The sequence below is a fragment of the Fonsecaea erecta genome, assembly GCF_001651985.1.
Source record: "Fonsecaea erecta strain CBS 125763 chromosome Unknown Scaff1, whole genome shotgun sequence".
Classification (NCBI taxonomy): Eukaryota; Fungi; Ascomycota; class Eurotiomycetes; order Chaetothyriales; family Herpotrichiellaceae; genus Fonsecaea; species Fonsecaea erecta.
The window spans coordinates 1,988,893-2,419,816 of NW_017387244.1; the positions used below are offsets into that span (position 1 = coordinate 1,988,893).

Consider the following 430,924-nt stretch of genomic DNA (forward strand, 5'->3'; position numbering starts at 1 on the left):
GTATCGACCATATCGTTGGCGGCTGATATATGACGACTGGCTGCGTGCCATTATTATCTGATGATTGAGGCGGTGAGGAAGATGGTGGTGACAGCGATGAATATGGTTCAGAGTCAGAGGGAATGGTCAATTGGGATCCTGACAGATCTTGAGGAGGTGAAGGTGATTGATCATGACGAGAAGCCATGACGGAAAATGTGACACTTCGTCGTAGGAATGTGAAGAGAGGTGAAAGACCCGTCAAGAATGCCGCAGTTGGGTGTTCATTCTTCCTCAAAGGAGCGACATGAATTGAAAGAGGTCGAGGTCTGTGTAGATGATCCCTCTTCGGAGCTTGACAAAGGAGCTGAAATGCCGATATAGGGAATTCCAGCACGTTCAAGGTCAAGGAGTGGAAGCTTTCGGTAGAATTACTGTCGCTTCAAAGATGTTCCAGGCACGAGATTCGCGCCCCAACAAATCACGACCTGGCAGGGCTGCTTAAGTAATAACGAGCTGCGGCCAGACCGGCCCAATTAGGGGGCAGCCCGCGGCATGGTGCCCAGAGGTGGGAGGCAACCAAGTAGGCACCCTAGGCGACGCTTTTGTGTGACGTACTTTCTCAGCTGCCTCTCTCTCATTTGCACCTGTGATTCTCTTCAAATGTCACTCTTCAACTGTGTGGTATGAGACAGTAACAAGGCATCGATAAATTCTTACCACCGCTATACTCTGACATCAACCTTTCCTTCCATTCGGGACTTCTCCTTTCGACCTCCAAAACTCCTCACCAGCATGGCGAACCCTGACCCTGCAGAACAAAACACCTTGATTGCACAGTTTACTGCGATCGTGGGAACATCCTCTCGACAAGTTGAGTCTCAACGTTGATCGCCTGTGAATTTCATTTTGCTGACCACTCACACAGGCGCATCAGTTTCTTGCTGCGAACGACTGGGAATTGGAGGCTGCCGTGTCGAACTACTACGCCGCTCAAGAAGATCACACCGAGGACAATCCCGATGATTCAGACTACGCTGATGAAGAGGATCCAAGTTCCTCGCGTCAAGCCCAATCTCAATCCCCTCATCCCACCTATGGCGCAGGCCGGAGACTAGGAGAGGGGCCCTCAGATTCCCAGCCCACGCCTGCCGCTTCCGCCGCTTCAGGCTCTTCTCAGCCCAAAAACAACCAATCTTCCCAAAAGAAGTTTGCCACTTTGGGTGACTTCGCTTCAGGCGGTGCCAACGGTGACGATTCGGACGATGACGATAAACAAGATCTATTTGCTGGGGGCGAAAAGTCAGGTTTGGCTGTGCAGAATCCCGACGACTTGAGGAAGAGAATCTTGGAAAAGGCTCAGAAACGTGCTCCTCCACCAAAAGAGGCTGCTCCCAAAAAAACATTTTTTACTGGCTCGGCGCGCACTCTCGGAGGTGATGAGACACCCTCACGTGAGATCCCCGCTGCGCAGCAACCCCGTGCGAGAGCCGAGAGAGTGGAACGAGTGCTGCATTTCTGGCAGGACGGTTTCAGTATCGACGATGGGGATTTGTACAGATTTGACGATTCGAGGAACGCTGAGATCCTGAACTCCATTCGGCAAGGACGTGCGCCACTGAACATCATGAATGTCCAACCGGGCCAGGAAGTGGATGTGGAAATCAAGCAGCATGAAGAAAAATACGTCAAGCCGAAAAAGAAGTACAGACCATTCGAAGGCTCCGGCCAACGTCTCGGAAGCCCCACGCCTGGGGTGCCTTCGATGCCTGGAAGCTTCACCTCAGAGACCGCCACGGCACCAGCGCCCGCACCAGCCTCTGCAGCTCCTCCGACGCCGCAGGTGGATGAGTCGAGGCCAACCGTCGTATTGAAGATCAGTCTAGGCTCAGGTACGAAACTGATCACGCGCTTCAACACGACTCAGACGATGGGAGACGTGTATGACTTCGTTCGACGAGCCGAACGCGGCCCTAGGGACTTTGTTCTGCAAACCATCTTCCCCAGCAAAGATCTCAAAGACGAGTCACAAGTGCTCGGGGACATTCCAGACTTTAAGAGAGGAGGTGCTCTTGTTCAGCGATACATCTAAATCAAGGCGAGCATTGCATCAACTTGGCGTTGTGACAGGGGAAGGCCGAGCGGGCACGGCCAATGTTCGAGAGCTGGCGACGGTCTACTCCAGGATGAGAGTACGAAGATGAACATGGCCAGACCAAAAAAGGGCTCCTTATGATGGAGAGTTTAGAAATAGAAGACCACGTCTCAGCAACTTGTGCTATTCAAGGTCGATCTCCCGTTTTCTCTTACTGTCTGTAGGTGCGGAGGATTGGCAAATTCGGCGCACCTGCCCGACTGATCCACTGTAACTTTTTATGCTGCGTGCCCATCTGAAAGCTGTGACATGATCCTCCCACGCGCGATCCTTCCTGCAGCGCACCTTGTCCAGCATGTCAACATCCATGGGGTTGAGGTGGTCCGGTCGGGAGATTCGGAGGGTCCACAGCAAAGTGGTTGTCGGTGCCGGAAATGGACGACACGTATGGAGCTACTGACGAGTTTGTCAATCGACGTGAAAAGACTAACTGTTCCAGTTCTCCCATCACACCTTGAATTCTCGGTCAATCCGAAGACCAGACGCACACTCAAGTCGACTGAACTCGTCACAGCAAGTGCGATCGCTTTCCCTGTTTGGCTGGGGCTCCAGCAAGCCCTCCGGCGAGGTGGCACAGCCCTCTGCTCAATCGACTCCTCCGCCTGCAGTAGAGAGCACTGCGCAACCGACGATCGAATCAATACGAACAGTCAAGGCCTCACACTCCACCTCAGACGCTGCCGAACCAGACGCTCTGCAAAGCATCGAAAAATCGGTTCTGCAAACTCAAGAAAATACATCCGCAGCCACCGCGGCAGCAGCCAGTGACACACCGGACCTAGCCAGCGTCCCCGAAGGTATTGGATATTTGAAAGATGTCTGTGGCCTTGATTTCGGTACGGGTCCGACCGCTCTCATGGAGTTCTGTCTGGAACACATCCATGTCACCGGCGGATTGTCCTGGACGGCCTCGATCTTCGCCCTTGTGCTCCTCATCCGAGGTTCAATTCTTCCGTTTGCCATCTCGGCGTCCGACATGACTGCCAAATTCCAGGAAATCAGTCCCCTCATCAGACAAATACAAGCAAGGAGTCAAGAGGCGTTGGCCAACCATGATCGCACGGCGGTCTTGGAGGCACAGATGCAAATGAGAGAGCTCAGGAAGGATGCGAAGCTCTCTTTCACAAAGATGTTCCGGCCCATATTGTTTCAGATTCCCCTTGGTTATGGAGCGTGGAATCTTCTGAGGAACTGCTCCCATTTACCCGTGCCGGCGTTCGAAGCAGAACACTTTCTATGGTTAAGTAATATAGCCGTGACCGATCCAACCTATATCTTGCCTATAACCACGGCAGCACTGACGTGGGTCAACTTGGCCACGACTCAAAGATCGCAGGGCGGACAGTCTCAGCTTCCCGGGATGGGCGTGGTGCGAAACATCATTCCTCTCATTACAGGCGGCTTCCTCGCATTTCAACCCGCCTCTGTTCAGATCTATTTCCTGATCAACAGCTTCTTCACCCAGCTACAAGTTACGGCGCTGCAGAACGAATCTTTCCGACGGCTGCTGAAACTGACCCCGCTGCCGCACCACAGAGCCGCCTCGTCCGGGACCACCACTCCATATTCGCGGATGAACGTCCAGCCGACCGTGATCACCACCACTGCTCGAACCACTACTGCTGCTGCCGCTGAGCCAACCCCAGCTCCAGCTCCAGCAGCGGATCGCAGTATCATCGACAAAGGGGTCGATTCAGTGAAAAATATGGGGAAGAAGGCGTGGGAAAATGTGTCAGGCTCCTCCAAAGAGCAAATGGAAAAGAAAATGAAGGAGAAACAACTGGAGAAACAAAAAGAAGCTGCAGCAAAGTACGAGGCCCAGCGAAGGCAGGACCTGGAAATTCAGCGATCATACCGGAATTCCGTCGCGAAAGGACAAGTGCCTAGTCCAGGGACCCCAAAAGGAAGAGGCGAGAAATGAGAATGTTGTGGCTTTGACAGACAAGCTCCTGGGGATATCTGGAAACTCAACCACACTTGTCGTCCATTCGATAAAGTAAAAAAAGTCGCCAGTCTCGGTTTGTATCAGGTATTCCGCCACAACCGTCGCATTCTGGCACACCGCGATTTCAAGAGCTAGACTTGCCAGCAGCTCGAAAACAATCAGGGGCCAGCAGAAGTCTATGAACGAATAAAGTGACCACGGCAGACGAATGTACAGGAAGCCCGGGCAGGTGCACTTCATCCTCCACCATCCACTTTTGACATTTGTATTAGAACTTTTCACCGATTGGGGCGCCTCAGACTGGAAGGTCTCTGCTTAGATATCATGGAGCTGTCTTTCCGTCCAGGCGCGATGTACAATTTAACTCGGCCTCCGACTCCTGACCGAGATGTAGAGGGAATTGTTGGAAAGAAAGTCCTGTTTCGGGTCCATTTCGAAAGAGTCCTCCCCCCAACAGGACCGATCCACACAAATACATCCTCTTTGTGTACAACTTTATGAACCGCGGAGGGATGCGAGGTGAGGAAAGAAGGGATGGGATGGATATCTGGGGAGACATTACGGAGTACATACATAATACTGTGAATCCAAATAAAAAGTCTCTTCTCTTCTCTTCTGCTCTTCTTCCTCAAAGCCCCTTTTCAAATTTCAGCCTCGTCCGTCCTCACTCACATCTTGATATCATCCCTCCTTGTTCCACGGCACTGCCAGGTGTGTATGAGTATGAGTGGCGTATACTTTTTCTTCTTCTTCTTCTTCTTCTTCTTCTTCTTCTCCTCTGGTTTCTTCAACGTTGATTTTCTGTTTCTTTTCTTTTCTTTATTTTCTTTTTTTTTCTCTCCTCAATGCCCGTTCGCCACACCGTTCTTTGCCGCCCCCTGCTCGTGATAGAACGGCCGCGGCACGTTGTCGTAGTACGGGACGACGATCCAGTTCTTGTCGTCGGTCTTGCCGACCATGCTCTTGGTGACCTCGGTGACGGGGTCGCGGGAGACGATGCAGTTGAGGAGGGCGGGCCGCTTCTTGTCCGCCGTCGCCGCCAGGAGGGACCCGATGCCGTGGCGGATCTCGTCCAGCGACGCCTGCGCAATGGCCCCGCCGCAGTTGAACCCCTGCGCCACTAGGTCGTAGCGGCAGCTGGGCGACAGGCTGGACACGGCGCGCGTGGGGTCCTGGTCCGCGTACAGCAGGTCCTGGCCGGCCACCGACATGCCCCAGAAGTAGTTGTTGAAGACGACGGTGAGCACGTGCAGGTCGTGCCGCGCGTACGTGTCCAGCTCCTGGATGTGGAACCCGGCGCTGCCGTCGCCGTGCAGGTTGACCACCAGCCGGTCCGGGCACGCCAGCGCCGCCCCCAGCGAGTATCCCCAGCCGTTGCCCAGGAAGCCCAGGTAGCCCGTCGCCACCATGGCCGTGGCCGGCCGCGCCCGCTCGAGGTGCTCCATCGCCCACACGCCGGCCTCGCCTCCGTCCATGATCACGATCGCGTCCGGCGGCAGCGACTCCATCACCGTCTGCATTGCGAAGTACGGGTGGAGGCGGCCGTCGGGCCGCACGACCGCGTCGCCCGTGTACTGTGTCGGCATGGCCTTGGTCTCGTGGATGGCCTGGAGCCAAGCCTCGTGCTTGTTCTGACCGAGGTCATTTTGGGGTGTCTGGAGCTTGTCCAGCACCGCGCTGATGAGCTTGTTCGCGTCTGACACGATGCCGAGGTCCACGGCGTGCGACCTGCCGATCTCGCCGCCGTCCAGGTCGACCTGCACCAGCTTGCAGTCGGAGTTGGGGACGATGGCACCGGAGCGGCCCCCCAGCAAGAACCCCGTCCGCGCGCCCAGCAGCAGCACAAAGTCGGCCTGCTGGTGCTTGACGAAGCGCACCTTGGCCAGCACGCCGGAGCTGCCAGCCCGCAGCGGGTGGTCGAAGGGGAGGGCCGGGGTGTACTTCTGCGAGTAGAAGACGGGCGTGTGGGTGGCCTCGGCGAGCTGGAGCAGGGGGCTGGTCTTGGGGGAGTCGCGGTTCGTGGTGCGCGCGGCGCCGGTGCCGACGACGATGGCCGGCCGGCTGGCGCCCTTCCAGAGGGCGATCAGCTCGTCGACGGCGGCCGGGTCGGGGCCCGGGGACACGGCCGTGGGCCGCATGACGGAGCCAAAGCTCAGGGCGTTCATCCGCGGCGGGGGGAAGAGGATGTCGATGGGGAAGTCGAGCACGACGGGGCCTGGTTGGCCGGACATGGCCGTCTTGAACGCGTAGCTGACGATGCGCGGGATCTCCTCGACGGTGGTGACGCGGTGGGCGAACTTGGTGACGGGCTTGGCCAGCACCACCTGGTCGTGGAAGCCTTGGAGACTGTTCGTCTCGGCCTCGCGGAGCGGCGGTGATGACGTGACCATGAAGATGGGCGAGCGGTCGGCGAAGGCGGTGGCGAGGCCGGGGATCGAATTACAGAAGCTGTCGGACAACGACGAGTCACGGTCAGTATTCTTTTTTCCATTTTCCCTCGTTTCTTGGGTTGTTCAAAACATCCAGCGTCGTCGTCCCCATGTATATACTGAAGGTGCACAGAGAGAACCACACGAACAAACGGTGTATACAGGAAGGAGAGGTCCACACGTACCCGCTGTTCGCCGTCACAAAGCAGCATCCCACCTTGCCCGAGAGTTTGGCATATCCCTCGGCGGCCTGGACGGCGGTGGTCTCGTGGCGACTGTCGATGAGCCTGATCCCGGCCAGACGACAGCCGATCAGAAAGGCGTCGAGGTGGCCGCCGTGCAGGCCGAACGAGACCTCGACACCCAGCTGGGCCAGGCTCTGGGCCACCAGGTCGCCGCCGAGGAAGTCGCGCTTCTCGGGGATCTTCCACTTGAGTTCCTGGTCGGTGGGCATGGCGGGGGAGGGTTGTGATGGATAAGTAAGTATATATGGCGTGGTATAAGGAGATGGATAGTAGATAGTAGACCACTGCACCACCTGGCTATTGTTTGTATATGATATAAATGTATACGATACCTCAGAGTGTGCGGACCCTTCTTCCCCAGACCTACCTCTCGTCTGTCCTGGTTCTTATAGGCGTCTTATGCACAGCACAGTGACTGATGGCTCGATCACGGGAAGGGAGTGTGCCCTTATTCAGTGCGTACTCGAGTCTCCAGTTTCACGACTCGAGTCAATCCTGTTGACCACGATGCCCCGTGTCATGCCATTCCCCTTCTGCGGGGTCTGGGCTGGGCTGGGCTCCTGACTCGTTCAAAGCTGAATTGGGATCTGCCCAGGCCATCCCGTTGCACGCCCCAACCAGGCATTCCGAGGTTGGTGCTCGGGAACGAAGGGTGCTCGATGCGGGGTGGCTTGGTCCTCGATCAAGTCCAGTCACCAAAGTCCCACTAATCTGGTCGTCGCTAACGGGTGTTGTCACAGGCAGGGAGGATGAAAAGAGAGGAAAGGGAAAGGAGAGCAGGGCAGGTTCCTGACCATTTGTAAGTTCTGTCAAGTTGGCCGAGTCTGGGCAGGACTCAAATCCAACTACTCCGGGACAGAAAGATAGATGGAGACACCACAAGAGATCACTCGGTCGGTCCACTAATCAGAGTATAGCTGATCAGGGGGGAGAGAGAGAGAGACACACACACACACTCGGCATCAGCGTACGGCCTCGTCGTATACCGGGCAACCACCACAGCAATCATGGACACACCAACGCCACCGCCACCGCCACCCCCCATCATCCTCTTCACCTACGACATCTCGGTCTTCGGGCGCAAGATGGACTGGTACTTCGCCCTCAGCGGGCTCAAGTACTTCCACTGCATCGTGCTCAACCGGCTCCCCCGTCCCGTACTCGAACAGCTGGGCGTCCACTACCGGCGCATCCCCATCCTGGCCATCGGGCGGGACATCTACTGCGACACGCGCATCATCATCGACAAGCTGGAGGAGCTGTTCCCGGCGGCACGGATTTCGCCAAACAGTCCCTTCGAGAAAGGGCTGGCCCACCTGTTCGAGAACTGGCTCATCGACGGCGGCCCCTTCTGGCGCACGGCCGGCCTGATCCCGCCCACCGCCGAAGTCATGCACGACCCGGCCTGGCTGAAGGACCGGTCCAGCATGTCCGGCCGCTCCTTCGACATGGACACCCTCATGCATAACCGTCCCGAAGCCTTGGCCCACGCGCGCATGTACTTCCACCTGATGGAGCACGAGCTGCTGGCCGACGGCCGCCGGTACCTGCTCGACACGCCCGAGCCCACCCTCGCCGACATCCACGGCATCTGGACCTTCGACTGGACCCTGCAACCGCGCATGCACATGCTCGAGTACCTCGAGAAGGACGTCATTAGCGAGCAGCTGTTCCCCCGGACGTTTGCCTACGTCGACCGCTTCCGTAAGGCCATCGCTCGGAAGCAGGAACAGCACGGCATGCCCGAGGAGTTGTCGGACGCGGACACCATCCAGAAGATCCTCGCGTCGGATTTCTTCGAGCCGGAAGGGACCGTCGACCCGGCCGACCCCCTGAGATTGAAAAAGGGCCAGATGGTCGAGATTTTCCCCGTCGAGTCCGGCTTCACGCACCACGACAAGGGCGAGCTGGTCTCGATCGGCGTCAAGGAGGTGGTCATTGCGAGTAAACCCACCGTGGGCGAAGGACGGCTGAGACTGCATTTCCCCCGAGTCAACTTTCGGATCCAGCCCGTGGCGGATGCGAGATTATAGCCCTTTTGACTTGCGGGGACGTTTTTGTGAGTGTGCGTCTAGGTAGATGAGAGAGACGATCGAGTGGATGGTGGTGGGTGCATATATATACATCAACACAACCTAAGATACGGTAGGTGGCAGCCTACAAGGAGGTAAAGTCAGCTTCTTCAAATGGATGCAGTGTGCACAGAACGGCCTGGCAGCTGTCGGAACAGATATACTCATTGCACAAAACATGCTGTGCGGTCGGCACGATATTTGTTTTTACACATAGATCCATTCCCTTTCCTCTCCCCCCCCCGTTCCAGCCTGCTCTGTTGGTACACTCGGGTAGGTCTCCTCGCAGTAGACATGCATGCCACTATCGCCCTCGGAAAACACACAACATTTTACCATGCGGTGTACCCTCCATCAATAACGAGCTGGAAGAAAGAAAGAAAAAACCAATCAGTCAGTAGGGGAACGCAAAGCTGCTGCTGCACAACTCCATCATCACTCACATTTGAACCGGTCATGAATGAACTCGCGTCGCTCAGACAAAACAATGCAGCTCCCCTGTATTCGGCGGGGGTCGATATGCGTCCCAGCTGGAGAATCAACGTCAGTAAAGGGCCAGCAACAGAGGGGGATGGAGGGCCTGTATAATCTTACCATGTTCTCCTTCTCCCACAGCGCCTTCAACTTGGGATCGTCCTCGAAGTTCTTCCGCACCATCGGAGTCATGATGTTGCCTGCCATATAAAGAGAGGTGATCGATTAGATGGAAAAGAAAGAAGCACGCGAGATTAGGCCACCACCTACCGGGACACAGAGCATTGACGCGGATGGGCTTCCCGTTGACAATCTTCCCCCACTCCATCGCCAGTGACCGGGCCAGCTGGCACACGGCGGCCTTGGACGAGTTGTACACGGACGAGGTGAAGCCCTTGTTGGCGACCATGCCGCTCATGGACGCCACGAGCAAGATCGACCCGCTGCAGTCGTGCTTGATCATCTGGCGCGCACAGCTGACGGCCGAGCAGAAGACGCCCTTGTAGTTGATGTTCATCATCTCCTCGATCTGCTCCGGCGTGTAGTCCAGCGCCGGCGTCACGTTCTGCACCCCCGCCGCCGCGATCAGCCCGTCCAGCCGCCCGTGGTGCGTGGCAATCTCCTCGATCACCCGGTCCAGGTTACCCGCCTCGCGCACGTCCACCTTGTCGTACTTCAGCGAGCCCCCGTATCTGGGCCCCAGGCGCTCCTGGACCGTAAAGAATTCCTTGTCGGGCTGTGGTAGTCGGTCGAGACAGTATACTACAGGAGGCCACCCCCAACCAATGTCAATGGCGAGTGTCGGCATAAATGAATGGGTAAGCATATACTGACCTTGTCCTCCGGCTTCGATCAGGGCTTCCGACAAGACCAACCCCAGTCCCCGCGCCCCGCCCGTAACCACAAACACTTTGCCTTCTAGGTCAAACTCGCGAAAGCGGAAGGGCGTCCGCTCGGGATCCGGTAGTTTCTCCTTGATGGAAGGGGTGTCGGAGCCGGCATCTTTGCCAGCCTGTTTAGACGACGGACCACCAGAGGTATTCGCGGCTGCATGTACAAAGCGACTTCGTGAGAACGGTCGGCTCCGCTGACTAGCGAACGGTGCCAGTGCTCGTCGAGATTTGCTATAGTATCGTGATATCGAACCTGCACCGGATGTAAAGCTGCGAAATGCCACAGGGTGGCTAACAGAAGAGATGAACGACATGGTGGATAGTATTGGCACGCGAGGCTTTCACGGGCAGGATGCAAAAGTGCTATGACCGATAATCCCATTTATGGTGCGTGGTGCGCGACAATAAGTTCGTGTTACCCGGATGAGGATCGCCAACGCTCCAAAAACCGTCTATCATCTTACAGGTTTTCGTAGACGAAGTGACGTTAGACGGCAAACGAAGGGCGGGGTTCATACGCAACATACCCACAGACGGCGTGGCAGTGGTGGAAACTCTGTCCTTCTTCTTCTTGTACTGGGTCGCAACGAGCTGCTGCGTGCGACTCAAACATCATACACAACCGAACAGCATCCGGGGCCCATCGAAAGGGAAAAAAAAAAGCATTGCAAATTGTTCTGACGTTTGTTTGGTATAACCTTTGATATCATTCCCCAGTTTTAATACTGGACCGCCCAGATCTGATGCGCGGCAGGGCCTAGCGACTGCCGGGGTTCTCTCGGAAGCGCCTATTAGGTGGTTTTATCGCTGGCCTCTCAATACCTGAATGGCCGGAAGAGATCTCTGGTCGAGGATGAGTTCATGTCCGATGGAGTTGCCCTGACGTGGGTGTCGCTGATAAGCTACCCGGATCGCCCTTCGGCCTGTTCCACTCATCAGGGAATCATTGGGCCGTTGCGGTGAGGCTCTACGGCACCCTAGGCGGATGCGTGTTCCTGCGTCAGGACCTTGGTCACCCGAATACAGTAGCCGGCTCCGAGGGCGGTCAGGATATGCCACCATCCGTGCAGTTCCAGGACGAAAGCAAAAGGGATCCCCAGCTGCTTCCTGGTCTCCCGGAGAGCGCCACAATAAGCACTGTCAATCACCCACACAACAAATCCCATGAGGAAGCACAGGCCCCCAACCCGGAATTGCCTGGTCCAGTATTGCTTCTTCTCGCCGGCGAACCTCGTTCGGATCAGGTACAACACTCGGGGCCAGATGGCGGTGACCAGGGCGATGAAGGTGACGTTATGCAGCCACAGCTGATGGAGTGCGTAGTGGTAGGCACTGATGACGCCCAGCACCGCGGTCAAGATGGAACCGAATGCCAGCTTCGCCGGTTTCGACCAGCCCAGGGTGTACAGTTCGTAGACGAGGGCTGCACAGACCCAGAACATGGACAGGTCGTCGCAGACCTGAGTCTCATATTTCAAGGTCAGATGGAAGACCAGCGAGGAAACTCCAACAAAAAAGAGGGCGAGGTTGGAGGGTTGGGTGAACAAGCTCTCGCCAGGCAGCAGTGTTCGGAATGCCCAGTAGACTGCAACCCCGTTAGTGAGCTGAATCTCCCTCTTTCTCCCCGGTTGGCGCACCGTATGCAAGATTGGTGAAGCTGTTGACGAACTCGGCAACGTAAAGAGTGACGGCGTAGTCTTCTTCACAAAAGCTGTGAGGGAGCTCCGTCAGTCACCCATGAAACGACTCACGTTTGACACTTCTCGAGAGACTCACTTGGCAACAGAAGTAGGAGGGCCCCAATATCCCAAGTGCGCCTTGTGATCGCCGGCGAAATTGCGCTCGAGGCCCATGATGTGATGAAGCTCTGGTGTCTCTAATTGTCTAAGTCAAGGTGTTGAGTCGTGAACGTCTTCTCATAAAAACAGAAAAGAGGGAACCGTGTCAATTTCTAGAAAGGAACAAGCGACACGCGTCAGCCAGCAGCGTGCAATCAGTGTCTTATCCGCCAACGCCACGTATGTATACACAGAAAAGATAGACGTCTATGCCATTCGGAAAAGAGAAGATAAATTAGTTATATAGAGGGAAGTTCTAGACCTTCACACCATTCGTTCGCCCCGAGCGCGGAGCTCCAGAACTAATTAGCTTCACTCGTATCTCGTATCTCGGGTGCGCCGTATCAAACAGGCCGGCTAAACACCACGACGATTGTATAGCTCCTGATGTTATGTTTAAGCGACATCGCCTGAGGCCATCCTCATCTCACTGAAGCGTACAACGTTGCCTGGTTGGAGCTTTTCTTGTCGGCTTTGATGCTGTCTCACGCTCTGTCGGAATATACAATCCGTTAGAGCTACTTGAGCATGACCCGCAAACCCTTGGAATCGACCGGTGGGAAGGGAGAAAAATAGTCGTGCTCAATCTCAATATCCTTCCTCGTCGTCTCAAAGAGTTCAGCATCGAACTCATGGAAGAAACCTGCAATCGTCAGGTAAAGATTCATCATGGCAAGCTCCTTGCCGATGCAGCTCCTGCCTCCACGCCCGAATGGCACAAAGTACTTCTCGAGCCTTTTCAGCTCTTCGCCCTGCACGAGCCAACGTTCCGGTTTGAACGACAAGGGCTCGGGATACACTTTCTCAAAAGTATGATTGCTGCGGATGTTCATGCTGACGACAGTCCCGGGCGGCAGCACATACGAACCGTAGGTATATGCCTGTCGAGGATTCACTCTCGCGAGTCGGCCCGACACGCTGCATGCAATTCGCAACCCTTCATTGATAACAGCAGTGAGGTAAGGCAGCCGCTGCAGTGTGCTGTAGTCGCTCATGGGGTCTCCTTTGCCCTTGGTCGCCTCAACCGCACTGGCCAACTCTTCCTTGAGGCGGCGAAGCTTGTCCGGGTTGGCAAGAACATGAAAGGTAATTGTCTCCAGGGTATTTCCTGTAGTCTCGCTGCCAGCGCCAACGAGTGTGCGGGCTTCTTGCGTTATCCTGTCCACGGTCTTGTCGCTCTCTGGAATGGCATCCGAGTTGATGATGCCATCAAGGACTGACTTGTCACTACGTTTCTCCGCATGGACAGCATCGGTCGCCTGTCGTGCCAAATCCTGTAAACGGTCAGTTCCCCATCCAGAAACAACCGGACATCACCATACTGTCTGGAAGTCAAAAGCCATGACGCCTCCTTCCGTCGAGGTCGCTGCGACAAGCCATCTCGGCATCCGCATAAAGATAGGGATGATGATGGGAATGTGACGGTGCCACGCAGCAATGTGCGAGATGACACGTGCCTGGCGGTTGTAGTCATCGGCAAAGTCAATTGAATCAAGCAGGTTGAAGGCTTTCGGCATGCAGCTGTGCAGTGTCAGGATGGTATTCTTGAACAACCTCCAATCTCTAAAAAGACTCACTAATTGGTGACAGAGTCGGCGGCAAGGCAACGATAGGCATTGGAAAGATTGACAGGCTTTCCCTCGTCACGCATATTCTTCAGACGTTGGCACAGCTTGGACACTTTTTCCCGCGACGATGATTCTAGGTTGGAGATGGCTGAGGTTGCAAAGAACCGGCTCATGGCTTTTCGCCTGGCACGGTGGAGGTCGACATTGGCCGTCCCAAAGCCAGCATCTTTCGACGCAATAAAAGCATAGTACCAGGGGTCCTTGTCCAGACGACTGGTCACGTTGTAAAATTCGTCGAAAAAGTCCGGATCATGTATATGGACCTCGTTCGGTCCTATCCGTACAATGGGTCCTGCAAAATAGTTGGTCGCCGCAGCAGAACTTCGGTGAGGTTGCATACCATATTGTTTGTGGAGTTCTTCGATCTTGAATACAAATTTTCCTCCCTGGATACAGTCATAATAGAAATCGTAAAAGCGAGAGATGGCTGCCGCTTTCGGCCCAGGAACCTTCGCAAGGGGATGAAAGAACAAGCGATAGATAACCAGAGTCGCAAAGCCACCCAAGCCGGCCAATGCCAATAGGATTGCAAGACTGGGGTACGAAATGACAGCCATATTTGTTTTGGGCCGTGGGATTATCCGTCGCTAGACTTGCACTTCTGATAGCATATCAAGTATGAAGGACAAACAGAATTTCCTGGTGAGGAGGTTTAAAATTGTTCACATGGAGACGCCAGCATGTATGGACGGAGTGGTTCACATTTTGGGTGATAGCGTGTGTTTTGGAGACGCTCTAGCTGTCGTTTTCGAGACAGAAGGACGCATGAAGCGAGCTGCCTATCTGGGAGGTCTAGGCCGGAAGACAGGGTTGCTCTGCAGATTCTCGCTTAAGGACCGGGGGTGGGCAGCCTGTGGTCAAGGCACGGTGAAGGGCCGCAGTAGTAGTCATAATAGCGGGCTGCGAGCATCCCAACAAGGATGGTCCTTAGATCGGTTTGCCAGCTGTTGATAGAGAAGGACAGACAGGCCACGCTTCAACATGTTGAGCCTGCTTAGATGTCCTGCTCAAAGAACATTATTCCAGGGCTCCAAACTATCTTCTCATCAGCAATTGCAGCAATTGACAATGGGCATGCAACTCACTCGGTGAGGTTTCTACCAGGAGGGGATAGATATCTGGCGTAGGCATCTCGGAGGGGTAGGGTGCCGATCTCAATTCGTTGGTGTCGTGGTGGTGGTGGTGGTGGTGGAGGAGGTGGAGGTGGGAGTACCGAGTAGAAGTATTGTATGTAGCTGCCTGCGATGATTGCCTTGACGCAGGCATCTACATGTACTTACTGTAACATCTGCACTAGGCTTGTGTCCACCAACCAACCAACCATCCACCACTGCACCAACCACCAACTATCATCCACCACACTCTCTCACAACGACTGTATGCCCCGCCGTCCACCAGCTCGGAAATCAAAAGTCACTGGTAGCGGCCGTTACTCTACGAGGTATTCGGTACTCACACGAGCTGCATATTCCCGCCCCAGGGCGGGTCCTCCCAAGCGCACTTCCTGCGCACCAGCAATTCCTGCCGAGTAGGCCCCTCTCAGTTGTCCGCTGTGCAGTGAGATGCATCCTTTTTACTGGTTTGTCCACCTCTTTTCCGGAAATTCAACTCGTTAACGGGTGGGACGACAACAGCCATGTGCACCACCAGGAACTACTGCAGCCATGGCGCTCCTACGCAGGACAGACGAACCGATTCGATTCGACCATCTACACAGATATTTAAAAAAAACACAAGAGCCATTGAGCCACGCGATTTCCCCACTAGGTGGAGGGTTAGACAAACCCCGGTCAAGGTGCCTGGCTTTTGCAATCACACCCACAATGACGCTCGTAACGGCGAACATCGGGGGCAGCGACCCATGGCTGATGGATGCTTACGAGCTATGGTGTTAAACTGCTTGCCCATCACAATTGAACAGGTTTTCCATTCGCCCAGCGCCGCCGCTTATCCGTCGCCCATGTTTTGGTGGACCCGCCATGCCCCGATGCGCAGAAAACCGCTTAGGATCTAGGCTCGCAATTATTCTTGCAGGCTGAGATACCTAGCCCAAGTCTGATAAACTCTTCTGCTGTGGTTTTCTCTTCCACTTGCTCTCTCGGCCGCTCCCTGACGAGGCGGCAGCAATATGAACCAGAGTCTCTTGGAGCCTCCAACCACGGCCCGCTGAAGACCCGTCTCCATGGCGGCTGACGGTGACAACGATTCTGCTTATGCTGAAAGCATCGGCGCCTACTCCGAAAATACTGCTGCGACTTCGAGCGCCTTTGACTTTCAGTACGAAAATGGCCGCCGTTACCATTCCTACAAGGCTGGGCAATACTTCGCTCCCAATGACGAGCAGGAGCAGGAACGACTCGACCTCCTTCATCACGTTCAATCCATGGTCCTTGGGGGAGAGCTCTTTAAAGCACCGATTGGCACTCCCCAACGCGTTCTCGACATAGGCACCGGCACTGGAATTTGGTCTGCTTGGCCTGGAACCCCAGAAATGCTTTTTTCCACGGCTGATTTTTCACCCCAGGGCGATCCAGTTCGCCGACAATTTCCCCATGACAGAGGTTGCCGCCACAGATTTATCCCCGATCCAGCCGACTTGGATCCCGCCGAATCTGCAATTCCTCATAGATGACTGCGAGGTAGAGTGGGCGTTTCAGCGCCAGTTTGACTTTATCCGCCTAGGACACATGGTAGGCCGATTTGATGTTTCCGCGTCTTGTCGGAGCAAGCAATCATTGACGCTCCCAACCGGACCTGACTGGCTTAATCTTATAGGGCGGCAGTATAGCGGACTGGGGGAAGCTGTTTCAGCAGTGCATGGAAAATCTCAAACCCGGGGGTTGGGTGGAAGTCATCGACTTTGAAGGTAGGGAATCCCGTGCCGTACGGAGCGGAACAAGACTATTGACCTTTGGGTGTAGCATGGGGCAGCACGGATGACGACAGTCTTCCAGAAGATTCATACTGGCATACGGTATGACTTTCAAACAATGGTTCTTGGTGCAGTATCCAGGTCTGATTCTGTCTCAGTGGCAAACCGAACTCACCAACGCGGCCGAGAAGTTCGGTCGCATCATGAACATCAGTCCACAGATCAAAGGTCTCGTGGACCGGGCAGGATTCCAAGACGTGGTCCATGAAGTCCACAAGGTAAGACAGCCGCTTTTGTCGTGGAGAGTCCTAATGTAACTCTCAAGGTTCCGCTGTCGCCATGGCCCGAAGATCCTCATCAGAGAGAGCTGGGCGAGAATATGAATGAGATCATGACCGAAGCCATGCAGGCTTACAGTCTGGCACTGTTCACCCGGGTCCTGGGATGGGAGCCTGCAGAGGTCGAGGTTCTCCTGGCCGGGGCGAGGAAAGACCTGAACAACCCTAATTATCATTTGTACACTCGATTACATATCGTGTATGGGAGGAAGCCGTCAGTGCCGGCGCCTTAGGCGGGTATCAAAAGTTTTTGGGACGGGCCAGGGAGGCAAAGTGTGTGTTGGCAGGAATCAACGATGGTGGATGCGGAGGGGCCCTTGTAACCGCATCCATGGGACTGGGACTGGGACTGGGACACGACGGGTATTGTTGACATGCCTTCTATACTATCTTTTCCGCCATGTAAATGGGTAAGTTTGATGGGACGTTCCAAGTGTTCGACCATAAAATCACATACATACTGTATAATTCTATACTGTGTCTACAGTATGTCCACAAGGATGCATATCTTTTTCTTCCTGTAATTGATTGATCAGCACCATACTTTTCTCCTTTTCTGCCTCTCCGTATCCGTCCGTTTCTTTTCTTCCTCTCTCTCTCTCTCTCTCGATGTAACCCCATCAAGTTCGTTCGTGGTCGTCTCTGCCATTATTTCCAGGGCCAAGAAGGTGTGCCAAGGGATGGCACGGAGGTAACGGGAGAAAGACAGCCTGCCTGTCGTCACTAGCTCCATCTGCACCACCAACCCAAGTCCCATGGAACATACGGTAGGTTATGGCAAGCCCGGTATGAAATGCTAAACTCCGGACGTCCCCCCTGGTGCCGCCGAGCCAAGGTGCCCGTGCCCCAGCACGGATTGGTAATTCATACCGTTCATACCTATTATTACGTATTATGTATGTACGTATCAATATGAGCATTGTGGGTGATCGACTTGGTGTGGATCCGGCGTTAAGAAAGGGGGAGGAGTTTCTATTATGTGTGACGGACCAGTCGAGGCCCATAGAATCAGGCTACTGTAGCTAGCTATCTGTTTCTGTATACGAGGTTACATACACAGGTAATTAGGGAGGTAGGGAGGTGTTGTTATCTGCCCCGCCCAGGTATCTGGGCATCGTAGGAATGGTGGGTATGGTAGGGATGGAGGAAGCAAGCCCCTTGAGAGAGCAAACCCTTGAGTTACTAATTATTAATCAAGTGCTTGTCGCTGCTCTGTTGAGGGTCAGAGTAAGGGTTGTACTATGTGTATATCTAAAGCAGGAAGGGTGGGGGTGGTCGTCTATGCAAAGTATGACATATACGTGCCTTGTATACATACCATACGTAGTGTACATATATTCGTGTATATACATCCCCCTCCCCCCTTTCTCCTGCAGGTTCTGTCTGTCTCTCTGTCTCATCACCTGGACCGACTGGGCTTTGCATACTCTCCTCTCCTCACCTCTCTTCTATACTCCTGGTACTACTATACTACTCGGTGCTCTAGGAATTGTGACGGAGTAATTATATATTCCTTCCTCGGTTCGAACCGATGGCCTCTCAACAAGAACAACAAGCACTCCCGCCCCGGACGAAATCCATCCTGGTGCTGGGCGCCGGCGAACTGGGCCTGGCCATGCTCCACGCCATCCTCGCACACCCGCGCTTCTCGCCCGCCACCACAACGCGCCTGACCCTCCTGATCCGGCCGCGGAGCCTGGCGCACCCGACGCCGGCACAACAGGCGCTGCAGGCCGAGCTGCGCTCCCGCGGCGTCGATATCATCGCGGGCGACATCGAGGCGTCGTCGCAGGCGGCGCTGGCCGCGCTGTTCGCGCCGTTCACGGCCGTGATCCACGCCGGCGGCATGACCCTGCCGCGGGGCACCGTGACCAAAGTCACCCGGGCGGTCCTCGAGGCCCGCGTCCCGTACTACGTCCCCTGGCAGTACGGCGTGGACTACGATGTCATCGGCCGCGAGGGCGGGCAGGGCATGTTCAGCGAGCAGATCGACGTGCGGGAGCTGCTGAGGGGCCAGGAGACGACGACGACGGACTGGGTGATTGTCAGCTGCGGCATCTTCATGAGTTTCCTGTTCGAGGACTTCTGGGGCGTGGTGAAGAGGCTGCCCTCTCCACCGGCCTCGTCATCGGCGATTGAAGGAAACAGAGCAGCAGCGGCAGCAGCAGGACGGGAAAAGATCCAAATCACGGCGCTCAACTCGTGGGACGACCTGATCACCACCACCACGGCTGCGGACATTGGGAAATGCACGGCGGAGCTCCTCTTCACGCCGGACGCGCCCGTCAACACGCCCGTCTATATCGCCGGCGACACGCTGACGTACCGCGAATTGGCGGACACGATCGAGCGCGCCGTGGCCGATGTGGACGTGGGCGTGGACTCGGAGGTCGTCCGCCAGGTGTGGCCGCTGGGCCACCTGCGCGCCGAGAGCGAGGCGGACCCCGGCGACATGATCAAGCGGTACCGCGTCGTCTTCGCCGAGGGGAAAGGGCTGAGCTGGCCCAAGGGGGAGGAGCGCACGTGGAGTGCACGGCAGGGTTTCAAGATGGTCGGGGTCGACGAGTACGTCAGGAGCACGTTCTTGCCGTCTCTTGGGGGCGGTCGTAGTCATGGTGAGATGAGATGATAGGATGAGATGGGATGATAGGATGGGATGGGATGGCGTTCGAGTGATGAGATGTGTAGTGCAGACGACCAAGGTGGTGACAGTGGGAGAGAGAGAGAGAGTTGTCTAGATACGGAGAGTGCATAGGGCGTCAGGCAACGAACGCTGTATATTGTCCTCAGACATACAGTGGATGGACGAACATGGCGCACAGAATACGTACCGCTTGTTGAAGAAGCGACTATTTACAGCCAACAGAAGAGGAAAGGAGAGGAACATGTGGCCAAAAGAAAATCATTTCTGATTTGTGTCATATGACACACTGTTGCTGCTGTCTTAAAACACAGAGCCAGTCAGGCTATCTACGCCCGAAGGCTGAAAAAACCCATCGCCCTGACCACGCACACGCGCCCACCCTCCCTCCATCCAGCCGGATGCGCCCTTAGTTGCGCAGGCCCTCGACGCCGCCGCGTCGCCGAACCCCCCGGTCGACGAGCGCCTCCTCCGGGCGGCTGACCACGACCGTCGACCCGGGGAACCGCTGAGAGCGAGTTCTCGGGCGATCGATCGTGTCGGTGCTGCTCAGAGTCGGCGTCGCGACCGGGTCCCGGCTGAGGAGGCCGACCTTGCTGTCATCAAACCCACTCATCTGCGATCGGATCCAGTCGTTGTGGTCTTGTCGGAACCAGCGGGCCCGCTCCTCCAGGCGGTCGGCCCGCTGGCGCTCTCGGCGACGGATTCTCAGCCAGTATCCGATAAAGACGGCGACGGCGATGAGGATCAACCCCAAGATCGGTGTCATGATTGCCGCAATCTTCTGGGCGCGGCTGAGCGACTTGCGCTTGCCGGCCGTGCTGCCGGTGGTGTTTGATGTAGCTGTAGGAAGGGGACTCGAGACAGCAGAAGTGTTCATGCCAAGATCTCCTGTGGTCTTGCTTGCGGAGAGGTGACTGTTGCCGCCAGTATGGTCGGCGCTTGGAGATGCAGGCAGAGGAGAAACCGTGATCGTCGTTACAGGGACGGCTGGAGAGACAGAAGATGACGAGATCGAAGGTGAAGAAGTAGTGGCGCTGCTGCTCTGCAAGATCGAGGTGGTACTGACACTGGTGGCTGTAATAGTGACGGTTTCGAATGGGGGCGTAAACTCTGGAGGAAGGACCGAGGTTGGCATGATAAATGTGGACAGAGTCAAAGGTAAGCCGGGCGGAGTCAGGGTTGGTGGAGGTGCGGCAGTGAAGAGAGTCAGAGTCCTGGTGGGCAGAGTGGCGAAGAAGTCATCGCTGTTGCTGCTGGTTTTGGTTGTCGGGACCGACTCGTTCATGTTGGGGACGATGCCAACACCATGGAATGGTGTTGGCATCGCGGCCTCGATGCCGCAGCCACACAAGACTGCCACCAGAAGCGCCATGATCAAGGTTGAGGATCTCATGGTTGCTATCGGGAGTAAGTGGATGAGTCTTTCCTTGAAGTGAAGTTCCTGCGACGAAGCTGTCAACTGCCGCTCTCACACAGAGGTGAAGGAGAGGGATGAGACTCACTGTTTTGGTACGTTGTCTTTGCTGAGGCTTGGACACGACTCAAACTTTCCTGGATCTTGGGACTCGCTCACGGACCAGGTGTTTTGCTGGTGAAGTGACACAGTGTCGAGTCGAGCTGAGTTGATGAGAAGTTGAAGATCGGGGAGAGGATGGCCAGAGAAAGTCTGAGTTGGGGTTGAGGTCAGTAACTTGGTACCACAGTGGTCTTCACACGCGAATGAGATGAGATTGTTCAGTGACTTCTCAGAAGACAAACTCTGAAAGACGTGACAGATTGCTGGACTGAGCGGAAGCGGCGGAGGGCAGGGTCAGACACGTACCGGCCTTGTTGTTACAGAGTGCTGGAGTGATGGTGAGGTTCTTTGATTCACTTCTCGTGGTGATGAAACCTGAGTTGTGAAGAGAATTCAAAAGAAGGTCAAACAAAACTCGACCCAAAGCAGAAGGCGCCGGCAGAAAAAGGCATGCTAACGCGGGCGACGGGCAGAAAATCCATCGCCGACGACATCATACCTCTGAGCACGCCGAGACGACGCCGAGAGATATGATGTCGTCGGCGAGGATGCCCGTCGCCGGGGGCGTTATATATATAACGTGGTTTGGTGGATGATACACAACGGGGGAAAGAAAGAGTTTGTGTCCAGCAGATGCAAAAGCAGATATTTAAGGGACGCTAAGAAATGGCGTCGCCAAGCGGCAGGACATCAATATTGTCTAGAATACATACTAGAACGCTGTCAGTCTCAGGATGGCATGTTTGGCGAAAGGCTCCAACTCACAGGGATGAACAAATACGGGACTTGTCTCTCATACTCCTCCCATGCCTTGCCGTACTTCTTCCGGCATTTCTGGATGTCTCGTGCGGCCCGGTGGATGATCATGGCCGTGAAGAAGAGAGGATAGAACCATGGGAAGGGCGAGCTGTATCCCGTCACTGCTCCCCATGAAAGGGCAAAAAAGAGGTCACAGGTGTAGTGGATCTTCCTCGCATAGCCGTCTGTGAGAGCGTCAGTCAAGCAACTATGGTCCACCACAGACAACTTACACCAGCCATCGGCAAGAATGGTTCCTCCATGCTCCGACTTGATGACTTTGGGGTTCTCAACTGTCTGCCAGGGTAGCTGTGGAAAGGCTTTTCGGGTAAAGGCACCGCCCGACTCCTTTGACCGGAAGCGGTTCTTCTGGCTGTTTGTGGTGTCCCAAACCCAATACACAAACAAGTATGCCACATACAAAGCAGCAAGCGCATATTTGTTCCACACATAGGTGCTTGGGGCGTGGTTGGCCAGGTAGATGGTGCAGTGGCAGTAGGTCAGGGGCACGCCGGCCAGGTTCCAGAAGATCAGCATAAACCCCCATTTTTCGTAGTACATGTCCCAGGTGGGTACAATGAGTTCTTCGCCCTTGCTGCACGCGTTCGCGTAGAGAAAATGCGCCATGACCAAGAATCCGACCTCGCCGGAGACGTACCCATACAGCTCATACTGTCGGGCAGCGGTGCCCAGCGTGATCAAGAAAAGGATGTACCATGGCAAGCGAACCTCAAAGAACATCTTGAAGTCCAGAATTCCAAACATGCGGGGGTTGAGCTCTGCACCCATGAAGAAATCGTACATCAGATACCCCGTCATCCGGTGCTGCTTGCCTCGATAAATGGCCGAAGCGTATGCGATGACTGCCACGGCGAAGCCGGAAATAATAGCCACCGACATGATCGGGCCAAACTCGTCAATGATGGTGTAGAGCTTGAAGAGGCCCGAGAAATGAAGCCCCAGAGCCACGATGATGGTCGCCCACCAGGACCACATGCCGCTACAATAGTAGTCCAGCCTGCGTCCGTTCTCATGGGGCAAGGGCTTGCCTTTGGTCCAGATCCCGGGCATCAAGCAATAACAAGCGCTCTCGAAGATGCAGAAGGTCCAGTAAATGGCCCAGGCTTTTGTTGACGGCCATGCGCCATAGTAGGCCATGCGGAAGAGATTGTAGAGGAATTCTTTGGGAGACTCGCCGTCTCTGGGAGTCGGGAATTTGCCGTCGTAGTACGTGGCACCAATCCACATGTAGTACATCAGCAACGGAAAGCCAACCATCATGGCAGTCACTCCCCATGGTCCTCCAAATTCGAAATGTCCTGAGGTATCGACTCGGGGGTCCATTCCCGGTCGCCATCCGTCCACTACTCGCTCCGCGGAGGCCTTCTCTTGACTTTCTGTCTTGATGTGTCCATTTGCCGTCGGTTTGATATGTCCATTGGCATGCCCGTTCATGGTTTCCGGTTCGACGCTGTCGACGCGTCGCTTCGCAAAGGCCATCGTGTCCTTGTCCTTGTCCTCGTGCTGAGCAATGATGGGAACGTGCACGCCCTGCTCCTCGACGACGGCCAGCGATTTACGCGACCGACGCTTCGCATACACCCCAGGGGTTTCGACATAGTCCGGCCGCACTGTTTTTCTGTGGTGTATTAGTACCGAGACGCCGCCAACGGTTTCTGTTTTGGTGGCCCGTACCTGGGTGTTTTACCCGCCTGTGTGCGGGTGACTGTCATATTCAAAGGAGTGTGTGTGTGCACAAGAATAATGTTCACAAAAAGAAAGAGCGACTGGATGCGACAAAAGACGGCGGTATGATAGCAGTAAGTGGTACGAGGCGGAAGGGGGAAGGATTTTAGGCCATTTTGCCATTGAGCTTTGCGTTTGCGCCTCCGCACACAATCAAATCAACATGCTTCCCCTTCCGTCCAATCCAACCACGTGTCGAACAATATTATTGTCACAGTACCGAGTAAAGTGCCAAAGTCCAAGACCATGACTACGGGGAGGCAATATTTATGGACTACGACTGCTTGATTCTTGTCTCGTTTGACGTGGCTGACTTGATTGAATGCAGCTATGTACCGTGACTATTTATTTATTTGTCTGGTAGCTCTTCGTGTCCATATACAGACAGTATACAGAGTGCACGGAGTGCATTTGAAGAGATTCGCTCAAAAACAAGAATCACCAACCATGGTTCTCGAAAGTCGAAAATCCAAAAAGGCAACAACAACATGCCTGTGCCTGCTTGCCATGCTATTGGGAAAGGAACGAAGGGGGTGGCGTATATGTGTAGGAGATAGATTTCAAAAACGAGTCGTTCTTCGTCACATTTGTTTCCTTGTTTCCCAATGCTCTCTCAACATGGCCAGCCAACTTGACATTGGCTCAGTGCCCGAACTTCAGCAATCCATTACAACAAATGCACGCTTTACAAGAACAGTCCAAAAACAGCAACAGCCGCACACATGGCTACGCTCAGCATGGTGCCAGGAAGCTGGCTCTGAGCGGCGGCACCCCCCGTGAAGGGCGTCACGTTGATAGGGGCCACCGGGGTGGAGGATGCGGACGACGGAGATGGTGCGAGCCATCCGCTGTTGCTTCCTGGCGAGGTAGATGCAGCTGCGACAGGCGTTGCCGTGTTGGCTGCGCCACTGGGCCAGCTTGAGGAGACAGAAGCCGCTGCGACGGAAGTCTCAGCCGTGCCGGACGGGTGCAAGGGCGCTGCCGCTGCACCGGTGGGCGGGACAGGCACGACAGTCTGGGTCATGATGCCAGTCGCAGTGGGAACGGGAACTGTCAACGTCACCGTCGTTACGGTGGGAGCGCACACGGAGCAGACAGTCACGGTGGTGGTGAATCCAAAGGGGCATCCATTGCCTTGAGTGGGCCACGCGAACGGTGCCGTGGTCGTGGCCGCCGCAACCGGGACCGAGGTGGTCCAGTGGAACGGATGCTTGGTGAAGCCATTGGGACCGATGTCGGTGTATTCCGTGGTCCAGACGGTCACAGTGTACTCGCCAGCCGGGCTGGAGGTTGTGCTCGTCGTGACCGACCAGTCTTCCCAGCCGGCATACCCACTTGTCGTCGAGGTCTTGGTTGTCGCGGCAGCAACGGGGCTGCTGCTGCTGCCGGCCGAAGTCCAGTCTCCCCACTGCCAGCCGGTCGAATAGGCTCCAGATGAGCTGGAAGTTGTTGCAGGGCTGACATAGACCGAGGAAGTGGACGAGGAACCGTGGCCGTGGGAATAGCTGTAAGGGCTGGTGGTTGCTGCCGGCGATGTGGTGCTAGAGCTAGGAGGCACGCTGGTTCCACCGACGGGACTGGGTGTCTGGCTAGAGGTAGTTGTCGTGCTGCTCGAAGAAGTCGTTCCGCCAATAGGGCCAACAGGGTGGCTGTAGGTCGTTGTGGTCGAGCTGGTGGTCGAGGTTGTGGTCCCACCAACAGGGCCAGGACCTTGGCTGGAAGTCGTCGTCGAGGTCGTGGTTGGAGCAGGAGCTGCCGACGTCGTGCTTGGTGTCGTTGTGGCCGGGAACTCGGGGGCACTGCTTGTTGAAGACGAGGTCGATGTGGGAACAGGCGCGCTGGTTGTGGAAGACGACGTCGATGCGGGAACAGGCACGCTGGTCGTCGAAGACGAAGTCGGAACAGCCGGAATCGTCGTTGTTGTCGTTGTCGTTGTGGTGGTAGTGGTGGTGGGTGTTGTTGTTGGGATTGTCGAAGTCGTCGTGGTAGTAGTAGTTGTAGTAGTGGTCGTAGTTGTGGTCGTCGTCGTGGTTGTCGAGCGCGTTGTCGTTGTTGTGGTAGTGGTCGAGGAGGTGGTGGACGTGGTCGGCGGCGTTGCGCAGGAAAGCTTGCCAAAGATGTCCTTGATATTGGCGGCATAGCTCTCTCCGTTGATCTGGTTGTTGTCCGAGTAGGTGGCCTCCCAAAGCATCACACCGGCGAAGATAGAGTCATACGAGCCCGAGCAGGCATATGCCTCAATCAGTGCTTGCGCCTGGTCCAGGTCCAAGTAGTGGTTGGGATTGGCGGCGGTCTTTGACGCCGGTAGACCCAAGAATATCTTGATGTCATGATTATGCGAGTTGTCCTTGAGCCACTGTGCCCAACCGAAGGTGATGTCGGCGCTGGTGTCGAGAGAACCTGAGCTGAACAACGATGCTGCCGAGCAGGAGTCGGTGTTGTAGTATTGGATAAAGCTGTGACACATTAGTTCTGCACCGTTAATTCGGGGGATGAGCATGGGGTTGGCGGTCCATACAGATAGTCGATCGAGGAGCTCTTGATGGCGTCGTCAAGATGAGCATCAGGCACAACACACTGTGGTGCGGCCGAGATGTAGAACTGCTGGTCAGGGGCCTCGGCGAACCTGGTTCGCAGCTCGTTCACCAGGTCGGCATATCCGAAATCACTTCCCGACTCAATATCCAAGTCGAAACCATCCACCACGGTGTTGAGACCAAACGGTCGGGGATATTGCACCATGGTCGGGTCCTGGAGAGGACCGAACGAACCCCAAAGGAAGTCGGCAAAGTCTGTGGCGGACTGTGACGTGGCGATGAAGTTTCCACTGGCTTCACCTCCGATCGAGGCAAAGATCTTTTTGCCTATACCTTGGCAGACAGCGATGTCGGTCGCGATCTCGTCACATGTTGTATAGACACTCGTCTGGGTGCCATCGGGCGCCTTCCAGGTAACACCGCCACAAGCATTGCCATAATTTGTTCCCGGACCGGCGGTTTGATCTGGGAAGACATTCACGAAACCAATGGGGATGATGTCCATGGTCGTATCCGCGCAGAACTCGGCCAAGCGTTTCTGGTTGGGTCCTTGTCCCTATACACAATCAGCCGCCCGTACCAGACATGGTACCCATTCGCGCGTGTCTCACCCAGTACACAGCCAGGCTTAGTGGAGAAGAGGCTCTCTTTACGGCAGGAGAGCGAGCGCCGAACATTGGTGATGCCATTGTAGACGTAAAGGCCGCCGCCGTGGCCAGCAAGCTGGCGGCGAACCTGTTAAAATGCATGATGTAGCGTTTCCCTTAACACGGAGATATAAAAAGAGTGAATGTAAAAAAGGAAAGGCGAAAGAAGCACGCAGCGAAGGAGTGTGTGGACTGGAGTCGCCCGTAAAGGAAGGACTGGACGCAAGCAATAGCCTGCAAACGCAAAGGTAAACACCGCAATGAATGGAAAGCGTAGGAGAGAGAGAGGGAGAGAAAGAAAATCAATAAACCGCAAAGTCAAAACGCGACCCATATGTACGGACGAGGTCCCAGACGAAGCGTCTGTACCATTCCCTCTGCGACGAGGCACCCGCGGAGGGGATGACAAAAGGGCACTCACTCCACCCATCAACCTGGAACACCCCTACCGTTGGTTCTATACCGAAATTGGGCTGATGGCCATGCTGCGGTCCATGGAGCCGCGGTCCCCTTTTTGGGGCCAGAAACGAGCGAAAGCGCTCCTATGGTGACATTGCTGAAGGATTAAGCAACCTCGATGGCAGCCCTATGCACGATCGAGGGGAAATCAGGAGGATCATGTTGCACTGGTGTGGCTTGAGGGGGAGAAGGGGCTGCGAGTGTGAGGGCAACAGCGCTTCACGATCGCATGGCGTAAGCGGCGAAAGCCTCTCAGGCGATGGACGGGCCTAGGAGAACGACTTTTTCTTGAAGACAGATGTTTGTACCGAGTACGGAGAAGGATGTGCTTCAAATCTCCGGGCCAGGCTTTTGAAGTTGAGGTGGAACAAGATGTAGTCATTTCTGGGAGCTCTGATTGGGCACAGCAACCACTCCACGTGCCAAGGTTCGCGCCAGGGGGTATGGGGTTTCCGAATCCGGACTAGACTATCCCCTTCAGGGGCAACCGCCTGAATGGAACTGCCACCATTTGGATCCATATCCCCCTGCTACCAAAAAACAAAGAGACACTAATACCGTACGATCACCATCTCGGTCTTCGGGAGCACAAGAGATCTGTGGCTGCACTTTGCCCTACAGCCACAGTTGCGCAATGTGCAGAGGCCAGAATCTGTATCCATCGCGACAGCCGCCGTCTGTGACCTTTTAAGCACTAGATACACCAGACTCCTTCGACGTGGTCATGATACCCTTTCTCCCTTGCCCCATAAGAGACAAAGAGCGAGCCCAAACAATGAGATTATGCCCCAAGTCTTGGCACGGTGAGCAAGATCTAAAATTGGGCACCAGGATAAAATTGCCCTTTCCCACGGCAAGTGGTTCTTGAGGACTTCAAGGCTTCCCATGTTTCTTCTCGACCGAGAGAAACGAGATCATTAGTAGGATTTCGGGTGGCATCGTTAGAGTCTCGTATACAGTATATGTATGTGGCCGCGAAGATCCTTCTGCAATGTCATAATGTAACCTCCACTCGCATCTCGTATCTCCAGTAGTGTCGACTACTGACAACGCCTTTGGCGTACTGCTTGTCACAGGCTGCCTGTGGAGATTCGAACCGAGAATCCTTCCATCTGGGAGGATTTATCGTCGACGACCTTCTCAAAATGTGCGTGTGACTCGCTGGCAGTCTGGTCCACGACAGGCAAAGATCGCGCTGTACTAGTAACCGAGACATGAATGCCGCCAGACCGTCAGATATGTCACCAAGTCCTCTGATCCTCTATTATGTCTAATTTGAGGAGATGAGGTCGGAGATCGGAAGTGGAGCTATTGATCACGACGATCGAATGACTGACACTGGCCAGATCCAGTGATCATCATAACGTGGCTGTCGAACCGAGCAGGCAACTTTTACTAATCCCATTTGAAGACAGAGAGGCAGCAGCTGTTACCCGTCCGACATTTTTTCGTGGCTCCCTGTCTGCAAATCTCTGGATACGACCCGCCTTACCAGAAAAGATTGTTTCTTTATACAACAGAGTTCATCTGGGAAGGGTGTTGATGGGTTATCTGATATAAAAGAACAACTTCCACCTCGTGCTGCGTGCTACATCCCATGCACCTTCTTTCCGATAACTATTTGATGCCGACATATCGAACATATGACAACTCCTCAAACCACAAGGTGCCACTCGTGTCAGGGCACGGTCGTGAAACACCTTCAGCAATAATGCAGTCCGTCACAGGCAAGTCACCTTCCGGACACTGGCATTATGGCCAGACAACTAAATACTCAAATGAGCTGGTCGTGTCACATGAGTACGGTAGGACAGGAAACGATAAAATGGTCCGTCCGTGGGCTGGGTGACAAGGGTCAATCTCCTTATATACTTTGTGTTGGCTTGAACTTTGACTCCGGTTTCTGCGGGAACAATGATATATGCCCGAATGTATGTACGAAAATGCAGGTTAGGCAAAGTGCCTTCTCAATTTTCCTTTCTCCAAACCACCATGCCCTTAGCCAACTGTAGAGTGTCAAGTGACAGCGCTGAGCATTCCGAATCGAATTGCTGGAGAAAGGAGGGTTCTTCAAGAAGATTCCGAGTTGGCAGTCTGCTTCTCCGGGATGACACTCTCATGAACGACCTCCTCACTGCTGGTCTCACTGCTGACCTCTTTGATGGGGCCGGTAAACTTCTTGCGGGCTCGCAGGGCATAGTTGACAGTAGCACAAATCATGACGAACCCGAATACAGGAGAAGCGTAGTTCATATTCTGTCCCGTGACCGGAAGATAAGGTGGGAATGGCAGGAAGATGATGAGGAACACGCAGAATGCTACCGTAAGGATGTTTATCGGAAGACCGAACTTTCCCATGGTCCAAGGTCCGAAATTGATAGGATTGGAGGTGTCATAGCGGCGAATAGCGAACATGACGGTGGGGATGGCGTAGGAAAAGTAAAAGCCTAGCGTCGTCAGAGAGATCAAGGCATTGAAGGCGGTGGTGGATCCAATGTTGATGAGAGATAGCAGCGAAACGGAGACGAAGATTGAGAGGACAGCATTCGTCGGACATTTATTCCAAGGGGTGATGTGCGAGAAGAACCCGGAGAATGGAAGGCCATGGTCTCTTGCAAATGCCCAGATGAGCCGGGAGACCGATGCTGTGCACCCAAAGAGGTTCATAGTGAAGACAATGATGACTGCAGTCATCATCGCGGTCGCAGCCTTCTGGTTGTTGGTGGCTTGCAGAAAGACCGCAATTATAGGGTATCCGGTCGGTGTCGTGAGAACCGCATCGGTATCGGTGATGGCGTACAGGATTGTAATGATGTATGCAAAGCCAGCCAATCCGTTGATTGTAACTGACCAAATCATCGCGCGAGGGATGTTGAGAGGCGCATTGTACGCTTCCTCGCTCATGTGGACAACCGCATCAACGCCCGCGAGTGCAAAAGCCGGTGTAAGGAACCCAATGCAGAAGCTGACACCGTCACTGCTCCATCCGCCCCCGTTGATGAATGTACCCCAAACGTCCTTGTCGCTAGCCTTTGTGCTAGTGGCCAAAATGGCGATAAAAACGATGAAGAAGAATAGCACATGGAGAAACCCTCCCAAGGTCTCCCAAAGCGGCAGAAATTTCTTGCCATAGGTATTTCCCAGCGCGGCCACTCCAGCAAACCCGATCATCATCAGTGTTGCGTGCCACCGCTTCGCTTCGTAGCCGGAATAGTTCAGGATCGCAACGCCTTGAATCATGGTTGCAATCAAATAACACACAGATGCCACAGCTGCGACCCATCCGGTGATGGTGACCCAGCCTTGCACGTAGCTGATGATAGCGCGCCACCTGACCGGCGAATGTTCAGCGCTCCAGTGATATTGAGCCCCAGCAATTGGCGAGCTAGATCGCTAGTCAGTAAGCCATTTTCCATGAGGGGTAATTCGAAGCCATACATAGAAGCCATCTCAGCAAAGGAGCCGGCGATGCAGAGAGTTCCAAGTACAGACACGATGAATCCGTATACAACAGAGGCGGGACCGCCATTGCTGTAAGCACCAGCAAAGAGAGCGCTCGTGGCTTCCCATGTGCACAGAGTGCACGCTGACATACCCAGCAACGCCCAAAAGTTCCATTCCCGCTGTAACAACAAGTCAGCGACATGCGACAACGAGTATTTTGTAGTGTCAACCCCACCTTCAACACCTGCTTCTTACCTGCTGCCTCCAAAGCAGCGGCATCTGAAGCGAATACAGTCATTTTGACGATAACTCACGACTAGGGAAGGGAAAGGGCGCAGAAAATAGGTTAAACAGACGCGAAATCAAAGAAAAGTGTGCACAGAAGGGAGGAGAATCATAAGCCATGGGCGCGGGTATCGCGGTACTTGAGTCTTTCCTTGTTCTCCTATCGGGAGCATGCAATGGCTTTTGCACATGGTGCCTCGTAGCGAGACGAGTATTGTTTTCTCACGCTAGCTTGGCGAGACAGGTGCGAGAGGTGTGAAAGAGCCAGGGCATGAGTTTAGTTTGATTTCCTTTCCCACGATGTCTGTGTTGGCATGCGACACATGTGTGACCTGGAAGGATTTCGCGCTCGAGGGCCCCAAGTGTGGCATGGGTTCTCCACAGAGTTCGGAGCAAAAGCAACTAGAGACAAGACAAGCTGCTAGGGCTTGCTGCTTCAAACCCAGTCTGACAAGCTGCGTTCGAGGTCAGCTTGTGTCAAATGACGAGCTCAAGTCTAGCAAACCCACCAGACCTTGAGGAGTTGAAGGAATGACACGGCGAGCTGACACGAGTGGTGTTGGACTGACGAGGGAAAGACATTATCTCAGGCCTTTTCCAGGGGAACTCCTCCGCCAATAGTGGCACACAAGTCGGGGCGCGGATCAGCGCCGTACATTGCCGGGAAGTGGCCACAAAAGCGCCACTATCAACGGGGCGGCACATCCTGGGGAACGAGCTTCCCGCTGATTTCAAGCCTTACCGGGGGCCTTGCCCGTGTTGTCGTTTGAGCTTATCTGAGGGGTTGAGAATCCTCAATGAACCCTCCCGAGGAACACTTGGACAACGCACCTACCCACAAGTGTGGAATGCGAACATGAGGGACTCGACGGAAAAGACTGTGAGCATTGATTGCGTGAGCAGTAGAGTCTGCAGCGTTGTGGATGGCGCGCAGTCTGCATGATGTGTAGACATGCAGATTTTAGTCGACAGTTAGCTGTTGGTTGCTTTATCCAGGAACCAGGGTATGAAGTCCAGGGTGAGGAGAGAACGCTTTCAATGCCCCAAACCCCTTCCCTCCCCCCCTAAGCCAAGAGAGTGCATGCAGCGGACCTAACAGCCAACCTAGCAACCAGACGAGGAACGATCGCCGGCAATGTTGCACGAGTATCCTACGCGGTTGCGCATTTCCAGCAAGGCTTTCCACTTAAACCGCATTGAGCAGAGAAGCGAAGGGACTTTAGACGAGCATCCCCTCCTTGTTCTGCAGGAGATCCTCACCGCTGTTGCATTTTCTTAGATTCGAGACAACTTCTCTTCGCCCACACAAGCGAACCATGCGAGCAACGTGGCAGAGGAACAACGCGAATGCGCCTAGGTAGCAGCCCGCTCCGATCCCAAAGGAGACTCGCCGAGCAAAAAGTGGTGATTGTGAGAGAAACATTGGCGTGAAAGAAAAAGGGTCCAGATAGTGAGATGTCCAGGGGTTTGTCACATCACTAAAAGATGCCTTCCATCGGAGTGAAAGGGACTTAGCTACCGACTAGAGGTCCCTATCACAACATCGCATAATGAAATCCCGTGCTTGACCACAACCAGGGCTCCTGAAAGGCCCGCTGTCTGAGCACTGGACCATGTCCATTTTCTCGACATTTGGTTGGTGGAGTGACTAACTTGTCCGCAGCTTGCACAAGGGTTGTGATACTCTGAGTTCTCTGTGCTGATGTCGGCTCGCATGTCAATGAGTGAGGATTTCAACCTTTAGCCATCAATCAACTCACAATGAGAAAGACAAAAACGAATACAGCAGCAGTGCTGGAAGGTATGTTAATTAATGATGGAACTACGGAAAAGAACTGTTATTATTACCCCAGGTAATGGGTACCTCTGTCACCGCCTTTAAATCTTTCACCGCCTTTATTTTTGACACGGCAGAATATCCTGAAATTTTGTCGCTGCGGTGACCCCAAGCACTCGCGATAAAAGCCTTGACTGCGACCATATCAACAGTAGCACTCCAACATCACATTTGGGTTCTGCAAGATGGCGCCACCTCTAAATGACCTCGCCTCAGTTTTCAAGGAGCTTGGAGACCTAGAGAGGGACTTTGCTCAGGTTGAGATTGATGCTTGTAAGAAGCCATTCCGATCGAGCCTACCGCACAAGCTGACAGTGATCCAGTGCGAAGAAAGGAATACTCTTTACGGCCTCTGTATTCGAAGAGAGAGACACTATTTAAGCGAGTGCCAGATTTTTGGCCGACAGTGTTTGGCTCCGGGCCTGAGGAGATTCGAAGCTTCTTCACTCCAGATGACTTGCCTCTCCTCGCCGCTATCGAGTCGTTCTCCGTTGAACGATATCAAATCCAATCTGAAACCGAAGGCGAACCCCGCAGCCTTCGATTCAAATTTCAGTTTGGCCCCAATGAATTCATGACTGATACCACCTTGGTCAAGGACTTCGAATTTCGCGCAGCTGAAGACGGACCTGGTGACCTGATCTCGAAGCCGGTTCCAATCAAATGGAAGGGCAAGAAGAAAGACCTAACACGCGGTCTCCTCGATGCCGCTGTTGAATTGTACGAAGCAGAGGAAGCGCTGAAACTCAAGAATGGAGACAAGGTGGTTAATATCGTGGACCGGGAGGCGCTGTGGCAGTATGAGAAGCTTCGTCTCAACCTTGAGAAAGACGAAAATGACGATCACCAGCCAAGTTTCTTTTCTTGGTTCGGCTTCAGGGGCACGGTTGATGCCGAAAAACCGGAAAAACCGAAAAAGTCGTCTGGGAACGGGGCAGCAGAAGAGTCCAAAGACGAGGAGGATGAGAGTGAAGACGAGGAGTTGGAAGAGATGCTGGATGTCGAAATCTTCCCAGCCGGTGCCGAGGTCGCCACCGCTATGGCAGAGGATCTCTGGCCTGATGCCATGGATTATTTTATATCGGCTGGCCAAGAGGAAGACGACTTCGAATTCGACAGTGATGAGGATGAAGAGGAAGATGATGACGAGGCCCCGGAGTTGGTGCTCGCAGAGGATGAGGACGACAACGACGGCAGACAGCGCAAGAGGCCGCGCAATGGTTGAGGTACCGACCGATCTTGCTCGTTTGGATACAGCTGGGATATGGACGCTCATAGAAAGCAGCTCGGTAAAGGGCTGTCAGTTCTCTTCGGGATCCACACTGGCGATCGAGCGGCTTCCTTCGAAAGTTGTCTGTCATCGTCGGGTGGCGTTCAGGCGTTCGGAGACCTGATTTCCTTCCAACCGTTGTGTTCCCTAAGGATCAACCGAACAGCACTCAAGTGCACTCGTCGGTGCTGGAGTAATCCAAGCAAAAAGATAGAAACATCCGCGCCCTCAAATGACAATGACTAGGATCAACAATATCACCAAAACCACAATCAACACCCCGATACAGCAACTGCTCATGCTATCTTCGTTCCGTCTAATCACCTCGCCCACTTTCTTTACCCCAACACTCAACTTCCCTCCCACACGGTCTGCCAGGGTGTCTACCTCGTCCAGCAGGGCACCTTGTTCCTCTAGTTCGCGGCCCATGTCTTCTGCCTGACCACGCAAGACGCCGACACTTTGGAACACGCCGTCCAGTTGTTCGTCTTGTTCGCGCATCATCATCTCTTGCTGCTGAGTCTCGAAAGCGCCGTAGGGGTCGTCGTCGTCTTCGTCATCGTGATCATCCTCGAAGGATGAGGGATTCGGTAGTCTCTCATTCGGTCCTCTTGTGCTCCCACCGCCGCCGCCGGCGGGTGCTGTAGGGGCAGACGTAGGGTATACTCCTCCGGCGACGTGTGTGTCTGTAGTGACGCCCTCCAACTCCCTCCTCATCCCCTCCACCTCGTCGCCTACATCCTGCACGAACTGTCTCCTCCGTTGCACCTCCGCAACATCTAGACCGAAGCGGTACGGGTCCGACTCAACGGCCTTGACGCTGTCCAGCAGATCCGCAAGGTCTGCTGTTAATGTTTCGAGGTTGGAACGCAGCTCTGCGCGCGACTGTTGCAGTTCTGGGGATGTCGCAGACGTGGACAGCGTGCGGATACGGAGGTAGCTGGAGAATAGGTGCCGTGTGCTTTGGAGTGTGGACTGCACGTCGGTTTGCACTTCGAGGAAAGGGTCGGAGGAAGGAGGGTTCGCCATGATGGGAAGACGGTCTACGGGTTGAGGGTCAGAGAGGGTGGGCGCAAAATGCGCGACGTTGGGAATTTATTGTTTGGTCATTCTAGGTTGTAAACAAATTCGTTGAAGTCGTGCTCGAAGTGTAAGAGGCGATGGCTTGAGGTTCCTTGAAGGGCATTGGCGGAAACGTGGCAGAGTCTCGGTGACTCTTTTGCATGGCTGGCGACGAATGGGGTATTACGCCTAGGTACAGATCTTCAATACCTTTCTTTAATGCATACTCACAAGACAGTAAAGGATTGCAGTAGATACAGTTGTGTATTGGTTTGTAATAGTTATACATAGTCCCGAGTGTTGGATCAACACAGCAACAAGAAGCTGGCACAGAGCTCGGGGCGGCGTTCAGAGGACCTCCATCACTCACTCCATGTTGGATGCCTCAGAAACCAGAGCCAATGGCTGGTACACCACAAGCTTCGCCCGCAGCACTCTTTCTAGAGGCTGCTGTCTGCTCCTACTCGCCAAGTTGATCATACATGATCAAACTTCTTCTTGGCTTGTCTCCAACCTTCTCCCGAATGCTTTGCACAGTGCTCTTCACTGCCATGGACAAGCTACTCAGTTCAGCCTGCAATTGCTTCCCTATTTCAGCATTCTTGACAGATTCAATCTTCAGCGCCCATTCCATCGAGTTCTTGATCGGCAACAGTGCGACTAAAGCGTAGTTCTGCTCGGCCTCTGTCTGTTGCTCGAGTTGGGAATGTAAACTCTTGCTGTCCAGGTGAAGCAGCTTGGTCGCATAGTTAGCGACTTTTCCCTCCTGGTCCTGGCTGCCATGGGCGTATACCGCTTTTGCAGCAGCTAACTCCAGCAATACCGCCAGAACGACAGGATCTTTTCTCGCGTCCACCTCGCCTTTCGTTAACTTGCCGCCCCCATGCACTTCATCTTCCAACATTCGTGCAACATACTCGGCTCGACGCGAAGCTGCCTCAAGTTCGCCGCCCTGGAATTTTGCCGAAACTGCACGGTTATGGAAGCCTAGCATCAACTCCCGAGCCACTCCTTGCCGCGACAGCTTGACGCCCGTTTCAGCCGGTTTTTCTGCACACCGTAGGATGATTCGTTCTTTGCCCACTTCACAGGCTTTGCGGGTGATTTTCTCGTAAAAATTAGACGGAAGATTGATCTTCGCCATGACCAACCCATGGAGGAACGGAGGCAGATTATACCAATCTGTGTCGTTGTGGTTTCCCTCAAGAAGTTTCACCAACTTGAGGATGCTTTTGTGCACGTTCGGCTTGTCATAAAAGTGCATTGGCTCCAGCTTGATCTCTTCATCATCGTCCATTGTTACCGTAACTCCAGGTTCGTTGGTGAGGGTTGGATGCCGCGATGCCTTGTATATGAGATCGCGATGGTGGTTTTCCAGCGCAGCCGGCATGAAGACTTTTTGGCGCCATGTCAGGAGGAGGTCGTCGAATTCGGGATTGGACGTTGGACTGAAAGCTGGTATTGCTTTGCAAGTGTGAGCACAGACAATCCTAAATAGAAGATATGACACCGATGTGAGCGTACCTTTTGATCTCGAGCGTGTGGTGCTGAATGACCGCGCCGATTGCGCCCAGCTCGAACTGGAGATATGTCGTCGACAGCTCCTGCAAATGTAGAAGAGGTTTTGACCGGTCTGCGCCATTGTAAATGGATGTGCTTCCTCGAAGCGTGTCTAAGCAGAGCCGCCGTGAGGACTCTTGTTGGTCTGGCTGAAAATGGCAGTTCGTGGCTGCGCTCCCATTGAGTCTCCAAAGATGATTTTCTATAAGGGCAAAAGTTCAAGTCGCTCCACCTTCCGCTTCCTGGACCGCGAAAAGTGACCGCGATTGAGCTCCCATGTCCTTTGGCCATTGACCTTTTCTTGCCAAACACTGTCCCCTCCTTATAATCTGCCCTCAAACATGTCGACAAACATGGCTTCACGTATGTCCATGTGCTGTTGGCGATCCCTATTTCCAGAGCTTCGACCACAACATTTTCAGCGCACATTTGTCACGCTACAGCGCCGTCCAGCCGAGAAGCTCGAAATACCCTCCGATCTACCGTCGCCATACTGGTCGCAAATACCGGAGAGATTCAGACCTGATAGAGGTGGTTAATGATTCATCCTGAATTGGGAGACCAAACGTGCTAACGGCTTCGTTAGGAAAAAGAGAAATAGTAGTGCATCAATCACCCCGATCTGAGGCCGAGACCTGCAAAAATCCCATCTCCATCGTCGACAGTCGACAATTGGCTCTATTGGATCCCACAGGAGCGAGGGCAAAACTGTTTGACAAAACCAACAAAGATCGTGCAAAGGTTGGAGATATCCTGCTTGCGACTTTCACCTCAGGGGAGCCAGTTTCGGGGGTGATTCTGTCAATCAAAGGCTCAGGGCCTCACACCTCGGTCCTGTTGCGCAACCAGTTGACAGGGATAGGAATGGAAATGCAGATCAAGGTGCATAGTCCACTGGTACAGAGCATGGAAATAGCTCAGAGAGCGCCGAAGAGGAAGAGACGGGCGAGAATCTACTACTTGAGGAAACCTGAGCACGACATAGGAAGTGTCCAAAAAGTGGTGGATCAGTATCTAAGGCAGCGAGCCATGCTCACCGGCGGGAGACCATCAAGCCAATTGGGACGTTCGAGACCGAAGAAAGGGAAGAGGTGAAATGTGTCTTGGAGCATGATTGCAACTCGAGTATTCAAGTCGAATTTTGACGACTACGAGGCAACCATCTTCAGATCCGCCTGTGGAAGGCTTCAACCTTGCAAGATAGCCGTGGTTGTTTTTTCTCACTTCAGAAACTGATTTGAAAAGGACTGTACAAAGACTCAGGCACAAGCAACTATTTTCTATCTTCTGCCTCACTCACCGCTCAAGTCTGTCTCAGCTGGTTGTCCGAACGCCCATTTGCTATTCACTGTCATATGAGGTCTTCCAGCGTCAACCCAACATTCATCTCTCTTCTTCATTGGGAGTTCCGATCCTTTGCAGAAATGCAACCTCTGGTACGCTCTCCATACGTATATGGTTGATGCGTGATGCCACGAAGGAAAAAAGTTACTGCCTGGGTAGGTTACTTTCGAAGTCTGGGGACTGGAGAGACGAGCAACCATACCAGGCTGTGCCACTCCACACGAAATACTATATCAACTGGTCGATCCAGATGGATCTGGGCTTCGTTTTGGATCAAGCACTCCTATGACGTGCAAAAGCACCTATCGCTCGCATGGCCCATTGTCTTCCAACACGTGATGCAGATGAGAATGAGCTTTTCCAAACATTGGTCTTTGCGGCACTGGTTATTTGATCGAAGCTGGATTGCATGGCGTATCGACGAGAAGAAGAAGCAAACAAGGCACACACCACCATCACCACCATCACCACTTTCAAAAAGAAAAAGAGAGTGAGTGAGAAAAAAGGGACAAAGGGACAAACAATTACCACCAACCAAAAAAGGGTAAAGGACATTCATTACACGACACCGAGCACATTTCTTCTCTTTCCTTTTCTATAATTGCAATTTGTCTAGACGGGCGCAAGTTGGTGGCGATCACGAAAAGGGAGCCAGAAGCCTGGAACAGAATCAGATAGCTAAATGGATCATCTACCAGCAGGTCTCGAGCTAAGGTTCTACTGGCTGATGAAACATTACACAAGGTGCATTGAAAACCACGACGAGCAACTTTTTTTTGGTTCTCTCTTTCTATCAGTGTCAGATTCATTTCAGTCCCAGTAGGATAATTAAGTCGTTTCCTCCGCCCCCTGGATCTGTAACCCTGTGTTACTGGCTGCTCTCGACGCAAGTTCGGCGGGCGTAGCTACTCGCTAATTGCCCCCAGGCCAGTCAGCACATCCAAGTGAACCCATATATGCTCTTCAAGTGTCATGGCGCGGGAGGACCCCGGGCGTCGTCCGCTGACGGGATTTAGCGGGACGGGATGGGCTCAGAGAAGAAGCAATGTATAATCCTCGTCGATCTGCACATTGACGTCGTCGAGAGTTGTCTTCCCACCAACCACCGCAGGGCCCTTGATCGTAACCTGTACCACATGGAGTCAGCACACGTCATTCATGGGATGAAATGCTCGTGAAGACCACAAGGGGTCGAAAGAAGTCGAGGGACGAGCTCGACACAGGAAAACAGCGAGTAGGCAATACAGATGCATAATGGACAGACATACCGTTGCTCCACGCGGAGTACGCGATCCCATGGCGGGCTCCTCTCCGGCTAAATTGATCTCCACACTACTCAGCGGTGCGCCGACGCAGCACACTTTGTCGCCCTTGTCACGATAATCGAAGATGTTGGTCTGGGCAATCGCGCCGGCCACGGAAGGACTCGTGAGGGCGTATCCAATCCGGCATTTGAAGTGGGTGCGAATGTTATGCAGTGTGGACGACGACAGACGGGCTGACGCCGGGGCGGTGACCGATTGAGGGATGAGGAGGACGCGGAGGTGCGAGAGGGTATCGAAAGCGGTGGCCTGTTTGGTTGGGAGATTCCCCTGCTGCAGAGTGCGTGTGGTCATATACTTCGACAATCCGCTGGGGAGGGCTGTATTCGGGTGGGATAGATATGCCTGCACCGTGGTGGGAGAAGCAAGGACAACTGTCGGGGACGTCTGTGAGGAGGCATGGGTGAGGTCGACGTTGTCTCCGGCAACGGAGTTAAGTGCCAGCGTCGCATTGGAGTACAGGGCGGCAAAAGTCCAGCAAAGAGTGTAGCTGTCTGTCAGAGGAAGGGTTGGGAGGAACGAGTCGTTCGGACCGAGCTTCTGGGCGCGTGGTAGAGTGGCGGAGAGTGCAGCGGTACCAGAGATGAGGTTCTAAAAAACCGTGATGTGATAGTCAGTATGCAGGGCATCAATTGACAGGCACTGAGCTGTGTTGAGAAGGGAAGACGCTTACTTCTGAGGTGTACTTGACGAGGTCAAACCCTCCAGTGGCTGTCGGACAGAAGATCGACACCGGCGGGACCTGGGAATCTTTGTCCAAAGGCAATACCTCTGAGTTGGAAGGTCTCTGGTTCTTCTGCACCAGTTCCTGCCACGAGCTGACCGCAAAGCCTGCTGGAGAATCGTCCTCCCAGTCCATATGCCTATTTTCTGGCCGGGTGACCCAGATGATGTTTTTGATGCTTTTGGCGGTCGAAGACAGAGATTCGAGGTCCAATGTGCCGGCTTCCGCGATCAGATGGTCGGCTGAAACCTTGGAGAGAAGCGAGCTGAGCTTGTCGGGCGGAAGGCCGTACGGGAGGAGAATTGTCGAGAAGCCATAGAATGATCCAGCTGTTCGGGCACGGTAAGAAACTCGACATGCCGCCTGAAGAGGGTGTAAATATCATCCAACTTACCAAAAATCGAAGACAACAATTCCACCGAGTTGGAGAGGCAGACGGCCACAGACTGTCCATTGTTCCGCTTCACATATTGGCCAATGACATTAATTCCGAGCGTCAAATCTTCGAAATTATGATCGATGACCTTTTCCAGGCCGAGGACTGTCAAAACCTTGCCTCTTTGTCCCGTCGGATTGCCCTCTTCGTTGACCGCACCACGGACTGCCGTCCTCCAGATATCGCGCAGATCCCCCGGTCGGCCAGAACTCCACTTTGGTGTCCCCGGATCTTTGACACCCAGACCGGCACGGAGAGGATAACCATGGGGGATGTCGATGGCGCGGTAGACGGCCGACTCACCTGACTGACGGATGGGTGCCACCTGTGCTTGCCTCGCGAGCAAATAGGGGTGAGTGTCTGGTTCACGGCCTGTAAGCAGCGGGTAGATGAGGAACGCTGCAAGGGCGAGCACAAGAATGGTCGTCCAGATGTTCCATGATGCAAAAAACTCGGCGATGTTGGCGTCGATTCGCTCTGCTAGTCCGGCCTCCGACATGATGGACCGACTTCGATGATGGAATGAACTCGAGCTGTCGTTGATGGATGTGTAGAATGCAGCGAAAGTTGGAGTTGAAGTTCCACGGAATCGGCCATGGGATTCTTGGCTTGACTCCACTTGCTGCTTTAATGAGACTTTGACATGGTTTAATAACAGATCATGCTCTCTCATCTCTGAAAGATGTCGTACAATCTGTTGCTCAAGGTACGTAGGATGAGCACCAAAACATTCACCGTGTGGTAGATCGTGGGTGCCTTGAAGTCAGTGACATTGTCTGATGGATATATTTCTCTTCAATGGCTGAAATATAGTGTTCCAAGTTACTACACACAATAACTAGGCTATCGCCCAACGCAGGCTCTCCGTCACCAGATGAATAGATTGATGCCCCCTCGCAACCCGGCATGGCTAGGAATCCTGTATGTCGAGAGAGAGATCACAACACTGGACCCTGCGAGCTTAAAGTGCCTGTTGAGCCAGATATTTCCGTGTCTCCTTTATAGCATCATAGCTATATAGCCACTGCAGGAATGGGGGGCTCGGGAAGGGTGCATTCATGTCTGCCGGCGGGAGAGGCTGTGCCCTCCTCTCCTGTTCCGGTCGCGCCAGCTCCGCCTGGTCAATCTTGAACTGCTTAGCCAAAAAAGCGTTGCGTCCCTCAGCGTCATGACCATTCAACCACGCCACACCGTCATGGCTTGCGGCTTGGATGCGTTCGACGCGCGGCTTTCGAAGCACCTCGTATGCCTTTGTGGCATCCGCGATCGACCGGCCGTTTTCCCACGCCCAGCCCACGCATTCACCGAGGACGGCGCCATCTTCGATCGCACATGAGCCGCCAGAGCCAGCGTGAGGAAGCATGGCATGCCAGGCATCCCCAAGAAGGACCACTCCCCCCTTTTCACTCCGGCAGGTACTCAGAGGAGGAAGCTCGGCCACCCTCCACTGAACACAAGGGCCGATATTCGCAAGCAGGTCTCTTATGGTAGGACAGGCATCTCCAAACTCGGCAGCGACTTGTTGTGGATCGGCCTTGATGCCCCAATAGCCGTAGGGTACGTTACAGCCATCGCCGATGCACACAACAACATCATACGGCCTGTGTGGTGGTAAGGGCCAAGACAGGATGTATTTACCTGGCATGAGCCATATTTGGCTGGTGCCCTGCGTCAACAACCAGTTGAGATTTGGGTTTGATACCATAGTGTCCTTGTCGACAGTGCAACGATAGGCTTTCTCGTCCGAGGGGATCAGCTCGACGGAGGCTGTGGCAGGGATAGATCGACGGACCGCAGAGCGCAATCCATCTGCACCTACAACGAGGTCGGCGGAGAGGGAACGTCCATCCTTCAGGTGCACTGTGTTGGTGTCGACGTCGACACTGGTGACTTCGGCATCGAACAAGATCTTGGTGCCATATCCTTGGGCTCCTTCAGCAAGGAGCTGTTGATAGTCTGCGCGGTGTATGCTCCACTTCGGTGTACCCCAGAGGACGCTGCTATGGTTCCCTTCATTGTGGAATACCGCACCCAGGCGCTCGTTGTTTGCCCCATCTCGAAGATCGATATATCTATTTTCAGTGACGCAGGGCCTGAACAGCTCCTCCAAGCCGTAGTTCTTAATCACCCTGACTGCATGAGAATCAATGCTGATGCTGGCGCCGAATTCGTTCAGCTCTGGTTTTCCTTCGAGAACTGTGACGTCTAGACCCCTGCGAGAGAGTGCAATGGCAGCGGACAGACCGCCAATGCCTGCACCCACAATCAACACTGAGTAGGGCTTTGAAGGTCGATCAATGCTTCCCATTATGGTGACTGGTCACAGTAACAGAGCTATAGGAACATGTCGCGATGAAGAAAGACTCGAGAAGACCTGGCCTTCAAACTGAGAGTGAACTACCACATTTTGTCAACATCTTACCATCGGTCAGCTAAGGCCGCCTTTATCCCGCTCAATCTCCTTGAAGGAAGCAAGACCTTTCTTCAAATCCATTGTCATGATATCGGACGCCTGAGGTAGGGGGCCGCTTGACAGGGGAAAGAAGGTTCATAACAGGGTTACCTATACGAAGTGCCTCGTATACAACCAATTGAACTTGGGTTAGAGGCGAGAAACTTTTCGATCTCATATCACCCTCGATCGGTCAAGGGTGATGCCGCCCTGTAGTCACCCCCGGCTGCGCGAGCCGGGGGAGTGATCAGCCGTATCTCACCAGTGGTAAGGTCCAATGAGGCTATACGGTGCCGTGAACCGAGTAAGCAGATCCCAGTTTCTGACTGACGAGATCCGCACCACTAACGCACTTGTAGCGCCAACACGCCAAGGTATGGACATCAGCTGGTAGTCGTTGAAGACGCCATTCTCACGCTTGTGGTTTAGGGACATTCAACTCCGCCTGATGAGTTGGGCGACTTGATTGGTCGGCCCGGTGAATCTCCCACGGAGCTGGAGTCGTTGAAGCCACAGCTGGTCAGGGCTCCAAAGGAACGACAGACGATTTGGACAAGCTCAGGCTGCTTCGGTACGAAGAACCGCAGCAGCTGTTGGCGTGTATTTGCATCGATATACCGACTAGCTTGGTCTGGCTAAGTGCACACTGCGTCCTGTAGAGCTGGTAGTGGTGGAGAGTTTCTTCGTCCCGCTGAAAGGGTGAGGCTGGCCTCGTCCTCGCATCTGGCAAAATGCGCCTCCATGCGAACGGAAGGACATAGCGAGGTCCTTGACCAACGTTGAAGTCTCTCATTAGCTTGCCGCCAGCACAAGAACGAACGGGAGCGCTCAACAATGGCTCAATGCCTTGTCCCGCCCCGCAGATATCGCCGTGAGACGGCAGTTCTCGACATTGCACGCGATTTTATCCGCTTTGCCTTGAAGAACGACCACACGTTGGTATTTCGCTTGCTCGAAGCAAAAGAGACGACCACAGGCTATAAGCTGGACTACAAAATCTCCATGACGGAGCCATATCTCGCAATCTCGCACGCCTGGACCGATCGTACAGGGCCTGGGAGCACCATTGTCGTTACAGACCTTGCTCCGTGGCCCATCTCGATGTCACCCGCGAAACGCCAATTTCTCGACTGGCTCTTCAAGATCCAGCACTCTCCAGACAAGTGGTCTTCGTGGTTCTGGTTGGATCTCTTCTGTATCGACCAGACCAGAGAAGATGAGCTGCTCTTCTCCCAGCAACTCCAGCAGATTCCGAAAGTCTTCCAAAATGCGAAGAGTTGCGTGGCATTGCTGACATCCTGGCCGTGCCAAGCTGCGCGAGATATTCCAGAGCTGCCCGAAAACGAGGGCGAGAATACACGATATGATTACGTGAACGACTGGCTGAGAGAACACACTTCAACCTGCTGTTGCCCCGCGCTATCAGACGCTTGGTTGACAAGGGTATGGACGAGGCAAGAAGTCCTTTATTCCAAGTCGCTCATGCTCGTCACCGCCAATAATTGGCTCTCACATACTGTGGCCAAGGCATCCGATATATCAGACGACCTCTGGACGGTCCAGCCGTGCTCTTATGACCCGCCTCGGGCTACGGACGGCGTCCGAGAACTAGCCGGATGTCTGATTACATGGTGCACCAGATATGATCTCAGCACCACCTTCTTTTCGTCCGCTGTTATTGCAGGAATCTTGCGACTACTCATACGAGGCGAAGTTGTCTCGTGTAGTCTGCCCAGTCTGCCCTCGGAAAATTGTCCTCTCGAGGTCCATCCAGACTGGTTTGCCTTCAACTGGAGCATGATCGCAAACTCGTCCATTAGGGTCACATCCCACACTCGAGACGCCATCCTGTCGCAAATGCTTCTGCTCCCTGGCTACCACGTTCCTGAGACGCCATGGTCGATGCCGCTGCAAGATCTAATGGTTGATTGTTCGAGACAGTATCGGCAGTTGCTTGGCCGATACCAACTTGTGCCTATGCTCTTCGACGCTGCCGCCAAGGGAGAGCGCCCAGGGTGGTTGGCGCCGGCCCTGTCTTCTTCATTTGAGAATGCATCGTTGATGGAAATCCTACAGTCCGTTGGGAGCCCTTGCACTTATCCGGCTGGTGTCTTTGTGGATGAAGATCGGACAACGAAAATGGACGCATCACTATACGCTTATGAAATCGATGACCATCCTCGATACAGGGTCCTCCATATCATCGACATCGAACAAAACCCAGGTCAAGCTGCGGAATTTTTCGCTATGCTCGCGCCGCTGTTCTCACAAGCAGCAGACTGCAGAGCAACTTGGAACATGCGTGAATGCCTCCAGGAGATCGAAAGCGAACTGCAAATGGCAGGAAACAGTGCAGATACCCTGAAAAAAGCCTTGAAACACTGCGTGGCGCGACTGGTCCATACAAACGCCTTCAAACGGCCACATATTAATCGAGCAACAAATCCGGGTAAGCCATATCTTCCCGAAGAAGTAGACAGTTTCGTCATACCAGGCTTGCGGGCAGTGGAGATCCATTATCAGAACAACGTCGTCCCATCGCATCGAAACCTGCTGTTCGGAGAGTTGCCTGTCGGTGAAGAAGGCTCGATCTGGGGTCTGGGCATCGACAAAGTCACTAAGCTGGAATTTGGGATTGCTGCGGTTGAAGATCGTCCTGGGGATCTACTTCATTTTAAAGCCTCTGGGGTTCTCATGCCGACTATTTCCAGGAACAGGAGGACGAGTCCCTCCACCACCGAAAAGAGGTTCCCTCTCAAACCAGTGTCTTGAACGCAAATGAATCATCATTCCTGGTATTTGCCTTTTTCTCACCTGCGACTGCAGCTCCATGACAGGAGGCAGAAGGGTACCGGCACGGACTGTGCAGTGCACGTCAGCGTGGCAGCTTAAAGCCTCGCTCAAAGACTTCAGAGAAATCTCACGCCGTGTACTTTTGTTGTATGCTGTGGTTAAGAGCAAAATCGACGTTTTGTCATTCCGTTCTTCGGCCTCTCAATATTGGCTCGAGACAATTCCACCTTCTCAGCAACTTGGTTCCTGCGAGTTACTTCGACGCGGGCGACAGAATGAAAGATGACACTGCAGTTTGTATATTATAATCTGGCCGACCGCAAAACTACGGACTTCGCTTCTCGAGGAAATCAGACCCGGGCAAGTGACCCGGCATCTCATACACCCCATCTCCAACCTGTCTGCCAGGCTGATATGAGGTGTGCGAAATATCATGCGACCGCGGACTCCCTTGCACTTCGACGGGCATCGCTTCAGCTCCTTTGTGTGCCATGTAAGCCGATCTGGCAAATCCTGATTCCAGAGACGGAAGACTCCCCGCGCTCCGATGGTTCGGAATGCTCCCTTCAACTTCTACGGACATCGGTCGAGTCCACGCTCGCTGAGTCGCCGCTGGAGAGAAGTCTCCGGAGTCGCTACCAGCCAGCTCGGATGCGTTGCCAGACCACGCAGGAACGCCATGCGCAAGACCATCGAGTCGATCATCTTGCATTGCAGAGAACTCCGAGGGTGGCCGGGTGACGGTGTCTTCTTGCTTGAGTTGTCCTTGCTTCAAGTGACGGATATAGAACGCCATGCCACCGATCACGGCCAAAACAATAAGACCTCCAAGACCAACGCCAACGCCAATTCCAATTTTTGCACCCGGACTTAGGCCTGTTCTGTTATGCGCGTGTTCATCGGTTGCATTACTGGCGGCGGAAGCAGCAGAGGATATAGTGGAGGCGGAGGTGGTAGAGGGTGTGCTGGCTAAGGGATTCGATGTGACCGTGCTGGAAGTTGAGGTAGGGATATCCGAGAAGGTCGTCGTGACTACAAGAAGGGAGGCTGAGTCGCTCGTGATACTGGTGCTTGGGCTATACCCGTCGAAGAAGCTCATTGACCCTCCGAGAAAAGAGGGCAAGCTGATATAAGCCGCTAGAGCACCCGGAGCGCTAAACGCGACATTCCGCGAGGTCTCATCTTCCGGACAATAACATCCAGGCCAAGGAGTGACTGTGTCGCTCCCTGAGCCCGAATCGTCGCATAACGTCCACTCATCCGAAGTGCCATTGCAATAAACCAGACCTGTCCACTGTTGATCTGAACCGTATATTAGCGAGCACGGTTACCGTCGGGCCTGGGTTCGGCGCACCGTCATAAGGGCTTTTGACCGGACACGATGGATCCGAGTACGTGGGATCAGTGCAGCCCGCAACATAGGTATTTCCATCTTGGACAATTTAGAAGCGCTCTCGCATATTCCACTGTTCAAGACTCACCATTTGAGTAGCAGGCGTTGTGGTCCAAGCAGTTCGATCCGGCTTCGCAGCACGAGAAGATGCCAAAAGCCGTGTTTCCACAAGGAATGTAGCTTGGGTCTGCCAGATTTCCCGGTGAATAATAGCACGTACCATTGGAGATGTTGACATCAGGTTCTGACGAGTCTCGTGCTATGTTATTGGCGTATGCAACCGACAGTCGGGTGAGCGCGAGGATGCAAATACGGACGACTCCGACTTCTCGAGGTCGCGCCCTCGGTCCTGAAATGCTGGTCATCGCCTGGGTAGTGGTTGGTCTCCTCAGCAAGAGCAGATTCGCAGAGGCAGCTGGAGGTTCAACTGTTTTGCATGCCTCCGAAGCAGCTTCCCAGGAAACAGCTCCAGCCCGCGACTAATTAGCCGGACATCGTGTCGCCTCTAGTGCATATCAGCCGCGGGACGACGGAAGCACAGAAACCGCAGAGTAGCTTGGTCTCCTGCTGAAACAGGATGAATCTAGAAGTCGCACCCATCTGCACAGAGCAGGGAGGAGATTGTGTGCGTGTCCCACACGTCGGTTCCTGTCTGCAGAGCTCCATTCGGCGCGAGGCAGATTCAACGCCGGATGAACGCAGGCTATGTCTCTTGCTCCATTCCATCCATGCCATGACTTGGAGTGACTCCAAAGGGGAACTCGCACAGAATCAACAATCAGACTAACAGCCGAAAGCGGGCCAAACCCCGTGGTCCTGCAGCGAGGCTTCGCCAGATCATAGTTAGGAAGATGGGGCCGAAAGTTTACTTGCGTGCCACTTCGACCAGCTACACCCTGCAGTTGTCTCTTGTAATCCTGACTAGACTGCGATACTTCGAAGCGGCGCCTGCGGAATCGCGCCTGGGTGACCGCCCTGCTCACACGGACTGGTGGCGTACAGACGGTGGCGTCGACCTGCAATTTGCCGTAGAGCCATATCGCAGAGGCGCTGGCGTAGATGTAGCACTAGAGAGAAATTAAGAACTGAGATCCGAACTCGGCTCTAATTTATATTCTAGAAGGAGGGGGACTGGGGGGAGGAGGGACGATAACCGTCGTGGCTCGGGGGGGGGAAGAGGATCACTCTGGTCCTAGAGAGGGTCCATATCGACCGACGCTAATTTCGAATCCTAGTGCAGACGCGGGTATACGAGTTACACGAAAGAACGACGGAGGGTAAGTCGAGAGGGAGTAAAAGAGGAGCGGATGGTGATAGCATGGGGGAAAGCCGGGTTGAGTGACTCTAAAAGCGGCGCGGTCACGGTGAGTGACCCGTGAAGCCGCGTGCATTTTTCAAAGTATGAGGATGTGAACGAAGGCTCAGGGCTAAGGAAATATAATTGACGCTTTTTACGCACCTTGGCAGAACAATATCTCTGATCGAGTCTTGTTTCTCACATGATTCACCCAGCGTCAGAGTCAGGTTAGAGAGATGATCAGCTCATACCCCCAATTTTATACTTTGATATCAGTCGGTTAGGTGCGACATTGAATCTTTCGTAGGAGTGTACTCAGACAGTCCCGAGATCTAACTAAGTCTTGGTCTTCGAATCTGTGACCGTAAACGCCCTATGCCCAACATGATCGTACGAGCACCACTCATAGTTTACTGGAAGGTTGATAGAACTTCCGACTCCTTTCGATGGCTTCGATGGCCTCCTTCTCAATTCTCGACAGAAGCTCCTGGCACGAGGGAATGTCATGGATCAAGCCGATGACTTGGCCAGCCGTCCAGACGCCATAGTCCTTGTCTCCGTTGATGAAGACCTCTCGCCCACGCTTTCCAGATACGAATGGCGCCACCTCTTCGAATTTACCGCTTGTGCTGCTCTTCTCGATCGCGACGGCCTCTTGCGCAACCTTGTTCTTGAACAGTCTGGAAGTATTCCTCCATCTTCTCAAAACAAGCTCGGTGTCATGTTCCGAGGCATCCACAATCGCCTGCTTGATGTTGATATGGATTGGGGCTTCGATGGTGCACATAAACCGGGTGCCCATATTGATACCTTCGGCGCCGAGGGCAAGGGCAGCAGCCAGTCCCTGGCCATCCGCAAACCCGCCAGAAGCAATGAAAGGTGCTCCCAGTGATTGTCTTGCTCTTGACAGCAGGATGAAGTTGGTGATATCTGATTCACCCACATGGCCAGCACACTCGAAGCCGTCAATTGATAGGAAGTCCACCCCCAGCTTCACAGCCGACTGTGCGTGTCTAATGGTCGTGCATTTGTGGAGGATGATGATGCCGGCGCCTTTCAGCAGCTTGATGACCGGACCAGGCGAGTTGCCTGCTGTCTCCACCACCTTGATGCCCTCATCGATGCAGACTTGAGCGTACTCGCCATAGGGAGGAGCATTCATCGTGGGCAGGAGGGTGATGTTGACGGCGAATGGGTTCTTGGTCATGGTTCTGCATTTCCGGATCTCCTTGCGCAGATCTTCGGGGGTAGGTTGGGTAAGAGCCGTGAGCTAAGGTCTGATTAGCATCATTGGCAGAGGTCGCAATGCTTCTGTACCACTCACGATACCCAGACCTCCTGCGTTCGATACAGCAGATGCTAATTCGGCGTATCCCACCCACTGCATGCCACCCTGGACGACGGGAACTTTTCCATTGTTAGCCAGAATCGCGCGATGAGTAGCTCTCAACTCAAAATGTACCCTTGATGCCGAGTCGGCGTGTCAGTTCGGTGTTGAAAACCATTTTGTTTGTGTTTTGAAATTCGCACGATAAGGCAGTCGCGGCGGGAATGGAGGACTCGACAGTCTAGTCACACTCGTGCACAATACAACAGCCGAACAGGAAAAACAGAGTGCAAGGGAGAGTGAGGGAGCGAGTACAAGTCAGAACACCATATTGTCCTTCATATATCAAATGGTAAATGACCCGAGGTGGTTGCGATCACAAAACACCATGGGCGCAGGAGACGCACGGGGAAGAGAATTGTGGGGGACACGAACACAGCCGGGGACCGAGGCAACTTAGAGCTCCCAATGCTTAAGGCCGTTGCTGCGCCGACTCGAGTCACTCGACGGCATCAGACGGCTGGTGAGGGTTTGCCGATGGATCACCTCAGCATAAGGAACAGCACCACCATTGCCATTTATCAGCAACTTGAGGGGCATCGAACCGTTCGAAATACTGTAATAGCATCTTGATGGCCCCATGGAGGAAAGAGACAGATGACCCGGAGCCGCAGTCGGTACCTCGGGCCGCAACATCATTGATCCAATCCGGTCCACTCACATATGGTCACCACCTGTCGCATCGATGATATTGAAAGTGATCAATCTCGATGCTGCGATCTTTCAGAGCGATGCACGATATCGATCTGAGACGGCTTCAAGTCATCGCGAAGTCTTCGGCCGTAAGACTCGTTCTCAGCCTTACCAAACCCTCGCGGAATGTTCTGTAAAGGGAATAGTCTGTCGTGGTATGTTCCGTCTTGGCAGAGCATGTCAGTTTTCCACTTCATATCAAACCAGACTTGTCCCCCTGAGTCTCGGGCATGCCATATCCTAGGATGGTTCTGGAGATCCTTATGGTGGTTCGAACTCTGCTAACACAACAGTCACTGTCATCCGAGCATGTCTTGTACCTGCCTGCCCGACTCCCGCGACCAAACTCAATCTCGTATTACGGTTTGGCTATATGTCCCCGATGATTCATGATTTTTCAATTCGATGTTGATTCGGCAGCTTCTGCATACCAAGGCTGCGTTATACCCAAAAGAAGTGTTTTGCGCGAAGTGTCTGCCTGGCCTGTGCCCCGTCACCATTTGGGTGTATTTGGTCCTGGTGGGCATCATAGTACAGATTTAAATACTGTGTTTGGTATGCTTCGCCTACGCATTTCCATACTGTCATTGCACCTTCTTCTCTTGCCTTGTACCAGGCTGCAAGACAAAATTTTCCACTGGAAAAGGAGGGAATCTCTTTCTATTCATAGACTTTGTTGTTGGATTTCTCTGAAGAACATTCATGATGTCTGTCAACCCAGCTCACGTCAATCCCCTTGATTGCAACGAAGTCTCCGAACAGTGCCCCGTCAAAGCTTCGATCTATGGGTACTATCCTATTCTGGCATCCAACGCCTTTTTCTGTGCCCTCTTCGGACTTTGCTTCATTGTCAATCTTGGCCTCGGCTGGCGCTATAGGACCTGGTCCTACACGCTTGCAATGTCCCTTGCGTGCATATCTAGCTGCATCGGCTATGTTGGTCGATGTCTCATGCACAGCAATCCATTCGACTCCGTCGGCTTCGAGATTCAGATCTGTTGCCTCACGTTTGCCCCGGCTTTCAACTCCGCTGCTATCTATCTGATTTTGAAGCACCTAGTCTTGCAGCTCGGCAGAGAATGGTCAAGGATCAGACCGAAATATTACACATGGGGTTTCATTACAGCCGACTTTCTTGCCCTAACTCTGCAAGCAGCGGGTGGAGGTATTGCAGGATCTGCCGGAGACGACGAGAATTTTCGAGACGTTGGGGATAGACTCATGATTACTGGTATCTCTTGGCAGGTCCTGACTCTGCTCATCTTCGCTGTGGCTGTCGCAGACTATTCGATTCGACGGGTGAAATCTCAGCCTCTTTCCGAATCTGCGCAGTCTCTGATCAGCGATTCGAAGTTCCGGATCTTCGTGGTGGCACAACTGGTCGCGTACCTTGCCATCTTGATTCGATGCGTCTATCGAGTGGCTGAGATGGCGAATGGCTGGCGCAATCCGATCATGCAGGATCAAAGCCTCTTTATCGGACTTGACAGTGTGTTAGTATTGTCCTATGATCCATACTTTGGGAAGGCTCTAATGAAAGATCCAGACAGGTCGGCTCTGCCACAATCATTCAGACATTTCTCCATCCCGGTTATTTCTTCCCAGCACTTGCCAGCTATGGAAAGGAGAAGAAGGTCCGAAAGACAAATAATGTCACTGGGGAGGCGATCAGTAGCGAGACCCAGCTGGAAAAGGCCACGGTTTAGACCGTAGCATGTTCACATGAATAGATATCTTCCTTGAATTGCAAGTGACCATACGACCATAGAACCTATCTTGATGCCGATCTTTGCGATTTCTACGAGTTTCACACATTATCAGTCGACTCCAGGAGCAGTACCACGGGTATATACCTCCAGGGGCACGCCAGCCTCGCGACATGCGTAATGTTACTCGACCCACAATTGGCTTGGCGCATCGTCATTCAGACTCCGACTTGCCGACTTCCCTGCGTCTCTGGTGCCTCACTTCACCATGTGGTGAGTTACACGACCACATCTTCCAATCCGCTGTAGGAGTCACTCTTCTGCCCCGTGCACAAGTCAATTCTAAACCTATCTGCGATGTGCGTTTTGAGCCATGGGTGCGTCAGAGTCGAAATTGGTCTTCAAGCAGGGCATCTTCAGACTCTCCGAGGAAAGGAACATTGCCGCCAATGACCCGTACTGGACAAATGTGAGCTACACTATAGTTATTGTGAAGGATCGCGCTAATAGTCGCAGTTCTGGGAGTTGCCTGAATCCGTTGAGGATGTCTTCAGTCTCTTTTCGCATACCGATATACGCAGAACCCGAGACTCGGCGCTCGAGAACCTTGAAACCCTTATTCTGGCCGTCACGTCGCGCCTAATCGTATTGAGGAACCACCCCTCGTTTCCAGATCCGGATCTTGCCCCGGAAAAGGATGCCCTCAACTGTATACGAGTCCTGACCCGGCTCCTCCCATACGTATATGAGGCGGATGATTTGACAGAATGGGAGGAGAAGTTCTTCTGGGGATTGAGGCGGCGCCGAACGAGAAGATCTCAAGTCTCAGGCGAGGTGCTATTCGATGACAATCAGATCGAGGAGACCACTCCTACAGACAATCGTGAGCAAGAGTTCGAGGATGTGAAACCACTTGCAGAAGAACTCATAGACACTTTGACCGATCTCCTCTTCTATGCCGGTTTCACAATACCCGAACTGCCACAGGCGAAGAGCAAGGTTACGTATGCGATCTGGCAGAGCGGCGTGGGTTGCAAATCCTCAATCCCCACGAACAAAGAACTCGAAAGCAATCGATGCGAGGTCCTCAGGCTTCTTCTTACCCTGTCCAGCAAGGCGATGTACACACATTCCAATATTCTTCCAGTTCAAGGTGTCAGGGCTATCACGTACCTAGCCACCTGTCCAGACAAGCAGATTGTTCTCTCCATGCTGTGTTCTTTGATCAATACCACGATCAAATCCAATCTTGGTTCATGGCGTCTCCCGTACGACCATGTGGTTCGCCGAGATTCTAAGCAGACTCTTGTCGTCTACAGCTTACAAATCCTCCTCGTCCTTCTTCTGTACCCGGTCCCCGAAAGCGGAAACGGTACGGCGCCGAAGAACTTCTACCGTCATTATCTTGGTCGACTACACAGACCAGAAGATTTCCAATTCCTTGCCGATGGCATGACCCGAGTCTTAAGCCAGCCAATGCAAGCTACTACCTCATACCTCCCTGGAAGCCAGAAGTCGGTCAAATGGGCCCCTGAAATGATAATGCTCTTCTGGGAAGTACTCCAGTGCAACAAAAGATTCCGGGCTTTCATTATAGAGTCCAACCGCGCGCACGATTTCGTCATCCTTATGCTATTCTATGCCATCGAATACAAGACCGACGTGTCGAAACAAGGTATTGTGAGAATGTGCGTCTTCGTCCTCCAAACTATGAGCGTCGAATCCACCTTTGGAAACAACCTCAACAAAAAGTTTGAAGCACAGGACACCTTGCCTCCATCCATTCGTTTGACAAACTTCAAAGGCACCTATGCGGATTTCTTAATCACATCAATCCACACTTTGATCACAGGGAGCAAGGGCAAGCTCGAAGCCATCTATCCTGCTTTGCTGGCCATCATTAATAATATGGCAGCCTATGTGCAGCACCTGTCTTTGGCCTCAAGCACTCGACTGGTCCAGCTCCTCGTATCGATGTCCACCCCAAGCTTCCTTCTTGCGAATGAGAGTAATCACGTCCTTCTTCGAGCGCTGCTGGAGTCTATCACCAGCATGATAGAGCACCAGTATGCCTCCAATGCCAACTTGATATATGCTGTCTGGCGATCGAGGAAACGTATCGAGGGCCTAAGACAATTCACGCTGGAGGGCGGTCAAGCAGAAATTGAACGAGCTGCTCAACGTCGTAAGGAGAGTGCTCTGAACGATACCGCAAACAGTATTTCCAGATCATCAACCACGGAAAACTTGACTTCGCCAGCAGCCCACAGTGGAATGTCCCCGAACCCGGAAAGTGTAGTGGATGGAACATTCGCCATCGGAGATTCAGATGACTCGGACAACGAAGAGCCACCAACTCCTTCTCAGTCGACACACTCCGTGCAAGCCTCTCGGACCCCGTCGATAGCCTCGTCATCCGTTCCCGAAGACCACGTTCCCGTTCAACTATCGGGGATGTCAGAAAAGGCCAGGGGCAAGATGCCCGCAAATGCTCCGACATTCTCTCGACAAAATAGCACGATAAGTCTTTCAGCTCCATCGACATATGCCGCAGGCCGTGGCTCATTTACGGCCACCGCAGAATGGCTAGGGAGCTGGCTCCCCGATCTGCCCCTTCATACTCTGCTTACTGTGATCAAAGTCCTCTCCACGCATCCTCTAGCATCACCACGAGTTAGCAATGCCGGCGCCACTCATGGTGATAACACCAACCCTCCCTCGGTTGCTTCCTCGCGCCGCTCGTCACTCACTGGAGGCGAAGAGTCCGCCACGATAAACTCCCCTACTGCAAGCCCAACAGACTTCCGCGCTCAAATTCCCTCCACAGCCTCACACCCTGCCATAGCCGCAATTCTGGCTTCTCCAAGTCCAATACGGGTCCACCTTTTTGAATGGTCACCGCTCTCCCTTGGTTGGTACATGTCCGTACTTTGGTCCTTGATATTCACCGCGGAAATGACCATCGCACCTGCCTCCAGCACTGCTGCAACATTGACAGGGAGCGGAGTCATGGCCGGGCCGGTGGGTGTTTGGAACGGGACGAATGTCAAGCTGTTTCAGGTTGCAACCGAAGGGAGAAGAGAAGGTCCAAGCTTAAGCCAACCGAGAGGAGCAGTTGATGCTGTGGGTAGCAGGATTGTGCAGGGCGTTCAGGGCTTGAATCTTGGCGGTCTGGTATCCAGAGTCGGAAGTGGAGTGAGAAGTGTCAGTTCTAGCAATGTTACGGAGGATGCTGTCCAGGGAAGAGGCACCACGAGAGAAGTCTGATCTCGTTACGGATTGGCTATGCTCCAATTGGAGCGTGAAAGACTGGGCGCGTTGCATTGGTATGAGGCGGCGCGGAGAGAACAACAACAACAACAACAACAACAACAAGAAGAAGGAGAGGAAGGAGAAGAAGACCGGACATGCCGTTCACGATTGTTGTGGCGTTCTTAGAAAGCTGATTTCCTTGAGCGTACGCGTTCTTCCTCTTTACGTATCCATCTCGATGAAATTTCCTTCCAAAGCCCTCCTCTCCCTGCCCTCCCTGCCCTCCCTGCCTGGCTATTCTTAGATTTTTGTTCTCAATCAAGTTCCGACCGAGTGAGTACGTACGGCGTCTGGCGCACGAAGCGTGGAATAGATTCGTAGATTCGTGCGCGCAAAAGCTTCTTTTTTACAAGGTCGAGTGCACACACTGCTGTCGTCGTCGTTGTGGCTGAGGTAAATATATACAGTCCATTGCAACGACCGATCCACGACGAACTCTCAAGGATTCATGCGTCAATTCAATTATTGGAGAAATCGAGAGTCCTTCGGCGCGCCCAGCTCGCATGCATTACTTCTGTTTGACTCTGTGGGAGTGGGAAAGACAAGACATGATGGGAATGTGCGAATACACGAGTGTCGCAAAATAGGAAGAGGAAAGAGAAGTATGGATCCGTTAGATATGCCATTTCGTGTTGCTCGTCGCTCAAAGGGTCCGTCGCGGTAACTCTGTACATGGACCTCCTGTCAAGAAGCAGTCACTCAATGTTTGTAAGTTCCTTCAAATGCGCACAAAATGCAACGGAAGATATTCGCTGCTCTGAGTAAACGCCCAAGCTCCAAACAGGAAACCCAACTTCTCTGAAGAAACTACCACCTTCGGAAGGTGGAACTCTGCCCGGAACTGGATCGCCGCATAACCAACACCGCGCTCTCTCAACCTCAGAATGTGCCAAAAGAGTCGCTCTTCGGCAATTTCCTACCCTTGTCATACAACCATTTATAATTCAATCCTGGAACGGGCTGTGAGGGTCTCGTGGGAGACGGAGAATTCGGCTCGAGGCTCTCGCGTGTTGGTCTCCTTTCACGCATGCTCTGTGATCGACTGAGGCCCGTGTTACCGCCACCGATTGCTCCAAACGAAGAACGAGAGCTGGTGGCAAACTCGTTATCTGGGATTTGCGAGGACTGGTTCTGGCTCACAGCTTTGTGGAAAAGTGGGCTCGCAGTCGGAGATGGTGAAAATGGTGAACCAGAGACCGTACGGCGTAAGGATTGTGAAGGGGTGGGTGAGAAGCCGACAGTGTAGCGGGATGTAGATAGAGGGGATGAGGAGTAGTTGGCTGAAATGCTGCGACGGTCGGTGGAAGCAGAACCATAACCGACCGGAGAGCCCATTGCGGGACTGCCGCCAAAGGAGCCAGAAAGGCGCCGGTAGCGCGGAGGAGTGATATAACTAGCAGCTGAGCCAGCCGGACTTTGCGTTGTGTGAAGGGACGGATGGAGGCCCAAGAGGGACCGTTGAGAGGGAGTCAACGGGATATCTGTGATTTGGTCCTTCTTGGATATGTAGGGCATGACAGGTCGGAGGAGAAGGATTATGTTCAAGCAGAAGAGAAGGCGGACGGTGAAAAGGGCGGCCCAGGTAATCTGAGAGGGGTCGGCAATACCGCTGGACTTGAGCAGAGGAGGAACACTGATCACAGGTCAATTATCGCAATTTGGAACCCCCGAGCTCATGCATACCTGCTGTAGTAGACATCACTGAATATGAATGTGGATAGTAGCGCAGCGGCATTGGTCACGGCACCCTTGACACTTCTATCCGTAAGTGCTGTAGCAGCATTCCTCTTCAATATCTCTGTTGTCATTGGGTGTCTAAACTTTCCAGGAGTAGACGGAGGAGTTGGGATGTCGACAGGTTTGGGCGAAGACTTTGAAAGCGACAGGTTGAGATTCTGCGCTTTTCCAGAGACATGGCTAGGGGCACTTGTGACGGCAGTTGTGACTTGAGACACGGCCCTTTGGGCGTTCTGAAGGGCAGGATTGTAGCTAGACCTCAAAGAAGGAGAGGGAACGAGGGATGTCGCGGTCGTCGACATGATGGGCAAATCAGCTGGATAAAGGGATTAGCAGGTTCTATTCAGGCGTGGAGAATTTTCTGGTACTTACCGGAGCGCAGACGAGAACAAATAACTCACCTGCTGAAGTGTTAGCTTAGCATTATTGTCGGATCGCGTTGTGTTCGTTTAGGAGTTTGCAGTCGTTGCATGGAGTTTCATTGTTGTCGCTTTCCACACTCGGATCGGCTAAGCTTCCACAAACGGCATTCCGAACACACTCTCTAGCATCACTTTGAAGAACCACAGGATCTTCTTAATGTCTCTTTGTGACTTCTGATGCAAAATGGGAGATACTACTCAGTTCTGGCAGCCGGATCCATCAACTGCTGGCAAAAGCCCAGCCATCGATTGGACCACATCCATCACCTTGAAGCAGAAACCTCTTTGCATCCGAGCGTTTAACCTCTCACCTTTTCCTGATGAAGCCTTGGCAATTTGACCCAAACCTCTTCTTTCATTGGCAGATGCTAGGTTGCTGAATCTAACAGCCGCCCCGGGTGCGGTGGGCAGGAGAGGGATTTCGATTTCCCTACAGTCCGTGTTCAAGTAACGATCAAAACCATTCACGTCAGTCATCACTTCTTTTGTTATTGTCGTGGCTCTCTTATCAAGTTCAAGCCCGGGCATGTCCTTGGTAGGCCCTGTAGAGGCAATATACAACGCTTGGTTCGGAGTCGCATGGCGCCGTCCTCTTCCTATTGCGTGCTTGGCTTAAATTCTCACAAAATGTGATGAACGTCATATCTATCAGCTGACGGCAGTCATCCGATCTGGCATTATCGACCTCACGAAGACTTTGCCTGCTTAATGACTGCTCTTCCTTCCTCAACCGAAGCCTTGGCTGCAGCAGCAAGGAGGGACGAGTCACCTTGGTAAAGAATATACTCAAAGCCCAAGCTCAAGTTGCGCTCCATCTGTTCCTTGGAACCTGTATAAATACCAACAGGCTTACCGACCTTCTTTCCCGCTGCAACGATCCGTTTCAGTGCATCAAGGAAACGGTCCTCTTTGCCATCACCACCCGGGAGACCTAGCGAACATCGCAGATCGAAAGGTCCAACAAACGCGCCACTGACACCTTCCGTCGCCAGTATGGCATCGGCGTTCTCAACCCCGGTTGCAGACTCGATCATAGGCAAGACTGCTACACCTGGGGCAGTATTGTTAAAATATTGACCTGCTGATCGATCGGATGCCGGGTCCGCAAAGGGTGCATAAGATGGACCATAACTTCGCTGGCCCAGTGGCGGATAGCGAGCCTTTTGGACAATTTGACGGGCCTCTTCGACCGTGTTGACCATGGGGATAACGATGCCGGCGGCGCCGCTGTCAAGTCCCCATTTGATCCATTCTACCCCGTGGGACGGCACCCGGACGAGAGGCAGACAGGTGCCCTTGGACGCGTTACCCAGCGTGTGGACAACATGTGTGGCTTCCAAAGCAGAGGTCGGAACATGCTCCATGTCAATGATCACGCAGTCATACCCCGAGGCACCAACGATGGCAGCGGATAATGTCGAGGTCAGCGTGACAAAGGTGCCCAAAAAGGGGCCCCGGGTTCTCAGGGCATCAACAAAGGGAGCCATGTTGGTTCAGAAAATGGGACAACTAATCGTGAATTTGGTTGCGGTTGGGAGTATGCTACTCCCCTCATGACGGGCAAACATACATGTACTTGTCTTGAGCACAGATGTGAACTGTAGAGGCTTCAACCTCAACGAGTTACCCGTGCTACAATACCTCGCACCTCGGTTCTCCGCATACATACCCCGGCGAGCACAGCGCGGGGAGTGGGCGGGGATACCAAGCCTTGCAGCCTTGTTAGGAGAACAGCCTCGCCTGCATTGAAGAAGATAAATAAAAGATCTGTCAGAGCTGTGAATAGTGGATATCAGATCTGGTGGGAGTGAGCGGACGGGTAGGGGTGTGATTTCCATAAAACCTAAGGAACCTGTCTTTTACGCCACACCAGGGAGATGTGCAGAAGTGGTGAGGCAAAGCGCGTTAGATGTAGTTCATTGCTCGTCAGCTTCACTACTGGGTTTCTAATCGCAGTCGGCACAGAAGAAATGAAATGAATATACAAGTGATACAAGTTGCTTTTTTGGATGTTGCAACTGCGTCTGCAGTATTTTTGCTTTCTGCTTCACCGTTGTAGACCAGCGCATCCAGATACGGCGGAGTATACAAGCGCCGATGGGGCTCTTTTGGCGTTTTACGTGATGCCAGGTTGCTCCCTGGCGACTCCCACTGCCACTCCCTTTGCATCCATGTTGACAAGCAATCAGCTTCATGATTCCTCCCTTCAGCTGTACCGGCAGCCTCCATCTACTCACTGACTTGAGCGTTCGAGCCTGCCAAGCATGGGGTCAGGGGTTGAAGGTATCCTCAAACACTGTCAACCCGTCAAGCCTTCTTGGCCGCTCCATTGCTGGACCCTGGCACCGACGCAACCATGTTCAGTGGCTATCAACAGGTAACCCAGACGCCGGTTATCCCTCGACTCTGCATCGGTGGACTCTGGGCGGCATGCGCACTTTTCGGGACCCCGGAGACCATGGTACCATCCTGCCCAATAAGGCCATCAATATCTACCATGTTTCAATCCTTGCGTACCGGAAAGCGCTAACCCCTGACACAAGCATATGCTGTCACGGGTGACAAGGCCTGTACCGTCAGCCACAAGACATCTTGGCCGCAGCCTTGTGTCAGAGATCGTCGTGCACGAAGGGCTGGGCATCCATTTATCCACAATGTCATGCTGAAAATATCCAAGACGTCTGCTAAGACCAGCAATGGAGCGAGCAGAAGTCCACTCGTGGATTTCATCACGTAACGATTGGCAGGGGCCTCTCCATACTTTGCGCCCAGGTTTCTTGCCTCTCGTGATTGTGCTCAGAACGCTTCTACTATATAGGTATGTTCTCATGTCTTGAGGTCCCGTTGTCCTTCCGTGGCAGACTTAAATAACACAAAAGCCCACTTCGATTCTTTTTCTTTGTATTAGGTACAGCCGTACATCTTCAATCAGGTGCTGGTCACCCTCGTGTTTTCACCGTGATCGAACTTGTATCTTGTGTTTGCATTTTCCGCAATTAGCTCTCATTTTATTCACCCTTGTCCTGCTTTCTTTGAGCGAAGAACGCTCTTGCCGTTTAGCGACATCCGGAATGTCGGAGAGGTCATGTCCCATCAGCGGTCATAGAGGAGGATCAGGCTCGTCATGTCCAGCTGGTACTCAACGAGTCGGTCCACGAGGCTGCGCTTTTGCAGCTTATCAATTGTCCACACAGTCACATTACACACCTCAAGGAATCCCCGCAGACGGCCAGTCGATAGAGGACCTCGTTTCTCAAGAAAGAAAAACTATTACAGAACTGCTTCTTCCTGAGGCACCACCGACAAGCACCACAAATGGTCTTGCAAATGCAGACCACCTGAATCCCCCAGATCTTGACGTTCTCGCATCCGCCCTCGGCGCTCCTGCCCGGCAAGTCCTCAGGCGTGCTCAAGAATTGGGACCCTTGACTGGATGGAGGGACGGTTACCTGACAAGCACGCACGGCTTCTGCCCTCCAGACGCTTCAGCCGCGCCTGCCGCACTCTCGATGTCACCTGGAAGAATATGGTCAGATCTCTGCGAAAGGATGCCGGCAGTGGTAGCGCGGGGCAAGATGCGCGAATCAATCCTGGCTTTACCCCTCGTCTACGGCACAGAAGATGTCATACCTGATCAAGCCCTCTGGGCTGCGGTTGTCTGCCTTGGTATACTTGCTAGCGTCTACAGGTATGAAGAACGCAACGATGGGCACGAGGGGATCAGCATAACTGCACCGCCCGGAACCTTTCGAAACTTGTCAGGCGAAGCAGATGATGAAGAAGAGGAGACGAAAGGCATTCCCAGGAATATCGCTATTCCTCTCCGTCAGATATGCACGAGGATGGGCAGAATTTTGCCTCACTTGACACAGTACGATGTTTCCGTATACAACTACAAGCTCCGAGATCCTACCAGCATCAATCCCTATGTTGCAAGATGCGAAAACATGGACCTGCGGTGGCCTGTTTTCAATGATCGCGGCGAGGCGATGTTCCTCCTGTGCATGGCCGAGACGCATGGATGCTTCACTCAAGGCGTTGAGGTGATCACAAGATGTCAGGAGCGAGTCATGCTGAAGGACAAAGAAGGACTCCTTCGGGAGCTCATCAAATTGAAAGCGATAGTGGACAGGTTCGTCCACGTGTTTCAGAAGATCAGCGTTAATCCCAACTCGGGCGAAAATTTTGCTAATCCAGTCGAGGTAATTCACCCTTTTACTTTTGATCAAAGAGACCAGTACTGACTGCATTCTAGTGGGGTCAGAGATATGCGAAATTCAGCGCTCCTCTTTCCAAACGCGTTCCCGCACTGTCCGGACTTGCATTACCAGTATTCCTTTTGATGGATGCATTTATTGGTAGAAGCAAATACGACAGCTTTCTGGGACGAGAAGCCCTGCATCTCAGAGCCTGGTTGCCAATGAATATTCGAGCGTTCATTGCCGCTATCGAGTATCACTATCAGGTTCCTGCCTTTGTGAAAAAGTCTGGCGACCCACGTCTGATGGGTGTGATGGAAGGCATTCTTGAAGCGTATCTATCGGAGCGCGGCTGGTTCGGGACACATCGCTGTTAGTCACCCCTGTCTAACAATGTAACTGCTACCTGACCATTTTGATACAGATAAAGTCTATGGCTTCTTGGAAGTTGTCGCCAAAACTGGACGAAGTGAGACGAACGGCAATGCCGGGTCGTCCGACAACGTAGGAAGGCCATGGGAAGAGGTGCACAAAACTCTCTCTGAATCCATGAGAGAGCGATTGGAACCTTTCCGAGGTAAAGTCACCCTCCAACCCCATGAACTGCGAGGGTCGTTCGAAGAATGCAGATTCAAAGCAAGAATTCTGTCCCGCTCCTTCGTGGACACGGACCCTCTGCGGTCCACGGCCATGGTAACTTTTGGGCTCGAAGGCACCGGCATCACCTTCCAACCCGGAGATCGACTTGCGATTATGCCAGTCAACAGCTGGACGGAGATGGGGAAGATCACTGCTGCGCTAGGTCTGGATGAACTCCTTCACAAGGCACTCCCACTTTCACAAAATTCAGATTGGATTCGCTTTGCCCGGCATCTGAAATCGGTCAGTCGAACCGGCGGCGAACCCTCTCTGACGGTGCACGACATTCTACGACGAGGACACTTGGCGCCTCTTACAAAGGAAATGGTTATGGCCTTTCACATGGCACTTCGAGCCTCATCATCAAGCGTGTTGAAAGTTCTCGGATCAGAGATGTGGCCAGTCGAGGGTTCCATTGGAGACCTACTTCAAGTCGCACTCGCAGAAGTTCCCTCGACGATATGGGACCGAGCATTCAATCTCTCCGATCTTTCGTGGCTTCCAAAATTGATCCCAATTGAGGTTCCGCGAACTTACAGCATTTCGAATTATTCAAATGAGCTACTTCCGAGCACTGTCGACCTGACGGTTGCCCGCACCGAGTCCCCGTTGGCACCCATCCTCCAGTCCACCAACCCCGGCAATCGGCGCTGTGGGGTGAGCAGCGGATGTCTTAACCCAGATCCCTCTTCCTCTGGAGAGATGTTCGATGACGAAGAGTACCTGATCGGAATTTCTAGGCCCATCAATTTCCAACTCCCAAGTACTATGACCGGCCCAATCGCGATGTTTGCAGGTGGCTCAGGAATTGCCCCTTTCAGAGGATTCTGGCAAGCAAGAGCTCAAACATGCGTCGGTAGGAACATTCTCTTTCTCGGCGTACAGTCGCGGGAGCGATTCTCTTACGAGCACGAGCTCCGAGAATATGTACAAAACGGCCAGCTTGAACTTCATACTGCATTTTCAAGGGACAGGAACGGTCTCATTTATGATCCAGTGTCTCGCGATCTTGTCGAGAAGCAGATGAGTCCTCGGTATCTCGACGCCACGATCATCGAACAAGGGCGGACGGTCTGCGATCTTGTCATCTCAAAGAGCCAAGGAGGACTTGGAGGACATCTGTATATCTGCGGATCCGTGGCGATGTATGAGACAATCATAACAGGGATTCGCCAGGCCATCTACCAGAATTGGGCGTCAACCAAAGAGTCGGCGGACAGCTTGCTGGCTAAAGCATTCGCGGAAAGACGCTTCATGCTGGACATTTTCATGACACCGCGTCCAATCAGTTACGCCACTCCACGCATTCCTCTATCGAAGTTGGCACTGAACACTGGTCATCGTAAAGGATCTAGGATGTACATTGGTGTTCATGGTGGCGTTTACGACATTACCGACTTCCTTCCCATTCACCCTGGTGGCACCTTGATCGCTCAAGCGAGTGCTGGACTGGATGCCTCAAAGACTTTTGATGACGTGGCTCACACCACAAACCCCGAAGTTATGAGTCTACTGTCGAAATATTTCATCGGCCATCTTGCAGCAAAGCCGGACTTCCGCTCTACTGAGATCAGCGGTATCTACGATCTCTGGTATGAATACCTACGCAGTTGTGTGGAAGCTCTGACCACGTTGCACTTCGAGGTCAACTACATTCAGCAGGATGCCCGGACCTGGTTTCAAGGTGACCTCTTCAACATGGGCGGGGTGAGGAAATTCTATCAGTTTCAGTCGAGGTTAATGCAGAATGGATTTTCAACCTTGTTTGGCGCAAAGCTTCAGGAGCTGCATCTCAAGCTCACATTCGCGCTGGTCAATTCTGGCACGCCCGAGACTCGAGTGCCGGATGTCATTGGCGTCATCACCCGAGCGCAAGCCTCTGCTCCCGCGGCTACTGCCGCCAAAGAAATCGCGCAAATCGGTTCATTTGTCTGTAATAACCAGCAAGCCCAATTCCAAGAAAACGGGATCCTGCAGTACGCCCGTGCAGTGACCGAATTGGATGTCCGGTTTCTGGAAGAAATTCGTGAGGATGTTTGCATGGGTATGGACGCCTTTGATGTCATCGAGTGCATCGAGTCTGGTACAGATAAACACAAATTGGTCAGTCTTAGCACATACCTACTCTCGGTCCTGGAGCGTGTTGCTGAACGCCTCGGCACATTTTACTCGAGGCTGTCAAGAGAATCCATCTATCACCCGGAATTGGAGAAGAATCCCGCGAGGACGAGGTGGAATGTGCTAAAAAGGAAGATACATGATGGATCGTTCTTCATCCTGGCTCAAGCTTCAGCATTTAGCGGTGCGAGCCATGCGACAAAGCCATTCCGCTCCACGCGATACGCGGACCAGGATATCGTGTTTGCCCAGGTTGTCTCACAGGCTCAGCAAGCAATCGACGCCGGTCAGCCACATGTTGGAAGAGATTCAAATCGAAGTCCGAACACGGTCTCCACTCGTCCAGTTCGTCTGGCCGATTCACACACCGCCAGGGCTGCCCATCGCCTCGATACTCCGTCATCTTACGAGATCCATGAGTCGCGCAATGCACTTCAATCGATCTCGACCTTTATGGATTCGAATATGCATTCCATCAAGCGGTTGAGTCAATTACCGTCGGACCTGAGTTTTGCAAACATTGTGGCAGCGTACGGCACCAACAGTAAACGGTTACCATCAGTGCCGTCTCTGGAGGAACATGACGAAGGGCGTCCGGGACCCGCAGAACATCAACGCGGAGGTTCACAATCATCCTATATCAGCAACTGGCCTCTTCCCCGAACGACAACCGTGAAACCTGGATCAAGGACCTTGAACAATCCTCTAGCAGACCATAAGCCACGACTCGTGCGGAGACCAACGAACGGGTCCATTTCTAGCGTTAATGGACTTCCACATAATCCCGCACCCAGTGCCCAAAGCCATGCATCATTCATAGGGAGGCCGGTCCTCCGAGCGCCGGATGCCCCTCAAAATGCTGCTAGGCCACCCCCTCGACCTTTTTTGTCGAACTTGACAAGTCGAAGTCGATCTCAGTCTCGGAGCAGAAGTGATTCCGAGAATAGCTTGAGGCATGACGGGTCTGTGGTTACCTCAGCCAGGACCTTGGAAGGGCCTGTTACAAACCTGCATACCAAACTCATGCGACGTCAGCTATCTAACGCGTCGGCCCAAAACAATAGTGTGCTCGAGGCTGAGGCCACGTCCAGCGGTGCACTGGCTCAGTCCCAGTTCTGGCAAAGCCCCAAGACATCGACTATGCCAATTCTTCCCCAAGGAGCTCCTCCAGAAGGTGGTAATGAACGACTTTTGCAGCAGAGGCAACAGCAGAACGAGATGATCATGATGGGCGAAGCCCGCGGCACCCTGGCGGCACCCGGGAGGATCCCACCATTCAGTGGTTTGAGAGTATTGAAACTAGCGACTGCAACAGAAATGGGAACGAGGCAAGCAGCAGGAAGAGAGGGGTCTGGACCCCCTGATCTTTCTCCGGGAAATGCAATGGGCAGCATCAGAGCGACACCCCTGCCGCTCAATGTACGATGAGAAGAAGCCTGAAAGTTGAAATACGCCGGGGAACGAGATTAGCATGGATTCGGATAGAGAAAAACCAATGAATTCCTGTTTCCTTTTTCAACATGTCCTCGGACAGTGGTGCATTTGTCATGAAGACGGTCCCTCTCCTCGGTAGTCTGCTCTGAAACGTTGTCCTGTCGGTTATACAATGATAGCAAGTGCTGTCTCTGACTCTGACCCAGACGAACCATCTCATTTTCAGTTCGATATCTTTCCTCGCTTTCTCCAGATGCACCTGCCAGTTATCTTGGCATCATTGTTCGGGTTCCCGATTCGGCCTCGTTAGTCCGCCCCACCTCATTGTGGAACACAAGCTGCAATTCGACTCTTCTCCCGTTTCTCTCTATTTGACCAGCGAAGAGCATCTCCGGATGGAGCCATGCCTCCGTTGCCAGCAGTACCCGTCGCCGCATGGAAACCTCGGATAGTGTGCTACTTCCAGACCTACCATCACGGGGGTGAATACGTCTCATTGCTACCGCTCCTCACCAACCCCTCAGGAATCACGCATGTGATATTGGCAGCTATCCATGTCAACTGGGACCCGCAGAACCTGACGCTCAATGACGACCCGCCGGACCACGAAAAGTACACCCAGCTTTGGGACGAAGTCGTGGTCCTCCAAGATTCAGGGATCAAAGTCTTGGGCATGCTGGGAGGCGCCGCGCGAGGCTCCTTTGCCAGGCTAGATTACTCCGAGTCGAGGACCGACGTGCCTGTCGCACGGTTTGAGAGCTACTATATCCCGCTCCGGGACATGATCAGACGGTACAACCTCGACGGAATTGATCTTGACGTGGAGGAAGAAATGTCCCTTCCTGGGATCGTGCATCTGATCGATCGTCTGAAGGCGGACTTTGGGCCAGAGTTCATCATCACACTCGCTCCCGTGGCCACCGCTCTCATGGCTGGCCGGCCGCACTTGTCCGGGTTTGATTACCGCATGCTCGAGGCCATGCGTGGGTCCAGCATCGCCTGGTACAACGCACAGTTTTACAACGGATGGGGTGGGCTGCACAACACGGCGGCCTACGATGAGATCATGCGCAATGGCTGGCCGGCAGCGAAGGTGGTGGCAGGCATGTTGACAAACCCCAAACACGGTGGGAGCGGATACGTGCCGCTGGAGTTGTCGGCGGCGGTGTTGAGCTTGCTGATCGAGAGGTATCCGGACTTTGGAGGCGTGATGGGATGGGAGTACTGGGACGCCTTGCCCCAGGAAGGCGAGAACTGTTGGATGTGGGCGTACTGTATGGCCTTGTGCATGGGCATGAAGAAGGTGCGGGATGCGGCCTTGGTGGTACAGCTTCGGAGGATGTCTCTGGGACATTCTGTGAGACCGCCACGGTGAGGCTCGAGGAGAAAGGATATGATCAATTTATCTATCCATCTTTCGGCCTTGCAGGGGCAGTGGAGAAGGTGTCGCTGCACTGGCCTTCCGGTTGGTGAACAATATCTGGTCCGGTATGATCAGTCACTCGAATTGGCCTTTTGAGACGGCCTCGAGTGGTGATTTAGGCTATTTTCCATGCTCTAAGGGGCTCGTCAATCCAGAGACACAACGCAACACAATTGACAGTCGGTGTGCCTCGTAGATAGAGGAGATTGAACCGCCAGAAGCTGCAGTAATGAGAAGGCTGACACTCCCTGTATCTCTTAAGTATTTTATTTTTGTCAGACAGCCATTTTTTCGGTGATGGCGTCATCGGTGAGAAACGAACTGGAAATGCGTCCGTGGTTTGGCTGTGCGTCTGTCTGCCACAGCCAACTTTTTGGCAACGATGTGATTCATGTCCAACTCCTCGCTGCTGAGGCAGTGAGTGTATCTTCTCTTCAATCCGAGCATCAACATGCCGTCGCCGGCAGAGATCATAGCTGGGACAAGCTCGTCCATAGCGAGGCTCGCCGCCTACGCTTTCTTGAGATGGGTATGAGCATCCAGAACAGAGCATCTGCTACGAAATACAGAAACCTCAACTAACGTCGTTCCCAGATCCCTGGTCACCATTTCCCTCCGGTCATCCTGTCTGCCGTGGCTATTTATCTGGCCTTCGTCTTTAGCCAGTCTGAAGCTTTCGGTTCGAGCAGACCTGTCGAGTATGAAGCACCGTCCAATGCCCTCCAGCGTCCTGATGGCCATGACCAGCCAAAGGCACAAGATTGGACGAATGAAAGCAATGAAGAACCCATCTTATATGAGGAGGAGAAGTCATTGTTCAAGACCTTGATCTTTGGAATCCCCAATTGGCGTAAACGAAGATTGAGCTACACAACTATTGGAGTGAACGTCCTGCTAGCCTTGTTCACGGTTGATTTGGTCTTTCGAGGGCCGCTTCTCCATCCGGCCAAAGATCTGAGTTTCACTCGTGTTGGCTACGTCGACTCGACCTCTGCGAAGGTCTTGATTCGAGAACCTGATCCGGCTCAGCTTCCGATGTACGTCTACCTGTCCCCGGCGGACAAGACCAGCTGGACCACCACGGACACGATCTACTACCTGGGACCGGACACCGACTACACCTACGCACTCAGCTTTGGCGGTCTCCAGCCCTCGAGAAAATATATCTACTCCTTGTCGAATGACAAATCCGGTACCTTTGTTACCGCTCCATCACCGTACTCGGAGGCCGCCAATTCCCTGACGTTCCTGACGTCTTCCTGTATCAAGGCCAACTTTCCGTACAGGCCAACGGCCCATTCTCTTGCGATCCACGGCTTTGAATACTTGTCCAAACTTGTCCGTTCGCTACCATCGCCGGCCTCATTTATGCTGTTCCTCGGAGACTTCATCTACGTCGACGTGCCCCTCCGTCTGTCATCGTCCCTTGCACATTATCGGTCGGAATATCGACGCGTCTACGCTTCCCCGTCGTGGTCATTGCCCGGTCTTGACTCTCTGCCCTGGATCCACACGCTTGACGACCACGAGATTGCCAATGACTGGTCTGGTGGAAACGACACTGATCCGTTTCCAGCTGCTTCGGACCCCTTCATCCATTATCACGTCTCAGTGAACCCGCCAGTTCCACCGGGCTCTCCGAGCGGGCCGGAAACAAATACCACCTACTTTGAATTCTCCAACGGTCCTGCATCATTCTTCATGCTCGATACGCGGCGATACCGGACTGACCCCGAACCGCAATCGACCAGCTCAGCATCCGCGGGTTCAGGAAAGCCCCTGTACGGTTCGTCTTTGGAATACTCCCATCCACCTTCCACGCCCAAAACACACTCAATGCTCGGTGCCCAACAACTTGACTCGCTCCTCGCATATCTCTCCGCACCCGAGCCCCCACACGTCCACTGGAAGATCATCGCCACCAGTGTCCCGTTCACGAAGAATTGGCGATTTGGCACATCCGACACCTGGGGTGGATTTCTCAGGGAACGCTCAATAATTCTGCAGGCCATGCACGATGCTGAACGCGAACTCGGCGTTAGAGTGGTGATTCTTTCTGGAGATCGGCACGAATTTGCTGCGATAAGATACCCACCGCCCGTCCTCTCGCAGGAACCAGGTCAGGGGGGGAATATAATCGACACGTCCGATGCAGGTGCAGCTGAACCGATCGCGAAACCTGTCGTGTATGACACCACCCCCGCCTCCGGTCCTCACGAGTTCTCCGTTGGGCCGTTATCGATGTTCTATCTCCCATTCCGGACATTCCGCCAGGTTGACGACCAAGACGTCGCCATCAAATACATTCCCGACGGAAACAGCAAGATCGGCGTGGTTGAAATCCGCAACCTGGCTGGTGATGCGGGGAATACAGGGCAAAGGAGCGTGCTGAAGTATACCCTGTATGTAAATGGAGAGGTGAGCTGGGAATATATGCTCGCGAGTCCGAGTCCGGGCTCGACACAGGCCGCGGGAGGACGTGGCTGGGACAGGAGGAGGACTCGGGGTGGTGAGGCTACCGGTGTGACAGGATGGCTACAGAGATTGGGTCTGCGTGGCGGTCCTGGCCGGGGACAGTCATTATGGGATTGAACGCCTCTGCCCATCTAGTTCAAATTGTTACGATCAATTTATGACGACGAAAGTGTGCGAATTGGGGATTCTAATGAGGACAACACGACATGAGGGATCCAGCTACTTGTACCAAATCACCTGGTAAATGAGACTATTCATACCATACATATATACCCACATCTTACAGTGTTGCATAGGTACGGAGCACGGATTCGGAGTACGCAGTTCAACACCAGGCTATCCAACGTCCATACATGTAATACCGTCTATACCTTACTTACAGTAGCAGTAGTAATGTAGTGAGTGCATGCCGAACGAATCCTAGGTTACCTGCCTACCTACCTACCTACCTACCTACCTACCTACCTACCTACCTACCTACCTACCTACCTACCTACCTACCTACCTACCTACCTACCTACCTACCTACCTACCTACATACCTACCGAGTGTAGGCCGCCTGCCACGCAGGCACCAGGTCGGTCGGTTGGTCGCGACAGTACAATCTCGCACGCCCGACGGCGTGCAAGCAGTCTACCTACCTACCTACCTACCTACCTACCTACCTACCTACTGTAGGTACCCTGGCACGCAGGCACCAGGTCGGTCGGTTGGTCGGTACAGTATAATCTCTCTCTCTCAACGGCGTGCACGTCGTCGTTCGTAATACTGTACGTACATACCCGGAAACCGCAACTGCATGATTTAATTAACAAGCCTGGCAAATATTAATACTACTTACTCCTGTATGTATGTGTGTGTGTATGCAGCTTTCCAAGTGAGTTTATTTATGTAGTTCGAGTCATTCACAAGGTACCGACCGGGGGCGAAGAAAGACAAAGGAGAAAGAAGGATAAGGATAAGGATAGCTCGAGAGAAGGGGGGAATTTTGTTCCATGTACATCGGATACTCATGATCATATATACCTAATACCTGTGTCCCTGCGCGGTCCTTGCGGTCCAGTTTCTTCTTCTCCTGCTTCTTATTTCTTCCCACTCAAGCAGAGGATTAAAGGACCCCCGCGAACGGAGTCCCGGCGACCTATATACAGTCCAACATTTTTCTGAAGACTGCACGTGAAAGTAGCTAGCCAGCCTATTCTTTCTCTTCTCCCATTCGCCTCATTCGCCGTCATAACAATCCGTTTCCGAACCGTGACCTCGTCCAGGATGAAAGAAGGCCGGGGTCAGTCTGTGGACTGACTACCCCTCGACGCCGAAGTCATTACTTGTCCATCCCTCATTACCCTCAAGCTGGTTTGGTTTGGTTTGGTTTAGGCACTCTTCCCGAATCTCCGATCAAAATCTCTCAGGACAGCCATGACGTTCGCGGCGTCAATCTCCAACGCCGGCCTCCCGGCCATGCCCGGGTTGGTAGGCTCGCAGGCATGTAGCTTGGGCATCCACTCGGCAATGTCGCCCGCGGCGCGCTCGTAGGCGGGATGTCGCGAGAGGGTGGTGTAGGCGTCCGCGCAGGTGAGTGTCACTCCTGCCCTGGGCACATTTGTGGAGCTTTGTTGAGCCACGGTCTGGTGGGATAGCGTAGCTGCGGCTTGGGACCGGGTTGTGCGATTCCTTCTGGGCAGAGGCACAGTGTTGTTCCCGACATTCGCCTGGCAGCAAGATCCACCGGGGGTTTGCCCGCCGCAGCATCCTGAGGAAGGTGTGTTGGCGGTCTGGGATTGAGCACGGGAGGCCGCAAGAGACTTGCAGAACAGAGTGCTGTTCGGGTCGGCGCGGCACTGAGCACACGTTCCCGGCCCTGAAGCTCCACACCCCGAAGGTGCAGCAGCGACGGGTAGGGCAGACATGGACACATCGCCTTCAGATGGAGGTGGTGTGAATTGGTCGAGTTGTCTCGGTGGCATGTGCATGGGAACGGCTGCTGTCGACGACCTGCTGTTGGCCGCGGTCTGTGCTTGTTCCTGCTCAGCTGCGACCTCGGCGCAGATACACGGTGTGCCATCTGAGCAAAAGCCGCATGGATCCGCCATCGCCGAAGTAGGAGAGTGGTTGCCCAAATGAGGGCGCTCTGGGAGAGCGTCCGAGGCGTACGTTGCCGTGAAGTCTGTTTCCAAGCTCTCCGTGCTTTCAACTTTGATCCTCTTCTCCCCACCGTCTCTGTGTGATGGGGAGAGCGGACGTTTCTCGTGATGACGGGCGTCACGGGGCTCAGTCGCTTCGCCGCCCATCGCCGCGAAGGCGTCGTCTATGCATTGACAGCGGGTCTCGAGCGTGCAATTTCCGCACCCGATTGAAGAATCATTTGTTGCATTGTCGGCGGAAGTGGGAGCCTTATCTCGGCCTGGAGGTGATCCGGCAGTTGTCGACCTGGCAGCAGCCAGCTCGTTCTCTAGTTTCCTGCACCGATCAACCCAGTGTGCTAGGTCGGTTCGATAGTGCTCAATTTCTTTTTCGAGTTTATCCACCGTCGTTCGCAGGATCTCTTGTTCATGTTCGTTCTCTTCCTCGATTTGCTTCAGTTGTTCTTCGAGTTCACCTACCCGAGCAGCGCGTCTCTCTCGGAAGGCTCGCTGGGCAGCGCGATTCTGCGCCTTGCGCTTGGTGGGAGGGGTATCCGTTGCTGGCTTCCGGCCTGGCTTGGGCCGAGGAGGGACGATCCATTCTCTGCTTGTGAGAGACAAGGGCGCGGAGGTGGTAGATGATGGCGGGGAAGTGGCGGGCGGGGTCTGAGCTGGTTTCATGCATAGTGATGGTGGTCGGGCGATTGCAACTTTAACGTCGACGTGAGCAGTACTCGGCGCTGCCGCTGCCGGGGACGACGCGGCGCTGGAGGCCATGGTTCATGGGTTCAGGACAACCCGCCTAGTACCGAGGGTAGTTGTAATGAGCTGATTGTGGGATGCCGTCTGCAATCAATCGCTGACGGCGTAGAGAACGCTGCGGGCGCAATATGCTCGTGGCATTGGGTTGAGGAGGAAAATCTGTTTGGCTTCTCCCTCTGTAAGTCGCAGCAAGGCGGACGGGGTGGTTCGACAGGGCGCATACAAGAAAACAAGTCGGGAAGAGTCGAGGTCGAGATTGGGATCAAATTTTATCAGATTAGATGTGACCGATAATCGGCCTTGGCACGTGCGGGGCACAGCTATCAGATCAAGAGGGCATCAGACCACTACGGTCGGTACGGGCTTAGGTAGCTCAAAGTTAGCAAGAGAGCGAGACACAAGCCACTGTTTGTACATTCAAAGGTAGGTATTCAGATGATGCCTCCAGATATCGTGACGGAGAAGAGTATGGGTATCTCATACAACGCCTGCAACGCCCGTGCTACATTCCCTGGCCCTCAGAGGTTCTCGTCCACCATTAAATTTACAATCCCGTCCCATCGTGTAGCAATGTCTGACCATTATGGGGTCTCCGATCAAAACTTACCACCGTGCACACCGGCTTCTGCAGCATTGGACTCGCTGCCGCCTTGCAGACCTCCCACGAATGCTGTTCCCCAGACACCCACTAATCCCCATAGGCCAACTCGCCAGCCGCGATACAACCCTTCAATCCCTTGTCCTCTCCTCTTCCGCCTAGGGGCCTTGCCCATTAATGCGGCAGTTTTGTCCTTTCGAGTCTCAGAGTAACCTTCTTCGCGTGCGATACTCCAGAAGGTCGGTAGGATTCCTCGGTAGGACTGTGGCACCGGCACAATGGTCGTGACGACTTTGCGTTTGGAGGATGAAGAAGGTGGTGCATACGCTGGGGATGTCCAGGTGGCAATCTGTGCTCGACGGAGGACCGTCTCCAGAGGAAATTTGATCGATAGGTCCAACGCCGATCCCACAAATGTTGCAACACTCCAAGTAGCGGGATTGATGACGGGATCCAGCCCGAGATAAGTCTTGAGAAATACCGGAGTGCTTGTAGAGATCAGTGTTGGCAGAGTTGAGCTGAAGAAAGTGATAGGGATGAGGTGGCTGGGAATAAGGTACGGAGTGGGAAGTGTCCGTAGAGTCCCGAGTAGTGTCCGCGGCTCTTGACTGGACGGTGTGAGGATGAGTCTGGTCCTGGCAGCATCAATTGGTGCAAGGACAAGGGCAGACAACGCCGCCGCCGCAGTGCTGATCAAGATGGTGACCACCGGGGCGGTCGAGGTGAGGATAGACACGTCGGGAATTGCTCCCGGTGCTGGCGTATTCAGAATATCAGTCTCGGCCACTCCAAGAACAGCCGCCAGGAAACTTCTGAAGAAGGTCTCCAAAGTCCGTGTCAGGATATTGTACACAAATGTAGAATTCGTCGCCCGCCACATAGCCAACGCTCCACTACTCGACGACAGAGATGACAGTGCATCGAAAAGAGAATGTGGGTTCTTGAGGTGTAACTGTACATCGGCTTGTTGACGGCGGTCGGGAAAGCGTGAAGACGCAGTCTCTCGGGGTGGCCTTCCACGCCGACCCCGAGCTGGTGAGCGACTCGATATCGATTGTTCAAACGGCGCGGTAGACGTGAAATAATTGGGTTCGTCATCCGATGAATGTTCTTGGTCGTATTCGTCGTGCACCTGTGCCTCTTCGTCTTCCCCTTCGCCATATGTATACCTCCGTCGCGGCTTTTTGTCTTCCTCTTCATCATCTTGAGCAACGCGTGCCTGCAGAATCAGCTTGGCAACCTCAAACGGCTGGGCAAGCACGACATTTGCATATTTCCATAACGCGCGGTCAACTATTGATTTGATTGATCCCGGGAGAGACGGCGAGGTATCCGAAATGTAGTCGGAATAGTCGATGTCGGGAAACGTGAAACCAGTCCCTTGGGGAATAGGTTTCGAGGCACCCGCGGTGGCGTTGGGCAGCGCATCGGTTCCAATGGATGGAGGGACGTAGTATGGCCGGAGGGGATTGGGAACGTATCTCGAGTCCTGCATGGCGAGATACGCTGGAGGCGACGCAAGTTGCTGGTGTGCAGCTGTTTGTATGCGGTCACCAAGCACATAAGGTGATCGAAATGCAAGGTTCAATCCGTTCAAATGTCGCCGACGTAATTTGGCCTGGAAATTGTACGGTGCAGCAAGCCTCCAACGAGGTGTAGATTGGTGTCATTTGAAACTGTCATTCATTTCTCTATACATCACGGCAGCAATGACCACAAGAAGTCGTTCACGTATGACAACAGCAAACAACCAACTTCTTCAAAGCTGGAGTCACTATCCTGATGCCTGCTCAAACGCTGCTCACTATTGTTGAGTCGGAGCCTGCAAAGTGCTTTTCTGGACCACCTTCATCCCTCTCTTGTGCTCCCAGGCCGTCATCTACAGCTTGCTTCATCTCCATCCCTGCCCTCTCCACGTCTTTGTCCTCAGATGTGTCATCGCGGCACTCCCCACTTCTCCCTGGACCTGGGGGCAAGACATTGTCCACGGCGAAGGTACTTCGTGCACGTATCCGCGCTCCCCATACCCAGAAGCATATTGGGACGGGGATGAGGAGCGTAGCGAGGCAGCCCAGCAGTGTATTTGCCCACTGCACACCTAGATTGTGGAACATTTGTCTCGCAAACATAGGAAATCCCGCCGCGAGAGCCGAACGTGAGATGGTTGCGATCGCAAAGGCGGACGCAGAACTGGGATAGGGCGTCAGTTAAGCTTGCTGTGGACTGCACAACGAGTACGTACTTGGTTTTGTATATGTCGAGAATGAAATTGAAGCCTGCAAGCATTTGTTAACATCGATCCACGTCGACTGTTCCCTGCGACAACTCCGCACCACGTCCAAAACGATCTCTGAACGACTAGGTCAACTTACATCCAATAAATATGGTAAGAAGCCCATAGCCAGTTGCGACTCCACTGACAGTTGGAATGCTCCAATGCACATGTCTGGGGTAAGCAGCGGTCCAGGCGAACCAGAACAAGCCGGCAGCGAAGGCCACGGCTCCTGTGACGCAAATAGGCATTCGCCACTCGGGAATCATGATCCCATCATTTTCCTTAATCCAGCGGGCGTATTTTCTCTCTTGAGCCATGTGTATGGCTGCCGAAATTGCAAGGCCTGTAATGATACCAAAGAAAGGCAGCCCACCCAGACCACGATTCATGTGATAACCTTCGACGAAAACAATCCCATAGGACACCAAGAACGTGAATATCAAAGCATAAACAAACGCCACGTAGATGCAGATGAAGAGCAAGATCGGCTCCTTGCTCACCATGATAAAGGGTCTCTGGAACAGATACTTCAACATCTGCCCCAATGTATCGTGCCGTTCTTCGATTTTGGCATGAATCGCCCATTCTCCGGTGCTGACACGCAACCGTACTGCTTTCTGCTTCAAAAGGTACGGAGCGTAGGATTCGGAGGCGAATAACACCATCCCAACGAGGTCTCCTCCACCCAGGATGACAGTCCACCATGCGCACCAACGCCAGCCGAGCGATTGGTTGTCTACAGTGAACCCGGCCAATGGAGAAGCAAGCATTGGCGCACCGAACACAGAAGCTAGGAATGCGATCGACGCATAACCCCGGTGAGCGCCTTTCCAGAAGTCTGCATAAGCCGAGAGCGGCAGTATCAGGGCAGAAGCTCCCATGACGCCTTGGAAGAAGCGACAGAGTGCTAACGTCTGGAAGTCTTTTGCGGTGGCAGAACCGGCCCCGAAGCAAACGAAGCCGAACGTCGAGATGACTATCGGGATTTTGCGGCCATAAAAGTCTGACATCGGCGACCAGACAAAGGGACCTTAAGGATCATGGCAGAGTTAGCTCAGACGTACGCCGGGAATTGGACTTTCGACCGACAGCGCTGGCGAGCCCAGGCAAGAGTCATGGTCGATTTTTCAGCCAAGGACCCGCGGCATGGTGCAAGCTCGTGGGGGACAGGCAGGAGGCGTTAACTCACCTGTGGTGTAGCCTAGGAGAAAGAGAGTGGAAGAGCAAAGTGTTGCGACCTCAACCGAGACATGAAAATGAAAGGCCAGCTCTGACACGGCTGGTGAAAGAATGCCAGATGCGAGAGAGGATGTGAAGCAAAAAAAGCCATAGAAAAAAGCCGTGACAATCCTAAGGCCAGTTAGCAGGCTCCTGCCAGAGCGGGTTGAGGGGTCAGATATTCCATACTTTTTGTGCGTGGGCCAGTTATAGGGTGAGTAGCAGTCGTCGGGTCCTTCAAAGTTCACAAGTAACGCATCCGCCGTGTTGGTCTGCTGCCTCCTGATCCCTGGGGTTCGATGAAGCATCTCAGGGGATGCATTCTGCAGAATATTCTGATCCTGGATGTCTGGTTCTTCCATTGGAAACACGAGGAGATAGAAAGCCTCTTCCCAAGATGCCAGGCCCAACGTAACAACAAAGAAGCACGAGGAAAGGCTTTGGAGAGGAAGAAAGGAAAGGAAAACAGCCTACCTTACCTATAAAGACATAAAAAGGTAGCCGGGTTGAATGTCGTCGGACAGATGGCCTATTTTCAGCCATGTTTGCATATTTCATTCTTACAAGTCCAGGCTATGGCCATGCGCCCTTGACCAGGAAAACGGCATGAGGGCCACGCAGATCTATGGCAAGGCGAAGGCTCGGAGCCGTTGATGATGAGGCAACGCCGAGGTGATAGGTGAAGGCAACCCGTCTTCAACGAGGGGTGCGATCTGAAGTAAGGAAGAGTAATCTGCCATTGACTGTATGTCCCTCAGCGAGAGCAAGCCTGAGGCCATCGGCGGGTCAGCAAAACGTGCGGAGATGGATTAATCATCGTCGAGGTAAGGTACGGAGATCCTTCTCTCCTACAATAGCTTCGATGGATGCATTTATTAGTGGTTGCGCTTCTGCAATGCTCATGTAGGAGTCCCCTCGGGGTATCTTGTCTCGAGGTTGTTACGTCTAGCACAGGCTGATGTCGTCAGCCTTTACGGCGGCGAATGTGTTGTTTTTCTGGCAATAGGTCCAAGGTGAGTGAACCGTCTTTGCGCAAACACATAGCAAGCATGGCAAGGATTAGGTAGTATGTAATAATGGAGGAGGATGGGCTAGCCTTTGGGAGTTTTGGCGTTTGCATAAAATCGCCCCTTTTCTCCTCCACTGCTTACGGCCAGTTCCCAAAACAACGGCGCCGCTTCAGAAACAATATGGTACCACCAGGAATTACCTCGTATTGCATATTGGACAATGTGACCATTCGCCAACTTCTCCCATTTGCTTGTGCCTGCTTTGTCCTGTGCCATCACATATTCGTCCAGTCTATTGAATTGTCGCTTTGATATGCTCTTTACAACACACGTTGTTACAGTACCTTGGTCTACATATGCTTGGACTACCGGCAATTATTCATACCTTGTACAGGACTGCGGCCCGGTGTTTCATAACAGGCCTTGATACGGTCCATCGCATGGTACCCTTGTATAACGAGATCCAAGATCGTGAATATCCTGACCTTGTTGCCGCCGCCACAAGACTCCTTCTCGATGCCTGATAAGGGAATAGATTGAAAAGGACCGATGGTTGAAGACTGCAGCTCTACGATCCCACCTGCTCCAACCCTCTCAGCCACGGCTCGATTTACAGCTTCGAGGTAGCATGGTACACTCATGCTCCACCGTGGCTTTCTCACAGAGGTGCTTGTTGCCAATTTCAAAGGTAGGAGTTGCTATGGAGTTCACATGGGGTCCTCGTTTTCCACGAGACGCTTTTTGGACAAAGTTATATGGAAGTAACAGTGCCAACCTCGCATGATATGCGATGTTTCTCTACCTTTGTTTCATTTCAATTCACACAGAGCCGGACTCAAGTCAAAGTTTCCTACCCTAGTCACTCTTTCCTTCAAGACTCGTGCTTCCGATGTTGTCCCTTCCCTTGGCGTGTCTGATACTCGTTGGCGTCGCATCGCCAATCCTAGCTCAATCGGTCTTCGCTCATGTGATAGTGAGTTGATGTCTTCAGACCTTAATTGTTATTCCTGACGATGGTCAGGTGGGAAACACATATAGTTACACTCCAGCTAACTGGGCGAGCGACATCGCAACTGCAGCCGCCGCTGGTATTGACGGATTCGCGCTCAATATCGGCTATGTCGACACGATTAATCCCAGTGGTTTTGTCCAGGCTCAACTCGACAATGCATATCAGGCTGCCGACGCGGCGGGCTTTCAGATGTTCTTGTCGTTTGACTACCTGGCCCAAGGAGCCTGGGACCAAAACGCGGTGATCACCACGGTCAACGGTTACAGCTCGCATTCGAGTCAGTTCAAATGGCAGGGCAAGCCTCTGGTCTCAACTTTTGAGGGTCCAGATAACGCGGGTGACTGGGCCTATATCAAATCCCAAACCAACTGCTTCTTTGTCCCCGACTTCTCAAGCCAAGGTGCCGCTGGTGCCGCTGGCAAGCCCAATGTTGATGGTCTGCTGTCGTAAGTTGCCCGCAATCTGAAGGGGCTCAAGAACACCTGCTGATACTAATGCAGCTGGAACGCATGGCCGAACGGTGCAAACGACATGACAGACAGTGATGACCAGGCGTATGTTACCGCGCTGAATGGTCGTCCCTACATGATGCCAGTCTCTCCCTGGTTCTACACCAATCTTCCACTGTGGTCAAAGAATTGGCTTTGGCGGGGCGATGATCTATGGCACGACCGCTGGGATCATGTTCTCAACATTCAGCCAGCTCTTGTCGAGATCCTGACATGTGAGTGAAGTGCGCGTTTCCACCATTTGAAGACCCATTTTGACGGTTGACTCAGGGAACGATTGGGGAGAATCCCACTATATCGGCCCAATGCCACCCACTGACTCGGCCATTCCCACCGGGGCGGGCCCGTACGTCGAGAACAACCCGCACGACGCCTGGTTGAAAGATTTGCCTCACTATATTGCGGCGTATAAAAACACGAGTCGGCCAGATGAGAGCCATGTTACCTTCTGGTACCGCCTCAATCCTGCTTCGGGCACAGCGTGTGGCGCCGGAACGACATGCAACACCCCCAGCCAGGGCCAGGTGGCTCTGAACCCACAGGAATGTGATGTTGATGCAGTCTTCTTCACAGCGTTTGTGCCAGACACCACCATAGCCACAGTCAATGTGACAATTGGCGGTTTGACGCAGACAGTCACGGCGACCACGGCCGGTATCTTCCACTCCAGTGTGCCATTCAACGACATGACCGGAGATGTCACAGTGGCTGTTACCGCGAGTGATGGCACTGAGCTTGGTCCTGTCGACGGTGCACCCATAAGCACAGACTGTGTGGGTGGAAATATCAACTGGAATGCATGGGTCGGGGGCTCCTAGAAGGAGGCACGGTATTCGCTTCTTGTATATAGTTGTGTGGGCTGGCCCAAGGTTCTTCTTAATGTACGCGTGCTGGGCGCCACTTTGTTGTTTATCTCTTAGCTTTCTTGGAACCGAAGCTACCTTGGGCTAATATCATCTCGACTGTCTTGAATAGCGACGAGACTCGGGGCGGGTTTACTTCGGCCGAGAGCTTGAACGATTTGCGTCACGCCCAATCAACCTTTTGACTTTTCGCTTTACATTCTTGTTGAGTAGCGACGAAACCCCTTCGAACCATCATTTCACGAGCCCTCGGGGAGGAGAAGAATGTCCGGATGGAACGGCGTGCGGAGTCTCATGGGAGCAAATACCCTACGATGCATTCGATCCGACCCTGCGCGACAACTGCAATCCGGTGCACCTCGAATTCTCAATCGGAACTTCAGTCTCCATACTGCGACGATATCACTGTGCCGGCGGCATCAACATGAACTCGGGATCAAGAAGGGTCTAATAAGGGATCATATACGCTCTCTAGAGCTGGGCAGGAGGAGGTTCTCCACGACTCAAGTGAAGAGGCATGGACATCTGGATCCGCCGAAGCCGGGAGAGGAGTAATGCTCAACCTCTGCTCCAGCAAAACTTGACGGATGCTGATGGACGACTACAGGCTCAAAGTTACATTCATAGACAAGGAAGGAGATGAGCACACGTTTGAGGTGGCAGAAGGCGACAACCTGCTCGACATTGCGCAGGCCAATGATCTGGAGATGGAAGGTGTGTTTGAGAACATTTCCCCCCGGTTGATCCACACCATATTTGCTGACGATGTCTCTCAAGGCGCCTGTGGTGGCTCATGCGCATGTTCTACCTGCCACGTTATAGTCGAGTCCGATGAGATGTACGATAAGATCCCCGAGGCCACCGACGACGAAAACGACATGCTAGACCTCGCTTTCGGCTTAACAGAAACATCGAGGTTGGGCTGTCAGGTCAAGATGACCAAGGAGTTAGACGGATTGGTGGTGAAATTGCCACAGATGACGCGGAACATGCAGGCTTCGGATTTCGAGAAGCGCAGTTGATCATAAACTGAGGGTTGAACGTTCTAGACATGTACCATCACCAAAACCGCTCTCCATTGCTCCTCGCTGGGGTGGGCATCATACTCAGAATGCCTTCCACTGTCATAGAGCGGCCCTTCCGGTTTCACTGCGCCGTTGTGCTCCGAGCATCCTTTTTCCCCGCGATCAGATCCAAGAATCCCTGCTTGCTCATCTCGTTGACCTTCTCCTCGCGGTTGGCCATTCCTATGGTTCCCTTCTTCCGTTCCTCCTTGGCTACCTGTTCCGCTTTGACCTGGGCCGCGCGGACAGCGTTGAAGAGCTTGATTACGCCGCGCTGGGCGATTTTCCGCAGTTTCTTTTCCTCCTCCGCCACTTCGCCTGCTTGTCCTGAGCTCAAGCCCAGAACATCCTTGACTCTTCCTTTCTCTAACTCTTCCTTGCGTTCTGACCTCAGTTTGGCCTTTGCCTTTTTCTCCAAACGGTCATTTGCGAGGGAGACACTCGTTTCCACCGCTTCTTTACTTCTCGAGAGGACGGGGTCTTTGCGAGCGGATTGTGATAGCTTAGTCGACAGGATCTTGGAGATTGAGGTAGAAAATGCTTCTGGATCATTTCGCTTGCTTATGTGTTTTCTTCTGTCTGTCTCGTTCGGGCCCTCTTCAGGACCGTCCTCGTCCGAAGTCGCAGCTGCGTCAGAGTGCGTATCATCATCTTCGTCGTCGGTTTGTATGTCAGATCCGTCCTCCACAACAGCCCGCAGGGGCTTTTCCTTCCGCGACTTGACTTTTTTACCCGGGCGCTGTTCTTCGTCGCTGTCGTTCAGATTGACGGGAGTAAATCCTTGTTCGTCCTGATCCTCCTCGTCGCTTGAGCTGTGGTAGTCCAGTTGTTTGCGGAAACGTTTCTTTGGTCGCTCGGTCTTTCCACGCATTCCATCTTCAACTTTACGTTTCCTTTGTGATGGAGGGGCCATTTTAGACAGAGTCCGTGAACAGGTCACTATGGTCGAGGAGATAGGGTGTGCTGCTTCTCTTCGAGGTCGGCCAAAATTTGACCTGGAATTTCTTCAAAATCCCCGGCAAAACTGCGGGAGCAACTTTGCTCCCACGTTGGCGTTTATGCTTCCCCACACTGGGCGGCGAGAACATCAACTTCATGCCACCTTCGTTCCTGTTGATTGCGCCGCCTTCATAAAGAGGACTTAGCCGAATATCACACAGCCTCTGGCAGACACCCCTTCCATCTCGGCAAGATGGTTCTCTCAGACCTGGGGCGGCGCATCAATGCCGCCGTGTCGAACCTCAACCGAGAACCCAACCTCGACGAGAAAGCCTTCGATGCCATGATCAAGGAGATATGTTCGGCCCTGCTATCGGCCGATGTCAACGTGCGACTTGTGAAGAACCTACGAAAGTCGATACATAGCGCTGTCAATTTCAAAGACCTACCGCCCCACACGACTTCCAACGGCAAAAAGCGCATGATCCAACAGGCAGTCTTCGAACACCTTGTCCAACTCGTCGATCCTCATGCCGAACCATATAAGCCCAAGAAAGGAAGGTCGAATGTGATCATGATGGTCGGTCTTCAAGGCGCGGGAAAGACGACAACCTGTACGAAGCTGGCCAGATACTATGCTGCTCGGGGTTTCAAGGCTTGCCTGGTTTGCGCAGACACTTTCAGAGCAGGTGCCTATGATCAATTGAAGCAGAATGCTACAAAAGCGAAGATACCATATTACGGTTCACTTACTCAAACAGATCCCGCAGTGGTGGCTGCTGAGGGTGTTGGGAGATTTAAAAAAGAGAAATTCGAGATTATTATCGTTGACACCTCGGGGCGACACAAGCAAGAAGCAGACTTGTTTCAGGAAATGATTCTTGTCCAGAATGCCATCAAACCAGATCAGACAATCATGGTGCTAGATGGCACGATTGGTCAAGCCGCCGAAGCACAGTCGTCTGCCTTCAAAGCTACAGCCGACTTTGGTGCTCTTATCATCACAAAAACAGATGGTGGTGCAGCAGGAGGAGGTGCTATCGCTGCAGCAGCTGCTACGCATACCCCTATTATCTTTCTCGGTACCGGTGAACATCTGGCAGATCTGGAGAGATTCGATGCAAGATCCTTCATTTCCAAACTTCTCGGATATGGAGACATGAGCGGCCTGATCGATCACATCCAAACACTCACAAGAGAGTCGGCAGGAATGAAGGAGACCCAGAAACATTTGGCAGAGGGTATCTTCACGATCCGCGACATGAAAGAGCAAATCACGAATATTATGAAGATGGGCCCTCTTTCCAAGATCGGCAGCATGATCCCCGGCATGAGCGGCCTGATGCAAGGCATGTCCGATGAGGACGGAACTGAAAAGCTGAAACGAATGGTGTACATATTTGACAGCATGACGGCCAAAGAGCTGGACTCTGACGGCAAAATTCTGATATCACAGCCCTCTCGGATGTTGAGGATTGCCTGCGGCTCGGGCACCAGTGTCAGAGATGTTGAAGAGCTTCTTACGCAACACAAAGTGATGGCTAGCGTGGCCAAGAACATGGGTCAACAGAAGAAGAACATGGCTAAAGCCAACAGTATGTTACAAGGCGGCAACAGGCAACAGCAGCTCGCAGCCATGCAGAAGCGGATGCAAAGTATGGGTGGTGGCCGGGGCGCGATGCCTGGAGGTGACCTTGGCAAAATGATGCAGATGATGCAAAACATGGGCATGGGAGCTGGTGCTGGTGGCGCTGGAGGGATGGATGCCCTTATGCAGCAGATGGGTGGAATGTTTGGCGGAGGCGGTGGCCGGGGACGAGGGAGATAACCGGATCTCGAATGTCTTGAAATCTTTTCAGGTTACACCGTGTGGAGGATGTGCGACGTCTGGCCAAAGGTCTTCCAAGCGACGGTAGCATGGTTCGGAGACTACGGCCCTCCGATGCAAAACCCCAGGACAGGTCGGGGTTTCAAAACGGCGTTTTCTGTGCTCAAGCATTCCTGAGAACAAACTTGAACAGAATTCGAATGGTTGCTCAGAGGGGACCGAGATCTTCAACCAACACCGTCACCGCCAAAACAACGTGAAATCCCAACCTCCGACCAAGCAATACCAGTATAGGACATCCTCAGAGGTTCGGAAGTTTGGAGGGCTCTTGGAAGGGAAAGACCGAAGGGTGGCCTATCCGTCTCCTCGTTTCGTTGGGCGACTCAGAGGTATTCGCGACCGAATGTGGCTGCAGCCAGCGAAAGGAATAGCAAGTCACTGAGCATCGTGGATTTTGATGAGGACTGCAACGGGTTTGTGAGGCTACCTCTGCACTTGACAGAAGGAGAGTTCGCATAGTGAACGGTACTTTCTGGTGCAAGCATTTCTCTAGTCGCATTGAACTGGCCTGCTCTCACGGGTTATAAGGCCTGCAGAGATTAGCTTGCCATGTCTGCTCCAAAGAAGTTGAGGATCGGCATTCGAAACAGTTGAAAAAGTCATATCTGATCCCATACACAACTTGTATTGCATAATGATGCATTTCACTATACCGCAGTGCCCAGTCCTCCTCCTTCCGACTGCAGCCTCGTGTCTCCATGTGCCCGATGGAGTCCGGCTCTCCGCCAATCGGAAGCATGGATGATTTTCGCCGCAAAAATCCCGCTCCGATCGACGTCGTCGCGAATTTCTTTTCGCCGCAAACCCCATATGCGCCTCCATTTACTCCGTACTCACTTACTATTACTTGCTTCCTCCCTCCAGACGCCTCTGGCTTCGACACCGACCCTTCCTCCCCCGACCTGACCGTATCCACTCCTTTGCTACCGCAGTCCATACAACCTCATTCACGATGGCATTCCCAGGCGCGTTCGGCGGCCCCGGCATGAGCGGCGGAGCAGCTGGAGGGAATGCAGGCTTGAGCGAGCAGGAGCAGCAGATGGTGAAGATGGTAAGAGAAGCACCAAAAACATCCGCAAGAAATTGGAACGGGGCAGCGATGCGGAGCGTAGCTCTCCGTACATCCTGCTGGCAACATGGTCCATCAATTGGCGCAAAGGGTGTGATTGCTGACAGAAATGGTGCTCGGACAGATGCAAAAAGGCATGGAATCCTGCGTCGCAAAATCAGCTCTAGCAGGTGGAATGGGTTTCGTCCTTGGTGGCGCTTTCGGCTTGTTCATGTCGAGTGTGAGTTCGCCTTTTCTCATGACTGCCCTTCCCCGCGCAATCTGCCTGTGAATGTTCGATCTTCTTAGTACCACGTGTGCATCGCAAGGTTTCCCTCGCTAATTGGACCCGCGTTAGATGGCATACGACACTCCTCTATCCCCTCAAGGCCAACAAATAACCTCCCTGCCCGTGCGCGAACAGCTCCGGAGGGGCCTCAAAGATATGGGATCGAAATCATACTCGTCAGCGAAGAACTTTGCCCTCATCGGTGCGCTCTACAGCGGGACGGAGTGCTGTATAGAGGGCTTTCGAGCGAAGAGCGATCTGACGAACAGCGTCTCTGCCGGCTGTATCACGGGCGGGATACTGGCGTACAAAGCGGGTCCTCAGGCTGCCGCACTTGGGTGTGCCGGCTTCGCAGCATTCAGCGCGGCGATCGATGCGTATATGCGGATGCCGGAGAGCGACTGATCGAGGAAGAACGAAACACAATCCCAACTTTCTGCCTGTGATAAGGAAACGGGTGGATGAAAGAGTCGGAGGTGGATTTGGGTTAATGCGATGCATGGCGTTCACAGGCGTCGAAATCGGCTATAAAATGTGCAGCATGTTCAGGGCGGACTCCCATGCGACACCACGCTTGGAGCTGCACACGAGGTCACAGGGACGAGCGTTCAGCGAAGCATTTACATGGCGTAAGAGTGGGGTTTAGGTGCCTCGACGGGAAATTCTCCTGAAGAACCACAGTGCCATCTTGAATTGAATTTTTGCAGGGGTTATTGATTGTGCAACTGACAGGGACTGGTCGTACAGATACATCTGGCTGGGATGGAGCTCAACAGCAGATATATGGCGCAAACTGGAGCTGATTGATGTATAGTACTCGGGCCTCAAGAAGGGGATGAACAAACACCGCCGGCGGATACGATAGATCTCGCTCTCTCTCTCTCTCTCTCTCCGCTTTACATGAAGTTCTCAGAAGACAAGTCGTAATCTCAACGGGATACATATGAACATCCAAAATTGCTGGAATGGTGAGCGCATGTCGGGGCGTCTTTGCAGATTGCAACAGAGAGATCTGTCTCTCTAGAGAATAGAGGTACATGCAGTATATCTCATAGAAGTATGCAGCTGCGTGTCCCAAGTTTCAATCTCTCTTGTTGGTTTCCAGCAATCTTCCAGCAATAATCCAGCAATCATCGGGTCCCATCAAGCAAGGCCTGGTGGGTGAGCCGTTGATACACCATCGACGGTTTACCCATACAGTATGTTCGTGGAACGCATTCTCGCCCAAGTTACAACGGACGTCTACCGGGTCACGGATCTCACCTGTTCAGAAATTGAGATGGAGCGAGAGGTCGTCCCACCCTATGTAGAATAATTTTTGACTTTTTTTTTCGCTTGCTTCACTCACTCACAGCGTCTCCTGAGTCCTGTGTGCGACGTGTCAAAATGAATGGCGCTTGGATTGAAGCGGATTGCCCCCTTTTGTGCAGTAACTCCGTTCCAGAGCATATGAGGATATGTATGTCAGGTTTCCCATTCGAGAGCGTTACAGGTCAGTCATCTGTGGGGAAGGGTAAGGAAATGAAGTTGTCGGGAGATTGTAGAGGCATGGCATGACTTGCCTGGACTTGATATATGCGTCAGTCGCCACAGATAGCCCACCGTAGGCGATTCCCTATTGTACGTACTATGTAGTAATACTGCGGAGCTTGGGGTGCTTTTCTTTTCCCGCGCTGACACCTTGTCGACTCGCATCTTGCGTCCGTTTGCCATCTTGTTGAATTCCGCTAGCTAAAGAGAGTTGCCCTTCCGGAACGCGGATCAGAGCTGACCATAAAATACGCATTCTTCTGAGATCCAGCAAGCTGACGACCAATCAAGGCTATGCGGCATGAAAGCTCCGGAAGCTCACTGATGTTGATCGTTCGAGAAGCCCTACTGTGTGCTTCAGTCGCATGTCCCAGCTAACAGATATCGTGAGCCATCCGGCATGTGTGTTTCTGTCAGGACCATTCCGGCACGATTCGCAGCACCCATCGCTCCGCTTCAAGCCGTATGAGACGCTCCTAAACGTTCGTTCTCCTTTTCAAACTCGGCCCTGTCAACCACACAGACCGCCTTCCCTTTCATCGTGCCCGAATGTGCCAGCTCGACCATCTTCGGCACCTCCTCCAGTCCGTAAAAGAGGTTCGTTTCCACATTGATGCCGTACTTCCCTGCATTGTCCAGCATTTCCTGGCTGTCCTCCTGTGACGCAATCAACGTCCCCCTGATGCGAATGTCTCGGAAAATCAGTTCCTGGAAGGCCACAGAGACCCTACCGAAGAGTCAGCTCTTAGGTCCACTGTTGGCAAACTTATACTCACCGGTCCGGCTGCGCAGTCTGCACCATGGTTCCATGCATCCTGGTAATAGCACAAGCCATGTCGGCCGAGGTCTCGTGCTCGGAGACGTTGATCGAAGCATGGACACCCAAGCCACCCGTGAGCTCTTGGACCTTTTCCACGACCTTCTCTTTCCCTTCCCTCGCATCGAAAATGTGCTGCGCACCCGCTTTTTTGCACAGCTCGAGTCCTTCGTCTCTCGCATCAATTGCCACGACATAGATCCCTTTGGCTATAGCAAACTGAATCCCCAGGTGGCCTAGCCCGCCGCCGGCACCCACGATGCCTAACCACCCTCCGTCCGGTACATCAGCCACAGAAATGGCGCGATATATCGTACATCCGGCGCAAGCGAGGGGGGCTGCATTCGCAAAGCTCACTTTTTCTGGAATGTGGCAACTAGTCCGTGCATCGGCAATGTGATATTCGCTAAAAGCGCCATCCACGAAAACACCTATGTATCCTTCGATCTTCTGACAATATTGCCGCCAGTCCTTTGGACCCTGGCAGTTGAAGCACTGCTGACACGGGTTCCGTGGGAGACCGGACATGACGCGATCGCCCTTTTTGAATTCGGTGACTTCATCACCCACGGCAACGACGATGCCCGTGCCTTCGTGCGACGCCGTGCAGGGCAGTTTTGTGGGAAATTTGCCGGCGACGACCATGCCGTCGGTGTGACATAGTGATGCAACCACTGTTTTCAGCAGGATCTCATGTGGTTTGAGGCTGGTAGGAGTGGGCACCTTATGGATCTTATAAGGTTGGTTGAACTATTGCCATCACGGCCACCTCAGATCAAGTTCGGTGTTGGTCAAGAGCCGCGTTTTGAACTCACCTCTACCACCTGGACAGCGAGCATTTCTTCAGGGACTCCTTCGATCGCCATCTTGTGAGATCAGTCTTCTTCAGGCTGGACTTTCCTTTAGGTCACCACTCGATCGGGAAGAAAGTGGAGGAGCAATGAAGGAATATCAAGAGAGCCGTTGAGAGTGAATGGATGTGGATGTGTGACCCCCGGGTAGAATGTCAGTGAATGTGGTGGGCCCTGCACATGACCGAGGATATCTGGGACTGGCCGGTGATTGGTTAGCCCGCATTCATCGAGGGGCCGACACGTGCGGGCGGCTTTGTCCTAGGTTTGCCCCACCAATGCCCTTGCTGGACGTGCGCATTATCTAAGCGGCCAAGACCCCCCAAACACACTAGGCTCGATGCGGCAGCATTGACTGGCTCACTGGGAAACAAATCCAACAATCACACCCTTTGTCCCGCCAGGAATCGCAAGCCACTTTCTGCCTCACTGACAGGATGATCTCACCAGGCTGTGATGGTGAAATGTTTGCCACTTCGCTCATACAATGGCAGATGATCACTGAGAAACATCTAGGTCTGAATGAAATCTGAGAACGCACCGCAAAAGACCTCGCTTCCCGCGGTAGGCACCCACCAGGAACTCCTTTATAGAGACCATGAGCTGAATGCATGTTTCATTGATGGCCTAAACCGACACATCTCCTTTGTTAACTATAATTGGTGTTTTTGATGCGTTCGGACCCCAACTGAACGATAATGTCGCCTGCCCCTCGCCATTTTCCTCTATGGTTTACAGTCAAAGCACTGCTTGTTACTTCAGCCTTTAAGGTCACTATCCCTCTCTGCTCACAGCTCTGAGTGAAGAGTGTATCGAAATATCATAATATGCCTGTACAAGGCAAGCGCTTGGACGGTCAGCCATTTGACCTAGTCGATTTCGGTGAACTCGACGACTTCATTACCAGATACAGGGCGAGACTCGATGAGCAGCGTCAGGTTCCTGGGGACATTGATCAGCTGTGGTATGATGATCGAAAAGAGAGAGGCGCCTTGGGGAGGAAGAAGGAAGACGAGTTCTTCTTGCGAAGATGGCTCTACTTTGAGAAAGACGAGAAGGAAGATGCGGAATGGGGACCCATAAGGCTGCTTGGGAGAGGTGGTTACGGCATCGTCGGCCTGTGGCAGAAACGAGACGACAACAACCAGCTTGTTGACGAAGTGGTCCTAAAGGAATCCAGCTACACGAAAGGGAAAACCGCCGTCAGCTCGATTGAGGTCAATCCCGTGGCTTATCCCAGGCACCTGGTAGAAGCCGCCATCCACAACGACATTAATCTTCGACAGCCCGGTGTTTCACCCCACTTGCGCGAATACAAGTTCTTCTACGACGACCGCGCCTTTGCAGAGGGACGATATCGATTCTACCTGGAGTACTGCCCACACGGGAGTCTTGCTCGCCTTGCCCACCGATACCGGTGCTGGGATACCTATCTTCCTGAGGTTTTCATCTGGCATGTCTTCTCCAACCTGGCGAAGGCTGGCGAAGCCCTTCGGAATCCTCCCCACCTCGACAGCAGGGCCATCAAAGAGGAATACCTCTACAAGTTCCGCCAAGACGAGCTATTCTGCCTCCACCTGGATTGGAAACCAGCAAATGTGCTCCTCGGTTATCCACACGAGGGCGAGGAGTACCCGTCCGCTCTGCTAAACGACTACGGACTGGCAATGGTTACGGCGATCTCTGACAGCTTGACGTTTAGACGGTGGAATCCATATGCGTTGTGGTGGCGCGGCACCCCTTACCATAAACCCACGGTAACCAAGCATTTCATTCTTTCCTTCCACCCTGTCTTTCAAGGCGCCGCGCTTCGCCTTGTGAAGGTTGGACGATGCTGACAAGTTAATTTGACGCAGGAACAAAGCCACTATGGTGTGAACTGGGAAATCCCACCTGACGGCGGGTGGGTCAGGACCCGGGATACCCTCAACCGGGAGCTTGATTGGCAAAGGGCTGCCACGCAACGTGAAGACGAGAACGAAAAGCTGGGCGGTGATGTGCTCTTCGATCACTCAATGAACGTAAGTTGGCCTGAACTTGGCTCCCCCCCTCGCCCAGTGTGTTGCCGTGAGAATAGTAGAGAGAGGGTAATGGCTAACAAGCCCATCCGTTTCACGCTTCGCATAGATCTACGGCATAGGGCAGATCATGTTCGAGATGGTGACACTCCGAAAGAGCGAAAAGCACCTGGAGAAAGTCCGCGCCAAAACCCTCAAGAGATTTCGGCGGAACGGGAACCACCAGATCTCGCACGTCTACACCAAGAAACCGGGCGCGTACAGCAGCCGGCTCCGCCATTTGATCCACCGCTGCCTCGACCCCGACCCGGCCAACCGGCCCTCGCAGCTCGAACTCATGGACCAGACGCGCCGGGGCCTTCGGCTGGCCATCAAGCGCGCCAAACGCGCCGGGGAGTTCCCCGTGAAGGTGTATCCCGGCCACGACATCAACAACATGCCACTCGGGGACGCGGGATTCCGGCCGACCGCGGGAGACTTCAAGTATATGATCGAGAGCGAGTTTGTCGACCCGGACGCGCCCCGGCTGAAGCTGCCCGCGGCCAAGTACAGCGGCTTTCCCGAAGGCTGGTTCGAGCCCAGCTGGAAGAAGCTGTACGACCAGCAGAACCCGCACGATCGCTGGTTCAACGGCCTCCAAGGCCACGGGGCCGCCTCGCCACCGGGTTCGTCACAGGTGGGCAATGACGGCAGCCACGAGAGCGGTAGCCGTAGCGACAGCGACGACGACGATGATGACGGCAACAACGGTGGTAACAATGGCAGCAACAACACCAACAACGACAACAACAACAACAATAACAATAACCAGCAGCAGCCTCAAAACCAAGCCGGCCAATTCGTCCAGCCCAGGTCGCCCCCGAAACAGAAGAGAGTCCGCTTCATCGTGCAAGACGGAAATCTAGCCGCGGCTCCGTGAACGGTGGAAGGGAGCTACAAGCTCATGAAAGGTGTGCGAGGCGTTCCTGTCGCTACGGGCCTGAACCTGTTGGGCGGGCAGAAGGACGGCACAGACTGATGTTATGCGTCTGGGAAGGAGGAAAGGAGACGCAGTGTTTTGTTGAGAGTATTCCACAAACTGTACATGTATTTTGAGAGTGGTTGGTGTTGGTGGTGATGACGATGATGATGATTGAAGTTGGTTTACTTGTCCTTGCATGGAGATTGAGTCGTTTTGATTTGGACTTAGGGAGCCCTTGGAAGAAAAATAGATACACCAGGATATTACTTCTATTATATCAGAGAGAAAGAAAGAAAAATACTTGAAACCTATAGTTGGTATTGGTATTGGCATTGTTTTCTATTCTGGAGTTCTTCTGGCTTCTCCTGTCTCGTGTACATGAACAACAGATCCTCTCTTTGATTCCAGATCCCTGTGACAAGTTGTCTAGATGAGTTGCGCAGTAGCAGCAAGTCACTGCTCAAAAGGAAGCGAGACAGGCAAGCTCTGAAGATGAAAACCAAACAAATTACAACATGCGCCGTCGCTTATGTCTGGAATGTAATACGGATAAGAAGAACCCTTGAATAAAGTGTCTTGTATCCATCGCTCAAGGTCTTCGAGCCGCTTTGGTCTAGATGAAGGACACCAGCGCTATGCATAAATGCAAATGACTTTTTGGCGTGGTCGGGTCTTGTTTCATGCAAATCCGTTCACTTCGTAATGGCCCGAATGATCGAATCTCCACCTTCCTGGTCAAGCCCGCCTAGAGCCGTCGGAAGGGAACTCATCGGACACAATCAGCCTGGTATTGACGTTCATGCTGCCAAGTTCGTTGAGCAAAAGCTTGAACGCATACGGCAGAGTCATTCTAACCACGTTGGAGCCCGGTTCGCCTGCCTTGCTGCACCGCTGACACCATCGCGCGAAGGCCATGAAACCACAGTTTTCACAGACGTCCACCTGGTGCTGATCGCTCGATAGCATAAGCCGCTCGCGGAGCAACTGTGACGCGCCGTAGGCGATGAGGCAGTCGCGCTCCATTTCTCCCAGTCGCAGACCTCCGTCTCTGGAACGGCCTTCGGTAGGTTGACGTGTCAAGATGGCTCGAGGGCCACGAGACCGACTGTGCATCTTGTCTTGAACCATGTGTTTGAGTTTTTGATAGTAGATCGGCCCAGTGAAGACGTAGGCAGGAAGGGGTTCTCCAGTAATGCCCGAGGTGAGATAATCCTTGCCATCATAACTATAACCCGCCTCGATCAGAGCCCGCGACATGTCTTCGAGCTTACTGCCACCAAACGCGGTGCCGTACTCGAATTTACCTTTGAGGATACCAGCTTTGCCAGAAACGAGCTCCAGCATTTTGCCCACCGTCATTCGAGAGGGGAAACCGTGAGGGTTCATGATAATGTCTGGCGTGATACCCAGATCTGAGAAGGGCATATCGACCTGCTCAGCAATGATTCCTACAACACCTTTCTGCCCGTGTCGGGAGGAGAACTTGTCGCCAACTTCTGGGACCCTCGTCTGCCTTGTCTGAATCTTGATGATCTGGTTACCGTCGACTTCGGTCACCATTACTTTGTCAATGTAACTAGGGTCCGGAAGCCGATACTTTTGTGGCTGTGGATCCATCCCAAAAGTGCGAGGACTATCAGAGCCATTCTCTGATAGGCCTGAAGAGTTGGCGTTCCTCGGTACGTACTTGTTGACATAGATTTCCCCGCTACTGACCTTTTCACCGACACATGCTACCCCATCTGAATCTAGCAGAGCATGGCCTTTGGCTATTGTGCCATCACTGTTCTTCGAAGGAGGATAAACCATGTCGGTGGTCTCATTGGCGTATGTCTTGATGCTGACGGGATACTTGCGAAGGACCTGGCAGCGACCAAAACCGCGATCAACCGATGCTTTGTTAAGGACAAGAGCATCCTCGATATCGTAACCACTATATGACATGACAGCCACCGTCGCGTTCTGACCAGCAGGGAGTTTGTCATATTTCACCAATTCGATGGTTCTCGTTTTCACCAATGGTTTCTGAGGATAGACCATAAGATATAGTAACGTATCGATCCTCAAGAATTGGTTATTGGCAATAAAACCGATAGCTTGTTTCCCCATAGCGCATTGATAAGTGTTTCGAGGCGACTGGTTGTGATGAGGATATGGAATCAAGCCTGCCACTGCCCCAAGAATTGTGAAGGGTTCAATTTCCAAGTGAGTGGTCGTTGCGTTGATGTCGGATTCATACATGGCGATATTGCTATCATTTTCTTCGTTGACATCCAGGTATTCCACGAGACCGCGGGCCAGAAAGTCGTCAAAGTCCATTGAGCCCTGCCTAAGGGATTTCAAATATCGTTTGGTGACCTTGGATTTTTTATCCTCAACAATAATCAGGGGCCGGCAAATCCGACCTTCATCTGTTGCCACCTGGATTGTGTTGTGGTGGTGGTTGATGAAGATAGATACGAACTCGGAGATTCGTCCTGATCTGCGCAGACGTCGAAACGAAGATAGAAAATGTGAGGGTTGCCGGGTAGTGGCTACAGGAGTACCGTTCAACAGCACAAGGTACGATCCCGGAGCGTAGAGTTCTGTTCCACCGACGGTGGCTATATCTTCAGCGCCTAGCATGAAGATCAGCCGTTTGATCGGTGCCTCCTCGTCGTCTGTTGTAATGTGTGTCATCAAAGCGAGGTTCTTTACCAGACCACAGGCTTCACCTTCAGGCGTATCTGCTGGACAAAGCATGCCAAATGATGATGGTTGGAGCGCCCTAGGGCCACTGACTTTGCGAGTTTTCTCGAATTGACTCGATATTCGAGTCATCATACCGAGGGAGGAAATGAAGCTCAACCGACTGAGCAGGTGGGTAACACCGGCCCTGTCCATTCGAAATCGCTTCAAGTTCCAATTGCCTGTGGCGATCGCTCTGTTCATGCCTTGAGTAATATGTCCTTGAGCACCGACCATGATTCTAACAGGGTCGACCAAGGCGGTCTTATTTTGTTTCCTCAGCTCTTTGTCGATCTTCAGCTTTATTTCGTAATTGAACTTTTTGAACAAGTCCTCGAAGAGCAGCGACAGTAACTGCCCTGCTAGCTCTAGCCGCTTGTTACCGACGTAATCTCGGTCATCAACTAGGGCCGGATTTCGCTTTGCCATCAGGGCACGGCGTGCCATATGGGCTACATAGAGGGCCTTGGGTCTGAAATTGAGATCTTCTATTGGAACATGCGCAATGAAGACGGAACTGATGGCTTCCACAGCTTCCTGGACGAAATTTCTGCGAGCTTGTCCGAAAGGGGTCGACTTTGCGGTGATTTTGAGACGCGCTCCAATGTACTCTAGGGCCTGTTGCTGCGTATGGACTTGATTCTTGATCGTTTCCTCGAAGTTGATCGCGAAGTCCTCCTGCAGGGTGTGGTCGGGGCCAGCAACGATATTCATCATGTCCATATCAGAAGACACGCCCATTGCTTTCAACAAGACACAAATAGGAACGTCCTCCTTGAGAATATTGTGCTTCATGTATAAGAGGTCTTTCCTGAGCACAATATAGCTCTTTGACTTTCTCGCGTGGGTGGAGCTGGTAACCGAGGCAGTGATCAGGTCTTTCTTTGGATCAGCCTCGACAATGATCCGATTCTTGCTGAGCTGCTCTTGGACCAAAATGACCTTCTCAGTGCCGTTGACAATGAAATAGCCACCAGGGTCCAAGGGACATTCATCCATCGCGCACATCTCGGCTTCCGACTTGTTGGCAAGAACACATTTGTTACTTCGCAACATCAATGGCAAGCGTCCAATTGGCACGCCCTTGTTGCGATATGCATCCTTCGTCTTCGTGTATCGGATATCGGCCAGAATTGGAGCTGCATAGGTAAGATCTCGCAGGCGACATTCATTGGGAGTGACACTGGACTCTCTGAATTCTTTTCGCCAGAACTTCTCCATCTCGTCAATTCTGCAGGGCTTTCCAATGTAGATGTTTTCATATTTGATGTAGAACTTCGGATCAATGTCGCTTGTAATGATCGGCTCAGCGTCGATGCTCTTTTTCAACTCGACATCGACGAAATGGTTAAATGAGTCCACATGCTGCTTGACGAGGCCCTTCACCTTCAGGAAGGCAGGGAGCAGGTTCCATTTGTCTCGAGCAGTATCGATAGGATCCGTCAGAGACTTGTCATAGTAGAAGGGTTCTAGCGCCGCGTCGAAGCTGTCTGCATGGTGATGGAGTCTTCGAGATTGCCTCCCAGACTTCGGATTTTCCTTCGTGGCCTGGACAGATATCGTGTCTTTCGCAACATATTCGTCCGTAGGAGGGCCCTCTTTAGCAGGTGCCTTACGCACTGCTGTAGTCTATCCACGTTAAATTTATCCATAGTGGGTAGGCGCCGGCTCGACTTACCTTCGCGACAGTCTTCCTCGCAGCGATTGAAGGTACACCTCCGGCGCCATCGGTCTTTTTCTTGGCCGGCATCTCTCATCAAAGGGATGCAATAGAGGGGAGCGACGGGTCTAAATGCACATCTTGCATGACTTTTGGTTGCGGCGAGAGATGCCAGACTGCAGAAGTGTCAGTAGAGGCAATCTTGAAAAGGCTCAAACGAATCATGCGTCAAGGTGGGCAACTTTTTTCGCAAACAATTCTGCCGCATGTTAAATGACTAAGCAAGGCCAGGGCGGTGAAGGGAGGGGTCAGGCTCCAGGCTCCAGGCTTCAGGCCTCAAGACCCCGTGTGGAAAGTGTGCCGAGGGCCCGCTTTCAGAAACAATTTCCCACACAACCAGCACCGGCAGGTCTTCCATTGGATCAGAACCAGATTGCACCAACAGCTCCAACAGAACACAAGACTCAGGTAAGCTTCCCGTGCTCTGGCTTTTTAGTCCCTGGGATGACCCTGCCATTCTGAAACACACAATCGCCCGAGGTTCCGACGTTGGCCTGAACGCGGATGCGAATGCCCAACAAGGAGAGTGATTTGCCCTGGGGGACGCACTCGCTCACGGGCGTCGCAGCTGCAAGTGTGGGGTTCTTTTCTGCTCAATGGCCTCTTTTTCATACTTTTCATGCAGGGGATCATTTGTACACCTGGCCAGCGGGTCTGTGGCGTGCTTCCCGTTCATGGTCTTATCCCTCAATCAGAGTCGATCCCGGCTCAGCACTTGCATCAAGCCGAACGAAGCTCTAGCTCGGTTTATCCTCGAGCGTACACGACACTTGGGCCAGTTGCACTACGGCTAATTGGGCATGCCGCCGGAGTGTGCTTTCGACAATAATGCGTGAAGGATTGCCTTGCGACGTGATGCAGGCACCTCATTAGCCCACCTAATAGTCGCTTACAGAAGACACGGGCCTCTCAGGTGTTTTCATGCTCGTCGCTTGTGGTTCTATAGAGGACATCCACAATAGGTGCAAGCATTAGCTCGGGCAGGAAGCATCATTCCGTACCACTGCCTTTGGGACATTGCCGACAATGCTTCTCGGAAGCAGACTCAATATTCCAGTCACTACCTATACTGGACCGGACCAGGATTGCTGACCCTGGCGATGCTCCTAAAGGGCCACAGCATGCCCGTACCAAACTAGAGGTTCATGTGTTGAGCACTGGTGCGTTTTACGTCGGGCCGACTCCTAAATCAGAACGTCCACTCCTGAGTTCTCACGGAGCTGTCTGCCCCCAGGTCCTGCGTCTGTAAATGGCTTTGAGTGTAAGGGTACCCAAACTGTGGAAGATGACATGACACTACTCTATGAATGTCTCATGGCAGGGGGGTTCAGGGTTGTGGGGTACGAAGTGACTCTCCAGAGGTCAAACAGAGCCAGAATTGGATTATTGCGCCATGGCCCTTGCCGATCAGGAGGACCGTGGAAACTTAACCGATATACGAGCACAAAGTATTCCTCGAATGCAGGCACCTTCGAGCATGTACTGAGTACAGAAGCCACTCCAGGAACATCCCACGCGGGGCTTCAGGTACTCAAAATCCCTCGCCCAATATGTTCCATTTCTGGTGTCATCGTCTATGCAGCAAGCCCTCGAGGAAGGCTCACTGGGCTTTGCTGCTCGGCGGGGGACCCTGATTTCTCGCCCTTGACCGCCATTTTCCCTGGACGGACCATGGCTCAAGGGATTGGGGAACCAAAAAACGCCTCCCGGGCCCAAGTGCCCATTCCCCACACAAATATCTTGTCTGACGAGCAAAGCGTGGACGCATCAACGTGAGCGGAGGTTTGAGCCACCGGTGCCCACGCTGTGATGCGCGCTCAAGAATTGACCCTATTGGCGCAGTCCTGCGTTGCGTCGCCATTCCGACCAGGAAGGAGAAAGAATTCTCACTCGCTCTGTGGCGACCATGGCCTATCCTGCAGCAGCCAGGTCCATCCCGAGTGGCTCTGGCCCTTCCAGACTGCCGCAAAGTCTGATGGGGAAAGACGTTTCTCCTTACAGGCTTTGGCCTGGTCGCAGTTCGTCACTTTCTCTCGCTTCTGGTCCCTGGCTGGTGGCTACCGAGGGGCGACTGCTCACCAACCGCCCATCAAAGAGTTGTGCCAAATGCCCGCCCTTAGGCATCGGGATTTTTGAGATATGCACCAGGGGACCTGCCTGTAAACGAACACACTGAGCAGCCGACTTGCAGAAATCTGCAGACTGGCAACTTTATCTACATAATACAATATCCCTTGCCAGTGATCTTCAAAGAGGGAGGGGAAAGGAATCAGTCGGAAAAGTTGGAGAGAATCGACCTCTGCGACACCGGAATTGGTACCAACTACTCTGTAAAGGACCTCAACAACAGGAACAGCGACAGACCTGGAACCTCAACTACTTGTCGACCTGGCCGTTCTGGTCTGTGGCCCGCGACTCGCTACCCTGGTCAACGATGGATTAGTTCCAGGGCTAACCAGAGGAAAAGCACCAGTAGTGGCAGAGGCAAGTCCCTAGCCAGAATACCCACGCTGCAGCCAGGTTAAGCTAACAACCTCGTCTAGGCCGCTACTCATCGAGCGCCAGTACCCACGCTGGGCTCTGGCGCTTGCCTAAATGCGCACCACCCAAAAAGCCCCCCAAGAGTCGAATCCAACCTCCACTGCTACTCTAGCACTCTCCAGACTCGATCCCATTTCTGAGGTGCCTTTCCTCCTACTTCACCTCTTTGCAGGCCTGTAACAATATTCTTTCTTTTCCTTACACTCTGCTTTTACTATCACTGTCTTTATAGCATATCTCAACTGCCGTGCTGCCCTTCGGCGCGCACGCAGCGTTGGCTGCATCTATTTTCTCACACCCTTTTTGTCATCTTGGGGACCACGCGCACGCCTGCGGGGATTGCTAGCAGTTCTCGTTTCATTATTATACTGAATCCAACGTCTTGTGGCCGTTTCAGAAAGGCTCGGAGTGTTGAGTATCGGTCTTGCTCCATTCGAGGTATGTACGCTTCTGACGACGCCTCCAGTAAACTCGTGCCCACCTGTCAGTCAAGTCTGTTCAGCCAGTATCACCGATTCGAGTCCTACCCCTCGAGGGTTCAGCCTAACAGATTATCTGGATCTGGATGGTTGATGTATCAGGTCTGCTAACATCCGTTTTCACTGAGTAGTCCTCGAACATGGCGTTCTCCAACACACTGAGTGGACGTATGGAAGAACTGCGCTTCCCCAACCTGCGATCTCCAGATGCCGAAAGTCCATACAGTTCGAATGGCTCCTCTACACGAGAACAAAATCCTTTCTTCTCAAACATGCACTCCTCATCCAACGACGCCCGTGCGAGCCTTCAGCGTCGCTTTACAACGGACTCGAGTAAGATGCCTGTGGCCAGACCCTTTGGTCAGCAATATACGTCTATGAACTCGGCAGCGGTATGTCACATATTTCTGTACAACGCTTATTGTGATGTAAGACTGTGTTGCTCGGGAGGAAACAATAGGGTATTGTGGATTTGGCTCCTAGTTGTGAAGTGAATGCTGGTTTCAGATCTACTAAACACCACGGTCAAATCAGCACCACCCTAGTTGGTTTATAATTCCTCCCTCCACGAGCTACACTGTCAAACAACTTGTCCCCATTTTTTGTCTTCAACACAGACTTCTGGTTATCACCATGGCTGACCCTGATCCAAAACAGGCGAAAAACAAACAAATGTACGAGGACATTCAGAATGCGAAGCGCAAGGCAGAGGAGCAGCTACGGCTGTTGGAGCTGCAGGAACGAAGCCTTCAGATGGGAGCCTCTACTCAGGACCTTGAGCGGATGAGTACCCGTCTGAATCGAATCAGTCTGAACGGCCCTGTCAGCGAACCCACCACTCCTCCAGAGTACGCTGAGAGTGGCTTCAGCAACCGATTCTCGCGTTCCAGCAGGCTGTCTATGAACAGTATCATTTCACCTCCGGGTCTCAGCAAGCGAGTCTCTCAGTCTAGCTCTCAAGTCACCTCGCCTCCACCAAATCGTCTTTCAGGCAACGGCATCTACGGACAGTCCCAGAAACCTTCTGCAAAGTCAGTACCGGGATCTCGAAGAGGGTCCGATGAGGACGAATACTACCCCGACGATTTGCCTACCACTCGAGCTGCTGCTTCGTAAGTTGACCACGTGCTTCAAGTCACTCTCACCTCAACCTTACCTCTATTCTCGTAACAATAGCCCTCTGTGAGCATGTGAATTGAGTCTTCACTTTTCACATCGTTTCACCTCTTGGCGACATGTCACTTTTTTCCTGATTCTCAACTCGCCGCTTTTATGCACCTCACTGGCCCCCTTGATGTGAGCAAGGACAGGAAACATCTAACTTCTTTGACCCCCAGGTTGAATCGCTTTTCTATGCCAGTCAACAGCAGTCGTCATCCGCAACGTCTCAGTGTAAGTGGCACAGGTGGCAATTCATTTGGTCTTGCAAACACCACCAGCTTTCTCTTTGATGAGGATGATGAAAGACTCAACCCGCTCGACTTGACTTCTCCTGTTGCAAAAGCTTTCGCTCAGCTTGAGGGTGACGACACCTTTCCAACATTGACGAGTGACGGTCTCAAGGTACGTTATTCACCTCGTTGTGCCTCAAGCCTGAGCTCACACATAAAGCTTTCTGCCAATTCTGCTGCTTTGGATCTCGCAAACTCCAAGACGCCAGATCTTGACTGGACTCTCGGGTCTCGCTACAGACCAGCCCATCAGAGCATGCCTCACACCGACTCTTCCATGTACAGACCTATCCTTGCCAACCTCAATCTCAGCAGCCCACCAGCGGACCGTCCTGCCGATCTGACGCGTCGCAAGTCTCAGCGCCATTCTATGGGAGTCACATTTGAAGATTCTGCACCTGTGCCAGCAAATCTGACCGTCTCTCGGCCCACATCTCTCCAAACTTCTTATTCAACCAACGACGTCCCAACAGTCAAGAAATCTTTGACTTTGGACACAGTTCCGACGCCTCCCAAGACGCAAGCTGAGCAGCAATTCCACAACCACAACGTCAGTTTGGGACGTATTCCTGCAAGCGCGGTGAACAATCGTCAGAGCAGAGAAGTCGTCAACGGATCAGTCAAGCTAGAAGACAAAACCCTGCCCGCTGCAACCCCGCTGTCAAGTTTGCACGCCAGCGCAGCACCGTTCAGCACGTCTTTCACCACCGCCTCAGACTCCAACGTGATGGCTTTGACCAGTCCAACATCGACATATCCACCTCCACAACCATACATGTACAATATGCAAACTTTCAACGTCAACCAGATGAATCCCCAAGCCCCTGCTGCCGGTGCCATTCAGCCCTTTGGCCAGGCTCAAGGCGGGATCTATGGTATGAACAATACGTATTCTGGGCCGCAGCGTTCAGGCACTGGTCGCCGTAACCATGGTGATGAAGCCCGATTCAACAACGTCCCACTCGAGTCATATCGAGGAAATCTGTATGAGCTCTGTAAAGACCAACATGGCTGTCGCTACCTCCAGCGCAAGCTCGAGGACGGCAACGAGGAGCATATTCAAGCCATCTTCGTCGAGACATGTCCTCATATCATCGAGCTGATGACCGATCCCTTCGGCAATTACCTCTGCCAGAAGTTATTCGAACACTGCAACGAGGAGCAGCGGACCACCTTAATCAACACCGCCGCACCAGCTTTGGCGACCATTGCTCTTAACCAACATGGAACACGTGCCCTTCAAAAGATGATCGAGTTCGTTCACACTCCATCCCAAGTCGACACGATCATCCAAGCATTGTCTCCTCGTGTCGTCGAACTTGTTCAGGACTTGAACGGCAACCACGTTGTCCAGAAATGTCTCACGCGTCTAGGGGCCGAACGTTCTCAGTTCATCTACGATGCCGTTGGCAACTTCTGTGTCATTGTCGGCACTCATCGTCACGGATGCTGTGTGCTCCAGCGCTGCATTGACCATGCCCAGGGCTTTCAGCGCGCTCAGCTCATCGCCAGGATTACCCTCTGTGCCTTTGACCTTGTCCAGGACCCATTTGGCAACTACGTTGTCCAGTACATTCTTGACCTGGATGAAGCTGCGTTCACCAAGCCTCTCTGCGAAAATTTCTATGGCCGTGTTCCAGCCTTGTCAAAGCAGAAATTCAGCTCCAACGTCATTGAAAAATGCCTGCGCACCGCAGACACCGATACCAAGAGAACTATGATTGAGGAAATGCTGATGGGGAACGAGCTTGAGAAGATGCTCCGCGATTCCTTCGCCAACTATGTGGTCCAGACCGCCATGGAGTATGCCGACCCTACCACCAAAATGCGTCTTGTGGATGCCATTCGCCCCATTCTTCCCCTCATCAAGCAAACTCCTCATGGCCGACGAATTGCGAGCAAGATCCTTGGAAACGATGTGACGGGTCGTGGCAATGCGCCTGCCAACGACAACATCCTCGCAAGTTTCAACAGTGGCCGTGCAAACAGCCGTCGTAATGTTCAAATTGTCGGTGGCGGCTTCAACGGCATTCGCACTTCCGACGCCTACGGTTCTACCGATATTTCCAACAATGTCACTCCCAATGGAAACTCCTTTGGATTGATGGATTCCACTGTCAACATGTACAACGCGCACAATTTCGCCAACGATCTCGGGCCGAACGGCTACGCTGGCTTCATCAATGGTTCAGTTGGCGGCTCCAACAATGTCATTTGATGATTCTTCGGCTCTGGCATCGAGGCTCTCGACACGCTTACGAGTCACGAAATGATGAAACTTTGAAGATTCCTTTCTGCAAACGCATTCATAGATCTGCGACCCTGTGTCGCCTCCGTCTTCATGCGTGCTATCTTACGACTGTATCAATCAACACCATCAAAAAAAGCGTTTGAATACTTAACGACAAACATTCCACGGCCCTCACCCCTGTATTATGCTCAAAAAGGCTATTCATCGGTCCAGCATCAGTCTGGCAGGAGATCGAAGACTCATGCCGAGTTTTGGAAAGAACCTAGAGCTCTTGCATGAATGATGGCTTGGTTTATCATTTTTGCTTCTATCCCACAGGTCTTTTTCAAATCGAGTGGGCGAGAAGATCTTTTTTCTTTTTGTTTTGTTTTTGGAAAGAACTTCATGGGAAAACCAAAAAAAAAAATCATGTTTCATTCAGTCATGGTACCAACACGCGTCTTGTATTCACGAGCATCAAATGGGAACTGGCGACATGTTCATATCTGCACAGGAAATGGTATTGCTCACTTTGAAAAGCAGTGGATGCCTGACTGTGGTGCCGTGGACGGATGGGTCATGTACTCAACAACTAAAGGTCACATTTGGCTACGTCTCCCTCAAGGGACGTTCAGAGCCTGTACCATCAGAGACTAGACTCGATAGCTAGAAGAAATTGTATCTTAGACCAAATTCTGATCCTTCTCTGGGTAACGAGCGTGCTTGAGCAGGACGTCGTATGGCGGAACATTGTCAACGTCTCTCGACCCGCACTGTAGCAATGGGAAGTATCAGTAGCTAACAGCCGGTCAACAAAGCAAATGTAGAAGATTATGAACTATACATAATGAGCTGCTCTTGATGACGCGGGATCCCCATGTTATATCTCTTACGTGCGGGGAAGCGCGTCCAACATCACGACGCGTGGAATCAGAGTTGAAGAGGACAACTCTGCTCGCCACCCCTACCAGATTTCGCGAGCAAGATGGTGACTTTATTACCTCCTGAACTGTTGTGTTTGATCCTGCAGAAATGCCCTTGCCGGAGATCACAGATCGAGGAACTTGCGACGTACTACAATGTGAGCCAAACTCCCCCATTTCACCCCCAAAACAACTTTCTAAACCCACGCAGGAAGTTTTCCCCAGTCCTTCGGTCCTCGTTGCCTACGGCCTGGAGAGCACAAGCAAGACAACAGCCATCGTCGAAGTGCTGAGATGCAGAGAAATCTCACATGGAATCATCAAAAGCCGGGAGTGTCTCTCCCAGAGGCACCTGCTGTCCAAGATGTTTGCGGTCTGCGTGGGTGCGCTGGGACAGGAGAGCCAGACGGAACATTTCGACAGGACCGACAGCATCAACGCGCTCCTGGGCAACCTGCGCAAGCTGTCTGAACGGGTGCGCGGGAAGAAATTCGTGGCGGTGGTCGAGGATGCCGATGCGCTGAAGCAGCCTGGACCAACACTGCTCCCTGCGCTGGCACGGCTGGGAGATCTGGTGAGATGGAACCCCAAACAAACAAGAAACAGAAGCCGGATGAGGAAGACTACGCCGTTGCTAACCCTGTGCGGCGAAATACAGGTCCCTGGCTTCTCAATCATATTGACCTCGAGCTCCCCGAGACCGCTCAACCTGCACAAGGCCGGTGTGCCATGTATACACTTCCCACCCTATACACGCTCCGAAGCGATCTCGATCGTCGTATCTCGAACCACACCTTCGCTCTCAGACGGGCTCGCCGCGGCCTCTGGGGGAATCGACGAGGCTGCGCTGTCAAAGCTATTTGCTCAGTTCGCGGTTACAGTCTACGACAGCCTGATCTCATCGACTGCTGCAACATCTATCGAGACCTTTGGTCTGGCATGTGAGAGGCTGTGGCCGCGGTTCATAGAGCCGATGGTGTCGGGTCATGAACCGCCTGGGAGAGCGAAATCGTGGGACTTTGCAAGACTACTGGTGCAAAATCGCGGGTTGTTTCGGTCAGAGGGCGAGGATGCTTTGCAGAACACGTTTCCAAGAAGACCGCTCTCAGATGCCCCTGAAAGTGATCGGCCTCTACATCATGTTTCGTCCGGGGGTGGTCCATCAGGCTCGGATCATGTTATACCAAGTGCGCCAGCAACGCCGTCAAGACGTGCCCCTTCAGAATCCCACCAGCCGGCATCGTTGAGGCAAGCCACCTCCAACCCATTATTCTCCGAACCATCCATGACCCGGCCGTCACTTCTCAAGCATTTTCCAACCCTCGTGCTGCTCTCGGCATACCTTGCAAGCCATACGCTACCCAAGCATGACATCCTGCTCTTCTCCCGCCTCAGCGCGTCGTCGAGCTCGATTAGCAGGAAAATCCGCCGGCTGCGGCATACGCCAACCAAAAGGAAAACGGCGTCGGCCACCCCGAGTGGCACGCCGACCAAGAATGCCGCCGCGACCCCATCCACAAAATCGCGGACCAGGTCTGTGTTTGCCGCTGGGGCCCAGTCGGGCATTCCTCGACCGTTCACGCTTGAGCGCCTCGTGGCGATTCTCCGGGCGATTCACCCGCAGGGCATCCCCAACCGGCCTGGACGTGGCGTGAGTGATCGCATATACCGTGAGCTTGGAGAGCTGGAGAGACTGAGGCTCGTGGTGCGGTCGACGTCTGGATCCGGCGTGGCCATGGGGGACGATGCAGGAGATGAGAAATGGCGGGTCAATGTAGGGAGAGAATGGGTGGTGAACATGGGACACCTGTGGGGGATGGGCGTCAGTGAGTACGAAATAGACCACGACCAGTAGTGCTGCTGCTACAAATGCTACAAATGCTCCTATCCAAAAGAGAATTCCGAGAAGGCCGGCGCCGTTGCACAGACCCATCTTCATGTTCGCCACGGTATCGTATCCATTCCCCTTTTCCATGTTCCCACAATCTCGCGTTCTACATGGGACAGACATGCATGCCCCTTTCCCGTAACATTTGTCCCTCTATTCGATGAAAACAAATCATTCGTTCGTTCGTTCGTTCGTTCATTCGTTTATTCGTTCATTCCTGGTCGTCTTCGCCCTCGCCGCCCCTGCCCTGCGGAGTCCACTCGGTGATTTCTCTGTCCGCGGAGATGAAGACGCTCTTGGGGCCATCCCGGATGCGCGCGATGGCGGCGCACACGATGGGTTCCTCAAAGACCGTGGTGTTTAACGGACTGTCGAGCAGGCGGCCGGTGCGGGCGGACCACAGAGCGGCGCGGTGGTTGCGGTAGTTGTCGGTCGAGGTGCGGAGGACGATGTTAAGCTCTGGATCGTACGTGAAGTTTGTCTTGTCCAGCCGCGTCGCGTAGGTCTTGGGGATGACGAAGTCCAGCACGGCCGGGCTGGCTTGGAACGATTTAGCCCGGGGCATGTGACACACCCGGGTCGGGGGGGGCGCGAAGCGCAGATCGTAGATGCTCATTTGCCGTGGGCCGCTGGCGATGATGCAGTTGCCGTCAGGAAGCGCCGCGAGGTCGTTGACGGTGTCCGAGTGCTGCAGGCGCGTCCCGCTCGTTGCACCAACGCCGCCGTAGCCGTCCAGGTCGGAGTGCTGCGCCGGCGCGCGGATGTCGCACATCAGGATCTGGCCGGAGCGTGTACCGCACAGGACGATGTTGTGGTCCTTGAAGGTCGCCTGCAGCATCTCGTTGGTGTCCATCGGAAACCGTGAGATCGGGTGATCCACGGCCGACAGGTCGAGAAGGGAAAAGCCAGTCTCACAGACCATGGCCGCCCTATATTCGCCCGGCTGTGCCGCGAGACCCCATACCACCGATTGCACGGGTATCCGCTCGGTCCTGTACGCAAATTCTCTGGAACCGCCCCCGATCTTGACCACCGATGTCGTGGGCGCACCGCGATGAGTGATCAGCTCGCACCACACGACCAGATCGTACTCGAGGGCCAGAATACATCGGGGTGAGTTTGCAACATCATACCATCGGGTGTTGCTGTACTGGTACGGGGCGCTGGTTTCATAGTTCCCAGGGACATACCAATGGGGGTCGTGATTCGGATCGTCAAGAGGACGCGGCCGCAGGTGAAAGGCGCACATGTGTGTGGAGCGTTGTCGCTGGTACATGCTGTGCCCCGATTCTTTGCGCACGCAATCTGCAAACAAGGTGCCCGAAGATTCTGCAATGGCAAACGATCCAGAGTCGGGCCCGAGGGGATCCCATGAAGAGGGTGGCTTGAACTCGACGTCGGGGAAGACGCCCATGCCTGTGAGACCGGCGGCGTAGTATTCCGAAACGAGTGCCCCGGCGCTCTTCCTCAGATGGCCCAGTCGTCTGTCAAACTCCAGCATAGGATGCTGCAGGAGCTTCGACCGCCTCGGTGTTATAGCGAGCTTCGACCGATATAACAACTCATCCTCTCGTTGGGCATCCTTGATGGCTTCCTCGGCCCTGACTGCTTGGACACTGTAGTTCGACCCTGACGGCGCAATGTGGTTTGGCTGGATTTTGAAGTAGCGGTTCTTGACGGGATCGAAATGGTAGCCTGGCAGATCGGCTGGCATCCTGAGGCAACGTGGTGATGCTGGAGTGTGAAATGAGCCTCGAAGACGGTTTATCGCAGTCTTTGGAATGAGTGAGGGGGAAAGCTTCCCAATGCGACTATAGGCCAAGTGCTGAGAACATGTTTGAAGACAATGCTAGAGAAGACGAGACGGGAAGAGATAAGCGAGCAGACGACGGTCGATGTGTGAAGCCACAGATGAAGTTGTAAATAATAAAACAGTTAGAACGACAAGCCAAATGCCCAAAGCGGAAAGGCGCAGTCCCTCGCCAGGAGGGGCAATTACATAATTACGGCTGATGATTGTGTCACGTGTGTGTATAGCTTCAAACATCAATTGAACCGTCGGCAAAAGAAGCTGCTTACATCAATAAATAGAGAGAGTGGCCGCCTTGTTTTAGACATGACACCCCGTCTGGAGCACGCCCGAGCCCTCCAGTGCTGTGTCTACCTAACTCTTGACTATTCACACCACCCATCGCTGGACCTTGAGCACCTTGATATGCCACTGCAAAGACAAGCCTCCAACTTCAACGCCACCGCTGTGCCTTCACTCATCGCTCACACTGGCAAATTTCTCACTCATCTGCTGCAACAAGCGGTCATACTTCCCACTGACCTCCTCCTGACCATCCGGCAACTCGAACTTCATGCTCCTCAATCCATGCTGAATCTCTGATGTTGTCTCCCTCACTTTGGCCCAGCTCAACCCACTGCTGACGGCCTTCTGCGCCTCGTCATGGAACTGCATAAACGCCTTCATCATGTATTCCGTCTTCCAGAGCGGACAAAACTGATCGTAGTCACTGTACCCGTTTTGTTGAAGGAAGTCGTCTTTGAGCATGGCAGCGACGTCTAGCACGATCTTGTCCGAGTCGCCCAGTGCCGATTTACCCACGAGTTGCACAACTTGGTCGAGATCTTCGGAATTGGTGAGGAGTTCCTTGATGCGGTCTCGCAGACGGGGGAACTCAGGGTGGTCTTTGGCGTAGAATCTGTCCAGGATAGTGGTGTACTTGCTGTAGGAGAGGGAGGTGTTGACGCTGGGGAAGTGTTTCCTCTGCGCGAGTTTCTTGTCAAGCCCCCAAAAGACTTGGACGATACCTAAAGTAGCAGAAGTGACCGGATCAGAAAAATCGCCTCCGGGCGGGGAGACGGCGCCGACGATAGAGATGCTGCCGTTGCGTTCAGGGGAGCCCAACGCGGTGGCCGCACCTGCACGCTCATAGAACGAGGCGAGTTTGGCAGACAGATACGCCGGGAAACCTTGATCCGCAGGCATTTCTCCAAGTCGACCAGAAATCTCACGGAGAGCTTCGGCCCACCGAGACGACGAGTCCGCCATCATGGCCACGGCCTTTCCCTGATCGCGAAAATATTCAGCTACTGTAATTCCGGTGTAGATGGACGCTTCTCTTGCGGCAACCGGCATGTTGGAGGTGTTTGCGATCAAACATGTCCGCTTCATGATGGGTTCTTTCCGACCATCGATGGTGATGGAAAGTTCGGGGAAGTCCATCAAGACTTCGGCCATCTCATTGCCCCGCTCCCCACAATTGTGAACGAGCATCAAGTTGCTCAGTAGGAATTGATGGTCGGAGTCGTCAGCCAAAGTGATGCCATAGTATGGAGCAGCGGGTTTTTCCACAACATCGAAGTAGACCGGCTGAGCTTTGCGCTCAACACTTCCGGGATCGCCAGTGGTCTTCCTGGGGAGTGCACACTTGCTCAGAACAGAGTCAAGAATACCATCAGCACTCATGTAAACACAGAAGGCCTTTCGGTGCGAGACACCCTGGACGGTCTTCTCTTCCTCGACGCAGACACTGACACGCAAGCCGAGAGAACGTGCGACACGAACGAGACCCTCGCATACCGCCGGGTAGATGGTCTTCACAGTCGCGCTGCGCTCGTTATCATTGAGCTTGACATAGCCATCAGAGTCGATCAACCCAGCCAGGAAGTGCTCCCTGACTTCGAAGGTCTCGGAAGCAAGCCAGAGCGGGACCACCTTGCGCTGCCCATCGGCGGGACCACGGACACCGGTAGCTAGGACCATATCCCAGAAGATGTTGTTCGTGTTCAGGTTCCTGTTGGTCTTGGTACACATGCCTTTGCCTCGAAGCTCGACCGTTAGGTCCCTACCCTCATAATAGTTGGGTCCGAGATTCTTAGCAACCCCAAATGCAGCGGGGATAGAAGTGGCAGGCTTGGAGCGGTTGGCATCAATTTCGCCCAGGACAGTCCTTCCGGGAGGAGGAAGGGCAAAATCGACAGCGTCGTTCTCGACCCCGGAACCCCTTCCAGAGAGAGGAGAGTTGATCAGGCCAGAATCACCGTCGGCCATTTCACCCATGATTTCACCCATGACAGTCCTTCGGCGAGGGGAATGAGTGACACGTTCAGTCCCGGAGGCAGCAACTTTGCCCACGAGAACCCCTTTGACAGAGACATTGTAGTACTTGTAGTTTCGGACCAATGTAGTCTCCAAGTCGAATTTCTTCCCATAATCTTCGAGACGGTCGACCAACTCTTCATCATTGGGATCGACCGACATCTTTGAACCTGCATGATGGCCATCCCCGACCCAGAAACCAAGCAGATAGGCCATCTGAGGTGCAAGACGACCATCGCAGCCCTGACCGACGAGGAGAGAATTGAGCCTCTCGTTCTGGAGCAAGACGGGCGAGATGAGCTGCTGGGTCGCCTTACGGACATGGACACCCAGGGAATCAACGTCTCGCGCCTCGAGAGTCCAGTGGAAATCCTCGCGAGGTATAGTGGCAGCAAATTCCTCGGCAAGGCGGCGAGCTTTTTTGCCGCCTCCATGAGTGTCATGCTGGAAGGACTTCGTGACTTGCTTGAGCTTGCGCACGCCACGAAGACCACCTTCAGTGATGAATCGGCGAGTGTCGTAGGTGAAGTAGCACACGCTCGACTGCATCTTGCCGCGGATGCGATGGTCAGTGATCCTGACATGCTGGGGAGTCTTGAGGACCAGAAGATGCGTGGCATTGCAGGTATACGAGACTTCTCTAAATGTCTCGTTCCGATGCTGAGTCTTGACACCAACCTCATACATGGTGTCCTCACCTCGGGGAAGGGCCTGGACGACACGCGGTTTACCATCCTTTCCCATGACAGAATCACCGACAGTGATGTCCTCGATGTTCATGTTGGTCCCGTCCGCCATCATGACAGGTGTACCAGCAGCGAAACAGCTGTAACTTTTCTCAGCAAAGGGGTCTATCATGTGGACGAGCGTAGACTTACCCGACATAGACGATGATATCGCTATTGGAGAATTTGGAGACGGACTGGGAAATGACTGTCTTACCGCAGCCAAAAGCACCGGGAATGCACACCGTGCCACCTTGGACGGAGGGGAACAGTGCGTCGAGGACTCGTTGACCGACAATGAAAGGTGAATCAGCTTGTAGACGTTCATTGACGGGTCGAGGCACACGGACGGGCCACGTGTGCATCATCGGGTACTCTTTAGTCTCGCCATTGAATTCAAGAGTGAGCAGAGGCTCGTCGACGGTGTAGTCACCCTTGGGGGCGATCTTCTTGATGGTGCCTCTGGCTCGGGGGGGCAAGAGGATTCTGTGTTCGTTGACCAGGCTGTTCTCAACCACCTTACCCCAGACGTCGCCACCACTGATGTGATCTCCCTCCTTCATGGTTGGCGTGAAGGCCCATTTTTTCTTCCTGTCCAAGGAAGGAACAGAGATGCCGCGGGGGATGTAGATGCTGTTTGTGTCGCCAGCAATGGTCTTCAGTGGTCTCTGAATTCCGTCGTAAATGGTTTCCATGAGCCCAGGGCCGAGCTCGACGGATAAAGGTTTGCCAGTCCGCAGGACAGGGTCGCCAACGGTAACACCAGCTACAGAACAGTCAATTGGAAGGAATTAGAGCAGCCAGGGCACATCTGACATACCGGTCTCCTCGTAGACTTGAATCGTAGCCTTGTCGGCCTCTATTCGAATGACTTCACCCACCAGTGCATCGTGGCCGACCTTGCAGAGTTCATACATGGCGACGCCGATCATGTTCTCGGCGACAATGACCGGACCAGAGACGGAAAAGACAGTTCCATTCTGGTGGTCATCACCGATACCACTCTCTTTGGAAGCAGGCATCCTTCGGTACGTGCGAGCAGTGGTGTGCAGGGTCTGGAGTGGTTGCGGAAAAGCAAAGACGGAAGAGCTGTTGTCGGAGCTGGGACCCGCAAGCTCTCCCTCGTCTAGATCGTCTTCGATAAGAGCAGGGAGGCCAAGTTGGACGTGAAGGAATCTGAGGTCCGAGAGGGTAGCAAGGTCGTCGATGCTCTTGCCAGTTATAAATTCAATCACCGACTTTTTATGTTTGAGGCGAGGGCGACCGAATCCAAGCATATGAAATCATCTTCTGCGGGAAGCTGTCTAGGTGCGCTTTTGAATTTCGGGGTAGGTGGGTAGGCTACTGCGAATAAGTTACAGGCACGCCCTGGTGAGGTACGCTTCAAAGTTTCGCCGGCGCTGAGAACACAGGGAAGATGTTTTTGCTTTCTTTTGACACATTCCTGGGTGAGGAGGGAGATAGTCTATCTGCTCAGAACTTGTATATGTCTAATACACTCGATGGCCTGCCTGTGATTGACTCGCACATAGGGCATTGATACCTGATCCCTTGCAATGGAACTACACCGAACACCCTGTCATTTGGCCGAGGCTTCCCCTAACAGCTGCCAGCTCCCAGCTCCATCCAACCAATGGCACATCCCCACACAACGTCGCAAGCAGCATCTACCAGCCTTGAGAGCGGTGCGGCCAACGCCTGGCAACACATCAACCTGGCGGGATTGCCACCTGGCAAGGTATCAGGCATCGGTGAGGATTATTGGGCGCCATTCAAGAGGCAAGAAGGCCCAAATTCGCTGCCGCAGGACAATGGTTTCTGAAATGTGAGCGACAAGCTAGCTGTGAAAGAAGCGTCTTATCTTGGTGCACAAAAATTGTGGTCAGGCTCCAACCCTACAGGAAGGAAGAGGGACGTGGGATGGGATAGTCTGAAACAGGCCGGGCAGGTGCACATAGTTGGGGCCGCAGTGGCTGCTAGGCTGGGTCCAAGTGACCTTGGAGCAGATCAGGTGGTTCGAGGTTGTCTAGGTGTGGTGGGCTTACTTGGTGCGGGTGAGGGGAGAGCCTACGGCGTAGAAACGCTGGGCGATGTGCAACCGCACTGTAGTGGTCGATTACTTATGTTAGTCTCGCTGGGCCGCTAAGTGTAGGTGCCAGTTATAGTTTAGTTAGAGATACGCTGCTGCTGCGGGCAAACGACAGGTTCCGACACCAACCCGTCCGCATCTCGTCATCTACTCCGTCTTTGAGGTTGAGACCACGAGTATTCCCACTCAACACGACTCCTCTAACATCCGCCCCGATAATTCCTGATTCTTGTATCTCTCCACGACTCCGTCTCTCTCCATCAGTTTTGCAAATTTGTTGCTCGAAACCCGTGATCTCTCTTGGACGAGCAAATCTGCAGACATCCAGTTTCCCCTCTGGCTTGACGTCTTGGGGCGCTTCCCCCAACATTGACCACCGCAGGCGCGGCCTTCTTACTCCTCCTTGAGGGTCTTTGGCTGTTCCAGTGTATGATTTGGCGTTCATTACCCTCAAAGACATTCACAGCGCCATTCACAACCTCTCTTTGCACGGACGGGTATTTGGAAACAACTGGTTTACTCCATTCCTAAACCAAAGGAGTCTTCGCGGTCATATCGGCGGCTTTGCCGCCACCACGAGCTGGCACACCACCCTTTTACGGACTACAACCTAATCACTACCGACGACCCATCCACCTCGACTCACCCTGTACACTCTTCTTACACGGATTCTACTTCCCCACCCCCAAATACAACTACAATTGACGGCACCTTTGAATCCGCTGCAGACCTGCTTTCGACCAACCCACAAACCCTCGCGGCAAGCCAACCACCTATAGAGCAGGTACAGGCTTCTCAAGAGCTGGGGAGACGTAGGAGAAGGCGGTCATCATTTGAAAGACCCGCCGAAGCCGACAATAGCCCGGGTGGACCAAGTCAGATATCGGGGGAAGTCTCTCAAGAGCCTCGTTCTGAGGGCGAACACAGGCCGAAGCGCAGGCGAACCGACAGATCCAATATGAGAGTCGATGAAGACTCGGATCAAGTATTTTCCAATGGTCATTCTACTAGTTCCAACGGTTCTACCCCAAGGAAGGCCCTGCACTCTGGACTGAACGGGCATGTGAACGGATCCAGCCCCTCATACACAAATGGCACTTCCAAAAAACTGGCCCCTGTGCGGTCGGCAACGTATAGAGGGCATAACAGGGAGGAGGTGGTCAGAATCCTCATCCAGGGCCTGCTAGATATGGGGTATTCAGACGCTGCCAACGTCTTGTCGAGTGAGAGCGGGTACGAGCTCGAAAGCCCTTCGGTCGCCGCCTTTCGAAATGCTATTCTGGAAGGCATATGGTCCGAGGCAGAAGCAATACTGTTAGGCTTGTCTCAGACCGACCGTGGTGGACCGCTACTGGATGACGACCAATATGGGGACGGCCTCGTACTTGCGGAAGGTGCTGATAGAGGGCAGATGTTGTTCTGGATCCGGCAGCAGAAATTTCTCGAGTTACTTGACCGACGCGACCTTGGCATGGCCCTTATGGTTCTCAGACAAGAACTGACACCTCTGGGACACGATACCCACCAATTACATGCTCTCTCAACCCTTCTCATGTGTCCGCCGGAGGATCTCAGGGCCAAGGCACACTGGTCGGGCACCGTGGAGGAGTCCAGAAAGATGCTATTGCAAGATCTATCTCGGTCAATTGCACCATCTGTCATGATTCGAGACCACAGGCTGGCGGAACTATTTGACCACGTAAAGCAGGGCCAGATCAACCAGTGTCTCTACCACAACACAGCAGAACCCCCGTCGTTGTACTCAGATCATATGTGTGACCGTGAGGATTTCCCGTCGCGGACGTTCCTTCAACTTGAAGATCATGCTGGTGAAGTCTGGCACGTGCAATTCTCCCATGATGGCACGAAATTGGCGACGGCAAGCCAGGACCAGACAGTCAACATCTACGAAACAGTGACTTTCAAGCGGCTTCATACTCTTACTCATCACTCAGCCGAGGTTACGTATGTGTCTTGGAGCCCAGATGACACCAAAATTATCACTTGTTCGCAGGATTGCAAGGCCCGCGTTTACGACATCGAGACCGGAAGACTCGAGGTGACGCTTGAGCACCAAAGCGTGGATCAGAACTACGGTATCACCGCCGCTGCATGGACTCCTGACTCACAGGGCTTTGTCACTGCGAGCCACGACCGCAACTCGCAGTTGTGTTATTGGAATCTCCGAAGTCCGAAGCGCGAGAAACCTGAGCACGTATGGCCCAGGGGGTTCCGTGTGCAAGATGTCGCCATCACCGAGGACGGGAACTGGCTAGTTGCTCTCGACCCTCAGAACATCATCCGTATCTTCGACATGCATACGTATCGAGAAGAGCCACCCATCAAAGTTACGGGCAAGATGACAAGCATCACCCTAAGTCGGGATAGCAGCACAGTACTGGTCAACTTGGCTGTCGGTGAGGTTCATATGATCGATTTGGTCACGAGAGACACCGTTCGCAAGTTTCACGGCCAGAAGCAGGGCGAGTTTGTGATCCGAAGTTGCTTTGGAGGAGCCGCCGAGAATTTTGTGGTCAGTGGTTCCGAAGGTGAGTACTCCTACCACCAGTGTCAAAAGATATGGCTAATTTAGGATAACAGATGGATTGATCTACGTGTGGCACAAGGAGAACGAATCGCTGATCGAGAAGTTGTCGGGGCATGGTCGGGGTCAAAGTGGGAAGGAATGCGTCACGACGGTGGACTGGAACCCCAGAGATGCCGGTATGTTTGCGTCTGGGGGGGACGACCGTAAAGTTCGAATGTGAGTTCGTAGACCTCGTTGGACTGATCTACAGATGGCTAATGACATACAGATGGACAAATATGCGTTCGCCAGTTGAGGACATTCCTACCAATCTGAACAGGGCTCTTGCCCGCCACGACTCGGAGCGAACCAGCGCCATGAGATCGACACTGTGACGCGCCGGCATATCAAATCTTTGAACGGAGTTGGCGGCATTGACAAAGGACCACACGGATCTATGTTTACGGTAACGAGGGACGAATTGCACAGATATAGAGAGTTTGGATACAGCATTGCATTTGGGGGGTGTCTGACAGAGTGATTTGTGTTTCAACCGAAACAAGAGCACGTCTACGCCTGACAGGCACAGGCTCGGGCCAGGGGGTTGTCTGGTACGGATTTTCAATGCCGGAAGAAGCATCGAAACACCCAACAGAGCATGAAGCGTGGATGTGTGGGCGGGAGTACAAGGGCAGGTTGGAATTCCGCGATCGCTGGCATGTCTGACGGACGTCTACTTAGATTTAGCTACCTCGCCCTATCTTTACCAGGACCTAAAGCCTACCACTTTGCTCAATACTATGAATGAAACAGACAGACCCATCGATTGTTCGCTCGAGGGGATTAACCCCTGGAGGATGAGTGGCTCGGAAGGAGGTGGTGTCGTGAATATTGGATGTCAGTCACGAGGTTCATGCTCTCATCTTAGATTCCTTAGCTCGTGATCTCAGGCCTCTCAAGATTTTACCAGGTCCATTGGCGACGGACACACGCAGACCTCACTGGCAGCGCAACTCACGGTCATCTTCGAGAAACTTCTTGCAGAGGGTATTTCGTCTCTCGCATTTGTCGCCATCCTGGGGGAAGGATTGAAGGGTGCCTGGCCAGGTTACCGCCACCGTGACAAATGCCCTGTGACGGCTAGTTACAGAGCTCTGGTGCATCTGGTAAGCTGTTGCGTCAGACTGTACCTACATACCAACCGCCTACCCGGGGGGAGGCAGCTAAAAGGTGCTGGATTGAAGGGTGCCTGCTGGATGTCGCCTGCAACGCGCAACCTTCCGTTTCTGTTTGGCCGCCAAGAATCCAGTCGTCGGGCAGCTGCAAGCACGGGAGTCGCGCCCACAGCGAACGCAGCGACCGTTGTGACTGCGGCCCCCAAAGTCGCAGGCGCAGGTGCATCACCACTTACGCTTTCATCCCAAGATTTAGCCAACATCCACAACATCGATATCATTCCTCATCCTCCTCACCCTCGCCCTCTGCGCAAATCTCTCGACCTCGCTCTACAAACTTCTGCGAGAACCAGTATCGAATCCACCCGTTCCGATCTACTTCAGGATCCTGTTCCGCTGACCTTTGCCCCAACCATGGCGGCAGCACCGGGGGGATATTCGTAGGTTTCCCTGCCGCAGATGTCAACAACTTCATGAACCCGTGGCCTCTCTAACAATGTATACAGAATTAACGTGAACGACCCGACCCTCATTTCTCTTGTCAACAAACTACAAGATGTCTTCACAACCGTCGGGGTACGTCGTCAACCAATACCATGTTCTAGTCGCCAGCTGTTCTGTTCGACCAATCTGACCGATTCTCTGCCAGGTCCAAAATCCCATCGATCTACCTCAGATTGTCGTTGTGGGTTCGCAATCCAGCGGCAAAAGTTCAGTCCTGGAGAACATAGTGGGAAGAGACTTGTAAGGCCGCCCTCCCAACTTCTTATCCTGCCCTCCTGATCTCTTCCGCTGACACCTGCTCCAGTCTGCCTCGAGGGTCCGGAATCGTGACTCGCCGCCCTCTCGTGCTACAATTGATCAACAGACCGGTCCCGACCAAACTACAAACAAATGGCGTCACCGAGGAAGACATGAAAAAGACTACCGACAGTCAAGCCAATGTGGATGAATGGGGAGAGTTTCTTCACCTACCTGGGCAGAAATTCCATGATTTCAATAAAATCCGGGATGAAATAGTCAAGGAAACAGAGGCAAAGGCAGGCCGAAACGTGGGCATTTCGCCGCAACCCATCAACTTGCGGATATACTCGCCCAACGTCCTCACCCTCACCTTGGTCGACTTACCTGGTTTGACAAAGGTGCCCGTGGGAGATCAGCCGAGAGATATTGAGAAGCAGATCAAGGAGATGGTGCTCAAGCAAATACAAAAACCCAACGCCATCATCCTGGCAGTCACGGCTGCGAACGTTGATCTGGCCAATTCAGACGGTCTCAAACTTGCCCGAGAAGTCGATCCCGAAGGCCAGAGAACGATTGGTGTCCTGACCAAGATAGATCTCATGGATGCCGGGACCGACGTGGTCGACATTCTTGCCGGCCGAATCATCCCGCTCCGGCTGGGCTACGTCCCTGTCGTCAACCGAGGCCAACGCGACATTGAGAACAAGAAGCGAATAGATCTAGCCTTGAAAGCGGAAAAGGAATTCTTCGAAAACCATCCCTCTTACCGAAACAAGGCCTCATACTGCGGTACTCCGTACCTGGCCCGGAAACTCAACCTCATCCTGATGATGCACATCAAGCAGACACTACCGGACATCAAGACCCGCATTGCGAGCTCTTTGCAGAAATATAGCCAAGAACTGGAGCAGCTGGGTGCTGGGGACCTGCTGGGGAACAACAGCTCCAATATCATTCTCAACATCATTACCGAATTCGCCAACGAATACCGTACCGTTCTCGACGGAAATAGTGCCGAACTGTCCAGCAACGAGCTCTCGGGTGGTGCCAGAATTTCTTTTGTCTACCACGAGCTGTATTCGAATGGTATCAAGGCGATCGATCCGTTCGACCAGGTCAAGGATATCGACATTCGCACCATACTTTACAACTCGTCTGGCTCATCGCCCGCTCTCTTCGTCGGCACTACTGCATTTGAACTCATCGTGAAGCAACAAATTCGACGGTTAGAAGAACCGTCGTTGAAATGTGTTTCTCTGGTGTACGACGAACTGGTCCGTATTTTGAGTCAACTATTGCAGAAACAGTTGTTCCGGAGATATCCTCAACTCAAAGAAAAATTCCACGGCGTTGTCATCAGCTTCTTCCGTAAATCAATGGAGCCGACGAACAAGTTGGTCAAAGATCTGGTGGCAATGGAAGCTTGCTACATCAACACCGGCCATCCCGACTTCCTCAATGGCCATCGTGCCATGGCGATCGTGAATGACAGACACAATGCCAACAAGCCGACTCAAGTCGACCCCAAAACAGGTAAACCCCTGCCACCACAGGTGCCGCCTCGGTCAGCATCCCCCAGCCTGCCCACTGATGGCTCGGACCAAAACTCCGGTTTCTTTGGGTCGTTCTTCGCCAGTAAGAATAAGAAGAAGATGGCTGCCATGGAACCGCCCCCAGCAACGCTCAAGGCCAGTGGAACGTTATCCGAGCGTGAGAACCAAGAAGTGGAGGTCATCAAGCTGTTGATCAACAGCTACTTCAACATTGTTCGGAGGACAATGATCGACATGGTACCGAAAGCAATCATGCTTACACTGGTACAGTAAGTGCCACCGTTATCTATGCATCGATTGCAGCCGCTAACCAATGATCAGGTTTACCAAAGACGAAATGCAGCGAGAATTGCTTGAACAACTCTACCGAGCGCAGGAACTCGACGAGCTTCTGAAGGAGAGCGATTACACTATCAGACGACGCAAAGAGTGTCTGCAAATGGTGGAAAGTCTGAGCAAAGCCAGCGAGATTGTCAGCCAGGTGCAGTAGAGTGGCCAGTGATAGCAGGCATCTCACGCGGCCATTCCTGTCTGTCTCCGAGAAAAGAGCAACCCAAGACTGTCTGTCTGTCTGGCATGTGTTTGGAAATTAAGCCGCATCTGGACCAGCCTAGAGTATCGGAGGAGAGGCTACTGCGACAGCATCCCACGAGACATCATGGATGACGGGGTGGTTACCTTTCAATCCGGGGGTTTGACTAGTGTTTCACACGCCATCAGATTCAGCAGTTACGATACTACAGCCCCATCGGACCTCTTTTCTGGAGCGATTTGGATTTGGCACCGCACTTTAGATTAGATTGCGACTTGATGAGGAACTCTATGAATTCGGCACCAGGAACAGCACCGAACGAGGTAGAGCACTTAATGGAACGGATGGCGGGCGAGGATGATTGCAGTCAATGTAGGGTCTTGGGTCTTGCCAGCTGGGCGTTACAGGATACAGAAGTACTGACTGCCTCTGGCGAGAATGACATTCTTTTCATCTTTTCATCTTTTCATCTTTTCATCTTGTTATGTCAGTGTGATCAAGCCGCCGATATCTCGAATAATCAATTTTCTGACCATCTGCGTCATTGCTTGGCGGGACAAGGCCGACTTCACTTCATCGATATTTCGCGTCCACGCTTGTAAACTGTGCTTTGCCTCGTAGCTTGGACAAAATGTGAATGTCAAAAATGTCAGGAGTGAGAGCGTTGCCTCAGACTAATTGATGTCACTGACACAGCTGAGGACTCGCCCCTTCTCCCCCTCCAGATCAATGGTGACACTGATCAAATTGAATTCCACCCCACGCCAAAATATTCATGCTCCTTCTTTCCTAGTCAGTGAATGCCGGACCCGTCTATGACCACCAAGCTCCAACTTCTCAGCTCGCAGACCTAAATACGACGGCTTGTTTCTTTCTGTCACTGGACAGGCCACTCGGGGCCATGGCTGGACGATACATCCCCCCCGCGCTCCGCGCGAAACGTGAACAGCACGTTGACAAGGCCGGCGACCCCGACCACGACCACGTCCCGGACTCCACGCCCCCGACCCTGCGCGGAGGCTACGGCCGACCACTCACGATGACCAGATTGGACGCTCTTCCGGACGGAGATCTCTGTTCGACGAAGGAGATTGAACGCCACTTCTGGCCAGACCGGGAGCACGAAACTACAGGCGCCAAACAAACGACGTTGCATGATTCTGCGGCGACTCCAGGGGTCCTCAGTTACGTGCTGCTGTTCAAAGGCGCAAATCCACGGTGGCAGGACGACGGGATCATCTTTACGAAGTCGAGTTTGCAGCTCTTGCCATCTGACTTGGCTGACAAAACAGAGGATAAAGATGCTCCAGAAGGAACCGGGCCAGAAAGTGTCGGGGCTTCTTCGACTTCCCATGGCGGCGATGGCAAGGAGAACAGGCTCAATGAAGCAGTTGGACCAGAGCCCGAAGAAGCCAACCGAGGCAGTAAAATTGAGTCTGCCACCGGTACCGAAGCCAGGAAACGACAAGGCCCCATTGCAGTGTTCAGTCAAGTCCGCCGCACCCAGAACGATTCGTCGCGCACCTTCAAGTTCGCGGGGTACTACCGCATCGTGCGCCTCACGTTCCTCCAACCCCACTCGGCCGACCTGGTCCGCATGCTGGAGCAGAAGTGGAGTCTGAAGGATCCGCGCACAGGACACGTCCGGCCGAGACAGCGAGGCGCGAGCGCGTGGCAGGAGTCCCTGAACATGGAGTGGGCGGTGGTCAAGTTCGAGAGGGACGAGGCGGCGATGCGGAGCCTGGGACCGTTGAAGGTGGAGAGACTGGAAGATGATGAGGAGAAAGAAGGGTTTGAGCAGGGACGAGACGGCGGCGGTGGTGGAAGGAGCAGGAGGATAAGTCAATATGAGAAGAAGAAGGGGCTCAATGAGTTATTGCGCGAGTTGAGGATGGGTGACGAGGCGAACAAAGAGAAGGGCGACGGAGCACAGGAGCAGAAGGAGAAGGAGACATTCGACAACCTCGCAAAGGAGGAGCAATAGCAGCAGCAGCACCACCACCACGAGTCATGATGAAGACCGAGGAGCAAATCAGCGAACGTTCTCCTGTCCGAGTGCCCAGCAATGGCAATCCAGGACAACCGGCCGGGCCAATTCTGGGCTCCTGAGGATATCATGGGGGGAACCGAACGCGATATCAGTGGGATTTCGTCAGGGGAGGGAGGACATCGATCAAGATGAAAATGGGACATGAGCACGTGGGCACATAGATAGGCCTGGAATAGGAACCATCGGGCGACGTCGAGCGATTTTGGCTATGTCTTGTCCTATCCTGTCCTGTCCTCGAGTTGAAGCTAGCTAGCTGTGCTTTGTACCCATCAATCATCGTGAAACTAGGAGCACAAATGCTTGCTTGTTCATATACCTTGTACACCCTCCTCTCTCTCCCCTTTTACGACTAACTAACTAACTAATTAACTGTATACTTACATACATACATATATACGTTTTGTGCACGCAAGCTAGGTGAGGAATCCTGCCCATCCATCTACCCATCCCTCCACGTTCAAGTTCAATTTCAATCACTCAATCAAGCACATGTTCCTGCTTCCAAGAACCATGTCCAAGCACGAAAGGTAGGTAGGTAGGGTAAGAGCGGATGGGTTGGTAGGTGGGTGGTCGAAAGAATTTGTTGTACCTGTATGCATGCAATCCTTTTGGGCACATATCATAACATACGCATGTGTAGGTAACCTGCCTGCCTGCCTGTGCACTATCTATCTTAGATGCCCATCTGCTCATCTGCTCATCTATCCACCTTTTCTCTCACAAAGAGCAGATAGAACACATACATACCTATATATGTACCTGGTCAATCGACCTCCATTGGCGAAGGGGACTTGTTCTCTCTCCCTCCGTTGTTCCTTCTATTCTACGGGGTATTCAGATTCTCGGACGCTGTCTTGTCTTGTCTTGTCTAGTCTTGTGGTTTTCTTCTTCTCTACTCTACTCTACTCTACTCTATTCTACCTCTCCACCTCTTCCATGCACATTCCGTCTCCTTTCTACCTCTTCCTCTCCATCCTTGTCCTTGTTCTTCTCCCCAGTTCTGTTCAGTTCTGTTCAGTTCTGTTCAGTTCTGTTCAGTTCTGTTCAGTTCTGTTCAGTTCTGTTCAGTTCTGTTCAGTTCTATTCACTTCACTTCACTTCCACTTTCTCTCTCTTTCCATCGTCTTCGGCGTTCAAAGGCTCTCTCCGAGGTTCCCGAAACCCCCGCCCCGGGGTCGCCGAGGATTCTTCACGGTCCGTATTCAGGGCTTGGTTGGGTCTGGAACCGACCAACAAGCTCATGTGATTTGGGAATCCGGGAACCCCCTGGAAAGCCGGTGGAGATGGGTCATGGAGGGAAACCAACGTGGGATGTAGTCCGGAGTATGGGCATGAGCCATAAACTCAATGACAAAGTGAGTGCGAGGTATGCGATCCCTCCGCAGCTAATGTACAGTGACATCATTCCTTCATCACCCGCACATGGGAAGACAGACACAGGTACGGCGACGCTAGAATCCTACTACAGAAACGAGCACAACAAAACGTTCAATATCTAAATAGATTGCTATTCATTCTGTCTGCAAGATAGATAGCCTGTAAAAGCCTGCTCGGTGCAAGCTCTGCTGTCGACGTAGTAATACAACAATACCCTGTTGTCCATTTGCAAAATGTCACAAGATAAAAAGATGCCGGCGACTGTCGCAGTCCACCGTGGGGTATCAGCGTAAATGAGTGAAAACAGACGAAAAGGCTTCCTTCCCAATCGTTGAATGCAAAATCCTCTCAGCACCCTGCTGTGTCATGAACGAGACCCATGAGCTCGGACTGCCTCCATAGCATGCAAGCCGTGTATGCAACTCCTGTGAAAATATGCCGTGAAATCGCGCCGCAAATATGTCCTTTGCAATGTTTCCTGTTCCTTTCATCCCAATAACTCTTCCATATGCTGTCCTGACTGGGTCTCGTATCTCGTCAGTATCATCAGTCGAACAAGGCCGGCTCCGTTCACACTCTGAAGATCCGCTTCTCGGCTGAGAGGGTAGCCTCGTATTCAGCAACTTCGTTCTTGAGCGCCAGACGATGAGCTTGTGGAAACCGGTCAATGTAGGACTGTGGAATGCTCTGCTGCGTCATATCCTCAACCCAACCCCATTTTTTGAAAGTTGTGTACATTTTGCTGATCTTGTTGACGTCCACATTGCCAAACAATTGAAACTGAGCCTTGCCAACGTTCAAAACCTTGAACTTGGGGTTGTTCTCAGTGAGCTTCTCAAGGTTGTATTCCACGAACAAGGCAAGGCCGATAAAGCACCGTGCCTTCTGGCATTTGTACAGGTCTGCGCTCATGGCCAAAAGCTTGCAGAGCCTGATCTCTTCTGGATGAAGACCTGTACAGTCGCCAATGTCTTGAAGCTCTCGGATATCCTTCAATTCCTCAGCCGTAAACTCGCAAGGAGCCAGGTGGATATCCGGCCCGTTCGGCGGTGAAATCGCATCTTGGAAGGCCTTGAAGTTGATCTTGTCCTCGGAGCGTCTGTTGAGAGTGTCTTTGATGTTCCGGCAGAGTGATTCGCTTGGACCCCTTGGCTTGTCCGAATTGCGGTTTCTAGTGTTCTTCAACTTGATATCTGAGCTTCGCCGAGTCGGCTTGGGTTTGTTGTCCGAGATCACTTTAGGCTTCTTGACGCTCTTGACGGACTCGGTCTCCTCGGCGGTTTCCTGTTCTGTGACGGGTTTTACCTCGACAACGAGGGGCTCTTGAACTTCTTCTTCTTCCACATATCTGCGTTTGATTCCTCTGGTTCTGCTGAGTGTTTCTTCGCCGAGATACAACGCAGCATCTGGAACCTTTGCCTTCTTTTCTTGCGGCGGCGCGGCAACTGCAACGGGACGATTATGGCGCCGTTCGTTGAGTTTCGCGGACTTCAATTTGGCGCCAAGTTTAGCTTGAGCAGAAGACCTGGTCACTCGTGGGAGACTCGATTCTTCGGGAATCCACTCCATACAAGATGGGATGCCGGCATAGAGATGATTCCTGATGTCCATCAAGACCGAGTCCATGTCATCGGCCGCGTACTGTTTCAGAAGCCCTGCGAACGCCAACCGCTTGATGCCATTCCATGGTCCCGGCGAGCACGAGGTGGCGTCACGGACTGTGTCAGCGCCGACCCCAGGGACGAACCAGTCAATGCGGTAGTTGAGGAAGCACTCCACTCTTCTAGCAAGCTCGTCTGCACGAACAAAGCGACCCTCGTCCGGCACCATTCGGTCACAAAGACGATAGAGCTGAGAAGGGGAAACCTGAGCACGGAATTTATTCGGATGTTGAAGAATTAAGTCGTAACCCCAGTATGTCAAGGTGATCGCATCAGCAATATCGCTGCGGGAGTAGTTGCTGGGTTGAGGGGTTGGCTGTGAAACTGGGACAGGTTCGGGATCGAAGAGTCCGTGAACAGGGAATGAGGAGGATTGAGAAGAGCTTCGCGACAAACTGGGTGTCGGCGGAAGAACATCCGATCCGTCAACCACCAGCACCGGGTCGTCGCTCTTGTCTTCGTGGCCAGTGACGGGGCCGAAGTCGTGCTCTGGTTGGTCGGGAGGAGTGATCAAATGGTTCTGGTTGAGAGCAGCAGCCACGTTGGTCTTGAATGTCGGAGGGAGGCTGGGGCCCTCCTTTGGAGGGAGGAGAGGCTCGGAAGCCATGTTCGTCAGGTCTGATGGGAGAGAGTCGAGGAGAATTTCGGGCTCTATATACCCGCGCATGTGCGATGTCTGATCCACCTCTTTCTGATCAACAGATTGTAGTCGGTCAACACTGGGACTGGGTGGTGGAGAGGGAATTGATATTTGATTCAGCGCCGTCGCGAGATTGCAGGTCCTCGTCATGAAAGGTCCTCGTCGGGGTAAGGGTCTTCGGCTACCACTGTTGAGAGTGTCTTTGAGTTTGTGGTGCCGTCGGTTCGATCGCTGCGCTCGGGAAGTGAGTTAACAGGCAAAAGCGCAGGATGTGCTGGGTTTCCAGCGAGTGGCTCGAGGCTTGAAAAAAAATGGTGCTGATAAATGGCGAAACAGTAAGATACTTGTAGTCAAACAGATGGTTCCAGGCGGCAGCGACCTCTTCAATAGAGCGATGAATGATAAGAGGTCAGTATTGTGAGTAGCAGAGATGTTTGTGACAATTGAATAGGTCAATGGACGAATTCAATGGAAATGAACAATTGGGAAAGAACAATGGGTGATGGTGGAATGGTATGAATAGCAGGTGTGGCAGTGAGTGAAGGCGGCGGCGCGGGCAGGCAGAAGACATGGCACTGTAGAGTAATCCGTAGATTGGGCCATTGGGAAGGGATGAATCAGGATATGCGTCATTCTCAGGTGGTACTACGGGGAGGCGAAAAACAGTGAAGGTCAGGCAAACAGATTTGAACAATCAAGTGTTTGGTTCAACACCGAGACCTTGTGATTTGGTGAGCATGGCCCTGCGAGTGGTGGCGGAATGCGGGATCAGGCGGTGGTTTACTTCTTAGTCAAGCAGAGTCAGGCAGTCAGAAGTTCGGAAGAGGAGGGGGGCGGCGCATAAAACAGCATCAGGAGCCTCGCCCGAATCCAGACAAGGTTCAAGGCAGAAAAAGAAGATGATGGTTCGCATTGGAAGTCAGTAACAAGAAGTCAGGTGGCAGCGATTATTGGCAACGGTGTTGGCAGTGGAAAGAGGAGGAAGAAGGAAGAGAGAATAAACGCAGCGACTACGTGTGTGGCGGACAGAGGCAGAAGTTTCTGGCTTGGCACGATGGCGACGGAGCCAGACGGCGTTAGCGGTGTAGGCGCGAAGGCGGTGAGTCAGAAGACGTGTGAGCATGGGCGACTGATTGGCTGAATCTCGATCGAACCCGCTGGATCGCAAAGGCCCAATGCCGCTAGTCCTAGTACGTTGGGTCCAGCTTGTGACTGGGACTCAGTTGGGCACGGCATATTCCGGAACAACACTATATCCGATCGACCGGCCAGGCTCCTATAAACTGATGCTATTTCCCCCTCCAGATTCCCAGCTCGGAGGAGAGCGGTTTGCTTAGGGATGTGTCTGTTGTAGTTGTCGTTGTTGTTTGAGTATTATTTCATCTCCAGTTTGTCCTACGGTTCATTGTTGATTTGTTCTACATGACGCTAGACTATATGGTTGCCGCTAGGCAAATTCCGATCACTCATTTACCTCTGTGCCTCTGTACCACCGAACAGTCAAACGGACCACCCTTCTCCACCTACACCCTCTGCCCATTCAAAAGGCGTGCCATGCACGTGGTTACTTGGCACTCTACTGACTTGCTCATAACCTTTTGTCAACTTCATTCTCACACGGTGTATTATTCCTCCTCTGAACTATGACGGATACAGTATTCGTTTACTGAACTGGTAATTTGGACCAATCTGGCACCACATCCGACCACACCTTTCCCCCTTCTTCTCCGCATTCGTTCTGAATCAGACCATCTCTATATATTGTAAGTTTTTGGAATCCATTGAATGTACTAACTTCAGTAAACCTGTTCTCGCCTCTTCTGATCGGTTCTGCCATCCAAAATTTACAACACCATGGCTTCCCCTCCCATTCATTACCTTTTACCAATCTTTCCCGGGTTCCAACTTCTCGACCTCGCTGGTCCACTGGATATCTTGAACTTGCTTTCGACCCAACTTGATCCAGACAAGTATCCATTATCGTTGACCTTCATTGCTGAAACGCTAGACCTGGTACCGGTCAAACCTATCCCCTCTAAATCAGCCGACTGGAAATTCGATCTGCCAACCGCGTTTCCGAAGACGAACGGCAGAGTCAACATCAGCTTCAACGAGTATTTACAACCCGATACCACATATGCGGACTATTTGGAAGCCCTCAGTTCTGGCAGAACAGGAGCCCACGTTGACGTCCTCTTTATTCCTGGCGGCGTTGGTACACGACTGAAGCGCATCCATCCAGATGGCAGCAAAACATCTAACGTCCAAAGCCTACTCGATTTTATCCCAAAAGTGGTACCTTACATAACCACCGCCATCCTGACAGTTTGTACCGGATCCGACGCACTGGCACAGACTGGTCTGCTCAACGCACGCCGCGCGACTACCAACATGTCTCGGTGGGCGGAGGTGACGGCGCGGAACCCAAATGTCTCGTGGGTCAACTTTGCTCGATGGGTCCGGAGCCTCCCATCTGAAGCGCACGGCAGCAACAGTGCCCCAATCGAGATCTGGACTTCGGCTGGCATAAGTGCAGGGATGGATCTGACTTTGGCGTTCGTTGTGCAATACTATGGTGGCCAAGATGTGGCAAGAGGCCTGGCTAAGGCTTTGGAGTATGACTGGCGCGAAACCGCGGAGGGCGAGACGGATCCGTTGTACGAGAAATATTTCGCTGTTTGAATCTGAATTTCGATCGACCGCCTGTGGGTAGCTGGAGACCGTGCGCATTCGGCACAGCAGTTTGCTTTCGAGTCCACAGTCGAGGTGTAGTGTTTGCCGTACCGAAAAGTCTGGATCCACATTGCAAGACTCTTTGCCTCCCAATGCACAGTGCTGACTATGCCATATTGGGTGGCGGAACCCAGGGACTCGACAGCCTTTTGTGAGGTGGCGCTGTTATTTTTCGGTGGCTCAACCAACGATCACCACGTCTAGGAGGGCGGATTATCGATTTCCAGAGACAATGCTCTTGGCCAGGGACACAAAGGGTGGTACACTGCCAGATATCTGCTCCAATACTGGACACCAACTCCCAAAATAACAACATCAAGATCTCCATGCACCACCCTTGAGCTGATGGGTGGGCCAAGCTGCTGTGCTTGCCCTCACAGCGGTTGTGGGCTACTGTTTCTCGAAATGGGACTGGTCTAAACAACCGACGATATTTGGAACGAAGACGTGGACAACTGTCTTAGTTCTCGAGTCCCTCACGCGAGCCAGTGGGACGATAACTCTAAATTACAATGCTCACTTGGATTCCCTACAAGGGGTTCGTGCCTTGTGCAGATTGATTGTTTATCATTCCAAAGCGCGAATGTTCAATCGTCAGAAACGACTTCCTCAACATACATGTACCCTCTCTCCAATGTCCGCGGGCCACATCCAATTTCATGGTCATTGAACGCATTGTTCTTACATCAGAGGTTGGCGTCACTCTCGCAACTTGTCTTTTGGAAACCACATAGCGCTGTCCTGTTTCAAACTTGCCGGCTTCCTCCCGCGCTGTCTTTATATTGCGCAGACATTGTTCTTCGAGATCCCCGCCAGCCCGAGCTCTTCGGTATTGAGACGTGCTACCCTTGTTAACCGTTTGTCTGTCTTTTACGATTCATCAGAAATGTGTTCCTTGTGCAGCAATACCAAGTGCAATCTTGGGCATTGGGGTAACATGGACCTGGAGCTGTCCTGTGCCATCAACATCTATCTTGACAAAGTTGGACATTTGTTGCACGCCGGCGCCATTAGGTTGGATGAGAATAAACGTCCTAAGGAGGGATTCAGAGCATACGAAACCCGCAACTGCTGGTGCTCTTCCGCAAATCCTGGTGTCTCTCAAAGGAAACGAAAATGCCCAGCGTGGTTCATGGCAGGGCCCCAACACGCGAAAAAGAGGTGCCACGGCCTCCGTCAACAACGAACCGATCACAATTTGCACTGTGTCGCAAGTAGGAGACAAGTCTCCCTGGAATGGTCCACAGGGACAGGCACAAACACATTCTATGAAGTGGATGAATGGGAAATGTTGGTGCCTCTTTTCTCGCCCGACGACATCTTCTACTGCAGAACCTCCCACAACAACGGCGAGGATTATGACAATGGTGACAATGGTGACAACGGTGACAACGGTGACAACGACTGTAACCATCACAACAAAGACATTCCTAAAGAAGTGACCATCATGGCGAACTTCGAGATTGATGATGAAGACGAGAGTATGTGGCAACGGAGCGGCCCTAGTTCCTTACCATTGGGTCTGCCTCCTGGCACCACTGGGGTCTTTACCTTGTTAAGAATCGTGTGTTTGGAGATAGAGATGGTGCAAAGGCTGCTAATGTTGGTTAGAGGGCGCATCAACATCATCAGGAGGGACAACGTCGCTGAGTGATCCCTAACAGCGTGGAAACCGTCTTCCTGCAGCGAATACGACGGGACGATGAAAACGAGGACGGTAACGACAACAAGGACGACGATGATGATGGAAGTATCCAACATGATCCCAATGCTTTTGGCTCAGACACTTGTTTGGAGTCAGAGGTCGAGATGGTGTTGTCGATGAAGGATGCGCTGAAAGGACCCGCTATTGGCACAATGAGCACGAATCAAGTATTGGGTAACCTGCACCTTCCAGTGGAGTGCTTAGCAGAGGCTAGTGGGCTGAGAGGGCGCCTGCTGGAATGACATTCAGGTGTATCGATGAGAGAGCCTTTAGCTGGAATGGCCCCTCCAAATAATGACGTCGCGTGTCTCCTTTCCCCAGTTGGCGCCTAGCCCCAACCAAGGAAGTGACCCCGCAGTGACACAATCGCCCAGCAGCTTCCTAGCAATCAGCTGCTGGGTTGGACATAGCTATTGACATAAATGTCGCTGCCTAGACTTTGTTTCTCCTTCTCTCTGCTCCTCTACTCTTTCACCTGCTTATCTGGTTTATCCCTCCTGAGCCCCTAACAGAATTCACACCAGTCGTCTTCGTGACGCCGTTGAAATCTCCCAAAATGATCCAGGACATCCTCCTGCAGCTCTTCCTGGCTGCCCTCGCCTTCGCAGCTCCCCTGCCCGACAGCGGTGACGGCACCTTGCACGCCGCCAGCAAAGACATGATCGGATACGGCACAGGTGGTGGTATCGTCGGCCTGATTGTTTTGGTTCTTGACGTCTTGGTCTTCAGTACGTTCTCACTTGTAGTTCCCTCTCATTGTCCTGTCCAAGCTCGAAAGAAGGAGGCATGATGCAATGTTCGCGCAACGCCGTCCATTTCGACGTTGTTACGAACGGATTGGCTAACTGGGAAAACCAACAACAGTCGAGGTCCTGAAATCTAATCGACCACCAACTCACAAGCTCCTCTGGTGTCTCATTGTGTTCCTCTTCCCCATCCTGGGAATGCTCATCTACTTCCTCTTCTCCAATCGCGAGGCCCACAAAACCGGTGGCGCTTACGAGCCATTGCCCTGAGAGCAAAATCTATGCTACATGCCCCGATCAGAACGCGACACTCCGGTGGACGATCGTTGCTGCTGTACGAGGAGGATGGGGCTTCTAATTGCATGATATCTGGTCGGAGTGTGGGATCGGCCAGTGCCAGGCGACCTTCTGTGACTTCGCACGCCAGGAAGATAACGTTGAGGCGATTTGTTGGGAGGAGTATAGGTAGAGATGGAACAATGGTAGAATTCAGCAGCAGTGGACTATGATACACGAAACGACGAATACGTGAAGTCCATGACAATCATGAGGGCCACTCTTCTCTTGATAGCTCCCATTGAGACGCTCACCCCATACATCCGCTACAAGTTCTTAGTATTAGAGCCAAATACATGTTACATGCTGGATGTTTGACATAGAGACGTAAATCACCATGGCAACCCGAGCACATTGGTCGCTCTCAGCTTGCCCGAGCCGTGACATGGAGGTACATCTTCCGTTGAACATGGATCTGGTGGCATTTGGTCTCGACGGTTTCGACCGGGTTGACAAGGCCGAAGTCGAAGCGGCGGAAGAGCTGCAACGAATCAATGGGAAAGACCATCAGCGTCAAGAAACTCCACCTAGGGAATGACAATACATTCGAGGAAAATTCAAACCGGGCCGAGACTCGTCGTCGACGGAGAAGAAAGAAATCATATCCGTACCTCGACAAACACCTTGTTCAACTCCATCAACGCAATTCCCTTTCCCAGACAGGTGAACCGGCCCGCGGCAAACGACAGCTCCCAGACGCGCTCGTACGCCCTGGCCGTGTCCGGATCCGCCTCGAGCCAGCGCTCGGGCCGGAAGACGGCGGCGTCCGGCCCAAATAGGTCCGTCCGGCGCATCATGGCGTGTTGGCTCACGCCGACTTGGGTGCCGGGCGGGATGCGCACGCCGCCGCCGACCACGATCTCCTCGTCGCGCGGCGACAGCTTGGTCTGCATGCCGTTCAGCGGCTGCCACAGCCGCAGCCCTTCCTTGATGCACGCCTGCAGGTACGGCAGTGCCTGGTTCGCCTCGGCGTGGGTGACCACCGGGAACGAGATGTGGCCCGCCTGGATGGCCGCGTCTATCTCCCCGCGCAGCTTCGCGTACACGGCCGGGTTCGTCAGGATGTACATGAACGTCATGCGGATGGTGGTGGCGGTGGAGTCCTGTTGTTCTCAGCCTCGCGGTATAGGAAATGGTCGGTCGTTAGAAACTTCTGCTTTCTTTCTTTCTTTCTCTTTCTTTCTAACCTCGGAGAAGGAAAGGGGGGAACGCTTTGAGGACCTAAAAGAGGTTCTAAAAGAAGGGGGACGAATGAGAGAACACCCTTACCGAGCCGGCGAGGATCTGCAGAAGAGACTCTGACTCTGCTTCCAGCTGGGTCAAACCGTGCCTGATGAACGAGTTGAGCATGTCCTGCTCACTCTTGGACTCGGAGGTCGGGTCGAAGCGATCTGCGACAATCTTCTGCGCAATGCCGATGATGGCCCCGAGCCCTGCCTTGTCTTCCGGCTTGGGACCCGCGAGGGCCTGCATCAGAGAGCTGGACAGAATGAAGTGGATGAGTGGCAGGTTCGTGCCCAGCTCCATGACGGGGAAGAACGCCGTGCTGGACTTGTTGTAGTCGTAAAGATCCTTGTTTTCGATCAGGAAGCCAAAGGGGTGGCCGAACGCTGGTTTTACATATCCCATTAGTTCTTGTCACCATGATCTCACAGGAGGGGGGTGAAAAGGGGTTCATTTTTTGTTTTACCAATATGCGTGAGGCTGTCGAGGGTGAAGTACTGGGCAAAGACGGCAAAATCAATTGGGGCGTGTTTCTCGACCCCTTCCCGCTGGATCAGATCCACCAGATCGAGCACCCGTTCGTCGATTCTCTGTTCGAGGTTGGGGACTTCTTTGCCCGTGTACTGGGTGAAGACTCGGTTAGCTCGTGAACATCTGATAGCTTTTCCCAGAGACTATACTCCTGGCATCATCTTCGCCCTCAGCTCCGCATGGCGTCTCTCGTCTTGTTCGGACAGGAGATTATTGATCCGAGGGTCGATCTTCATGCCTTTATACCAATGGCCTCTCCTGAACGGCGAGCGGGGAGCTGTCATGACCCGAACGAACTCAGGGTCGCTAGAGGCAAGTCAGTTAGAGCGATTGATATGATGCCAGAGTGTAGAAAAAGGTCTGGCGCACTCGGTCATGATCATGTTGGGACCTATTCTCGCAGGAGACCCTGTATCTTCAGTTCAGCATCTGAGTGCAGCCGAGATAAATTATCCTCCCCCATTTGAAAGCATACCGTACTTCTTCAGCACTTCTTCCATTGTGAGGTACAGGTTGCCCTTCGAGGTGACGTTGAAAATCCATAGCTGAGAAAAACAGGCCAACCAGGGTCCAGGAATATGCCTGAGTTTGCGATAGGAGACGACAGTGCTGAAAACGAACCAGACGACAGCAGCGATTCCAAGAAATGCCAGACCCAGTTGGGTGTGTGGAAGCTGAAGAACAGACAACATGATGAATGATGGAAGAGCAGCTAGGGTGACACGAGCATCTTTCGGCAATAAAGACAAAATCACGAATCTCCCATTGATTAGCTTACTATCTTCGTTCGGCCGAGTTCGTTCTTTTGAACCTCATGCCTGGGAGGGTGGCAGATCGTTCATAACAAAAGGACAGAGCGGGGGGATGGAGAACACCCGATGCAGGACGGAGGGATCGAGAGAGACATAACTACCTCATGGGCCGTTGCCGGTGATGGTGCTCGCCTATCCAAGCAAACCCTTGTCGTGGAAATCAGAGGCGCACACGATGCCCTGAACAGGCCGATTGAGAAAAGAGCCCGCCTATCTGTACGTCGACACAACAGACAAAGGGCGCCATGCATTCATGCATTAGACTGACGCATCTCGGTCAACCGTCGACAACATGTCAATCGGGGGCTGTCAAGAGTTTAAGTTGTCCACGTTGACTAGAGGCATCAACCCACCAACGGCGTCCTGCTGTTCCGCCGGTGCCATATCTTCCTAGTGGCGTCATTCCTTGCCTCTTTAAGCCTTACCACGTCTTCACAAGCGCCGAGACGTCAACTCTGTCACTCTGTTTGGCCCTGTATGCAGACGGACGACCGACCAAGCATACGCGGGTCTCCGGGGCAGCTCAGTTCCGGGACGGGCTGGTGAGGAACTAGAGAATTGGTAAAAGAGCTGGATCGGGCCACCCAATTGGTGACTTGACGGGTTGTTCACACACCTGTCATGGTGTTGTTGGAGGCAGAGAAAACGAGCCATGGACGGGGATGCCCTTGTGTCCTTTTCTTGCCCGTCTTTCGCCTCCCGGTCTGGCTGTCGCTTCTTTTCCGAAATGTCCCTTGAGTTGCCCTGCTGGTTCAAAATATGAAGACTCTGCTCCCATTTCACCGAACCCCCCACTCTCAAAGCTCGCCGCCGTACAAAGATCTCCTTGCTCCCTCAAATGTCAGTCTCTGGCAGTGACAGTGCCTTGGAAGCAATTAGTGATCATATGGTAGGTCAATGGCGCTAGAGATCTTGTGGGAAAAGATCTATTTACGAGTGACTGAACCAGAATGATGATACCCACTCGGCACTGGGCGAGACGGATTCCGGATATTGGGACCAGGAATCTACGACACAGTCGGTGACGGCCAGCATCTATGAGTATGAGAGGCTGTATAATCGAACGTATCATTCCTTCCATCGTGGCAAATACCTGATGCCCAATGACGAGTCGGAGCAGGACAGAATTGACATCACCTACCACGCTGTCCGTCTGTCGTTGAGGAACAATTTGTTCTTCGCCCCGATTCCCCATCCACGGAGAATTCTCGATATCGGAACGGGAACGGGTACATGGGCGATGGAGGCTGCTGAAGCATATCCCGGGGCAACTGTTGTCGGCACTGATCTGAGTCCCATTCAGCCGAATTTTGTGACGCCAAACTTGAGCTTCGAGATTGCAGATGCCGACGAAGAGTGGGCATTCCCTCTCAAATTTGACCTGGTCCACAGCAGGATCATGAACGACTTCACTTTGCGCAGTTGGCCTCATTTCTTCGAACAGGCATTTCAATGCCTCAACCCCGGCGGGTGGGTCGAATGCCAGGAATTTGACTACAATCGTCGAAGTGACGATGGAACTATCCCTCCGAGCAGTCGGCTCAGCTTCTGGGAACGTGAATGGACCAGAGGAATGGAAATGATCAACCTGGGAGGATTCTGCCAACCCGAGCTCGTGGTGGAGCAGATGCGCACCGCAGGTTTTGTAAATGTTGCCTGCCGCAGGTACAAAATGCCCATAGGTCCCTGGCCCAAAGATCCTCAACTTCGACAAGCTGGGATGTTCGGTCTCGTTAACATCCTCGACGGCATCCAAGGCCTGAGTCTGAAGATATTCACGGAGCTCCTCGGGTACTCGCTTGACGAGCTCGAGAACTTACTCACAGACTGCCGAAGAGAGGCGAGAGAACGCACTGTTCACAGCTACTGGCCGTTGTAAGTGGCCCGGTGCCTTGTCTTTGCGGCCGTTTCTCTCCTGTCCACTAATCATATCCTAGATTTGTTATCCTAGGGCAGAAACCAGTTGAGGGAGAAACCCCAACACAGGCCGAAGGTTCGGCCTCCTAGCTGTATTCTGCTACATAAGAGAACGTCAAAATAAAATGGAAGGGGTAGCCACCCGACAACCCGTCATCATGTCGTATGCACAACGGGTTGTGGCTTGTAGGACCTGGTTGATACTGGAATTGCTTGGAGGCGAGCGGTAGGAAAATAAGGTGGCCATAGTTTGGTTTTGAACCCCTTGCTGAATCTCCCCGTTGCATCACAGACTAGATGCCCTCCGCAAGGAGGTGTAAAAGCCATCTGAGACTATTCGGCGCCAGAACGCCGTCGTGAGACCCGATCTATCTGGCGTGATGTCAGACGAGGGGAACGTTCTGCAAGATGGGCACGCGACGAGAAGTAACCTCCCTAGACAAGCGGGATCCCTGTTCTGAACAAATACATTTGAGTGTCAGCGAGGTGATGGCTCGTCTTCAGTGGTATCTGTTCCGGTGACAACGGCCGTCCACTGGGATGTGCAGCTGGCTGTCAGGCTGGTGTTGGGGTCCGGTACAGGCATCTGGCGGGCCACCTTGTTAGCATGGGCAATGTATTGTCCCGCTCTTTTTTCGCAAGGTCGCCGACGTTGAGGGAGGCCGTGACGAATGTCTCTTTGTCGCTCGTCATCTCAAATGCCTTTGTCTTGGTCATATGATACTCTGACTCTCCTCTAGGAGTGAGAAGCGCAGTGAGATGATGCACACAAAGCTGGAGATGGCCATCTTAGTATTGATTCGCCTAGAGGAAAGTATAGCCAGTAGCCGAAGATCAAACTGTCATGAGTAAACCACTGGTGCCCCCACGGATGGATATCGATTGTAACGACGACAGCATAGACGGCTTTGTACAACGTGTGCGAAATATAGCCATCGGGGGCAGGGTACCACTTTGTGCGAAAAGTAGGATCTGGTTCATTTGGCAAAGTCGATCTAGGTATAGCCATATCCTTGACGCTCATGGTTGCAAACAAAATCTCACGTTAAATAGGGCGTGACGCTGAAACCGGCGATGAAGTCGCCATGAAACTCGAATATCATCGTGTTGTGCTGTCTTTTCCTTGATAAGGAAGTGAATATCGATTAATCTCTAGCCGGGGAATCTGGTTTTCCTGAGGCATACGTATTGGGAGGGACTAATTTACCTGTTAAATACCCAGGACGTGTATCCTCGAGACATGTAATGCGACCGTCAGCCTTCGCAATAGCTTGTAGACCTCGACCTCAGTCCGGGTATGTTCGAATACGGGGTAGTATCTTAGGGGGAGTTTTATATGTAGGGTCAACCGGTCAAGGCTGGCGGCACAAGTGTTGTCTGCTTCTGGCTGCTCAATGGTCAATCCTTGTTAATTAATTCACATTTAGTCCAATTGCGGTTCCAGGCACCTGCAGCTCTCTCCTTGCTAAAAATGCTCAAATGCAACGGTGCGTCATTGGTGGAGAAGATCCTTCAGAGTAAGTTCCCCGGTGTCCTGGACTGCAAACGATGGATGGTTCTCTTTGCAGGCAATGGGAACTTGATCCCCCTCCAATAACTCAGCCAGGAGTTCTCGTGTTCAGATTGAAGTCGACTTGCTCGGGTTGATGTGAGTGGGCGCCTCGACGGACTTAGACGCCTCACTTCTCCGCCATGACATCTACCATTAGACTTGTTCTGACTGCGCTTTTGGCATCATGTACCTTCCCCAGCGCACAAGCGCAGGGTCAGGTGTCAATAGCCACGAACGGCACGGGCCCATTGTCTCAATACAAATCTGTAAGTCTGTCTGGTTTCTCACGACCGAGCTGTTACTGACGAGCGTGACAGAGACCCGACATCTACGCACCTTTCCTGAACATCTCTCTTTTCGACGAAGATGCGGTCACCCCAGGATATATTTTCCTGGGTCCATACCAGACGTTTCAAGAGGCTATCTACATCTACGACAACAGAGGGGTCAGTTCCGCATGCCACAAATGTAAGAGGGAGGAGAAACTGATCCGTGCCAGAACTTGGTGTATTCGGGATATGGCTCGACCGGCGGTGGCCCGAGCCACAACTTCCACCTTTGCTCGATCAATGGGACAGACAACCTCTGCTACATAACCGGCGGTCAGAATGTCGGTTATGTTCGAGGCTACGCGGTAGTCCTGGACGACACTTTCACCACCAAAACCTCGATCCACTCACAAGCGGGCGTGGCCAATTTTGACGAGCATGAATTCAACGTCCTTCCCGACGGGTCGTCTCTTTTTACGCTCTACAACCCCGAGCACTATGACCTGTCGGCATACAATATCACGTCAGGGCAGGGTTGGATCATGAACAACTTCTTTCAACGTATTGAGATTGGAACGAATCGATTGATCTTTGAATGGTCCGCCTTGGACCACGTTCTTCCCAATGAAACCTTTGTGCTGCCGGATACGACAGAGGTTTCGGGAGATGGATTCGGACCGACAAGCCCCTGGGACTATTTCCATATCAACAGCGTCGATCAGAATGCCGACGGGGACTATTTGGTATCTTCGCGCCACACCTGTACCCTATACAAGGTATCTGGACAGGATGGCCACATCATTTGGCGGCTGGGCGGTATAGCCTCCGATTTCAGCTTCCCACCGGGCCTCAATTTCAGTTTCCAGCATGATGCGAGGTTCCTCGAAGAGAACCAAACCACCACCATCGTCTCGTTGTTTGACAATGCTTCAAATGGCTACAACCAAACTGCCCGCTACTCCTCTGGCCTGGTTTTGAAGCTGGACCATACCACGAACTCCGTCACACTGCTTAAAAGATTTATTGCGCCATACCAATTCATCTCCCCGTCACAAGGTAATCTGCAGGTCCTTGGAAGCAATCAAGATTGGTCGACCTCGAACGTTTTCATGGGATGGGGTAAGAATGCGTTTATTTCCGAGTACGCACCTGATGGGCGAATGGTCCAGCAGGGACACTTCGCTACAGAAGGGTCAATGCACTACCGCGCTTTCAAGTACAATTTCACCTCCAGTCCCACTGATGCACCTGCTCTGTACACGTATGCACACAACACGAGTGCACCGACATCGTACTGGATGAGCTGGAATGGCGCGACGCAAGTCGCACAATGGCGTGTTTACTCGAGCTCATCGCGTAACGGGCCTTGGGATGTTGTCGGCACCGTCCACAGAAATGGGTTTGAAACCATGTACACTGCACCCAAGTACTATCCTTGGAGTTTGGTCGAAAGCCTCGACGTCAATGGCAAACCATTGAGGAACAGCACCAGACCGGTCAAGACGTTTGTGCCCAGCACGGAACTCGCTGCGAAGTGCAATGGCTCGGGATGCCCGACAGCCAGCACTTATAGTAATGGATCGCACAGCTCAGGCCAACCTGGCTCGTCTCCGACCCATTCGGGCGCGGGTACCTCGATACAAAAAAGAAATAGTGTAGATGGCAAGCTGGGGATTGCTGCCATGTTTGGCTTTGGGGCATTTATGGCATAGACCTTCCGTGGGCACAAGAGCTCCTAGAACCAAGTATCTGTATCCAGCCAACCTTCCTGAATACCACGCACGATCAAGCCATTATACGAAGAGACTTTTCCATGACGACGCTTCTTCGCACAGTAACCCTGTTTCTGGAAAGTCGCGCGATGCTGTCACAACAACCGCCCTCGTCATTCAGATAACACCTATCGGATACCGGGGATGGGGCACTGACCTCGGCCGCAACAGGTGTGGCGCGGGCCCGAGGGTGCCAATTTGGCCACTGCGCAGACGGCATATGTAGGTCCGGCGGTGTCCTCGTGTCCTCGTATTTCCTCAGGCTCGATACGGCGGCATACAACATCCACGGGCCCGACCCTTGCAATTCCAGAGGGAGGAATAGAGCCCACGAATTAATACATTTCGCTGGGTCAAGAGGCTGTCGGGCCCCAGTCGTCAGTAGGAGGTAGGATGTTGCTCGTCGTCCATTGTGTCATGGATTGAGCCATTAATTAAAATAACGGTAAGTCTCAGAATATAATAGCTAAGCTGAGTGCTCGGTGTCTCGCCCATCACGAAACCTTACACAGGTACCGACCACAAGTGCGACACTATTGAACATCAACGCCGACAGGCAGCAGCGACCAATTTTCTGGCACCAACACCCTCTGCGCGACTTAAAAGAAGCATGAGGGACATCCTGAACTAGTCCAGACCGACGTAACCAGCTTTTTTACTTCAACAACATCGTTTTAGGATTTAATAAACCATCAGTTCGACCCGGCACAGAGGGACACCACTCGTCAACTCAAGCTCGGTCGGGAAATCTTCACCACGATGCCGTTCAGTCTCGCCATCATCGGTGCAGGTCCCGCAGGTCTCACGCTTGCCCGCCTACTCCAGGTTGCCTCCGTCGACATCTCCATCACCATCTTCGAAAAGGACGCAAGTCCCACATCTCGATCCTTCCAGGGTGGCTCGCTCGACTTACACACGGACACCGGTCTTGCTGCCCTGAGAAAGGCTGGGTTATGGGAGGAGGCGCTCAAACACCTCCGCTACGATGGTGAGGAACTATTCATCGCCGACAAGAACGATACGGTTATCATCCACCTCAAGAATCAACCCAAAGTCAAGGCTGGAAAGTCGCAATTGGACTATGAGAGACCTGAAATAGATCGAGAGATCTTGAAGGAAATGCTATTGGAGAGTGTTGAGAGCGACTGGGTGAAATGGGGCAAGACGCTGCAGTCGGTTGACCCTGAGACCGGCACCCTGAGCTTTCGCGATGGCTCGACCGCCGGGCCGTATGATCTGGTCGTCGGCGCCGATGGGGCGTGGTCTAAGGTTCGAAACGTCTTGACAGACGTGAGGCCACGCTATTCGGGCATCTGTGGCTTCGAAAGCCGTATCTTAAAACCGAATGAGGAACACCCAAAGCTGTCCAAGATGGTTGGCAGGGGCAGCTATTTTTCCTACTCCGACGGAAGGTCTTTAACTGCGCAGAGAATGGGTGACGAGTCCATCAGGATCGGGACTTGGGTTAAAAAGGAAGACAGAGAGAGCTGGGCGACCGATACAATGAGTGCTTATGGTGACAACGAGGAAAAACTGAAGGACAAAATCCTGGAAAATTACCACGACTGGACACGCCAACAGAAAGAACTGATCCGCGCCAGCTCCAGATTCCGTGCTTCGGCGCTCTACGAGTTACCTGTCGGACATACCTGGGATCACAAGAAGGGATATACGCTGATTGGAGACGCTGCAAGTCTGATGACTCCGTTTGCTGGCGAAGGGGTGAACAAGGCAATGAAAGATTCGCTCGAGCTGGCCGAAGCACTTGAGAAAGCGCTGAAGGATCAGAGCAACGTGGATGAAGTGGTGCGCCAGTACGAAGAGAACATGTTCCCCCGGGCAGAGAGATATCAGAGAAAGACGATGTCGAATAAGCAGGGCATGTTCAGTACGGAAGGACCCGTGGCGTTTCTGGTGGCCATGATTGATGGGGCCGCCGAGGAAATGGGCAAGGATCTCACCAAGGGGTGGCTGGCCTGGATCCCGTTCAAGACGATGATGTACTCCTATGTTGTGTCCATACAGACATTTGGAGCTTGGAGGAGGAAGGTGAGAGAATGGTTTTCGAGGGAATGAGGGACAGAAGGAGGACACACATCATGGCCTGCCTCGGTGGTCAGGGGCAGCCTTGTTTCATGAACTTTAGATACCCAGCTCGCTTCGTCTTAAGCATTTGAATCGGTTTAGAAGATCCTGGGCTGTAAATGAGACATGGTTGTATGGATTGCTCTCTACATGCTCAGTTTGGGCAGCTAATTCTGGGCGGGTTGCATATTTGCGGCATATGATCTACCGTATCGCAGAGCCAGTAATACTCGCGATGTGATTGGTGGGCACCATGCTGTCGTCAATGAAAGCTGCAACCCGCGAAACTTCAAGAGCTTCTTGTCGACGCCACCATATTCATCTCAACCACACTGCCTCCGAATTGTAGAGCTGGGACCTGCTCGACGGGTTGTGACAGAATGCGGTCTCAGCTTCTCCGCGCCGCAGGGCGCACAAGACCTTCGCTGACCTCAACCACACGACAAGCGGCGACCAGGACGTTTACATCCTCGGCCAGACGAAACGCCGAAGTCGAACTCACCATCGATGGAAAGAAGGTGTCGATAGAGGCTGGATCAGCCTTGATCCAAGCTTGTGAAAAGGCGGGTGTGACAATTCCGCGATACTGTTACCATGAGTACGTCCTGGTTCCCTCCCAAAGACCCGCACAGGACGCCGCTGGGTGCTCACTCTTCATTGCCTAGAAAACTCCTCATCGCCGGAAACTGTCGTATGTGCCTAGTCGAAGTCGAACGAGTCCCCAAACCTGTCGCATCCTGCGCGTGGCCCGTCCAACCGGGTATGGTTGTCAAGACCGATTCACCGATGACCCACAAAGCAAGAGAAGGTATCATGGAGTTCCTGCTGGCCAACCACCCGTTAGATTGCCCTATTTGCGACCAGGGCGGCCAATGTGATTTACAGGATCAGTCTATGAGATACGGTGCCGATCGCGGCCGCTTCCACGAGGTTACTGGCAAGCGTGCCGTTGAGGACAAGAACATTGGCCCCTTGATCAAGACTTCGATGAACAGATGCATTCACTGCACAAGATGTATTCGGTTCGCCAATGAGATCGCTGGGGCACCGGAGCTAGGATCTACCGGCAGAGGCAATGGACTAGAAATCGGCACATATCTGGAAAGGAACTTGGACACTGAACTCTCAGGGAACGTGGCTGACCTGTGCCCCGTCGGTGCTCTCTTGCCAAAACCGGGAGCGTTCAGCTATCGACCTTGGGAACTTACCAAATTCGAGTCAATCGACGTCCTGAATGCCCTGGGCTCAAATATCCGGGTGGACGCCAGAGGTCTGGAAGTCAAGAGAATCCTACCCAGACTGAACGACGACGTCAACGAAGAATGGATCGATGATAAGACCCGCTTTGCTCTTGACGGGCTGAAGACGCAGCGGTTGACGACACCATTGATCCGAAGGGATGATAAATTCCTTCCAGCTACTTGGGAACAAGCTCTAACAGAAATCGGCAACGCATACATGCGGATCCAGCCTGGCGAGAACGAGTTCAAAGCCATTGCCGGTCACTTGGTCGAGACAGAATCCTTAGTCGCCATGAAAGACCTGGCCAATAAACTGAACTCCGAGAACCTCGCTCTTGACCAACCTGGAGGCGGCTCGCCAATTGCCCACGGTGTCGACGTCCGGGGAAATTACCTCTTCAACTCCAGAATCTGGGGTATTGAAGAAGCTACCAGCATGCTTATCATCGGAAGCAATCCTCGTTGGGAGGCGGCTGTGCTCAACGCCCGCATTCGCAAACAATGGCTGCGGTCACCACTCGACATTGGGTATATTGGTGAGCCATTTGAGAGCACCTTTGAATATGAGCATTTGGGCACGGATGCTGCAGCAATAAAGAAAGCTCTGTCTGGTGACTTCGGCAAGAAATTGGCGGAAGCCAAGAGGCCTATGATCATAGTAGGCAGCGCAGTCGCCGAGCACCCGGATGCAGCAGCGATCTTCGAGACGGTCGGTTCCTTCGTGGACAAGCACCAGGCCAACTTCAACACCTCTGAGTGGCAAGGGTACAATGTCCTTCAGCGAGCGGCCTCCAGAGCAGGAGCTTATGAGGTCGGCTTCACCGTTCCATCTCAGAAAGTTGCCGAGACCAAGGCCAAGATGGTCTGGTTGTTAGGCGCGGATGAGGTCTCTGAGGCCGACATTCCTAAGGACGCCTTTGTGGTTTACCAAGGCCACCACGGCGAGACTGGTGCCCAGCTGGCGGATGTCATTCTTCCTGGTTGTGCGTACACCGAGAAGTCCGGCACTTACGTAAACACTGAGGGGCGTGTACAACTTACTCGCTCTGCCGTCGCGATACCCGGCGCGGCGCGGACGGACTGGAAGATCATTCGAGCGGCTTCCGAATTCCTGGGCGCCCCGTTACCATATGACGACCTGGAGGTGTTGAGAGATCGTCTAGAAGAGATCTCGCCGGCACTCAGGAGATACGACACCCTCGAGCCGCAAACCTTGACGGGCTTAAGTAAAGTGCAACTTGTGGATGCGAACAAGGGCTCAAAGGCTTCGGGACAGAAGCTGGAGTTGCCCATCAAAGACTTCTATCAGACTGATGTGATCTCAAGAAGGTATGTCTCATCAACACCCTTGTTCCTTTGTTCTATATTCATCAAAATGCTAATGATACTCTAGTTCACCGACAATGGCTCGCTGCAGCGCGGCAAAGGAGACGGGCAACCCGGAGACCAATTTCATGGCCCCTGGTGAGCCTCACGCGCAGATTTCGTATGGTTAAACATAATCTTGGTACATGTGCTTTGGGACGGAATGCCCATGATGAGTACCCGGACATTTCGAAGAGTGGTTTGGTGAGGAGGCAGACGGGCGAAGGCAGGAAGAAAGAGCAATTGAGAGAGGATGTGCAGCAGAGCAGAGAATAGGCAGTCTGCGAGTTACTCCAACGAAGGCCGAATTTGAACAGGAAGAAAGGTTCACAAGACACTTCGAACCGCTACACGAGCAGACATCAGGCCAGGGTCCACTCTACCCACAGCCTGACTTTCTCCATGGCGTGGCAACTGTTCAAGGACTATATAGGCATTGAAAATGGCGTGGTTGATTCTGAACAAGAATCATTCGATATGTACATATCAGAAGGAGGTTAAATCAATACTAAGAATTCTCAAGGAACTACCTTGGAGCCTGGAAGAGCGGATGTCCTCCCAGCGGTAGTCATCTGTTGACTTGCCTCTTATACTGTAGGTACTGTACCTATCCGAGTGCCTCTCAGATTGAGTTTGAGCGGCCATTGTAGCCAGGAGCAGCAGAAAGGAAGGTGGTCGTATGGACGACGCACGTGCGCAGACAGACGCGGGTTGTCGACCTATCAAGCCGAGATGTCGCCTATGCCCCGATGACGCCGCGCATATGCAACTTTCTCACCAGTTTCCCTCGCTTTCTCCGCCCTCGCGATCTTCCCATGGCTCCCTCCCCACACCCTTTTTCTTTGTTCTTCAGTCGATGGTCGTGTCGTTCCGGCCTTGTAGTAGATGACTACGGCTAGGTGGCAGACAGGCAGGATGCGCTGTGGCTAAGGCCTGAACTCGCGCCATGAAGTTCGCAAAGTAAGTCCTCAGAGCCTGCCCCCAGAAGGGGAACCGGGGACACTGATCGTGGCAGGGAATTGGAGGAAGAAGCTGTGCCGGAATGGAGAGCCAAATACTTGAATTACAAGGCCTGTCACCCTCTCAGCAAGGATAGCTTCGCTCAATGCTGACTGTTGCTCGCAGCTGGGAAAGAAGAAGATCAAAGCCATCTCGAAGGCCCTCAGGAACCTGCAGAAGACACCCGGCACTGAACCTCGCTCTGCCAATATCGACGCCTTCTCGGAGCAGCGTGCTCCCTTTACACACTATGACTTCAACGTTCACCGGCCACCGAGCCAGTCCTTGGCCGAGATAGAAGAGATCGGGCCTGACGAAGACGAAGATGAGGAGCCGGTCAACAGACCCCCAATATCTCAGCGCCAGAGTCATACTTTGTTCGCGGCGTCTCCGCCTATATACATTCCCGCGGCCCAAGAGGAGAATGCAGGAACACTGCCAGAAAGTACGCCGCTTTACCCCTCTCAATCGACGCGGCGAATGATAAGTTATGGATCCATTGTAGGCACACCTCCAGATGAGACACCGGGCATGATGGCCGCTCTTGAACTCCCAGATCCCGCATTGACCCCTAAGCGGACGCGCCCACCCACAGAGAACACAGCGAAATCTGACGGCACAACTCCACGACTTCCCCCTCCCGCCCAGGTTCCAGCTTCGCCAGATGCGTACCACGTTGGCCAGACACACCACCCTCCCCTCGCCAGGCACAGTTTTGCAGGAAGCTTAGCAAAGGCCATGTTCAAGCCCCGACAGGGAGGCAAAACTCAATCTCTCTCTGGACCGCCCGGCAGGATGAACTCCCTCTCCGCGTCGCAAAGATTCCGCAAGATGTTCGCTCCCCGTGATCTGACCGAGGCCTCAGTGAATGATATGCAGCTGTCTGCGTATCAAGAAGTCGACGAGAAACAGGCCGATTTTTTCACGTTCTTGGACAAAGAACTCACCAAGATCGAAGATTTCTACAAGACCAAGGAAGACGAGGCGACCGAACGTCTCCAGATGCTGAGGGCACAACTGCACGAAATGAGGGATCGAAGAATAGCCGAAATTTTGACGGCGAAACACTCCAAGGACGGCACGCAACCGCCACATCTGGACGATATACGGAAACAATCTGATGGTCCTCTCAAGGAAAACGGAAAGCCCAACGGAAGCAGCAGCCACCGTCTCCCCAAGCCAATAGTAGATGTCATGGGTCGACGGTCAACCATCGGGAAGACCAGTCAAGCCATGGCACAAATGAGTTCCCCTCCCGGGCCCCAAGCACAAAAGAGAATCAACGAAGCCAAGCAAGATTACGTGCGCCGCGACCACGATAGCGAAATCAAGTACTCGGTCGCGAAGAAAAGGCTGAAGCTGGCGCTGCAGGAATTCTACCGCGGACTGGAACTGCTCAAATCGTATGCCCTTCTGAACAAAACTGGTTTCCGCAAGATCAACAAAAAGTACGACAAGGCGGTCCAAGCCAGACCTCCACTGCGATATATGACGGAAAAAGTCAACAACGCCTACTTTGTCACGAGCGACGTCGTCGACAATCACCTTATTGCCATCGAGGATCTATATGCTCGGTACTTTGAGCGTGGTAACCACAAGGTCGCCGTGAAGAAACTGCGATCCAAGGTTGGTACTGGAGATCACTCGGCGGTGGCGTTCCGCAACGGCCTTTATGTGGCGGCGGGCTGTTGTTTTGGAGTGGCCGGTCTTGTCGACGCTGCGTTTCGACTGAACGATCCCAGAATGACTGTGCAGACCAGCTACCTGCTGCAGCTATACGGCGGATACTTTCTCATTGTAATTCTATTCTTGATGTTCGTTCTGGACTGCAGAATGTGGAACAAAAACCACATCAACTACGTCTTCATTTTCGAGTACGACACCCGACATGTCCTGGACTGGCGACAATTGGCGGAACTCCCTTGCTTTTTCCTCTTCCTCAATGGTCTATTTGTCTACCTCAACTTTCGGCAGAACTCGTACGATTGGTTCTACATCTATTGGCCTTTGTTTCTCATCGTCCTCACCGTCCTCATCACATTTCTGCCTTTTCCCATTATCTATCACCACGCGAGGAAATGGTGGGCCGTCTCCAACTTGAGGCTCGCCTGTGCACCATTTTACCCGGTGGAGTTCCGAGACTTCTACCTGGGCGACATGTACTGTTCGGAAACCTACGCCATGGGGCAGATTGAACTCTTCTTCTGCCTCTATGTTAATGAGTGGAACAACCCTCCACAATGCAACTCCAGCCACTCACGCCTGCTGGGTTTCTTCACCACCCTTCCTGCGGTTTGGCGAGCACTACAATGTCTGCGTCGATATTACGATTCGCGGAACTGGTTCCCTCATCTCGCCAACTGTCTCAAGTATTGCGGCAACATCGCCTATTATGCGACGCTGTCCATCTACCGGATCGACATGAATCACACGACTTGGGCCATCTTTGTCACCTTTGGGCTAGTGAATGGAGTATATTGCTCCTTGTGGGATGTGTTTATGGACTGGAGCTTGGGCGATTTCTTCACCCACAAGTACCCGTTCCTCCGAGAGCGGCTTGCCTACAAACAAGTGTGGATGTATTATTGTGCCATCGTGGCGGATGTCATCCTTCGACAACAGTGGGTGTTATACGCTATCTTTACGACCGACATTCAGCATTCCGCATTCATGTCCTTCGGGGTCGGGGTGGCGGAGGCCCTCCGCAGAGGCATGTGGTCTCTCTTCCGGGTCGAAAACGAACATTGCAACAACGTTGGGAAATTCCGTGCTTCTCGAGATATTCCTTTGCCCTACGACATACCCGATTCACGCATGGTCTCCCCTGTTCAGAGACGCCAGACCCCCACCGCTCCACAGCCTACAGAGCCCGAAGAACATGTTGCCACGGGCGTGGACCTCGAAAGCGTACCCTCGAGAGACGTGTCGCTTCGCCAACGACGCCCTCCCACCACGCCGCGGACACCCGCCATGCGGGCCCTGCAACGCGTGGGGACTATCATTGGAACTGCCCACGCACAGGATTTTGAGAGACGCAGGAGACCGTCTGAGGATGAAGACGGGGGAGTGGATGATGAGGGAGATGGAGGTCGCAGTAGCGACGAAGACGACGACGCCGAGGCAAGCGGAGGGGATGAGGAGATGGCGGAATTGGAGAGACAGAGGGAGCAACAGACCACCGAACTTGCGGCAGCGAGTCGGTTGGTAGGGGACGGTCCAAGACGTGTCCGTTAGAGTCGACGGTCTGGTGGATGTGAGATGTATCAACGGCGTGACAAAGAGCAGAGGTCTTGGAAAGGGATACATAGATACAAAGTGTAGCTGCTTTGTGGAACCAAATCCCACCTGTTGACACGCTCTCAGATCGCCTCTGCTATAAGCTCGCGCCTCTACTTGTGTGGTTTCTATCTCTGACCTTCATGTGCTCGTGCTCTAGACACGCCCTGGACATAATAGTCTCCTTTCTATGGCCGGCCATCTTGGGCCGAGGAAACCAGTCACTCGAGGCCGATCTGCTTACATAACACGAACTCCTTTTTTTCGATTGCGTGCTACAATCATTCCACCTGAAGCGGGTTAAATTTCAATGTATCTTGATGTCTGCCTTCTTCTCTCCGTTTGTCATAGGTATCTACATATGAAAGCAACCAGGTTGCCTGCCGGTTGAGAAAGCCTCTCTCTCTCTCTCTAATCAGGTCAAGAAGGGTAGGATCCATCATTTTGGAAAAGACACCCATCTCCGAACTTTTCTCACGATCGACACTATTTATATATATATTCATCGTTAGCATCTTCACACAGCTCGTCAGCCCGCCAGTCCGCCATGTCCATCCCGACCATCGACGTCCGTCGAGCCGACGACTCAGCCACGCGGCCGCAGCTGCTGCAAGATCTGCGCCACGCGCTGTTCGAGGTGGGCTTCCTGTACCTCTCGCACCACGGCATTCGGGAGGCCACCGTGCAGGACCTGGTGGACGCGTTGCCGCGTCTCTTCGCCCTTCCGGACCCCGTCAAGGAGTCCGTGGCCCTCGTCAACTCGCCCCATTTCTTGGGGTACAGCCAGTTTGGATCGGAGATCACGGCGCGCGTCCGGGATCAGCGCGAGCAGTTCGAGTTCGCCAACGAGTTGCCCGACAAGTATGGAGGTGATGCTGCGGGGGCGGCGGCGGCGACTCAGCCGCTGTATGTTCGCCTCCAGGGCCCGAATCAGTGGCTCGACGAGTCGGGGAAGGATACGGTGCCCAGATTTCGCGAGATCGTCGAGTCGTACGTCGCGGCCATGCAGGATCTCGCGATGCGGTTCCTCGAGCTGGTCACCGAGGCACTCGACTTGCCTCCACATAGTCTCGAGCGGTTCACGGGCCCACAGGACCGGCTCAAACTCGTGCACTACCGCCCCATGTCGTCGTCATCGTCGTCGTCGTCCTCCTCTTCTTCTTCTACGCAGGGCGTCGGCCCTCACAAGGACAGTTCCGGGTGGATGACGTTCCTGCTGCAAGCGTCGGACCCGTCGATCCCGGGGCTCCAGGTGCTGTCCAAAGATGGGGTGTGGCTGGACGCACCCCCCGTCCCGGGCACGGTGGTGGTCAACATGGGCCAAGCCTTTGAGGTGGTGACCCACGGCATCTGCAAGGCCACCACGCACCGCGTGCTGCTGCCGCCGGGGGACTACGACCGCTACAGCGTGCCCTTCTTCCAGGGCGTGCGGCCCGACCTGACCAAGGCCGACCTCAAGTCTCTCTGGGATCATTTTGACGCCGCTAAGACATGGACACGAGGAAGGGAGTCCGACGAGGGTCAGCGTATAGATAGTCCCTTCCTCCGCGGCAAGTACGATACCTGGGGCGAGGCCCAGCTGCGGACCAAGATACGCAGTCATCGGGATGTCGGCGCCCGGTGGTACGCCGATGTCTACGACAAGTACATCAATGATGATTGAGAGATTGACTGATTGAGTCATTTGACCAACATGACCTCGAATTCTACTTGATATCGTGCATTGGACTTGCCTCGAAGGAGCTACTGTGACTGTCTGGCCATCTTCGCTGCCTCTTCTCGTTCAAGAGTACGTGATACAAAAAGAGGAGTGATATCATGGCAATGAAGAAGACCAGTAAGCCCACATGACTTCTATATCTTTTTCCCACTCTTCTTACTTTTTTTTGTATTTCTATTTTCCCCCCTTCGTCTCTCCTCTGTACGGCTAGAAGAATACCCACTCAGCTCGCTCAGAAATCCAGCTCTGTGGTTTCTCAGCGTGTTGCCTACTCTCAGGCAACGAGCGTCTTCAACTCCTCCTTCAAGTCCTCCAGCGTTTTCTGATACCCCGACCCGGGCTCGATCAGGTGTTCGAAGTCGGCGTTGTATCGGTTGTTCTCTTCGAAGATGCCGTAGGTTCCCAACATGTTATACGCTAGATCGAGCGAGTAAGTGATGAAGAAGTTTTGTCTGACCAATGCAGCGAGGAGAGAGACTGGAGGAGCGGAAGGGGCTGGAATCACTCACCAGGAGTCAGCAAGCGCACCTCGACGCCCTTCGCCGTGTCCTCGTCCCACATCTTCTTCGCGGTGGCGAAGAACTCGTCCAGGTCGACCTTCTGGATCTGCCAACCGGGCTTGACCTCCTCGAGGATGGGGATCAGCTGGTTCATGCTCACGGTGTGGTCGGCGACGTAGACGGGTCGGTTGGCGTATTTCTCGGGCTGCTGGAACACGTCGCACACGGCCTTCGCGGCGGTGGACACCCGGCACATGCTGTTGCGCTGGTCGCCGCTGCCGTAGACCACGAGGGTGTTGGTGCGCGGATTGATCCAGTAGTAGCCAAGAGGAATGGCTGGAGAAGACACACGAGGTGGTAAAGATAGTGTTAGCCGCTGCTGGACGGAAGAGACCACAGCAATTCATTCAAAGCCCCCCTCCTGCTCAGACTGAGGGAAAAGGGCAGCTGAGAGAAAACGACGGGCTATACTCACCCCAGTCATACCACCCTCCCGTAATAATCGCGCTCCAGGTCACGTTGGTGCCCTTCACCTTCTCCTCCAGGACCTTCTGCGCCTCCACCTTGGGAACATACAGTGGCAGCTCGGTGATGTGCTCGTTGAACGTGTCGCCCGCGAAATCCGGGGTGATGATGCGCTGGACGGTGCCCGCGGCGACGCAGGCTTCGACGATGGTCGCCTGCATGTGCAGGGCGTTGGGGGGGATGGCTTCGACCACGGCATCCTGGCCGGTGAAGAGCGCCGTGAGCTCCGCCGGCGAGCTGTAGTCGACCACGGCCGAGACGATGCCCGTCGCGTCGGGGAACTTCTGCCCGGGCGTGCGCGAGGCCGCCGTCACCGTGTACCCGGCCTCGGCCAGCGCGGTGGCGATGGGCTTGCCGACGTTGCCTGTCGCCTGGATGGTGCGTCATGTACCTTTGTCAGTGGGGGGGCCTCTGGAGATTTTCCTCCTATATTCATTTTTTCCCGTAGAGAGGAAGGGAGGGAGGAGGGTAAGGAGGAAGTTAGTTCCATACCCCGAGCACAACGACCTTCTTGATCGGGCCGGCCATTCTTTTCTTTGGTTTCTTCTCTTCTCTTCTCTTCTGGTCTCACTCAGAAACAAGCAAAGCTCACCGGAAGGCTGGAGACGGCGGACGTCTTGTTCTCAAAAAAAGATATTCGTATAGAAACAACCGTGTTGCAGTAAGTTTCCTAGTGGTCGTCCTTGCGCTGCTGAAGACAGTGAGCACTACCGATTCTTCGAACACAGATTGATAGAGGGGGAGGGCAAAGAAACATCGTTATCAAACCAGCTTTATATATACATACAAACCCCTCCGCTGGGAATCACACTCCCTTCCATCCTCCTTCTGCCACGCGAGACAACGAGTACATAGCGCTCTTGTTGACGTGTCCCGCCGACGCTCATTGGCAGCTCGCGGCGGGAAAATGGAGACTCACCGGTCATCCCTATCGCGGATTCGACGTTAGCGTTTTTCACGAACGTTGCTTGCACGGTGCAGCTTTTTTTTTTCGTCCGTGGAGGGAGGGCAAGGAGAGGAGAAAAGGCCAAGCACGGGCACGGGCACAGGGGCACAAACGGCCATTGAATGATAAATCAGACCTTGAAACCCCTTCATGATGCCTGTGCACGAATTGGGGTCCTTTACAACTACATAAGCTGCACAATATTCCATGTGTACGAAGCACTAACATGTTAATTTCAACCCTCCACATATATATGTCAGCAGGCGAGCAAGCAGGGGGTCGATACCATATGCGACTCATACGCATTGAAAAGGGCACCAAAGCGCCCTGGTGACGGCCGCTATGACAAAGATGACCGCTCAGATTCCCTCCCCTCGTACTATCCAAAAGGACGAAATCCAGGGCAATCAGTCAATCAAGCAATCAATCACCCAGTCCTCCCTGGTGGGACTTTTGTCGCGAAAGAAAAGTGCAGTAAGTGAGCACCTACCTACCTACCTACCTACCTACCTACCTACCTGGTCACTTAGGATATACGGGATACGGGGTACGCTACGGAGGGGAGCATTGCATTGCATTACATATTACGAGGTGGGAATAAAAAGCCCTCTCGTGAGCAGGCCCAGCTAGTGAAGCAGAGCTGAGACGAGCTAGGCTGAACTGGGCTGAACTGGGCTGAACTGAATGAATGAACGAGTGAATACATAGCCCTGCCTGAGAAGGCAGGGTCGGGAAGAGGGGCTGGAACTGGACGAAAGGTCGGACGGACGACGAAGGAAGCATTGATTGTCTTTTGTGTGTTGCGGTGCTGCTCAAACCAGGCTCGACCAGCACGGAGACACCCAAGAGGATTCGAGCAGACCATAATCTCCTGTCTCGCCGATCTCGAGCCTCGTTTCCCCAGAATTCAGCAGCCATTCCTACCTTGAATAGCCAAGATAAAAAGGGCAACCCTACTTGCTGACCTTGCCATACATATCTATTCTTACCCAAATACAGAGTACACCTGTCTCCAATGCTCTCATGACATCCCATCCGTCGATGCAGGGTCTCGGCCCATGAACACTTTGTACAGCCGCTTGCTAATCTGCGGGCCCAATCTCTTGTCGCTCCACCCGCCGTCTTTGTTCACAGTCTTGCGAACGTCTTCGAGCATCAGGTTGCCGTGTTTGTCGAACCCTTTAACCAACTTTCGAATGCTCGAGTATTCTTCGACAATCCCGTAGGCCATGCTGGGAGTCACCCGCTGGACCTCTTGAAGCATTTTGACAAATGTGTCTTTGGGATCGTCACCGGTCCGAACTTGTCCACGGTCCATGCAGAACGATGCAGACTTGAGGTTATAGTCAAGCTGGGCGCGGCGGTATGGTCGGGTGGAGAGATGCTGTGTGAGGGCACATATTTGAGACGCCGAGTCCGCCGGCGTCGACGTATGCTGGATCAGTATTGGTTGATGAGCCAGTTGAAGATGGAGGAGCAGGTCATCGACGGTGTCCGACATGAGAACCGAAAGGTCCAGCGACTCAGGCGCAGGCTTCTTCCGCTTTCGGCTTCTAGCCTGGGATGAGGCCGGATCACCCTCAGTCTGCGACATCTGAGCTCGAACAGCGGCAGTGTATGCTCGATTCTTCGCGTTCTCATTTTTCCGGAGCCAAGTGCGAAGTCCTTCAATGAGATAGATTGGAACGCAGTCGCCGAAACGCCGGCGTATCCACGAAACATGTGCATCCAGGTTTGCCTTAAGCTCATGTTCCTCCCGTACCACGCCTGCCACAGACCCTGCCCGCGACGTGGCTGCAATAGCAACAAAGTCTGCAGCAGTTAAATGAATCAAGACGTGATTTTCCTTCATGACACGGCATCTGGAGGTGGGCTCCCACAGGTCATCCTCGTCGTTGTACATCGACTTCACCTTGCGGCGCCAAGTGATAACACTTCCACGTCGCACTTGTTCGCCATCTCCGTTGACCAAGTTGACCTGCTCATCCACATAGTTGACCTCGACCTGGACGTTCTTCATGCGCTCTTCGACTTGGTTGCCGACACTTGTATCCTTGAAAAAGCTCGACATATCCAAGATCATTTCGGGGGTTGCGTCTTTCTTATTCGTGCGTGATTTGTTTACCTCTACAAGGTCCGCCGCCTTCTGTTTCTCCTTCGCCTTCTGTTCCTTCTCCAACTTCTTCCTCTCCTTCTCGGCTTCCTTGAGGACCTCTCGCTGTGCTTTCGCCAGTTTCTTTTCTTCTGCCTTCTCACGAACGTTGGTGGCTTTGTCGAACTTTTGCGGTTTATAGGGTTTGGTGCTTTTGGTGATCACAGGACTGGAAGAAAATTCAATTTCATCGAAAATGTTGGGTGCCACCCTTCCCGTTGGCAAATTCAGTGTTGATTTGACTTTAGAGGGCTTCGATGTAAACCTCCTTCCTTCATCGAAATCCGCGTCGAAGGCAGCCAGAAGTGACATTATTCTCTGATCTTCATCGGTCTGCACTGGTTGTGATAGACTCAACAGGCCATCGCCGAGAAGACCGTCTTTAGATCCATCCGATGGGCGCCTCCCGGGAACAACCACATTCCCCGTCTTGTCTGTGGTCAATGGTTCTGGGGCGGACGACGAGAAAGTAATGTCATCGAGAGGCCTGGACTTCTTCGGTCCTGAGGAGCGCGAGAAGGCAGTCGCAGAAGCATTGAGGTTGAGGTCTTCCTGAGACCCGTCACTGGAAAGGTTTTCGAGCGTAACATTGCCACTTTTGGGGTTTGAAAGCGAGCCCACCACCGGGGTGGTGCGTTTCCTCTTAAAAGGCCTATTGATCTCGAAATCAATGGAACCAGTTGCAATAAAATTGTCGATATCAAAATCAACGTCATCGCGCCATGTCTTTGTGCCTAACGATCCCGGGGCTGTCTTCGTGGCTCGAGGACTTCTGGGTGGCGAAGAGGACAGAATCACAATCACCTCGGTCATTGTTGACAGCCAAATTCGGACAGCAGCGGGCGTATAGCAGAGAGTAAAGCGTGGGCATAAAGAGGGTGTATCCTCTGCCAGCAGCGATGGTATGCGGTCAACAACGTTGTGAGCGAATGGAAGGACTCTGCTCGCGGGAAACCAGTGGCAGGTGTTGTCATGATTGAGGAAGCCTCTGTTGCCCCAATCGGGAAAAGTCTAAACAAGCTTGGCATAATACGATAGTCGCGTGTTGTTATAGGCGACGCGTAAAGTGCATTTTAAGGCTCGTTCCATTTCATCTGTCTACTTACTGTCCGTCTATTGTCCTCTGCCACCAAAGAACTTTAGCTGAGGGTCGACCTCGGGGTTCATTCTCCCAACACGGGCGAATGCACTTGCCCTGCTATCTCCTCGACCGTATTTGGCCTTAATCACCGTGGCCAGCAATGCTGCCACAAAGGCTGCCGTGATCCAAATGGCAAGGACAATGTCTTTCCTCTCTAGAAATCTGCTCCTCTTGCTGTTCAGCATCTCGGTCATTTCATCGTTGAATTTCCCTGCCATTGTGCTCCTGGTAAAGTGTTGCTGGACCCTTTCCCGCCCATTCCGACCAATCCTCTGGAGATCACTAGAGCCACATTCATGCAATACTTTGTTGATGATTGCAGTCCATTCTTCCACGTTGGATGAGTCACGCAACCAACCTGTCTCGTCCTCGACGATCGTTTCCAATGGTCCACCGGTATTCGAAGCGAGAACAGGGAGCCCATGTTGCATAGCTTCCACTGGCACAATCCCAAAGTGCTCATTTGAAGGGGTGTACAATAGCAGTCGAGCGTTTTTCAGGAGCGTTTCTTTGAAGAACCCCGGCACGGACAGCAAGAACAAAACTTGTACGCTGCTCGGAATGGCTAAAGCTGTGGGTACCGTTTTGGCAGTGGCAGTAGTTAGACCTAGCCCTTCGGCCAAGTCCACCAGCTCTCTGTGATATTCCACATTCTCACTAACCCTTTGGTCGTAGCCTCCGGCTATGATCAGCCGGGTACCTCGACGGGCTGCAGGAGGCAGTTCATGGTACGCTCGGATGGCCAAACCGATATCCTTTTTCCGCTCAAAACGATTTATGCTGAGGAGAATCTTGTATTGACCGTCCCACAATGACGTTTCGGCTACCTTGGCCGCGGCCTCTTTTTCTCCATCATTGACGCAGGGATAAATGACTCCCAACGACCCGGCCAAGGAGGGCCAGACCCTCGAGGCGACGGATTTTGTGAACCCAGAGTTGACGACAATCCTGTCACTTGCGCTCATACTCCAGCCTTCGAACCAGTCAAAGGGGAATCTGTAGATTGTTTTTGCAAGTCCAAGCAGGCCAGAAGCTCGGCGATCGGCAAGTAGTTGGTCTGGGAAATGGCAATAGAACAGAGTCCGTTGGCGATTTGGGTACAGCCATCTCAACAACGGAATGCAGGCTGAGAGCTGGTCGACCACAAAGACGTCGGGTCGAAGTGTGCTCAATTCATTGCTCCACACGGCGATCGAGAGGATAAGATGGATTTGACGCAGGATCGCAAGTAGGATATGAAAGCGATTCAGGAACGAGGGGGGAAAGAGAGTGTTTCCGCGGACTCTGACGTCGAGGGTGCCTAGACTCACCGATCTGTCAATGATTTAGCTACAGCGAAGATGCAACACCAAGGGATGGGAACTGACCATCTCGTGCCTCTTCAAAGCAGTGATTAGGGTCGCAATGTGAGGTGAAGATTGTGACCTTGTTTCCCTGCTCTTGTAGGCCGACTGCAGCATCGACAATCAATCTCTCTGCACCACCAATGCCCAGGTCTGGATGGAAGAAGACAATTTGCTTCGACCGCAACGGTATAGCAGCAGTCGCTTTCTGTGAGGAAACCATATTAGAAATATCCACGAGAGACAGCGAAGAGTGGCATCACTGCTGCATTTGTTTGTTTGTCTCGTAGAACAAGAAACCCACATGCGACCGCAGAACACAGTATCACATCGGCTGACCTTCCTCCTATGTCCGGATCTCAGTCCCACAAGACTTGTTTGCTGCTCGTCATCGTGTGTCCACTTCCCTCCGCAAATATATATCCTCCCGTTTGTAAGGTGTTGTGCTCCGGTCGGTGTTGTATCCTGAAGATTGCGTGTCACAGTGAGCTTGCGTCTCCTGTACCTGCCCAACACCTCCCGCCTTTCCGCCTGCTGTGACGCTCAACTCAAAGAACGCAATCAAATGTCTCCCGCGCCGGCTCGATCATCGGGTAATCTCCAGACCCGTTAGGATTGGCGAGGTCCGCCACTTTCCAGCAGCAGAAATGATTGGCAGCAGCTAGAGGCGTGGGCCGCGTGTCCCTGGCTTGTCGCATACAAGCAGGCCTGAAGTGGAGATGCATACCGCGAATGACACCCATGAAATCGGGCATACCATACCCAGAGTGTAGTAGGTGCATGGGCTCCGGATGCAGACACTGATAGACTGTGCAGATTGTCCGTCGACAGGGAACATGAGCTCAATATGGGGTGTCGTCTCCCTCCCGTCTCATTTCTTCCAACTGCTCTATCAGTTGCTTCACCACATTCGCTTTTCTCTTCCATGAGAGTCGCGCCTGCGGGTGTTCAATCGGCGTACCGTTCACTTCGTCTTTCGCGCCTGCTTCGCCTGAAGCTGCGTCCTTCGTTCCGGAAACTTCACTTGCGCCTGGCATAGTAGTCTCCAGCCGTCCTCTCGCTCCGTTCATCTTATTCTACAATTCAATTTTCTACTCTTCCACTTTTGCATAATCCAAAGCTCGACTGATCGGTCACAATGGCTCAGGTAAGCCGGTGCTATCTCCTCGATGGCGAGTAACGAGTTCTAACGTGTCGGCAGCTCAAAGCTTCCTTTCTGGCCCTCGTCGCCCTGTTCGCGTCCTACGTTTTGGCTGTCTCTCCCCTCGTTGTTCAAGGGTCCGATTTCGTCAACAGTGTCGATGGCACGCGTTTCCAGATCATTGGTGTAGCGTAAGAGAAAGGAAAGCATCTGGCTGAGGCTCGAGCAATACACTGACTGAGTTGGGCAGTTATCAACCGGGTGGCTCTTCAGGTTTCAATCCGGGCTCTGGCCTTGACCCGCTGAGCGATGCAGATATCTGCCTCCGAGATGCTGTACTCATGCAACGCCTTGGTGTCAACACTATCCGCGTCTACAACCTCGATCCTGACTTGGACCACTCTGCGTGTGCCTCGATCTTCAACGCTGCCGGTATCTACATGATCCTGGACGTCAACAGCCCCTTGCCCAACCAGTCTCTCAACCGCGGCGCACCCTGGGAATCGTACACTTCGGCGTATCTCCAACGTGTCTTCGACGTCGTGGAAGCCTTCATGCACTTCAACAACACCCTGGGCTTCTTCAGTGGGAATGAGGTCATCAACGAGGACTCGGTCCCAGAGGTGCCATCCTACCTTCGGGCAGTCACGCGGGATCTCAAGGACTACATCTCGAAACAAGCACCACGACCGATCCCTGTTGGTTATTCTGCTGCCGATGTTCGCCCGTTGCTGATGGGTACCTTTAACTACCTGTCTTGCGGACTGGCCAACGACACCAGCTCCAAGATTGATTTCTTCGGCCTCAACTCTTACTCTTGGTGTGGCAATGCCACTTTCCAGTCTTCTGGATACGATGTCCTGGTGGGCGACTTCAGCAATACCACAATTCCGGTCTTCTTCTCCGAGTACGGGTGTAACCTGGTCACTCCAAGAGTGTTTACCGAAGTGCCTGTCCTCTACTCCCCGAGTATGACAACTGTCTTTTCTGGCGGCCTTATCTACGAATACAGCGAGGAACCCAATAACTATGGCTTGGTGAACCTCAACGACAACGGAACCGTGAGCATTCTACAGGACTACGACAATCTTCGACAGCAGTACGATTCGCTGGACGTCAACGCACTTGAGAGAGCCAATGCTACGGCGACGTCGCTCACTCCCCCGGTGTGCGCAGTTGATCTCCTAGCCGGGTCAAACTTCAGCACCAGCTTCGACCTTCCCGCTCGTCCGGACGGCGTCGACGCCCTGATTCAGAGCGGTGTCTCGGGCAAGTTCCCAACAGGCACTTCATCTGTCACAAATACCAAGCCCTCACAGACCGTGTATGATGTCGATGGCCAAGTTATCAGCGGGCTACAACTGACCATTCTGCCAAACGATGAGAGCAACTTACCAGGCAACAACACCAGCGGGAGCACACCCAGCAGTTCTGCGTCGCCGAGTGCCACCACGGCCGGCAGCCAGCCTACAAAGACCAATGCAGCCGCCAAAGTGGACGACATGAGATTTGGATCTCTTCTCTTGGGTGCACTGAGTGCCGGTCTAGTGATGCAGTTGTAATTGGAGAGCGAGATGGGGATAGGGAATGGATTGCGTGTCATACGTCGAGGGTGTTTCGAATTCAGGCTTCATCCACTGCATCTTCAAAAGGAACCGAAGGCCATAGTTCACGTTCTCTTCATGGACATATTTGCAATTGACTTTGCAGGCCGAAGTCTCAAGCCATAAGACGGTGGTAATAATGATGATTAGATGAATCCAGAGAACGTCTGTTACCAGTCCAAGCTTTTGTTCCATTGAAATCGAACAGTTTCGCAGGGGTGCTGGGTGCGTGGCATGTAACCTCAGTGACAACCTGATGGAGCAGAGTTATCTGGTCAAGCTTCCAGCCTCAAGCCTCGTCCTGTTGTGTGGCGCATACATTTCTCCTTTGGGGTTTGTTGATCGGATGAAAATTCTTGAATCGAAAATGAGGTGGTGGTGATCGGACCAATGGCGTCACAGGAGCATCATTCACGGCGAAGACGCCAAGATGCGAGTGGAGTGTCTGTTATGTCATACCTGTGGCGCAGCGGCGTAACCCACCAATCAGATCGCCTCTGTGAGCGCCTCTTTTCACTGCCCTGCGTCTTGTATGTAGAGAAAAGCAGAGAAAGTGATGCACAGCTGGATGATCGACGCCACCACGTCACCCGCCAACTTTCTCTGCTCATCTTCTGTTCCTCACGACGATCACAAACAGGGTTGCACGGGAAACCCCTTGACCCCTTGCGTGAAACTACAAGAGGCCCTGGTGGCCCCCAACTTGCTTTCGTGTTCTCGTTTCTCTTCATACTGCATACCAATCTTCCAGCCCACGCGACAAGCCCTCCGCTTGATACTCATCGCTCGATCGACATCAAAACGCCATGGCTTTCGGCGGTGCCGTCCTTCGCTTCGGCCAAACGGGCCTGCGACTTCTGGAGTTTGCGTCTTCGGCCATTATTCTCGGTATCTACAGCTACTTCCTAGCGGTCCTGGCCGACAAGAACATTCATATACCCAGATGGGAGAAGGCCGTTGAAGGCATGGCTGGAGCGGCCGTCCTGTACACTATCTTCGGCGTCCTCTTTACCTTGTGCCTGGGAGGCATCTCTTTCTTCGCCCTGCTTGCCGTCATCCTCGATATCTGCTTTGTTGGTTGCTTTGCCGCCATCGCCTACTACACGCGTCACGGCGCCAACTCATGCAAGGGCTTTGTCAACACGCCTTTGGGTGTCGGTCTCTCCAACCAAGCTGCTCCCGGTGCGGGTGATTGGGGCTATGTCTGCAGCCTGAACACTGCCTGCTTCGCCATGGCCATCTTGAACATCTTCCTGTTCCTGATCACCGCGGGCTTACAAGTGCTGCTGGCTCGTCACCACAAGAAGGAGAAGCGTTTCGGCCCTAGCCCTGCGAACAACTACACCAAGGGTTTCGGTCGTCGACCATTCTGGAAGCGCATTCGTGCGACTCGAACCACCCGCGACGCGGAGATGGCGACAGGGACAACCACCGCAGGTACTTACCGCCCCAGCCACGAGACTGGTATGACCGGATCGACGATGCACGGTGGTCATGCGCCTGTTAGCTCAGAGCCGAAGTATGGTCAGCCAGGATACGGGATGCAAGGCTACACGGCTCCCGCGACCAATTATTAGTTGGTTCGACTGAGCGAACCACCCAGCCACGGAGCCACGGTCGGAACAGAATTAGACATCTTCAGACCAACATTCAACTAATCAACAAACATTTCCATGTCCAATCCTGATGCCACTAATCTCATGGCAATCACCCCAAGAGTTACTCAGGTGGAGGATAGATTGAATGGTCAAGGAAATTTTTTCCCACATGTATCAATAGTACTCGTCACAACTTTTTAAGGAGTGTCAGAGGCGTGGGCATCACAACGATGTTATGTTAGAGCTATATGTACTTCGCGAGCTGAAAAAGCTAGGTATCTAATAATCATATCCCAACGAGATGAGAAGTTCCTAGATGCCGGTCTCTCTTGCGTTGATTTTCTCTTGTTTTTTTCCTGATTCATAGTCTCCCCCCACCACAGCTGAGGGACTATGAGGGATCCTAGTATGTGGAAAGCAGAAATGATCGCCTGTCGCTAGCAGCTGGGCAGATTTCATCAGAATTCTCCGGTTCGGTGACGCCCTGATACGTCATGCAAGGGACCCATCAACAATTTCCTGCTCATCCCCACCAGTCGGTTCCATTGGGGTTTCATGTATGGGGGGCAAGTATGTAATAGATCGAGGGTCTGGACGTGCCCATCGCCTGCGCCACACATCGACAATGCCAACTGAATCCTCCTTGTAGTGCAAGAGGTGTTTCCTCGGACTGAAGAGCTTGGCCAGCACTCTAGTCGTGTCGTGGTAACTCAGAGCTTGAACGACCGACGAAAGGGCTACTCCTTTGAGCCGCCTGTCGCCTGACTTATGAATGTATCGATCCTGTGCAATATCAGCTTTCTTAAGGGCTTAAGCCTTGTGCATTTGCCGAGCTACCGCAAGGCCGGCCAAAACGCTGCACGATGGTGCCGGGTTGAGTTCAACTGAGAAATGCTTGCAGAACAAAACATCTTCATCTCGAAGCATGTGGACTTCACCAACTTCTTATCATGCAGTCGATAGTCTTGGAAAACCTCAAGATGAATATCATGAAGGAGGAAAAGTAGCGAATGGCGAATACGCAACTCCGACCCGTGCTCGGAATCCGCGGAACACGTGATTTCAGCCAAAATATATCCTAGCACCAATCTTGGTTTCATCCCAACTTCCTCGTTACACATCTGTACCCATTCTGCTACAAGGCCAATGGGTCGAGAGCTTCTTGCTTCGAAGCAGCAGCGCTCATGTCTGTCTCTCCGCCCTGACGTCTACCCAAGATGGGCGCCCAATAGCCAGTCTATCGCCGGGCATCATGCCATTAGGTGAACCTGTTCGGTTGTCATACGTTTTGATGACCTTTCAGCATGCCTCTGACAAAGCATCGTCCAGGGGAAGCCGGGGAAGAGAACAGCAATAGGCCTCAGCTTCGAGGAGTTCAAACAGATGATCTCAGCCACTTCACGGGTGCCCACACGGGCGAGGATCTGAGCGTGGAGGAACAGACTGCTATCCTACAGGCGATGACCCTCGAGTCTCCTCCCGGGATCCAATCACCCCATCCTCTACCACCCTACACATCTCCTGGCATTGTTCAGTCGCCAACCAGCCTGTCCACTGAATCCGGCTTCCAAAGCTATGGTTCCGCATCGACGCCGACAACCCCGATCACGCCTCTGTCACCGCCAGCCCAGACTCCCTCCCCATCCCAGTCAAAATTTGTGTCAGCCTTGCAGGATGTGCGACATTTTGCAGGCGGTTTAATCAGTCACCCCTACGAGTCCACCAAGCACTACACGATCCTACGACATTCCTTTGGGATAGTCTACTATAGTGGTTCGTCGACAAATTTGGCCATCACAATCTTCTCCGACCGAGAGCTACCCCCCGATCGGACTCTTTGGTTACAGCGAAGAGGCTTCTCTGGCAAGACGGGTTTGAAGATCGGGGGGATATTGGGCGCCAGAAGCACCTGGATCGAAGTGACACCATCCACCAAGGCGACGCCGGAGCAAGTCAACCCTACCGACGAACGCGCCTGGCAGAGAGACATCAAGAAGTTTTTGAAGAAAGCGCCGAAAGAACTTCGAGCTCATCGACCGCGCGAGACGGACATCCTCCGCATTCCTTGCGACGCCGACGATGGCTATTTGAGGGTGGTCCTCTGCTCTGCCGATGGAAAACGGACGCTGTGCGGCAGTCCAGTCTTCCGACTAGCATCCTCCTCGACAGACTCGAGTGTCATCAGAGGCTCGTCTCTCAAGACCATGCCACTCGAAGCGGGCATCAAACTAGCCACAGTTGTTGGAAGACAATTCGTCACGGCTACTGCCGGCCCTTATGTCCAAACTGCACGACAGACAGTCACAAATCAGCTCACTTCAGTCTATCGACCCAGCGCGGTGGCTCAAGAGGCCTTTGCTGTTGCTTATGATCAGAGTGGAATTCAGGATCGCTTTGACAATATGAATGAGCAGTACGACACTACTCGAGATGAGTCTTACTCCAAAACCGACCTGGGTGAGTACGATGCCCTGGCTCGCCCAAGCGTTATCGGGCCCGAGTCTGGCCCAGTACCGCCGTTTCCGGTACGATTTCATGGAAAGGTGGTCGCCGGCACCGGGAGGAGTAGGGCTGCCCTGAACATGCCAACGGCCAACTTGACAGGTATTCCCGAAGACGTGCTTCTACGATATAAAGGCGTCTTCTTCGGTTGGGCTACGGTAAATCTGCGTAGCAAGGTTGCCGCGGAAAAAAACATCTCAGATGAATGGCATCAGGCAATCATATTCTTGTCGCCAGACCCATATGGAAAAAGATCTGTGGTAGAGAAGAACACTGCGCGAGTCTACCTGATACATGATTTCCAGTCGGTCGACTTCGTTGATGCCAAACTGTCTGTGCTGATGATGGGTTACTTGCGAGCTCTCGAGCTCGCGTCAAACCAGGAGTTGGATGTTGAAGCACAGCTCTTTGATTTTTACAAAGATGTCGCCGTTACGAATGCCAGTTTGGCTCGGCCCGCCTGGGCGGCGGATGCTACATTGGAGCGCATCAAGTCGGCGTCGTCTAGTCGATCCTTGACTGAACGCTATGTTGATTTCAGGCAGAGCACACAGAGTCAAATCGATCGAGTGCCTGTCCACCGGTTGGGAGTGCGAACAGAAGGTGCGGCCATGAAGGACAGATTGATCGGAAACGGCGGAGTGTGGATTCCAAGGTCACCATTGACCCATACTGCTACAGCTTGATCAGGCCCGAACCAGTTCTTTACCTGACAGGGTGGAGAAGAGAAGGAGATGCCTATGGATTCCCAAAGGATTTCCTTTGTTAAAAAACACTGGGGACCCATATGGAGCAAGATCGAACCCCTGAAATTCATCAATCACGTCCACCGGCGATCCACGTTAAGAACCCCACCACCTGGAGAGCTATCTTGTAAAGGAGCAACTTGACTCCTGTGGCATGCAAGGCGTCAATGGCCCAATGTGAGGCCTTCAAAACCTTGTTGGCTCGAGGAACAGCCACCTTGTCATAAGCCCGGATGGCTTCTGTAAGGGTTGGGGCATCCTTGAGTGTCCTAGCAAGGTCCCATGCATCCATTATTGCCATATTGGCACCGTTGCCTGCAAAAGGACTAACTGCATGGTTTGCATCTCCGATCCATACCACGGGCGCATGCTCCAGGGACTGATGTGGGAACGGGGGTCGATCCATTGCATTGAACTGCATGATCGTGCTTGGATCCGTCGCCGAAACGAGCTTCTTCACCAGAGGAGCAAAGTGTGCCGCCTGATCCATTGATTCTTTCAGCAATTCGTCGAGGCGCTTTTGAGGGATAGGGTATCGCAGTGACTCCTGCATCGCGGGATCGCGACGACTGAAGGCCCAGAGCACGGATTTCTCGTCCACTGGAGAGACAAAAAGCCCGACTCCATTTGCACCCAACACCCCACCCCAGTCACGATCCAGGGGCTTTGGAACATCGTCCTGACTGGCAAACTTGGCGACACCTGTCCGGACAAAAACGCCGGCGTAATTGAGGCCATCGTTTGGTCTCAATAACGAGCGCAACTTGCTTCGAGATCCGTCAGCCGCCAGTAGAATGTCACCGAGAACCGTCAAGCCAGTGCTGAGGGTTAGTCTCATCCGCCCGTCATCCGTCAGCTCTGCCCCTACTACTGCCGTGTCCCAGTGGATTTGAGCTCCCGATTCCAGGGCGGCGTCGACGAGAACTTTCTGCAGAGCATTGCGGCGAATTCTCATGCCAAGCAGCTTTTTGGGTCCGACTGGTTGTGCCGTAAAGCGCAAGAAGGGGCGAAACTGAGGGTTCCAGAGGTTGAAAGAGCCTTTCGCTTCCGGGGGCCCTTCACCGTTGACACTCACACGCCTGACAAGCTCATACAGCCCAAGAGAATCCAAGACCTGAATGGCACCAGGGTCGTTGTCTGTTCTCAAGGATAGAGTATACCCTTCACGTCCGGTGCGGACCTCATAGCTGTCTCGCTCGTATATGACGATCTGGGGTTTTGTCGATACTGAAGATTCTTCTGGGAAGAATTGGGCTATCGCAATGGCGAACGTTAGTCCAGCTATGCCACCACCACTCACGAGAATGGTTTTGCCGGCCACGAAATTTGAGGCTCGTCCCGACGGCGATGAAGACATTGTTGAGGGAGTGCAAAACAAGAACGAGAAGGGGATGTCGCGCAACACTGTGCAACCTCGAAGGTATTTGATTCCTGGAGCAGACTATAATCCCTTGAGCTTTATATACATATTATCATCCCTTCATTACCCAAGTGCCAAAAGGCCATCATCAGGATTGGGACTAGGTCCAGGCAGAAAGATTCTTGAGAGCCGATGCAAGGGATCTCTTTGCAGACAGCCAGTCGGGGATCCTTGCACTCCCACCGCCATGTTGCCCGCTGGAGCAAACTCTTCTCCAACCCTGCTATTTGTATAACCAGTGACCGATTTTCAAACGCGAATACGATGGACTCGGCCAACCTGCCCTTTGCAGTATTTCCCCAGACTCGACGATCCCGACCTCCTCTTCCTCCATCTTTTGCCCCTCATCCGGGATTTCCTAATAGAGGATCCCATGGAGGCGAAAAACAATGTGCAGTGGAGAGCAGAGCAGAGGACGGTGCATTCCGAGACAAATGAAATGGATGGACGGACTGTGGTCTCACAGCAGGAGGAGGCACCGAGCGGGGCCAACGCCGGCAATGGCCTGTTCTTCGTTGTCGCCGTCGCGGGATGCCACATGCGACTGAATACCTCAAAACGGTGGATCGTCTCGGTCGAAAGCAGAGCGGAGTCCGCGCTTCGATGAGATGACGATAGTTGGAGAGCTGCTGCTCAGTTAATTTCTGCGTGTGTTTCCCTCTTTCCTTCCTTACTTCCCCTCTTCTATACATACCAGAGCCAATCTCACCATTCCGCGATATCTTTATCTCTATCATCAGGCTCCCTTCGTGCTTCTTTGTCCCAAGTGGCTCCTCCCACCATGTCGCAAATGAATGCAGTGCGTTTCTACGGCCAACGCGACATCCGCCTCGACCAGATCCCCGTCCCCTCCGTCAAGCCCGGCCAGGTCAAGATCGCCCCTAAGTTCTGCGGCATCTGTGGTTCCGACCTGCACGAGTATCTCGGCGGTGCGAACCTGATCCCCCAAGAAGGCCACCCGCACCCCATTACCGGCGAGACCCTGCCTCTGACGCTGGGCCACGAGTTCAGCGGCATCGTGGAGGAGGTGGGCGAGGGCGTTACGAACGTCAAGCCGGGCGATCGCGTCTGCGTGCAGCCCACCATCTATGACGGCAGCTGTCGCGCGTGCAAACGAGGGCTGGTGAATTGCTGCGACAAGAATGGCTTCGTGGGCCTGAGTGGCTGGGGGGGCGGGCTGTGCGAACACATGGTCGTGCCTGAGAGTTGCGTCAAGCCGTTGCCGGACAACATCCCCTTGGAGGTTGGTGCCTTGATCGAACCACTGGCGGTGGGCTGGCACGCGGTCGACATATCCCCCTACAAAGACGGCGACTCGGTGCTCGTGCTGGGCGGTGGGCCCATTGGTCTCGCGGTTGTGCAGGCGCTGGTCGGCAAGGGCTGCAAGAACATCATGGTCAGCGAGGTCAGCGGCCGGCGGCGAGAATTCGCCAAGCAGTTCGGCGCGCACCATGTGATTGATCCGCTCAAGGTGGACGTCGTCGAGGAAGTGGAGAAGTTGACCAACAACGAGGGGGCCGACGTCGGGTTCGACGCCGCGGGCGTGCAGGTCGCGGTGGATACCGCGTTCAAAGCCATCAAGGCCAGGGGGACGTTGGTCAACATCGCCGTGTGGGAAAAGAGAGCGACACTACAGATGAACGATATCGTGTTCAGGGAGAGAGGGTATATGGGAGTGTAAGTTCAGACCGACCTTTATATTCCTGTTGGCGAGCAGGGGCCGGATTGTCCATGGCCTCTTGAAGCCCGCATCGTCTCATCTCCGCAAAACATATTGCCTAAGAGTGGCTGACTGACGGTGCCTACAGCGCCACCTACGCCCTCGGCGACTTTGAAGCCGTGATCAAAGCCATCTCAACCGGTAGGTTCTATGAACTCTCACTCTTCTTCTTAAGAAGTACGTTTTTCCCCAAACTGACATCCGTAACAGGCGCCATGAAACCCGCCGGCATGATCACCAAGACGATCAAGCTCGACCAGGTCGCCGAGGAGGGCTTCAAGACCTTGATCGAGGACAAGGAGAACCACGTCAAGATCTTGGTCGACGTGGGATCGGGGATTTGAGGTCTGAAGTCTAGGGGCTAGGGTCTGCGGAGTGGGGGTGGATTCAGCAGCTTACTGACTAGTCGGTGTGGGCGGTGCTGCGGATATGTGGATCTGTCGGCAGGAAGAACAGTGAAAGCGGACTGGAGAGGGCGATATGGCGCAGAAGAGAGATCAGGGGGGGAAATGCTGTACCCGAAGAAGCAGCGAGCGGACGAGCACGACGACGACAACATTCCCAAGATTCGAGCACAAAACGCTCAACTGGATGCATGCGGCGACGATTCGAGCTGGGACAACCTACACTTTCTCTCCCGTGCCCGTCAAATCGAATCTGGTTGACGACGTTGAGGATATGCGCGCGCGCGCGAGAGAGAGAGAGAGAGAGAAAGAGAGAGATAAGAACAAAGGTTCTCTTCTCAAGAGGAAAGAATAAAAAGTGCCCCTTCTTTTAATTTTCTATTTCCTTTTGGGTTATTGGGATTCTTCTTCTGGTCATGTTATTTATCAATGGAAAACAAGACATGGACGTCTCCCCTTCCGCCTTTTGTTTGCGATCCCAGAACCCAATCCAATCCAATCCAATCCAATCCAATCCAATCCAATCCTGTTATTATCTATGTCAATGAAGGCCTGTTCCCGTCCGAGTTCAACCCAAGTTTATCTGTTAAAGGACTCTCTCTCATCCTCATCTTCATTACTGGATTATCGCCATTAATAACGTGTGCGCTTTCTGAAACCGTCACAATCGTAATACTAGTGGTCCGTTTGCTGGTGGTGGTGGTGGTGGTGGTGGTAATAACAATGGTCATGGTAAGTCATGTCATAATAGTACATCGGACGGATGGATGGATGGCATGGGTGTGTGTTGTTGGTGGTGGTACACACGGCAAGGAAAAAGGAGGATCGCTTTCGTCGTCGTCGTCGTCGTCAGCCTTTCCGGAATCTGGAACTTGTGGTGCAAGAAGATCGATCTACGGCGGAACGACACATGCTGGAAGGATACGCGAGAGTCTCGTCGTTCGATCGATCGATTCCTTTTTAGACCTGCTCGGCAACGGCCATCTGGCTGCCGCGCTCAGGACTCGGCAGACGCGAGTGGTCGGCGGTCGAGAGGCCACTGCGGGTGCCCGCCTGGCTGTGGCTCCCGCGGCGCCAGCTGATGCGCGACTCGCTGACGAGCTTGTGCTCTGTGATGAGCTCCTTGTTGATCTCGAAGTGTTGGACGAAGAGGCCGACGACGAGAGCCAGCCCCGCCAGCCCCGTCAGGAAGCCGAAGACGCCGTGGAACCCGGCGATGTAGGCGTCGACCGCGGCCGCGCGCTGCGGCGAGTCGGCCGGCATCCGCTTGAGCACCTCCAGGTACGCCTCGGCGCGCAGCGCGATGTCCGTGGGCAGGCCCAGCGCCGCGAGCTTCGACTTCATCACGTTCTGGAATACCGACCCGCCCACGCCCACGCCGATGGCCATGCCGAAGCTGCGCAAGAATGCGTACATGCCGACCGCGCGTCCCTCGTCGCCGGGCTTGCACGCCGCCTGCGAGGCCGTGTTCAGCGCGTTGAGATTGAGTCCGTGCCCGAAGCCTAGGACGATCATCTCTACCGCCCACACGGCCGTCTGGGTGCCCCGGACCCATGAGATGCTCAGGCCCGTCCCCACGGTGGTCAGGACCCAGCCCGTGGTGATGGCCCAGCGGAATTTGCCGGTCCGCGTGATCGCGGCGCCGACGATGATGGAGGCGGGCACCAGCGTCAGCAACACGGGCAGGAGGGAGACGCCGGTGCGGATCGGAGAGTACAGTTTGGCAGACTCGAAGAAGAAGGGGATGTAGTAGAGCTGGGCGTAAAGCTAAACGGGACGGATAACAGACCGTTAGCAAAGCTGGTTGCGATGGGAAGTGCATTGCGTCATGCTAAGGGGGGCCTCGGGGGAGTGAGACTTACAATTAGGCCTTGAGCGAAAGCGCCAAAGTAGATGGCGTGAGCCGACCACACGTGGAAGAGCGAATGCCTCAGGAATGCCGTCTCTTTGGCGCCAAATCGTTCCCAGATCATGGTAGCCACGAGGCCGGCCAGGCCGATCAGCAAGGGTACCAAGGTTCTCCAGTGGTTCCAGGCATAGATTGTGCCGCCCCACGAGATGGCGATCAGGAAGCTGGTCGCCGATGAGATGAAGAGGACCCCGCCGATCCAGTCGACACGGCCCAGCATCTCCTTCAGGGTGGCCTCGGGACGCCTAAGCCGCACGAAGAGCGGCACGAAGACCAACCCCACGCCACAAAAGGGCAACATCAGATAGAAGACCCAGCGCCAGCGAGTTGGGCTCGCGAAGGCGCCGCCGATGATCGGTCCAATGACGCTGCCTAAGGCCCATGCGCCTTGACTAGGAGGTCAATCGATGTCAGTAAACGAGCTCAAGACCAAACAAAGTATCTCGCTGTTTGCGAGCAACTTACAGGACACCGACGTATTGTGGCCGGAATCGTAGAGGGACAATGTCGGAAAAGATAACGAGGGAAAGAATAATGACGCCACCACCACCGATGCCCTGCAGGCAACGGCCCACGAGCATGATACCGATACTGTGAGCGGTGGCACAAAGGATGGTGCCGACGGTGAAGCTCAACAAGACTGTGAAGAGGGTCTGAGGACGTCCAACAATGTCACTGATTGAGGCAGTGAATGGCATGGTCACCGCGACGACAAGGAGGTAGGAGGTGCCTATCCAAAACCCTTGGGTGGACGTCGCATCTAAAGCCTGGACGATTGTCTGTGCTTGGTTAGAAAAGTCACACGTTCGAGATAAGGTGAAGTATTTAGAGGTACGTACCGACAAGGCAGTGACAATGACGGTGGCGTCGAGGCTGACCATCAAAGAGATGATGGCCAGGGTCACCATAACCAGTGCCTCTGTGGCCGATGGCTTCCATTTTGGATGAGGAGCCTCCTTGATGAGGGATGCATGCTGTTCAGCATCCTGCTCGGGATGTATCATGTTGGACTGTGTTGTATTGGTGGGAGAAGGTGTCTCTTTGGCTTCAGACTCGGGGTTGTGGGACGAGGAAGAAGGAGAAGGACCCGTGGCCGTAGGACTGTTGCTTGTGGCGGACATCCTGGAAGAGTGTGCGTAACATATAAGATGTTTGTCTGGTCGGTGGTACTTGGTGGTGACAATGGCAACGGACCAAAATTGTCACTGCAGCATAAGCACCAAGAAATCATCGTGGGGAGACGTGCACTGCCAGCGAGTACGTTTATAGACATGTACATTGCCGGATTCTTCACTGGGACCATGTGAATTGGGAATGACATGCCCAGTCCGAGTGACATTCAGTGATTGTCGCATTTGACGCAATGTAGCGCGGCGCGTCAAGGGAGGCCCGACCATCTCCACGGCCTCCATATGCCTCATCGTCGCATATACGCCTCAAAGCTTACCTGGATGCCCACTTCCCGCTTCGGAATGTGTTTATCGAGATCTTCGGCCCTTTAAGGTGTTGCACATGGTCGTCCTATGTGCCAATACCGCCATAGTGGCTGCGCTGTTCCTCATCTAGAGGCATTACGCGAGCTGACAGCTGGCTCGTGGCCCATCTCTAGCCCACATAGTGGCCAAGGCTCATAAGCCGTAGGGCTGCAGCTAGCGTCGACCAAGTTAGATTGGCGGAGCAGCCTTGGCCAACAAGACTCAGCCGCCGCAAGAGAATTGGGACTGATTGCTGGAAGGGCCAAGCGGGATGACCCAGCAGCGACGGGCAAGTTGGGCTTTGACAGACGCCGTGTAATCATGTCTATACCCACGTTGTACCAGCCTCGTCCAGTACCAGGTCTTGCTCGTCGGCTCTCCTCCATACACCAGACGTATGAGGCGTTCAAAGACGGAGGTACGGTGGCTCGTTTGCGTCTAGATCGTGCTCGTCAACAATACACCCCTCCGTCTCCGCCGTCGCCGTGCCTGTATTCGTGGTAATTTTCTGTTGTATAATTTCCCATTGCCCCGACCCTCAGTTTTCAAGGATGAGGTCAAATCCTTTTTTTCTTTCTTCCTTCCTTCTTGATGTTCTCATCACTCGGTTCTGGAGTTTTGGACCCAGCGATATCTCTAATCGACACATCGCCATCTTCCCAAGATCCGGGCCCAATTCCATCTCCATTGGCTTGCCCCGCTCAGCCTCGCCGCTGACAGCGATACATCCGTGTGTCCAATAAAACGGCGGCGCTTGGTGGGATCTTGCTTCGTAGCTGGACCACGAGCCGCACTGGCCCCAGTGACTCGAGCAGACGAACTCTCACCCCTGTCCACGGATCAAACCGAATGAATTCTCCTACCCGATCGACGTCGCATTCGAGTTCGTCATCCGACTCCGCGTCGCCGTCAAGCGATTCCTTCTCACCTCAGAATGATCCTCAGTTGCAATCACCAAGTAATCAGAAGGCCACAGAACACTCCACCGCGTCACTAGCAAAAGTACTCGCAGACAGGGCTGATGTCCTTCCCTTGTGTATGTTTGGTGGGTTGGTCGATGCCTCAAGCAACTTGACCTCCCAGCAGCAGAAAGAGAAGAAGAAGAAGCTCACCTGGATCAAAGTTGAACCGGGGGCAAAGTGAGCATTGTGGGAACTCAGCTTGGAGTTAGAAGCATCACATCCCTTCCGCTCCACTTCAGAACCTCAAGCTGCACAGCTGCAGCCTCAAAATACTGTAAAAAGGCAGATCCAAAGAGCACACCGACTCACGGCAGGGTGCAGCAAAGACAACCTAGGTTCCCAAAACTCAAGAACGCAGAGTACAGCTTGCCACCGCCGTTTCTAGCACAGCAGTCTGCAGAAAATGTTGTCGCATACTATTCCTTCAGGAGACGTCTGCCCGGCGAGGAGTGATGGAGCCTTCGAGCTACGGCCAGATCACCACTGTGTCATTCATGACTAGGCATTGCTGTATCCACCATAGTTGTAAATCCAGTATGTTGGTCCTTCAGTGTTACTAAGTAAAGACCTCCAGGGCTTGCGCCACTGTGGTCCAAACGGGGAATTCTTGGCCCAGTGGGAAGGGCCAGGAAGGATGCATCGGTCTAAAACTCAAGGATGGATCGTCGCACTGTGAGATGGACACTGCTAATCGGAGAGGCACGAGCCTTTCGCCATCGTATGGGGCTGCCCGATGTATGCTTCTCTGCAACGTCGTGACCTCATAACGACTCTTTCGCAAATCCTCGGGTTAGGCAGGGTTTTTTGTCAAAACCAATATGACTATTTGCCGTAGACATGGACAGGAACACGACATTAATGGGATGCTTGAGCCGGAAGCACCCTCGAAGGGGTACAGCATCTCAAGGCCGTAGATCTGAGAAGACCTCAACCTGTGCCAAATTAGCTCCTTCATAGTACGACGCCGTAGCACTGGCGGGAAAGAGATCGTTTAGTGATCTGGCAGCATGTCGTATTCGCCATTGTATAAGGTCTCGCAGAGTGACCAAGCATATCCACTAGAGACTAGCGTACACGTCAGACGAGCCGCCGGCCCTCCTTCCGGAAGAATTGCCACAATCTGACACGAATAGTCGCCGTCCGAAGATGTAGCCTGTCACTCGATAGCGACGAAGCGGCCGCCAAATCCCATGTGGCTGATACGGTCAACATGAATAGGGATACCATTGTGTCTAATGGTCAACCAATATCATTTTCGTCAGACAGTACCACTCTAAAGGTCGCTCTCGCTACGCAGGATCGTTTGCTGGGTGTTGTTTTAGATGTCCTCGGATTTAACGTTTGCTCGGAGTATGCAGGCCAAGCACGCTCATCGAGTAGCTCCTTTCTCGTGTGATATGCTGGAAGTCAAACACACAGCTGCATTTCTAAAATAATAGGGCTGAATCGGGCAGGCCGAAGACTATAGTTCGCGGAATGTGGTTAAGGCCAACCAACTGGCGTCATTTCGGGCCGGTGGCGATTGGGCCGTAGCCGAGCGAGAGTGGATAACCATTGTGGCTTGCGGTTGTAGACTTCGTCGCCTCTGACTTTTTTGACGTTGCATTTGAAGGCCTGGCTGACACCGACATATCACGAAATATACAAAAAAGCCTTATCTCTCGATGCGCACATCAAACCGAAAATGCCACTCAAGAGTGCTAAAGAGAGCCCTCAAGTGCTGCTCGCCCTGGCGGCCACAAGACTTTGGGAGTTGTCTGACGATCCGTCGATCGACGACAGCGGCCATGGGGTGAATCGTTGTCTATTCTGGTCGGCGCTGAAACATCCCATAATCGTTCATGACGTGAACAGTGTGATTGTCCCTTGCTGCAGTGAGGCTCCCAGTTATTCCAACACAAGTTTCTGAGTGTCCTTGATTAGTGAGCATCTTTCGTTTCCAGGCTTGACATTCTCATTGGCACTCCGGGATAGTATCACTTTCGAGTAGACTCTCCTCAGCTCTCTTGCCCAAAGTAAGTCAGCCCCATCGAGTCGGGCGCAAATAGCTCGATTGACTTGGCTGAGGCTCATGGCGCGAGGGTGGGAGGATGATCTTGACAGATCCGGTAGCCGGTATTGAGCGCAAGAATGGTGTCCGGCAGGCGCGTTTCAGAGGTAGATATGGAATCGCTGTTGCTGAAGCTGAGACACCGCAAAATGTTATTCTCATTTGACGTTTGGCCTGAAGCTCTAGGAAGCCGATAAAGAGTGCTTCTCCTCTAGGCAATATTTGCTGGGACCAGTGGCTTCTGTCTCACCAACGCCAGACCCCGCACTGTTCTGGATAGCTCGTAATTGCTTACTTCACCGAGTCTTATCGTGCTTGGACTTTGCTTGCTCAAGTTGCTTCAATTCGACACGGAGAATCTGCTCTAGCCCTTCGTTCCGCCGAGCGAGCAGCATGACATCGTCCGTTTTGATCGTGGATCTCCCTGCGTGTTTGGCGAATGCCTCGAGGTCGACAGCGGCATTTCCTGGGGAGGCGTTTTTGTTAGCTGAACCGCCCCGTATGTCCTCCAGGCAGCAGAAGGACGCATGTATCCTATCGTACCGATCTGTGCCCATACCAGTTCCATCAGACTGCCAATGTACTGCGGCGTCGCATTGACTCCCAGGCTGATACCCTCTTCATCGACCATCTTACCAATCTGGAACCATAGCGCAGAGCGGAGTTTCTGAGGGAATAATGTTATGTTAGTGGCATTACGATGAAGAAACTCGGGGTTGTCACCTTCTGCAGGGACTCTGCTTCTGCACCTGTCGATGAGGCCATCAGGAATAGACGGACGACACAGGGATCAAGTACAGGCGTATTCTTTGAAGTTGTCTGGGCGAGTGTATGAGAAATATATTTCAAGCATGCATTGCAGGGGAAAGACGTGGTGCAAGACTGGACGCGACAACTCAGTTACGCGTGGGCGCGTTGGGGGCGCATTACGTTCGACCATATGGTCAGGGCAAGCACCACGGCAGAGCACAGCCACAGTTTAGGTGATCCGCCCGTTTCAGGTGGGTGGCCTCATCTCGGTGGTCGGTATCAGTCCATCTCCAAAAGCGGCGGTGGCTATCGCTATACTCGGAGTGAAATTTCCTAGTAAACGGAAATGCTAGATGTTCTTACCCTCTATCGGAAACACACAAGCTCTTGATTTTGAGCCCGGGCACGTCTCCATTACCTGAAGCTGCTCCCTTCCACACAACGACAAACCCCTCGAGAACCCCCGGAAACAGAACGAATCAATCACCATGTCCAACTTCTCTGTCCGAGACATCCCCGCGCTGCTCGAACCATACCTTCCGCCGGCTCTCCAGGTGTACCTGACCCGACAGAACCTGCAAACTCTCCTGCGCGTCATCGTCGCCATCTCGACGTACATCCTGTTCCGGCCGCAACTGGAGTCTCTGTTCCGCAAGATGACGGGGACGCCGGACAGGAGGGAGGAGGAGGCCCGCGCGCGGATGGAGTATATTCGGCTGCAGCAGGAGCGGCAGCAGGCTGCGGCTGGACTGGGCAAGAGTGTGGGGATCATCGGGAAGGATGGGAAGATATATCAGGTTGTGCCGCCGCCGCAGTCACGGCAGCAGCAGCAGCAGGGAACGGGAGGGAAGAATGGGAAAGGTGGCAAGAAGAAGGATGGCAGGAAGAAGGCGTGAGATATTTCCCGTTTCCCACTCCTCCCGGAGTGTGCAACAAGACGGGGCTTCTAGTGTGGGCACTGGCACAAGGAGCTTGAATAGAGAAAAGCGCTTGCATGCCCCCAGAGGAGGGATATATTTGCGCTCGCAAGTCCTGGGATAAGGGTAGAATGGAAAAAGCCTCTATCGAGCTCTTAGCAGCTCAAGATGTGTGGACATGTCCTGGCAAAGAAGGACTCGACGGCGTCAGCACACAGACCGTTCACAGTCCGGGACTATGGTGCACCAACAATATGCTGCGCCGGGTAGATCGAAGGTAGTGAGTGGTTCGTCTCTCTTCGTACCAGAGCGCCAAAGCTCTGACGGCGAGAAAGCATCTAGTTCCGGGAGACGAACGATGGACACGGAAGGTTGACAGAACCAGAATCTGCATGGACAAGCACAAATGGATTGCGAGTTTCAAGCATCGAATCTATCCTTTTTATCCCGTTCAAATTGGGCTTTTCCATCTTCACCGGACTTGGTGTTAATCTCGGCTCGATTGCCAGGCAGAACCGGCACCGAATTCACAACCTGCCTCTGGCCAAGAACTTAACGGGCACGTCGACGTGTCGTGCTCTCAAGAACTCGGCGCAATTCTTACCTAGGAAGTCCACGGTGCTCGTACTGGTGGCACCTCGGTCCAGGAGATTGCGGAACAAGAAATGGACACCTCTCAGATTCGGCAGCTCGAACCTGTCGATTTCAAGCTTGGGCACTCTCGTCTCGTCGTACTCTTTGCCCAAGAGGAGTTTGATGTTCGCGACGGAGAGCAGGTTCTTCAGCCACACGTATTCGTCCTCCCGCGCAACCCAGAAGCCGCAATTACAGTCCGACCCCTTGTCCCCGGAGCGAGCATTCACAATAGACCCCAGGGGAACTCGTTCCGTCGGCCCGAATTTGGATAGGTCGACCTGGAGTTGCGTGGCCGGCTGACTGGGCTGCCTCTCCGCGAAGACCTTTGTGACCGTCGGTGGCGGGACCAGTGTTTCTCGGCCGTCGAAATGTACCACGTGCGACACCTTCTTCTGATCCAACAAGGTAACATAATATTCAAAGTATGGCTTGGGGATGCCCAGACGGAAGTCCAGATGGAACGTGGAACCAGGATAGCCCTGCATGATGTTGTCAATCACCGGTCTAAGGAATTTGCCGGAGGAGATATCTCTCTCTTCCTTTCCTTGCACGAAAATTCGGAATGTGCACGTCGCGGCATTTTGGTTGTCCGCGTCCACGCCCGGAGTTCCGAGGATACTGAATGACAGCGTCGTAAACTTGTCCGAGTATTTCCTGAGACTGTGGCGCAGTTGTGCTTCGGTCATCCGGGCTTTTTCGGCAATATCCAATCCAGTCAGATAGTATGACACCTCCGCCTGGAATCCGCCGCGAGCGGTGATGCCGACTTTCGTCGTCGGGGGTGGCGGCAGGGCCTTGACGCCGTGCAATGCGACGCGGTCGGGGCCTAGCTGCTCGAACCAGAGCTGGTCCAGGACGGCGGTGACGTCGCTGTTGAAGTACCACGGCCCTTGGATCTCATACAGCAGCTGCGACGAGCACGTGTGGACGGTCACCATCCCGCCGGCGGAATTCTTCTGTTTCGTGATCACCACTTGCCCGTCTGGTGAAATCTCCGCGATCGGGAACCCAATGTCGACCCAGCGCCCCCCGGCCTCGAGGCTCTTGAACCCCGTGAAATTGCCGCCCGTGACGTAGGTCGAGCACTCGATCATATGGCCCGCGACGAAGGCATTGGCCAGCTGATCCAGGTTCTCTCGCGTCCACCGGTGAAACCACGCCGCGGCGCCGATGACGGGAGACGCATCCGCGACCCGGCCGCAGATGACAATCTGCGCGCCCTGGCGGAACGCCTCGGCAATGCCCATGCCACCCAGATAGGCGTGGGCGTAGATGGGCTCGAACTCCCAGCTCTCCAGCACCTGGCCCGTGTAGATGTTTTTGAACTTGGAGCTCCCGTTCTTGAGCCCCTCGTTGATGGCCGGCAAGACCTCGTCGCCCGAGATCCACGCGACCTTGATCTTGCCCTCCAGGCCCTTCTTCCGGACCATGTCGACCACGATCTTGTACAGGCCCTGCACGTCGGCGTTCCCGGCGTTGGCGGCCACCTTGATCCCGTACCTGCCCAGGTCTTCCAGCGCCGGCTCCAGGGCCTCGAGGAACGAGCTTTCAAACGCTGGGCCCGCGCCGGCGCCGAGGAAGGCGTTGCCTACGTCCGCCGCCAACTGGGTCGAGTCGACCTTCCTAGCCGCCCCGACCGTCATGTTCACCTCCGACATGTAGTCCGAGATGATGACGTCCACCGGGTCGGTAGGGTAAGCCTTTGCAAATGCAGCCATGGCATGGCGGCGGTCGGAAACGGAACCGGACGCGCCTTTATGACAAGGCTCAGAGAGAGAATGTTAGATGGTGAACGGTTCAGGATAGGATAGGAAAGGATAGGGACCGGGAATGGAGAGGGGGATTAGCTTACCTGCGATACGGATTGGCCTGGACGTCATGTTTGAAGTGCTCTACAGTGCTTGCGCCCTTGCCTTGAAGATTCTCTGAGAGGTTGAGGCTCCGAAGTCGTGGCAGGGCTCTTGAAGAGAGTTCTATGTACCGAGTACAAGGCAAGGTATGATGCTCGCGTGGTGCGGGGAAAAAAGGGTCCGCCTGTGTGTGTACCTTGGATCAATCTCCCCTTTTCAGTCCGCAATAGCTAGATGATATTATCCGATCAAAAGACAGAATAGTTTATAGCGTGAACTTACCGAACGAAGCTCATTCGGCTTCGATATGACAGCCGTTACATGTCGCTATACGTGCTGCGGCTTCGTCCTGGGGATGCTCTTTAGGAGAAGTTGGAGAAGCCGCCGAGATCCCGAGGTCAAGATGCTTGGCGCCGAGGCTTGCGGAGAATATATCCGGTGTCACCGGGCCGGTCTGAGGGTCGAGGGAGACACTCAAACCCAGCCTCTCGCGAAAGAGGAAGGATAGTTCAAAGGCGGCATGAAGCAGTGGATGGAAGAAACACAAGACGGACAGACGACGGATGGCAGAGGACATAGAAACGTCTTGCAGAGAAACCGACTTGTCAACGATTGTCTTGTATTGGTCCGCTCACTATGAACCAACCCATGGTTTCCCTCGTACCAGCTCATCTCATCCAAAGTCCATCGTTGCTTAATACGTCCCCGATCTTGTGCCATGTGGGCTCAAGGATTCCATCAGGACCTCTTGGCCCAGATGAGAGAGACTGAAAGAAAAGAGAGAAACAGAGAGGGGAAAAAAGGAAAGAAAGAGCCCATTTCTGTCAACTGAGTGTCATCACCACCCCCGGGTGCCGTTTTTGCGACGATCCGTCCATGCTTCCGCTCCCTTGCCGTGAGTGCTTCCCAAGCACATGCTAATGTCTCGTTTTCGTTGGTATCGTATCTCACTCTCAACCAAAAAGCGAATGCCAAGTTTGTTCGATCGTGTTGTACACAGCCGGCTGCCGTTGACGAAAGACAGTCGGTGGTCAGGGGTCATCGCAAATGTGAAATGAAAGAAACTTTTCTGTTGCTCTTGGACAAACACCCTCCCATACCAACGATGATGACGCTAAGATTTCGATTTTGCGCGCTGCTTTCAATGACTTGACAAATGAAAACGTTGCTTTTTCCGCTGCCCACCAGGAAAAAAGCATGCCCATGGACGAAACGCCTGCTGCGCCGAGTTTGTCAAAAGGGTTTCACTGCCTGAGGTCAGTATCGCCCCATGGGTGGAGTGGGCACAGGACTGTGACCAACCTTCATAGGCGCGAAATTGCCGTATGAGTGAGCAGGAGGCATGCCCATCGAAGGGTAGATCGGAGGCGGCGGCGCAGGGCGGTAGGGCGTGCCCGCTGGACCAGAATTGTTCTGGCTACGTCCCCAGCTCAGACGGACTCGCGAGTTGCCGATCGGATAGCCTTGCATTTGGTTGATGGCCATTTCGGCAGCGTGGCGTTGAACAAATTGCACAAAACCGCAGCCCTTGCCCGGTGGAATCTTGACGTAGGTGATCTCCCCGAAGCCCTGGAAGAAAGAGCGCAGCTCATCCTCGGTGACGTATCCAGAGAGACCTCCCACAAAGACCGTGGTATTGTTGGGGTCGGTAAACTGATTCATGGGTTGTGGCTGTTGCTGACCGCCACCGTAGAAGGGCATAGGTTGTTGGCCCATGGGTGGGTAGCCCATAGGGCCGCCACCAGGCATACCCATCCCCATGTTCCCCATCGGTCCGCCTTTGTTCTTAGGGGTTGCCGTAGAAATGCGCATGGGACGGTTGCCGCAGTAGACGCCCTGCATCTCACTAAGAGCGCGCTGCTGGTCGCCTTCATCCGAGAAGCGAACAAAACCATATCCACGAGACATGCCGGAGAGAGGATCGGTCATGATCTTGGCCGACTTGCAGGATGGGAAACGGCTCTGGAAGAGCGAGACCAAGACGTACTCATTGACTTCGGGGCCGAGATCGCCAACGAAAATCGAGTACTCGGGCCCGCGGTCGTCGCGTCGATCGGCGAGACCGCCTCCAGAAGCCCAGTTGAGTTTGAAGGGGCGGCTGGAGTTGGGCATGGGTTGACCACTCAGTTGGAGAGCCTTGGCCGCGGCCTGAGGGGACGAGAAGTCGACAAAGCAATAGCCAGCGTTGCTGCTACCATGAGTTCAGAGACGTGCGAGGGAGGGGGATGGCTTTGCCGCAACTCACCCTGAGAACTTGTCACGGATCATCTTGACACTGACTTGCTCGCCCATTTGAAACCAGAGGTTGCGGACGAAGTTCTCATCGATCCATGGTTCCAATTCTCCCATCCTACGGAAGTGTCAGTAACATGTCCCAAGATAGTGGGCGGCTTGTGTTCTGGACTCACCAGAGGGTAGTCTTTCCCTCCGCGCCTGCACCAGCTTGTGCTCCAGCGTTTACTTCCGGGTTCGGGAATGGCATCTGTTGTTGAGCGGATGGGTCGGTTGGCTGGCCCGGAGCTGCTCCATCCTGAGGAGTAGGAACTTGACCCGGAGCTCCCTCTTGCGGGGTGTTTGGGAATTGACCGTATTCAGGAAAAGACATATTGAAGGACGAAAATCAAGATGACGAGCTTGAAGGCTAAAGTACACTTCCTGTGAGATGAGTCAGATTCCATGCCGAATTTGATGACGGGTCTCCCGCCATTTCCCACCCAGCGGTGGTAGCGGGTGTCGCGGTCATCAGGAGGCCCGCGGGTGTGAGTTGCACATACCAAGATCGACGGGACAGAGGTCTCTTGCGAGAGGTTGCCGCGAAAAGGATATCGAAGGAATTATGTGGACTTTTTGACAACTCAACCAACTTTTGTCGCACAAGAATATCCCGAACGGCGAATGTCCAAGGCAGCAGGGTACAAAGCGATCGCAAAGAGTCTTTGGGAATCGAAGGTTGTTCTGAAGTCTAGCAGAAAGTGAATGTTAGCGCATGCCATACAGCAGCAAATGTCACGGACATGTGAATTTCGGGGCGGTCTTTGCCAACACCAAGCTGTGAACTGTAGTTGGATGGTCCAAAGGTTCTAGACAAGTTTGCGATTCTAGCTCTTGTGACTAGTGCGACTTTGGTTGACGTCTGAGCAGTTGGTGGTGCTCTTCAATCGTCTTTTGTGCTGCGTCGACCTTCGCTTTGCGACTTCCATCTACCTGGCGAACCTGACAGGAAGTGTACTCTCACGCGCAGCTATGCCCCTGCACGATATCCGTCTCTTGCGTTTGCGCACAGGTTGAGGGAGGTTTGGAAAAGGGATGTAGAGGGGGATCAAGGGCTTCTGCACATACCGGATCAAATGCGCAGTGGTTAGATGGGGCCAAAAATGTCAGTGCAAGCCACAGATCAGACCAGACGCAAACGTGAGGAACTCCGAGAAGAGCAGGCGCCAATGGAAGCAGGAAAGCAGAAGCAGAACTGCGATATTAAGAGAGACGCGCGCAGGAACAAGAGAGGTCGAGAAGATGGAGGGGTGAGGCAGAAGAAAGACAAGTGGGAAATCCAAGGAAAAGTGCGGGAAGCAGGACTAAAACTCAACGAGAAGAAGGCAGAGGAGAACTGGGCTGGGGGGGAGCACTTCGAGTGTGGGTGTGGGTGTGGGTTGGGTGCGCGAGGGGTTACTCAGGGCCACCCAAGGGCCACTGAAGGCTAAGTGGCAGCTAACTAAGGTTTGAACTTAGAGACCTAGAGGCGCCAGAAGGGGGAAGCGGAAGCCTGAAAGCTTGGGGGGCATATTTAGGCGAACAGATGATGACGGGAAACCCATGAAAACTCTTCGCCCATGACATGAGAAGAATGACGGCAAAGTGAGAAAGAAGTCTCTTCTCCATAACAATGGGCTTTTCTTCAACTTCTAACTCGATACCTGACTGCACCGTTTCTTACCCTGTTTGCCTTTACCAACGATCAGCCTTGTCTTGACCACATCCCACACAATCCTGGTCTAAACAATTGCAGGATCAACAACCCTCTCCTAGCTCCCCTGCTCAAGACAATCGATCCTCTTACCCCCCTTCAGCATGTCCATCTTCAGCTCCGAAGTCTCCCAGCCCCAGACTGCTAGTTTCTGTAGATACCATGCTAGCCATGCACACCATGGATTACGCCACCAACACGAAACCCTGTCAGAAAGGACCATGCTGTTGTCAATCATTTGTCCGTCCACCTGCAACACGCCCTGATCTGGCGCTATCCAGGAGTCTGTAGCGACACAAATGGACAAATTATCAGTTTTCGAGGGGTCAACATGCGATGCGCAACTCCGGTGGGCTTAGGACCTCCTTGTCCACAAAGCCTATTCCCTTATTTCGAGCCCTGTCCGAAACTCAATCCTGGCCCAGGATGGCATCTACACCTTGAAAATAAAAGGGTGTTGCTGCGGGGGATGCTTCAGCCCCAACTACAGCCTTCGAGACCTCCTGATTGTCTGTTTGGTCGGGTACATACATTTGTTCGCTGACAGCTGTCATTGTCAGGCGTTGTGCGACTTCAGAGACATCCCAAAACGTGTTTGTTGATGCCCAATGCCATCAGGCGCATCAAGCAGGATCGTGCAAGCCAATCATACGCCTTAATGATGCGATGACCTGCATACCCGAACAATCCAGTTGACCGATCGTTCAGCCGCCGGCCTCGCCTATCTCGAACTCCGTCCTCCTCTTGGTGATCCCTTGGGTCACACCAAACACATCCCCACCGATATCGAGTTGCAGGTCAGGGACGCTGCTTGATGCCGGAAAAGAATGCTGAGGCTCGCGAGATGAATGCTGACGCATCGTGATGTTTGTCAGGCACAGTCAGGCGCAGGGTCAAGGCGTAGCCTCGAGCACGGTCTCACATTCTCCAAGAAGGCCGGACGACCATTCGGAAATCTCAACCGAGCAAAATGTCCCGCTGATGCAAGAAACTTGGCCTGTCATCGGGCTCGGTGGGGTCGCCTGGCAAGAATGGTGGGAACCCTAATTGTCCTTGGACGTGGCCCAAGCTTCCGGCGGCGGCAGATACAGTGAGATATCGGATACGAGATCGTGGCAGATAGACCACCACTATTCCTTACCATGACCCTAGGCTGTGTCCGTGGAACGAAGGAACTTGTATGTCTCCCAGCATATCTCCCCTGACAAAGTGCATACCCTGTCATTCCCGGCCGCGCCCAGACGAGAAAATTTCTGAGAAGAATCTAGAGCGCGGTGTGCCGCAATCGTCCGGCCCTATCGGCCTTTCTTGCCCTTGGCAAGATCCAATTGCGTTTGGGGCTGCGTCGGTGGCTTGCGGACCTTCCCCAGAGCAGTTTGGGTCGAAGTCGGATGTTGTTGCACCCTTTCTTCGGAAGCCCTGATCAGCGACCTGATTGAACAGAAGCACGGGGGAAGTGTAGAGAAAAGACAGGGAATAGCGTCTTCCAGCCCGTATTCGGTGCTCTTCTTGCCCTTTTTCTGTGTGCTGGATTTCCCATACCTGTAAATGCTTGTCCAAATCGGTTGGTGAGGCTCGAAGCCGTAGCAACTACCCCGGCCATCCTACAACTTCTCTTGTTCTACAGCCTGTAACGCAGCCTTTCCTGGACCTCACGCGGATTTGTTGGCAATGCACAACCCCGTCTCGTCTAATGTGGCAAACAGGCCCTTGAATTTTGTATGGAAGTCGAGCCATGTGCCCTTGATTGTGCTATGGATTCGTCACGACCCCTTACATAGCCCTCCACCGTTTCTGTCAGGTGTGCTCTGAATCTACGTGAGCGCTCTGTTCGATGCAATTGCTGAAATCAACGCCCCCTTGTGCCCGTCTCCGCTGGTATCATAGTCCCCTTAGCCTAGTTTCTGTCGTGATTTCGCTAATCATCGAGTTCGTACAATGTGCATCTTGTGCACAGTGTAAGCAATTGCTAAGGAATGGAAACAAAAAACCCTCCGATGATGAAGAAACCACTCTTGCCCATCACCAGAACCTCGTCGTGATCTTTAGCAATATGGTTCTGTGCAGCACTAATTCGTGGAATTTCCCAGTCCGCAACTATCTCGCGACGGCCACGACTCAATAACGTCAAATTGTGGCATGGTTGCTGTGGTTGCGTTAAAGGTCCAATGTCGGCACGAGTACTGCAAAGAAAAGGAATTCTTCGTCGCCCAGAGGCAATTTGAGCATGTCTGACGATCAGACGAGCCGAGACTGTAGATTACTGGCGCGTTACCCAGTATCGTCTCCGTCCCTTCAGCTGTTGGTGTCAATGTGTACGTCGTTGATTCTTCGCATGGACTGAGAGAAGGGTGGAGGAAACCGAAAACATTGTGCATGCTGAAGTGAGACCCTTTCACGTCTGTTGTATGCGGAAAAAGGGGCAATGAACTGCCGTTGGAAACATTGACCAAAGAATGAAAAAAACCAGGCCATTGAATCAGGAGGTGGAAGTAAGGGCCCATGATGCCGTCTAATTGTGAATGAAGGCGAGCGCAGTATCTCCGCATTAGCTGACATATGTTGCACAGCGTGTCGGGCTCCTCAGAAACCTTTGGAGTAGTCTGGAAGTCGATGATCCGTAGGTTGCCAGCAGGTCTCACGAGTCATGTATCTCACATCCACGAATCTCCCGTTCTTCGTTCCGAGTTTCTTCAGATGCGCTTCCTGTTCGAAGCCTTGTCTCTCGAGCCATTGTTTTAGCCAAATTTCATAGTCGTCTTCGCGGTCATCGAGTTTTGCGGCTGCAGAGTAATCCTTTCGCTTTTCTTGTTTGCCAGCGCTTGCGAAAGATGACTTCCTTCCTGAACCCTTTTTATTGAGACTGCCCAGGCCATTCTTAGTGGTCGGAAAATCAGCGTGTCTCTGAGATGCTCCCAGCATGCCGTCAAGATGCTGCGGGGACATGGGTTTGTTGAAGCTGCGCACTTGAAATATCAACTTGTGCAAATCACGTCCACCACCGGCACAGTACAGATGCTTTATCTCTGGTGCAACTCGAAATTCGTAGCCGCCCTTTTTCAGGTATCCGCGGTCTGTAGCATCCAGTAGAGCGTCCATCAAGCATCGTCCCACGCCTGATTTGCGGTGACCAGGCGCCACATACAACTCCAGTTCCGCTGTGATGGTTTCAACGTAATCAGACGCTGACCAGTCTGTGGCAGCAGCCCAACCAACGATGGGCTCATCCTTCACGAGGCCATCGTAGTTAGGGTCAATATTTTGGATGGGATGGTTGGGATTGACTCTCGGGGCCTTACGAGACTTGGTGCGGGTGTTTTTACGGTTCCGTTCCACGGCGACGATATATGGTAGGCGAGCTTGGGTTGAAAGATCAAGCCGCTGGTGCATGTCGTCGTCCGTGATTTCTGACAGTTCCGAGGGACGAACGCCCTGGGCAATATGCCAGTTCAGAATGGCTTTCATACCGCGGATGTCCGCACTGACGGCGGGACGAAGGTAGATGTTTGTCATTGCTATGGGAGTGCCGGGATCTTTGCGTTGTGTTATTTCCTGCTCGCTGGCAATATCGTTCTCGGACTCGACTGGGACTGGCAGCACCATTCTGGTTTTCTCCTCCTTTGCCTCGCGTCCGAGGCATTCCATATGCTTATCGATGAACACCTGCGCGGTTTCATCCTTGTAACAAGCGTTGTCGGGATCGGAAAGATCCAGTTTTGCGTCGTTGTCGAAGTCTGCTGGGTGAGAAACACCTAGCGTCCTCAGATCGGCGATTGCGAAGCCATAGCGCTCTGCATTGTTTATGTCAATCACCGTCTCTTTTGAGGTGAAACCAATGCCATCAGCATGGTTGTCTATATTCTTGACTTCTTCTGTGGGGATAGTGGAGAATTCGACCTTAGGTTTGTGCGCCATGGTTCTCATCGTGTTTGCACCAAGCCACTGATGGATGTTTGCAATGAACCCTGGAGAAAGTTTGCTGAAGCTAGGACGATGTTCCCATTCAAGAGGCGCCGGCTGAAAGTTTCCGTCCCAGCCTGCAAGATCGTCCTCGGCCACTTCAGGGATTCGACTATGGATGAGTCGGCCAAAGCCACTTGCCATGGGTTTTGTCGAGTCATTATCGCTTTCTGGTTCCTCACAGGCTTCAGCATTGCTCCATTGTGCGGGATTCTTTTTATTCATGCTCGGCCATCTCTTCGCCTTTCCAACTTGGTTTGACTCTGGAGGGTTGAAGCTAGACAGTTGACCTCTGTTTCGGGTAGATTGATCCCGTGGGGGGCTGTGATTGGGATCTTGAAAGGGACTTGCTGGGAAAGTGGCTCCTCTCTGCTGAGATCTTTCTGAGTCGGGTTGGGGGCAACTTCGGAGGAAGTCGAGCATAGAGACACCTGTGGTGGTAATGTTCTCACCATGATCTTTCTGCTGGATACGTCGAGTCACTTCGCGAAGACCTTTTGCTTGAAGGCGAGTGATGACTTGATCTGCGTTCTCGTTCCCTTGCTTGAGAGTCTCGAAGGTCTCGGGGCGACCCAACAACCTAGCTTTCTCAGCAGAATTCATCTTGCTTATCGTTGTTAAACTGCGACGTCGGTCCTCGTTAAGTTTGTCGTCTTTCAGCCCTTGGTCAGCTGGGCGAACCTCTGTAGAGTGTGTGCTAGGGATCTGAGATGAAGGTAAAAAGGGGGTGAGGGAAGGTGGCGAAGTCTGAGAACCTCGAGACTTTTCTTCGGATCTGATGTGGTTCAAGTTTGAAGTTACCACCGTCTCCGCTTGCAATACAGGCTCTGAGCTGTGCCGGGAGGGAGGGTTCAGGTCTCGTTCGCTTTCTGTTCTTGTATTCGAACGCTGACCTGGACCTCGTCGCGTCGGGTCACCGTAGGCCTTCTTGTCGAAACCGGGGATTGTCATGACTGCGCCCGCTGGATTGGGCGACTTGGCACTCGGAGAAGGCTTTGTATCACTCTGTTCTTTCGTTCGGGTCTCTCTTCCGCTTGTTTTAACAACTGAAGTTAAGCCTGTTTTCTCCATTTCTGTCAGTGCTGCATCCCTACTGCTTGGAATTGTCACTCCGCTCTGTGTGGATTGCCTTGACATGCAGGAAGGCTGTTGGGTGACAGGTTTATTCAACAGGGGGTACCAGCCTGGATCGCAGTCCAACTGAGAGTGATTTTGAGCCGCTTCACTGGGCCTCCTCTTTGCCGTAGGACATCCATATTGATCAGGGTGAAAACCCATGGTGCTTTTCGGAGAGGGGGACCAAGGCGTGAGCAACTGCTGTAGGGGTTAAACGAACAAAACGAGGTAACCAGCAACTACAACATATGAACATGAACTGGGACTTAAATAGACGAGACACACTTGCCTTTCCCGAGTGATATTGACCGTGATATTGACCACGTGCTACTGCTCGAGGACTGTCACTAACATGTGCGATCTGTTTTGGTGAAACAAGTGATGAACTGGAGAAGGGTGGGTGAGGCACATGGAAAGAGCCAACGTTGAATTCAGCATGACGAACCAAGACTAGGTGCAGAAAGGGGATCTCCTTCTCCGCTTGACGCTGTAGAATCAGAGTCGTCGGTCGGACACGCGCGTGGGGAAATCCTGCGCTGTTCATTAACGGCCACCCAGGGCACAAGGTGAGCAGCTGCAGATGAACAAAGCTGAGCCATGTCCGGGAACCGACGAAATACTGACTGGTGAAGGTGAGGATGAAGGATCACCCTGTCTCATCACAGTGAGACCTGATCTTCACAACAAGGAGGAAAGGTTGACTGGTTGCCGCTTGACCGTTTCGCTGCACCTTCCTTGTATATTGTCACAGCTCCAGCTAATTGGCAGCTGCTGTGATGATCGCCTCGTCATATTGGCTCTAAAAGCGGCGGGCTGCTATACACCAACACCGACTTGTCAAGAGAAACCATGGCAACGAGCCAGTCACAAAGGACTACAACGAGAGGACGCACACTTATTAGCACTTGGTCGATCCGTGCACGTTGACGCATCCCAATAACGATCCACCCTGGCTTGCGGCTGACAAATACCGGCATTCCTGCATGGAAGCTACGCAGTCACAGTTCGACGACCAGAAGCGACGACGGGCAAGGGGAACACGTCGTCATGCTTTCCATCCTTCGCAAAGCTCGGTTGAAGGATAAGGAGATGCGCATCCTGATGCTGTACGTGTATGATCCTCTTATGACGGCAAGATACTGATTTGTGTCCCAGAGGACTCGACAACGCCGGAAAGACGACCATCGTCAAAAAGATTATGAATGAAGATGTCAACACTGTCAGCCCGACGCTAGGCTTCATTATCAAGACTATTGATTTCCAGGGGTACTGTCAGCTCTGACACTGTTGCGTAGGGGGGACTAATGCATGGCCACGCAGTTACAAACTCAATATCTGGGATGTCGGGGGCCAGAAGACTATAAGATCATACTGGAGAAACTATTTTGAAAAGACCGACGCACTCATCTGGGTAGTGGACGCAACAGACCGGCTGCGAATGGATGACTGCAAGATGGAACTGAAGGGATTGTTGCTCGAAGAGGTACGCCAGCATACGGTATAACCGTGCACTCGTTGACCAGGACCAGCGGTTAGCCGGAGCAAGTCTGTTGGTCTTCCTGAACAAGACCGACGTCGCAGGGGGGATGACCAAGGAAGAAGTCACGCAGCTGCTTGACCTTGAGCGCATCTTGACCCATCGTTGGGTTGTCGTTCCTTGCAGTGCAATGACTGGCGAGAACCTGGAGAAAGGTCTGGATTGGGTGGTGCAGGACGCTCGGGATCGGTTGTTTTTGTACTGATACATCACGGAAAATATGGTTAGAACAAGAGGGGCACAATGCAGCGAAGTCGCCGTTAAGCTATGGAGATATCTAAGCAATCCCGAGTTTCGAACAGCTGAAACCGTCGAAGCAAAAGCCACATGGGACCCCGGCAGGTCCAATAATGCACAGGGCGTAAATTGGCCTTTTGCCGGCCAGACCAAAGAGGCCAACCAGGACAGGCGCAGTACCAGCCCTACTCCATTCCAACATCTTGAAACCTCCTGCTCATCACCGCCGTGTCGAGCTTCAACGACAGTCCGAGACGAAGACAAGGAACGAGGGTCGAGGTCGCTCCGGAGAAGAAGAGGGGGAATATAAACAGATCAGCCGTTGGTTGGGTTTTGGATTTGGCTGCGGAGACGTGTTGCGCGCGTGTTCCCGGCGTCCCGCTCCTCTTTGCCTCTCGCAACCACGCATCAAACATCAACAATTGATACAATCCAACAATATTCTGCGGGCTGTACTACTACTTCCTCACCCGGCTATCCTTGCCTGTCGCTGGCCTACAACACCTTCATTTCGCCTTCGTTCGCTTATCTTTTGCACTCTCCAGCTGGTGGCCATTCTTTCTTCTCATTCTCAATGCAGAGTGCGGCATAATCTTCACCTTTAGCACGGACGGTTACCGATTGGAAAGCCTACCGCTTACACAAGAGTCAACATGGACGCGTCTAATGATGGCTCCGAGTCGGTCGACCAGTTTCTTGCCCGAATTGCCAGTCTGAGCTCAAAGCAGGGCCAGGAAGAAGCCGAGCGATCAAGGAGGATGGAGGAGGAAATGTTGCAGGCTAGAAAAGAGCGACAGGCCAGAAGAGCAGGTATTATTGGCAGAGTGTCCCATCACAAAATCCAGTGGAGATACTGATCATTCGCAGAACGCGCTCGGTCTCTATCCCCTTCGAAAACCGGCCCGACGCCGTCCCTGCGCCTTGCGGGAGAGAGTTCTCGAAAACCCACGCAGGGGATCGACCCTCCGGTATCTCTCACACCTCCTCCCCTCCAGTCTCGTACATTCGGCCGCTCCGACTCGATCTCTCCAAGACCGGAGCGAGCTGCGGCTTCCGGGCTCGACTTCACTCGACCTCTCCCACCTCAGCCTGCAAGCGAAAACACCTCAATGCCCAGCCCAATTCTTAATACCACCGCACTCTCCAGGAGCGGGACTTTATCGTGGCAACAGCGGCCTTCGTCGAAGGGTGTGGGCTCAAGACCCCGACCGCTCTCTGTGGCATCCATACCCGATTTGACCCCTCAGAGTCCCGCTCCGTCCAAGGATGGTGATGATATGACGAGGAAAGATATTGCGGCTTCATTAGGAGCCAAAGACCCTTCTTGGTTTCGTCAGACTGCTGATCGCGGTATTGGTTCAGCTGCGTATCGCAAGAATGAGATTGATCCAGAGCCAGCCCCATCATTCTCGAGTCGGACCATGAGACTCCCAGGCATGTCAAAAGATTCCAGCGTCCCCGCAGATCGCGCAAGGGATGATCCTGAGAAAGCGACTCCTCCAGCGTCCCCTCCGAAATCATCTTTCGCTCAGCCCCTGGACCAGGAACAGCTGTCAAGGCAGGATGATCCCAGACCAACGAGACCGCTCTCCATGGTGTCTTTGTCGCCATCAAAGCCTCCTGCCTTGGACCTGCCAAGTTTTACGCCTTTGGACCTTAACTCTTCGTCTGTGGCCGAGTCATCCGGTCTGGGAAGAACATCCAGCATTCTGCCGTCTGCCGGACGCCCATCTTCGCCTACCAAAGGCTTGGGCGGTTTTGTTGAGAGCGCGATGATGAAACGATCAGATAGTGTGAGTAAGAGATGGAGCGTACAAGCGAATGCAGGTTTGAAGCGAGGGGACTCGGTTGCCACACCTCGCCCAGCTCAAGCTTCTGGGACGTCAGGCTTTAGTCCTGGACACGGCCGTGGTCCATCCAGAGATGTCAGAGGCGTACGGGACGGCATGTCATCTCCGCTATCAACGTCAAGGCCTGTTTCGAGTCATGGTGCTGAACCGATCCCTCTTACAAAAGCCCGCCCACTGAGCCGCACAGACGATGTCCTTGCAGTACCCTCAGAAGTTGACACTGCCAATGCGCAAGGTAACCAAGTTGGCCATGCAGGCTCCAAAGTACAGCAACAGGGCCGCCCAACTACTCCTCCAGCGACTGAGACGCTTTTGTCTCGCAGCCCATCCAAGACTATGGATCCTCGCCGCTGGAGTCCGACCAAAGCCAGTTGGCTCGAGAGTGCACTCAACAAACCAGATTCTCCGAGAATTACTCCAGCTAAATCTGAAACACCTGCCTGGATGCTCAACATGCAGCGTGCTAAACAAGAACAGCAACAGCGATCGTTCGAAGCTGCAGATAATGTACCAGCGAAGCCTGCTGTGGCCCCCAAACCTCTCATTTCACCTCCCCTGAGGGAGTCGGCCGTGCTGAGTGAACCGGTAGTTAAGAAAGCCCCGTGCACAACAGCAGCGGAAGAAGGAGCAGACTCCGCGGAAGGCCCAGAAGATGAGGCACCAGCACCTCGTGGCACGCCCATCTCAGAAATCGAACGGCCCAAGGTCGAGAAAAAGGATGCGAAACCGGCAGTTCCTTCTAAGAGAAACGTCACCCCTATTTCACATGGGACAAGTTCAAACAGCAAACCTGAATCTGCGGCGGTGGCATCTAACGAGAACAAAGAAGATTCGATCGAGGCCCTGCAAACAAACACTTCTGACTTGAAGCCACCAATTTTGAAGCCGAAACCCCAGACGCCTCCTAAGACCGACTTCAGAGCCGGTCTGAAGTCGCGCCAAGCAGCACCGGCAAGTAATAACGAAGCAGAGCCCGAGTTCAAGGCCGTCTTCGGGAAACTGAAGAGGGCACAAACTCAGAACTATGTCGCTCCCGACGTCTTGAAAGACAATATCACCAAAGGCAAGGCAGGACTGGCCGCCACGGGCGGACCACAAAAGACCAAGCGCGTGGATGAATTCAAAGAGAGCATTTTACAGAAGAAAGAAGCTATGAAGACGGGGGGTGGTTCAATTGGAAAACGTCCGGACGCACCTAGTCCTCTTGAAAAACCTGCCCAGGCTGTCCCTGAGGCGTTGGCAAGGCGTATGACACTGCATAAAACTGGGCCGTCCAATGAAAAGGTCGAAGTCTTGCAAGCAACCGATACAGCAGTCAGGGCGGCAGTTTCCTCATCAAAACCTCAGAGTGTTTCTGTCAAGTCAGACCCAGAGAAGCACAATCCCCCTGTACCCGCGGGACGAGCACCGATCTCAGCACAGAAACTACCTGCGGGCAGACCCGAGAAGTCTGAATCTATCTCGACGACTGTCTTGCCTGTCAAATCAGCGCCCGAAACCCGCAGTGACGACAGCCACCCAAAAGCAGACACATATTCGGCTACGGCCATCCCTGTGATGGCGTCGACGCTCAAAACGAGAGCACCAGAAAATAGCAAGCTTGCAGCCCGCCTCAACCCTGCACTGGCCGGCATCTTATCGCGAAGTGGTAGCCCCAAACCCTCCGGTGAGGCACCATCTAACGGTGCAGCCACGATACAAGTCCGGGAGGCCACATTAGGGCCACGCGAGAACACGAATGACGATAATGCAGAGTTAACCCACATGACAAAGGCTCGGGCGAAGGGTCCGAAGAGAAGAGCACCTCAGAGCGGGCCATCCTCAAAAAGGACCAGTACAACCTCTGTTCAAAGGCCGGTTGTGAGCTCTGGCACTGATGCTCCTACAATTTCATCGTCAGTCTCGTCCCGACAAGCAATCGTTGATACAGGCAATACCCTTCCCTTGCGGGTATTCGGACCAAAGTCGATTTCCAGCAGGCCTTTGGCTGAAGTTGAGGACAAGAAGCCAGCTGTGGCTGCCGCCGACGACTCAGCATCGCAGCCAAGATCAGAAAAGCGCAAACCAGATGAACAGGGTGTCGGAAACGCTGCTCCAGCCGGGCCGAAGCCTATATCGGAGCCAGAAGTGAACCCAAAACCAAAACCAGCTGTAGCCAACAAATCAGCCGAGCTCCGAAAAGTATCGAGTCCTGCACTGTCATCAGCGCACGTTGCAGATGAATCCGATCCAGTCAAACCAGGCAAATCTGCGGAGCTGAAAATGACATCGAATCCTGCACTGCTACCGAAGAATGTTCAGCAGCCGTCTCAAGCCAAGCCCTCTACGCCGAAGAAGTTCGAGGTTCTGGCGGACCGTGCACAAGTTGTGTCGCGTCCTCCCCACTTTGAGGGCCTGAGAAAGAACAGCCCTCTTTCGCCTCCGCCTGGAGTGAACTCACCTCTAACACCGAATAAATTTAAGATCAATACCCCCAAAGAACCAAAGCCCGAAGTGAACAGCTCGCTGAAGCCGTCCTCACTCTCTTCATCTAGGGCCAATGACCTTGGCCTTCAGCTTGCCTCTGTTTCTCAGAAGCCAACAGCCACACCCGAGTTGACGCCGCCCCCAGAGCCCGAGGCTCCAACGACCAAATTGGCAACATCCTCCCGGAGTCCTGCATCTCCCACAAAGTTTGCTCGCTCGGTGAAGCCCCAGTTCGAAAGTTTCTTTGGAGTTTTGCCGCAAGCGAGAGACAAGGCCGAATTCGACACACACGCATTTTTGTCCTCCCAGAACAAAGCGGCAGAAAAGTCCAAGACTCTCGGCAAACAGATTTGGGAAATAGCCGGCGATGGAAAGAAAGCAACCATGCCCCCTCAACAAGAACACATACTCTTCGAAGACTGTATGTACCTGTGTGTGCATACAATGGAATCGCCCAGCGGCTCAAAATGTGCCGAAGTCTATCTCTGGTGTGGTGACGAGGTCCCAGAGGCTGCTGTAGAGGATACTCAGCTGTTTTGCCGAAAAGTTGCTCGCGAGAATAACGCTAAACTTGAGGTGGTCAAGCAAGGCAAAGAGAGTTCCGAATTTTTCCAGGCTCTTGGTGGGATCGTCATAGTCCGGAGGAGCAAGTCAGCAGCTCTATATATGCTGTGTGGCAGGCGACACCTTGGACACGTTGCTTTCGACGAGGTCGATTTATCTGCTGATAGCCTATCTTCTGGACTACCGTTTCTGATATCGGCCAAATTCGGAAAGCTCTATCTCTGGAAAGGAAAGGGCAGCAACCCGGAAGATGTGGGATGTGCAAGGCTGATTGGCATGGACATGGGGCTCACGGGTGAAATTGAAGAAGTCTCAGAAGGTGAAGAGCCCGCCAGTTTTTGGGAAGCCTTCCCATCCCGTCCGGGCAAGCGAGTCGCCTCTCGAGCACACAACCAGCCAAGCCAATTTCGTGGTCATGCTCCCAGGTTATACCGTGTGGAGCACGACCGCCCAAAATCGTCCGGCGGTTTCTGGGGCTTGAGGGCGTCATCGCCACCAAAACAGCCTATCAAGGCACTGGTGGAAGAAGTTGCCCCTTTCAGTCAGAAGGACCTTGATCCCAACCATATCCACATCCTTGACACCTATGGGGAGCTCTATGTGTAAGTTTGGTCCCCCCGTCGTCGATATAAGAGCTGTGCTGACAATTGTTGTGTTTGACAGCCTCGTTGGTGGGTCAGCCAAAAAGCCTGCCGAGTTTGTAACAGCTGTACAGGTCGCGCAAGAAATTGCTGTTCTGTCTCCCTCTGTTCAGGATAGACCTCTTTTGCCTGCTTGCTATGTGGTGATGGGTGATCCTCCGGAAAACATTAAATCAGTCTTTCGAAAATGGAAGCCCGAAAGATCAGCTTCACGGGACGAGCCCGTGTGTATACGAGTTGAAGAAGTGATACAGGAACTAGGCATCATGCTGTAAACGGATGATGGCGGGTTGATGACCGGAATCGGAGGCTGGATTTGGAGGATGATTGATTATTCGGACGAATCTTGGAGCACCTGGATCCCTGAGTGGGTGGGTGGTTGGGTCGGGCTCACGGCATGCATGTGCATCTTACCATTTGGATGATCAGGGGTTCTGGCAGATTTCAAACAAGATGTCCTAAAAGAAAGAGGATTGGCTAATTTTCGTCTGGAGGAATATGTGCTTGATACAACGAACTTAGCGGACAATGGACTTCGGCCCGGTGCTGGCTTTGAAACCGCTGTCGTCAATTGTCGTCCAATCGGAGCGTGCTTAGGTAACGAGATTCGTCATTGGGGTCTAGATTCATTCCGAGGTTGCTTGGCACTATTTCTTTCCTTCTGCCCGTCGCTGCCCGTCGCATCAAACCACCTCAACTGAATGTACCAGTCCCTTGTTATTGACTTCCCAGAAGTCCCTTGTGCCGCCGTGTGCTGATAGCCATGGACTGGGCGGCGTCGAATCTCCCTCAGACGAAACCCAATACCTCCGTCCTCTCCACGGGCCCCACCGCCACCGTCAATCTGGACCCGAGACTACAGCGCGAGCTGTCCCGGCTCGATGACTCCATCCCGTTCAACCCCAAAGCCCGCTATCTGCATCATACCTGGGCGCAGACATTCTTCTCGCGACCGGAGCTGTACTTTCAGCCGGCGTCAATCCCCGAGTTACAGAAAGTGGTCACTCTCGCGCGGCGATGTCGAAAACGCATCTGTGTGACCGGATTCGGACACTCGCCATCAGATCTCACCTGTACCTCGTCGTGGCTGATCAACCTCGACCACCTCAATCAAGTCCTCGAGAAGGGGGTCGATGGTACTCCTGGCCTCTATCGCATCCAGGCCGGCATATCCCTGCATGATTTGAACACGGTACTGGCCCAGGACGGCTATACGTTGCCCAATCTGGGATCTATCGATGTCCAGTCGGTCGCTGGAGTCATCTCAACTGGGACGCACGGTTCGAGTCTCAAACACGGCTTGATCTCCGAGTCTATAACCTCCATGACAATCCTCCTCTCCAACTCGCAACTCGTCACATGTTCTGCGACCAAAAATCCAGAGCTCTTCCGGGCTGGGCTTCTCTCGCTGGGGGCTCTGGGCATTATTGTCGAGATCACCATCCAGGCGGTTCCCGATTTCAAAATCTCCTGGTCCCAGTCGCTGCACACCTTGCGCTCCGTTCTCGAATCCTGGAACACCGACCTGTGGACCAAGGACGAATTCACTCGGGTCTGGTGGCTTCCGTACCTCGACCGCGCTGTGATTTGGCGCGGCTCACGAACCGACTCCCCCAGTCGTCCACCGAACACCACTTTCTACGGCGGTATGTTCGGCTACTACGTCTATCACAATCTGCTGTGGTTGTCCAACACCTTCCCGCGTATTCTGCCGTGGATCGAATGGTTCGTTTTCGGCATGCAATACGGCTTTAAACCGGGCAGCTTTGTCATGTCCGCGGTGCAGCCCGCGCGCGAGGGGCTGCTGATGGATTGCCTTTACTCTCAGTTTGTGAACGAATGGGCTTTGCCGCTTGACAAGGGTCCCGAGGCTATCACTCGGCTCTCGGCGTGGATCAACCATGACGATGCCAAGGCGCGGATTCCCATCTCCAGCAAGGGAATCTGGGTGCATTGCCCCGTCGAAGTGCGCGTCACCCATACCGGTCAGGTCAACCCCAATCGTTCCGGCGTGAGACCGTATCTCGACCCGACCGTCCCCGACGGTCCGACGCTCTATCTGAATGCCACGCTGTATCGGCCCTACGGCCGTGACCCACCCTGCCACGCCACGTACTACGAGGCCTTCGAATACCTGATGCGGGAGCTGGGTGGGAAGCCGCACTGGGCCAAGAACTTCTCAGACACGGTGGGCGCGTACATCAACGAGGCATACGGCAACGACATGCGCGACTTCATGAAGACCCGAGACGAAAGTGACCCCGAGGGCATGTTCCTGGGGGAGTGGCACCAGCGAAATCTCCCCTTGAAGACAACAACAACATCTACCGGTGGTAGCGGGAAAGACGCGCCACACGCCGGGTTGAGGCTGATGGAGGGAGAAGTCCGCCGGACGAAGAAGGGGCTCGGCTGGGGATTCGGTGACGGCATCTTGTGGGAGGGGAGACAGGCTTCGACGACGCCAGGGGATGATGACGGCGACAACGACAACGACAACGTGGCCGGAGGTCTCGGAGTCGGCGCGGGTGGTGTCAGCAAGAAAGCGGGAGACGGCGAGGAGACCCCAAGCCCCCCTGCGACCACGACCAGCGAGGAATCATTCGACTACATGGCCCGAGGCGAGGCGAGCGTCTACTACACCGTGAAGGAAGGTGGAGGTGGTGGTGATGATGAATGAGTGAGTGAGTTATGCGCGAACGCAGTTCGTCGTCATCGCGAGGAGCGAATTCGTGGTGGTAGTGAGTGGGTGCTGGGTGCTGGGGGAGAGAGAGAAGGGAGAGACTCGTTCCCTTTTTAACTACTTACTCAGATATATTATATATACATATAGCTCATAGCTCCCGCGGAGTCCATGAATGATACAGTTTTCCCCCAATCTATCTTATCTTTTCTATTTGTTTAGCACTACTCTGGCACACGTCTACTTTGTTGTTGTTGGGGTGAGATCAGCGTATCCGGACGAACATGGCTGAATGAACCCCTCTGGACATTGCGCATGTTGACTGCATAGATTGATTGATTGGGTGATTTATTGATTCTTTCCTTGGTTCGTTCATTCATTCATTCATTCATTTGTTCATTGATTGTGTGTCGAATTCAATATATATATCATCCAAAAAGAAAAGCGGCTATGTAAATGTAGACAGGGGGGCATTTCATTCTAGGAATCTTCGACATCATGACACATCTTTCCTTGCGTGGCGCTCGCTGGCTGGCTTGCTCATCCGCCACCATCGTCCAGGTAGGTAGGTATGTACCTCACCTCTCTTGTCGAGAGGCTTCCTGCGCCACGCGACCTAGTTTCCCTCTACTGTGGTGTGTGTGGCGTGGCCTGACGAGCCGGACGACTTGGGATTCACGCCGTCTTGATGACGTCGCGCGAGATGCTGGCGGCCCTCTCGGCCTCCTCGTGCTCGCGCACCTCGCGCTGCTGCTCACGGATGTCGGCGACGATACCACGGTCGAAGGTGTACAGCGGCTTCAGCTCGGCAGACTTCTGGAACAGCACGTAGCGCTTGAACCACCACGGTAGCCAGGTGCCGACCTGGTAGGACATGAAGCGGCGGGTGGGCACGGCGAAGATGTAGTCGAGTTCTTCGAGCGTGCGTTGCTGTACGATTGGGACAGAGAATGGTTAGCCTGATATTAGAGTATACGGAGCACGGTATGGACGAGTGGCATGAGGGCGAGAAGGGATGGGGACGCAAGGAGAACAGGCTAAGGGTGTTAGGATGTATGTATCTTACCTTGGTCTCGGGAACCCAGAAGAAGATCATGACCAGGGCGACGATGTTCAAGCCCGCAAAGAAGCCAAAGGCGCCGGTGGGGGTGAACGCTTCGAGGATCTTGGGGAAGGTCAGGCCCAGCACGGCGGCCCAGAACAGACACGTCGCCACGGCCCAGCCCATGCCAACCTCGCGATGAGACAGCGGGAAGACCTCGGCGGAGTAGGTGAACGGCACGGGGCCTTCGCCGGGTGAGTAGAATGCGGCGAAGAGGTACACAAACAGGGCGATGACACCCAAGTGAGCACTGCTCGATCGCGGGATATAGAAGGCAAATCCGGCGGCGAGGAGCGTCCAAGCCATGTTCGGGAACGTAAACAAAAGCAAGGCACGTCGGCCGAAGGTGTCGATGGTGAGGAAGGCCGGAATGGCGAAGATGAAGTTAACGGCGCCGAAGCCGAACGAGCCCAACAGCGCCTCAAAGTCGGACGCACCGCCCTCGCGAAAGATTGTCGAGGAGTAGAACGCCATGATATTGATGCCGCACATCTGTTGTGCGATCATGACCGTGAAGGAAGCCAGGGTGGCGCGACGGACACGAGGCATGGTGAACAGCTGCATGAACCGTGATACGTAGGTAGAATCCCCGACAATGTCGTGCTCGATCTGGATCTGGGTGCTGATGTAGTACAAGTCTCTGGCGGCAAGGAGAGGGTGGTTTCTGAGCTTGAGGAGAGATTGGTATGCTTTGGCCGGTTTGCCGTGCTTGATATACCATCTTGGACTCTCTCTGTTCAAGAAACATTGTCAGATTCGGTGTGGTTGAGTCAATATTGGGAAGACCAAGGGGATGATAAGAGGGCGAAGAGGTTCAATGAAAACAGCAAAAGGGGCTGCAAACTGGAGACTTACGGGCAGAAAAAGATCATCCCAGCGAGGGGAATAGCAGGAATGAAGGCTGAGCCGAGCTGAAGTCGCCAGCCAATGTCGCCAGCGTTCCAGACAGCCAAGTTGAATGCGGTGCCCAGGAAAATCCCAAAAGCCGTCCAGAATTGCCACGTCATCACAAGGGCGCTGCGAGCAAATGTCAGCGATATAGTCCTTCCAGGGGATATTACTCTCCAGGGCAAGGGGGAAAGGGGGGGAATCACCCTCGAATTGCGGCGGGAGAGTTCTCAGCAGCGAAGACGGGCGTAGTGGCGCCCTTCAAACCCATACCGATGCCCATGAGAACACGGGTGGCAAGCAACTCTTCCCAGGTCTTGCTAAAGGCGCCACCAATTGGCGTGGCGATCAGAAAGATGGCAGAGGTGAAGATGGTACCTCGACGACCTAGGTAGTAGTTGCAAGGGTCCGACAGCCAGCAGCCCAGGAAGGCACTGCCGATGTAGGGAGCCGAGTTGACGAGACCGATGATCCAGAAATCTCTCTCGTAGCCGGGCTCTCCCTCTGGTGTATTGAGGCCGAAGGCTTCCGGGAACGACAGATTGGCACCGTTGGTCCCGGTTTGATCCCAGCCTTGGACGGCGGCACCGATAGAACAGACGATAACGGTCATGTAGAGCTTCCACGGGTGTTTCCATTTGTGCGAAACTTCCATACGAAGAGCATCCTTCTCCTCGTCGGTCAGAAACGCGAGGTTCTCAAATTGGCCGGGGTTCTGGGCGACCAGGGCGCCCTTCTTGATCAGCTCGACTTCGGAAGCCAGGCCGCCACGGTTGGCGAAATCTTCCACCTGTCGGTCATCACACCGTCAGATTGAGACTTGAGACGAAATATTGGGAGGTGTTTCTCACATCCGCCAACAACTCTTCTTGAGGGATATCAGAAAGTGGATTTGAGATCCTGTCGAAGCTTAGCCAAAACATCTAGACACCAAGGGCGCGGCGCCGCCTACTTTGCATCCAAGTTCTTGTTTCGGTTGAGATCCGCGATGGATGAGCGCCGGCGCTCCGTACCTGTGGGCTTTTCATGGTGGTCTGCGCTAGGCCTGTTGTCGAAGCCATCGGCGGTCTTGGGGTCCGACATATTTGATGTGTGAAAGAACCGGGATTGTCAAAAGGGATTGCCCAGATATGTCGGGACAGGAGATATTCACAAGAGGGAGGGGGACCACGGGGCTCCGTCCCATTCATATACCATGGATCATCTATCCCCAACCCCGCGCGCTGATCCAGTCCACTGGAGATGATCTGGAGTACGGTGACATCGTCTCATACACGGCAAAAGTTTGCATGGGAACCCCCAGTCAAAACGGAGCACAATCCGGCCATTCAGTAGAAAACAATGAGCTTTCTAGAAGGCCGCTTCTCAGACACAAGCCTAGCGGGCGCCCCTCCAACTCGCAGGCAAAGCCCTTGGCAGCGGAGAAACCTCCACCGCACCAAGAACCAAGAAATGTTGGCAGATGTCATCCAGCATCGCCCAGAAATGAGTATCAATAACCTTATAAGTGATCGATATCCCAAAACCGTGCAAGCACAGCCTTTTTCATGGCCTGCCGGGCGTCGTCAATAGAGAAGAAGATGATGGGGAAATTCGGGCAGAGACCCCCACCAGGGATAACTCAAAACACCCAGATATGGGCAAGGAATGATCAAGTGGAGGGAAAAGAGGAATGGAGTCAGCCAAGGATGTAACAGCGGGAATGCCTCGCCAAGTTGCCCGGTGGATGCCAAGGGCGGAGATCACCCATTGGCCGGCTAGGCGGGCGTGGCGGGATCTGGAATGTCGACCGTGGAATATTGAACCGACGTTATCAGCCTGTGGAGGCCTAGCAGCCTTGCTTCTTTTTTTCTGTGGGAACCCACACGTCAGCCTTGGTTAGAGGGACGACATGAGAGTGGAGGTTGTGTATGGAGCTGGAACGGGGCCCCAAATCTCAACTGAAAAAATGTGCTGGCGAGAACGGGCGATGCGGATCGTGCAGGTGGACTCACAGTAGTAATTCACCAGTCCACGGTTGTTTTGTCCTGAATTCTTATCAACATCGAAGACTGAAGAGACACAATGGCCGACGAAGGGCTGGAACCAGAAGCCCGTGGACAAGGGGAGATGCTCATTGTTTCTGCACATGCATGTTTCGGAGTTTGTATCGCTCAATTCCAGGTCCAATCCCCTTAACGGATCGGATTCAGCTCATAAGAAAAAACAAAAAACTCCAGGATTTCATCCCGAGCTCTCAACAGTAAACACGACAATATCTGCTCGTGGTAGGAAGGAGACAATGGGGCACATCTTCAACCCGTCTCCAGCGGTATCGTCGATATTTCCGAAATTCGATCAGGGTAGTAGGAGAAACAGCTGTGTGGCCTCTCTAGCCACAGTGCAAGGTTAAAACGCGAAGTTGTGATGCGACTGACCCGTTGTTCCCACTCGTATTGCCTGCATTCGCGAAGAGGCCAGCTCGTATCTTGTAAGGCACCTACCTCTCTTCTTTGGCCCTTTTGTCCACTCGTAGCAGGGCCAAATGAAAGGGGGATTTGAAGAAACTTGGTGGGAGAACCCTGTCCCTCGCTCAGTTTTCTCCACGTTCTTGACATGTTGATTTCGAGTTTGTCAAAGACACAATGGTAGATCTTGACCCGTAACTCTGGCAAAATGGCGAGGAATGGACACGATCCGTCTTCGGGTGCTCTTGACGCCAGGTGGATTTCATCGGGGCCAGGGAGGTGCAAAGTGAGTCTGTTGATTCCTCCGTGGTAGAGCCTCGAGAGTCTTAGCAATGTGGTCGGAGGGGAAAAGGCCGCCAGCAGTCATAGGAAGCTGAATCTTCACGGTGCGTGGCGTCTCGCCTTCCAGCCTGGAATATTACGGACTTGTTTTCGCTCTAATCGTAAGGGCCACGGTCGAAGGTACTCGATGGCGCTACAAACAAAACGTAGAGAGCACTCGTCAGAAAGAGTCATCTGGTATCAGCTATTACATGCACTCCTGTCTGTCAAGTTGCCCTTTCACCCCATCATTACCACCAACCCCTGACAGAACTTCATCCCCGTATCAAGCATATGACAATCCACAGGCATAAGGGGTATCTCTGAAAATAAGGACGATAGAATGCGCCATCCTCACCAGCCGACTGCGCATGAACCCAAGACCTGAGACTTCCAATTTTGACCAGCGGACACTGGTTCACTTCCTCCATCTAGACGCGGCTGCGTCGGTACCAGGGTCGGCGGCGTCCGTATCTGACAGCCTTGGTAAGCACATACTGATTCCCAGCAAGTTTTGTGGTCAACCTTACGCTCCGTTGGCGGCAGGAGCCGCCGCAACAGTCTTGCGCCTCTCACGATGAACGAACCAGATGCCCACCAGAGCGCTCAGGATCCACAGGATCGCAGATAAGAAAGAGAACGCCTCGGCGGACCTGTAGCGACCGCAGAACCCATGAAAGCTGATCTGGTTCCAGTCGAAGGTGTCTCCATCACAGCTGGTGCCGTTTGCCCATTCGACGAGGAGCCCAAAGGCGGCGAACCAGGCAAACGAGAGGATGATATCCATCGGCCCTATTCAAGAAGAGTAGTCCGCGGTCAGCATGTCTTCCTTTGAACACCATATTGCGTCACTTGACACGTACAGTGAAAGAAGCCACCTGCAAACGGAAGCAACCAGAGAAGACCGAGAAGAAGAGAGATTCCAGCAACGATCTCGATATAGATGAAGCGCGCAAGAGGCCAACCGTTGCCGTGGCGGTAGTCCTGGAGGTAGGAGCCGACGATGCCCGCAACGACCTGTACATAGTTCAGAAATGCTGGTTAGATCGGTCAGAGTTACACTTACCCCCGCGAAAGCGAGCTCGCAGACACGCAGGCCCATCGACACAATCCTGGAGATGACGGGCATTTTGACGAGCGGTTGACTGGTGAGAAGTTTTTTGAGAGAGAAAAGAGATGCTTGGAGGGGAACAGGTAATATTGCCAGTCAGAAAGGGACAAAGTCGGTGAGAAGAATTTCACTTGCCGCTGACGAGGGTGATGTGGTACCTTTTGAGTGAAGGGAGCTCTGTGAAACTTTAAGGGTAGTTGACAAGGCGACACAGAAATTCTCCGTTTGCCAGACACCTACATCACCACTCTATCCTCACCTTGAACTGACATTTCTTGCCTAGGAGATTCATGGCCATGCCATGCCTTGATTTTGTGCCACACCAGACCGTGTGCTGTCCTACCACGACCCTGGTTTAGACATGGGATTGCTCGATAGTCAAGGGGCGCGTGACAGGGGAACGCGTTGCACAAACATGGCAGACGTCATAGGGGACAATTGGGATAGGAAAACATGCTACCAAAACCAGGCAGAATGCTTGAGCCTCACCAACCTGGAAGCCCCACGGGGAGAAGATCTGACAAGGTGCTGAGAGGTGAGGTCGACTTCGACTTTGTTGTGATCCAGAAAGTGGTAAGCGAGAAGCGACGGACCGGAAATCAAGTCCAGCGTGGAGGTCACGAGACACACACATGACGTCAGGTCTCGATCAACTGCGCCCAGAGTTGCTTCGCTTCCATCCATCTTTCCCTCTCTCTCTCTTCTCTATCGTTGAGGTGAAATCTCTTGATGGTGTGTAACCACGTGCCTCGCCCTGATGGCTGACAACCCACGCTGTCCTTTTGACGGAACGCGCAAACCCAACATCCCTCTCGAACCCTTGCCCGTTGTGTTTCTTACCTTCGTCGTGCCGTTCCCTCTCCTGCTTGTTCACGCCAAAACCACGCCTTCCCCTCAATATCGTACAAATCGGCCACTTTTCCCTTGATGTCGTCGTTCATCAGATTCGGGTTCTCCTCACATCTTCTACTCGCTGAACAGCCAGACCTTGGGATCCCCTTGTCGGCGTCGACAGGAATAGGGTGGTGGAATTCTTAGTAGGTGTCTTATTGGTAAAGGCCGCATAGAAAATTGTCCAAGTCGAGAAGGGCGATGGGAACGCATTCAGGTCTCTGGCAATCGTGCATTCGGAAGTCGACCAAAGAAAGCTGAGTCTCGAAAGCGGAAAAGATGGAGCGAACACTATTAGAATTAGTGCTGGAGAGAGTAATGGAGCCGAAATGAGGAGAGGAGTACTCTCCCCATCTCCATGTCGGCAGAGATATACAAGGTAGTTGAGCGTTGAAGAGGAGCTCTCATGATCGTGCCTGAAACGGGCATCTATCTATGGACACTCTCTGTGCGGTATTGTCGACTGAACTGACTTCCGCTTCATTCGTGCTCCAGGACCAAAATGCTTACGGACGTAAATCCTCTATGGGCACCATACTCAATTGTACCAGCCTGGCCTGCCACCCCCATTCGATATGGTAGGGGGCTGATGACTAATAACAAATACCCAATACTCCCTCCTTTTGGGTGGATTGGGTGCCACTGGGTGCCATCCTCCGTATTTTTGTCGGATACGGACTAATTACCTCGTACTTGGGGTAGACCGAGTGTTTCTGGCCCCCATGCCTCCGACCTGCCCGCGTGGGCGGCGTTGGGGTCTTGAACCGATAGCCTGCACTTGGTTTATCTCAATATTCCTGGACGAAGAGGGTCGTCGTTTCCGTCCACTCGGACATGAGGATTCCCCCAAAGCCACTGTTGGGCGTCTATCAAAGCTCGAGTGATCACACACTCCAAGTCTAGGCAATGGTGAACCATGGCCTTCCCAGCAGAGCATGCGCCAACTGCCAGAAGAGAAAGATCAAGGTACGAAAGGTTGCTCCCACCACGGGCATATCCTGGAAGATGTAGATGACACCCTTTCAACAGTGCAACCAAGCCAGACCGGCATGCATCCAATGCATCAAGGCTGACTGGCCCTGCCCTGGGTATCGGCCAGGCGTTGACCTCTATTTTCGCGATCAAACCGAAGGCGTCACCCGCAAATACCAAACGTACCGACCAAAGCACTCCTCCAAGGCTGTATTGGAGGGCAGCTCCAGGCAACGCTCCTCTAACTCGAAAGCCCAGTATCCAGACGCATTGCCCCGCGGGCTGGACATGGACGTCGTGACGCGTGCAGTCTCCTTCTTTTTCTCTCAGTATGTGCACCACCCCCCAGCAACCTCGGAGAAATTTCAATCTGGCTCCTTCGGATATCTGCCGTCACTGTACGCTCAAGGCAGTCCAGACGGTCCTCTGGCTACGATCGTGCGTGCTGCTGCGCTCGCCAGTTACGCCAATGTGGGGAATGTCCCCAGATGGACGCTGGAAAGCTACCGCTTATGCGGGCTGGGCATGCTGAAATGTAGACATGCGCTAGGGGATCTAGTAGAAGCAAAGTCCAACGATATTCTTGCCAGCATTATGCTGTTAGCCATCTACGAGGTGAGTCGTCCCAGCGCGGGAGGATCGAGACGATCAGTAACGGATGAGCGACAGACCATTGCCCTGAAAGGTCGAGAAGCAATGAAGGCATGGAGTCATCACATGCTTGGCGCAGCAGCTCTGATCGACCTCCGTGGTCCGAACCAGTTCCAGGACAGATCTAGCATTCAACTGTTCCTGCAGATTCGACGCCTCATCGTAAGCGCCATCTTATCTCAGCTTGTGTGCTTGGTGGCTGCCACAGGAGTCTTGCTGACAGAAAACGGTGACAGGTTCTCTCTGCGTACCAGCTCCAAAAACCTGTGCCATTTTCCTTGAAGAAATGGCACACATGGGTAGAATGCGCCGATATTGGGGAAAATCGCGAGTTCGTTCATTTCGGTAACCGTCTTGCGGAAATTGTCGAGACGCTCGCGTCTGTCCGGGCACTGATCAAAGCATCTGTGAAACAAGAGATCGAGGACGTCTCATCTATGCTCTTGCCGATCGACAACATGCTTCAGCGTTGGGAGGATCAGCTCCCCATGCCCTGGAGGCCGAGGCCTCATCCTGCCTGCTGCTCTGAGGACTGTTCCCTACACACCCAATTTGAAGGAATGCCCTGTGAGGTCTATCCCGACTTATACTGTGCCTCTATCTGGAACAATTATCGCGGTGCTCGGATCTTGATTCACGAGACGCTGCTGTCCACGGCAGTCTCCTCTCCCATCACCACTGAGGTCGACAGCAAGCAACTACACACGACCATCAATTTGTTACACCGGATGAGCACTGGAATCTGCCTGAGCGTCGACTACCACCTCAGACCCAATCTGAAGACCCCACACTACAATTCCAATGACCACCAGAATGCAATGGGCGCACACTCCATCCCAGGCGGCGAACTCCTCCTCTGGCCCCTCTTCATGGCCGGTGCGTTGCCTACAACCAGCCCCGAACGAAAAATATGGATCTCGAATCATCTGAAACGAATTGGGAATAACCTGGGTATTGGACTGGCGCTTTCCATGAGCCAGAGTTTGTGCCACGAAAGAGACACAATCCCCTTCTCACACAGCGAGCTGTGGGCGTATGGTGACTGTCAGGCCGGAAGTGTCTGGAATTGAAACGGAGCTAAGGTACAAGAGATGGACTAATATGTCTAACTCTGCATGGACAGATGAGGACTTGCGTCGGGTCCTACTGCCGAAGACCCCCTTGCAGCCTAATTACCTATCATCCGTCCTAGTGGCATACGTGCGAAGTGCTTGATATTGAGGCGAATACTCGCCGGTTTTGATTGGTCTCTCCGCAAAGCTAACCAATCACGGACTGGGTTTTCCCTTCCAACCATTCTATAAGTCGCTGCTGCTAGACGACGAGCGAATCGAGCCGGCACGGCAGGGCTCTGCAGCACGCCACTTGATCCAACGGCGGTATACCTGTCGAAATTGAGCCGTCAATATTGGCTCCGTTGTCCGTCTCAAAAGCAGAACTGATGTCGGCATATAAGAGCTCAGTGGCTATTCTTGCCACGCCGAGAGTCGAGCACGGGCTGGCAACTCCAAGTCAGTTTTCTTCACAGAGAAGATGCTCCTCCCGGTGCTTTTGGCCCCCATCGTTGCCTTCGTGGGACTTGCTCAGGGTGCCAAGTTGCCCGTTGTCGACCTTGGGTATGGACTCCATCAAGCAATTGGATACAATGTAGGCAAAAATGATTTGTGCAGCTGCAAGAGGGGATGACTGACTGACCCGTTTGTAGGGGACCTTCGACTTCTACAACTTCTCCAACATCCGATATGCTCGGCCTCCAACCGGCAGTCTTCGCTTCACGGCTCCCCAGCCTCCATTGACGAACAGAACGGTGCAAGATGGCAGCTCCGGAGGCACCTGTCCTCAATCATACCCTGTCTGGTACCTCTGTGGCTTGGCTCTGCTGAGCGGCTCCATTACCTCCACCGCTTCCTGCGATGCCGGCCTTATTCCTAAACCTGAACCTACGGAACAGGAAGACTGCCTATTCCTGGATGTCATTGTCCCGAAACAGATCTTCCCAAACGCCAGCGCAAAACACGCGACAGGAGCCCCGGTGATGGTCTGGGTGTACGGAGGTGGTTTTACGTTCAGCAAGATGTATCAGGATGGAAATCCTGCCGGGCTCATTCAGAGAAGCCGCGAAGAGGACCCCAGTGGCAAAGGCGTGATCTACGTTACCTTCAACTATAGAGTAGGCGACCACGCCCTTACACCCCCTTGATTCTCAGAGGTATCTGACGCAAACCCACAGGGCGGAGCGTTTGGTTTCTTATCAGGACCCAATGTCCAATCCAACGGCACGGCCAACGCGGGCCTTCTTGACCAGCGTATGGCACTCGAGTGGGTGCAACAGTACATCCATCTTTTTGGAGGCGATCCCAAGCAGGTCACCGTGTTCGGACAGTCCGCGGGAGCCGGGTCCATCATGCACCAGATCACGGCGTACGCGGGCTTGAAGGGACCGGCACCTTTCCAGCGGGCCATTCTGCAATCCCCGGGCTTCGAACCGTTTCCCAGTCACTGGGAGCAGGACAACCTGCTGCAGAGGTACCTGGGCCTCCTCAACGTGTCAACCATCCAAGAGGCGCGCGGTTTGCCCTTCGCTGCCCTCTCTGCCGCCAACGTGGAACTCGTCGCATCTTCTCCCTATGGGACGTTCACGTTCGCGCCCACGGTCGACGGCGACCTCGTGCCCAGCCTGCCGGGCAATCTGCTGGCGCAGGGGAACTACGACACGACGGTGCAGATCATGACGGGCTTCAACACGCACGAGACGCTGTACTTCACCGACCCGGACAGCACCAACAACTCGATCTTCCTGTCCAGCATCACGGGGACGTTCCCGGGCATCCAGCCGTCGGTGGCAAACTACGTGGCCGAGACGCTGTACCCGCCGATCTTCAACGGGAGCTACCCCTACACCTCGTTCTACGAGCGCGCCGAGCTCACGCTGCAGGAGAGCGCCTTCACCTGCAACACCTTCTTCCTGCAGACGGCCGCCGCCCGCAAACTGAAGAACCCGGCGGCGGACTACGGCTACCGCTTCAGCGTCCCGCCCGCCTACCACGGCCAAGACGTGGCTTACACGTACTACAACCCCGCGACGGCCGGCGCGAGCGTCAACGCCACCATCGCCCTGCTCATGCAGCGCGCCCTGACGCGCTTCGCGCTGACCGGCAATCCGAACCGCAAGGGCGACGCCCCGAGCACCGTCATGCCTGTATATCAGGACCAGAACCAGAGCCAGGGGGCGGCGGCGGCAGGCAAGATCCTCGACCTCAACGTCACGGGGCTGACGGTGATTGCGGACCCGAACGACAACGATCGCTGTCGCTGGTGGCAGAAGTCGCTGTACTATTGAGTTCGGGAAGCTCGAAGGTAGTACGTACTCCGGAGGGGGGACCTGCATGGATGGTAATTATTATGGTGTGGAGGAGATGAGGAGGCAAACGTGGCACTGTGTAGGGTTGCAGCGGTCAAGGTATCGCTGCGAAGTATATTAAATTGTGCCCAGTTGATACCTTGGATTCCCCGAGTCTGTCCCCATTGGAGGTATATAAAGACATCCTGCCCTTCACGTCAACGTCTTCATCTCAAACAAAGCAAGATAGTGTTGCTCACTATGCTCATTTTTCTTTCTACGTGCCCTTGAGGTTGGGCACAGCTCTCTAGGACTGGCGTGTAGTATGGCATATATACAAGTTGGTTGAATACTAATTATGATTGAACGAGAATCTGCAAACAAGCTATCAATGGTATCTCTAAACTGCAAAAGCAAGTGAATCAGAACACCGCCTAAACCTTTTCACTACACCACACTACACCACACCGTTGACCGATCAATGCTTGCCCTCGGTAAACCACGAAGTCGCCTTGTCCACAATCACCTTCCCACCCGTTTCGATGACATCTCCATGGCAAGGAATGATCCTGTCATAGTCCCACGACTTGATTCTCTTGGCCGACTCCGCAAAACCCTGCCTGTCTTTGCCCGCAGCTGCGTACCACAGAAAGCGCTTTTGCCAGGTCATCTCGCCTTTGGTGTTCATAATACCCGCAAAGAGCTTGGTCAAAAGTCCGGAATTGGGAGCCACTCCAGCCTTAGAGTATTGCTCGGTGGCAGGGAGGTTGAAGAGCAAGTCGGCCTCGATCATGGTCCTGCTGGGTTTGTGGAGGAAGACCAGCTCCTTGTTGGTGTGGGAGTGGAAGTATTCGTACGAGAACTCGGTGTCGAATTCGGGCGTGATGTGCATGTCGAGCTTGTTCTTTGCGGAGAAAACATGTGCAAATTTTATGCCCTTTGTAGCTGGATCGCCCTCCCTCTTCTCTGGCAGCCCTTCCATCCCAATCACTTCTGCTTCGGGGTATTCCTTGGCCCATGTGGAGATGAATATGTGATGCTCGATGTCCGGGGCAACAATGTATTTGATCGGACCCATGGACGTGACTTTGGCCTTGACATCCGGTGTGAGCGCGACGGGAGAAAAGACAGCTACGTTGCCTGTTTGGAGCTTGACCAAGGTCCCCCGACCGCCAAGCTTGATGTGTCCGAACCGCAGGAAAGGTACACTGAGCGTAGTGATATTGGGAGTAACATCTCGGATGACCATGACCTTGGCCGGGTCAGAGGGAATCAAGGAGGCAGCGGATTTGGAGGTAGACATGGTGAAGGCGCAGGTGAAAAGTGGTGTTGTTCTTTGTTGTAGAGGTATTTGGCCTGTTGATGAAGTTATCGAAACTCGTCAAGTCACGATGCTGATGAAGAAAAATCTCGGGTTGAAAGGCAGGGGAAGTCTCATGATATACTTTTCCTGAGCCTCGTATACCAGGTATCAAACCTTTGCTATCAGTCTTTATTCATCGTGGTGGCTTGCATTACCAAGTCATTCGGTTGACTTCTCCCCCGGTCCGCATGGTTGAAGAAATGCAACTGCGAGAGGTCGAGACGTCATGCTGTTAGTGGATGGACGCCCCGCCGCCTCGGCCGTTGGGTTTTTTAAGTAAGACGAAGCCTATTGTGGAAGAGCTTCCAGGCATCCCTACCGAAACTCAAGCGCATATTATTAGGGTTCCTCTCCAGAAGCGAGACTCACTTCTCCTTACTCATCAACAACTGCGTCCAGCCACCGGGCTAGCTGCGGTGCTATGATTGTAATTGCGGTTCTTGGTGTTAGTCAGCCCTTCTTGTCAACCATCCTGTAAAGGTTGATCCTCCGTGGAGCCAAGCGAATTGGGGCAATGGGTCGCTCTCTGGGTGCTATTTGGAATGCTCTTTGGCAGCGGGCGGGCCATCGCCCAGTCCCGCCATGGGGAACCGGCCGTAAAGGTTTTCCAAATACTGCGTATTCGCCTGACCGAGGTAAGAACTGTCTCCTTCAACATCTTTCTCTTTCTCAAATCTCGCGTGGTAGGTGACGGTGCTAACAAGCGATCTGAGGTTATTGATGCTGTCGTGTGATAAAGTCAATCGCAGTCTTCGGCCGGTGCAGAGCCATACTGAAATGAATTGAGATTCGAAGAAAAGAAGATCGAGAAACGTCATGCACGTGTTGAGATACGACCAGACTGAAATGTGCACAGAGAGAGAAGTCAAGGCAGGTTGTGCTGCATGCTCAGCACTGCAAACGAAGAAGGTGCTTCACCTGACTTCACCTTCTTCAGCACCACAGCATCATCACCTCGCGGACCATTGTGCACTTATTTCTTAGCATCAATCAATCACAGACCAGACCCTCGATGCGCATTGTCATCGCTGTGACGTCTCAGGACGACTTCCTACGCACCACCGTCTCCGTCATGGATGCCGATATTGACGCAGAGGAGTGTCGGCTGCTGCATGGCCTCCAACATGAACGACATCCCTCGCAGAAGTACCCACATGAAGAAGCATTCGAGGTTGTCACGGCGCACAAGAAACAAATTCGTCCTCTACAAAGCTGATGCTTTTCCAGGTTGCAGAACTCCCCGCCGACCAATCCAACAGGAAATTATCGATGGCTTCCTTCTCGCCCAGAAAATGGCTTACACCGAGTCTGATACATTGGGTCGTCCAGCTCCTCTCCGTCATAGCATTTTGCGCCCTACTGTTGCACTACCTACGATATACTCGCGCCAAGAAGGCCGCGTTGAGTGAGACATGTAAACGGGACGCCTGGTTTCTGTATGAGAGCAACCTCGCTCAATGTGACATCAATGCTGCAACGGGATTCCGTTTTCGCGGTGGAGCACTGGGGTTGAACTGGATCGAGTACGGGACAATTTTACTTGCTGCGATTGCATGGCATTATGTGGCATGGCTCTTCCAAGGCTGGGTTATTGTGAGGATCTGCTTCGTCGAGACTGGGAGCGAAAGATAGCGGCGATTGTCCAGACCAGCTCGATGTCATGGTTGACATCCAGTGACTGACACCCGGTGAGAGCATCAGGAAACTAGTAAGCAGTGGTATCCGACATTTCTATTTTCTGAATGAATCATATACATCCCCTTTCGTGCTCATTATCTACAGAGATTTGTTCAACGCCAATTTCAAACTTTCTTCCAAGAGCCCGCTGCCTCCACAAACATTGCTTGTCCCTTGGTCAAACTTCCGCTTTATTTCGTTGTGCCACACATCGTTAACTTCGTCACCGAAGGCTTGGTCATCAAGCAGCACATAAGCAGGTTCCTGCCCCGCTTGTTGTATGTGCGCGCCGTCGTCACCCGTGGCAACGGAATACACCAACTTCTTCGTTTCCCTCCTCGGGCTTTGAAGACCCCTGGGAGTGATGAGCAAGAGCTCTGGGTCGTCTCCTGAAGAAGGATTCAACGGCGCCCATGTCTGCCTTATATCAGAAGACGCTAATGCGGCGTCCAGTGCCTTGCTATCGAGCGCCATTCCCGGCGAGCGTAAGAACAGTGCTTGGTCATAGTCCCACCGCCCCCATTGCAATTCTCCCAGTAATTGCGACCTGACCTCCCATGCATCGTATATCCGCACGGGGTGGTATATGAGGTTGTGCAGCTCCTGGATTTCGCGCATGAAACTCAACGTTGATATGTAAAGGGGAGAGGAATCGGTTTCCCACGTGGATGGATAGAGGAGCACGATCGATGGTTCTTTGGACAGCCGCGTGGACGACCGCTGTTGTTTTGCGAAAAGGAGGGCCGAGCACAGGTGGTGTGGCTCAAGGAGGGCGAACATGTACGCAAGACGCTGGAGCGGCGTTTCGTCTCTCGAAGTTGATTCCGACAGGTCTGGAGTGGCGTCCAAGGGAGCTTGTTTCTTGCCTGAGATGATCACCTGGACCTGGCCCGAGTCCATCAGTCCTCCTTCGCTTCCGGACCTCTCAATACCGTCAACGACGATAACAGACTGCGAACCGTCTTGAGGCTGTTCTAACGCTGTCGGCACAGTCTCATTGTCTTCATGTTGAAACTGAGGAGGCAAAGTAGGCACGGGCTTTCGTTCAGGCGGTCGTCGAATGGCTTCTTGTATGGACCGTACAGACTGCTGTTGTAGCACGTATCCCGAGAGAAAGAGCAGGAATGTGAACATGCAGACCACCCCACCAGAGACAATGACCGAGACGGTCGAGTGTGTAAGGAGGACCATTGCCCTGCAGGGATCAATTCGTGATCCGGGAAACGGGGGTATTCATACAGCTGGTTGGCACCGTGGTGGTGGTACGCGGAATGTTCTTGTCCGACCTCTACTTCAAAGATTAGATCTTCTTGGATAGATGCTCGGTGAGTTCTGACTTCCGTCTGCTTTTCTGAGATGGGCTTCGGGTGAGGCCGCTCATGTGCAGGGAACTTGGTCGTCCAGTTATTAGGTACTCCTCGTAGAGTGGGCGTGTTTACAGCCTCCGTTGCGAGGGACGACAGGATTGCTTGGCGGGCCAATGGGGGCTGGCAAGGATCTCCACCAGCACCGCCGCTTTTAGATTGCGGCCACCTGCGGCTCTGCGTATTTTCACATTTTCACCCCGTGCTCTCCACGCTTCCCGCTCGTCGAATATGTGCTCCTCTTTCAAACCCCCCCGGCCTGCTTCGGCAGTTTCCTCCCGTCCCTACTGCGAAAATGCACCTTGTCTCCTCGTCTGAGGTCTCGACCCTCTCTCATAAAGACCCACCGGGTCGCGAGCTGCAGACCTGGCCTGTTCTGTGCAGCTCCCCGAGACAGCCTTTCAATCAACAGAACGACGGTTCCACACATATTCTATCGGGCTGTCCTTCGCGGTACGCATAAGTGCAAGCACAGCCATTAACGTTGCTGTTACCTCCTGCCGTCCAGCCGCTCTACACGAGTGCCGTTCTGAACCCAACGCCATGCCGCTGTCTCAGTGCCACGAGAAGGCCTGCCTTGGGTGACCCTTGCAAGGGCACGCCTAGCCTTCCCACGAAACTTTCGAGGCGACCAGGTTCTAGGCGAAGCCTGCGTGCATGTGCCCAGACTCTGAGGCCGCCCTTCCTTCTCGGTAAGGCTAGTGTATCTGCATGTCTGGGCCACTGCCTTTTAGTTGCCTTTTCATGAGCAATGAACGGCCATGCTGATTCATGGCTGGGTGCTTGGAACCGTGGGACTCACTCAGCAGCAGCAGCCATCCAAATACGCAAGGTGGCACGACTGGTCCAAAATACCATGGGTATCCGCTGCGCTCGTATCGATGGTGAGGCTGAGGCCTGACTTTCACATCCTCAACCCCTCTCCTCCTCTGCCTGACCAAACCTATATCTTTCCGTGTGATCCAGCTGCGCCTGCCTTGATTCTTCTCTCCTGGCAAATTCTCGACGCCAAATCCAAAACTTCAACCCAAAATTGCACTGTGTTGACCATGTCTAACAGCAATGCTTGTGATGGCTGTGACCGGTCTCATGCCCCTGTCTGGCTTTGTTCATCTTGTTCCGGTATCTTACTCTGTGATGAATGCTGGCCAGAACAGGCTGCCCACAAGGCAAAGACCACGAATCTCGGTAAACGGCCCCATGTGAAGGAAGACAGGGCCACGATATTGATGATACGTTCAATCCTGGAGCCGCCGATGGATCCGCAAGAGATCAGGGATCTGCACGACAAAGACCAAGACACAAGATGGTTCGGGGTCGTCAAATCTACTAGTGGTAGAAAATCAGAGTTTTATGACTTTGGCCGTTACGGTCAGGTGATGATGGAGAGCCGGCCACTCGGTGGCGCCGTGAGATACCCAAAGCTAGTCTCTTTCATTGGGGACACTTGTAGGTTCCCTGAGACCTACTTTCTGGCAGCTTTCTAACATGGACAAGATGCCGGGAAGAGCACAATTGTCAAAGCTCTTGTTTCTCACGGCGGTCTGGTGTCACCCGAGACCGACCGCAATTCCCTTCAGACTCCGGTTCCAGGTTCCAGGGCCAATGAAGGAACAGCCACGTCTGAAGGCGTGCACCTTTACGCAGATCCGGAGCATCTGGAGGTTGAGATGCCTATCCTTTACGCGGACTGCGAGGGTTTGAATGCGGGTGAGAAGATACCTTTCGCTGCCGACGAGTCGTCCCATTCCAGGAAGACAACAAAAGAGTCGTCGCACTCCAAAAGATCGATGAAAGAGTCGAGTGGCCCAAGGAAAATAAAAAAGAGGATGCCAGGGAGATCTGTCCCCATTGAATGGACAAAACCAAACGATCCAGTAAAGGGGACTCGAGAGTATGCCGTCACCAATCTGTACCCGAGGTTTCTCTATACATTCTCTGATGCCATTGTTTTCGTCCAGAGAAATCCGAAGTGAGTATGCTTCATTCAGGAGGAGGACCCTACTGACGACGACACACCAGCCAACTCCACATCACGTACAAGTATCTCGTCGACTGGGCAAAGCGCAGTGTCGAAAAATCGCTGAATCAACCTATTCTGCCGAGCGCGATAGTGGTCCTCAACGCTGTCGAGGTAGCTGGTAAGGAGGAGAGATGGACGGTCGAACACGCGACGAATAGTTTTTTTCGAGACGTCGAAGGCATCACAAGCACCGAGCATGATCTCAAAGAGCTCGCGAGAAACTTCGCTCCCGAAGGGGACCGCCGTGGCTTGTCTGCTCGAGAGCTGCTTGAATGCTACTATCGATCTGTCCGCGTCATTCGCATTCCTGCGAAAAGCTCCGAGACGTACAACTTGATCAACAACCAAATCTTGCTCCTCCGGGAGGAGATTGTCAGCGTGTGTCAGACCGCTCACTACGAGAAAAGGATCAAACGCCGGCTGGTCAACGCCGACGACCTGCAGCAATATCTTCAAGCAGGTTTCGAGCATTTTGCCAACGACATTGAAAGACCCTTTGACTTCAGAATGGTGTCCACGCGTAATAAACTCATTGCCCACGACTTTGGCGATCACATTTTGACGTTGGCAAGAACGATTCACGAGAGTACTCGTCACGAGCGTTTGCAACCGATAAAGCTCCTCGCTGGCTTATGTTCGTTGATAGCATCATGCATTCTGCTCGACTACGTCCGAAATAACTTGCAGGGTGAGTCCGTGCAGTTCTTTCGCAATACTAAGACGTCTTAATAACATCTTGGCCAGGCCCTGTGATTGATTATTTCCCGAAAGATTATGCGCCCTTCTGCAGGACAGCCTTACACATGTTCTGCAACGATGTTATGCCTTGTGAATACACAAGTAAGAAAATTCCCTACTGTTTCAACGTCAAGTCAGCCCACGACAAGGGACACCAGAATGAGAAGGGCAAGAGAGAAATCGGAGAGTACAAATCTTCTCTTATGGCTTCTTCATATGAGAAAGACTGGTTGAGGAAGATCGAAAACAATCTGAGGGAGCTCAATAACGCTTTTATACAACAGCTCCGCTCGAAGTTTACACTTCAAAGGCGATCTCGAACTGATCTTTCCAGCAATCAGGAAAGTTCCATTTCAGAGGACCTCAAACTGGTCTCCAGATTACATGATGAGAAGCTTGCCGAGTTCTTCTCGTCCCAGAGTAAATCTTCACTGGACTTCATCAGCTGTGTGAGCTGCTTTCGATGTCTCATGGCAACGCCAGAACACGCGTTGGAATGTGGTCACATCCTCTGCGACTCTTGCATTCGAGAACACGGAGAGGAACAGGATGATCTTATCATTCTGGTCGGAAGCTGCCCCTTACATGGAGGCAAGAAATACATGAACTGGGAAATAGCGAAAAAGCCCGAATTCGCAGGACTCAGGATTCTGTGCCTAGACGGGTGAGTATGTCTCCGCAGCATCTTATAAACGACTAACAATGGCGACTGAAGGGGAGGAATCCGTGGGATCGTGGAGCTCGAAATTTTAGCTGCCATTGAAAATTGCATCAACAGTTACCATTCAACCCCTGGGATTCAAATCCAGCAACTGTTCGACCTTATTGTGGGAACAAGGTGAGTGGGCTGACCTCTGTCCCTCTGCCAATTCTGACTCGCTTAGCACCGGTGGCATTGTCGCTCTCGGTTTGGTAGCAGCCCAGTGGTCGGTATCTGAATGCACGCACAGGTTCAGGAATGTTTGTCGGAAAGCATTCTCCGAACGGGAATTCGCAGATACAGTCTTCGAGAAACTGGCGACCTTGAACCACGGGAGTAAATATAGGACGACACCATTACACGAAGTTTTGCAAGAGTCCTTTGGCGACGATCTTTTGTTTGGGGGGAGGAGTACCGCGGCGAGATATGCCACGAAGGTAGCTGTGGTGTCTACGTCAGGTACAGGGAACCGAGCCTTGATCATGGCCAACTACAACCGCCAGCAGACCTCGGATCCCGGTTACACTTTGGAAACCGCCAGAGTTCCGAGCGAAGCATTCCGTGTCTGGGAAGCTGCCGCGGCAACCTCTGCCGCCCCGTCATATTTCAAACCTTTTGTGCGGCGTGGAAGGACTTATCTTGATGGGGCCATCAATCATAACAACCCCGTGATTGTCGCGAAAAGGGAGCGAAGGTTGCTATGGCCAGATGTTGAATCTCGACACCCTGATATTTTTCTCTCACTTGGCACAGGTCAACATGCAGCAGAAATGACCCGAAAACTGGAGAAGCTCTCTGGCCATTCCAGAGAGGATCATATCAGAAGAAGACAGCAAAAGGAAGTACCGCGAGACTCTCGAAAGCGCTATCGAGCCATCAAGGGCATCCAAAACTACTTCAGCGTCCTCGTAAGTATCATGGCGCCACCTCCTTCTCCCAATGGTCCATGGCACCTCTGACCTTGCTCCTTCAGGTCGACAAAATTGATAATATCCTCGACACTGAATGGGCCTGGAATGAGTTCTACCGCGACACGGTAGGCGAGCAGTGGGCAACGGACTTTGCGTCCCATTATGTCCGCATCAATCCTGACCTCCGACAAAAGCCACCACCATTAGATGCAAAACTTGAAGTGGACAACCTTCAAGCCAGGGTACATAAACTGCTGAGACAAGCTCCATTAGCCCGCGAGATTACAGAAATTGCGAACACTCTCGTTGCCAGCACCTTCTATTTCAAAAAGGACGAGTCACATGTCCGTGGTGACAAGCAAAAACGGGCCTTCGTCTGCTCAGGTGAGTGCAGATGACAACGGGAAGGAATCGACTAACAAGTTCGAAAAGGCCATATCCGCTGCAAGCTCGCCCACCAGGACCAGAGCATCAAAACTCTGGCTGAATTTCTCCAAAACCACATCATCGGGGACTTTGTCCCCTGTTTTGTTGTGAAGAAGCATTTGACTTCGTCGGACGAACACACGGTGCGTAATTACTGTCTTGTAATTTGAGGAACATCTCTTCTGCATAGGAGCAGCGCTGAATTGAAATTGTGGTACAGCTCTTCGATCTGGACAGAGAGTTCCTTGCCGACATGTACACTCGCAAAGTGTTCGAGGGAGCATGGAATGGAGAGATCGAGCTTTGGGACCGCGAGGAACCAGTCTACATCCTCTTGCGGCTGAGACAGTCTAACTCGAAGTCGGGTAGAGTCCACACGTGTGACTATCCCATCAGTGGCTTCCCGCGCAAATTTATCGTGGAGAATGAGAGGAACGGTATGACTTCTTCCCACTAGCTCTTCCATCTCGATCCCGAACAGGACTGACACAGAACTGCAGCGTCGAGATTGCAGAAACGGGTGCAGGAGCTGGCAAGACGTCGTGAAGCCGCGAGCGAGGCCACAGCTTCTTTGCCATTGTCACCTACCGCCCAGCCTACTCCCCCAAAGTCGTCAAACAACCTTGCTCGGGTAACGACGACAGAGAGCCTGGCGGATTCAGACCGAGAATTCGATGATGGGCTTCTGTCAGAACAGGTGATGAAAGAGTATGAGGTGTGGTCGACGCCAGACTGATATTGAAGATTTTGGCGAGGGAGGTCATTGCGAAACCCGTGTTGCGGTAACTATCTAGGGAGTCAGGCTGATAAGTACCGCTCTTAATGTTAATATCTTCGTTCACTCTAATTGGTACACTTCATCCGTCCTCATCTAATAGCACCATATATAGAGCTAGTCGTTGGTGGTCACTATCTGTGCATAGGGCGGCACCACGCTAAGCCGAAAGAAGGGTAATGGCTCCCATGACGTTGCTGCACGTTTTCTGTGGTATGCGATAATGAAACATGTTCACCCACGCCACACAAGGTGACCCAGAGACCGACCGACTCTTTCCCCCGCCCCTCTATCGATAATAAACAGCTACCATGACGCACCGCGCCGATGCCTCCAACACGCTCGACAACCGCGGCTACAGCGGTCCGCTGGTGCGCGGCCAAAACCCTGCCCTGCTCTTAGAAACCGCCATGCGCGACCGCATTACCGACTCTCTCTACTGGAAAGAACAATGCTTCGGGTTGAACGCAGCCACTCTGTGCGACCGAGCTGTCGAACTCACCTACATTGGCGGCACGTACGGCGTCGCCATGAAACCTACGCCCTTCATCTGCCTCGCCTTCAAACTCCTTACCCTCGTCCCCGACCGGGAGATCGTGCTTGAATACCTCAAAAACGGGGGCGAAGAGTGGAAATACTTGAGGGCACTCGCGGCATTCTATGTCCGCCTGACATTTGAGCCGGCAGACGTCTACAAGACCCTGGAGCCGTTTCTGGAGGACTCGCGAAAATTAAGACAGCGGAGGAAGGAGTCTTACGTGTTGATCCACATGGACGAGTTTGTGGATAATCTGCTCACGAAGGACAGGGTGTGCGGGACGAGTTTGTGGAAACTGCCGGCCAGGCAGCTGTTGGAGGATCTAGAACAGCTGGATGAGAGGGTCAGTCCGTTGCAGGCGGAGCTGGATGCCATGGAAGAAGAGGAGGAAGAAGGGGCAAACGGCGAGAAACACGATGAGGATACGGGTGGAACGGCTTCTGAGGATGGGAGGAGTCCTAGGTCGTTGAGCAGGAGCAGAAGTCGTTCGATCAGTGATTGAAGCCAAGGCACGCATTACATGGTCTGCACCAACATCAGAGCTTGTCACTTGAGATGCGTCACCTCAGACGACGACAAACTCGTCCTCCTCGGGGGATGGTGACCCAACCCTCTCCGATCTCGACTTGGTCAGCTCGCCCTCAATGTCGCCGACACCGTGTCCTGCATCTTCTATTCCAAATGGCGCAAGCATCAACGCCTGAGATCTGATAAGGTCGATCAGGGACGTGCTGTCATCGTGGCGTTCCCATGTCGGGTGCTTGACGTCCTGCGACGGCGGCTCACTCTGGGTCGTGGCGGAAGCCGCCTCTCGATCATTGTCGCCATCATCAATGCCGCTCTCGAATGACTCCTCGAGATGTGCGGAGTGTTGAGATTCTCTATGAGCACCGTTCTCCAGGTCTCCTTGCTCGTGCGCTTCGGTCGCTTCATCCTCCCGGCCCAGCGACTCAGGCTGCTCCGGACTCTTCGGGATGGCCAAGCTCAGTTCATCTGAGCCCACGGACTGATCATCATCGTCCCCATTTTCGCTCCTAAACGATCGCTCCGAAGCATTGTCGGCCTCTGCGGCAGCAACATCATCCTGCTGACTCCAGCTTCCCTCGCCCTCTTCACGAGACACGAGGTCGCGTCCCCTCCACACCTCCCGCCTCACATACCTCCTCCACTCAGGTGCGTCGCATGAGGCATCGAGTAATTGGGGCATGCTCGGGCCACCAATTTCAGTGTTTACGACATTCAGCAATGTCATGGAAAAGCGACCGTCACGCATATCTCCATATTTAGCAGCATTGCCAGCCCCCTCTAGTTCCCGCCGTGTCAACGCGCCCACATGGCCATATACACGAACGGGCCATACATTCCACTGCTGTTGCAGCTGCTCAACCGTTGCATCGACCACGTCATTAACATGGTTTCTGTCCTTTGGGTGGAAATTTTGTTCGAAATTGATGAGCAACACCGGCTCATTGGAGTTTATGTGGACATGCCTTGGATGGGGAACAGTAGGATCGAGGAGCTTTTTGAGCATCGAGGCGACGGTCTTCCCTGGAACCTCTCTTTCCATATCCCCACTGTTGCTGTGCTCGTCGCTGCTGATCTGATGCTCCCCTTCAACGTGCGATGCTTCACAGGTGATTAAGTTCCTCGCGACGAGGTTGGCGACTTTCTGGGCGTCCTCGTCGCCGTAGCCACCCCAGTGCAACACGGCGTCACATATTTTGGCCACGAGGAGGATCCCGGCACCAGTATGTCCCGCGCCTGTGTCCTCATGTGTGGCGCCCTCTTCGCTAAAGGAGATGATATCGTCAACATTGACCCCGAGGGACCCTGGTAGGTCCAGAATGCTCATCGTCTGAGCTTGTGCGTCTGGAATATCCATCGTCTTCTTCTCCCCGATGATGGATGTCCGCGATAAGCTCGGGAGCGGTGGCGACCTGCAATTGTATCTCGTGTTTTATGCGGCTGCGCAGTCGCGATGTGTGTGTGTATGTGTGTGTGTGTGTGTATGTGTGTGTGTGTGTATGTGTGTATTGAGCTTGCTCGTCACTTTTTTCCCAGTGGCACGCGTCTGACCAGATCTAAAGCTTCAGAATCCTGAATGTCGATATTGCGTCAGCGCTCCTGCTGAACCGGTTCCTGGGGTCTCAGACGATCGATATCCAGAGTAGACAAGCAATATTATATAGATGAATTTCATAAACTCTGCATCTATCTCTCTCTCTCTCTTCTGAAACATTCATTCACTAATTACCTCTTAATAATAGTGTGAAGAACGAACAAGATAAGAAGAAAGCAGAAAGAGGGATCACACCTAACGAACTAGTTTTCTCTACTACTCTCTCTCTGACATCTATCTGCACAGGCGGGACAGGATATCAGAATTATCACATGCTCTGTCTCTTAACTTTTCTCGAGCGCCCATCGGTGAAGATCGCTGACGTCCTGATCGTCCGTCCCCATTCAGGTCGGGTCTGTGATAAATACATACATAATAGCCAAGCCAAGCAAAGCAACCACTACCACCACCACGTACTGTACCACGTATGATAGGGCTCGGACCTGGAAAGCCGCTCCCAATCATTATCTACGTCCTGTAGCAGAGCCAGCCACCGGCGTTTGACGAACAACAACTCGAACCTCCCAAGGTACATTTCTTGTGAATGTCAATCAACGAGCTCTAAAATCATTTCGCTTGGGGAAGGGGGAGGGGGTTTTTTGGGTTCTCCGGTATATACCTCAGATGCTGATGGTGCTGATGATGCAAGTGCGTGAAATGGCGCCGGGGTACTAGCTACTATATGGGTGGTTTTAAGGATCATGGTAAAATCTTTTCCTCCCTCTTGCGTGCGCCTTGCGGGTGGTGGTAGTGGTGGTGGTGTATCTATCTTTGCGTCGATCGTTCGTCCCGCCCACGAACAGATCGCCTAACAACCCGCACGGCACCATCACCATCACCATGCCTAGATGCAATATCCGCCGCCCCTCGCTTCGCTCTGTTCAAAAAGCTCTACTCAACATCCCCAAAACCCTGCTGTCGCACCCACTTCTCCTTCCAGCCGGGGAACCACGGGCTCTCGTCCAGGGTGTGGTGCTGCCAGTCCTTCTCGACGAGGCCCTTCTGGATCTGCTCGCGCTCGTACTCCTCTAGGGCCGGGATCACCACGTGCTCGACGTGCCACGTGTTCTTGTACTTCATCAGGTTCTCCTTGCCGTCCTTGAGCACTTTCAGTACCAGGCTGGGGATGTACGGCTCGTCGCGGAACTCGGACACGGGCGTGAACAGCGCCTTGAAGTTGAACACAATCCCGCCCGACAGGGGCAGCCGGCGGAGCGTCTGCCAGTCGACCCGCAGGTGGATGCGCGAGAGGTCGAGGTCGGGGGACTGGAAGTCGCGGTACTTCTCGTGCGGGTCGCCCGGCGGCATGTACAGCGGTTGGTCCACTTCGAGACCCCAGGAGCCGCGCTGGATGGGCTTGGGGGAGGGCATCTTGGTGAAGAATCTGTGGGAGCGACACGTTAGCCTCCAACCGATAATCGAATGCTGTGAGTTGGGGAACTCAGCTTACCGATCCATGCTGAACTGCATCTTCTCCTTGTAGTCGGGGATCGGGGCGTGGATCTGGTGCAGCTGCAGTCCAATCTTGGTCCCGACATTCCAGCCCAAGGCCGAGCAGATCATTCCCGCACGGAAGTGGTAGTAGCCGGTCTCCGGGTTTCGCAGCGTGATGGCAAAGTCTTCGGGGACGTTATCCAACAGGACCAGAAGAGGGTGCTTGGCCGAGACGTCCTGCTTGGTGCCGAGGATCTTGTTTTCGAACGTCTTCTTGTCGGCGTGGAGGCGGAAGTACTGGGGATAGCGGGCACAAAGGAACTGGAGCGACATCTCCATGAGTTCTTTGCAGGCCAGTTCGGATCCAGGCAGCCACTGGAGGACGGCCTCGCCGTGCTCGGCGTACAGCTTTTTGCGTTGAGCAATGCGGGTGACGTAGGTGTTTTCCAGCTCCAGCCACCAGTTTGGCTCTAACTTGGTAAGTGCTGTCGGCAGAGAGTCAGTAGAGCAATCGAGAGAATGAAGGACGTGGGGACTGACACATGGTCTGATGATAAGCCCATCGGAAAGGTCGGTAAGGTCGTGGCAGTGCCTTGTTGATGTCGTGCTCATGGTATGGTTTTGGGAGCGGGACACCGCTGAGGGCAGCGTAATCGGGGAAGTCTCCTAAAGCCCGAATTTCCTCGATCTTGTAGCCGGTGTAGACATATTTGCTGGGGTCCGCCTTGCGGAAGTCCTCGTCAAAATCGAGAATAGATTTCATCCAGTTCTCCTTGTCGAACGTCGCATTCTGCAGAGCCACGCGGCGATCCTGAGGGAGCGAGGCAGCGGCCTCCGAAAGGTTCTCTCTGGTCAGGGGCGGGAACGTGTTGACATATTCGGATGACTTTGGCGGAGAGTTGCTGGGCTCCTTCTTCTCTGGCGAGAGGGAACGAGGAGGCGTGTCTGCACTTGACGAACGACGTCCTCGTAACGCCAACCTTCTGAAGACGACCTCTTTTTGACGTTGGCTGAGGCTCAGGTAGGTGATAATACTGACACAGACGGCGAGACCCACGTAGAGCAGGGTTCGCTCGTCCTGGAATGACCCCATCTCTGACGAAATGGGAGAGACACCGAGTGCAAGGTCGAAGTAGTAAAGTGCGAGATATATGTACAACACACAAAGGTCCTTGAACAGGGACGAGCTCGATGTGAACTGGTCTCAAATTCAGTCAGACGTTGCAAGCCACAACCACCAACGACGGCCAAGCGGCGTATGTCACCTTAAGTGGGCAGAAGCCAAGGACCGCTTGTTGACAATCAATGCCAGGGACGGTGAAATGGCGCTGGTATAAATATCGACGGCAGATCTTCAAGATCTCCCGAACAGGGCAAAATGCAAGCAAGAACAAAGATAAATGGGTCGAGTCACACCACCGAGGCTTTGTAACGTTTAGAACAGCGGTAAGACAAGGCCTGCCCCGTCGAACAAAGGCGCAGGAAGGGCAGGTCGAAAGTCAGAAAGATTGAGCTTGCAGCAAGCGATGTGAAATTGGGGAAATCAGAGGGGGATTTTTTTGATGATGTTGTCTGAAGGGAGAAGTGAGCTCAAATGGGTGTAGAGCCAGCACGGGCCGCGGCTGTGGCCAATTGCGAACCCCACCGCTTATTGGGCAGGGAGTTATAGAGCTATCAGCCCAGACAGCTCAAACCAGGTAGGTACTTCGATCCCAACCGCGATGAGAATGGCGGGACAGGTACCGGTGGCGGAGCCTATCCTCGACGGGGGATGATGGCAGTGGTTCGTGACAGGCTATCTAGTGTGCGCCCAAGAGACCAGAAGCAGAAGGAAGCCAGATCCAGGACCAACCTGACTGGCCATCCAAGGATCCGAACAAGAAGGTAGAAGGAGCGACAGAACGATGCTGGTCGTCCGAATGCAAAGGCCAGCGGTTGGCTGCACGGACAGCCTTGCCAAAAGTGGTTTAGTCCACGACTGATACGGCGATAACGTATTGAACCCACTTACAGCGTCTGATTGGTGGCTGATTGACCCCGCGACCCCCACTTTTGCCATCCACCGATTGTTCCTCTTTCGGGCAAATCTATCCCGGCCTTGACGTCTGGGGGTCCGTCGCCCTGTTGTCCTGGAGCCAGGATCACCTCGCCTGACGACGACAAGACACTCGAACCCTCGCCAGGCGAGCCAGTTGATGTTCAAGGCGCGACATGTCTGTCCTATGCACACGGAGCACACAAGAACCGCCAATCTCATAATTTGCTCCTCCTGTGCCACGTCCATTGTCGTCGCCTGTATCATCAGCCTGGTCGAGTTCTCGAAGCAATCATGGGGACGACATGCTGTGACACAATGCTCCGTGCAACACTCCTTCAGCTGGCTGCCCAATCACCTGGATATGTCCACACGTGGTCACCACCCTTCGGATGCTTGCCGATCTGCTGCTGGGCTGCTGATCGTGAAAGGGTCATTTGCCACGACTCTCACTATGATTGTGAGAAAAGGAGCCAATTGCTTGGACAAAGAGACGCGTATTTTTGGTTTCCCGTTGGTCGTTCAAAAGCGACTACTGGAATTCCTTGCAGGTGGAACTGGGGATTGAAAATGCTGGCTTACCGCCCCCGTGTACGACAGCTTCCTCAGGTTTGTATCCAGCCATTCGGTTCACCCGTTCTTGGTGGCTGCTGTCGTCACGTTTTAATGGGTTCATCTCAATTCCAACCTCGCTAGGGCTTCTATCTCCAGCCTTGTAAGATAGGGCGAACTTCGAGATAATATCCAGAGCAATCCGTAGGTCTTTCGTGCGCTGTTGCGTATCTTGATTCTGCGCCTTATTGCTGGATTCGTCGCTAAATATTGGACCAAAAACTTAGCCAGTCCCGGCCACTACTTGTGAGTGACATGGTAAAGGAATACAGGGCGAGCTGGGTGCTGATATCAAGAGACGCCCACCGGTTTTGCCTGTTGGTGCAACTGCTTCCTCAACGGCAGTCGTCACAGCGTAAATGACCGTGTAACCCATGGATATGTTGCGAGCTCCCCAATATTGAGGCTCCTGTGGCATTTCGAAGGTAGGACGCCTCAGGACTCGAGTAATGGCAAACCAGCAGGATCTTCGATATCTATCGTGACTTTGGGAGATGCTATTCTGGGGCATCTTCGAGGAAACTTGAACTCGATGGAGAATTGACGAAGGACAGTATAATGTGGACGACATCCTGGATTTGTGCGTTCGAATTCTCTCGATGCAGTCTTTCCTTCCTTGAGCACTCAGACCGCTAGTATTTCCTTGTTCGGTTGCGTCAGACTGTCTGCAGTGCGTGGTCTTCGGTGTACGAAGCAATTTCAAAAGCCCTCCTCCCCAATTCACTGATTGAAGCACGACCAAACAGGATCCCGGTTCCTTGCTCCATGCGAAATGACAAGGTGGTTGTCTATCTCGAAGAAAGGGTGAGCGACCCGTATATGGAGCCTTGGAAAGCCACTCTGTAAGTTGCAAGGAAACTTTTGCTTCCTGCAGGCATTGGACAACATTTATTGATATGTGAGATTCAGTGCAACGCTGCCTGTGCGTTCAACCGAGCCATTGGATATTCAGAACTGGACAGCATCTGCGTCGCAGCGGAGATCAAAAGGCCGCGAACGTATGAGGCCAGGAATGTTTGACGATCCACAACCCGGACAAGTGCAATCATGGGCATCTCGATACCCTCACAGCTCAATTTCCTTGCAAAAGCGGGAAGTGATCCGCGCAGAGAAGAAGTCGGTTCGGTGGACAATGGCAAATCAAATCTCACACCGTTCCCTGCTAATGCCTGCGCAGTCACTTGACATGGGCATTAGCCGAAGCTACAAAGGTCGTGCTGGATGGAAAAGAGAACTGTCGTACAGTGCAGCCTTTTGCGTCCAGCGTCTGTGTGCCACACTTTCGTCACGGCGGAGGGGCCTGAGAGTCCAAAGTAAGCGATGCAGTGCAATGTCATGCCGGAAGGATATGCAATTCCGTACCCTCTCTCACTGGGGCACCGCAGCAACCGTCTTTAAGCGAAGGGGCTGGTTGAAGTCAAGCCTTGGTCAACCCACGCTGTGTGAGAATGTCAAATCGCTCGGTGAGCTCATAGGCCCTCGATCCCGGTGCGATGGACACGGGACGAGGCAGGCCTCGACATATTAAGAAGACCCCACAGTCATCTCTTGCGCGCTGGATTTGGTGCGAACCCAGCTTCCTGGCCTTCTCACAGAACGTCTGCGTGAAATAGAGAGCGGAGGGTGGTGTTGGAAGCCTCGCTGGGTGTGGCATGAGTGGAAACAAGGTTGCTCTACGTCTTGTAATGCTTCACCGTAGCCAGCGCTTCTCGGTTCATGCGCAATTTTGGTTTGCTGGAACCAACTGTTTCGAAATCACTCAAAGTCCTCCAGCATGCACTACTTCCACATAGAGCAGGAAAGATGAGGACAATGGCCGGAGACTTGTGCCCTCAACCGCCAAATAAGTACATTCACCATGGGCGCATTCGTGCCTCGCCGAATGTACCCTCACCTCGGGTCGATACCTAGATCCTACTACCTAGGCCACCATGCGGCCGGGTTGTCGAAGATGAAATCGATGATCTCGCAAATCGATCTTGTTATCGAGTGCCGAGACTATCGTACGCCTCTTGTATCCCGTAATCCGTTGTTCGAAGCCAACCTCGGCGAGCGACCACGCCTGATAGTGTACACCAAGCAAGATCTGGGGAGTAATTTCACAAGTGAGGACAAGCAGGTAGGGCAGCCCCAGGAATGAGCTCGTGCATGGATGGCCTTCTGACATGGAACAGAGGGAAAAGATCATCAAGAAATGGGATGCTCCATCCACCTCGTTCTTCGCAGATGTGAAATCCCGGGTTGCCATCAACCGAGTCCTTGACTTTGCCCGGGCGCACGCGAATGCCTCGACCTCCCTCTTCGGCACCCGGCTCATGGTTGTGGGCATGCCTAATGTCGGAAAGTCGTCCCTTCTCAACGCTTTGCGGAATGTCAGCTTGGGCAAGAGGAAGGCTGCAAGGACCGGTGACCAACCCGGAGTAACCAGGAAGATCGGCAGTGATGTCAAAATATTGGAGGCGGAAGACGGCAGAGAAGCCGTATACGTTCTGGACACTCCTGGTGTCTTCGTTCCTTACGTTCCCGATGCCGAGAGCATGCTGAAACTCGCTCTTTGCGGAAATGTCAAAGACACGATTATCCCACCGACGACCATCGCCGATTATCTTTTGTACCACCTCAATCTTCGAGATCCAGCCTTGTACAGCATGTTTTCCGAGCCAACAAACGATATTTTCGTTGTCCTGGAGGGCCTTGCGCGGAAACAGGGTCGTCTGAAGAAGGGTGGGGTACCAGATTTTGAATCTGCGGCTCTGCAGTTTGTGCAGAAATGGAGAAGTGGGCAGATGGGCAAATTCGTGTTGGACGATGTGACTGAAGAGGCGCTGGCTGAGCGGATTCGGCAACTCGAGTTCCTGGGAGGGAGCATGAATCAAGCTCGCAAAGCTGCGAAACAACAGAAGAAGGATGCCTACCTGGAAGCAGACTGAACTGTGATTGAACTCATCTCACGACCAAGAGGGAATAAAAGATCATAGGTCAGATGCTCTTCTTTACCCTTCACCCTTGGCGGTGGCCCGTTGTTATATCACACCTCCGCCAAGCGTGTCCGCCCACGACCACACGCCCACAACACAGACTTATCAAAATGTGATCGATATCCGGCGACAAAAATTGCAAAAACTTATCGATGAAGCAGCTCAACTCTGGTTCATGATAAGCGAAACTCGCCCTTTCGGGTTGGTTTTTCTCGGCCGGCCGGTTATACTACGAATTTTATAAGTTGAGTCCTGAGATCCGAAGTGGGAGAGGAATCGAGGATCTGCTGCCCCCAACTCGGTGTTGGTTCGACCTGGCAGACCCTAGATTATTTATTCGACTGAATTATGCTCGGAGCGAGGTTCGAATCGAGGTCCTGATGCCTTCTAGCCCGGTGCTAGTTTGTACCTGACAGGACCTGGACTGAATTTCTGTCGTCGGTTCGATCTTCGCCCTAGTCGTAGTAGGGGGTCTTGGTGTGAAAACAAATTCCGGGTTTCCAAATTATATATCTGATTTATTTGGACCAGACCCGGTGGAGTCGGTTCAGCCTCGCTATGTGAAGTGCCCGGGGACAGTCTTCACAGGCAAGGCTGAGCCGAGAGGGATTCACGCCCGTGATCAATGATGGACTCGACGCAGAAAAACAAAGTCTCCCATCGGAGAGGAATCCATCTCAACTCCTGCAATACAAGCACGACTTCTCTCCTGCTCGGTCTGTGGCCGTTTCAAGTCTCCACGTGTCTATACAGATGAGGCAAGCTTCCAAGATCTCCTCTATGTACGATGAATCTGGACTCTAATGATCCTGTAAATCTACCCTGTACATAAATGTACTACCATCTTCCTCCTCCTGCCTCTTGCCAATGGACCGATTGAAGCAGTGATATTGTGGTACGCTTGACCCGAAAAGCCATCAGTGTTGGGAGATAAACAAGCTACCTGGATAGACAGACGGTCCCGCCTCTCAAGAATACCGCCTCGCTCTTACACAGATCCGGGAATACCACAGGATGGGAAGCGGCAGGCGAACATTTTGGAAACCAAAGAGGCGGAGGGATGAGGTAGAAAGGGTGACAGAAGGAAGAGTTTATAATGGTAGAGACGGCATGGGCGGCGTCAGAATAGGGGACGCCAATTCTTCGTTGTCTGGTCATCACGTATCTATTCACAGGGTCTCTAAAACAACCTATATATCAGTCCGCATCATCTTCCTCCCATCTATATACATGGCATCCGGCCTATAACCTCACCATCACAGCTCTTGCTCTCTTTTTCTTAATCGAACTCGTCGAGAAGGTCGTCAGGCAGGGTCCATATCCGCACGTCGCCCTCGTCCCCGGTCGAAATGATCATTTCCTCGCCGTCGAACCTTCTGTCCTTGTCCCGCCGCTCGGCCCAGCAGACGTGGTTGATCTCGAATTCGTCGTGGGCGGCTTCCAAAAGGGCCACAATCTCCCACTTCGGGGTATGCAGCTTGTATGGCACCTCCTCTGCAGGTTTAGCCAGCGAGGTTGTGCCGTTCATCACGACGTCGTCTCCTGCGCTGCTACCAGCGGCCGCAGCGTGACCCTCGGTTCCGGTTGCTGATTCTGATGCAGGTACTTCCCTGTACACGACAATTGTGCCATCTCCACCACAACTAACTACCATCCCTGTCCTCTTCGACCAATCGACCGCATACACACTCCGGACATGCACGGCGGGCAATGCAGTGTCCTCAACCCATTTCTCCATTGCACTCATCGGGCGTATCACGCTCGGTATTCGCGTAGATGCAAAGCCCATGGGTGCCGGTTGGTGTTGGGATTGCGCCCGTCTTTTCTCCTTCTCAGCCTCGCTCAACTCCCTCCTCCATACACGCACGCTGAGATCGTCGGAGCAAGAGATGATGCGAGGCATCCAGTCTGCTTCAAATTCTCGTGTTGCGATATCTCTGTCTCGTTCGGTGGGACACTGTGAAAGATTCAGGAGAGAGTAGTTGATATGCTTTTCCCACTTGAGATCCCACACTGTCCCTTTGTGTCCGTCAATGACGCCAACGCAGATCCAGTCGCCCTCCTCTTCGACATCACGCCAGAGGCGAACAGTGTCATCGTATGAGCCACTTGCGAGGATGGGGCGAGAGCCAAGAATGTCGAACTCGCCTTCCTCATCAATGTCCATGTCTTGTTGGGTTCTCGTCGTTCCGGCACCGGTGCCATTTGATTGCGCAACTGTCTCTCCCATATCGACATCCCCATCACGGTCCCCTGTATTTCCGAGTTTTCTTCTCTTCGATCTGCGGCCATTTCCCCTTCTCGCTCCTTGACACCATCCCACGCATTTGACATCGCCCGTATGCTCACTCAGAACTGCAATCGTCTCCCATTCTTCGGGCTCCACCTCTTCCCAGATCCAGACACTCTTGTCTCTTGAACTGGTCGCTAAGAGATTGGCGGGGTAGTGAGGAGGGGAGAATTCGATGGATTTGATCTCCGAGTCAGGCCCAGTGAGCAGCGTTGAAAAGTGCCACTCCTCATCTTCCTGGTCGTTGGTCATGTCGACTTCGTCCGTGTCAGAAGACAAGCCCCGTTCGTTGTGCAGCGTTCGCTCGTCCCCGTTCTGCTGATCATCCGCATCTCGAAAGGCCGCCCACCTCCGATGGTCATTCCACACCCAGATGCCGACGTTCGCATCGAAGCTCCCGGTGCCCAACACCACAGGTTTCTTTTTCTCCGCTTTCGTCCTGACCTTGGTGCTACCGCCGAAATCCTTCCATGCGACCGTTCTCACGCTCCTCTTGTGTCCCCCGCTTATCGTCGAGACCAACGAGAAATCTCGCAGCGACCAGATGTTGACGGATTTATCTGCCGACCCGGTTGCAAGAAGCGGTGTCGAGGGATCTGGATGGGGACTCGACTGCCATGACCGGCTCGCCCCCGAGCCTGGAGGGTGGAGGGTTTTCAACAGCGACAGGGAAGGCGGTGATTGGGAGGGAGACGCATTCGCCATCGCAGGCAAGAGTGCGTTGTGCGTGTGACAAGAAAGTGGTGTGAGGCCGAGCCCCGACAACGCTTGATGCTTCAGTCGAGCGACTCCAGGTGCCAAGGGCAAGGCGCAAGCACACAAGTAGCTAGAAAACTTGCAGCGGGAGAAGTGGGATAGTCCGGGATATTGGAGTGTATGGAGGTGTTTGCTGGCGGAAAATTGTCCAAAATTGTCTCTGACAAATCGGAGACTCTGACGTCGGCGGGGCGGAGATGCTCGAGATAGATCCGGCCCTCGACTTTGACGGGCTTTGAAAATAGTCAATTGCCCTAAGGAGTGTTCATAATATCATAGAAGACTGCTATGGACTGATGATAGCTCAATAGGGTTTCAGAAGCAACCACCGTGTGAGATTGTGCCCGTTCTAGGGTTCTTTCATTGATTGCCAATGGTGATATCCGGTATTTGAGTGGAATTGTTCTCTACCCAACCTAGCTACGGAGCTGTACTGTGCTACAATGGCCAAGCTGATGCTTGACATGCTGCATAACGCACTATATCTCTAAGACGGCAACGTCCCGTCTGGTCGTTGCGTGTTCGAGCGAAGGTCTTTGGACCAGAATGGAGTATCAAAAGTTCTCCATCTCATGCCTGGCAGGGGGAACGACCCTTCGCAGCCGCATATAACGAACATAATGCGGCATTGGCTGTTTCCTCTGCAAACAAGATTGGGGGACTGGCTCACGGCTTTTTCCCGACCATGTTCGTCCACCATGAACCCAGTCTGGTTGTGTCTGCTTTCCGCCTGTGCCCGTTGCTCTGTAGCCATCGAGCGTAGGCATAACCCACCGCCATTCCCCCTAAGTGGTCGATGTAGTCGTACCTTCCCAGGCGCCCCAGTGCTCCAAAAACTTGACTCACAGTAAGGAGCACAAGGACTGTCTGGCCACTGAATGATAATTTATCTGTCCAGTCACGGGGAATGAATATAAGAGAGAAGTTGTCGCTGTGACGGTAAGGTCAGTAAGTCATGAGATCCGATGAGTTTAGGAGTCTGTCCTTACCGGGAATGAAGAGCAAGATATGCAGCAATAATGCCATACACACACCCACTGGCACCAAGGACAGAAGTTGCCAAATTGCGTTGAGCAAGGTGGCGGGCAAAACTCACGAAGCCTCCTATCAGGCCCGAGGTAAAGTAAATGGATAGAAAGTTTCCACGGCCAATTTCTTCATGAAGAGGAAGACCAAAGATCGCCAAAGCCCCCATGTTCATCGTCAAGTGCCATAGTGTTTGGTGGCTAAACAGGTTTCCCACCATGCTGAGTGCATAAGGATAGGCGGGAACGAACAAGAAGTACTTGTTCAGCAGGGACCAGCACGGCGGGAACTTCCAAGCCAGCCACACGGTGGCATTGATGGCGATCAGAGTGCCAATCGTGGCGAATGAAAGCGACACAGACGGAAAGAGTCGGTCGGACTGCTTTGGTCGAGTCCAGTCTTGGGCAAAGACGAAGCAACCACCACAGAGCAAGGCGACAAGGAACAGTGAAGGAAAGAGGCGCCGCAGTATGGACATCTCGGCGATCTCTGGTGATTCGAGCGTCAGCTTAGACTGGGCTCGATTACGGGCTCTCAGCACCCATCTTTCAAAACTGTTGGGCGGCCTGAGCTCCTTGGCCGATTCTAGTCCTTGTTCTGGTCGTGCAGCAAGGGCTTTAGATCGATCATTTTGGGCTTTCTGGGCTTTCTCCATTTCCTTGTCGATTTGTGCCTGCAATTCCGCCTCTTCCTGTTCACGTCTGGCTTCATTTTCGGCGCGGATCCTGTCCAATTCACTCTTTCCATATGGGTCGCTCTCTTTTTCGCTAAGTTCCGCCTGATAATGTCCGCTCTGGGGGCCGTAATAGGGTTCCTCCGGTGCGTTATGTGCCCTGTAAAGACCAATATCTTGTCCCCTTTGCATTAGAACTGAAGGATGCTCCTTGTCAAGTTCGTCCTCTTCTCGCTCAATGCGGTACAAAATCGCCTCATCTTCGTCGATGGGATATGCCTGTCTCAAATAGCGTAGACCGTCTTCGACCGCGTGGGGAAATTTTCCAAGCTGCGACTCGACATCTTTGGGAAGAGGTAGATCCAACGTTCCATCGTGGCGGCGCCCATGGAGGACTCGGAGCAGTCGATTCGCAACTTGAGTAGGAGGAGCGTGACGTCCAAAGATAGATAATATCTGCTCTCTGCTGAGTTCGGCGTCCTGAAACTTCAGGCCCTTTTCAGGCTTGTTGTCGGCTCCGTAAGGTTTGAGCTTCTGCACAATGAGAGACTGGCGGAAGCTGCGTCGTGTGGTTTGCGAGAAGGTGCGCAACGTGACTGTCGAGAAGGGAGATTTAAGTGACGGATTGCGCGATTGCTGGGATATCAGAGGCTTCTGGCTATGACAGAAGAATGTACTCAAAAGCCATGCTCGTGAAATTGGCCTGTGAGGGAGGGTGGAAGGCGAAGCTTTTAAGCCTGTTCGGGCTATTCGCAGAGCTATCGTTCCAACATTGTTCATGGCCCTCGACGCCCGAAGGCTGACCCTCTGCAGCCGCTTTGAGACGAGACGTTGAATTTACAATGGATCTAGAGTATGTAAAGGAATCTTTGAATCGAGCCACAGATTCCCCGAAGTCCGGACTGGCATCACGTGATGAGGCCCCTTTTTTCATACTGACTCTCAATTGACGGTCGCGAGCAAGCAAGCTTCATTCTCTGTCAGCATCTTCCTGCGACGGAACGCTCAAGTGCTGGCGCCTCCGTCTTCTACGAGCCTCCAGGGTGCTTATGGTAGTGATCTAGCTGGAGCGTGGCATGCTTCCTTCGATACATTCAAGACACCAACTCTTCTCGGCGCTCAGGGCGGTTTCGATTCAAGTCGTACGCTCACATGTGTATTTTCTGGATACTATACTGGGCCCTTGGTTATCAGCCTCAATTCGATTCGATCTCGCGCGAGAGTCTCAACGTGTCAGCTAGGGACATCAGCAGAAAAAATGTTGCGTGTGATGATATTTACGGCTGCATGAGTGATGAAGATGTAAGTTCTGGTCACAATAGTGTATCGGAAGAATATTTGCCTCCCGTGTTGCCGCCTTCAGTCCTTGTCTTGTCTTCGCGGCTCCCGACATCAGTATCGAGTAGTCGCTATTTCTCAAACAGCGGACTCTGCTCGTAGCAACAATGTCGATATATGGGAGACAGACAGGGACGACTTTGATGAAAGATGGCTCAGATTGAAGGGATGAATCCCAACTATTTGGTCCATAATACATACAGACATATGGCGGCTGAACATCTTGCACCAATACCACACTGACAGTCACGGGGTCGATCCTTGTCTTGCGCTTCTTCCACCCTTTATCACACGTTCTCAACCGATCGGAATGTCTGATGCCACCTTGTCCAGCCTCTATCAAGCGTGGTCATTCGTATGACTTCCCCATGTACTTCTTCGCAACATCCATATCGTGGCCAAACACCAACTTCGCATCAAAGAGCCTCTGCAACCGTTGGATCATCTTCAAGCTCTTGATCCAGGCATTGTGGTCTCGAGCCAACCAGCCGTGCGGATGACTGAGCTCATAGTTGTCAGCGATATGGAACTGGTCCGTTGTCCAGATCCACGTCCCGCTCTGCTCGAGGTTGACCTGCATAATACAAAGGCCCGGTGTGTGGCCCGGGGAATGGTGGAGCGTGATGCCCTGGTACAAGTCCAGATGGTCCTCGGTGAAGGTGTTCCACTTCAAACGGTCGAGGCTCATGTAGCCGGGAAGATAGACGCCGAGGTCGGCGCCCGTGGCCACGGCCCAACAGGCGTGCTTGAACTCTTCTTCGTGCACGAAGATGGGGACATCGGTGTCCATGAAGTGCTCAAGCCCGCCGGCGTGATCCAGGTGCAAATGGCCGATCACGACAGCTTTCACGTCCTTGATGTCATTTCCGGTAGCCTTAATGGCTGCAGGAAGCTTGTGCTTCTCGTCATACACTGTCCGGGGGAAGACATCGGTCAAGGGCGCCGGCCATGCCTGTGATCGAGCGCGGTGATAGTGAGTTTGCATCCATCATACCTAGTAGCATCAAAGGACAAGAAGAACATGGGACAAACCTACGATTTGAAGGTCCTCCGCACAGCCCGTCTCGAAGAGAATGCACCCGACACCGGGGTATTCGATCAAGGCCGCCAAAACGATCAAATCACGACGCTTGTTCTCGGGGTTCTTATTACTCAAAGTACTGGTGTTTGCGCCACGAAGAAGCCTGTTGCAGAAAGGTCAGGGCCGGGTCAATCCCACGAACAACAAGTCATTTAGGGAGAGCCCCCAGATTGAACCAGTGTCTTACCATCCTTCGTCGCCCTGGAGGATGCCGAGATCCAGGAAGTGCATCTTTGTCCCAGGGGGGCACTTGAACGCCGGGACCCCTGCCTGAGAGAGCAAGGCCGCGATATTGGACGACGCCATAGTCTTGATGTTGGCACTTCTTGCTCTGCTGGTGAGGGATGTTCTCGACAGAGGCTCAATATTACCTTATGGTTGCTCTACGGAGGAAAAGTCTACAGACTGCGCGAGATTGAATCTCTCGCACACACGAACATCCACCATCTCCAACGCCCACTCGATACCATGGCTCCTCCTTCTCGCACCGGTTAGTCTCTCCTCCATCACGGGGCGGGGTAGGCTCCAGTTGGAAACCCGGCGTCTCAATACCGGCTGACTAATTGATGCCCGGTGGACGTTCTGAGGTCACAAATCTTGTCCCGTTCACCCGCCGTGCCCCTCGGAATTCGTGATGACGAGTATACGAGAAAGAGGAGGAGATGAGGAGGAGGAACAGGAGGGGTGTAATACAAGAATCTCCGCAGCCTGTCAAGAGGATAACGAACGACCAATGTCAACCCCACATTTGGGCAACCTGTAAAGTTGCTGGAGTTGAATAACCGGGGTCGCTTAATTCCCCCCTGGCCTTGGTTCTGGAGAAACCGAAAATTTCGGGAATTTTGTCTCCAAGCTTGCTGGCCCGTGACGGGAGAGACTGGAATTGCTTCCGAAAGGACGAGGGCGGCAATGAAAGCCATCTGTTTACGATAGCAGCTCGCCGCTTGATTTCTCCACCCCAATGCCGGCGTCGTGAGGAATAGTCTTCTTCCGACCAAGCTCTCCCCCCTTCCAAAATGCATGCCAGTCCATTTTCACATCGGGCAGCTGATAGATATATCCTCCCTCCCCGTGCTAGCAGGCCTCAATTACTCATCTGCGGCCGCCAAGGGCGCATTAATTAGCGCTCGAGATCCCAAGCGGTCGATGAAGAGCGTGTATCAAGCGGAGACAAAGGATTTCACTCTGAACTACCGCTCTTAACGAGGATTTAGGAGAGACATTCGTGATCGAACCCGATTTGCGCGAGTCGGAGGCGAATGGTGGCCCAATATGCATTGCACGACAGGAGAACGACTCCCTAAGAGGGTCAAACGGACGGCCTCAAGCCTCGCTCCATCCGGTTGAGCAAATGGCAAATGGTTGGAACAAATCAGATTGTATACGCTTCAGCCTCGCGTGTCAGCTCCGGCTTCGCAGCCGCAGGGGTGGCCCTACTATTAACCCCGGCCCGTCGAGCGCGCCGAAGGAAAAGAAAAGGTCCGCTTGACGCCTGGTGAACCATGAGCATATCCGCATACGTGGACACTCTGATCATACCGCGAGACCTCCAATAACGGCGCCGTTATCGTTATTTGACCAACTCTGACCCCAGCCCTGGCGAACACGCTGCAATACTATTGAAATACCAACCGTGATCCACAATGCTGCTCTCCAGCTGTCCCTGGTTGCCCTGTAAATCAATCACGCCGGTGCTCTCCTGGATGTCATTGACCGTCACCGCAACATTGGTGGGCGACGTGATCCAGTATTCGGGCGAGACATGGGCGAATATTGGGTAGCCCGGCAGCTTGGGGACAATGTCCTGGGCGTGGGTCACGCGGTAGTTGCCACCCGACTGGTTCGTAATAAATGTCGCCAGAACATAATTCCCAACCATCGGAGAGCCGTATGTATACTTAAAACCACTATCAGTAAATGACTTGCGAACTCAGATGGATCCGCGGATGCCGACATACCAAAGCAATGTTGTAGCCTGACCCTCTCAGATCAGCGGCAGCCAGAGTCGCTACTGCACCACCAAGACTATGGCCCGTGGCAATAATCTTGTACGAGGGATAGCTAGCTTTGGCGCTGCTGAGAACTCCCTGAATCTGCGGCTTGACAGTCTGCCAGGAGTCAAGGAAGCCAGAATGTGCGGTACACGAATCGCACACGCTCCAGGGAGTCATCACCAGATTGATGTCTGCGAGGATGTTTCCGAACGATGTAGTGCCTCGGAAGGACATTACAATCAATTGGTTCGTGTGGTCGACGGCAACAAACCCCGTTGAGTCCTCTGGCCCTTCACTGTGAGTAGTAGAAAGACGTCAGCCGTAGTCACACCCACCGCAAAACAAGATGGAGGTTGAAATACAGCATACTTTTGAAATTCAAGCAGTGACTCTGCCCCTGCGGTCTGAACAAGAGGGCAGTTCTCGGCCGCGCATGTAATGTTTGAGTTGGAAGCGGCTACGTTATTGTTCGTACAGTACGCAGCTGCCGAGTATTGTTCGAAGAATGACAGCTGGTTAAATAAGTCCTGAGAAATCGCTGAAGAAAGACATCAGCACGGACCGCTATCACTCATTGAGATTCACCGTACCTCTCTTCTGAAGCGCAAACGGTGCGGCGTTGACAAGGGTTAGAAATAGAAGGAACGATACATAAATGGAAGTGGAAGACATGTTGGGGAAAGAATCGAACTCCTGGAACAGCACCGACGGGGAGAAGTGAGTGAGCGTCTGTCCTGGTAAAGATGCTGCAAGAGACTGAACAGAAGACGTGCAAGGAGCGACGGGGGTGAAAGAGTGGAAACCCTCGACAAGCAGGGCAAGCACCAGGATGTGAGACTAAAGGAATGGAGAGAACGATATATGACTGGGACAGAAAAGCCTCATGCAGGTGGGAGGAATGAATAAAAAACTGAGGCGAGGTCGGCGGCAGATGCTTCATATGAAGTATCAGTTCTTGGAGGGATTTCAGCATTGGAAAGCAACGCAAGTGACTGGTACTAGAGTCGGCATCTTCCCCACAAAGCTTGCGCGTTGAGCCTGAAGCTAATGCAGGTGCTCGATAGTCAAGCAGGGTATACAGAAGATGGAAGTTGATGCTGAAGAACCGAGGAAGGAAATGTAATCTCGAGGAATAAGGATCGGGTAGGAATAAGGAAGTTGGCCTGCCACGTTCGGCCAAGCTGATAGTCTCGATCGGCCAGCCCTTTCCATGTGGAGTAAATGAGCCGTGCAGAGGATGTGTGATGGCCAATATTGCTCTGACCAACAGAAATAGCAGGCTCAAGAACCGCATCAAGATTGCTGAACCCATAGAGGCGAAGCGCTCGATGAAGTCGAGGGAGGACGCGTTCGAAGAGATCGAATGGCAGTGCTGCGCTGAAATGAGAGGAGAGATGCTGCTAGCCAATCAGCTGCTTAGGGACGTTGAGAGAGGGAATCAGTCTATTCCCAGATTAGTTGGTAAGTCCCCGCCAGATATAAGAGCGGGTTTTCACTTTTCACCTTCATTCATGCCGTTCTTTTTCTCCTTCCTGTCTACGCAGCATCCCATCCCTCTTCAGGTTTGATTCTGCTCTATTACTCGTTCCCTACCGTATAGTCTCTTGTAAGAGTACGGGATCTCCTGAATTAAAAGCATCTCGACCAAGACATCATTCGAGCCTCGGCACACCACTCTTCCCCTGGCCAGCGGCTTAAGGACCAGTTCCAAGTAGGTTCGAACCCTTGCCCATCTCATTTCCCCGGATCAGCCTCTAACGGGCCTCGTCCCAGAACCGGTATGTAACGCCGCCTCGACGTTCATTCCCCTGGGAAAGCAAACAACGTTCGTTTTCTCAAGAGCGTGACCAAGGGAGCGACTGAATTGGACCCCCAGAACTGCGAATGCGCCCAACCATCGTAGTGTTGTCTTCAACTTCCCTCGGCTTGTGCTCAATGCTCACGGCCGAAACTGTTCCTTGACCAGTAACCGTATCACTATCAGCCAGCTGGGAAACATCAACACGGTCATCTCGCCTCAGGCATGCTCTAGCTGACTGAGTCCTTATATAATATATTTGCTAAGCGGCTGGTCGACGTTGGCTTTCGGCTTGCCTTCCCTTGCTCAGGCACCTCAATAAATCTCCAATAATAGGCATTGGTGATGGTTCATTCGGTTCTTGGGCTTTTCACACTGGTCCTTGTCATCATCTCCTTCCTCTAGACCACCATTTTCTGTTTATGACTAGCATCCAGGATGACTAAGTCTCCCCGCGGGCTTCGGCCACCCGAGCGGCCCCAGACCGCGCGCAGTGGTGAGCTCGGGCCATATTTCTTACGTGACAGTTTATTCTCTCCTGTTTCTACTTCGAGGAAGGTTGTGTTCCGATCACGAAGCCTCTTTACGGCGCCTCAGCATGTCCCGTCTTGTTGGTGGAAGACTACAGATAAATGACAGACAATAATCAAAGAGTGGTGTATTCAATCCATGCCCTGACTGACGGCTCACGCTAGCGACACGCGGCTGACCTAGGCCCGGGCGTTGTGTTCAGATATAACAATAAGCGATCACCTCGACTTTTCTTCGGCTGCCTGAATTGACCTTTCTGTTGTAACTCGACAAGTTATCGTTTGACAAATTTATCAAAGAATCACCAAGCCTGCTGGTCTTACTGAACAGACCGTGATGGCTGATCGGAAAAATGAAAAGGACGCCTTTCATTTCGTGGCATTTCAGGATCCTTCAAACGCGGCGACCCGGAAATCGTTGGAAAAGTCCCGAGCACGCGCTCATGCCGCCCGAGTCACACATTCGAGAAGGAAAGCAAAACGTGGACAGACCGTCGTCAAATGGATTGTCGAGAGCTCAGGCTCTCAGGAGGACAACATTCCAAAGCCCGCACAAGACAAGGTCCAGGTGTCTGGATTCAAGATCAGCCCGCTCTCATATCTTTCGCAAGACAAGGCCGACCCTTTTGCATCAAACCCTCACACGGCATTGCCGAGATATTTGCAGTCGATTCTTGACTATGGTGGGTTGACATCCGATCTGTTGGCTGTTCATTCCGACTGACGTATCGTGATCTTGGAAGCCTACGAGTCTATACATCCGAAGCTAGTAACTGTCGACGTGGCCAACGTCAAAATAGCCTGGAAACGGCTCGGCCAAGACTGGCCATGTATGTACCACTTGCAAGTTGCTGCTGCGGCAAACCTCGTCCGCGTAGGCACCGACAACGAGCGGTTCCCCCACAACATCGAAGTCCTGCGACTGAAACACCAGGCACGAGGGCTGGCTCTGGTGACGAGGGAGCTCCAGACCCTCAAAGGCCCGGCGCCGGATTCATTGATCATGGCCCTGGTTATGGTGGCAAACCTAACCGATCCTATTCCGAATCCACCTCAACCTGCAGAAGTAGTTCCATCCTCTCCCCTGGCGACTGCTCTAAATCTACACCTCTATGCCAAACTTACGGTTATACCTTCGATGATCCAAGCACTGTTGGAAGTCGTCGTCAAACGTGGCGGGATACAATCTGTACAACAATATGGACTCCAACAGATTCTTCAATTGTCAGTTTGTATTTCTGTCCGTTTTGTCCTAGTCTCCAGCTGATATTGATGTTAGCGCCGACATGATGGTCAGCTCACGGCTCGGGGTGCAACCTTCTTTTCCCTGGCTGCTTCCAGGGCCGTCCATTCTCAACAAGCCGGGCTATCAGCCTGACCACAATGCTGTCATGATGTCAATGGTGATCGGCACAGGCTTCGGACAGCTAGACCCTATAGATGTGGATTTAGCAAATGCCCTGAGAGCCGCAGCCGAGGTCACCGTCGCTCTTGATCACTACCAACAGCGCCGTCCAAAAGCACCATCTCTGGCCGATATTGTCTTTGCAGCGAATGAGGCTCACCACAAGCTAGCATCTTTCCGACCGAGGGTCACTCTCGATCCGCACAAGACCGAATACTTGTGGGACCTATGTCGTGTGGCTGGCCTCATCTACAGCGACTTGGTCCTGTTTCCCATGCCATACACGACCGATGTCCGAGCTCGGCTGGCCGGAGAACTTCGCCTTTACGTGGAGCATTTTGAAGTATTTCAGACAGAAGAAGTTATATCTCTGGATCAAGACACCAAAACAGAGGATTACACCTGTCTGGTGCTGTGGGCTCTGACGCTCGGAGGACTTGCTGCGCTAAACACACCCCACAAGCAATATTTTGTTCGGAAGATGCAGGAATACGTCTTCCGTTGGCCATATGCTACCGAATGGGATGCTTACACCAGCCTCATGGCTACATATCTGTGGTGGGATTGCATATTCATACAGCCTGTGGCAAAGTTGTGGACAGAGGCCACCTTGCCCCTAAGAAAAATGGCGCACGAAGGCGCTGTATTCACCCAATGAAATCGCAATCCTTCTCCATCAGATCAGCTACCCGATCTCTCACCCCTATAGAACACTGCGCTTAGCTCCCATCAACTGTACGGTCAAGCTGTACCGATCTCGAGAGCCACGGGATAATCTCCACCCGCTGCTCAGGAACGCTCCTTGAGACTGTGACCTGATTTTCATGACACTGCAGTGTTTGTGTCAAGCAGTTATCGACTTGATGATGCTATCTACGAACAGATCAGCCCGGCTCAGGAAGGGCGAATGCCCGGCTCCACACCTTATATCCTGCATATCCTTCAAACCCGACTGCTCGACCATCATCTCCTGCATGGGGAGCGGGAGGGCTTGATCATCTTCACAGTACGGGTACAGCACTGAAATGTTGGTATAGCCGACCTGAGTCAGCGGAGTCTTCGTGGCGATGCTGCTATGATGTTTCAGCTTCGACAGCCAATACTTCTGTTCTTCAGCTGGCAGATCGTTGTAGAACACTTGCTCGGGAGTGGTTGCGTTGGTGCTGCCATCTTCCTGGAGTCCGGGAGCTCGAGCTAGCACTATTGAAAGAAGCTGAGGAATCCGTCTCTTGCTTGCCTCTTCCTTGACCCACGGCGGGAGACCACCGAGCCCAGCAACCAGAGACTTTCCCACAGGCGGAAGAAAGGCACACGCATAAAACGCTCGGACTATGCCGCCTTGTTGCCCTCGACTCATCCTCACAGCCTTCCCCAGCCCGGTCGCTGCTTCCGTCCCCTCCATACTGCCATACGAGTGCATCACTAAGACAACGTCTTCGCCTTGTTCGACCAAGTGCTTCACCTCCGCCAGAACCTAAGCTGCGTCGTCGCGCAGGGTTATGGTTGGGAACGTTGCTCCAGTCGAGGGTTGTTGGGGACAGAGGATGGTATATCCCAGCGCTTCGAACCGGGACCTGACCGGCTCGAAGTGTGCCGGACCGTGCCAGGCTCCGTGGAGGATGAACGTAACCTGGTTGGGCTACATCCTGAGATTATGAGTTTTCTGACCCCCGACAAGGACGATCCAAATTCGAAAAACGCAGAGCGCTGAAGACTCTTATACGCAGAGACCCCGTCAAAAGCTTTCTACATTTGTGCCTGAGCATCGATCAAGAGCCAGACATAGGCCCCAAGCAGCATCCCTCAATCCGCTCGCACCGCTCCGTGCGGCTTCTCAGCCTATGCTGTACGCCTAACCACCTCAATTTCAGACATGCCAAACTCTCCTTACAGCCTGGCTTTCTCGTGTCCCAGTCATCAAGATGTGACACTTGCAAACGAAGCGCATGTGATTTATGCGGGCGCACGCGTTTATTGGTGCGGGAGAGAGTGGGAGACCTGATCGACATCGCGGAGCCCAGTCAAGGCAAGTCAAGATCCACACCACAGGAGCCAACTCGTACTACATAATACGCCGAAAATTTTTGGTCTATTATTCGAGGTTGTCATCGGTCGTTTGACGTCTGGACATGTTATCACTCTTTCCCTCTTGCGCTGGCGCCCCCTGACAAAACATGCTTCACAGTAGCAATGACGATCCGTGTATATGTATGTATGTACCATACACAGCCGTGCAACAATCTTTCGTCCCGAGGGGTTCTCCCCAAAGACACCAGTAACTTCTGTGCCGATGCAGTGCTCGAAGGCGCCGAATGTCTCGACAGAACCGGGAATGAGGTGGGAATGAGGACTCGGACCACGGCTATCGAGGGGCATGAAAAAGCGGTGAGGGACACAGGACACGAATTCTGGCGCATGGGCTTTTGGGATGGAAAGGTTGCCTTCGGCTTCGGGCGGTCGATCGATTCTTCTTTGTCTTCGTCGCGTTGAGACAAGCAAAGGACCTTTTCTCGAGAATCTCTATATGCGTGCGAGGATTCATCATCAGTTCATTCTCCGGACGAGGACGAGACTCGCCCCGGCAGTCGTCAAGCTAACTAACTACTATTAATCAACATCGAATCCGCCAGTTATGAATCGTGTGGATTCCATGCTCACTCACGCCAGTAGTCCTTGGTTGTCAGGGCTCGAATGCAAACGCAGCTCGTTCGTTGCATATTTTAGTCATTTCGACATCTACCAAGCAAACTCCTCAGCCAACGCCCTGTACCCTTCCTTGCTTCCTTCCTTCCTTCCTGTCCTGGCTTCAGCGCCCGTGCATCCCACCCAACCTCTGAGCCCACTGTTAGTTCCGGTCCTGTGAGGTGAGGGAAAGTAAAAAGCTGCTTGAAACTGAAACAAAAAGTAGAGGAAGTCGAAGCGCTCGCCGGTCGAGCTCTAAAGCTTGAGGTTCGCAAAGCTCCACGTCGGCTCTTCCTCCTCCTCCTGTGTCTCAACCTGGGCAAGGGGGTAACTCGCACCGTCTTTCCTCGCCTCCGTTTCCTGCGCGGTCGTTGTGTCTGGAGTCGAACGGGCTGTGGACCGCTGATTGTCCGATGATGGTGGAAGTAGTGATGGTGGTGGAGGGTCGACGGATGAGACTGCCGGGACTGTGGTTGCTGTTGTTGACTGCTGGCTTGCTGCCGGACCGGGGACGTCTGAGGTTCTTCCCGCGGGGATGACACTGGTACTGGTGCTGCTCAGGGACTGTGGGCTTGATGCGGTTGCCGTAGGCGAGCCCTGCTGCCGGCTCGTCGAGAGGTCTGAAACTGGACTTGGCCGCTGCCGAGTCGAGGGACCGGGAATAGTGTTAGCTGCCGAGTGCTCACCCGCCTGGACGTTGGGACTTTTTGCGACTTGCTTTCCGTTAGCAGTTGCTCCGAATGGACTGCTAGACTGTGATTCGGGGTCAGCTGCGTGCAACGGTTCCTCTGCACTTGAACGTGCCCACGCTGGCTTCTCGGATTGAGCTTTGTCTCCCGGTCCTTGTTGCTGGAGTGTCGAGGTTTCTCGCCGCGGACTCGCTTTCGTCGATAGCACCGCCCGCTGGAGAGACGCAGGAGATTTCTGGGTTTTCTTTTTTGAGGATAGTGCTGCGAACATGGACTTGATTCCCGTGCTCTCTCCTCTGGGAGCTGCAGCCTTCTTCTTGCCCGCTCTCTTTTCCTGCAGAGTCTTGTACTGTGACATACTGACCACGCGGCCATCGCCTAACAAGACGCGGATCGATGAGCCATACGGAAAGTTGGGATCGAGTTGTGGTTGGGACGGCTCTGCTTGCGAAGCTCCCTGGCGTGGGCCGTCTCCTTGCTCGGGTTGTTTTTCACTCTCCACTGGTGGTCTCGAAGCGGTACTCTGATGGGAGCTAGGGTGGCTCTGCTGAGTCGAATGGCTTGTAGGGCTCGGCTGCTGAGGAAGAGACGTGATAGGATTCTGGCGCCCTTCACCCAGTCCCCGAGGGGTTGCGGCTTCTGGGTTGTTCGTGGGAGTCAGACGCGACGACCCATGAACTCTTTGCTCTCCTGCTTCCTTTGTGCGATGCTCAGGTCTTCGATTACTCGGCCCGCGTGTTCCTTGCTTGAGTCTTTGCCCTCTTCTGTCATCTTCATCGCGCTGTGTCCGTCGGCCTGGGCTTCGAGATCTCTGAATGCGGGTCAGCGAATTTCCTGGGGGTGTTTGCGTAGGGCGCGTGCCAGTAGTCCGAACCGGGCCCCGATGTGGAGGCGACCGAGGATAGGGCCATTGAGATCGGTCTCTGGACGTTCCAGGTCGACCAGGCTGGTGACGCACTGGGCGAGATGCGGACGAATGGCGGATGTCACCACGACGATCCTCATTCTCGGGAGATACGACGACACCATTGTGAGCAGTGAAAACACTTGAAGAGCGATGGCGGTGGGAGCCACGTCTGCGATGATTGTGCGCACCGTGATCGTTGTTCCGTCGGGGGTCTGCAGTGACAGAGTGGGAGTTGCCTCCACCACGCACAGATTCTGTCGGAGACTGCGGTAGAGAAATTGGATCATGAGCTTCGGTCAGCTTCTGTGCTACTCGTGTTCGAAGAGCGTCGCCGATCCTCGGATACTGGTGCTGATTTGATGTATCTTGAGAAGAGCTGGGAGAGGGAGTTGGTGTCCTTGAGGACATCGTTTCCACGCTCGTGCTGGGGCTACAAAGAGCGACTCTCGCGTCCCAGCGCCTTTTTGGCCGCAGCAGCCACTCTCCAATTTTGGAAAATCTTTTTCCATTCTCCTTGGTGTTATGTTCGTAAGGAATACCGGCTAGCAGGTTCCGCCGTTCGTTTGCCTCATGCACGTCCTCGGGGCACGACTCTGGTGGTGATGATGGTGGTGGTGGTGGTGATGGTGGTGGCGGCGACTCCTGGTCAGCTTCGTTCCCACTCTTTGGGCCTGTGCTTTCCGACTCAATCAGTTCGCTGGAAGTTTCCTCCGAGAAGGGAGCTGCACGATCTGCAGAGACGTGGTCCAAGGTTTGCTGTGGCGGCGTTATTGTTCGTCTCACGCGCTCTCTCCATGCTTTTGAGTAGATGGAGCAAAGTGGGAGATTCGTTGAGGGTTGTTCGCATCGAGAGGAGAATTTGATATGCGTTTCAGTCGGGATGTCTGGAATAGACGAGATTGGTTCGTTCCGGTGTTTTTGACAGTGGCGCCGGTCCTCTATTGCGGGTGAACAGTTGAGTCCTCCGTGCTGCTGGTAAGGCCCATCTGAAAGTGCAACACCTATGCTCTCGCTAGGGTCGATCTGATGCCTCACCGTCCGGTCACTTTGGTCGACAGAATTTCCGACATCAAAGCTGAGGTCAAGTTTCGAATCTTTGAAATCGAAATCGAAGACGAAGTCCGCAGATTGAGAGGTCGGAGGTGTTTCTGGTTGCCGACATCGATGTCTACCTTGCAGGTAGTACTCTTTGGTGCGTGTGAACCGATCCATTCCTTCTGTGTCACTGGTAGTCTCGAGGCAAAAGGGATGGAAGCAGTAACGGATCTTGTTGAAGGGGGCAACTAGGAGACAATCCGAGGTTCAAACAGCGAGGTACAACGGACCGATAACGGTGACGAGGGAGACAAAGTAGATCTGGAAGAGGATTCCCGCAGTAAGAGAGAGAAAATGTGAGTCTCGAGTGACTAAAGACACTCCCTGCAAGTGGGATATCATCTGGGAGATCAGATCCACGGTCTCTTGATCTAGGAAGCTGGTTCGAAAGGTGAGTTGAAGCGTTGAAGAGGATGATTTTGACTTCAAGCTGGCTGTTTGGGCAACTGAAGTGACAATTCTGGGTGGTAAGGGAGAGGTGAAAAGCAGTGAATATCCGCCTGCAGTGTGAATATGAGCACGATAGCCCATGTGTTGCGCATAATAGTCATTCATTGAATCAACAGTAACAAATCCGGCCGTCTCAGTACCTCAGTCCCTCAGACGCTGATTGTTTTAAAAACTCCCAGACCGCTTCCGCCGGTGACCATGACCGTACCAGGCATTTGTGGATGCCAGTGCAATTCCTTGCCATCTTCAACATGGTGGATGAACAGCAATTGTGGAGGGACCTTTTCGGCGCCTTCACCCAGGCCCAAGCCCGTTTCTCGGCCGTATTCCTCGTCGTCAAGCTCGACCGCGAGATCCCACAGAGTTGCTGTGTTGTCTGCGCAAGCAACAGCCACAACGCTGTCATCCGTCGGGTGCCACTCTATCGAAGTGATAGGCTTCTTGTGGAAATGAAAGTCGGCGACAGGGCTCGGTTTGATGGGCGCGCCCGTTGAGGCTCCTGACTGAGGCTTCCACTGCCGCAAATCCCATACCGCCCATTGGCCGTCATCGGCGCCAGTGGCCAGCAAATGGAACGTCTGGCGCGACCACGACATCACGTTGACATCGGTGTTGCTGATCTTCACATCAACAGCGGGTTTGCGACTCTTACTTCGCGCATCCCACACCTTGACAGTGCCGTCGGAGCTTGCGGACGCAAACACAAATTTCTCGTTGGGTGACCATTGAAGTTCTTCTACTGCATCGGTGTGGCCTACAAATGCTCTGGTATCCGTCACCCAGCCGCCACCCTCGGTTCGCTGTGTGCTGAATATCTGTCCGGCATTGTCACCGGAGAGCAGCCGACCATGGGGATGCGAGGAAGCTGGCGCCCAGTCCAGTGCGTATCCTTCTGTTTTGTGCATTCGGAGGGTGCTGAGAGGCTTCGAGGCGTTTGGAGGCAGTGTGTAGCCGGGTGTTGAAAGAGATTGGAGATGTGGGGATACGTCGTGGATCAGAACCTGACCATTTTCCAACGATGTGGCTGTCAACGTCTGAGGTATTTGAGTCATATCAGCAGTGGCTGTCGCTGGCTGGAACGCTCTTATTCTGTTGGTTGTGCTTGGAAGTGGTATTGACCTCGACTCCAGCACTGGGTCGGATGAGCCCTCGTCGTCCTCGTCGTCATCGCTATCGCTCTCCGAGTCCGTCTGATTACCGCGATCCATCTTTGACAGACTGCTCAACCGCAAAATGTACAGCTCATTCTCCTTTGCACGTGACGACTCGGCTTGAGTTCCAGCAACCGCATAGACCGTTCTTGGGTATTGCTTACGATTGTCACCCAGGTTATCTCGCACCACATCGAATGATAGACAAGGCCACGTCGTGGACATGAGGTGAAGCATCTCGTAGGTGGAAGGGTCTGGGGTCAGCGACATCCCAGGCTGCAATACCGATCGGCCTGGGATGAATGTCTGCTCCTTTGTGTCGACATCCATAGCATCTTGTGCCTGCTCTGCTTCTCTTTCTGCGTCTGGTCGCCCATCCACACCGGCCTCCATGACCTCGTCTTCCGACTCGTATTCATCCTCGAATTCGTCTTCAAAGTCAAGGGTGGGGTCGCCGTTTGCGCTCGACTCTGGCCGTTGCCCTGCCTTGAGGGACTCCAGGTTTCCCTGGGTCTCCGCGGTTCTTTTCGACATCTTGGTCAGTCGGCAGTGTTATTCACAGTGGCACAATCAAGGCAAAGCCTGTTGGGCGCTCAGCAAACCTGCATTTCTCTCTCCGCACACGAATTTCGAAATTATTTTTTTCTCCAACAGTTGCTGATGTAACCGCGGTCACGTGCAGGTGGGATGTCTGGTGCCCAAACCGCCATTTGCATCTACTTCCGGCTGTGCATGAATCTCTCAAGCTAATTTTCTACTTATCTACGGTGCAAGATGCTCCTCCGGTGGAAAGCCATTTTCAGAAAAGGATCAAGGCATAGCCGCCTGATTACCGGCCTCGACCAGCGTCGAGTGCGCTGCCATATTAGTGAAATAGCCTCGGCTCTTAATTATAAGGGCCCACCCCCAGGTATGGAGATCTCCATACGGCTGCCGAGTGCGTTCTCCCGCACTCTGTACAAAACTGCATGTTCAGCTTAAAAGTACAGCACTGCTCCCCTGAGATTGTCCTGGCGGTGGAGCACGACGGTTGAGTTGTTGACTACTGTCCTTGCGCCTTGAACAATTTACGCAGTTACCTTCGTCTCCGTACCTGTCTTCCCTGCACACCCACTTCGACTCGAAGCGCATTGAAAGAGATCAGCTCTCGTTGTGCTACACGTTCTGCACCTGCAACTCACTTCCTGTCCTTTTCCCAGGCTCGAATTCCAAAGACAGAAAGAGTCATGACGGCTGCACCCAAAAGACGCCTCGCGGCGCTATCGAAACAACTTGCGGAAGGCATTCCTTCCGAGGGCACGTTTGAGGAGATCCCTCGCATCAGACATGTCGCAGACGCCTCAGCAGGGCCGAGAGTCAAGGGGAAGGTTGTTATCGTTACCGGTATGCTCAAAGAATACAACAATGGACGGGCTTCAGCCTCCACTGAGAAACTAAAACTCAAACTCATAATATTGGCTCTTTAGGATGTAACTCTCCCATTGGCATTGGTCGAGCATCGGCACACCAATACGCCCAGAACGGCGCGAAAGCGGTCTATATCTGTGATTACGATGACAAGTATTTGGAGACGCACAAGCGGGAGATGGCTTCATTATACCCCGAGTGCGAGGTCCATTGTGTAAAGATGGACGTCGGGGAGGAATCTCAGGTGAAAGCCGTGGTGGATCAATGCCTGGCGAAATACGGCAGACTGGACATCATGTTTGCGAATGCTGGCATCTCGGGTGTTCCCAACACATTCGAACATATCTCGAGCACAGCATACATGAAAACAATGAGGGTCAACGCACTGGGTGTGTTTCTCTGTTTCAAATACGCTGCCATTGCGATGCAAAAGACCAGTCCCGAGAAGAAATACCCAGGAGGGAGCATCATCGGCACGGCATCGGTGGCTGGTATCCGATCGAATGCTGGAGGGACGGACTACTCGGCCAGCAAAGCTGCTGTGGTATCGATGGCACAGACCATGTCCTATCAATTAAGCGGGACAGGCATCAGAGTCAATGCCATCTGCCCAGGTGTGATCGAGACTGGCATGACCAAGCCCATGTATGATGCAGCACGAAACCGAGGCACCGAGAAGAAGATCGGCCAGTTGAATCCGTTGCAGAGAGGCGCAGTGGCCGACGAGGTTGCCAGAGTCGCCTTGTTTTTGGGAAGCGACGAGGCTAGCTACGTTAATGGCCAGGCGTGGGCTGTATGTGGTGGGCTGAGTGCTGGACATCCCTTTGTCCCAGGAAAACTAGGTTGAGGGATCTGTGGAGGTCTAAACAACTAGACTTATCCGTTCAGGTCTTTCTGAAGGACTTCTAGGACCTTCTTCTCATCAATGTTGTCCAAAGAAGCAAGCTTTTCTTCATCTGCCGTGTTCCCCGGGGTGTAGGTTGGCAGGCTGACTGGTATTTCTGCCCCGTAATGTTCGTTGTAATTTTCTTCTGTGATGAATGGAGCAGGCAGATCCTGGGGAGCTTCTTGTCGAACGTAGAAAGTCGGGAACTCCAAGACGGTCTGATTGCGAAGAACATCGACCAGCTTCGAGTCCGACGCGACCGGGATCAAACATTTTACTTTCGATATTGTGTTCGGTTTGAAAAGATAAAATTTGAGGCTCTGTGATGCGTACGGAGTTGATGGAGGCTGCCCATTCCTTCGTTCCGAGCCAGGAGTTGTGCCAGTCCCCGTCTGGTCAGTGACAGGTTCGTGGGCGGCCAATTCATTTTCCAGCTTTACAGGTTTTCCTTCCGTATTCCCAGTGTGGGAGGATGCCCTCTCGATCTCTCCGGCAGAGACCGGCTGAGCAGATTGACCGCCGGGTGGAGGAGCTGAGACCGTCGTTGTTTCAGCATCACCTCGTTTGCGTTTCTTGCGGTTGACGGCGTGTTTCCCAAATGCACTCAGAAAGGCTTCCTCGACGGTCCTCGACTCGAGGACATTGCAAGTTCTCTTGTCGCCATCATAACAAAGCCATTCCGTCGTCCACATGAGACACTTTCCGTGGCCCGCCCAGTGCGACTTGTTCTGTTTGTGCCTCGACAGTCCTTGAGGGGCCTTGATCAAGCATATTCCTCTCTCTTCGAGCTCGGCATCAAACTTCCGTCTCGCCTCTTGGCCCTTTCGTGCGATGCCACTGGGAGCCAAGTCAATCCCCTTAGTTTGAGTAAGTTCGTCGGCACGCGCCAGGGATCTTTCGACGGAAGTGATGAAGTTGAAGTCCTGATCGACAGAGCTGGGTGTGGCTAGTTCAGCTCGCTTCCGGTAGGCAGTAGGGTCTCGGACGCCCGAGCACTGGGCCCAGGACTTGTGACGCTTGACGCATGGCAAGGAGCATGTATGGACTTCACATCGAGGGCAAGTGTATTTGATCGGATTGACGTGGCTATTCAAGGTCGAGGATTAGTCTTTGCCGAAATGGTAGGAACAGGTTCAAGCTTACCAAATGGCACAGAGATCAGTCAACAGTACTTCGCCAGCTGTTTCCTGCATGGCATCATCAATTTCAGCGATGTATAACGCAGGGAAATGGGCTGAGAAAATTGTACGGGTTGACGCAAGACTCCCTCTGAAACTTCTGTTATTTTCTTATCGATAACAAAGGTGGTACAGTACTCCAGATAGGGATGAACTTCGACGTCACTGTGCACCTCCAAGTCGCGCAAAAGCGGCCCGCGCAGAATACAAATACGACAAGCTGTGGTCCATCTCCGCTTACCCTTGTTCTCTTCTTTTTTCGCTCCTTATGTGAATGCCTACCCTCTAGACCGTCCTTGCATTCTGTCTGTGGCCCAGCAACCGACCCAGGAGACCCAGGGTGATATCTGTTTTGTCGTCGTAGAAACTGCGTCCTCTACTCGCGGTCCCTTTTCTAGAAGCTCTCGCCAGCTTTCTCCTATCAGATTCTGGTAACTGCTCAATACCGTCCAGCCATGTTACTATCGAGCCACCATCTAGATGACTCTATCACTTCCCCTCATTTGTACCCAGCGGTGTTGACAGCCAAGGTGGGTGTCAGCCGCTCCCGAACTGGAGACCCTTTGCCCTAAAGCACCCGCATCTGTCTCAGTCTGGGTCTGATCGTTGATGATCCGCAAATGAACTGACAGTGTATGTTAGAGCCATCCCTGGTCTGCAAATAAACATCTTTAGCTTTGACAGAGGCTGCTGGAACCTGATATTGGAATCAGAGAAACCCGTTACCCTGCACATGCATGCCTGGGAACCTGTGTGGTCTGGGAGTTCGAAATCCGGTGTTTGTTTCGCCGAAGCTGCTGCCCGGTGGAGCAAGACGAGGCAACAGCAGGAAGAGCAGCAGCTTCGAGCGATCGAGCAAACCGCTCATCTCACCACCCTCCCTGCCTCCCTTCTCCTCCTTGTTGGTGAATGTTGTGGCCGATCGGCTGGTTGCAGACAACGCAACATGCATGTAGGATTAGATGATCAGGACGGCCAATTCATTGGGTGCTGCACCAACCTTATTGCCCTCACCAATTCCCTCCCCGTGGAATCGAGAGTTTGAGATGTAGAGCACATCCTGGCAAACCTAGATAACGTTCCTTCGCTTCTGCCATGATCCAACAGATCGTGTCCTAGAATCTCGATTGGACGCAATCCCTTCCGGCGACCCCACGAGATTCCTTTCGATGGGGTACATGACATGCCCCTGAGGCGTGCAGCGTTACTTCTGGAAGCACGGCCAAAAACTTTGATGCGCGGCAACAGACCAACAGGAGCATGTTTCTCCATGCAAGACGGAAATGTAAATGCAGGTAGGTGATGGCGTGGATCATCAGCCTTGACGTGAAACGCGGCCGAATGTGGTTTGGGATTGCGAACGAGACGGGAACATTTCTCCTAGTCAGCTCCTTCCCGTGTGCCGTGTGTAACGCGTGCAGCCTCCAAGATTTCACTGTTGCCGTGCTGGCAAGGAAAAATCCAAGCAGTTGCAGTTGTAGTAGAAACCTTGACTGCACGAGCGCCAATTACGTGCTTTGCCTTTACATAAAAACCATGTGGCCAGATGGCTAGAACCACAGAAATACGCGAAAGTTGCTTGTGTTCGGGGACTTCCCATCAAATAGGTTGAAAAGAAATGCACCGAGCCCGAATGTCGGGACTTGAGGCCAAGGCACAGAATTCGTCAAGAATCGGAGGGTGAGGAGGGGTGAAGGAGTGCTCGTGCTGTACGGAGTAGTCGGTTGCCGGTATACGAAAGCCTAGAAGCTTGGGTGTGCGCAAGCCACATTTATGCAAGAGAGGGCAAGAGGAGCAGCCCAGACGAGAAGGTGAGCTCTCCTGAAAAGCCCAGACAAACAAGACGAGGCACGTTCTTTCCCCCAGAAAACCCAAAAGCCTCAGCCCGCCTGTGATGGAAGTGGCCCAAAGAGGCCTGCCACAGATTGGGGCTCTCGGGCACCCCTCTGTCACCCAGACTGTCACCAGCCGTCGACCAAGTTTGCTGGCTCATCACAAACAAGTGGACCAGGACTGTTGGTTGCCAACCAAATTGAAGGCTGTCGGGGAAGAGACTGAGCCAGGGTCCTGCAGGACACCAGGGGCACGTCCAACCCAAAGCGGCGTCGTTCCGTGTGGGCGTGCAGCTCGACCTGGATGGTGTGTGTCCCTCAGCTCCTGGCTAGACCCAACTTGGGGGCGGATGGGGGGTGGGGTGGATGGGTAGCTCTTTTGGTTGTGGGATGATTTGCAACAGGGGCCCACGGGCACGGCTCAGGCTCAGGGACAGGCGCAGGCGCAGGACACAGGCAAAGGTTAGTGCGTTGAGATTTCGCCATTTGACTTTGGGTACCTGAACCGGGCAGAAGCTTGTCCTTTTGTGCTGTCCAGAGGTGCATAGGCGTGAGTACCGTAGACATACACAGCTTTGGCAGAGGAAGAGGACTCGGCAGATTCACTCAATCTTGTGGCTGATCTTGTCTGCACCGGGCACCTCGCAGGCTCTTGGATACCCATCCCATCGAGATGGGTGCACCTAGGGCACACCCATTTTCGGTGGTGGGCTCCACGCTCCAGGGTGGTTTCTGACCCCTGCAAGCCTCATCTTGTTAGCTGCATATCCGGAGTCCACCACTGCTAGTCCTGGCACTTGATGTGCCTCCGGTTGGCTTGGCCTGACACCTCTTGTTGCGCGTTCTCTCGCTTCCAATGCCAGATGGACTCCTGAAATCTATGGAGCTTCAATTGTGCCTTGCAACAATCTCTCCTGGCACCTACGCCCGTTCCAGTATCCGTGGTGCTTTTCAATCCTCCCAACGGTCGGATCCCGTTGCTTCTTTTTCCTTTCTTCTTCACACCGCGGGGGCCATCTATGAGCCTCGTTGTCTTCCCCTCCGTCTGTCTTGAGGAGAACAGAAAAAACACAATTGTCTTCGCGAAGATACTCCCAGATACACAAGGCTGCAAGGTCGTCTGGAGCTATCTATTGTTTCTGGGTTGATTTACCGGAGGATTGATACCCCCAGGACCACAGACGATCTCAAAACTCTGCAGCTTGACCTCCAGACCACCTTCGAGCCGGCACCATGGGTCCTTCACTCAGAGGTCATACCTCAATGACTTCGATGGCTGCTCGACCTCAGACTCGTGATACAAATCGCCCTGCTACCCGGGAACAGCAAGTTGACAACGCCATGGTTCCCAGTCGAACCTCGTCTCTCCACTCACGCATCACCCAACCACTCCCCTCGACTCTAGCAAAGTCGAACAATCGGCCAACACCAAAGACACTGACCCATGCATACATGGTCTGCGGTGTAGGAAGGGAACCCTCGCAATGGGTAAAGGCACCAGCTCCATCGCATGGCAAGATCCAGCATATGAAGGGGGCCGTGGGGCAGTTTTGGCTTCCCGAAATATTGGGCAGCAGCCCCAGGCTGGAGACCGACAATGAAATTGCACGAGCTCTGCACAGTGCCATGAGGGTTCGTGGCTTTGTTACTCCCCACGCATTGATAGCAATCACTGACCGTTGGATAGGCGTGTTTTCCCCATGATGTCGAGATCTGCACGGGCAGAAGCCAGCCGCACTGCGTTCACCACTCCTTCGTTCTCCAACAGGACTCCCAACATACCCTCTACGGAATTGCCCTGCGAGTTTGGTCACGGGCGGACGAGAAACGAGCCGAGACCATTCGGGACCTTCGTCGCAAGACTGAGACCGAGTACAGAGATGTCGCCGATGAGACGTACTGGATTCCTTACTGCCTCAGCTTTCTTTCCAGATATCCGCTTTATAACCTCTTGGGCGACTACCTGCGAGGAATGTGGATTCACTGGAACAAAGCCACCAATTTGTTTCATGCTGAGGAGGTGTCGAGGATCCTCAGCTTTCCTGCTCCACGACTGAACGACCTTGTACGGATCGATATGAAAGATTATGCCCTCTGCTATCAATTTCCATCCTCGCCCACCGGGTTCCAGAACTTCAACATGTGGCCACTCTTCTGCTGTTTGAGCATTCCCAACATCGTAGGCCTCATTGAAGCGTCTGTCTCGCCCACCCGCCGTATCATTCTCACCAGCCACCACCCAGCGATGCTCACCATCGCGGCCGAAACCATCAGATTCTGCGTTCGAGTATACGAATGGAGCGGCTTGTACGTGCCCGTTGTCCATGCTCGCAACGCCAGTGAAATGGTGCAAGAGCCTGGCCCATATATCTTGGGTATTACCACCGAGTGCCGATCACTCTTCCAGCCTCCGAAGGATGCTCTCCTGGTTGACCTGGACCGGAATCTCGTCATTACGGATCACCCACCGAATATCTTGACCGCTGGCCAACGCACCAAGATGATCAACCGTCTCACACAAGCCTTGAACAGCGACGTGGAAATTAGCGGTGTCCCCCAGCATCTCAAGTCTGCTTATGGAGGTGGCAAGCTCATCCCTGCCGGACAGATCATTGTCCTGCGCGGCGAAGTTGAAAGTGTCCAAGATCCATCATGGTGGAACCAAGATGCCGTGATGGCCGTCATGGACCACGTGTGCGAGAAGCTCGGCCGCAACACCGGTGTCAAGGCCATCTTCGGCGGAACCATGAAGAAGCCCCTGATGACCAAGATCTCCATGAGACATATGAATGAGATTGTTCGAGAACGGAACCAATATTCAAGAGACGCACTTGAAGCATGGCAAGACTTCATCAACCTGAAGGGCCGCATGGACACAGAGCTGGCCAAGGTTGCGAAGAGGAATAACTACCTCGAGCAGGAGGTCGAGACCTGGAAGTTGCAATTCCAGAAATTCCAAGCCTTCGTCGAGTCCCTCAACAAGGAACTGGCCGAACTTCGCGTCAAGATTGAGTCCCACAAGCGTGAGAACCGCAGACTTACCGGCCTCATCGACCAACAAAAGGACGATGCTGCCCGTCTTGCTCTCCGCCTGTCTGGCACTGAGAGACAGCGTGACAACGCTCTTGAGGCGTTGGTGCTCCAGCAAGGTATTGCCGAAGATCTGGAGAAGGAGCGTGCTCGCAATCGGAAGGAGATTGCGGCCCTGCAACATACCAATCAGACCCTTCAGCGCCAGCGAGATGAAGCCCAGCGTGTCGTTCTCCACCTCCGGTCTCTCATCACTGGACAAACCCACCACATGGAACACATTGTCCGCTCTATCGGATCCGCTTCCGAGCTGGCGGAGTACATTAATGAAGGGTACGAAGAGGAGGAGGATGAAGAGGGAGAAGGAGAGCCAGGCGAGGAAGAGCACGACGACATCGCCGAGGAGGGTGATGAACTCAAGAGCACCAGAGCAGGCAAACGACCTTCGAGAACCGGCTCCATTGACGGTCAAGACGTCACGCCGCAAATGGAGAACAAGCTCTTGGCCGCCAACAAGAGAGCGAGCAAACGCTACTCCGAGCTTAGCATGTCTGATGTGGCCGATCGCCATCTTCGTGACAAGACTGATGCCATTGCTGATATCATCCGCAATATCAGTGAGCAGTGTGCCGCCGCGGTCGAAGGTCTGCAGCTCGCCAACGAAGCCGCCGATGTTGAAGAAGACGAGCAGGCCGAGGCAGATGAGACCAGTATGTCGACCTCGACGGGCCATGCTCGACAAGACAGCGAAAATTTGTCTCCCGTGGACCATGGTGCCGCCGACTCTCGTGCAGGCACAGGCCACTTGACTCCCCAGAGCGAGCGAAGCTCCATCCCCCCGACTCCAGACTTGGTTCACCAACGGTCCAGCACTGCGTTGAGCATGGCAAGCACAGCGCCGACGAACTACACCGCTCGCGAGTCGCTCAACCACAACACTCGGGGTCCGGACCGTACGAAGATTGTTGAGGACGAAGATGCCGAACGTGCCCACGCTATTGTGACCAGCGGTACCGGCAGTGTCAAGGGAGACTCCGCGTCCGAGGACAATGTCAAACAGCCTCCTCCTGCTCGAGGCCCCGTTCTCAGCCGTGTCCTCGAGGCGTGAGGCAGCACTAGACTGGGATATCTACCATTTTGCATAATACGGCTTTGCTTTGGATTCGGATTTGCATCGAACTCGGGATGGCAAGGAGCTTTGGCGCAAAATACGTCTTGGGAACGTGAGCGGCACGAACGATGTCCGCACCCTTTCGCCGTCGAGTCTGTCGAGGCAACATACTTGCCCTCGCCGACCGACGTTGGGACATGTTCCTACTTGTGTTTCTTTGACGGGGTTAATCTGTAATTCAGGTGCGGCGGAATGTTGCTTACGGCTTCTACGGTTGTGATTATTGCTTGCCTCTTGTGTTTTGTGTGTGTTTTTTCCTGTTTTTGCTTTGTTGATTTACATTACCAAGTTGTGTTTCTTTTCATGACAAGCTCCCTGTACTCACTCAGTTGGATTGCCGAATTTTCTTCAGCGGGCATGACGGTTGAAACCCCTCTGATGGATATATGTGTGTGTGTGTGTGTGGCCTGCTCCTCCCCTTCACTTGAAAAAGAAGGCAGAAGAAAGATGTTTGGCATTTCGAGGGAATGGGAAAACCCAGAACAAACAAAGTATTATGTTTGAGAATAGAACCAGAACCAGAATCGGAATCGGAACCAGATCAGATCAGATCAGATCAGAGAGGCAGAGTTCCATCCATCCATCCATACGTCGGCATCAATGTTCAAACGTTGTTTCATTCACGTTCTACTGTAGGTGGTCGATTGCGACAGTTTGAAGGGGGTTTTGATGTCCTCCTGGTCTCCGACTTCCAATTGTCCCACCTGTCTTTATATCTCGATCTTCATGCCTTTCCTTCGGACAGCATGACTTCATGAGCGGCGGTCTGTCTCTAGATATTCCTCCTCCCCTCTTGCTCTCACGCTCCATGCTTCTGGCCTCGTCGTCTGTGTCTCTCTCTAGTCCTTCTCGTTCTCCTTCTCCAGCTCGTCCTGCACCTTCACGACCACCCTCAACCCCCTATCTCGCTTCCTGATATCCTCGGGGGTCGGCGCACCGTACGCCGCGGCGGTCTGCTCGACGACGACATCCTTCCACCCGCCGGGCGTGTTGTCGTCCATGCTCAGCTCCCCTGCATCCTTCCAGACGGCATCGATGGCCTCGCCGATATTGTCGAGGAAGCCGCGCATGCCGCGCGGCCCGCCGCCGAAGTTGTACATGTGGAAGGGTCCCGCGACGGCCCAGCGCGGGCCCAGGCTGGCGCGCACGATCTCGTCCAGGTCGCGCGCCGAGCACACGCCCGTCGCCACCAGGTGGCACGCCTCGCGGAACAGGATGAACGAGAGCCGGTTGGCCACGAAGCCGGCCGTCTCGCGCTGAACCGTGATCGGGCGGTGGATCGAGCCCAGCGCGCGGAAGTACGCCTGTGCGAAAGCCGTTTCGTCGGCCGAGGTGGTGTCCGTGGCCGGAACCACCTCCAGCAACGGCATCAGGTGCGGCGGGTTGAACGGGTGCACGATCAGCAGGCGCGCGCGGGCCGAGGCGATGGTTTCCTCCGAGAGGGGGGCATCCACGTCGCTGCTGCTGCTGTTGCTGCTACCGGGAGTGGCGGTAAGGTGGGCGAGTTGCTGGCTCGCGGGGATGCCGCTGGTCGAGGACCACAGGTGCGTGTGGGGACTCACGTGGCGCAGCACCTCGGACCAGGTGCGCTGCTTGAACAGCACGTTCTCGGGACCCTGTTCCTGGACGATGGTGGCGTGCTGCACTGCGTCGCGCAGCGTGGAGCAGAACCGCAACCGGCCGGACGCGGCGAGCTGCGTGACCGACGACGACGACGACGACGACGAGAGAGCATGAGACGGGGAATCCGACGACGACGGGAGATACAAGGGCAGCATGGCGGCGACGTGCTCCTGCAGATCCGGGCGCGGGTCGAACACCGACACCCGCGCTGCCGTGTAGGTCAGGTGCAGCGCCAGGAAGGAGATGCCGATGGCGCCCACGCCGATCAGGGCGATGTGCTCGTTGCCATGGGGCAGTGAGGTCGAGGTTGGTGTCGATAGGGGCTCATAGGAGGGTTGTTGTTGTTGGTCTTGGGGGGCTGTCATCTTTGCGAGATGTCATGGGATAGATGGATGGATGGATGGATGGAGAGAAAGAAGATGTGGACAAAGGACGAGTAAGTAATTGTGACCTCGTTTCGTTGCTCTTCTCTCTTCTCGTTCCGTCTTGTGTAGTCCAAGGGGAAGTTGAATCTCCAGTTGAGATGGCCCAGCTCGCTCGATTCTCCCTGAAGTGCCGGTCAATATAATATAGCCTTACTTTCTCTCCTCTTCCTGTTGCTGCTCTGTCCTTCCTTTCTTTCCCTTTTCTCCTTTCCTCCGTCGTCGCCTCTGTTCCGTTCAGGAAACCCCTGTTTTCTCTACTTACTCACCTGTACGTGTCTGTCTCTCTACGCGACAACCCGAAGTAGCCACTCACAGACAGTACAGTAGAGGGTTCCTTTCGTTAATAGAAAAACCAAGAAGGGCAGACAGAGGTCCGGGAATAGGTCGGGCAATAAATAAATAATCGGACGAGATCCGGGAAAGTTTGGAGAAACGACAGAAAGGAAACTCGGTAGTATGAACGCCGTGGTACGTATCGAGTGTATCTACTCCGCATGCCGTCGGCACATCGGCGAGTCGAGTCGAGAAATGTGGGTTCATGCCTGGCGATCGATGCTGGCTGGCATCATGGATTTGACTTCCATTGATGGCTATTATTCTATCTTTTGAATGCCCTCGATGGGGAGGACTGAGGGGGGGAAATCCCCCGAACAAGCCTGGGCATTCTTACAACGTGAGTAACTTCCATGGCCTTAAACAGGTGGAAGAACGAGGGCTCGTCTTTCCATCCGCTGCTCAGTGGAATATAAAGATATTCCCCCCACGGTCCACACTGACCACGCATCCATACGGTTTCCTCAGCATGACCACATCCGTAATGGAATCCAAGTGCGTCCTGAGCAATTGCTGTTGTGCCGCACTGATAATGGTATTCCGAGGAGGTTTGATTGCTTGAGGGGTTGAAGGCGTCGACGCAGCGTTGGTCCCGGAGCTTCGGTGCACGTTCGGTGTGCCCGGCTGACTGGTCGTCGTGGTATTGGGTGTCGGCGTATTGGATCGTTTCGTTGGAGTTGAAGCTACCTGAGTCGTGGCATCTCTCGAAGAACGCGTATAGGCGGACGTCTTCCTCGGCGTCTGCCCCGACGTAGCGGCTTCGTCACTGATGCTGGCCTTTTCCTGCACGAGTGCGATCTGCGCTCCGGCGCTCAAGCTTAGTGGATGTGAGACTTCGTATTTGTATTTGGACTTAAAGCTCGCAGGAGACGCATGGCTCTCCTCACTTCCATCATGTAATTGCGGCCCAGAGATAATAAAGCTGTTCTCAGGTCGACCGATGTCCCAGTACCGTAAAGCTCGATCAACACCGCCGGTCAGAAGGATCGAGTGCTTGTTGGGAGTATCTGGGTTCGAACTCTGGGTATAGTCGGTGAAGATGTACATTGCAAGAATCGGAAAGGTGGAAGCTGAGCCTGCGCTGGACGGGGAAAGAGACCTCTTCCCAGGTGACCCGTCCGACATCTCGGCCGGGGTCGAAGGCCGTTGAAATTGCGGTGCCATCAGGCTGTCGTTGCCAGAGACCTCTTGAGCAAATCGCGCCAGAATCCTTTCGCGACTCTCCTCATCGGGAGACCATGCTTCGTACGGGCGGGTCTGCCCACCTCTGGGATTGAATGTGCTTGGTCGGAGAACTTCTCGGCAGACCATCTTTTCAACGTCCCAGGCACTGATCTCTCCCCCTGCGCTCACCATCACCCATCTCCCGTGCCCTTTGGCGGGATGAATTAACAGCCGATCGATTCGAGAGTCGGTCTGGATGCCAAAACTGCGTAGATGCAACTTGAAACGCAAGTCCCACAGGTCCAAAATTCCGTGGCTCGTCCCCAGGAGCAGCCAATGGTGTTTCCTGTCGACACAAAATGTGGTTGGCGTACCGTGATGGATCGGGTTGTCCATGCTGTGGAGGATGTCCATGTTCTTCATGTCAATCACGAGAACACGACACCTGTTGGTCGCTGCCAGTAAGATGGATTGGGAGTTTGGCGTGCGATAGTGGTGAAGCCAAACAGCGTATTCTGCCACGGATCCCGCAGCACTGCCCTCGGAGCCACCGACGTTGTCCATAGCTCGGTTGGATGGTATCAGATAGTCCCGCACGAGACTCGGTCTGCCATATCGAGACGTCTCACCACCTTCGACACTTCGGTAGTCAACTCGTACAGCATGGATGCTGCCGTCGTCGGCGCCGCTGAGAAAGGTGTGCGTCTCTTCGATGAAGCAGAGACTCTTGACCCTCACTCCCTCGGCGCGTCGATGTGTGTACCTCGAACGGGCCGTCACATTCTTTTCCAGCCTGATCGTGTCCCAAATCTTGCAGGTTCCATCATCTGACGCCGTCACGAAAAAGGCGTGATCAGGTGCCGCACATACACGATTGATGGCAGCCGTATGCTCGGAAAACTGTGTCAGCAGCTGGCCCGAAGGACGCCATGGCTCGCTGCGAAACTTCTCTTCCTGCTGCGCCGCTTTCCCGCCGCTCTGTTGCAAGAGGTCGGTAGCTCTCCGAATAGGCGTCCTGGTGTCTGCCGGAGGACGACTCCCGCCAAAGTCCATCTGATCTATGGGAAAGTTTTCCAAAAAGTGATTGTCCAGTAATCGCAAAACATTGGCATCGTTTCCTTGATACGAATGGTTGGGCTCGTAGAGCGGCGTCCTCGCCCCGCTGCCGCGAGGTGAAACAGAGCGAGACTTGGCGGCGACATTTGCCGTCACTGACAACGCTGAGGGACCCGCCGTGCTTCGTCGATGAGACTGGCCGTCAATTTCGACCCGGCCGAACGCGTTCTCTGAGATGGTGGATGTTTCGGCGTCCGCCTTTGCAGAATCTGTTCGATTCATCAGATTCAAACCGCTGTTCCGATGTCTGAGTTCGAGCGAAGTGTTGCGGCGCAGCGACATCTTGTCTCCGTTGATTGAAGCCGAAATGCTGGGCCTGGAGGACACACTCGCTCTTTCCAGAGCAATGGTAGGGGTGCCGTTAGTTCTCATTTCCGAGGGTTTGCGATTGAGGATGTCCATGGGCCTGGTAACCGGCGTTGCCGTCCCGCTGGACTGCTCTGCGGACGCAATCCGTCTCGACATATGGTCGTCAATGCTGGTTGATGCGTCCATAAGAGCATCTGCCAGACTATGTCTCTCGTCCACTCGTGACCTCACCTGTGCTCTTCTAGGTCCGGTCGTGTTCTCTCTGATCGGTTGACGCGAGTCAAAGAAGACATTCTGCGGAGCCACATCGATCTGATTCAGAGCGATGATGTTGTTCAACATGCGATATCTTTCGTCCGCGTCCTCTGACGGCTTGTGCCTGGATATTTTCAATATGTACTCGCGAAGCGCAAGCAGCTTGATCTCATCGTCCGCCGTCATTCCGAGGTTTCGCAGACTCTCGAGAGATATTTGATCATCTTTGTCTTTCTGGGATGGAGGTATTCGAGTCAACAGCCGCTTTGTGAGTGCCGACGGGTTCTGTGGTGTCGAGGGATCAGACAGTGTCAATCCGCCGTCTCGGCTGGCGGCCGTCCAGAACAAGCTGTTTCCTTTCCTCGCGGCCCAGTTGGCGGCCGAATCAAACACGATCTTTGGGAGCGGCCGCTTCAGGTTGTCCAAGATTCGCTCTTCCGTCAGAGCAGATATAGGTCCTTTCAGGAATGGCTGGATGATCGGAAGGACGATACAGTACTGATCAGCTGCTGAGATGTACTTGGCGGACAGGACAATAAACTGTATAGCACTCTCCCGCACCCAAATGCTGGGATGAACCGAGAACCTCGCAGCGATGCCGACAAGTTCCCACGTTGTACTCTTCTGTAAGAGACCTAGTGCAGCCATCCGGGCCAGAGACCGGAAGACTTTCTCCACGACAAAGTTCTCGGGGTCCGTCAAAGTGCCAACCATGACCGGCAAGATGAACTTTTCGAGACTCGTAGCTCCAATGTAGGAGGCGATTCCAACGAGGGCCTCGAAGAATGAACACCGCAAGATCCAGTCCTTGTCATTGAGGTACGTGTTGAGGTGTGTTAGTATCACGTCACTGGATTGTTGACTGCCAAAAAAGACACATAGTCGGGATATTGAGCCCAGCAAAGCTCTTCTGACAGATGCTTCCGGATCTGTTATCAAAGCAACGGTCGACTCTTCAAAATGCGGGACGATTTCGCGCCGACCATAGTCATAGAGGGCGTCGAACGACTGCTGGGGAGCCAGTTCATCTTCCCGCAATGCGGACAGTCGTCCGTCGGCTCGGATGGCGTGGACCATGTCGAGGACTCTTTGCGCCGACAATGCTAGCGAAGCAAGACATGACGCGTATGCGGAGCGCACCAGAATGCTCGGCTCGCCTGAAGGACCAAATCCAAAATGCTTCAGACGCGGTAGGATATACTCGGGAAAGACATATGCATTGATGGGAGAGACAACTTCAATCATTTCGAAGATTGAGGTCATGGCGTAAATCGCGGCAGCCCTGACCACGTCTGATGGATCTGCGACTAAGCCAACAATGTACGGCAAGACTCGATCCAACTTTGCCTCGTCCGGAAGTCGTTCAGCAAAGGCAACCAACAGATCACACGCCTTGAGTCGTGCCGATGCCCTTGCCGTGTTCCTCAAACTGGACTCGACCAGAGTGAGGAATAGCAGGCTACCGTCGTAAAGACTAGGGTCTGCATCCGGGGGTTTGACTTTGTTGTTAGACTTCATGGTCAACGGCGACCGCGACGACAGTTTTGTGGAACTCGGGCCATAGCCGAGAAAAAAGGAGATCTTGTCGAAATCGTAATACACGCGTTCAATCTTCTCATCGAATTCACTCAGGCTCCCGGGGTTCAGTTCCACGGGTTTCAGAGCAGTAGCAGACTTGGTGAGGTCGAGCATATATTGATGAAGGAAGCTGTAAAAGTATTCGGGAAAGATCTTGGACCGGTAGAAGGAGAGATGCTGTTCTGCATTGTAGCGCTTTTCTGGATCCAATTCAATCATGTTGAGAACCATTGCGCGCACTTCAGGATCTTCAATCTTGTTGAGATGGGTATGCTCGGGGCTATAATCTCCTGATCGATACTTGAACAGCTGGCTTAGAGAGAAGATGGGTCCTTCCAGAAAGATTTCAGCAATCACACACCCAACGCTGAAGATATCCATGGCCCAATTCAGCTCCCCTTGCGACTCTTCCAGGCTGTCCGAAGTGAATCGTTCTGGAGCGATGTAGCAGGTCCGTCGCGACGAAGTGTCAAAATAGAAAGAGAAGTCGGCTGGGTTGTCTTCGGGCAGACGGACAGGCTTGAATGAGGAGGAAAAGTCGGTGAGGTAGAGCCAGTTCCACGAAGTGACGAGGATGTTTTCCGTCTTGATGTCACCATGGTAAACGTTGTGCGCGTGACAATCACGAACCGCGCAAAGTAGCTGGAAGGCCAGCCATTTCTTTTCGATATCCTCCAAAAATGGGCGGGTACTCATCCGGTCATATACCGAGCTGAACATGTACTGCCGGACGAGGAAGCCACCGCTCGGAACCTCGATGATTCGCTGATAACCCAGGGCGTTGGGGATGTTGGCCAGAACATTTCTCTCCTCTGTCAGTTGACGGATGTACTCGTGGACCTGGAAAGACGAGTATGGCTTCATGACCGCCTTGACAAACACGAAGCCCTGCTGACTTCTCGCACGGACGCTTTTCATAAAGCGCGCCGAGGCCAGGGTCTTCTCGTGCACCAGGTCCGCAAGCTCGGGGACATCGATGCTGGCGGACGCTGCAGAAAGGGTAGTCATGGAATAGCCTTGGCCCATTTTGAATGAGTGGTAAGCGAGATGCCTTGAGGTGGCTACTCGGTGGATGGGTCAAGGGGATAAAGAGGCTCCGAGAGCAGGTCCAGATGCCGACTAAGGGAGGAACAAAGACGTTTTGCCGTCCATGATGGGTTTATGTGTTCAATCTCTGCTGCAGCATATGCTGGAGGGCACGGCCGCGCCCAGAATATCTGCTTGATACGTCAAAGGGAGGGCAGTGGGAGGTGCCTGATATGTGTGCAGCTTTCGTTTGGACGACTATAGGGCGATGTTGGCTTGGACAGCTCGGGAGTGGCCCGGAAGATGTAACTGTCGTTGTTGTCAAGGACAAGATGTCGCATACGATGGGTCGTTGTTGGGGGTTAGTTGGTTGACTGGTGGTCCTTTGATGGAAAGGGACATGTACGCCATACAGGGAGTGTTGGTCACGGCCCTTGCAGGCACCTGATCACATGATTGGATCTCCGGGTTGCGGCGCACAACTCTCCCCTTCCCTCTAGGTGCCCCCCACGGTGCCCCTTGGTGCCTAGTAGCCCTTTGGTGCCACCCAGAAGCCACCAGAGCCACCCACTAGGGCCGCCACGGCCACCGCTGCCACCCGCGTCTTTTTGCTTGATTGCACTGCACCAATGCCGCATGTGCGTGGCATGAACAAGCTCCACCCCCCTGTAACACCCGGCGCCAACCTGTTCGCCGGGCTGCTGCTACTTGTGGGTTTCTTGTCGTTTCGTCATATCACACGAGCATTCTTTCTGCCAGCTGCCAGAAGATGCCCAACCATACTACCAATCTTCAGGCAGAGTGCGTTTGATGTGCGGTCAGGTCAGGGACTTCCTTCTGTGTTGTCCATCACCATCACCGCCTCTTCCTCTTCCTCTACTGCGACAAAGCAGCTATTCTCTCCTTCTCTACCACCTTGTCTTCCGTTCACCACAGACGTCATCAGTCTCATCGTCATCAAATCTAAGACCATGGCCGGATCCCTTATCCTGAGACTCTGACTTCCTCCCACGATCCAAAACTGCTTACGACTAGTTTGTGAATTGTGAAGATGCGGGCAGCAGCGCTTGGACGATCAACGCAGAGATCGACGGGTCGATAGGGCCAGTGCCGGCTTCAAAATGTCCGAACATGGCAGCAATGAGTCGAGACGATCCTCGTCACAGACTTCCAATCAGTCCGCCGAATTCAAGAGACCGAAGACTCTCCGGGGAGCCCCCAAACGTCATGGCTCGAAAAACTCGTCGAAATCCTTCGAAGAGAACGACCCTTCCCTGACCTCCTTTCCCTCCTTCTCTCCAGAGGCAGACACAAAGTCGGCAAGCATTGCTCAAGAGGTGGTACCCAAACCCATACGTACAATATCACAGAAGGCGAGAGATAGAAAGGCCACTCTTGCAGGCTTGACAAGTGCATCTCCTTCTCTCAACAGACAAAACGCACTGTTCGACGATTCTCCGCGGTCATCCCTAGACATCCCGGGTTCCTTGCATTTGGCAAGCGACGAGCACATCGAAAGACTTATTGCCAGGACGGGAGCGGTCAAGTTGGTCCGTCAGTATGCCTCGGATCTTGCCCAAAGAGACGCCGAAATATCCGCCCTACGAATCCGAGCAGATCACAGGGAGAGGGAGCTGAAAAAGATCCTGCGCGAGGCCAACGTCCCCTCGGCAGAGGTGGAGAAGAGGCTTCTCAGGCTGGAACAGGGAGAGACCGACTCAAGTGTTGGAACCGCGTCAGGTCCGGTAGATCGAACAGCTCCCTTGCTCGACGGGATGATGAGCGAAGCAATGGCAGATGGCATTGTGGTTAGCAGCCCTTTGGACGGGAGTTTCCCTATCGGCCAGGCCTCAGACGCTCGGAGCCCGTCAGGAGCCTTGCAAGCCGACCCAGAGGCAAGTCGGAGCAGGGCTGGTTCAACGGCATCCAGTCTCGCCAAGGCAAGCCGAACCCCTAGCAGGGCCAACAGCAGTGTCAGCGACAGCAGCCAGGATATGGAAGCCACCTTGCGTCCGCGGGTATCGAGTTCAAATACCTCCAAGTTGTCCGGTCTACAGAGCATCTTCCAGCCTCCAACACAGTCGTCGAGCTATTTTATTGGGGGCAAATCAGTCCGGAAGCCCAAAGCCAGCGACGAAGCCAGCATCCGCTCCAGTCAGTCTAATCGCTCTTTCGCCTCTTGGACCCAGATTTTTGGTGGAAAGACCCAGCCTGGTCGATCTAGGGCATCGTCACTGGGACAGCAGAATGCACCAGGCGAAGCAGAACCCACTGTACCGAAGTCACGCACGAATCCGCCTTTAATTACCAACAAATCGTCTGCATCATTACCGACGGCAGGGACGGTCAAAAGTCGACCACCCGCCAAGCGTACACCGACTGCCACGCGCCTTTCTGCCAGTCCGAATCATGCACGGAAAGAGTCGAACGCTAGCAGCCTCCCTCCCACCGTCGAGCTCGACTCCATGATTGAAAGTTCGCAATTGCCACCCACGATGACGACGCAGAGTCTGGACACGACAGGTTTGTTGACGGACCGATTCGGCTTCATCTACGACCAGAAGCGGCGGAAGCGACAGAACCTCCCGGTTCGAGGACACAGACGAAACAAGCTGAGTGGTGCCGAAACCATCGCCAGTTTCAGAGCCGGTGAAAATCCACCCGCTGATGAGCTCTCGGTCGAGAGACCGGCCACGCCGGTGTCTGTCGATGAGGAGGCACCGAAAAAATCGTGGCAAGAATACCTCAAGGTGCCCGCGGCTTTGTCTTCGGGGAGGCCCAAAGAACTCCTCTCACATACGCCGTCTGCGGGTGCCGTAGTCACAGTCAGTACGGTGGACGCGGCAGGCACCACCACGCCGCCGCGTCGAAGCAGAGAGACCTCCATTTCGGTGAACGCGGCTTCACAAAAAGCTCTCCCCACCACCAGTGTAGTGATGGAACCACAGCCCTCGGCCGTGACGGCGACTTCTGCGGACTTTACGCCGGATTCCGAGTGCGACACCGCGGGGGACTCCGGCCTCGCGAAGTTACTTCTGGAGCAGCTGACCGAATTGCACGACGCACTTCAAGCAGAGAGGGCGGTTCGGTGGAATGATTTTCTGCGCAGGGTCCGAGCGGAACGGGCGAGCAACACGGACCGTGCGAGCAACGGCAACACCCCCGAAGCGGACCTTCTCAACGGCGAGCTCATCGGTATAGCAACCCTGGGGCGCTCTACGAAGACGAAGGCGAAGTACATGCACTTCAAGTCGCTGGTCTTGGCTGGGATACCGGTCTCCCTTCGGCCCAAGATTTGGGCTGAATGCTCCGGTGCCAGTGCCTTGAGGATTCCCGGCTACTACGAGGATCTCGTTGCCCGATCGCAAGAAGGGACCGACATCGACCCGGATATCGCCAGCCAGATCAAGGCGGATGTTCACCGGACGCTCACCGACAATGTCTTCTTCCGGCACGGGCCTGGCGTCCAGAGGTTGGAAGAGTTGCTGAGGGCATATTCCTTGCACAATCCACGTATTGGATACTGTCAAGGGATGAATCTTATCACGGCGTCTTTGCTGCTCATTTGTGCGACGGCGGAAGATTGTTTTTGGCTCCTCGTGGCCATCATTGATGTCATTCTTCCGAGTCAATATTTCAGCTCGACCCTGCTTGTGGCTCGGGCTGATCAAGTGGTTCTTCGCCAGTATGTGGCCGAAGTCCTGCCGAAGTTGAGTGCCAAATTGGATGAGTTGGGTGTCGAGCTGGAGGCGTGCACGTTTCATTGGTTCTTGTCGTTATACACGGGTGTGTTGACGGGCGGGGAGGCCCTGTATCGCGTTTGGGACGTGATGTGAGTTTTGACATGTCCACCGTTTGCGGGAACACTCTGCTAACTTGTCGCCACCAGTCTCTGTCTCAACAGCTCCGACGCCCCGCCACAGGCCTTGAACCAGTCCAAGACCACCCTCACCGTGGAGATGCCGTCTCTGGGGCTGACCAGCGGCCCATCTACACCGGTGACGCCGTTGCACCCCCAAACAGAACCTGGCCTTGCGGCAGACCACTCCTCTGACGAGCATGATGGGACATCGTCGCCGTTCCTCTTCCAACTGGCTCTCGCTTTGCTCAAACTCAACGAAAACGCCATCCTCGCCCTGGACTCGGCCGCACAGGTGTATACGTATATCAACCACAATATGACGAATCACGCCATCAGCATTGATGCGCTGGTGCAGGCGAGTGAGGCACTGCGGACGAGAATTGTGAGGAAAGAAGTGCTGGAGAGGAGGAAACAGGCGATCAAAGAGCTGGGGCCGTGAGCCCAACGACGGGTTGGTCCCTATCACGAACCAGTCGACTATATTTCAGCATGGCAAGCACCATCAAACGGCCATCCGTCTATACCTGGCAAGTTCGAGGACAGAAGACGCAGAATTTATACATTCATCCAGGGGGATTACTTGCCGCCCGCTATTGAGATAGAATGGTTGGACGAAACATTGGGCTGGAACTCGAGCTTGGAGCCTCCTCAGGATAAACAATTCGATGGGGGGCTAAAACATTCTGGATCTGCCCAGGATATGCATGAAAGAGTGACGGTGGGTGTCTGTCTTGGGGCGAGGGTGGTGGTTCACCACGAACGAAGCGCCGGCGGACCCATGTGATGGTCAGGTGGAGATGGAGAAGGAAAAGAAAGAGTGGAAAACACCCTGACGACTTTTCTTTTGTTGTCTTTTTGCTTTTTGCTTTGCCCTGTGTGTGGGCAGGTTTTATTGTTACGTACACGCGTGTTACCATGATACCCCGGGCCAGCAAGCAGCATTCGCGAAAAGCAGTGTGCAAAGAGGGAACTGAGCTGGATCAAGAGAATGAATGCAATGGGTTCCCCAAAAGTTTAGAAATCAATGATATCCGAAGGTGTGTGTGTGTGCATTCTCAATTGATCGATCTTTGGAGTGTCTGTTTGTCGACATATAAGGGGAAGTGTTAGGGGGCAGACTGAGTGTCTGTCTGTCTGTCTGTCTATCTATACAGTGGGTATTACCTGGTATGTTGTGCAGATACTGGACTGTCTGGCCATATACGTACGGTATGTCTGGGTATACTATATATGTATATCCCCTCCCTCCTCCCCAAGATCCTGGTATACTTTCTTCCACCGTCCCTGAGCCATCTACCCATACACATACTGAGGCAGACATAGACAAACATAGACACATACAGAGAGAGAGAGAGTGTGTGTGTGTGTGTGTAGATATCCTCCCTCCCTCTCTCATTCCCTCATTTTATACATACCCCTGCCTCGTGATGATATTATACCCGGGATCCTCGATCTGAATATCCGTGCGGGCCAGGAACTCGAGGGGCATTTCGACGAGCGTGCCGCGGATCTTGGCCAGTTCGTCCTTGACGGCCTCGACGCCTGCGTCAGTGCCGGGAAAATGATCTTTGCGCACGTGTCCCCACTGCGCCATGTGTAATGATAAGCCTCGTAGCGAGCCATCGGGTCCGCCGCCGCCGCCCGTGAACTGCTTCCAGAACTGCGTCTGGTACTGGAGCCACGTCTGGACGGTGTCGTCGGGGACGGGCGCGAAGACGGTGCGGAAGGCGAGGGTGTTTTCGCGCGCCACGCCGTTCCAGAGCGCCAGGAACGCGTCGCTCAGCGGGTCCGCGACGAGCAGGTCCTCCGCGCTCCCGAAATCGTACCCGTTGTCGGTGTCGGCGCCGGCGGGCGTACAGTGCGCGTCCGCCACGCGCATGTCCTGCGGCGCCAGCAGGCCCAGGTGCTTGCGGAACAGGTACCGGCGCAGACTCGCGGCGAAGCGACTCGCGCGGTGGTGGAACGGCTGGCCGTGCATGGTGGTGGTGGCCGCTGTTTCCCGCGGTAGCGGCGTGGGGTCTTCGATCACCAGCGCCATCTCCGAGTCACGGCTGCCCTTGAGCGAGCGGTCGTTGAGGTTGGCCGACCCGCACAGCACGACGCGGTCGTCGGCGATCAGCACCTTGGAGTGCACGTAGAGTTGTTCGCTGACGAAGGCGTCGATTTCTTTCACCCCGCCACTCCCCGTGGTCGTCCAGGGCACCGTGCGGATGTCCTCCCCCCCGAGCATGTAGCACGGACTGACCGTATCCCAGGCACTGTGTGCATGGTTGTTCGCACCCGTGGCGCGCTGGTATTTCTCGTACGCCTGGTGATTCCCCGGGACGGGGCCGGCCTCGAACTCGCCCACCTCCTGCTGCGCGCGCAGGCCGAACGGATCCACCATGTCGTCGTGGTCCTGGCTGGCGAGTTGATATGCCACGCCGCTGGCCCGCTCGGCGCGCTGCAGCACGCCGCCCTCGTTGATGCGGTCGTAGTTGCGCAGGTTGTAGAAGCGGATGTACTCGTGGGGGTTGTCGACGCCGGCCTGGCGCAGCTTGTCCAGGATGCTGGCCCCGCCGCGGCAGATGGACTGGTACTGCAGCTTCATGATGGCGCGCGGCGGGTGGCCGGAGATCAGGGCCTGGAGGTCGCCGGGAAAGGCCGGCACGGAGGGTAAGACGACGAACACCTTGTAGCGTTTCTGCTCCTGCACGGCGCGCAGGATGCGCTGCACCAGGGCTTCCCCGACCCGGTTCCACACCGTGCCCAGCCACGACCCCGTCGACGTGATGAAGAACTGCTGCTCGATGTACACAAAGTGCTCGCTCTGCGCGATGATGTCGACGTATGCGTTGTAGATGCTGTGCTCGGCGCCACCGCTCCAGCTGCCGATGCTGCGCACGAGCTGGCACGTCATCGGACCGACCGGCACGGACGGCGGGCTCGGGGTCGATTGCTCGGTCGCGGGTGGGGGAGGGAGAGGGAGAAGACGCTCGTAGCGCGAGTCCCGCGGCAGCCCCGTGTTGTATTTCATGCTGTGGACAAAGTTCCAGCGGTCGACGAAGTGCCGGCACAGATCCGCGACCGTCGGCCCGACGAGACTGACGGAGATGTCCTGCCAGCCCATGCGCGACGTGGTCAGACGGCTGAGCTTGTTGCGCTGCCAGTCGTCGAGGTTCTTGAAGTCCATGACGCGGGCGTTGTTGTAGTCCTGGCCCGGGAACACGATGTCGTCGAGGTTGCCCGGGTGGGCGTCGGCGATGGGGTGCTGGACCGTGTCCCACCGGCCGTAGGCGAGGTCGATGCCGCCCACGAAGGCAAGGCGGCGGTCGCAGATGACCAGTTTCTCGTGGTGCGCCCACAGCAGGGTCGGTCCGCCGGCCAGGGCGAACAGGTTCTGCAGCGACTCGTCCGACACTTTCCCGAGATTGGCGGCGCCGGCGGCGAGAGTGTTCTGCAGCAGGCTCTTCGTCGACGACAGGACGCCCTTGGCGCCGGTGTAGTGGTCCGGATAGCGGAAGACGGCGATGTTGGGGTGCAGTGCCTCCAGAGCGCGTTGGGTGTGGTGCGACGAGACTGGGCGGGAGAGATGTCTTAACACACACAGGCCTCTCTCTCTCTCTTCGATGAATCGAGTACTTACGGTACATGAACTGAGGAACCTCCTTGAACACGATGATGTTGACCTTGACGCCGCGCTCCGCCGCGGCCAGCAGCATGCGATCGAGTCGGTACTTTTCATTTTCGGAGGGTGGTCGCCGGAGATATACCTCAGGAGAAACCCACCCTGTATGTACCGTCATGGACATCGTCGATCAGCCTCGTCTCTTTATGAACAAACATGGATAGATGATTTGGGAGAGGATACATACAGCCCAGGATCCAAACCGACTCGGTGGCCTTCTCCAGCGCTTCCGAGACGGCCCAGAAGTACGCATACCCACAGACATGGAATTTGACGGTGTTCCCCTCCGAGACGGGCGCCGAGCTGGAGTATCGGTGGTGCTTGGGGGGCCGGGTGGTATCCTCCTTGGTGGCGACGATGCTCGTCACTGCGTTGGTGACGCTCTCGAAGCCGAATCTGCTGGTGACGCTGTCAGGGAGGTGGTGGGTTGTGCTGACCACGGTGCTCTGCACGCTTTTGGCGGCGCTGGTGGCTTTGTTGAGGAGGTACGACATGGTTCATTCGCCCTGGTGTGTGTGGGTGTGTGTGTGTTATGCTGCTGCCAGGGTGTGGGAGAGATATGCTTTATACGAGTGCTTCTTAGAACATTCTTGCAGCTGGACTGGACATCATCGGTAGATGACTGACCGAAAAGACCTGATGGTCCTAGAAAGAGAGACTTACTTGGTGTGTACATAAATATCTCGTACCCTGCATGAGGGCCATGCTTGGTGGGTGGGCTGAGTATGTATGGAACCCTGTATGGCTGCTGGCGTGCGTGGTCGTCCACAAAAAGGTCGAACGGCATTCCCGACAAGGACGAAAAGTCCCATCACGAGTACGGCGAGTCAGAGTCAGTATACCAACTGTACTCTGCTTCAGGGCCGTGGTGTCTCTCGCTCGCTTCAGCATGGCTTGTTGGCTGGCTGGCTGGCTGGGCTGGCTGAGTTGCACAGGAAACGAAGCCCGGGGTTGTCCCTCCATTGGGGAAACGAGACGCAAAGAGAGCGACAAAGACGGGGCCAGCACAAAACCTTGTCCTCGGACGAACCGTACCTACCATCAGAGAGTCTCCGACCGGCGGCGTGATCGAGTGTAGCCCATACCAAAGGGGGCAGAGAGGAGAGGGTAATGACATCCATCGTGTACGTAAAACGGCGTGGGCGTGTGCCATGCCATGGTATTAAAAGACCCAAAGGACACAGGACAGGACAAAAAGGGGCGAAGTGGGCGACGATCACTTCTCACTCCTCGTCCTGCTTCCACGTCCCTCCCTCAGCCTTGAAGCCCATTGGGACATGGACAACCAACTCTGTGAGTTTCCTCGTATGTAGGAGGGAATGATGTGAATGGCGGAACGGAAGCGAGAGAGCACTAAGAACCACGACTCGCTCGGGAACGACGGCGGCCCGTCTTATTATTGGACGAAGTAAGTATGTTTTTACGTGTAGAGACGTCGAGACATGCGGGGGAGACGACGGAGTGGCCGTTGTCGCTTCGCTGCTGGCATTCATTGGACGTGGGCTGTGAGATGAGAGAGGCACTCACTCTTCAAGAAGTAAGTATCAATTGTAGAAAGAATAGAGCTGGAAATAGCACTACTGCGCGCAGCACAGATAATGAATGGTTCTCGGGGCGGGCTCAGCTGCCCTGTTGAGTCGTAGCCTTTTAAAACAATGTGACAAGACACATACATAGCGGTTGAACGACAACAACGGGTATATATGTATCATTGCCCAGGCTTGCCTCTATCAGATAGATCTTCATTCAGTATCCGAGCTCTCACGAGGACAAGTCCCGCGAAGGATACACTCAAAGTCCCCCTCTCGCTGAGTCTGGTTCCGTGTCTGGTTCATACCAACGCTCAAGACCAACCGTTGATCTTCAATATCGCCCAACATGGTGCTCGGCTTCGGCAGCATCAACGTCAACATCAACAGCCACCAAAACAAAAACCCCGACCCCTCCCCCGCCATCTACCCAGCCTTCCACGCATCCGACGCCCCCTATTCCATCCAAGAGCAGCCCTTGCGCTCGGCCATCTTCATCCCGGCCGACTTCAAGCATGGCGCCGACGGCAAGACGCCCGTGGTCCTCGTACCGGGCACGGGCTCGTACGGCGGCGAGGCGTTCGAGCACAACTTCGCCAAACTCCTCCGCGCCAGCACCTTCGCCGATCCCGTGTGGCTGAACATCCCCGGCCGCATGTGCGACGAGGCGCCCCGGAATGCCGAGCACGTGGCATATGCCATCAACTACATCGCCACCGTGTGCGGCAAGAAGGTGGCCGTGGTGGCCTGGTCGCAGGGAAACCTGGCGACACAGTGGGCGTTGAAATACTGGCCGAGCACCCGCGCGCAGGTCAGCAACTTCATTTGTCTGTCGGCCGACTTCAAAGGGACCGTCGAAGCCTGGGGCCTGACGCCGCTCCAAGGCATGGTGCCGGGCACGCCCGCCGTGTGGAACCAGACCGTCAATTCCAAGTTCATCGCCACGTTGCGCTCGAACGGCGGCGACTCGGCCTACGTGCCCACCACGTCAATATACTCGGCGACAGACGAGGTCGTGCAGCCGCAGTTCGGGTCGCACGCTTCGGCCTTGATGAAGGACGAGAGAAAGGTCGGAGTGACCAACTGCGAGCTGCAGGTCGCCGCCTTCATGAAGCCGGCCGGGCTGGCGTACTCGCACGAGGGGGTCATGTACAGCTCGCTGGCCTGGGCGCTGGCCGAAGATGCCATCAAGAACGGTGGACCTGGCCGCTATGACCGGATCAACATGGCGAGCGTATGCCTGCACCGAAAGGCCCCGGGGTTGACGCTGTGGGACGCGACCCAGACCCAGGCCCTGAGCGGGTGGTGTTTGAAAAGTATTCTGCTCTATATGCCCAAGCCGTGGCGTGAGGCTGTCCTCCCCCTGTATGTCGCGTCGGAGAAGATCAACTACGTTGCCGAAGAGGTTCCCATACCCGCAAAGCCAGCGGTGGCTGTGGTGGAGACTGAGGTCGAGGAAGTAGCGGTCGTTGCTACCTAGCTGTCTTGGAGTGCGACCCCGTTGGGTTGCTGTGTTTTACAACGCATCTTGACGCCTCGTGAAAGGATATCTTCAGGAAGAGACGAATCTCGTCATTTGATGCCCCACTGATCATCATCATATTCAATGAGGCGTGTGATTGATCCTGGCCTGGTTGTAGCGACAAAGCTCCGGCTCGAGCCCGGCGCTGGTGAGACCTGTACAAGCCGACCCGTGTCGCGGTTCGACAGGAGGCGGTGCTTCGGGAGATTCCATTGCCATCGACCGAGCAGTTCCGGCCAGGCCGCTCAAACCATGACTCTGCGCAGCCCGCTGGTGCCGCCGAGGACCCGTCGGCCGGTCACCGCACACCTTCCCTTCCCGCTTTCCCAACTGCCCTCACGGCTCTTGTGTGCTTTTTTCGTCGACGCATCCCCGGCCTGTCCGTGTTTGTCGTCGTCCTCTTCCTCCTCGTCGTCATCTTCCCATTCGCTCATTTTCTCGCCCTTCATAAACGCCTCCTGTCGCTCGTGCGTGCCCTCAATCCACTGGAAGATGCACTTGTAATCAAAAACATACCCGGTCTGGCACGCCGCGGCTGTCGAGATCGGGTGTAGACAGATCGGACACAGGTCGCTCGTCGGGGGCGGCGGGACCGTGAAGATGGGGAGGAATGTGATACTCGAGACCGGCGGCGTTCGTTTGTCTGTCGTGTTCTTTGTCGTCAAGGTTCGCAAAACGCCTTGTGGCTCCGGCATAGGCTTTCGGGCGAGTTCCATCCCAGAGACCACCGGCGGCGGCAATTCCAACCCTTCGGCGGCTTTTCTGCTCAACTGTCTCGAGAAATCGCTGGCGTGCCACCACTCCAAAAACTTCAATGCGAAGATACTCGTCGGCAAGAGGATCCTCAAGCTGGACAGTAATCGAGGATACAGCGTCCGTGGATTGAACATGCCACTCAACCCTTGTCCCGGTCTCCCCGCAGCACTCGCCGCGAGAGCCTTATCGGCGGCGTCTCTCGCGGCGTCAATAGCCTGCTGAGCCGCGGCGCCCATTCTCCGCATCCTCGTGGCAACCAACCACGGGAACGGGCTCGAATATTTGGTCCCGTCTAACAGGTACCACAGACTAAAAGCCAAAATGCTGAAGTAGTAGGCCGCATTCAAGCTTGGGTAGACGTGTCGCAGAAACCACTTGTAATACCACATGATTCTTTGCTTGATGGTCGGGTTCGGTGGCAGGGCGTCTCGATCCAGATACCTCCTGCCTTCCACTCCACCCAGCCCTCCTCCTCCTCCGCCACCACTGATCAACAACCCGGCCGACGGGGCGATATGGATATCATAACTCTCGTCCAGCTTCCTCTTAAGGTAGGGCACGCCGACCAAAACGGCGAGATTGGCCCAGATATCGCGGCCCTGGAGCCTCAGGCGCTCACGCACCTCTGCGGGGACGGCGATCTGGGTGCGCTTGACCTCGCCGCCACGCAGGCTGAGCACCTTCTCGCGCTTGAGCCCGTAGAAGTTCTCGGTGAAGCTGCCGCCAAAGTGCTCCAGGTAGTACTTCTCGACTGCGACCGACAGCAGCGCGTACACCTCGTCGTAGTTGTTCAGGATGCGCAGCAGGTAGCGCGGGTAGCGGTGCGTGAGCACGGCCAGCAGGTAGCGGATCGTGGGCGGCAGCAGGGCGGAGAGTTGTTGCTCCGAGAGCAGCTCGAACAGTGAGGGCTTCAGGTCGTCCACCGGCGACTGCAGCGTCGAGAGGTATTCCATGGCTGGTGGTGATGGTTGTGGAGGATGGATGGACTGTACGGGTCGGTGGGTGGGTTGGGTACGTGTAGTGTTGGAATTAAAGGGGCGACGTCGGTATCATCTCTGTGACAACGACAACGGGAGCAGCAGCAGCAGCAGACGCATGGTGGATTATGGGTTGTGGATGATGGATAATCTCAAATGGACACGCTGAAATGGACACGCTGAGCCCTGGGAAGCAAATACTAGAGAATGAATAATTGCTGCGGATGATGGATTTTGATTCGAGCCTCGGCTGCGGCTTCGGCCTAACAAAAACCCGAGCTCCGTCCCGTATATAAGATTCATCCTCGTAAAAACATACTGTCCCTACTGTAATTCATTTACGGTATAAGTAGCCAGTGATATATAATTTATAAATATAATGTCCTTCCTTGCGTGATGCCGGTGACATAATATCAAGTCCCAAATCTCCAATGTTCACGACGGTCCAAGATGCCCCCAGGTAATAAAATACACTCCCCCCTACCTCGCAATCCATCAAATGGCACGCAGCTGGTCAGCAAACGTCCGTAACCGCTTGACCCTCTCGTTCAACGCATTCCTCCTCGCCGTCAGATTCTGGTCTCTCTCGGCATCCACCGCACGTGTGAAGGTGTCCTTGTCGATGCCAAAGTCGCCCTGGAACAGCGTGTGCAGCGGCCGTAGAAGATGTCGCTCCACCACCTGGACCACCACGTTGTCGATAAAGACTTCACGAGCGATCTGTTCACACAAAAGTTAGTTCTTTCGTTTCGACAACGAACACCCAGATATGTGGTTCCTCACCTCGTAGTAAATGATCATCCTCTTGCCAATCTCCTCCGCTGACTCGGCGCGACTGTCCTGAGCCAGCACCCGGTCCACATGCGCCGGGGTAAATCGTGTGGCACTCCCCGGCGTCGCGGGGGGCGGCATGTTCTCCCTCTCATTCGGGTTTTCCGTCCGGTTCGGCGACGACGCATGTGCCATGTACGGGTACTCCTCCTCCGCCACCCGGTTGACGAGGGCAAAGTTCTTGTTGACCTTCAACTGCCGAGCCAGCTTCTCAAAGCGTCGACTCTGCGTCTGGGCGGGCTGCTTCCGGTCCTGTTCGATGGCCTTGAGCTCGTCCTCGGCCTTCTTCTTCTGCTTCTCGAGAGCCTGGTACAGATGGTCCTTCATGGCCTGCGACACCCGCGTCGGCAGCGCCGGGAGTTCATGCCGGAGCACGTTTTCGACAATATGCTCGACAAACTTGACGCACCGCTCGTGGGCGCGGTCCAGGTGCAGCTTCCCGATGCCGTGCCAGGGTTCCGAGTGCTTGCGGAACAGCAGATTCAGCCGGTTGGGGTCATAGCTGTCCTTCAACTCGCGGCCCCGGGTCGACTCCAGCATCTGCTGGACGTAGGTCAGGAAGCCGTCCCGGTCCTCGGTGAGGCTGCGCGCCGATCGGTCCTGACGCAGGCCGTGGCCGTTCAGTTCCACCTCGCGCGCAAACTCGTCGTGATCCTCCTCGATCCGCGACCGCAGGTAGTAGTTGGGTGCGTCGTTCCAGTCGGCCGCGCCGTCCAGGTACGTGCCGTCCACACAGCCTTTGGCCTGCACGGCCAGCCCAGTCCGCTGCTCGGAAAACCGAGCCCAGATCTCGTCGGCGTCGGCCAGCTTCTCGTTGATCCCATCCACTTCCCTCATCGCCTTCTGGAGCCTGTGGAGGATGTCGTCCTGGATGATCGGGAGCTGCCGCCGGGTGTGGTCGTAGTAGATGCTCCTGAGACGGTCTTGGAGGGAGTCAATGCCCCAATGTGCTGGATCGACCTGACTCCATCTGCGCTCGGGAGACGTGAAGAACATGCGTTCGGCTTCGTCTCTCTCGGCCGCCGAGGTCTCGTTGCCGGTTTCGCGCACGCCACGGTTGCGGAGGACATGCCAGCCCTTGGCAAAGTTGAATTCGGCCATGCTGTCGGCACCATTCTGGGCTTTCTTGATCCAGAAGTCCTCCAAGCCCGACGGTGACTCGACGAGATCGGGCTTGGTGATGATGCCAAAGGTCCGCGCTCCGGTGGGATCGACTTCCTTGGCGATGGTGAGGACGGACTGCTTTTGCGGGTCGAGGTTGGCCTCTACCACGGCCAAGATCAGGGTGCGTGGCTGCTGGATCCAGTCGTCCACCATCCGACGGACCAGGTCGATGTACTCGCGGCCTTCATTGTGCGAGGCGATCAGACCGGGAGTGTCGATGAGAGTGAGTGGCTGCTGTCGGGGCCTCACCACCTCGACCTTGAGCACGTCCGTGGCAAACCCTCCACGGCCGCCCAACAGCCACTTCTCGGCTTCCTTGACGATTTGGCCCAGCTCGGCCAGCCTCCTGGGTTTGAATCGGGCGTTTCGGAGGCGTGCCTGGTCGTCCGGATTGCGTCTCGTGTCGGGCACGATCTCGATGTTGATTGACTCGACATTCCCTGGCCGAAACCGAAGTCTGCACAACAGCCACCGTTAGCAAGAGTCTTCCCGACAGTGTAGTTGTAAGCAAAGGATCCGCAGAAACCCACTCAGTCACGAATTTGGTGCAAGTAAACTCTCCTCGCGGAAAGGACAGGCCGCTGATGGCCTCGAGGACGGAACTCTTGCCCGACGACTGGCTCCCACAGACGACCAGCTGGGGGAGCTGCAGCTCTCGGTTCACGTCGAGGTCCTTGAGTCTGTCGACCAGGTCAAACAGCCGTCTCTCCTCCTCGCTCTGCAGACCCTTCAGGCGATCGGTGAACGGGTTCGAAACGTCGACGTATCCGTTGGTCTGTATGGGATCTGGCACCGACGTGCCGTGACTCTGTTGATACGCCATGTGCAATGACACGAGAGGGGGGAACAGTCGAAGAAAGAAGGGTTGGTTAGAAGTTGTAGCAGGAAAGGTGGCGAGTCCAGTCACGAAAGAGAGACAATTGATGAAAGAGATGCCTATACACACCGAGACCAGGTACACACAGACACATACATACAAGGAGTAGATGTTCCAGAACAGCCACCGGGAGTGTCGTTCCAATGCCAAGGGGGGCTGAAGGAGAGTGTGTCCCCGGTCTCCCGGTAGTTGCTTTCCTCTCAAGCAGCACATACACTGCCAGCCTTACTTACCATTTGGGTGCCACCACCACCACCGTCATGCACAATTCGCCATCATTGCGTGGCCCTCCCCTCCCCTCGGCTCAATGCATCGAATCGGGCCACAGGCAGGCCAGGCTACCGCGAAACAAAAAGGCAGAATGGGGCGTAGTAGTCGTCGTGCCGACCGACGTCGTGATGGGCGATGTCGATGAGACGTGATTGGCGGTTGCGTGGCTGATATGCGGTGCGGCGGTGGCGAAGTGCAATGACGGCAGCCTAACAAACAAACAAACGTGCAGAGACGGATGAGGTGATGGATGGACACATGCACAACCGAGTATGTACGGAGTACTCGGTACTGTGTCTGTATCTGATGTTGCCTCGGTGCCTTGTTCTTGTTTGGGAGAATGGTTATTAGCTGCTGAACTGATGCTGAGAAGAGACGACGCCCTGGTCTGTCTCTGTCTCTCTCTTCCCGCTGGCTGTTATGCTTTCTGCCTTGGTCATAGGCCCATCTACCCATCCATCCTGTCTTTCTCTCATGTCGGCGACAGAGAACTGAGGCTCAGGCTCAGGCTCCAGTGGCGTCCTCCCTTGGCGCACGCGTCCTGGCTGGCGTACACAACACAACAATCCGACAGGGATCTTTTTCAGCCCAGCCTGATCTAGAGTTTCTCCCTGGGGGATCAACGCACACTGCCACAAAAACGCCCTGCCTGATCGTCCAGCCCACTTCCACCCCCGTTTCCAGAAGCAGCGGCCGAAGCAGGCAGTGATTTACCCTTCTCTTCTCCGCAGCCTCTGTCATGGGAATCTCTGGGAAAGGCTCACCTGTAACTCGGTCCCCTGTTTGTTATCGCCACAGTCGCCCAGTGTCTGGTCGTGTGTCTGTGTTCGTGTCTATCTGTCTCGTCCTAAAGCCTACCCATCACTAGATATCTATCTATAGTCCTCACCTCACGCAACAAAACCACCATGGTCTCCGTTCCCACCGCCATGGACATCACCTACTGCGAAGGGGCACGTCTGCTGCAAGACTCGCAAGCCGACATCGATACCATCCTGGTCCAACGCCCCAATGGCAACCTGACCTGCAGACACTGCTACCTCGTCATCGCCGACGCTGGCAACTTGCCGACCATCTCCTCGGACAAGGACTGGCCGCTGGTCGTGAGCTGTCACGTCCAGGCGTGTGCCTCGCTGCACGACCGTCGAGCCGCCTACTCGTGTTATGCGTGCCTCGAGAGAGGGAAGACATCCATCGAGACCTCGGTGGCCGCCTTGAAGAACCATCTCCAATCTTGTGATCTGATCAAGGATGTCCAACCCCCGACGCCGTACCCGCCGCGCGAGCCCGTCAGGGAAGAGCAAGTTCGAGCTCCCTCTGTTCCCGAACGGCCGAAACGGAGATCACGCCCAGCACCGGCCATGGAAGCGACGCCGGAGAGACCGACGGCTCGCGACCCGGAAATGGTCCAAAGTCCTTCCAGCCGACGACCGGTACCCTCGAATTCGATCTGGCCTGGTCCAGCAGCCTCGCCGGCGGTCCCCAATAGCCCCGCCACACCCGTCAAGCAGACCCCGTCACACGGAGCTATGCCAGCAGAATCCGAGCGAGCCTCGCAACCACGGCCGAAGAGAGAAGTGCCCACACAAGCAGAGAGGACCTATACTCCTGTGGATGTGTCCCGACCAGAGCAACCTAGTGGAGGACCCCGCGCCTACGCGGATCCGTCAGATGTTTTCGGTATCCCGGGGGGCTTCCCGGCTCACGATACTGCCAGCCACGACCCTCGCAATCCCTTCTACCAAGACTTTCCGCCCGCACCGCCACCGAGGGGCGTTCTCGAACGACAATTATGCCTCACCGGTCAGGAGAAAGGACATCAACCCGGAGCCCAGCTCACAGGCGCCGTTCCCAGAGCCCGCTCGAGAAGACCGGTCGTTCCCGACACGACCGTCGCGAGCCCCTCCTGCGCCGCCCGTGCTGTCGGCGCCCGCGCCCCCGAGTTCAACTTCGCGCGCCGACTCCGCCAAGATCCAACAACTGGCGAGCCTGGGCATCGGCCGAGCCAGAGCCGAGTACCTACTCCATCAGACGGGCGGCGACGTCAACGAAGCCGCGGAACTGGGGTTCTCAGAGCAGCAGCAGCAGCAGCAGCACGGGAGCGTGGGCAGTGGTGGTAGTAGTAGTGAATGGCTGCCGACACCGTCGTCGCAGGCGGCGCAGTCTGAGGCACTTCCGTTGTCTCCAGGCCTCGAGAGACGGAATCGGCGGTCAAAGTGAAGAAGGCCAGACAGGTCGGACGACCGAAGAGGGAGGGAACGCGAACAGATCTAGACCGAATTTGAGCCAGACGTACGGGGGATTTTGACATATACTGTTTGATAGTCAGCTCAAGATATGGAGTTTAGCGACCCCCGAGGCGGGAAGATTCGTCCAGCAACTGTGCCAGAAAATGGAAACGTCGTTTTTTTGCCCAACAGTATCCATACAGTGACGGTTACGGTCACGGTCACGGTTGCGGAATCTATCTATCATCTTGTCCTGCTATTCTTTTCTCCCTCGCTTACCCGGCCCCAAGGGGCGCTCCAGCATCTGAGATTTGGGGCGAGGGGTTCGATTCTTCACTCCTAGCTTATATTCCGCCGTAGACGAGCAAAAAGCCCAGCTCTCAGCGCCCACGTGCAGAACGACGCTCTCATGGAAAAAGGAAAAAGGGGCCTGTTGTGCGAGCGAAGCTGTCGTCAGAGTCGTGCTGCGGTGACGTGATGTGGTAGACCCGACGTTCGACGAGTATTATTATTTGGTTGGTAGGTAATTAAATAGGTAACTCCGTACTACTTTAGCGAGCCACCTAATTACACAATAGCGAGGGACTCTATCTCGCTTTTGTCAGGGATGGAGCCAGCGAGCCTTTCAGCCCTACAGGACACACCCCGCCCACCTACCATACAGCCTCGTCAAGAAGGAAGAGGAGGTGGAGGAGGAGGCGGCGGCGGCGACTAACGACGTTGATGGTGATGATGATGATGAGACGATGAGCAACCCCCATCCCCAGCCTTGCGCGGCGTGGTATCCACCGAGTACTGTATGTTGCTCTCTCACCAGCCACAACAGACGGACCAGACGGAAAAGAAAGGCGGGCGTCAAGGACCCAAGCCAGGGCAAGAATGGTAGGTATTAGCAAGTCAAGTCAGCTCAGGGCGTCCCCCCAATCGATGTCATCGTGGGTGGGTTGGCCGGTCGGTCACTGAAGGTTAGGTGGGCAGGGGTGATGATGTCATTTGCCTACCAGGTACATACATACATACATACATAGGTAGGTAGCGAGGTGGTGTAGGTATCGAGTACTTCAAGTACGCTGCACCGTGTACCTACCTACCTACCTACAGTACATTCAATGGGGGGGGAGATGGCAGTATATAGCAGTACCCCCACTCATCCACCACCCACTGGGTCAGTAATCCATCCAGTACATGAATGGACTTGTATATCCTGTATGTATTTACAGCACTGTGGGTGGGAGGTGATCGTAACGAATCTGACAACCCCGTGGTTCTCTCTGCCTCTCTCCATCCCTGGATGTCTAACTCTGACTGACAAGCGCAAATCTCAGAATGGCACAATGGAAAGTCTGACATCTCACACAACCCCCCCCGGGCCCTGACCCCAACCCCCAACCACCCTCTGGTGCAAAGTTGACGTCATCAGCAACCAGGGCAAGGGGGGTGGTGGTAGTGGTGTGTTCCCACCAGTTCCCAAGATGGCATTTCAATGAATGAAGGAATGAATGAATGGGGCCGGCCGATCAATTCCCATCCCCTCTCCCCTCCACTCCACCCCGATCCATCAACCTCCCCCACCAGCCCCCATTAATGGAGCTCCTGCCAGCCTGCCTGGCCTTGCCGCCCCGGGCCTATCGATCTAGACAAAAGTGTGCGATCGAAGAATAATATGCTGATCTGCTGATTACATCGATCAGCCTTGGGGGAAATGCAGATCCCAGATCGTTGCTTTCGTTTCGTTCGTTTTGTGCAACTCACACACGCAACCCGGAAAAAGAATCCCCCCCACCCAAATCCGACTGCCTAGATAAGGTGGTGGTTAGGTAGGTACGTGGGTAGGTAGGTAGGTGACTTGACTTGACTTGAGTTAACTTCCCGGATCACGATATCCGGGTCATCGAGAGTGAGCCCTCGAGGCCGGTCGCCCTTGGTGCGTGCACCTTGTTTGCATCATTGCCCTGGAACTCTCCCTCTGTACCTCTCTACCTCTCTACCTCCCCAGGAGACCCAATGCGTTATCGATTGAACAGACTTTTGAGCAGATTAGCTGATTGAGGAAGAGACTGTTAGTTGCTGGCTCGAGCGGGACGCTTTGGCCATACTGTTCAAATCAGTCAGGGCTCGGCGAGCATGTTTTCATTCATTCACACATTCACACATACATATATACATACATACACACATACATACATACCTGCAAGAGCAGAGTCAGCCGCAGCTTAAGACAAATTCCTGTTCGGGGCCCTTGCAGGCTCGGACAAGATCGACACACACAAACACACACACACACACACACACACACATCGAAAGACAGCTGACAGTCAACCCCAAAATGGTTGCCTCGAACTCTTTTCTCTGGAAGTATCTGGAAGAAGTGAACGAGCAAGCTTCCCTTGACCTTTGACAGTGCTCGGGTGTATACCCGCCGGATCATACTGGACGCCCTATCCAATCTAGACCCCTGGTTGGCACTCTCTTCTATTGTCTTTCAGAAGTTAATTAATTAATTAGTGAGAGAAAGTATAATCATGTTCGGGGGTGCTGAATGCTGAAAGCTTGAGTTTCGAAATCCGTGAGAAGCCGGCCCCCCTCCAGCTCATCCCAGTCCGGCGATCGACCACCCCCAAATAAATCCGACGCTTTGCTTAACAGGACAGCATATGACGAAGTGGAACGATTGGACAAGTCGTAACCAGACAGGTTGCACGCAATTATTGCATATGTACTTCCTATTGCGTGGCAACTAATAACTATCATTACATATCTCGTTTCTCGGAATCCATTCGTAAGCTCGGATCGGCACAAATTCCGCCGCGTCGGCGTCCAAGAACAAGAGCAGCTGAACTCGATTGTTCAAAGTGACAATGCCATTCCCTTTCCGTGTCCTGTTGTTCCTTCCCACCTGTCCCGCCCCGTCCAGACCTCCATGTGCACGCATTAGATGCAGTCAGAAAAGCTACCCGTGCAGAACCTTTCCATGCTCGTCAAATCGTGGCAGGGCCCTCGACCAACGACCAAGCCACGCCCAAGCTGTAGCCTCCGGTGCTGCAAAACCGGGTCCGCAGAGGACAGGGGGCCTACCTGGGCGTCCTGGCGACAGCAGAGCTGAAGCGGTGGTGACAAGAGGCCGGAAGCGTCAAATCGCGAGCATTTCGGCCAGTCACCACCTTGCACGCACCGCCACATGGAGCGGGGCAGAGGCAAGATTTTGACCCCGCCAATGACTGGCTAACTGTCTTTGACAAGAGCACCTGCACGTCTGATTTGACTGAGTCGACCTTGGTATTCCGCGAAGCTGCTGTCAAGAGAGAAACTTCTGTGAGGGGTACCATCGGACAAAAAGCCCGCCTTGGCCCGGCATCGACGAAAGATCTGGTCGTGGGTCTGAGGCAGCAAAACGAATCCGCGCTAATTGATACATTGACTAAACAGAATGGTTGATTGAGCAGTGACCGCCTTGGGTTTTCCTCGCTTCAATCCGTTGGCGCCGGAGTCTGCACCTCGAACTCTGCAGAGCGATTGAACTCTGGCAGAGGCGGATGCAGCATGTCGTCGGCGGTCGGCTCTGGAAAGAAAGTGTCGGGCATGACAGGTAAACTGCTAAGGCTTACTGGAAACTGTCCATAGCTTTGACTGGCGAGGGCGAGTTGTTGGCTGAAGAAGTCGTTGCCCAGGGCATTGAGGTGTGCCTGGATCTCTTCCGGGGACTTGCAGCCTTCACAGCTGGCGTGCGTAACAAGGATGGCGTTCATCTGTTGAATCTCGTCCTTCATGCGCATAATCTGATCTTTGAGGAAGGCGTTCTCAATCGCTTTCTCTTGGGAGTCTCGCTGTAGCCTCTCCGTCTTTTCCTTCTTGTTGATTCGGCACTTTGCAGCAGCCAGTCTGTTTTTCTCGAGTGATTGTTTTCTCTTTTGGTCCTCCGGGGTATCTCCCTCTTCGATGGTGGCGGAGGCTTTACGCGTCGCCTTTCGCTTGCGGCCTGCGGTAGTTGTCGTCTTGGACGGCGCAGAGGCTGTCTCTGAGGCTCTAGGCCGACCCTTTCCTCGTTTTCGCGGTTGTGGCTCCACTGGCTGAGACTTGGGCGACAGCTTCTCCTCTTTTGAATCGGTGCTGGCGGTGGAGTCAGACCGTGGAGGAGTCATTTGGCCATATCGTGCAATTGCTGTGGAGGAATTAGGTAATACGGAGCTGATAAACTTGTCCATCTCGTAGGCATCCATGTTGAGCGGGTTCTCGGTCGACGGCTTCAAGTCGTCGTCGTCTCGCTCGAACTCGGGCCATTGAGACAGGGGATAGTCATTTGGTGGGCTGTAAACTTGATAGTCATTCATCGTCAGAGGCTTCTGGGGAGGGTCGAAGCCAAACTCGTCGTCTTCAAGCTGAACGGGGGCGTAGGCGGAGCTGGAGGGAAAGTGGTAGTCGCGAAAGGTGTAACCATCCAAGTCACTGATGCTGGGGGTGGCAGACGAGACACCCGCCGACGACATGCCTGAGTGGCTCGCAAGGGTGCCCATGGTCGGTTGGGGAGACTGCTATTTCTTTGAGGCGACAATGGTAAGATCTTAGAGAGCTTCGATGCCCCAGAACAGATGTGGCTTGTACACAAGTTCTGTTTGGGTAGTCCCTCGCGGTGCACGTAAGGACGTGGCGCCTGGATTGGTCTGTTTGTCGGACGGTGTTGGTGTTTGCTTTGGACGTATCTAGAACACAGAAGGGATATATGATTCCTTCTGTGGGATCTGGGGCCGCTGAAGGTACAAGAATGTTCCAGAGGAGGGGGGAGAGAGGGTGGCTAGGGAAATACTTCCAGGAGAAGGGTAAGGCGCGTAGCTAAGGGATCGTGTTTTATTTAGGATCAGCAATCGGTGGGTAGTAACGGAGAGGGGGGGGGGTGGTGGAATTCGAAGGAAGATAGGTCGGTTTGGAACTGAGGAAGGATCGGAGAAAATGGAAAATGTCAGGCAGCCTTCGGCCTCTGGTGAACGTGTTGAGAATTGCAGGTGGACGCGGTGGGCTGTCTTGCTAACACAGGTGGGCCGCGCCTGGGTGGAGCGAGATGGCAAGGAGAGGAGTAAGAGATCGACCGATGGCTCTAGCTGGAGCGGCGGATGCTTGGGCCGGTGAGTTGAGTTGGAAGAACTGCGGGCTGAGAGTGGCTTTTCTCACCAGGTGGCTGTGACACGGCAAGGGTGGAGTGGCTGATTCGACATGAAATGCTGGAAGGGCCCCGGAATAAGCATCCAGGAGGGAGGAGAGGGAGGAGGGGCAAATGTAGGAGAGCAAATGAGAATTGAGGGAGGCAGCTCGCTCGTGGTGTCCAAGAACGGCATGTGAAGGAAAAGAGCGGGATTGAGGCTTTTCTGAAGTGCGGGGCAGGCAGCGACACAAGGAAAAAGGAAAAAACAGGTTGCCGGGAACACTGGAAACAAAGAACAGGAGCACGTAAGAGTGGTGGAAGTGGAGAGAAACGGCTCTGCAGCCGCCACTGCCCTGGAGGTACCTCTGGATGCAGCCACTAATTCCCAGGCCAAGCTGCACCAGCTCTCTCCCTCTCTGTCTGTGCTACTACGGAACACTACTGTTTGCAGTTGGTGTGGGCATGTCACGGCTTCCGAGACGATTGCCCGAAGGTGCGGATTGGGCGTGTGCATCGAGCATCTGTGCCTGCATCGATGAAGCCCCTCCCCTCCCCTACATAGGCTCCCCTAGCTCCCTAGCCTAGGAGATCGCATGCCGCCTATGTCATCGACGATCGGGCATGGAGATCGGCGGAGATCCCCCCAGTTTCTGGGTGGGGTCTGGTCATGGGAATTCAACAAAGTGCCATCTGCTGGGCTGATCTCTCGCTACTGAGCGCCACTTGGGGCCTGCAATCCGTCGAATCAAGTGCCTGTGCAAGCCTCAGCAACGCGCCGAGAGGCGGATGCCGCTGTCACCACCAACACCGATCGCCTGTCTTACATAAACGCCCAACTCCCATCCGTGCAATTCCCTCGGCTACGTCAACTGGCGGCGAATCACCTCCCTCTCGTCCTTTTGAAGTCGAAAGACAAAAGGCCTCGTGGCAGCCGACGACGGGACGGGGGAGGGAGAAAAAACTCAATTGGAACATGGGAGAATCTGGTGCTCGCGTGGCCCAATGATCTGGTCTTCTGCTCGCCTTTTCTCAATACAACGAAACGAAAGGCAAAGGGAACCATAAGCTGGGAGATAAGACGAAGGGAAACAACAATGCAGTGACCATCTACAAGGTAATCGGGTACGTCATCTTCCCACCATCAGCAACGCATCTGCTCCGGACAAGAGATCCGGGCATTGTAACCGTTTGTGGTGTGTGCAAGCTGCGGCGCGGATAATTGAGCCGCGCAGGCAATCGAAAGACAGGTTTCTTGTCGATAGTTGCTTTGTTGGGTATCTTGTTATTATGGTGTATCTTCCTTTGCTCAAGAGGCCCACAAGTAACCGGAGGTATGCCGTCATACTCGGGTCCTTGTAATCCCCATTTGTTGTCACACACCTTTCCCATGCTCCTTGCTCCTATGCTATGCTTGGACGATTTGCGCACCCACCCACACCCGGCTTTTTTGTTTTACAACAGGACAAGCGTCAGTCCGATCAGCCCGGCTCCCGCTGCGGATACCAACTCCCAGCGAGTGGCGCCCACGCTTCCAGCGCTGTTGCTCTGATCCAATGGGCTCGTACTTGCGCTGGCGCTGCTAGACGCCGAGCTACTGCTCCCAGAGCCCGTTGACGTAGCTGTGGCTAGTGAGGCTGTGCTTCCACTCGCCCCAGTGGTGGTAGCACTAGTATTGCTGCTGGAGTCGGCGAACGCGGTGATCGTCACGGGAATGAAAACACTATTTCGTTGTGAGCACCTCGAAATCTCTCTGGCAATAACTTCAACCTACATCTCGGACTGCGATAGGACTGTCGTGGTGGTCGTCGTGATCATTTTGGTATCGGTATCGGTTATTGAGTCAGTGGCCGTCGCCGTTTCCGTATCCAGGATATCTGCAGGTCCAATGTATGTCTCTGTGCACGTGGCGGCTGTTGTGCCCTTCACATTGCAGTCGAGCATGAGCGACAATGGGTCGAGGGTCTCCGCGGCGCGGAAGGTTGAGGGACCGAAAGTGATGGTAACCGCGTCAGGGCCGAATCCGCATTCGCTCATGTCGGCGTTGGACGGACACGAGATGGCCATGGTGGTTTTGGTCGCATCCTGCCATCAAGGTGAGTCGGTGGATACATAACAAGAGCAGAGAGTACCTGTACATACAGAAGCAATGAGGGATCCCAGAAGAGTTTGGTCGTCCGCATCAGGAATGAAGACATTGATGACTGACGAGCTTTGAGCGCCAACCACGGCAGCCATCGCCAATGCGAGGGCTGATCTCTTCATGGCGACCATCGTTGTCAATGTTATGCGCGCTTCGACGAGTTGGTTGTGAAAGGAGTGTGGTTAGTCGAGAGGTATAACGGACGAGGCTCAAGCAGATACGAGGTCAAGACGGCGAGGGAAGAAAAGCCACAGCAGGTCGGAGGAAAGAGGTGCATCTCATAGTCCCTCCACGGACAGTGTCAAACCCTTTGTCCCGAGTCCCGGTGCATTTTTGGGGAAATTGGCATGTGTCGACGGTGTCGGACCAGCATCTCAAACTGCCCCTTTTTCGTTTCGGTCCAATCCCCTGCCAAGGTACCGAAAGCGCCATAATCGTGCGGAATGTGCCCCAGCCAGTAAGTTACTAGGGAAGCTCACAAAGAGTACCCACAAGGATCAAAGCGAGACAGACATAGCGACGAAAACAGGATGGGTTTCTGGGTCTCCCAAGCTCTTCAGTACCAACCATTCTGTGGGAGCACAGACGGCGGCAGCTCCAGACAGCTCTTACTGCGTAGATCCAGCGCGAGTATGCCCTGGACACATCAGATACTTGTGCCCGAGAAATCAACGGGGCGATCACCCGTTATCTGAACCGATATGCTTTCGGGCCAAGCGAGATTTGACGTTGAGATGAAGTTGGCAGACTGTCCAAGTCCTGCGTGAATCGTGCCAGCCTGCTCCCGAGACAGGCGCTTGATTGGGAAGTGAGCTGCAGGCACCGGCTTCATTCTTGTTGACTAGATGAAACCAATAGAGCCAAAACCGACGACCAGCGTTCATACTAGGAGCTAAGCTGGAGGCTGAGATTGCTCGTATCGTCGGTTAAACGCAGGTGGATGTCTCCTGTTCGCGCCGGTGACAACGTAGTTGCACCAGGGAAGCGCAGTTAAATGCCAAGGATTCGCCGACTTTCCGGGAAATGAGGCGCTTTTCCGTTCCTGGCAAATATGCTCACGTGCCTCATTGCCGTCAGACATCACTTCTGGAAAAGCTGCAAAAGACCGGTGCCGTTGCTAGGCAAGCGGCCATAGCCAGCTCCGTCTGCGCCAGATTGTGCGGGAGATGAGTTGTGGAAGCGGGGAAATGGCGGATGGCGACTCCAGATTACCCCTTGTCCTCTCTACCCAGAGCACTCTCGGGTTGCTACGACCTACAGCAGGCGTTCATCAACTATTCGTAGTTGTAGTTGCACAACCAGGGTGTCGTCCAAAGGGCATGAAAGCCTCTTCTCTTGCCTGACGTGGGGACCGAACTTCTCTCTATCTGGCGAATGTGTTTCTCGCTCACGCATAGTCATTGCATTTTTGACTTTGTTGAGTGACTGACTATGAGGCTCCGTCGCCGTTGACGGCTTCAATGTCTTGACTTAGCAGCGATCTTCCTGCTAGCCCCCTGCCTCTCCATTCGCTTCGCTGAAACTGTGGACTTTTCTCATGTCGACGCCTTCAGTCCCGCTGATACCTCCATTACTACCATGATCAACCAAGGTCGGGAATCTGGTCAGTAGCTTGTCCAGCCATTGCTTGATCTCCTCACATCTCCATCGGCGCCGCGGGTCTCGTTCGAGCATTCCGGATATGCATCGAACAACCATTTCGCCTGTGCCAGATTCGTGCCCTTCATTGTCGATTTTCTCGGCAAGGCCAGTTGGAGTCCTGCCCTTCTGTAGGTCTCGCAAAACATGCATGCGCTCCGTACTGGTCAGGCAGGGCCAGAGTAGTTCCACGAAAATAACACCAAGCGCAAACACATCCACTTTCTCGTCCATTTGTGCGTTAGATTTTGTCTTGCCTTTGGAGTCAATCCATGGCGGAGGTCGATAGTATTCTGTCCCCACCATCTTGCCGGCTTTTTGGCCATGGTTGCTTGTCTCGAGGTCATCTTCCTTGGCCAGCTGTGCAACAAGTCCGAAATCACCAATTCGGGGGTTAATGTAATATGGGGTAGGATTCGCGCAACCGATACAGGATCCCACGTCGTAATAACCGTCTGAAATCAATCCTACCGCAGGGAAGCTCAGGCTTGAGATGAAAATATTGGATGGTTTGATGTCACGGTGCACAAGTCCCTTTGCATGGATGTACTGCAAGCCACACAGAATGCCCATCAGCAGCCGTAGAGCTGGGATGAGGTGGAAACAGTGTCTGCGAATGGGGTTGCTGGGTGCGCTTCTGGCATTGGGCGGTGCTGGTGCCAAATACTGCGCCAGGGTCATGGGATATACTGACATCTGCACATGTAGCACATACACCGAATCATCCATGGCCGGATCGTGCATAATGCTGGCCCTTGCATTGCCATCTGTGAAGATCTCAGAAGCTCGTGCGGAAGATTGGTCGTGATCTGTCTCACTGATGGATCGGGTCGGATGGACCGCACTCTCTAGGTCTTGAGCAGGAGTGGTGGGTCGACTGTCAAAGCCGAAGACGATACCGTCACCATGATCTGAGACTTGCCAGTTGGCCGGGGTATTTCGATCCGCCGGTCGGGAATGTGCTGGGCGATCGGTAATGAGTCTCCTGCCCTGAACTGTGATGTTTTGCTTCCTAAGCTGAGGTATTGTGGTAGATGCACCTCTAGGCTCCTCTATCCACGTCGCATGATAACGGACAACATTGTTATGCTCCAGCTGCGCCAAGGCCTGGACCTCTCGTAGTATGTTTTCCAGCTCCTTGTGCCCCGATTCTCGATATCGCTGCGATAACCGAGGGCTTAGGGGAATCTTCTTGATTGCGTATTCCTTCTTGTCAAATAGGTTGTAAGCATGATATACTCTGCCAAAGCCTCCTTTTCCGAGCAGTCTCAGTTGCTGAAAGCTGGACTCGTAGTGACTGCGACGAGTTGTGGGCGTCGACAAGACGAGGTCACTATACGGCGACAAACGAGACGGACCGTGAAGAGCGAGGTTTGTCATGGATGCTGCGAGCAAGGTGGGAACGAGTGAATGCGGTTGATTATCGACGTTTTTTATGGCCAGTTGATTTTCAAGTGGCGGAAGTTGACTGCGAGCTGGCCCATGCAGGAGATCGTGAGTCTGGACGCCTCCGAGTGCAAGACTCTCGAGGCCGGCCAAGTATGCTGCTCTCGTTTGCTCGTTGTCTCTGTCGGTACCGGCCGAGAGAACGCCAGTCAGAGATAATGATTGACTAAGTTGCTCGTAGAGCTTGTCCGCCAACGGTTGGACTTCCGCTGACAATTTCGTGAACCTGGACCCTGGCCTTGCATTGTTCATGATCTCACATGCTCGATTTCTGGCAAAGTCCTCGAGAAGAGCGCTGAGCAGGTTGGTCCGGTGCTGGTCAATGTTGGGGAAGGAAGTTGCTGGGGCATCCATCTCGTCTCCGAATGAGACAGTGCCATGGCTGGAAAGTGATTCGGTGATAATGGTCTGGCCTTCTTCGACACTTTCATGAAGTTGATGTGGTGGGACATCGTCTTCCCCTGAGCTATCGCCGTCTGAGCTGGAGCTGGAACTTCCTTCGGTAGGTCGTCGAAAGAAAGCAGAACTCATCACTTCTATCACACCCAATCGATCTCACTCGCTGCAGCTCTCCGGAGACAATGACCATCGCACGAAGAGGGAGCAATCTGGTAAAAGATCCGGGCTTAGGTGAGGAGCTAAACGACGAGAGACAATCGCGGCCTTCTGTACACAATTGGAAAACACGTGCTCAGTGGCTCATACTATACAAGACAATTGTCACGCTTGTGTCGTGGCCTTTCACAGCAATGGAGGATACTGGACACCTTTTCGGCAGCCATTCATAGCTTGGCGCAGCGTGCCACGCGATTCGACGCTGTTCGGTCTGACTGGCAAAACCAAAGGGCGCGCACATTGACAATGTGATAAAGTAGGCAGCAAGAGTCAAAGACAAAGACGTTCAGCCCAGTCTACACTGTCTTTCACTTCGCAGGCACCCAGACACTTGATAGCTGACTCAGTGACCGTCACGCCGAATCAAAAACTTATCGAGACACGCTAGCAATAGTGAATGTGATGTGACATCATAGGAGACACGTGAAGCCGCGAAGGTGCACGAGGTCACTGATTGATTTATACGATGCTTCCAAACACTCCATCGTCAAATGGTCTTATTTCCTTGTTCTCATTCCTCAATCATACCTCATCGTTCACATCAAGATCTTCAAAGTCCTCCAGTAGCTCATCCATGTTGATCCGAGGCACCTCATCCTCACTGCTCTCCCCAGTCACCATGCTCATCTCATCTGCATCCTTCTTCTTCTGATGCTTGGCCTTGTACAACGCTAACGTTTGTCTCAGCTCTTCATCTTCCTCCACGTCTCGCAAGAACATTTCATAGTCCGCATCCATCCTCTCCTGGTCGGCCTTCTTCGGCAACAGCTCGCCCTCATCCTTGGCCATTCGCTTCAGCCTCCAATTTCTGCTCTTGGGCTTCTTCTTCCTGGCATAGAACTTCTTGACTAGCATCACATCTGGAATAGTCGACGAATAATTGCTGCTTTGCTCCAAATCTTCAAACTGCTGATTGTTGAAGTTTGTTCCCGTCAAGTGGTAACCAAGCACTGAATCGCCGGCGTGCAACACCCCACCGAGGTGGGTTCTGCAGTAATAAGTCTTGTCATTGACCCCAAGATCGGATGCCCTGGCCACTGTTGCCTCGGCTCCAAAGAATCGGCCATTTTGGGTGCCTAAAGGTTCGATGTCCAGCACAACAAACTCCACAAGCTCCTGCACGTCTGCGAGACTTTTGAAAGGCGTACGCCAGTATGTCGACGTCGGCATGTCTGTTGTCTGTAGTGTGGTCGGATCCAGGAGGTTGACTGACGTGCCCACTCTGTAACAGAGGGTTAGGGGTGCGATGTTGCCGATGGACTTGGCCATCTTGATAGGCAATGCCACTAGATCATCTTTGCAAATCGGTAATAGTTCGCATGAGAAGGTGAATTTGTATGATTTTGACGAGGTATGGATGTCCATGGAAATGAGTTCCTGGGATTTCTTTACCCTGACCGGTGTCACGGAGGTGAGGAAGTCGACAAACTTTTCTGCATGGTTCCGCTGAGAGAAATAGAAATCTAGGCCGTCTTTGACTTCCTTGATGTTGATCGTGTCTTTATGCGCTTGGTGTTTGAGCACGAGCTGCTCGAGGTACAAGAAGGTTCGCTTATGAGGCACTTTCTGTCGAACTTGGACTGAGGCCCGCCATGTGTTTGGCGTATATGACTTGGCACACTCGGGGCATTGTTGGTAGGCGACGACGTATTCCACCTCGAAAGTCTGCTGCAAGATCGTTCCTTCGTAGGCTTCTTGTTGAACAGTGATCTTTACCTTAATCCGCCTAGAATGAGGTTCTGTCCAGAGGAAACTAGCATCTATGATCCGGACTTTGTTGAGACCTCGAAGTTTCCGCAGACAGAGAGCGAGCAATTCTCTACTCTCTGGAGCTGCCGATACCCACTGTGAAGGTGGGCTTAACCATCTTTCACAATCTCGGCAAGTGTGAAGTACGCCTTCCCTCTGGATTCCTTCCGATACATCGACAGTGAGTTTGATACAGTCATAGCACAAAGCACCTGCGGAGGCAGTCCCATCGATGGGAGCGCCACAGTTACAGCAGAGGATGGTCGCTGCTTGTGGCTTGTTCACCGAAGGAAGGGCAACCGGGGCATCAAGATCCATCGACATTGTGAAACTCGGTGATGTTGTCCAGATACAATATTGACCAACAGTCACTCCTATAAGCCCCAGGAAGATAAAGATCAAAGACTCAAGGGGCGAGGAAAGAAATGACCGAGCAATAGAAGATTTGAGAAAAAGCGATTCTCTATTATTCAGAATTCGCCTCCCACTTGCTGAGCCCCGGTCGGCGCCAAGAAAAACTTTTAAGTCGCAGCCTTGCACGTGAGGGTCCTCGCTTTACCTTCCTCGATGGATCATGCTGAATGCTAGGCAGGGGAACGAAAAGCCTCGGTGTGAAAGATGCGGACAAATCCCCGAGGTTCGTCCTTCGCAAGCCGTCATATTGAACGAAATCCCCAAACCAACTTCGTAACTGCGGTTCAATGTGATTACATTTGTGCTTTTTTCTTCGACATGAAAGCCTGCTGTGCGAGATACGCGGCCTCTCTTGTCGCTCCCGGTACGATTGCTAGAACAGCGGCCTTGGCCGCAAGGTCTAGAGCTCCATTTTCTCCATTGGCACTAGGTCGTCGAACGGTAGGCTATGTCCTGTATAAGAGTACGAATTTTGAGCTCACGCCGCAGCAGATGTCTTCCTCGACCATCAAGTACGGCGCAATGCCGAAAGAACTCCCCACAGACGACCCCGACGACGTCCTGTTCAACTCCCTCTACGGCGTGCGGACCATAGAATTGAACCGGCCCAAGAAGCTGAACTCACTCAACGGATCAATGGCTAGGAAAATCCTCCCTCGTCTTCGGGAGTGGGAAAAGTCTCAAATGGCCAATGTCGTTCTGATCAGCGGTGCTGGCCCGAAAGCCTTCTGCGCAGGAGGTGACGTTGCGGAACTTGCGATGCAGAACAAACAGGGACCAGAAGGTCAAAAGAAGTCCTCGGACTACTTTGCTCTCGAATACCAATTGGACCATCTGATCGCGACATACAGCAAGCCATACATTGCCATCATGGATGGTATCACGATGGGTGGTGGTGTTGGTCTCTCAGTCCATGCACCTTTCCGCATTGCTACCGAAAAGACCGTCTTTGCCATGCCTGAGACGACCATTGGTTTCTTCCCGGACGTTGGTGGAAGTTTCTTTTTGCCGCGTCTGGATGGCGAAATTGGTACATATCTATCCCTGACCTCCGAACGACTACATGGCGTGCAGGCCTTCTACGCCGGCGTTGCGACGCACTACATCGACAGTTCTGTGTTGGCACAATTGACAACTCGTCTCTCCGAGCTCGTCTTCAAAGATTACGCGGATCTCAACGAACGGTTGGAGCTGATCGATTCCACCATCTCTGAGTTTTCGAGCAGTCTGCCCTCCCCGGATTCTTATGAAGCTGCTAAGTATGGCAACATCACCGGCGCCTTGCGGGACGCTGTCGATCGGGTTTTCAAGTATAACACGATAGAGGAGATATTGGCCGCCCTTCAGAAGGAAACCGAATCGGCAGATGAGAAGATTGCCGAATGGGCGAAAGCAACTCAAAAGACTATCGCCATCCGATCACCCACCAGCCTGCGTGTCACCCTACGTCAACTCAGGGAAGGGAAACACTGGAACATCTCCGAGACCTTCATCAAAGAGCACAAGATGGCCAGCAGATTCATGGCACACCCTGACTTTGTTGAGGGCGTCTCTGCCCGCCTGATCAACAAACCGCCCACGAAGCCTGTGTGGAACCCTGCCAAATTGGAGGATGTCTCGACGGCAGATGTGGACGAATTCTTTGCCGCGCCTACCGAGCAGGAGGCTCTGAAGTTGGTCGAGCCTAGCCAAGGAGCGCTGGATCAGCATTACACAGACTATCCGCACGCCAAATTCGCGTTGCCACGGGAGTCGGATATTGAGGCTGTTGTGAAGGATCTAGGCAAGGAAGGTTCAAAGAGAGTGATTGATGAGGTTTTGAGGCAGTGGAAAAACAAAGCCGGCGTGAAAGAGAAAGTCCAAGATGTAATCGCACGCAAGACTGTCTCTAGTGATGGAAATGAACTTCGGTGGAAGGGCGAAAGTGCCCGTTTATAGATGAGGCACATCAAAAGGTTATAGACAATTTGTAGCATTATGAGAGGAAATATTTGCATGCGACCATTACGATCTGGATTGACGGCCACTAATAGGTTTGCTTTTTCAACTCGATGTCTTTCCTCTCCTTCTCCAACCAAAAATTTCCTCCGCATTTTCACACGTTAACCACCGCAACTCGTAGTGGGTGTTGTCCCAGTTCTTTCACTTCGTCCTCAAAACAACAACTTGTTTTTCAATATCACACCTACAGGTAGAGATTTAACACATCTCTCTCGATTTGCGAAATCGAAACCGTGGGGCCACCTTTGTCATGAGTTCTGAGAGGAGGAATGCGTACCTCGACGCCGGGTTCCCGGACGAATCCGACCAGGATGCCGGCTACGACTCCGAAGCCGCCGAAGTGTCGAAAGCCGGCCGAGCAAGTAAGAGGCGGAAGGTCGAACACGAAAGCAGCGGTGAAGACGAATTTTTCACCCCCAACCTGATCCGCAGTCGAACGCCGAAGGCCTCGAGGGCAGCGGCCGCTGCGACCCAGCCAAAGACGGAGGATGGAGAGGACGAGGACGAGGATGACGATAATAATGATGATGAGAAAGAAAAGCACACCCAGGATGAAGACCAGGCTATAGAAGAGAGTGAAGCGGCGAGGGTTGAAGAAATCCAATCTGCGTCCATAACAACAAGCGAGCCGACGACCCAGAAGAAACCCAAGAAATCCAAATCCAAATCCAAATCCAAGGAGACCACCCCGGGCGTGGTCTACCTCTCATCACTCCCTCCGTATCTCAAGCCCTCGGCGCTTCGCAACCTCTTGGAACAGCGCGGCTTCTCTCCGATCAAACGGCTCTTCCTGTCCCCGGCCTCGCGGCACGCGCACAACTCGAAGAAGAACTCGCGGCAGCTCTACACAGAAGGCTGGATCGAGTTCTCGTCCAAAAAGGTCGCGCGCCGGTGCGCGGAGGCATTGAACGCCACGACGGTCGGCGGCAAGAAGGGCGGCTGGTATCGCGACGACGTGTGGAACATGAAGTACCTCAAGGGCATGAGGTGGGAGGAGTTGATGGCTGGAGTGAGGGAAGAGAAGAGAGAGGAGGAGGGCAGGCGGGACGAGGAGAGGAGGATCATCGCCCGGGAGACGAAGCGCTTTATCGAGGGCGTGGAGGAGGGGAGGAGGGTCGAGGGCATCAAGAGGAAGAAGGCTATCAGGAAAGGAGAGGGCGAGGAGGGCTCCAATCACGCTACAGGTGACGCTGCCGCTGCGGATGTCAGGAGAACTTGGAGGCAGACTGAAGTCAAGGGCAAGAAGAAGGGGCAAGACACTGCTGGCCCGGAGAAGATCAGTGACGACGTGAAAGAAGTGTTGAACAGGATTTTCTAGTCTGCCACACTACGTTGAAACGATCAACCAGATTCTAGGGAACCAGCCCGCAAGGTTTTCGTTTATCACGCACGTCATGTCACCGCTGCTTCGGCAATCGAAACGGGTGCGCCTCTGTGTTGAGGACGAACTCGTCGAGGCTCACGACGCTGGGATCTTCGAATAACAGCCAAAAGTACTTCAGCGTCTCTGCCATCCAGAAACTTTCCATCCTGTCCGTCTTCCTCGGGTTGGACTGTGTTACATCTTCGATGCACGAATACCCAAACTCGGTGCGCGTGTGGTTAGTGATGGTCTCGAACATGGCCCACGCGCTTTCACGCAGGGACTCGTCCCCGGTGATCCGATACAGGACGAAGATCGACTCGATTGCTTCTGGGCGCAGTTCGTAGGCACGGCTGGCGATGGCTGAGACGCCTTTGGGCAAGCGCAGCCGTTGTGACTTCTTGCGAAGGCGTTCGTCTTCAGGCAGCAGTTTGTCCTGAGGAGTCTCGTCGTGGGAGTTGTGGAGAAGCATGTGCTTGAACCAGGCCTTGCTGTCCCATTGACATTGACGATCGTCAGCGGGGCACGAGATGAGGTGGAACATCTCTGGCATGATGGCTGTCGCAGTCTGCTGGTACGCCCAGATGCAGCCGTGGACCAGTTTTCCGGCCGTCTCCAGGTCTCCAGGGTTGTCAAAAAGCTTCGCTGCCAAAGCGAACATGCCTCCTGCAAAGCAAGCGAGATGTTGGGTCTGTGGTATGAGTTCATTATGACCGGGCCTGAAGGACTTTAGGGTGCCAGCCATGAGAATGTCTTCGTTGGTCGGAGTCATGGGTCTGAAGAGAATATACTCCTTCATCGGGTTATTGGCGATTTCATAGAGCTTCTTGTACTGGTCGTTGGCGCCACCAAGCAGCTGATATTCCTTGGGGAAATATTCGTAGACAGAGTCAGCAGACCCGCCGATAGAAAAGGTCACACCGTCCCCAAACCAGCATTCCCTCGCATTGACAATATGAGGGAAAAGACCCGGAGCCCTTGTATAGTTCTGCTGGGATTCAAGGCAGTCAGAGATGCGCTGCACCGCGTCATAGTACTTCGGGTCTCCAGTCAGCTGCGTGAGCCTGGTAAATTCGAGACTCAGCGTCCCAAGTTCAGCAACGAGTGTATGGCCTGATGCGCCTTCTACGCCAATCTTTGACCACTTGGTGACTGGCATATGGTTCGGTGTGTCGAATGCACCGTACAGCATATCACCAAGCTCTATGGCCTTCTCGAGCAATTTGGGATATTGTCGACGGCTCACATCGTACGCCCCGAGCAACCCTCCAAGATGCCGGATCGTGGTCTCAAAGACATTGATGGGCACTTGCTTAGCAGTTGTGAAGTCAATGCTGGCCACAGCGTGAATCGCGGTCTCGAACTCATCCTTGAAGCCCATCAGCCAAAGCGTGTCCAGGGCATCTACCAGCGTCAAAGACCAGTCACCAAAGGACGTTCTATATCCTCCTGACACCGGAGCCAACTCATCTTGCAACCAGGCCCTCTGTCTGTATCCTGTCCACGAGTGCATCATGGCCTCTTTGATCACCTCCAGACGAGCCAGTCGAGATTCCCTGGCAAGCCCAGTCTCCGGCTTGAAATCGTGTTGGATTTTAGGGAGAACTTGAACCGCTGTGGGAAGAGGGATATAGCTGACAATGGGATTGATCACATGGCCCTTCAAGGGCTTCAAGAGCTGGTGAGTGACTCCTTCCAGCCTACCAAACGGCTCTCCTTCAGCACTATGAAGGGTCCCGAGGGAGGATCCATAGAGATGCAAGAGAAAGAAGAACAGAGTGCATACAAAAGACACCACAAGCACGAGCCTTTTTCCGCGGATCGCCATAGCGTGGTAGGTACGACAGGGTGCGATATTTCAAGATGTCCACTAACTCATGCTGACAGGGGCGATCTCTTCTTGCCTCATCAGAGCACGAGAAAAGCGAAAGAACTCATGTGTTCGTGCAAGTCCAGCCTTGTCATCAAGTTTCTGATCTGGCTCTGTCGACCAACGAGGTGCTGGAATCGGTCTAAGAAGGATTTCGATCATGAAGTCTTCATTTTAAAACACCCCATGTCAGGGGTTAGGCCCATTCCAGTCTAGAGGCCGCTGGAGGCGAATAACTGATCTTCGCGCCCAGCGAGCCGTTGCTGGTGTCGATTTCTCCAACCAACGAGTCCTCCAAGAAGCTTTTCAACACATCTTTTTCTCGAGACTATGTACGCAGCACCTTCCAGGAAATCAGTGGTCAAGCCCGGAAATAAATGTCTCTGAATTCATAGTCCACCCGTTGGCAAGGCATCCCGGAATATTGAACCAATTCGTCAACGAGCAGGCCCATTCAATCTCGCGGGCTGCACTAAGGCAGGTACAGCCACAAACAACGGACGCTGATCCTGCCCCGACGGGATGGATCAGTGGCTGTCGGATGGCGGATGGTGGCGCCCCTTTTCCCTGCTTGACAGGCTTCAGCGTCTCCACCAAGGGCGGATGGCAGATGGCAGTCCCGGTCCATGTCTCGTTGGTTGCAAGGGCCAACCTTGAATGTTCTGGATCTTGTGTCTCTTCGTCGAGGCACATAATCCTGTTCCATGGTCGCCGCATCGTCCTGTTCTTCAACCTTGTTGTTCATGTCTCTCGCTTGATCATATACAAGTCCCTTCTTTTGGTTGCTACCCGTGTCACAGTCGTTCGTTTGTCTATTTGCTCTTATTTCTGTTCAATCACTCCTGTGAAAAGGTATACGCCTTCCAAGGTCTCTAATTCAGTATGAGGACAAGTCAATTGATTGCCCTTGCGGCTGCCACCGCTTCAGGAGCAGAGGCATACTACAAAGGATTCAATGTCGGGGCCAATCTGGCAAATGGAGCCTGTCGAAGCGAGTCGGATTGGGAGTTTGTCTTCAACAAGATCGCGAGTTTTCCCGGAAACTTTAAGAACGCTCGGCTGTATGCGTCCAGCGACTGCAATACTCTGGCAAATGCGGTCCCAGCCGCCATCAATACTGGTACCTCACTTCTTGTCGGCATCTGGACCGAAGACGATACCCATTATGAGGCAGAGAAGCAAGCATTATTGGAAGCAATTCAACAATACGGGCACGACTGGATCTTGGCTGTTTCTGTGGGGTCCGAAGATCTATACCGAGGCGACACTGATGCCAACACTCTGGCATCGCAAATCAATGATGTCCGCGGTATGCTTTGGGGTCTTGGAGCTAGCAGCAAATCTGTCGGCCACGTTGATACCTGGACCGCGTGGGTGGACCCTGCCAACACTGCGGTGATTGATGCCGTCGACTGGCTCGGTAACGACGCATACCCTTACTGGCAGGGCGTCGAAATCGACAACGGTGCTGCTAATGATGCATACTGGGCGGCGGTCAACCAAGTGCGAGCGGTGGCTGGCGGTCGCGATGTGTGGACGACCGAGACCGGCTGGCCAATTTCGGGCGACGCTGTCGGCAGTGCTGTCCCCTCGGTGGACAGCCTGCAAACCTACTGGTGGCAAGTCTCGTGCGCCAGCTTCGACAGCTTGAACTACTTCTTCTATGATGTTGATGATTTTGCCGCTTCGCCCAGCTTTGCCGTCGTCGACTCCAACTACGACCCTCTCATCGACATGACCTGCGGTTCATGAGCGAGCGAATCGAATGCTGCATAGAACACTCCTAATCCATCGGCTCACAGTGAGCTGTCCAATCCTTACACATTTGCATAGCGCGGTTGGAAAGGGGCCACCAGCGAGAACCCCAAGAGGAAAATAACTCAAAATTCTTGTATATTCAAACAGATATCTAATGCAATGGTACATGGCAGCCGCCATAAAGGCATATGTTGGTCCCTCCGAACAGCTTGGTTCGTGCTCCAAGACCTCGACTTAGTCTCTCCTTCCCACCGTTCCCAATTGCCTATGCAGCAGATCATTAAGGCAACAAAGGGAAAAGCGATAGTGAACCAAAAACCAGAGCTCAGATCGGCAAAATCGGTACTTTTCACGAGGGGTATCAAACGATGTCGGCTGGACAATCGAGAGAAACGTTCGTCATCACTGCTGCTGGGTTGTTCACGGAGAACTTCCCAACAGCAGGATGAAGTACTGTCTCTTTTTAAAGATGATTCCCCCGTCGAGACTGGACTGTCGTTCTATTCAAGATCTTCTATCGGTGTTATTGCTGTCGGACTGTTCAGGCAAGTGGTGAGAACAGTCGACGACCGACAGCGAGATCTCGGTCCCACGCCCCAAGGCCGTTTCTAGTATCTGGAAATCTCTGGCAATCTGGATACTGTGGGGAGGGAAGACATAGGAGGAGGCACAACCCTTTCAATGCTTCCTAACTCGTATGTTCCGGAAGCGATCTAAAGAGGAAAGGCTTCGAGGATCGAACTTTCATTTCCCCGTCTTGTTCGGTTGCAGCAGGTTACACTATGTCGTCGGACAGAGCGAGGCGGAGCAATGTTCGTTGTAACGTGAGTGAGTCATTGCGGCCGACCAAGAAAGTGTGCTGGTCTGACGAGCGGTTATGGGATTATCGTGAGGTGATAATTTGAGTTTGATTCGGTCAGACCAAAACTCCGTCCCAGTTACTGCATTTGGAATAGATTCATCCGCCTCGGACGACGACAAGCTCAATGTGGTTTTTGAACGCTCTCATCCCACTTCCCTCTTTCCTCTCCTCTCTTTTCCTTCCCACACCTCTCCCCCTCAACCGCCTTGCACCAGGCAAACCAAGCAAGGCGTCTACTGCTCTTCCCCCTGTCCTGACCGGAGGTCACTTTGGACAGTTGTTCACCATGGCTGCTACAATTACGGCCCAACCTACCCGTCAGCGCCTCTCACTCTTCCCACCATAAGAACCATCTATGGCCCGAGTGGGAGAATTCGGTTTCACAGCATCATTACCTACGGTCCTATCCTCTGGCCATCAACCATGGCCAGCGAACTGTTCAATCACAATACTACGACTGTCCCGTCGGCCACGATGATAGCTCTTCGGCGCTCGGCTGGGACAACCTTGACGTCTCCGGTGACTGCATCGGCGACGCCTGCCGCGATGAAGACACATATCGGATTCTAGAGGAGGCCACGCACCAAATAGGTGAGGCTTCTCCTCAGATGGGAGAGACAGAGCCTCCCGGGGAGGATGCAGCTGAGGTGTTTGGCAACTTTGCTCTGACCTTTCCCGAGAGTTTCTTTGCCAATCCCTTTGCTGTTTCTTTCCCGGGAGATATTCCATGTCCAGGAGCACCCACCAGCCAACTTATTCCAGGATGCACCTCACCGTCAGTCGCGAGCCCGGGAAATCTTAGCACAAAGTCGTCTCCAGTCACTCATGATGCTGCCCTTCCTGGGATTTCCGACTTCAACAACTCAATGCAAACGCCGAGGTCGATTGTCCACACTCCTTCTAATGCAAGTGACACACATCCAGTGCCCAAGGGCCCGGCCGGCCCGAAGACGAAGTACGGACCAGAAATTCATTTCGTCGACATGGCTGACAAGAAGGGAGCTCAGCGTATTCGGAATACCATGAACTCTCGAAAACATCGTCAAAACAAGCTTGACAAGATTAGAGAGCTGGAGAAGAAGTTGGCAACCATTGAAGCTGAGAAGAAAAGGTGGCAGGGGCGAGCAACGGAGATGGGGTGGAAGCCGTCTCAGTAGGAGTTTTGTTAATTTTATCTTTCGCGTATCATGCGAGCCCAATATCATTCATATAATGCTACTCGCGTTTTTCTACGTCCATCCGCCGAAAGCTTCAACCGAGAGAGTGTACTAAAGGAATTTCGACGTCGACTGTAGTATGCACCAGCGTGGACAACGTTCCGTTCCTGCATGATAATCGAGCGAAACACGCCGCACTTCGAATTGCAACTGAATACCTGGTAGCTGAGCATAGCGTTATGTGTCCTGGATGCCTCCAACTTCCGCAGACACGAAATCGAAATGGTGGCGTGATGTGGAGAAGTTGTAGGGGACTTTGTAGCCGCAGCCTTGCGCAGCCTGGTAAAGCCTCGTCGTTCCCGGGGGAAATTCACCACCACCTTCGCCAAGGTCCAAATTCTCAAAGATCACATGTTAATGCATATAAATTGCAACTCCTCAAATCCTGTCAACATATATACACCCAATTAGAAAGAAGTGGGCAACTAGCGAAGTAATCGAGACCTTCCACACAAAACTAGCTACCACTTCGAGTCCGGGATATATGGGCCTTTTGTGCACACACACCAAAAAGTTCATGGTTCTGACAAAACATCGGGTTTGGCGGGCGGGGCCTTCTCCCCCCTCCCTTGTTCCAAAGACAAGTAAATTTACATATGCGCCTCGCTTGTTGCCCCCCTCCTCATCTTAAAAGGGGTGTGGGTAGCACGGGAAGGTCTCGGACCATATGTAGCTTGTCTCCTCGAACAAGGGTTGACACAACAACCGGATCTGGTGGGTTTACTGCAACAAATTCCTCACAAACAACGCCTCCCTCTCCCCCTCTAAAGGGCAGGGAAGGCGGAGGAAGTTGCAGTACCCCTGGACGACGGATCCAGAGGATCCGGTTGTTGGGGGGGAGAAGGTAAGATCAGAACTGATGGGGCTGTGAACTTTTTTTGCTCTTTCTGCTTTCTGGTTATTTTTGTTTCTCTGAAGTTTGAAGCTGAAGGTAATGAGAAGCACGAAAGTAGAAGGACAAAAGGAGAAAGACTCCTCCCTCTTCTTTGTAAAATCGATCTGATTCTATTAGTTCTGAGGGTTGCGTGAAGACCAGCCGTTTACCAGCCGGATCTTGTTGTATACAAATGTACGAAGCACTGTTTCTCATCCGTCATTTTTATTTTGGTTTGGCCATCTCTTCGCCTCTCTCCTGAATAGTCTTTCGTCGGGCATACCAGTTCCAGAGGACTTCCCAGGATGCGACTGTCGCCATGAGAGGTGGACACACCAGAAGCAGGAGACTCCACCACCGCGGGCTCGTGGACTTGATCTTGCCCATGACGTCTGCAATCTGAAGCTTGAGCTCGTCTTTGTTGCCGTCATTGTAGAGAACATAACCTTTCCCAGCATCGGGCTTGCCGTTGTTTCGACGCTCACACCGTGCGGCCTTCTCTCGGACATCGACCTGGCTCTTGACCCTGTTCTCGGCGTCCTCAGGCGACAGATGCGGATCTCGCTCGCGGAGCCGTTGCATCTGGATCGCCGGATCAGAGACGGCCACGACGATGACCGTGCTGCAGAAGATGTCGAGGCCGGACTCAAACAACAAGGGCACGTCGACCAGGACCGCCCAGTGGCCTCGGAGATAGTAATACAGCATCGCGCGCACCATGAGAAAGCGTACCGCGGGGTGTACGATGGCATTCAGCTTCTTCCGATCGCGGACCCTCTCTTCCGTGTTTCCAAATACTCTTCTCCCCAGCGCGGGTCTGTTCAGCGGTCTCCCTTTCCCGTTCGGCCCGTCTTCCCTTCCACCACACTGGGGGTCCGAAGCCGTCAGGAGGAGATCGGGTGTGGTGGGACCAAACGTGGCCACAATGCGCCGGTACCCCCATGTGCCCGGTTCCACGGCTTTTCGTGCAAGCAGGTCGGCGTCCACCAGGGGCAGCGAGTATGGCGGGGAGGACAGTATCTGGGAGCAGGTGGATTTGCCCGTTGCGATCGAGCCTGTGAGACCGATGACAAGCATTGTGCGTTTCTCTGCAAAGCCCGTGTTACTCGAGCATAGAAGACTCTCAAAGACAGTATTGCAGAGAGCTCTTAGCAGTGCAACTCTTCTCTGTAGTTTGGATCGCACCACAGCAGTGTTCACTCGGACTGCGCATGCCGACAATGGCCGAGGTTGATCTCGGATTCCGGCTTAACAATAGTCCGAATGGATGGTTTACTCAGCGAGGCTGATGTTTAGCCTGATGAAAATCAAATCCAACCCAAAGGGATTGTGCACCAGTGACACGAAAGCAGTCTCAAACACAGAACATATCCGTGCACTGGGGAGAAGCCAGCAATCAGCGAACCTGTGACTTGTGACCATCCGGCTTGACGTTCCGCCGACAGTGACTCATGCAGGGGACGAAAATGTTCCCTTTTTCTTCATAGCGCCATGCACACCAGTCGAACACTCTTGAGTTAAATGCGAAATTGTCAATCGAACTAAGATCGATCGAACTTTTGACAGTGGGTACATATTATGACCTTCCGAGCCCTCAAAGGCGTCAAGAAATTTGCAAGTCCAGCCCGACATATTTCCCAGTCCAGGACATCGTCCACGATGACTACCATACAACTCCCGTTGACACCAGCCGAGAAGTTGTTCCGGCAATGCCTGCTAGACTGCCGCGAGGAGATGCAGTCCGTCCCCGGCATGAAGGATCTCGTGCTGAGGTGGACGGGAGGCTGGGTGCGGGATAAGTTGCTCGGTGTGCAGAGCCACGACATCGACGTGGCACTGAGTACGATGACCGGGTGGGAGTTCGGCCAAGCCCTGCAGACTTTCATCAAAGAGCACGGCGCAAAGTACGAGGAGCAGGCCGCGAAACAAGGCTTCAACTCGCAGGTCAAGGATATCCACAAGATCGCGGCGAACCCGGACAAGTCGAAGCACCTGGAGACCATCACCACGAGGATGTTCGGGATTGACGTCGACTTTGTCAACCTCAGGAAAGAAGTCTACGATCAACAAACCCGCCATCCTCAAGTGGAGTTTGGCACTGCGGAAGAAGATGCCCTCCGTCGCGACGCCACAGTTAATGCGCTCTTCTACAACCTGGACACACAAGCGGTCGAGGACTTTACGCGCAGGGGGCTCGAGGATATGAAGAACAAGATCATTCGGACGCCTCTTGCACCGTATCAGACCTTTAAAGACGACCCGCTCCGAGTCCTGCGCCTCATCCGGTTCGCCTGCCGGCTTCAGTACGAGATCGAGGCGACTGCAAAAGAGGCGATGAAAGACAAAACTATCCACGAGGCCCTTCGCTTGAAGATCAGTAGGGAGCGCGTGGGCGTCGAGATCGGCAAGATCATGGCTGGGCCCGATCCGTACACCGGACTGAAATATGTCAACGAGTTTGATCTCTACTTCACCGTGTTCGCCGACCCGGCAACAGAGCCTACCGACGACTCAGTCGATCCGGCCCACGCCGTTATCGCATACGACGGACTCCAGAAGATTCTGGACGAGAAGTCCTCGATCTGCCTGACTCTGAAACCCAAAGAAGACCAAGCCCTGAGCTGGTTCCTCGCGGCGTACACGCCGTGGTACAAATCATCTGCCAAAGCATATCAAGCGTCCAGAGAAGGCATCAAGGCGACCAACAGCATGAGCAAAGTCCTGAAAGATGCCATCGACCTGCGACCTTCCATTCTCGAAGCAGTGCAATCAGTAAACGACGAGAAAGCCGTTCGAGGCGACGTGGGTATGATTCTGAGACAGTGCAGAGAGGCATGGCGATCGCACGTGCTGTTCTCCCTGCTCTGCGACATCGTGGAGCACCACTTCTCGACCGCGACGGACCGCTATCAGAAGTTTGTCGCCTACGTGCACGACCAAGACCTCGAAGCGGCGTATGCTCTCACCCCGATCCTAAAGGGCAACGAGATCAAGAAAGCACTGGGCGACCCCAAGGGTGGCCCGTGGCTTAAAAAGGCGGTCGATGAACTCGCGCGCTGGCAGTTCAATCATCCCACGGGGACGACGGAAGAGGCAATTGAAATGGTCTCTGCCAAACGATCGGAATTTGGGCTCGGTTGAAGGTGCCCTCGTGCCACGATTGCGAGCTTGCCACGGCGAACGATCAAGGTACCCACCCCCCCTCCACCTAAAACCCCATGCTCAGGGCGTTCGTTACATGGCCCGGTGGGAAGACGTTCCATATCGATGGATGGTCCGTTTTTGCGGCCCGCATGTCCTTCGAGCATTGCTGTGTGATGGCTCAAATGTCCACAGTCGAAGGCTGATAAGTCTGCGCATCACGGCTAGTGGCAGGAACCCAACCCGAGGGAGTTCACTCCTTTATACGGTGGAGTTTCGGGAGCAGTGACGTTTCGTCCTGGGCGAATCTACAAAGGACGCGCAAGTCGTACTGCGCATATTCATCGAGAATAAGGCTCTCCTTTTCCCCTTGTTTGTCTTTGTTGTTCTCTGCCAGAATTGACAGGACGTCCATCAACACCGCCCGCCAGCAATGTCTAGCAACAAGCGCAACGGCAGCAGCTCCGGCAATGTTGGGTGGGGGTGTTCTTGATGAACAGCAAAACGCAAGCTTTCGATAGGGCAGTCGCTCTCCCTCCAAGAGAGACAGACAGAAATCAACTGTTTTCTGTTCGTCCCGGGCGCCGAGCGTTGATGGCTTTGCTCTAGGCGGCCAGCCAGCGAGGAAGGTGATGAGCAGCAAACATCACCGGCCTTGACTGCAATCTCACAATTGCGTCCGGCGGCGACTTGCAGAGCAATTTAATGGATTATGAAGGCGAGAAGCGCACAGCAAGTGGGAGGCACACATTGTGATGGAAATAGATTGCACACAAAATAGCCCAATCCTATTGCCACAAACTTTTTGTTCCTCTTACAGCTTGGAGCTCGCTGCAAGCCTGGCGGCTCTCACCTTGACATCCCTCACCTCTTGACGGACAGCCAAATCAAGCATGATCTCTTCACTACCACCCCCGACGACATGGACACGCACGTCCCGACTGATCTGCTCGATGCGAGCGCCCCGTCCAGTCTTGGAATAACCCGCTCCACCCATGATCTGTTGAGCCTCTCGGCAGACTTTCTCTAAGCATCTTGTGCTCATCACCTTCAACAAGGCCGTCATGCCGCCAACATTGACCTCCTTTCCTGTAACGCGTGAAGTCTCGATGATGTAGCACAGCTGTTCTAGGAACGCATGGGCGGGTTCGATTAAGAGTCCGAACGAGGCGATCTTTGATTTGATGGGAGCATGTTCGATCAGTTTCTTGCCAAACGTTTCCCGTTCGCAAGCATAGGTGTATGCATCTTGGGCGCAGACTCGGGCAAGACGGAGTGCCGCCGTGGCCAGCGACAAGCGCTCTGGGTTGAAGTTGGACATGATCAGCTGGAACCCGTGATTTTCTTGCCCAATGAGATTATCCGCCGGCACTTCGACGTCCTCGAAGGTGATAAAGGTCGAGCCTGAGATGTTAGCGGAAAGGATAGCAATGGGCAGGGCGACATATCATACCGCTAGCGTTGACTCCTTGGTTCTCCATCCTTCTTGTGGTAACACCCTTCGATTTCAGCGGCACAACCAAAAGGCTGATACCCCCATGGCCAGGTCCGCCCGTTCTCACGGCCGCTGTCACATAGTCGCACCATATTCCGTTGGTGATCCATTTCTTGCTACCGTTCACGATGTAACTGTTTCCTCGCCTCTCCGCAGTCGTCCTTATGTTTGCCACATCACTTCCTCCATCTGGTTCGGTAATACCTAGACAGAACCTGATCTCCCCTCTGGCAATCTTTGGTAGCCACCTTTGTCTCTGATCTTTCGTTCCAAAGCGGCTGATCGGCGGTGCACCGATCCCATTCCCCCCTCCTAAACCCCATATTGGACCACACCAACCCAGGCGAGAGAACTCATCGCCCACAATGACACCGCACCAGGTATCCCATTCGTGATAAGGAATTCCGGCAGGCTGCTGGACACCACCGGCGTCGGCTGGATCAACGACCGGGTGAACGATGGAGAACCCTAGCTGACAATATCGCAGACGGACGTCCTCAGGCACCTGTCCTGCGATCTCCCATTCTTGGGCATAGGGTGCGATTTCTGTGTCGACGTAGTTGCGGACAAAAGCACGGAGACGGTGGTGTTTCTCGGTGTAGTACGGGTTTTCAGGTAGGTCGAGCTGAGGGAGGAGTGGCTCGGAGAAGGGGGCAGGAGGAGTGGGAGCCATGGTAGGGCTGTTGCTATAGAGCCAGGTGGTCGGGAAGCTCGAGCTTCCAGCGTACAGCTGGCTACATTGTTAAAAATAAGCTGGAGATGGAGCAACACCTAGGTAAGGACCTTAGCACCCTTAGGTAGAGGCGCGGGGAGCAAAACACAAGATCGAGCCCGAAACAAGCCTCGGCCTCGAATGCTTGGCGATGCTAAACTAGAAATGGAAGCCATTACATCACCAAGACTTTGGCCTTCGTGTTTCGTTTCCCCTTCTGTGTGGATATCAAGGCACAGGCTCTGAGGTGAGGTTTCCATCGTTATAGCCCGTATCATGGCCTCGGATGAACCGAATTTATTCTGCTACCGGTAGAAATACTGATCAATCTCGAATGCGACGGTCGTTGATGGCGGTGGACGGGTGTTGTTGGTTGCCACTCCAGGCACCGTGAGACGCGACATTCGAAGATGGAATCCTTCAGAGAGTTCGTTGCCAATCAGGTTCTGGTTAAATCTGGCGAGGGCTATGCAGATACCACCGAAGATGGCTCCGCCAATGGTACGGACGGACAGGGCACAAATGAAGTCGAGATTGGCAAGAACGCTCCTCACACCGTGGAGGTCAACAAGTCCAATTCGGACGAGACGGAGAAGACACTGCCTCAGAAATATCCTCAGCTGTCAAATAACCCCCCAGAATCTCCACCTTTAGCACCAGGCCAAAGGCAGGTTGAGGATGATGAGGACGAATTTGATCTGTCCAAGTCCTTTCAACGCACAGCGAGCCCGTCTCCGACGGCACTGCAGCGTAATAGGGGCGCACTGGTCAGCAAAGTGGGAGAAGAAGGCGTCAGCAAGATGCACAAATTTACTCTCCACGAGACCGCCAACTATTACTACATTGTTGGTTCAGACCTGCTCGACTCAGCCTTCCGGATATTGAAGATCGATCGGACTTCAGAACCTGGCGAGCTCAATATTACGGAAGACGACATTGTGTACACCAAGAAGGAGACCCAACAGATTCTCAGTGCCATTGACGAAGGGAATCGAGCGACGGGCGGGCTGAAGATCAAAACCAGCTTCTGGGGCCTGCTCGGTTTCATTCGCTTCACGGCCCAATATTACATGTTGTATGTCACCAAAAGGAGTCAAGTGGCCATGATCGGTGGCCATTATATCTACCAGATTGACAAGACGGAACTCATGCCTTTGGTAACGGCGGCATCTACGCGAACAAAGTCGGATCGACACCTCGAAGAAACACGGTTTGTCGGTATCCTGAACAACCTCGATCTCACCAGGTCGTTCTATTTTAGCTATTCGTACGATGTCACTCGAACGTTACAGCACAACATCATGCGAGAACGGCAAGCACTCCAGGAGGGACTGACGCAACCTCACAAGCCGGACCACAATGATATGTTTGTCTGGAACCACCATCTCTTGCAACCCGCCAAAGAAGTTCTCAAGAATCCGTACGACTGGTGCTTATCGGTGGTGCATGGCTACGTCGACCAGAGCGCCTTGTCAGTGTATTGGGGCCGGGTCGTTTATGTGACGATCATCGCCCGTCGGTCGAGATTCTTTGCCGGCGCCAGATTCCTGAAGCGAGGTGCCAATGACCTTGGATACGTGGCCAACGATGTGGAAACTGAGCAAATCGTTTCCGAGATGCTGACCACTTCATTCCACGCCCCGGGTCCGGAGCTGTTCGCGAACAACAAATATACTTCCTACGTGCAGCACCGTGGCAGCATCCCACTACATTGGACTCAAGACAGCACAGGGGTCTCACCGAAACCTGATATTCATCTTAACGTGGTGGACCCCTTCTTCAGTGCTGCTGCCCTTCACTTCGACAATCTCTTCAAGCGGTACGGCACGCCCATCTACGTGCTCAACCTGATCAAGGCGCGCGAGCGCACCCCGAGAGAGTCCAAGCTGCTCAAAGAGTACACTCTCGCTGTCAACTATCTCAACCAATTCTTGCCCAAAGACAAGCAGATTGTGTATCATGCCTGGGATATGAGTCGTGCATCAAAGAGTAGAGATCAAGATGTCATCGGCAGCCTTGAGGCAATAGCGGAAGATATCCTCCCGCGGACGGGCTTCTTCCAGAATGGCAGTGACGAGGAATCGGGTCTCCGGCTTCAAACAGGTGTCGCAAGAACCAACTGCATCGACTGTCTCGACCGGACCAACGCCGCGCAATTTGTCATTGCAAAGAAGGCTTTTGGTTATCAACTTCAGGCGTTAGGAGTGATTGAGCATCCATCGGTCGAGTACGACTCTGATGCCGTGAACCTGTTCACCCACATGTGGCACGACCATGGCGACACGATAGCCGTGCAGTATGGTGGCTCACATCTGGTCAACACTATGGCCACCTACCGCAAGATCAACCAGTGGACGAGCCATTCGCGTGACATGGTCGAGAGCTTCAAGCGCTACTACAACAACTCGTTCATGGACGCCCAACGGCAGGAAGCGTACAACCTTTTCTTGGGAAACTACGTCTTTGCCCAGGGCCAGCCCATGCTTTGGGACCTCACCACAGACTACTACTTGCACCACTCCGACCCGCGTTCGATGTTTGGGAAACGGAGACCGAGTTATCGGCACTGGTACACGGATGATTATCTCGACCCGCCGCAAATGCCACCGTCACTGTGGCCGCGTGAGCTGCGCGACCGACCGTTGTCGTATTTCGATGACTATTGGGTCGAATACTACCGCCCCCTCGCCATCTCTTCATTCCGGAAGCTCTTTCCTTTCAAGATGCGCTCGAATTTACAGTACATCCCGATCAGCTCGACGTCGGTGGGAAAATACGACCTCAGCCCGTTTCGGGTGCGGACGGCGAATGACAGCGACGGAGAAGGACATGACAAAGGGCCAGGCACTCGGAAGGGTGTGAAGATAATTGCGCCGTCGGATGATACAACGTCCACGGTCGGAGGAGAAACGATGCTGTCGTCCGCCGACGGACGTCTAAAACCGGCCACTCCTGCAGCAATTGAGCCGACTCCGAAACCCAGCACTTTGGGGCCTTGGCTCGATGCACAGCAGCAACTTCACAACGCCCTGAGAGGCCGCCGATACACCGGGATCATCAAGGAGCCATCCTTTGAAGTCCAGTCAACCTCGGTGCCTAAAATTCCGAGACTGCCGACCACCACCAGTAGCGACCTGACTAACAGTTCTGTTCTACTGGGCCCGCCCACAAAAGCCGAACTGGCCCTTGATGCCTTCACATCCCTGATTGAAAACTCTCTCAACCCGCAGGTGCGCCAGTTGGACGAGTATCAGCGCTACGTCGCACACCCATCGACCATTCCGTTGGTGGTGTCCAGCGACATTGACTACTCCTCGGCGCCACTCGAATTCCTCGAGTACCTGTCCAAAACCACCTCTGACCCGGCCGATCACAAGGTGCTCAGGCACTTCGACGACGAACGAGGTGCGGTGACTCTGACGATGGAGGAGAGAGCTGAAGCCAGTATTGATGAGTATTACGAGTACGTGGCGAGTGGGCAGGTGGAGGAACCGCTGACCGTGAAGGAAGAGGACGGCGGGAAGAAGCGGTACAAGGCGTATAGGAAGTGGTTGAGGGGCAAGAGTCTGTTCAAACAGAGGCCCGTCGTTGGCGACGAGGTGTCAGGAAATGCCGATGGACCGGTCGTCGGGTAGCCGGGTGCGCGTTCGGAGTTAAATTTGTTGGGGGTTGCTGCTCACGGGCGGCGAGTCGACAGCGAGGTCATGGTGGTGTCAAGAGGACTTTCTTTTGTGTTGCGTCTTTCGTGATACCCGTCTAGACTGATATTTCCTGAGATTGTGGCGAGGCATTTGGGTTCTGTTTGTTCCTGCAGAATGACATGGGTGAAAGCCTGGTGTACAGGCACAAAGACACTATGCGCCCTTTCCATCTTGTTTGCATTTCCATCTTGTTTGCAGGTGTTTTGCACGGCTCGCCTGGACCCATCATGCCGGTATTGCTGGGATTGGCGATTCCTGGGATGAATGTTCTTCGAACGATGGCTCTACCCCTCCAACAACCCGTTCAAGTCTTTCTCCTCGGCCAGCAATTTCGCCTTGACGTCGCCCCATTGCTCCTTCCCCAGGACGTCTCGCAGCGTCTTTACCACTCCCTTGACCGCGTTCATTATCTCCTGTAGAGCCTTCGCGGTCCCTTCACCGGCGGCTGCCCCCTGCTCGTCGAAACAATTGCACCAGCACGCGACACAGGCCCGGAGAATCTCAGCCCACCACTTATCCCTGACCCGGGGCGCGCACACTTCGACCACCACGGCCAGGACATCCAACAACGCGAGCGCCATCGCCGGCGCGGCGAGGACGAACGGGTCCATCAAGGCCACCCGCATCATCGGCAACAGGGTCTGGAGGTGCTTCACGGCGTGGATGCCCAGCCGCCGAAATATGAGTGGGATCTGCTTGAGCAGGAACGTCGTGAGTGGCGCGGAGATGGTATTTGAAAATGAATCTGTCGCGGAAGACAGGTGGGATAGGGACGCCATGATGCCGTGTCGGTAGAGCTTTGTGAGCATGGCTTCTCGGGCCATGAAGTCCTCGGCCATAGCCGAGGTCGCCCCGGCGTCAGATTTCTTGCCTATAGAGATATCGACTCCCTCGGTCATGGCGACTTGGAGCTTGACGAACCGTGCTTCCACGAGCACCAGATACGCCGGGTAGAGCTCCCTTAACACCAGCAGACTGTCTTCCTCGGGCGTCAGGGTGGGCAGCAGCAGGAAGTTCGTCTTAAGCGCGTCGACGAACACGTCCGTCAATCCCGTGCGTCGCAGCATGTCGCTCTGCGTCGAGACGAGCGTCGTGCATAGCAAGCGTAGTAAGAGACAGCCGTCGGATTTGAACTGGGGAGACGCATCGTCGATCATGTTGAGAATGGGCGGGACCAGGAGGTGGAAATGCGCCTCGATCGTAGATTTCTGCGCCGGTTGGGGCAGCAGCGAATAGCTTTGCAAAATATACTTCAGTAACGGCACCGTGAAGGGTGTCCTCTTCCACGGTCTCTGGTTTTCTTCTTCCCCATCGGCGTCAGCTAAAGGGGTGAGAAAGCGTGCTGCTGCTATCGACGGCGGCGGCCCCGGGACGAGGTTCTTGCGACCCGTCGATGTCAACTGTGGGTGCTTTGTGCCGGTGAAGAGGGGCTTGATGATCTGTGTGAGAAGGTCAAGCAGTGCGGCAGGCAGGTCGTGTGCATGGTTGTGGTCACCATCGGACGGGATGCTGGGGATTATGGATTGAGCCTGTCGCCGCAGTTCGGCGCTTTGAGGGCGTTCACGCTGGGGATCTTGTGCGAGCACGTTCAGGATCTCGGCCCTATCCATCTTTTGTAAGTGGCCAACGGCACAGGATGAAGAGGAAGAGAATTCATATTCAGTCGGCGAGGCTGTTCATTTTTCCTGGTGGCGGGGTGGTAGCCAATCAGAGGGCCAAGTTTCGGGCAGCGTCGTTCATCCTTCACTGGAGTTTTTCAAGCGTCGCCAACGAGCAGTCGACAAGATACATTGACACCTAATTGATTTCATTTCTGACAAGGCATAAATAAAATACTACCGGATCGAGGCAGTCGACGGTGCCCTACAGTTTTGTGTACTGAGAATCCCAGAGATGTGGCTTGCCGTAGGGCGGTAATTATCTGTTCAGTCGACTCTTTAGGGCTCTGGGTTCACCTCACAGTGTCAGAGTCCTCACAATACCACGGCCATCTCTTTCTCATTCTACCCTGAGACATACAGTTATACATATATCGCTCTCGACGACATATCAATGAGCTCTCCAATAGCCATGGCTTCAAGCCCAGCCTAATCAAGGCCCACACGCACAAACGGCGGGAAGATTGTCGTTCGGGGCTTAGTTCAAAGCTCCCCTTCCCCCAGACCTCATTCTCCCAATCGGCACCGGCGTCACGTCACGTCAGACTCGGGCTGAAGATAAGCAATCATGGAAAAGCGTGGCCATCAATTGGATAACGGCAATGAATTTGTCGACATAGCCAAAAAGGCTTCACTGCATCTTTGTTCAGCACATGCGTTGATAGGCGTCTCCCCGTTTACGTTTTACCATTTCACATCAGAAGATTTCGATAGGGCGGCCGGGGCCCAGTCCGACCATCGATCGCCAATGCATCTGCTCTCAGATGGTTTGCCCACTCTAGGGACGTGTGGTCCGTCCAGGCCACCGGTATCTGGGATGGGGCTGCTCGTGGATATGTTGACTAACTGCATGTCCGCATGTTTTTTGGCCCTGTTCCATAACTAGCCTGTGTTGGTTCTCCAAGGTCTGGGCTTTTGTGTCCTCTTCTTTTGACGACAATCTAGCAAGATTTTGGACTCCCGAAAAGAATACACTGCTTTGCTGATGAGCCATGCGAAGATATAGCTCCACCGGTAAGTCTCGGTCGTGATAGCCGCTCAGAGATAATCCACGCTCACGAAGCGGCTCGACAGAAGAAGATCACGACCGACGGCGTTCAGCAGTGGCATTGATGAGCGAGGAAATCCAACGGGAGGAGCCCAACGAGCACACGGGGCTGCTGCCCAAGAAGCGCCACGATGCCGACCAAGCGTCCAGCCAGGAGGAAGGCGAGGTGCTGGACATCCTCCCAGAAGGCGAGACGCCGAGGCGGAAGCTCATTCTGCACGAATTCTGGGTCCTGTTTCGAGGCTCTATACCCGTCATCCTGGCCTACTCGCTACAGAACTCGCTGCAAACGGTATCAATCTTGATCGTCGGCCGCGCATCACCCCAAGATCTCTCCACTGCGGCCTTCTCTTACATGTTCGCCATGTGTACCGGTTGGCTGATTGGGATGGGAGGGTCGACGGCCTTGGACACGCTGGCGAGTTCCACGTTCACCGGAAGTAAGAACAAGCATGACTTGGGCATCCTGCTACAGCGGGCCTTCATCGTCCTGACGCTGTTCTACGTCCCCGTCGCCATCTTGTGGCTGTGTTCGGAACCGGTATTCAGAGCTCTGGGCCAAAGTCCTCAGCTGTCGCATGACAGTTCAAAATTCCTGAGCTGTCTGATCCCCGGCGGACTGGGGTACATCTACTTTGAGACCATGAAGAAATACCTTCAAGCCCAAGAGATCATGCGTCCAGGCACCTATGTGCTTCTGATCACCTCCCCCATCAGCGCGTTGCTGAATTACCTGTTTGTCTACGTGGCCGGCTGGGGCATCTTTGCCGCTCCATTTGCAACCGGCATCGGCTACTGGCTGTCGTTCCTGGGCCTCGTGCTCTATGCCAAATTCGTGGCCGGCGGGGAGTGTTGGGGCGGCTGGACCAAGAGATGCCTCCAGAACATGGGAGTTTTCGCCAAGTTAGCATCGTTGGGGGTTATTCATGTGGGCACCGAGTGGTGGGCTTTTGAGATTGTTGCTTTGGCGGCCGGTCGACTGGGAGAAATCCCTCTCGCGTCCCAGAGTGTCATCATGACCGCAGACCAAGTCATGAACACCATCCCCTTCGGCATTGGCGTTGCCGCCAGCGCACGGGTGGGCAACATGCTCGGTTCCCGCAATGCCAAAGGAGCCGCACGGTCGGCCAACGTGGCGGCCTGGCTGAGCATGTTCATGGGAGCCCTGGTGTTGGCCGTCCTGATGGGCACGAAGAACGTCTTTGCCAAGATCTTCAACGACGACGAGCGGGTGGTCAAGCTGACCGCCCACGTCTTGCCGTACGTGGCGCTGTTCCAGATCGCAGACGGGCTGAACGGTAGCTGTGGTGGTTCTCTCCGAGGCATGGGCCGCCAGCATATTGGAGCTGCCGTCAACATCGTCAGCTACTATTGCGGCGCCCTCCCCCTGGGCATCTGGCTCGCCTTCCATGGCTGGGGCCTCCCGGGACTCTGGGTCGGCCAGTGCATTGCCCTGTATCTGGTGGGGATTGCCGAATGGGCCATTGTGGCGTTCAGCAACTGGGAGCACGAGGTCGACAAGGCTTTTGCCCGGATGGACAAGGACGAGCTAGTGGAGGGAGGTCACGCAACGGCGTCTGTGGCAGCACCGGCGGGGAATGGGCCTCAATAAGCAAATGAATGATACATGATAAACATGATACATGATGCATGGTACATGACGACACCCAAGATAGATAGATAGATAGATAGTACCGAGTAATATAGATCATAAAACGTAATCTGGTGCTGGGAGTGGGACAGCCCTAATACGGCGACACAAGCTTCCTCTTTGGGTTAGCGCGGCCGTGCGTGGGTCCCGAGGGCCTCGATTTGAACGTCGGACAAAACCCTGCACATGATACGAGCTTCTCTCTCTCTCTCCCTGTCGTCCATTTTCCATTCCCACTGATAAGCACCTCATCAGTGACTGCGTCACCCCTTCAATGACACACAACATTCGCTCACACCTGTGGTTTCTGACATCTCGCCGCTCAAGTCCATCTGCATGCCCCTCGGATGGACTTGCGCGCTGCCTGCCTCCGCTTCCACCCAAGCCCATGTGGCTTCGTTGCTTGCTCACCGGCTCTTTGCCACACCCACCCCCCTCCCCGCGATATGCTCGAGAGATGGTTGTTCCGAAGATACTGTAGGTTTCCCAGAGCCCTGGTCTCGGCCTCTGGACTCGGCGTCGGCTGGGACATTTCTCATGCCGTCATGATTTGGCGATTCCTCTTGTCAACAATGGCGGGGCGTGCATTGATAGCAGAGCTTCTGTCTTGCTCGGAAGTCTCCCGCGCCCACTGACTTGTCATGCATGGAAGCTTTAGGTAAGAGGAAATCCCAATCTGCATCATTGGATATGGGCCAGGTAAGGTGCCGGAGCTGGAAGCTATCTGCAGGAACTCACTGGCTGGGAGGGAGCTGGGTTACCTAGCTCGTGGGAAAAAAATAACAACAAAGCTGTGCTCACTCCTGGAGCTCCGAGTTCCTGCTTCGTGGGGTGTCGTGCTTTTCTCTCGAAAGCTCTTCTCTCTCTCTCTCTTCAAGTTTTTCGCTGATTGAGCTTTCATCGTGGTGTGGTGTCTGGAACGTGATTAACCTCTCTCACACTCACAGCATAAGATGCTGTTCAAGTCATTTGCTCTCCTGGCGTGTGCCAGCTGCGCGCTCGCGCATGGCGACCACGGCCACGAGCAGACTCCCATCGAAGGACCGCACAAGTCTCTTTGGTACAACACCCTACCAGGTGACGGCGGCACACAGGTGAGCATAAATACGGGAGTTATATGGCGACAGGGATGAGTTTCATTGACACTCTTGCAACCCAGGCCGACTCTGTCTTCTCTGGCATCTCGACCTTCGGCCGCCTGCCCTACTTCCCCTGCCTGACCAGCGACGAAGAGAAATATGACATCGCATTCCTGGGTGGGCCATCCAACCGTCGATTTTGGATCTCTCTCCTCCGCAGACGAGACCTGAAGAGCTAATTGCGTCTACAACAGGCGCGCCATTCGACACGGGCACCTCGTACCGACCTGGAGCTCGATTTGGACCCAGCGGGATCAGACAAGGTTCTCGACGCCTCAACCTCTAGTACGTTCTATTTTCGTGTCTGCTCACAGGCTTACTTTGCGATTGGATCAAAAGGCTCACGAAAGCTGGGATTTAGCGGCGGGTATAATGTGTACGTGGCTGGTCCCTCCTCCTCCTGCTCCTCCTCCTCCCACTCTCCCCATTCGCCCTGTCGTCTCATGCGCACGCTCAAGATTGAAATGCTGGAGTTGTGCAAGAGGACGAAGAGGAGCAAGAACAACAAACACCCCAGCAATAGCCGTGGTAGAAAGGAATAAGACTAACTAACGTATTGGGAGATGATATGCAAACAGACCGATGAAATCCAACCCCTTCAACTTCTGGGGCAAAGTCATTGACTGCGGCGACATCCCAGTCACCTCGTGAGTGCCTACCTACCACCTTAACCCCGGCCTTTCAAAGCCCAGACCCAGGTTTCGGTTTCTGTGCACGTTCTGACGATGGGAACGCTAGGTACGACAACCACTACGCCCTGCAGCAGATCGAAGACGGGCACAATACGCTGCTCATGCGCACGCCCTACACCGCCGCGAACGAGCCGGGCATCTCCAAGGCCGGCAAGACGCTCCCGCGCATCATCACGCTGGGCGGCGACCACACGATCACGCTGCCGCTGCTGCGGTCGATCAACAAGGCGTACGGGCCGATCAGCGTCATCCACTTCGACTCGCACCTGGACACGTGGAAACCCAAGGTGTTTGGCGGGGCGCCGTCGAAGCAGGCGGCCATCAACCACGGGACGTACTTCTACTGGGCGTCGGAGGAAGGGCTGCTGGCCAACGACAGCTCGATCCACGCGGGCATCCGGACGACGCTGTCGGGTCCCTCGGACTACGAGAACGACGGCTACTGCGGGTTCACGCGGGTCGAGGCGCGCGAGATCGACACCATCGGCGTGCACGGCATCGTGCGGCGCATCCGCGAGCGCGTCGGCACCGACCGCCCCGTGTACCTGTCGATCGACATCGACACGCTGGACCCGGCGTTCGCGCCGGCCACCGGCACGCCCGAGACGGGTGGCTGGAGCACGCGCGAGCTGCGCACCATCCTGCGCGGGCTCGAGGGCCTCAACTTCGTCGCCGCCGACATCGTCGAGGTCGCCCCGGCCTACGACACCAACGCCGAGCTGACCACCATGGCCGCTGCCGACGTGCTCTACGAGGTCATGACCATCATGGTCAAGAACGGGCCCTTGACCAAGGAGGCCGCCCAGGGCCGGGACAAGCCCGACGTCTTTGCCCTGCCTGAGTTTGCGGGAGAACTCAAGTAGGAGAAAGAGGAAAAAGGAGGAGGAGGTGGTGGTGGGGCCTGTTGCCGAGAGGAGCACTGGTGCCATGGTGGTGTGGCGACGGACATGGTGTGGAAGGGGGCGGAGTGAGGGAGAGAGACAGAGAGGGGGAGAGAGAGAGATGCACGGGTAGACAAAACAATATAACAATATAGGAAATACACAGCGCCCTGGCAGCTGTCTACAACGTATAATGGAATGATTCCTCTGCAAGCGTAAAAAGGGGGCCAACGAGTAGCAATCAATGCCAAACCGACGATGGATGAGACGAGCAGGAGAGACCGGAACAAGATAAAGCAAGAGGCACGCCCAAACGAGAATTCTCTTTGCCCATCATTAGCGGTCTGGTCTGGTAATACATTGCACAAAAAGGTCGAAGCGCTACGCAGAGCCAGCGTGCGTGAAGCAGACTAAGTAGAGTCTCATGCCCATCTGTCTGGCAAGGGCAGGGTTGGGGTTGGGGTTGGGGTTGTTGTATGTCTATCAAACGTGTCGCTTCTTTGTGTCTTTCTGGAGGGTATTTCGGCTGCTGCTGCTGCTCACACGCTGCTTGCATCTTCGTTCACGCTCATCATGTTCAAGGCATCCCCTCTCCTCACGTCCATAGATGTCTGGAATCACTGTTCGCCGACCAACTGCTTTGTGGATCCTCCTGCTTACACGGGAATATTCTCTCTCTCTCTCTCTCTCTCTGCATGTCGTCGTCCCTTGTTGTTTCGTGCTTGAGCCCATCGTCTATTAAGGCCATTGTATGACCACATCCACCCCAAGATGTGACAGTTCTGGGACTCTAGTCGTGTATTGGGGGCAAGATCGTGCGCCGTCTCTTGTTTAGAGGAAGTAATCTGGCGTTCTTCGGCTGACCATTGGTTCGCCTGCTCGAGGACATGGATCGAATTGCAAGCTGGAGATCATTTCTGTCAGTATAGCGATCGGGAGCAGACAGGAATTACACTTACAACGTATACTTAAGATGCTCGTCAATCTCCATGATGGCAGCCTGGTTACCACATCTGTAACAGTAGTTGGGCGCACTGAAGATGGTCACCACATTTCGATCCTGGCTCCAGTTGTAGCCCTCCATGACCAATTGATGAGCTCTCGCCACCAGCGTCAGGCCGTTGTTGTGGTTGAATGCTTCTGAGATGTCTTGCCCGAATGTGTAGCCAGCTCCTCTTGGGCTGATGCCCCATCCGCATCGGTCGTCCGGGTCGCTCCACAAAAGATCACACATGGGCCCTTCATGAGGGACTTCTTGAATTCTGTCAAGCGACCGGATGTTATCGAGGGTGTCGATGCTGGGGGAAAGCCCGCCGTGCAGGCAGAAGATCTGGTTGTCGATCAGAGCAGTGAGGGGGAGGTAGTCGAAGAGATCGGTGAAGTATTTCCAGACGTTGGCGTTGCCATATTTTCGCAAGCACTCGTCGTAGAAACCATAGACCTGGGTGATCTGTCTGGACTCATGATTACCACGGAGGATGGTGATGCGGGCAGGATATCGGATTTTGAGGGCGACAAGAAGGGTCACGGTTTCGACGGAGTAGTAGCCACGATCTACATAGTCTCCTGTTTATCGTTGTCAGTAGGTGTGGACAAACTGACACAGTCTCTTTAACCCACCCATAAAGAGGTAGTTCGTGTCTGGGTTCGGACCGCCAATGCGGAAGAGTTCCATCAAGTCGTGGAACTGGCCATGAATGTCGCCGCAGACAGTAACGGGACATTTCTGCGCAAAGTCAGCTATCTGGATAGAGAGCCTCATATCACCAGAACAGAGAACTCACCACTGGCTGTACGTTTGACTCCTCCTGGAGAACTTCTCTAGCCTGCGGGCGCTCACATCAGCCTGTTGGCTTGCACATGGTTGCAGGCCTTCCTTACTCTATCGCAAAGTCTTGATACATCACTCTCCGCCAACTGTTTGCAGTCCATCAAGCTCTCAATCCAGCCATCGAGGGTCGGTATTGACTGCGGGTCAGTGGCAGGAGACAAGCCGTGAGGCTGTGTTGGTTTCCCCACGTCAACGTCCATCTTTGTATCCATGGTTGAGCGTAGATCTTTCAGAATATCAAATGGAACGAAGAATGGCAATGGACAAGGACGAGAGACGAGTCGCGGAGGGGGATCGGAGGGTGGTCGTGTGCTTGGGGTGGGATGGTTTGTTGTGGTCTCCGTCCAGGAGAAACGAACGCAGCGCGATCGAACGGGGGAGTGGCGTGTGATGGAAGGCCAGGCGTAGAATGGAAGTGGAGAGAAGTTCAACTGGCTTCGATATTTGTCACAAGCACACGCTGAACTGAGGTTGCTGTGCTATTGGGCTGTGGTCAACTTACTGCGGCCATGACATACCTGGTCGAAATCCTGCCACAAGGCATGTACTCGGACCTAATAATCCACTAGCCCGCTTCGGTGCTTAGCATCTCGGAATACCTTCTCAGACGGGGTATCATAGCATGATATTGTGCTACGCAAGTCTAGAGTGCGGATTTAGGTTGATCCGAGCCTGATATGGGTAGAACTTCCCCTTTTATTACTCCCTCCCTCCCTCTATTAATGTTTCTCTTGTAATCCACTGGCAGTTTTGATGGATGCATGGGATGGGACACACACCCGGGATCCCCCCTTCGTGGTTCCCCAGTTTCCGCCACAGCAAAGAGGTAGCCGAACTTAGCAATGAGGCTCGCTCGGCCTCCTGCCAACATTCTTACCTGGGGACTGGCTGTGCGTTTGGAGCCTGTGTGGTCGGTGGAATTGCCACTATCGTGTCGTACTTTGATCTCAAAAATGAAAATGCAACGAAGCGTCGGGACATGGACATGACCTCGCTAGGAGCTAGCGCTCTTTGGGCATTGAAGACATCGGCAACAAGCACCCGGATTTTAACTACATGACGTGAACGGAGCAGAAGCGATGAATGCAGAGAAAATGAGACTGGAAGTTGTCGTTCATTGTGCCTGTGGGGGACAAAGAGGGAGAATCGTGATTCGCAGGACGAGAGGGTTTCAAGAAAGACTGGTAACAGCATACGAGGCAATCAGATTGTTAGTTAGTTGTAAGACAAATATCATTCATTCATTCCTCCACAAGATCTGAAGACCTCTCGCTGACTAGGACCAACTATTGTGCCTGTAGCAAAGCCTGGGCTTTTCCCCAACACTTGCTGCCTCGCTTCTCAGCCTCCCCGATCCTACGGTCCTGGAAGTTCGTCTAAGCTGCTCGAGCCGGCCTTCTATCGCCCTAGACTCAAACAAGGCCGACGCCGTTCCCTGGCACTGATCAATATATGTATCGCTCCGAGGTTCGCTTTCGGGCTCGTCCCGATTGTCGGCAAGCGAAAGCCGCGATGTGATGATAGAGGACTGATTGACAGGTCGCAAGGTCTCTCGAGGAACCGACTCAGACAGCTTAGCCAGTCTCACAACGGACTAACATTTGACTGTGGTTAGCTGTTACGTCTCACGCATCCTCATTGAAAAGGAGGCAAGTTTCTCCTCCTGTGGCACACTCTGGTCCTTGGCATCATCCATATACCGATCCTCTGCTCACCAGCTCCGAAATAAGACAGTGCAGAAAGAGGAAGGATGCCTCACGCGTCATCAGAAGGTAGGTGTGTCAAGAGGAGAAGGGCCACTCCCTCATTATCTGAACAATGTGGAAAAGCTGATCAATTCCACGATAGAGACTGGGCTCGTGGGCATTACTCGCCAGTTGGCCGAGTTTGTATACCAAACGACATGGGACGACATCCAGCCCATCCGCAATGTGCTCGAGTGCGGCCTCTTAGATTACATTGGACTTGCCTCGTACGCGGTCGACCACGTCACCTCGAGCCAGGCCTTCATTGAAGCAGTCAACAACCTGTCCGCCACCGGGCCCGGTTCGGCCCTGGGCCTCTCACGCCGGTACCAAGCGCAATACAGTGCCCTGCTGAACGGGACCTTGGTGCACTCCATGGACTGGGACGATACCAACAGCGTCGCGTCCCTGCACCCGGGTGCCTCTGCCATCTCAGCGGCCCTGGCGCAAGCCGAGCTGGAGATGAGTGCCGCCAGCGGCCGCAAGGTGGCGGGGCGCGAGTTCCTCACGGCCGTGGCGGTGGGGTATGAGGTGACATGCCGCCTGGGACGGTCGATCAGCGACGTGCTGCACCGGATGGGCTTCCACCCGACGTGTGTGGCCGGAGTGTTTGGCGCCGCCGCCACGGCCGGGAAACTCGCAGGCTTCGACGCGAGCCAGATCGAGCACCTGTTCGGGGTGGTTGGAAGTATGGCCAGTGGATCGCTTCAGTGCTTAGAGAACGGCGGATGGAACAAGCGCTTTCACCCTGGGATCGCGGCGCACAACGCTCTGCTGGGCGTGCAGTTTGTCAAGGCCGGTATGATGGGCGCGACCAAGGCCATCGACGGCAAACGCGGCCTGCTGTACTCGTACGCGCGGCTGCCCGAGCCCGACCTGCACATCGTCGAGGCGCTAGGCTCGTTCTGGGAGACGTCCAACACGGCCATCAAGCCGTACCCGTCGTGCCGGCTAACGCACGGGCCGATCGAGGCGGCGTACGCGCTGCGCAAGCAGTTTCCGGACCGGGACGCGGCACTCGCGGACACCACGGCCACCATCGAAGTCACCGTCGGCCGCAAGGCGTTCATGGGCGTCGGGGCCACCGCACCGAACAAGATCCGACCGACCAACATCGTCGAGGGCCAGTTCAGCCTGTACTTCCAGTTCGCGGTGGCGTGGCTGTATGGGCGCAACACGTGGGACATGTACGCGCTGCTGAAGGACGAGGCGGTGCTGGCGCTGTGTCGACGCATCACGGTGCTGGTCGACGACGACCTGCGCGACGGCTCGCTGGTCACCGTGGCCCGGCTGGGCGACAAGAAGGTCAAGGTCGAGTTCCCGCTCGGCGAGCCCGAGAACCCCATCGGCCTGCCCGAGGTCGAGAAGAAGTTCCTCCCCATGGCCGAGAAGGTCTACGATGTCCAGGGCGCCCGGGACATCCTGGACTTGTTCTACGGCCTGGAGAACCAGCCCGACCTGAGCGTCTTCACCCAGGCCCTCAGGAAGTGAGATCTTCAATCCAGCCTTGTGGGTACGGAGGGTAGATCTAGATAGTTAGTTATTCGACAGAGGGGTATCTGTAGGGATCCTGAACTCTGACATACTCCCACAAAGCATGTGGTGATCCATTTGTATCTTTGAGGGTTCTGTATTTATCTCACTCGCGCCCGTATGCTGTCGGAATCTTTTCATTCCAAAACCAGTCCTGGCTCGCTCCAAGGCTCCACATCGGCGTTCAAGAAGGCGAAAGGGAATGCAATTCCGGATCACGAGAACTCTGAACGCTCTGGTGCCATATGGGCAATCTTATTGTCGCTGGCATCTAATAAGAGGCACCTATATACAGGTCCCTAGACTCGAGTTCTGCTCTCAATGTGCCTCGCTCGTGCGTATTGAATTCAAAGCTCGTAGGGAATGCCTGAGATCCTCAGTCAACGGCAGCTTCATGAGCGGCATGTACTGCTGGGATCCATGGACGTCGCTTTCCATGTACCCGCCGGAGCAGCTGAGCTGGCCCCCACGCGTCCTGGGCAGGGTGAGCTTGAACGCCAACGCCTGGTCGAAGAAGCCGCAGTAGACGACTTCCTCTGCCGACCTCCCGAAGAGCTGGGCCATGGCATCCCTGCTCAGGAGCCCGGACGATTTCACCGCTTTGTAGACGGCGGGGTCGTCAAAGATGACATCAAACGTGAGCTGGAATGGTCCTGCGTTCTTCGAGCGGATGACTTTTGCCACGTCTCGGAGCGATTGGGGATCGCTCGTCGTTCGAACCGCGTGCGCCGTCCCGTTTTGTGCGGCTCGTTTTGTAATGCCGTTGGCAGCGACCTTGGTCTCCAACACTGGAATCGTTCCGTTGGAAATCGAGACTCCAGGCGGGGAGACTGGGATGACTATTGTTTCCGAGGTAAATAATCCATCCTTGGTGTGGTCTTTGGCGACTGTTTTGCCTTCACCGTTTGATATGGAGTGGCTGTTTTCTTCCCCGTCAACCAAATTCATTAGGTGATAGATGGAAAACTCGCAGCAAGGACCAACATCCAATTCAGTCACCCCGCCAATACCGAATGCAAAATTACCCGAGGTCGCCATCTGTCCTTTGTAAGGGGCCATGAGAGCAATACACCCGTGCCGTAGATGCAACACTTTTGGCAAGCGCTGGTGAGTCTGCGAGAACTTCTCCCACGATGAAGACTTCTTTGGAAGTCCAGGTCTCATCATTACAAGTCGATCCGGCGGCCCCCGTCTCCGGAGCACCGTAGATGTGAAAGTCGAGTGTCCACTTGGCATCCATGTCTCTGTGTTGGCGGGCAACCCGGTTCTTGCCTGCCTCAAGATATTCATGTATCTGCCCGATCAGAATCGGGTCCCTGAATGATCCGATAAAGAGGTTACGGTAACCAATGACGCGAGCGCCTTCCAGTTTGACCGTATAAGGTGATCCTTCAGAGGTTGAGAAATGGAAGTCTCCTCCCCGGACTCGTACGGAAATTCCGTTCGGCAACTGCTCGTAGGCGGTGTGCGTGAGGTCCAGATATCCTCCTGGGCCATACAGGATATCGGGCCGGGATTTCTCGTAAAGGGTGTGTGCAGCAACGCTGAGAGGGACACACTTTGCCATCGGATCCAGGGGCGAAATGTCGAATGTACCGTCTTTGTACATCACGGCTGTTGCACCGGATGATTTAGGCGTGGCACATAGACCACCGCATTCCATGATCTTTCCCATGTGATAGAAACCTCCTAATAAGTTGATGCCAAGTGAATTGAAGGGTGAGGATGAAGACTTGACACAGTTCATGGCACAAAACGCGACAAATATCGCCGGATCATATGCACGTCCTGCAACGAGTATGTCAAAATCGGGGTTCGAATGCATAGCGTTCAAGATTGGCTCCGGGCCCATTTGAGCCAATCCGTGGAGTGGCTGTTATTTCTTCACTTGTTAGTTGAGGGACTTCATCTCCACATCCAGATATGTCGCCGGCCACAAGTTTCTTCTCTACAACTTCTTTGGACAATTCAGAATACACGGCAAGAACCTTCAATTCCCTCGGGCTGTATGGCCACCGTTAGTGTTGAAAACTCCCGGGTATTGAAATCGGGAATGACCAGTTGAGCGACGAGCTGATCTCTTTGATCATCTCAATGAAGAGATCGACATGCTCGTTGCTACCGTCTCCCCCAACCGACGACACGAGAACAGGCACGTGATAATTGATGATAGCTCGAACCAGCTTGGTTAAGTCCCTTCGGTAGGATGCCTCGGGGCAAGTCATGGACCCCAAAGCAAACTTCGAAGGGCCAGAATCCGTTGAGCCAGAGTCCATAACAACGGCCAGAGGGAGGGGCGGGGTGATCTTGGTCAGTTCGTCCAGTTTGTTCGTCAGGAGATGTTCTTCGAAGCCATAGCCCAGCATCCCCAGTGGAGTGACAATGGCACAGAGCGGCTCCTGAGTTTGCTGCAGTGTTGATTCAGCGCCATTGGCAGAGGCATCAATCGATGGTATTGCCATTGGTGCTATCGTGTTCAAAGACATGCTTGAAAACTGTCGAAAACACGCTTTGACTTAACTTCTGTTAGTTATTTCGAAGATTTTAGAGACAAAGGAGCAGACCATGACAGTGATGGACCAACTGAAGCGATGAGGCAATGATTTCTCATTTCAGGATCGCTAGGTCCCAGCTCATCAGAGGCCGACACGTCCAGATCACGGTGAGCTGACATCGGCAGCGTGTAGATTCCATGCCGCTGCGAACGATCCATTTTCTCGGCTTCAGGGACCCAAGCACCATGCGTCGGCGCCGGTTTGATGGACGATAAACATGCCCAAGCTCGGCCACCATTGTCGGTCTCAAGGTTGTGTTTGCTAACAGTAGAGGAGCCTTGACGTGGAGTTGGAATTTCTACGACGACCACGTGACGCTCCCCGAAATTCGGCGAGGCTAGCATCGGCCCCGAATCTCGCTCGGCTGCAGCCCCTTTTTGCTCTTTGTCCCGCCGCCTGCCATTGTCTCCATGCCGTCTTCCTCTGGCCGAACCCCTCATACACGATGTCGTCTATGAGTATGAAGGCTGAACGAGGTTGCTAAGGTCGGCTGAGGCTTCTCTTGCCACTCTACCATCTTGTGGATCAGATGATATGACATGAAAGACCTGGACGGTAGAGTCCGATATAAGAGATGCGATCGCTGTCATGTTGAACTGACATCCACTGACCCCTTCGAAGAACTAAACTACAGGATCAGCTCTTGAGGAGAGAAATGGCAGAAAATCAAACTGAAACGAAGCTTCTGGATCGAGGTAGGTTCTCGTGCGTGTGCCTGTTCAGTGTTGCTCTGCAAGTATTCTTGAGATATACTAAATGACTGTCGCCGCAGAATGGCTGGCCGTGGATGCTCAAAACAACCCTGACAGATGGATCCACAGATTCACAGAGGAAGAGCTCAGGGACATCGATCATGCTTTGCAGACCACGCTGAGCAAAGGCCACAAGACTTGCGAAACGATGACCAAGGAGGATTTCCCGTTAGGTCTATCCGAGAAGCCGTTGCAGCAGGTCCTCGAGCATCTAGAGAATGACATGGGGCTCTTTGTCTTGCGCGGCATCCCTGCAGAGAAGTACACAAAGGCAGAGATGAGGATGATTTACTGGGGAATCGGCCTGAACATGGGCGTGGCAGTGTCGCAAAGTGGAAAGGGAGATGTTCTTGGTGATGTCAAGAACTTCGGCGATAACATCCACCCATCCTCCACGACTGGTCGCGGATACATGTCTCGCGTCCATCTGTCATTCCATACCGACAGCTCGGATGTTGTTGGTCTTATGGTACTTCAAGTCGCCAAGAGTGGCGGGCTCAGCATGATTTGCAGTTCGGTAGCCGTGAGGAACGAAATTGCCCGGCGCCGGCCCGACCTACTCAAGGTCTTGTACGAAGACTTCTACTGGAGCTGGAAAGGAAACTCTCCCCCTGGAGCTGGTCCATACTATAAGATTCCCATCTTCAGCGAGGAAGGCGGACGCTTCTCATGCCGCTACATTCCACCACACATCTTCACCGCTCAAGAGTACCCTGAGATCCCTCGTCTCACCGAGCAGCAAAAGGAAGCCATCATGTTGATCACTCAGGTCGCCAACGAAGAGAAATTCCACTTTGCCATGATGTTCGAGCCAGGAGATATACAGTTCTTGAACAACCACATCACCTTGCATGCCCGCACCGAGTTTGAGGACGGGGACACGGAGGAGACAAAGCGACATTTGTTGCGAGTATGGCTGTGTCCCCCCAACAGCCGGAAGCTGAGCCCCAAGGTCGTCGATTTCTACAGAGATGAGAGGCCAGGAACAGTGCGAGGAGGTTTCCATTCACAAACAGGCAAATACGTATTTGAAACGACTGTCCAGGGATGATTGGTAGTCGAGTAGGTAGGAGTAGTCGAAATAGCCTCAGAACATTTACCAGAACAACAACAATTACAACTCGAGACTTGCCAGCTTCAAGCAATGAGATGAACCCATTCAGTAGGCTTTCTAGTCCAGTCCACAGGATAATATTCTAGGCGAACATGACGTCCAGTCTGGAAGTATTTCGATTGGGAGCCTCGGCACATGGCCTTGGAATGCCTACAGGCCTTTTCTTTCTCCTCCGCCCACTCACTTTCTCCATTCCCTTTAACCACTTCAACCTGCTTAATTCAGCTTGACGGCTGTCCAAGCGATCAGCTCACTGACTTGTCATTTGGAGCGTTGTTGTGATCACAGGCCTGGAAACTTTAGAAGTTCTGCCAGAGCCCAGCGCCAGTTCGCCAACGGAGCGACCGTACGATGGCTAGGCCAGCTGCATGTATCACCTGCCGACAGAACAAGGTATGCTTAGGGCTGCTATGGTTGCGATGGCACCCAAAGTTGTCTGTACATGCGTACCTGACACAATCAATAGCTCCGTTGCAATGCATCTTCTACCTTTCCAGCGCCATGTTCGAGATGTGGAGCACGAAACATTGCCTGCAGGATTGATCTAAATTACAAGCGAGTCCCTACAAGGAAGTATGTGCCCAGGCTCAGGACATACGCCGTTGTGACACACGCTAACAAACACACTGTCGGGTCGAACAACTCACTCAAGAACTCGACAGGCTCAAGTCAGGTCTCCAGATGCCAGGAGAGAGCGAGAAATGGCCCAACCAAGCTCTGCCAACTCAGCTCAGCACATCTACCGGCGGTGACACCTCCCCAAGAGCCGAAGCTATCCCTGAGTCTGCTTCCACGACACCGCTCAAAAAGTCTCAGAGTGGCCATGACAAGGCTTTCAAGTTTGAGGATCTTGTTCTGCAAAAAGCTGATGTGGATGACCTGTTTCGAGAGTACGTGCCTCGACAATGGGACATTAACCACTTGAAGTTGGAACCTTGCATTAACGGTCCTTATACACAACAGATACTTTCTCCATTATCATCAGCAGCTCCCAGTCATGGACGTGAAAGCTGAACCTGCCGTCATCATGGATGAGAGTCCCCTTCTGTTTTGGACCATTATCTTCACAGCTTGCCGAAATCTCCCATCTCAGCAACATCATTTTCGAAGTTTATGCAACAAGCTGGCTGGCCTTTTGGGTCAACTTATGATGTGTCGTCAAGATTCAATCTACACAATACAAGCACTGCTCATATTGAGCGTGTGGCCTCCACCGACTGCACGACAATCTGACGATATGCGGTGACTGTACAATGGTATGGCCATGCAGATGGCATTGCATGCCGGATGCCACCGTGTTGGTTACGAGCATGAGTATCATGCATTCACCTATTCCAAGTCGCCCTCAAATGAGCGGAGCCATACACGAATATGGCGCTGTTGGTGCTTTGCCAATGCACTGTACGCGAATCATCACCAATCCCCCCAGTGTATGCTGTGCTAACCATGTTCAGACTTAGCTGTGAACTTGGACTCCCTTCTCTGGTCCCCTTTGATGCACTCGAGATCAAGCCTCGGGATGAAGCCGCTCTGCCTGCAGACTTCATCTCCAAGCTTCGAATTGTCTTATACGTTAGTCGAATTAATGACACTTTGGGCGACAATACTTGCACCGATGGTAGCTACCGATTGAGGATGGTTCGCCTATTGGAGAAGGACATCAACTCGTTGGGATCTGGACTTCGCCAGTCCCCAGCGCAATGGGATCCCTCTGTCGAGTTCGTGTATCTGGGTGTCCTTCTTAACCTATATCCTTTCTGTCTCCGTTGGTCGTCACTTAGCGACCCCGACCATTCGATAATTCAAAGTTCCGCCGCGCATGCTGCCGGCCAGCTGATCAAGCTTTATTCGAGCTCGCCATTACCCCTCGTCGGGACACTAAGTTCTCAGCCATGCCTGCAGAGATATTTACCTAAATTCTATCTTCGATTCCACGTCATCGCACTCCTTATGCTCCTCAAGATCTCCGCCCTCAATCAGATCTCTTTACGAGAACTTGGCGAAGTGGACGACGCGATTCGACTTGGCCACGGAGCGCTCGTGTCTGGATCTTCCTCCGAAGGCGACGAATTTCACAGGGCCGCGAGCGTAGTGGAAGTCCTTTGCAAGAAGGGCGTGATTGACTCCGTTCGAGGCAAATCATCCGTCGAATCCCGCTTTGGCGCCTCACTGTGGCTTGAACTCATTGCTACTGCGATCCGCTGGCGTCGTCAGAATTCGAAGAGGGGTCCCAGACCACCAGACAGTGGCCGCGGCAATGTCGATAACAACAACAATAATCAGGGGAGCAGCACAGCCCCATCATCAAGCGTGAACAGATCTGTCGGATCTATGGATGTAGCTATGTCAGGATCTACAGCAGCTGATGGCGTAAATGCGACTATGGCAGACGTCCAAGGAAACATGAATCTGTTCCCCTTCAGCATCGAGGACTGGTCCGCCTATCTAGATATTACAGAAGCCGATCTGGGGTTAGGCTGCGACTCCGGTTGGTGGGGAGGATTTGGGGGGCTGGAGCGATGAAGTAATGTTCCCTCCATACGAGATATCTATTCCCAGCCTTATTGTTAAGTTTTCAGTCGTGGCAAAGTCCACCCTACAGTTCTCTCTTAAATCATGGCCCGCTGACTGCTTGGTAGTACGTAGTCGGTCACGCAGGCCTGCGGAGTTCGCAAGCCTTACCGATCATGGACGAGACTAAGAATTCGAACATCCAGTCAGCGTCGACGCAGGAGCCGGTGTCGTGTTGTTCTTCTGATCTGAAAGAGTATCCCGATGAGGCGCTGTCAATCATCTTGTACACCGGGCCGAGTATCGGGGTCGGCCGACCAGATCAGGGACTCGGTAGGGGTGAAGTTGTTTTCGGCAACGAACTCCCCCCGGATTATCATCCCCAGTATCCAAGCAATGCCTCCACAACTCCATTGTTGAAATCCGGTAAACGCAGGGGATTTTTCTCGTTGAACAACTCTCTGAAGCCATATAATTTCGACATGAATTCATGGCTTTTGTGGTCCTCCTCCCAGCCCCCCTCTCAAGTTCATGCAGGAGTCCTCTGGGGACAGAATCATTATACGTGTGTGAAACCGAGACATTGTCATCATGAGTGTCGTGCCACCGGAAAATACAGATAAATTCGAACTCGAAAGGCTACATGATCTCGCCATCCATCATGAATATGCCTCTTCCGTAGTGAAGAAAGACCAGAAGGTTCACACCACGACCGCTGAGAGTCCAGCTCTGACCGACTCGGACAAGGGGAGCAGCTCTCCTACCGCTCTGAATCAAACTGTATGGACAGTCAAGACCTTCCTTGCCACCCTGGCATTGGCAGGCCTTTACGTTGGATCTCAGATACCCCTATATTTCGTTGGAGCAGCATTGTCATATGTGGCTGCCGACATTGGCGGTGTCGAAGCATCTTCATGACTGTCTGTTGCTTACGTTCTGCCTCTCGCAGCTGTCGCTCCTTTCTGTGGCTACCTACAGGATCTACTAGGACGCCGGAATATCACATTCGCTTGTGGTGTTGCCATTATGATGGGCTGCTTGATCGTAGCCACTGCTCATCACTTCCGCGAAGGTATCGTGGGCATGGGCTTTGCTGGAGCGGGAGCGGCAATAGGAGAGCCCAGTGCTCTTGCCGGGTGAGTGAATCAATCTCTTTCCAGGCCGGCCTGGATCCCTTGACCCCGTTCCAACTAGTAAATACACCTAGGACATCCGAGCTAGTGCCTGTCAACAAGCGTGGCACGTATCTGACGCTAGTCACTGGCTTCGTCCTTCCTTTTACTCCATATGTGGTTTATGCTCAACTTCTATCTGCATATCATACGTGGCGCTGGGGCTTGTGGATCTGTTTGTTCGTGTGTTCCAATACTATGTCATCCAGCCCAAGCACTACTAACTGGTTATCAGAATATGGAACGGATTCTGGTGGTTGGTGCTGTTGGTCGTCTACTTCCCCGAATCGCAAACAAGGGCACATGGAATGATGTCAAAAGAGGCCTTGAAGAAGATTGACTACATTGGCGGAATCACCTCGACCACAGGCCTGACCCTTATGTAAGACCAGTCTGCGCTACTTCATTATGCAATACCCCCCTGACATGTCGCAGCCTGGTTGCACTCGAAGCTGGAGGCTACTCCCATTCGTGGAACAGCGCATATACCCTTGCTCAGCTTCTGCTCGGGATTGCCTTACTTGTTGCATTCGTGGTTTGGGAGTGGAAATACTGCAAAGATCCTATGGTCCCCCACGAGCTATTCACCGGACAGCGCATCGTGGCCATCGCATATGGGATTGCATTTGTTGCAGGCAAGCCTTCCCAGAGATTCAAAGACCTAAAAAACTAATGAAGTCTCTGCAGGCATGAACTTCTATGCCATGATCAACTTCTTCCCGCTGGTCTTCCAAAGGGTCTTTACCCCGGACCCTATCAAAGTCGGTCTTAGGGATCTGGGTCCGGGCATCAGCACCACCCTGGGGGCTGTCGTTGCCAATTCCTCCCTGTCGTGGTTCCGGGGCCACAACCGAGAGATCCTGCTGGCCGGATGTGTTATCATGAGTATGCACGCCACTTTCCTGCCGCCGTGCCACCAAGCATGACCGAGGCTTTTTTGTGCATGCTAACGCCTTTCCTCCAGCTGCATTCGGCGGAGCTTTCGCCGCCGTGACACCGGACCGAGAAGGCCTGGCGATAGGTCTCGGGATAAGCACGGGCTTGGGCGTGGGGGCGGTCCTGGTACCGGCTGCCACTGTGGCCATCACGGTGGCCCCGGACACGTCAATTGCGACCTGTGTGGCGCTTTCACTGACTATCCGCGCTGTGGGAGGGAGCATTGGCGCCGCCATCTACTACAACATCTTCGTCAACAAGCTCAAGTCCAAACTCCCCGCGTATGTCGCGCGGAGCGCCGTTCGAGCGGGCCTCCCCGTGGCCGGGGCGGCGGAGTTTGTCGAGGTCTTCGTAGGCGGATCTCTCGCCGAGCTAGCCAGACTTCCCGGGGTGAACAAACAGATCATCGCCGCCGCGTCGTTGGCCAGCAGGTGGGCGTACGCCGACAGTCTCAAGTACATTTGGCTGACCAGTATCGCGTTCGGCGGCTGTGCTATCGTCGCTTGCATGTTCCTGGGCAATGTCTCCAGGTACATGACTGACCGGGTTGCGGCGAGGATCAGAGAATGAATACGAGAGAAGCAAGGCGAACAGCCTAGACGGAGAGACAGAGGTGGTGTGGTCAAGGGTTGGTGAGGCCGAAGAACACTACCAATTTGGGGAAGGGCTGTAGTATATGGAGTGAGTACGGATGGATTTGTTTCTCAGACTCAAGGTCATGCATGTCATATATTGAACAAGACTCATCCCGATACTCGCTGCTACTGGTCTTTTTCAAGATGTTGTCTTCTTTCAGGTCCTTGCAATCGTGAGATGCAATGTCTGCAGGAGTGATTTCCGGTTGCCTGTACAGCAGATATGTCTCGTCCAGGACTTGCTGCCTTCAAGCTCTTATCTGGGTCTGTCTGCAGCACTCTATATAAAGTCACCGCTTCCAAATCCTCCGAACGGATTGTTACCGCCCCATCCTCTACCACCGCCTCCGGGAAACCGTGGCCCTCCGCGAAGATTTGGCGGACCGTCGCCTGGGCCAATCGGGTCATATCGAGCCCCAGGAGGTACCTGAGGGTCAAAAGGTCTTTGACCCCCTTGGCCACCAAACAAAGGGTCGTCAAAAGTTGGATGCATACCTCCCCCACCGCGAAAACCGCCTCCAGGTCCTATCCTGAGAGGGTCATGTGGACCTAGGCCAGGAGGATATAGGTCTCTGTCGCCGATTCCTCCAAATGGCTGATGGCCTGGTAGCATACCGCGTGGAGGTCGATTAATTTCGTACTCGTCTTCAAAACCGGGTGGTGGAAAGTCCCCAGGCGCATGGGGTCTTCGGGGAGGTATGGCCAGTGGATCGTCGAAAGGATAGGGTCGTGCTGGTGGAGGATGATCGTCTCGTAGCGGGTCGCGCTCAGGAGGGCGAGTCTCCTCATGCCGCCGCGGCTGCTCTACGGTGGAAGCTGTATCCTCGTACCCCGCCTTCTGAATTCCTGGAGCCAGTTTCTGGATGATGTTGAGTTTGAAAAGTGACGCGAGATCTGCAATTCGTCCATTGGATATAAAGATATTCCGAAGCGCGGACAGTTTGCTCGATTCCCGGGTTGCGTCTTTTATTGACCCCTCGGAGATGTAGTCATTGGCCTTGACCTCGAACGAGGCAGTCTTGTCGTCACCCATACCAACCCCAAATATGATAGCCTTGCCTCCTAATCGATTCACCTTGATGAGGTACTCCATAGCGGATTGTGAATGAGCATAGCGGAAAGCGTAGGAAGAGGATTTGTCCCACTCGGAAGGCAAGGGTTGAGCATCCTGGGGGTCTGATTGTGCGTCTGCTCGTGGTGAGATGTCTGGAACACTGCGAATCGACACAGATTCCTACCTATCTTGTGGTCCTCCCCCAAACCAACGAGACGAAACCCCACGGCAAGCATGCAGGCATGGGAGAAGAGGGCAATGGCGGCAAATGGATCTTTGATGAGTGAGGATTGTTCTGAGTCGGAAGGCGGGGTCGGCAGGCTCTTGTCCATGTAGTCGAGGATTGAGTCTGCGCTCAAGGCGCTCCCGGAAGCTGGGGCCATGGCGTCGTCAGGAATCGAATGGGATGTAGATACTCGACTAAAGCAGGAAATGCAGTCGAGATAGGTTCGTGGAGAGAGAACAGGCAGCGAACGGGCAACGTGTGGCCTGAGTTGGATGGTGCATGCGCCTACAAAAGTCTCTCCGCTGCGGGGGACGCGCCGCTGGTGCACAAGACACGCGCAATTCACTTCGGTTAGTGACTGACATCATCGTCCGAGTCGGCTAAGTTGCCCTCGCATTCCACCCTCCGAAGGTCGAAAGTCCTGGGTCTTCTATATGGACCTTGGAAGAGCTCACCCCAGGTTGGTCTGGCATGGAAATCAATGCACAAAGTGGCAATGCTAGCGGATGTTGGACATGGCACCAGCTCCGAAGCAGGGATTCACTCCCAAACAAGCATCTCCATTGACGCACCCAGAGGTACTTTTGTTGCATTTCACCTCTGGCGCTGAATGCTTCTTTCGACGCCCTAGACAATTTGCTCGTCCAAACCTTCCTCACAGGATGATGATAACTTTGCCCAACTATCTGCCGCGTGAAACAATACAATCGCATTCACCCTCGGTCGGCCGCCGTGGCAGACTACGACGGTACGTCATAGGATATATTTCCGAGGTGGTGGCCGTCCATTGAACGCGACCCTGGCACAATACCTGACAGTGCGTGAGTGAGGCATCTAGGAACATACACGGCTTCCGAGGATCCGAGTTACTCTATGTCGTTGATCAATAGTGGAGGACGCCCTTGATTCACTGACCGGAGACTCAGCTTGCCATGTCTTTTGTCCACCACAAAGTCACAGCACCAACGACCGATGCGACACGAGGTTTACTTAGACTTTGGACGCCCTTTGCTTCTGCACTCGCGGTCATTCTCAAGGGTCACCCTGGGATGACCGAAAGATGTTTCTTATCCAAGAGGCAGGAAGAAATAACCATTGGATACAACCTGAGGTTGAACAAGGTAAACACGAAGCCCGCCAGAGCTAATATCTCTGGTTGCGCCAGGAAGGATTGAGATCTCTGAAGACCGACAATTACAGTGGCATGGTAGGTTGACGAGTCCTAACTAACCCAAGAGACTTCGCGATAGTTATGTGCGAGCTCAAGTTCGCTAGCGCGAGCCACCGCAAGACCCCTGCCTGTCGGAATCCGGATATCAAAACTGAATGCGATGTTGTGGACATGTAGGCCTCGTCCTCTGCTAGATAACACGACATACTAGAAGGGCTATAAATGCTCTAGGCTTCTTTTAGCTGCTTGATTGGGCTTAAAATCCAGCGACTCCCTCCTTCTCTCTTTATGTTTGTATACGCCGGCTTCATTCTCGCCCTCGCCCTCGCCACCAATAATTCTATCAACAATAGGAGCAGAAACCCCGCCAACATGGCACCATCCGGACCCGTACGTCCTTCTCAACAAGCTTTAAATTCCATGCTGAAGATGCATAGCCACCAGGCACTCCGTACCAGCCACAGACCGTCAATGTTGGTGAAGTCCCCACCGTCGACGTCGATGTCCCAATCTGCAGTGTATTAATGTTCCTTTTCCTTGATGGAGCCGTCTGCCATATGACCATCCTGCAAATCAACCTGAGTCGAGGCCACAAGTTTCTGATGAGCGGCATTCTGTTCGGCTTCTGTATGGCTCGTGAGGTGGCATTGACCATAGGAAGTCACCGCATCGACTTGTTTTGTCCTGGGTCTGCCAAACGTGGTGGATGGGCTCCATCTTTCTCTATTTGGCCACAATTGCTCCTCGGCTTATGTACTCTTGCAGCGAATAGTGTGGGCGGTCTACCCCGAGGTCACCCAGATAGCCATTGCCGCAGCCGTCTTCGTCCCAATCGGCGTGCTCCTTCTGTTCTTCGTACACCTCATCTTCGCACAACGAATCCTTCGAGCTTCTCATCCTCACCTGGGAAGGGACAAAGCGATCTCAACCACCTTCAAGATCCTGTACGGCTTGATAGTCGTCATGCTTGCCATCATAATCACCGCAACTGTGGACTCCTTCGTTCTTAAACCCAACGCCCACAGCACTATCCTGGGTCTCACCATAGCTGCGGTGACCTATTTCCTAATCCTGTCATTCCTACCCATCCCGATCGTCATCTTATCCCTTGTAATTCCTCGAAAGACTAGAGTCGAGAAGGTTGGAAGTGGGTGTTGGTGGAGTAAGGTTGCCGTCCTCCTCACTTCGTCGGTCCTCCTATGCCTGAGATCATCGTTCCGCGCCTCAATGACACACAAAGACCCCTGACCGAGAGACAATTCGGCGTGGTTTGACGAAAAGTGGTGCTTCTACTTTTTCAACTTCACACTCGAGACGATTGTCATCTACCTACACCTGATGCTGAGGGTCGACCGTCGACTCCACGTTCCGAGCGGCAGCAAAAGATTATAGCGCAGAACCAAGATCCCAAGAGAAAGAGGACGAAGTCAGAGGTGCCGGTGGTGGCGACAGCAGTCCCGCAACTCGAGTAAACTCCGAAGAAGAAGTGTTCGACGATCAAATGCCGATTAAACGGGGGCCAAGCCCAGTTTGACGATCTCACACGCCGGGATATCAATCTCCCTCAAAAAGGATGCGACTGAGAAACAAGCTCGGTCAAGTCCTTGTACTACAACTGAAGGAGCAGGCATGGCCGTTATATGGCTGTTGCTAGTGGACCGTATTAGTGGGGCCTTTATCTGACTAGCCTAGAATGGTGTGTATAGACTTCGACGTAAATCTCGATGCTCCAAGTAAGTAAGCGTTCTCTGACCATTCGTAGCCCTCGCCCATACTTCATGCAAATTGTCGGGTAATCCATGACCTGAAACCGATTGTTTCTGCACGTATATCTCTCCAACACAGTGTCGGATTCGCTAAAAATTCCTGGTCCTTTATCGACATCTCCCAGATGATCGGCCGTCTCTGAGCTTCGAATCTGCACTGACCCAGCCGAATCTTGCGGTGGTTTGGAAAACAACGACCTCTTTTCAGGCTCCTTGTGCAGGACCGAGGCCAACCAAGCCTTTTGCAAGTGTTTTATGGGGCGAGTTTCAGTGTCACCCTTCCACCAACAGATCCAACGACCAATTCATCCCCAGACCACTTTCTTGAAGTTGTCGACTCAGTCCACTTAGAACAGCCTGTGGACGATGCACTAATGTACTATGCACTCTAAAAAGGGGAAAGCCACCCACCGCTTTCCTCTATGCTTACTTCCCTGACGATTCGCCTGCCCGGTTATAACGTCCTGATTAGAAATGTTAGTTATCACCAGCCTAGTATTGAGCATTGAATGACCAGATAGGAATGAATTAGGAGGTTGAGAGTCAATCAAGATGCCCAAGTCGCCACAGAGTACCCGTACCGAGACGGTTGTGGATGGCGAAGTGGAAAAAGGGGCAAAGAGCGCGAGGCTGGATCAGTGGGTCACGAATTCACAAACAGCAACTTAGCCGAGGCTTAGTAACACGGTTTTTTATGGAATGCGACAAACAAACTTTCGGCAACTGGACAACCACATTTCGACGCGTCCTGGATAGACAATGCAAACATTCAAGACTCGAAGACACTTCAAAAGTAGCCTCGGATCCCATCAAAGTGAAAGCTTGAACTATCAATCTGCGAGCACCCTGTTGTTGACGCCGTACACAATCCCATGTGTGCGCCAAAGTCGCAGTGAATGATCGTGTCAGCCTACTTCATCTCGCCCTAGCCACCTCCACCTTGGTTCTCAGTGCCTTCTCACACCATCTAGCCTCGGGAACGCAACTGGGCCACTCGCGTACTCGTTAGGCTTTCCCCCCGGCGGCTCCAGCGATCTCGCCCACGGATACTGCGTTGCAAATTCATGTGCTGGAAACCGCGACAAACCCCAGTGTCGTTGACAGCATCGGTGGTTGTTCAGTACGACAGAAGTCGATAACGAGGAGTCTTTAGATTCACTTTCGCCTCAGCGCCGATGGGTCAGAGAAGCGGTGACTGTTCACGGAGCGAGTGAAGGTTCATCCATCCCCTCTACTTTTTGCAATCGACTTTGGCGCTCCATTTACCCCATAACTCATCATCCAAAAGGCTGCCGCAACCTGCCTACATCATCCCTGTTCCGTAACAGCGCAACATGGTGCCTCGTCGGTCTACGGCCAGAGCGTCAACAGCCACGCCAGTACGCGCATCCTCACCAGCAAAGCGATCAACTCGTGCAGGCAGCGCCCAATCACCGGAGAGTTCCATCCCGCGTCGATCCACTCGTGGGCACTCAAAACAAGCGAGCATCGCAGATGGCGCTGTGAACAATCCGAGGCTGCCTGAGGTGCAAATCCAGCAGTCTTATGCCTATGGATCGAGCAAGACTCCCGTTTTACCGACCCAGTTGGTCGCGCGAAGTCGGATGAACTTGACGGAGATGGCGGAAACGATCGATGCCGGGGTCGAACAAGCGCAGCAGCATCTCCAAAATCATATCGAAGAAACGCATGCAAATCTGCAGAAGGACCCTCGCGCTGAAAGGGCTCGGCGGAGAGCTTCTCGCGAAAACTCGCGGGAAGCCTCGGTGGCGAGCGAGGATGCCGAGCGACAGCGGTCACAGCGAGTAGCAGCATGGGCCAGTTCTTTAGATGATAACCGACTAAATGAAATACCAGAAGAAGGTCAAGAAGCAGGGGACTCTGCAATCGCCCCCGAGGGGTCTTGGGTCGTCAATGATGGTTCCTCTGACGACGATGACACGAATAAGGAAACAGACAGGGGAACAGACCCCTCCAGCTTTCCCAGTGGAATATTTGATCACAGCTACAATTATGAGCGGGGCATCCGGAAACCCCAGGTCACGATACGAGAACGACAAGAGCCACGGTTTCGAAAGGCCTGGAACAATATCAAAGATGCTATGCTCCAAACGTGGCAGACCTCCTTGGAAATTTTGTCTTCGACGTGGCACAGGTCCATACGGTCATTACGTGCCAGCAGCAGAGCGATCAGAGATCTCTCAAATCTACTTCTTGTTCCCATGATGAGTATTGTTCTCGCGTCACTGTTTATCGGTGGAGTAAGCTTTCTACTATGTTACACCTACACTAATTTTATTTGCGACCCTCTATCAACTTCGCCTACAGCGTTAACTCTTCAGAAAGTCTGCGGCACATGTACGCGGAGCCCGAGCATAGCGTCTGTCAACCTGACAGCCGGCAGTGGGAACGATTTGTCAAAGCTCTCAGCCGCAATAAACCACATCAACCAACAACTTCGGATTCTCGAGACTCGACTGACGGACAAGCTCGACTCACAGTCTGCGGCAATGGCTCAAGACATTGAAACCCTCAAAAAACAGCATTTAGAGTTGTCCAGCCACATGGCTGGGCTGGGACCGGGAGGCAGAACGGGATCTTTGTCCACCAACGTGCCCTCTCCAGTCATTCCGAAAGTCAACTACTTTGCCCCCAACAATGGAGCCTTGGTGGAGCCACGATTGACTTCGCCGACCATGCAGAAGCCGCTGGCACTCGCACACCGAGTGCTGCTCCGAGTGTTCCTGTCGACGCGGTATGTGACCAAGCCACCCATCACAGCTCTTACTCCGTGGCAAGATGTGGGGGACTGTTGGTGCGCCTCGGCTGTTCGAAGCGTCGGGCCCCGGCACGAGGACGACGTGATGAGACTCGGCGTGAGAGTGACGGAGATGATCTATCCCACCGAAGTGGTCCTGGAGAACTACCCCAGCGCCGGTTCGTTATCGCCCGGGTCGACGCCCAAAAAGCTCGAGCTGTGGGCCGATTTCGAACAGCTGGACAGTCTGGCGTGGGAAAAGCTGAACATCAGGGCGATGCAGGGGGTGACGGGCAGTCCTTTCGGCCCTGCCTACGCCCTGATTGGGAAGATGGAATACGACGCCTCCAGCGAAGCAAGCCACGTCCAAACCTTCCCACTGGATGTGAACCAGGGCTCGTTGGCGTACGCGGCGCAGAATTTCGTGGTGAGGGTGACTGAAAACTATGGCGCCGAGTATGCTTGTTTATATCGGGTGAGGCTGCATGGCGTTCCAGTTTTTGGGAGTGAACGGGACAACTCAGAAGGCTAGAGTTTGAAAGTCCATCCGGATTTGGGGGATTGATTGTGCTGGTATTTATTTAATTACCGAGACTGGTGTGGTGTGTCGTGGGCACGTCGACAACAGATTGGTGCGGACGAGGGACAGTCCGTACGAATAAGTCGCAGGTCCCCCCTTCAAAGCTTAAGAGATCGATAGTAGGACGTTGAATCAATGCGCTGAGCATTGGTCCTATTAGTTGTATTCAGCTTCAGTTCTCAAGAACTAGCAGCACTCGCGTTCGGATATTGGATCGCAGAACAGACCGATCCTGCGAAGCCAAGTCTCCCTTTCATGTTGACCATCTGCACTCCCCCACCCCTTCCTCCCATTCCCTTCCCTTCCCCTCGAAATCCAAAATTGACCGTATTGTGACTGAGATGTAAGAAGAAGCTCACGTGGGCAGTGACCCTCTTCAATTCGCCCTTTCCCTCTTTTTTCCCTTTCCCCTCCAAGCCCCCCCAGCATCGCCTCGCACGGGACCCGCAGGACTACGGATCTCTCCCACTCTGTCTCGAGAGGACAAAAGCCCCTTGCAGCCTTGGAAGAGGTAAAGAAGTGTGTTCAGTCTGCTCATACATAATCTATCTATCTTATTATAGCAGTCCGTTTGGCGTTTTCATGTCTGTGTGTCTGCCTATCTACCTATCCAGCTATCCATCTTGATTATCTATCGAAGCGGGCACGAAATGAAAACGGAGAGTCGGGAGCATCATGACGTCTCGATTAGGGGAGAGGGATAAGGGCCAGATGGGATGGGTGGATGAATGAGTGGGGTATATCTCTTCTATTCGTACCAAAAGACCTTGTGCTCTGCCTTGTCTGCGTCTGAAGCAGCAGCAGCAGCAGCAGCAGCAGTAACGTAAGCAACAGGATCCGCTGTGATGGACTCAACCTTTGCCCCTTGCGACCTCTCGGGCGGGGAATGCCAGATCAAGTCGTGGACTTTGGCCTCCAGGGTCTCGCCGGCTGGGCCGCGTTCGACCCAGTCTTCATTGGTCACGCTCGCTAGATCGGCCACGGTATCGAAGCAGCGCAAGACGGTGCTCATGGGCGTGATCTGGCCCGGAAGGAGCTTGTCCAGCAGACCCAGCGGCAGGCCCCCCGTGTCGACGATGGCGGGGCAGACTGTGTTGATGCGCACGTTGGCGGCGAGGGCGGCGTCGGAGATGCCCAGGGCGCGTACGAGGCCGATCAGGGCATGCTTGCTGGTCGTGTACTGCGGGGTGGACGCAGACGGGACGAGACCGGCCCCGGACCCTGTGACGACGATCTTGCCGCCGGGCTTCGACTTGCCGCCCGCCGCGCCGCTGGGGACGGTCATGTAGTGTGCGGCGAGCTTGATGCCGTAGTATCTAAGACGCCCGAAATGAGAAAAAGGAATTAGTGATTCAGTCAGTCAATCACACTCTTGGGGTCCCACTTCTCCCGCCAGGAAACAAAAAAAGATGGTTAATGAGACTGCGGGAAATATATCGCATACGTTCCAGTGATATTGACAGAGAAAGTATCCGTGTTGGGCCTTTTGGGCGGCTTGTGCAGGTCATACGACAGAGTGTTGAAGATGTCGTCGCGGTCGTCGATGCCGGCATTCAACGCGCAGAAGTCTAGCCGCTGGCCCCACTCGTAGGCCTTTTTGAACATGTCGGCCTGCTGTTCCCACGAGGACACGTTGGTGTGGATGTAAAGAGTGCCCGGGAGGGCGTGCTTGGGTTGGTGGATATCGGCGATGACCACGTGCCATCCCCGAGAGACGAGGTGTTCTACCAATGCTGCGCCTATGCCTGATGAGCCACCGGTGACGATGGCGACTGGAGGAGCCATAGTGGTGGTGGTGTTGATGGTAGTAAGAATGCTGACGATGAATCAAGCAAAGAAACAGGTATCAACTGACATTGTTCTCATGAGACGGAGGGCCAGGGAGAAGGAAGAGCAGATATCCTGTCCCCCATCTTCTTGCTCCGGTCTTCCGACGCGGTTTCAGGATTGTCAGACTACTTACTATGTGTCCGTCCCTGCACTGGGTTTATAATAGCCGATGGATCGGGCCTATATTCTAGCGGACAGCATCACCAGGCATGAGACATCAGCCTTTTGAGATCCCAGCTCACCTTGTAGACTCGGTAAACTGTGATGGACTTCCTCCTGCCACATCAGAGCGACGGGAATGATAGAAGAGAAGGGGCTGTTCTTGATAGTTCGTCGTGTTCCTCGAAACTGCCAGGCCGCCAAGCTGATGTTTGGAGATGAGAGAGGTATTGCCATGCTGGTTTCAACCCATGTCTTGATGTACTACCCAGTACTGCGTACAGTGCAGGTCGTCCATGGAGTGACTCTTATTTTTGTAATGACAGTATGTGATCGCCAAGCCCGCCATCTCAGACCCTCCTCTCGGCCCCCCCTGGCGGTGCATGTCGCAAACTGCACCGACGACCAGCACAACTTGTACTGGGAATTAGAGAGACTTTCACCTCCAGAAATCCTATATCTATCTCCAAGTCGAACAACTACCTCGACCACCAGACACCGGAAGGAGGTGACATCACGTGCTTCGCAAAACGAATTTGACCCGCCTATTGCAGGGCCAGCGACAACAGACACGCGCGCAAAACAGTAGTGAATGAAACTCCGCACGCCGATCATCGTGACTCCGCGACGCAGTCATCTCAAAAATTTGATTCTTACCAGACAAACACCACCGTCCAGGCTTCTTCTTCTTCCTCTTCTTGTTTCCTCCTCACCATTTGCCCTCAGCACCACTCGCCGGGGGTTCACATCATCAATGACTTCAACCTCACCTTCTGCTCCCGCTCCCGCTCCCGCACAGCACAAACCTCTGGTCGTGGGCCGCACCAAACCCCAGTCTCCTGCCGCCATGGATGCCCCCTCGAGTAGCAGCAGCGGGCCGGTCGACAAAGCCATTTCCGCCGAGACAAAGGCCGCCCTCAACCACGAGATCGCCGAGAACGTCAAATCCAATACCTCCGCCCCCGCCCCCACCGCCGAGGGCAGCACCACGCCGTCCACCAACAATAAAAAGAAGGAAAAAGGCCCCGAAGCAGCCCAAGCAACCCAAAGCCCCCGCCACGCCCGCAGCGCCGGTGTCGCCCGCCCTCATCGACCTGCGAGTCGGCCACCTTCTGCGCGCGATCGCACACCCCAATGCCGACTCCCTCTACGTCTCCACCGTTGCCATGGGCGACCCCGAAGGGACAGAACACACCCAAGTTGACGAGGAGACGGGCAAGGTGGTGCGGACAGTATGCTCGGGCTTGAACGGACTGGTGCCGCTGGAGGAAATGCAAAATCGAAAAGTCGTGGTGGTGGCGAACCTGAAGCCGGTGAACATGCGAAGCATCAAGTCCGCGGCCATGGTGCTGGCAGCGTCCCCCCGGGCGGAAGAGGGCGCCGACCCGCACGCGGCCGATCGCGTGGTGGAACTGGTCAACCCCCCCGAGGGCAGCGAGGCAGGCGACAAAGTCTACTTTGAGGGCTGGCCGTACGGCGAAGGCATGGGACCGGAGAAGCAGTTAAACCCCAAGAAGAAGGTGTGGGAGAGCGTACAACCGGGCTTCTTCACGAGCGAGGATTGTGCGGTGGGCTTCGATGCAGGAAGGCCGGGCGTGGAGATCGAGGGCGACAAGGAGAAGAAGGGCTGGTTGATTGTGGAGGGCAAGGGGAGATGTACGGTCAAGACGCTGAAGGGAGCTGTCGTGAGGTGATTTGGACACCAGTCGTTGGTTGTCGGGACGAACTCGCCCAATCCATCCCACCAGAGGACCAATTCCCCAGGCGTATGTGGCGTGGGTGAGAGAAAGATGAACGTCATACACCTTCTGTTGACGACGACGTCAGGGAGGCCTCAAAATGATATCTACGCGGTGGTGCATATGGAGATGAATTGGTTTTTACGACAAAGACATTCCGACCGAGAAGCAGCTAGAGCATAGAGAGAGCTACAAGCGCTGCGCTGCGTTGCGTGTCCTGTTGCATTATCTCGCATTCCATCAGGGGACTGAAGGGCACATGGGCAGACACGTCCTCAGGCCAAAATGCATGGTATAGGGAATAAGATACCCAGTTCACTTGGAAGCGCAAAGTCCAGACATTAATGCAGATGGCGGAGGACCCCGGGGGGGTCAAAGTCCATTCCTCTCGCTTTGCCTCGCCTTGGGGGCTCCTGAATCTGCACGAGGACCCAATATCCCTGTCAGTATACCCATCTATAAGGTCGTCGCCTGCTCACTTGCCTAAACACCATGGGTTCTCACTCCGTGAGCCCCCGCTTCATTTTAACAATACAATCAACAACACCAGTATAACAATCAGCACGACGATCGTCGTCATGCCCCAATTCTGCTTCGCCCGTTCGCTCACACCTTTTAACCGTCGTTTAGCGCCATCCAGCCGACCCTGATGCCTATCGACACCCCTGTCGACTTCATCCAAGAGGGCAATTTGACCCTCTAACTCATCGCCCACCTGCATAGCCAAATGACGTTGACGGCCAATAGATTCACCGAGTCGGTCAAGCTGCTCGTCTTGCTCAGCAATCACCTGTCGGTGGTAGATGTGGATCTGTTGGTTGTCCATGCTCTCTGTGGGGTCGGGTGTGCGAGCCCGAGAGTCCTCCTCATCAGTATAGCGGGCAGGGAAGAGAGCCGCACGGTTCGCTTCATCTTGGGCATCGAGTGATTCTTGCGAAGGGTCATCGCGGAAGCGGACATTTTTGGCGCCTTGACTCTGCGCCACTGCCGCATCCTGCTTCCGCAGGTTCGAAGCCTTCTGATGTTGGGCGGCGTCACCGGGTTTGCGGGTCTTTGCACGTTCAAAATCTTCTTTCAATGTCGGGTCATTCGGTGACGAGAGTGTGTCGTCAACCGTGGCGGAGCTTTCTCCTTGAAACTGTCGCGACAGGTCATTGAATTGACTCCACAGCTGGGGGAGCGAGTCTTCGTCGGGGGTGCGGTTGGAGAGGGCCTCGATGCCTTCTCGGAAGGATTCTAATGAGCGGGCGATGTTCGAGTCTTGCGAAGGGTTGACATCGAGATCGAGGGATATTGCGCGCTGGCGCTCGAGAAGGGAAAGTTTAATGTGGTCCGCGAGGAGCAGGAGTTGGGAGGGATTGGACATGGTGAGCTCGACCTGAGCGCGAGGTATGAGGCGAGATGTCGCGGGGGAGGTTGCAGGTCGCTGGATGGTCCGGAGTCGATGCCAAGGTACGCGCAAGAGAACGAGAGAGGCAAAATGATGATTGCGGACGTCCTGTCTATGTGCGAGGATGTAGAGAGTGTCTCACACGGTTGGACGAATCGCATGGGCTAAGAGGCTCTTTTGTATAGAGAGCGCCTGGACGTAGTCAGCGGAAGCCTGGGAGAAGGAATAGCAGCGGAAAGTCCGGGGCAAGGTGCAGCCAGGCTAGTGGCCGGGAGTTGCACCTGCCAAGCATGAGGGTGCCCCCCTTCGCCCCTCCAGGGTCCTCCTTCATGCCCAGGACCACTAGCTAGGCCGGTGAGGCCTCTCTAGGTAGCCCTGGGGTCAGATCAGGCAAGGGCTCCCTAGGCGGGGCCCAGACCCAGGACCCAGGAACAACGCACCCTCTTCCGTAGGTCCATCATGCAATAATAATTAATAGTGGCGACCACATTCCGAGCCCCGAGGCGACGAATCTTTTCTCCACACGTCGTCTTCCGATCCATCTTCCAACAACCAGACTTGACTTCAACCAAACAGCGTCCTCTCTTAAAACATGCCCCTCTGGCAGTCAAATGCGAGGATTCTCCTCTTCTCTCTCATTAGGTTGTCGACTCAATCCTGTCAACTGCCAATATGGATGATGATGATGTGAGATACTCTGGGGCAGGCTCTGGTTCCCTGCCCTCACCAAGTCCCATTCAGTCCCAGTTCGACACCCTCTTTGCCGAGTTCGCTCGCTCTCGTCCCCGAGTCTCACCTCCACGATCGCCCTCGTCACTGTCTCACGAACCGCTGTCGAGGGAGCTCGAGAAGAAGACTATAGACCTCCGAGCACTCGACTATGCGTCGGAATACGACCCCAATTTGATGTGTCCCATCTGCCACGTCCCTTTCATCGAGCCCGTTGTCCTCGAATGCGATCACACATTCTGCGAATCATGCCTGAAAGAATATAGAGAGGGAGGCTCTAGCGGTTCACGCAACCAGTGTCCTTCGTGTCGCTCCTTTCTCCTGTCGACCGCCCACAAGGCTTCCCGTCTCATAGTCAACATGTGCAATGATATCAGAGTCAAGTGTCCCAACGAGGATTGTGAGGAGGTTTTCGCGCGAGGCTACGTCGAACGACACGCAACGAAAGAGTGTCCGCACGAGCGGCTTCAGTGTCCAGATCCAGCTTGTGGGAAACTGGTCAAACGAAGGAACTATGTGCCGGAGCAGTGCATTCACTCTTCACACATTGAATGTGACTGCGGCGCCGTCATCGAGCTGGGCAAAGGCGATTGGTTGAGACACAAGGATGAAGACTGTCCAAATACTGGCGTCAAGTGTAAAGTATGTGGTCAGAGGATTTCAGCCAGGGATTATTTGAACGGGATTACCGGCCACATCTGCGGCGCCGAGGAAGGCCAGCGCTGTCCCGGCCGAGGATACGGCTGCACGGAAGATTTCCACCCTGATGATCGGGAGAATCATGTCAAAACGTGCCCGCTGGCTCACATAGCACCGTACCTCCAGAAGCAATCTCAGCTGCTCAAATCTCTCCAGGAACAACTTGCCATGGTCAAGGTTCGCAACGAAGTGCTCGAGGCAGGCTTTGACAAAATCAACGATATTGTCAATGACCGTGTCCTCCCTCACATTGGTCATTCCGACCATTCTCAGGCTGGTGATGCTTCCGACATCGAGGAGATTGAGCGAGACCACATTCCATCGGCCATATCGCACCGTGATCTCCTCATGCCGGCACATCTTCGCGCCTTGACACCTTCTCCAGACCCGGAGGCTTCCTCCATTTCTCAAACGCAACAGCATCTCCTGGCTTTGCACGAATCTCTGCGTGGCACCGTGTCGAGTCTCGAGCATGAGATTTCGGCAATTACCAATGCACTGACAGATCTTGACGCTCGAGCTTCAATGCAGATCATGAACGAAACGTTACGGATAAAAGAGGAGCTGGCTCATACCAACGCCGCCTTGTTCAGCACCAGATCACAGGTCCAGTGGCTTCTGAACCGCGAACGAGTCGGCCAGCAGCAACAGGCGGGGCTAGTGCGAGGCCGAGCACCGTCAGCCCAGCCCCCTGGCCCAAACATGGCGCCTTCGGCGAGGAGTTCGGTATCTGAAGACACCGAAGGGTCAGGCCAGGGATCGAGCTCGGAAGGTCAACCTTCAGGCAGCGCGAATGTGGCATCGAGTCCCAGTTTCCGACCACAGATGCGAAGGCTCAGTGGCAGTCAAGAAAGAGTCAAATTGTGATGTTACTGCGGCTGGCCGAATTCAAGCCTGCCTTTAAAAATCGATAATCTCCAAAGGGATTGATCTAGAAACAACCTATGTGAGAGGCTATATAGTAAATTTCCGTCGATCAGGGCGTCAGCAAGTGACTTGCTTCTGCCTCGGTTTTGTTGGTCTTCACAAACAGCTCCGGTGCCGAGGAGAAAGGGATGGCCCTCATACGTGCTCGTTTTCGGCCTCGTCTAAGACACTCACATGTTCTGCCTGGCCGAATGGAAGAGCGGCCATTTCGAAGCAGGAAGTTCCCCAGGAAGCTCCTTATCTTGACGAGCCTTGCCGATTCGCTTGTTTTCGCTTTGTGCTCGGGTGGACCTGCTCTTTGTGGGGGCGGTCTTCTGCGGCCCTTACCTTCAACCCAGTCCATGGGCAGATACACCAGGATTGGTTGACCGGAAGGAGAAAATGGAGAAGGGGGGTAGGCGACCGCGAGCGAGGGTGCATGGTCTACATGCCAATATCTGATAAGGCTCCGACTATTTCTCCCAACCTTTGCTGCGGAAGTTCGGATTGGGTCGCGGAAGGGGCGTGATGCGTTTGTGCTTCTGCCATCGAGTGAGCAGTTTGGTATTGATAATGAATCTACCAAAGTAAATAGACGCCATATAACTATGACCATGAGTATTTATACCTACCTCCACACGTATATGTATGTGTGTGTCCACTTTCCCACCTCTTGTTCCGAGTAGGTAAACGACAGGCCCGCGCGGTGTGTAACAACGACAACAATCAATCGATATATTCCTCACGGAGACCCCTGCCCTTCTCTACTTGAACAATTTTAATCTCACTTTTCTTCTATTAAAGTACCAAGCTCGATCATTGATTGTGGCCGAGCAGGCAGCACGCCTCCCCAAAGACCTGCACCTGAGTAGCAGGTAAATATACCGCAGCAAAAGGGGATCCACGGTCCTCGACCCACGATCCCTCTCGCCACGTCCGTCCATCTATCCATCTATCCAGACCCAGCCTAGACTACCTGAACCCAGCCGGCCAGCCACACGGATCCGAGGTCCCTCCCGGAGCGCTACTACAAGTGTCACGATGGGTCACGGCAGGACGCTCGAGTACCCGAAGACGCCGGTGAACAGGGTCAACCGGTATAATCAGCGAGGTGAGTGCCGAAGCAGCAGCAGCAGCAGCAGCAGCAGCAGACCACGGGATACGATGTGATGTGTGTGATGCGTCCGTACCTCCGAAGAAGTGGAGCGAGAGAGATTGAGTTAGGCGCGTGTGTGGTAAATGGAGAGAGATGGAGAAGATGCAAGGGGATCCGGGGGACATACACCACGGTATCTTCCACCGGAAGAAGAGAGAGGGGAGTACCTTCCTCCATGATTTCGAATGTGTAACGAGGACGCGAACGTTGAAACAGAGACACGTTGGTGGTGGTGGTGGTGGTGGTGGTCGATTCTTGGTGGGAAACGTTTCGGCTTTCTCTTGCCTTTTGCTGATATATGGGCGAGCCATACTTTGTCATTCCTTGCTTGTGTTCTGCTGTTCTCTTTGTGACTTTCAGAACGCCCTACCCCTTCCCAAAAAAGAGAGTACACTTGGAGAAGAGAGCAAGCCACAGCGTTATTATTACTTACTCACCAATGAATGACCGCTTTGCTCACCACACTGATTGAAAAACAGCAACGTACGACCTCGAGCAAATCCACTCCATCATCAACACCAGCACGGTCGTCCACGTCTCGTTCAACACGCCCGACCCGTCGAATCCGTTCCCGGTCACGCTGCCCATGGTCGGCGTAGCGGCGAGCTTCGAGCACCCGTCGGCGTCGCTGGGCGAGCCACTCGACATCTACCTGCACGGGTACGTCAGTTCGCGGCTGATGAACCTGTCGCGCAACGCCGGCCACACCGACGCGCCCGACTCGGCTTCCGATCGCGGTAGTGGCGTTGGCGGAGGAGGTACCGCACAAGGCCTGCCCGTGACGGTGTCGGCCACGCTGGTCGACGGGCTCGTCTTGACGCTCACGCCAAACACGCACGACGTCAACTACCGATCCGCCACCTTGTTCGGCTACGCCAGCCTGGTGACGTCGCTGGAGGAGAAGCTCTGGGCCATGGAACAGGTCACGAACTCGGTGGTGCGCGACCGCTGGCGCCACACGCGCGTGCCGCCCGACGGCGCGGAGATGCAGAGCACCAGCATCCTGAGGGTCAAGGTCGTCGGGGGCAGCGGCAAGGTGCGGGTCGGCGGCCCGCGCGACGAGCTCAAGGACCTGAAGAGGGACGATATCCGGGACAAAGTGTGGACCGGCGTGATTCCCGTGTGGGAGTGTTTCGGCGAGCCGGTGGAATACAAGGGCGTGGTGCAAGGCGACGAAAAGGGAAACCGGGTGGACAGTGTCCCCGAGCACGTTAAGGAGTTTGCGAAGGAGATGAGCAAGCAGAACGAGAAGTATGCGTTGGCGGCGGTGGTGGATACGAGCCAGGATTGATTGAGTGGCCATAGCTTTCTCTTTCTCTCTCTATCAGGATGCAATGACGGCGATTTGCCCCCATTCCAGCTGACGCAAAGGATGAATTGATTGATGGGAGGGAACCGGGGCGTTGCTAGATATAGTTGGTCGTTTAGCTGCTAAGATAGAAGACTTGTCCTCGAGCCGCGAGTCCTGTCTGTTCCTATTCCAGCCTCTGTATGTAAGGTCAAGAACAGCTCGTGGAGATGGACGTAAGGGTTGCTCCGATGGCCCGTTGATCAGCAATGTATCCCTTGAATCATGTCCAGCCCATTGACATGCCACGCCCATTTCCACTTCCACTTTTTGCTGCGATGCAAGGAGGTGGTTGTCGACGCCCTCATGGAGAATTGAGCATTGAAACAGTGTGAGCGAGCAATCTTCTGGAAGCCCTCCTTCGCGCTGGCTTCCCACATGCGGTGTAACTCGGAGGAGCCCGGTAATTGAAGAGACGTCAGTCGAGGTGGCATCGCTGGACACCATGACGGTGCAAGGAGCCCGGACCTGTGCCCACGCCGTCGGATCAACCTGAGGAATGGGGGAACACGGACATTCGCAGACAGGCTTTTTGTAAGAGGCGGAAACGTGTCTTGTATGTGTCAATGGTCCCCACTGTTTCAGAAGGTGGTGCCATGAGCGAGCTGGCCGGTCGTGTTGGAAATTGTCTCCTCATGCATCACTCACTGATCCCATGTGCAGGATAAGAAGGCGAGTGGTGATCCCTCGTGTTCGTGGAAGATCTCAGAGGCAAGGAAGGGCGGACAACCTCTTTCAACAGACGCGACCCCCTCTCATTGTCTTTGTTGGTCCGTGGGCGTGTGCGTCCTGAACAATGAGTGAATGAGGCCTCGGTTTGACGTTTTGAAAGGGCTCCGCATACTAGGCATGCTGCCATCAACCTCTCCATCTCACCGTGTCTTCACCGTTCCTCACCAAGGCAACCTGGGCGCCACGACACCCAAGTCATGGCCTGATCGTCCATCTCTCTTTTCCCAGTTACGTTCTCTTCGCGAGGTGCATGTTCGTCGTCTCTCATTCTTTCTTTTTGGGCCTTTCCCGCGCCTCTTTCGTTTCACGTCCAATTCACTAGTCACTCCTTTGTACATGTCTTGTCATAGCGCGGCAAACAAAAATTGGTTTCTCTGCTGTTCACACGCACCAAGTCAAAGTCAGGTCGACAAACGAGCGTTGACAGCTTCGCATCACCTCCCTATCCTGTGTATATCTGAATGAGCCGGTCCCAAGGGCGTCCGTCCGAGTACCCAACAACACCTTCCGGTCACAGCTCCGAAAACCCCGAGTCCTGTCCTGTTGCCGCGAAACTATCAATGCCATCATTTCGAGAACTCAAGACCGCCACAATGAATCAGTTTCGCTCGGGTCACAAATGGCTCAAGGGAAAGCTCCGAGGACGTTTCCAGAGAGCTCCGAAAGAGAAGAAACTCGTCATTGTAAGCTGAGGACGGCGAGGCGTCTCGCAGAAATAGAGAGTTGCTAATGTATGCCGACTGAAGGGACATCCAACTGATTTTCGTCGTGAGAACATCACTCTGGGAACAGACGTCGAAGGGTACGAGTCTCCAAGATGAAGAACCCTTTCCTACGGAACATTTTGCTGATGTATGGCCCCTCAGAAACACGGTACTTGTGGAAAAGGCTCGAGAGGACGCCCAAGCGATGCACCTTGCCTCGAAGACACAGTCCCTGGAGAACACAGCTTGAGAGACGCACAACAGCTACAAATCGGGAACCATGTGGAAGCAACCCAAACAATCATCGTCTGCTAGGATGGCAGCAGACTTTAAACATATGCCACGAATTCGAAGAGCTCTGAGCTGATCAACTTGTGATTCTAGGCCGTCGTGCCGGACGGACCCTTGGATAGGCTGGTGCAAATAGGATAAGGGTACAAGGTCTCTCCGATAATTCAAATTATGAACATCGGCACTTCTTCAAGTCGCGATTTCTTGTCTCGTTCCTTGTTTGCCATGCCCTTCGATAAGGGCTTCCCGTTTAATTGCGGTGCTGCTCTTGATCTGCATCCGCCGTCATGAGAGTCATACATCGCAGGCGGTGGGCCAGAATCATCATCGAGGTCCACAACGAACCTGCGCTTTGCAGGTCGCTCATCAGAGGTGTTCCGTGCTGGAGTGTGTCTGTGTTCTCGGACACTATGGCCAGACATTCGAGATGTCGACATGGGTGGCAGATCGTTCTGTCGAGTTTCCCGCTCCTCCACCGCTCCAGAAGTCGATGAAGGCTTGATATTGTCTCGTCTTGAAAATGCGTGCTGAGGACGATCATCCGCTTTCGGGTTGCTGCTGGTGCTTCTTCTGCTGCTCTGACTTCTGGCGAGGCCCATGCCAGCCTTTGTACTGCTCGAAATTCCCTCCAGGCCAACCAGAGACCTCTTCTGCTGGCTGCTGCTTGCCATCAGCGGTGCGAGACTGGTGCCAGACCACAAGTCGGTGACCTTGTCCTCGTCCTCTTCTTCTTCGAGTATCGGATCTCCCATGACTCGTCGTAAAGTCTCGTTTTGTTTATTCTGCAAGGCGGCAGATTTGAGCCATCTCTTCGTTCTCTCAGACATGGGGGATGTAGGTTCAGGAAGAGCCTTCGGAGCTGCTTCTCGCGCTTGTTTGACCAGTCTCTTGTACTCGGCGTGGTGCAGATGTGCAGTATACGACTGTGCGACTGTCTGGAACTCGTCCTCCACCATGATATAGTTGTCGTCGGCATCGTATCCCTCTTGCATGAGCCTGGGACGTTGTTAGAGCATACTCTGTGACCGAGTAGGAATACTCACTCTATAGTTGGAGGCCCTCGAACAGGAGAAGAGGAAGGTGTTCTCCCTATCCAGCTGTCAGCGAGATCCATTCCACCTTGTTGCCTTGAATGAACACACGACTCAAATTTGTCCGAGTGACTGTCTTGAGCGGTCGTCCGCGGTCAGTCGCGCGTACTTTATCGGCCAAATTCTCACTGCGCGCTGGGGAGAGTGCTCTCTCGCGCTTTACACGAGGCGCGGGAGTCATTCGTGCTTTGTTTGCGGCCGGAAGACGGTCAACCGACCAAGGCAAAGTGCGCGCCATCGCGACACCTGTAGCCTGGAAACCCCTAGTGTGCAGAAACTCAAGGTGGATTTGCCCGTTGCGAATTGCATTTGCTAAAAAGCAATCTGTGCATGTCTGCCTGCTTCCGGTGAGACCAAACTGTGAAGGCAGTGAATCTGTGATCACGACGGAGAGCAGCGTGAACAAAGATGTTTGGTAAGGTTGTGATGGCTGAATCTCTATGCCCCACCGTGCACCCTGCTACCTCTTCACAAGTGCGAGCCTAGGTAGTGAGCCTTGCTACGGAGCCGAATGCCATGGCTACCATGAGGAGCTGATCACTTATGGACGAAACCATCACGACGAGGATTTTGTACAACAATTTTTGATATTTGGAGGTGCCTTCTCGCCACCTCAACTGGGTCTAATCATGCCCGGGGTATCATGATTCCATTTCGCGCAGAGTGCGCATACTCCATAGTAAAGCCCTCAACTCCGTGTAAACGTTCTTGTTAATATTCCGTCCCTGTCGCCGCCCAAGGGTATATTGTAGCAGCACTCGAGATCCGTATGCGCATTCGATAGTGCAGTCTTGCTGACAGAGCGCCACCGTGGAATAACCGTGTCCATGTTCATTCGGGCACCTATGCCTCGCCCGGTTTCTTCGAATTGCAGCTGACGATCTTGACTTTGTCCGCATGGAACTCTTGCCCACCGTCACTCTTGAACCTGACGTCCTTAACGAGGAATGTCCACACATCGTCGCAGAATCGATAGGTCTCCAGGTGCCCCTAAATTACCTGTCAGCGCATCTACTGTCCGGCTGCCGGTCTGTGATGCCAACCTTGAATGTCAGTCTGGACTTGACCTTCTCTGCCAGCGTCTCGGCGATTGCGCGATCGAAGTTGCTGAGGATCTTCATAGCCAGTTGGGGTTCAATTCGGCCGTCATTGATGAGATCGTCAATCGTATCGATAAGCGCTTCGCCGATGCTGCATCATCTGTCAATATCTTCCCCTGATCATCTCACCAAGTGTGTTGCGAGGCGGGAACATAATAAATCAACAGGCACCAGGTGGCAGAGGGTGACCTACCTGCTGCCCCGATACAGCTCGTAATACTGTTGCGTCGCCATTATCGCTGTAATATGCTCTTACTTAGATTTCTCAGAGTCTGAACCCTTCCCGACAAGCGCTCGAGTCTTGGGGTCTTCTGCGACGAGAGCGGAGAGAAAAGTGAGTGTAAAAGTCGCAGGAATGAGAAGGACATACATCAATATTAATATGACTCGATCGGGGCTTGAGAAGTCGCAAGTCTAGTCTGCAAGAATGGTTGGCTGGAATAAAAAACCCGGGCTTGGCGTTCATCTCGCACGTCATTGGTTCATATCTCACCTGGTCGGCTCACCCCGCAAAACCAAACATGAGAGCTTCATATTCAAAAAGTTAACCATTCCGTCTTCTCAAAGAGCTATCTGAAGCTGGAAAGGCGTACCCAGTTGGGCTGTCTGCAACAATGAAGCAACAGGCTCTAGCTCTCCTCATGACCATTTGTCGTGGCCAGCCACTTCTCATAAAATATGTGCTGAGACAGCCTCGCTTTACATCTACCTCGACTGCGAAGACGGAATCTTTGGACAAGCCAGCCAATGCACAGGAAACTGCAAAAAAGAAAGAGGCGGTTGATAAGATGAAGAAGATGCAAAAGAGCATGGCTGACGCCGATGAGGAAATGCGGCAAGCCATGGAGAATCTAGCGGGAGATGGGGGAGAGGCTGGACTCGAGCTAGAGGATGGCAAGCCTGTTGCCATGAAGCGGGGTGTTCGAGAGAACATGTTCAGATATATTTGAACTTGATGGGTCAGACCGCAAACAATGACATCAGAGCCTGCATAACGCTGTGTGATGAGACTATGTTTGTGAAAAAGCTCAAGGGAGTTGATCATGTCGAACTCGGGTATCATGCGAGCTGAACAACATCGAAAACTGCCAGCGTTGAAAAACAACCAAAGGAGCGAAACGCCATCCTAGTCATACAAGTTGTTGATATCACGAACGAGAGCGTCGACGGAGCTGCCTCCTGGACAGTCATACCACTTTCCCCCATCACGGATGCATCGAACCTTTTCTGCGAGCCTAACTGTGCAACTCTTTGTTACATTGTTCTCCTGGCTCCTTTCGATGCTGGCTCGAAGCAGATCAATTCCTTCTCCTTCATCGCTGATGCATGAATTAAGCTGCTGGAAATCAAGACCATGTTCCATGGCACAGCTCTGGACGAGGTCTCGCTTGGGGATGTCGGGATATTCGGAGATCATGCAGTTGGCAAATCCGAGCCAGAGTTTGACTTCGGGATAGACTTTGGCTGCACACAAGAGGATGATGTTGCCCAGGCATTCGCCCGGACCATGCATACATGAAACCGCGTCAGAGTCAGGATCGATGCTGTGGTCATGTCAGCTACGGATTGATTCTAGACGGAGGGCCGAATAGCATACCTTCCAATAAATGACATTGTGAAATTGACCTTTTCATTCACTCGAATCATTGTCGGCACAATCAGCTCGCGCAGACAGTCCCGGGCGTCTGGACATTTGGACATGACATGTACTTCCAGCGGAACTTTGTTTCTCGAGGGCTCATCCTCTGTGACGACACTTGAGGGTACTCGGGATAGGGTCGGGTCATAGTGGTGGTCGCAGACGAACGTAGTGCGGAACAGGGAGAAAATCACCAGTATCGTCAGGATGGCTGGGATGACTCGTCGCACGAAGTAATGTCTTCGAGGGCCATGCTGCTTGGGCAGAGCTGTAGGTTCGGAGGGTTTGTGTAGCGGGAGCTTTTCCTCGGAATGCGGCATCTCGATAGCCATGGTGGGTGCAGGTGCGTTCGGTGTCTACTACTAGCGTACTACATAAGGAAAGCGTTTGTAGGTAGGGAGGTGTCTTTTCTCGGTAGGTCGAGATGGGGGGATGGTATTCGTCTTGGCAGGTCTCCAAGTCTTCACGCCTGCAAGTCTGCCTGCAGCAGGCATCCTGCGGGGGGTCGTGGGGCTAGTGAGGCTAGTGGTGGGCGCAATGGCAGGTCCCGAGCGACGACCCGGAGTACTCCGTGGCACGCTCACAAGGCGTTGTTCGTGCGGGTGTGGCGGCTGTTGAGGGAGTTGGGTACGCTCTTCTCTCAAGACTATACGTCAAACTAAGGTAGGTACTCATGCCTCCAGAGATAGATGGAAACATAGCCTCAGCAGCTCCTCAGGAACGACGTCTTGGGGGACCACGTCCTCGGTAAGGAGTACACATGGACCGGCGAACTCGCCCAAGCTGTCCCTAACACCGACTCCCTCAGCCTGCCTCCAGCCCTGCCGTTATCGCAGGTCCAATTAGGCAAAAATAGTTACCCAGATCCAGCTGAGGGGCGTCTTTACGTACGCATCAAGAATGACTTCATCTACGTGGCCCATAGCGAGCTCCGAAAAGCGGTGGTAGCCCTACTTTAAGGTAACCTAGTACCTACAGTAGGGAGCCATGTGGCAGGCAGTCTGGAGTACTCCGTCCCCGTACCCGGGTACATCCAAGGTCACTTCGCCGGTCTAGCCTCCCACCCCCTCCCAAGCCTCATTCATTAGCTACTGCATCTTGTGCACAAAAACCTCCCCCTTGCTGTTGGTCCCCGCTAGGGCCTGTGCGCCTAAACATGCCCTGAAACCTTTTTCAGATGGTTGCTGATTCGCACTCGAGAAAAAAAAGGGCTTGAGGCTGACTTTGCCCTTTTCCCTCCTTCAAGTCCCAGCGTCACATTCCGACTCCCCAGGGTCACATCTGAACCACGAGATATAGCAATCGAATCCTGTTCTTCACGGGCACAGTCTCCTTATCCGGGGTCTTCTTCATCTTTGAACCTTCGCTGACCCGCTGCCGAAACTTGACTCTCGAACTGACACTGACAATCTGAATATTCAAACTGCCTTGACAACTGCTGCCAGGTCAACCCAGCTCATCCTCCCTTTCCGAGGCTGACCTAGGTCGCCTCGCACGTGAGCGGACGAGAGTCACCTTTCCGCCATTCGAGTTTGCAAAATCCCCAAACCACCCAGCACCATGTCAGAGCAAGCATCGCACCGATCGGCCAGCAATGGAAGTCCGCCACCTGATGATCTGGAGCAGGAACTCGACGCCTTTACTCAGCCGCTGCTTATCGACGACAACGTGGTCCACAGCCTGGCATACAAGTTCTCCAAGGTATATGCTGAACTAGCCATACATTCTGAGGAGCAGTTTCTGCCTACGCCCGTCACCAAACTGCCCACGGGACATGAGACTGGCCAGTTTCTGGCTATCGATGTTGGAGGGACTAACTTGCGAGTCGCGTTCATTGAATTGTTGGGCGACGCCGAGGAACTGTTGCCTACAGCCAATGGTGTGGAACGGTCACGTGAGACGATCCGGAATGCTCAACGCCCTCGCGTGCGGCGGACGCTGGAGAAGGCATGGCCCATCGGAGAGCATTTGAAGATGGACAAGACGGAGGACCTCTTCGCTTGGATCGGCGACTGTATAGCCGAAGTCGTCGGAGATCGGCTGACTTCAGACATGGGCAAAGTGGCTGTTCCAGATGAGCTCCCTATGGGCATCACTTTCAGCTTCCCCATGATGTAAGTCCGTCGACGACTCCTGCAGAACGTCCAGCTGCTGACAGGGAATCAAGGCAAACCGAACTATCCGCCGCGACGTTGATGCCCATGGGAAAAGGATTTACCATCAGTTCTGACCTTGACCTCGGATCTACCCTGTTACAAGGCTACGCTCGCCACACCCGTCGACAGTCTCCCTCAAGCTCGTCCCCGAAAGCAAAGCGAAGGAGGCTCGGCCCGCTGCCCCGGCTCAAGATCACAGCCATCACCAACGATACAATTGCCACTCTCGCTTCCCTGGCATACAGCGTCAAGTCCCTGCCGAACTCGCGGGTCGTCGCTGGTATTATTGTCGGCACAGGTTGTAACGCCACGATCCCTATGAAGTTCTCAAGCTTGGGCGAGGCCAAAGTCGAACCCATCAGGAAGAACAAACCTCATGCGACCGAAACGGTCGTGAATACGGAAATCACAATCTCCGGTGCTTGCGGCCCTTTACAAGATATCACAACTGATTGGGATCGTGAACTGGATCGAGCGTGCGCGCGACCCGGCTTTCAACCTTTGGAATATATGACTGGAGGCCGATACATTGGAGAGCTGATTCGCATCATTTTCTTTGACTACATGACGCGTGCCCACAAACCACCAGTGCCGGCAGCGTCGCTTCCTGCCACGATTGTACACAGCTATAGTTTTAGCACCACGTTTGTGAGTGCGGTTGTCGCACGAGCCCGGTCAGATTCAGAATTGGCAGGCGAATTGAAGCGTCGCATCCCGCCTCCGGAGTCTTCGAACTGGGGTTGGTCACCGCATTCGGCGGGCGCACTGCGCAAAATTGCACAGATGGTTCAGATACGCTCTGCCGGACTGATTGCTGCGGCCACGGTCGGTCTTCTGGCTACCGTGGGCGAGATCGCACTGACAGAGCCTGGCAGCCCTGCCTCGCTTCCGGAGGGGATGATCTTGACCGACAGCAAGCCGGCATCCCCCAAGTCAAGCGTACCTGCTCTCCCACATCGTGACGCGAGAGATGGACTGTCGCCCGCTCCAGGTGCCACCGCCTGGAAGTCAGGACCGGAAGAATTGGTCATCGCTTACACCGGTGGGATTATCCAGCACTATCCCAACTTCAAAGAACAATGCCAACGGTTCATTGACCGGCTCGTGATGAGAGCAGGTCCTCAGGACGGCGGCAAGAGTGTGTTCTTAAGAGAAGCCCGGGACGGCGGCATCATTGGCGCCGGCGTCCTCGCAGGCATGGAGACTCAGGAGCGGGGTTTGTCGTGACGCGTCAATACCTTGACGGGCGCGTCATGCTCGTCCCGTTTGGGTGCCTCTGTGACCTTTTTTGGCTATGGGCAGCAGAATTTAGAAAATTGCTCGGCTTTTCGATTGCATGGAGGGCGACGATCGATGAGCAGGAGACGAACTTCGAGGATTCGTGGAAAAATTCCGGGGTTTCGTTCACTGGGGGAGTTGTGAAGATGAAGCACACACGATGCAGGGCAAGCCCCCCTGAGTTTGGGCGAACTGTGTGACAGGAGCGACTGGGCCGTTTAAGAAGCTCGGAAGCGTTAACTGAAGGGGCTTTCCTCGATTTGTCACGGAACTAAGAATCCTATACCGAGGGCAGCGGTGCGTATTATTCGCGCAAACTCGCACCCGAGCGAGAGGAAAATTGGCCGCGTGGATTGGTAGCCAGGCCAGGACCCTTTAGCTGGTGCAGGCTCAAGCGAAGGAGCCAAAAAGACCCGCCCTAGTGCCCAAGGGATCAGCGCATGAGCATCAGAATCAGGAGTCCCCGCAACACCAAACACATTCAACTACTACGAGGTATGGAGAAGGAGTCACAGGCTATGGTCACAGCAAGCGAAGACGACAAGACCTTGAGCTTTCCTTTGTCTTGGGAAAAAGGATGTATATACGAAGTATGTATCTTCTCCTCTACCTCGTATGACTGAGTACTATGATAGACTGCCTAATGGAGGAATGGCGTGGCCAGTTGATTGGCTTGATTGATGGTCCCGATTCTGTCAGCAGATGAATCATGAGCACCCACCTACAAGTTCCAGACGGGATGGCCCCGGTAGCGACGACTCGACGACTTCGGAGACCTCCAGCCGTGTCCTAACAGCCACCACACTTGAGTGGCTGCGGTACGCTTGGACCATCTAGCTTGTATGTCCCGAAGTACTCGGTATTGTGTGCATTCATTGCCTGGAACGGGCGACGTCACTTTTGCCGAAGTCCATCCATGACCTTCCTGCAGGTCTCAGGGCCCAGACAAATCGAGGTATTCGGATGTGCTCAACGGTTGCTCTGGACAAGGTGGAAATATTCCGTTGGCAGAGCTCCCAACCGTCGAGCTCGGCTGTGTGACCGGACTCGACGCTGTGCCGGCTGAGGAAAGAATACGTGAACCGCGACCCGGTGAAATCGAAATATGTGACCACCAGCGGTGTGATACGGAGATCGCGAGTTGAGACGACGGCAGTCGAGGTTGATCGACCCTCGAGACACGCGAACGGCGGGAGGCTCGTGCTCCTTGCCTCCTAGGGCTTCTCAGGGTTGCTTGATCCTGCCTAGGTTTATGTACTCCGTAGGCTCCTTAGCTCGTGCCTCGTAAGCTTTCGCTTTAACCCGAGAAGGGGCTGATTGACCGAAAAATGGCGTAAGGAGAATATCTCCTCTACCACTGGGAGGCCACTGGGGGACCACTGGCAACCCGCCTTGACCACCCTCCGCCCCCCGGCCAACGCATTTCGTTGCGAAATTCCCTTGCCCCCAAAATTCCCCAGGACCAGGTCTGGGTCTCAGGTGCCGATGGCGTTTTGGCCGGGTCTGGTGGGTGCGTCGGTGTGGAGAGTGTCATCTTTTCACGTTTTCACTTCGACCGGAACAACGGGCCCTCCACCTTCTCCCACTCACCCGCATATTTCACTTTTGGTTCGAGGATCATTACATCGCTTCCTCGTTCTTGTACAAACCACCTACAACTTCCTCCATACTCCTCTCCTCGACCTCTGCTCGGTCACTCCGTTGACATCGCTCGTTGCTCAGCTCACAACCCTGCATCCCGCCTGTTCGCCGAAAGCCACTGTCTCTACCAGTCAGTTTCTGTCGCCCATCGACAGGCTTCACATCCTCCAGCATCAAAACTCTCGACTTACCCGCCTCGAACAACACTCGTGAGAAGCTCCCCCCTCTTCTGCTCTGCTATGCGCAGGGCGTCGCAGAGAACCCGGTCTTGATGGGCGCGACCGGACTTTCGCCCTTTTGCTCGTTGCGCATGGGTTGCGTTGCTTTGGAACCCGGACAAACATGAGCCCAATTCCAACAATTGAAAATGTCGTGCATACCTGGATTAGGCGCGATGAGCCTGATAATCCAGAGCAGAGACCCAGCGACCCAAATGGCCTTGTCCTTGAAGCGTGGGGTGGGTAATGCCTTGTTCCTCAGCGTTGTACAATCCACCACAAGAACAAACAGCTGACAAACGAAACCTTTGGGGAGATAACAGCGCAGGGATATATGGTCGGGTCGCTTATCATCATGTCCTGCATCACGTTGGCAAATATGCGGAAAGGCGTGCTGCTGCACAAGCTAATCTTGCTCGAGGTAAGTTGAGGCCTTGCCCTCGATATTTGGGTGATATTGCCACGGTGACTGACCAGAGACTCGCTCGGTGTGGCAGCTCATCCTCGGGTATTGGCAAGGCTTTTTCATTTTGTTCAACCCGCCTGTGTACGCCTGGTGGCTCTCCATTGCCGCCATTCCGCTCAACATCTCATGGTGGTTGCATAATGTAATCGCTTGGATGAAGCTGAGGCCTTTCCTCAACAAAACTGTCAGTCGACTTTTCATCGGCACCGTGATTTTGGTGATCCCGTATTGGGTTGTCGAGATATACGCCAACTTCACCTATTTTCACAATGTCAATAAGGTCTTCCTGAAGACACGGCCGTGGGAAGCACTATGTCGGGATCCTTGGTGGATACTGGCGGCCTGCCTCCTGATATACAACATCAAGACCAAATACGACCTGACTATCACCCAAATTGTTCGCATTTCACCTCGCTTTGCTGTTATGCTGGGTGCCATGGTCCTCAGCATATGTTTTATAATTCTGGACGTACTCTCCGTTACCTCGGCCCTGAAGTCTGTGTTACCGGTGGGCATCAACCCATTCTGGAAGCTGTCCTTTGTTTTCAAGTGTTTGACCGACTCGGTTGTCTTGGACGATTTCAAAACAGCTTTGGACCGATTGAGGGCATTCAAAATGAGCCGGCTTGGCAGTTTTGCAATGGATGCTGGAGACTATCGCAACAAGAAGCACAAGGAGGATGTGAATAGCGCCAACAACTGGACCATGCCGCCTCCGCCACCAAATGGGGATAGACCTCAACCCGTTGCCCCTCTGCCGACGATGCCTAGTCCTGACAGTGACTATATCAAGCCTCGGTGGGAGGATCTGAAAGACGGACGCTCCGCCCATCTGGAAAACAAGAACCTCGCAGATGTTGCTCGGAACGGCTCGAGAGATCGCGACCCAGAGGTGAACCCTTTCAATGCGATAGACTACGCCGACCCTCAACGAGAGTCCAGTGACACTCAAATGCTCAAAGCGCAAACCAGCTGGCTCCAAAGACGGTCCTCTGAAGAAACTTCCGACGCGGATATAGAGTATGCCATGGCTGTCCGGTCGATGACCAATGATTCTACGGAACAACAGCGTAATAGAAGCAAATCAATAGGGGTGGCCAAGTAATCCTTGCAGGTCTGCCCTCGGCAGGGCACTCCTAGCAACGATCCCCAGCAGATGACGCGCAGAGCTTCACGGGCACGGCGTGGTATTGATAATCCGGTTCAGCCATGAGAGCTGCTCATGGACTTGGCCGACCTGGAACGTCTGCCTGCCTGATGCAGTTGTGGTCAGGCTTTCAGGAAGCACTACCACCTGTCACGCGCGCGACTCATCTCGCCGTTAAGACAGCCAGAGGCGCCTTTCCGACGCGCGAATGCCGAACAAATAGGGCCATCCTTTTCAGATTGTCAATGGGACCTGCTTTCATTGAAAGAGCGGTATTTCCCAGACCTCGAAGGAACAGGACCCGACACGAGGCAGTGGACCGCAAGAACTGTCCACTGGGCTCTGAATGAGCGTGGAGTACCCCGTGCGGACCCCAGGAACGAGGTACGAAGGAACGGACCAGGAAAATATTTTGGAAAGCTTTCATATCCATGATACCCCATGATATTGCCGAGACGTTGATACATAGCAAGTTAGCTTGGATTAGGAAGAGCAATAGCAGTCAGATTTATGTGCTCGGCGGATCTGTCGTTGGGTTAATGTACCTGCCTGTATACACCGAATAAGTACGAAGTACCTCGTACGGAGGAATTGTAACATCCCTACCATGTCACCAGATAATTACCCCGTGCGTGTCGGTAGCCAGCTCGAGCAGGTGTTCAAGAGGCCCCCTGGGCGCATCAAGGGGGCCCAGCAGCGTAATGAGCCCACTAGCCCTACTAGCCTGGCGAGCCACCCTAGTGACTCTCGCCTGCCCGCAATTTAACTGGCCCGCGGACAACCAATGCCCCGACCGTTTCCTTGGCACAAGGACCCTCCCGAGCCTCTCAACCCATGTACGACCACTTCCAACGCAGACAACCAAACGCGTCTGCGGGCCCTGCGCGATTCCTAGTTGATACCTGTACAAATCGACGCCTGGAATCATCAATTTCTTTCTCTGTTTTTCCACTCCCCAACCTTGCTCCTCGCCACGGACGTCTATTCTTGTCAGCATTGCGCCGGCGCTGGAGGGCATCTGATATTCTGGCAAATGTCTCAGTCGTCGAATTTGTTCTTCTGCCAGACTGATAGACCCATCCCCTATGGACGTCCTTTCGACTAGCACTCCCAACGGGGACCCCGGTCCTACGGCGATATTGGAGCCCGTGGATCCCCTCGAAGTCCTCGAACACATCGCCAACCTGATTGAGACTACACTGGGTGCTGCCAGAAGAGAGCTCGAAGCCGTTGGCAGCCTTTTGTCGAAAGCCAGTCGTCCCGAGTCCCTCCATAAATGTGCTCGATTTGCTGTCGATCCTCAGACTACTCTCTATGCGCAGAAGGATGTACGAGAAGAACTGGTTAATGGTCATGATGATACTCCAAGTCAGTCACAAAATAATGCCAGCAGGCGAAGATCTTCTAATGGATTGGCAGAAATCGAGCATCTCTATACCCTCTCATCCGAGTTGTCACCTGCACAGACGACCGTTGCCACAATTGCTTTTTTGAAACTCTCTGGACCCCTTGATGGACGAAAATCGATTGCCAGTCAGATTCAAGTCTTTAATCTCCCCGGCTCCTACAATATTGGAGGTGAACCAAACAACGACGGAGATGTTGTCTCACCCTACGAAGTAGTCTACTCACTTCTGCACAACGTTCTGAGCCCATACTTCGAGGCGTATACCCGACAACATGGCTCAACAAACCGGAATTGGTATGATCCTCAGGCAAAAGGCGGGATTCCCGGTGCGAAGAGAAGAATTGCGGAACTGGAAATGAGCCTGCTGCACCTGCAACAAAACACGGATATTCCGATGATACACCTGCCCATGCACGAAGTGGTCATGGGAGCCTTACAAAATGCCGAAGCCCAAGGAATATCACCTTCTGTGCAATTGATTCCGGCCCACGTCCTCGAGAATACTACCGTTCTGAACAGTATCCAAAACCATGTTATTGGGTGGATCAAGTCAATCCAGAATATCACCAAACTGACCAGGGATGTCAAGGATGCAACCCCGACACAGACCTCTGCGGCGCAGGAGATCAATTTCTGGCTGTCTCTGGAAGCCTCATTGAACAAATTAGTGGAAGAAATAAGTCTCGACCACGTCCGTTTGACGTTGGAGATTCTGAAGAAGGCGAAGCGGCAGCAGGCGGTCGTAAGTTTTGAAACCGACACCGGCTGGAGAGACGCCTTGGAAGTCGTGCGGAACTACAACACTCTCATGAGAGACTTCCCCCTGGACGAATTGTCTTCTGCAACATCTCTGCAAAAACTGGCAGAAGCTCTTGTCCTGATCTTCAATCACCTGAACAAGAAATGGAGGGTATGCAACTATCCCATTCGCCGAGCGCTCAGGCTCGTGGAGGGTATCTCGGAGGACATGAACACTCAAATTCTTCGTCTGCTCCAAGGCCGCTCGATCATGTCCCTCAGCTGGGATGAATTTACTGACCTGATGAACTCGGTCAATCTGGTCTGGGAGACTTGGGATGATCAAATGAAAAGTTTCACTGCCGTTGCTCGGGAAATCACAAGACGCAAAAACACCGATTTCGTGCCCGTAAAGATAATTCCTAAACACGCCCAAACTCAGGAGCGACTGCGCTACGTCTACCGCTTCCGAAACGACCACGAACAACTGCGCCGGACGATTATCAATGTGCTTGGATCCAAGGCTCATGCGGCTGACTCGACCCGACCAGCGGATGATAGCGGAGCTGCAATCATTGAGGAGCTGGGAGATGTTGATGCCGTCGAGGAAGTCGCTGGTGCCTATGACATTGTCCGCCATGTGGATGTGCTAGATGTATCCCCGAAGGGAACGGAGATTTGGGTCCAGGCTGAGATGCAATATACCGAACGGACCTCTCGGGTTGAGGACTCGATCATCACAAGGTTAAGAGATCGCTTGGGCAAAGCGAAGACGGCAAACGAGATGTTTCGAGTTTTTGAAAAGTTCAACGCGTTACTGGTCCGACCGAAAGTTCGAGGAGCCATCGCAGCGTATCAAACTCAGCTCCTGGACAATGTCAAAAACGCGATTGCCTCCCTCCACGAAAGATTTAAACAACAGTATGGGGGCTCCGAAGCACAGATGATGGCTCAACTTCGCGATATCCCTCCTGTGGCGGGTGCCATTCTCTGGGTCCGTCAAATCGAAGCACAGTTGAATAATTATATGTCCAAGGTCCAAGCAGTCCTGGGAGAAGACTGGATGCTGCATACAGACGGAGAGAAGCTAGAAGCTGAGAGCAATCTGTTTCGAAAGAAGCTCACAACCAGAGACATCTATGAAGCATGGCTTCGGGATGTTCTGGCAAGGGACATCTCCGTTACTGGAAGGCTGTTCTCTATCTCCCGGAGCCGTACGGCAAACGGCGCCATGGAGCTCATTGTGAACTTTGACAACCATGCCATTTCTCTGTTCAAGGAAGTCAGAAATCTGAGTTGGCTGAACTACCAAATCCCGCACCGGATAGCAACAACGGCAAAACAAGCTCAACGTGTGTATCCATACGCCTTGAGTCTTATGGAGAGTGTTGCAGGATACTTTTCTGCTGTTCGATCCATTCAGGAAATGCCCAACACAGCACCGCTGATGGCGGGCTACGAAAAGGAAGTGCAAAGCCTCTTCGCCACCGGCATCAAGCTGAAATGGGACTCTTTCATACATTCCTACGAACTGCACATCAAAGGAAAAGCCACTACCAATGATTCGGCACATGTGCAGTACGTTCGTGACTTGGCTACGGCGGTTACAACCCTGCAAAGCAAGACCGCGACGGTACGAAGCCTTGATCAAAACATCCAAGTCGCTCTTTCTGAGATGAAGAGCTGTCCTTATACTGCTAAGAATTTCCAGGCTCAAATGGACATTGTCCAGAATGCTGTGGACAAGATGAACTTAGAGAACTACTCGAATCTCTCTACATGGGTATCTCAATTAAACTCGCAATTGCGCCACATTTTTGAGGAACGATTACGAGCTGCTCTGAAGTACTGGATCACGTCTTTCACCTCCACGGATGAACAATACCCAGCCTCAGAAGAGTCGATGCACCATGTTCAGTTTCCCCTTACGCAAATCGAGATAATGATGAACAATCAAACAGTTTTCGTCGACCCTCCTCTCAACTTCGTCAGGGCATCGTGGGTACTTCAGCTGGAAGATTGGCTGGAGGTCTTGTGCCATTTGCCACAGGTCAGAGCTTCTCGATACTCGGTGATTGCGGATATTGGGTCACCACAGGCGACACCTTCATTCACAGATCTACCGTTGCAGAATGTTGAGGTGCTGCAAGCTGCCTACAACGCCATTGATACTAGGATCGAAAATATGGCCGTCTACCTAGAGGAGTGGTACACCTATCAGAATTTGTGGGATCTCCGGAGCGATCAATTACATGAAACCCTTGGTGACGATCTCGCCCAATGGCACCAGCTACTACAGGAAGTTCGCCATGCGCGTTCAACCTTTGACACCTCTGAGGGGCGCAAGAGCTTCGGCAGCGTCGTCTTCGATTATGAGCAGGTCCAATCGAAGATCACACAGAAATATGATCAATGGCAATATGAGATAACCAGCAAGTTTGGTGGTATCCTTGGCAATCGCATGGCAGAAGTGTACACTGATATGAAACGATCGCGCCTCGAGCTCGAAAATCACTCTCTTGAAGCGTCATCCACGGCGCAAGCGGTTGCATTCATCACCATTGTCCAACAATGCAGACGAAATGCCATGATATGGGGTCCCGAAGTCGAGATCTTTAGGCAAGGCCAGACGACTCTGTCAAGGCAGCGGTACAACTTTGCTAGTGACTGGCTGTCTGCAAACCAACTGAGCGACGAATGGGATGCTTTCGAGGAGATACTGAATCGCAAAAGCAAGGTTGTTGAAGATCAGACGGATGCGCTGCGGGCCAATATCATTGCCGAAGATCGCCTTATTGCCAGCCGCATCGCTGATGTGGTTGCTCAGTGGACAGAGGAGAAGCCCGTTTCTGGGACCATTCCACCTGGAGAAGCTGCTGAGCTCTTGCGTGTGTACCAAGCACGTATGGAGAAGTTGCAAGCCGAAGCCGAAACGGTCTCGCGAGCGAAGGAAGCCCTTGCATTGCCATCTACCCGGGATGACTCTCTGACTGCTGCCTTGGAGGAGGTAAGCGATTTCAAATCCGTCTGGTCCAACCTGTCCACGATATGGGAAAGCATCAACGAACTCCGTGATATGTTGTGGACCAGTTTACAACCACGAAAGCTTCGTCAATCATTAGATGGTTTGGTGAAGATGACGAAAGAGATGCCAAGTCGAATGCGGCAGTATGCAGCTTTCGAGCATGTCCAGACAGTTCTGCGCCAACTGATCAAGGCCAATCCACTTCTAAACGACCTCAAGTCTGATGCCATTCGGGAAAGACATTGGCTGAAGATTTACAAAGCCTTGAAGCCCAGCAAGAGATATTCCGAGGTCTCGATGACTTTGGGTGATGTCTGGGATCTTCAGTTGATCACCAGTGAAGCAACTATCAGAGATATTATTGCCCAGGCAAGGGGAGAGCTGGCCCTCGAAGAGTTCGTCAGACAAGTCCGGGAGACTTGGCAAAGCTATCCACTTGATCTGGTAAACTATCAGAACAAGTGCCGATTGATTCGGGGCTGGGATGATCTTTTCTCCAAATGCAGCGAGAACCTGAACTCCCTCCAGGCTATGCGACACTCTCCGTATTACAAAGAGTTTGAGGAAGAAGCCTCGTCTTGGGAAGACAAACTAAATCGCGTCCATGTTCTTTTCGATATCTGGATTGACGTTCAAAGGCAATGGGTCTACTTGGAAGGCGTCTTTACTGGCAACAACGATATCAAGCATCTTCTGCCCACCGAGTCCAGCAGGTTCTCGAACATCAACACTGAATTTTCCGCAGTCATGAAGAAGGTTTATAAATCTCCCTTTGTCATGGACGTCCTCGCCATTCCTGGAGTGCAGAAGTCTCTGGAACGGCTGGCAGAACTCTTGAGCAAAATTCAGAAGGCTTTGGGCGAATATCTCGAACGGGAGCGTGTCTCTTTCCCTCGATTCTATTTTGTTGGTGATGAGGACTTGCTTGAAATCATTGGCAACAGTAATGACAGCACCCGTGTCGCGAAGCACTTCAAGAAGATGTTTGCCGGGATATGTGGCGCAGAAGTGAATGATGACAATACGATTGCCGCCGTTACTTCGAAGGAAGGCGAAGTCGTGAAGCTGAAGAAGGAAGTTTCTCTCATTAAACTCCCCAAAATCAACGATTGGCTCACGGCTCTCGACACCAGCGTTAAGCAGACTTTGGCCGAATTGCTTGCGGAAGCGGCCACTGCCTTCAAGCCATTGTTTACTGCGCCTGAACTAGACGTCCAGCAATTTCAGGAGTATATGACTCGCTTTCCTGCTCAGATCATGATTCTAGCGGCGCAAGTTGTATGGACCGACCTTGTTCAAGGAGCACTTGAAGCTGGAGGCCAAGGACTGTCGAAACTTCACGAATATGAGGTGCGTCTGCTAGATATCCTGGCCGAGAGCGTGTTGCAAGATCTCCCCGCCTTGACTCGAAAGAAATGCGAGCACTTTATCACTGAGGCTGTTCATCAACGGGACGTTATTGCGAAGCTCATGAAAGCAGAAGCAAATACACCCGGACATTATCTTTGGCTTCTGCAGATGCGGTATGTTTACGACCCCAATGCAGACCTCATGAATCGCCTCCGTATCCAAATGGCAAACGCGGACCTGGATTATGGTTATGAATATCTCGGTGTGCCGGATCGCCTGGTTCGGACACCGCTCACCGATCGATGCTTTTTGACCCTCACACAAGCTCTTTGCCAAAGACTGGGTGGATCACCTTATGGTCCTGCAGGAACTGGAAAGACTGAATCAGTAAAAGCCTTGGGACTTCAACTGGGCCGCTTCACCTTAGTCTTCTGTTGTGATGACACCTTCGACTTCCAGGCAATGGGTCGCATATTTCTAGGACTGTGTCAGGTAGGGGCTTGGGGATGTTTTGATGAATTCAATCGTCTTGAAGAGAGAATTCTTTCGGCTGTCTCACAACAAATTCAAAATATTCAAATTGGTCTTAAATACACCACGAACGAGCAGAAGGCGCAAATCGACCTGGTTGGGCGTCGCTTCAAAGTCAACCCAAATTCCGGCTTGTTCATCACGATGAATCCCGGGTACGCTGGCCGTTCCAACCTGCCAGACAATTTGAAGAAGCTGTTTAGGAGTGTTGCAATGTCCAAGCCAGACAAGGAGTTGATTGCTGAAGTCATGCTTTTCTCGCAAGGCTTCAAGCAGGCCAAACATATTTCACACCAGATCGTCCCATTTTTCGACCACTGTGCGCAGCGGCTTTCGAAGCAACCTCATTACGATTTCGGTCTGAGAGCCCTGAAAAGTGTCTTAATTAGCTCTGGCGGGCTTAAGAGAGTTCGGATGCAAACGTCAGAAGGGACCAAAGGAGATGAAAGTCTCATCGAGCCGCAAATCATTGTGCAAAGCATTCGAGAAACAGTGTCTCCAAAGCTGATTAAACAAGACGTCGAGACTCTCATTGATGTGCAGGCGGAAGACTTTCCGGGCGTGGAATATGTCCCTGCAAACATGACCACATTGACCGAGGCAATCAAACAAGTAATGCATGAACAGCATCTCACCGAGAGCGAGGCCTGGATGACGAAGATTCTTCAGCTGTATCAAATCCAAAACATCCACCATGGTGTTATGATGGTTGGACAATCCGCTTCTGGTAAATCTGCCATATGGAGAGTCCTTTTACAAGCCCTGCAAAAGGTGGAAGGAGTTGAAGGAGTATTCCATGTGATTGATCCAAAGGTCATGTCAAAGGAAGCTCTTTATGGTAGCCTCGATAGCACGACTCGAGAGTGGACTGATGGCCTGTTTACGGCCATCTTACGGAAGGTTGTTGACAATCTTCGTGGCGAAGACAGCAAGCGCCACTGGATCGTTTTTGACGGAGATGTCGATCCTGAATGGGTTGAAAATCTGAACAGCGTTCTTGACGACAACAAACTATTGACGCTTCCGAACGGTGAAAGATTGAATCTGCCTTCAAATGTTCGGATCATGTTCGAAGTCGAGAGTCTCAAATATGCCACCCTCGCCACGGTCAGCCGTTGTGGCATGGTGTGGTTCTCCGATGACACAGTAAGCCCGTCGCTCATGATAGATCACTTCGTGCAGAAGCTCGCGGATCGGACATTTGAGGATTTGGATGATGAGATCAAAGCAGCTGGGCTCAGGACGAAAGCTCAAGATACGCAGCGCCATGCGGTCGAAACCCTAAGGGACTTGATGCAGCGTGATGATTTTCTTCTGAAGGCACTCTCTACTGCCGCATCTCACAAGCATATCATGGAATTCACTACGGCCAGGGCGCTTGGCAGCCTGTTCAGTCTGCTAGCCAAAGGATGTCGCACTATCTTGGAGTACAACATGAATCATGCCGAATTCCCGCTAGAACCGGAGCAGACGGAGGTCTTCATTTCGAAGAAGCTTCTATTGGCGATTGTCTGGAGTTTCGTGGGCGATGCGTCTCTGGGCGTCCGCAAGGAATTCGGCGATTTCTTGTCTTCAATGACGACTATCGACCTCCCCACCCTCGACAGCTCGGCTTCCCTCATTGATTACGATGTGACTCTGCCCAATGGTCAGTGGGTACCATGGCAGGCCCAAGTTCCCACCGTCGACCTGAACACTCACTCGATTACGCAAACTGATGTTATCATACCTACGATTGATACAGTCCGCCATGAGGATGTCCTGTATTCGTGGTTGTCGGAACACAAACCATTGATGTTATGTGGTCCGCCAGGTTCTGGCAAAACAATGACTCTCTTCAGTGCCCTTCGGAAACTTCCCGATATGGAGGTTGTCGGTCTCAACTTTTCCAGCGCGACACAGCCAGAGCTCGTCATTAAGACATTTGAGCAGTACTGCGAGTATAAAAAGACTCTCAATGGAATGGTGCTTTCCCCCACCCAACTTGGTCGTTGGCTGGTCATATTCTGCGACGAGATCAATCTTCCTGCTCCCGATAAATACGGTACTCAGCGCGCTATCAGTTTCCTGCGGCAGCTCGTGGAACAAAATGGTTTTTGGCGTACCACTGATAGAGTGTGGGTGTCTTTGGAACGTATACAATTCGTCGGCGCTTGCAATCCTCCAGAAGATGTGGGACGTCATCCTATGGGTGACAGATTCTTGAGACACGCTCCCGTGGTCATGGTCGACTACCCTGGTGAGGTCTCCTTGACCCAGATTTACGGCACCTTCAACAACGCGGTCCTCAAGGTGGTGCCCTCATTACGGGGATTTGCTGAAGCTCTAACGCACGCAATGGTCGAGTTTTACCTGAAATCTCAAACTAGGTTTACGCCAGACATCCAGCCTCACTATGTCTACTCGCCCCGAGAGCTGACCCGATGGGTTCGTGGTATATATGAGGCCATAGCGCCTCTCGAACATCTCTCACTGGAAGGACTGATTCGTATTTGGGCGCACGAAGCATTGCGACTGTTCCAAGATCGACTTGTCGAACAAGAGGAGCGAGCCTGGACGTCTGATATGGTACGACAGACTGCGCTAGAACACTTCCCCACTGCCGACATCGATCAGGCCTTACAGGGACCCATCCTCTTCTCTAACTGGCTTTCGAAAAATTATGTCTCTGTCGAGCAAGAACAATTACGTGAATTTGTCAAAGCGCGCCTCAAGACTTTCTGCGAGGAAGAGGTGGATGTCCCTCTTGTGTTATTCAATGATGTCCTCGAGCATGCTTTGCGCATTGACCGAGTTTTCCGCCAACCACAAGGCCATCTCATCCTAATCGGCACTAGCGGTAGCGGCAAAACCACATTGTCTAGGTTTGTCGCCTGGATGAACGGCTTGACCATATTCCAGATCAAGGTCCATGGCCGCTATTCTGCTGAAGATTTTGATGATGATTTGAGAGGGGTTCTCCGAGCGTGTGGCTGCCGAGGCCAAAAAATATGCTTCATCATGGACGAATCCAATGTCCTCGACTCTGGTTTCCTGGAGCGGATGAATACTTTGCTAGCCAATGGAGAAGTCCCCGGTCTTTTTGAGGGAGATGAGTACTCTGCCCTCATGACTGCTTGCAAGGAAGGTGCCCAACGACAAGGTCTGCTTTTGGATTCGCAAGAAGAGCTTTACAAGTGGTTCACCCAGCAAATCGTCCGCAATTTACATGTCGTCTTCACAATGAACCCGCCACAGGATGGTCTCTCATCGAAGGCAGCTACTAGCCCGGCCTTGTTCAACAGATGCGTTCTCAACTGGATGGGTGATTGGTCGGATCAAGCTCTCTTCCAGGTCGGGTACGAACTTACACACTCAATCGATCTTGACAAACCGAACTTCTCCGCTCCTGACAGTATCCCCGTCGCGTATCGTGGCCTATCCCTTCCTGCCTCGCACCGCGACACGATTATCAACGCAATGGTGCACATACACTATTCTGTCCAGAAGACCAACGAGCGCCTGGAACGTCAACAGGGCATTGTTACTTATCTTACTCCTCGGCATTACCTCGACTTCGTAACACAGTTCCGCAAACTCTTCAGGGAGAAGCGCGAAGATCTTGAAGAACAACAACGCCACCTCAACGTGGGTCTAGATAAGCTTCGAGATACCGTCGACAAAGTACGGGACTTGAGAGCAAGCTTGGCCCAGAAAAAGCATCAGCTCGAGCTGAAGGATGCCGAGGCGAATGAAAAGCTTCAACGAATGGTTGCAGATCAACGAACTGCGGAGTCGCAGAAGACAACCTCCATCGAGATACAGACTGAACTGGAGAAACAGGAGAAAGAGATCGCCAGCCGGAAAGAGATCGTATTAGAGGACCTGGCAAAGGCGGAACCCGCTGTCATCGAAGCGCAGCGAAGCGTCAGCAACATCAAGAGACAACATCTCACTGAGGTGAGGTCCATGGCTAATCCTCCATCTGGTGTTAAGCTTGCCTTGGAATCAGTATGCACCTTACTTGGTCATAAGGTCGATAACTGGAAGGCCATTCAAGCTGTTGTTCGACGGGACGATTTCATTGCAAATATCGTCAACTACGACAACGAGAAAGACATGACACCAAGTCTTCGGCAAAAAATGCGCCACGACTATTTGTCCAACGATGACTTCACCTTCGAGAAGGTCAACCGTGCAAGTAAAGCCTGTGGGCCTCTGGTACAGTGGGTGGAAGCTCAAGTCAATTACTCCGAGATTCTTGACCGTGTGGGGCCTCTCCGTGCCGAAGTTGAGCAGCTTGAAGACAAGGCTCTACAAACCAAAGCAGAAGCCAAAGCCATCGAAAACAGAATCGTTAAGCTAGAGGAGAGCATTGCAACCTACAAAACGGAGTATGCGGCCCTCATCAGTGAAACGCAAGCAATCAAGAGCGAAATGGCACGAGTTCAGACGAAGGTAGATCGCAGTCTGCGTCTACTTGACAGTCTGTCTTCCGAACGGGTCAGATGGGAAGCAGCTAGTAAGTCGTTTGAGACTCAAATCCAGACGCTGGTGGGAGATGTGGTCATTGCATCGGCATTCCTTGCATATGGAGGTCTCTACGATCAACAATTCAGAAAGACGATGGTCGATGATTGGATGCATCATATGTCACAGTCTGGTATATCTTGCAAAAGCGATGGCTCTGTCCTTGGATATCTGTCCTCTGCCGACGAACGCCTTCAGTGGCAGCGTCACTCTCTTCCAGCTGATGATTTGTGCATGGAGAATGCCATCATGCTCAAGCGCTTCAACCGCTATCCATTGATCATTGACCCACCTGGCAGGGTGACGGAATTCCTGAAACAAGAACATCAAGGGCGGAAGCTAACAGTAACAAGCTTTCTGGACGACGCCTTCACAAAGCAGCTTGAGAGCGCCTTGCGCTTTGGCAATCCGATCCTGATTCAAGACGCAGAATATCTGGATCCTATATTGACGCATGTCTTGAACAAAGAATACCAGAAGACTGGTGGGCGGGTACTTATCCAGCTTGGCAAGCAAGAGATCGACTTTTCAGAGCACTTCCAACTATATCTCTCTACTCGTGACCCATCGGCGGCCTTTGCCCCCGACGTTTGCAGCAGGACTACCTTCATCAATTTCACGGTTACCCGCAGTAGTTTGCGAACACAGTCTCTGAACGAAGTTCTCAAAGCTGAGCGACCAGATGTCGATAAACGAAGAACAAACTTGGTCAAAATGCAGGGAGAGTTTGACACAAACCTAAGGCAATTGGAAAAGAGACTCTTGCAAGCTCTCAATGAATCTCGGGGCAATATTCTTGATGATGACAACGTCATTCAGACCCTCGAAACACTCAAGAAGGAGGCAGCGGTCATCACAAAGAAGGTCGCGGAAACGGAAGGCGTCATGGCAGAAGTTGAGCGTATCACGCAAGGCTACAGCCACATCGCCAACGCCTGCAGTGCCATTTTTGCCTTGCTTGAGCAGCTACACCATCTCAATCACGGGTATCGATTCTCGCTGCCATATTTCATCGATATCTTCAACTCAGTGCTCCATAACAACCCACATCTCAGCAACAAGACAAATCACGAAGAACGTGGCGAGATCATCCTGAAGGACATATTTGTTGAGACTTATCGACGAACATCCCTCTCTCTGTTGCAAAAGGATCGCATTACACTGGCCATGCTTCTGGTCCGCGCCTCCCCATACAGTTTTGATCGGTCTGCAATGGAATTGATACTAGAAGATCGACCGCATTCTCGAGGTACCGTGGCTAATGACAATCGCGCCGAGGACGTATTGATAGCCGTGAAGCGAATTCCTATTTTCAAGAGCGACAAGATTGACCCGACGAGCAAGAGCTGGATGCAGTTCCTCTCAGCTGAACGTGCTGAGCACTGTGTTCCCACGCTCTGGAACGACACTGACAATACAATCGACCAAAACCTTTACAAACTACTCCTTGTCAAGCTGGCCCGACCGGACAGGTTCTTGCCGGCAGCCCAAGCACTTGTCGCGAGCGTTTTTGGACCTGAAATCTTCCAGGGTACTGATGACCTGGCGACGATCGTCAATCAGGTCAACTCCTCGATTCCGATTGCACTCTGCTCCAATCCTGGGTTTGACGCAAGTTACAAAGTCGATGCCCTTGTGGAGAAGCAGAATGCAAACTGCGCCAATGTTGCAATGGGCTCTGATGAGAGCGTTGCAAGTGCCGATAAAGCCATCACCAGTGCAGCCGCGAACGGCACCTGGGTTTTGATCAAGAATGTCCACCTTGCACCGCAGTGGCTGCAGAGCCTAGAGAAGCGCCTATCGGCTCTAAAACCGCATAATGACTTCAGACTATTCCTTTCCATGGAGTCCAGTCCGAAAATACCCGTCAACCTACTTCAAGCCTCCAGGACTCTCGTCTATGAACAACCAGCAGGCATGAGAGCAAACATGAAGGACACCTTGACCGTAGTGTCGGACCGAGGCACCCGAACCCCCGTCGAGAAGGGCAGGCTTTATCTACTCCTCTGTTTCCTTCATGCTGTACTCCAAGAGCGCCTTAGATATGCCCCAACTCTAGGCTGGAAGGGACTTTGGGAGTTCAACGACAGTGACTACGAGTGTTGCTCTTTCATCATCGACGTCTGGATCGATGCGATTGCACAAGGAAGATCAAATGTTGCACCTGCCAAATTACCTTGGGATTTGCTTCGAACCTTGATTACCGAGATGTACGGTGGTAAGATTGATGATGAAGGCGACTTCTCATTACTGAGTCAAATTGTGGGCAAGGTGTTTGATCCTGCAGCGTACGAAAACGACCATGAACTCGTGTCAGCTCCGCAAGAAGGCCAGGCGCTCAAAGTTCCCTCTGGGACAACAATTCGCGACTTCATGGGCTGGGTCGACCAGTTACCTGAGCGAGAACCCCCAGCGTATCTGGGGCTACCTGCAGATGCGGAGAAATTATTGTTGATGGGGCAAGGAAGAGAGACGATTGGAAATCTTGCCAGGATAACGGATTTACTTGAGGAAGGAGAGCAGACCTTGTCGTAGGAGCATGGCTGCTCTTGGGTTCTTATCACGGAGAATATTGGGCAGGCGCTTGGATATCATGAAGCAGAGGGCTATTTCAATCATGACCACAGAGTGTCAGTGTCCACATGGACGATTTTCTCTTTTGTTCGACACGAAACGGGGTTTCAACTCGTCGTTGTCGCATTTATTGAGCGCATGGCGAAAGGCGTTTGAGGGTGATTATGTTCCGGGTATACCCTGTGTCGTTCTGCTGCGGCTACGGCCCTTGTCTTAGATAGATTCCATGGACATACTTAGAGAGTCGTTCCTTTGATTAGACTCAGCATTCGGACTGATAGCGAGATCCTAACAGTAACGAGGCTGAACATCACGTGAACAGACCCCGGAAGACTTTCCCAGATTGAACTGCGGACACTTCACTCGATGTTCAACACGCCGCGGAGGTGAAGACCCAGCAAGCTAGGTGGCCATTTGAGGTCAGGAATATATGTTTCTGCGGGAGATCGCTGCAGCTGACCGAGCTGAAAGTCTTCTCTCGACCTGGCAACAAAGACCAAAAGGAATGCTGAGAAAACAGACGTCGGCCAGATCAGAATGAAGTCCTCACGCCCATAACTCCGATACCTGGGACACCTCCGCAGGCACCACGGCCCACCATGGCCGCCGTCAATGATATTGAGCGCAGCGACGATGTACGCCGTCCCAGTGTCGCGATACCTCAGCCTTTTCCCTCACAAGCACAGACAATGACACCGACCGCGCTTGATGTGGTCTTTGACCCAACACCAGCAATTGCGATAGATCCAATTGCTCTCATTACTCAGGAATGCATAACGATCACGTCTGCCATGCGGAAACATGCCCGCTGGGCACAGTCTTCAGTGTCTGCCATTCTGGGTGGAGGCGCCACAAGATTGCAAGAGAAGGACTTTCTACGCTCCTCCTCGCAAAGTCGCAGGAGCGGTAAAGGACCTGTGATACTCGACCCTGGCATGGCCAGGCTGAACGTCCCCAACACCTCAGACGACGAAAACTCCAGCTTGGCTAGTCGATGGGGGCTGCGAGGTCGAAAGGGCAAGAGCATGCAGGATAACCCCTTGCTGACTGCCTTTGCGCGTCTCAGAAGAGACCTGGCCGGCTGTCGAGATGTGGCTGCCGTGGATGCCCCCGAGTTGTTACACCCTTTCCTACAGGTCATACGCAGTTCCTCCACGAGCGCCGCGATTACTAGTCTGGCGGTGATATCAATCACGAAGTTCTTTGCGTACAACATTATCACGGTTCGGTCACCACGAATCTCTCAGGGTATGCACCTTCTTAGTGCGGCCATCACCCACTGCCGGTTCGAAGCTAGTGACACGGCGGCGGATGAGGTCGTCCTCCTGCGCATTCTGAGGCTCATGGAGTTGATCATATCCAGGCCAGAAGGCCAGCTGCTGGGTGACGAGAGTATCTGCGAGATGATGAGCACGGGTTTAAGCATGTGTTGCCAGTCACGGCTGTCAGAGGTTCTCAGAAGGTCTGCTGAGATGGCCATGGTCACTATGTGTCAGGTGGTGTTTAGCAGACTGAAGTCCTTGAAGGTGGAAGAGATACCGAAGTCACGGAGTCGGTCGAACACGAGAACGACTTTGCTGAGTGCTGCCGAAGAATTGAAGATCGAACCGCCCATGACGGGCAGCGTCATGGGAAATAGTGAACCGGAGAGACCGAGTGTTGACGTCGACGGACGATCCAGTGTCGACGACGGCACTGGATCCAAGCTTTCCAAAGATCCGCAAAATACCACCGCACCGGCAAAGGAAGATGAGTTCGATGATGTGGAGCCTTACGCCCTACCGTCAATCAAAGAGCTCTTCCGCGTTCTAATCGACCTTCTTGACCCACACGACAGAACACATACGGACGCAATGCGAATCATGGCCCTCAGAATTATTGATGTTGCTCTTGAAGTTTCTGGGCCCTCGATTGCGAAACAGCCTGTTCTGGCAGCACTAGTCCAGGATGACCTTTGCCGCCATTTATTCCAGCTCGTTCGATCGGACAACATGGTCCTTCTGAACAGCTCTCTACGTGTCGCTGGCACATTGCTGGCTACATGTCGACAGCTGCTTAAGCTGCAGCAAGAGCTGTTCCTTTCGTACTTGGTGGCTTGTTTGCATCCCCGTGTGGATATTCCGCAAGAACCAGGAATCGATCCGTCGCTGTATGAGGGTGTGCCTCAGTCTCCTAAATTGGTGAAACCAGCACCATCGCAGCCAAGCAGTGGTCGGTCCACCCCGGTGCCGATCAAAGACAGGCAAAAGCTGGGTCTAGAAGGCGGTACTAGAAGGCCCGAAGCCAGGGAAGCAATGGTTGAAAGTATTGGCACCTTGATTCGCATCCCGGGTTTCATGGTGGAGCTCTTCCTCAATTATGACTGCGAAGTGGATCGGCAGGACCTCTGTGAAGATATGGTTGGGCTTCTTTCGCGAAATGCTTTCCCAGATTCCGCTACTTGGAGCACGACAAATGTGCCACCGCTGTGTCTGGACTCGCTGCTGAGTTTTGTCCAGTTCATTGCCGAGCGACTTGATCATGAAATGCCAGCATGGGCGCCTGAGCGGATAGACAAGTTGCGTTTGCAACGAACAAGGAAGAAGATCATCAAAAGTGGTGCGTCCAAATTCAACGACGATCCGAAAGCAGGTGTGGCATATTTGGTCAGGAACAGCATTATAGAAAACCCAGATGATCCTGTACAGGTGGCTCAGTTTTTGAAAGGCACCTCTCGTGTCTCTAAAAGGGTTCTAGGGGAGTTTTTGACCAAGAAGTCAAATGAACCGCTGCTGATAGCCTTCATCGGGTTATTTGATTTCGAAGACAAACGCATTGACGAGGCTCTTCGGGAAGTCTTGGGATCTTTCCGCCTTCCTGGTGAAGCTGCACTTATCGAACGAATCGTCAATAATTTCACCGAGAAGTACTGCAGGACGGTCGCCTCCGAGGAGATTGCAGACAAGGATGCTGCTTTTGTCCTCGCTTATGCGATTATCATGCTGAACACCGATCTCTACAATCCTAACGTCGCGAAGACACAAAAGCGAATGTCTTATGAGGACTTTGCGCGAAACCTTCGAGGCGTTAACGCAGGCAAGGACTTTTCCCCAGAGCTACTGCAGGATATTTACGAAGCCATCAAAGAGAACGAGATCATTCTCCCGGATGAGCACGAAAACAAACATGCCTTTGAATACGCTTGGAAGGAGCTTTTGCTGAAGACGCACAACGCTGGATCTCTGGAACTGTGTAACTCCAACGCCTTCGATGCAGAAATGTTCAAGGCTGCTTGGAAGCCAATAGTGGCGACTCTGTGTTACGTATTCATGTCGGCTTCCGATGATGCCGTTTTCTCCCGAGTCGTGGTTGGTTTCGATCAGTGCGCGCAGATCGCGGCAAAATATGGGATCACTGAAGCGTTTGATCGCATTATCTACAGCGTCAGTCATATCAGCGGGCTGGCGGCAGAAGTCCCTCCAAGCACTTCCTTGAACACGGAAGTTCAAGTTGGGAAGAAGAGGATCATGGTCAGTGAAATGGCCGTGAGGCTTGGGCGAGACTTTCGCGCCCAGTTATCGACCGTATTACTATTCAGAATATTGCAGGGTCATGAAGATGCCGTTGGGGAGACTTGGATTTACGTCGTACGTATCTTGAGGAACCTGTTTGTCAACTCTCTCATCACATTGCCAAAGTTCGAGCAAAATAGATTTCACAGCCTTGGCCCGATACCTTTACAACCACCATCACAAGTCATCGACCGAGATGGTCGACTCAGCGACAGCGGCATCTTCTCAACGTTTACCTCCTACCTCTCAAGTTATGCCGCCGACGATCCCCCGGAGCCTTCGGAAGAAGAACTGGAGAACACACTTTCATGTGTCGACTGTGTGAAGGCATGTCGACCTGATACTGTCCTGCAGCATGTGGCCTCGCTACCCGCTTCCCAAATCAAGAGGGTCGTGTCCGCTCTGCTGTCGCAGATGGAAGAAATGTCCCCGGTCGTGACCGTCAAGCCTGAACGCCCTATCCCTGTTACTGTGAGGGTCAATGGCCACCGCATGCCGAAAGCTGGACCGGAGTATGATCCTGGCTCGGTGTTTTTACTCGAGCTGGCGACGCTGCTCACCTTGAGAGACGAGGAAACGATTGCTGCAGCCGGAGAGCAACTTACCGGCTCGCTACAGAATGCAGTCAGAGATGCTGCAAATCTCCATCCTCTTGCAGCGTCTAGAGTCGTGCATTACCTTCTTGAATTATTGCGGTATAGCTACGTAAGTGTCTCAACCCCCGCCGACATCTGATGTGAAAGCATGCGACTGACCAAAATAGACCCACGACTTCATGCGTGCCCCCGTCGTTCTACACGCGATTTCAAGCTTCGACGACGCTGTGCTCGACCGAACCGCCTCCACCGTAATCCAAGGACTCTCTAATGCTATTGGTTCTCCTTCTGCCCTACGCAATGAGATCACGAAATCCCCCGATTTCTGGTCGACATTGCAGCGTCTACATCAGCACAAGACAGAAGCAGAGCATGTTTTCGACATTTTGACGCTCCTTTCTACTCCGTCTCCGAGCAAGGCACCAGACCAGCAAGCGCTGACCGCAGATAACTTCGAATCAGCCATTTCCCTTGCCAATGACTTTGCGTCTGCTGGCTCGATCGGCTCCATCCAAGAAAAGCGCCGTGACTTTGCTGCGAAACACGGTCGGCAAGCCAAGCCTGCAAAACCGGAAGACATTGTGGTCGTTCAGCGGGCGAACAAAGCCATTGGGCTGATCTATCAGCTGACTGGTCGTGTCACAGGTTTGATCGACCAAAGTCATCTGGAGAGGAATGAAGCTTGGGCTGCGTATTGGAGTCCGATCTTTCGAGCCCTGTGCTCGCAGTGTGTTAACCCGTGTCGTGAAGTAAGACATCGTGCGTTGTCTGCGTTGCAGCGCACGTTGCTCTCCGAGATGGTGGCAGATGAGAAAGGTGCTGGAAAGGACCAACATCCCGCATGGACAGCAATATTCGATGAGGTATTGTTTCCGCTTACGCTTAGGTTGCTGAAGCCCGAGATATACCAGTTGGATCCGCCTGGAATGAACGAAACACGAGCGCAGATGGGTGGCTTACTGTGCAAAGTCTTTCTCAGGTATCTCGACAGACTGAACGACATCCCACTTCTTCCTCGGAGCGAAGATGATGAGGAAGGGGATGACGAGGAAGGGGAAACCGAGCAAGGTGACGAAGAGCAGCAGAAGACTACCGCCACGGCAAAGGGCCAAGGCGGCGGCAACAAAATGACCGACGTCTGGATCAAGACCCTTGAACTTCTCGATCGTCTGATGAACGCCGGCACCGTGGTTGAACAGCAAGGCGACGCACTTGCTGAGGCTGTCCGTGAGGGAGTGAAAAATACGCTACTCGTCATGGATGGGGCGGGTTACCTTGGTCGCACGGAACAGGCTGCCGGGATAAGCCAATCTCCCCGCAGCCCGCGTGCTCTGGACGACAATGGGCAGATTCAAATCTGGCCCGAGACGGTGAGGCGCTTGGATAGGTTCCTACCGGGTCTGGTGCAGGAGCTGTTCCCTCCGGAACACGAACCTGAGCCTGAACATACTCCTGCGGCTACTACTTCTGGTAGCGGCGGCGGCGAAGACGAGAATCGTAAACCAGGGCAGCAGCAGCAGCGTGTCAGCATTGGGTCACGACCGCAGACGAGAGATGGCGAAAAGAGATGAAAGGGGAGAAGAACAAACACGATGCCCCCGTCCTTTATTGTAGTTCGAATGGAAAAGGGGAAGCGGGGGTGGGTGCTTGGGTTCTTTTTCGTAGCTACTTACCATAGCTAGCGCCATGGGTCTCCCTGTACCGTAGCAATAGGCATTGGGAGACAAGGAGAATGAATGGCAGACTGGACATGAATGATTCATTTATATCTGCCGCCCAAACCACGTATGCACCCACCGGTTGCGGCTGTTACATGCCGTGCGTGCATGCACGTTGTGTCGGTGAAATTAATCCGCAACGACTGTCCCCTTTCAAAATGTTTATGTATTGACCGACTATTTAACAGATTGACTGCTTGAGATACCGGATCTACTAAAGTAGAAGCTGGATCGTGAATGATACGTAGCTCGCTTGCTATGGAACTAATGCTTCTGCTTGCTCTTTCCGCCCTTTTCGTCAGCAATCTTTTTGAAACAACCGTCGTACTGGGAACGAGCTGGCCGGAGAGCCAGTGATGCCTTTTCCCAAGCTCATCAACTCGAGGGAGAGATATCATTCACCACCGCTTCTTTCACCTGATTGGGAGCAGGAATCTCATGGTACTGTTGTCAGATCTCATACAGTTTCCTCATCAAGACAGCAAGCTTGTATACTCTTTCGCGCCTGATTTCTGTCAGCTCCTCACGGACTATGCTTCTCATCAAGTACAGAAAGCTTATGCATAGCTTCATTTCATTTCTCATCCTTGGCCAGTGCATCATCAGCCTCTTTCTTTACACAATCGCAACCCCACTGACGCCGGAACTCGTTGGGAGTCAATGTCCTTAATTTCTTCAGCGCGCTATGACTTGCTCGGACTTTGGCGAACTTCGCTCCCCGTCCATGGTTCACTGCCACGACCTGCCCATGCACAATCCAGGCCGCATCCACTATCACTCCAGAGACCGCTTCGTCGCCTTCATCCTCACTTTGATCAGTGTCTCTAGAGGTGGTTGTGGTCGGCTGGATGCTGCGTTCTTGGACTGTGAGGGAAATCTTCCGACATTGAAATTCTTGTTGAAGCAGATGGTAAAGGTAGGTGGTTGGGTGGCGATTTGCAAAAGTGTCGTATGCCTCAATATCTTCGAAGAAGCGTTTTACGTGTCTCTCAAAGAAATGCTCAATCTCCCGATAGTCGAAGCCGGAGTCGATAAGCACAGCGGCTGCATAACTCTCAACGAGGTCTGCCAGGACCTTTGGTACGTTGCCTCCGGATATATCTCGAGTCCAGAAATCGGGTTTCACGTCCTTTTGTTGCCAGGCCTCTTGAACTTTGGATGCGTAGCGGCCTACATCATCATAAACGGCCGGACTATGAGCATAGAGGAGCTTATTGAATCCTAGGATCACTGCCAATGCGGCGAGAAATTTGTTCGACACCATGGCCATTTTGTGCTCGGTTAACCACTGAGGACCGCGAGTCGGGTTGGTTGAGAACAACCACCATATGCAAACCCAATCTAGGCAAGCATCACCCAAGAACTCAAGTCGTTGAAGATTTTGAACTGGCGAGTGCTGGTCAGAGGAATGAGTAAACGCTGAGCGTGCGAGGCGAGGATGCTTGAATCGATAGCCGGTGGCTTGGAAGAGCTTATCAGCAATATCGTTTGCAATTGGATCGTTCAAGTCGGCCACCCATGGCGCCGGCTTGTACATTGGCAGAATCTCTTTCCACGAGTTGATGGCATGGTCCGGATGTTCCACAAACTTGGAGATGGCCTTGATCCCGAGATCGAACTTTTCCGCAGTGGGCAAGCAACAAGTAGTCATGATACATGCTCCAATAGTGGCCTCACACACGTCAGCTAAAGTCTTCTGGCTAAGCGCATGCTTGCGGTGTTTGCCTGCCAGTTTGATGTTCCGACCTTTCTTGAGCTCCAGAAATTCCGGGTACCATGTGTCACGCCAATGCTCATCTGTAGAGCGGATGTAGCGAAAAAGCTCGTACTGCGGAGCAGATGCAGTGGTACACAGCCGGCTGTTGGAGAGCAAGTCCATACGCTTGCAATGCATTCCCTCTTCGTCGCACGTTGTGCGGTTAAACACTGTGATGGTGGTCATCAGCTTGAGTAGGGCATCACCGATAAATTCCAATCGCTCATAATTCATAGGCGCCCTTGATTCCTTCCTACTACACTGTTCTCCAACATCATCCCCATCCAGAGGCAATGGCCGTATTTCAGTGCCATAGGCCTTTGTATGATCCTCTTGCGTGTAGGCTTCCAGGGCAAGATCCAGAGGCACTTCGAGAAGGTCAAGCTTTTCGAAAGCTTCCCGCACGATCAGATAGTCCTCTAATCGACGCAGGATGGAAGGCCACAGTAGACAAGTTTGGGCCACCGAACACGAGATTCGACCAAGCTCCAAGAATTGGGGGCCAATGTGGCACGTGGCATATCGCGGTCGGCCTACCGGGTATGGCGTTAGGAAATTGCGACCTGCAATAACAACCTTAGCATTCAACACGGGTTGATTTGAATCGTACATTTTGGCGTCTTTTTTCCTTGCTCCCCATGAACTGTCGGAGAATTCGATGATAGAGTTGCTCGATTTCTTCTGAATTGATTTTGCACTTTCAGGAATCGGGTCCCAGATAGATTTTCCTGGCAAGATATCACCCGTAAGATAGCGGGATCTTCCACTTCTTGGATCAACGAGAAATGCATTGCACCATTTCTCTCCGTTTTCCTCTGCCTCTGCCACACTTGCAGATGGCTTCCAGCAGTGGCGTTCTTTGAGTTGCGCGACCGAAAGCTCACCCACGTCGACAATTGAATCAAAAGCTTCCTTTAACTCCCCCTTGGCTGGAGGTGCTAGCCAGTAGCTCATAGATGTCGACTTCTGGGTGTAGACTTTGTTGAAAACGTCGTGGAACACGCCACAAAGAGTAAATGCTGTGAGTGCCTCTATCTGTTCCGGTGTTACCGCCACTGGGTCTATGAATCGGTTGAAATGGACCTGTTTCTCAACATTTTCATCTACAAAGACGGGAAATTTGGGTATGTCTGGAAGCGGTGTGCGCGTCAGAAGCAGCAAGCCATCGGTGCACCAGGACAGGGATTTTGGCCCAACTGTGATGTGGGTGACAAAAAGTTCCGTTGGCAGCGTGGACGATGTCGCACCGCTCTCGATCCAGAAATTGGGCTTCACCTTCTTATCATATTTGTCCTTCTGTTGGGGAACGGCGATTTTGGCATTGTGGTTACTTGGCTTGGCTTTGAAGAATATGCTGTTGAGATTTTCATCCAACAGTTGGGCTTTGCGTAACTTAAAAAGGCAACGCCAGGCAGCAGAGCGCTTCGCGAGTGCCTTGTTTGTTCGCGCCTCGCCGTTGGCACCTTTGACCTGTGCAGTCCGCTCGTCGTCCGTGGCAGGAAGTATGACTCTGTATCGAAACATGTTCTCCTCGACATTGATCATCTCCTCGTAAACTTCTGAGCAGACCGCCCCAATCTTCCTCAAGGAGTCGGCATACCGACTCAGGAGCACTAGTGAATTGGAGTAGTTCGCAAGGACGCCAGAAGAGGTCAGGAAACTGTGGCAACTCGCGTCTTTGGCCATGAGCTGCCTTAATTTGGAACCTTGGCCCAATAGGCGATCGGGGGGGAGCTGTTGACAATACCCTCTTATGTAGTCATCTTGATTGATGGCAAATTCGACGTCTGCTTCCTGGGACTGGTTATCTTCTTCGATCATATGAACGAATATAGAGCCCTTCATCCGTGCCCGCCCACGACTCTGCATGTACTGAATTGGTGTTTTGTACAGATCGAATCTGACCACCACATTGCATTGAGGTATGTCGATCCCCTCTTCAGCGACACTGGTTGCGAAGATGAGGTTGATGGTTCCCGTGCGGAAATTTTCCATGACGGTCTCTTGATCTTTCCACGAATTTCCCAGCGTCAAAACGGACGAGTGACCCATGAGAACGCCGGCTCGGAGATTAGGGATCTGGAGTGACATGAACAAGTCGCAAAGAACAAGCGCCTTCAATCTTTCGCTCACAAACACGATTCCGCGAGTCGTGGCTTCACGCGAAAAGCGGTCCTTAAGTTCGATATACAGCTTCTTCACTTTGGAAGATAAGTCACAGTCCGAGTCAACCTGTGGAGGCTCAAATGAATGGTTTTGGACGATCGAAATGGCCTCACGGATGGCATCTAAGGCCGCCACCCCGCTCTCGTATGCCCTGCTTCGTTCGAATTTCCGGAGAATGACGGCTGATGAGTATTCAGAAGTGGGAAGGGCGTATTGCCAGATTCTGTCTGCTGCCCAGGCGCCGAGTTGCCGGGAAGCCGTGCGTGCGAAACGGAAGTATTGTTCAAGGTCTTCGATGAAGCCACAGAGGGGCTTGAGTTGCAAGTAGAGGGGAGTCTCGAACTCAGCTCTCAGTGGAGGATACAACCATTTGACATCCTTGGCTCGAGGTGCGAAATCGAAGACAGACAGGTCGTTGGTGGTCACGATTTTGCTCTGTAAGAGTGATTGCAAGTCTTCAGCAACGCGGTGAATATCCCGCCGGGAGTCGACAGGGGACGCCGTCATCCCGAAGATACGAGGCTTCTCCCCCTCCCCTCTGAGATAGTAATCTCGAATGATTCTCGAGTATGCGTGGTTCTTCTTGCAGTGGTGGGCTTCGTCGAAGACAATGAGTGAGATTTGATGGATTTTCAGGTGGGAATTCATCAGGCACGCGTCCAGCACCGCCGCTGTACACACGACAACACTGTTCTCCGCAAAGATTTTGTCCCATTCTGCCTTTGCCCATAGGTCGTCCGAGACGTCGCCGAACAGGGGGATGATCTTCTGGGGGAGGTTGTTGGAGAGGAATCGGGCCTGTTGTCGCGCAAGGTGGACGCTGTTCACAAGGAAGAAGACGATCTTTGCTGGTTTGCCCCTGCTTCGATCGATGAGTTCTTGTTGTAGGTAATGTCTAATGAGCAACGCAGCAATGAGGGTCTTGCCACTGCCAGTGTCCAGGACGGCGATGATATTCTCTTCCTTGGCCTTTTCAAAGAGCTCTTGCTGGTAATCACGGGCTCGGTCGATAATCGCTTTAGACCGTTTGTGCTCCTCATCGTGTCGGCTCTGGATCTCGTCGCTGTTGGCGTGAGTGATGAGATAGCGGTTGAGGATTGCCTCGTTAGCCTCTTGCTCGTTGGCGCTTTCTAGCTCGGCATGGTGAGGTTTGGATTCGTCCTCGGACTCTGTGCCATAGCCTGGCTCAGACTGGTCTGGATCAAGCGTAGAGTTGTGGCCCTCTGGGACGACAAGCTTGTCAGGTTCGTCCATCCTGCGGACGGTGGACACGAGCTTCAAGTTGCGTAGACTGAGGAGGAAGTGTGGCCGTGATGGATTTCATGATATTAATTGAGAGATTGAAGATCAATCCGCAGGGAGTGAATGAAGAACGCACGATTACAGAAAGTTGGGGGTGACGGGTAACGCGCAGGCAAGCAAACAAAGGCACAACATGTTGATAGATCGCCATCACTTTGTCTAACCGGTGCCTTCCTACCTCAATGCATCAAGCTTACCATTCCTGTAGCAGTGTCACACCCTCTCCATCTGGTAGAATCTGAAAGGAAGTAGCGGCGGCGGCTGTCTCACACATTCCTAGGCCGGCTCGTTGTGTGATTCCTTGGTCCACCAACCTATTGGCCCCAATTGGTGGCCAGGAGCGAACCACCCAACCGAGCCTAGGTAGCCACGGGCTGCACTATGCCTAGTGAGCCTAGCCAAGGGCGCCCCTTGCATGCATCCAGGGGACTTCTTCTTGATATTATGTCATTCCTTGTCGCGACAAAGCCACCATACAACCATGGCATTGGGATACAGTAAGGACTGAGGCAAATCACCACCAAATACGCACAAAGCTGCACAGCTGCAATGGGGGCTTTGGTGGCCGCATTCATTGCGCTTGTTGCCGTGGCCAGTGCCCATGGCTCTCACTCACAAGAGGAGCTGGCCAATCCAGCAGACGACTGGGCCTTGTACCACATGCAAGAAGAACATCGTACGTGGTCCCGAACCGGTCAACTAGAGATTGTTCCTGACAGACGCGTACAGATATCTCCAACTTTGATCCAGCCTCATTCTTCGCACTCCATGACTTCAACAACGATGGTGCGTGGACGCCTGACGAAGTCCGCCGTACTTATGGCCTCGACGATGAATCTCTGAAATCCACTCCCGCCGCTGCCAAAGACAGGGCCGTCCTTGACGTCTTCAAACTATTCGACCCTCACAGCACCGGCCTCATCACCCGTGATCAGTGGCTCGAGGGCATACGTGCCGGCAAGAAGTTTCCAGACTCTAAGTTAGGCCCAGGCCATCACGGCGACGACGAATATGAGTATGAGATCCACCATTTTGAGAAATACCATGACGAGAACACGCAAGAGGAGGACCTGATCCATCCCGAAGATATCGAGCATTTCAGAAAACACGACATGAGGGAAGACGAGGCTGATCGCATCCTGAGAGAACAACAACAGAGCATTGTGGAGAGGAATATCCCGCTCAAGTTTAGGAGACAGCCATGAGCTTGTGGGCATAGGAATTAGAAAGGCGTGGAGGTGAAAACGGATATCAGCCATTGGGTTTGATCTCGATGTCAAACACACAATGCATAACGCCAGGCGCATACGTCTTGACTTGCTCAACATGTGCACCAGAAACTGCGTAAGGATATGGAGCTTCTCGCTGTACCAGTACATCAATTTCTCTCACAATTTTCCCTTCCATTGCCTTGATCTGCTGGACATCGACGTTCTCATGGACGTGCAACCATCCGCCTGATGCATCTTCGTTCAAACCCGTTACCACCTTGACGCCATCCGGCCAACTGGCTGTTGAAGAGGGAAGGAGTCCAAGATTCGCATGTCTGACATTCAACCGCAGTCCCGTCTTCCTCTTGTCCTTGTCAACACGTCCATATCCGTGTCGCATCTCCTCGAGGACCTTCCACGCCCATTTGTTATTTCCCAGGAAGGCCACGCATCTGACGACTCCTTCCGGATTACCTGTTTGGTCGCCTCTTTCAATCTCCTCCACCAGTTCCCTGATGGCTCCCTGTCCTTGCAGAGTCCCTGCCTCACCGATTCTGACGATCAAGCACCTCCATCCGTTCCTCTCACAGCCCCGCCGCAGCCCTTCGATACTCCATGGATTGAGGTCGAACCCGTAAACTCGTCGCACGCCTCGAGCAAGATAACACGATGCGAAATAGCCAATGCCAACGTAGAAATCGACCACATCGACGTCGCCAACCGGCTGATGCAACTCAGACTGACCCAGGCCGGGGAAATGTGACTGCAGTCCCAGGATCCGTGCTTTCTCAGAGATATTCCCCCGACTGAACATTGTGTATAATGGCGCCCAACACTGCAAAATCCCTTGGTGCTGTGACGTGGATGTCCAGAAAGCCTCGTCGAAATCCTTAGCCGTCGGGTGTAGTATCCTGTCTCGATGCTGGGTGGCGTCGGGCATGGCACCCCAGTCACCGTACACCGGGACCAGACCTGAAGGACAGCGAAGAACGTTTTGTTCCTTGGCCGTAGGATCCTGCACCGTGACGTCTACAGGCTCTTTGACATCGCCGACACCGTCAGCGCCGTCTTGGTCTTTATCGACCTCGGCCGCAATAGGCGCATTGATTGCGACCCGCGAGACACCCATGCCCTTGAACCCCTTTTCAGCGATGCATCGGAAGAGTTCCACCCTGTCAACCTCACTGAGTGCATGATAGAACGCCGTCCACTGCGGATTCTGCGTCGGGAAGTTGGGCGGAAGAAGGAGGAGCGGCGGGTAGAGCGTATACCGCCTTGGCATATCCGCGGCAGCCAGCGTGGTGAGAGCCGCTGGTAATGATGCCTCTTGCTCGCCATCCTCCTTCGCAGCTGGAATCCATGTCGAGCCATCCCTGTTGTCTGCGGTGCACCTGCCACTGCCACTGCCAATGCCATTGCCACGAGCCTGCCATTCTGTGCAGAACAGGAAAATACCTCGGACCAAAGGATTGTTCGGAGCTTTATTCTTCCTGGGCTTCGATGTGCCCTCTTGCTGCGAATGGTAAGCCTGTGGTCTTGTCACTTCTGAAGACATCTCGGTTCCGTGGGATAGTTTGTCTGAACGAAAACCGGCAATGCGTCCGGTGCCCTTCGGCGTTGCGGTGACTACTGACGAGGCATGGTCTCTGATTGGCTGTCAACCCGATGCGGGTCTCTTGTTCCGACATGGAATAAACGACGAAGATATTATCATCTCGAATCGTGAAGACCACGAATGCAACATGTGCAACTGGGTATCTCGATGATGATCTATGACTATATCTCGGAGGCCGTGGCCCTTCTTGATATGAGGCCCCAAGACTCCGCTGCACAAGATAACTCTGTTGCACCACCACTACGTACTCGAGATCCTCGACCCGATGTCGAAAGGACAATGTTACTCCATCTCCCAAAACACAGAGAGAAGAACAGCTTTTGAAAATGTCGATTCAACGTTTTTGACCCTGGCTGATCCTGCCCCCTCCGCCCCAACTCGAAGTTGGACATAGTATGCTTACACTGGCACCAAGGTTGCAAGAGCATGACACTCGCTAAATCAAGTCGGTATCTGCCATCTAAAACCCGGACACATCCAAAAATTCATGACGCCTTCATTAATGCTTCGAACAATGTTTCCTCTCCACCAGGTTGTGCACCTCCCAATCACCCGGCCACACCAATCTCCTTGGCTTGGTTGATCATCATGTCCAATACTGCCTTCTCGTCCGGTGAGAAATCTCGTTTCAATTCTGCGTCAGTTGTCAGACAGCACATGTTGCTTTCCTCCAACTGCCAAGCACCGGGTTCTCTGATATCCCTTGGTTCGATCAGGTAGTGTTCAAACTTGCCAAACTTCTTCTGTTTCTTGTCGGCGAATTTGTTGTCCAACAGCCATCCATTGAACCAGAGCGGCTTGCCTTGGAGATCCAGATGGAGAAGCTGTGGAGCGCAGATAGTGTAGTTCGAAGGCTCGGGCTTCTCCTCGGGCTCCTGCTCCTCGGGTTCTTCGGGGACTTCGTATTCTTCCATAATCTCTTGCCCGTTCTCGTCCCGTCTGGGCTGGCCGTTTTCGTCCACGACTGGCCTCTTCTTTTTCATCATCCTGGGCTTCTGTTCTTGATCTTTGGGCTCTTGAACAACGCCCATCGTGCCAGCGTCGCCTTGATGAAAAGCGTAGTCCTGGTCTCCGACAAGCTCCCAACCGAGCCAGAAGGTCTCTTTGTCACCTGGAGAGATTGTCAGCAAAGGCAGCCGCCGAGGATCAGAGACCAAGCCTACCGTATACCATGTCATATATGCCGACCCTGCCTTCTTCTTTATTTCCATCTCGGTCAGGTCCATTCATTCGCGTGACCAGGAGGAGCGCAATGAAGTGGCGCCACTTGTCAACCACCACAACGCCCGATTCTTGCATGTGGCCGCTATCGCCCGTCCAAAACCGGCTCTGCTTCACTTGTCTCGAAATGGGCTTGGGCAAGATTTGCTGAAGCCACCGCTTCTTCGACTCTGGCATGATCAGACGATCCCTGAAGAAAAGAGCACCGGATTTCTGGTACGACGGATCCTCGAACAGGACTTCCGGGTTGACGAAAAACAGACTGTCGGCATCAATGAAGATTACTTCACGGAAACTGGAATACAAGATTGCGAATGGCTTCGCGGCCCAGCCCGCCAATTTCCAGCCCTCGTCGTTCACCATTTGCGCTATGTCCCGAGTGAGTACGCCATCCAGACTTTCCAGATCAGAACGGTAGTCTTCAGAGAGATCTGAATCACCCAAGTACATGATCTCAATTGGCAGGTTGCATCCAAGTTTTCGAAACGTGGGGATAATCGTGAGTAGGAATGGGGCCTGATCATCACCTGCTGTCAGAACGATACCTCTACCACCCTTCTTGAAGTGAGAGTGGAGAGTCATGTGGTCAGGGAAGTAGGGTGCGGTCCACGGGAAGAGCAGTTGTCCGAATTTGACCAAAAAGTATCGGTACGCCTCGTAGGAATGGATGGTTTGGGCCAGAGAGGACTCGCCGATGTCGTCGTCGGAAGGCTGGTGCTGATGGTGTCGCAGATATTGGATAACGTCGTCCCGCACGTAGCTGCCGCCTTCTTCATCGAAAGTGAGATGAAGCTCTTCCCAAGCCTCAAAGAACTTCTTATACTCGCGGACCCGCAAACCCATTTCGCGAAGCTTCTCCTTTCCGGTACCTTCAACGGCGCGTAGCAAGTCTCTGCCTTCCATTTCGCCCGGAAGAAGACTGATTACTCGTGCAAGAGCCTTCTCGAACTTGGGACGTTCGGAAAATGAGCTTGGGTTAGCTGGCGCCTTGGATGATCCTGAATGGCTGGATCCCTTGGGAGAATAGGACTTTGGTTGTGCGGCCACATCGTTCTGCTTGGGGGAAAAAGGCTCTTCGTCCAACGAGTCTGGCTGTTCTGAAGCCTTCGGATTTTGCATGGGTGGTTCAACCGGAGGAGCCTCAAACCGCATGTCAGGATTCGATTTCGGTTCTGTGGGCTCACGCATTATCGTATTGCCAGAGAGCTGTTCTTGGCCGAGGGCGTCATTTTGCGGTGCTCGAAATATGGGTTCGGGATCCGATGAAAAGTCTTTTGATCTGTCGGCAGGTGATACAACCTGCGGCTGGATTGTCGAAGTTGGGTCCCCAGAGGTGAGTAAGTATATTAGTGGAATGCATAACAGTAATATAATAATAAAAAGTCCTTGTCGCGAGCGCAGACTTCGTCGTGTTGGTCCAGCATTGGGTAGGCCCGGGAAAGAGCGACCCTCTTTGAGGGGCGCATGTCTTGGAGTAAACATGCCTCCAGGGGAACGCAGCTGAGGGTCGATGTCGATAGTTGTTGAGTGTTGCTCAATTCCAATGATAGAGGTTGACGCCAGATGTCGATTAAGCCGGCCAATATGCCCCAAAAACTCAAAAACGGTGTCTTAATAAGTGGCGAAACACGCGTTCCAGACGCGACAAGGGGCCAGCTGTCTTCCCCTTTACGCCGTCGCAGCGATCTCCAAAAACCCAACCAGTCTAGTCTAGAGTACGAGATTAAATGATTGCTCAGAGATGGCCATGATGGGGACAAATTGAAGAAGATGCAGAGTTGCCGGGAGGGATGTCGTTGGAAAAGAGATCTGAACACGAACGAACAAGGGGGTTCGAAGATGGATGGTCAGAAAACTTGATCAAGCAGCTGAAGACTCGTATCCCTTTGCCCCCTCCCATATCGCCCCATCCGGACTAGCGCACTTCGGCTGTCGCTTCCATCTTCGGCTCCACTTGTTTCACTTTTGATGCTGCGCCATTGCCGCCTTCTTCCCCTTATTGTTTCTTTTCATCAGGCCAACATACGACATCCCCCTACAACAGAGGAAGCAGGAGGTCGGTGTGCATTCACTTAGTACAGTACTACAGTATTAGCACATGCTCCACCAACCATGAAACGCCTGTCTCATGATTATGGTGCCACAGATCCATGTTCCTTCCGTCGATGACTTGCATGAGATCCCGCCGTTGGGAGATCTGCAGCTAACCCTGAACACAGTTGTGAGGAGGCCTGGGCACATGGCTATAAATAGAGGCCCCAAAACAATTTCCCCCTTCGCTTGAAAACGTCAAAGCGACAGAACTTCAGGATATGCCAAGCAATGTCAATGTCCAAGGGCACCGTCAGTCGATGCAGTGTTTGCTGCAGAGGTTGTTGCTGGAGACATATCCTGTGCCACCTGCAATCATATCCTCTCGGAATGGTCACGCCATCCTTTGTTTGGGGAGCTTGGGAACCAACAGCCACACAGCCAAGCACAGCACTAGGGCGGCCAAAATGATGGGTTGCAACACCTTGACTCCCTTTGCATTTGCAATTGCCCCAACAGCAAATGGCAGCACACAGGCACCACTCGCCCCAAAAGCAGCGGCAAACCCCACCGCGGGTACATGCAGCCTCTTGGGGAGCAACTTGGTGAGGGCCACAATGGCTGCGGGGAACAGAGGCCCCAAGAAAAAGCCCAGCATGCCAACCATGACGGCGCTGACGACGAAGTTGGGAATGAGCCAGAACATCAACTGAAGGGCCACGCTGCACAACAAGTACACGGCTATCGCGTGCTTTTCTGACTTGAATACCCGAGCTGTCACGAAGCCGAGTATTAATCGACCGACGGTGATGCCCAACCAAAAGCCCGTCGATGTGAGGCCGGAGGCAAACGGCGAGCCTTTCCTGACATGCCACATGAAGGTCACAATCCAGCCACCAACACTGACCTCGACACCCACATAGATAAGCAGAAACACCGAGGCGAGCATGGTCACCTTCTGCTTCACCGCTTCCAGAGTCTTGCTCTTGCCCTTCGCTCTTTTGCGGAGTGGATTGAGTTTAGCGAAAATACTTCGTTGCTTGTCGACTGGACTGCCGGCAACAGTGTTATCTGAGGTAGGAGTGCTTGATTCGGAGGTTTCCATATCGGCGGTCTGGGGATGCTCAGCTTTATACGCCCGTCCGTCTGCTTTCCAGAAAGTGCCGACGAGAACTACAACCTCAATAGCTGCTGCACCCACCATAAGATAGTAAAACTCGTACCATCGCCAGCCCGCTTTAGTGACCAGTGTTGTCGCGATCAGAGGCGAGAGTGCGGCACCAAGGCCGTAAAAGCCGTGCAAGAAGCCAAGCACTTCGTTTGGGTTAGCCATGTCGCCAATCCAGGCATTCCTGTGGCCGCAAGTTTAGTATTCATGACACGAGAAGGCTAATGACTTCAACCCACCAGCCGCTGTCGCCCAAGCCATTACCAAAGCCGGCGAGAATAAACACTATTACCAAAACTGGATAAGGTGGGTGAACGCATATGACGGCTGTGGCAACGGGTTAGTTACGGATTCCATTTAGATGTCAACATACTCACTGTAAGCACACAAATGGGACATGCTCATGATCCACGCAACTCCCCTTTGTCCGTACACGGTATGAATGTAGTTGTTCAATAGAGCAGACATCGTGTAACCAACTATGGGGGATAGAAATATCAAACTGATGACCGTATAGTTGACGCCGTAGAATGTTTCGAGGTAGGGTATTAGCGCTCCGTATGCACCGTCGTTGGCACCCAAGATAATGAAAGAATAGAAGGTTCCCAGACAGCGCCACAAGTTGATTCTGGGGGAGTTCCATTTTTGCAATTGAGGTGTAGCGGTCGAGGGAGGAGGCAAGGCTCCAGCTGATATATCTTCATAGACGGGTGGCCTCTTGCCCATATCCTGCGGTTGATGGGACCGCGACGGCATCTCAAGGGCGACCGTAGAGCCTCCATAAGATGATGAGTTATTGAGCTGCATTCTGCCAGGTCTCTTATATGGCTTTTGAGATTCTCAGGAGAAGATCAGGGCTTCACGCGTAGCAAGATGGGCCTGAGATGGGTTCCAGACCTTGAAAGGAGACATAGATGTCCATTCAAGAAATATATGTGCTCACAATTTCCAAGGATATGCGGTAAGGAAAGGATCCTCTTGTCATAAAAGTGAAAGCGAGTCAATGCAAACCAATGATCTCACCTGTCCGAAGATTAGCCGGGCATAGACGGCGGCGCAGACCGTGAAGAGATGGCGGGCCGATATTCTCGAAGAGGATCTTGGGCTGAATCAGGAAGACCAGCCAGGTACCGCTTTCGGAGCCATGAACCCTCGCTGAATTGTTCGGTTGAATTATTCTGCTGTCATCCACTTGGCATTGGTGGGAGCGGCTGGTGGTGCGAGGAGTGGAGGAGGTTCCTATGTACATCACGACTTGGGTCAGGCTTGGCGTTGAATACGGTGGGCCACCCAGCGCTGGCTATCAATGTGGTCTCTATGCTCCGACGTGCTTGGCCTTGGCGCTTTCAAAAGAGGCGTTCCATCACAAACTATCCTCACCAACCAACTCAACTCTCATTCTCCTAACAACTCCGCCCAAGGGTATTCACGTAGCCGCACTCTGCCTCAGCATGAATGATATGGTACTTGATGCTACCGGTCGTTTGAGCAGAAACAATCCCATTCTCTCATCGGAGGTGCATATCTTTCAAAACCTAAGGATATCTCAAGGTCGCCTCACCCAACTTTCACCGCCCAGTGAATTGGCTTATCCCTAAACCAAAGGTATCGAAGACTTCGGTAAGAGAAAGATTATGGATGCTCCGGTACATTCTACGTCGAGCGAGGCCAATCACGGCGTGAACAAACAAGTGAGCGAAAGCTGGGATTTATTGCCTCAAGAAACAAGCGAGTCTCCTGCAAGGAACGGCCGGGCCTGCGCTGACCAATGTCTCCCCAAAATCGGTGACTTCGATCTTCACAATGTCCAAGTCATGCCTGCTCGTGCCTCCCCTGCCTTTATACAGCCCTTCAAGATACCGACTCATTCTCCCGGAACTGAACAACAGGAACATTCACTGCAGACAGAAATGGTCGATTTAAGAAAGAAATTGACGGCCGCAAGATCGCAATATCCTGCTCCTGCAATACAATGTGGTGTTGTCGACCACGCTCGCCTCTTAACAATGCCAGTTCAATCCTCGCTCAGCTCAGAATCCAACCCTGTGTGTGTGAGTCGACATCAGACATCGATTCCGAGCTCTCAAGACAGAACGATTTCTCAGTCCGCCGGCCCCGCGAACGAAATGATAGATCCTCGCAGCAACGTTCGAAACGAGCCTCGTCCGAAAGATGCTGTGACGACTCGTCCTGACATTTCTGATCTCTTCGATGGTCGTTCACCCGAGCAGCTAGAGAAGGGCGTCCAAGTTGGCCTGCAGTTGATGGAGGAGCTGACGCGAACCCTAAGAGAGGCGTCGATTCAAGAAGTAAGTCAATGGTCAGAATTGATTGACAATATCCAGTCTCCCGCTGCGCCTTCCAAAACCATCATTGGTGTTCTTGGTGCGACGGGCGCGGGCAAAAGCTCTCTCATCAATGCCATAGTCGATGAAGAATGTTTTGTTCCGACCAGCTGCATGGGAGCCTGTACCGCTGTCGTCACTGAAATCAGCTACTCCCGGCCAGGAGATTCCCCATACGTCGCCGAGGTAGAATTTATTTCAAGGGATGACTGGCGAAGGACACTGGAGGTTCTATTCCAGGATCTGTTGAACAGTTCAGGACAAGTATTTCCAGAATGCATGAACGAAAATTCGGAAGCCGGCATTGCATATGCCCAGGTCAAGGCGGTTTATCCTGAACTCACCAAAGAAGAAATGGCCAAGGTCCCTGTCGACAAACTGATGGAGCATGAGAACGTCGCCTGTCTCGGCACCAAACGTGATATTGAGTCTGAGGATGGTACAGCTTTCTACAAGGGCCTGCAGCACTTTGTGAGCAGCAAGAACACCATCGGAGTAAGAGATAGGGATGGGAGGGAGAAGAAACCGCGCGAGGTGGGGTTTTGGCCTCTCATACGGGTCGTAAAACTCTACGTCAAAGCTCCCGTTTTAGCCACTGGTGCCGTGATTGTGGATCTTCCAGGTATGCACGACAGCAACCAGGCTCGCGCAGCTGTCGCAAGAGTAAGTCCTTTCCACGACCAAGATTGTCGGATATCATGTTTTCTTCGTTTCGAATGATGTTTGCCCCTCGGCAGCCTCCCAATGTTAACGATGATCCAGGACTACATGAAACATTGTAATGCACTATTAATTGTTGCACCTATTACAAGAGCGGTCGACGACAAAACAGCACAGACCCTGCTTGGTACCTCTTTCAGACGCCAACTGAAGATGGACGGAGGCCTCAGTTCGGTGACGTTTATTTGCAGCAAGACTGACGATATCTCGATCGCCGAAGCCCAGCATGCCCTGCGGCTCGAGGAAGAGCTGGAACATTTGTGTACGGAACAGCGAGCCCTAAAAGTTAAGAAGGGAGCATCGCAGAAGCAGCTCGAAGATCTCAAACACTCCAAGTCCGACATGATATTAACTCTACATTCCATCAATGATCAACTAAAAATCTGGGAAAGATTGCAGACTGAGTTGGAAGAGGGTAAAACCGTCTTTAAGCCCGAGCCGAAGTCAAAGAAACGCAAAGTCTTAATTAGGAGCAGCAGCGTGGAGCGACTGGTAGGAGCTAGTAAGACTGAGTCGGGCCGTGACTGCCCAAATGACAGCGATCAGCGTGCCAGCACAGCACAATCTGGCTATGCAACCTCCAATACTGGCCACTATCAGGGCGAAGCCCTTACACACAATGAGATCTCAAAGAAGATCATCGAGTCCCGAACTGCCATGGCCGACGGCCGGCGGGAGCAGCACAAGATTGAGAAGAAAATCCTGGAATTGCGAGCTCAAGTTCAAGAAGTTGACAAGAAATTCGAGAATATCTCCGAAAAGCTATACGCCTGCTGTATTGCATATCGCAACGAGCGTTCACGGGATGCTATACGTCAAGACTACGCAGCGGGCATCCTTGAATTGGACCAGGAACTGGCCGAGGAAGAAGACGCCGCAAGTTTTGACCCTGAGGTCCGTACGCGTGATTACGATGAAGTGGCTCGCAAGTTACCCGTCTTTTGTGTATCATCTCGTGCGTATCAGAAGTTGAAGGGGAGACTCCCCCAAGATGCCACCCCGCCAGGCTTCAAACACATTGACGAAACGGAACTCCCTGCACTGCAGGCCCACTGCGTCCAAATGACCGCCCCTGCTCGTCAGGCGTACTGCCGCAAAATCCTTTCCAACATATTTCACTATCTAAATTCACTCCGTCTATGGGCCTCGAATGCTAGCCAGGCAAACAATCTCACTGGGTTAAGATCAGTTCAGGTAGCTCAAATGCTGAAAGAGAGGCTCAACAACTTGAAATCAGTGAGTTTCCTGCACTTCTGGCGATATAAATCCCTTATCGGCGTTGTCTCCGAGGTATTTCTTACTGACAGCTGTTAGACGTTGGAAAAGGCATGCGACGCTTTTGTCGACAGTACTCACGATCGCCTTGAGACCAACTTCCGCGAAGCGGCTCTCAGTGCTACGGCTTTGGCACGAGCTCAGGCAGACAGTATCGTTCGCAGATGGGGTTTGCCTGTCAATGGGGGTGGTCTCCACTATTCAACGTACAAGGCTGTGGTTTGCCGTGATGGACGCTTTGCCAGTTCTCGGGGTTACCTTAATTTCAACGAGGATCTGCTTGAACCCCTGACGAGTCACCTCGCCGCACCATGGGAATTTGCCTTTGTCATCGCGATGCCCGAGATGCTCGACGAATTCTCAGCTGATGTGGTTCACATGTTCACCACTTTCCACAACGATGTTGAAAGCGCTGCTGTCGGCAATGGTGCCTCTGCAGCTGCTTTCGAGATTCTCAAGCGGCAAATACGCATTTATCAAGAAAAGCTGAGAGATATGGCCAATCAGGCGAAACTTTATATTAACAACTTGCAGCGCAACTACAGCCGCTTATTTGAAACACAAATCAGTGAGCATATGCACGACGGATATGCTCTTTGCGCCAACGAGTCCGGCATGGGAGCGTACCAACGAATGAAGGGAAAGATGGAGCGGTATATCCAGAACAAGAAGATGTCCATGTTTGACATCATCTTTAACCACGTCCGCGCACATATCATGCAAATCCCAACGGCCCTGAGGAAACATCTGATCTGGAGCGTTGTTAATGACATTCTCAGGAGTATACAGAGGGAGTATGTTGGTGTCATAGTTACCCGAAAGGATGAGGTCCAAAACCGGCGACTCCTGTACGACAAAGTCCTGAAGAATGTCGACAGCGTTGAGCTCGGGATCAAGGACGCTGTTAGCGCCGAGGCTGCACCTACGCTAGAGCCACAATCACCCACCCAGGGCCATGCGGGGGAGGCTGAGCCGTCTCTTGTGGCCAAGCAGAAACCTGGAGAGGGAAGGTTCACAGACGACTCCGAAGACGAATGCAGCGGTGATTTCTAGCGAAGGGTTCAGACCCGGCAGGGCGGAGCATGAGGAGTCGGCCTGGCCGACCATCCAACAGACCAGGGGGGCAAGCGTTCAACGATCACTTTTGAGAATCAATGAAAAGTGCTTGTGAAAGGCTACTGCTAATTGACGGCGGGCATTTTGCGGGAGCCCGAAGGGGCTGAGGACGAAAAACCAACATCTACAGGACGCATGATCTCGGGCAATTTGAGGCTTTCTTGGACGGGAACGACATAGCGGACAATTCGAAATGAGCTCAACGGAGACCTGCATATCGCGGGCATCGAGAGACACGATTTTAGGATATTTATGGGCTTTGCAAACGAAAGGCTTGGTTGGTACAGCTCAGCAAAGGCACAAAGACAGACATATGCTATTGTTGGCTGGAGGGCATCTTCCAGGACGACCTAGTGAACCTGAGCTGCTGCTGCTGTACGAGCTATAATAGGTGCCTCCCGACATTCCGCGAAAATAAACATCTACATTGAGCCGGGACTGATCGTCAGGCAAGCTGAGCTCTTCAATAAAGCATGGCCTTGCCCGTCCACTTTGTTCCACGACTGACTGACTGACATGTATCTGCTCTTTTGGGTCGACGAGTCACTGACCAAACACAGCCACAACGTCTCATTTCCCAACGGTTTCTCTTTGGTCCTTATACTATTATTGGCTGATGGCGGTGGTGCTTTGCCAGTCGTCACCGACCACATCCTCGCCATAACCACGGAGAGAGTACAGTCAGGCAGCAAAGGAGACAAAGGGAAATATATATCCGCATTATAGACGGCTATGTATAACGGGGTTTCTTTGACTGCGTGCTGATTGCGAGTAAACACAGTTGACTCCCCATCTCGCATGTGATATCTCATCTCGAGTTTCAAATCCATGACTTCGATTGGAGCGTCATATCAACCCGGAGGGGATTAATTCTCCAGCTCGGTTATTTCGAATAAAACATTAATCGCCCTCCGCATCTCATTCGCTACCGCGAAAGAGAATAAAGGGTCCCTTACATATGAAGACGCCACAACGCCAGCGCTAAATGTCAGAAGTCGGTGCACGTCAATATCTGGTCCTTGACCGACTGTTAAGCCTACTCGTTATCGCGGCTTTTGAAATCAGAAGTCCATTCCTGATGCTCCCATCTTATCGTTTATATCAAGGACCCTACGTTCTGTTAGCTTTTTTGCACACACATGTCGCGAATCGACAGCGACTTACGAGTATTGCTTCGTCAAAAGCCCTTCACCTCCCTTAGCCAAATCAATGGTAAAGACGTAGAAATTCCCCTCATTCGTTACAACCATGACCTGGGGTGAATTGGCACTCATGGCCACCACGCTGCGCAACTGGCTTGGTGCAGCACCCGAGCTCGATCGGGGTAGTCGAATCCATGCAAAGTCTCTCGCCGGCTCCCACATCTCGGCAACTCCCTTGGGGAGGTATCCTCCGACTGTGGAGGCCAGATTGATCCCGACATGTTGCGACGTCCTCCGAAGAAGGCCCATGAATGTTCCATTGGGTTTGCGGTTTGCCATGGCAGTGGGGGATTCTGCTCCGTCTTCCTCGTCGACTGGTTGGTCCACGAGAGTGTCGCTACCTTGACTTAGTCTCCGACTGAACGTATTGCTCGTCTTGCTCGGGGAGGCAGGTTCGTCGCCCTCTTCCGTGTTACGGCTGTGTTGCGGACCGAGTTTGAAAATGTGGACGGTCTCTGTGGCCGAGGATACACAGAGGAGGGTCGAAGTTATATTGAAGGCCATACTGTAGATCCTGGAAGGCATAGAGCCCCTTCTGAACTGGTATAGTTTGTGTGCATCCGGAACCGAGAAGACTCGGATGATGGTGCCTTTGTCGGACGCCGTGGCCAGCAGCGTTCCTTCATTGTTGAAGATCACGCAAGAGAGTGGAGACCGGTGAGCTTCCACGACGTTCACGGCTTCTAGTTTGACGGCATCAAAGAGCAGGACTTCTCCGGTGGTAGGAGGAACATGTGTACTGTTTGGCGGAGCATGCGAAGGCGGAGCAAACGACGACGCCACGGCCTTTTGAGGCAAAGGATATGCCAGGTAGCAATTCTCTTGAGATGGGGAGAGGGCACAAATTGCTGCTGGGTTTGGGGATGTCTCGATTGTGTACAACAGTTTCATGGTCTGGATGTCATAGAGGTAAATCTGATCTTCCAGGACAATCACCAGCCTCTTTCTGTTCAGCCGCACCGCGAGGACGGCGTTAGGGAAGGTGAGTTCGCATATTATCAGGTCTCGTTTCGTGTTTTTGATCTGAAGTCTCCTCGGAGACAGAATGAGGGCCACAAGAGAGGTAGAGAAAAGCATCTCGAGGATAGCAACGTTGCCGGCATCGCGGGATTCAAATGACTTTGCGAACGGTTCGGTGGTGAAGATGCGGAAACCTCTCGAGGTTCCTGAAGGAAGTCAGGTCGTGCACACAGCTAGCTAATCGAGCAATCATGACAGCCACGTACCTACTGCCAAATGGCTATAGTCCTGATTGAATGTCACAAAGTTCATGGCCATGGTGGGCGGTCAGCTGCTGCTGCTCGTGCTACCGGTGTTCGTCCATGGGCCAGATTCTCACTTTGGCGACTTTGGCGAGGGAAGCGACCTTTCTATCCTCGACGCTGCAGGAAAGACACGAAGACAACAAGGTAGAATGCGTTGTCGACAACAAACAAAACGGTCAAGAGAGGTGGACCAGTTTTGCTTTGGGTTGCGGTGGCAGCCTCGCTAATAGGCATATTAATAACGAAAGCATGTGACGTCGCGCTTTCTCCCCACATTCCATATGCGACTTGACCATGTAGGCAAGCACCATGCCAGCATCTTCGAGATATCCCTTCGCAGCCAACGATGGGACTTTTCCCCGAAAAATAACAGAGTATTCTGCATCTGACAGGCACACAAGATGGCTGAACCCATGGATATCGACACAGATCCGCCGCGAGGCATCAAACGCACGGCCGAGGAAGCGGGCTTGCCTCCTGAGGCTCCGCGTCGTATCAAGGCATGTTGAGGACTTCGCAGCAGTAGGACCAGACTTGTGCTAACTCGTGCTGTTAAAGGCTCTTGATCAGGATGTCGTCAACAAGATTGCCGCCGGTGAAATCATCGTGGCCCCTATGAACGCTCTCAAGGAGTTGCTCGAAAACTCCATCGACGCTGGATCAACTTCCATCGAGGTTCTGGTCAGAGACGGTGGCCTCAAGCTCTTGCAGATCACCGACAATGGCCACGGAATCGAGGTATGATCTATGACGAGACGGAATTTCCGGGCCTAACGTGCAACAGAAAGATGACTTGCCCATTCTCTGCGAACGATTTACAACATCCAAGCTGAAAAACTTCGAGGATCTCATGTCCATTGGTACCTACGGTTTCCGAGGAGAAGCTCTCGCCAGCATCAGCCACATTGCCCACCTCAAAGTAACGACCAGGACTGCTAACTCCAGCTGTGCGTGGCAAGCGCGTTATCAGGATGGAAAGCTTACTGCCCCCCAACCTGGTCAGTCTCCCGACCCGAAACCCTGTGCTGGCCGGCCTGGCACTCAGATCACTGTTGAAGACCTCTTCTACAATATCCCGAACCGTCGTCGCGCCTTTCGGTCTCCATCAGAAGAGTATGCTAAGGTGCTCGATGTCATCACCCGTTACGCTGTGCACCGCGAGGGTGTCGCCTTCTCCGTGAAGAAGCACGGTGAAACCGGGATCGGTTTCTCAGTAGCTGCTGCCGCAACCAAAATTGACCGACTGAGACAGGCCTATGGTGGAAGTGTTGCAAAAGAGATCATGGAGTTTGGCACCGAAGATTCTCGCTGGGGCTTCAGAGCTTCGGGCTATGCTACCAATGCTAACTACAGTTCTAAACGAACGATGTTGCTCCTCTTCATCAATAACCGGTCAGTCGAGTCATCAGCTGTCAAGAAAGCTGTTGAACAGACATATCAGTTATTCCTCCCCAAAGGTGGACATCCATTTGTGTACCTCAGCTTGGACATTGATCCTGCCCGGCTTGATGTTAATGTACATCCCACCAAGCGAGAAGTCCATTTCTTAAACGAGGACGAGATCATCGAATTGGTCTGTGCAAACATCCGGGAAAACCTTGCAAAAGTCGATACGAGCCGGACATTCAAGACACAAACACTCCTTCCTGGAGTCACGCCAATGACGCCCGTCAACCCAAGGACTCCGGCTCGGAATCAAATTCCTGCTGCAGAAGAAAGTACTGACAGAAGAACCTCAACCTCTAAAAAGCCCTATGAGAACAATCTAGTCCGCACTGACTCAAAAATGCGGAAAATCACTTCCATGCTTCCACCGGCCTTGACCACTTCAACCTCTCTGGATGAAACGCTGACAACTGCCGGCATACAGTACGCAACCACCGATCGAGAATACTCCCGAGTGCTCCTCGGGTCCGTGAAGAAACTCCGAGCTGATGTCCGTGACACAATGCACAATGGTCTTACGGAAGTATTCGCTTCTCTAACCTACGTCGGTATTGTAGACAGCAACAGACGACTCGCCGCCATCCAGTCTGGCGTCAAACTATACCTCGTTGACTACGGCATGACCTGTAACGAGTTCTTCTATCAAGTCGGATTGACTGACTTTGCCAATTTCGGGCTCATTCGGTTCGAGCCTGCGCCGCACTTGAAGGAGCTTCTGGATGTTGCAGCAGAGCATCAAATTTCAACTGATCCTACCTGCACAGGCCTAGACAAAGGCCAAGTCGTTGACAAGGTATATGAGCAACTCATGGAACGCAAAGACATGTTAGAGGAATATTTCAGCCTCGAAATCTCGGACGACGGTCATTTGCAAACAATCCCGCTGCTGTTGAAAGGATATACGCCATCCATGGCGAAGTTGCCCATTTTCTTGCTGAGGCTGGGGCCTTTTGTGAACTGGACAGAGGAGGAAGAGTGTTTTCGTACGTTTCTGAGGGAATTGGCGAGTTTTTACGTGCCGGAGATATTGCCAACGCCCAAATCAGCGCCGTGTACGAGCAAGGACCAATGCAGGGAGACGAAGGAGGCAGAAGGAGATATGGAAGACGTCGGGAGCGAGTTCGAAGTTGACGGGCGAGACACATCTGCGTCTCGCCCTCTTACAGATAACAGGGACGACGTCGATGAAGCTACAGAGAAAAGGAGGACAGAACTCGAATACGCACTAGAGCACGTACTCTTCCCTGCATTCCGATCAAGGATCGTCGCCACACAAGGGATGTTGAAAGGTGTCGTCGAAGTGGCCAACCTGAAGGGTCTGTACCGTGTCTTCGAGCGATGCTAGAAAATGTATTAGAGGCCTGTACAATTTGACGAATGAATGTAAGATCAAATACTTGCAAGCTTTCTAGATACGAAGCATCGAAATTTTCAAGAGCAGGGCATCTCAGTGGTGCAAATGGTGAATGTGAAGACTTTGACTCGACATTCCGCCCCCTTTGGACGATAGACCAGTACAAGGAAATCCATCAATCAAGCTAGTGGTGGCAGCCAATAACAAAACCAAAAAAATGATCGCTCCCAGCTGCAATGAGCCCTGTGGATATCTTTGTTGAAAGTACGTCCCTTCCCTCTCCGACTGGGGAATACTTAGTTAGGCAGTCAGCCAGGCAGCCAAGTAGAGGGATACGTGTGTTGAGAACTTTCCATCACATCTCCCGGTCGTCATCTCCCTCTGGTTGTTGGTTTCTGCTTCCCTCACCCTTCCGTTCTACTCCCCCTGTCTCTTTCTCTGTCCCTCTCGTCTGCCCGCTCACTAAAAGGCCTCAATCCGTCCCGTTATATGTATACCAGACCTCGCCCAGCACGCCAAGCCCGCTGCCGTCGACGTTGAGCAGCATGTCCGTCGTGGGGGCGCCGGAGCTGGTGTATCCGCCGGCGAAGTTGCCGAACCAGGAATAGCGCTCGACCCAGAGTTGGTCGTCCATCCAGCGGGAGGCGTTCTTGAGGAACTGCACGATTGTGGCTTGGTCGTAGTTGTTCTGGTCCATGCCGAACTCGGTGACCCAGACGGGGATGGGCGCGGTGGGGAAGTAGGTGAGCGACAGGTTGTACGCCTGAACGAGGTAGCTCTCGAAGTAGTCGATGTTGTACGGCGACGCGTACCAGTGGATATTGAGGAAGTCGATCGTCAGGTTCAGCTGCGTCGCGTTGCCCAGGAACTGCGCCAGGTAGGTCAGTCCGCCGCCGGCGTTGGTCACGGCAGGCGCCCCGATCTTGACGCGCCCGGCGAACGGTTGCATGAAGTTCTGGTAGCCGTGGATCGATTGAGCGACCGTCATGTCGGCTGATTGGCCGGGGTTGCTGGCGTCGGGCTCATTGAACCCGAATATGGCGTCCGTGCCGTAGTTTGCGATAGAAAAGTTGACGTTGGCGGACCAGACGGACGTGAGAGAATCGGCGTCATTGTACAGGAGGGGGATGAAGCGGTATTGGCTTGAAGGGTACGGCCCGACGTTGTCACTCGCGTTGGGCAGGGAATAGTAGTCGTATGACCATGAAATGTAAGGGGACGGTGGGGGGTAAAAGTCGAGGGTTGTTACATTCGTGTATACAAGACCTCGTTTGGCTGGGTACGGGGAGGGTATGGGATTTGAAGACGACGTGCTTGGGCCAAAGGAAGAGGGGCTCGTGGTTGAGACGCTTGTGGTGCTGGATGTCAACCCCGAATATGGGCTTGTAGAACTCGTCCTGCTTGTGGTGGTGGTGGTGGTGCTGCTGCTGGCAGAAATCGAGGAAATCAAAGCCGAGCTGATAGTACTCTGCCTGGATGGACTGGTGGTGGTGGACTGACTTGCTACCGTGGCTGTTGACTTCATCATACTGGATGATAGACTCAAGGACTGACTAGCAGATACATTTTTCGAAGACGAGTCCGTTGCACTTGACAACGCCGTCGTTATGACAGAAGAATAAGTTGAAGTTGGTTGGGACGACGAAGCACCTCCCGTGGTGGTGACGCTCGTCATCCTCGACATGGGCGTTGTCACACTAGTTTGGACATTTCTGGTCTGGCTGGAAGACGACGAGGTGAAGCCATTCGAAACTGTTGCGCTGCTTGTTATGGCTGAAAGAGATGATTGGAGAGGGGAAGAGGTCGCTGACTGCGGCGTTGAAGACGGCATGGAGCTTTTACTCTGGCCCGAGGACTGAGACACGAGACTTGTCGAGCTCGACCCTGCCAATGACGAAGAGGTACTTGTGCTAGTGTAAGTTGTTCGCGTGGTTCGTAAAGAAGCAGACGTCGTTTCTACTGTCGAGGTCGTGGTCGTGGTCGTGGTCGTGATGGTTATTGTGTCCGGCGACGAACTTGTCCCTGCGCTGGTGACAAGAGAGCTGACTTGATTGGTGATAGAGGTGCTTCCAGACGTCTGTTGAAGGGTCTCGCTCGTCTGTTGCTCAGACGTGCTCGTGATGGCCCCCCGAGTGCTTGTGCTCTGTAGAGAACTCGAGCTGGTACTTGTCAAAGCGGATAGACTTGAGCTCGATGTTGAAACATCCACGAACTCAGCCACCATCCCAACTTGCACAGCTCCCTCAGGGGGTTGACTGCCAGGAAAAACCACATATAGCTGTCCGTCAGCAATCGCCGAGAACGTCGTATCTCCAAATATCAGTCTGGTTCCGTTGAAAGACCATATATATCCACTTGGCTGGTTTTCATCTGAGAGCTGCACGAGAGGCAATGTGCCTGTGTTTCCGTTGGTGCCGACGCTGCCATTCCCGACTTGCAACCGGCCATCCACAGTGAGGAGAAAAACAGCGGCAAGGCCATTGTTAGGAAAGAGATATGCATTATTTCCGTTGAATGCCACAAAGTCCAGTGCGCGAGCCCTCAGCTTACTGCCGAAACCGTTGGCAGCGATCAGGAAGGGGGCTGAGGTTGGAGACGAGGCGGTTGTGGTCGGGAGCGTGGAACTCGTTGTGCTGGAGGGATTGAGAGGCGTACTTGTAGAGTAGGAGGAGGAGGATGCGCCATTGCTAACGCTTGATGTTGTTGCCGGAGAGCTCGTAGATATACTTGACTGGCTCTGGCCGGTGGTGCTCACAGTGCTTGACCAGGAGATGTTCCCGTAGACGATTGATGAAGTAATGTAACAACCGTTCGGCAACGTCGAGACTGTAAGGCAGTAAGCATTTGGGAATTCGAGGTGATGACCAATCCTAACCGGACTGCGCTGTAGACACTGCTGTCAAGCTATGCAAGACCAGCAGAACATAGTCTAACCTGACGCACTTCGTAAGCTGCATCTTTGTCGCGTCCACCTCGTGTCTTGCTTCACTCACCTCTATCTGTCGTAGAGAAACAGTCTGAAGTCGCGTGTCATCTGGCTGCGGTGTTTGGGCCCATGACCCGGAATGTAGGGTTAGGAATGCTGGTGATGGTCAGTGCGCTGTTAACAAGTCTCCGTCATATTATCTCGAAAAGAACAGCAATGTTAATTTGAACGAAGTAAGAATCTTAGTAGGATGTCGAAAGCCTTTTGGTTTTTGCGGTACATCTCTTCCCGGGGCGCCTGCAATTGCTAAAACTAATATACAAACTTAGCTTTTTGTCTTCGCTTTCGAGGACACCCTTTGCATATGATACACAGACATATTGTGGCCGCTGGAAATGCTCAAGAAACGCCGGTGATACTGCCGTCATGTTGCATGATGCTCTATTATGGGTATCATTGTTGTGCTGAAAGAAAAGGAAATTCGAAACAGAAACATCATTCCCATGTCTCTTCAAGCTCCAGGACTCTCGGTTGGGCTGACTCCGCTCGCATTGGGGGCATTGAGGTACTCCGGAGGGACTCTTGGAACTCTGGGACTCTGCAACGCCGCGGTCATTTGGCCCTGCCCTCCAGATTGCGCACGTAAACGTGCCAGATCTTTGATCTTGTCCTTCTCTTTTTGACTTTCACTCTTACCGCCTGTGAGGCGTCGCATGCCTCTTCGCATTCCTTGCAGGCTGAACGCGCCACCACTCTCAGTTGCAGAGGTTGGGGTTATCTGATATTCAGATGGCCCCGGCCCTGACAAAGATTTGTTCTGGTTTGATATTGTCATGCTCAGCGACGGGAAAGGGCTATTCTCTCCATCCGACAAAATAGCATCATCATACTGATCAGCATAATCGTCCTGCGACCTGAACGAAACGCCTTCAAACATGGGCGCCATTCCAGTTGACGTGGGTTGTGACACCGGATATTGGTTAGCTGGAGACGTAATCGATCTGGCGTGAAGCCCAGGTCGAGTATAGTTCACCGAATTGATAACACTCTGAAGTATTGGCTTCTTTGTTGAACTAGGCAATGAAGGTCCTGGGCCGCCCAGTTCATCGATCGAAGAGAAGGATGATTGTGTCGCCGCCGTCGAGTTCGGAGAAGACAGACTAGGCTGAGTTCGATGGGTGATGCCAAGAAGAGGTCCAGCTTCGGTGAACCCATCCTGTACTGTCGCTGCTGAAGCAGTCCGCGCCAGACTCTGACGAAGAATCGGGGCGGTCTGCTCGTCGTACAATGCTGTGCTCTGTTCAGTAAGAGTAGGAATCGTGATTGCGGAGACTCCCATCTGGCTGGCTCCGGTTGGCGTTAGAACGTCGTCACCATCCACATCATCAAAGAAATCGTCGAGGCTGTCAAGAGTGTTGACCAGGTCGCTGACATTGGTATCTGCAGCCACTTCCAGCGACCGGATCGTCTCGGCACGACTCTGTGGTGGGAAGTATGAATCGCCGTAGCCATCATCACCCTGGAATTCTACATCTGGAGTAGCGGTCTCTTGAGCCTGCGGGTGTTTCGGATCTCCGCATGTCAAGAAGGCGGCATGGACATTGCGCCTCGTCTTGCCAGAATAGATCGCTGGCGTCGGGATAGACCAGCCGGTTGAGTGAGGAATCCCGTAGAGACTCTCCGTTCGTTCATACTCTTTTCTGATAGCCTTGGCTGAGCCAGAAGCCATGCTCATGCGCATATGATGCCTTTCCATAGGCGTGGTTGCTACTTCCATGATATAATCCATCACTTCTAGGGCCTGTGTACAGTGCTCAGTCTGCAAAAGCCTCAGCAAGGGGGAGATGAGATCTGGTCCATGCGTTGTGATGGCCTGACTTTTCATGTCTACGATCGGGATCAGCTCGCACAGAATGTCCATCAACTTGACTCGGAACCAAGGTATCCTGTTGGTCAACAACCCGATCATGAAAATCAAGCTTGGGGCGTCATATGCTGGAAAGTATGCCGCTTTCAAGGCTTGAATGGTTGTGGTAAGCATCTCCTGGCCCGATGTCATTTCGTTACTGGCGAAGCGTCCAAGACAGGCCGAGAGTAGATCATGGCCAGCGGCACTTGCCACCTTTGCAAGTCTTTGTGCAGAGGCGATCGTCATAGGCTCGATATCGTCCAGCTCGAATTTTCGCAGCCATCGTGGTAGGTTCGCAAGGACACAGTAGAGGAGACGATTGTCAGTTCCAACTAACGGGCAATCTGGTAGGTCTGCGAGCTTGTGAAGCATGAAAAGAGTCTTGTCTAAGCTGTCGGCGGACTTCAGGCCTTTGTAGAGCAGTGGCTGCAGCCCCTCAAAACTGCCATCCCATTTTCCAGGAAATCCCTTCATCATAGCTTCCGTAACATCCGGAGCGGACAAATCCAACTTGTCGAGAAATTTCTCGAGCATTCCCAAGGTCTCGTGGAATTCCCTCTCGTGAATGGTGTTTAGACAGGCGCATGTCGTCCAGAAGAGCTGTGAATATCGCAGGAGATTTTTAGGTTCGAGGGCTCCTATGATGACTTTGAGTGTCGTCAAGATCTCCAACGAAAAGGTCTGATAGTCCGTGTGCTCGTCGGCAATCGTGTTAGAAAGTCGAGCAAGCATATTCGAAAGCATTTTGATATCCAAGCTGACAGAGATGCAGCGAAATATTTGGAATGACCGACATGCCAAATGCCGAACTGGACAGATGGAGGCCCAGTGTAGCGCCTCTTTAGCCCAGCTATCGCTGAAGCTGTCAAATGCGAGGTTGAAGATGTTGACAATTTCTGAGGTGAGGACCGCCATTGCCTGTGGAACCCGGCTAGCGCCATCATCTTCATCTTTTCTCGTGTTGCTCTCGTAATTCCAGCTTATCCGAGAACTATTGCTTCGAATCGCTGCAACAAGGCTTTCAATGCTTGACTTGGCAGAGCTAAGGACCTGCGAGTCGATCTTTGTGGTTACCAATTCGTGAATGAGGTGGACCAGCATCTCTCTCGCCTGTTCCTGAACTGACGTTGTATAGTGGTCCCAAAGGATAAGGACGGTGTGAATGAGCTTAATCGCCTCATCTTTGCCCAGGGTTACCGGAGTGACCATGAGGTCGACTAGGAAAATCAGGGAGACTTGTCCTAAAGAAAGACCAACCTATTGACTCGTGAGTATATGGCTCTTCAGAAAATCTGGGTCAATATACCTGTTTGTTGCCCATAGGCAGAAGAGAAGTCAGATCAGCAACGTAGGGAAGGTGTCTCGTATCAGGCATCACCACTACTTCCTCTTCCTTTCTGTCATTGACCATGTTCTTCGGAGTGAGTTGCAACATGAAAAATTCCAGCACTCGTGAACCGGCAGGGGTAGAGGACAAGTACACGACGATTTGCTTTGCGTACTCAACAAAGTTCTGATCACGGCGATCGAGCGACAGGTAGATAATGAAGTCAAGAATCAGTTGTACGTTTCCCGCATGAGGTCCGGTTGATAGAGCTTGCCACAAGGCTTGCACTTCGTTATGCATTGCGCTGCTCGAACAAATCGTTATCTCGAACATGTTTGCCAAGAGCATATACGAGACGTCAGTTGGATAGCCCGTCTTACTGTCGACTTGAAGTTCGAGTGTTTGTAGCCACGGTAAGATGGCGACCACCATATTGCGCTGATGGTCGTTTCGCGCAGATTTATAATGGAGCGAGAACTCGGAGAAGATCATGAATGCGATATCTGAATTGGCCTGGGCCAGCCTCTTGGAGTATTCGAACTGAGCGAGTTTGTATACAGCACGGGTCTTGTCGGAGATGCTGATGTCAAATTCTTGGAGGTTGGTGCTCTTATGTTGACGTTCGTCAAGGGTGCGGATCAAATGCGCCGATTGCATTCTGATTTCACGATTTTCATTTCCCAATGTGAACACAATGATGCTGAGAATTTTCCAGAAGGCTAAGGGATAGTCCGGCTGTTGAATGAGAACCTCGGAAACCACAGTGAAATAGCTTTCCAATGCCGTTGGAGATTCAGTCCTGTAGCATTGTTCAATAGCATGTTCGGCAAGCACAAGATGCTCCGGGTTGTGCATGAGGAGGAGTTTCAGCGCTCGTCGCCCAATGGTATGCATCTTATGGTTGCTGGTCGCGAAGATAGTATCAATCCATGAGAGCATTCGTTGAAGATTGAACGATAGAATCGCGTTACTGTCAGTCTTGATACTGATCGGGCCACCGCACAAGGTCGCCATTGCACTCAGAGCAGCTACTCTCAGGTTGTTCTTCTCTTTTTCAAGCGCAGCGCTTGCGTTCATCCTATCATTCAAATCACGGGTGTTGCCGTGATTGGGATCCATCAAATTTCGCTCCGCAGAATAGCCGCACCAGTCTTCCATTAATGCAAATGCAGACTTCCTTGATTCGAAAGGCATCCAGCGGGAAGGCGACTTTGATCTGTTCACACCTTCGAAAACTTCCTCGACCAAACCGCAGAAATGGTACCTCAACTTTTGGAATCGCCAATCGTTCTGTACATCAGTATCACTCAGAAAGATGCGCAGATCCCTCGTGTAATTGACAAGGTTATGCAGGATCCAGTCGTCTTCGTAGATGTCTTCATGGCGCAGAAAAGCCGCAGTGAGCTTGTAAACATGGGTAACCTCAGTCCGCAGTCGCTCAGTCTGCTGAGATCGCTGTGGACTACTTGGAGTTCTCTGATGGTTGATTCGCGCCTTTGCTTCATCGTTGCACTTGATCACTGCATACTGAAGCGATTCGAGAAGTGTACGGCAAAGTTTGCGGTTGATGGAACCAAGAGCAGAGACTACCGCATCGCGAATAGCGTCAGGGGCGGCGCCAAGCATTGGAATAATGGCAGAGAACAACGCCCGAGCAGAGCTCATCTTGTCCTGTGCTGTTGCGGCACTCTTGGATGATTTCCTCAAATGCGCAGCAGCATCAGCTAGCTGGCTCCGAGACTGGCCGCCTGGAGAGCTCAGAGTGACGCAGGCCATGATGAGGTACAACTTCCACTGCTCAAAGAGTACTTCTGCCGACGTTGCCGAGCTTCGTCCCTGCAATCGATACTCGAATAGGGCTGCATTTGCACCGGGTGTCACTGAAAAGGCCTCAATATCATTCTGCATCATCATCAGTCTGTCCGTGACTGTCCCGCGGCATAGAGCGATGGCATTTGGGCATGCATCAAACACAACACGGATCAGATTAGGGAATGCCTTGAACCAGAGGGTGGAATCGTATGACACTTCAGAGCTGCAAATCTCAATCAGTGTACTTTGGCCAGGCCCGGTACGCTTGTCTTTTTGTAATCGGCTGCGTTCCGCGACATTCAGCGCATCCTCCTGCAAATCCAGAATTGTAGACGACTGGTCTTCAAGAAGCTTTATAATCCTAGAAGGTACTTCTTGACCGAGGACCGAATCAAAGTGAACAACAAGTCGAAGGACCTTGATAGCGAATGCTCTCACGCGACGAGACTGCGAGCAAAGGAAGAACAGTCCGTAGGCTTCGATTTCATCCACATGTGGTATGACATGTGTGAGTTCCATTTGCAAGGCTCGATGGGAGCCTGAGATTGAACGATCTCTTGTTTCCGACGAGCTTGCCACCGCCTTCTGCTTGAGCTGCTCTGTCCAAATTCGCAGTAATTCAAGATATAGCGTCAAGGTTGCCTCGATGTGCGCCGGTCCAAGACGGCCCTCATCCGACATGGTAGAGTACTGGGAGTCATAGTGGAAAATGAATCGTGGAAAGGCGATGGCCACAGCTTGAGCGTGACCCTGCTTTGCAATCGCTTTCAAAGATTGGGTGGCAGACGCTGCTATGTTGGCTTGTACATGGGCAGAGCCTGTGCACAGAAGGTTGATCAATGGGCTCAAGGGAATGTGATCGGTAAAGCAGCGGGGAAGAGCTTGGATGGCGACGTGAAGCAGTTCGTAGTACGATTGGCGCTGGTCTATGGCCGTCCCATCTGGGCCTCGAGCCAAGGTGAATGTATCAGCAAGAGGTGTCTTGGGGGTTACGTTGGTCGAGGACAATTTCTCGTTCAACGTAACTTGTCCGCCGAAAGTGTTATCGCAGAGGATCGTGATCTTGCCCAAGATCTGACAGAACTGCAGATAGTATTGCCTGGCATTTTCATCCAAGACGGCTGTGTTTACTGGGAGCGAAGAGGGGTTCTCATCTTCAAATCGTGGTGGGAGTGGCGAATCAATCCCCAGACTGGTCCTCCTGCTCCCGGGTGAAGATGGCAGACCATCGACATTCCGCGACTGTCCGGCGAAGGCAGGAAATGGTGGGCCGCTCGTGCTGTCCTTTTCCAAATCGGCCATGACGGCGAGGAATGCCCGAATGCCAATGACCATTCGTTCTGGCTCCATGTTTTCAATCTTGAGGCTTCGACTCGTTTGGAACATGTCATAATGTAGAAGGGGAAAGATGATTGAACGGAAGCAGAGGTCCTGAGCTGCAAAGCCAATAATTCTAATGAACTGGACCAAAGCGGCAGCGGTAGACGGCTCTGAGACGACATGGGTCTTTCTCCCTTGCGGAACAGTGATTTTAATGATGTCTTCCAATCGACGCAGCTTAACCTGCGTGGTCTCTGTAACACGTCTGAGGTATGTCCAGACCAGCTGACAGATTGCTTGCAAAGCCAGAGCCCGCGTTGTTCTATCCTTCAGTTTCGGCGCCAGGTTCGAAATCATCGGCAGCCACTGCGTGGAGAACACATCGATGGGCGAAATGCACATAAGCAGAATCGATACCGGAAAGCCAATATTCCAATGACGGACCTTTGCCAACATGTTTCCTAGGCGCGAGTTGACAGTCTCTATAAAGTCTTTCCATTTCGGCACGGTCTGGAAACATTCGGGATTACTCGCCACCGTCGTTAGCATGCGCTCGAAGAGCTGGCAATATGCTTGCTTCACATGCAGTCCATGTGCGTCGGAGAACAGGGCGCCAAGAGTCCTTAAGAATTCGGCGACACTCAAGGCGGCTTCTTTTGTAACAGAAATATGGAGAGGGCGCATACTCAGCAGGAGTAATTCGAGACGAGATTCGATATCTCTAGCCGTAGCAGTCCCCGGACTTTTTGCGAAATCCAGTTGCCACTGTTCAAGTTGCTGAGTGAACCGGAACGTGACGTTGACAAAGTCGAGGCGGCTCATGTGGCCTAAAACCTCGCCATAAATCTTCCAGTTGGCGTGTCGAACGGTTGATGAGAAAATCTGCGGCGGTTCGACCTCCCTTAACTGGGTGAATAAAATGTCCTCTAGCTTGTTGGCCAGATCTTGGGTTATTGCAGCCAGACTACTTTGTTCGAAAATTGCTATGAGGACTCGACAGAGGATGTAGACTGATATCGTGGCGCAACGATCTGCCAGCAGATACTCCTGCGTAAGTTGGTCTTCTGTTAAAGAGCTCTGCTCAGTGGTGAGCTGGGGGATGTCGCTCTCTCCTGGAACTTGAAGAGGTTCTGTATGACGTCTGGGCAGCGAAGGAGGCAGAGGCGAATTGGTCAGGCCCATTTGTAGTCTCTGCTGATAGACCTTCCTCTTCAAAGCGGCCGCGGTATCGCCCTTTCCTTTTCGCCACAGCATCAAAGAATCCACCAAAGGCTTTGGGCCTTGACGAGATATGTGTCCAAGCGAAGCGATCAATTGGTCAAATCCGACGTCGACACCCGGGCCACACGCTTGCTCCACAGGAGCAGGAGCATTGTCCAGGAGGGTAAGGCAGTGTTTGATTCTCTGATCCGCCCGCAGTACAAATGCATGGAATAGATGATAGAGTGCGTATTCGGCCGGAGTGCGCGGTTCCAGCTGCTGGTGGCTACTGGAGGAATGAGATGAGTGGCCCTGCTGACCACGTCTTGTTCGGGACTGCTCCTTGCGCCTCCTGTGCTGCGAGGAAGCAGACTCATGCACCGAGGAGCCACCATCAATAAGAGAATCTATGGAATGCCCTTGAGTATGACCCTGATATGAAGAAACTGGGCTGGTGTAAGTCGAGGTATTTTCTGTGCTAGAATATTGACCGCGTCGATTCGCATTCGGATACCTCCCATAGTTGGGGGGGCTCAGCAAAGAGTCCGGGGTCAGAGGGCTGGCGGTCGAGGGGGAGTTGAAGCTCGGGCTTCTCGAGTGCTGCAGGCCATGTATAACGGATGTTTGGCGGTGATGGCCATAACTGTTTGACGTCCGCCTCTGCAGGGTTGGATCGATAGCCGATCCACCTCGTGAGCTCACGGATGACTCTGGGCCATGTGGCTGGGGCTGCACTGAGCCTGAACGCGATGATGCCGCGACACTAGGAGCGTATGCCTGAGTCGAGGGCTGTTGAGGCCTGCCTCTGGTCACGGATACGTCTCTGGTATGGATTGGGGGAGCGAGCTGCGGACGGCCGTTGGGCAAGGGCTGTGAAATCTGTTCGGGTCCGGGGCCATCGAGGGGGAAGACGGAGGGCTCGTTGGAAGCAGACTGAGCATCTGATAGCATTGGACGCGGTTAGCATGGGGTCATGTGCTCGTGGCCTCGCTCATTTTGACGCAGAACATCGATCGTGGGCAAGTCGTGCAGGCGTGTGGAGATAGAGAATGGAGGGACGGCTGTTGAATGGCAGCGGAAGAATTCCGAATTGACACTCACGGTTATGCAACATTGTGCGCCCCTGTTGGCCGACGTTGAGAAGAGGGCAGAGTCTGCGTCATTGCTTCTGGACGAAGAAGCGCAGGGTGAGAGAGGCAGTGGACGGAGTGCAAAGACGGAAGAGAGACTGCAACGAGATGTGGTTGAAGTTGGAATTTTAATCGCCCGCTACAAAGGAGAGGAGGTACGAGCACAACGAGGGATGTCCACCAATCACATCAACATTCAAGACCCCTCAAACTTGGAGGACTTCTACGAGATGAGAAGAGAGGGAAATCACATAAACTGAGGGCTGAACTGGCCATTCTAAGTGCACTCTATTGTCTAGTGCGGTGTAGGACGGTTTGCGAAAGAGACAGTCACTGTCTACAAATTGGACGGTTTTGTGTGCTACACTGTGCGATTCGCTGTCATCGGGCACATCTGGTCGAATCAGATGGGGCAAGCGTGACGATGCTTCACGGTTGAGTCGGACTACAAGCCAGGCACACCAATAGATATCTCGCATCGTGGAAACATGACCAGCTAAAGGGGCAGCGTGATGTGCTTGAAGGCGGACTGCAAGCGGAACTGCGATACTGGTCGTGCCGTTTCGTTTTCATGGTCCTGGCTGACTCGCATCGGGCGGCAAATGGTGGTTGATCATTTCCCTCTCTTCCTCCAGGCCCAAAGATTGACACCTTCAAGGCAATCCCCTGTATTATGTGCATTGTGTGCAATTTCTGGCCCATGTTTCGAAGTTATTTTGGGGCCGACTCCCTGGTAGATACGAGACACGGAGTAGTCCGAACGGGGTTGTCATAGGCTCGGGGGCTCGTAAGACAGGAAGATGATATACGAGGAGACGATCGAGGGTTGCCTGGTTTGGTGCGGGCTTGCGATTCCCCTTGCCACAGCAGTGGCGGCTACAAGGCTTCGAGGAGTGCGCACTCAGTGCGTTTCCTCATGTTGTGCTGACTGTGCTGAGTAGCTTAGATAAAGCATGAAGGGGTAGCACCAGCAGGATGTACTTGCGTGGGATGTGGGGAGCATGCGCAGTAAGAGAAGGCGGCCAACGTAGGTAAGAATGAGTTGCCACCAGATGAACCCACACAAGCTTAGGGAGTCTCTTTGCCTTCACAGTCAGACGTCGATGAGGGCATCGCAATTAGGCACTACTCGATAGAGAGCAGCGGTCAGTATCGATGGGCTGGATCAGGATAGAAATAAAAGGAACATTGGCCCCTCGACTGTTCGCAACTGCCGTCCCTCAAAAGCCGTCATCATTCCCGCGGGGGTACTCACGAGGCTCTCTGCGTCCAGCTCGTGCTCCCACCCCCCCATTCCGAAAGCCCTGGTGCCGCCTGTGATTCTTTCCGGCAGTCGCCCCCATCACCACCATCGACGGGTGCCGAATAGCCACCAGAGCCACTGTTGTCTCGCGCAAAGCCGCGATTCTGCACCCGAACCCACCAAATAATTCCGCGAACTCGCTTTGCCGTTGCGCCCAAAAGGCCAAGTTTCTCCAGACCCCAGATCCTCTATATTTTCCTCGATTCTCCCAATTGCCGGTCTACCAGCATTGCTGAGATCCTGGACGTCCTGTGCTTCGTATAAAAGCCTGCTCTTGCTCACCCTCGACTTCCTTTGGCACTACACTTTTGGATTTTGCCCATGCCAAAAACGACACCTCACCCAAAGCTCCTGGTGCAAAATTCCCTCACAGGTTTATATTTCCAACGGCGACGAACCACCCCCGATAAGGGCTCATCTAGCCTCACCAGCCCCATTTACCGTACCGAGTGATTGGCCTCCATCCGAACCTACCCTGCCACGCTGCTCACATCCCTCCCCTCACCCCCCAGCCTACAACGCGACGCCCAGCCCACACAAAAGCGAAAACAAAAAAGAGGAACGAACACGCAGCCTGCGCAGTCACGGCAGTCTACCCCACCGAGGAACCCAGCAATCCAGGTGCACACCCTGCGCACCCTGCACATCTGCACGCCGTAATCTTGGCCACATCAGGCCACATACAGTTTTGCGGCCGCCCAGAGTACCCATCGAGCCCGTATCTCCACGCTGTCCAATTGCTCACCACCGAGCGGCTGCGGTCGTATATAAGCAGCGTCGCTCTGCTACTTTAGAACACCTCTTTTTTACACTTTTCGAACCCATTCGCAGACCTCATGTCCACTGAGCCTCAACCCATACACATTCCCACCATGGCTCAGGTCGACACCCTGGACATTATTGTCCTCGTCTTGCTACTTCTCGGCAGCATCGCCTACTTCACCAAAGGCACCTATTGGGGCGTCCCCAAGGACCCCTACGCTACATCCGCCCTCAATGGCAGCGCTTCCAAAAAGGGTTCTCGCAATATCCTCGAGAAGATGGAGGAGTCGGGCAAGAACTGCGTCATCTTCTACGGCTCGCAGACTGGTACTGCAGAGGATTATGCCTCCCGTCTGGCGAAAGAGGGCCACGCTCGGTTTGGATTGAACACAATGACTGCTGACCTGGAAGATTTCGACTATGAAAACCTGGACAAATTTCCCGAGGATAAAGTTGCATTCTTCGTCATGGCCACCTATGGCGAGGGTGAACCGACCGACAACGCTGTCGAATTCTGGGAATTCATGAACCAAGATCCTCCTTCCTTCTCCGAAGCCTCTGAAGATAAGCCCTTGAGTAACCTCAAATATGTTGCGTTTGGCCTGGGTAACAACACGTACGAGCACTACAACTCCATGGTCCGGAACTTGGACAAGATCCTGACCAAACTGGGTGCGGAGAGAATCGGTGCTGCCGGCGAAGGAGACGACGGTGCTGGTACCATGGAAGAAGACTTTTTGGCATGGAAAGAACCCATGTGGGCTGCTCTTGCGGAGAAAATGGGTCTCGAAGAACGTGAAGCCGTGTACGAGCCAGTATTCAGCGTGGAAGAGAGGGATGATCTGTCCCCAGAAAGTGACACCGTGTATCTGGGAGAGCCCAACAAGAACCACCTTGAAGGCACCCAGAAGGGCCCCTACAATGCTCACAACCCGTTCATTGCCCCGATTGTCGAGTCCAAGGAATTGTTCACGGTCAAGGATCGCAACTGCCTCCATTGCGAGATCGATGTGTCTGGTTCTGGCATCTCTTACACCACCGGCGACCATATCGCGGTGTGGCCCACGAACGCAGGCTTGGAAGTGGACCGTTTGATCAAGACCTTTGGCTTGGAAGAGAAGAGACACAAGGTTATCAGCATGAAGGGTATGGATCCCACAGCCAAGGTGCCCTTCCCAACTCCAACGACTTACGATGCTGCTGTTCGCTACCACATGGAAATCTGCGCTCCGGTTTCCCGTCAATTCTTGGCCACCTTGGCTGCTTTTGCTCCCAACGAGGAAGCAAAGAAGGAAATGGCCAAACTGGGTTCGGATGCCGACTACTTCAAGGAGAAGGTTGCCTCGCAAATGTTGAATATCGCCCAGGCGGTATCCGCTGTCCATCCCGGACCTTGGTCTGCCGTCCCGTTCTCTTGCCTCGTGGAGGGTCTCAACAAGTTGCAACCTCGATATTACTCCATTTCTTCGTCTTCACTGGTCCAGCCGCAGAAGATCTCTATCACCGCTGTGGTGGAATCAATCCGCGTTCCGGGTGCCGGCCACATTGTCAAAGGTGTCACGACCAACTACCTTCTGGCTTTAAAGCAGAAGCAAAACGGAGACCCCGACCCATCACCTCACGGTCTGACCTACGCCATCACCGGGCCCCGCAATAAGTACGATGGTATCCATGTCCCGGTTCATGTCCGTCACTCCAACTTCAAACTGCCATCAAATCCTAGTAAACCCATCATCATGGTCGGTCCTGGCACCGGTGTTGCTCCTTTCCGAGGCTTCGTGCAAGAGCGTGCAGAGCAAGCGAAGAGAGGTGAAGAAGTCGGTCACACAGTACTCTTCTATGGTTGCCGTCGATCGACCGAGGACTGGCTCTACAAGGAGGAGTGGGAGGTAAGTCCACCCGTTGTCCATTTTGTTTATGCACTCGATTGCTAATTGGGTGTTCCAGGAATACAAGAAGATTTTGGGCGACAAATTGACCGTCTTCAACGCGTTCTCTCGCGAGACTTCGAAGAAGGTCTACGTCCAACACTTGCTCAAAGAAAATGCGAAATTGGTCAATGAACTCCTGCAACAGAAGGCTAATTTCTACGTTTGTGGTGATGCTGCTCACATGGCACGAGAAGTCAACGAAGTCCTGGGTCAGATCATTGCCACTGAGCGAGGAGTTGACGAGAAGAAGGCTGAACAAGTGGTCAAGAGTATGCGCAGCAGCGGAGTCTACCAGGAAGACGTCTGGTCGTAAACATTTACACTTACGCCGACTGCTTTGAAGACACCTTGTTGAAAAAAAAAAATCGGAAGGTGTGCAGCTGGTCGGGAAGGGTACGACGCAGCCGGTGGCAGATTACGGCAGTCGCTCTTCGGCTTCGCATTTGTGCGCCGAAGAGGCATCGGCGACCAAAGATCGAGGGGAGTGATCGGAACAGGCGGGATGATGCGCATATCAAAAAGAAGAAAACCAATCACAACCGTGTGTGTCATGGAATAGCGATCTTGTCCTGTCCGCCTCCCCCAAGTTTTGGTTCGAAGATCGGAAGGCGACCTGGAAAGAATCGGAAAGGTTCAGCTGTTCACATGTTCACATGGCCACATCTGGCCAACTTGCCGTGGGGTTCAAAGGATGGGATTAGGACCAAGGAACCAATGTGGGGTTGGTGATGGCTTTCGGCGCCGTCGGAGAGAACAGGGTCGCCACATGCACCGACTGGCTCGACTGGCTCGACTGGCTCAACTCCTCGCTCCGAGCACCAGTGTTCACGTCTCCGACTGATCGATTCCCCCTGGGGAGTTTGTTTCTGGATGTGGGACCCGAGATTAACGGGACTGCTTTGTTCACAGTTTTATGACTTCTTCAACTGAATAATAGGCGTTCGGCATCGGGGGAGTTTTAGACTGGGAGGGGCGAACTAGACCGCTCGGGACGGATTTTGTTCTCACTGGTTTATACGACAGAGACAGGAGACGAGAGGAAGAGGATGATTGGGCCCTGTTTTGATTTTGCTTTGCCTTTTGCCTGTTCGCTGCAGAAAACGACCGAGTTGTGAGGTAGACCCTCCTCTGCCCCTCTCCTCTCCTCAGCCGACCCGAGTGAAGAAGGAAAACGCCCTGGATAAATAAATAATGAATGTAAGCAATTGAAGGATATATATACACACAAAGGATTTCAACAGAGAAACTCCTTCCAAGTGCATTTCGTATTCTGTCTGAAGAACTAACTCCCTGGTTGATGGATAGTGTGATTGAGTGATCGATTGACTGAATGACTGACTGATTATGGCTCATTTCAACCATGTACGTTAAAGCAAGATAAAACTCAAGCTATGTATCTCCAGCTACCACCTACCATTCTTCAAGCCACACGCCCACAAACTCAGTCCTTTTTCTTTTCGGGATTGCTTCCTTTTAACTGATCGTACTAGGATGGATCCTACGCCCGCCTTGTGTCTTTGAAGGCGTACTGAGAACAAAAACTCGCATCTCGTCTGGTCATTCGCTTTTTCACTGTCTTCTCTCTTCTCTCTTTCACTTCCAGGATGTGAAAATCTTTGGTGATGTGTACATGCTGGATAGCGAAGAGGTGCCCCAGCAGCGGCCTGTCCCTTCATGCTCATCCATCATGCACCTTCTCCCACACCCCGGTGGCCCTGATACAGGCATCCTGAAACGCGTAGATATCTGCACGTGATTCTTCCAGGAATCCATCATGCCCACTTCCGGTCGCAGTGGTTGAAGTTGACGCCTGTGCATGCCGCAGTAGTTCAAGTAGCAAATTCAATGCATTAGTCAGGTACGACAGATGAGTCGAGATCCGAGCTTTAAGAGATGAGGTTGGATGCAGAGACAACGGTAGATGGGGAAGCACAATGCAAATGAGATTCAGGGTTGAGATGTAGAAAGGGATGGAAAGCAGAAATTCTGCCAGGTTGTCCGAGGATGACTCTTCTGGAGAGGTTGAGAGGAGAGCGACTGAGGGCAGATCAGGCGGAAAGAGTAGATCGAGAAGGGAGAGTGTTGCCGTGTCCTTGTCCTCACTCGCCACTTCCTTTGCGCTCGTATCTTCTGGTGTTAGGAGGATCACCGACGGATCCAGAGCACCAACCACTGCGGTACCCTCCTCAGCCTGAACTCGCGGTTTTGTACTAATCCACTCCAAAAATTCATCCTTCAACCAGTCCACCCCTACAGCCTTCAACGAGCCGAGTTGCTGCGGCGGTGCGAGCGGAATTGGGTGCGGCTGCAACGCCGAAGTGCTCCTTGTGAGGCCCGTCTCTTCATCGATCCCCGGCGCTGGCGGCTCCGTCCCCCCCAGCTCATCTTCAATTTCCGCCCAATTGGTGCTCAGCGTGTCTCCTCGAAGTGTTTGCGCGATGACTTGTAAGCGCACGGGTGGATCGGGATACGCGTGGAGCAGTTTTGTCGCGATATAATGTGCCGAATCACGGAGAGTTGGGTAAGGCGTGATGGTAAAGAGTTGGGTCAATGTGCTAATCAAAAGGAGAAATTTGGCGGGCGAGGGTTGCGGTGTGGTTGGGGCAGCAGTGACTGCCAGAGTCCGTTTGTACAAAAGAGAGAGGAGCGAGTCTTGGAGTGGTGGCAGAGGTATGGAGGGGGTTGCGCTGAGAGGAAATGAATGAGCGATGAGTTTTGTGAGTTCGGAGGTGGTAAGCAGCGGTTCTGTGTCGGACGGATTCATATAAGATTGGTAAGCGTGTAGGAAGATCACTCCAGCTCTGGGAAACGGGATTTGAGATGGCGTAGTTGGGTATTCGGACGCTGCATTGGGGTCATGGTACGGATTCCCGACATCTTCGTCCTCATCTTCGTGGACGAGTTTTGTAATCTCTTGGTTAGAGTCGAGTTGCATCTGCTTACTGATCGAGAAGAATCGGGCGAGGAGAGCGTCGCGTTCTTGCAATTCTGGTGTTTTGTCCCAGACATCGGTTTCTGTCGGTCTACCAGATACAACTCTTCTTGGCTCACAATGCTCCCGTAGTCGAGCAGTCCAGGACATGGAGGGATGATCGTGAGTTGCTAGTGAGGACATGTATTCGTCCAACACTTCGAGCAGCACGGCGTCAAGAAGTCGGAAAATGATGGCCTTTTCATCTTGCGAAGGCTCATTGACTCCAGTATCTTCCACTTCAGCCTTAGCCTCCGGATCCGGTAAGGGTGCGGCCGAAGTAGGCACATCCTGTGCTGGTTTGCTTGAAGACGGTCGCTCACCTTGGGTGCTGCTACGAGGAGGCAGGGGAGGCCGTTTCTTGCCAGCTATCTTTTCCAGCATGGTCAAGAATGAGGAAGTAGTCACGGCTGAAATGGGTACCTGTCGATAAGCGCCGAGCGCCGCCGGAAGGGAAGTTGCAAGGAAGCGACTGGGGAACTGTGTTTTGATCCTAGAGTGAAGGATGCTCAGCATATTGAAGAGCGCTTGCAGCTTGAGTGCCTTGTCTGATACTGTTTCCTGCGCAATGCTCGATTCGCCGGCGCCTTTATTGGAAGGGCTATCGGCGGACATGCCTTGCAGGGTCATTTGCCCAAGATGGACTCGAGGTGCTTCACCCGGGAAGGTGGGCAACTCGTCTTCGTCATGTCTCTCATCAAAGTCATCTTCGTTATCTGAGCCCTGGGCTTCATCACTCAACTTCTCCAGCTCTTCGGCAACACGGACAACGACTTCCCTGGGATTGCCCCGTCGAGCGACAATCTCCAAGCATCGATTAGCCTCTTCGGGCGTCTCCTTCAGCATGGGCAGAATGAGCTTCAAGAGATCCCATCCGATCTCTTCAGCAAGTTTACCGTCGTCGTCGCCAAGGAGTCTGCTCAGTGTGGGCAGGTTCTGCGGGGTCAATTGGTACTCCAACAACGTCAGGTAAGTCATGTAATCAGTAGCCGGAGGTAAAGCCGAGACAAGAGGATCTTCTGCGCCAGCTTGAGCCGCCATCATGTCGAGGCTGTACCGGGGGTTGGTATACTGGGATTCTAACAGAGCTCAACGAGTGAGGGGGCGGTCGGAAGGGGCACACGACATGTATTGGTGCAAGCAGAACCAGCTTTTGCAGAGGAGCTGAGGAGGCTCTAATGATGACAGGGGTGAGAGGCAGCTCAAGCCATGAGCGAACTGATGCTTGGACTTAGTGCAGTCGTTGTCAAGGAGGTGATGACCAGAGGTGACGGTTGAGATTGTTGATGTGAAGTTCGACTTGACATTCGCGGCGACTTTGGATTGTCGTCATTTCACTTCTTGGCAGCCGCAACGCAGCATCCGGCATATACCACACTACATAATATTTTCTACATATTTGGCTGCCTTACATGTGTGTATGGAGGCTATCAGACTGCGATCGACTCACTCGTTCAGCTCCCACATGCCACACTGTCACTAGGACACCACTCGTCTGCCTGGCAAGAAAGGAGGGATCCCACTCAAACAAGGGTTGTTTACCGGGAGGGTTGAGCAGGAGAATCACCACGATGCCCTTCCTTATCTGATCAGTTCGGCTCCTATTCTCAGCCTGGCTGCCCTTCGCCATGATAAGGCATGCACAGTCGTTTGACCTTGATCCCCTTCTCCCCTTCTCAGCTGAGATTTGTAGCTTCGATATCAGCCTAAAGGGTAAGCCTTGGCGAACACGCTGCCCGGTTGTGCGGGTGGTACGGTGTTATCAATGGCATAACTCAGCTGGTGGCTGTGTCTCGACAGTGGGCAAGTTTCAGCACAAGGTAGCCCTTCTCCATATGGGCAGGTCTTGAACACGAGTACGAGCATCACGTTCTCGCAAAGGCGAACGAGTTTCATCCAACTTACTTATTCGCATCGGAGAATTTCTTTCTCGCAAAGAAAATTCCCGGCTCGCGGCTGTCTCGAAATTAATCTCCTCCACAGCCTCACGAGAGAGAGGCGAGGTGGCCTTCTACAGCTGAGATGTCTCAAAAGAAGCACTGACAGCCCCCAGCACACTAACCTCGGCCAGACATGGATTGTGATTGCCACGTGGGTTTCCCCAAGAAATCACGAATTGAGATTTGAGTGGCGCAGGACTAGGGAAAATAAATGCCTTCTAGTGCAGCCTCCGCCAGTGCCACCTCGGCCACTGGACGCAGAAGCCCACTCGACCTTCGAGATGATACGGAGTACGACGGGGACTCAAAGGGGGACATTTTTAGTCTCGGGCTGAGTGAGGGAAGCCCTACATAGTCTACAGTACTCAATCCGCGTGGAAGATACAGGGTCAGGGGCACCAGACAATGCTCCAGTTTTGGCCGTTGGAATTTGCTCCCACAGAACTAATCTAGGGCCCTTGAA

The 430,924-nt window shown here is 53.4% G+C and overlaps 156 protein-coding genes across 156 annotated transcripts; 78 read left to right on the forward strand and 78 right to left on the reverse strand.

Moving 5' to 3' along the window:
- Positions 1–774: 774 nt before the first annotated feature.
- On the forward strand, positions 775–2,071 carry AYL99_00692 (hypothetical protein; the record flags this gene model as incomplete). Its single annotated transcript, XM_018832208.1, has 2 exons — positions 775–831; positions 908–2,071. 2 exons carry the CDS (start codon positions 775–777, stop codon positions 2,069–2,071), a joined length of 1,221 nt encoding a protein of 406 aa, XP_018698087.1.
- A 358-nt stretch (positions 2,072–2,429) lies between these two features.
- AYL99_00693 (hypothetical protein) lies at positions 2,430–4,055 on the forward strand (the record flags this gene model as incomplete). The annotated part of the gene is made up of 2 exons (XM_018832209.1): positions 2,430–2,519; positions 2,574–4,055. The coding sequence occupies 2 exons, from the start codon at positions 2,430–2,432 to the stop codon at positions 4,053–4,055; spliced, it is 1,572 nt and encodes a 523-aa protein (XP_018698088.1).
- Positions 4,056–4,921: 866 nt separating this feature from the next.
- AYL99_00694 (hypothetical protein) lies at positions 4,922–6,962 on the reverse strand (the record flags this gene model as incomplete). The annotated part of the gene is made up of 2 exons (XM_018832210.1): positions 4,922–6,527; positions 6,694–6,962. The coding sequence occupies 2 exons, from the start codon at positions 6,960–6,962 to the stop codon at positions 4,922–4,924; spliced, it is 1,875 nt and encodes a 624-aa protein (XP_018698089.1).
- Positions 6,963–7,760: 798 nt separating this feature from the next.
- On the forward strand, positions 7,761–8,786 carry AYL99_00695 (hypothetical protein; the record flags this gene model as incomplete). The annotated part of the gene is made up of 1 exon (XM_018832211.1): positions 7,761–8,786. The coding sequence occupies one exon, from the start codon at positions 7,761–7,763 to the stop codon at positions 8,784–8,786; it is 1,026 nt and encodes a 341-aa protein (XP_018698090.1).
- A 371-nt stretch (positions 8,787–9,157) lies between these two features.
- Positions 9,158–10,506, reverse strand: AYL99_00696 (hypothetical protein; the record flags this gene model as incomplete). The annotated part of the gene is made up of 4 exons (XM_018832212.1): positions 9,158–9,190; positions 9,269–9,355; positions 9,420–9,499; positions 9,570–10,506. 4 exons carry the CDS (start codon positions 10,504–10,506, stop codon positions 9,158–9,160), a joined length of 1,137 nt encoding a protein of 378 aa, XP_018698091.1.
- Positions 10,507–11,169: 663 nt separating this feature from the next.
- AYL99_00697 (hypothetical protein) lies at positions 11,170–12,045 on the reverse strand (the record flags this gene model as incomplete). Its single annotated transcript, XM_018832213.1, has 3 exons — positions 11,170–11,777; positions 11,830–11,903; positions 11,969–12,045. 3 exons carry the CDS (start codon positions 12,043–12,045, stop codon positions 11,170–11,172), a joined length of 759 nt encoding a protein of 252 aa, XP_018698092.1.
- A 503-nt stretch (positions 12,046–12,548) lies between these two features.
- Positions 12,549–14,215, reverse strand: AYL99_00698 (hypothetical protein; the record flags this gene model as incomplete). The annotated part of the gene is made up of 3 exons (XM_018832214.1): positions 12,549–13,304; positions 13,353–13,551; positions 13,608–14,215. 3 exons carry the CDS (start codon positions 14,213–14,215, stop codon positions 12,549–12,551), a joined length of 1,563 nt encoding a protein of 520 aa, XP_018698093.1.
- Positions 14,216–15,840: 1,625 nt separating this feature from the next.
- AYL99_00699 (hypothetical protein) lies at positions 15,841–17,101 on the forward strand (the record flags this gene model as incomplete). Its single annotated transcript, XM_018832215.1, has 6 exons — positions 15,841–16,124; positions 16,183–16,348; positions 16,434–16,524; positions 16,580–16,632; positions 16,689–16,808; positions 16,856–17,101. 6 exons carry the CDS (start codon positions 15,841–15,843, stop codon positions 17,099–17,101), a joined length of 960 nt encoding a protein of 319 aa, XP_018698094.1.
- A 1,298-nt stretch (positions 17,102–18,399) lies between these two features.
- Positions 18,400–19,497, forward strand: AYL99_00700 (hypothetical protein; the record flags this gene model as incomplete). Its single annotated transcript, XM_018832216.1, has 1 exon — positions 18,400–19,497. One exon carries the CDS (start codon positions 18,400–18,402, stop codon positions 19,495–19,497), a length of 1,098 nt encoding a protein of 365 aa, XP_018698095.1.
- A 421-nt stretch (positions 19,498–19,918) lies between these two features.
- AYL99_00701 (hypothetical protein) lies at positions 19,919–20,905 on the reverse strand (the record flags this gene model as incomplete). Its single annotated transcript, XM_018832217.1, has 1 exon — positions 19,919–20,905. One exon carries the CDS (start codon positions 20,903–20,905, stop codon positions 19,919–19,921), a length of 987 nt encoding a protein of 328 aa, XP_018698096.1.
- Positions 20,906–21,728: 823 nt separating this feature from the next.
- Positions 21,729–23,559, reverse strand: AYL99_00702 (hypothetical protein; the record flags this gene model as incomplete). The annotated part of the gene is made up of 4 exons (XM_018832218.1): positions 21,729–21,740; positions 21,794–22,011; positions 22,060–23,465; positions 23,522–23,559. The coding sequence occupies 4 exons, from the start codon at positions 23,557–23,559 to the stop codon at positions 21,729–21,731; spliced, it is 1,674 nt and encodes a 557-aa protein (XP_018698097.1).
- Positions 23,560–24,257: 698 nt separating this feature from the next.
- On the reverse strand, positions 24,258–26,858 carry AYL99_00703 (hypothetical protein; the record flags this gene model as incomplete). The annotated part of the gene is made up of 3 exons (XM_018832219.1): positions 24,258–26,028; positions 26,091–26,665; positions 26,721–26,858. 3 exons carry the CDS (start codon positions 26,856–26,858, stop codon positions 24,258–24,260), a joined length of 2,484 nt encoding a protein of 827 aa, XP_018698098.1.
- A 2,427-nt stretch (positions 26,859–29,285) lies between these two features.
- AYL99_00704 (hypothetical protein) lies at positions 29,286–30,957 on the reverse strand (the record flags this gene model as incomplete). The annotated part of the gene is made up of 3 exons (XM_018832220.1): positions 29,286–30,600; positions 30,654–30,838; positions 30,895–30,957. The coding sequence occupies 3 exons, from the start codon at positions 30,955–30,957 to the stop codon at positions 29,286–29,288; spliced, it is 1,563 nt and encodes a 520-aa protein (XP_018698099.1).
- A 2,009-nt stretch (positions 30,958–32,966) lies between these two features.
- Positions 32,967–34,006, forward strand: AYL99_00705 (hypothetical protein; the record flags this gene model as incomplete). The annotated part of the gene is made up of 2 exons (XM_018832221.1): positions 32,967–33,054; positions 33,105–34,006. 2 exons carry the CDS (start codon positions 32,967–32,969, stop codon positions 34,004–34,006), a joined length of 990 nt encoding a protein of 329 aa, XP_018698100.1.
- Positions 34,007–34,279: 273 nt separating this feature from the next.
- Positions 34,280–35,080, reverse strand: AYL99_00706 (hypothetical protein; the record flags this gene model as incomplete). The annotated part of the gene is made up of 1 exon (XM_018832222.1): positions 34,280–35,080. The coding sequence occupies one exon, from the start codon at positions 35,078–35,080 to the stop codon at positions 34,280–34,282; it is 801 nt and encodes a 266-aa protein (XP_018698101.1).
- Positions 35,081–35,573: 493 nt separating this feature from the next.
- On the reverse strand, positions 35,574–36,755 carry AYL99_00707 (hypothetical protein; the record flags this gene model as incomplete). Its single annotated transcript, XM_018832223.1, has 2 exons — positions 35,574–36,577; positions 36,638–36,755. 2 exons carry the CDS (start codon positions 36,753–36,755, stop codon positions 35,574–35,576), a joined length of 1,122 nt encoding a protein of 373 aa, XP_018698102.1.
- Positions 36,756–39,048: 2,293 nt separating this feature from the next.
- Positions 39,049–40,998, reverse strand: AYL99_00708 (hypothetical protein; the record flags this gene model as incomplete). Its single annotated transcript, XM_018832224.1, has 4 exons — positions 39,049–39,144; positions 39,286–39,930; positions 40,013–40,392; positions 40,458–40,998. 4 exons carry the CDS (start codon positions 40,996–40,998, stop codon positions 39,049–39,051), a joined length of 1,662 nt encoding a protein of 553 aa, XP_018698103.1.
- Positions 40,999–41,460: 462 nt separating this feature from the next.
- Positions 41,461–42,807, reverse strand: AYL99_00709 (hypothetical protein; the record flags this gene model as incomplete). The annotated part of the gene is made up of 1 exon (XM_018832225.1): positions 41,461–42,807. The coding sequence occupies one exon, from the start codon at positions 42,805–42,807 to the stop codon at positions 41,461–41,463; it is 1,347 nt and encodes a 448-aa protein (XP_018698104.1).
- A 978-nt stretch (positions 42,808–43,785) lies between these two features.
- On the forward strand, positions 43,786–45,723 carry AYL99_00710 (hypothetical protein; the record flags this gene model as incomplete). The annotated part of the gene is made up of 1 exon (XM_018832226.1): positions 43,786–45,723. The coding sequence occupies one exon, from the start codon at positions 43,786–43,788 to the stop codon at positions 45,721–45,723; it is 1,938 nt and encodes a 645-aa protein (XP_018698105.1).
- A 346-nt stretch (positions 45,724–46,069) lies between these two features.
- On the reverse strand, positions 46,070–47,502 carry AYL99_00711 (hypothetical protein; the record flags this gene model as incomplete). Its single annotated transcript, XM_018832227.1, has 3 exons — positions 46,070–47,046; positions 47,099–47,176; positions 47,226–47,502. The coding sequence occupies 3 exons, from the start codon at positions 47,500–47,502 to the stop codon at positions 46,070–46,072; spliced, it is 1,332 nt and encodes a 443-aa protein (XP_018698106.1).
- Positions 47,503–48,837: 1,335 nt separating this feature from the next.
- On the reverse strand, positions 48,838–49,939 carry AYL99_00712 (hypothetical protein; the record flags this gene model as incomplete). The annotated part of the gene is made up of 3 exons (XM_018832228.1): positions 48,838–49,704; positions 49,759–49,841; positions 49,897–49,939. 3 exons carry the CDS (start codon positions 49,937–49,939, stop codon positions 48,838–48,840), a joined length of 993 nt encoding a protein of 330 aa, XP_018698107.1.
- Positions 49,940–51,219: 1,280 nt separating this feature from the next.
- On the forward strand, positions 51,220–52,220 carry AYL99_00713 (hypothetical protein; the record flags this gene model as incomplete). Its single annotated transcript, XM_018832229.1, has 2 exons — positions 51,220–52,007; positions 52,061–52,220. 2 exons carry the CDS (start codon positions 51,220–51,222, stop codon positions 52,218–52,220), a joined length of 948 nt encoding a protein of 315 aa, XP_018698108.1.
- A 373-nt stretch (positions 52,221–52,593) lies between these two features.
- On the forward strand, positions 52,594–55,487 carry AYL99_00714 (hypothetical protein; the record flags this gene model as incomplete). The annotated part of the gene is made up of 2 exons (XM_018832230.1): positions 52,594–52,689; positions 52,737–55,487. 2 exons carry the CDS (start codon positions 52,594–52,596, stop codon positions 55,485–55,487), a joined length of 2,847 nt encoding a protein of 948 aa, XP_018698109.1.
- A 924-nt stretch (positions 55,488–56,411) lies between these two features.
- On the reverse strand, positions 56,412–57,571 carry AYL99_00715 (hypothetical protein; the record flags this gene model as incomplete). The annotated part of the gene is made up of 2 exons (XM_018832231.1): positions 56,412–57,165; positions 57,216–57,571. The coding sequence occupies 2 exons, from the start codon at positions 57,569–57,571 to the stop codon at positions 56,412–56,414; spliced, it is 1,110 nt and encodes a 369-aa protein (XP_018698110.1).
- An 806-nt stretch (positions 57,572–58,377) lies between these two features.
- AYL99_00716 (hypothetical protein) lies at positions 58,378–59,178 on the reverse strand (the record flags this gene model as incomplete). The annotated part of the gene is made up of 1 exon (XM_018832232.1): positions 58,378–59,178. One exon carries the CDS (start codon positions 59,176–59,178, stop codon positions 58,378–58,380), a length of 801 nt encoding a protein of 266 aa, XP_018698111.1.
- A 2,061-nt stretch (positions 59,179–61,239) lies between these two features.
- On the forward strand, positions 61,240–66,075 carry AYL99_00717 (hypothetical protein; the record flags this gene model as incomplete). Its single annotated transcript, XM_018832233.1, has 3 exons — positions 61,240–61,893; positions 61,947–62,262; positions 62,315–66,075. The coding sequence occupies 3 exons, from the start codon at positions 61,240–61,242 to the stop codon at positions 66,073–66,075; spliced, it is 4,731 nt and encodes a 1,576-aa protein (XP_018698112.1).
- A 409-nt stretch (positions 66,076–66,484) lies between these two features.
- AYL99_00718 (hypothetical protein) lies at positions 66,485–67,456 on the forward strand (the record flags this gene model as incomplete). Its single annotated transcript, XM_018832234.1, has 1 exon — positions 66,485–67,456. One exon carries the CDS (start codon positions 66,485–66,487, stop codon positions 67,454–67,456), a length of 972 nt encoding a protein of 323 aa, XP_018698113.1.
- Positions 67,457–67,955: 499 nt separating this feature from the next.
- Positions 67,956–70,096, forward strand: AYL99_00719 (hypothetical protein; the record flags this gene model as incomplete). The annotated part of the gene is made up of 2 exons (XM_018832235.1): positions 67,956–68,033; positions 68,099–70,096. 2 exons carry the CDS (start codon positions 67,956–67,958, stop codon positions 70,094–70,096), a joined length of 2,076 nt encoding a protein of 691 aa, XP_018698114.1.
- Positions 70,097–71,352: 1,256 nt separating this feature from the next.
- Positions 71,353–72,879, reverse strand: AYL99_00720 (hypothetical protein; the record flags this gene model as incomplete). Its single annotated transcript, XM_018832236.1, has 1 exon — positions 71,353–72,879. The coding sequence occupies one exon, from the start codon at positions 72,877–72,879 to the stop codon at positions 71,353–71,355; it is 1,527 nt and encodes a 508-aa protein (XP_018698115.1).
- Positions 72,880–73,460: 581 nt separating this feature from the next.
- AYL99_00721 (hypothetical protein) lies at positions 73,461–77,317 on the reverse strand (the record flags this gene model as incomplete). Its single annotated transcript, XM_018832237.1, has 6 exons — positions 73,461–75,080; positions 75,268–75,652; positions 75,705–75,738; positions 75,835–76,767; positions 76,927–77,087; positions 77,145–77,317. 6 exons carry the CDS (start codon positions 77,315–77,317, stop codon positions 73,461–73,463), a joined length of 3,306 nt encoding a protein of 1,101 aa, XP_018698116.1.
- A 1,537-nt stretch (positions 77,318–78,854) lies between these two features.
- AYL99_00722 (hypothetical protein) lies at positions 78,855–80,304 on the forward strand (the record flags this gene model as incomplete). Its single annotated transcript, XM_018832238.1, has 4 exons — positions 78,855–78,938; positions 78,987–79,423; positions 79,478–79,701; positions 79,757–80,304. 4 exons carry the CDS (start codon positions 78,855–78,857, stop codon positions 80,302–80,304), a joined length of 1,293 nt encoding a protein of 430 aa, XP_018698117.1.
- A 309-nt stretch (positions 80,305–80,613) lies between these two features.
- Positions 80,614–81,371, forward strand: AYL99_00723 (hypothetical protein; the record flags this gene model as incomplete). The annotated part of the gene is made up of 3 exons (XM_018832239.1): positions 80,614–80,900; positions 80,957–81,063; positions 81,127–81,371. 3 exons carry the CDS (start codon positions 80,614–80,616, stop codon positions 81,369–81,371), a joined length of 639 nt encoding a protein of 212 aa, XP_018698118.1.
- A 124-nt stretch (positions 81,372–81,495) lies between these two features.
- Positions 81,496–82,326, reverse strand: AYL99_00724 (hypothetical protein; the record flags this gene model as incomplete). The annotated part of the gene is made up of 1 exon (XM_018832240.1): positions 81,496–82,326. One exon carries the CDS (start codon positions 82,324–82,326, stop codon positions 81,496–81,498), a length of 831 nt encoding a protein of 276 aa, XP_018698119.1.
- A 279-nt stretch (positions 82,327–82,605) lies between these two features.
- On the forward strand, positions 82,606–84,180 carry AYL99_00725 (signal recognition particle protein SRP54; the record flags this gene model as incomplete). Its single annotated transcript, XM_018832241.1, has 1 exon — positions 82,606–84,180. The coding sequence occupies one exon, from the start codon at positions 82,606–82,608 to the stop codon at positions 84,178–84,180; it is 1,575 nt and encodes a 524-aa protein (XP_018698120.1).
- A 1,012-nt stretch (positions 84,181–85,192) lies between these two features.
- AYL99_00726 (mitochondrial import inner membrane translocase subunit tim22) lies at positions 85,193–85,982 on the forward strand (the record flags this gene model as incomplete). The annotated part of the gene is made up of 3 exons (XM_018832242.1): positions 85,193–85,291; positions 85,434–85,529; positions 85,647–85,982. The coding sequence occupies 3 exons, from the start codon at positions 85,193–85,195 to the stop codon at positions 85,980–85,982; spliced, it is 531 nt and encodes a 176-aa protein (XP_018698121.1).
- A 1,581-nt stretch (positions 85,983–87,563) lies between these two features.
- Positions 87,564–88,790, reverse strand: AYL99_00727 (hypothetical protein; the record flags this gene model as incomplete). Its single annotated transcript, XM_018832243.1, has 3 exons — positions 87,564–87,834; positions 87,884–88,674; positions 88,740–88,790. The coding sequence occupies 3 exons, from the start codon at positions 88,788–88,790 to the stop codon at positions 87,564–87,566; spliced, it is 1,113 nt and encodes a 370-aa protein (XP_018698122.1).
- Positions 88,791–89,602: 812 nt separating this feature from the next.
- On the forward strand, positions 89,603–91,712 carry AYL99_00728 (hypothetical protein; the record flags this gene model as incomplete). The annotated part of the gene is made up of 3 exons (XM_018832244.1): positions 89,603–90,532; positions 90,632–90,796; positions 90,903–91,712. 3 exons carry the CDS (start codon positions 89,603–89,605, stop codon positions 91,710–91,712), a joined length of 1,905 nt encoding a protein of 634 aa, XP_018698123.1.
- Positions 91,713–92,489: 777 nt separating this feature from the next.
- AYL99_00729 (hypothetical protein) lies at positions 92,490–96,231 on the reverse strand (the record flags this gene model as incomplete). The annotated part of the gene is made up of 2 exons (XM_018832245.1): positions 92,490–96,110; positions 96,160–96,231. 2 exons carry the CDS (start codon positions 96,229–96,231, stop codon positions 92,490–92,492), a joined length of 3,693 nt encoding a protein of 1,230 aa, XP_018698124.1.
- Positions 96,232–99,361: 3,130 nt separating this feature from the next.
- AYL99_00730 (hypothetical protein) lies at positions 99,362–102,890 on the forward strand (the record flags this gene model as incomplete). Its single annotated transcript, XM_018832246.1, has 4 exons — positions 99,362–99,613; positions 99,879–100,333; positions 100,559–100,784; positions 100,833–102,890. The coding sequence occupies 4 exons, from the start codon at positions 99,362–99,364 to the stop codon at positions 102,888–102,890; spliced, it is 2,991 nt and encodes a 996-aa protein (XP_018698125.1).
- A 997-nt stretch (positions 102,891–103,887) lies between these two features.
- Positions 103,888–105,680, forward strand: AYL99_00731 (hypothetical protein; the record flags this gene model as incomplete). The annotated part of the gene is made up of 3 exons (XM_018832247.1): positions 103,888–103,983; positions 104,037–104,399; positions 104,484–105,680. 3 exons carry the CDS (start codon positions 103,888–103,890, stop codon positions 105,678–105,680), a joined length of 1,656 nt encoding a protein of 551 aa, XP_018698126.1.
- Positions 105,681–105,924: 244 nt separating this feature from the next.
- On the reverse strand, positions 105,925–107,427 carry AYL99_00732 (hypothetical protein; the record flags this gene model as incomplete). Its single annotated transcript, XM_018832248.1, has 1 exon — positions 105,925–107,427. The coding sequence occupies one exon, from the start codon at positions 107,425–107,427 to the stop codon at positions 105,925–105,927; it is 1,503 nt and encodes a 500-aa protein (XP_018698127.1).
- Positions 107,428–107,976: 549 nt separating this feature from the next.
- On the reverse strand, positions 107,977–111,823 carry AYL99_00733 (V-type proton ATPase catalytic subunit A; the record flags this gene model as incomplete). The annotated part of the gene is made up of 3 exons (XM_018832249.1): positions 107,977–110,647; positions 110,700–111,312; positions 111,367–111,823. The coding sequence occupies 3 exons, from the start codon at positions 111,821–111,823 to the stop codon at positions 107,977–107,979; spliced, it is 3,741 nt and encodes a 1,246-aa protein (XP_018698128.1).
- A 1,770-nt stretch (positions 111,824–113,593) lies between these two features.
- AYL99_00734 (hypothetical protein) lies at positions 113,594–115,557 on the forward strand (the record flags this gene model as incomplete). The annotated part of the gene is made up of 3 exons (XM_018832250.1): positions 113,594–115,184; positions 115,237–115,399; positions 115,452–115,557. 3 exons carry the CDS (start codon positions 113,594–113,596, stop codon positions 115,555–115,557), a joined length of 1,860 nt encoding a protein of 619 aa, XP_018698129.1.
- Positions 115,558–116,418: 861 nt separating this feature from the next.
- On the forward strand, positions 116,419–119,124 carry AYL99_00735 (vacuolar protein sorting-associated protein 1; the record flags this gene model as incomplete). Its single annotated transcript, XM_018832251.1, has 5 exons — positions 116,419–116,777; positions 116,844–116,913; positions 116,987–117,081; positions 117,146–118,903; positions 118,956–119,124. 5 exons carry the CDS (start codon positions 116,419–116,421, stop codon positions 119,122–119,124), a joined length of 2,451 nt encoding a protein of 816 aa, XP_018698130.1.
- Positions 119,125–120,067: 943 nt separating this feature from the next.
- AYL99_00736 (hypothetical protein) lies at positions 120,068–121,150 on the forward strand (the record flags this gene model as incomplete). The annotated part of the gene is made up of 1 exon (XM_018832252.1): positions 120,068–121,150. One exon carries the CDS (start codon positions 120,068–120,070, stop codon positions 121,148–121,150), a length of 1,083 nt encoding a protein of 360 aa, XP_018698131.1.
- Positions 121,151–123,163: 2,013 nt separating this feature from the next.
- Positions 123,164–124,861, reverse strand: AYL99_00737 (hypothetical protein; the record flags this gene model as incomplete). Its single annotated transcript, XM_018832253.1, has 1 exon — positions 123,164–124,861. One exon carries the CDS (start codon positions 124,859–124,861, stop codon positions 123,164–123,166), a length of 1,698 nt encoding a protein of 565 aa, XP_018698132.1.
- A 1,887-nt stretch (positions 124,862–126,748) lies between these two features.
- Positions 126,749–127,576, forward strand: AYL99_00738 (hypothetical protein; the record flags this gene model as incomplete). Its single annotated transcript, XM_018832254.1, has 1 exon — positions 126,749–127,576. One exon carries the CDS (start codon positions 126,749–126,751, stop codon positions 127,574–127,576), a length of 828 nt encoding a protein of 275 aa, XP_018698133.1.
- A 988-nt stretch (positions 127,577–128,564) lies between these two features.
- AYL99_00739 (hypothetical protein) lies at positions 128,565–130,348 on the forward strand (the record flags this gene model as incomplete). The annotated part of the gene is made up of 4 exons (XM_018832255.1): positions 128,565–129,229; positions 129,292–129,506; positions 129,857–130,060; positions 130,197–130,348. The coding sequence occupies 4 exons, from the start codon at positions 128,565–128,567 to the stop codon at positions 130,346–130,348; spliced, it is 1,236 nt and encodes a 411-aa protein (XP_018698134.1).
- A 430-nt stretch (positions 130,349–130,778) lies between these two features.
- Positions 130,779–132,669, reverse strand: AYL99_00740 (hypothetical protein; the record flags this gene model as incomplete). The annotated part of the gene is made up of 7 exons (XM_018832256.1): positions 130,779–130,895; positions 131,026–131,517; positions 131,684–132,024; positions 132,105–132,261; positions 132,319–132,475; positions 132,539–132,578; positions 132,645–132,669. The coding sequence occupies 7 exons, from the start codon at positions 132,667–132,669 to the stop codon at positions 130,779–130,781; spliced, it is 1,329 nt and encodes a 442-aa protein (XP_018698135.1).
- A 1,150-nt stretch (positions 132,670–133,819) lies between these two features.
- AYL99_00741 (hypothetical protein) lies at positions 133,820–134,860 on the forward strand (the record flags this gene model as incomplete). The annotated part of the gene is made up of 2 exons (XM_018832257.1): positions 133,820–133,870; positions 133,931–134,860. 2 exons carry the CDS (start codon positions 133,820–133,822, stop codon positions 134,858–134,860), a joined length of 981 nt encoding a protein of 326 aa, XP_018698136.1.
- Positions 134,861–136,590: 1,730 nt separating this feature from the next.
- AYL99_00742 (hypothetical protein) lies at positions 136,591–138,431 on the forward strand (the record flags this gene model as incomplete). Its single annotated transcript, XM_018832258.1, has 3 exons — positions 136,591–136,716; positions 136,768–136,896; positions 136,950–138,431. 3 exons carry the CDS (start codon positions 136,591–136,593, stop codon positions 138,429–138,431), a joined length of 1,737 nt encoding a protein of 578 aa, XP_018698137.1.
- An 819-nt stretch (positions 138,432–139,250) lies between these two features.
- On the forward strand, positions 139,251–140,567 carry AYL99_00743 (hypothetical protein; the record flags this gene model as incomplete). Its single annotated transcript, XM_018832259.1, has 1 exon — positions 139,251–140,567. The coding sequence occupies one exon, from the start codon at positions 139,251–139,253 to the stop codon at positions 140,565–140,567; it is 1,317 nt and encodes a 438-aa protein (XP_018698138.1).
- Positions 140,568–140,956: 389 nt separating this feature from the next.
- AYL99_00744 (NADH-ubiquinone oxidoreductase 78 kDa subunit, mitochondrial) lies at positions 140,957–143,313 on the forward strand (the record flags this gene model as incomplete). The annotated part of the gene is made up of 3 exons (XM_018832260.1): positions 140,957–141,174; positions 141,242–143,146; positions 143,211–143,313. The coding sequence occupies 3 exons, from the start codon at positions 140,957–140,959 to the stop codon at positions 143,311–143,313; spliced, it is 2,226 nt and encodes a 741-aa protein (XP_018698139.1).
- An 815-nt stretch (positions 143,314–144,128) lies between these two features.
- Positions 144,129–147,415, forward strand: AYL99_00745 (hypothetical protein; the record flags this gene model as incomplete). The annotated part of the gene is made up of 3 exons (XM_018832261.1): positions 144,129–144,142; positions 144,198–144,216; positions 144,308–147,415. 3 exons carry the CDS (start codon positions 144,129–144,131, stop codon positions 147,413–147,415), a joined length of 3,141 nt encoding a protein of 1,046 aa, XP_018698140.1.
- Positions 147,416–148,004: 589 nt separating this feature from the next.
- AYL99_00746 (hypothetical protein) lies at positions 148,005–149,120 on the forward strand (the record flags this gene model as incomplete). The annotated part of the gene is made up of 1 exon (XM_018832262.1): positions 148,005–149,120. The coding sequence occupies one exon, from the start codon at positions 148,005–148,007 to the stop codon at positions 149,118–149,120; it is 1,116 nt and encodes a 371-aa protein (XP_018698141.1).
- A 331-nt stretch (positions 149,121–149,451) lies between these two features.
- On the reverse strand, positions 149,452–150,730 carry AYL99_00747 (hypothetical protein; the record flags this gene model as incomplete). Its single annotated transcript, XM_018832263.1, has 4 exons — positions 149,452–149,594; positions 149,687–150,013; positions 150,153–150,573; positions 150,695–150,730. The coding sequence occupies 4 exons, from the start codon at positions 150,728–150,730 to the stop codon at positions 149,452–149,454; spliced, it is 927 nt and encodes a 308-aa protein (XP_018698142.1).
- A 1,439-nt stretch (positions 150,731–152,169) lies between these two features.
- Positions 152,170–154,113, reverse strand: AYL99_00748 (hypothetical protein; the record flags this gene model as incomplete). The annotated part of the gene is made up of 1 exon (XM_018832264.1): positions 152,170–154,113. One exon carries the CDS (start codon positions 154,111–154,113, stop codon positions 152,170–152,172), a length of 1,944 nt encoding a protein of 647 aa, XP_018698143.1.
- A 300-nt stretch (positions 154,114–154,413) lies between these two features.
- Positions 154,414–156,007, reverse strand: AYL99_00749 (hypothetical protein; the record flags this gene model as incomplete). Its single annotated transcript, XM_018832265.1, has 2 exons — positions 154,414–155,741; positions 155,809–156,007. 2 exons carry the CDS (start codon positions 156,005–156,007, stop codon positions 154,414–154,416), a joined length of 1,527 nt encoding a protein of 508 aa, XP_018698144.1.
- A 915-nt stretch (positions 156,008–156,922) lies between these two features.
- Positions 156,923–158,487, forward strand: AYL99_00750 (hypothetical protein; the record flags this gene model as incomplete). The annotated part of the gene is made up of 3 exons (XM_018832266.1): positions 156,923–156,931; positions 156,986–157,116; positions 157,176–158,487. 3 exons carry the CDS (start codon positions 156,923–156,925, stop codon positions 158,485–158,487), a joined length of 1,452 nt encoding a protein of 483 aa, XP_018698145.1.
- Positions 158,488–159,335: 848 nt separating this feature from the next.
- On the forward strand, positions 159,336–160,106 carry AYL99_00751 (hypothetical protein; the record flags this gene model as incomplete). Its single annotated transcript, XM_018832267.1, has 1 exon — positions 159,336–160,106. One exon carries the CDS (start codon positions 159,336–159,338, stop codon positions 160,104–160,106), a length of 771 nt encoding a protein of 256 aa, XP_018698146.1.
- Positions 160,107–161,431: 1,325 nt separating this feature from the next.
- AYL99_00752 (hypothetical protein) lies at positions 161,432–163,315 on the forward strand (the record flags this gene model as incomplete). The annotated part of the gene is made up of 1 exon (XM_018832268.1): positions 161,432–163,315. The coding sequence occupies one exon, from the start codon at positions 161,432–161,434 to the stop codon at positions 163,313–163,315; it is 1,884 nt and encodes a 627-aa protein (XP_018698147.1).
- A 130-nt stretch (positions 163,316–163,445) lies between these two features.
- On the reverse strand, positions 163,446–164,732 carry AYL99_00753 (hypothetical protein; the record flags this gene model as incomplete). The annotated part of the gene is made up of 1 exon (XM_018832269.1): positions 163,446–164,732. One exon carries the CDS (start codon positions 164,730–164,732, stop codon positions 163,446–163,448), a length of 1,287 nt encoding a protein of 428 aa, XP_018698148.1.
- Positions 164,733–165,576: 844 nt separating this feature from the next.
- On the forward strand, positions 165,577–166,859 carry AYL99_00754 (chlorophyll synthesis pathway protein BchC; the record flags this gene model as incomplete). The annotated part of the gene is made up of 3 exons (XM_018832270.1): positions 165,577–166,472; positions 166,604–166,656; positions 166,726–166,859. The coding sequence occupies 3 exons, from the start codon at positions 165,577–165,579 to the stop codon at positions 166,857–166,859; spliced, it is 1,083 nt and encodes a 360-aa protein (XP_018698149.1).
- A 1,020-nt stretch (positions 166,860–167,879) lies between these two features.
- Positions 167,880–169,949, reverse strand: AYL99_00755 (hypothetical protein; the record flags this gene model as incomplete). Its single annotated transcript, XM_018832271.1, has 4 exons — positions 167,880–168,686; positions 168,782–169,220; positions 169,294–169,607; positions 169,668–169,949. The coding sequence occupies 4 exons, from the start codon at positions 169,947–169,949 to the stop codon at positions 167,880–167,882; spliced, it is 1,842 nt and encodes a 613-aa protein (XP_018698150.1).
- Positions 169,950–173,611: 3,662 nt separating this feature from the next.
- On the reverse strand, positions 173,612–174,080 carry AYL99_00756 (hypothetical protein; the record flags this gene model as incomplete). The annotated part of the gene is made up of 3 exons (XM_018832272.1): positions 173,612–173,781; positions 173,859–173,982; positions 174,039–174,080. The coding sequence occupies 3 exons, from the start codon at positions 174,078–174,080 to the stop codon at positions 173,612–173,614; spliced, it is 336 nt and encodes a 111-aa protein (XP_018698151.1).
- A 473-nt stretch (positions 174,081–174,553) lies between these two features.
- AYL99_00757 (hypothetical protein) lies at positions 174,554–174,961 on the forward strand (the record flags this gene model as incomplete). Its single annotated transcript, XM_018832273.1, has 1 exon — positions 174,554–174,961. One exon carries the CDS (start codon positions 174,554–174,556, stop codon positions 174,959–174,961), a length of 408 nt encoding a protein of 135 aa, XP_018698152.1.
- Positions 174,962–175,509: 548 nt separating this feature from the next.
- On the reverse strand, positions 175,510–177,336 carry AYL99_00758 (hypothetical protein; the record flags this gene model as incomplete). Its single annotated transcript, XM_018832274.1, has 1 exon — positions 175,510–177,336. One exon carries the CDS (start codon positions 177,334–177,336, stop codon positions 175,510–175,512), a length of 1,827 nt encoding a protein of 608 aa, XP_018698153.1.
- Positions 177,337–178,712: 1,376 nt separating this feature from the next.
- AYL99_00759 (hypothetical protein) lies at positions 178,713–180,073 on the reverse strand (the record flags this gene model as incomplete). Its single annotated transcript, XM_018832275.1, has 4 exons — positions 178,713–178,715; positions 178,771–179,659; positions 179,714–179,818; positions 179,877–180,073. 4 exons carry the CDS (start codon positions 180,071–180,073, stop codon positions 178,713–178,715), a joined length of 1,194 nt encoding a protein of 397 aa, XP_018698154.1.
- A 3,942-nt stretch (positions 180,074–184,015) lies between these two features.
- AYL99_00760 (hypothetical protein) lies at positions 184,016–186,343 on the reverse strand (the record flags this gene model as incomplete). Its single annotated transcript, XM_018832276.1, has 1 exon — positions 184,016–186,343. The coding sequence occupies one exon, from the start codon at positions 186,341–186,343 to the stop codon at positions 184,016–184,018; it is 2,328 nt and encodes a 775-aa protein (XP_018698155.1).
- Positions 186,344–187,555: 1,212 nt separating this feature from the next.
- Positions 187,556–188,250, forward strand: AYL99_00761 (hypothetical protein; the record flags this gene model as incomplete). The annotated part of the gene is made up of 4 exons (XM_018832277.1): positions 187,556–187,614; positions 187,664–187,774; positions 187,829–187,991; positions 188,038–188,250. The coding sequence occupies 4 exons, from the start codon at positions 187,556–187,558 to the stop codon at positions 188,248–188,250; spliced, it is 546 nt and encodes a 181-aa protein (XP_018698156.1).
- A 685-nt stretch (positions 188,251–188,935) lies between these two features.
- AYL99_00762 (hypothetical protein) lies at positions 188,936–194,078 on the forward strand (the record flags this gene model as incomplete). The annotated part of the gene is made up of 3 exons (XM_018832278.1): positions 188,936–189,092; positions 189,150–193,764; positions 193,826–194,078. The coding sequence occupies 3 exons, from the start codon at positions 188,936–188,938 to the stop codon at positions 194,076–194,078; spliced, it is 5,025 nt and encodes a 1,674-aa protein (XP_018698157.1).
- Positions 194,079–194,566: 488 nt separating this feature from the next.
- Positions 194,567–196,480, forward strand: AYL99_00763 (D-arabinono-1,4-lactone oxidase; the record flags this gene model as incomplete). The annotated part of the gene is made up of 1 exon (XM_018832279.1): positions 194,567–196,480. The coding sequence occupies one exon, from the start codon at positions 194,567–194,569 to the stop codon at positions 196,478–196,480; it is 1,914 nt and encodes a 637-aa protein (XP_018698158.1).
- Positions 196,481–197,158: 678 nt separating this feature from the next.
- On the reverse strand, positions 197,159–199,556 carry AYL99_00764 (hypothetical protein; the record flags this gene model as incomplete). Its single annotated transcript, XM_018832280.1, has 6 exons — positions 197,159–197,413; positions 197,550–198,318; positions 198,441–198,602; positions 198,680–199,263; positions 199,325–199,373; positions 199,426–199,556. The coding sequence occupies 6 exons, from the start codon at positions 199,554–199,556 to the stop codon at positions 197,159–197,161; spliced, it is 1,950 nt and encodes a 649-aa protein (XP_018698159.1).
- A 2,211-nt stretch (positions 199,557–201,767) lies between these two features.
- AYL99_00765 (hypothetical protein) lies at positions 201,768–202,370 on the reverse strand (the record flags this gene model as incomplete). The annotated part of the gene is made up of 3 exons (XM_018832281.1): positions 201,768–202,033; positions 202,105–202,258; positions 202,308–202,370. The coding sequence occupies 3 exons, from the start codon at positions 202,368–202,370 to the stop codon at positions 201,768–201,770; spliced, it is 483 nt and encodes a 160-aa protein (XP_018698160.1).
- Positions 202,371–204,178: 1,808 nt separating this feature from the next.
- On the forward strand, positions 204,179–205,936 carry AYL99_00766 (hypothetical protein; the record flags this gene model as incomplete). Its single annotated transcript, XM_018832282.1, has 4 exons — positions 204,179–204,209; positions 204,343–204,830; positions 204,885–205,028; positions 205,103–205,936. 4 exons carry the CDS (start codon positions 204,179–204,181, stop codon positions 205,934–205,936), a joined length of 1,497 nt encoding a protein of 498 aa, XP_018698161.1.
- Positions 205,937–206,399: 463 nt separating this feature from the next.
- AYL99_00767 (hypothetical protein) lies at positions 206,400–208,206 on the forward strand (the record flags this gene model as incomplete). The annotated part of the gene is made up of 3 exons (XM_018832283.1): positions 206,400–206,513; positions 206,572–207,036; positions 207,097–208,206. The coding sequence occupies 3 exons, from the start codon at positions 206,400–206,402 to the stop codon at positions 208,204–208,206; spliced, it is 1,689 nt and encodes a 562-aa protein (XP_018698162.1).
- Positions 208,207–208,684: 478 nt separating this feature from the next.
- Positions 208,685–209,509, reverse strand: AYL99_00768 (hypothetical protein; the record flags this gene model as incomplete). The annotated part of the gene is made up of 1 exon (XM_018832284.1): positions 208,685–209,509. One exon carries the CDS (start codon positions 209,507–209,509, stop codon positions 208,685–208,687), a length of 825 nt encoding a protein of 274 aa, XP_018698163.1.
- A 1,072-nt stretch (positions 209,510–210,581) lies between these two features.
- Positions 210,582–211,201, forward strand: AYL99_00769 (hypothetical protein; the record flags this gene model as incomplete). The annotated part of the gene is made up of 2 exons (XM_018832285.1): positions 210,582–210,743; positions 210,797–211,201. 2 exons carry the CDS (start codon positions 210,582–210,584, stop codon positions 211,199–211,201), a joined length of 567 nt encoding a protein of 188 aa, XP_018698164.1.
- Positions 211,202–211,345: 144 nt separating this feature from the next.
- On the reverse strand, positions 211,346–212,437 carry AYL99_00770 (hypothetical protein; the record flags this gene model as incomplete). Its single annotated transcript, XM_018832286.1, has 1 exon — positions 211,346–212,437. The coding sequence occupies one exon, from the start codon at positions 212,435–212,437 to the stop codon at positions 211,346–211,348; it is 1,092 nt and encodes a 363-aa protein (XP_018698165.1).
- Positions 212,438–213,866: 1,429 nt separating this feature from the next.
- On the forward strand, positions 213,867–218,144 carry AYL99_00771 (hypothetical protein; the record flags this gene model as incomplete). The annotated part of the gene is made up of 10 exons (XM_018832287.1): positions 213,867–214,059; positions 214,108–214,582; positions 214,633–215,321; positions 215,378–216,035; positions 216,087–216,209; positions 216,256–216,979; positions 217,045–217,366; positions 217,415–217,551; positions 217,629–217,845; positions 217,909–218,144. The coding sequence occupies 10 exons, from the start codon at positions 213,867–213,869 to the stop codon at positions 218,142–218,144; spliced, it is 3,774 nt and encodes a 1,257-aa protein (XP_018698166.1).
- A 350-nt stretch (positions 218,145–218,494) lies between these two features.
- AYL99_00772 (hypothetical protein) lies at positions 218,495–219,223 on the forward strand (the record flags this gene model as incomplete). The annotated part of the gene is made up of 1 exon (XM_018832288.1): positions 218,495–219,223. The coding sequence occupies one exon, from the start codon at positions 218,495–218,497 to the stop codon at positions 219,221–219,223; it is 729 nt and encodes a 242-aa protein (XP_018698167.1).
- Positions 219,224–219,286: 63 nt separating this feature from the next.
- Positions 219,287–220,603, reverse strand: AYL99_00773 (hypothetical protein; the record flags this gene model as incomplete). The annotated part of the gene is made up of 1 exon (XM_018832289.1): positions 219,287–220,603. The coding sequence occupies one exon, from the start codon at positions 220,601–220,603 to the stop codon at positions 219,287–219,289; it is 1,317 nt and encodes a 438-aa protein (XP_018698168.1).
- Positions 220,604–221,731: 1,128 nt separating this feature from the next.
- On the reverse strand, positions 221,732–223,367 carry AYL99_00774 (hypothetical protein; the record flags this gene model as incomplete). Its single annotated transcript, XM_018832290.1, has 3 exons — positions 221,732–222,224; positions 222,291–222,759; positions 222,815–223,367. 3 exons carry the CDS (start codon positions 223,365–223,367, stop codon positions 221,732–221,734), a joined length of 1,515 nt encoding a protein of 504 aa, XP_018698169.1.
- Positions 223,368–226,779: 3,412 nt separating this feature from the next.
- On the forward strand, positions 226,780–227,851 carry AYL99_00775 (hypothetical protein; the record flags this gene model as incomplete). Its single annotated transcript, XM_018832291.1, has 2 exons — positions 226,780–227,040; positions 227,096–227,851. The coding sequence occupies 2 exons, from the start codon at positions 226,780–226,782 to the stop codon at positions 227,849–227,851; spliced, it is 1,017 nt and encodes a 338-aa protein (XP_018698170.1).
- A 1,327-nt stretch (positions 227,852–229,178) lies between these two features.
- Positions 229,179–230,894, reverse strand: AYL99_00776 (hypothetical protein; the record flags this gene model as incomplete). Its single annotated transcript, XM_018832292.1, has 1 exon — positions 229,179–230,894. One exon carries the CDS (start codon positions 230,892–230,894, stop codon positions 229,179–229,181), a length of 1,716 nt encoding a protein of 571 aa, XP_018698171.1.
- A 717-nt stretch (positions 230,895–231,611) lies between these two features.
- On the reverse strand, positions 231,612–233,424 carry AYL99_00777 (hypothetical protein; the record flags this gene model as incomplete). Its single annotated transcript, XM_018832293.1, has 2 exons — positions 231,612–231,876; positions 231,935–233,424. 2 exons carry the CDS (start codon positions 233,422–233,424, stop codon positions 231,612–231,614), a joined length of 1,755 nt encoding a protein of 584 aa, XP_018698172.1.
- A 907-nt stretch (positions 233,425–234,331) lies between these two features.
- On the reverse strand, positions 234,332–235,369 carry AYL99_00778 (hypothetical protein; the record flags this gene model as incomplete). Its single annotated transcript, XM_018832294.1, has 3 exons — positions 234,332–234,934; positions 235,019–235,166; positions 235,251–235,369. 3 exons carry the CDS (start codon positions 235,367–235,369, stop codon positions 234,332–234,334), a joined length of 870 nt encoding a protein of 289 aa, XP_018698173.1.
- Positions 235,370–236,633: 1,264 nt separating this feature from the next.
- On the reverse strand, positions 236,634–237,729 carry AYL99_00779 (hypothetical protein; the record flags this gene model as incomplete). Its single annotated transcript, XM_018832295.1, has 4 exons — positions 236,634–236,960; positions 237,022–237,352; positions 237,427–237,595; positions 237,648–237,729. 4 exons carry the CDS (start codon positions 237,727–237,729, stop codon positions 236,634–236,636), a joined length of 909 nt encoding a protein of 302 aa, XP_018698174.1.
- A 1,993-nt stretch (positions 237,730–239,722) lies between these two features.
- Positions 239,723–241,448, forward strand: AYL99_00780 (hypothetical protein; the record flags this gene model as incomplete). Its single annotated transcript, XM_018832296.1, has 3 exons — positions 239,723–240,068; positions 240,129–240,609; positions 240,665–241,448. The coding sequence occupies 3 exons, from the start codon at positions 239,723–239,725 to the stop codon at positions 241,446–241,448; spliced, it is 1,611 nt and encodes a 536-aa protein (XP_018698175.1).
- A 211-nt stretch (positions 241,449–241,659) lies between these two features.
- AYL99_00781 (hypothetical protein) lies at positions 241,660–242,192 on the reverse strand (the record flags this gene model as incomplete). The annotated part of the gene is made up of 2 exons (XM_018832297.1): positions 241,660–241,663; positions 241,714–242,192. The coding sequence occupies 2 exons, from the start codon at positions 242,190–242,192 to the stop codon at positions 241,660–241,662; spliced, it is 483 nt and encodes a 160-aa protein (XP_018698176.1).
- Positions 242,193–243,727: 1,535 nt separating this feature from the next.
- Positions 243,728–246,280, reverse strand: AYL99_00782 (hypothetical protein; the record flags this gene model as incomplete). The annotated part of the gene is made up of 4 exons (XM_018832298.1): positions 243,728–244,800; positions 244,833–244,972; positions 245,036–245,332; positions 245,415–246,280. 4 exons carry the CDS (start codon positions 246,278–246,280, stop codon positions 243,728–243,730), a joined length of 2,376 nt encoding a protein of 791 aa, XP_018698177.1.
- Positions 246,281–246,762: 482 nt separating this feature from the next.
- Positions 246,763–248,298, reverse strand: AYL99_00783 (hypothetical protein; the record flags this gene model as incomplete). The annotated part of the gene is made up of 1 exon (XM_018832299.1): positions 246,763–248,298. The coding sequence occupies one exon, from the start codon at positions 248,296–248,298 to the stop codon at positions 246,763–246,765; it is 1,536 nt and encodes a 511-aa protein (XP_018698178.1).
- Positions 248,299–248,990: 692 nt separating this feature from the next.
- AYL99_00784 (hypothetical protein) lies at positions 248,991–250,018 on the forward strand (the record flags this gene model as incomplete). Its single annotated transcript, XM_018832300.1, has 2 exons — positions 248,991–249,147; positions 249,231–250,018. The coding sequence occupies 2 exons, from the start codon at positions 248,991–248,993 to the stop codon at positions 250,016–250,018; spliced, it is 945 nt and encodes a 314-aa protein (XP_018698179.1).
- Positions 250,019–250,047: 29 nt separating this feature from the next.
- Positions 250,048–251,250, reverse strand: AYL99_00785 (hypothetical protein; the record flags this gene model as incomplete). The annotated part of the gene is made up of 2 exons (XM_018832301.1): positions 250,048–251,143; positions 251,201–251,250. The coding sequence occupies 2 exons, from the start codon at positions 251,248–251,250 to the stop codon at positions 250,048–250,050; spliced, it is 1,146 nt and encodes a 381-aa protein (XP_018698180.1).
- A 3,050-nt stretch (positions 251,251–254,300) lies between these two features.
- Positions 254,301–257,205, forward strand: AYL99_00786 (hypothetical protein; the record flags this gene model as incomplete). The annotated part of the gene is made up of 2 exons (XM_018832302.1): positions 254,301–254,699; positions 254,755–257,205. 2 exons carry the CDS (start codon positions 254,301–254,303, stop codon positions 257,203–257,205), a joined length of 2,850 nt encoding a protein of 949 aa, XP_018698181.1.
- A 902-nt stretch (positions 257,206–258,107) lies between these two features.
- Positions 258,108–259,256, reverse strand: AYL99_00787 (hypothetical protein; the record flags this gene model as incomplete). The annotated part of the gene is made up of 1 exon (XM_018832303.1): positions 258,108–259,256. One exon carries the CDS (start codon positions 259,254–259,256, stop codon positions 258,108–258,110), a length of 1,149 nt encoding a protein of 382 aa, XP_018698182.1.
- A 795-nt stretch (positions 259,257–260,051) lies between these two features.
- On the reverse strand, positions 260,052–265,097 carry AYL99_00788 (hypothetical protein; the record flags this gene model as incomplete). The annotated part of the gene is made up of 1 exon (XM_018832304.1): positions 260,052–265,097. The coding sequence occupies one exon, from the start codon at positions 265,095–265,097 to the stop codon at positions 260,052–260,054; it is 5,046 nt and encodes a 1,681-aa protein (XP_018698183.1).
- Positions 265,098–266,218: 1,121 nt separating this feature from the next.
- AYL99_00789 (hypothetical protein) lies at positions 266,219–269,398 on the forward strand (the record flags this gene model as incomplete). The annotated part of the gene is made up of 2 exons (XM_018832305.1): positions 266,219–268,929; positions 268,987–269,398. 2 exons carry the CDS (start codon positions 266,219–266,221, stop codon positions 269,396–269,398), a joined length of 3,123 nt encoding a protein of 1,040 aa, XP_018698184.1.
- A 966-nt stretch (positions 269,399–270,364) lies between these two features.
- AYL99_00790 (hypothetical protein) lies at positions 270,365–273,120 on the reverse strand (the record flags this gene model as incomplete). The annotated part of the gene is made up of 3 exons (XM_018832306.1): positions 270,365–272,517; positions 272,585–272,728; positions 272,814–273,120. The coding sequence occupies 3 exons, from the start codon at positions 273,118–273,120 to the stop codon at positions 270,365–270,367; spliced, it is 2,604 nt and encodes an 867-aa protein (XP_018698185.1).
- Positions 273,121–274,504: 1,384 nt separating this feature from the next.
- AYL99_00791 (hypothetical protein) lies at positions 274,505–275,635 on the forward strand (the record flags this gene model as incomplete). The annotated part of the gene is made up of 1 exon (XM_018832307.1): positions 274,505–275,635. The coding sequence occupies one exon, from the start codon at positions 274,505–274,507 to the stop codon at positions 275,633–275,635; it is 1,131 nt and encodes a 376-aa protein (XP_018698186.1).
- Positions 275,636–275,922: 287 nt separating this feature from the next.
- On the reverse strand, positions 275,923–277,386 carry AYL99_00792 (hypothetical protein; the record flags this gene model as incomplete). Its single annotated transcript, XM_018832308.1, has 1 exon — positions 275,923–277,386. One exon carries the CDS (start codon positions 277,384–277,386, stop codon positions 275,923–275,925), a length of 1,464 nt encoding a protein of 487 aa, XP_018698187.1.
- A 519-nt stretch (positions 277,387–277,905) lies between these two features.
- On the reverse strand, positions 277,906–280,228 carry AYL99_00793 (hypothetical protein; the record flags this gene model as incomplete). Its single annotated transcript, XM_018832309.1, has 3 exons — positions 277,906–278,130; positions 278,194–279,862; positions 279,936–280,228. The coding sequence occupies 3 exons, from the start codon at positions 280,226–280,228 to the stop codon at positions 277,906–277,908; spliced, it is 2,187 nt and encodes a 728-aa protein (XP_018698188.1).
- A 1,232-nt stretch (positions 280,229–281,460) lies between these two features.
- On the forward strand, positions 281,461–282,772 carry AYL99_00794 (hypothetical protein; the record flags this gene model as incomplete). The annotated part of the gene is made up of 2 exons (XM_018832310.1): positions 281,461–282,232; positions 282,270–282,772. 2 exons carry the CDS (start codon positions 281,461–281,463, stop codon positions 282,770–282,772), a joined length of 1,275 nt encoding a protein of 424 aa, XP_018698189.1.
- A 3,475-nt stretch (positions 282,773–286,247) lies between these two features.
- AYL99_00795 (hypothetical protein) lies at positions 286,248–287,291 on the reverse strand (the record flags this gene model as incomplete). The annotated part of the gene is made up of 1 exon (XM_018832311.1): positions 286,248–287,291. One exon carries the CDS (start codon positions 287,289–287,291, stop codon positions 286,248–286,250), a length of 1,044 nt encoding a protein of 347 aa, XP_018698190.1.
- A 2,075-nt stretch (positions 287,292–289,366) lies between these two features.
- Positions 289,367–290,185, reverse strand: AYL99_00796 (hypothetical protein; the record flags this gene model as incomplete). The annotated part of the gene is made up of 3 exons (XM_018832312.1): positions 289,367–289,634; positions 289,686–289,996; positions 290,054–290,185. 3 exons carry the CDS (start codon positions 290,183–290,185, stop codon positions 289,367–289,369), a joined length of 711 nt encoding a protein of 236 aa, XP_018698191.1.
- Positions 290,186–291,542: 1,357 nt separating this feature from the next.
- On the reverse strand, positions 291,543–293,669 carry AYL99_00797 (eukaryotic translation initiation factor 2-alpha kinase; the record flags this gene model as incomplete). The annotated part of the gene is made up of 1 exon (XM_018832313.1): positions 291,543–293,669. One exon carries the CDS (start codon positions 293,667–293,669, stop codon positions 291,543–291,545), a length of 2,127 nt encoding a protein of 708 aa, XP_018698192.1.
- Positions 293,670–294,275: 606 nt separating this feature from the next.
- AYL99_00798 (hypothetical protein) lies at positions 294,276–295,826 on the reverse strand (the record flags this gene model as incomplete). The annotated part of the gene is made up of 1 exon (XM_018832314.1): positions 294,276–295,826. One exon carries the CDS (start codon positions 295,824–295,826, stop codon positions 294,276–294,278), a length of 1,551 nt encoding a protein of 516 aa, XP_018698193.1.
- Positions 295,827–296,234: 408 nt separating this feature from the next.
- On the forward strand, positions 296,235–297,854 carry AYL99_00799 (hypothetical protein; the record flags this gene model as incomplete). The annotated part of the gene is made up of 1 exon (XM_018832315.1): positions 296,235–297,854. The coding sequence occupies one exon, from the start codon at positions 296,235–296,237 to the stop codon at positions 297,852–297,854; it is 1,620 nt and encodes a 539-aa protein (XP_018698194.1).
- A 313-nt stretch (positions 297,855–298,167) lies between these two features.
- AYL99_00800 (hypothetical protein) lies at positions 298,168–299,235 on the forward strand (the record flags this gene model as incomplete). Its single annotated transcript, XM_018832316.1, has 1 exon — positions 298,168–299,235. One exon carries the CDS (start codon positions 298,168–298,170, stop codon positions 299,233–299,235), a length of 1,068 nt encoding a protein of 355 aa, XP_018698195.1.
- Positions 299,236–299,314: 79 nt separating this feature from the next.
- AYL99_00801 (hypothetical protein) lies at positions 299,315–301,108 on the reverse strand (the record flags this gene model as incomplete). Its single annotated transcript, XM_018832317.1, has 1 exon — positions 299,315–301,108. One exon carries the CDS (start codon positions 301,106–301,108, stop codon positions 299,315–299,317), a length of 1,794 nt encoding a protein of 597 aa, XP_018698196.1.
- A 924-nt stretch (positions 301,109–302,032) lies between these two features.
- Positions 302,033–302,902, forward strand: AYL99_00802 (hypothetical protein; the record flags this gene model as incomplete). Its single annotated transcript, XM_018832318.1, has 1 exon — positions 302,033–302,902. One exon carries the CDS (start codon positions 302,033–302,035, stop codon positions 302,900–302,902), a length of 870 nt encoding a protein of 289 aa, XP_018698197.1.
- Positions 302,903–306,086: 3,184 nt separating this feature from the next.
- On the reverse strand, positions 306,087–306,938 carry AYL99_00803 (dephospho-CoA kinase; the record flags this gene model as incomplete). Its single annotated transcript, XM_018832319.1, has 1 exon — positions 306,087–306,938. The coding sequence occupies one exon, from the start codon at positions 306,936–306,938 to the stop codon at positions 306,087–306,089; it is 852 nt and encodes a 283-aa protein (XP_018698198.1).
- A 582-nt stretch (positions 306,939–307,520) lies between these two features.
- AYL99_00804 (hypothetical protein) lies at positions 307,521–309,002 on the forward strand (the record flags this gene model as incomplete). The annotated part of the gene is made up of 1 exon (XM_018832320.1): positions 307,521–309,002. The coding sequence occupies one exon, from the start codon at positions 307,521–307,523 to the stop codon at positions 309,000–309,002; it is 1,482 nt and encodes a 493-aa protein (XP_018698199.1).
- An 814-nt stretch (positions 309,003–309,816) lies between these two features.
- AYL99_00805 (hypothetical protein) lies at positions 309,817–311,170 on the reverse strand (the record flags this gene model as incomplete). The annotated part of the gene is made up of 2 exons (XM_018832321.1): positions 309,817–310,406; positions 310,456–311,170. The coding sequence occupies 2 exons, from the start codon at positions 311,168–311,170 to the stop codon at positions 309,817–309,819; spliced, it is 1,305 nt and encodes a 434-aa protein (XP_018698200.1).
- A 449-nt stretch (positions 311,171–311,619) lies between these two features.
- Positions 311,620–314,844, forward strand: AYL99_00806 (hypothetical protein; the record flags this gene model as incomplete). The annotated part of the gene is made up of 1 exon (XM_018832322.1): positions 311,620–314,844. One exon carries the CDS (start codon positions 311,620–311,622, stop codon positions 314,842–314,844), a length of 3,225 nt encoding a protein of 1,074 aa, XP_018698201.1.
- Positions 314,845–315,194: 350 nt separating this feature from the next.
- On the reverse strand, positions 315,195–316,520 carry AYL99_00807 (hypothetical protein; the record flags this gene model as incomplete). Its single annotated transcript, XM_018832323.1, has 1 exon — positions 315,195–316,520. The coding sequence occupies one exon, from the start codon at positions 316,518–316,520 to the stop codon at positions 315,195–315,197; it is 1,326 nt and encodes a 441-aa protein (XP_018698202.1).
- Positions 316,521–317,560: 1,040 nt separating this feature from the next.
- Positions 317,561–319,228, forward strand: AYL99_00808 (hypothetical protein; the record flags this gene model as incomplete). The annotated part of the gene is made up of 2 exons (XM_018832324.1): positions 317,561–317,582; positions 317,643–319,228. 2 exons carry the CDS (start codon positions 317,561–317,563, stop codon positions 319,226–319,228), a joined length of 1,608 nt encoding a protein of 535 aa, XP_018698203.1.
- Positions 319,229–320,220: 992 nt separating this feature from the next.
- On the forward strand, positions 320,221–321,961 carry AYL99_00809 (agmatinase; the record flags this gene model as incomplete). Its single annotated transcript, XM_018832325.1, has 6 exons — positions 320,221–320,361; positions 320,427–320,523; positions 320,601–320,691; positions 320,768–320,782; positions 320,985–321,053; positions 321,145–321,961. 6 exons carry the CDS (start codon positions 320,221–320,223, stop codon positions 321,959–321,961), a joined length of 1,230 nt encoding a protein of 409 aa, XP_018698204.1.
- An 849-nt stretch (positions 321,962–322,810) lies between these two features.
- Positions 322,811–324,022, reverse strand: AYL99_00810 (serine/threonine-protein phosphatase PP2A catalytic subunit; the record flags this gene model as incomplete). Its single annotated transcript, XM_018832326.1, has 5 exons — positions 322,811–322,883; positions 322,939–323,545; positions 323,600–323,705; positions 323,764–323,805; positions 323,861–324,022. The coding sequence occupies 5 exons, from the start codon at positions 324,020–324,022 to the stop codon at positions 322,811–322,813; spliced, it is 990 nt and encodes a 329-aa protein (XP_018698205.1).
- Positions 324,023–325,560: 1,538 nt separating this feature from the next.
- Positions 325,561–327,046, forward strand: AYL99_00811 (hypothetical protein; the record flags this gene model as incomplete). Its single annotated transcript, XM_018832327.1, has 2 exons — positions 325,561–325,582; positions 325,659–327,046. The coding sequence occupies 2 exons, from the start codon at positions 325,561–325,563 to the stop codon at positions 327,044–327,046; spliced, it is 1,410 nt and encodes a 469-aa protein (XP_018698206.1).
- A 360-nt stretch (positions 327,047–327,406) lies between these two features.
- AYL99_00812 (hypothetical protein) lies at positions 327,407–328,036 on the reverse strand (the record flags this gene model as incomplete). Its single annotated transcript, XM_018832328.1, has 1 exon — positions 327,407–328,036. One exon carries the CDS (start codon positions 328,034–328,036, stop codon positions 327,407–327,409), a length of 630 nt encoding a protein of 209 aa, XP_018698207.1.
- Positions 328,037–328,109: 73 nt separating this feature from the next.
- On the reverse strand, positions 328,110–329,574 carry AYL99_00813 (hypothetical protein; the record flags this gene model as incomplete). Its single annotated transcript, XM_018832329.1, has 3 exons — positions 328,110–328,876; positions 328,977–329,092; positions 329,147–329,574. 3 exons carry the CDS (start codon positions 329,572–329,574, stop codon positions 328,110–328,112), a joined length of 1,311 nt encoding a protein of 436 aa, XP_018698208.1.
- Positions 329,575–330,399: 825 nt separating this feature from the next.
- On the forward strand, positions 330,400–331,446 carry AYL99_00814 (hypothetical protein; the record flags this gene model as incomplete). The annotated part of the gene is made up of 1 exon (XM_018832330.1): positions 330,400–331,446. One exon carries the CDS (start codon positions 330,400–330,402, stop codon positions 331,444–331,446), a length of 1,047 nt encoding a protein of 348 aa, XP_018698209.1.
- A 744-nt stretch (positions 331,447–332,190) lies between these two features.
- Positions 332,191–334,032, forward strand: AYL99_00815 (hypothetical protein; the record flags this gene model as incomplete). Its single annotated transcript, XM_018832331.1, has 2 exons — positions 332,191–332,399; positions 332,964–334,032. The coding sequence occupies 2 exons, from the start codon at positions 332,191–332,193 to the stop codon at positions 334,030–334,032; spliced, it is 1,278 nt and encodes a 425-aa protein (XP_018698210.1).
- Positions 334,033–334,611: 579 nt separating this feature from the next.
- Positions 334,612–334,938, forward strand: AYL99_00816 (hypothetical protein; the record flags this gene model as incomplete). Its single annotated transcript, XM_018832332.1, has 1 exon — positions 334,612–334,938. One exon carries the CDS (start codon positions 334,612–334,614, stop codon positions 334,936–334,938), a length of 327 nt encoding a protein of 108 aa, XP_018698211.1.
- A 108-nt stretch (positions 334,939–335,046) lies between these two features.
- On the forward strand, positions 335,047–335,865 carry AYL99_00817 (hypothetical protein; the record flags this gene model as incomplete). Its single annotated transcript, XM_018832333.1, has 4 exons — positions 335,047–335,156; positions 335,228–335,371; positions 335,428–335,574; positions 335,628–335,865. The coding sequence occupies 4 exons, from the start codon at positions 335,047–335,049 to the stop codon at positions 335,863–335,865; spliced, it is 639 nt and encodes a 212-aa protein (XP_018698212.1).
- Positions 335,866–335,896: 31 nt separating this feature from the next.
- AYL99_00818 (hypothetical protein) lies at positions 335,897–336,698 on the forward strand (the record flags this gene model as incomplete). Its single annotated transcript, XM_018832334.1, has 2 exons — positions 335,897–336,077; positions 336,157–336,698. The coding sequence occupies 2 exons, from the start codon at positions 335,897–335,899 to the stop codon at positions 336,696–336,698; spliced, it is 723 nt and encodes a 240-aa protein (XP_018698213.1).
- Positions 336,699–337,043: 345 nt separating this feature from the next.
- AYL99_00819 (hypothetical protein) lies at positions 337,044–338,200 on the reverse strand (the record flags this gene model as incomplete). Its single annotated transcript, XM_018832335.1, has 2 exons — positions 337,044–337,951; positions 338,002–338,200. The coding sequence occupies 2 exons, from the start codon at positions 338,198–338,200 to the stop codon at positions 337,044–337,046; spliced, it is 1,107 nt and encodes a 368-aa protein (XP_018698214.1).
- A 1,386-nt stretch (positions 338,201–339,586) lies between these two features.
- AYL99_00820 (hypothetical protein) lies at positions 339,587–340,462 on the forward strand (the record flags this gene model as incomplete). Its single annotated transcript, XM_018832336.1, has 3 exons — positions 339,587–339,604; positions 339,652–339,841; positions 339,987–340,462. 3 exons carry the CDS (start codon positions 339,587–339,589, stop codon positions 340,460–340,462), a joined length of 684 nt encoding a protein of 227 aa, XP_018698215.1.
- A 1,852-nt stretch (positions 340,463–342,314) lies between these two features.
- AYL99_00821 (hypothetical protein) lies at positions 342,315–344,270 on the forward strand (the record flags this gene model as incomplete). Its single annotated transcript, XM_018832337.1, has 1 exon — positions 342,315–344,270. One exon carries the CDS (start codon positions 342,315–342,317, stop codon positions 344,268–344,270), a length of 1,956 nt encoding a protein of 651 aa, XP_018698216.1.
- A 796-nt stretch (positions 344,271–345,066) lies between these two features.
- On the reverse strand, positions 345,067–346,103 carry AYL99_00822 (hypothetical protein; the record flags this gene model as incomplete). Its single annotated transcript, XM_018832338.1, has 2 exons — positions 345,067–345,634; positions 345,763–346,103. The coding sequence occupies 2 exons, from the start codon at positions 346,101–346,103 to the stop codon at positions 345,067–345,069; spliced, it is 909 nt and encodes a 302-aa protein (XP_018698217.1).
- A 958-nt stretch (positions 346,104–347,061) lies between these two features.
- AYL99_00823 (hypothetical protein) lies at positions 347,062–348,001 on the forward strand (the record flags this gene model as incomplete). Its single annotated transcript, XM_018832339.1, has 2 exons — positions 347,062–347,380; positions 347,409–348,001. The coding sequence occupies 2 exons, from the start codon at positions 347,062–347,064 to the stop codon at positions 347,999–348,001; spliced, it is 912 nt and encodes a 303-aa protein (XP_018698218.1).
- Positions 348,002–348,566: 565 nt separating this feature from the next.
- On the reverse strand, positions 348,567–349,412 carry AYL99_00824 (hypothetical protein; the record flags this gene model as incomplete). Its single annotated transcript, XM_018832340.1, has 1 exon — positions 348,567–349,412. The coding sequence occupies one exon, from the start codon at positions 349,410–349,412 to the stop codon at positions 348,567–348,569; it is 846 nt and encodes a 281-aa protein (XP_018698219.1).
- A 696-nt stretch (positions 349,413–350,108) lies between these two features.
- AYL99_00825 (hypothetical protein) lies at positions 350,109–351,731 on the forward strand (the record flags this gene model as incomplete). The annotated part of the gene is made up of 1 exon (XM_018832341.1): positions 350,109–351,731. One exon carries the CDS (start codon positions 350,109–350,111, stop codon positions 351,729–351,731), a length of 1,623 nt encoding a protein of 540 aa, XP_018698220.1.
- A 1,080-nt stretch (positions 351,732–352,811) lies between these two features.
- Positions 352,812–354,217, forward strand: AYL99_00826 (hypothetical protein; the record flags this gene model as incomplete). The annotated part of the gene is made up of 2 exons (XM_018832342.1): positions 352,812–352,881; positions 353,406–354,217. 2 exons carry the CDS (start codon positions 352,812–352,814, stop codon positions 354,215–354,217), a joined length of 882 nt encoding a protein of 293 aa, XP_018698221.1.
- A 1,382-nt stretch (positions 354,218–355,599) lies between these two features.
- On the forward strand, positions 355,600–355,960 carry AYL99_00827 (hypothetical protein; the record flags this gene model as incomplete). The annotated part of the gene is made up of 3 exons (XM_018832343.1): positions 355,600–355,689; positions 355,753–355,808; positions 355,873–355,960. The coding sequence occupies 3 exons, from the start codon at positions 355,600–355,602 to the stop codon at positions 355,958–355,960; spliced, it is 234 nt and encodes a 77-aa protein (XP_018698222.1).
- Positions 355,961–356,165: 205 nt separating this feature from the next.
- Positions 356,166–357,330, reverse strand: AYL99_00828 (hypothetical protein; the record flags this gene model as incomplete). Its single annotated transcript, XM_018832344.1, has 3 exons — positions 356,166–356,997; positions 357,045–357,090; positions 357,144–357,330. 3 exons carry the CDS (start codon positions 357,328–357,330, stop codon positions 356,166–356,168), a joined length of 1,065 nt encoding a protein of 354 aa, XP_018698223.1.
- A 605-nt stretch (positions 357,331–357,935) lies between these two features.
- Positions 357,936–358,426, reverse strand: AYL99_00829 (transcription initiation factor IIA subunit 2; the record flags this gene model as incomplete). The annotated part of the gene is made up of 3 exons (XM_018832345.1): positions 357,936–358,082; positions 358,136–358,283; positions 358,386–358,426. The coding sequence occupies 3 exons, from the start codon at positions 358,424–358,426 to the stop codon at positions 357,936–357,938; spliced, it is 336 nt and encodes a 111-aa protein (XP_018698224.1).
- Positions 358,427–358,806: 380 nt separating this feature from the next.
- On the forward strand, positions 358,807–359,142 carry AYL99_00830 (hypothetical protein; the record flags this gene model as incomplete). Its single annotated transcript, XM_018832346.1, has 1 exon — positions 358,807–359,142. The coding sequence occupies one exon, from the start codon at positions 358,807–358,809 to the stop codon at positions 359,140–359,142; it is 336 nt and encodes a 111-aa protein (XP_018698225.1).
- A 176-nt stretch (positions 359,143–359,318) lies between these two features.
- On the reverse strand, positions 359,319–360,163 carry AYL99_00831 (hypothetical protein; the record flags this gene model as incomplete). Its single annotated transcript, XM_018832347.1, has 2 exons — positions 359,319–359,736; positions 359,790–360,163. The coding sequence occupies 2 exons, from the start codon at positions 360,161–360,163 to the stop codon at positions 359,319–359,321; spliced, it is 792 nt and encodes a 263-aa protein (XP_018698226.1).
- Positions 360,164–361,391: 1,228 nt separating this feature from the next.
- Positions 361,392–363,214, forward strand: AYL99_00832 (hypothetical protein; the record flags this gene model as incomplete). Its single annotated transcript, XM_018832348.1, has 2 exons — positions 361,392–361,945; positions 361,999–363,214. 2 exons carry the CDS (start codon positions 361,392–361,394, stop codon positions 363,212–363,214), a joined length of 1,770 nt encoding a protein of 589 aa, XP_018698227.1.
- Positions 363,215–365,479: 2,265 nt separating this feature from the next.
- Positions 365,480–366,695, forward strand: AYL99_00833 (hypothetical protein; the record flags this gene model as incomplete). The annotated part of the gene is made up of 2 exons (XM_018832349.1): positions 365,480–365,545; positions 365,622–366,695. The coding sequence occupies 2 exons, from the start codon at positions 365,480–365,482 to the stop codon at positions 366,693–366,695; spliced, it is 1,140 nt and encodes a 379-aa protein (XP_018698228.1).
- Positions 366,696–367,822: 1,127 nt separating this feature from the next.
- AYL99_00834 (hypothetical protein) lies at positions 367,823–380,833 on the forward strand (the record flags this gene model as incomplete). The annotated part of the gene is made up of 3 exons (XM_018832350.1): positions 367,823–368,105; positions 368,157–377,728; positions 377,804–380,833. 3 exons carry the CDS (start codon positions 367,823–367,825, stop codon positions 380,831–380,833), a joined length of 12,885 nt encoding a protein of 4,294 aa, XP_018698229.1.
- Positions 380,834–381,471: 638 nt separating this feature from the next.
- On the forward strand, positions 381,472–386,590 carry AYL99_00835 (hypothetical protein; the record flags this gene model as incomplete). The annotated part of the gene is made up of 2 exons (XM_018832351.1): positions 381,472–385,128; positions 385,187–386,590. 2 exons carry the CDS (start codon positions 381,472–381,474, stop codon positions 386,588–386,590), a joined length of 5,061 nt encoding a protein of 1,686 aa, XP_018698230.1.
- Positions 386,591–387,318: 728 nt separating this feature from the next.
- AYL99_00836 (hypothetical protein) lies at positions 387,319–391,913 on the reverse strand (the record flags this gene model as incomplete). Its single annotated transcript, XM_018832352.1, has 2 exons — positions 387,319–387,323; positions 387,377–391,913. The coding sequence occupies 2 exons, from the start codon at positions 391,911–391,913 to the stop codon at positions 387,319–387,321; spliced, it is 4,542 nt and encodes a 1,513-aa protein (XP_018698231.1).
- A 597-nt stretch (positions 391,914–392,510) lies between these two features.
- AYL99_00837 (hypothetical protein) lies at positions 392,511–393,166 on the forward strand (the record flags this gene model as incomplete). Its single annotated transcript, XM_018832353.1, has 2 exons — positions 392,511–392,637; positions 392,691–393,166. The coding sequence occupies 2 exons, from the start codon at positions 392,511–392,513 to the stop codon at positions 393,164–393,166; spliced, it is 603 nt and encodes a 200-aa protein (XP_018698232.1).
- Positions 393,167–393,212: 46 nt separating this feature from the next.
- AYL99_00838 (hypothetical protein) lies at positions 393,213–394,727 on the reverse strand (the record flags this gene model as incomplete). The annotated part of the gene is made up of 1 exon (XM_018832354.1): positions 393,213–394,727. The coding sequence occupies one exon, from the start codon at positions 394,725–394,727 to the stop codon at positions 393,213–393,215; it is 1,515 nt and encodes a 504-aa protein (XP_018698233.1).
- Positions 394,728–395,335: 608 nt separating this feature from the next.
- AYL99_00839 (hypothetical protein) lies at positions 395,336–397,196 on the reverse strand (the record flags this gene model as incomplete). The annotated part of the gene is made up of 2 exons (XM_018832355.1): positions 395,336–395,898; positions 395,951–397,196. 2 exons carry the CDS (start codon positions 397,194–397,196, stop codon positions 395,336–395,338), a joined length of 1,809 nt encoding a protein of 602 aa, XP_018698234.1.
- A 1,237-nt stretch (positions 397,197–398,433) lies between these two features.
- AYL99_00840 (hypothetical protein) lies at positions 398,434–400,014 on the reverse strand (the record flags this gene model as incomplete). The annotated part of the gene is made up of 3 exons (XM_018832356.1): positions 398,434–399,391; positions 399,447–399,534; positions 399,585–400,014. The coding sequence occupies 3 exons, from the start codon at positions 400,012–400,014 to the stop codon at positions 398,434–398,436; spliced, it is 1,476 nt and encodes a 491-aa protein (XP_018698235.1).
- Positions 400,015–401,333: 1,319 nt separating this feature from the next.
- On the forward strand, positions 401,334–404,600 carry AYL99_00841 (hypothetical protein; the record flags this gene model as incomplete). Its single annotated transcript, XM_018832357.1, has 4 exons — positions 401,334–401,516; positions 401,553–402,215; positions 402,315–403,508; positions 403,587–404,600. The coding sequence occupies 4 exons, from the start codon at positions 401,334–401,336 to the stop codon at positions 404,598–404,600; spliced, it is 3,054 nt and encodes a 1,017-aa protein (XP_018698236.1).
- A 1,124-nt stretch (positions 404,601–405,724) lies between these two features.
- Positions 405,725–407,143, reverse strand: AYL99_00842 (hypothetical protein; the record flags this gene model as incomplete). Its single annotated transcript, XM_018832358.1, has 3 exons — positions 405,725–405,773; positions 405,828–407,031; positions 407,092–407,143. 3 exons carry the CDS (start codon positions 407,141–407,143, stop codon positions 405,725–405,727), a joined length of 1,305 nt encoding a protein of 434 aa, XP_018698237.1.
- A 296-nt stretch (positions 407,144–407,439) lies between these two features.
- AYL99_00843 (hypothetical protein) lies at positions 407,440–409,921 on the forward strand (the record flags this gene model as incomplete). Its single annotated transcript, XM_018832359.1, has 3 exons — positions 407,440–407,622; positions 407,689–407,868; positions 407,915–409,921. The coding sequence occupies 3 exons, from the start codon at positions 407,440–407,442 to the stop codon at positions 409,919–409,921; spliced, it is 2,370 nt and encodes a 789-aa protein (XP_018698238.1).
- Positions 409,922–410,402: 481 nt separating this feature from the next.
- Positions 410,403–412,887, reverse strand: AYL99_00844 (hypothetical protein; the record flags this gene model as incomplete). The annotated part of the gene is made up of 2 exons (XM_018832360.1): positions 410,403–412,756; positions 412,806–412,887. 2 exons carry the CDS (start codon positions 412,885–412,887, stop codon positions 410,403–410,405), a joined length of 2,436 nt encoding a protein of 811 aa, XP_018698239.1.
- A 480-nt stretch (positions 412,888–413,367) lies between these two features.
- Positions 413,368–421,375, reverse strand: AYL99_00845 (hypothetical protein; the record flags this gene model as incomplete). Its single annotated transcript, XM_018832361.1, has 2 exons — positions 413,368–416,022; positions 416,072–421,375. The coding sequence occupies 2 exons, from the start codon at positions 421,373–421,375 to the stop codon at positions 413,368–413,370; spliced, it is 7,959 nt and encodes a 2,652-aa protein (XP_018698240.1).
- Positions 421,376–423,729: 2,354 nt separating this feature from the next.
- Positions 423,730–425,863, forward strand: AYL99_00846 (NADPH-cytochrome P450 reductase; the record flags this gene model as incomplete). Its single annotated transcript, XM_018832362.1, has 2 exons — positions 423,730–425,508; positions 425,567–425,863. The coding sequence occupies 2 exons, from the start codon at positions 423,730–423,732 to the stop codon at positions 425,861–425,863; spliced, it is 2,076 nt and encodes a 691-aa protein (XP_018698241.1).
- Positions 425,864–427,228: 1,365 nt separating this feature from the next.
- AYL99_00847 (hypothetical protein) lies at positions 427,229–429,562 on the reverse strand (the record flags this gene model as incomplete). Its single annotated transcript, XM_018832363.1, has 1 exon — positions 427,229–429,562. One exon carries the CDS (start codon positions 429,560–429,562, stop codon positions 427,229–427,231), a length of 2,334 nt encoding a protein of 777 aa, XP_018698242.1.
- Between the last annotated feature and the right edge of the window lie 1,362 nt (positions 429,563–430,924).